The following is a 548,093-nucleotide window of genomic DNA, read 5'->3' on the forward strand; positions in this document are numbered from 1 at the left end:
GAGCACTGACTCTAGGGTGTGTGGGCTTCAGAAGTTGAGGCACGTGGGCTCAGCAGTTGCAGCTCCCAGGCTCTGGAGCACAGGTTCAGTAGTTGTGGCACACAGGTTTACTTGCTCCACGGCGTGTAGGATCTTCCCCGATCAGCAATTGAACCAGTGTCTCTTCTGCATTGACAGGTGGATTCTTTACCACTGAGCCACTGGGAAAGCCCTAAGTCAGTGTATAATCTTTAAATTCCCACCCCCCCTTTTTTTTCTTTTGGTATTTACTATTTTCCCCCCTGCTATGTTCCATGTACCCAATATTAAAAATGAATAAATTTGTATGCCTTTTCTCCTGTTAATCCACCTGTTATCAGTTTATTTCATAGACCCAGCTATGGAACCTGGGAGGTAGAGGGAGTCTTTTCCTCTCTACAGTGTGGATGGCTCAAACATTAACTGTCTATGTACCCCATTTGCTGCCAAACATATATCTCTGCATCCCAAACTGGGAACTTGCTCCCCAAGGAGTAGAAAGCGGTTGTTATTCCTGTAATTCAAAACACTCTTAACCCTCCAGGAAAGGCATCCCAATGCCTTGATGTCCCCCCTCTAGCTTTTTCTCAATCCCTTCTTGAAAATCTGTGATATATGACTGCATGGTGAAGGTAGTCTCAATATACAATCATAAAGAGACAGACGTGGGGAAAAGAGAGAAGCAAGAAGAAAATGTATGTAAAAATGTTAAATATGTACACTGAGGAAGGAAGATCAAGTAGAGGCTATAATCTTCACCTCCTCGATTAACTTATTAGTAGTATTATTTTTGGCTATGCTGTGCTGTACATGGAATCTTAGTTCTCCGGCCAGGAATGGAACATGCGCCCCTGCCTTGGAAGCGCAAAGTCTTAACCACTGGGCCACTGGGGAAGTCCCTCTTTGACTTATTCAAAAGTTGATCTTGTATTTATGATTTTCCTTCTTAACTGTTCCAGGTTCCTTCTGCCTTTGGTCAGCAATATAGTCAAGTTCTGTGCCCACAGACCAGACAGATTCTCTTGTGTAGAGCTGCAGCGGTCTTGCAGTAACTTCGATCACAGGCTTGTAGTAGGAATAGGATTCTCAGAGAGTACAGGTGTCTGTCCCTAAGCCTCTGGCCCTATTGTGTGGTAACAACTTATTTCCTCTTGATAGCCAGAGTTCTGAACCCTACAAAATACCTTGATTTCTTTTTCTGCTTGTCTGTTCAGCAGTATGAGGTACTCACAGTGGTTGAGTCAGGACTTCCCTGGTGGTCTAGTGGTTAAGAAACCCACCTTCCAATGCAGGAAGTGTGGGTTCGATCCCTGGTGGAGATCACGCCCCACATGGTGCAGGGCAATCAGCCCACAAGCCACAACGACTACCTCAACTAGAGAGAAGCCTCTGAGCACACCTGCCTCAACTAGAGAGAAGTCCACAAGCTGCAGCTAAGACCTGACACAGTCAATAATTAAATAAAAATAAATATTTAAAAAATTATTTTAAAATGGCTGAGTGGCAGTTTCAGCTTCCAGTTTGGGGGGAAAAATTGTGTCACTTGGTGGACGCATTCCCCTCCTTGGACTCTAGAAGCTTTTAACATACCTTGCTTCCCTGCAATCATGAGGTCAAGAAATAGATCATTTTTAAAATAATTTTATTTGTTTATTGCTGGCTGCGCTGGGTCTTCGTTGCTGCTCGGGCTTTTCTCTAGTTGTGGTGAGAGGGGGCTACTCGCTAGTTGCGGTGGGAAGACGTCTCACTACGGTGCCTTCTCTTGTGGCAGAACACAGGCTCTGGGTGGGTGTGGGCTCAGTAGTTGCAGCACGTGGGGTCAGTAGTTGCATCTCCCTGCCTCCAGAGCACAGGCTCAGTAGTTGTCGCACATAAGCTCAGTTGCTCCTCAGTGTATGGGATCTTCCTGGATCGGGTATTGAACTTGTGTCTCCTGCATTGGCAGGCAGATTCTTTACCACTGAGCCACCAGGGAAGCCCAAGAAACAGATAATTTTTGAGTGAGGAAAAGATTTCATTGTTCGAAGAAGCCACTCCTGCATCCAGCCCCTTGGTTCTCGGACTCTGTGGCTGGCTACAGGAGAGACAGTACCCTAGTTCAGAGGATTACTCTATCTTGCAGATGGTACTCTACCTCCCCAAATGTAGTCTAACAGTTGGTACTTTATCTGGGCCTTTAATAGGCCTTTCTACCATTCTAGGCTGGCTAATGAAGCACACAGCAAGGCCAGTGAATCCTGTCTCATTTCTTTTTTTGTGAAGTGAGTTCCATGGTCAGAAACAATACTCTATGGGATATCAAGACTGCATTTAGTCCACAGGTGGAGGTTCTGGCAGAGGCGTTTGAGGCAAGGAAAGCAGATCCATATCCAGAATCAGTGCTTCTTCTCGTGAGACAAATTCCTGCCTCCATCACGGAGTCCTCTGTAATCAATCTGCCCAAGTAGTTGGCTGCTCCCCTTAAGGTCTGATACTAGTTCAAGGGTCCAGGTGGTGCTAGAGGTAAAGAACCCGCCTGCCAGTGCTGGAGATATAAGAGATGCGGTTTTGATCCCTGGGCCGGGAAGATGCCCTGGAGAAGGAAATGGCAACCCACTCCAGTATTCTTTCCTGGAGAATCCCATGGACAGAGGCGCCTGGCAGGCTACAGTCCATGGGGTTGCAAAGAGTTGGACATGACTGAAGTGACTTACCATGCATGTATGCAAGGGTCCAGGGCTGTTAGCTGCTTTGTGCAAACTGGACATCAGTCCTGTTGGTTGCCTGACCACCCTTGGTGAGGGATATCCCTATCCTTGAGCCCATGGCTAATCTCCACCCCTGTCATCATGGTCCTTTGTGTGTGAACCCATTGAACAAGATCTGGACTGGCTGGGGGAAAAGGTCATCAGTTAACATCCAGTTAATACTCACAGAGCATCCTATTTTCTGGTTATTAAAAACTTCCCCCCACTGGGGGCCCATGGTGAGTATTCATATGGCATACTCCTGTATTATGATTTTGGATATTCGTAGAAATCTATCTTTTGCAAACTTCTTTCTCATGAACTTCTAATTTTTAAAACTTAGAGCTACTCACATCATTAGTCCATGACCTGGTATAGATCCTGAGCTCAGGTCTTCTCTCCCTCCAGGCAAAGGGGACAATGAGACATACTTCTTATAGTTCTACCTGGGGAGAGATTTTCTTCTCCACTAGACTTTGGGGCCACATAGCCATTTCTATAAAACCATTTCTTGCTCTTTCACAGTCTGCCATCTGAAAGCCAACCTCTAAGTTTTTCCTGTATAGGGAGCCTTGTTGCAATCACACCCACAACTGTGAACATATGGTCTGGGCCTATTTCAGCAGGTCTATCCTTATTCCTCTGTCCCCAGCTTTTGTTCCCAAGACTCTCATTTTGTTTTCTTCAGTAGCCATCACCTGGGATTCAGTGTCGATCCTGATTTCAGGCCATCTCTCCTTCGAGTTGTGGTTGTTGTTCAGTTGCTAAGTTGTGTCTGACTCTTTGAGACTCCATGGGCTGCAGCACGCCAGGCTTCCCTGTCCTTCACTATCTCCCAGAGTTTGCTCAAATTCATGTGCATTGTCAGTGATGCTGTCTGACCATCTCATTCTCTGCAGCCATCCTCTCCTTTTGCCTTCAATCCCTCCCAGCATCAGGGTCTTTTCCAATGAGTCAGCTCTTTGCATCAGGTGGCCAAAGTATTGGAGCTTCAGTTACAGCATCAGTCCTTCTAATGAATATCCAGAATTGATTTCCTTTAAGATTGATTGCTTCGATCGCCTTGCTGTCCAAGGGGCTTTCAAGGGTCTTGTCCTGCACCACAATTCAAAAGCATCAATTCTTTGGTGCTCAGCCTTCTTTATGGGCCAACTTTGTCTCACAAAGTAGAAACAACCACACGCTCTACTCCATGTTCTGCCACCAGGACAATTTCCTTCCTCTGCTCTCCTTCAGGGTCATCTTGAATGGGGTGCCCCAGCCACAGCAGTCTACATTTCTGGCTGATACCGGCACATTGTACACAGCCATGCATAAAGCAGTTCTACATTTTTCCTTCTCAATCTCCTGGGTTGAAGTTGTCATAACAATGTGGCTGGAATGGGTACACTGGGAGGGGGATGACCTACACATTGCCCCTTCAGGTCTGTTTGGGCCAGGTTTTACATGGACCATTTCCCCTGAAGCATTGCAGGCCTAAGAATTAATTAGAGAACATCCAGTTCACAATGGGCAGCTCAGGTCACAAGGTCATCTGGAGTCCTGTGGTCAGGGCTGTCTATCAGAGCCCATTAAAACTTTAGGAGCTAGCTCACAAGAGAGAAATACTCTCTGATGAATAAAGCATGTTGTTGTTTAGTCGCTTAGTCGATGGCAGTTTCCAGGCTAGAATACTAGAGTGGGTTGCCATTTCCTTCTCTAGGGGATCTTCCTGACCCAGGGATTGAACCCGCGTCTCCTGAATTGCAGGTGGGTTTTTCTTTATTTTACCACTGAACCACTAGGGTAGCCCGGAAGAAACATGGCTTTACCTCTAAACCCTAAGGATCTGGCTACACAGTTTCCTCTATCATTGTTTGCAATTAGAGCATCCTAATTTACCTGGTACTTTGAGCTGTTGATCTGTTTGGTCATCAGGATGAAAAGACTGAACTACTTACACTGCAGCCTGAATCAACTGGAGAGACCGCTCTTATTTTGCTTTCTCTGTGCCTTCCTCAAAGCTGGAAACTGGTAGACGGGTAGGAATAGTTTCCCAGTCATGCTGTATGTTGTTGTTGTTTAGTTGCACGGTCGTGTCTGACTCTTTGCTACCCCCATGGACTGCAGCACGCCAGGCTTTCCTGCCTCTCACCATCTCCCGGAGTTTGCCCAAGTTCATATCCATTGCATCGGTGATGCCACCCAGCCATCTCATCCTCTGATGCCCTCTTCTTCTTCTGCCTTCAATTTTTCCCAGCATCAGGGACTTTTCCAATGAGTCAGCTGTTTGCATCAGGTGATCAAAATACTGGAGCTTCAGTTTCAGCATCAGTCCTTCCAGTGAATATTCAGGGTTGATTTCCTTTAAGATTGACTGGTTTGATCTCGCTGTCCAAGGTACTCTTAAGAGTCTTCAACACCACAGTTCGAAGGCATCAATTCATTGGTGCTCTGTCTTCTTTATGGTCCAGCTCTCACAGCCATACGTGACCATTGGGAAGAACATAGCCCTGACTATTCGGACCTTCATCAGCATGAATCATGATGTATGTTTCCTCCCAAATCCAAAGAGACCCATCAAGTACTGGGCTCCTTCTATGAGGAAAGAAGTCTAAAGTGCAGCAACCTTGGCCTTTGCTTTGGAGTAAATGTCCTGATGTGTTCAGGCCATATACTCTAGGATTTTAATGTAGTGTCAGGCTATTACATTTTCACTGGATTCATCTCACACCCTTTGGCACCTGCTCTTTTCCATGTTTTGTGTTCTGTCCATATGGGGCCTCGAGCATGGCTGCCTGTGGGATGAAGTGACAGATACGTGGATTGACTCTTGATATCTATGCCATCATCTTTCTACCTGAGGAGCTGTAAAGCTAAAAAGGTTTCCCAGACTCCCTTGCAGCTAAGGTTCTAGATGAGATTTAGGAAAACAGAAGTGAGGCAGAAGGCATTTTTCTGCAGCAGTGGCTATGGGCAAGCAAGATCTGCTTGAAATACCTGGAGTGATTTCTGTTTCCTGCACTGGAGTGCATAATCCAGATGGTAACAGAGTAAAAATGTAAAAATTCCTGCAGACTACATTAGGGTATAGAGCAGAAGGGTTGGCTTTTCTTTGGGGCAAGATTATAAAGCTAACTGCTTCTTTTATTCTCTGCCACAATGGAAAAAAATACATGTTTTTTTCCGATGAAGTTTGGGGGGTTGTGCTGGTATACTTTCCCCCCCAAAACCACATCTGGAACAGCTTTTGCAATTGGAGTCACTATCTGATTAAGTTTAAGATATTTATTCCAATTACACAAATGAGGACAAAAACTAGCACGTGCCTAGATCGGTCCTTAAATGGACTTTGATCAAAACTCCATTTATGGCCTATTTTCCTATACTTCATATTATCTCTTAGTCTCTTAGTCTCTCATCTGTTCTTTTGTCATCTCCTTTGTACTCCCAGGGCTAGAGGCCTGCAAACTGTATTTCCCAGATTCCTTTGCTAGCTGGGTTCCCGTTAGTTTCTGCCAATGGGAGACAACTAGTTATGTTTTTTTGTTAATAGATATTTTCTAATCTCCACATGTATTGCAAACATCTTCTCCCATTCTATGTTTGCCTTTTTTCTTTCTTTCTTTTTTTTTAGATTGTACTCCATTTATTTTTTTTTTTTTTTAATTTTTTTTTTTATTAGTTGGAGGCTAATTACTTCACAACATTTAAGTGGGTTTTGTCATACATTGACATGAGTTTTTCTTTATTTATTTAAAATTTTTATTTATTTATTTTTGGTTGTACTGGGTCTTGCTGCTCGTGGGCTTTCTTTAGTTGCATTGCACAGGGGCTACTCTAGTTGTGGTTCTTGGGTTTCTTATTGTGTTGGCTTCTCATTGCAGAGCACGGACTCCAGGGCATGTTGGCTTCAGTCGTTGCAGCAGATGGGCTCAACAGTTGTGGCACTTGGGCTTAGTTGCCCCACAGTACATAGAATCTTCCTGGGCCAGGAATCAAACCCATGTCTCCTGCATTAGCAGGTGGATTCTTAACCACTGGACCACCAGGAAAGTCCACTTGGTTATATTTGAAGGTGGAAGGGAGAAAGTCTTCTGCTTCAGGAGGTGCCTTATCTTTGGCAGCAGCGGTACTCTGGCATCATCAGTAGTGAGTGTGGGGTTGGGCATCAGCCTAAGAGTGAAAGCAGCTTCCTGGGTTCCAGAGACTTCCGTCTTTCGCCACTAGCTTCCAGCATTTCCAATATCTTTGTCACCAATCCATGCATTAAATTCTCTGTGCTTGAAATATGTAGGGTGGTGTCTGTTTTCCAACTGGTACTGATTCACACATTTCCATAAACCCACACTCTTTTGCAGCACAGGGGAATTATAGGTGCCTAGAAAAAAGTGTGGCCAGTGTCTGAGCACAAGTTCTTTGGATCAGGCAGGAAAAAGACTCACCGTAAGATCTTATGGTATTTTTGTTGTATCTCTCCTTAAGGGCCCTTGATTTTCTTTTTCCTTAGTGGTCAGAGCATTTGTAAATTGATTTGGATATGGGGATTGGATGAAAGCTCAAATTTGTTTATTATGTCAGTAGAAGCCTTTGTTCACTGGACACAGAAGTGCTTTTTTTCTTGTTATTGTTATAAAAACTAAATGGGAGAAAAAATCTAAATGGGAACTGTTAATGATTACTCAGTTGCTTTCAAAGACTTCTGTGGATCAAACCACTGTGATTTCATGCCAACTCTGCTTCTTATTGATAACCCTTCCCATTTTATATTTGATGGGTAGTTGCTCCCACCTGACTCCACCACCCCAGAATCCTCCCATCCTCCCTGAGATGAGTCTATTTCAATTGTAGACCCGATTACCACCATTCCTGACTTACAGAGGATGGTCGGAAGAGTGCTTTTTAATGATTTTGGCACGTCCCTCATCAATTGTCCTTCAGCTTTGTTGCTGCTGCTGCTGCTGCTAAGTTGCTTCAGTCGTGTCCAACTCTGTGGGACCCCATAGACGGCAGCCCACCAGGCTCCCCCATCTCTGGGATTTTCCAGGCAAGAACACTGGAGTGGGTTGCCATTTCCTTCTCCAATGCATGAAAGTGAAAAGTGAAAGTGAAGTCGCTCAGTCGTGTCTGACTCTGTGAGACCGCATGGACCGCAGCCTACCAGGCTCCTTTGTCCATAGGATTTTCCAGGCGAGAGTACTGGAGTGGGATGCCTTTGCCTTCTCCTCAGCTTTGTCAAAGGAGGTAAATTTTGGATCTTTTCAAAGAATATAATAAACGCTTGGTCAGCAAGATGCATATATATAGATTTAATTAATCATCCTGCCTCTTGAAATCTTTCAATTTCTTCCTCTGGTTTATGCCAAGAGATTTTGACTGTCATACACATTAATGATGGGTCAGTATTGTATCCACATTTGCATAAACTAACACTTCAAATTGCTAGAATAACAGCTGCCAGCTGTCAGAGGGAGCATACTGAATGCAGAATCTCCAGTAAGCACACTCAGATCGATACATTCATTTTGATCTGAAATTACATTCAGGCTTTCCTTAAGTACCCTCCAAATCCCCCTCACAAATAGTCTCCTGCTTTTCCATTATATAAAATAGCAAATTGCTGCAATTTTTTTCTTTCAGCAGACCTCCTCTTGCCCCCCCCCCCTTTTTTTTTTGTCTGCATTTTATCCTGTAAGATATGCTAGGTTTGAACTCTGGTTCTGGCTTGGACTTGGTTCTGGGGGCAAGAAAGGACTTAAATTTTCTCCAGCAACGGGGGTTCAGCCTTACCGATTAAGAGGATCAAAATCTTCAGACAAGGGAGGAGAGAACACTTCCTTATGGCTTAGTAGACGACCTTCTACGCTCTTGCTAAGAAATTTAGTTCGGTCTTACTACGTGAGTTAAACATATTAGAAGAATCTCTCTTAATTGACATACACTTAACTGATTTGCTTGAGTAACTATACTGTCCATGATCACTTTTTTCCTCCACTCTTTTGTTATTGTTTATTTTACAAAGTTACTTTTAATACTTTGGGGTGAGCCTCGCAGGAATAAAAAGCACTGGTAACCCCCCGGAGTGGCCCAGGGGGAGAGAGGCTACCCGAGGGGTAGGAAGCACAGACGGGACCCGCCGCAGACTCGGGGCGAAGGGCGTGCTGTCGGCGCCGGACCCGTGAGCCCACAGGAGAAGCCGCGAGCGTGATGGGGCCGGCTCCAGGCACACGCGCGGAGGGCGAGAGGGTTGGACACGAAGCCACAAAGCTACCTGGGCCTCTCCTTCTCCTTTGCCTTTTTCTGCTTCTGCTGCATGATCTCCGAGTCCCTCTGCTTGCCGGCGGCAGCAGGACGCCCGTCATCTCGGCGATTTCCCTTAACCGAGTCGCTCTGCTTTTTCACATTTTTCTGGCGGGCGAGCTCGCGCTGGCTGTGGCAACGGCTCTGGCCTGCCTCCGTTGCGTCCCCTCGTTCAGTACCACGTTACAGGCCCCCCTCCACGCTTTTAAACAAAGTTGGGGTGCTCAACATTTGCTCATTCTTAGAGAAATGCAAATCAAAACCACAATGAGGTATCGTCTCACACCAGTCAGAATGTCCATAATCAAAAAGCCTACAAACAATAAATTCTGGAGAGGGTATGGAGAAAAGGGAGCCCTCTTACACTGTTGGTAGGAATGCAAACTGATCCAACCACTATGGTGAACAGTATGGAGATTCCTTAAAAATCTAGGAATAAAACTAGCATACGATCCAGTAATCTCACTACTGGGCATGTACCCTGAGGAACCAGAATTGAAAAAGACATGTATACTCCAACGTTCACTGCAGCACTATTTACAATAGCTGGGACATGGAAGTAACCTAGAAGTCCACCGGCAGATGAATGGATAAGGAAGCTGTGGTACATAAACACAATGGAATATTAGTCAGTTACAAAAAGGAATGCATTTGAGTCAGTTCTGATGAGGTGGATGAACCTAGAGCCTATTATATAGAGTGAAGTAAGTCAGAACGAGAAAGACAAATACCGTATATTAATGCATTTGTATGGAATCTAGAAAGATGGTATCGACGATCCTATGTGCATGGCAGCAAAGGAGACACAGACATAAAGAACAGATTTCTGGACTCACTGGGAGAAGGAAAGGGTGGGATGATTTGAGAGAATAGCATTGAAGCATATACATATGTAAAATATAACTATACATATGTAAAATAGATAACCCGTGTGAGTTTGATGTATGACACAGGGCACCCAAAACCGGTGGTCTATGACAACCTAGAGTGCTAGAGTGAGAAGGGAGGTGGGAGGGGGCTTCAGGATGGAGGGGACACATGTCTACCTATGGCTGATTCATATTGATGTGTGGCAAAAACAATCACAATATTGTAATTATCCTTCAATTAAAATAAATAAATAAATTTTAAAATTTGAGGTAAAATTCATCTAGCATACCATTCACCATTTAAAAGTATATAATTTAAGGACTTCCCTGGTATTCCGGTGGCTAAGAATCCTCCTTGCAGTGCAGGGGACACGAGTTCCATTTCTGCTCCGGGAACTAAGATCCCACATGCTGTGGAGCCACTAAGCCTGAGAGCCGTAACTACTGAGCCTGTACCACATTGAAAGGTCCCTCATGACATAACAACTAAGACCTGATGCAGTCCAAACAAATTTTTTAAAGTTTTTTTTTTTTAGTATATATTAGTGTCATTTAGTGTTTGCACAATATTGTACAACTACCATTTCTCTAGTTTTCTACTTTTTTTTTAATCACTCCAGAAAATTACCTCATATTCTTATTTTCCCCTCCCCCTTTCCCTGGTTACTACTAACCTACTTTCTGTATCTATTGGTTTGTCTATTCTGGGTATGTTATATAAAAGGAATAAACAAAATATGGCCTTTTGTGTCTAGCTTTTTCACTTGACATGTTTTTGAGATTCATGCAACTTGTAGCATATATCAATACTTTGATCTTTTTTATGCTTGAATAATATTCCATTGAGTGTTTATACCACATTTTGCTTATCCATGTATCTGTTGAGGGACTTCATGTTTTTTTCTAACTTTTGTCCATTATGAATAGGGCTGATAAATATATTTGTGGTTAAGTTTCTCTGTGAATATATGTTTTCATTTTCTTGGGTATATACCTGAGAGTAAATATATCACTATATTTCTAGGTCATATTGTAATCCTATCCAACTTTAAGGAACTTATCAAAACTTTCCATAGTAGATGTATCATTTTACCTTCTTGTCAGCAATGTACAAGAGTTTCTATCTCTCCATAGCCTTGTGATCTTTGTTATTATATTATCTTTTAGAATAAAGCCATATTAGTGGATGTAAAGTGGTATCTCATTGTAGTTTTGATTTGCATTTCCTTAATTACCAATGATGTTGAGCATCTTTCATGTATGTGAGAGAGTCATTTCCTAGGTAGGTTGATAAGAAGTCTAGGGGTCCCCAAGGAGAGAGGTCTGGAATAGTCAAGGAGGAAGAAAGGACAAACTTTTTACTTTTTTTCCTCTACATTCCTTAGGATTATATAATAATAATGTATCCTGCCTGAGGACAGTCTCTGGATTAAACCTTCTGGCTAATTCTGTTATCTTAAAACATAAATTATGGGAGTAGGTCTGGACTTCCCTGGTGGCTCAGACGGTAAAGCGTCTGTCTACAATGCGGGAGACCTGGGTTTGATCCCTGGGTTGGGAAGATTTCCTGGAGAAGGAAATGGCAACCCACTCCAGTACTCTTGCCTAAAAAATCCCATGGACCGAGGAGCTTGGTGCAGGCTACTGTCCATGGGGTCGCAAAGAGTCGGGCACGACTGAGCAACTTCACTTCACATCCTGCCTGAGGACAGTCTCTGGATTAAACCTTCTGGCTAATTCTGTTATCTTAAAATGTAAATTTATGGGAGTAGGTCTGGTGAGGTCTTTACAACCTTCAGACATTCTTTGGATTCATTGAAGAGTATATAACTCCATTGCTGACACTAGCAAGGGGGTATTCTTTCTACCCCCTTCTGATGTCTACGTCAGAAGCTTCCTCTATCTCCTTTATACTTTAATAAAACTTTATTACACAAAAGCTCTGAGCGATCCAGCCTCACCTCTGGCCCTGGATTGAATTCTTCTCCTCCGGAGGCCAAGAACCCCAGCGTCTTTGCGTGATTCAGCAACAACCTTTCATATGTACTGGACATGTGCATATCTTCTTTGAAGAAACATCTATTCAAGTCCTTTGCTCATTTTAAATTGGGTTGTTTGTCTATTGTTGAGTTGTAAGAGTTCTTTATATATTCTGAAACTTTATTAGATATACAATTTAGACATATTTTCTCTAATTCTGTAAACTGCTTTCACATCTTTGAGAAAACAAAATTTTTAATTTTTTGAAGTCCAAATTATCTATTTTCTCTTTTGTTTGGCCTTTTGTTGTGAAATCAAAGAATTCATTGCCAAATGTGAGGTTGTGAAGATTTACCTCTATGTTTTTTTTCTAAGGATTTTATAGTTTTAGATCTTATACTTAGGTCAATGATTCATTTTCATTAACTTCTGTATATGGGTTGAGGTAGGGATCCAACTTCCTTCTTCTGTACATGGTTATCCAGTTGTTCAAGTACCATTTATTGAAAAGACTATTCTTCCCTTATTGGTCTTGGCTTACTGAAAGTCAGTAGATGTTTGGGTTTATTTCTGGACTCTCAATTCTATTCCTTGGTCTATATATCTATTCTTATACCAGTACCACACTGTATTGATGATTGTAGCTTTGTAGTAAGTTTTGAAATCAGAAAGTCTGAGTTTTCTAGCTCTATTTTTCTTTTTCAATATTGCTTTGGCTATTCAGAGTCCCTTGCAGTTCCACATGAATTTGAGAATCAGTTTTTCTATTTCTGAAAGAAAAAAAAAGGGCCATTGGAGTTTTAGTAGGGATTGTGTTGAATCTGTAGATTGCTGAGGGAAGTATTGTTATCTTAATAATATTGTCTTCTAATCTGCAAACATGAAATGTCTTCCCATTTATTTAGATCTTTTTAAATTTCAGCAATGTTTTCTAGTTTTCAGTACACAAGTTTTTTACCTCCTTGATTACATTCCTAGGTATTTTATTCTCTTGCATTCTATTGTAAATGGAATTGTTTTCTTGGTTTCCTTTTCAGATTATTCATTGCTGAAATATAGAATCAAAACTGATTTTTGTGTGTTGTCCAGTCTCTCTTTAAATATACTGACTGATGTCCACAGCCTGTGGGATGCTCATGGCTAATTGGTTACACTCTAACCCATGCTGATCCAAACAGCTAAAATGTACTTACCAAGATTTATAACCCACTTTCTTATAAACATAATCCTGAGACAGCAATATTCCCAGCTAAGAAATTACATTCTCTTATAGGCAAGAGTGGTCATGTGACTACATTCTGGCTAACAAAATGTAAGTAGGAATTATTGGGTAGGGCTTCCAGGAAAGCTCTTTAAAAAGATGAGCTGATTCAGTTGGTATATATCTTTTGCCCTTTTATGTTCCCCTTCTTCCTTCCTGGAGCTTGACTTTAATGACTGGAGCTCCAGTAGTTATCCTATGACCCAGAAAGAATCTTAAATACGAAAGCTGTGTACTAGATGACAGACAGGATAACAAAAGGATAACGTAAGTCCCTGATGATTTTATGGAATGACACAGCCCTGGCTGCCTACCTCTGGACTTCTCATTTCATTAGAAAACTTAAATCCAGAATTTAAGTTGTAGGTTTTTCAGGTCTCTATCACTTAAAATTCCTACTTTAATCAGAATTTCTGTTTCTGCAGACAACAAAATCAACCTTAAAGAGGGTAGATTCATGGAGGAGGTAGGGTCTGGGGCAATGAAGAAGCAGATTTTTGCAGGCTGGAAAACAGGTGAGCCTTTTATTACAGAAGTGAAATACACACACACACACACACACACGCTGCTCAGTCACTTCAGTCATGTCTGACTCTGCGACTCCATGGACTGTAGTCCACCAGGATCCTCTGTCCATGGGATTTCTCAGGCTGTGGGTTGCCATGCCTTCCTCCAGGGCATCTTCCTTGACTCAGGGATTGAACTCACATTTCCTGTGTCTTCTGAACAGTGCAGGGCGATTCTTTACCACTGAGCCATGGGGGAAGTCCCATACGTACATATGACCAAATCATTTTGTTGTATAGAAGAAATTAATACAACATAACGTTGTAAATGAACTATACTTCAATAAAATAAAAAATAAAGTAACAAGTGAAATATTTATTCCCAATGTTGTCTGTCTTATCTTGGTAAAGCAGGTCACAGGGACTTCCCTGGTGGTCCAGTGGTTAAGAATTCATCTTGCATTGCAGGGGATGAGGGTTCAATCCCTGGTAGGGGAACTAAGATGCCACATGTCCCAGGGCAACTAGGCCCCTCCCTGAAACTATTGAGCTCATGTGCTGCAACTAGAGAGTCTATGCGCCACAAGGAAAGATCCCGCCTGACTTAATGAAAATCCCGCATGCTGCAACTAAGACCTAACACAGCCAAATAAACTATTTTTTTTAAAAGAAGAAAGCAGGTCATAAAACAACTGAGGCACTAGCTTTAGGGGCAGGGGTAGGAAAATTCGGATTGTTGGTTCATGCTGGCTCCTTCTTGCTACATTTAGTAAAGTCCTTTGATGGAAAGATGCCCTACTCACAGTAGGGCAAGCCAGATTGCAAGAAGAGATGATTGGAGCATAGCTTTACTAAGGAAGGAACTCTGCTTAAACCCTGAGATCTAAATTGACTAGAACCTCATAATTTGGTCTCTTGCACAACTGAAAAAGCCACCTGCTTCTGTTTCCCAAACTGGACAGGCCATTCCTGGTGCCAGCAAAGTGGCTGCCTTGAAAGAAGATAAGACTGTGGTTGTGGGACCTTTTAAAAATATCTTTCACCTGCCAGTGCTCGGGTGTAGGCTCAGTCCTTCAGTTGTGTCCAACTCTTTGCTACCCCATGGACTGTAGCCCGCCAGGCTTCTCTGTCCATGGGATTCTCCAGGCAAGAATACTGGAGTGGATTCCCATTCCCTTCTCCAGGGGATGTTCCTGACCCAGGGATCGAACCCGCCTTTTGCACCTCCTGCATTGCAGGAGGATTCTTTACCTTCTGAGCCACTGGGTAAGTTCTTGGGGGATTGTATTTGAGGCCATTTCTGGGCCCTGGAATCCATATCACCAAGAAATGGGCTGTGCTGCTCTATCAGTCAGGAGCCAATCAAGAAACAGAAAATGTATCAGTTGTTTTAAGAGAGAGCATTTAATACAAATAATTGGTAAGCAGATGTTGGAGAATGAAAAAGGCCAAGAGCGAAATGAAAGTGTCATAAAGAGAGTAACTGCAAGAAGCTGTTACCACCCCTATCTCTGGGGCATCATAGGGAAGACGGTGGAATCATTTCAATTTAGATATTTATTTCTTTGGCTGTGCCGGGTCTTAGTTGCAGCATGTGGTATCTTAGATCTTTATTGTGGCATGGGGACTCTTAGTTGTAGCATGTGGGATCTAGTTCCCTGACCAGAGATCAAACTCAGGCCCCCTGCATTGGGGGTGAGTAGTCTTAGCCATGGACCACCAGGGAAGTCCTGGAATCATTTCAGTTTAGAAGCTCAAACTAGATTTACAAAGAAAAAAATTGGACACCAGTTAAATCTGAATTTCAAATAAATGATGAGCTATTTTATACGTAAATAGGTCCAAATGTCACAGGGGACATACATATACTAAAAAAATTATTCATAGTTTATCTGAAATTCAAATTTAACTGGTGGTGTTGTTTTTCTTTGCGAAATTTAGCAAATGTAGCTGGAACCTAGACCTCTGAGAAGAGGAGGCAGCTTGCAATCCCTGGTATCTCTCAGGGGGACACAGTGAAATAGATTCTATGAATGTTAGAAAAGTACAAACCAAAATCAACCGTCGCTTCTGGAATAAACCGAAGTTACCAGAGTCAAAATCATTGCCAAAATGATGCTGAGGGAACGGGAGTAAACAGGAAGAAGGATACACTTTCACCCTCTTCCAGAAATGCAATCTCCCTCTGGGGTCCCCTCCTGGCAGCTGGCAAAAAAAGAACTGTGATTTCCCAGAGTCTCAGCTCTGGCATCACAAAGTGGAGCATTGAGGGTGGTTTTGAAGCTGAGAGACAATAATCAGAACAGTCCGGCAGCTGCCAAGAAGGACGTTTTCTCCAGTGCCACCTCGGATGTGGACACAGAAAACGATGGACTAAGAAGATCCTTCCAGAGAAGACATCCAGGGGCTGCCTGGCTCCCAAGAATTTACAATATTGACTGGGCAGGAAATCCTCACTATTCCTGCCCCAGAGGTTTTAATAATTGTGTTGCACAATTGCCATGACTTCTAGGGGTTCACACTCCCTACTGTAGCTTTTTTTTGAATTGCAGGTTTCTTTTTTCTTCTTTATCTTTGTATATTGGGAGTATTGAATGACAGGCAGGTAGTGTTTTCCACATTTGGACTTGATAGAGAAGACTGCACATCACAGACAGACTTTCAGTGAGATGTAGTAACTGGATGGGATTTTACATGGCCTGTCAGGGAGGAGATAAGCATGTTTGATGTTTAGGAAAAAATGCATGTGGATATGGGTGTCCAAAGAAGCAGACTGTGCAGAGAGGGAGTAAATACCATCCTACACAAGTTCTTCCAGGGAAGAGAAAAAGTGGGAACATTCTTCAAGGCATTTTATGAATTTGACACTACCATGAAACCAAACCTGAGGATAGGACAAGCATAAAAATTAAAGACCCATCCCAATCATAAATATGAATGCAAAAACCCTAAATAAGATAGTAGCAAGTCAAGTCCAGCAGTTTATGAAAAAGGTAAGAATTCTTGACCAAGTTAATTTTATCCTAGGAATGCAACATTCATTTGACAATTTAAAAAATCCATTAACTATGTTAATCCACTGTATTTGTAAATTAAACGAGAAAAATCATGCATTCACCTCAATAAAGGCAGAAAAAGTGCTTGTAAAATTCAACATCTATTCATGATTTAAAAAAAAACAAAAGGAACAGTAATAAGAGGAACTGAACTTTTGAATTAGACTCACGTAAGTCATAGCTCTTACCCTATACTAGACTAGTAAAGGAAAAAGGCAATCACAAAACACAGGTAAAGTATTTTTCCCTTGGAGAAGTCCAATACTGTCAGATGGAGCTCCCCATTTAGAGAGCGTGTCCTTGCATTCTAACAATAAGATGTGTTCTAGGGACCTCCCTGGTCACCCAGTGACTAAGACTCCGAGCTACCAATGCAGGGTGTGTGTGCTAAGTTGATTTAGTCGTGTTAGAGTCTTTGCAACCCCATGGACTGTAGCCCACCAGGCTCCTCTGTCCATGGGATTCTCCTGGCAAGAATACTGGAGTGGGTTGCCATGCCCTCCTCCAGGGATCTTCCTGACTCAGGGATTGAACCTGTGTCTGTTATACCTCCTGCGTTGGCAGGCAGGTTCTTTACCACTAGCGCCACCTGGGATGGATACCAATGCAGGATGCTTGGGTTCTATCCCTGGTCCAGAAACTAGGGTCCCACACGCCAAAGGCAACTAAGCCCCCACATGGCAATTAGATAAGCCTGCACACCACAGAGAGAAGCCACTGCACAGAGAAACTAGAGGAAGCCAGTGCGCCACAATGAAGACCAAGTGCAGCCAAAATAAAAATAGATAAATTGAATTAAATAAAAATAAAAGATCCAAAATGTCACAACTAAAGATCCAACATGCTGCAAAGAAGACGGAACATCCTGTATGCTGCAACTAAGACCCAGCACAGCTAAATAAATAAATACATATTACAAAAAAGAAAAGAAGGATGTGTCTTAGTTTCAGATTTAACAGGTGAGGTGTGTTTTGAGCAACATGTAGGAAGCCATTGCTTCCTTTTGGTTGTGAAACATCTCTATCTTTTATCTGACTAATTACACTGCTTATATTCCCCATTCTCTGCTTAGCCATGCTCTCCATAAATCCATAAAATTCAGGATTATTTACAGTAAGCAGTTTAAACAGGGCAGGTGTATCCTATTAAAAACATTTCATAGATAAGGATTTTCTGTTACTTTTCTGCTAGTAAGTATATAATCTTATTGTGTTTACCAAGAGCATGGCTTATTAGTGTGTATGTAAGATTTGACCAGGGATATTTTTTTCCCCTTTCATCTCAGGAGAAAGAGGGAGTGAGTTGCAAGCCTGCTATTAACTCTTTTCTTCCTATTAGGGAACTTCCTTAATCCCCTATGGCATATTTACAATAAATGTACTTTGTATATTAAAATTCTCCAGAGAATTCCCTGGAGGTTCAGTGGTTAGGACCCCACACGGTCACTGCCGAGGGCCCAGGTTCAATTCCTGATTGAGGAACTAAGATTCCACAAGTCTTGTGGTGTGGAAAACACATTCTCAAAAATAAAAAGTAAAATCAACAAGACTGAGCAACAATAAAAGCAACAAGATTGAGCTGCTCATAGCAGAGGATCATTCGTGTGCCTTCCAGGGTGCCAAAAAGTCCACCTAACCATTCTCGATGAGGTCAGGGTTTCAACTGGGAGTAAAATACGGACTGAGGTGCCATTTGGGATGTGACCCAGGAGTTAGCACTCAACCCTGGGAAAAATTCAGTGTCTCACCCAAGGGAAAATGTGTTCACTTAAGAATAAGGCTGGCTGCTCACATTGGCAGGTCAACCCAGAGTTGCTGTTGAGTTAAAATGACATGTATTAAAAAATATCCTGACTTCCACTGAGGATTAGCATATTTGGTGGTGACCACTTCCTGATTCCCCCGAGATGAAGAGAAATGACGATCCAGCACCTGGAGATGCAGAGCAGGTGGCATGCCAGGGGGTGACTTTGCCCTGGATATCAACTGTTGGGGAGAGGGCAGGTGGGACACGCATTAGTGCAGTGCACAATATTCACAGTCTGGTCTATTGTTCAGGACAAATCAGATGTCTCCTGACAGTGTGCGACTCTGTCCTTGCATACTGTTGGAAATTGTGCAGCTGCTCCTGACTCCACTGTTAAGTTACTTTACACAGGCACTCTCAGTGGGAACCTTGGGAAACCCTCAAGAAGAGATGAATTATCTGTTGTTCCTCAAGTGGTTCTCTTTGGAGAGAAACGATCTCATTGTTCCAGGTGCTCCTCACTAGAACAGATGCTGATTGGGGCCACAGTAAATGCAGAGGTTATACTGGAAAGAAGATGATTGTCAGTGTTTTTAGGTTCAGCACTGGAGCAGCTGCCATGACCTCTGTCTCATAAATGGCCCTGTCATAGGCCACATGGGACTTCCCAGGTGGGCTCAGCGGTCAAGAATCTGCCTGCTAATGCAGGAGACGCAGGAGATGCGGGTTTGGTCCCTGGGTCAGGAAGATCCCCTGGAGGAGGAAAATGACAGTCCGCTCCACTGTTCTTGCCTGGAGAATCCCATGGACAAAGGAGCCTGGCGGGCTACGGTCTATAGTGTCACAAAGAGTTGGACATGACTGAGGGACTGAGAATGCATGCCCCCAATAGGTCACATACATGTCAGATCCTGGGGCGCCAGTATTGTGGTTGCCCAACGAGTGACTGGGTATCATAAGTTCTTGCCCTTTGCCAAGGCTGCTAAATAATGACTTGCAGAGGCTTTAAAAAAATATTGATATCTGTTTATTTATTCGGTTGCACCAGGTTTTAGTTGCAGCATGCAGGATCTTTCATCTTCATTGTGACATGTGGGATCTTTTCATTCTGGGGTGAAAACTTTTGGTTGCAGCATGAATACAGTTCCATGTACCATACAGTGGGTCCTTGTTGTTTATCTGTTTTATACATACTACCATATATCTGGTTTTTCAAATTTATTTTATTGAAGTATAGTTGATTTTGCAATATTTTCATTTCAGCTGTACAGCAAAGTGATTCAGTTATACACAGATATACTTTCTTTTTCATATGCTTTTCCATTATGGTTTATCCCAGAATATTGAATATAGTTCCCTGTGCTATACAGGAGGAGCTTGTTGTTTATTCATTCTCTATATAAGTTTGTCTCTGCTAATCCCAAACTCCCAATCCATCCCTTCCCCACCCTCCACTCCCTTTGGCAACCACAAGTCTGTTCTCTATTATCTGTGAGTCTTTTTTTTTTTTTTTCTGTAGATAAATTCATTTGTGTCATATTTTAGATTCCACATACAAGTGATACCATATGGTATTTGTCTTTCTCTTCCTGACTTACGTCATTTAGTATGATAATCTCTAGGACTATCCATGTTATTGCAAATGGCATGATTGTGTTCTTTTTATATATGTACCACAACTTCTTTATCCATTCATCTGTCAGAGGACATTTCAGTTGTTCTAATGTCTTGGCTATTGTGAATAGTGCTACTATGAACATAGGGATGCATGCATCTTTTTGAATTATAGTTTTGTCTTAATGTATGCTCAGAAGTGGGGTTGCTAGATCAAATGGCAATTCTATTTTTAGTTTTTTGAGGAACCTCCAGACTGTTTTCCATAGTGGCTGCACCAATTTACAGTCCCACCAAGAACACAAGAAGGTTTCCTTTTCTCTACACCCTCTCTCCAGCATTTGTTATTTGTACATTTTTAAATGATGGCCATTCTGACCAGTGTGAGGTGTACCTCACTGTAGTTCTGGTTTGCATTTCTCTGATAATTAGCAATGCTGAGCATCTTTTCATGTGCCTGTTGGGCAGCTGAATGTCTTCTCTGGAGAAATGTCTATTTAGACCTTCTGCCCATTTTTTGATTGGGTTGGGTTTTTCAGTTGTTTTTGAGTTGTATGTGTTGTTTGCATATTTTGGATTAAGTCCTTGTCGGTCATATCATTTTCAAGTATTTTCTCCTAGTCTGTAGGTCATCTTTTCATTTTGTTTATGGTTTCCTTTGCTGTACAAATGCTTATAAGTTTGATTAGCCTCCTTTTGTTTATTTTTGCTTTTATTTCTATTAGTAGTATGTATCTGTTGATTCCAAATTCCTAATTTATCACTCCCTGCCTTTCCCCTTTGGTAACCATAAGTTTGTTTTCTATGTCTGTGAGTCTACTCCTGTTTTGTAAATAAGTTCATTTGTAGTGTATTTTTTAGATTACACATATAAGTGATGTCCTATGGTATTTGTCTTTGTCTGACTTACTTCACTTAGTATAATAATATCTAGGTCCATCCATGTTGCTGCAAATAGCATTATTTCATTTTTTTCTAGTGGCTGAGTAGAATTCTATTGTATATATGCCAAATCTTCTTTATCCATTCATATCTTGAGGGACATTTAGGTTGCTTCCATGTCTTAAAAGCCCCTCTGTTGTAGCAGCCTGGAATATTTCTATCATCTGGCACAGAGCATATAGATCACAGCAATAAAATTTGATACCTTAAATTCAGATCCTGGATCCAGGAGCTGCAGAATTAATAACACAGGGTGTTAATTAATGTTATTAATTACACATATGTACATATGTGTTAATTACATATATGGCTGTAATTAAGGTTAAGGCACCAATGACATGACTTCTCAGGTTAAACGATGTGAGAGGCTGAGCTTGGAGATGCCTCCCTTCCAATGACTCTTCCACTGCCATGGGATCAAATGTCCTTGGGTCCTGAGCTGGTCATTGGGAACTGTGTGGCAAGGAGAGCCACCAGAGAGTAAAGATATGCTGCTGTTCTTCTCTGGGCATCTAGCTTTGCAAGAGATAAACAAACTGCTTTTCTCTGATGAATTGTACAATGGTGCTTGACTGACATTTCATCTTTTAAATTATTTTTATTTAAATTGTCTAAGTTGTCTTTAGAGTGAGCTGAAGTTTAATTGTTGACAAGCTCTACAATATATTGTGAACCAGCCCTCTATCTCTTCCATCTACCCTAACCCCAGCTATCAGCATCTTTTACTGGGACCACTTATTATCAGATCATCTCTCTCCACTGCTTAAGATCCTTCAAAGGTATCTCACCCCATGTAAAACATACCACAAAAAATCCAGCCTACAATTCTCTACATGATCTGACTTCTGCTCCTTTATCCATTCACATTTCCTGTCACCTGGACTGGCTATATACTTTGTGGGACCCAGTAAAAAATGAAATTACAGGGCTCCTAGTTAAAAAATTATTAAGAATTGCAAGAGAGCAATTAGACCAACAGAGCCTTAAAGCAATTCTCATTCAGAGGTCATCCTCTTGTTTCTGTTTTAGAGCTTTTGTACTAACTCTTCCTTGGCATGGAATGCTCTTCTGTTTAACGTTAGCATGGTTCACTTCTCCTAGTTAGGGTCTCAGTTGCAACATCACCAGCTGAGAGAGGCCATCCAGGACCCTCAACTGAACCTAGCCACTGAGAACCTAGTTCCTTTTTAAAAGCCATCTATCTATTATTGGCCATCTCTCCCTGTTATGGGTTGAATTGTACCCCTCATCTCACCACTGCAATTCTTATATTGAAATCCTAACCCCCAGTATCTCATAATGTGATCTGATTTGGAAGTAGGGTTGTTGCAGATGCAAGTAGTTAAGATGAGTTTGTACTGGTGTAGAAGTGAAGTGAAGTCGCTCAGTTGTGTCCGACTCTTTGCGACCCCATGGACTGTAGCCCAACAGGCTCCTCAGTCCATGGAATTCTCCAGGCAAGAATACTGGAGTGGGTTGCCATTTCCTTCTCCAGGAGATCTTCCCGACCCAGGGATCGAACCCGGGTCTCCTGCATTGTAGGCAGACACTTTACCATCTGAGCTACCAGGGAAGCTGGTGTAGGGTGAACTCCTAATCTAATACAACGTGCATGCTTAGTCACTCAGCCATGTCCAACTCTTTGTGACCGTATGGACTGTAGTCTGCCAGGCTCCTCAGTCCATGGGACTCTCCAGGTAAGAATACTGGAGTGGGTTGCCATTTCCTCCTCCAGGGAGTCTTCCCAACCCAGGGAGTGAGCCCACATAGCCTCCTGCGTTGCAGGTGGATTCTTTACCCACACGGCCGTTGGGGAAGCCTAATTCAATACGGCTGTCTTATAAAAAGGGGGAATCTGAACACAGAAATGTATTTAGGGAGAGCACCATGGGAACATGAACATGAAGATGGCCAAGAAAAGAGCCCTGGACCAGATTTTTCCTTTACAAGGAACTAACCCTGCCTACACCTGGATTTTGGACTTCAATAGTCTCCAGATCTGTGAGACAATCAATTTCTGCTGTTTAAGCCAGTCTATAGTACTTTGTTACAGCAGCTCTCTGCGAATGAGTATACCCTCCGTTAGAACTAAGCTGAGAGCATTAACCTGGTTTGTCTATTTCACAGCCGTCTCAGAACGTGCCTGTACTGTTACTTAGAACACATCAGTACTGCTGTTTAACGATTTCACTTGAATATATAAACCTGAAAGCCTTTCAAGGGAAGAGAGTGTTGCAGGTGTTCATGAAAAACCTGTTGAGTAGACTAAATCATGTCACTCATTTCCAGATTTTTTGCGGAGAGCGCCGGCAGTTGTGTGCGGACTGACAGATCATAGCTCTTATTCCGTAGACTTTATTAACATGCACGACGTGCTTTTAGCTCTCCGGACAAAGAGACTGATACTTCGCAGGTCCGTTAAGTGGGACTCAGAAGACCGATCGGAGCTCTAGCCTTTTACAAGCGCTGGTCCTTGCTCCTTTTGGCATCTTGGTACTTGTAGTTTTGTTCTCTGTAGCTTTGCCCGAGAAATGAACTGTGAGACCACAACTCCCATCATTCCGCGAGCACTGGAGCCTTCAGAGCGCATCCTCTGCAGGGGGCGCCGAAGCCATTGAGCAACCTTCTGGTTCAAGGGCCCGCCTTCCTGAACCCAGAAGCACCCGTGATTGGTCGGCTGCCCCGCCTCTCAGCGGAGGGCGACAGGTGAATGAAAGGGGGGCGTGTCTGTGCGCGTAGCTCGGCGGCGGCGCGGCTGGAAGGAACTAGCTGGAAGGTGAGAGCAGAGAAGCGGGTTCACGCTGCCGCTTTCATTGGCTTGGGGAGGATTCGGGGCTCTGTGGGGGCGGGATGGGCCACGGACAGGGACGTTCCGCGTCGGTCGGCCTCTCTCGAACCGCCCGGCCCTGGCTGATCCCCGGACCCCAGCCGGGCGAAGCCGCACTCAGTGACGGACCCTCTCGCTCCCCTCCAGAGTGGGGAGGGCCGTGCGGCGGCCGTTTCCCCGCTCCTCCCAGACACTGGGTTGCCCCCTATGCCCGGAGTCGTCCCGCGGGTGGTATGGGCGCACGCTGATTCTGATGGTCCCAGGGCGCAAGTGTTCGGCCAGACTGGGTCAGTTGGCAGTGACGGTCACTTTGTTCGGGAGAGGCCATGGGAGGGGCAAGGCCTCGGTTCTCACCTTCTGGACCCAAAGACTGTATCCAGTAACGGATTCTGGTGACTTCTGCAGGGTTGTCTGCCTCCGGGCGGGGGAGGATCCCCTTGACTTGTGATCAATTTAGCAGTTGGATCAAAGATGCAGTTGACCCAGAAATACTTTCTGTGAAAGTGCAAACTCTTCTTCTGAGTCGTTTCCCTCCACTCCGTGCGTTTGGGAAAGGAATGAATGACTTCCCCAGCCTTTCTCACGGTTTCCTGGAGGGTTAGGGAAGTCAGGTTGGCATAAGTGGGTAAGGATGTCAGCTCTGGATTCGAACCAAGCTCGATGCCAGTCCTAGCCTGAGCGTGTTATATGTAAACTTGAACCTCAGTTTCCTCCTCTGAAAAAGAGGAAGTAATGATTTTATCTATTGTACTGGGTTCTTGGGAGGTTAACACTAGTTTATGCTTGTAAAATATTGATACTTTTTACAGTGCTTCATGAGAAGTAGTTCTCATTAAATGCTAACGATTGAGGAGCAGATTTTCATTATTCTCCGGTTGGTGAAACTGCAGGAGTGTTGTCAGAAAGAGTGGGTGGATTTCAAAGCTGCTTTTGACACTGGAATAAAGACATTCTCTCAGGGGAATGTGGGAGTTTGTTGCTGACATTAGTGTTGGCATCTGCCCTCTCCTGGAAGACATGAGATGTTCTGGGTTTACTTTTCTATTCTTGGCCTCTTCCTTGTGTCAGGCACTGCTTGTAGCCAGTAACTGTTGAATTGAATTGGAACCATGGGAAGGTTGGGAGGGTCCCTGCCGGAGTGTGGATAAATGTGCTTCTGGAAGCCGTGTACCCTACAAGCTCCTTTTCCAGGAGAAGTGGTGATCCTCGGTTTGTGCCAGGGATGCAGAGCACCGAAGGCAAGTGGAATTGATGTGAATAAACATTTCCACGTTGTATGCCAAATGCAGTTGGAGAATGGTTTGAAGAAAATATGTGGATAGATTTTTGCAAAGTCAAGGGAGTATTTCCATGATCTAGTAGAATCTAGAATATTTGCAGATAGAAAGCCAAAGGAAATAGGTTTTGAGTGTTATTGCTAGAAAGGCGCATCTTCTAGTGAAAAATACAAGTGCCTGGGAGAGGGGCTCTGTAGATAAGACCATTCTACATGTTAAGAAGTATTGGGCCTGGGACTTCCCTGGTGATCCAGGGGCTAAGACTCCATACTCCCAGTACAGGGGACTCGGGTTCTATCCCTAGTCAGGGAACTAGATCTCACATGCTGCAACGAACACCTGGCTCAGCCAGATAAATAAATGAATACTTCTTAAAAAAGAGTTGGGCCTATTTAATAATCTCCCTAATTTACCAATTCCTTATCCCTCTGTCCCTCCTCCTTTTTCTTCTTTGCTAAAAAGGAAAGAGGGGGAAAAAAAAAAAGCAATATATGCGCACAGTAAAAGATCCTAACAGTATGGAAAGCTTATAAATGAAAAATGAAAGTCGTTCCAAAAACAACCTACCTCTAGTCCCTCTTCTCAAGGTTTAGTTCAGTTCAGTTCAGTTGCTCAGTTGTGTCTGACTCTTTGTGACCCCACGGACTGCAGCACGCCAGGCCTCCCTGTCCATCACCAGCTTCCAGGGATTACTCAAACTCATGTCCATCAAGTCGGTGATGCCATCCAGCCATCTCATCTTCTGTCGTCCCCTTCTCCTCCCACCTTCAATCTTTCCCAGCATCAGGGTCTTTTCCAAGGAGTCAGTTCTTTGCATCAAGTGGCCAAAGTATTGGAGCTTCAGCTTCAGCATCAGTTTTTCCAATGAATATTCAGGACTGATTTCCTTTAGGATGGACTGGTTGAATCTGCTTGCAGTCCAAGGGATTCTCAAGAGTCTTCTCCAACACCACAGTTCAAAAGCATCAATTCTTTGGTGTTCAGCCTTCTTTATGGTCCAACTCTCACATCTATACATGACTACTGGAAAAACCATAGCTTTGACTATATATGAACATTTATTGGCAAAGTAATGTCTCTGCTTTTTTATATGCTGTCTAGGTTTGTCATAGTCTTTTAATTTCATGGCTGCAGTAAACATCTGCAATGATTTTGGAGCCCAAGAAAATAAAGTCTGTCACTGTTTCCATTGTTTCCCCATCTATTTGCCATGAAGTGATGGGACTGAATGCCATGATCTTTGTTTTTTGAATGTTGAGTTTTAAACCAGCTTTTTCACTCTCCTCTTTCACTTTCATCAAGAGGCTCTTTAGTTCCTTTTCTCTTTCTGCCATAAGGGTGGTATCTTCTGCATATCTAAGGTTTGATATTTCTTCTGGAAATCTTGATTCCAGCTTGGGCTTCATCCAGCCTGGCATTTCACATAATGTACTTTGCAAGTAAGTTAAATAAGCAAGGTGACAACATGCAGCCTTGACATACTCCTTTCCCGATTTGGAACCAGTCTGTTCCATGTCCAGTTCTAACTGTTGCTTCTTGACCTGCATACAGATTTCTCAGGAGGCAGGTAAGGTGGTCTGGTATTCCCATCTCTTTAAGAATTTTCCACAGTTTGTTATGATCCACACAGTCAAAGGCTTTGGCATGGTTAATGAAGCAGAAGTAGATGTTTTTCTGGAACTCTCTTGCTTTTTCTGTGATCCAACAGATGCTGGCAATTTGATCTCTGGTTCCTCTGCCTTTTCTAAATCCAGCTTGAACATCTGAAAGTTCTCAGTTCATGTACTGTTGAGGTTATCTGCTATTAACTCTTGGTTATCTGCTGTTAACTCTTGCTCATATAACCTTCCAGAAAAAAATTCTTACATATACTAACAAAAATATATACATAGATGGGATAATTCTGTACATTTTGTTTTGCATCTTATATTTTCCCTTAATCTATCTTGGTGAGTTTTTTATATGAGCATACAGAATTTGGGAGCAAAAGATGTGTAATTTTTATAGGGGGCACCACACCATACCTCATTCAGGGATCTTAGTTTCCTGACCAGGAATTGAACCTGCGCTCCCTGCAGTGGAAGTGCAGTCTTAACCCACTGAACCACCAGGAAAATCCCAAAAGATGTGTACATTTTAAATTTTGATGAATATTGGCAAATTCCCCTCTAAAATGGTGTTCCCAATGATATTTCTGTCAACAGTGGATATTATTCCTTTGAAAATTTTTTTACTAGTCTGATCGGTTTTCTTTCAGTTCTGAGGAAGAACAGAATTTGATATATAAATGTAGCATTCTCCTGTATCTTGTTTTCCCCTTAATATGATTGCCAAAAGGAGGAAGGTTTGGCTGGAAAATTTAGAAGAGGTAAGAATGACCAGGAACTCTTAATCCTGTGAAAACTTTCAGGGTTGATTTATTCAGAAGGAGATGAGTTTTTTGAATATCAGACAGTTCTCTTCCTTTCTGAATCAAAATGTTAATTTTAACTACTTTGGATGAAAAAACATTCCCCAAATTATAACCTCCTGGAGTTTAAGATGAATATAAAAAGAATCATCTTGATGACTTAGGCCCATCCATCATAGCCCTGGGGTATAATTTAGTGATGTCCTTAGGCCATTTTGAATATGTAGGAGCATTTAATACCCTTAGCTAAGTGGCCTCAGGCTGATATTTTGAAAAAATTCCTGAGTCTGTTTTTGATAACTTTTTTTACCTTTTCCTAGGTGTCAATTCTCACTTTTAAACTTGTCAGTTTACTTAGAGAGGCTCCTTTACTTCTTTTTAGTTTCTAAACTTAATGTGTCACTTATAAATGTGTAGAAAGTAGGTGTAAACTGCCATTTAATGAGGTTGTTGTTGGTCTTTTATGAGTACGGTCTGTTAGGCTAACACACAGGCCTTGAGGGATCTCTTGGCAGTGGAAAGACTATGTGAGTAGAGGTTCCTCATTTCTCTTGGGTGGGGTAAATGTTGTGTTCCACTTGTAGAAAAGAAGAGTGCTGAAGAGTTATTAGCTGTGGTTGGCAGCTTTCACTAGGCCTTTTGGGATTCCAATAGAAGAAGATATAGGAACTTCTCTGAGCTCAATGGGTCAGTAAATAAAAGGGGTAAGTTGATCGATGGCTCTGTGGTTTGTGTGATGGGAAAAGATAGAGAGGCGAGCTCAGGGGAGGTCAGCTTCTGTCTTCCTCACTTGCAGAAGGATTTTAAACTTGATTTATGCTTTATATTTGTCCTGGGGACTTCCCTGGTGGCTCAGATGGTAAAGAATCTGCCTGCAATGTAGGAGACCTGGGTTCAATCCCTGAGTCAGGAAGATCCCTGGAGAAGGGAATGGCTACCCACTCCAGTATTCTTGCTTGGCGGGCTCCTCTGTCCATGGGCTCGGAAGAGTCAGACACGAGTGAGCAATTAACTGTTGTATTTGTTACATACTTGTTCTACTTGGCAGGTAAGAGAGGAGTATTCTTTTGTATTCAGCTAACCTACTTTGTCCAAAGCACTGCCAAATGCTGTCAAAGTGTTAGTCTCTCTGTCGTGTCCGACTCTTTGTGATCCCATGGACTGTCGCCTGCCAGGCTCCTCTGTCCATGAAATCCTCCAAGAATACTGGCAAGAATACTAGAGTGGGTAGCCATTCCCTTCTCCAGGGGATCTTCCTGACCCAGAGATGGAACCTGGTTCTCCCGCATTATAGGCAGATTCTTTATCATCTGAGTCACCAGGGAAGCCCTGCCAGGTGCTTTATGGGAAATCAAATGAAATAAGACATGGCTCATGCCTTCTAAGGGCTTATAGTCCAGTGACAGAGAAGGACCGGGACATAAAAAATACAGAGGAGAGAATGAAGGGTTGTGGAGTCAATCAATTGGGAATATCTCAGTTGCACTGAGAAAATCCAACCAAAGCAAAAAGGGACTTAATGTTTTCTGGCACAGCATGAGCTGGGGCTCAGATGGTGTCCCTGGCCTCCATCTGTTGCTCCTGTTTGAACTGGGCTGTCATCTGTGTTAGGCTGGTTTCCCTTGTGGTGTGGCAGCAGCATCCCTCATATCCCACATGCCCACAGAGCAGAGAGCCATTCTTTTCTTGGATCCCACAGCAAATGTTTCCTTGCTTTTCATTGGCTCTGACCTAGTCACATGGCCATCTCTGAGCCAATCACTGTGGTCAGCGGTAAGTTGTGTTGATGGGTTTAGCCTATGTTACAGCTTACACATCTGGAGCTTGGGCATGGTGCTAGCTTTATGCAAAGCACTTTGGCTGTGGATGGGGCAAGGATGATTCCATCAAAGCCAAAAAGGACAGTAAAATCATAAGATTGGAGAATGCATTCTGGCTAGCCCACGCATCCACCAAGTGTTCCCACAAACATGGTAATGACTGTGAGCTGAGACTAGACATGCCAGTCCCTAAGTTCTGTTCTGGGACACTGGAGACTGAACTGGAGACTGCAATTCTTAGATTCAGGTATTATTTATATTTTGAGCCTTAAAGAAAGTCAAATGTTATTTATAAGAGCATGAACTCTGGAGGTTTTGAGTCCTGACTCTGTTGCAGCTGGATCATCTCCTATCCTATGAGCCTTAAAAGTACAATATTGTAAGTATAATATTAGTCCTTACTCATAGGGTTGTTATAAAAGCTCACAGAAAGAATCTATGTAAAATACTAAGTACTGCACCCACATACAGTTAGCTATAGTTACTTTTACTGTTTCTCATTAGTTAACCCAGTTAGACAATCTTTTATTTTTGTTAGCCCGTATTATAAAGATATTACTTAACTGGGTTTTGGGGAAGAATTTAAAAAAACAAACAAAAAAGAACATCTTATTTGTAAGGTTGACATTTGTGAACCGAAAACAACAACAACAACAAAATCTTGGCAGAGATCCAGGCTCCTCTTGAGCGGCAGCAGCTGGTGGAGAAATGGAGATGCAATCCTATTATGCCAAGCTCCTGGGGGAGCTGAATGAACAGCGGCAGAGGGACTTCTTCTGCGACTGCAGCATCATAGTGGAAGGGCGGATCTTCAAGGCCCACAGGAACATCTTGTTTGCCAACAGCGGCTACTTCCGTGCCCTGCTGGTTCACTACATCCAGGACAGCGGGCGGCACAGCACCGCCTCCCTGGACATCGTCACCTCCGATGCCTTCTCCACCATCTTAGACTTCCTCTATTCTGGGAAGTTGGATTTGTGTGGGGAGAACGTGATTGAAGTTATGTCGGCTGCCAGCTACCTGCAGATGAACGACGTGGTGAACTTCTGCAAGACATACATCAGATCCTCCCTTGACATCTGCAGAAAGATGGAGAAGGAGGCTGCGGTGGCGGCCGCAGTGGCCGCAGCAGCAGCAGCCGCGGCAGCAGCCGCAGCGGCCGCCGCAGCTCATCAGGTGGACAGTGGAAGCCCCAAGAAAGGGACCGCCGGTGAGACCAAGAGCTTGGTCTCTCCAGCCGAGGGGGAGGAGAGTGTGGACAGACAAAGAGAGCCCCCCAGTGGTGACTGCAGAGGCTGCTGCCCTCTGGAACTGGTGGGGAAAGGCAGCCAGGGCAGTGGCTGGGCCGACAGTGACCGCTCCACTCGGCCGGAACAGATGGAGCCCAAGGTGGAGTTGGGTGCTGCGGAGGTGGAGGTGGAGATGGATGGACAGCTGCAGCCTCCTGCCACCCCACTGAGCCTGGCCCACCGGGAGGAAGGTTTGCCCCGTGGCCAGGCTATCGACTTGGCTTACAGTAACTACCATGTTAAGCAGTTCCTGGAGGCACTCCTGCGCAACAGTGCCGTCCAGAGCAAAGAGGATGTGGACCATCACTTTTCTCGGAGTTTGGAGGGAAGACCAGATGGTGCAGGAGTAGCAGCCATGAGTTCCATGATGGATGTGCAGACTGACTGGTATGGAGAGGACTCAGGTGAGCTCCATGAGCCTCCATCATCTCTGCCACTCATTTCGCACACGCTTATGTGACTTCTGGTCTCCCACCACCGTCTGCTATCATTGTCATTGTCACTACCATCATCATTACCACCATCAGCGTCCCTGTCATCACCATCTCCACCGTTATCTCCACATTATCGCTGCCACCACCGCCAGTAGCATTAATTGAGCACCTGCTGTGTCCAGGGCATTGCCTCTTCATGTATTTATTTATTTTTTTTAACTTCTACAACTAGAGTATAAGTGTGTTGAATGCAGTTTGGAGACATGGAAAGAACCCACTCTCTTCTGCTAACCACAAGGGGGACTTAGGGTAAATTCATGAAATTTCTTTGAACCCTATTTTTTTTTTCAGGAGATAATCACTCCCACCTTGCCTTCTTACAGAGTTGAGGACCAAATGAAAAGGTTTTCAGAACTTTTTTTCTCACATATGAGAACATGTTCTGTACAGGTAGGAAATTTATCCTTCTTTGTGTCAACCATGGTGCCTGGCCGATGTATTCAGTTAACATGTCGTGGCTGATAGTGTGATGTCCTAGAGAATATTTGAGAGTTGAATTCGGCTTCATGTGGGTAAATTTCTTGTATCCTTTGGTAGGATTTTGTGTTTTAAGAGAACTTAGTTTTTTGCCGAAACAGTTCTGAGAGATGGGATAATATGGTTAACTCTTCTTACAGATGAGGTAATTGTGTTGTAAACTGTCTTGTTGGAGATAGAAATAGACATGGCTGTCTCCTTACTGATGAAAGTACCCTTGGCTTCTTTTCAAGCCAAGAAATTAATGAGTCACATTTCTAATTCACACTTCAGTACGGTGCAGTGAAAGTTGACTAAGTAAGGGGAGGTGATCTGCTCTTATTCATTACTAAATGACTATTTCGAGACTTTAAAAAAAAATAACACATACACGTGGGGTTGTGAAAGAGTTGAACATGACTTAGTGACTAAACAACACCACACAGGAGAAACCCAGGAAAACTGAGTCTGTCTGGAGACTTTTAAATTTCTTTTTTTTTTTATTTTAACATTTTTTAATGAAAAATTACTTCATCCCCGCATCAAAATTTCATTTTTTAAAAAAAAAATCAAGAATGCTCTGTATGTCTGACCTAATCTAGACTTGAAAAAATAGAAGATATGGTTTCTGGTCATCAGAGACACTGACTTAACTAGCATGTAAACGTTAGTGGTTGTTTTTAGTGATTACCCTATGGGAACTTGTTGAAATCTAATTTCTTTGTAAAAACTTAATTAATTTTTGGCTGCACTAGGTCTTCATTGCTGCACGTGGGGTTTCTCTAGGTGTGGGAGCAGGGGCTACTCTTCACTGTGGTGCACGGGCTCCTCATTGCGGTGGCTTCTCTTGTTGCGGAGCACAGGCTTCAGGTATGAAGACTTCAGTAGTTGCAGCATGCAGGCTCAGTAGTTTCAGCATGCGGTAGTTTAGTTGCCCTGCAGCATGTGGAATCTTCCCAGACCAGGGATGGACTGGGTGTCCCCTGCATTGGCAGGCAGATTCTTAACTATTGGAGCACCCGGGACTTCCAAAACCTAATTTCTGTGTAAGAGTAGCACTTCACAGTCTACGTTCCCCTTTTCCATCCATCAGCCCCTCGTAGTGCCATGTAAATTAGGTGGAGGAAGTATGGAGAAACTGAGACCCAGAGGGTTTGGTGAGTTCCTTAAGAATATAGAACTGGCACATGTCACCACTAATGCTATTTGATAGCAACCCAAACCCAGGCTGGCTTCATTTCACTCGTGAAACAAACTGTGAAGGCAGCACAGATGGTTAGAGGATTTCAGTGCACTGATTTCATCTCTCAACCCCTCTGCCTGTATCACAAGTATCAAGAAATAGAAATTCAGGTCTACGCCACCTTCATTCAAATCCATCTGTCCATCTATAACGTCAGCTTTCCAACTCATCCTGTGGCAAGAGAGTCTCCTGGCTTCTTGCCATGCCTGTTGTCTGCCAGGTTTTGATTCCGTTTGCATGGCTCCAGGGTACATTTACTCCAAGTGCCAAGGGACAGGGTAGGACTGATTTGTTTGTTTTTTCATATATTTGCTCAAATACTTGAGCACCTTCCTTGTGAAGACACAAAGATAAGTCAGATATGGCTCCAGCTCTCAAAAAATTGATGGCTTCTTATAGAAGCTAAGCTGTGTGAAAGTGGCACCATGTGGTACAAAGGTACTAGGGCTGGAAGACAGATGGAGGTGTGAATTTCACAGCGGTCCAGAAGCAGAACTGGCTTCCACCTGTTAGGTTAGAGAGGCATTATGAAAGTGGCATCTGAGTGCTCACTACTGTATATAAAATCGATAAGTAGTGACTTATTGTATAGCACAGGGAACTATATTCATTATCTTGCTGTAATATATTAATATAATGCAAAAGAATCTGGAAAATAATATGTATATGTGTAACAATCACCTTGCTATATACCTGAAACTAACACAATATGGCAAATCAACTATGTTTCCTTTTTTTTTTTTTAAGTGGCATTTGAGGGTAAGAAGAGAAAACATAGGGAGAAATTTTAGTCAATCATGGAAAGCCTTAAATGGTAAGAGGCAAGTTTCTATCTATAGGCAGGAGAATTTTTGGTAGTTTCTGAGCTTGGGAGTAGACAGGAAAGATTAATTTGGCCTCAGCATAAGGTAGTGAAGAAATGGGAGACCAGGGCAGGGAGATGGTGAGGAGGCAGTTATAGCACTTGTGTGTTCACTCATCTCTGACACTAGCAGACACTGTCAAAGCACATGGTCCTCCTATAATCTCTTCTCCCGTGGACCTCCCAGCGCCAGCCTCACTATCTCCTGTTGTTTCCTGAAAAGTCCATCTATATCGGCCACTTCTACTGTTTTACCTCCCATTCTTTTCTCAGCCCACTGTGAGTAAAGACCCCCACCCCACACCCCACCTGCTTCATGAGGTCAGCTGTACGTTTCCAGAGCTGATCCAGTGAGTAGTTTTCAGATGTTATCTTTCTGACCACTCTCAGTAGTTAACTCTGATCTTTCCTTCTTGAAATTCTTCCTCTGGCTTCTGACACCTTGAGTACCCATCGCTGTTACCTTTGTCCATTTTTTTGCAGCCTCATCATGGGATTGTTTAAAGTCAGTGTGTCCAGCATTCCATCATGGCCTTGCTTCTTTAACCTCTTATCATTCCTGTTCATTTATTCATTTAACAAATATTTATTGAGCACTTCCTGTATGCCAGGCACTGTTTATAACAGTGAACAAAAGACAGTCCTTGTCCTCATGGAGCTAACATTCTAGCATTGTGAGCCAGACAGTAAACACAGAAGTACCTGTATAATAGGAAGGAGAACTAAAGCAGGGACATAGTTGATTGAGAGTGAAGGGATGCTGTTTTATTTACTGTTGACCAGGACTTGCTAACAGGTTGCCTTTACGCAAAGACCTGAAGTGAGTAAGAGAGCAAACTGCAGAGATATCAGGGGGAACATTCCAGGCAGAGAGAAGAGCATGTGCAAAGGCCCAGGTGTAGGATCACATTTGGCAAGACAGAAGGAACAGCCAGGATGTTGGTGTGGCTGGAGTGGAGTGACCAAGGCAGAGAGTGTTGGGGGATAAGGTCAGAGAGGTTGAATAAGGGTGGACCAGGTAGGCCCTTGAAGGTGATGAGAAGGTCTTTGAGTATTGCTCAGCAGAGAGTGACTTGAGATGACATATATTAAAAGGATCCTTCTGAGTACTGTGGGCAGTTACCTTCTAAGTGGGCCTCTTGCTTCCACTCTTGCTTTCCTATGGGCTACAGGGGCGCATAGGCCACGGGGGAGCATAGACTATAAGGAAGGATGTGGGGGTAGGAGGACCACTTAGGAGGTGACTGCAATAACTCAGGTGAGGCGTGTATGCTTTCTTCTTTTTCTATTTTTTTTTAAACATTTTATTTATTTCGTCTTATTTATTTATTTATTTGGCTGCACCAAATGGCATGTAACTCTTAGTTACAGCACATAAGCTCTCAGTTATGGCATGCGGTTCTAGGTCCCTGACCAGGGATTGAACCTGGACCCCCTGCGTTGAGAGCACAGTGTTAATCTCTGGACTACCTGGGAAGTCCCCTTTTTCTATTTTTTAAAATTTTATTTTATTGCTGGGGTATAATTGCTTTACAAGGTTGTATTTCTGCTGCACAACAAAGTGAATCAGCTATTGGTGTATACATAGCCCCTCCCTCTTGCACCTCTCTCCACCCCACGCTCCTTGAATCGGTGTGGTAGCAGTAGACAGGTGAGAAGTGATTGGGTTAGGACTGTGCTGACTCTGAAAGATAGAGCTGACCAGTTTCTAATGGCTATATGAGTGTTATGAGAAAAAGAAGCATTAAAGATGGCCTTAATGTTTTTACCTTGAGCGATTGATTTAAATGTTATGTTTGTGGTGCCTGTTGCATATCCCAGTGAAGATGTGCAGTAAGCAATTACATCTATAAGTCAGAGCTGAGATATAAATCTAGGGGTCATTGTTGGGTCCGAGCAATTTAAATCCTGTATATTCCATAGATCTAGAAGGAGAAGATAAGAGAGCTAAGGACTGAACCCTGGGATGCTCCAACATTGAGAGGTCAGGAAAATAAGGGAGCCAGTGAAGGAAACTGAGAAGGGGCAGTCCGTGAGGTAGCAGAGAATCAAGAAAGAGTGTTGTTGTACTTCCCTGGTGGTCCAGTGGTTAAGACTCTGTGCTTCCAATGCGGAGGGTGCAGGTTTGATCCCTGGTGGGGAAAGTAAGATCCCACATGCTGCATGACACAACCAAGGAGGAAGGAAGAGAGAGTGGTGAATATCAAGAGAGAAACCCTTTCAAGATAAAGGAGAAATCAACAACGTCCAGTACTATGTGTAGGCAGATTGAGAACTGATCATTGGGTTTAATAATGGAGAGGTCGTGGGTGAGCAGTATGAATGAAGTGGTGGGCAGAAGACCAAATGGAGTAGGCTTAAATGAGGACACAGAGACTCCCCTGGCACTCCAGTGGTTAAGATTTCCCCTTCCAGTGCAAGGGGTGCAGATTTGACTCCTGATCAGGGAGCAAAGATTCCACTTGCCTTAGGACCAAAAAAAAATCAAAACATGAGACAGAAGCAATATTGTAACAAATTCAGTAAAGACTTAAAAAATGGGAGGGGCAACATCAAATAGGATGCCTAAAACTTAAAGAAAAATTAAAATAGATAAGCAACAAAGATATATTGTATAGCACAGTGAATTGTAATCATTTTCTTGTAAGGGAACATAAATTGTAAAAATACCGAATCACTATGCTATACACCTGAAACTTACATAATATTGTAAATAAACTATACTTCAATAAAAATAATCACATAAAATGGTGATTATGGTGATTATTGGAATATTAGAATAAAACACTAAGCCCAGAGACCCCAGAAATAAAACAACAAAAACTTCAAATGTAGATGTGAAGATGGTATAGTACTTCTTTTAAGAAATTTACTTTGAAGGGAACAAAGAAATGCTTCCATGGCTGGAAGGGGATGTGAGGTTAAGGTCTCCTGCATTGCAGGTGGATTCTTTACTCTCTGAGCCACCAGGGAAACCCAAGTTTCAGCTTAGGTAGGAGAAAAATTCGGGAGATGGATGATGGTGAGAGTTGCAGAACCATGTGAATGTACTTAGTGCTACTGAGCTTTACAGTTAAATATGGTTAAAATAGTCTGTTTTATATTATGTGACCTTCACCACATAAAAAAACATTTAAAAAATGTGATGCTTGGGTCCCACCCCGCCCATTAGCTTGGGATGGAGATTGGGCATTAGTATTGTTTTTCATTTTAAGCTGCATTTTAATATGCAGGCAAAGTTGAGAGCTCTTCGTCTAGGATTGGGTGGCTGAGGCGGATTGGAGGACAAGGTCTCTGGAAGAAAGGACATCCAGGAACAGAGAGGCCAGGGCATTGGAAGGATCATTTTTGGTATTCACACCAAGAATTTTTCCAGGAGTCGAGTCTGAAGGCAATGTGATCAAATCGCCAAGGAGTGAGATGAGCTGGGCTTCCTAGATGACTGTAACAAGGATGAGCATCGGTATCATCTGATGGGATGACCTTCAAAACATCTTAGGTTTTTGCTCTGGAGATGACAGTGAAGCCCAAGGAAGACCCACCCTCCCTTGATCCAGGGTGTCAAGGCCATGGGTTAACGGAATCAGGGTGCTTAGGGGAGAGCCAGGCCTCAGTTAAATCAACCCTTCAATCTACTGAGGACTCACAACTGTATTCTTCACTTCTTTCCCCAAGCTCCAGATTGATCTGTCTAACCCAAGTATTCCCTGATGGATGCACTGAGCCTGCCTCAAACCTGATAAAATCCCTACTGACCTCATTCATCCTGCACCTGCTTTTCCTCCTGTGTTCTCTGCCTTGGTTTATTCCACCATCACCTATTACATCAGCTAACCTAGAATCAGTGTCATTTAGAATCTTCTCTTTCCTCTGCTCTGTCCTCTCCACTGAGGTCATCATGTGCTGTAAATTTTATTTCTCTGTCCTCTCTCCTCCTCTCCACTTCCACAGTCTATAATTCTATGTCATCTCTCATCCCCTCCCACCTGGACTTCCTGCCTTTAATCTTGCCTCTCTTAAATCCTTCCCCTGTATTATCCCCAGGGGAATCCTTTAAAAGTCATATCACCTTGTACCTTCCTTGCTTAAAACCCTACCTGCTTAAAGGATAAAGTCTGAGTTCATTAACATGCTAGTGTCACAGAGGCAGGGATTTTTGTCTTTTCCGATCATACTGTATCCCCAGGGCCTAGAACATAGCCTGGCACATTGTAGGTGCTCAGGATAAATTTGCTGAGTGAATTCATAAATGTGACCTTGGACCTTCCCAAGAAGTTCTCGCCCCTTTCCTTGGCTTCATTCCTCATTCTTCTCCACCCTGCTTTGTATTCCCTATTCTCATTTACCTCTGTGCCTCAACTTGTGCTGTTTCCCTGCCTGAGATATCCTTTCTCTTTCTCGAACTCCCAGTGAACTCCTATTCATCCTTCAAAACCTTGCTCAAAGGTCACCTGTCCTGTGAGATCATCACTGAACTCCAGGAGAGAATTCATTACTTTTCACTATCTTTCTTTCTTCTTTTTAAAAATTTTTTATTAGAGTACAGTTGTTTTCCAATTTTGTGTTAGTTTCTGCTGTACAGAAAAATGAGTGAGTTACATGTGCTGTGCTGTATTTAGTTACTCAGTCGTGTCCGACTCTTTGCGACCCCTTTGGACTGCAGCCTGTCAGGCTCCTCTGTCCTTGGGGATTCTCCAGGCAAGAATACTGGGGTGGGTTGCCATGCCCTCCTCCAGGGGAATCTTCTCAACCCAGGGATCGAACCCAGGTCTCCCGCATTGCAGGCAGATTCTTTATCGACCAAGCCATCAGGGAAGCCCAGGTATACATATATCCCCTCTTTTTTAGATTTCCTTCCCATTTAGGTCACCATAGAACTACGCTGGTGGCTCAGATGGTAAAGAATCCCCCTGCAATGCAGGAGACCCAGGTTCGATCTCGCGGTTGGGAAGATCCCTTGGAAAAGGGAATGGCAACCCACTCCAGTATTCTTATCTGGAGAATCCCATGGACAGAGGAGACTGGAGGGCTATAATCCATTGAGTCACAAAGAGTCAGACATGACTGAGTGACTAAGCACAGTAGCACAGGGCGTTGAGTAGAATTCTCTGTTATACAATAGATTCTCATTAGTTATCTACTTTATACACACTAGTGTATATGTGTCAGTCCAAACTCCCAATTCATCCCACCGCCACCCTTGTCTACATTTCTTCATCACTTTGAACTTTGCATCTGTTGCATTATATTGTATGAATTTGTTTACCTGTCTTTCTCTCCTGCTAGACTTATCTTCTCGGGTGAAGAAACAAGTATCTTGATGAAAATGCATCTTGACACAGTGCCTCATGTGTAATAGGCATTCAAGTGAACTGTTCTTCTGGGGGAATCAGATCATGAGAGAGAAAGAAAATGTTGCAATAATTCATACTTTTCTGATGGAGATACAGTTAATGGTTTTTTCCCCCAAGGTCTAACAGTGGACCCATTTCACTTAATGTTTTTGTAGATAATCGGGAAGAAGATGATAGCACAATGCCAGGCTGATGGGGATAAATATTGGGAAGAGTCCACAGTGCCAGGGGAGTGAGCAGGAAACTGGTATCTCAGAACCAGTATAGGCAGTGAGAAGTAAATAATCCAACATGTATATGCAATGCTGAGCCATGAGCTGCTGCTTTTATTCTGGGAGACAGATTTTGGAGTCATTATTGTTCAGTTGCTCAGTCATGTCCAACTCTTTGCAACCCTATGGACTGCAGCACGCCTGGCTTCCCTGTCCTTCACCATCTCCCAGAGTTTGCTGAAACTCATGTCCATTGAGCTGATGATGCCATTCAACCATCTCATCCTCTGTTGCCCCTTTCTCTTCCTTCCCTCAATCTTTCCCAGCATCAGAGTCTTCTCCAATGAGTCGGCTCTTCACATCAGGTGGCCAAAGTATTGGAGCTTCAGCTTCAGCATCAGTCCTTCTGATAAATACTCAGGGTTGATTTCCTTTGGGATTGACTGGTTTGATCTCCTTCATTATAGATTATGCAAAATGTTAGACATTATCAACATGGGAACTAGAAGCTAAAGAGGATAATCTCCACCCTTACATAGAATGATGTTGGGTACTCATTTGACATTCAGCTTGCCATACTTTTGGAAGCACCTCAGGAAAGGTAAAGCCCAGGTAGGTGTCTTGAGAAGGTCTCAGAGAAAAGGAGTTACTCCTGTGATGAGAGAGACCACAGGAGCCTGGCCAGCTTCATCAGGAAAGAAACACTTAGATGATGACGATGTGAAAAAAATGGCTGACATTTATGAGAGCTTATTATGTGCCAGGTGTGCTGTGTTTTAGGTATTCCCTCACTTCATTCTTGCCACAATCCTGTGAGGTGGGAATTATTATCATCCCTATTTTACAGATGAGTAAAATGAAGCACAGAGAAGTCAAGTGAGATGTCCAAGGTCACACAGCTTGTAATGGTAGAGCCAGAACGTGACTCCTAATTTCTGTGCCTGGAAAACTTGAGTTATTGTGTTATTATAACTTGAGTTATTAGTGCCTCCACATATATGATGTGATAAAATTCTGTAAAATCGGGAATTCCCTGGTGGTCCAGTGGCTAAGACTCTGCGCTCCTGATACAGGGGGGCTGGGTTCGATCCCTGGTTAGGGAACTAGATCCCACATGCCACAGCTAAGACTCTATGCAGCCAAATAAATAAAAGTAAATGTTTAAAAAAAAAATTCTGTAAAATCCTGAAGGGCATGGATAGAGGAAATGAATCTCCTCTATCTGCCAATGAATACTGCCAATAGGGTAACTCAGGAAACTTGAAAGGGTAGGTCTCTGTACATGTGGGTGATAATCATGTCACCCTAACAGCTGCATGAACAGGTGGAAAAAAAAAGGGAAAAAAATTTAAATGAATTTTTAGATATTTGATGATCTCATATATACAGAGTTAATATAAATTCCAAACACTGTGGGGGCTGCTTTATAGCAAACCTCTTCTACACATGCCTGAAAGCTATTCCAGGAGCTGTTGTAAAGAAAGCATGAGTCCTGATCTAGAGGTCTGATCCATCATAATAGTTTCCCCCCCACACACAAACTTTTGAGGGTCATTATATCAGCTCAGGAGGTTTGCATTAGTCAACTCAGGCAGCCAAAACAGAGTATCACAGGCTGAGTAGTTTTATCAACAGAAATTTATTATCTCACAGTTTTGGAGGCTCAGAGTCCAAGATCGAGCTGCCAACACGGTTGGTTTCTGGTGAGAGCTCTCTTCCTGGCTTGCAGACAACTACCTTTTTGCTGGTCCTTGTCCTCTGTGCAAGAGTAGAGAGAGAAAGCCACCTCTGGCGTTGTTCCTCTTCTCATAAGGAGCCCAGTCCTTTCAGATAAGAGCGCTACCCTTACGACCTCATTTAACCTTAATTACCTCCTTAAAGGCCCTGTCTTCACATACAAGCGGCCCTGGAGGTTATGACTTTAAGATAGGAATTTGTGGGGAGGGATGCAATTCATTCTATAACAGGGTCTCGATCATTGTTTTCCTAAAATGAAATCAAGGGGAATAGACATTATGAGTGAGTATTATTTTGGGAAGCGTTTCAAGCTGTCCACATGAGGATACGTGTGTTCTCAGGCTGTAACATAAGCGCTGTTTCTAACTCGGAGCCACAGAGAAGTTTGAAAGCCGATGCCTCACAGCATTCCTTGCAGTTTTCTATCAGAGGCCCGTTTCCCTCTCTGGCTGACCCGAACAGAGTCGGGGTCTGCAGACCGCGTCTTGCTGTTGGCTGCTGGTGGAGTTGGGATTCTCCGTCTCGAACTGGGCTGGTGGAGTTCTGCCCTGATTCCATCCGTCGGAGGGCAGCCAGTCCCGCTGCTGCTCATGGTACCGTTTGCTCCCCAGGTGACGTGCTGGTGGTGCCCATCAAGCTGCACAAGTGTCCTTTCTGCCCCTACACCGCCAAACAGAAGGGCATCCTTAAGCGGCACATCCGCTCGCACACGGGGGAGCGGCCCTATCCTTGTGAGACCTGTGGCAAGAGGTTCACTCGACAGGAGCATCTGCGGAGTCACGCGCTCAGTGTAAGTGTCGCAGATGGCGGCTCCCTCAGGATGGGGAGAACGGCGGGGCGTGGAGGGTGGTTCGTGAAATGTGTTTAATGCAAAGGTGAAGCCCCTCTTTCACTTCTCTGTCCGCCGGGGTATTGTCAGAGAATTTTAAACATGTATTTCTGCTACTAAATTATAGCTGGGTTAGTGGCACTTAGAAAAAGTGAAAACTTATATGGTGACAGACTACTTTTCCTAGGAGGAAAGTTAAGAAATTTCAGATCCTAGTTTGAGGATGGTTGTCAGAAGGCAGAGAACACTGGAGCTTAGACAGGGGACTGGGGGTCTGTTCCCTTCAGGATGATGCCAAGGATAAGCTGCAGCAACGGTTTCCCACCCAACCTTAGCACCCCGGGGTGGGGAAGAGGTATAACACCATTTATAGGGCTTCTTGTGAGCAGCAAAGAGGATCCCCGCCCAAGTGGCCCTCCCCTTCCGCTGGCTGCTGCCTAGGATTCTGTCTTCCATGTAAGTGGATGAGTCCCAGCTGCTAAAAAGCAAACCATTTAGAAAGGCATTGCATTTAAGGTCATCTTTGAGCAAGGCAGCCACTGGGGGCTTCCCTGGTGGCTCAGATGGTAAAGAACCCACCTGCAATACAGGACACCTGGGTTTGATCCCTGGTTTGGGAAGATCCCCTGGAGAAGGGAATGGCTACCCCCTCCAGCATTCTTGCCTGGAGAATTGCATAGACAGAGGAGCCTGGCGGGCTACATTCCATGGGGTTGCAGAGTCAGACACAGCTGAGCCACTAACAGTTGAGCAAGGCCATCAGTCTTTGGAAACGCCAACATAAAAATGATTTGGATTTCAAAAGACACTCTCAAGAATGTGAAAAGACAACCCACAAAATGGGAGTGGTGCCACTTCACACAAACTGGGATTGCTATAATAAAAAATTTATAACAACACAGTGCTGGTGAGGATGTGGAGAAACTGGAATCCTCATATACTGCTAATGGGAACACAAAATGGCGCAGCCACTGTAGAAGACAGTTTAGTGTTTCCTCCAAAGGTTAGGCATAAAGTTACCACTGTGATTAGTCACTCAGTCGTGTCTGACTTCTCAGCGACTGCATGGACTGTGGCCCGCCAGGCTCTTCTGTCCTTGGGATTCTCCAGGCAAGAATACTGGAGTGAGTAGCCATTGCCTTCTCCAGGGGATCTTCCCAATCCAGGGATCGAACCTGGGTCTCCTGCATTGCAGGCAGAGCTTTACCATCTGAGCCACCTGGGAAGCCCAAAGTTACCATTAGGACCCAGCAATTCTATGTCTAGGTATATACCCAAGAGAATGGAAAACAGGCATTCACACAAAGACTTGCACACAGATGTTCATGCCAGCATTATTATTATTTATTATGAGTAACAGCCAAATTATTTATTATGAATAAGAATAATAATAGCCCCCAAAGTAGAAACAATCCAAATACTCATCAGCTGATGAATGAATAAACAGAATGTGGTGTATCCCTATAATGGACTATTGTTTAGCCATAAAATGAGATGAAGTCTTGATACACACTACAGCATGAAATAACCTTGAAAGCATTAGGCTCTGTGAAAGAAGCAAGTCACCAAAGGCCATCTATTATGTGATTCCATTTATATGAAATATACAGGAGAAGGAAATGGCAACCCACTCCAGTATTCTTGCCTGGAGAACTTCCATGGACAGAGGAGCCTGGCAGGCTATAGCAAAGAGTTGGACACAGTCGAGCAACTAAGAGCAGTATAGCTCATCCCAAATAAGCCCATTTTGCTGGAGAAATACCTGGCCGTCTATTTGCTTCAAATCAAAACAACTCTCTTTAGAGCCAATTAAAGAAGGAGACATTTAAGGGGAGGTGATGGTGACAAATGTTTCAGTTCTCTTTTACCCAAAAGATAAATTATCAGGAAAAATTCTGATTAGAAAATGACATTGTAAATATTCTATGACAGTCTTTTTCCAACTAGAATTTTCCTTGGTTATTTACTGTTTGAGTAAAAGGACTGAAACAACTTATTTTTGTCTTGTAAGTCTGGTCATCTAGGCATTACTGATCTGGGTTTAGTCTGGCTGATCACAGTCTGAGTCTCTCAGACATCTATCTCTAGTCAGTTCTGAGGAGCTCTGAGGGGCTGATTGGAGTAGGATGGTCTGCATAGGGAGCATAGTGATGACACAGCTCTCCTCCAGGTGTTCCTCACAATTTCCTGGCAAGCTCACCCAGGGATGTTCTCATGGTTCTGGAGAAGGAGCAAGGGCAGTAAGAGAGTGAGTCCCAATGCACAAGAATTTTTCTCACCTCTGACTGTGTCCTGGTTGATAACATTTCAGTGGCCAATCAAAGTATTGTATCTAGCTCAGAGTGAAAGAGTGGAGCAGAATGCCCTACCTTCAATAGGAAGAGTAAAGAATTGGGGCCATCAATGCAATCAGTCAAACACACATTCATACAGGTTTATACTACTCTTTGATAGCTCTCCTGAGTATTATGTACTATAATTTGCTTAATAATTTCTGTATTTATAGATGTTCAAATTAATCCATTTGAACATCCATAAGTAGAGAAATTATTTCTTTGCTATTACAGTCAGTGCTGCTGCAGTAATGGAAACAAAAACAAACAAACAAAAAAACTAAAAAAAAAAAAAAAGAAAGAAATATACAAAGTGGGCAGACCCATGGAGATAGACAGTAGATTAGTGGTTGAGGCCTGTGGGGATGGCAGAGACAAGGCCATTAATGGGCACAGGTTTTCTTTATGGAGTGATGAAAATGTCCTAAAATTAGATGGCGGTGATAGCTGTACACCCTTATGAGTGTACTGAAAACCACTGAATTGTACACTTTAAACAGGTGAACTTTATGATATGTGAATTACAGTTTTGATAGAATCTAGACTTAGATACATTCAAGGTGACTGACTGCCTTTCCTCAGAGTTGGACCCAGCACATTTGTCTGACAATGGCCTTATCCCAAGATGTTAAGTTTTTTTTTGGCCCTTTTTTTTTTTTCTTCAAGTTATATCTCCAATCCATCTTGGCAAAAATCAGTCCCTGGGTGCCTCTTAAGATGTTTCATTGGTTGGAATCCCCATTCCACTCTGTACTAGGTCCAGTCTACTATTCAAAGGCTCCATCAGGCTGCAGGGGTCACAAACACACTCAGGTTGACTCAGGAAACCTCATGGGAAGCCAGACATGTAAGGGCAGCTCCAGCAACCCAAGTATTGTTATTGGCCCTTCTCCTGCATCAGCCTCTCTGTCTGTCTCACCTCTTGTGTGTGTCCTTCATCCACAGCCCTCTGTAAGGGAGGCTGTCATTCGTTCACAGATCCCCAGTTGGCTGGAGTTCCTCAAGAGTGCACACTTTAGATAGCCCCTTATACAAAGAGGGCTGCTGCCTTCATGAGGAGTTGCATGGGGTAGGAGATCAAGTTCTCTTTTCTAGTATGCAAAGCTCTTTTTGTATGTAAGGAACACATTTATCAACAAAAAAGTCAAGGCTGAGGCATTCGCTGGCATGTTTGGGAAATAGGCTGTTTGGCAAATCTGCCTTCTTAATAACTAAACATTCCAAAGTACTTAAGAAGCCATGCCTAAAATCTGAATTGGTTCACTGATTGCCCTTCTATGCCAGGCACTAGGGGTACAGTAACAGCTGTGACCCAGAGGACAGAGAACATGGGTGAAGCTAGTCCATGACCTCGTGGAGCTTATAATCTATCAATTTCTATAGATCTATAATTTAGTAAATTATAAATCTATAACCTAGTAAATTTTACCAATGATTTGTTAGACGTGAAGGGAGAAGTACAGGTGAGACTGTATAGCTGGGAGATCTAGTCTGGCCTGGAGCATCAGAAAAGACTTCCTTGAAAGGCATTAGTGGGAATTCCTTGACAATCCAGGGGTGAGGACGCCATGCTTTCACTGCCAAGGTGCAGGTTTCATCACTGGTCAGGGATCTAAGATCCTATAAGCCTGTGGCACAGCCAAAAAAAAAACAAAAGGAGTTTAGTAAGAGGGGAGGGGGGCAATGGGGAGGAGGACTGGCTCCATGCACATCCAGTGGCCCTGGGCTGGAAAGGATCTTGGTGAGGCTGAGATGGTGTCAGAAAAAGCCAAGAGGAGAGTGGTGAGAAATGCAGCTGGAGAGTCACTCAGGGGCCATATCGCATGGGACCCCGAAGGCCATGGCTCGTTCTCTTTTCTCTGACATTCACTGTGCTGGTGATTTTAGGTTCATAGATCCAACCGTCCAATCATCTGCAAGGGCTGCAGAAGAACCTTCACGAGTCACCTGTCGCCGGGGCTGCGGCGCTTCGGGCTGTGTGACAGCTGCACCTGCGTTACAGACACGCAGGACGACGATGACGAATTGATGCCCATCAACCTCAGCCTGGTGGAGGCGTCGTTCGAGAGCCAGGAAAAGAGTGACACAGACAATGACTGGCCGATCTATGTGGAGTCTGGGGAGGAAAATGACCCCGCCGGAGAGGATTCTGATGACAGACCCCAAATTCAGCCCAACTTATCTGGTGGAGAGACACTTACGTAGCAGTAACTTGGTGGAGGAGAGGGTTTAGAATTTGTTCTTGCTGATTCTGTGAGTGAAAGCCACCCTTCATCTGATGTCGTGGAACCCTCAGAGGAACATTTTTTCACTGCCAATTATTTACATTTCTGTTAGGCTGCACAGTGGAGGTTGGATTCTGTGACTCAGAGGGCTAATGAATTTTTAGTGGTGCCCCTGGTTTCCAAAAGCTTTCTGAGTAAATCAAGGTTGGCCCTGAGGCTTGCTGGTTGTTTTTTTTTTTCCCCCCAGAGCTGTGCATCCAAACTCTGCTTTGGAGGAAGATAAGAAAACCTCTGTACTGGTTTTTGTAGTTTCTCAGTCTTCTGCATTCCTGTGTCGTCATCCTCTTTCTCTGAAAAGGTGGGCAAGGGTATACTAAATTTCGAGATCAGTCTTACCTCTGCCAAGCCTCTCCTGATCAATTCTGTACTTTAACTTTCTGGTGAAGTATTAAGGAGAAAGCTTACTTGATTTAAGGTAGGCAGGGCTGTCTGGCATTATGATTGTAAAAGGTACTTTCTAAATCTAAGATTGCAGTTTTAGAGGCTGAGGATATTTATGTGCAGACAAACATGGATATGAGCTGAAAGGCTCCTTATGGCGCTGTGACTTGCCCCATCGAATTACATTTTAAGCTAGCCCCAGGAAGAGAGCCTGAGAGCCCAGGTCTGGGTGGTTTCCCTGTCTGGCTTGGTGTTTGACGATTGTGTGCACACAAATAACCTGTTTTACCATCATAAAGCAAGTCATTTGGGCAAAACTCAAAATGCTCCTCTGCGTTTTCCAGCCGTTTCTGAGAGCCACCACTGTAACCTGGCAATGCAGCCTTCACTGACATTCTTTTACTTTATGAATAGAACTGTAATTGAAGGGAAAGGGTAAGCCTACATAAGCAAGTTGTATTTCCAAATTGTTTACCTTTAAAAGATCATCTGGAGGGAAAGGGAAGGTTAGTAGAAGAACAGGTTTTAAAACCAGTCTGTTCTTTATTCACTTTGCAGCCATACAATTATTCTAACAAAAGAATCTGTATTTCTTTAAAAGGCTAAAGAACAAGAAGTATTATGGATTAAAGATATTTCAGGCACTTCCATAATTTTGCCTTATGTTTAAGTATCCAAAATGGATTTTAAAAGAAATTCCTTTTCTTCCTTTAATTTTTTGGGACCCCATGGACTGTAACCCTCCAGGTTCCTCTGTCCATGGGATTCTCCAGACCAGAATATTGGAGTGGGTTGTCCTTTCCTTTTCCAGGGGATCTTCCCAACCCAGGGATTGAACCTGGTTCTCCCACATTATAGGCAGATTCTTTACCGTGCCACCAGGGAAGCCCTCCTTTAATTTTACTATAATTTCAAAAGGTAGTAAAAAATATCACTTTCTACCTCTGAACAAAAAGAGATAACCAAAAAAATATAAATTTGCTTGTAAATAAATGTTAGCATTGAAGGGTTCAGAAAGCGTTTAGACCATGCTTCTTAACAGAAGTTGGAACCCCAGGACAGTGCTGCTCAAACTGTGGCCTGAAACAGCTGCAGCTCCATGGATTCTTGGATCCCAGTCCACACAGTAGGGCCATACCTTGGTCTGCAGTTGATTGGAAATCTAAAAATGGGTCTTTTGGGAATTCCCTGAAGTCCGGCGGTTAGGACTCCATGCTTCTGCTGCAGGGGTCCTGGGTTCCATCCCTGGTCGGGGGACTGAGCTCCCTGGAAAACACACAGTGCCCAGCAAACAAAAAAACCCAACAGCAAAAAAAATGGTCTTTTATCATAGGTAGTTGGAAAATTATTGTTCCAGGTCAAGAGTTACACAGGGAAAATTATCAAGGATCAGAAATACTTTTCTTACCAGAAATGAGACTATTAGTGTTGTTTTAAAAGAGGGACCTTAGCAAGAGGGAAACCTAAATGGAGGTGTAAAAGATATACTTTGCAAGGAGTTTTGTTATCTTTTGCTTTCTCTGTCTAAAGTATTTCTTTTTTTTGTTTGTTTGTTTGAAGTATTTCTGATGTTTTAATTTGACTTTTCTATCTCTCAGTTCAGCTCTCACCTGCTTTCTCCAGTGAGCAGTGATCCTCTTTGGTGATCCCATGATCTATTCATATCCCTGGATGCAGGATAAAACATTTTGCATTAGAGATTTCACTCTAAGACAGTGATTTGCAACTGGGGGTGATTTTGTTCCCCAGAGGACCTGTATTCGGCAGTGTCTGGAGACCCTCTCGGGTGTCATAGCTCGGGGTGGGGTGATGCTGGCATCCAGTGGGTGGAGGCAGGGATGCTGTTAAATGCCCTACAAGGTATAGGACGGTCCCTACAGCAAAGATGAATGGAGTCCACAATGTCAGGAGTACCAAGGTTGAGAAACCAGCTGTAAGATAAAGCAGGCTTTTAAAAAATGATATCTTTAATGAACTTAATTTTGTTGTACATTTTAGGCTACTTTTACCTTCATAATATTTATTAGGTCCTTATGCTTCTCTGGTAGCTCAGATGGTAAAGAATCTGCCTGCAGTGCAGAAGACCTGGGTTCCGTTCCTAGATTGGGAAGATCCCCTGGAGAAGGGAATGGCAACCTACTCTAGTATTCTTGCCTGGAGAATCCCATGGACAGAGGAGCTTGGCAGTCTATAGTTCATGGGGTTGCAAAAAGTCGGACACAACTGAGCGACTTACACTTTGACTTACGCTCCCACAAGTTTTGGAAAATAGTGGATTCATAAAATGAAGGCACTGAGGCCAGATGATAGATGGTCCATGACTTGCCCGAGATCTGACTAGGTTTGTGATGTGTAAACTTGGAAATTCTGATCTGATTCGTACTGCTAGAACCATTACTGGGCCCTGACTTTAAAGTAGCAAAATCATTGAGAGGAAAATGGAATATGAAGCTTAGTATTTAAACAATTCTCTTTCTCCCTAATGTCTCAGATTGTTACATTCCTGGTTGGCTGTTTGGAGTTTGTGTGTTGGCATTGGTAGTAACTGGATTTGGTAGTTGAATTCTGTTACATTTAAGGGAGATAATTCCTCTGTGTGGACTATCAGATCATAAACTGCCCTCAGTTTTAAATTTATGTTCACATTTGGTGGTCAGTATTTTTAACATACACAGTGTTTCTGAGGTTTAATTTGTGGAGTTGGTGATATTTTCATAAGTAGATTCACAGTTGGTCCAATGCAGACCATTCATGATCTAGTTTATATTTGGCATCTTTCTGGCACATTCAATCCAGGTCTTTTTGTCTTCTGTTACATATATTGAATGGATGGGAACAAGATTCTTACTTGTAATGGAGTTTTAAAATGGCATCCTTGGAAAGTTGTTTCTCTTGGGAAAAGGGAACAGGCTTTCAAGGCAAGAGTTGGAAAGGAATGAAAATAAGGTGTGTTACCTGTAATACATTGAGAAATCATCATCATGGCTTCTTGTCATTTGGTGGAAAGATGCCATTCTGATGTAAATATTTTGGTGGTCACTAGACTTTGAATATTCTTTAAGAAAGCTATTGACTTAGTGGTCTGCAAAATATTGTGAAATTGAGTATTCTGGAGGATATATAGTTCAGAATACAACAAAGGGTTTTTTTTTTTTAATTTTGTTGTTGTTAATTGATGTTGTGATAAACCCCATGGAGAGAAAGCAACTGGTTGGACTACAAGTGCTGATTCTGAAGGCGGTGGGAAGACAGGAGTGGCCTTCGGTCACCTGAATTACTACTGTTTAATTTGGACTTCTAAGTTGTTCTTGTGTGTCCTTTGTGCATTGACAATATAATTATCTCTGTGAAGTCTAGTATAGTGGGGCAGGGAGGGGCAAGGGGTTGGGGTGGGTGAGAAGTTCCTTTCACACTGTTTTGAGCATCACCTCTGTATTTCCTGCTGTTTGTCCCTTGAAGCTGCTTTGTGCTTTCACATGGTCACACTATCTTCTAACTCAAAAATGAGGTGCTTTATTCAGTTGCTTATGATAGGCAGTGTTTTCATTGATTTTTATTCAATATTTCCACCAAATATTGCTGTGTTCCTCACACCTCTCATTAAAGCTCCGACAATTTGAATTCTTTTCTTCAAATAATGCTTCTGTAGAGATAAATGGAAAGTTGTTTGTTTGGCAGGGGTGGCTTGATTAGTTTCTAATATGTTCCTAGTTTTCAAAGGTGACACTAACTCACACCGTTGTGATCAGATGATATGGAGTCTTCATAACTTGAAGAGGACATTTAGCATCTGTTCTGACCCTCCAGATGGATAATTTTACTACTGTCAATTCTTCATGGGCAATTTTGGTTTGGGGAAGCAATTTGTGTATCCATCATTTGATTTTTTTTTTTTTTTTTGGTCCTCTCTCAGTAGCATCTTAAAAATCAGTGGGGGTTAGGATTGGGGTTATGTACTTAGATGAAGAAAGTTTAGCATAAACTAGCTTGGGGATTTTAAAGGTAGGTGTCAATATGAGATAAATGCCTGGATGACATGTAATAGATATGGGTTATATGTCATGCAGACTGTGAAGGGCATAATTAGGATTTTTTAAGAAGCAGAACATGCCAAACAGTTTCACATCTTTCTACTACCCATAGTCTCTGTGGAGCTTCTTCTGCCACCAGAAACAGCAAGCAAATAGTAATAAGGTGCCTTCCAGGAGGCTACTTGGGCTCAACTCGATGTTTAGAAACAGTCAAACTCATAAACCATCACATCAGATTCACTAAGAAGGAGATAGGATGGTGGACTTCCCCTGGTGGTCCAGTGGTTAAGGATCTGCCTTCTAATGCAGGAGATGCCGGTTTGATCCCTGGTTGGGGAACTAAGATCCCACATCCCGCAGAGTGCCTGAGTGCCACAACTGGAAAGTCCGTGTGCTATAAATAAGACCCGACAGCCAAATAAATAAATATTTTTTTAAGAAGGAAGGTTATAGGATGGGAAGCACGGCTCACCAACAGGGCAGAGCCAGATATTACTCTTCATCAGAGTCCCCTTATCTGTCTCTGTGACTCAGGTGCAAGGAGATAGACACACATCCCGCAGGTATGGAAGCTATTCTGGCTTAAAAGCTTCTTGTTCCGTGGTAGCAAGTATCTCTTTTAACAACTCCACTGAAATATCTTCCCCACAAGAGACATGTCTCTTCTAAGAGTCACTAGAGTTAGGGAAGCCTAGAGCTGTGGCTTCCTATCACGCATTTAATAGTTCTCCCAGTTTACAGTTTACCAACTTGGGGTCATTTCTACCATATGGGATGTTGCCTAGCAACGTGGTTGATATACTACTCTTCATTAGGTTGCCAGGGGAACAGAGCTGGAAAATTAACCCAAGGTTAAATTCTCACACAGAAGGGGAAAATGTTTTGTTAATCCTTTGCCAAATGGTATGCTGAGCAATTATACAACAGATACTGCACATATTTCCTATAAAATATAGCCAGAGAAATTTCCTATGAAGAGACGGCCTACACCAACTTATTTTTCCTTCCTTGAAGAGTGTTCATTCTTTGTACTTAGTTACTTGTGATTAATATACTCTGCGAATTTTGCTGAGGTGTGTTTAAGAGTTGGATAAATGGTCCCATCAAAATGTCTTGTATCCTTTTGTGCTACTCAGCATAGGTGGGTATAGTGTGACATCCTATAGGGACACCATTAAATGGAAATTTCTGGGGATTCCATCATTCACACTTTGATAGGAACCTGCATCCACCTGGCAACCACCAAACACCAGGGTTTTGATAATGGTGCCTCTTATCATTGGATCATGTGGTGCTACCCTTGCCTGCTTCTGTTGCTCCTGGCAGATCAATAAATGAGGACAGCTGGTTATTTATTCAGCAGGTATTCAGTAATTATATATGGAGTCCTTGTTGTTTGTCAGACACTAGGGGTACCTGTGGGATACATCAATGAACAAGCACAATCCCTGTCCTCAAGGAACTTGCAGTGTATAATCAGGGAGGCTAACTGTTAAACCATACAGTTTGGGGTGGATTAGAGGCAGGAACAGGGTGTTCTGAGAGTGCCTGGGCAGAATGTCCAGCCCAATCTTAGAGCCTTTGGGAAGGCTTTCTTGTCTCTTGTCCAATAAACTCCTACCTTTGGGATACAATTTATAAACAACTCAATTTCTGATATTTCTTACCATTTTCAAACATGGTAGCTTTGAACATTAACAGTATTTAAATTACATGTTTTATTCAATTATATAAAACTACTACAAACATTTCAGAACATCCTAGTCTTTGGCAAATATGCATCAGGTGCTATGATTTTCTTATTTAAGAAACAACAACGACAAAGAACTTCCCATCATCACCACCCCCTGTAATAAGTTAGAAGAAAGGTATTGTTACTGTGACAGATGGAGGAACCCCATTGTATATGGATTGAGTCTTTGTTGGCCATGTAAACTAGTTAACTCCCCAACCAAATAGATACAGAACAGAACCATTAAATCAAAGGACTGGAGATAGTCTCCTCCAAAGAGATTTTATGGAGAGTGGAAACGACTAGTATTTAGTTCCCACACAACTAGTTAGGATCAGAAGCCAGATCCTGCCAGGCCAATGCTGATAACAACAAACATGTCTGGGCAGGCAGCAAGGACCATCTGTAGACAGCATTTGTTTCCTTGGGTACCCATCAGACTAAAATTACAGCAGAGGAAAATACTGTTTTAGCCTCATGTGGCTTTGTGTGATCCTGGCCTGAATTCTTGTAATGCTTAGACAGGGAAGGGAAAGTCACATGTTGAACATTAGGGAGTTAATTTCTTTTCCTATAATACCCACACATATTTGAAACAACATATAAACTACCATCAACACACAGCAGATCAAAATTTTATTGTCCACTTATTTAATATGTATCAGGTATTTGATATTAATGTATTCACTTTGTAAAAACTTTGAAATTAAAAAAAATTATGAATTAAAAAATTTACAACATTATCTTGAAATTACTTTTGCCAACCTCTCTAGCTGATTTTTGAAATATAAATCGGGTATGATTCAGAGAAGGTGACAAGGATAATCATATTTGAAACAAAAACCCACGTATTTCAAAGACAGCAACCCATATAATATGATATTGAGTGAAAATGTATTTTAGGTATTTCTTGACTCAGTGGATTTTAATAAATCTATTATTAAGAGCTAATTTTATTTAAAGCTGTGTGATAATATATGAAAGTTCAAAGTAAAACAGATTAACCACTTGATGACCTGAAAATACCGTGAAGCAGTGATCCTGGTTGTTAATGAAATAACAAGTTTGGGATTAAAATGAATGCAAATCATCTTTAACTTGGTTACATCAACCTGGGGGTAAACAGGAAATAGTCTTAAACTAAATTTTTGTTTTGATTTCCAAAAAGTCATATTAAGACACCCTAATGACAAATTGGGAATAGAAACGGTATTATCCAAGTTCAAGGAAAAGTCTTTTGTTCCTTTATTGCTCATTTTGTCTTCAGAAACAAGTGTAATTCAACTGGCTTTTCAGGGCATTTATTTTACATGAAATTTTATGAATATAAGTTAAGAAAGAAAACTCACAAAATAAAGAAAACTATTAAATAGAGCTCTAAGCTCAAGAAGCTTCCATCAAAGTCTTTTCCCACCTCTCTGTCCGCTGATGTTAGGACCATTACTTCCTTATATTAGACAATTTCTGGACAGAGTATTCCAAGCCAGGACGTTTTAGATTCTGTGACAGAAGACTGACCACCCCTTGAAGAGTGGGTGATACGGGATGCAAAATAAACAAAAACTATGGCAGATAACACAAAACTCAAAAGAGGCACAGCCATTCTAAGTGCTTAGCTCTACAAGCATACACTTTTCAACAACTCTTAGAAATAAAAACAGAAACTGACTTTATTTTTAATCCACAAGTTTCTAAGTAGATTAATTCCTCTAACACAGGCACTTGTCAATACTGCTATCAAAAAAGAAAAAAAAGACAAAGTTGGAAATGATCCTGATCATTAAAACAATAGCAACTGACTTCTCTTTTTTAAGGAGTGGGAAACTTTCTGCTTTTTGGAATGGAATTGGTCTTTATGTTATAGTGGTTATGTATCAGATATGTTTATACGATTCAGTGTCGTCCACATTGTGTGTTGGTTTGCTATTTTTACTTTTTATTTATAAAGAACTAAAAATAAGACAGAATGAAGTAATAAATTGGTGGATATATAATCTATATAATCTAGATCTGACCTCATTTCTGTTGTTTTGGCATTCCATTTTTAAGATAAATCTTTAAGTCGTGTGCATATTTTTGTTTTAAAAATTATTTCTGCTTAAACAGTTTCAAATATTTATCTTCTAAAGACAGGAAGTTGATTCAGTGTTAGCAACGTATTGCTATAATTTTACATTTTAAAAAATGTTGAGGCAGGTTTATTTAAGATTGGCTGGGCTCACTGCCAGCTCTTGAGAAAAGCATTTATAGCTTATAGACTTTAAAAAAAGTTCTGCATAGTAATATAGAACTACTAACACTAAGTACACTTTACATCTGTTTGAAGACTCAATTTCATTTAGTAACAGGCAAAAAAAGTTACTGTCTAGAGCACAGGTTGGGTCAAAGCTGCTAGCTGCTTGGTTTTGGCAAATAAAGTTTTATTAAAACACAAGTTCACCCATTCTTTCCCATATTGTATATGCCAGCTTTTGCACTATGGTGGCAAAGTTGAGTGGTTGCAACAGACTTTTCATCCACAAAGCCCAAAATATTTGCTATCTGGCTCTAGATAGAGAGTTTGCCCACCTGTGATCTAGAATGTGGGACAGGATGTGAAATCTGTTATTCCTTATGTAGAAATGATGACGGCAAGGTAAGTTCTATCGATCTGGTGAGCATAACCAGAATTTAAACCAATGTGTGAACATCAGTAGGATCTAAACAAGCCTGGTATGTATGAGAAGCAGTGGAGGTTCACAGCTGATGTATATGAAGCGTTGGGGGGGGATGTCGCTGGAAGGATCTGACCAGGAGAAAACAAGTCATTTGTCTCAGCTCCAACGAAGTATGCCTGAGCCTTCAATGTGAGAGCTACAGGCAGAAACTAAATGAGCATGATGCAAGACCTTAGTGAGATGCTAGTTTAAACTTCACTGCTTTGAACATCTGATGCCCAAAGCTTGAGACCAAGTTGGAGGACAGGAACACTGACTGCTCTGCACTTCTGTAACTCTGCACTTCCTTGATGTATTCTCAGCGGGCTTCCCTCATAGCTCATTTGGTAAAGAATCCGCCTGCAATGCCGGAGACCCCAGTTCGATTCCTGGCTTGGGAAGATCCCATGGGGGAAGGGATAGGCTACCCACTCCAGTATTCTCAGCACAGCTGTGGCTCACAGGCAGTAGCAAGACAGGTTAAATCCAGCTGGTTAGGGAATTCCCTGGTGGTCTAGGGAACTGGTTAGGACTCTGTGCTTCCACTGCAGGGGGCATGGGTTCGATTCCTGGTTGGGGAACTAAGATCCTGCAAGCTGCGTGGTGCAGCCAAATCAATCATCCAGCTGGACAGCCTGTAATGGTGAGCACTGGAATCAGGTGGGATGTCAGCTTCCCCAGGCACGCATGAATTCAGCAGCAGCAGCTGCTCTTTCTGGTCAGGGCACTTTTGGTTTCAAGGAACAGGCACTCAAGCAAGCTTAAGACAATGGTTCTCAAAGTATGGTTCTAGTCCTAGCAACATCGGCAGCATTCCTAGAGGCATTTGGATGCAAACTAAAGCTTGAGAACAGTTTTTTTTTTTTTGAGAACAGTTTTAAGAGCATTTATTTCAAGAGAAAAATGAGTGACATTATGACTGTCCTAGGAGAGCAAGTCAGCAAATCATCCGAAATTCGAAAGTCAGGAGTGAGGCTGTTGTTCATGCTCTTTGTCTGCCTCGCTATGCCTGTGTGAGGCTCCCCAGCTGTTCTCACTTCCACAACCATTCATCAGTTCTAAATGACTGCTCCAGCGCCTACTTGTCCTTAAAATCCTCCAAAGGTGGGGCTTCCCTGGTGGCTCAGTGGTGAAGCATCTGCCTGCCAATGTAGGATGACACAGGTTCGATTCCCGATCTGGGCAGATCCTACATACCACAGAGCACCTAAGCCTGTGCCCCACAACTACTGAGCCTGTGCTCTAGAGCCTGGAAAACAACAACTATTGAACCCACCTGCCAGCAACTACCGAAGCCTGCATGCCCTAGAACCTGTACTCCACAACAAGAGAAACTACTGCAATGTGAAGCCTGCAGAGTGACCCAACCACAGAGTGGCCCCCGCTCTCTGCAACTAGTGAAAGCCTGAATGCAGCAGTGAAGACCCAGCACAGCCAAAAAGAAATAAAATTATTTTTAAAAAACTATTTTAAAAGTCCTCCAAAGGAAAACACCCCAGTTTCTGCCCAGCAAAGTATAGGTTCCCTCAGGTCAATCGTAATTCGGGCAGAAGAGGGCTCAAGCTGGAGATGAGGGGTGGAGGGGTGGAGGGGTTAGGGAATGTTACTTAGAAATTTAAGGTGGGCGATGAGAGGGGATGAGGCAAATCCCCTGAGAAGCAGCACTGGGGAGGGCAGGTGCATTGATATATATGTCTCCTATACCAAGAATATCAAAAGAAAGACAGGAAAATTTTGGGGAGCATGCCTTATACATGCTCCCCAAACTCTGAGAATCAATGGCAGAATTGTACATGGCTGTAGCGGTTTCCTTTAAAAGTGGAGCAAAATATTTAGTTATATACCGCAAAGAATTGAATTTGAAAACAGGTGTTCCAACAAAAACTCGTATGCAAACATTCTTAGCAGATCTATTCATAATAGCCAAAAGGTGGAAACACCCAAGTAACCATGACCAGATGAAAGGATAAACAAAATCTGGTGTATGCATACAACAGAATATTATTCATCCATTAAAAGGAATGAAGTTCTGATGCATGCTACAACTTGGATAAACCTTGAGAACATTAAGTTCAGCTAGAGAAGCAGGTCACAAAAGACACCGGTATAGAACAATTCCATTTATAGAAAATACTCAGAATAGGCAAATCCATAGACACAGAAAAGCAGAGTGGTGGTTGCTAGCAGCTGGGTGGGGAGGAGGGAATGGATGCTAATGCGTGGTTTCCTTTTGAGGTGATGAAAAAGTTCTGGCACTAAACAGCAGTGATGATTGTATAAACCCTGTAAATGTACTTGATGTACTTGATGTCACTGAATTGTACTTCAAAATAATAAATTTTATACTATATGCATTTTACAATTATATGTATATATACACAATACACGTACACACACACATATATATACACACACAATATACTCTCAGTTCAGTCGCTCAGTCGTGTCCGACTCTTTGCGACCCCGTGAATCGCAGCACGCCAGGCCTCCCTGTCCATCATATATACAATTATACATATATAGTCCCACTATATATATATACATGGGACTCCCCTAGGTATTCGCCGAAGGGCAGGCTGGCGTCGTGGCAGCTGAGGACCGGCCCGCGAGCCTCAGTGAGGGCGCAGGCGCCCCGGGCGGGGTGCCCCGAGGCGTCCCCGGACCGGGAGAGCGGCGGCGGGAGGCGCAGAGGCGAGCGGGCGCCATTTGCAGCCCCGGGCTCAGCGGCGGTGGCGCGCCGGCTCCGAGGCGCTGGAGACGGTCACAAAGGAGGCGCGGCCGGGCGGCCGGCGCCGAGGACCTGGCGTTGGGCGGCGGCTGGGCGCACCGGTTCCCGGACTGCGCGCCCGCCTCGCCTTGCTGACCGCGCCCGTCTGGCCGCAGGGCCAGGCCGCTCCGGCCGCGGCGCAGGAAAGGCGGGAAGGCGCGCGGAGCCTCCTGGCGGCGGCGGGAAGGCGGCGCGGCGCCGGTGCCCGGCGCGTCTGGAGTCGTCGGGCGCCGCGAACTCCCAGAGGGTCGGCGGCCGCCCGGGCTCCGGCTGCGCAGCGCGGATGGGGCGGCCTGGTGGGGGCAGCCAGCCAATTGGTAGACTCTCCATTTTTTTGTGTGCCTCATCTCACAGAGATTGTGTGTCTCCTCTCACTAGACTGAGGCTATGCGTTCCGGCAGGACTTACCGCAGAAGAGCTGCTGCGTTCTGCTCAAAGCATCACATCACTGGCCGCCTGTCAATCTGTCAGGTTGCCTCCTTACTGACGATGTGCATGTTGATCCTTGATTAAAATGACGCCTGACAAGCTTTTCCACTGTGAAGTTAGACTTTTATTACTTGTAAAGTATTACTTAGTGTTAGTCACTCAGTCCGACACTTTGTGACCCCATGAACTGTAGCCCACCAGGGTCCTCTGTCCACGGAATTTTCCAGGTAAGAATCCTGGAGTGGGTTGCCATTCCCTTTTCAGGGGATCTTCCCAACCCAGGGATCCAACCCAGGTCTCCTGCATTGCAGGCAGATTCTTTTACAGTCTGAGTCACCAGGGAAGCCAGGAGGTATTAAATACTTTGAAACTCCATAAATCGCTCATTTCTCATCAAAGTGCTAAAATTTTATTTATTATTTTATCCTCTAGTTGTATTCAGATATAATTGACATACAGCACTGTATATGTTTAAGGTGTATAGCATATTGCTTTGACTAATAGACATCATGAAATGGTTAGCACAGTAAGTTTAGTGAATATAGATCACCTCATATAGATATAAAATTAAAGAAATAGAAAAAATATTTTTCCTTGTGATGAGAACTCTTAGGATTTACTCTGAACAATTTACTCTCATATATAACATACAGAAGTATAAGTAATGTTTATCATGTTGTACATTACATCCCTAGTACCTATTTATCTTGTAAGCAGATGTTTGTCCATTTTGACTTTGTTGTTTAGTCACTCAGTCGTGTCTCTTTGTGACCCCATGGACTGCAGCACGCCAGGCTTCCCTGTCCTTCACCAACTCCTGGGGCTTGCCCAAACTTATGTCCATGGAATTGGTGATGCCGTCCAACCATCTCATCCTCTGTCGTCCCCTTTTCCTCCTACCTTCAATATTTCCCAGGATCAGGGTCTTTTCCAATGGGTTGGCTCTTTCCATCAGGTGACCAAAGTATTGACACTTCAGCTTCAGCATCAGTCCTTCCAGTGAATATTCAGGATTGCTTTCTTTGAGGATTGACTGGTTTAATTGCCTTGCAGTCCAAGGGACTCTCAAGAGTCTTTTCCAACACCACAGTTCAAAAGCATCCATTCTTCGGCATTCAGCCTTCTTTATGGTCCAACTCTTACCTCCATACACAGCTATTGGAAAAACCACAGCTTTGACTAGATGGATGTTTGTTGGCAAAATAATCTCTCTGATTTTAATACGCTGTCTAGGTTTGTCATAGCTTTTATTTACACAAATAGCTGATTAGATATTTATAAATGTTTTAGAATGAAAACCATGATAAGTCTGGTTATGATCGTCACCATACAAATACATTACATAATTATTGGCTATATCTCCCCACTCTGTGCCTTTCATACACAGGACTCATTTAGTTTTGCAACTGGAAGTTTGTACCTCTTAATCTCCCTCACCTATTTACTTATTAAGTTATATGGGATCATGGTTTTCTGTTTTATTTATTGAGCTGTAATCTACGGCTGTCATTTATTTTAATATTCAAACTGTCCCAGATTTGGCCAGTGAAAGCCCATTCAGGTCGACTTTTGTGTCCATTGGATTTCATATGGTTATTTGAGCACTTTATTCATTTCTTACACGAGATGTTCCAGGCTCTTTGTGGTCGTCTTTGTTGTTGTCCTCTTTTGGGACCCCATGGACACCAGGCTCCTCTGTCCATGGGATTTTCCAGGCAAGAATACTGGAGTAGGTTGCCATTTCCTTATCCAGGGGATCTTGACCACCCAGGGATCTAACTCTCATCTCTTACATTGGCATCCAAGTTCATTGTGTCTTTTTCCCCTGCCCCAGCCCCCAAATCACATACTTCTCTAAAAAGCTTTGGTTCGTTTTCGTGAAGAACCATTATTTAGAAATCAAGATCTGGGGACTTACCTGGTAGTCCAGTGGTTAAGAATCTGCCTTCCAGTGGATTTGAGTCAGTTCTAAGGAGGTGGATGAACCTAGAGCCTGTTATACAGAGTGAAGTAAGTCAGAAAGAGAAAGACAAATACTGTATATTAACCCATATGTATGAAATCTAGAAAAACGGTACTGATGATTCTATTTGCAGGACAGGAATAGAGACGCAGACGTAGAGAACAGACTTGTGGACACAGCAGGGGAAGGAGAGAGTGGGACATATTGACAGAGTAGCATTGAAACATACACATCACCATGTGTAAATAGATAGCCAGTGGGAATTTGCTGTGTAACACAGTCAGCCCAAACTGTTGCTCTGTGACAACCTAGAGGGATGCAATGGGGTTGGGAGTGGGACAAAGGTTCAAGAGGGAGGGGATATATGAATACTTATAGCTGAATCTCATTGTGGTCTGGCAGAAACCACACAATATTGTAAAGCACTTCTCCTCCAAAAAAAAAAAAAAAACTTCCTTCCAATGCAGGGGACTCGGGTTCAATCCCTGTTGTGGAGGAACTAAGATCGCACATGCTGTGGGGCAAGTAAGTCTGCGCTGAAACTATTGAGCCCTGCGCTACAGTGCAGTAAAATAAATAATTTTTTTTGTTTTAAAGAAACTAAGACCTGGATGCCAGGTGTGCTCATTGCTTATGAAGAGTTGTTTTCAGGACCTCTCAGTGGACATTTCCTTGGATATACTGATAAATAGATAGATTGACATAGATAGGTAACACGAATTCCAGTCCAGCACCACAGAATTCATTCAGATTTTCTCCTTGTTCTTGATTTTTGGTATATGTACTGTTAAGGGGAAATATGACTACATTTATTCTTTCAAAAACTTCTATTTCCATCCTTCAGGTAAAATATTCCAATCTATAAAATCTGAAACTACCAAAAACCACATGAGGAACATCAACCATAATCTCAGCATTAAAAACAAAAAACATGTTTTGTAAGTGTATTTTCAGCCTTTTCTTTATATGTAGGTCTCCTCCTTTAAGTAGGAAATCGTACCATGAGTATAATTCTGTACCCTCCTTTTTTCATTTAACTTTGCAGGAGTAGCCAAATTACAGCCCACAGGCCAAACCTGGCCCACTGCCTGTTCTTTTCCCATGAATTCAGATTGGTTTTTAAATTTGAAGTGATTGAAACAAAATCAAAAGAGGAATACTGTTCTGTGACATGTGAAAATTGGATAAAATTCAAATGTAAGTGTCCATAAGTTGTTTCATTGGAACACAGTCATCCATATCTATTTATAAATTGCCCATGGCTGCTTTTCCCTAGGACAGCAGAGTTGAACGATTGTCAAAGAGCTGTATCGCCCACAAAGTATAAATTAAAGTACTATTTGGCCCTTTACAGAAAAGTTTGCCAACCCCTGAAATATTATATATTAATCATGTTCTTAAATTATCTGCTAAATCTGTGTTTTGAAACATTATGGGAATGACAACAATAATACTTAGCACATTTTAGGTGCTTACTAAGGGAATTTCTTCCCAATAATTCAGGAAGATAAGGAAATAGGAGGAGGAAAAGGAAAAAGAATAATGGTTGTTAGATTTGTCTCTTTTCAGGTGTTTGCTAAACTTATTATTTCCAACTACTAGAAAAGATGTCTTTGCCCTAGTCATTAAACAAGATGTCTGTTATCAATCTTTCATGACTAAAATAATAAAGTCCTTTGAAAAAATTATTTGGGGCCCAAATAATCTTGTTGTTACCAAATTGGTAATATGTTTAATTTTAGCTAGATTTTCCCCTTTATGGGAGCTTAGGTGAATCATAAAAATTGCTCTATAAGACTCACAGATGTAGAGAACAAGCTAGTGGTTACCAGTGGGGAGAGGGAAGGGAAGAGGGGCAGCATGGGGGTAGGGGGAGAAGGGTTATTATGGGATTATATGAAATTATGTGTGTGAAGCTTTTGAAAATTGTAAAGCACTGTAGAAATGAATGTTTCATTCAATGAAAAAAATTCAAGGGAATTCCCTGGCAGTTCAGTGGTTAGGACTCTGTGCTTCTACTGCAGGGGGCACGGAGTTCCATCCCTGGCTGGAGAGCTGAGATCATACAAGTTGCTGGGCAGGTAGCCAGCAACAACAACTACAAATAACAATAGTAATAAAACCCTGGCTCTATAACAAATGTGGGACGATGGTGGGGCGCTGAAGAGGCCTCTCCTACCTTTCTTCCCCCACCTCTAGCCACATGGTCTGAGCAGGATAAATACTGAGAAACCTTCTGTTTAGATCTCTTTGACTGAAGAAGAGTCATGAGTTTATTATTTTTATTATTTATGTCTGTAGTTTTCAAAGTAGCAGTTAATTATTTCAATACTTATTGAGAGGTGAGGTTTTTATACTCTCCTCTCGAATCTAGGTGGGTTTGTGACTGCTCTACGATGTAGTATATGGCAGAAGTGATGTTTGGAGGCTAGGAAAGGCCTTATACTTTCCACCTAGCTTTCTTGGAATGCTGACTCTTGGGATACTCCCTCTGGGTTTGCTGCCCCAGAGAACCCAGACACCATGCAGTGAAAAGCCAAGCCATATGGAGAGGCCATGTGCTTAAGTGCTCTGCTTAATAGTTCCAGTGGAGCCCAGCCTTCAGCCTTTCCAGACCAGGCTCAGCCAAGTGAATGAAGAAGCCATTTGAACTCCTAGCTGTTAAGTCACCAGTTGAAGCCTGGAACAGCATGGAGCAGAGAAGAAGAGCCCCCACTGTGCCCTCTGAGAATTCATAACCCAACCCACAAAATCAATTGCCCAATAAAATGGTGGTTGCTTTATAGCACCAAGTTTGGGGTGGATGTTGTACAGCAAAAATAACTAAAACAACACTATCTCAATATGGACCTCACATTAAACTGTAAAATAAGTATAAGCAATGAAAAGTCATGGAGGGTGGAAGATAATTAAAGCTAAAGATTGTTAGTATAACTGAATATTAAATATAGTTCTGAGTTTTCTTGCAGGCAAAATTGTAAACAGAGAGATTGCTAAGTGTAATGGTTCTCATTGTATAATAATAGGAAAATAGCTATTTCTCAGGAGGAAAGTTTTTCTGGCACTAAAGTCTAAAAGGAATTTATTAAACGGTTTCCTCTAAAACGGATATTGAAAAAATATCATGGTCAAATTCTTTACTGAGGGTTTTTACAGAATTCACAAAGGCTGTTTCTAATATGGACCTTCAATAAGCCCCAAGTACACAACACTAAATCATAAACTTATACTGTCTAGCTTGATGTGGAGACTGAGCTCACAAAATCCAGAGGAACAAATAGTTAGCACATTCCTTTGACCCTCTGAGCAACCATACAAACCAGACTTTTGATAAGGGCTTGTCAGCAGCCAATCATTAAAAGATAACTTTTCTGGTCAATATCTCGGTTGCAGGAATTCTGTGATGTTGATTGATGATCCCTTATTCTCTTTAAAACATAAGAAGACAAAGTTGCAGTGCTCACAACTCATCATGAAGGCAGAGCTACAGAACAGAGATTGGGCTGAAGTTTTCCTTAAAAAATATTCTTGAGTGACTTCCCTGGCAATTCAGTGGTTAAGACCCCATCCTTCCACTGCAAGGGCATGGGTTCAATCCCTGATCAGGAGACTAGGATCACACATGCCTCCCAGTGTGGCCAATAATAATAATATTCATTTAATAATATTTTTTGTTTAACTTTATATATTCAAAATATTATAATTTCAATATGTAATCAATATAAGATATTATAAATGAGATACTTTGCCTTCTTCATACTAAGTCTCAGGAATTTGTAGCTTACACTTACTAGGAAATCTAATTCGGAGCAACCAAATTTCAAGTGCTCAATAGCCACTTGTGACTAGAGACTACCATATCAGACTGTACAGGTCTAGATCATGATCTGAAAAAAGGTAAAAGTGTTAAGTAAGTAGGATATTTTCACCAAGTAGAATATATTACTTAAAATGATCAGACTTAAAAAAAAATAAAAACAAACCGTGAAGAGTTATAAAAATATTAACTCAAAGGAGTCATAGTTTTGCTAATTCATCCAAACTGGCATCATTTTCAAAGGTGACCTCACGCTCCCCCTTGCATCATCTGCGGTACTCCCTGAAAACACCACTCCCTTTCATGTTGCTCTTGCTCTCATTTTCTTCTGCTCTCTTATCTCTTCCTCACTCCACACACCCTATACACTTCACTCTGGTGAAAATTTACTTCTCCTTTTAGACCAAGTCCTAGTGGACTTCCTTTTCTCCAAATTCCTGCTCCAGGAGGGCAAGAACCAAGCCTTGTTTGTTGCAATTTTGATACCAATTCACATGTATGGGGTTTCCAGCCCCACAAAGCAAATTCTCCACCACCAAATAGTTGGGTGTCCTACAATTCAACTCAGTTCTGACACTACCTGGAGACAACATCAGATCAGTCCTCCAAGATTGACCCCCACTCCTGCCCACTTAAAAGGCCAATCTCAAGTGTAGATTGTCACTTGTGCTTCTGACCTCCTGGCTATACACTGGAGGTTCCGATGACTTTCTCCTTCTCCCCTTACTCACTGGGGCTTCCCAGGTGGCACAGTGGTAAAGAATCCACCTGCCAGCGCAGGGGATGCAAGAGAAGTGGGTTCGATTCCTAGGTTGGAAATATCTCCTGGAGTACAAAATGGCAACCCACTCCAGTATTCTTGCCTGGAAAATTCCATGGACAGAGGAGCCTGGAGGGCTACAGTCCATGGGGTCACAAAGAGTCTGAGTGACTAAGCACACACACAAGCCTTACTCACTAAATTACAGGTTTATTATAAAAGAATGTGACTCAGAAACAGCCAGATGGAAGAGATGCATAGAGCTAGGTATGTGGAAAGGGGCGCGGAGCTTCCATGCTTTCTCTGAATGTGTCAGTACTTCCAGATCTCCAGGTGTCCACCAACCTGTGTCAATGAAAAATTAATCAGTCAATCTAAGAAAGAATTGGAAAATTTTATTCAAGCCAAATTTAAAGACTATAACCTGGGAAGAGTATCTCAGAAATCTCTGAGACCTGTTCCATCTGCTAGAAGTCATGACATAGTCTTTCTAAATTTTTTGAGACAGAGGGCTCATTAAATAGCATATTTTTTGACAGTTTACATAATCTAGATTTAAACACCATCACAGGGGAGATCATGTGACCTTTTACAAGACCAAGAAGGAATGTAGTCTTTTAAAGAGTTGTCTTGTTGATACTGGAAGAATGTTGCTATCTATGATTGAACAGGTGTTCCTGCTGATCGGAGAGGTTTGGTCAACGTAAAATGCAGGCATGCAAGGCACAGTGGGGAGAGAGGGGAGGCCAAAGGGAAAGGAAAAATTTTAAAAAAATTGTTTGTTTATTTTTGGCTGCCCTGGATCTTTGTTGCAGTTCAAGGGCTTTCTCTAGTTGTGTCGTGAGGGCTTCTCTTTGTGGTGGCTTCTCTTATTGCAGATGAGGAACGAGGGCTCTGGAGCTCACGGGCTGTAGTAGTTGCAGCTCCTGGGTTTAATTGCCTCTTGGCATATTGAATCTTCCTGCACCAGGGATCGAGCCCATTGTCTCCTGCATTGGCAGGCAGATTCTTAACCACTGGACCACCAGGGAAGTTTGGAGAGAAAATTTTTTATGTCTAAATTTTTCTTGTCTTGCCATAAACATGAATTTTATTTCACATACAGAAGGTCTCCAAACCCCATTCTTTGGGACTTTATGGAGGCTTCATTATATAAGGACAATTGATTAGATCATTGGCCTTTGTCAACTGAGTCCAACTCCAGCCTCTCTTCCTTCCTCTGAGGTCTGGGGGCTGGGACTAAAAGTTCCAAACGTCTAATCACACGGTTGCTTCCCCTGGTAACCAGTCCCCACCTAGTCACCTCATTAAGATAAACTCAGGGGAGTTTGTTATAAGTATCAAGACACCTCTTGAGCTCTCATCACTTAGGAAATTCCAAGAGTTTTAGGGGCTCTGTGCCAGGAACAATTACAAGATAGCACATACACTTTAATGACCCTCACCACTGTTCTTTCTTCTAATATTTGTTGAGTACCTCTAGGCGCTGGGGATACTGAAGCTGAGTCTGGCCTATTTATCCCAACACTGAATTAAATCTCAGAGACAGTGTTAGGTGAAATAGAAAAGTATAGCTTTATTCCTTTGCCAAGCAAAGGGGGCCACAGCTAATGCCCTCAAAACTGTGTATCCCAACGAGGAGGAGGGTGGTGGTGGGAGATTGTGAGGAGTTATATAGTCAAGGCGAAGGGTTGCTAATAAGGATCAAGGAGCATGCAGGGCCTACATTCCTTCAGTCTAGAGAACATCTGGTCACAAGTGATGATGGGTGAATTGTGACCTTCTCTGGAATGAAAATGCTTCACCAAGTAGTTAACCTCTTCCATTTGGTTAGGGTTTTAGTTCTGCAGAAGAGCTCAAAGATGTTGTTATGTGTATCCCTTGAGAGGGAGCCAGGAAGCTGCCCCCAAGGCTACACTTCTTTTTTCTTAAAAAAATTTTTTTAATATATTTATTAATTGAAAAAATATTGTGGCTGCCCCGGGTCTTCATTGCTGCATGTGGGCCCTCTCCAGCTGCGGAGTGCAGGGACCACTCTCCAACTGTGGTTCAAGGGCCTCTCACTGGGGTGGCTTCCCCTGTTGCAGGGCATTGGCTCTAGAGCATTTGAGCTTCAGAAGTAGGAGCACTCGGGCTTAGAAACTGCAGCTCTGGGGCTCTGGAGCGAGGGCTCAGTAGCACAAGTGGGCCTTGTGGTACATGGGCCCCGTTGCCCTTAGCCAGATGGAATCTTCACAAACCAGGGATCGAACCCATGTCCTCCACACCGGTAGGTAGATTCTCAGCCACTGGATAGCCAGGGAAGTCCTGCGTTATTGTTTCTTAACTGCTCCTTCCTTGTCCCTGCATCCCCTGCCTTCTTGATTAGCAGCTATTTGAAACTGCCGTTTGGTACTCAAGGAAGGGAACACAAATCCTTTTGTGCCTGGGAGCGCCACAGCGTTCTGCTCCGTCTCAATACCTGGGTGAATGAGACACAGCCTGCCTCCAAGTATCTTGTGGTCTTGGGGGGATGACCAACAAATTAATGAGGCACTTTAATGCAGTTAGATACGTGCCAAAGCACAGTGCTTGGGAGCACCTAGGAGGGGAACCAAGCCTGGTGCTCGGGCAGCCAGACTTTTCTGCCCAACTTCTCAGGTACTCCCTTCCGATTTTCCTTTAAGGGGTCACTGAAGGACTGCTTACCGAGTGTCTGTTGATTGACTAGGAGACCTCAGCACAGAGCTGAGAAGAGTGACGTGCAGACCTGGAGAGATGTGCCACTGAGATCTCCGTTTACGAAAGAACTTGCTGACAGCCTCCTGCGGTTAGTGCCTTCGAGTGCTTCAGCTTTCCAGAAGCCCAGCCAAAATCTGGGACTCCTCCGTCATGCAGTGTTTGCTCTAGAGATTCCCAATGGGCTGGCAGAAACGCTGTCACTAACTGATCTCTTTTCTCAAGCCTGCTTTTCTGCTCCTTTTCCTTCACAGATGTTTCTCCCTGTTAATCCTACATTCCCAACTCAAACTCAGCATCTACTTCCCAGAAAACCCAACCTGTGACTTTGGTCTTAAACCCATTCATTCTAGACTAGTATGAAAAGCCCACAAAATTGTGGCAATAAGCCAAAGTTGATTGACTGCATAGGAGGTAATAACAATAACAAATATTTTCTTAGTGCTTTTTTTGGCCATGCTGTGTAGCTTTTAGTTCCCCCAACTAGGGATTGAACCTGGACCCCTGAAGTCGAAACACAAAGTCTTAACTACTGGACTGCCAGGGACATCCTCTTGTACAAGGTTACTTGCTAAAATTATACATTAAATTTTTTAAATTTTATATCAGAGTATAGTTGACTTGGGCTTTTCAGGTGGTTCGGTGGTAAAGAATTGACCAACCAATGCAGGAGACAGGTTCAGTCCCTGGGTTGAGAAGATTCTCTTGGAGAAGGAAATGGCAACCCACTCCAGTATTCTTGCCTGGGAAATCCCATGAACAGAGGAGCCTGGTGGGCTAAGGTCTGTGAGGTCACAAAAGACTTGGACATGACTTAATGACTAAACAGCAATAACAATAATTGATTTATCATGTTGTATTAGTTTTCAATATACAGCAAAATGATTTAGTTATACATATACTAGGTTGGTGCAAACATAATTGCAGTTTTGGTCCGTGAATTTTAAATCATTATAGCTATTCTCAAGCTCATCTTTATTAGTCAAAATAGGAGCCATTACAGTCAATGCATTTTTGCCAGCAAGAAATAAATTTGTTTATTCCTGTAGTGTAAAAATCCATGCTTCAGGATTTGACAAACTCATTTTTTTCCTCCTGCTGGTTGTGGAAACACTTACCCTGCAAAAAGTCGTTTAGATGCTTAAAAATGTGGTAGTCAGTTGGTGAGAGGTCAGGTGAATATGGCAGATGGGACAAAACTTTATAGCCAAATTTGTTCAACTTTTGAAGCATTGGTTGTGTGATGTGTGGTCAAGTGTTGTGTGGAGAATTGGGCCCATTCTGTTGACCAATGCCAGCTGCAGGCATTGCAGTTTTCAATGCACCTCATCAATTTGCTGAGCATACTTCTCAGAGGTAGTGGTTTCACCAGAACTCAGAAAGCAGTAGTGGATCAGACCGGCAACAAACCACCAAACAGTGTCCGTGACCTTTTTGTAATGCAGGTTTGCCTTTGGGAAGTGCTTTAGAGATTCATTCTGGTCCAGCGACTGAGCTGGTCATCACTGTTTGTCGTATAAAATCCACTTTTGTTGCACATCATAATCTGATAGAGAAATGGTTCATTGTGTAAAATAAGAAGACGACACTTCAAAATTGATGATTTTTAAGATTTCTGGTCAGCTCATGAGCCACTCATTTATTGAGCTTTTTCACCTTTCCAATTTGTTTCAAATGCCGAATGAGAGGGGCTTCCCAGGTGGTGCTAGAGGTAAAGAACCCACCTGCCAATGCAGGAGAAGTAAGAGATGCGGGTTCGATCCCTGGGTTGGGGAGATCCTCTGGAGTAGGGCATGGCAACTGTCAACACGAATTGGCACTTACCAAGGGCATTGCCAACGACTGAACAACAAAGGCATTTGCCATCTGCCTCTACCGAGATCGAACCCCATGCTGCCATGGCTGTTGACCTTCACGAACCCCTGAGGGAGTTCAGGGTGGAGCAAGACACTCTGCTCCAGGGAATCTGGTGGGACAGGTCTTTAGATAGTTGGATGTTTTTAGGAACAGATTTTATTATCTCAATCCTTGCATCTCCTCATATCTAGAGAAGCTCTAAATTCCTTCATGGTGACATCAGAGCCTCATGACTAACAAAAAATCTTTTGTAAAATGAGTACTTCATGGTATTGAACTCCCCTTTCACCAAAACCTTATATACTGACTTTCCCCCCACTGCGGCTTTGGAACAGTCTCTCAGAGCTATCTGAGATGCTGCCTCCCGGGCTGCAGTCCTCATTTGCCCCAAATAAAACTTAACTTGCAACTATATTTATTTTTAGTTGACAGTTATGGCGACCACGAAGGGACCCAGAGTGGACTTCCTTCCTTTGGCTGGACTCCAAGAGGAACCAGAGCTTTGGTACCAGCAGTGGCCCCTTGCGCCCATTCGCCTCCTTGGGGAGTGCAGATGAATTTGGGTAAGTCTCTCCTGGTTCTCGAATTTGGGGCTTGGTTGAATGACACTGAAAAATACCCACCCAGTCAAAAGATAGTGGGTGGGGGGCTGGCTGAAAGATGCCAGGAGAATTGCCCACCTAGTGGAAAGATACTGGATAGGGGGCTCAACTGGGAAAAAATTGAGGAATACCCAGGGCTCAGCAGAAAGATGCCAGGGTTGCTCCGTTGTAGGGAACTGAATGGTCTTGGCTGAATGGTTAAGTAAGAGGCTGATCTGACACTTTCCCTCAATTTGACTGTCATTATAGAATTTGTCAGGATAAAAATGAGGAAAATACATGAGAGCTTTGCTCTGAAGAAAAGAGACAAGGCTCCTCCTGGCCGGTTTCAGTTTTCTCAGGTCACTGAGAAATTTATGGGAGTGGTGGAGGCCTAGTCCTCATACCTTACAGTGGTCCTATAGGGAAACCCACTCATTAATTAAAATACTTGTTCGTCCAGGAGTCGCACATAAGAACTGGCCGTTCAGCGACCTGAGTAGCCTCGGTGGTCTTAGATTGCAGCAGGCAGAATCTGAGACACATAAAATGAGCTGAAACGACTCTGGGGTGACTCCTGGAGGAGATAAGCTCTCAAATAGCACATGGGCCCACTACCCAAGTTCACTAGTGATTTTTATCACTGACAAATTCAGCTCAAGATGGGAAATGGAATCTCTCAAAAACAGAAACAAAGGGGTGTGAGAAACCCAGCCTCTGACCAACACTCCAGCGAGATTCATGTACAATATATATGGAGCACATACTTGCAAGTACCTAGTTAATTGGAGAAATTACACTAATAGAGATCTTAACCTAAAATGGCCAAATTGGGGTTCTTTTGATATTTCAAAATTGGTATTTTTGCACACACAGTTAGAAATGACTGGCCATGCTTTGACTGGTATCTAGAAGCTTCTAAAACAGGAAATGATAGAGTAACTTCTTCACAGGAAACCAACAAGAAATTGCTCGAAACTGTATCAGAACTAAAACAGGCTGCTAGCACTGACTTTGCCAGGTCACAGGTCTCGTGGAAGTGGGAAGTCACATTTGGCATTTATGCCGTTTGGCTTTTGATTTCTGGACATCTCTGCCTTTTGTTTCATTCGTAGTGTGATTTCTGGCTGGTGAAGTTCTGGTTTGGTTTGGTTTTGTTGCTTTGGTTTGAGTGCACAGACATCTGGTACAAACTGCTCGAGTTAATATGGGAATTGCTCACTCTAAGATTCCACACTCCACGTGGGAACCCCTTGGAGGAAAAAAAAAATGTTGTTGTTGTTGTTGTTGTTTTTTACTGGTCAATCTATAGCTGTGATCCAATGACAAGAAAAATGGCCTAAAAATACTAGATCTTTATTGACATAGGATTGGAAAATGGACTGAAGTTCCCTTATGTCCAGGACTTCCTCCTGTAATCAACAGCCTGGGGCTGATCGAACTAAGACCCCTACTTCCCCAGAGGGACAATCCCTGCTGGGACCAATCTGCCCTTGTTATCATGGGCCAAGTTGAGCACTACCTGGTCTAAATTTTGGCTATAAAACTATGGTCACAGAAAAATACAATTTTTGACAATGTGGTCACAATACTGTTTAGACTCCAGAGGAAGCTTGAAAAAAAATTCTCCAAGAATTCTTGCCCTGAGGAAATAACTCCTCCTATACCTTTAGACCAGAGCTCTCTGGATCACTTATCTAAACCATTTCTAACTCCTTAAACCAAAAGGAAAAAAAGAAAAAGAGGAACAAAACCTTTAAAAACCTTATTCCAACCATTTTTTTTCTTCATAACTAAGTTTGGAAAACAAAGCTATAGTATCTCTTGTGTTTATTTGGATATATGTATGTCTCAGTGTGTGTCTTTGTTTTTTTGGATAATATTGCTGATGCTAAGATCAGTTTGTAAATGAGCTCTAATCTAATTGGCCTTTAAAAAAAAAGTAAGTACTTACAAATCAAATAATTCTAAATACAAGAGAAATTAACCTAAATGAATTTCAGGTTCCTGTGAACTGGGAAATATTCAGTATTAAATACCTGATATCAGTGTTTGTTTGTTGATCTAACTAATGTAGACATGTCTAAGAGTAATTAACATTAAGCAGAATATTTTCATTGTACCTAGATTTAATATAAGTTAAATATTATTATATCTGTTGCAAGTTTGTCAGCAAGGAAATTACCTCAAGTGAAGAAACGTCTAAAAAATGTAAATGAGATATGAGCCTATAGATAGATTCTTTTAAAAATAATTATGCTTTTTAGGAATATGTGTCTAAAATAGTCTCTCCAGATTGGGATAACTTGAACTTCTAAGGGTTGTGCTAAACTAAGTATTGAATAGCTAAGTCATTTCCAAATAAAATAAGATCTTGAAACAGTTATTGCTACTAAACACTAATTTCCTCTTACAGAGAAACTAAAGAGATTTGGGATTAAAAATAAATGATGTTTGGTGCCATCCTAAAATGTTCTCTCTAAAAAAGCAAGACTCTTGAGAGTCCCTTGGACTGCAAGGAGATCCAACCAGTCCATCCTAAATTAGGAGATCAGTTCTGAGTGTTCATTGGAAGGACTGATGTTGAAGCTGAAACTCCAATACTTTGACCACCTGACGCGAAGAGTTGACTCATTTGGAAAGACCCTGATGATGGGAAAGATTGAAGGCGGGAGGAAAAGGGGATAACAGAGGATGAGATGGTTGGATGGCATCACCGACTCAATGGAGATGAGTTTTGAGTAAACTCCAGGAGTTGGTGATGGACAGGGAGGCCTGGCGTGCTGTGGTCCATGGGGTCATGAAGAGTCGGATATGACTGAGCAACTGAACTGAACTGAAGAAAACAAAGGTTTTAGAAATTATCACTGGTATTTATGCTCACCAATCTATAAAATTCTAATATAAAAGTCAGTTCTTGGTGGCTTAAGGGAAGTAGGAAGTGTGTTTTTGGTAAAGAAGTTATGAGGAATGAAATTGCATTTTGTGAAAGGAAAAGGAAGTAAGCCTGACTCACAGGTGGCTTTTTAGGATGGGTACAGAAAGTGAACCATTAGGAAAGAGTTTTGTACGTGGTTAGGGCTAAGTTTGGATTAGGACTAAGCAGATTAGTTGTGGCTCAGACGTAAAGCATCTGTCTACAATGCAGGAGACTTGGGTTCGATCCCTGGGTCAGGAAGATTCCCTGGAGAAGGAAATGGCAACCCACCCCAGCACTCTTGCCTAGAAAATTCCATGGATGGAGGAGCCTGGTGCAGGCTACTGTCCATGGGGTCACAAAGGGTCGGACATGACTGAGCGACTTCACTTCAGGACTAAGTTTAAAATAAAGTTAATTAAGTTTACCTTTTAAATAAAGTAAATTGGTGCAAAAACTTGAATTTACCTTTTCTCTCTGAGAGGACCTTTTTCTTCAGATATTGAACTGCCTTTGATAATAGATTTAAGTTTCTTTATCTCTTAAATGATCTGTTCTGACATCCCTTATTGTTACTTTGGCTAAGTGAATAGTTATTGTTTCACAATGACCCATAATCCTATCTGACTGAGTGTTCTAAACCTTTTTGATATTAGTTGACAAAACTTCCTAAATCATTCTAATGAAGAAGATTTCTAGGTAACTTTGGGATGCTTCAGTGGGCCCCTGAAACATCCAAAAGAGAGATATTACACTAATAAGGTTCATTCTGTATACAGAATTGATATATAGCTCAAATGGATTTCTATCACCTCAACTAGCTTTGTTCATAGTGATGCTTCCTAAGGCCCACTTGACTTCACATTCCAGGGTGTCTGGCTCTAGGTGACTAATCACATCACCGTGATTATCTGGGTCATGAAGATCTTTTTTGTATAGTTCTTCTGTGTATTCTTGCCACACTACAAAGCTAGTGGAGGTGATGGAATTCCAGTTGAGTTATCTCAAATCCTAAAAGATGATGCTGTGAAAGTGCTGCACTCAATATGCCAGCAAATTTGGAAAACTCAGCAGTGGCCACAGGACTAGAAAAGGTCAGTTTTCATTTCAATCGCAAAGAAAGGCAATGCCAAAGAATGCTCAAACTACCGCACAGTTGTACTCATCTCACATGCTAGCAAAGTAATGCTCAAAATTCTCCAAGCCAGGCTTCAACAATACATGAACCATAAAATTCCAGATGTTCAAGCTGGATTTAGAAATGGCAGATGAACCAGAGATCAAGTTGCCAAAATCCACTGGATAATAGAGAAAGCAAGAGAGTTCCAGAAAAACATCTACTTCTGCTTTATTGACTATCCCAAAGACTTTGACTATGTGGGTCACAATAAACTGTGGAAAATTCTGAAAGACCATCTTACCTGCCTCCTGAGAAATCTGTATGCAGGTCAAGAAGCAACAGTTAGAACCAGACATGGAACAACAGACTGGTTCCAAACTTGGGAAGGGGTACATCAAGACTGTGTATTGTCACCCCACTTATTTAACTTATATGGAGAGTACATCATGAGAAATGCTGGACTGGATGAATCACAAACTGAAATCAAGATTGCCGGGAAAAAGATCAATAACCTCAGATATGCAGATGACACTACCCTTATGGCAGAAAGTGAAGAAGAACTAAAGAGCCTCTTGATGAAAGTGAAAGAGGAGAGTGAAAAAGTTGGCTTAAAACTTAACATTCAGAAAACTAAGATCATGGCATCTGGTCCCATCACTTCATGGCAAATAGATGGGGAAACAATGGCAACTGACAGACTTTATTTTGGGGGGCTCCAAAATCACTGCAGATGGTGACTGCAGCCATAAAATTAAAAGACGCTTGCTCCTTGGAAGAAAAGTTATGATCAACCTAGACCGCATATTAAAAAGCAGAGACATTACTTTGCCAACAAAGATCCATCTAGTCAAAGCTTTTGTTTTTCTAGTAGTCATGTATGAATGTGAGAGTTGGACTATAAAGAAAGCTGAGTGCCGAAGAATTGATACTTTTGAACTGTGGTGCTGGTGAAGACTCTTGAGAGTCCCTTGGACCGCAAGGAGATCCAACCAGTTCATCCTAAAGGAAATTAGTCCTGAATATTCATTGGAAGGACTGATGCTGAAGCTGAAACTCCAATACTTTGGCCACCTGATGCAAAGAACTGACTCATTTGAAAGGACCCTGATGCTGGGAATGATTGAAGGAGGGAGGAGAAGGGGACGATAGAGGATGAGATGGTTGGATGGGACACTGATTCGATGGCCATGAGTTTGAGTAAGCTCTGGGAGTTGGTGATGGACAGGGAAGCCTGGTGTGCTGCAGAGCATGGGGTTGCAAAGAGATGGATACAACTGAGCAACTGAACTGAACTGAACTGAACTGTATACAGAATTACATGGGGAGTATTGTCAAGTGAGTAATAAGTGTCAGGTTATATTGTATGGTAAATTTTACTAATATAGATATCTTAGAAACTGTATGGAGTTCCTAAAATTCTGATACGTTTGGGTAAAATGTTATCAGACATAATTCTGTCTCAAAATATTATCATAGCACTAACCAAGTTTCGCAAAAATGCTTTCTCTTCAAGAAGATTTATAAAAAGGGACTTTTGGATAAATACCAGTTTCTGAACTGGGTAAGGATTCTAATGGAAAACTTGATGACTTCACAGAGATTAACAAAAGGACTAAATGAACTGGTGAATATGCTTATAACTTTTATGGTTTCTATCTGAAAAATTACTGATTTGAATATGTGTTTTCCAGGTGTAAGAAAAAAAAAAAACCTTCCCCTCAAACTAATTATGATAGTAATTTGGTAAAATTATATTCTATAAACAAATCGAAACATTTATCTTTTCTCTCTATCTGAACCCTCCAGAGATTGGAAGCTCTTAGTTTCTAGTAACTTTATCAGATAAGTTAGGAAGGTTATCTCGATAACAGGTACAGAAATCTCAAGGAATTTTGGAGAACATGAGAAGGGAGGAATTTACTGACATCTGTTAGGCAAAATATATGATACACCTTTGGCATGACTTTCCTAGCCCTGAAAGGTTTCATTTTAAAAGTTCAGTCTAATGGGGAATTCGTGTAACTCTATGGCTGATTCACATCAATGTATGACAAAACCCACTGAAAAATAAAAAAAATAAAAAATAAAAAAGTTCAGTCTATAAGACTCTATAAGAGTCTCAGCAAAGCAAAAAAGTCTATAATCAATTATGGTTATATAAATCATCAGGCCAAGTTTATTGAGACCAGACCTGTATTACAAACAAGTCTTAATTTGGTTATATTTGGTAAAAATTACAGTGATTTTAGGGAGAAAAAGATGTTTCAATGAATGTTAAATCCCAGGTTGTTAATGGAGGTCTGTATCTAGTAAGACTCATTTCCTGGATAGTTCTTTGATGTTAGGGTATATTAATGTAAAATTTAATTAAATTATTAAAGGACACTCTAAGATTGTTTCTGAAGCTTATCTCAGTAACCTGTCTTTGGATGAAGATCAGATGCCTCACATATGATCAGCAACCAAGACTGGAAGAAGACATAATTTAAGGAACTGTCTACAACCTGAATGGAAGGACCTTTCTATCAGGTACTCTTAACTAGCTCATGCCCAGTGAAATTGAAGGGAAATTGACTCTTGGGTTAACTCCCGCTTCCAAAGGCCCTAAACTGGGCTCCTCTATAGAGAGGCCTGCTGACCTCAAACTCACCTTAAAACAATGCTCAGAGGAAACTACACTATACTAGAACAAGAAGACGACGACATCAGAAGTAGACAGTTTGCCCAAGGTGCTGATCTGACTTGTATGATCATTTATGATGTTTTCTTGATTCCTTGGACCTATGCCTATCAATCAAATGTTTTCTATCATGGACATGATTCTATGATAGTTGAAAGCTCAATCCAATTGTTGGGTTGTGGCCAATTACCTGTGTCTAGTACTCCTGGGTTACCATGGTGGATTTCTGTTCTCTAGGGCTCTGATTGGATACCCGCTAGGAAATTTATTTTAGGCGAAGGTTCAGTCCTGTTCTATCTATTCATGATATTACCAGATGGGATCCTCTCACCTGGCCAATTAATAACACTTGCTCTGATGCAGGCCATAAATTTAAGTTTTCTCTTAGGGTCATTCAAACTCAGAGTGATGAGCTAAGTCTCAATGAAAAAATTAACCTCTCATTTATTAAATGGAAAACTCCCACAATTATGGCATGGATCTACATGGTTAACACCAGGCTATGGTCCTTTAGGGCTTCCCTGGTGGCTCAGAGGGTAAAGCGTCTGCCTGCAATGCTGGAGACCTGGGTTTGATCCCTGGGTGGGGAAGATCCCCTGCAGAAGGAAATAGCAACCCACTGCAGTATTCTTTTCCTGGAAAACCTCATGGATGGAGAAGCCTGGTAGGCTACAGTCCATGGGGTCACAAAGAGTTGGACACTACTGAGCGACTTCACTTTCACTTTGTGGTCCTTTAAGTTTAAAAGCTCCTCTATGTTGGGAAGGGTTAAATCAAGCTAAAAATGATCAACCTGGTAATTACAAGACAAGGCTGGGTGCTTTATGAATTATGTCAATTATTACCCTTAGAGAAAGTGATTGGTATGGAACTCAGTGGATTTGTGGCATTAGTTGATGGCCTTCATATCTACAGCAATGGATAGGAAGGTGTAGCCTGGGGTTCTCATGAATTTAAGGTCATACATGTTAACAAATTAGAGGTAACCCCAACCAGTCTACCACTGGTATGATCCCAGTGGGTCAAGGATCTGTATTCTACTGGTATGACCATTTAGCAGCTTTTTTGTGTGTGCCTTCAATGGGGTTAGAAGATGTAATTGGCCATATTGAAGCCTTAATAACTTTCATAAGCTTTAAATGATAGTAACCAGGCCATTAGCCTATTGAATTCTGAGATCTCTATGATGAGAAAGACAGTGCTACACAACTGCAAGGCCCTTGACACTTGACAGCATCTCAGGGAGATATCTGTGCTTTAATTCCAAGTGAATGCTATATTTTCGTACCTGATAAATCCTTTAATGTAACACATTTGATGAACCACATGGAAAATCAGATTTCTGCTTTAAGTGACCCATACCCTAGTCTTGATGATCTTTAAAAAAAAAAAAAAACTGGTTTGGTGTGGGAGGCTCATGGTTAAAATATTTGCTTTAGATTCCACTAATGTTATTAACTATACCATTTGTATTTTGCTTATTTCACAAGATTATTATTTCTTTTATTACCAACTGTATGACTGAGCCTCCAATGAAAATGATGACTAGACTTGAAGCAGTTGATCAAATGTATATATAGCTCGATATATGATCAATGATTATAACAGTGTAACTCTAGATATGGGAAGATACAACAAAAGGGAATACTTTCCTGGACCATAACTAGAAGACAGGTGTCCAGAAACCTTTGACTATTAAGACCTAGTCCAGAAATAGCACATTGAGTGGCCTATTAACAAAAACCTTCCTCAGAGCTGGGAACAAGGCTTCCCAGCAATGTGAGACAAAATGGTCATGAAATGCCCCCCAGAGCATGGTCAGATTTATAACCACATGGGGGCTGTGTCAGCTACAAACTGACACTTACCAAGAGCATGGCCAACAACTGAACAACAAAAGCATTCGCCACCTGCCTCTACCGAGATTGAACCCCATGCTGCTATAGCTGTTGACCTTCACCAACCCTTGAGGGAGTTCAGGGTGGAGTGAGACACTCTGTGCTAAATCCCTTCATGGTGACATCAGAGCCTCATGACCAACAAAAAACCCTTTGTAAAATGAGTGCTTCATGGTATTGAACTCCCCCTTCACCAAAACCTTATATATTGACTTTCCCCCACTGCGGCTTTGGAGCAGTCTCTCAGAGCTATCTGAGATGCTGCCTCCCGGGCTACAGTCCTCATTTTGCCCCAAATAAAACTTAACTCGCAACTACATCTTTTTTTAGCCTATATAACCCACTTCGGTATTCTTGCCTGGAGAATCCCCACGGACAGAGAAGCCTGGCAGGCTACAGTGAATAGGATCACAGAGTCGGACATGACTGAAGCGACTTAGCAGACACGCACACACGCCGAACGATAAAATGGCAACTTCTCACGTAGTTGTAAGAGGAACAGCTTCAATGATTCTCTCAAAGGGTCGTTGTCAACTTCCAATGGCCAGCTACTGCACTCCTCACCTTCAAGGCTCTCATCTACTTTGCAAAACTTCTTGAACCAACATTGCACTGTAAATCGTTAACAGTTCCTGGGCCAAATGCATTGTTGATGTTGCAAGTTGTTGCTGATACTTTATGAACCATTTTGATCTCGAATAAGAAAATTGCTTGAATTTGCTTTTAGTCTAACATCATTTCCATAGTCTAAAATAAATATAAAGTAAGTGGCAGGTAAGTCATGAGAAGAAACATAAAGTGAGAAATATGCATTTAAATGATGTATAACATATCCACATTTACTTAAGAATGAATTCCAATATCAAACAGCAAATTTCAACAGTGCAAAACTGCAATTACTTTTGCACCAACCTAATAGCTATTCTTTTTCAGATTCTTTTCCCATATAGCTTATTACAGAGTATTAAGTAGAGTTCCCTGTGCTATATAGCAGGTCTTTGTTGATTATTTATTTTATACATAAATATATATAGGTTAATGCTATTTTTAGTGTAAAAACGAGCATGAAAGTGGCCAGAAAAGGAAATGTACCATCAGTCAGTTCAGTCGCTCAGTTGTGTCTGACTCTTTGCGACCCCATGAATTGCAGCACGCCAGGCCTCCCTGTCCATCACCAACTCCCGGAGTCCACCCAAACCCATGTCCATTGAGTCGGTGATGCCATCCAGTCATCTCATCCTCTGTTGTCCCCTTCTCCTCCTGCCCCCAATCTTTCCCAGCATAAGGTCTTTTCCAATGAGTCAACTCTTCGCATGAGGTGGCCAAAGTACTGGAGTTTCAGCTTCAATATCAGTCCTTCCAATGAACACCCAGGACTGATTTCCTTTAGGATGGACTGATTGGATCTTCTTGCAGTCCAAGGGACTCTCAAGAGTCTTCTTCAATACCACAGTTCAAAAGCATCAATTTTTCAGCGCTCAGCTTTCTTCACAGTCCAACTCTCACATCCATACATGACTACTGGAAAAACCATAGCCTTGACTAGACAGACCTTTGTTGGCAAAGTAATGTCTCTGCTTTTAACTATACTATCCAGGTTGGTCATAACTTTCCTTCCAAGGAGTAAGTATCTTTTAATTTCATGGCTGCAGTCACCATCTGCAGTGATTTTGGAGCCGCAAAAAATAAAGTCTGACACTATTTCTCCATCGATTTCCCATGAAGTGATGGGACCAGATGCCATGATCTTAGTTTTCTGAATGTTGAGCTTTAAGCCAACTTTTTCTACTCTCCTCCTTCACTTTCATCAAGAGGCTTTTTAGTTCCTCTTCACTTTCTGCCATAAGGGTGGTGTCATCTGCATATCTGAGGTTACTGATATTTCTTCTGGCAATCTTAATTCCAGCTTGTGCTTCTTCCAGCCCAGTGTTTCTCATGATGTACTCTGCATATAAGTTAAATAAGCAGGGTGACAACATACAGCCTTGACTTACTCCTTTTCCTATTTGGAACCAGTCTGTTGTTCCATGTCCAGTTCTTTAAGCCTTAATAAAAAGGTCATTTCACTTAAAATTAATGTTGGAAAATTTAACACAAAGCTACAATAATCGAATCAGTATGATGGTGCATCAATGTATAATAGATGAATGGGACAGAGTATCACATCCAAAAAAAAGACTCTTGAATATATGTAAATTTAATATCTGATAAAAGCAACTTTTTAAAGCCATAAGGAAAGGACAACATTTATATAAATACCATTGGGACAACTGTATAGGTGTATTGGAAAAAAGAAGTAGATCCTATACATCAAAACAAAATTTAGATGGATTTCTAAACATAGAAAGACAAAGTTATAAGAGTATTAAGGGGCTTCCCAGGTTGCCTGCCTGCGAATGCAGAAGACATAAGAGACTTGGTCAGAGGGTAACAGGCAGGAAGGCTAGGGGTCCTCAAGCAGAGGAATCAAACTGTTAGGGGAAGCACACTGATTGAAACCGCCCACCCTGGCCAGGCACCATAGTATCCATTTGCATGAGTTGTTTTATGGCAGGAGATCCTGATAAGGAATACGGAACTAATAAGCCACCACCAGCCGGAAGAGTTCGGGAAAGATCGAAAGGAGACACTACCTGTCCGTCCACTTCCCAGAATCCTTCTTGCTAGCATCCACCTTGGCTGAGCGATGCGTGCGCCACCAGGAAAGACTCTGAATTAGAATGATGGGCCAAAGACTACCCGGAAATGAATCCCATCACCATAAAACCCAAGACTGCAAGCCACGCGGCAGAGCAGTTCTCCTGGGTTCCCTTACCCTCCAGCTCTCCACCCGGGTGCCCTTTCCCAATAAAATCTCTTGCTTTGTCAGCATGTGTCTCCTCGGACAATTCATTTCCGAGTGTTAGACAAGAGCCCAGTTTCGGGCCCTGGAAGGGGTCCCCCTTCCTGCAACAAAACCACAAGTGTCACACTGTTTTTCTCCCTTCTCTGTACACATTTATTTTTTTCCCCATTTATTTTTATTAGTTGGAGGCGAATTACTTTACCATATTGTAGTAGTTTTTGCCATACATTGACATGAATCAGTAATGGATTTACATGTGTTCCCCTTCCCGATCCCCCCTCCCTCTCTATACACATTTTAAAAGTTTCTTTTAAAACTCTCTGTTGCCATGACAACATCTGGTTCCACCTGAACTTAACTTTTCTCAAACCTTGAGCTAACCAATGCATTTTTCTTATGGAAATGTTTTTCTTAAACTATGTTAATGAACTATGTATTTACCTTAGAATCTGCCTTTCTTCAAGTTGGTTCTGCCCAAGACTCAGAACCGATAATGGCTCAACAAACCAGTATGTTTTACTCATGGAAATGTTCTCTTAATCTATGTTAATGAAACTATCTATTTACTTGGAAATCTGCCTTCCTTCAAGGTTCATGTCAATTGTTTTATAGCCCAGGATGACTCACCTTGCCCCAATGCTATCTCAAAATGCATGCTGTGGATAAGGGGCCTGATGCCATTCTGTGAGTTTTCAGACGTTTCCTTTCTCTAATTGCTGTAGCCACGCCTTCCGGGAAACAAACTCACTCAGGACAATGCAGAGAGTGGAGTGCAGTTTATTACACCGGCGGGCCCAAGGCAGAGTCTCCTCTTAGCCAAGGACCCCAACCAGCATTTGCGAAAATCTTTTATACCCCATGTGTACGTGTCCAAACCCACCACCCCAATTTCCGAGACTTATGTAAACAAAGGAAGGGTAAATACAATCCCAATAACCCCATCATTCATGTGCCTCGTGCTTAGACAGTTAAACAATTAGCCAATAATCAATAAGCCCGAGGTTACACTCCGATAGGTACAGAAAATTTATGGCCTCTCTGGAGGAAGGGGTGATTAGTGTATGTGTTCTGTTAGGCGAGGAGTAACCTGGATATGATCTTCAAGGTTCCCCTGTCTGGAGGGGGTCTTATCCTTCTGTTGTCATTTCCATATGCACTAAACACAGAATTCAGAGTCCACTGGAGAGGTGGCCGAGCGTGATCAGCATGAACAGGCCTAAGGTAGAGTCCAGGCCCTATGAATTCCTTCTTCATAATTAGCAGCGTATTAATAGGTATATTAACAACAACACAAGAGAAGACTCTACACATGGACATCACCAGATGGCCAACACTGAAATCAGATTGATTCTATTCTTTGCAGCCAAAGATGTAGAAGCTCTATACAGTCAGCAAAAACAAGGCTAGGAGCTGACTGTGGCTCAGATCATGAACTCCTTATTGCCAAATTCAGACTTACAGTGAAGAAAGTAGGGGAAACCACTAGGTCATTCAGGTATGACCTAAATCAAATCCCTTATGATTATACAGTGGAAGTAAAAAATAGATTTAAGGAACTAGATCTGATAGAGTGACTGATGAACTATGGACGGAGGTTCGTGACATTGTACAGGAGACAGGGATCAAGCCCAACCCCCAAAAAAGAAATGTAAAAAAGCAAAATGGCTATCTGAGGAGGCCTTACAAATAGCTGTGAAAAGAAGAAAAGCAAAAAGCAAAGGCGAAAAGGAAAGATATACCTATTTGAATGCAGAGTTCCAAAGAATAGCAAGGAGAGATAAGAAAGCCTTCTTCAGCATTCAGTGCAAAGAAATAGAGGAAAACAATAGACTGGGAAAGACTAGAGATCTCTTCAAGAAAATTAGAGATACCAAGGGAATATTTCTTGCAAAGATGAGCTCAATAAAGGACAGAAATGGTATGGACCTAACAGAAGCAGAAGATATTAAGAAGAGGTGGCAAGAATACATTGAAGATCTATACAAAAAAGATCTTCACAACCCAGATAATCACGATGGTGTGATCACTCACCTGAGCCAGACATCCTGGAATGTGAAGTCAAGTGGGCCTTAGGAAGCATCACTACGAACAAAGCTAGTGGAGGTGATGGAATTCCAGTTGAGCTATTTCAAATCCTAAAAGATGATGCTGTGAAAGTGCTGCACTCAAAATGCCAGCAAATTTGGAAAACTCAGGAGTAGCCACAGGACTGGAAAAGGTGAGTTTTCATTCCAATCTCTAAGAAAGGCAATGCCAAAGAATGCTCAAACTACCGCACAATTCTACTCATCTCACATGCTAGTAAAGTAATGCTCAAAATTCTCCAAGCCAGGCTTCAGCAATAAGTGAACTGTGAACTTCCAGATGTTCAAGCTGGCTTTAGAAAAGGTAGAGGAACCAGAGATCAAGTCGCCAACATCTGCCGGATCATTGAAAACGCAAGAAAGTTCCAGAAAAACATCTACTTCTGCTTTATTGACTATGCCAAAGCCTTTGACTATGTAGATCACAACAAACTGTGGAAAATTCTGAGAGAGATGGGAATACCAGACCACCTGACCTGACACCTGAGAAACCTAAAAGCAGGTCAGGAAGCAACAATTAGAACCAGACATGGAACAACAGATTGGTTCCAAACTGGGAAAGAAGTACGTCAAGGCTGTATATTGTCACCCTGCTTATTTAACTTACATGCAGAGTACATCATGAGAAATGCTGGACTGGATGAATCACAAACTGAAATCAAGATTGCCAGGAGAAAGATCAATAACCTCAGATATGCAGATGACACCACCCTTATGGCAGAAAGTGAAGAAGAACTAAAGAGCCTCTTGATAAAAGTGAAAGAGGAGAGCGAAAATATTGGCTTAAAGCTCAACATTCAGAAAACTAAGATCACGGCACCCGGTCCCGTCACTTCATGGCAAATAGATAGGGAAACAGTGGAAACAGTGACAGAATTTATTTTTTGCGGCTCCAAAATCACTGCAGATGGTGACTGCAGCCACGAAATTAAAAGACGCTTACTCCTTGGAAGGAAAGTTATGACCAACCTTCGAAGGAACCAACCAACTCCTTGGAAGGAAAGTTATGACAGCATATTAAAAAGCAGAGACATTACTTTGCCAACAAAGGTCCATCTAGTCAAGGCTTTGGTTTTTCCAGTAGTCATGTATGGATGTGAAAGTTGGACTATAAAGAAAGCTGAGTGCCGAAGAATTGATGCTTTTGAACTGTGGTGCTGGAGAAGACTCTTGAGGGTCCCTTGGACTGCAAAGAGATCCAACCAGTCCATCCTAAAGGAGATCAGTTCTGAGTGTTCATTGGAAGGACTGATGTTGAAGCTGAAACTCCAGTACTTTGGCCACCTGATGTGAAGAGCTGACTCATTTGAAAAGACCCTGATGCTGGGAAAGATTGAAGGCGGCAGGAGAAGGGGACGATAGAGAATGAGATGGTTGGATGGCATCACCGACTCAATGGACATGAGTTTGGCTAAACTCCAGGAGTTGGTGATGGACAGGGAGGCCTGGCATGCTGTGGTCCACGAGGTTACAAAGAATTGGACACGACTGAGCGATTGAACTGAACTGAACTGAATAGGTATATAACTTTTTGCCAAAAACTAGCAAGGGGGGCATTCTTTCTGTCCCCTTCTGATGTCTATGTCAGAAACTTTCTCTATTTCTTTTATACTTTAATAAAACTTTATTACAAAAAGCTCTGAGTGATCAAACCTCATCACTGGCCCAATTGAATTCCTCTCCTCCTAAGGCCAAAAATCCCTGTGTTGTTCATGGGTGGTAGCAACAGCTTTTCATCGGGTTCTATCCTTGGGTTGGGAAGGTCCTCTGGAGGAGGGCATGGTAACCCACTCCAATATTCTTGCCTGGAGAACCCCACGGACAGAGGAGCCTCGTGAGTTACACCCCATAGAGTCGCAAAGAGTAAGTCATGACTGAAGCAACTTAGCACACAGCATGCAAAGGATATTTATAATCTTTATGTGAGAAAATTTTATCTAAGGAAGAACAGAGAACTCAGAGATGATAAAAGTAAAAGATAGACAGTTTTTACTACATCAAAAATTTTTGTGAAGTGAAAGATATTACAAGCAAAGTTAAAAGGTAAGGAAGATTAGAATGATGTATTTGCCAAACATATAACAGAGAAAGAATTAATATCTATAATACATAAAGAACTCCATGAAAGAAAGCCCATATATCTCAACAGAAAAAAAGACAGGAATTTACAGAAGAAAGGTAATACCAATATCATATGAAAAGAAGTTCAGCCTCATTGATCAGCAGAACTGCAGCTTTAAACAATAGACAGTTATTTTTAATCAATCAAACTGACAATGATTAAAATGATTCATAATAATCCAGCTTGGTTTTCTGGAAAATGAGCACCCTGATACACCATTTGTAAGAATACAATTGGTAGAGTCTTTTGAAGGGCAGTTTGTCACTATGTCTAAACGTTAATAGGCTGAAGTTTGATTTAGCAATTCTAATTCTGGGGAATCTATTTTACAGAAATGCAGGCAGGCAGTGTGAAAGCGAATATGGAGGTAAGTTGAGATCAGGAGCAGACTCGGCCCGAAAGAAAGAGCTAGCATCCCACAAGGATGGAATGGAACCCATGTCAGTTTTCACTGCTTCCAGTCTTGCAGATGCAGGCATCCTGCCAGAGCCAGAGCCTTTGTCACAGAGCAAAATACGTGCAACTGGCCCAGGAGTTGGGAAAGTTGAAAGAGGATCCAGGTGAAGGTAGAGAAGTTGCAGTTTCAACTGCTACTTCACTTCCAAGGTGGTTAATTAGCAAATCACCAACAATGTTTATGAACTACAAAATGCCTGCTGCTTTCCTTCTGTCCCTCAAATCTCACTTGTGGTCCACTCTAAAGGAAGCATACAGGAAAAGAAATTCTGGGAAATGTAGTTTAGCCCAACCAAGAAAACAACTCTAATGTCTATTGGTAAGTAATAGTTAAGAAAGTTAAGGTATACCATGAAATACTATGCAGCCCTTAAAGAGAATATCACCACAATGCTATATCACTACACACCCACCAGAATGTCTAACATGAATAAGACTGACAACACCAAATTTTGGCATGGATGTGCAGTAACCAGTTCTTACATACTTTGTTTTTGTAAGCGTAAAGTGGTATAGCCACTTTGGAAAAAAAGTAGGGCAGGTTTTTTTTTTTTTTCCAATAAAACTTAACAAATTTCTATCCTATAAACCATCAGTCCCACTCCTTGATTCTTACTCAAGAGAAATAAAAATTTATGTGCATAAAAAGACTTCTATAGGAATGTGTATAGCAGCTCTATTCATCATGGCCCAAAACCTGGAAATAGACCAAGAGTCCAACAGGAGAACAGATACATAAATACATCTATTCATACAATGGAGTAGTACTCAGTAATTATGATAAATAAGGGTGAATCCCCAAATCATTACACCTAATGAAATAACTATTACACAAAAGAACACATATTTTATACTTCCATTTATATGAGAATCTAGAACAGGTAAGACTAAACTTTGATGTAATAAAATTAGAACAGTGGTTGCAATGTTAAGGGCAGAACTTGACCTGGAGAAAAACATGAGGGAATCTACTACAGTGATGATAATGTTTTATGTCTTCATATGGGTTTTGATTACACAAGTGTATGAATTTTTAAATATCAGCCAAAGCAGGCTTAAGGTTTGTGTATTCCATTGTATGTACATTTTACCTGGAACAAAAAATGAAGTATAAACACTACACTGTAATTAATGATATTTATACTGATTTTTTTAGGAGGAGGTATACTGATGTCTGAAATTTACTTAGGAATGCATCAAAAAGCAAAATGAATGGATGAATAGATGGTATGGATAGATACAAAATAAAGCAAATCTAGTAAAATATTAATGGAAGGGTCTATGTGGTGTGTATATGGGTATTCACTGTAAAATTCTTTCAACTTTGCTATATGATTGAAATTTTTCATAATAAAAGATTGGGGGAATAAAAGAATGAGATAAATTTTGTGTTTACAGACATGGTGAGATATCCAAACCACACTGTTACAAACAAGCCATGGGGGGACTTCCTGGTGGTTCAGTGGTTAAGACTCGCATTTCCAACACAGGGGATTTGGGTTTTATCATTAGTAGGGAGGGCTTCCCTTGTGGCTCAGCTGGTAAACAATTCTCCTGCAATCCGGGAGACCTGGGTTCAATCCCCGGGTTGGGAAGATCCCCTAGGGAAGGGAAAGGCTACCCACTCCAGTATTCTGGCCTGGAGAATTCCATGGACTGTATAGTCCATGGGGTCGCAAAGAGTCGGACACAACTGAATGACTTTCACTTCACTTCACTTCATTAGTTGGGAAGCTAAGATCCCATATACCTCTTGGCCAAAGAAAACAAAGTGTAAAACAGAAACAATATTGTAACAAATTTGATAAATATTTTTTAAATGGTCCACATAAAAAAGAAAAATCTTAAAAAAAATAACAATCTCAGGGGTAAAGTGTAGTAGGATATCATGGGCATAAAACAACTAAATAGGCCTTCCCTGATGGTTCAGTGGTTAAGAATCTGCCTGCCAATGCAGGGGAGCAGTTCGATCTCTGGTCCAGGAAGATTCCACATGCAGAAGGGCAAATAAGCCTGTGAGCCACAACTACTGAAGCTGGCTTGCCCCAGAGCCTGTGCTCCACAGCAAGAGAAGCCACCACGATGAGAAGCCCATGCACTGCCACTAGAGAGTAGCCCCCATGCAGCAACAAAGATCTGGCACAGCCAAAAGTAAATAAACAAGTAAAAATTAAAAAAAAATTTTAAACTAATGAGACTCAACTAAACAATACCAACCTCACTTATGTGAGTCAATTAATAGAGGATCTGTATTAAACTGTTAACAATAGTAACCTTTGGGGGTAGAAAGTAGAATGAGAGCTTTGGTGTTTTAGCCTAGTTTTCTAGAAAGCAGAGCCTGAGACAAAAGCTTATGGGTTAACTCTTTGGGGAAAGGTGCAGTCCCAGGGAAGCAGGAGTAAGGGAGAAAGGTGAGTAAAGCAGGGAAGGAATTCAGTAAAATAGGGGCTTCCCTCTTAGCTCAGTTGGTAAAGAATCCACCTGCAATTCAGGAGACACTGGTTCAATTCCTGGGTCGGGAAGATCCACTGGAGAAGGGATAGACTACCCATTCCAGTATTCTTGGGCTTCCTCTGTGTCTCAGATGGTAAAGAATCCATCTGCAATGTGGGAGACCTGGATTCGGTCCCTGGGTTGGAAAGATCCTCTGGAGAAGGGAAAGGCTACCCACTCCAGTATTCTAGCCTAGATAATTCCATGGACTATGGGCTATAGTCCATGGGGTCACAAAGAATCCGACACAACTGAGTGACCTTCACTTCACTTCACATACATGCATTACTATGCTGCCCACAGCTTCATACCAAGAACAGGTGATGGGTCTCTGAGGGTGTCATCAGGAAGGCTGTATGAAACTAGCACATCCCCTAACTCTCCATGGTGGGGAGGAAGGGAGAAGAATGTATCTGCTGCTTTCTGTATCTCACTAGACAAAGTGTACCCCCCAAAAGCATCAACTCCCTCAAATTTCTGGAACCAGCATGGGTGCTGAGTGGATCTTGCAGAACATTTTTGTCTCAGCACCACCCGATGAGCCCCAGGGCTAGTTCTCAGGCTTAAGAGTGGGTACTGTCTGTGAGCAACCTGGGAGGCCAAGATTAGTCCCCACAGTAGACCCTTCTGGACAGCTGGGGGAGTGCAAGACGATATCGCCTCTGCCTTCAGAGCTTGGCCAGCCCCCCTCCTGCATCCTAGAGGAATGTGCTTACTACCAAGCAATCCTTCTGGGGGAGTCTTTAACAGCACTGTGAGAAAAGTTCACTGAGCAAATCTGGGTCTAGCACTGATCTCGGTAAACCAGGACTTTTCCTCTGGGTAACATTTTGTAGCTAATAGTTTAGGGAGATAGAATAAATTATGGAAATGCTAGCTTAATATTACATTAACAAAAAATGTTGAGATACTATTTTGGATAAAGCAACACATTATTATTACTTTATTATTATTAATGGCTGCACTGTGTGGCTTGTGGGATCTTTGTTCCCTGACCAGGGATTAAACCCCAGGTCTTAGGCAATGAAAGTGTGGAGTCCTAACCACTGGGTGTAAAGCAATATGTTACATGAAACGAAGTGAGATTTAATTTTTATTCCCTTTGTTAATGGTTTCATGAAAATTAATTCAAAAATTGGAAAATAGTCTGTTGTGATAATGTGTTCTGGGCTGTGGCATGCGACTGAATTTATGGTGCCTGGAATAAGCATACAGAATTGCTGTTGTTGTTTAGTTGCTAAGTCGTGTCCAACTCTTTGCAATGATGTGGACTGTATGTAGCATTCCAGGCTTCTTCTGTCCATGGGATTTCTCAGGCAAGAATACTGGAGTGGGTTGCCATTTCCTTCTCCAGGGCATATTCCTGACCCAGGGATTGAACCTGTGTCTTCTGTTCTGGCAGGCAGATTCTTTACCACTGAGCCACCATGAAAGCTCCAAGCCCATAGAGTGAGGTTTCTCTATCCATGGGATTCTCCAGGCAAGAATACTGGAGTGAGTTGCCATTCCCTTCTCCAGGGGATCTTCCTGACCCAGGGAACAAACCCAGGTCTCCCTCATTGCAGGTGGATTCTTTACCATCTGAGTCATGAGGAAAGCCTTAATTCTGGAAAGAGGATAATTTTTTTAAAGAGCTGGTAACAAATTACTTTTGTTAAAGTTATGACCAACCTAGACAGCATATTATAAAGCAGAGATATTACTCTGCCAACAAAGGTCTGTCTAGTCAAAGCTATGGTTTTTCCAGTGGTCATGTATGGATGTGAGAGTTGGACTATAAAGAAAGCCGAGCACCAAAGAATTGATGTTTTTGGACTGTGGTGTTGGAGAAGACTCTTGAGAGTCCCTTGGACTACAAGGAGATCCAACCAGTCCATCCTAAAGGAGATCAGTCCTGAATATTCATTGGAGGGACTGATGCTGAGGCTGAAACTCCAATACTTTGGCCATTGGAAAAGACCCTGATGCTGGGGAAGATTGAGAGCAGGAGGAGAAGGGAACGATGGAGGATGAGATGGTTGGATGGCATCACCGACTTGATGGACATGAGTTTGAGTAGACTCCGGGAGTTGGTGATGGACAGGAAGGCCTGGCGTGCTGCAGTCCATGGGGTCTGCAAAGAGTCGGACCCCTTGAGTGACTGAAGTGAAAGAGCTGGTACACCTTCACAGGTATCTGACCCATCTGGGTGTCCTCTTAATATTTTGTCTCTTATCTCCTTGGTCATTATGATCCTGTCTTATAGCCTGTATCTCCCTTTTCTTCCATTGAAGAGCCCCACTCTCTTCATTAAATTTAAAAAATGTTCTTATTTGATTATCTCGGACTACATATGACCCTTCTAGTTAGTTACAGTTTTGGGTGATGAAGACATTTATTTATTCCTCAACTGTAGCAAGTTATCAATTTATTGTCACTTAGCTCCAAATCTACCCTTCTTTGCCCTGTTTTGTTAAATGAGTTGGACCCTATAGACAAATCTTTTTTGTCAGCTGGGGCAATGTGAAGCCTAGTTAATAGAGGACACTGGAGGGACACTACACAAACAGAGGCAGGGGCTTCTTGTTCTGGTCCCAGTGGACCTTTTTTCTTGGCCTTACATGACAGCTGCCAGGGTGGTAGTGTTCACATTCTGGTAACTTACTGGCATCCTCGTAACTGACCTCTGACCCTCCAGTCCAGGTTTGTGACACCTCAGTGAACTTCACCATCCAGTGGACTAAAGATACACAGTCATCGGAGTCTCAACCTTGTCACGGGATGAGGAAGAATGTGGAGCCTTGCAAATTTGTTCCTTTCTCAAGTACTCCCCTTCAAACCTAGAGATGTTAGCTTGTATTTGCCATTTGCGACACTTGCTACTCCTGTTTTCTTTGAAGTTTTCTTTTACTCTTTTAGTAGATGACCACCTGATGATCAATTTTATGTGTCAACTTAGAGGGTGTTTTTGAAAGAGATTAACATTTCAAAGATATGGTTTTTCCAGTAGTCAAGTATGGATGTGAGAGTTGGGTCATAAGAAGACTAAGTGCCAAAGAATTAAGGTTTTTGAATTGTGGTGCTGCAGAAGACTCTTGAGAGTCCCTTGGACTGCAAGGAGATCAAACCAGTCAATCCTAAAGGAAATCAACCCTGAATATTCACTGGAAGGACTGATGCTGAAGCTGAAGCTCCAATACTTTGGCTACCTGAGGCAAAGAGCCTACTCATTGGAAAAGACCCTGATACTGGGAAAGATTGAAGGCAGAAGGAGAAGGGGACAACAGAGAATGAGATGGTTGGATGGCATCACTGACTCAATGGACCTGAGTTTGAGCAAACTCTGGGAGATGGTGAAGGACAGGGAACCCTGGTGTGTGCTGTAGTCCATAGGGTTGCAAAGAATAGGACACGACTTAGTGACTAAACTGAACATTTAAATTGGTGAACCTTGGGTGAAACAGATTGCCCTCCATAATGTGGGTGGGCCTCAGCCAATCAGCTGAAGGCATGAATAGAACAAAAAGACTGGCTTCCATGAGTAACAGGGAACTCACCAACAGACTGCCTTTGGATTGGAACTGAAACACTGGCCCTCCTGGGTCTCAAGCCTTTTGGCCCATGTTGCAGATATGGACTTGCCTGCCTCCATAATCACATAATCCTTATAATATATCTATCTATTTATCTATTTATATTATCTATCTACCTACCTATCTGTATCATTTAGTAGTTAATAATTCTTATTTTTGGCCATAGGGCTTGCAGGATCTTAGTTCTCCAACCAGGGACTGAACTTGTGCCCCTGCAGTGGAAGCACTCAGTCCTAACCACTGGACCACCAGGGAATTCCCAGTTGACAATTCTTTATATTAAATTTGTGCTGTGTTTTTTGTCTCCTGAGCAGGCACTGATTGACATCAGCAGTGAATATGATACAGGGCACGTACATGGAGATTATGTAGTAAAATAAAATGAAATGCTTGCCCTCAGTAGTTGAAAGAAACAGATCAAGGAAAAGTCAGGAAAACTTTTAATAAGGATAGTAATGGAGGTGTTTGTCTAGAGCCACAGAGAAGCAGAGAAGAGGGACCACTTACCTCTAGAGGTATCAGAGAGCTGCACAGGACAGGTGATGTCTCAGCTGAGTCTTAAAGGAAAATAGGACTGTTCCAGGCAAATGGAGGTGGTGAGTAGTAAAATTCAGATGGAGGAAAGAAAGTATGTTCAGAGGAAGCACATTACGTTTGGGGGAGTGTAAGTGAGGTTGCTCCACAGGCTGGGGGAGAGGAGGCTGGAGGAGATGGTAAGGAATGTCAAAGGTCCTGCAACTCACTGTAAGGAGCTGGCTTTGGGGCTCTAGGACAGAGATTTTCAACTATTTTGCACCAAGACACACATAACAGCTGGTGTTCACATTCATGTTAGTTCCTTATCTAAGCCAGGTTTTTGCTGAAACAACCCTCCCTTAATTTGAGAGTGTAACAAAGCATATATAATTCAAAGCTGCTGTAACTATCAATGGAGCCTCAGTAATAGTTGCTCATTACCATCTATGGCATAGATAAAATAGGCTCTGCGTACTGCTGCCTCGAACTCATTCTCTTCCACTTAAGAAAACAAATCAGAATGCATACATTCTCCTCCACCTTCAACTCTCTGCTGGGACAGCTGAGCCTCTCAGTAACTGACCAACTGTTGGAGTCTGGAGGAGATCTCAGGTACTTCCAAGAGCCTGAGTTCCTGAGAAGAATTTGCAAAATGAAGCAGAGCTCAAGAGAGGTCAAAGGATGCAAGGTTAGAAGACAGAATTAGAAGACAGAATTTCCTCCCAGAAGGCAGCTGGGGCAATGATCCTGAGGTCTACTTGCTGCCTATTGTATTGCTCAGATGCAGGCAGCATCGGGGAAGCTGCCATGCTGGGCTCCAGCAAACAAATAGGACACGTCCACATAACTCAAGACAGAGATCCCAGCTCGCCAAATGTTTGCTCTAAGCCCACTGGAGAAAAACACACACTCTATTCCACTGTCACTCATTTTTTCAACAAACACTTCCTAAGACTTGTCCGATAGGCTAAGAATACAATAGTAATCAAGATACACAAGGCATGAACCATACATTTTAATTTGGGAAGACAGACAATAACAAAACACATGTAACATAATTTTCAGATGGTGATAAGGTTAGAGAACTAGGATAGAGACTTATTGGGTGGGGGAGTGCTGCTGAGGCAGGAATTGGCTTGTCAGACTGAGGTGGTTGAAGTTGAATGCTTGAGGGAGAGAGTAGAAAGAGGCAAATGAAAGAAGAGCCACATCTAGCCCAATCCTAGTGAAATTTTTGAACTCCAAGGATCAAAGAAAATTTTACAAGCTTCTAGATAGAAAGAATAGCTTTCTTATCAAGAAAAGGGAAATGATCTGGCATCAAACAACTCATTAGCAAAACTGGAATTAAGAAGACAATGTAACATTACAGGCCTTCGTAAGAGGAGTGATCTGAAAGTTCTACGTTCAACCAAGATACTATTCATATGTGAAGGCTCATGCCTTACCTTGCTCCTAGTCTGTTCCAAAACCCTTATTTATACCATTTCCACCATTTGAACTAGGTTCCCCTGGCTTAACCTTGGGTTGTCTCCAAGGATTTGGCTTGGAAATCAACTTTGACTCTCCGTAGCTCTCTTGGGTGGAACGACCTCTCATAACTCTGGATCCTGAAGCCCAACCACAGGCATCACCATTCCTGTTTGGAGGTCTGGCTAGCCCTCCACTGAGGTTTTCCTACAACTAGTTAGTTATACTGTGTAATGTAGTCACACGAGCTGTCTGCTACATCAGTGATGGCATTGAAGTAGGAGGACCTGGTGAAGAGAAAGAACAAGTATCCAGATACATTAGTCAAACATAGACAGGCAAGAGGATACAAGGTAAACTCCCATGATGACTCAGGGGCCTGCCATCTTGGGGAACTTTCTAGGTTCCAATGGCCTAAGGCAAGGAAGGATAGAGAGCTCCTTCAAGTAAAAGCAAGTTGCTGCACTTTCCAACTAACAATTATGAAGTACACTTGTAATATTGTATGCCAACTCTACTGCAATGAAGAAGTGAAAGGGAGGCTCAAGAGGGAGGGGATATATGCATACACACAACTGGTTCACACTGCTGTACAGCAGAAACAAACACAACACTAAAAAGCAATTATACTCCAATTAAAAAATAAATTAAAAAAACAGTAAATATGTTAACAAGTAACAAATGTAAGTTGTTTTCAGTTTCCTGCTGAACCTGAAATTCAGGTAATAGATGTGCTTTTAAATAGAAAAAAAAGGAGAATAAGAAAAAGGAAGGGGAGGAGGATAAGAGAGAGGATGGGGAGGGAAGGAAAAGGAGAAGAAGAAGGGGCTGAGGCTCACTTGTATGTATGAATTTTGGAGGCAACATGTAGCACATGTGGATGGATGTTGCTCTGATCCTTTTGCCAAGTAACGCAAAGGACCATAAACTTTGAGTTGGGCCCAGAAAAATAAAGGTATTTTTAACAAGAGCAGGCTGCAGTGCAAAGAGCAAGAATCCAGGCTATAGACAGACTAATATCAAGTGCCAAGGCAGTGCCACGTTCTGCTGGGAGATCAGAGATGGTAGCTCGGGCTGACTCCAGCAGGAGGGTATTCTCCCTGCTGGTCTGTATTCCAAATACCCAAGGCTAAGGAATTACAAGCTAAGAGACCACTTCATGCCAGTGCTGCTTCTCTGGAAGAGCGGCAAGGTAAAAGCTCAGAAGGGCTGCATGTCCACCGCGACAGCACATGGGAATGATCCAGAGTAGCTCAGTGGTGCCTGGCATTCCCTTCTCCAGAGCTACTCCCCTCTCTCCCCTGAAACTCTACTTGACTATATTAGTCATTTTTGCTGAGGTTACAACCAACTTCAATATCTCTGTAGCTTACAACAGAGGCTGGAAAACTTTCTGTGTGAAGGGCTGGACAGTCAATGTTTTGGACTTTGTGGGACATAGGGTCTCAGTTGCAGCTCCTCAGCTCTGCCCTTGTGGCATTTAAGCAGCCAGAGACATGTAGATGGATGTGTGACTGTGTTCTGACAATATTATACAAACACTAAAGTTTGAACTTCATATAGCTTTCACATGTCACAAAATATTTGTCTTCTTTTGATTACTTTTTTTTGAGATACAATTGACATATAATATAATGTTAGAGTATACAACATAATGATTTGATATTTGTATATACTGTGAAAGGATCATCCCAATAAGCCTAGTTAATATCCATCACCACGCATAGCTAGACAAATTTTTTCTCTTGTGGTGAGAATGTTTAAGATCTACTTTCTTAGCCACTTTCAAATGTACAACACAGTATTGTTAACTATAGTCACCATACTGTCATTACATCCTCGTGACTTATTTATTTTATAATTGGAAGCTTGGACCTCTGGGGTAGTGGTGGTTTAATCGATAAGTCGTGTCTGACTCTTGCGATCCTGTGGACTATAGCTTTCCAGGCTCCTCTTTCCGTGGGATTCTCCAGGCAAGAATACTGGAGTGGGTTGCCATTTCCTTCTCCAAGGGATCTTCCCAACCCAGGAATTGAACCTGGGTCTCCTGCATTGCAGGCAGATGATTTACCAACTGAGCTATGAGGAAAGCCCGGACCTCTGGCGGGGGGCGGGGGGGGTGTCACCTATTTTGCCCATTCCCCACCTCCCTGTCTGTGGAAACCACCAATCTGTTCTGTGTCTGTGAGTTCATTCGTTTTGTTTTGGTTTGCTTAGATTCCACATATAAGTGAGGTCATACGGTATTTACATATCCTCTGACTTATTTCACTTAGCATGATGATGCCCTCAGGGTCATCCATATTGTTGCAAATGGCAAAATTTTATTCTTTTTGTGACCAAATAATATTCCCTTGTATGTGTACACTATGTTTTCTTTTTTCTCTTTTTTTAAGTGAAATGTATGCGTAGTGTTCAACTCTTTGTGACCCCATGGACTGTAGCCTGCCAGGCTCCTCTCACCATGTTTTCCAGGCAAGAATACTGGAGCAGGTTGCCATTTCCTACTCCGGGGTCTCCCAACCCAGGGATCGAACCTATGTCTCCTGCATTGGCAGGCAGATTCTTCACCACTGTGCCACCTGGGGAATCCTTAAAGTTGAATACTTCTTTTTATTTTATTTATTTTGGCTTTCTCTAGTTGCAGAGAGTGGGGGCTACTCTGTTGTGGTTCGCAGGCTTCTCATTGCGGCAGTTTCTCTTGTGAGGAGCACTGGCTTCAGAACACGGGCTCAGTAGATGTGGTACATGGGCTTACTTGCCCTGTGGCATATGAATCTGCCCAGACCAGGGATTGAACACGTGTCACCTGCATTGCCAGGAAGACTCTTAACCACTGGGCCACCAGAGAAGTCCCTACATTTTCTTTTATTCATTCATCCATAGATAAACACTTAGTTTGCTTCCATGTCTTGACTATTGTAAATAATGCAGCAAATGAACATGAGGGTGCATGTGTCTTTTGTCTAGTGTTTCTGTTTCCTTCAGATACTGGATTATATGGTAGTACTATTTTTAATTTTTTGAGGAGCTGCCATATTGTTTTCCATAATGGGTAGACCAATTTACATTCCCACTAACAGCATATAATAGATCCCTTTTCTCTACATCCTCACCCAAACTCATCTCTTATCTTTTTGAGAGCAGCCATTCTAACAGATGTAAGTTTTGATTTGCATTTCCCCGATGATAGTGATGCTGAGCACCTTTTCATATACAGTTGACCATTTGTGTGTCTTCTTTTTAAAAATGTATATTCAGATCCTCTGCCCATTTTAAAATCAGATTGTTCATTTTTTTGCTATTCGGTTGTCGGACTTCTTTCTATATTTTGGATATTAACCTCTTATCAGATAAATGATATGCAAATATTTTCCCCCATTCAGTAGGTTGCCTTTTCATTTTGTTAATTGTTTCCTCTGCTATGCAGAAATTTTTAGTTTGATGTGGTCCCATTTGTTGAGTTTTGCTTTTGTTGCCTTTGCTTTTGGTGTCAAATCCAAAAAGTCATCACCAAGACCTATGTCAAGGAGCTTACTGCCCAAGAGTTTTCTTCTAGGAATTTTATGGTGTCAGTTCTTACATTCAAGTCTTTAATTCATTTTGAGCTGATTTTTGTGTATGGTATAAGATAGTGGTCTATTATCTTTTCTTTTCTTTTCTTTTCTTTTTTTTTTTGCATGTGGCTGTCCAGTTTTCCTAACACCATTTATTAAAGAGACAGTCCTTTCTCCAGTTTATATTCTTGACTCCTTTGTCATAAATTAATTGACCACATATACATGTTTTGACTACTTTTCAACCTTTCAAAAAATGAAGAAAAAATCTAAGCCTTACAAAGACAAGAGACTGGATTTGGCCCATGGATTGTAGTTTGCCAACACATGGTTTACAACAACCAACAAGTATTTTATTGCTTATTATATGTTGGTGATTGCAAGTCAGCTTCTGTGGGTCTATGTGTTTCATTCTAAGGCATAGGCTTGGCTGTAAGAATAGGCCCTATTTGGGTCACACTAGTCTTGCAGGCTTTTCATACTGTTCATGGGAATCTCAAGGCAAAAATGCTGAAGTTGTTTGCCATTCCCTTCTTCAGTGGACCACATTTTGTCAGAACTCACTACCATGACCTGTCCGTCTTGGGTGGCCCTACACAGTATGGCTCATAGTTTCATTGAGTTAGACAAGACTGTGATCCATGTGATCAATTTGGTTAGTTTTCTGTGATTGTGGTTTTCATTCTGTCTGCCCTCTGATGGATGAGGATAGAAGGCTTGTGGAAGCTTCCTGATGGGAGGGACTGGCTATGGGGAAAACTGGGTCTTGCTCTGGTGGGCAAGGCCATGCTCAGTAAATTTTTATCTAGTTTTCTGCTGATGGGTAGAGCTGTGCTCCCTCCTTGTAGTTGGGCCTATGGTCAAACTATGGTAGGAGTAATGGTGACCTCCTCCAAAAGGACTCATACCAGCTGCCTCGTCTCCCAGGACTGCAGTCAGTGTCCCTAACCCTGCGCAGGCCACTGTTGATCCACGCCTCCGCAGGAGACTCCTGAGCACTCACAGGCAAGTCTGTCTCAGTCTCTGGTGGGGTCACTGCTCCTTTCTCCTGGGTCCTAGTGCACATAAGGATTGTTTGTGCCTCCCCCCCCAAGGAGTCTCTGTTTCCCCAGTCCTGGGGGAGTTCTGTAGTCAAATCCCACTGGCCTTCAAAGTCAAATTCCCTGGGGTTTCTCAGTTGGATTCCCAGGTTAGGAAATCTGTTGTGGGCCCTATAACTTTTGCAACAGTGCAAGGACTTCTTTGGTATAATTGTTCTCTAGTTTGTGGGTCACCTGCTCGGTGGCTCTATGGGGGGCTAATGGTGACCTCCTCCAAGAGGACTTATGCCACACACTGCACCTCCCAGGACCGCTGCTGCCAGAGCCCCTGTCCCCAGGTCATTAGGTGTCCAATATGCTACTAGAGAAGAGCAGAGAAATAGCTCCAGAAGGAATGAAAAGGCTGAGCCAAAGCAGAAACAATGCTCAGTTGTGGATGCATCTGGTGGTGAAAGTAAAGTCCGATGCTGTGAAACAATATCACATAGAAACCTGGAATGTTAGGTCCATGAATCAAGGCAAATTGGAAGTGGTCAAACAGGAGATGGCAAGAGTGAATATCGACATTTTAGGGATCAGTGAACTACAATGGACGAAAATGGGAGAATTTAATTCAGATGACCATTATATCTACTACTCTGGGCAAGAATTCCTCAGAAGAAATAGAGTAGACCTCCTAGTCAACAAAAGAGTCCGAAATGCAGTATTTGGATGCAACCTCAAAGTCAACAGAATGATCTTGGTTCATCTCCAAGGCAAACCATTCAAGTAATCCAAGTCTATGCCTCAACCACTAATGTGGAAGAAGGTGAAGCTGGATGGTTCTATGAAAACCTACAAGACCTTATAGAACTAACACCAAAAAAAGATGTCCTTTTCATCACAGGGGACTGGAATGCAAAAGTAGGAAGTCAAGAGATACTTGGCATAACAGGCAAGTTTGGCCTTGGAGTACAAAATGAAACAAAGGCTAACAGAGTTTTGCCAAGAGAATGCACTGGTCATAGCAAACATCTTCTTCCAACAACACAAGAGACGATGACTGTACACACATGGACATCACCAATAGTCAGTACCAAAATCAGATTGATCATATTCTTTGCAGTCGAAGATGAAGAAGTTCTATACAGTCAGCAAAAACAAGACAGGAAGCTGATTGGGGCTCAGATCATGAACTCCTCATTGACAAATTCATATTTAAAAAGAAGAAAGTAGGGAAAACCACTAGGCCATTCAGGTATGACCTAAATCAAATCCCTTATGATTATATAGTGAAAGAGACAAATAGATTCAAGGGATTAGATCTGATAGACAGAGGGCCTGAAGAACTATGGACGGAAGTTGGTAACATTGTACAGGAGGCAGTGATCAAAACCATCCCCAAGAAAAAGAAATGCAAAAAGGCAAAATGGTCGTCTGAGGAGTTCTTACAAATAGCTAAGAAAAGAAGAGAAGCAAAAGGCAAAAGAGAAAAGGTAAGATGTGTCCATCTGAATCAGAGTTCCAAAGAATAGCAAGGAGAGATAAGAAAACCTTCCTAAGTGAACAATGCAAATAGAGGAAAACAATAGAATGGGAAAGACTAGAGTTCTCTTCAAGCAAATTAGAGATACTAAGGGAACATTTCATGCAAAGATGGGCACAATAAAGAAAAGAAATGGTATGCACCTAACAGAAGCAGAAGATAGTAAGAAGAGCTGGCAAGAATACACAGAAGAACTAAACAAAAGAGCTCTTAACAACCCGGATAACCACGATGGTGTGATCACTCACCTAGAGTCAGACATCCTGCAAGTGTGAAATCAAGTGGGCCTTAGGAAGCATCACTACAAAGATAGTGGAGGTGATGGAATTCCAGTTGAGCTATTTCAAATCCTAAAAGATGATGCTGTGAAAGTGCTGCACTCAATATGCCAGCAAATTTGGAAAACTCAGCAGTGATCACAGGACTAGAAAAGGTCAGTTTTCATTCCAATCCAAAAGAAGAGCAATGCCAAGAATGTTCAAACTACCACACAATTGCACTCATTTCACATGCTAGCAAGGTCATGCTCAAAATTCTCCAAGCTAGGCTTCAACGGTATGTGAACCAAGAATTTCCAGATATACAAGCTGGATTTAGTAAAGGCAGAGGAACCAGAGATCAAATTGCCAAAATCCACTGGATCATAGAATAAGCAAGGGAACTCCAGAAAAACATCTACTCCTGCTTCATTGACTATGCTAAAGTCTTTGACTGTGTGGATCACAACAAACTGTGGAAAACTCTGAAAGCGATGGGAATACCAAACCACCTTACCTGCCTTCTGAGAAACCTGTATGCAGCTCAAGAAGCAATAGTTAGAACCAGACATGGAACAATGGACTGATTCCAAATTGGGAAAGGAGTACATCAAGGCTGAATATTATCACTCTGCTTATTTAACTTTTATGCAGAGTACATCATGCAAAATGCCAGGCTGAATGAATCACAAGCTGGAATCAAGATCGCCAGGAAAAATATCAACAACCTCAGATATGCAGAGGACACCACCGTTATGGCAGAAAGTGAAGGGAAACTGAAGAGCCTCTTGATGAAGCTGAAAGAGGAGAGTGAAAAAGCTGGCTTAAAACTCAACATTCAAAAAACAAAGATTGTGGCATTCGGTCCCATACCTTCATGGCAAATACACGGGGAAACAATGGAAGCAGTGACAGACTTTATTTTCTTGGGTTCCAAAATCACTCCAGATGGTGACTTTAAAAGGTGAAATTAAAAGATGCTTGCTCCTTGAAAGAAAAGCTATGACGAACCCAGACAGTGTATTAAAACCCAAAGACATTACTTTAAACCAACAAACGTCTGTATAGTCAGAGCTATGGTTTTTCCAACAGTCATGTATGAATGTCAGAGATGGACCATAAGGAAAGCTGAGCACCAAAGAATTGATGCTTTTGAACTGTGATGTTGGAGAAGACTCTTGAGAAGCCCTTGGACAGCAAGGAGATCCAACCAGTCAATCCTAAAGGAAATCAGTCCTGAATATTTATTGGAAGGACTGATGCTGAAGCTGAACCTTCAACACTTTGGCCATCATTCAAACGCCAACTCATTGGAAAAGACACCGATGTTGGAAAAGTGTGAAGGAAGGAAGAAAAGGGGATGACAGAGGATGAGATGATTGGATGGCATCACTGACTCAATGGACATGAGTTTGAGCAAGCTCCCGGAGATGCTGAAGGACAGGGAAGCCTGGCGTGCTGCAGTCAAAGGGGTTGCAGAGTCGGACATGACTGAGTAACTGAACAACGAATCTTGCAGCAGAGTGGAAGAATAAGAAAGTTGGTGGAAACATAAGATGCCTCTTAAAGCTCCTACTCACAGCTATAAATAAATAAAACATAAAATAATATGACAGTAAACAGCAAAGTTGTATTGTATACCATAGGAAACCATATTCAATATCCTATAATAAACTATGATGGAAATGAATTTTTAAAATGACAGAAGCAAATCCTAATTTAAATGTAAATACAATAAATGCAATTGCATTAAATTCAAAAGTAAAAGGCCCAAACTCTCAGACCAGTTAAAAATCCAACAATATGATTTACCAAGGCATATTATTTTTTTTTTTAAGGAATGGTTTAAAATAAGATAGGAAAATCTATGACAGGTATTTTTGAACTAAAAGAATTCAGAAGATAGTAATCCCTAATATCCAATGTAATAGATTTAAGGAAAAAAAGATTGTAAGAGACAAAAGATATTATGACATATGAAACACAGAATAGAGAATAGATGAAAGAAATTATAAATGTTAACTACTGCCTCATGACAGTTTCAGAAATAAGGATTGTATTAACTATACCCATTTTCTTTCTTGATTACAGAAAATCGTATTATGACTGTGCAGATAAGATATGAACGTTTCCCAGGGACTGATGAAGTTCCTGATGAGACACTGGGTATTCCCCTTCACAGACAAGGTGAGAAATTTTTTTCCTATAATGACAAGTGAGTTATATTAAGTGAGAACATTTCATTGCTATTGGTGTTTTTTTAAGCATGGAAAGGTTGTATGAATAACTAGTATACAAAATGATGGAATGTGTATTGGTTCACTAATTTCCAATCCCCTTCTAGTGTGCCTTCTTATACTGCATAGGCTGGAATGCTAAAGACTACATTTCTCTGACTCCCCTGAAGCTATATAGTTCAAACAGATGCATCCACATGAGTCTGGAAAGGAGGAAATGAGAAATGTGAGGCAGAAGATATGCCCATGGGTAAATCAGCTCTTCTTGCAAGCAGTCTGAAGGCACTTGGTTCTTCTGGGGCAGCTCTGGTAGTGACTGTCATTTCTATTTCTAATGTCATAGTATCAGGAAGCGGCAGCACTGAGAATTCTACGACTATAGCCAGGTGATGTAGCTGGCAGTTTCCCCTGGTTACTAATGTACTAAACTTGCAGCAACTAAACATGATTCCCTGGACCACCTAGAGATTCATCAGTCATCTAATGTTGTCTAATAATGTCCCTTCTTTTTAAACTACTCAGAGTGGATTCTATTCTCTACAAGTAACAATATTGATTATAGAAGACTATTATCTGTCATTCACTACTTTTTCTCCCTTCCTTCTTTGGTAATAGAATGTGTAGCTATACACATGACTATCTTATTTAACGGGCTTCCCTGGTAGCTCAGCTGGTAAAGAATCTGCCTGCAATGCAGGAGACCCCAGTTTGATTCCTGGGTTGAGAAGATCCCCTGAAGAAGGGCTAGGATACCCACTCCAGTATTCTTGCCTGGAGAATTTCATAGATAGAGGAGTCTGGCGAGTTACAGTCCATGGGATCACAAAGAGTCGGATACAACAGAGTGACACACACACACACACACACACACACACACACACACACACACACACACACACACAGTAGCCAGCAGACTGCAGCCACTCCCTATGCTGAGCCCTGAGGAAACTCAGGGTGTGAAAATATAGGATGCTGACTCCAGATAGCTGTGGTGAATATCAAAGGAATAATTTCAGTTAGCCCAGACTCTTGCATCTTCCCATATATGGATAAGCACTAAATTCCTTAACTTGACAGATCTGGTTTCTTTAATTAACAGTAATCTTTGGATGTTTCTGACTACCTGCCCTTTTGTTAGAAAACTCCTATATATCCTAGCTCCTCCTCTTGTCTCCTCAACGCAGTTTCTCAGAGTTATCTGAAACGCTGTCTTCTGGGTTGCAGTCCTCATTTTCCCCCATGTGAAACTTGAGACTCTCATGGTGTGCATTTATTTTAAAGTCAGCATTAGCTCAGTAAGTAAAGAATCTGCCTGCAGTGCAGGAGACCCAGGTTCAATCCCTGGATTGGGAAGATCCCCTGCCTGGAGAAGGAATTGGCAAAGCCCTCCAGTATCCTTGCCTGGAAAATCCCATGGACAGAAAAGCCTGGTGGGCTGCAGTCCATGGGGTCACAAAGAGTTGGACATGACTGAGTGACTAACATACACTATAGAACTCCTCACTATCCCTTCCAGGTTCAGGACATACAGTTTTGAGGGCATTTTCCCTCTGTGGTCCCTTTTGCCTAGCAAAGCAATAAAGTCTGTTCTTTTATAACTTTACCCAACATTTTGTCTCTAAGATTCAACTCAGTATCAGGGTATAGAGGCCGAATTTTGGCTACACCAGCCTGGGTAGTAGATCTGTGAATGAAGAAACCTCCAGATGATTCCAGTTTCCAGCAGTTCAAATCACTCTCAGCCACAAGAGTCTTCCCAGTTAGACTCCAGACACTGTAGAACAGAAACAAGCCATCTCTGCGGTGACTAGTCAAATTCTTGACCCACGGAATCCACAAGCATAATCAAAGTCTTCTGATATATGCCTCAATGTTTGGGCTGGCATGTTACACAGCAATAGTAATTGGAATATTTTGTAACCAAATCTCTCAAGAGCTGTCTATTTTCACCATCTCAATTTCTCCATCCCCACATAGTCCAATCATCTGGAATTTGCTCCCTTAAATCAAGCTTAACAGTGTTCTCTGAAATCAATGATTTCCAAATTGTTAAGTCTAATAGAGACGTATTGAACACTAATGTTCAGTTCTTCCTTCTTGAATTACTCTTTTAGTTTTTACAATACCACACTATCCCACATCTCTTCCTTTCACTTTAGTTACTTCTTATAGACTCAATCACAGTTTCACCTTCCTCTAGTCAGCCACTAGATGATGAAGTTGGTGATGGCTTGGTTCTGAGTTTCTCCTCTCCTTATTTCATATTCTTTTTCTCCATCTATATCTATGGTTTTAATTCCCACCTATATAACAGGATGACATTTTAACCTCCAACAATTTCATCTATTGTAAAAAGCTATAGGGCTATATGTCCAAATGCCTTTTCATATTTTGTACAAGGTAGGGTTCTTAGTTGCACAAAGACTGGCCTTGGCTGATTTAAACAGAAGTGAGTTATTAAAAGTCCACAGATTCACAGGAAGAGCAAAGCGCCGGGGCTGGAGCCTATGCTAACCAGGCAGAAACAACAGCCAAGGCATAACTTAGAACTGGCCTGGTGAGGATACCAACATTTCTCCGTGGCGGCTGGCCCCACTGATAGCCCTGGCACTGGACCCCTTGGAGATCCTGTCTTGCTGCAACTGTCACCACGGCTAGAAAAGATTCTTTGAGTTTTCCTGCTTCTTACAGATCCCTCTTCAAAGTCCCTGGAGGGTGCATCTGACTATCAAAGTGTAGACCATGGCCATTGTCTTAACCACAAAGGATTCTGGGAAGGCAAACCTCTGGCATGTCCAGATTCTGTTGCAGATGGCCAAGTCTACCTCCCACCAGTTACTCATAATGAAAGGAATTCTCCAACTATATAAAAGAGTTTCAGAAGCTAGAGGGGGAAGTTGAGGGAAAAAACTATTATCTCTTCCTTGCAACAAAGAGTTTATCACTAATTTGATGTGCTCTGCTGAGGAAGAAGTTTGTAGAACTCTTTTGCTTGTTTCAATTAAAGCTAAAAACAAAAAACAAACCTTTTGCTATAACAATGTCCAGGTCTTTCTGGGAGAATTATCAATGCGGATGCTAGTAAAATAGTCTGAGTACATCCAACATTCCTGATACCGAATGGTTTTCAAACACATTTTTAATGATCTGTGCAGGATGATGTGAGGAAATGGAACTAAATAGCAAAATAACTGGAGAGTAATACAGAAGTGACACTAAGAGATAGTTGTCTTTTGTATCCTATGAACTGTAGCCCGACAGGCTGCCCTATCCATGGGATTGCCTAGGCAAGAATACCGGAGTGGGTTGTCATTTCCTTCTCTAGGCTATCTTCCCCACCCAGGGATCAAAACTGCATCCCCTGCATTGGTAGGCATATTCTTTACCACTGAGCCACTAGGGAAGCCCTTCTAGTAGAGAATATGGTCCTCAAAGCATCTAATTAATTATGATGAAACCAAAGTTACAAACTTTGTCCAGTATAACTGAATATGACATAAAAGAGAAGTCCATCAAAGACTAAATATTTTGAAATTCTGAGTCTTTTTTGTTTGTTTGTTTTACTATATCACAGAACTTTTCAGTACTTTACTCCAACATAAGGAACTAGAAAACTAATTTATAAAATTGTTTCTATAGTAACAATGAAAATTCAGTGATTATAAAGATTTTAGCAAATACATAATCTGACGTCTGAACTCTGAATATTAGGGACATAAATATGTCAGAAGAAAGACTTGATGTACAATGAATTTTTGTATTTGAAAACACAAAACCTGCTATTTTTACTAGTTTTTATTTTCTCTGAACTTAACCAAGAATTATTTTCTCTTATCTCAGCTTCTTGGATTAGCCTCTTCAAAGAAAACGCAATGCTTGTGACCTGTAGAGATTTAGAAAAGGTATCCCCGACTAAAACGAGTGCCTCAATAAAAGGAAAAATTCTGTACAGATCTCTTCCATTTGACGCTGCTAAACTTAAGTACAATAATGTCACATGTACTTATACAGTAATTGTGGGCACGCCTAAGTCCCTCCCTCTTTCCTAAACCAAATTCCCCAGATCCTAGAAATCCAGCCCTTCTGCCCTCCGGAGGCGCCTTTCTCAACGTAAAGTACAATTTAAAATTTAAACTCCTGACTAAATAATGATTCCGTAGTCAACTGCTCGGGGATCTGGGCACCCTAGTGCCTCTGGAGCGTGCAGCGGGGTGTAGGGAAGGGCAGGGGGAGTGGGCGAAGCTGCTGGTTGGTGCCTGAAATCTGTGCGTTGCCCCTTTAATTGTGTCCCCAGCCCTCGGGCGTTTCTGTCCAACGCCCACGTCAGCAAATACCTTTTGTTTCTCTCACGTTGGGGCTACTTGTTTTAGGGCGCAAAGGAACGGCTTCAAAAGGGGCAATTTCCCCCGCCGAGAACCGGGAATCTTCCCCCAGCCCGCGCGCGCGACCCGCCGTTGCGCCGCGGCCCGCGGTAAGTGGCAGCGCGCCGCGCGGGCGGAGGGCGGGCGGGGCGTCGGGGCAGCCTCGCATGGGCCCGCAAGCCTCGCTGCGGGCGGAGGCGCCGCGGGCTTTGCCCCCCGGGCGGCGGCGGCGGCGGGTTGTGGCCCGGGCGCTGCGCCCCCAGACGTCCCCGGGCTGGGAGAGCAGCGGGAGGCGCAGAGGCAAGCGGGCGCCATTTGCAGCCCCGGGCACAGCGGCGGTGGCGCGCCGGCTCTGAGGGGCTGGAGACGGTCACAAAGGAGGCGCGGCCGGGCGGCCGGCGCCGAGGACCTGGCCTCGCGGCGGTGGCCGGCGAGGAGAGGCGGGCGGCGGCGGCGGCGGCCGGGCGCACCGGTTCCCGGACTGCGCGGCCGCCGCGCCCGCCCTGCCGCCCGGCCCTGCCCGTCTGCACGCCCGGGAGGGGCTGCGGGACAATGGCCGCGCCGTCGCCGCCCGCGCCCGCCCGACCGCCCCCGCCGCGCGCCTCGCCCGCCTGGCCGCCCGGCCCGGCCCGGCAGTGGCGCGGGGAAAGGCGGGAAGGCGCGCGGAGCCTCCTGGCGGCGGTGGCGGGAAGGCGGCGCGGGGCCGGTGCCGGGCGTGTCTGGAGCCGTCGGGCGCCGCGGACTCCCGGAGGGTCGGCGGCCGGCGGGGCTCGGGCGGCGCGGCCAGTGATGGGTGGCCCGCCGGATGGGGCGGCCGAGGTCTGGGGCTTGTCACTTGCGGCCAGGAGTCCGAGTTTCTCTGTACATCTTCCATCCTTTGGTTTTATATCGTGACGCGACAGATCCAGGCTTAGAACCCAAGCAGACTTACTATACCTAACTAATATCGTTTTGTAATTACTGTTTTATGACGGACTCACACATACGCACCTTCTGCCTATGTAGACGGCATCTTTTGTAAGTTAATAGAGGTTTGGCACCTTCGCCTTCAAATGCGCTTATTTATTATTGATTGTGCCAGTGGCCAGATTCTGTATCTTTCAAAGGCGGTTCCCCCCCGCCGCCGCCCCCCCCCCCCGCTTTCGTTTTTCTTTTTAAATTGAAATATAGTAGACATATAACCTTATGTTGGCTTGGTCCAAAACGCGTTTGCAAGCGGTACAGTCTCACCTATTGGGCTTTTAAACGACACACATCAGTATTACTTCTGTTCTTAATAAACATTTATATTTGCAGAACTTTAGTAAATGGAGTGCTTTCGCCTATATGAATTATTTCAGTTATTTTCACATAAAACAACCATCCAGTCAGGCCGGTGGTTTTTCCACTTTATAGGTGAGGAATCATTAAGCATTTAAACGTTAAGCCAAGAGGTGAACAGTGGCAGGCTTCTAGCGCCCTTGCCTCCTGTTCTTGCTCTTCATTTCCTCCTAAAGTCACCTCCAGAGTCTTTAAGTAAGCAAGTCATATCGTTCCCATGCTCTAAAAACCTTAACCGATCTTATCAGAAACAAGTCTTAAAATCCTCAGCAGAATAAACCTCAGGCTCAAAACTCTAATCTTCCCTGAGCCTCAGATAAGGTTTGAGTTTGTGGGACCCCTGGAGCAAGAGTCCTTCCCTGAAGGGCTGTCAGGCAGACTATAACCAGGAATCAGATACCTTTATTCCCTGGAGTACCCCTCGCCACACAAATGGTAAATGGGAAATGAGAATCTAACCTGCCACCCTCGGCCAAATGGGCATGTCTGGGTTAGGCTGTGAAATATTAGACCGAGGTATCATGAGTACCTTGACTTCTTTCCAGTCATAAATTTCTGACCCCATGAAAGAGGGCACTCTGCCAGAACTTCTTTCGTAGCCTTGAAATCACCAGCTCTGCTGTTGATAATGATTTGAGCCCCCAAACTTTGTAAGATAGGGTAATACTTGATTCATCCTGTATCATTTAAATCTTATTTTCTAGATAAAATGGAGTTTATGTCTAATAGGCTCAACCTTTTCAGTGACCTAACTGTTTATAATAATTAAAGGATTTGATGCGAGTTTTTTGATCCCCTTGAGGAAAGTTCTTGTCACTTTTTTGCTTGGAATTGGTCAGTGGCTCCTCATCTTCAGTGGCTCCCCGTTTTACTCAGACCAAAAGCCCAAGCCCCTAAAGAGTCTACCAAGTCCTACAGGAACTGGTCCCATGATGTCCTGTGAAAGTTGCTCAGTCATGTCCAACTCGTTGCGACCCCGTGGACTCTACTGTCCTTGGAATTTTCCAGGCCAGCATACTGGAGTGGGTAGCCTTTCCCTTCTCCAGGGGATCTTCCCAACCCAGGGACTGAACCCGGGTCTCCCGCATTGCAGGGAGATTCTTTACCAGCTGAGCCACAAGGGAAGCCCCATGATGTCCTATTGCCCACAATCTATTGTTCCTTTCTGACTCCATCTTTCATTACTCTCCCCAGCCCTCCATTTTCTAAATTTCTTTTAGCTCCCCAACTCGGGATCCAACCCATACCCCCTACATTGGGAGCGCTGAGTCTTAACCATAGGACTGCCAGGGAAGTCCTCCCCAGCTCTTGATGTTTCTGCAGCCTCCCTGCCTGCTTCTCCTCAGAGCCTTTGCATTTGCTGTTCCATCTGCCTGGTACACCCTTCCTCCAGATACCTGAATAACTCTCTCACCATCTTTGGACTTTACTTTAAATGCCATCTTCTCATTGAGACTTTCCTCAAATATGATTTTTATTTTCATAACATTTTTATATTTAATTCTGACTCCAATTTCTTAATTCTAATTTACAGGGTTAAAAGATATGTATCCATACAATTACCACGCCAGTTTGCTGAAGTTTCTCATGGCCCAGGGATTTATCTCAAGGAGATTAAACTTTGTATTTGTGACATTTGTATTAGTGATACATTAAATTCTTAATTAATAGCTATGTACCTTTAAAAGGGGGCTTCCCTGGTGTTTCAGTAGTAAAGAACACACTTACCAATGCCCGGGACACATGAGATGCAGGTTCAATCCCTGGAGGAGGAAATGGCATCTCACTCCAATATTCTTACCAATGTTCCATGGACAGAGGAGCCTGGCAGCCATAGTCCGTGGGGTCACAAAGAGTCAGAAATAACTGAGCAGACATGCACCTTTAAAAAGGAGCCCACAACCCAGGTCTAGCCCACAACCGTAGTAAGAGTTATATCTGTTACCTAAATCTTTGCTTTACTTGTGGAAATGCTATGTCTTTTCCTTCTATTCCAAAGACTTTTTAACTTAATGATTCCTAAAATATGTATATTGTCTTTTTCATCCACCTTTAAAGATCATGAACTTGGTGGGAATCATTAATTCTTTAATATTCTTAGGACTATTATAGATTAAACTCTTACAGATATTTAAAATGTTTCTAATTTAACTTGTATGTATTTATTTTTGGCTGTGCTGGGTCTTTGTTGCTGTGTGCGAGTTTTCTGTAATTGTGGCAAGTGAGGGCTACTCTCTAGTTGTATGGGGAATCTCCCCTGGCCAGAGACTGAACCCACGTCCCCTGCGTTGGCAGGCAAATTCCCAACCACTGGACCACCATGGAAGTCCTCAATTGAATTTTGACTGTCTGTATGAACTAATATAACTAGCTGTTTCAACTTAAAAGGTCAATCTACTGAAAAGAAAATTTGAAACATATTACCCATTTCCATGACTTAATAACATACTTTGAGAATAACCTAAACCTTTCCTGATGACTCAAGAATACAATTATGGCTCTTTCCCTCTGAGAAGACATCAGAGGCAGACTATACCATGGCCAAGATAAAGGCTCAAGAACTTCGTGGCAAGAAAAATGAGGAGCTGCTGAAAAAGTTGGAAGACCTGAAGGTGGAGCTATCCCAGCTGTGGGTGGCTAAAGTGACAGGCGGTGGTGAGGCTTCCAAACTCTCCAAGATTCTCGTTTGCAAATCCATCGCCAGTGTACTCACCGTCATTAACCAGACTCAGAAGGAGAACCTCAGGAAATCTGTAAGGGCAAGAAGCCCCTGATGTGTGACCCGAGAAAACACGAGCCATGCACCAAGCTTGAACAGAACCTGAAGACCAAGAAGCAGCTGTCAAAGAGTGGCCGTTCCCACTCCGGGAATATGCGGTCAAGGCCTGAGCATCCAGGCATCAATAAAACAAGCAAACTGGCAAAAAAAAAAAAAAGTGCAATTATGAGTGCAAGTTACATTAATGCTTTGTAGGTGTAAATATTAGTATATCGAGTTGTAACTACCCCCATTTATAGGACAGTTCCTATTTTCTTGGAAAAATTCCTGTATATCACTTCTGTTTTTTGGTCTGTATGCCTTAATTTAGTTCCTCACCATTTCTTTCTTTGACAACTTCATTAAGCCTTTAAATTAATCTCCCTGGCCCTGCCTCTCCCACTATTTCTCCATGCTGTTTTGGGTTTTTTTTCAGGGTATACAAACTGGCTCATCGTAACAATAATACCTAATAATTATTGAGCCCTAACTGCATGCTGAGCCACTAGGATTTTAAAAAGCAAAGATATCACTTTGCTGACAAAGGTCCGTCTAGTCAAAGCTATGGTTCTTCCAGTAGTCATGTATGGATGCGAGAGCTGGACCGTAAAGAAAACAGAGCGCCAAAGAATTGATGCTTTCAAACTGTCATGCTGAAGAAGACTCTTGAGAGTCCCCTGGACAGCAAGGAGATCAAACTAGTCAATCTTAAAGGAAATCAACCCTGAATACAATATACATTGCAAGGACTGATGCTGAAGCTGAAGTTCCAATACTTTGACCACCTGATGTGAAAAGCCGACTCGTTGGAAAAGACCTTGATGCTGGGAAAGGTTGAAGGCAGAGGGAGAAGAGGGTGACAGAGGATGGGATGGTTGGATGGCATCATTGATTCAATTGTCATGAACTTGGGCAAACTCCGGGAGGTGGCGAGGGACAGGGAAACCTGGCGCCCTGCAGTCCATGGGGTCACGAAGAGTCAGACACGACTTGGCGACTAAACAACAAATGGCATGCTAGGCTTCCCAGGTGGTGCTAATGGTAAAGAAATAATGCCTCTCTTGCCAGTTCAGGAGAGACAAGAGACACTGGTTCCATCCCTGGGTTGGAAAGATCACCTGGAGAAGGAAATAGCAACCCACTCCAGTTTTCTTGCCTGGGAAATCCCATGGACAGAGTAACCTGATCTATGGCGTTTCAAAGAGTTGGACATAAATGAACACACACACGCCCACCTGCTTGCTAGGCATTTTGCGTACATTATGGTCAGAAAAAAAGTGCGGGACTTAAAAGAGTGCTGATTTGGGGTCAGTCAGCCTAAATTCCAATCTCTGTTCACTTGCTTCATGTGCAGTCTTGGAGATTTTCATTTTATTCCTCTGTGCCTCTGTTTCTTGATCTATATCATGTGAATCACAGTAGCACTTATTTCATGAGGCTGTTGTGAGGACTGAAATAAGATAATGGGGGTAAAATGCTTACTACTGTGCTTAGTAAACCTTCAAATATTAGCTCTTTACTTTTTTTAAGATATAACTCAGATACCATAAAATTCACCTTTAAAGTGTACAATTCAGTGTTTTTTAGTGTATTCACAAAGTTATGCACCCATCACTACCTTCTAATTATAGAACACTTTTACTACTACATAAAGAAACCCCACATCCATTAATAGCCCCTTACAACACTAACCTACTCTCTGTCTCTCACCTGCCCATGCTGGATATTTCATATAAATGAAATCATAAAATATATGGTGTTTTATGACTGGCTTCTTTCACTTAGCTTGAGGTTTTTAAGTTTCTTCCATGTGGTAGCAAATGGAAAATCAGTTTTTCATTCCTTTTTAATGGCTGAATAACTTTCCATTGTATGGATCTACCACATTTTGTTTGTCCATTTTCCCAAATGTTGATGGACATTTCACTGTTACAAATCATGCTGCTATAAACATTTGTATATGAATTTCTATGGGCATATTTAGTTTCATTTCTCTTAAACATAAACATAAACCTAGGAGTGGAATTGCAGAGTCTTGTGGTAACTCTATGTTTAATCATTTAGAAACTACAAGACTGTTTTCCAAAATGGTGTACCATTTTACATTCCAACCAGCGGTACGTGAAGGTTCTGATTTGTACGCATCCTGGCCAACACTTGTTATTTTCCTCTGTGTGTGTGTGTGTGTGTGTTTGTAGTAGTCAGCCTAATGGATGTGAAGTCATATCTCACTATGACTTTTACTTGCATTTCCTTAATGACTCCTGATGCTAAACATATCTTCATGTGCTCATTGTTGTTTGACTTTATTTCTTAATCCTGTTAATCTTATTTATCTTAGGTATTATCTTACTTAATCCTCTCAACAGACTTCCTTAGAGCCTCTTTAACAGTCAATATCTCCATTTTACAAAAAGGAAACTGGTGCTTAGGGTTAAGTAACTTGACTAAGTCACATAGCTAGTCATTGGTAGACCTATAACCATGTCAGTCTTCTTAAAATCCTTCAAAAGTGTCCAGACCTACAGCAGTGGAGGGGTTTCAGGGTCTGGCACCAACACACTGTTCTCTGTTGATCTTCCACTGTCCCTTCACGGACTCTGAGTCTGTAGCCATAGCAAACTTTTTCGAAGAGGTCATGCTTTTTAATACTTGCCTTTGCCCTTGGGGATTCTGTCTAGAATGCCCTTTGTCCTCTTCTCCATTATGAACTTTTATTCATCCTTCAAGACTCGACTGTTACTACCTTTTGGAAGCTTTTATGGACTTGCTTCTCAGGTGGCACTAGTAATAAAGAACCCTCCTGCCAATGCAGGAGACTTAAGAGACATGGGTTCAATCCCTGGGTCAGGAAGATCTCCTGGAGAAGGGCATCGCAACCCACTCCAGTATTCTTGCCTGGAGAATCCCGTGGACAGAGGAGCCTGACAGGCTACAGTCCATACGGTCGCAAAGAGTTGGACATGACTGAGGTGGCTTGGCACGCATGCATGTGGACACTGCTAGGCAAAGTCATTTGCTTCCCTGGTTTTATAGTTTCCTTCTCCTACGAGTACTTTCTTTCTCTTTCTTTCTCTCGCTCTCTGCTGATAGACATTGAGGTGTTCTAGAGCACTGATCTTTGATGTGGCATCAGGTTTGTATTCCCAGGGCCAGGGATCGCCTGGCATTGAGCAGGTGCTCAATAAATAGATATTGAGTGAATACATTTTACATTTCAGAATATCTGTTCTCATTAAAATAAAATAAAAGATTTTTTTCTTTTAAAAAAGGGAAAGAGAGACTTGCCTGGTGGTCCAGTGGCTAAGACTCTGCACACTCAATGCAGGGGACCCAAGTTCCATCCCTGCCCAGGGCACTAGATCCCACATGCCACAACTAAGAGTTTTCATGCCAAAACTAAAGATCCCAAGTGTTGCAGCTCAGACCTGACACAGCCAAAAAAATAATAATAGTTTTTTTAAAAAAAGAACAAAATATATATGACAGTGAAAGTTGCTCTGTCATGTCCAACTCTTTGTGGGCCCCATGGACTATACAGCCCATGGAATTCTCCAGAATACTGGAGTGGGTAGCCATTTCCTTCTCCAGGGGATCTTCCCAACCCAAAGATAGAACCGGGGTCTCCTGCATTGCAGGTGGATTCTTTACCAACCAAACTATCAGGGAAGCCCGAAAATATATATAGCTGTATGATTTTTAGATCAGCGTGTAAAAGTAGTTATTGAATCAAAGCATGAAGTTTCTTTCTTTCCATTGTTTTTCTAACTCTTCAGTAAATCTCCATTGCTCTGAGTCCTGGACTTTCTGCAGCATCTGAACTGTTGAGGGTACAGCAAACACCTTTGTATTGGCTTCAGAGCCCTCTGTCTCACTGGTGTTGTTGGATAAGGTGAAACACAAGGTTCTTATAATTTCAGCATATTGTGGGGGGAGCTTTATTCCAAAATCTACAATGTATTTTTTTTATCATCAGAATACACTTTTTTTTTTTTTACACAAAATACACTTTTGCACACCAAACCAGGACATAATTTTATCTAAGACCTTCTTAACAAGTACATTAGAATAGCATTCTGAGCCTAAACATTAAAAATTTAAACTTCCAATTTGCAAATCTTACAGAGTGCTGATCTCATTCTCATGAAGTCTCCTCTCTGATAATATTTTAAAAACAATGTAAGTTTAAATAAGTGTCTTAAGTGTCTGTTAATGGACTAATGGATAAATAAAATGTGGTTTATATATAATGGGATAATATTCAATCATGACAAAAAAGAAATCCTGTCATGTGTGACAACATGGATGGACCTAAAAGATAATATGCTAAGTGAATTAAGCCGGGTGGAGAAAGACAAATGCTGCCTGTTTTCACTTATATGTGAAATCTGAAAAAAAAAGTCCAACTCATAGAAATAGAGTAGAAAAGTAGTCATGGACTGGAGGGTGGGGAAAATAGGGTGAGGTTGCTAAAAAGGCACAAAATTTTCAGCTATAAGATGAATAAGTTCTGAGGATCTAATGTGTAACATAGAGACTATAGTTGATAACACTGTATTGTATAATTGAAATTTGCTAAGGGAACAGAACTTAAATGTTCTCACCAAAAAGAAAAAAAGGTAAAGGTGGCAGAGTGGTCAAGAATCTGCCTGTCAGCGCAGGAGATGCAAGACATACAGGTTCTATCCCTGGGTCGGGAAGATCCCCTGAAGAAGAAAATGGCAATCCACTCCAATATTCTTGCCTGGAAAATCCCATGAACAGAGGAGCCAGGTGGGCTGCAGTTCATGGGGTCACAAAGAGTCAGACACAACTCAGCAAATCAGCACGTATTAATTAACTAGGTAGGAGGAATCCTTTCACAGTGTATATGTATATCAGATACCATAATGTACACTTTAATATCTTACAGTTTTATTTGTCAGTTCTATCTTAATGAAACTGAAAAAAAAAATCTGAATAACACACACCCTGGTTTATCAGTTCAGTTCAGTAGCTCAGTTGTGTCTGACTCTTTGTGACCCCATGGACTGCAGCACGCCAGGCTTCCCTGTCCATCACCAACTCCTGGAGTTTACCCAAACTCATGTCCATTGAGTCGGTGATGCTATCCAACCATCTCATCCTCTGTCGTCCCCTTCTCTTCCCTCCTTCAATCTTTCCCAGCATCAGGGTCTTTTCAGATGAGTCAGCTCTTCGCATCAGGTGGCCAAAGTATTGGAGTTTCAGCTTCAACATCAGCCCTTCCAATGAATACTCAGGACTGATCTCCTAATTTAGGATGGACTGGTTGGATCTCCTTGCAGTCCAAGGGACTCTCAAGAATCTTCTCCAGCACCATAGTTCAAAAGCATCAATTCTTTGGCTTTCTTTACAGTCCAGCTCTCACATCCACACATGACTACTGGAAAAACCACAGCTTTGACTAAGTGGACCTTTGTTGGCAAAATAATGTCGGCTTTTTAATATGCTGTCTAGGTTGGTCATAACTTTCCTTCCAAGGAGTAAGCGTCTTAATTTCATGGCTGCAGTCACCATCTGCAGTGATTTTGGAGCCCCCCCCCAAAAAGTCAGAGCATAATTAATGAGGTAGTATTTGTAATGGGAAAATGGCAAAAATTGTTTCTAGAAAATAACTCTTCCTTAGGGTGAGACCCACAATAACTAGTTAGAGTAACTAATTAGTTGCCTAGTTTGCTATCCTCAGGTACACTGTGGTTCTGAAATGGTCACTCTCTCTGGGTATACATATATAATGAAACCAGTCAAATTTTTTTGTGACCATTTGTATGTAAGTTAAAATCCTTGAGGTCACAATAAAATGTGTGGTAACAAAATTCTAAAATGTTTACATTTTCTACTCAATTGAAGCAGTGTTTTGAAGTGGTCTGCATAACTAGTAATATTATTACTGTGGTAATATTTAACATCTCTCAGGGGCCTTTTCTAAGACAGTCACTGTTATAAGCACTTTCAGTTCAGTTCAGTTGCTCAGTCATGTCCGACTCTTTGCGACCCCATGGACTGCAGCATGCCAGGCTTCCCTGTCCATCACCAACTCCCAGAGCTTACTCAAACTCATGTCCATAGAGTTGGCAGTGCCATCCAACTATCTCATCCTCTGTCGTCCCCTTCTCCTGCCTTCAATCTCTCCCAGCATTAGGGTCTTTTCCAGTGAGTCAGTTCTTTGCATCAGGTGGTCAAAGTATTGGAGTTTCAGCTTCAGCATCAGTCCTTCCAATGAATATTCAGGACTGATTTCCTTTAGACTTGACTGTTTTGATCTCCTTGCAGTCCATGGGACTCTTCAAAAGCATCAATTTTTGGCACTCAGCTTTATAGTCCAACTCTCACATCCATACATGACTACTGGAAAAACCAGTACTTTACTTAGATTATCTTTTCTTTTACTGTGTCCCATAACTCTGGAAGATATTATTGCTAGTCCCATTTTACAGATGAAAAAACTAAGGTACAGGGACGTTAACGTCCCTGGAAGGTTGATGTATGGCAGAGCCAGAATTTGCACCGAGGCAGTCTGGTTCCAGAGCATGTGTCGCCAAGCACACTGCTCGGCACTGCAGCTCGCAGACAGACCAGTCACCCTTCTGCTTATATATTGAGGCAACTGATGTGCTAATATGTCACGTGGGCCCAGCTGCAGGAAAGAGAAACCACTCTAGCATTTTAGTCTGTTTGCAGAATCAGTGGAAGGGCTGGGAGGTGTGGGCCTTCAGAAATTATCCCCAGCCCCAGACTACTTATCAGGCCCTCCAGGGGAGGGCCACCACAGCCACATCTGAGTTCCAGATGACATTTCTCGCTGCAGTTCAAGGGTCAGGAAATTGCTATTCTGAAACTGCCCCTCAACACGCACCAAACTTGTCTCTTGACAGCTGTGAGGTTTGGGATGCTGGAACACTGCAGAAAAACCCAAATGTTTCCATAAATGTGCTTGCCAGCATTAACAGCCAGAAAGAGCAGAAAGATGGCTCCCGCCCCATTTCTGCCTTCCAAATCTCACGAAACAGCTGATGGATAGACCCCATTTCACATGGGGAAACATAACTGTAGAGGAGTCTGGGAAATGGACATTTTGATTTTCCACAAGGAAGTTAGAAAGGTTGCTGAGGGTTAATATGCAAATTTACTCAGATAATTTTCTGCTAGAGTAGAATTTGGTGGTTATCACTAAAGATGACATTTCATCAGTATATATAAACTTTCGGGTACAGACTATGTTCAAAAATCAGTTCTCTTTAAAAAAGTCCCAGAATTAACTTTACTTGCCTCTGTACAGACCCAGTATAGTGGACAGTGCTAGTTAGTTTTCTTAAATAACGTTGTTGAGATAGTTAAAGCTAAATAGTTATAGCTATTAAAGCTGTCAAAGTGAATACCCTTTACTGAGTGCTCTTCTCACTGGGGCTAGGAGTGGACGAGCTTTAAGGGTTGGGAGGAGTTGTCTTCAAAAGTTATTGGGCTTCCCTGGTGGCTCAGTGGTAAAGAATCCTCCTGCCAGTGCAGGAAGCAGAGGTTCGATCCCTGGTCCAGGAATATCCAACGTGCCACGAAGCAAGTAAGCTTATGCACCACAGCTGCTGAGCCTGTGCTCTAGAACCTGGAAGCCACAACTGCTGAAGCCTGCACCCTGGAGAGTTCATTCTGCAGGAGAAGCCACTGCAAGGAGAGTAGCCTCCGCTTGTTGCAACTAGAAAAAGGCCCATGCAGCAACAAGTACTCAGCACAGCCAAAAGAAAATTAAAAAGGTTATTTATTTTGTTCCCCCAACTACAGAGTCCTAGTTTACCTCTGAATTAGACCCTGCTGTTTTAATGATGGGTGTTTCTTAAAATCCTTTTCACAGCCAATTCTATTCTTTGCTGTTCTTCAAATGTAAACACATAAAAGGTGTTGATAATCCATCTCCACAGGTTTGCTGCTTCCTGGCTCCCTCACCTTTTGCTCTCAGTTTGTTTTTTGTCCCTTTATTTAAAAAATTTTTTAAAAAGTCTCCCATTCTTCCCAGCTGTAGAGACTGTGGGAATTTTTTTTTTTTTTATAAACTTTGCCAATCATAAGAGGAAATCACACTGCACTTTATGGAATACTCAGGTCATCTTGGCTCTTTTCTCTTTTGGTTGCTGCTCAAAATTTTTTTGTTGTTGTTAACTTCCAGGTCAGTGTTTTGAACAGCAGTGTTTTTTTTTGTTTTTTTTTTTTTTGAACAGCAGTGTTTTGAATGCTTTAATTTGCCAGAATTCAGACCTCCTCATGAGTGGGTAACTGATGTGTTAACTAAAGTGTATTTTGAGCAGTTATCTTTTGTCTGGCGGTGTTTTCAGGATGTTTATTTAGAGTTATTTCATCTCAAAAAAGAAAGTTATTTCATTTCATTTTCTTCTTTATAATTACTTATATTTTAAAATTTTTTCTAAAAGTATATAATGCTTTTATTTTCTTTTTAAATTTAATTTATTTATTTTTGACTGTGCTGGGTCTTCATTGCTGTGCGAAGGCTAGTCTCATTGCAGTGGCTTCTCTTGTTGCGGAGCACAGGTTGTAGGGAGCGTGGGCTTCAGTAGTTGCAGCACTCAGGCTCCGTAGTGGTGGCATACGGACTTAGTTGCTTTGTGGCACGTGGGATCTTCCCGGATCAGGGATTAAACGTGTGTCCCCTGCATTGACAGATGAATTCTTTACCCCTGAGTCACCAAGGAAGCCCTATAATACCTTTTTAAAATCAGAAATAACCTGTATTATTTTTAAAATTATTTCATTAATTTAGTCATGATTATTTTGATGGGAATTCTTAGCTTAATTGATTGATTTAAAAAGCATTTAATTCATTTTTCCACTGCCTATGAACATAAAGCCTTAACAGTCTCTACATTAACAAAACTTCATCAATGAGCAAAATAGTTGGACAGATTTTTTTTTTGGTAATGAGAAAGGTTTGGATTAGAGTAGGAATGCACGGGCTCCGTTATTTTATGGCATGTACCGTACCAGGGATTGAACAGGTGTCCCATGCATTGCAAGTGGACCATCAGGGAAGCCCAAAACTGAAACATTTTTAATACAAGAATTCTTACAGCTGCTCCTGCAAATTGAGATACACTGGTTCAATCTGGCAAACAAATGAAAGATCTGGGTGACTGTAATGGGACTTTGTGAACATATGTAGTAGGACTTTTTCTTCCACTTTCCTCTTAACCATAGAGTTTTAAAGAAATGTTTAACTTTGTAAGTTGAATCTTTAAAGCTATTCTGTTTGGTTTTCTTGCAAATCATATTGATGTCATTTGTAGGAAAAGGGTAATAGAACATATGTTGCTGTCTTGGTATTTCATCTGTTGGCCTGCCTTTGAACAGCTGTTGTCTTAAAAAGTTTATTTTATTCTTAAAGTTGAAAAGTATGTTTGCTTTCAGTCTGCCATAATATATTTTAATTTTGGAAATCTTTATTACAGACTTTAATATTAAGAGGTTCAGGATTCCCATTAACTAATATTCTGTGCTAGATGATCTGTTTTTACATTCTAAAGAAATGATACTTGATAAATGCTCCTATATAATTTATTTCCATAAATATTTATGTACCTTAGCAGTCATTTCTGTCTCTTATTACAAATGTTTATTATAAATAGCTCTTTTCTCTCTCTACAGGACAATCCTTCATATACAGACTGCGTCACTTGGACTCTTCCATTTTTATTCTATTCAACCAGCTTAGCAGGGTTTCAAGAACAGTATTTATAAATTTCCAGGTATGAAAAATTTTAATTGTTGATATTATACCTAACTGAAATATATAGATAAAAAGAGTTTTTCAATTATAGATTTTATATATCAGACTATGGGTTTATTGCTTGAAAATTCACTATGTAAAACATTCAGCATTCTGATCTTGGCCAGGTCTCCCTGCTCACTTATGACTAAATTTTCAGTTCATTGCCCATCTTATGTGTATATATCTCTACCATGCTGCCTTTTTTAAAAAAATTATTTATTTATTTGTCTGTGTTGAGTCTTAGTTGTGGCACATTGATTCTCTAGTTGTGGCCCATGCACTCCAGAGTTCACGGGCTCAGTAGTTGCAGTTCATGTGGGATCTTAGTTCCCCAGTCAGGGATCAAATCCAAGTCCCCTGCATTGTAAGGTGGATTCTCAACTGCTGGACTGCCAGGGAAGTCCCTCTTCCACTCGGCTTTAATCAAAACCTCATTACATAAGAGCTAAGATTATCTAGACCAATCCCCTCAATTTGCAGAGAAGGAAATGAAACCTAGAAAGGTGAAGTTGCTTGTCCCTGCACATATAGCTAATTTAGTGGCAGAACTCTGATCTCCCAGCTCTCCCAAGACCACCATGAAGGACTATAGCTTACCAGTTACATCCTGCAGCTTTGAAGTCACTTTCTGAATTAATATCGCCCCCACTTTTTTTTTCTCTAGGCTTCACTGCAGCTTAGGGGATTTTAGTTCCTTGACCAGGGATTGAACCCCCAGCCCTCAGCAGTGAAAGCTTAGAGTCCTAACCACTGGACCACCAGGGAATTCCCTGGGTTAATATTCTTTTCTGTAAAATGGAGCTAACAATACTGTCTACCTTCTAGGTTGTTGTGTGTCAGGATTCATTGCTATTATTATTGCCGTGGCTCTTTCATTTCTCAATGTGTAGACCCCTTCACTGCTTCCTAAAGCTCCTCACCCTCGGTGTACATGTCACATGCTCTCCTGATTCTTCTTGTATTTCTCTGTCTGTATCTCTGCCTTCTCTTCCCCATTCTGCTCCACAGTCAGGGCAGTACTCCAGCTTCTCCTCTCTGCCCGTATTTCCTCTGAGCCTCTTCTTCTCTATTTGCAGATCTCTCCCACATCACCACCTTCAAGTCTGACGCCCCCTCTGAACTTCATACTAGGATTTCCAGTAGCCCTCTGGCCACGGCTACCTGATTTCCCACTTGTATCAGACACCATGTACTTAAAACCTAATTCATTGCTTTTTCCCTAACTTGGCTTTTTTCCTTCTGGCTTTCTAAGTTCTGTTAGTGATAACTGCTAAGCACAAAATCACTGGATTCTCTTTCTTTCTTTCTAGCCTTCCACAGCCAATTACAAATCATGGTACACTTTGGTACAATTAGGCAAGTCGAATAAGAGTTAGAAAAGCTCTGGAGACTGCAGTGGGGCTCTCTGAACATACACAGTAGAATTTTTCAATCAGCCATCAAGACCCGTGGATTTATTTCCCATTCAGTTCATTTGTATCTTTTCCTTCCTTCCCATTCCTGCCATCATCACTGTGTTCAGACCAGTAAGCAGATTGACAATTGCAATAGTATAGCTGTTTGTTCACCTGACACTCACTTGGTTTGTTCTTTCTCCCAAGAAATATAACCTCTTGATATTTCATAATGGAATGTGATCTTGTCACTTGTTCATGTGGCACATAAATCTTGACATAAGTAGACACAAAATATCATTACTCTGTGAGCTCCCAAGATATCTTAATCATGAATTACAACCTAGATCTGAATACATGTGAGACTGATAGTTAATATTTCACCCACTTGACACACTTAAAAAAATTTTAATATATATTCATATGATTCCAAACTCAGAATATTAAAAAAGTATACCATATAACGTCTCCTCTCCATCTTTGCTTCTGTCTCCCAGATCCCACCTTGCCTCCAGTTAGCAACCACCATCCTGGTTTTCCAGAGTTTCCACTTTTTTCCCTTATATTTTGTGTGTGTGTGTGTTCCTTGCTTTTTAAAAAGACTTAACTGTGTGTATCATGTGTCATGTTTGTATCTTAGCCATCTTCTGTATGACTTTCCTCCCCTACCGATGGACGTTTTTCTGGTCTTTAGCTATTCTAGACGGCGCTGCAGTGAGTAACTATGCGCATGTGTCACTTTGATCGTGTACCAGTATGCTAGAGCTGGTGCTTCGTTGCTGAGTCGTGTCCGACTCTTTGCGACCCCATGGACTATATAGCCCGCCAGGCTCCTCTGTCAATGGAATTTCCCAAGCAAGAATACTGGCCTGGGTTGCCATTTCTTCCTCCAGCGAATCTTCCTGACCCAGGGATTAAACCCATATCTCTTGCGTCTCCTGCATTGGCAGGCGAATTCTTTACTCCTTTGCCACCTGGGAAGCCCCATGTACTAGTATACCTGTAGGATAAATTCCCAGGAGTGAAGTTGCTTGGTCAGAGAATATATGCATTCATAATTTTGAAAACTGTTGCCAAATTGCCCTCCATGGAGTGACACCAATTTATATTCCTACCAGTCAAGATTAAAAGTGCTTACTTTCCCACAGTCTTATCAATATTATCAAATGTTTGGATTTTGTTGCTCATTTGAGAGAGGAAAAATGAAACATCAATATAGTTTTGATTTGCATTTATATTTTTATGACTGAGGTTGAACATCCCTTCATCTGATATTTGTATTTCTTTTTCTGTGAACTGTCCTTTGCCTTATTTTTTCTTAGGTTCATTCTTTTCTAGTCAATTTCTTAGAAGCTTAGTGTATATTATGGAGATTGCCATTTCTCTAATAGATGTTTTTGCCGTGTTGTCATTTGTCTTTCGCCTTTTTGTAGTATATTTTGTCATACAGAATTTTGTTTTATCTTTATGTCGTCACACGTATCAGTCATTTATGGCTTTTGTATTTTGAGTCATGGTTATAAAGGCCTTTCCCAGTTTGAGTTTATAAACCTTCTATATATTTTCTTAGCACTTTTATGGACTTATTTTCACACCTAAGTCTTTGATCCATATGGCATTCATCCTGGTATGAGATGGAGGTGTAAATCCAGCTTATTTTTTTTTTCCAGAAGGCTAAAAGTTGTCCCAATGTCACTTAGTAAATTGCTCATCTTTTTACCACAGGTTCATCATATGTTAAATTCCTGCAGATAATGGGGTACTTTTCTGGATTTCCTAGTATACTCCACTGGTCTGTCTTTGTCTTTATCATCAGCATCACAGTTTTATTTATTGATGAAGTATATAATATAACTGAATGTCTGTTGGTGCTAATTCTTTCTCTTCATTCTTTTTCAAAATTTAACTGGCTGTTGTATATTTATTTTTCCATAAAACTTTAGCATCAACTTGTATTGATCTTAAAATGACCTACTGGTATTTTTATTATGATCATGTTATATTATAAAATGACTTAGGAAGAATTGGCATCGTAATATGTTGAGCGTTCTTATTCAAAGAGTTTGATTTTCTGTAGTCTTCTCTTATGTCCTTAGTTTTTTTCATGAGTCTTATGCATTTCTTGTTAAATTTATTCCTCCGTATTTTGTATTTTTAATGTTGTTGAAAACCGGAGTCCTTTATTTCATTATATTTCTTACCTGGTATGGTTTTTTTTGCACATATATACATATATATATAAGTTAATGATAATGATTTCTAATATGAATTTCATAATCTCCTACTCCCTGTTAATACTCTTATTGTTTGTGGTAATTTTACAGTTGATTCTCTATCATTTTCCAAGTATACAGGCATATCCATAAACAGTGATAATTTCACCTCGTACTTTCTAGTTCTCCTTTCTCTAGTTTCTTTCTCAAGTCTTATTGCATTGGCTAATGTCTCCAGAATGATGTTAAATAATATGTAGTGGGAATAGATGGCATCCTTGTTCTGTTGCTGACTTTACTGGGTAACTTCTATTAAATGCTAGGTTTGGGGCTATAATAGATATATTTTTATCAGGAACAAACTTTTAATAGATTATAGACCAGACTCTGTGCCATAAAATGGAGATTAAAAAAATAAAATGAATATGACTATACCTGCCTTCAAAGAGTTTATAGGAAAAGATAGGTACAAAAATTAGTGTGAAAGGTGTCACAGTAAAGTTATGTGTAGTTCACAATGGGGACACACAAAAAAGGTGATAACTAATCAGCTTGAACCCCATGTCAAGAGAAAATTCTAAAGAACAGCGTACTCAAAACGTATTGGCTTAGTTTGCCTTTGAAATGTTTTCATTGAAGTAATTATAGAATGTCCTTGACTTTAAAGTCAGGATATAGGGAAAGTCATGTAAATAACCTTTGTTATTCCTGCCCTGCAAGTAGGTTCATTATTACCATTTTTCTAGATTCTATATATATGCATTAATATACATATTTGTTTTTTTCTTTTTGACTTCACTCAGTGTAACAGGCTCTAGTATAACATCCACCTCACTAGAACCGGCTCAAATTTGTTCCTTTGTATGGCTGAGTAATATTCCATTGTATGTGTGCGGGGCAGTAATAGAGACGTATAGATATGGCAGGGGGTGGCAAAGGGTGGGACAAATTGAGAGAGTAACATTGAAACATATACATTACCGTATGTAAAATAGCAGGAGGTTGCTATATAACACAGGGAGCTCATGACAACCTAGAAGGGTGGAATGAGATGCGGGGTGGAAGGGAGGTTTGAGAGGGAGGGGATATATGTCTACTTATAGCTGGTTCGCACTGTTGTACAGCAGAAACCAGCTCAACATTGTAAAGCAATTATCTTCCACTTAAAAGTAAATTAAAAAAAAAGAACCTTGTTAGTTCAGTAAAGACATTAGTGAAGATATTTATTGAATGTCTCAAACATTAAATCAAGGCTGGGCTTCCCTGGTGGCTCAGTTGGTAAAGAATCCATCTGCAATGCAGGAGACCCAGATTCAGTCCTTGGGTGGGGAAGATCCCCTGGAGAAGGAAATGGCTACCCACTCCAGTATTCTTGCCTGGAAAATCCCATGGACGGAGGAGCCTGGCTGGCTACAGTCCATGGGTCGCAAAGAGTCGGGCACAACTGAGCGACTAAATCACCACCACCATACACATAGACGTGGTCTCTCCTCGTATGATTATTACAGTGTAGAAGGGAAACACATATCCAGGCAGGCAAATAAAATGCATCCCAGCAATTGCCATGGCGTACATGTACACAGTGCAGTGGGTCCTGGAAGAAATAGCAATTAGCATGAACCCAGGAAAGTCAAGGAAAGCTTCCCAAACGATGCTGTGTTTGAGCTGACTCTGAAGGAAGAGTAAGAGCTTCTCAGACTGAGAAGGGTGGTTTTATTGTAGCATAGGAACAATATATAAAAAGCTTGGCAGCGTGAAGGGTATAATGTGCCTGGGAATGGCATAGATCTTCAGAGTGGGAGGTAGGTAGCTGGAAGATGAGCATACAGAGATTGGCAGAAGTTGGGTCCCAAGGGGTATTAAATCCATTTGTAGAAATATGGACTCTATCAAGGAGGCAGGAAGGAGCACTAAAGAATTTTAAACAGGAGAATCTGGAAAGATCACATACTTCAGGATGGATTGAAGGGTAAAAGATAAAAGGCAAGGAGACCAGTTAGGAAGTTTATTGTATTGGTCCAAATATTCTGTATAATGACATTTAATGCCCTCAGAAGAATTCACATACAGATTCCTCCTAGAAGTTAGCGCCAGAAAAATGCTCATTTCATAGTGGGCAAATGTTGCAAGTATTATATAAATTGTTTGTACTTTTCCGTTTTGTTTTGTTTTTTGCCTTGGATTACAGTACAAATGGTGTTCAGTGTTAACCTACAGAAACCATCTCATCTCCATTTTAAATTTCTATTGTAAAGTATGTTTCATATATATATATATATAAAACTACTTTTAAAAGGATGTACGATGATTTTGGAAAATATACACAAATGTAATAAAAAAATATAAATTCCTAACATCATCTAGTGCCACCGCTCCCCAAGTGTTTCCATCCTAAATCAATGACATTCTACCTCCATCTCAACTGCAAATAGAACTCGTTACTTTGCAAGGGGGCAAATTCTGTGTTGAGCAGCGTAACCTGGTATTACTCAAAACAGTTTTTTTTTTTCTTTTTTTACCAAAACAGTAAGAAATACTACATTTTACATCTTGACCAGGACTTACCTGGTAAAGAATCTGCCTACAATGCAGGAGACCCTGGTTCAATTCTTGGGTCAGGAAGATCCCCTGGAGAAGGGATAGGCTACACACTCCAGTATTCTTGGGCTTCCCTGGTGGCTCAGCTGGTAAAGAATTGGCCTGGACACCTGGGTTTGATCCCTGGGTTGGGAAGACCCCCTGGAGGAGGGCATGACAACTCACTCCAGTGTTTTTGCCTGGAGAATTCCCATGGACTGAGGAGACCGGCAGGCTACAGTCCATGGGATCCCAAAGAGTTGGACACGACTGAGCGACTAAACACAGCACATGTTGACCTAATACACACCTGGGATTCTGTATATTAATCTATCTCTCTATCTGAAACAGAAAATTCATGTAAAAATTCATGTAGTAGTAGTAAATTCATGTAAAAAAATTCATGTAAATTCTTATTACTTGCAATAAGCTCTAATATTTTAAATTCTATTTTGTGTTCTTTAAAATCCTACTTGTACACAATAAATTGATTTCACAGCCCACTAGTGGACTGAGATAAGCAGTAAAATAACCACCGACTTAAGACTTTCCAAACCTTAGTTTCAGTTCAGTTCAGTTCAGTTCAGTTGCTCAGTCATGTCCAGTTCTTTGCGACCCCATGGACTGCAGCACGCCAGGCCTCCCTGTCCATCACCAACTCCCGGAGTCCACCCAAACCCATGTCCATTGAGTTGGTGATGCCATCCAACCATCTCATCCTCTGTCGTCCCCTTCTCCTCCTGCCCTTAATCTTTCCCAGCATCAGGGTCTTTTCCAATGAGTCAGCTCTTCGCATCAGGTGGCCAAAGTATTGGAGTTTCAGCTTCAAAATCAGTCCTGCCAATGAACACCCAGGACTGATCTCCTTTAGGATGGACTGGTTGCATCTCCTTGCAGTCCAAGGGACTCTCAAGAGTCTTCTCCAACACCACAGTTCAAAAGCATCAATTCTTCAGTGCTCAGCTTTCTTTATGGTCCAACTCTCACATCCATACATCACCACTGGAAAAACTGGACCTTTGTTGACAAAGTAATGTCTCTGCTTTTTATTATGCTGTGTAGGTTGGTCATAACTTTCCTTCCAACGAGTCAGCGTCTTTTAATTTCATGGCTGCAATCACCATCTGCAGTGATTTTGGAGCCCAGAAAAATAAAGTCAGCCACTGTTTCCACTGTTTCCCCATCTATTTGCCATGAAGTGATGGGACCATGTTGCCATGATCTTAGTTTTCTGAATGTTGAGCTTTAAGCCAACTTTTTCACTCTCCTCTTTCACTTTCATCAAGAGGTTCTTTAGTTCTTCTTCACTTTCTGCCATAAGGTTGGAGTCATCTGCATATCTGAGGTTATTGATACTTCTCCCAGAAATCTTGATTCCAGCTTGTGCTTCCTCCAGCCCAGCGTTTCTCATGATGTACTCTGCATATAAGTTAGATAAGCAGGGTGACAATATACAGCCTTGACGTACTCCTTTTCCTATTTGGAACCAGTCTGTTGTTCCATGTCCAGTTCTAACTGTTGCTTCCTGACCTGCATACAGGTTTCTCAACAGGCAGGTCAGGTGGTCTGGTATTCCCATCTCTTTCAGAATTTTCCACAGTTTATTGTGATCCACACAGTCAAAGGCTTTGGCATAGTTAATAAAGCAGAAATAGATGTTTTTCTGGAACTCTTTTGTTTGCTTGCATATAAATATGAAGGCACTAGATCAAGACACCTGAGTTCAAAAAATCCCATCAAGTTCTCATTTTTAAGAAACTGTTCTTCATCTTGAGTTAACATCTGCCTCCTTTTAGTCCTATCCATTGGTCCATTTTTGCTTTTCAGAACCACATGAAAACATTTATTCGACAAATATGACTGAGCACCAGTGTGCCAGACATGCTCTGTGTTAAGGATGCTAAACAGTCAGGCCTTGTGGAACTTAATGTTCTAGTGATCAGGCCAGAGGACTCGCCTACCGGAGCTTCTAGAAGAATAATTCCTCTTCTAGAGGAAGAGCTTCCTCTTCCACGTAGTTCTTCTTCAATATCAGAAGACAACTATCATTTTTCACTTTTATCTTTTCTCCTGGTTTCTAAACTATGACATAGTTTCTATGACAACAGCTGTTGAGTCATAGTGATCAACTGAAACTTCCCATACTAAAGATGAACTTGCCAAGGTAACCTCTAATAGTGATTTTGAAGCAAAGATTTGTTTAAAGTTGGGGAACAAGTTATGTGAAGATCTGGGTGAGGAAGGTTCCTGACACAAGGACTATCAGGAGTGCATTGGCACATTGGGAAACATCAAAACCATTGAGGCTAGAGCTAGGGGCAGGTAGAGGATGGGAGGAAGGATCTTGCAGTCCTTTTAGATGAGGGTCATGATTTTGGAATTCTTTCTGAAAAGAAAACTTCTGGAAGTGTTGAGAAGAGGAATGATACAACATGACTTATATTTTAGCAGATCCCTCTGGTAAAAGCAGAGCCAGAAAGTTAAGGCATTAGTCTGTTATTCAAGTGTTCTTTTATGACCCTCCTTATAGAGTTTTATCATATGCTTCTTAAACTTCCTGCATATTTCTTAAGATATTTAATTTAAACAATTTTGCAAGAACCTTCCATTGCATTGGATAGCTAGCTACTCATTTTTGTGTGTTCACTTTGTGTGTTTTATACTGGATATCTTCACATATTCTCTTGTTCCTAGGAGTTGTTTTTTTTTTTTAACTTTATTAAAGTATAGTTTACATACAATAAGCGGTACTGTGTTTAAGTGTACAAGTTCAATGGGTTTTGATATGTATTCATGTGTAACAGTCACCATAAAGAAGATAGAACATGTCTATCACCCAGAACTTCCCTCTTATCTTCTCCACCCCACCACCCAATGCCTTTTATCAGTCTCCTTTCTGTCACTCTACATTAGTCTTGCCTGTTTCTAGAATTTTATGTGACTGGAATCACACACTATTGACTCTTTTGTATCTAGCTTTTTTTGTTGAGGCTAATGCTTTTGAGATTCATTCATGTCATTTTGTATATCAGAGGTTTGTTCTTTTCTGTTGCTCACTGCTATTCTTTGGTATGGATGTACCACCATTTATCTATTCACCAGTTGATGGACATTTCTTTCTAAATGAGGACGAATGTGAGTGAAGCTGCTCTAAATTCTTATACTAACTTCTTTGTGGACATATATTTTCATTTCTCTAGGATAAATACTTAGGAATGGAATTCTTGGGTCCTGGAGTAGGTTTAACTTTACTGGAACTGCTAAACAGTTTTCCAAAGTAATTGTACCATTTTATATTCCCACCAGCAGTGTATGTGGTCCAGTTTCCCCACATCCTTGTCAACAGTTGGTACTGTCAATCTTTTTAGTTTTAGCCATTACAGTGGGTGTATAATGACATTTCATTGTTCATTGTGTGTTTCCCTAGTGGTTAATGATATTGAACATTTTTTCATATGCTAATTTGTGTATCTTTTAGTGAAATATCAGTTCAACTCATTTGCCAATGAGTTGTTTGTCCTATTATTGAGTTTTTTGAAGTCTTTATATATTCTAGATACAAGTCTTTTAAAAAATATTTATTTATTTATGGCTGTGCTGAGTCTTCATTGCTGTGTGAGGACTTTCTCTAGTGCAGAGAGTAGGGGCTACTCTCTAGTTGCAGTGCATGGGCTTCTCATTCTGGTGGTTTCTCCTGTTGTGGAGCATGAGCTTTAGGGTGCATGGGCTTCAGTAGCTGCTGCATATGAGCTCAGTAGTTGCGGTTTGCAGGCTCCAGAGCACAGGCTCAGTAGTTGTGGCTCATGGGCTTAGTTGCCCTGAGGCATCTGGGATCTTTCTGGGCCAGAGATCAAACCCACATCCCATGCATTGACAGGCAGATTCTTAACCACTGGACCCCCAGGGAAGTCCTATCTTTCACTTTAGATTGGACTGATCCCAACATGTCCCAGATTATTTGACCACTGAAAATGTCGATGAGGAGGCAAAACTCTGTCTTCATGGTGTTTGTCTCCTACCTTCTAGCACACATTTTTCTTACTAAAGTATCCAAGATACTTGCTGCTTTCTTCTCATTATGTCCAATCAGCATTATAATATCAATGTAGTGAACTGTTGCCCCTGACAGGTGAAAACAAACTGCTACTTGTGTTTCTTGCTGATCCATGTAGAGACGAAACATCTCTTAAGTCAATGACTATATTCCAAGGGCCTGGTACCATGTTGATTTGCTTCAATAGAAAGATCACATCTGGAACAACAGCTACAATCAGAATTACCCAGTGACTAAGCATACTAATGGAGAAGGAAATGGCAACCCACTCTAGTATTCTTGCCTGGAAAATTCCATGGACAGAGGAGCCTGGTGGGCTACAGTTCATGCAGTCACAAAAAGATGAACACGACTGAAGGACGAACAAGCATACTAAAATCTACAGTCAGTACCCAAGACCTGTCCACCTTCTGCAGAGGCCGGAGAGGCAGATTAAATGCCAAAGTGATAGGAATCACTATCCTAATATCTTTGAAGCCTTTGATGGTGGCAGTAATCTCTGTATATTTCCAAGGGATTTAGTGTTGGTTTTGGTTTATGCTGGTAGGAAAGGAAAGTTAAGAATTTTTGTTTGTTCCAAAGTCTCTGAGTTGTGTCTGACTGTTTGCAACCCCAGGGACTGTAGCCCCCCAGGCTTCTCTGTCCATGGAATTCTCCAGGCAAAAATACTGGAGTGGGTAGCCATTCCCTTCTCCAGGGGATCTTCCCAACCTAGGGATTGAACCCTGGTCTCCCACATTGCAAGTGGATTCTTTACCTCTGAGCCACCAGGGAAGCCCAAGAATACTGGAATGGATAGGCTATTCCTTCTCCAGTGGATCTTCCCAACCCAGGAGTCAAACTGGGATCTCCTACACTGCAGGTGGATTCTTTACCAGCTGAGTTACCAGGGAAGCCCCTTATCATAGTAACCCCTATACCATGATCAGGGAGCTACAGTGGGGCTTTTGCCAGTTGCTAATTAGGGCTTTTGGAAATGTACTTCAAAAATAGGAAAAATAACCATAGGGTGAGATAGACACAGGCCAGAACTCCATTAACACTGCCTCAATAAATGCCTACTTTGATTGGTGGATCACAATGGCGTTTTGGATACCCGGGGATTAATGCCCATTCAGAACCAGTATCTCGCAGTCCCTGAAAGATCTAGATAGTTCCTTTCTCCTAGTGTTCAGTCATCCTCATAAATGGCTTCACTTGCATTCATTTAGCAATGCCCTACTAGGACATTATTTCAGGTCCCTTGAGGAAGACTTGGAGGAGATTTTTAATATGTACTTGTGGGAATATAGTGTCCTTCTTTAATCAAATGTTCTATAAATCCAGTTCTCTAAAGCAGCTTAGGTCTGAGGTATGGATGGCAGGCTATCATACTCCAATATGGCAAACCAAGTCAGAGTCCTGCTCAGTAGACCTAGAGTTTCTGTTTGGTGGTTGGTTGGTTTTTTGTTATATAGACCAAGTTAATACTTTAGTAAGCTGTTTGTTTAGACAGTTCCCAGAGATGACAAGATCAGTTAGCCATCACTAAAGATCCATCCCTGCTGTTGTTTAGTCACTAAGTCATGTCCGACTCTTTGTGACCCCATGGACTGCAGCATGCGAGGCTTCTCTGTCCTCCACTATCTCTCAGAGTTTGCTCAGATTTATATCCATTGAGTCAGTGATACTATCTAACCATCTCGTCCTCTGCCAGTTCCTTCTTCTTTTACCTTCAGTCTTTCCCAGCATGAAGGTCTTTTCCAGTGAGTCAGCTCTTTGCTTCAGGTGGCCAAAGTACTGGAGCTTCAGCTTCAGCATCAGTCCTTCCAATGAATATTCAGTGTTGATTTTCTTTAGGATTGACTGGTTTGATCTCCTTGCTGTCCAAGGAACTCTCAAGAGTCTTCTCCAGTACCACAGTTGGAAAGCATCAGTTCTTCAGTGCTCAGCTTTTTTTATGGTCCAACTCTCACATCCATACATGACTACTGGAAATAGCATGGCTTTGCTTATATGGATCTTTATCAGCAAAGTGATGTCTCTGCTTTTCAGTACGCTGTTCTAACTTTTCTTGTCACAGCTTTCCTTCCAAGGAGCAAGCATCTTTTAATTTCATGGCTGCAGTCACCATCCACAGTGGTTTTGGAGCCCAGGAAAATAAAATCTGCTACTATTTCCACTTTTTCCCTTTCTATTTGCCATGAAGTGATGGGACTGGATGCCATGATCTTAGTTTTTTTAATCTTGAGTTTCAAGCCACCTTTTTTACTCTCGTCTTTCACCCCCATCAAGAGTCTCTTTAGTTTCTCCTCACTTTCTGCCTAGTATTCTTGCCAGAATTCCTTGGACAGAAGAGGCTGGTGGGCCACAGTCCATGGGGTTGCAAAGAGTTGGACACGACTGAGCGACTACACTTTCACTTTTTCACTTCCTGCCATTAGAGTGATATCATCTGCATGTCTGAGGTTATTGATATTTCTCCTGGTGATCTTGACTCCAGCTTGTGATTCATCCAGCCTGGCATTTCACATGATGTACTCTGTATATAAGTTAAATAAGCCAGGGTGACAGTATATAGCCTTGATGTACTCTTTTCACACACAAAGACTTTAGTGTAATAGTGAAGCAAAAGTAGGTGTTTTTCTGGAACTCTTTTGCTTTCTCCATGATCCAGTGAATGTTGGCAATTTGATCCCTGCTGTATATTATGGTAATCATATGCACGTCGTTGCCAGCATTTAACCACTGTCACTTGACCTTTACCACTCTGTGATCTTATCATCCCATTTCAGTGAGGACTTTTTCTCCTGTCATCCTCATCCTACAGATGATAACGTCTATATCTAAGTGAAGGAAGTGTCCTCTGGACATTTGGGTTTCTTCCTCTACATTCCAGAATTTTTGGCGTCTCAACTTCATTGAATATAGTTCACTCTTGAGTTCAAGTTGTGGTCAGCCAGTGAAACATTTTCAGAGACTTTCCTAAGTGCTTTAACTCACTAACAACTCTTCCTGCATGATAATTTTACATTATCCTCCCTGGGAAATACTGGGATCTGACTCTGGCCATGGTCTGGTGGTAGTGAGAAGTGGGGAGGTGTGTCTGGAGGAAAATTGGTATCTCCTTGCAAGGTAGTTGTCTCAGGTGAGTTTCTGTCTTCAAGAAAAGGAAGGCTGGTCTCTTCAGGCTAGGAGGGACAGGCAGCTTCCTTGGTGAGGGAGGCTCTTGGGAATTTAGAGGTTCAAGGTTCTCAGATTGCCTGAATCTATTCAGATGTTCCCATTCCAAGCCTTAGGGTCTCTCTCACCATCAGTGCCTGTCACATCAGAGACTTGGTCAGGATGTTAAAACAACCTGTGTTGTTATTTTGCAACCCACACATTTGGGGTCTAATATTTAGCTATATGCACCATGTGACTTCACAGAGAGCTTCGTTTAGGGTCATCGTCAAAGTTCTTTGATTCTCTGATGGTGAATTGAGTTTAAAGACTGGAACTTATTGTTTCCTCTCTGTGAGTGCTTCAATACAGTCAGAAGCAGATGGCCTCCCAAGTCCTTGTGGTCATCATTACTATCATGATGGTCAAATGCAGCAGCCACTTGGTCTCCCAAAGCATTGCCTTTGATAGGACTTTGTCCTAAGCAAACATGAGTGATGAGGTAGGTAATCATAATGCCACTACATTTCCATTTTCCATCAACAGTAAGCCCATCACTCTGTTCAAGCTCAAATAATCAGCAAACCAATCCTCAAATCCTATTTCGGAGGGCCTATTTCCTGGGACCTTTTCTGTTGTTAAGATTGTATAGTAAGAGTCTTATCCAGAAAATGGAAGTTATTCCAGATATTCCAAACAGAGATAATATGCTACAGGAAATTGCAAGGGTGTGGGAAGGCCTGGAAGAGCATAAATGAGGATGGAGGCTGGAGGAACAAAAAAGAAGAAGGAAATGATACTCAGAGATCACAAGGGCTTAAGAGTTCACAAGCCCTTAAAGCTGAACCCACAAGCGTGTGCTGCCCTTCTGAAGACACAGTCAGTCTTGGATCTGCTGAAGAATTGCCACCTCAATCAGAACTTGAATCACCAAAAAGATTCTGTATCTGCCTCAGCTGCTGTCCAGAATCATCCCATCCTGCTACTATTATAGCAACTGTGAGAGCTAGAAGCTGGAAATTTCTCTCTTTCTCTGGTCTTCTGTTTCCATCATGACCCATTTAGCATATCTTACAGGAAATTAGCTGATGAAAGATCCTGGGTCATGAGATTTCAGACTCTCAGCCCCAGACTCTACTTATCAGAACATAGCGGAGTACAAAAGGGCAGTTGTTTGGCTTAAATAGGTATGCAATAGGTAAAAATGGTCAGTACAGAAACCAAAATCTGTTGCCTTAGTTACGAAAACCTGGCAAGAGCAAAGAACAAACTTACTCAACCCTAGATGGGTAGGTTAGGAAAAACAGCACTTTCTCCTGCCTGTCAGTTGCTATAGTCTAGCAATGCAACAGTTTCACCAATACAAATCCACTGAATATTTATTATTTACTATGGGTTAAGCTCAGGTTATGTTGTGATACTTTAATCTTGTGATTTGAGTGAAAAGTATAAATCAGAGTAGATTAAAAATCAGATAAACATTTTTATATTTAATGACTGTAATTCTACTGTATTACCCCATCCTCATCATTTTCACAAATAGTGATATTTACTTAGAGACCAAAGGCATTGGTAATGAGCTCCATGCTACTCCCTTCTCAGGTATCTGTACACTTTGTCGCTTTCTCTTCCTATTGCAAAGAGGGCATCTACTCCCATCCCTCACTGATCCTTTCTAATAGTAACCATTTTAATGTGTTCTCAATCTCTTCCTGCTTCATCTGGAAGTTTATTTCTTCAGTTATCTTTTTTTTTCTTTCCAAAATATTCAAATTCTTCTTCAACCTTGACCCCACTTGCCCTTACTATCACTTCCTCCCTGATTCTCTTTCCCTTTACAGCAAAACTCGTTGAAAAGAGTTGTGTGTGCTGGTTTCTCTCATCCCATTCTCCCTTAAACCCACCCTAACACACATATATACACACACTCATCGCTGATAAATCCAGTGGTCAACCCTTAGTCCTCATCTTACCAAAACTAACACAGTTGATCTACCTTTTCTTCCTTGAAACACTTTCTTCCCCTCCAGGGTATTTCTTTCTATCTTTCTGGCTTTCCTCTCAGGTATCTTTGCTCGGTCCTCTTCATCTCTGTATTCTCTAAATGTTAAGAGTGCCAAGGACTTGTATCTGTTCTATGTAGTCTCCTCCTTTGTAATCACATTTAATTTCATGACTAAATGGTTGAGTAAATACCATCTATATGCTGATGGTTCCCAATCTTATATCCCCAGCCTGGACCTAAATTCTTAACTCTATTTATGTGCACAGCTGCCCACTCTTCATCTCTTATTAGATGAATAACGGGACACGTTAAACTTAACATGTCCAAAATTGAGCTCCAGGTACCAGCCCCTACCACCTGTTTCTCACCTAGTCTTTCCCATTTCAACAAATGGCAAGTCCCTTTTGCCAGTACTCAGGCCATAAAACTTGGACTCATCCATGATGGTTCTCTTTCTCTTTCCTGCGGTATGTTTGTTACCTAGTTGTGTGTGTGTGTGAATTACCTCCTTCCTTTTATCTATTGGATTCTTTTCATTAAGCCCCTGGAACTCAGTCTCCATCCTGTCTTGAAAGTATAATTTTCTTTTCAGGACTGGAGTACATAGCTCTAGGAGTTCGTCTGCCAACTTGAGGTGTTTCACTTTAGGGAAGAGTCACGTGACTGCCCTTTGACACAGTCTGTTGCTAAAATCATTCCTGCAGCTCTCAGCCTTTTCAGAGGTCCTCTGTTCTTTCTTCTGCTTTTCAAAACAGTGTTCAAGTCTCTGTAGTCAGGAGAAGATAATTTTCCACTTTACTTTCACTGTTAACATCCTCCCACTCCCCATCAACTCTCAGTGAGGAGCCTGTTTAAATTTGTACACAGTGACTACTGTTTGCAACTCTTAACAATACTGATGCTCACTTTGAATGTCTACAAATTGCCTGCATAGCAAATTCTTGTTGAAACTTAGACTGAAAAAGAAAATCTGTTTCTCCCCCAAGGAATTAACTTTTATTAAATCTTTTAAGAATAGAATTAGTGTTTATATAAGACATGTCTGAAAAAGAACTGGCAATGACTTGGTCATCAATTTATCTTTCCTCTGTGAAACCAACTTTGATTCCTTTCAGGGTTAAGAATGGATTTTAAAGAATAGTTACACTAATAGTTAGATGAAAGTTAACGAAGAATTCAGAATCTTCAGATATAACATAAGTTGAGATTATTTGGTTACAAGTTAAAAGGAAAACCACCTCTAATTAACTTAAGGAAAAGGACATTTATTGGCTCAAGTAACTTAAAAGTTCAAGGATCCATATAGCTTACTGTATGACTAGGGCTGGGGTCAACGAAAGGAGCCTGTGTCTGATTTTGTTTGGTTTTTGGCCACATTGCACAGCATGTTGGATCTTAGTTCCGGACCAGAGGTTGAACCCGAGCCCCCTGTGTTGTAAGTGTGGAGTCTTAACCACTGGACTGCAAAGGAAGTCCCCTGTCTGTGTCTGTTTTTGTAAATAAAGCTTTATTGGAACACAACCATGCCCATTCCTTCTCATATTGTCTAGATGTTTTTATGCTCTGAATTGAACAACATAGTGGTGAAGCTGAATAGTTGTAAAAGAGATCTATGAACCACTATGATTTGTGGGGGTTTCCCCCAAACCAAGCAATTTTCCCAACACTAACTCAACTCAATTCTGGCACTGTCTACCTGTGGATAGCATCAAATTCCACAGGTTAAGAGCTCAGTCCCACAAGAGTGCCCCTATTTCAGATGCTAATCACAAATCAGATTGTTCCCTATGCTTCTGACCAACTGGCTATAAATCAGAGGTTCCCAGTACCCCCTCCTTGATTAACCTGCAAGAGTGGATCACAGAATTCAGAAAACTAGTTAACTTACTGGTTCATTACAAAGGGTCATGAAGCAACAACTGGGTGAAGAGAGACAATAGGACAAGATGCTGAAACCAGGAGCTTCTGTCCTGTGGAGTTTGGAGCTGGCAAGTGGGTGAGTTCTGGCTCACCAGCCTGCAAGTTCAGAACCCTATCCTTGGTTTTCTTGGAGGCTTCATCACCTAGGCGTGATTGATTAAATCATTGGCCATTGGTGATTGATTCAACCTCCAGTCCCTCTCTCCTCTTCAGAGGTCATGAAGTGGGACTGTTAATCCACTAATTGTTCTCCCTGGCAATCCCCCATTCTTTAGGGGACTTCCAAAAGTCACCTTATTGGGACTTCCCTGGTGGTCCAGTGGTTAAGACCCGGCACTCCCAATACAGGGGGCCTAAGTTTGATCTCTGGTCAGTGAACTTGATCCCGAATGCTACATCTAAGATTCAGTGCAGCCAAATAAATAGTCAAAAAAATGTCACCTTATTAACATAAACCCAGTTATGGTTGAAAGGGACTTGTTATAAGTAACAAGATACCCATTTCGCCTTCATGGCTCTGATATAATTTCAGATATTATAACGCCAGATGCTCCCATTGCTCTCACCGCTTAGAAAATTCCAGGGGTTTGGAAAACTCTGAGCCAGGAACCATGGACAAAGTCCAAAATACATATTTTTTTTCCAAGATACATATTTATTATAAATCACATTTTCACACCCACAAACCCTGAAATATTTCCCATCTGGCCCTTTACAGAAATGAATGACCAGCCTCTGGTCTAGAGAAAAATGATGTCGATTGGATCTGGTCTTTCTATTTCTCTACTCTGCTTTCCCCAGTGTTGATCCCGTCTCATGTAGGTTCCCTTATGGTGGCAGAAAATCTGCATAGCTCCAGGCTCACATCCTTATATCTAGATTGGTCTTCTTTCCTAGTTGCTCCAATAAAAAATGCTAAGACTTGCTTTGATTTAACCTCCTTTTGTGGCCTTGTTTGATATGTCCATCCCCAAACCAATAACTGACCATGGGAATGCAGTACTCTGATTTGCCAGGTCAAGGTCACAAGTTGCCCTCTAGAGTGATGAGTCGAGTGAGTATCTTCCAGACCCATAAGAACTGAAGAAGTGAAAGGTTGATCCTCTGAAGAAAAGTTGAGGAGCTGTTTCCACAAAAAGGTATTAAATGAGTAGGTGGAGCAGTAGGAATAGAATAATGAGTAAACAGAAGGGAAATGATATAACAGACTGGTAACCAAAAGTGCCGTTTGAAACAGAATAGCAACTTTTAAATAGCTACAGCTTCTTATGTTAATATGGAAACAAATACTTTCCCTTTTCACCAATTCATTTACTTTTTTAAAAGATATTTATTTATTTATTTGGCTGTGCTGGGTCTTAGCTGTGGCACATGAGATCTTCAATCTCGGTTGCCACATGCAGGATCTTTAGTTGCAGCATGCAAACTCTTAGTTGCAACATGTGAGATCTAGTTCCCTGACCAAGGATCAAACTTGGGACCCCTGCACTGGCAACATAGAGTCAACTACTGGACCACTAGGGAAGTCCCTCACCAATTCATTTTAAATCAAGATTTAGGTCAACTAAGTGAAATTACTGTTTTTATTTATTACAGTTTGATATTGGCAATTTCGTGCAGTTTGTATTAGCTTCCTAGGGTGGGCTACAACAAAGCACCACAAAGTGGGTGGCTTAAAACAACTGAAATTTATTCTCTCAGTCTGGAGATTGGAAGTCAGAAACCAAAGTGTCAGCAGGGCCACACTCCCTCCAAAGGCTCCAGGGAAAATCCTTCCAGCTTCTGGTGGTTGCAGGTATTCCTTGACTTGTAGTTGTGTAACTCCAATCTCTACCTCTTCATGTGGCTTTCTTTCTTGTGTGTATTTATGCATCCTCTCTTCTTGGTGTAAGGACACCAGTCATTGAACTTAGGGCCCACCCTAATCCAGTATGGGCTTCCCAGGTGGTGCTAGTGGTAAAGAACACGCCTGCCAGTGCAGGAGACATAAAAGATATGGGTTTGATCCCTGGGTCAGGAAGATCCTCTGGAGGAGGGCATGGCACCCACTCCATTATTCTTGCCTGGAGAATCCCGTGGACAGAGGAGCCTGGAGAGCTACAGTCCGTGGGGTCACAAAGAGTCGGACATGACTGAAGTGACTTAGAACACACACTGTAATCCAGTATGAGTTCATCCTAATTATATCTGCAGAGACATTCTTTCCAACAAGGTTACATTCTGAGGTTCCAGGTAGACATGAATTTTGAGGGACAGTATTCAACCCACTACTCAGTTTAGCCATATACTATTGGAGAATTGAAAAAGCAGAAGATTTATCTTTTCAGCTTCTAAATAAGTATAAAAATAAAGATTGGGTTAGTGTGTATTCCGGGAATGCAAAGATGATTCAATATCCAAAAAATCCATTAGTGTAATGTATCATTTTAATAGATTGCTATGGGTTGAATTGTGTTCCCCCTAAAAAGATATATTGAAGTCCAAACCTACAGTACCTTTTTTGAAAACAGGGTTGTTACAGGTGTAATTAATTCAGATGAGGTCATACTCGAGTATGGCTCTTTCATTCAAAATGACTAGGGTCCCTATAAGAAGACATTGTGACGATACAGGAGAGATCTTCCTGCGGAGACACAGAGACACACAGGGAGAAGAAAGCCCTGTGAGGATGGAGCAAAGATTGAGGTTCTGCAGCCACAACCTGAGGAGCACTTGAGGCCATCAGAAGACAGAGAAAAGCAAAGGATTCCTCTCTTAAAGGTTTCAGAGGGAGCCTGGCCCTGCCGGCTTTGATTTCAGATCTCTAGACTGCAGACCGTGAGACAGTTTGTTTCTGTTGTTTTAAGTCACCCAGTTGATGGTATTTTGTTGCAGCAGCCCTAGGAATGGCCATGCCCTCCTCCATTGAACTTCCCTGGCGGCTCAAATGGTAAAGCGTCTGCCTACAGTGCAGGAGACCTGGGTTCAATCCCTGGGTTGGGAGGATCTTCTGGAGAAGGAAATGGCAACCCACTCCAGTACTCTTGCCTGGAAAACCCCATGGACGGAGGAGCCTGGTAGGCTACAGTCCTTGGGGTCGCAAAGAGTCGGTCACGACTGAACAACTTCACACTCAGCCCTAGGAAACCAATAGCCAGATTAAGAGGAAAAAAGCATATAAATACAGACTACGCATTTAATACAAGTTAGCACTCATTTATGACCCCAGTTTTTAATTAATTCATTTGTTTCTTTATTTTTGGCTGTGCTGGGTCTTTGTTGCTGCTTGGGCTTTTCTCTAGTTGTGATGAGCAGGGGCTTCTCTCTACTTGCGGTGCACGGGCTTCTCACTGTGGTGGCTTCCCTTGTTGTGGAACACGGGCCCTAGGACTGATGGGCTTCAGTAGTTGCTGCCCGTGGGCTCAGTAGTTGCAATTCCGTGGCTGTCGAACACAGGCTTAATAGTTGTGCACAGGCTTAGCTGCTCTATGGCACGTGGGATCCCCCTGGACCAAGGATCAAACCCGTCTTCTATATTGGCAGGTGGATTTTTTTACCACTGAACCACCAGAGAAGCCCCTAAACATCATTCTTAATGGCAAGATTTTAGCAACATGTCCACTCAGCCCATGAAGCCTACTAGCCCATTCACTATAGCAAGAAAACCTATAAGCAACAGAAATAAATCTTAACAAAAAACATTCAAGGTCATAAAGAAAATAAGGAAACATTACTGAAGAATGTGAGAGAAGACCTAAATGAGTGGTGAATTATACCATATTCATGGATAATAAAACAGTATTAGAGGTATTTCCCTGGTGGTCCAGTGATTGACTCCATGTTTCCACTGCAGGGGGCACAGGTTCAATCTCTAGTTGGGGAAGTTCCACATGCTATGAAGTGTGGCCAAGAAAAAAAAAGAATATTTTCTTAAGAAAAAGACTCAGTATTATAAAGATGTATGGTCTCACATAAATTAATCTCTAAATTCAATTCCAGAAATAATCCCTATAGGATATTTTTAAAGTAAAATATGATACGCTTATCATAATTTTTATATAGAAGAACAAGAGGCAATCATATTTTTTAATGTTATTTGAAGGAGCCTTATGAGGGAGAGTTTTAGTTTTAGTTTTCTCAATTGAGTTTAAATTTAGAGTTTAAATTTAAACTCAATTTAGAGTTTTAGTAATTAAAGCTGTGCAGTATTGGGGGAGAGAAATAGATGAATTGAACCAAAAAGGGAGCTTAGAAATAGACCCATGAATTTATGGAAACTAGATGTATAACAGAAGTAGCATTACAAATTAGCAGGGAAAGGATTTTCTGTTCAATAAATAGTGCCAGAAAGATTGGTATCTTTATGAAAAATATTAGAATACCATATGCAAAATCAACAGTAGGTTAAAACCCTAAAAGTGAGAAACAGAACTTTATTAATTAAAAAACCTCAATGTCCTTGAGATAGGGATTTCTTAAACAAGATAGAGAAAGCACATTAACAGACTGATACATTTGACCATATTAACACTAAAAGCTGCTGTTTAATAAAAACTCTACCTTTAAGGAGTTAAAAAGACAGACCACAGATGGGAGAAGATATCTGCAAGACTTATAACTGATAAAGGATTAGTTTGTTGGATATATAAAGGATACCTATAAATCAATAAGAAAAAGATAACCCAGTTTAAAAAATAAGAAAGGATATTGTGTAGACAGCATATATAAAGGATACCTATAAATCAATAAGAAAAAGATAACCCAGTTTAAAAAATAAGAAAGGATATTGTGTAGACCCCTACCAACATTCATACCCTTTGCTGTATGACTTTGCAGTTCTTCCCACTAACAGACCAGAAGATATTTCTTCTCCTCTGTACTTTTGATTTGGCCATGTGATTTGCTTTAGTCTGTTAGGATGTGGTACATATGACACTGTGGCAGCTAACAAGCCTTAGTCTTAAGAGACCTCATGTAGTTCCACTTGGGTTTATCTCCTTTAGCCATTGTCGTGAGAAGAAATTGTCCAGGCTGGCCTGCTAGTCCCAGGAGGAAGATGTAAGACCATGTACTAACACAGCCACTTCAGACAAGCTGCCCCGTCTAACCCACAAGCACTTGAGCTATATAAATACTTAATTATTGTATAACACTGTTTTGGTGGTTAGTTGTTATGCAGAGGTACTTAGCAACATTGTAATGAGCAAGGAAATTCAGTTAATCATGGTCAACAGACATTAAAAGTTGTTCAGTCCATTCAAATAAAAGCAATAGCATACCATTGTATGCCCATAAGATTGGCAGAATTTTAAAAGTCTGATGACATTAAGTGTTGGCAAAAATTGAGAAGTAGAAATTGATATATACCATTAGTGAAAGTGCACACCTAAAGACTAGGTGACATGATTCAAGCCATTGAGTTGCAAGTTCCCTGAATGTGGCATCTGGAAAAACCTTTTTTTTTCCCCAATAAAAAAAAAAAAAGATAAAAATTGCCTGGTAATCGCCTTTTGTCTTTTCATCTTCTTTCTGCCAGGAATATGAATGTGAAGTTGCAAATGGGGCACTCATCTTGCAGTATGAGGTGTTTTAATTTCATTACTTATATTTTTCATATGTTGATTTGATTCCTCTTCAAACCTACCTCTTCTTTTTTTCCCCATTCTTGTGGATAATAATGATAAAGTAAAAGGAGAATAGCTAAAGTAGTACTTCACAAATAACTGCATTTGTGAAGTACTTACTACATACCAAGCACTGTTTCAAGTGCTGTAGATATTGGGTTGGCCAAAAAGTTCGTTTGGATTTTTCCAGCCGATGTTACAGAAAAACCTGAAAGAATTTTTGGCCAACCCAGTCCATCAACTCATTCAATCCTTACAGTAATCCTATGAAATAAATGCTATTTCTGCTTCTGTTTTACAGATAGAGAAACAGCGTTACAAAGGTTAAATATTAATACATTGCTCAGGTTCACATAGCTAAAACATAGCTAGAATGAAAGCGCTAGAATTTCAGTCAAGCTACCTGGTTCTAGAGTCTGTGCTCATAACTATATGCTAGTGTACATCACCTTTTATCTTTGATCATTTTAAACACACTTATTTGATAGCCTATTAGATTTTTATTCTGTTTTACTCAAATTTGGGGGTTCTAATTCCCTGCTTGTCATGCCTGCTAGTTCTTTATAACGAACAATTTCCTTATATCTTTTAATATTTTTGACTCTTTCATTCAACAGCATTGATTAAGCATCTGTTGTGCGCTCAAGTGCTGTTCAGGGACCTGGGAATATAAGTAAACAAAACAGGTAAACTCTCTGCTCTCGAGGACCTTAAGTTCTAGGAGGAGGAAACAGAGAGTAATCAAATAATAAGAGGATAAAGAGTAGGGGAGGTGCATAGAATGATAAAGGAAAGCGTCTCTGATAAGGTGACATTTGAGCAGAGATCAGAAAATGTGAGAATGGGAGCTATGTGTATATATGGGGGAAGAATTTCCAAGCAGAGGGAATAGTACCACAAGGCTTCATGGCAGGAACTTGCCTTAAATGTTTGGGAATGAGCATTGGAGCTGGAATGCTGTGTGTGAGGACTAGAGCAAAGGATATGCGGGCAGAGGGGTACTCCGAGGGAACAGGACGCGGATGGTGTAGGGCCTTGCAGGTCCGGAGAGGCACTTGGGATTGAATGGGGAACTTTGGAGGATTTCGTGCAGAGGAGTGACTTGATTTCACTTACGTTGTGGAAAGGTCGCTCTGACTGCTGTACTCAGATTAGACACTCCACACATTCATTCCGGGAGAGAAAAGTGTTGTGTAAGACATGAAGTGCTATTTAAAAAATTGCATCTTAAATATAATGGTTATTTTGGTTTGTTTGTTTGTTTGTTTTGAACTTTTTCTTTTGTATCGGGGTATAGCGGATTAACAGCGTCGTGATAGTTTTAGGTGAACAGTGAAGGGACTCAGCCATACCTGTATCTGTGCTCGTGTGCAGACTCAGTCACTCAGCCGCGTCCAACTCTTTTTGACCTGATGGACTGTAGCCCGCCAGGCTACATAGAATTTTCCAGGCAAGAGTACTGGAGTGGGTTGCTATTTCCTACTCCAGGGGATCTTCCCAACCCAGGGATCGAACCTGCGTCTCTTGTGTCTCCTGCATTGGCAGGCAGATTCTTTGCCACGTCACAACCTGGGAACCCTCCATGCTGTGCCATGCTAAGTCGCTTCAGACTCTGTGACCCTATGGACTGTAACCTGCCAGGCTCCTCTGTCCATGGGATTTGGGATTCTCCAGGCAAGAATACCGGAGCGGTTTTCATGTCCTCTTCCATGGGATCTTCCCAGCCCAGGGATTGAACCTGCATCTCCTAAGTCTCCTGCATTGGCAGGCGGGTTCTTTACCTCCACGTGTATCCATTCTTCCCAAACCCCCTCCCATCCAGGATGTCACATAACATTGAGTAGAGTTCTATGGGCTATATACATTATTAGATCCTGTTGGTTATCCATTTTAAATATAGCAGTGTGTACATGACCTTTCCAAACTCCCTAACTATCCCTTCCCCCATGCTACTGCTAAGTCACTTCAGTTGTGTCCGACTCTATGTGATCCCATAGATGGCAGCCCACCAGGCTCCCCCGTCCCTGGGATTCTCCAGGCAAGAACACTGGAGTGGGTTGCCATTTCCGTCTCCAATGCATGAAAGCGAAGAGTGAAAGTGAAGTTGCTCAGTCATGTTCGACTCTTAGCGACCCCATGGACTGCAGCCCACCAGGCTCCTCCATCCATGGGATTTTCCAGGCAAGAGTACTGGAGTGGGGTGCCATTGCCTTCTCCAAATAGCCCGGTTACTATCATTTAAAGCTTACGAAAGTTGTCAAGGCTTAGATATGGTCAATTACATCCTCCAACCCCATTGAAGGCACACACACACAAGCTGCTAAATGGTCATACCAGTAGAATACAGATCTGTGACCCACTGGGATCATACCAATGGTAGATTGGTTGGGGTTACCTGTAATTTGTTAACATGTATGACCTTAAATTCATGGGAATCCCAGACTGCACCTTCGTATCATTCCTGTAGATGTCAAGGCCATAAATTAGTGCCACAAATCCACTGAGTCCCATACCAATCACTCTCTCTAAGGGTAATAAGAGGCATAGTTCATAAAGCACCCAGCCTTGTCTCATAATTACCAGGTTGATAATTTTTAGCATGATTTAACCATTCCCAACATAGAGGAGCCTTTAAACTTAAATGACCATAGCCTGGTGTTAACCATGTAGATCCTCCCCATAATTGTAGGAGTTTTCCTTTTAATAGATGAGAAGTTAATTTTTTATTGAGACTTAGCTCATCACTCCGATTGAGTTTAAATGACCCTAAGAGAAAACTTAAATCTATGGCCAGTCTCAGAGCAGGTATTTTTAATTGGCCAGGTGAGAGGATCCCATCTAGAATTATTATGAATAGATAGAACAGGATAGAACACTCATCTAAAACAAATTTCCTAGGGGGTATCCAATCAGAGCCCTAAAGAACAGAAATCCACCAAGGTAACCCAGAAGTAATAGGCACAGGCAGTTGGCCACAACCCAACAATTGGATTGAGTTTTAAACTAGCATAGAATCATGTCCATGATAGAAAACATGTGATTGATAGGCATAGGTCCAAGGAATCAAGAATACATAAATGATCATAAAAGTCAGATTGGCATCTTGGGCTAACTGTCTACTTCTGATGTCATCTTCTTCTCATCCTAGAGTAGTGTAGTTTCCTCTGTTTGCGCATTGTTTTAAGGTGAGTTTGAGGTCAGCAGGCCTCTCTATGGACCAGTCCAGCGTAGGGGCCTTTGGAAGTGGGATTTAACTGAAGAGTCAATTTCCCTTCAATTTCACTGGGCATGAGCTAGTTAAGAGTACCTGATAGAAAGGTCCTTCCATCCAGGTCGGAGACAGTTCCTTAAATTATGTCTTCTTCCAGTCTTGACTGAAGGTCATGTGTAAGGCATCTGATCTTCATCCAAAGAAAGATTACTGCGATAAGCTTCAGAAACAACCCCGGAGTGTCCCAAATTTGTCTGTACTCCCCAAGGAAGCGAATGGGTACACGGGGCCGCTGCTGGTTCCAAAGCTCTGGTTCCTCGTGGAGTCCAGTTGAAGGAAGGAAGTCCACTCTGAGTCCCTTCATGGTTGCCATAAGTGTCAACTAAAAAGATGTACAACTTGAGAGTTGTGAGTTAAGTTTTAATATGGGGCAAAATGAGGACTGCAGCCCAGGAGGCAGTATCTCAGATGGCTCTAGCAACCATAAATTCGTTCTATAAGTCTGTGCGTCTCTTTCTGTTTTGTAAGTAAATTCATTTGTATCATTTCTTTCTAGATTCCACATATAAGGGATATCATACGATATTTCTCTTTGTCTGACTGACTTCACTCAGTATGACACTCACTAGGTCCATCCGTGTCACTGCAAATGGCATTATTTCTTTGTTTTTAATGAAAAGAAGACTGAGTAATATTCCATTGTATATTTGTACCATATCTTCTTTATCCATTCCTCTGTCCATGGACATTTAGGTTGCTTCTATGTCTTGGCTATTATAAACAGTGCTGCAATGAACATAGATGTATGTGTATCTTTTGGATCATGTTTATCTGCAGATATATGCCCAGGAGTTGGATTGCAGGGTCATTTGGTAGCTCTATTTTTAGTGTTTTTAGGAACCTTCATACTGTTCTCCATAGTGACTGTACCAATTTACATTCCCACCAACAGTGTAGGAGGGTTCCCTTCTCTCCACAACCTCTCCAGCACTTACTGTTTGTGAATTTTTTGATGATAGCCATTCTGAGTGGCTTAAAGAGATGTCTTGTAGTTTTGATTTCTATTTCTTTAGTAATTAGTGATGTTGAATATCTTTTCATGTGCCTGTTGGCCATCTGTTTGTCTTCTTTAGCTCAGCTAGTAAAGAATTTGCCTTCAATGCAGAAAGTCCAGTTCAATTCCTGGGTTGGGAAGATCTGCTGGAGAAGGGATAGGCTACCCACTCCAGTATTCTTGGGCTTCCCTTGTGCTCAGCTGGTAAAGAATCCTCCTGCAATGCGGGAGACCTGGGTTCAGTCCCTGGGTTGGGAAGATTCTCTGGAGAAGGGAACAGCTACCCACTCCATTATTCTGGCCTGGAGAATTTCATGGACTGGATGTATAGTCCATGGCATCGGAAAGAGTCGGACACTGAGTGACTTTCACTTTCATGTCTTCTTTGGAGAAGAGATGTATACCGGTCTTTTACCCATTTTTTATAGGGCTGTTTGTTTTGATGCTGTTAAGTGTCATAAACTGTAAATTTTGGAGACTAATCCCGTATCAGTCACATCATTTGCAAATATTAATATTTCCTCCCAATTTGTGTGTTGTCTTTTCATTTTGTTCATTGTTTCCTTTGCTGTGCAATAGGTTTTGAGTTTAAGTGGGTCCCACTTGTTTATTTTTGTTTTTATTTCCATTATTCTGGAAGATAGATCAAAAAAGATATTGCCGTGATTTATGTCAGAGAGTGTTCTGCCTATGTTTTCCTCTAGAAGTTTTATATTAAAAGTGTCCAGTCTCACATTTAGGTCTTTAATCCATGGCTATTTTTTAACATGATAACTATGGCATAAGCATAATTTGAGTATTATGCAGCCTGGAGAAAATCTGCACTTTATGAAGGATGATTCCGTGACATCAAGGTTAACTCTAAGGAGGACAAGAAGAAAGCAACTTCTTGAAGACAACACTCAACAAGAAAACCTTGAAGATGCTGACACCCCAGGTCTTTCCAGTGCCCAAATGAAGCTGCATGGTCAACAAATGCCTAAATTGGTATTTATGGCACCAGAATTTATATCAGGTTTTCTTTACCTAGCTTAGGGAAACTTCTTATGCAAAGATGTCCCATTGTTTTTTAAGGATATCCTCATTTTTAAGATTTGGGGATTCTGATTCTTCAAGTGGTTCCTCTTACTAACAAATGACCAATATTTGTTAAATGTTTATTTGTATGTACCAAAAAGTATTTAAAATTCTGCCAATTTCACTTCATATCAGTTACTTCTACCTATTACTCAGTCCTAACTTGACTACTTATTTATTCATTATTTCAACCAACACATCTTGACCACCTACCATATGCAGTTTGGAGGCTATTGATTATAGGTGACAGACTGAAGCGGTATCTGCAGTAGTGGACAGAAGTGGTAGGATTTTGGATTTATTTTGAAGGTAAAGCTGACAACACAGAATCAAAGATGACTCTTAATGCTTTGGGTCTAAATAAGTGGGATGAAGTTACCATTTTCTGGGATGGATAAGACCGTAGAAAAGGCAGGTTTAAGATGAGGATGAATGAAGAGTATGGTTTTGGATATGTTGAGCTCAGGATGCCTATTAAATATCTAAGTGGTGATGCACATAAATATATAAGTCTGGGGCTCAGGGAAGAGGTTGGGGCTAGATGTATAAATTTGTGAGTTGTAAGCTCAAAGATGGTATTTAAAACTATGAGCCTGGATGAGATCACGTAGGGAATGATATAAGTAGAGGAAAGGTCTGAGCCTGAGGCCAAGGACATTCCAGCTATAGAGGAGAAAAAATTTTCCTTGACCTTCTTCCTCGCCTCTATCTGAAAATTAAAGTGACAGATTAGCAGGAGAAATGTATACGAATTTACTCAAAGTAAGTTTTACATGACACAGGAGGCTTCATAAGGAAATGAAGACCCAAAGAGACAGATCTGTGTGTTTTTTGCTAGGCTTGATGAAGCGTGGACAGTCATGGGAAAGAATGTGGTAGATAAGGAGTAAGAGGTAAACTCAGTGAACTGGGACACTCAGTATAGCCTGTTTGTTCAGATTCTTCTCAGCATCCCTTCATTTCCTGAGATAAAGAGGCTCCTTTCCTCTGAGTCTAGGGAGGACACCTCTCACCTGGGATTTGTGATCTGATGCAGCAGAGAAGGGAGGGGATGTCAGAGTGACCTTCCTGCTTCTGCGTATTTACTCAGACTCCTTCAGTTCATAATGTTCACTGCCAAGGTGCCATATTTGGGGGTAGCATGTCCTGAATCGCATAGCACTTAGAGATTAGACAAGGAAGAACCAGGAGAGGAGACTGAGAAGTGGGCAATAGGAGAAGAACCATGAAGGAGTGGTATCCTGGCAGCCAAGTAAGTGAAACAAGGGTTTCAGGTTGAAAAGAATGACCCACTGTTGTCAGTGAAACGAGGACAAAGAAGTGACCGTTGGATCTGACAACATGCAAGTTACTAATAATGATCTTTCCAAATGGGTCTTGATGGATGGGCATGAAAACCTGATGAGAATAGAAGTGAAGCTAGCAAATGAAAAAAAACCTAGACAAAAACTCTTTCTATGCATTTTGTGTAAGGCAAGCAGAGAAATGGAGTAGCAACCAGAAATAGATGTGAAGTCAGTGAGAGTTTTATTATGTTTTTGTAGTTTTTTATTTGGCTGTACTGGATCTTCACTGCTTTATGTGAACTTTCTGTAGCAGCGACTAGTGGAGTCTACTCTTGGCCGCGCACGGCTTCTTGTTGTGGCGGCTTCTCTTGTTGCGGAGCCCTAGAGCACGGTGGCTCAGTAGTGATGCACGGGTACAGTTGCTCCAAAGCATGTGAAATCTTCCTGGTCCTGGAATCAAACTTGCATTGGCAGGCGGATTCTTAACCACTGGACCATCAAGGAAGTCCCATCAAGGGAAGTTTTTATGGTAGGAGATATTAGACATCATGGTGGTACAACATTGGAAATGAGCCAGCCACACTATATAGAGAATGACTTTGAGTTCAGTTTAAGCAGAGCTTATTTTCCACCTGGTTCAGTATCCTTGCCTGGAGAACTCTGTGGACAGAGGAACCTGGCGGGCTACAGTCCATGGGGTCCCAAAGAGTCAGACATGACTGAGTGACTAACACTTTTACTTTTTTCGGGTTCTGAGAGCTTCCCTCCTAAATAGTTTGGTATTTGCTTCTGCAAGGTGTCCCCACGGACACACCAGCCCGAGACTCATTCTCATGTTAATTTTTCAGCTTGAGGTTTTCCACACCAAGCAAGCAAAATAAATTTGGACTCCAAAACTTCACAAAGCACAACCTTGGGTTTGATATCTCACCTAGGGACTTTTTTTCCCTCAGCCAAGGCCCTACAAAGACAAACTTTCTTTGCCTTTTCTCTGGACTTAGGGGCAAAGTTTACTATTCCATTTTCAATAACCCTTAGAGGGTTCCAATTTCTGTTACTGATAAAAACCAGAGCCCATGTTGCTGCCCCAGCAACTCAGCCATACCTTTAAAGTTTTGACTGAATTTTAGCCAGCATCTCTAGAGATTTGTGACCAGAAGTTTCAGTACTTTCTAGACCACCATTTTGCTGTAATCAGAAATCATCTCCCTTCATTCTTCACCTGGCTAATTCCTAATTGCCTTTGAGGTCTCAACTTAAATGTGACTTCTCGGAGAGGTATTCCCTAACACACTCCATCCCAATCTAAACTAGTTTATACTTTTATACCAAGAGCACCCTCCTTCTGTCTTAGCACTTGTCATTTATAACTCCACATGAATATTTGTTTAATGCTGATACTCCCTTTAGGTTAAAAACTACATAGAGGCAAGAAAGAAGCCTATTAGTTTACCATATAGCAGAAGGTCTGATTTATAGAAGATGCTCAATCCAGGTTCTGTGACTGAACAAACGATTGTCTAAAAATCAAACAACTAAGAGTAGAATTAACTACCCTTCCCTGGTGGCTCAGCTGGTAAAGAATCTGCCTGCAATGAGGGAGACCTGGGTTCGATCCCTGGATTGGGAACATTCCCCTGGAGAAGAGAACGGCTATCTACTCCAGTATTCTGGCCTGAAGAATTCCATGGACTGTATAGTCCATGGGATCGCAAAGAGTCAGAGGACTTCCCAGGTGGCTCAGTGGTAAAGAATCTGCCTGTTAATGCAAGAGACGCAGGAGATGCCAGTTCCATCCCTGGGTCAGGAAGATCCCCTGGAGAAGGAAATGGCAACCCACTCCAGTATTCTTGCCTGGAAAATCCCATGGACACAGGAACCTGGCGGGCTTCAGTCCATGGAGTCTCAAAGAGTCAGACACAATTGAGCCCTTACGCACAAGAGTAGAGTAGGGACTTCGCTGCCTGTCCATTGGTTAAGACTCTACATTTCCACTGCCAGGGGCACGGGTTCGATCCCTGGTCAGGGAACTAAGTTTCCACATAAAAAGAGTATTACATGGTATCCTGAAACCTATTATCTTCTGTGTCTTGGAGATGATATTCTCTAAGGAGAAAGTATTTTTAATGGAAAAAGGACAGCCGTTTCTGTCATTTCACTTGGCTCGTCTTAGAGAAGCCGTGTTACTCCAGTATTGGTAACCACTGTGTCTTTTCCTCTCTAGAATGGAGATCTCCTCTCATCAGTCTCACCTCCTGCAACAACTGAATGAGCAGCGCAGGCAGGATGTATTTTGTGACTGCAGTATCCTGGTTGAAGGGAAGGTCTTCAAAGCCCATCGAAATGTCTTATTTGCTAGTAGCGGCTACTTTAAAATGCTTCTTTCTCAGAACTCCAAGGAGACAAGTCAGCCAACCACAGCGACATTTCAGGCCTTCTCCCCTGACACTTTTACAGTTATCCTGGACTTTGTCTATTCCGGCAAGCTCTCTCTCACGGGTCAGAATGTCATAGAAGTGATGTCGGCTGCTAGCTTCCTTCAGATGACTGATGTCATCAGTGTATGTAAGACCTTTATTAAATCTTCGTTAGACATTAGTGAGAAAGAAAAGGATCGCTATTTCAGCCTCTCTGATAAAGATGCCAATTCTAATGGTATAGAACGCTCCTCTTTTTATAGCAGTGGCTGGCAAGATGAAAGCAGTTCCCCTCGTTCTCACCTAAGCCCAGATCAAGGAACAGGTATAATAAGCGGGAAATCTTGGAGTAAGTATAATTACCATCCAGCCTCCCAAAGGAATACTCAACAGCCTCTGGCCAAGCATGAACAAAGGAAAGATTCCATTAAAAAGTCCAAACATTTGAGGTTGTCACAGCCTTCTGAAATGGCTCATTATAAGTCAAGCAAACGAGAAGCACGGACATCTGATTCTTCCAGCCACGTTTCCCAGTCTGAAGAACAGGCACAGATGAATGTGGAAATGGACTCTACTCCTGTTAGCTATCAGTATGGTCAAGGATCTGATGTCACGTCAAGAAGTTTTCCAGGTACCCAAAAAGAGAATCAGTCCTCAGTCAGGTTCCAGGACTCCAGTGTAAATCAATCCTATCTCAACATGCCCTTGCTTTTAAGGCAGTTGAACCAAGTGTGTTTTTTTCCCCCTTTTTAAAAGGTCATACTTCTCTAATGAAATCTATACATAAAAGGTAAATTTTTAAAATTAAAATATTGGATAAATCTGGTAAGTCAAAACAATAGAGTTCTGAGGGTCAGAAACCCATGATTTTCCAGACCTGCTTTTCTGTAGATGATTAGATTACTGTTAGATGTTTAAAGCTCTTTTGCAAATGGCTCAGTCCTAACATATATTCGGTTTCTTTTTAAAAGTTTTATATTGTAGTACAGCTGATTAACAATGTTGTGTTAGTCTCAGATGTACAGCAAAGTGATTCAGTTATACACCACACTTTAAATAGTTTATTTTTTTTTTCTGAGTATTCACTCAGGAGGAGTATTTTTATATGGAAAAATTAAATAGAGCAATCATGCATATTGGCAAAGGTTCACAGCCCTAATACCTAAAATAAATTAAATCTGATTTTATTAAGATATAAATGCATAATTTTTAAAAACATAACATTGATACTGTAACTCTGTGTGAAACACCATGAGATATCTCATTTCTATGATAGTAAAATGCAGAGAAATTATGTAGGCTGATAGTTTCAAAGTAGAGAACAAGGATTAGAAATGCATATCATCTAGTCCTCCCAATTAATCAGTTAGCAGATTTGCTTAGTAGTTTGAAAAGTGAAAGTGAAAGTTGCTCAGTTGTGTCCAAGTCTTTGGGATCCCATAGACTATACAGTCCATGGAATTCTCCAGGCCAGAATACTGGAGTGAGTAGCCTTTCCCTTCTCCAAGGGATCTTCCCAACCCAGGGATCCAACCCAGGTCTCCTGCATTGCAGGCAGATTCTTTACCAGCTGAGCTATAAGGAAAGCCCAAGCATACTGGAGTGGGTAGCCTACCCCTTCTCCAGCCGATCATCCCAACCCAGGAATTGAACTGGGGTCTCCTGCATTGCAGGCGGATTCTTTACTAACTGAGCTATCAGAGAAGCCACGCTTAATAGTTTACATGTGAATTTAAAGGAAAATTGTGATAAAATTAAACTGCAGAGCATAATATTTAGAAAAAATTCCAAATATATATATATAGAAGTACAGAGAATAGTATAATTAACCCCTTGCACCTATTATTACCCAGTCCCACTCATGACCAGTCTTGTACCTCTGCCCTTGACTCTTTCCCCTTGTTAATAATTTTTATTGTACATAGGATATTCAGAATACAAACAATTTTTATGTACATTATTTGAAAACAGCATCCACTGTATCTCTGCTCTGCTCTGTTCAGTCATGTCCAACTCTTTGTGACCCTTTGGTTCCACCAGGCTCCTCTGTCCATGGGATTTTTCAGGTAAGAATACTGGAGTGGCTTACCATTTCCTCCTCCAAATCTTCCCCCTTTTAAGTAAATCTCAGACATCATATGCCTTCATCTGTAAATATTTCAGAATGTGTCCCTAAAATATAAACTTAAAAAAACTATAATACCATTATTATCATATGTAAATAAAATTGACAAGTCCTTAATATCACTAAAAGCCAGTCAATATTCACATTTCCCTGGTTGTGATATAAATTTTAGAAAATAATCTTGTTGCAGATAGCATATTTAAAAACAATAGCCACCCCAACTGACTTTTACTAATCACATTTTCCTGTAGGATACTCACATGAAAATACTTAAGATTGTATGATATTGCAAAGCTTATTGAAAATCCGGAGGAGCTCTACCACTGACCAAGGCAAACAGAAATAACAGAGTAAACATGGGAAATCTTCGTCTCATTTTATTTTATTTTTATAATTTTATTTATTTATGATTTGGCTGCACTGGGTCTTAGTTGTGCCTCATAGGATCTAGTTCCTTGACCAGGGACTGAACCCTGGCCCGCTTCATTGGGAGCTTGGAGTCTTAGCCGCTGGACCACCAGGGAAGTCCCCTTTGTCGCATTTTAAAACAGCAAAAAAGTTATCCTTTCTTGGGCTTTGCACTTTTATAATTCTAAGTTATTGAAATCTAACTTCAATAATGAACAGTTGAGGGACTCCCTTGGTGGTTCAGTTGCTCAGACTCTGCACTTCCAGTGCAAGGAGCATGAGTTCAATCCCTAGTGGTGGAACTAAGATCCCACATGTCATACAGCACAGCCAAAAAATAAAAACAAATAACAGTAAGAATAATAAATTTAATAATAATAAATTAAAAAAAATAAATGACAGCTGAATTTAACTATTAAATTGGTGATGTTTGCCTCCAACTATAAGTGACATTTTGAATCCATATGAGTTTTAAAACTAAAGGTTAAAATATCCTTGAAACTTTTTCACCTTTGAAAGAAAAGCAGTACAACTGTATGACAAGTAAGAGCAGGGGGGATAAATATGTATAAATAAAATAAGTTACTTAAAAACATAAACAGTGAACACTTTAACTTTTGGAGTGTGTCTACAGTTTTAAAATTGTAAAGAATCCACCTGCTGATGCAGGAGACACAGGCTCGACTGCTGGGGAGGGAAAAATCCCCTGTGCCGGGCCAGCCGGCTAATGAACAGGTCGAGGACACAATCACCAGAGCACTTGAGAAATGAAAGACTAGGAAAGATGGGGTTGAGAGGGACGGAGTCAGCTCGTGACTGATTCCGACAACTTTATTGAGGGGTAACATACATATATATGCTCACAGGACTCACCAAATTTTAGATCAAAGACATGCATACGTGCAGAACTGCAGACACTAGTTTTAGCTCATGAATTTTATCTCAACTCTTTGAGACTAGCAGAGAATGGCACTGGTGTCTTACAATCAGTTAAAGATTCACAGGAGCTTGATAATCTTGTCAGAGTCAGGAGAATGGGCAAATGGTGGCTGCAGCAATTTCCTTGAGGGAGGTGAGAAAGGCCAATTTGCACTTTAATAAATCAGGGGTGGTGGGACAGAGAGAGACCCTTTTGATCTCTCTCAGGGCCGAGAAGGGGCCTGAGCAGTCAGGCCGGCTCCCCGCACCCCTGGAGAAGGAAATGGCAACGCCAACTCCAGTATTCTTGCCTGGAAAATCTTACGGACAGAGAAGCCTGGTGGGCTACAGTCCATGGGGTCGTAAAGAGTCGGACACAATTGAACGATTAAACAAACAACTACCACTTTACTTTTCAAATCTAGTGACTCTAAGACATTAAATAAAAAGATAAATGGGACTGTGTAAATTACCCAGACTTTGTAAATAAATCAGATCCTGAAGTTATAGTTCTGTACTTAGGATAACATCAACAATCTAATCTTTGTAAAATGTCTTCCTTCTCCTTTTTACCAACCTCTGTGAGACTGGACTCGCCAGCCCCTTTTGGATTCTTGACGTTATTAGAATTGTGGTGACGAACTTTCCGGTAATTTGATCAAACTGTCTCTGACAGATGACCTGCCCAGGATGAGGTTCAAGTGTCCATACTGCACACACGTGGTGAAGCGGAAGGCAGACCTCAAGCGCCATCTTCGTTGTCACACTGGAGAAAGACCCTACCCCTGTCAAGCTTGTGGGAAAAGATTTAGCCGGCTCGACCATCTAAGTAGCCATTTTCGAACAGTATGTATAGGTTTTTCATTGTTTCACTTTTAGGAAATAGATGCATTTATCTGCCTTAGGATAATGGAGTTTGCTAGGAAAATCTTTTCATATAACTCTACAATATTTTTTTAAATTTCCAATTTAATGTTTTTACTTTGCACGTAATGCATTATCTTATTTGTTGATTTTATTTCTTGGCTGCTCAGGATCTTTGTTGCTGCATGAAGGCTTTCGCTAGTTGGGGCAATCAGGGGCTCCTCTCTAGTTGTGGTGTGCTGGCTTCTTATTGTGGTGGCTTCTCTTGTGGAACACGGGCTCTAGAGGACAGGCTTCAGTAGTTGTGGCGCACAGGCTTAGTTGACCCCCAATATGTGGGATCTTCTTGGACCAGGGATTGAACCCCTGTCCCCTTCATTGGCAGGGGTATCCTTAACCACTGGACCACCAGGGAAGTCCCTATATATTTTTAAAAACAGATTTTTTTAGTCTCCTTTGAAACCTTGAAGTAAGGAATGTTCTTTTTTTTTAAAGCTCTTATTTATTTTTGGCTGCGCTGAATCTTCGTTGCTGCGAGCAGACTTTGTCTAGTTGTGAGAGGGGGCTACGTTTGTTACGGTGTGTGGGGCTCTACTTGCGGTGGCTTCTCTTGTTGTGGAGCAGGGGCTCTAGAGCACAGATTCAGTAGTTGTGCACAGGCCTAGTCACCCCCTGGCATGTGGAATCTTCCTGGACTAGGAACTGAACCTGTGTCCCCTGCATTGGTAGGCAGACTCTGGACATTGGACCACCAGGAAAGTCCAAGCGACATTCTTTTGAATATCCATCTCAATTCACTTAAAATCTAACGTGTTTTTATATGCCAGTCATTTCAGTGCCGAAGATAATGTAAATTATAAAAATGTGTAGGTCAGAATCACTGCTGCAGATACTCAGTGTCCACTAGTGATTCATGAATCCTTGTCTGGTAGGCTGTCAGTCTGGTTTCTGCTGACTGACGTCCACACTACACCCTCTTCGTCATGCCTCTCCAGTTTCTCTAGTCTCCTCAAGGAAGGGAATAAGAAGGATTAGAGAGCGACTCTCAATCAGGGAGTGGGCTGTCAACAATCAGAAAGATCTCAGGGAATTTTCTGTTCAGTGCTTTGGTGGTTTAATAAGGTAGTGACATAGGATTTATTCTGCTGTTCATCTTGCAGCAAGAATTTTTTACAAAATCTGTGAAGTATTACTCATACTTTTATTCCACTTATACAAACTCCTTTTAATTTTGAAGGGCATTGGATCACTTGGTGCATTACTTTATAGTTATTTATTCAACAAATATATATTGAGCATACTGTGGGCCAGACCCTTTTCTACATGCTAGGTATACGGCAGTGAGCAAAACAAACTCTGCCTTCCTTAATTTCTGAAGCTAAATTTTTTAAAATTAAAATAACCTTTTATTATTCCAAAAGCAATAAATATGCATTATAAAAAGCAAGAAAATAAATAGAAGTAAGAATAAGAAAATAAAAATATCATATTTACCACCTAGATAGTACCATTCTTAACACTTTATCATGAGGCTTCCCTGGTGGTTCAGTGGTAAAGAATGTGCCTGAGACACGGGTTTGATCCCTGGTCTGGGAATGTTACTGAGCCAGTTGTTTTACAAAACATCCTACATCTGGGTTTCTCTGCTTGCTTCTACATGGTGTCATTTAGCTTGTCCTTCTATCCCCTCTGCATTTTCCAAAAACTAGACATTTAGTCTAAAGGCTTAATGAATTCAAGTAAAATACTTTCATCAAGGAAGAAATTGTGTATTTCTTGTTGTATCACCTTAGGAGGGGCTTCCCTGGTAGCTGAGCTGGTAAAGAATCCACCTGCAATGCAGGAGACTCTGTTTTTGATCCCTGGGTTGGGAAGATCCCCTGGAGGAAGGCATTGCAACCCACTCCAGTATTCTTGCCTGGAGAAGCCCCATGGACAAGAGAAGCCTGGTGGGCTCCAGTCCGTGGGGTCGCTGTGAGTCAGAAATGACTGAGCAGCTAAGCACAGCACATCAGGAGACACAGAATATCTGGTGGGCCCATCATTCGTGTTACGATTGATCTCTGGATTAGGGTGATGATACCATTGCATTATAATTAGAAAAAGAATCTCTGTGGAACTATTTTGGTATTATATGACTATTTCCCCATCAATATTAATTTAATAATATTAATACCAATTGGTAATCTCTGTCCAAATTATTAATTTTACTTGGAGTTGTGAAATGATTTACTGATTTTATCCTTCCTTCTGTATTACTAGCTGGAATTCTATAAAGTAAAGCTTTCCTTCATCACCTGGGGCTATTTGGTTACTTTGAAATAGGGTTCCTACGGGAAAAGCAATATAAATGTTTATTTCCCTTTAATTAGCAATTTTCAGAGTAAGGAGTTGATTTAATAGTAGGCTCAAATGATATATGAGTTTCTTCTGGCTTTATTTTTTTTTTAATAACATACGGTCTCATGAATTTTCATTGATTTATTGTGTTTGGATCCATAACAGTTATTCTTTTTGATACTCAGATTTTCAAATATGTGCAGTGGGGACCCTTGCAGCTGGCTTACAACCCATTAAATTTTCAAAGTGTCTTCGTTTTCTGGCTTTAAAAGAGCCCTAGGCCCGTCTTGTACTTCCCCAGACACAAAACTGGAATCAGCCTTTTCTCAAAGGAGCTGTGGTACATTTCAGTGGGGGATGAAATTAGAAACCAACATTTGAACACCCGGGGCACTCACTGTTATTAGGGCATTCTTTTTATATTCTTTCTGAGCTGATGGTGGTTTAGTCGCTAAGTCATGTCCGACTCTTACAACTCCATGAACTGTAGCCCACCAGGCTCCTCTATCTGTGGGATTCTCTAGGCGAGAATACTAGAGTGGATTGCCATTTCCTTCTCCAGGGGATCTTCCAGACCCAGGAATCGAACCCAGGTCTTCTGCATGGCAGGCAGATTCTTTACCGACTGAGCTATGAGGGAAGCCCCTTTCTGAGCTAGAAGATGCATAATTTTAAAGTAATGGGTTCATGATAATATTTTCAATTTTAACATTCCAGTGTCTCACTTAATTTCTTTGTCTTCTTAATTGTGTTGGATTTGAAGGGGGATGAACATGAATCTGTGTCAGAACTTTGTAACAAGAACAATGCCTCATATGATAACCATAATACTGCTACTGTCTCAGGAGAAATAAAGATACACTTAAAATTACATACTTTCATGGGGAGGGAGGTGGGAGGGGGCTTCAGGATGGGGAACACATGTAAATCCATGGCTGATTCATGTCTATGTATGGCAAAAACCACTATAATATTGTAAAGTAATTAGCCTCCAACTAATAAAACTAATTGGGGGAAAAAAATTTACATACTTTCAGCATTTACTGAGTAATATGTCAATGGTTAAGCAGAAGATAGTAAGTGTATTGAGTGTTAGTCCCATACATATTCTTAGCTATGTTACCAGACTGCATTAGTTTTCTTGGGTTTTTTGATTACTTTGTATTTGGTGGCCTACTTCATAGCATTCCAACTTTTTCTGAAGGAAGATGCCATAGACATTAATATAGCTTTATATATGTAATATATATATGTAATAACTTTTAGGTTAAAATCTATAATCTACTGCTCTGATAGCTATGGAACAAAGTTAGTTATTACTAACTATAATATATAATTATTCATCAATTATAACCTCTTCCCAGAGCATTTCACACATATTAACTCATTTGGTCCACACAACCTGAAGTGTATCCCTATTGGTAATAAGGGAGCAATTAGGAATGATAATAGACCAATATGTAGCAGAACCACCATCTTGGTTGTTTGTAACTAGTATCCATTCTGGTCATCAGGCTTCTATTCTGTTTGCGTGGTACCCATACCAGAGAAGGCAATGGCACCCCACTCCAGTACTCTTGCCTGGAAAATCCCATGGACGGAGGAGCCTGGTAGGCTGCAGTCCATGGGGTCGCTATGAATCAGACACGACCGAGCGACTTCACTTTCACTTTCACACATTGGAGAAGGAAATGGCAACCCACTCCAGTGTTCTTGCCTGGAGAATCCCAGGGACGGGGGAGCCTGGTGGGCGGCCGTCTATGGGGTCGCACAGAGTCGGACACGACTGAAGTGACTTAGCAGCAGCAGCAGCTTACCTTACCAGTTGTTAAATACTTTGACAGTCACCCTGGAGGCAGGTTTCTGTTTTAACTGACTTGCTTCACTATACATGGTTAGTAAATGACAAGATTAGAAAATGACAGAAGCAGAACTAGTACCTAAGCCTTCCAGTTCCTTGACTAGTCTTCTTTCTACTACCTCTTTCATTAATAAAAGTGGCAATAATCCTTACATCAAAAAATATTCTTTTATAAATTTACATTTGGGACATTATTTTTTCTTCCTCAAGCAAAATAACAAAATAGTTTTTTCTCCTGAATTAAGACTTTTAAAGTCCTTAGAATAGTATATGACAGATATTAAGTGTTTGCAATTATTATTATTCTGGGAATATGTCCCATGTTACCTCAGATATAAAAATACTATTGGATTAAGGGATATGTGAAATTATTAAGTATGTAATATTAACCTGAAAACATAATAAACATTATTTAGAGAAAGCTAGTGTTTGATATTTCTGTGACATTACTTTATTACCAAAACCTGTGACCTTTTTCTAATAAACTAGATGTTAATTTAATATCATTGCTTGACTTTGACATGTTAAATTTATGAACTGGTACTTAGAATATCAAACTATTCTGCTTTTGAAAAATCTTTTTTTTAATCACTATTTAATTCTCTATACAGATTCACCAGGCATGCAAACTTATCTGCAGAAAATGCAAGCGCCATGTGACTGATCTAACAGGCCAAGTGGTACAGGAAGGAACCAGGCGCTATAGACTCTGCAATGAGTGCCTTGCTGAAGTTGGCATAGACAGCCTCCCCATTGATCTGGAAGCTGAACAGCACCTTATGTCCCCATCAGATGGAGATAAGGATTCCAGATGGCACATGGGTGAAGATGAGAACAGATCCTACGTGGAGATAGTCGAGGATGGGTCTGCCGATCTGGTCATACAACAGGTGGATGATAGTGAAGAAGAAGAAGAAAAGGAAATAAAGCCCAACATCAGATAGGTGGAATGTGAACCAACAGAGCCTACAGCTTACACTGACGTTCTTGTGTCACTCTTTCCACAGTCAGAGTCTAATCAACAAGTTATCAGATCAACTTAAAAGTAATGACCCGACACCACTTGCATGCTTTCTGAACAGGCCATTGTATCCATTCTGAACTTTACCGCCCTAAAATCTGTTGCTGCACTAGAAAGAAAGACCTAGCTTGAGGTGACACGCTGGATGAACAATTAATCGTCTTACTTTTATTGTGTTACAGAAATACCTTTTTTTAAAAAATATTGAAAAATCTACTTAGGGAACTTTTTTCAAAGAAAATATTTTCAATAAATTCACCACAACCAAACTTTATATAAAATAATTTCAAAGTGTTTCAAAAATATGTAAACTACCACTATTGAATTTTCACAGGGAACTAGGTCAGAGCACATTTAAGGGTCTGGAAACCTACCTGACTTAACTAATTAGACTTTCTGTTAACTTCGGATCTAAAACGACCTATCATTATTCCATTATCCTAAGTGTTTTAGAATTATGGCAGAAGGCAAGTCTAAAATGTTTGAAGTCGTTCATATTTGAAATTTTTGTCATTAAATTAGAAGTTACTCTTATGTAGTCAGTATTTAAAAAAAAAAAAATGGAAGCTGACCAGAGCTTATATATAGTCATCATTTTTTTAAAGCAGGAACCTAATATTGTCAACGTAGTTTTTGAAGACTGGTCAATATAGCTATCTTCCTCTCTAAAGAAAAAAAGGAAAATGAAAACTGGAGGTTCTTACCAGTTCTTAAGAGTAATTTCCTACATTTATATACTGCTCTATTATTTATAAAGTGCTCTTTCTTGCATTTCCCCACCTATCAGCAAGGTAGATAGCACTGTCTCTGATGTACAAATAAGGAAATTAAGGTCAGAAAGTGTAAGTGGTGGGACCAGAGATTGGACAGGTTTTGATTTTAAATAGTCCTCTTTGAACTGTCTCTCCTTGAATTGTCAAACCTCACCAATCTGCAATAATTATAAAAGAAGCCTATGAGAATGAGAACGTATGAAAGAAGAGGAATTTAATCATCTTCGACAACATATAATACCTTGCACTAGAGCTATTCCAGAAGTGTCGAGCAATGTCCCTACAGTATCTATTGACATGTTTTTATGTTATTTATATGTAAAATTTATATATAAAACTATTTGAACAAGTTATTCTCCTAAGTTCTTTAAGATCTTTGCTTGTTTATGTAATTTTTCAAGACAAACTTTCTACTAGGATACAAAATGAAGTTTTAACTCCTCCCCTATATGAATTATAAAACATTCCAAAATTACAGTCAAAGTGAAGAAGCATTATTTTAGTTGTAAAGATTAAATACTAGAAGTAAAGAACTATCCTTCATAAAAGTCTTGGCAAGTTATCCCAATTAAGCTTGTTTTAATTTAATTTTGATAGAGGCTCCATGTATTACTCTGTATTTTTAACTGCCATGACATACCTCAAGATAGTTTTTATGTTATTATTTTCTCTTATTCTTTAATTAACGATTGTCCTTAATACCAATTTGCGGGCTAAAGTGGTTAATTTCTTTCATTTTTTTTATTAATAGGTGATAACCACTTTGTTTTATGGTACTTAATTCTGATTTTTTTCAAGATTCTCCTGATGGTAAATTTCCAGTTGCTTCAAGACTGGATAGTGTGCATTGCATTTTTTATCTCCCAATATGACCATTCCTGAATCAGGAGTCTTAACAATTAAACTGTTATAAATGAGAGAGGGAACATAAGTATAATATGATTCTGAACCATTGGAGCCAATAAGAAAAATGACAGATTTGAGCTTTATTTATAGAAATGAAGTCATGCTTGCATGTGTATACTTTAACGCACTTTAGTCTATGACCTAAATGTTCTTTAATGCTACTATCTTCTGCATGCAAACATCAGCATGAATGTCAGCAAAGTCCACTGAACAAAGTGCCACCAGCACTTGTAGAGCCTTATCAGAGATATGCTTTCTCATAATTGTTTATAACAAGCATCGAGCAACCCCACAAAACAGCTATCAGATTCACCAGACTAGCACATCTGTTCTGTTATTTTAGTATATGAAAGAACATTTGTGACATGTTTGTAAGTTGTAAATAATAGCTACAGTATCACATCATATTTATCTAAGACTTTAGAGACCAATTCTTTTCTAGAGTGAAACTGTCGATTAATGGTTTCTAAGAAAACTGAATTCTTTGGCTCTTAAATGTGGGAAAATGTTACATAGGGGTATAATCTGTTAATATAAACTTTATTTATGCCAAGATTTTTTTTAACATTAGGAAAATAATGGAAGTTGGTTAGACCAAAGTTTGCTGTTATAAGAATGCTGTTTGTCAGCTTCTGAATACCCTTGTAAGTCTGTCTATGGTCCTCAAGAGTATCTGATTGATGGGATGAAGTTTTGCAAAAATGAAGCAGCACTGCAGTCATGCCTAGTGTCTGGACAAAGCAAAATATACTAGGTCGGTGGTTTAAAAGGGTTTTTTTTTAACTCAAGAAACCCTTTTTTCAAGTAAATTTTTTCATAGAGAAGTTCAGCATTTAAAGGAAACTAATAACAAAGCTGCTCTGGTTAAAGCTCCTTGCAAGCCTTTCCCCACACACTTGTGCAGAGCTCAGGAGTCCAACACTGAAAACCTTGGACTGGATCACTTTTTAAATTCCCTTTGGCATTACAGTCTCACTTTATTATTCCTGCTACTCCCGGCAGTTATAAGCTGGTAACCATAGAATCTCTTAGAGCAGCAAATCACATCTTTACAAGGTTTCTTCTATAGTTATCACATCTTAAGACCTTTTTCAGAACAAATTTTTCAATATTGTATGTTTGAGTGATGAAATCAGACATGGTTACTGCTTTTATGTGGCCAAGTTACCACTTAATGGATAAAAAGTTTAGTGTTTCAGTTACTTATGAGCTCAGAACTCAACTCATTAAAGTTATTTTGCCAAGTCTTGCTAAGATGTATTGAAATTTCCATGCGTACTAGTTATATGTATTTGGAGTCCTAAACTTGATACTATGGGAAAAAATCACTAAAAAAAATATAGCATAAGATGTCTTTAACTGGGAAGCTTGATATTAGTAGGTACTGGAGGACCAAACTTTATAAATGGAAAGTTGTATGTTATTTTATATTAGAGTGGATCAGTATTACTATTTATCATTTATATAGCATTTTATATTTGCAAAGTATTTAATAATTTTTATGTTATTCTTTAAGTATCTATGAAATAGGATGTTTATCACATGAAAGGTAAAGAAATTAAGGCACAGAACAATAAAGCAACCTACCTAAGACAACCCAGTGAAACAATGCAGAAATTGGAATTAGAATGATCAGATTTTCTGAACATCCTAGAATAACTTAAATCAACTTAAATCACTGAGGTGTGTTGTGTATTACTCTGTTTTATAAGATGAGTTTATACAAATAACAATTGTTTTAAAGCTGACGTCATTGTATGTGGATAATAAATCCTATACAGAATAAATATCATGTAAAGGATGTGACTTTGGTTACAAGAGTTTCAAAGATAAAAGATTCAGATTGTTACACCAGTGGCATTATTTAGCCAGCTGCTTTATATATTGTAAAGTATAATTAATATTTTATTTTGATACAGGAGTTTCTTAACTATTGACGCTAATTGTGCCATGAAGAGACCAGAAAAATGAAATCCACAGAGAATCTCAAAACTTCATTTTCTAACTTGTCAGCCTTCTCCATAAAATATTAGTGCCAACAAAAAGTGAAATATATTAATAAGACAGACAGGAGAAGCCAAAGGACTAACTTTTAAAGGCAAATTTTTAAATTATTTTTGCAGTGGAAAATTTATTTTAGTATATTTTACTTTATTTTGGCCATACTGACCAGCAGCAGAATCTAAACTCCCCAACCAGGGACTGAAACCCGTGCCCCCTGCAGTGGAAGCACTGAGTCCTAACCACTGGACTGCCAAAGTGAAAGGTGAAAGTCATTCAGTTGTCTCCAACTCTTTGGGACCCCATGGACATAGTCTATAGAATTCTCCAGGCCAGAATACTGGAGTGGGTAGCCTTTCCTTTCTCCAAGGAATCTTCCCAACCCAGAGATTGAACCCAGGTCTCCTGCATTGTGGGCAGATTCTTTATCAGCTGAGCCACAAGGGAAGCCCAAGAAAACTGGAGTGGGTAGCCTATCCCTTCTCCAGCGGATCTTCCTGACCCAGGAATCGAACTGAGGTCTCCTGCATTGCAGGTGGTCTCTTAACCAACTGTGTTATCAGGGAAACCCTGGACTGTCAAGGAATTCCCCAAAGGCAAAACATTTTGAAATGTACTTACTTAAAAGCATGATAAACACTTTTCCTCATCTCTTTTTGTTTTCTTCACACCAGCAAAAACCATTGCATATTTCATCACTTTTAGATAGGAAGCCAGTAACCAGGGTAATGCCCCTCATGTCTTTACCTTTGAGTTTGATTTGATTATTTGCAAACATTACATTAAAAACAGCTTGTCAAGTATGTCTAAGAGCTGATTATACTTTATTTCACTCTTTCAGATTTCTAAATGCACAGATCCATTATACAGTTTCTTGATTTGCTCATTGGGAAAATCTTTTTAATTCCTTATTGATATTATTAACAACTGTTTAATTCTTTTATTAACTTATTCAGCCCATAAGGGAAAAAATTTTTACCTAGATCAGTAGTTCTCAATCTTGACTGCACTTTAGAATCACTTGTGGAGCTTTTAAAAACACAGATGCCCAATTAAAGCAGAATCTCTGGCAGATAGGGCCTGCGTATAAATTTTTTTTTTAATATTCCTAGTGGTTCTTTATGTGCCAAATAGGTTCCCTAGTCAAAGTTTCCCTTTGTCCCCCCCACCGATAGATGCTAAGGATGGGCAGTAGAACCATTTCACCGTCCAGTCCACTGGTTTTGAACCCTATAATTAATGGGGGAGAATTTAAATATGGATGCTGAGTTCAAGAAAACATTTTTTGTGAAGTTTCAAGATACTGTGCATGTTCCCTTATCTAAAGTTTTTATTAGGATCAAATAATATGCACACTAAATTAGTGGGTAATCTTAAAATAACCCATTTTTACTTTGGGATATATTTGCATTCTTATTTTATTTTCAGTACCTATTGCAGCCTGAGAATTCACACAGTACTTCAGAGTAATAAAAGAACTATATTAGGATTATGTGACTGAAATACTATGTCCTGGAATTTTGCAAGCTTTAATGTTTCTTCACTTTTTATAAAGAAACCAGAATACTCTCCAAGTACTGTGAAACTTAATTGTTACACATTAATATTCCATCAATGAACTGAATTGATCCATTTTTATTCAAGTTAAATGTCATACCAGAGAAATAGACTTGAAAGCAAGATGTCTTATTTAAAGAAGGCTTCAGATTAATTTGGAAACAAAAATAAATGTCTTTGCTTTATTTACTTCAAGTATTGCCATTAAACTTTTTTTTTTAATAACTTGGAATGATTTTTTACTTAGAGCATCATCGTCATTCTCACTGTTGAGGTTATGTTTGCAATTCAAACGAGACGAGTGTATCTGTTAAGTAGTAGTGTGTATTGCAGACGCCACTGCTTAATCCTTTACCAAAAGAAAAAGTTAATCCAATAACGAAGTGGCACTTCCTTGCAGAATTCAAAAAGGTTAAATGCTGAAATAAAAGAGATAGTGTGCCTTTTTTTGCATATTTGAATTGATTTAAAGCTTTTTTTTCCCCTGGGGGGAAAAATTCGCAAGGAATACAGCATTGGAAAACGGAGCCTATAAGCATTGGTAACAGATACTCCAGTATTTGGGGGCCGTGTTAAAAAAAATGAAAGCCCCATGTTTCTCCCTGACCACCAGCAATACTTATTCACGCTCAGACGGATGGCCAGGTGGCTTCATATTCTTATTTTCGGGGAAGACTACACCAGTGAGGGACTGAAGAGTAAGAACCTTTCTTTTCCTTTTCAGTCCTATTTCCCCTACTGGAAAGCTATCAGAGAGTCTGACAGTGAGACTCCCAAAGAGGGCCCCAACCTACTAGACACACCTAGAGCTAGATTCTGGGATAGTGAATAGCAGGATAGTGAATAGAAAATGCTGTATTGTGCGTAGTGGGCACCTGATAAAGAGTCTCAGTTAGCCAGGTCTTTACTAGATCGAATGCCTCTGAGCTAGGCACTTACTGCTCCCAATTTAAAAACAGGAGTAAACTGAAGCTTAAGAACTGACCACAAAGTCATCACAAGTCTAGCCCGCACAGTGGGTTGCCTCAGTTAAGATCAGTTCAGTCATTCAGTCATGTCCGACTCTTTGCGACCCCATGGGCTGCAGCACGCCAGGCCTCCCTGTCCATCACCAGCTCCTGGAGTTTACTCGAACTCATGTCCATAGAGTCAGTGATGCCATTCAACCATCTCATCCTCCGTTGTCCCCTTCTCCTGCCTTCAATCTTTCCCAGCATCAGAGTCTCTTCTAGTGAATCAGTTCTTCACATCAGGTGACCAAAGTATTGGAGTTTCAGCTTCAGCATCAGCCCTTCCAATGAATAGTCAGGACTGATTTCATTTAGGATAGACTGCTTGGGTCTCCTTACAGTCTAAGGGACTCTCAAGAGTCTTCTCCAGCACCACAGTTCAAAAGCATCAATTCCTTGGCGCTCAGCTTTCTTTGTAGTCCAACTCACATCCATACATGACTACTGGAAAAACCATAGCTTTGACAAGACAGACGTTTGTTGGCAAAGTAATGTCTCTGCTTTTTAGTTGTGTCTGACCCTTTGAGACCCCATGGACTGTAGCCTACCAGGCTCTTCAATCCATGGAATTTTCCAGGCAAGAGTACTGGAGTGGACTGCCATTCCCTTCTCCAATGTCTCTGCTTTTTAATATGCTGTCTAGGTTGATCATAGCTTTTCTTCCAAGGAGCAAGTGTCTTTAAATTTCATGGTTGCAGTCTCCATCTGCAGTGATATTGGAGTCCCAAAAATAAAGTCTGTCACTGTTTCCATTGTTTCCCCGTCTATTTGCCATTAAGTGATGGGACCGGATGCCATGATCTTAGTTTTCTGAATGCTGAGTTTTAAGCCAACTTTTTCACTCTCCTCTTTCACTTTCACCAAGAGGCTCTTTAGCTCTTCTTTTTTTTTTTTTTTTTTTTTCCTTTAGCTCTTCTTTGCTTTCTGCCATAAGGATGGTGTCATCTGCATATCTGAGGTCATCGATATTTCTCCTGGCAATCTTGATTCCAGCTTATGCTTCACCCAGTCCAGCATTTCTCATGATGTACTCTGCATTTAAGTTAAATAAGCAGGGTGACAACATGCAGCCTTGACGTACTGCTTTCCCGATTTGGAACCAGTTTGTTGTTCCATGTGCGGTTCTAATTGTTGCTTCTTGACCTGCATAAAGATTTCTCAGGAGGCAGGTCAGGTGGTCTGGTATTCCCATCTCTTGAAGAATTTTCCACAGTTTGTTGTGACCCACCCAGTCAAAGGCTTTAGTAGTCAATGAAGCACAAGTAGATGTATTTCTGGAATATTCTTGCTTTTTCAATAATCCAATGGATGTTGGCAATTTGATCTCTGGTTCCTCTGCCTTTTCTAAGTCCAGCTTGAACATCTGGAAGTTCATGGTTCACATACTGTTGAAGCCTGGCTTGGAGAATTTTGAGCATTACTTTGCTAGCATGTGAGATGAGTGCAGTTGTGCGGTAGTTTGAGCATTCTTTGGCATTGCCTTTCTTTGGGATAGGAATGAAAACTGACCTTTTCCAGTCCTGTGGCCACTGCTGAGTTTTCCAAACTTGCTGACATACTGAGTGCAGCACTTTCACAGCATCATCTTTTAGGATTTGAAATAGCTCAACTGGAATTCCATCACCTCCATTAGCTTTGCTTGTAGTGATGCTTCTTATGGCCCATTTGACTTCGCATTCCAGGATGTCTGGCTCTCAGTGAGTGATCACACCATCATGGTTATCTGGGTCATGAAGATCTTTTTTGTACAGTTCTATGTATTCTTGCCACCTGTTAATATATTCTGCTTCTGTTAGATCCGTACCATTTTTTTCCTTTATTGTGCCCGTCTTTGCACAGGCTTTAACATCTACTTGTGCTCATTGACTACACCAAAGCCTTTGACTGGGTGGGTCACAACAAACTGTGGAAAATTCTTCAAGAGATGGGAATACCAGACCACCTGACCTGCCTCCTGAGAAATCTTTATGCAGGTCAAGAAGCAACAATTAGAACCGCACATGGAACAACAAACTGGTTCCAAATCGGGAAAGCAGTACGTCAAGGCTGCATGTTGTCACCCTGCTTATTTAACTTAAATGCAGAGTACATCATGAGAAATGCTGGACTGGGTGAAGCATAAGCTGGAATCAAGATTGCCAGGAGAAATATCGATGACCTCAGATATGCAGATGACACCATCCTTATGGCAGAAAGCAAAGAAGAGCTAAAGAGCCTCTTGGTGAAAGTGAAAGAGGAGAGTGAAAAAGTTGGCTTAAAACTCAGCATTCAGAAAACTAAGATCATGGCATCCGGTTCCATCACTTAATGGCAAATAGATGGGAAAACAATGGAAACAGTGACAGACTTTATTTTGGGGGGCTCCAATATCACTGCAGATGGAGACTGCAGCCATGAAATTTAAAGACACTTGCTCCTTGGAAGAAAAGCTATGATAGGAAGAAAACCTAGACAGCATATTAAAAAGCAGAGACATTACTTTGCTGACAAAGGTCCATCTAGTCAAAGCTATGGTTTCTCCAGTAGTCATGTATGGATGTGAGAGTTGGACTATACAGAAAGCTGAGCGCCAAGGAATTGATGCTTTTGAACTGTGGTGCTGGAGAAGACTCTTGAGAGTCCCTTAGACTACAAGGAGACCCAAAGCAGTCTATTCTAAATGAAATCAGTCCTGAATATTCATTGGAAGGACTGATGCTGAAGCTGAAACTCCAATACTTTGGTCACCTGATGTGAAGAACTGACTCACCAGAAGAGTCTCTGATGTTGGGAAAGATTGAAGGCAGGAGGAGAAGGGAACGACAGAGAATGAGATGTTGGATGGCATCACTGACTTTATGGACATGAGTTCGAGCAAACTCCAGGAGTTGGTGATGGACAGCGAGGCCTGGCGTGCTGCAGTCCATGGGGTCCCAAAGAATCGGACACTACTGAGCAACCGAACTGAACTGAACTTGCATGAAATGTTTTCTTGGTATCTCTAGTTTTCTGGAAGAGATCTCTAGTCTTTCCCATTCTATTGTTTTCCTTTATTTCTTTGCACTGATCACTGAGGAAGGCTTTCTTATCTCTCCTTCCTATTCTTTGGAACTCTGCAGTCAAATGGGTATATCTTTCCTTTTCTCTTTTGCCTTTTGCTCTCTTCTTTTCTCAGCTATTTGTAAGGCCTCTTCAGACAACCATTTTGCCTTGTTGTATTTCTTTTTCTTGGGGATGGTCTTGATCACTGCTTCCTGTACAATGTCATGAACGTCTGCCCATAGTTCTTCAGGCACTCTGTCTATCAGATCTAATCCCTTGAATCTATTTGTCATTTCTACTGTATATTCATAATTGATTTTATTTAGTATTTGATTTAGGTCATACCTGAATGGTCTGGTGGTTTTCCCTACTTTCTTCAATTTTAGCCTGAATTTGGCAATAAGGAGTTCATGATCTGAGCCACATTCAGCTCCCAGTCTTGTTTTTGCTGATTGTATAGAGCCTCTCCATCTTTGGCTGCAAAGAATATAATCAATCTGATTTTGATATTGACCATCTGGGGATGTCCATGTGTAGAGTGATCTCTTGTGTTGTTGAAAGAGGGTGTTTGCTATGACCAGTGCATTCTCTTGGCAAAACTCTGTTAGTCTTTGCCCTGCTTCATTTTGTATTCCAAGGCCACATTTGCCTGTTGAACTTTCTGTTCAAATCTTAACTTTCTACTTTTACATTCCAGTCCCCTATAATGAAAAAGACATCTTTTTGGGGTGTTAGTTCTAGAAGGTCTTGCAGGTGTTTCTAGAACCGTCCAACTTCAGTTTCTTCAGCATTACTGACTGGGGCATAGACTTGGATTACTGTGATATTGAATGGTTTGCCTTGGAAATCAAAAGAGATCATTCCGTCGTGTTTGAGTTTAACAAAACGTCGTTTCTGCCGTTTTGGCCCAATACCGCCAGGGGGAGCTGGTGTGCTTTACCCTGACTTTCCGTTCCCTTATTGCGGTCTGTGGATCACAGCGCATCAGTGCCTTGGGCGCCCCTGCCCCTTGCGCGCCCGACCCCGCGCCGGTAGCGGACTGAGCGCTTGGCCTCGTCGCTCGCTGGGAGAGGTTGGGGTCATAACTCTTTAAGAGAAACTTTGAACAACAAATGTTTTAGCCTGACGGCCAGGTGAGGTAGGTTAATATGGCAGATGAAGAAACTGAGGCCTAGAATGCTGAAAAGTCTCGGCCAACTTAAAAAAGTTAGGATGTTTCAAGAAGGAAACTGGAAGCAGAGGCCTTGAGTCCTACCTCAGTTGTGTTGGACCCTTTGCCACCACATGGACTTAGCCCACCAGGCTCCTCTGTCCATGGAATTTTCCAGGCAAGAATACTGGAGTGTGTTGCCATTTCTTTCTCCAGGAGATCTTCCTGACCCAGGGAACAAACTCGCTTCTCCTGCATTGGCAGGTGGATTCTTTACCACTGAGCCACCTGGGAAGCCATAGATATAAATATCCACATATTGGAAGATGAGGCAATCACCAAGTAATCTACTTTCTGTTCTGCAAATCACATGCAAGTGCATGTCCTGGAAGAACTTTACATTCCAGAGAGACATATATATATATGGTCAATGATGGTGTGTGATAGAAAGTACCAAGTGCCTGAGGTACATCCATTTATTCAACCACTGTCTCAGTATCTACCATCTGCTGTTTCTTCCAAGCTCTCAGATTCCTAGGTGGAATTCAGACAAAGAATTTAGGTGGGGAGAGTATCACATTTATTAATTTTGTTTTTACTCAAAAACAAACATAGATAACAAAAATGGTATTTAACGCCAATATGAAAAATAACACTGCTATATTTGAAAGAAAAAAAAAGATGACTTTGAAACTACACTTTAAATAATGGAAAGAACATCCAATTAGGAAATACAAGGGAAGGACAAGAGAAATGACCTATAACTAAGGAAAACTAGCAAATAGCTGAGCACAGGGGATGGAAATGTAAGAGGAGTTCAAGAAAATGCCAATGTGAGCTGTGGGGGGATAAGGGCACTGCTGATAAAAGAAGAACGAATTTGGGTATGAAAACACACTAAAGATCTCTCCCTAAGAAGCATATCACCAACGGCTTTGGAATCAGGAAGAACTGGAAGCATCACTGAAACAGACCATTAAAAGACGGAAGGTACAAAAAACAATCAGAAGCCAGTTCTCTTGCCCCTTAAGGTGCTTGCAACATAGAAAGGGAGTTGACTACTACATATATTAACTGACTTAAGGAACTTTATGAAGTTTGTATTCATAGTTTAAAATGTCTGAGGATTTCACTGGGCTTCCCTGATAGCTCAGTTGGTGAAGAATCCACCTGCAATGCAGGAGACCCCGGTTCGATTCCTGGCTTGGGAAGATCTATTAGAGAAGGGATAGACCACCCGCTCCAGTATTCCTGGACTTCCCTTGTGGATCAGTTTGTAAAGAATCTCCCACCAGTGTGGGAGACCTGGGTTGGGAAGATCTCCTGGAGAAAAGAAAGGCTGCCCACTCCAGGATTCTGGCCTGGAAAATTCCATGGACTGATAGTCCATGGGGTCGCAAAGAGTTGGACACGACTGAGCCACTTTCACTTTCAAGTATTTCACTGGAAATAAGAGGACTCAGAGAGTGGTGAAAGTGTTATAAAAACAAAAAGAATCTGGACAAGAATTCAAAGGTAGGAACTGATGAGTTGTGTGGTATGAACTTTGGTTGGATGGGCTGCACTGGTACTGAGAGAAGGCTGAGTGAGCCCTTGGGAACATCCATAAAAAAGAAAAGATACCCTGTAATCCATTCATCTTTCTTCTCACTGTGACACAGCCCTTGAGTGGTTAAATCTGCAAACTGCAAGGAAATCCGGAAGGGACAATCAGTGGAAGGGAGTCCTGTAGAAGGCACCTAGCTTGGCTTAAAGGGACAGGCAGAGCTTTTGAAAACAGCTCAACTCAGATATGGAAGAAAGAAAACTAAAAAAGTGGAAGAGAGAAGGCAGGAGGAAAGACAGAAGGGAGTAGTTTTGTTTTCCCTTCTTAATTAACAGACTCTGGAATGGTACTGGCTGACCAGACTTAGCCTGGTCACACCCCCTAACCAAGCACTGTTTTTTTTTTTTTTTTTTTTCTCTTTTTTTCTGTTCTGGACTTCCAAAAAAATTAAGGTGAAAAAGAAAGGGGGCTGTTAGCATTTAGGCTTGTCCCAGTAATAGTACTAGCCCTCACTTAGCGTTACTATGTGTCAGGCACTGTCTTGAGCTTTATGTGTATCAGTTTAGCTCAGTTCAGTCGCTCAGTCGTGTTCGACTCTTTGTGACCCCATGGACTGCAGCACACCAGGCTTCCCTGTCCATCACCAACTCCTGGAGTTTACTCAAACTCATGCCCATTGAGCCAGTGATGCTATCCAGCCATCTCATCCTCTGTCGTCCCCTTCTCCTCCTGCCCTAAACCTTTCCCAGCATCAGGGTCTTTTCAAAAGGGTCCATTCTTCTTTATGTGTGTACATTCATTTAATTCTCTCAACAACCCTTCACCAGTTACAGTTTGGAAAGTAAAGCAGACAGAGGTTCACCAGCATGCGCCAAGTCAGACAGTGAGTGGAGGAACCAGCACTTGCACCCCTGTGATTTGGCCCATTTGTGCTGTTAACCACTGCACTCCCAAAATCCTCAAAATAAAAATGTTACCACAGCAGTGTTTAAATTCCAGAGCTCCAAGTATAACTCCAAAATGACTCCCCTTCTCTTCTTTTACAAAATAAGGTTCTTTTTAAAAAATATTTATTTTTGGCCGTGCTGGGTCTTCTTTGCTGAGCAGAATTTTCTCTAGTGGTGAGGGGGGCTACTCTCTAGTTGCAGTTCATGGGCTTCTCATTGCGGCGGCTTCTCCTGTTGTGGAGCACAGGCTCTAGAGCGCTCAGGCTTTAGTAGTTGTGGCTCGTGGGAGTAGTTGGCCCACAGCATGTGAAATCTTCCCAGACCAGAGATTGAACCTGTGTCCCCTTCACTAGTAAGTGGCTTAACCACTGGACTACCAGGGAAGTCCACAAAATAGGATTCTTCACTATGGTAGCAAAGCTGGGGGTACCTGATCCATGAGTGGTCACTATCTCCACTTCAGAGTTAAACTGAGCCTTGGAGAGGTTCAAGACATTTCCCAAAGTCATACAGCTAGCAAGTGACAGGGTTAGGATGTGAATTCATGACTCTAATGTTCAAGCTTATATTTGGAGGTAGTTTAAAAAACACACGTGTGCTAAGTCACTTCAGTTGTGTCCAACTCTGCAACCCCGTGGACTGTAACCCCACCAGGCTCATCTGTCCATGGGATTCTCCAGGCAAGGATGCTGGAGTGGGTTGCCATGCCCTTCTCCAGGGGATCTTCCCGAGCCAGAGATAGAACACACAGTGGTGTATTTATTTGGCGGTGGGAAAAAATATATATATATAAACCCACTATTTTCTACTGTCTTATTCTGATATTAGATTTGTCAAAATATTATTACTAAATAACATTTAGTTTTGGAACTTTTAGAGTACGTGTCAAAGAAAATGAGACAGCCGTTGTCTATCATCTATTTTTGAGTTCCTCCTTACAAACACTGCCCAAGTGTGAAGTGGTTCCTTATATGGAAAAAGTGAGAAATAGTTATTGTACTAACCTCACAGGGCTACCACCTGGATCATAAGCATAGAACATATGACCTGTTATATATTAAAAGATATTGTATAATGACAATGAATAGTTTCTGAAGTCCCCAGTCTGCCTCTACTAGCTAGGGGGTTTTAGGTGTCATTAATCTCTTTATTTGTAAAGTGTAGGGCAATTGTACTACGCATAGAATTGGTAACAAATGGTAACATACTAAAAGCATCTGGAAAAATGTTTTGTACAGAGAAGACCTAAATATGTGTTTATGACAAAATAAATATGTTGGCCCTAAGAGGACTTTCTTGCATGTCCAGAATTCAACATTAAGTACTTGTTCATTTCACAGGTAACAAAACAAAATACAGAGGGTGTTATATGGGAAATATTATAACTGATCAATTACTACAGTCACTAAATTCTGAATAAGTTTATTCTGTAAGCTTTCAGAGAGTATCTTTTTCAGTTTCCTGGTTTTTTAGATGAAGAAACTCAATTCTCAGTCTCAATCTGGAATTTCCCAAACCTTTTTAAGCTCAGACTTCAGAAATGGGCAGAATTCTAGTCTACATGGGGCACTTCCCCAACTTCCAGGAGGGTATAAACTATTTTCCCACCCTTTCTTCTTGAACATTCTTTGTCAGAGCCCACATGGTAATAGCAAGGTGGAAAGAGAACTGACAAGAGTGGCTGTAGGGACATGTAACCACTTAGCCAAAGCATCAGTGAGAAAAAGTCATCACATCACTACTGTCACTTTCCTGAAGTCGCTGCCGTCATGTTACACACCACTGTACCCATGACAGTGCCTGTCTGACTAGTAGCAGACCCAGATGGTGTGATTTGGACCTTTTAGGCTAAACGACTCTTCCAATAACAGGTATCTTCTCTTCCTCAGCTCAGTTGTTTAAAATATATTACTAGATCACAGACATTTAAAATTGGAAAGAAACTGAGGAATCACTAAAGCACACCTTTCACACACAGATGAGGAAATAGGCTCACGGTCAAGCAGAACAAAGGCTAGGAACTGAAGCTCGTGACCGGCAGCTCCAGTGTTCTTATAGATGTGCTCAAGCAGCCGATGTGCAGTCTCTGCTCAAGTGATAGCGCTCTAAGAGACTTAGGCCACTGACCACCGAATAGTAACATGTATTATGTGTTATCTGACTAGTGAACATTAAACAAGTAAAACTGAATAAGCCTGCAAATCTTTGTTGCTGTTGTTTAGTCACTAAGCTGTGTCTGACTCTTTTGTGACCTCATGGACTGTAGCCCGTCAGACTCCTCTGGGATTTCCCAGGCAAGAATATTGGAGTGGGTTGCCATTTCCTTCTCCAGGGGATCTTCCCGACCCAGGGATCAAACCCAAATTTCCTGCTTCACCTGCACTGACAGGCGACTTTTTTTTTAACCACTGAGCCAACTGGGAAGCCCAAACCTTTAAAGCTAAGTAGAGAAGCTTAAGTTCAGAGACCCCTGAACCCTGAGTAGTTAGGGAGGCAGCGTGGAAGTGACTTGAGCTAGAATGAACTAAGATCCCGAAAGCCGCTTGGGGAGGTCAATCAATCAATAAACATACAAAATGTGCCTGAGACTAAGAAAGGTGAAGGAGTGCTACCCTGGTGATCCTTGAAGAGCTAACTATCCAAACCATAGGCTCTTGCCCTTGTCTTTGTGCTAAATCCCTGGGGAAAAATAAGGTGGTGCTCAGACAGAACACTTAGAAAGCTTACAGACAAGCTTTTTAGATCAAGTTCAGCACATTGTAATATTTGTCACCACCCAGTGGTAATCTTTTCTCACTAACATGTGAATAAATAGCAACTTTGCAAGGAAGAATACCTCAATCCATGAACAGAGAATGGAATAATGTTGCAAGTCAAATGAAAGCAGTTTGATTTTTTTCAAAGTTATCTACTTCGAAAAGTTCAGATCATTTTAAAGTTGTTTTCCTGGCCTCTTGCCGTCTTAGAAATGAAGAGCTTAGGTAATTTTTAAAAACCAAAGAAACTTTAAAAAATTCTCCTTTTCTCTAATGGTATAAATATATTGGCTTTAATATAAAATTGTATGTTAGAAAGAAGGGCCCATTTGTATATGCATCATGTTTTATCTTATGGGAAAAAGTGTCAATATATCAGTGCTAAAAAAAAAAAGTGAAAGTAAATCAGGACTGTTTCTAGAAAAGCCTTCCAATTGTTCAAATATAATTATTTCATCTAAGAAAACCAACTAGAGTACAGGATTGGGCTCTGTCCCACAGCAATCCAAAACACAACCTCTTTTAATGTACATATAGAAAATATATGTGTTAACCACATTGGAAGAAAAGCAAAATATTGGCTCTAGGATTTCTCAAATTACATTTTTTCCAAGGTGCATTCAGTAAGAGTACTGGGGCTTCAGTGTTTCTCGGGCTGCTCTCACATCAGTGATCGCTCTTGGGACCAGGCGGGAGGATTTGCATTCCGCTGGAAAGGTGTAAGGCACCTGCTGCTACAAAGGGGAATTAATGAAGGAGGAGCCATACTTGCCACTTAAAGAATTATTTAAAGTTTGATTATTTGGGTAACAAAGACCAAGGCTATACCTTGATTTTTCATTTCTGAAAGTCACACTTTAAGTCAAAAAAATTTTTGTTCTGCAAAACTCCATATGTAAATTCTCCATGCAGAGTTTATATCATGGTATCTTGCTAAAAGGAAGAGAAAAAAACAGTTCTTCATAGGAATCTCTCTCTCTCTTTTTTTTTTTTTTGTATCTTAAATGTCAATGATCACAAAAACTTCTGGCTTCTCTTCATTATAGACCTGCATTGCTGAGTACGTTATTGCTTTGACTTCAGTTCCCTAAAGTTGGGGTTAAAGAAAAAAAAAAAAACATTGAAATTAGAACCATTAACTCTAGTAATAATTGGCAGAAAGGCAAACTTTTAATGTTATTCTGAAAAACTCATATGAAACAATCATTTATCAAATGAGTATAGTATTATCCACTGAACCAGTAAAAATGAGACACAAATGTGCACAGAAGAAAAAGCACTTACCCAGACTTAGGAGATGGAGCATACGATAGTCCTGGCTTGTTTGCACCTTGACTAGAAGCTGTCTGACCCCTGGGCATCAGCCTTTACATTTACCAAACGGGCTGAATCCAAGAACACAAAGCTTTTCTATTGTTTGGGTCAGGGCTCCTTCTTAAAGCTTCCTCTTCTGTACTGTCTAGCCTGGGCCCTGGGAACTCAGCCTATTCCCTTCTCTGAATGGCAGCCATCCTACAGACAAATGCCTACTGTTATCCAATATCTCCATGTAGATATCTAATAGGCATCTCAAACATAATATATTCAAAAGAAAATGCTGCTGTAATTTATATTATAAAAATAACTTGTTTTCAATCTACATGCTCCACCTCTACTGGTTTCTATTCTTCTTAAGCTTCTCTGCCCCAAGGCTCCTTCACAAAGCTTCATTACTACAGCTACTGGAAGCTACTACATGATTTCTCAGTCAACTCCAATGATTTAAGACTCCTTGACCTAAACACAGGGGTCAGCAAACTACAAATTAAATTCAAATTGGCCTACCGCCTATTTTTGTACAGCCCCACAAACTAAGAATGACTTTTACATTTCTAAATAGTGGCCAGAAAATAAATAATTAAATAGTAGTCGGGGGAGGGGAGTGAACAAAAACACTTTACTGGAACACATTCACATTCATTCATTTAGGTGTTGTCATGGCTGTTTCGCACTACAAATGAGTAGAATAGTTGCTCTTCTCTTGTTATCAGTCCACAAAGCACAAAACATTAGGAAAAATACTGCCTACCCCTGTTCAAACAGATTGAACGAGTACACAGTGAAGCCAAATACATTGGCAAATACTGAATCTGGAGAAGCACAAAAGAGAACACCTTTCTCTTAGGCTTTCTAGTATCCAAAACATTGGATGTTTAGAGAACATCCAATCCAACACCTTCATTACTGGGAAAGATATGAAAGCTTGAAAAGGGAAAGGGACTCTTAGGCCCCAAAATACTCTGCAATAAACCTGATCCTACAGCCCAAGGCAGACTCCTAATCTTCCAAATCAGAAATTGCAGGGTTTTAACATAACATGTCCAGACAGGTCATATTAGTCTGGGAAAAATTTAGGAGTTTATACCAACTTATGAGAACTAGTAAGTTACCTGTAACGTATACTGATTTTTTTATGGTAAGGTCAAATAAAATATTTTTAATGGCTGGATTTAAAAACATACCTGAGGGTGCTTGGACAATGAGAATTCTTCTCCCCACCTTAAGAAAAAGTAAAGCATGATTAAGATTTCCAGGATTTAACATTTATTCTCTCTTTCTACATTTTAAGATAAGCCTTATAAATGTGGTTAAGATATGGGCTTCCCAGGTGGCTCAGTGTTAAAGAAACCACCTGCCAATGCAGGTGATGCAGGAGATGTGGGTTTGATCCCTGGGTCAGGAAGATCCCCGGAGGACAAAATGGCAACCCATCCCAGTAATTTTACACGGAAAATTCCATGGACAAAGGAGCCTGGCAGGCTTCATACCATCAGATCACAAAGAATTGGACACAACTGAGCACGCACACATAAGATACTAGAAAGCCTAAAGGAATGAAGGGAGAAAGGAGCTATAAATTTCAGTTTGATGGTCGGCAGATATAGCTACTGAACTTGTACAATATCCTTTTCAACAAGGTTGATAATGTCATAGTACAGTATACACAGGTAGATTCTCAATAACATTGTTTAATGAATACTGGCTTCTAATAGAGGAGCAAGTTCAAAATTTTCACTGTACTCAGGGCTATAGAACTAATTAAATAATATCTTCATTGGAGAAAGCAGGTCTGAGCACCATAAAGGCAAAATACAAGATTCCGTAATATGATCTGAACTTAATTGTATTTTATGACTTTTCAAAAAATGGCCATGGTGTGTACCTGGAAAGCCCTAGAAGGGTACTCTCCTAGAACTTGAGATGAGTATCCTCTCTCCCTTCAACACTAAAGTGGCTGAAGATCACAGTAGTAAAAGCAGTAGCAGTACCAGAAAGAGCAAAGTTTTAAAACTCTGTTCAACTATTTATTAGCTAATTACCCTTGGACAACTCTGTTTTCTTATTCATTAAAAAAAAGGGAGGTGGAGATAATAAAAGATCTCACTTTACAAAACAAATGTAAAAAGTTCAACATAAAATGGAAAAGATAAGTTTTATGTAAAAGTAACCTAAAAGATATCACTAGATGACTGAAGAAACTTGGAAAACACCAAATCCAATCAAAGTGCCCTAATCAAGCGTTTGCAAATTCGGGAAGGAAAAGTGTAACTTGTTAATAAAAGGAAATGGTTTGAATGGAGTCTAGGTGTGAGGATCTATAACAAAGGCTACATCAGCATTTCTCATCACCAAGCTAGATTGTACACAAATATCTGCGCCATCCATCAATGATAGATTTTTTGTGTGTTAAAAATCAACAAATTGGGAATTCTGTTTACCAATCCAAATCACCTGTGTTCTGACAAGTTTCTGGTCCTCCAAAGCTGAGGTGAAAAAAAAAAAAAAGAAAAAACAAAGCTGAGGTGAACCCTTGCTCCTAGGTGGTTCACCAAGCTTAACCTGCAAAGCCCTACTGGGATGCAACTGGTCTCCTGATTTAATGTTTCTATTTGTCTTCCTGCTCTCTGAGTACACTGAAGACTGTAACTTAACATTTTACATGACCTGTATCTTAAAAGGTTTTCAAAACTTACCCAATTGACCGTATTTTGAAATTTCTTTGGTCGATATTAAGTACTTTGACTTCCTAAAGAAGAAAACAGTTTTCTTTTAATTTTAATAGAAGTTCATAACAGACCATCTACTAAAACATATCAAGGTTATCACTTTTCCAAGATAACAGCATACAACTTCTCTGAAGCAAAGAAAATTAAAATGTTAACAACAAGCTATGTATTTCAAGAAAATATGGTTTTTTCTTACCTATTCAAGGGAGGTATTCTTGAAAATGTACAATTTAAAGTATAAGTCACAAGAATTTTTCTGTAAGATACATAGTGGAGGATGACCTAGGATTTCAATCACTCTGGGGGTTTTTCAGCTTTATATATTTAGAGGTGATATTATAGGCTCTTGAACTCTGTAGGACAAACGACCCAGTTAGAAGAATATATGTAGTGGAGCTGGTAAGGGAGTGAATGGAGGAATTATGGAGCAAAGACGGCCAGGTGTGTTAGAAACAATGAGGTTGGAGAGGTGTTCCCTTCTGGAGGTTGATGGCAAAAAGCAACCTCCATTTAGCTTTTCCTTTTTCACATTAAGGAAACCAAAAGCACCATTTTACTTTTTTTCTGGCTGTACTGCACAGCTTGCAGAATCTCAGTTCCCCAGCTAGGGGGCCATCAGCAGTGAAAGTACAGAGTCCTAACCAGTGGACCACCAGGGAAGTCCCTAAAAGTGCCAATGGCTCAGGGGTAAAGAATAGCCTACATTGCAAGAGACACAAGTTTGATCCCTGGGTCAGGAAGATCCCCTGGAAAAGGAAATGGCAACCCACTCCAGTATTCTTGCCTGGGAAATCCCACGGACAGAAGAGCATGGTGGGCTACTTTTTTGAGAGAAAAGTCAGACACCACTGAATGACTAAATAATAACAACATAGTAGACCTGCTAAATATCAAATGGGATAAAAGGAACTTATGGACGAACATTTAAAAAGTTCAAACTTGAGAGACATAAAACATGCTGACAGAGAAGAGAGTATGTGCATTCTTCTGACTCAAGATACAGTGAGTGACAAGTGTATGAGATCTAAATACAAGATGCACATACATAGGCAAACTCAGGTTAACCAAGAAGAGCCTATGGTCACCATAATTTCTGCACGTCATCATCTTACATATCTGAATGGTTTCATTTTCCATCATATATTCTATTTTAAATAGAATGTTCTGTTTTAAATCACTAGTTTTATTCTAAAATATGAACTCAAAATGCATTTTCTTAGTAAAAAAGAAAAACTTGCTTACCCGGGGTATGAAGAATTCATCAGCACTGAATTTATAAAGCCACTCATCCAAAAAGTGAAACAGAAGAGACTGTAAGTCATCGCCTACACAGGGTCAGAAAGAAGCATAAAGAACGGTGTTTAATAATTCTCATCTCTCAAAACTTGTTTGAATTTTACAGTGCAATAAATTTCTTCGGCTCGTTGAAAGAACAAGCTCATAATCAACTTTGTTGTACCTCCTGTAAGTGTATACTGAAATTATATAGCATCTGAATACCTGTATAACAATTTCTTCCTTGTGAACAAACTGATTACCTTGGGTTTCTACTTCTATTGTTTGCAGGGGCTCCACAGTCCCAGTATCTGTCATGTAACCAAACATGGCCATTGCACATTGTTCAAAAGCTTCCTCCAGAGTGTCTCCCCAAGCATGTAACCTAAAGAAATGCATTCGTGCCTTGTGTAATAGGATTCACTGCAAGACAGAAAACTCGACAGCAAAGTCAAAGTAAAATCAACACTGTAAATGCAAAAGCAAAGGTCTCAATCAATTTAATGACACTGAAACCAGGTGCTTTCGAACCATCATTTTCATGTTCTAAAGAAACCAAAACAGAGGGGAAAAATTAAAACTAGGGACTGCAAGATTAAAAGATCAGTCTTCCTGTGTTAAGCACATGATTTCAAAGGCATAAACTCCAGCTCTACTCACTGGACATCAGCTGTATGATCCAAATCTGAGGGAGAGAGGAAAAAACACTAATAAGTAACTAGACTTGACTTGCAAATCACAAGAAAATGACTCTAGATTATTATTAAGAACATCATTCTTGAAGAACAAGAAAATGCGGGTTGACCATCCACCTTTTACTAACCATTTACACAAAAGTTGTCATTGTTATGGGTTACTTTTTAAAATTTCTAAGCATTTACAGCTATATTCTATTAATATTAAATAAATGAACTAATATTAAGTAACAGAATAGTTATATAACAGCATATTTATGATAAAGGGTTATTTCTTTTAAAATCAAGATTTATATTTAAATGAATGATGAGAATTCCCTGGCAGTCCAGTAGTTATTTGGCCTCCACACATAGGTTCAATCTCTGGTTGAGGAACTAAGATCCCACATGACCTGCAGCAAGGCCAAAAAAACTAAAAAATAAATAAATAACGGAATGATAGTTTTTGGAAGGTAGCAAGGCCATGGTCTTCGAGGTGATCCAAAAAGTGTCTACTACAGCATGTGTATATGCTTGTGCCCAGTCATGTTCGACTCTTTGCAATCCCATGGACTGTAGCCCACCAGGCTCCTCTGTCCATGGAATTTTCCAGGCAAGAATACTGGAGTGGGTTGCCATTTCCTACTCCACTAATACATCATAGGTTTTCAGTAAACAAATGCCATTTCCTGCTGTTAGTTACATTCCCCAACAAAACAAATCAATATCTTTCCTAATATCTACTTGTGTGTGTCAGTGCTCAGTCATGTCTGACTCTTTGCAACCCCATAAACTGTAGCCTGCCAGGCTCCTCTGTTCATGAATGACCAAAATTCTAGAAACTAAGTCATTAAAGATATAAAATTCCAGATTTCCCAGTCTCACCTTTTCGTGAACAGCTAGCCAAACCCCAGATAAAAAACTCTTGTTATTTTTAACAAGAGTCAAGTTTTATATTTGTTAATTTCTTGCATTTGAAGGAATCCTCATGATAGCCTTGGTCAATAAAAGTTTTGAAAAGTAAACTCCACAATATGTATTACAAGCTTTTTCCTGATAGTCCCACAGCAACACCAGGAAGTAACAACTGTGACTGTAGTAAGTTACCATTGGATCTGTTATTTTAATATTTCAGAGTCTATTCTTCACTCTTAACCCTGACTTCCATCAATTCTTCCTACTTAGGATCACAGAATATTCAAGCTAGAATGAGAGATCATGTAACAGAAATCCTTCAAGTACAAGAAGAAACTTGAAATCCTGAGAGATTGTATAACTTGTTTAGGACTACACTGCTGATTAGAGTTGGGACTAGAACTGAGATTTTCTGACTCCCAGTTTAGTGCCCTTTACATCATAACACATCTTCTTCTGGTGACACTCAGGGTTTAAGCTCACCTCTGATTTACTCAAAATATTACTGAGGCCTCAGTACATTTTAGACACTAATGGGCTCAATGACCAGCAGAGATGACAGACAAGTTAAAGGAAAGCATGTGGCCACAAAAGGCCATAGCAGAATGTTCACAGCAATTTTACTCCCCCAAATTAAAAACCCAATGTTTGTGAAGAGAATGTGTTGTGAGGAATACTATGCCACACTGCTCAGCAATAAAGAAGCATGAACTAGTGATATGTGCACTAACAATAGTCTCAAAAACATCAAGTGAAAACTGCAGAAGTCTCACACACATATCTCCATCCAAACCCCCTGCACTGAGACACATGACCAACTTTATCGTGGCTTCTAGCAGCTTAAGCCTGTGCACCCGGGATCATCATGGCCCCACTGTTACAATGCCTGCCTGAGAAAGCTCTACACTGTAGGAGAATTTATTGCTTGTTCCCAGACAACCCCTGACAATAGGTCCTTGACCTCCCTTTCTCAGAGCATTCACTAAAAAGGGCTTACGACTGTGAATATTTATCTCTTGCAACTCAGAAGTATCTTTCCCATTCCTCTGAAATGTAATCATCAGGAAGAACTCCCAGGCTCTGTGGGAGAGAATTCTAACTTGATAACTGCCAGCTAGCAAACACTGCTGCTCCAACGACATTTACACTGACCACGTTTTTGTAATTTTTCATTTCTAGTCTCTGCCGAACCCCTGCTCTCCCCATCTCTCCTTCTTCTTTTAAAAAGTCCAATCTCCTCTGCACAAACCCAAGGAGATCTCAGTCCTTTCCCCTGCTGTCCATAATTACTGAATAAAGTCCACTCACCACTTTAATGTCTAACATTTATCAGTGATACTCAGTGAAGACGCCATCGATATAAAAGAATGTGTACTGTGTGATTCCACTTATACAAAACTCTAAAACAAACAAAAGTAAACTATGGTGAATGAAATCACAGGGTGTGACGACAGAGGCACACATACAATGCTAGTGAGTATAAATTGGGGAAACTTCAACGACAGAGAGTTCGCAATAATTACTGAAGTTTAAAATGCAGCTACAGAAAGAATGTATATATATGTATAACCAAATCATTTGACTGTACAGCAGAAATGAACCAACACTGTAAATACCTAGGGGCTTTTCACATGGCACACTGGTAAAGAATCCATCTGCCAGTGCAGGAGACCCAAGAGATTCGGGTTTAATCCCTGGGTCGGGAAGGTCCCCTGGAGGAGGAAATGGTAATCCACTCCAGGATTCTTGCCTGGAGAATCCCATGAACAGAGGAGCCTAGAGGGTTACATTCCATGGTGTTGCAGAGGTGGACATGATTCAGCAACTGAGCAAAGCACACACAGTACATCAACTATACTCCAATTTTTTAAAATACTGAAAAAAATGCAGATATCCTTTACCAAAGTAATGTAACTTCTGGAAATTTATTCTACAGATACACTTGCACATGTGCCAAACAATGGATGTACGGGTGTATTCACTGCTGCATTATTTCTAATAGCAAACAAGTACAAATATAAATGTCCACCAACTAGAAACTGAATAAATTAAAGTACATCTTTGCATGTACACATATGAAAATGTTATGACTGGCTGATCTAGAAAGCAAGACTAAGGGGTCTGGAATCAGAGCTGACTTTTCACTGCATACCTGTCATACTTTTTGAATTTTGAATCATAGGTAATTTTTTAAAAACTAAGAGAAAAATGAAGGGAATACCAGACCACCTTACCTGCCTCCTGAGAAATCTGTATGCAGGTCAAGAAGCAATGGTTAGAACCGGACATGGAACAATGGACTGGTTCAAAACTGGGAGAGGAGTACTTCAAGGCTATATACTGTCACCCTGCTTATTTAACTTATATGCAGAGTACATCATGTGAAATGCTAGGCTGGATGAAGCACAAGGTGGACTCAAGATTGCCGGGAGAAATATCAATAACCTCAGACACCAGTGAAGCCTGGTGGAACTGACTGAGTGATTGAATTGATTGAAGAGAAAAATGAGCTAGGGAGACATGCAGGGTCTAGAAAGTACAGAGCCTAGTATGCTATGATAAATAGTTGTACTCTATACAGAGGACCTTCCCAGGTGGCTCAGTGATAAAAGAATCTGCCTGCCAAGCAGGAGACATGGGTTTGATACCCGGGCTGGGAAGATCCCCCGGAGAAGGAAATGTCAACCCACTCCAGTATTTTTCCTTGGGAAACCCATGGACAGAGGAGCCTGGTGGGCTGTAGTCCATGGGGTCACAAAGAGTTGGAGACAACTTAGCAACTAAACAGCAGCATACAGAGAACAATGTGAAATAAATGAAAGAACATTAGGGGGGAAATAAGAGCCAGATTTGTGCTCCCCAAACCACAACCACCTTTAGGGCTAACAATTTAACATTTATATAGACTAACTAGAGTCTGCACTATATTTTCACATTTATTATTATCTCATTTAGCCCTCACAGGAAGGAACAGAATGCAAAAAGAGGTTATGTGATTTGCCTAAAGTCACTAAGCTACAAATGACAAAACCAGGCCCTTTTACTAACACACGATACAAGTAAGACATCAAGTTAGTAATCCTCTACTTATAACTTCCTGAGTCCTCCACCCTAGCCACATTCTAACTACAGGACTGTTGGAGATAGGTGGGGATGGGGGTGGTTACATGAAACACTTGAAAACACAGCTATCTTCACAATGAATACACCAGTAAAACTCCCTCAAAGGTCTGTGTAGACAAAGCTACAGTTTTTCCAGCAGTCTTGTACGGATGTGGGGCTTTCCTGGTGGCTCAGATAATAAAGAACCCGCCTGCAATGTGGCAGACCTGGGTTCAATCTGGGTTGGGAAGATCCCCTGGAAGAGGGCATGGCAACCCACTCCAGAATTCTTGCCTGGAGAATCCCCATGGACAGAGGAGCATGATGGGCTACAGTCCATGGGGTTGCAAAGAGTCGACACGACTGAGCGACTATGCACACACAGGGACGGATGTGAACGCTGGACCATAAAGGCTGAGCGCGGGTGAATTGATGCTTTTGAATTGTGGTGCCAGAGAAGGTCTTGGGAGTCCCTTGGCCTGCAAGGAGATCAAACCAGTCAATTCTAAACGACATTAACTCTGAATATCCACTGGAAGGGCTATAGTTGAAGCTGAAGCTCCAATACTTTGGCCACTTGATGCAAACAGCCAACTCACTGGAAAAAACCCTGATGCTTCCTGCTGGCTCAGCTGGTAAAGAATCCGCCTGCATTGAGGGAGACCTGGGGTCCATCCCTGGGTTCGGAAGATTTCCTGGAGAAGTGAAAGGCTACCCACTCCAGTATCCTGGCCAGGAGAACTTCATGGACTGTATAATCCATGGGGTCATAATCAGTCCGACACGACTGAGCGACTTTCACTGATGATGGGAAAATTGAAGGCAAAAGGAAATCGGGGGCGGCAAAGGATAAGATTGTTCCATAGCATCGCCGACTGAATGGACATAAATTTGAACAAATTCCAGGAGATGGGGGGAAAGGGGGCTGGCGAGCAGCAGTCCCTGAGGTAGCAGAATTTGACAGGACTTAGCGACTAAACAACAAAAATTTCCATAAGATAAATGTGATTAGGCATATACAAGAAGAGTTCAAGATACTGTATATGTGGGAGCCCAGGTTTCCTGATTCTCAGACCAGGTGTCTTTATTCTTCAGCATTTCAGCTTTCCCGGGATTAGTTCAGAAGAGCATTCACACAGGGCGAAATGGGAATGCCTGAGCCACCCTATGAGGCAAAGTGGAAGAGGAAGCCAGAGCCCTCCCGCAAGGAGAGAAGTGAGCCACCTACTCACACTCGTACTTCCGACTGACTGGAGGATACTTGGCCTTGATCGCCTTCTGCTCCTCAGTCAAATTGTAATCTCTTACATCTTCCCCTTCCTGCGCCATGATTGCGGGTTTGGACCCAAACTCAACTTCCGCCCTTCATCAGCCAGACTTCAGCCCGGACCTCCAACATCCGCCCAAGACTCCGCCCCTAGACAGACACCCTTAAAGGGCTAGGACGCCATCCTCGAGGACTTAATCCCCTAAACCTTAATCTCTGGAGACTTCCGTTCTAGGTCTCACCGCTTGGAGTTCTTTAAAAGTCCAAGGACCCATTTTCTGGACGTGCTTCATCAATAGTCCTGAGAAGTAAAGGAACAAATATATTGGAGGACCTAGGAATAGGACAACACTTGAATTAGATATCTCGAGGTATAATAAAGGCCTTTCTTTCCAGTTTATCTCTAGAGTGGACAACTAGACCCGAAAACATCCTAGATTTCTCTTTCAAAGCCCTACTTTGAAGGGCTAGCTGAACACTTCAAGAAAATGGCTGCCCCCCAGGAGCTTGCGGCCTAAACCTCTCACGTGACCTCGGGCGGCTCACTCTCACCAACCCGCGCGCGCGCAAGCGAAGGAAGTCGGCTCGGGGCCGTGTGGGGGCAGGGGCGGAGCGCGCGCCTCGGCCCCGCGGCTAGAGACTCTACGCGTCTGGATAGGTTGCGAACGCTACTTCCCCGCCCACCTTGCCGCTCGGCGCACTCCGATTGGCCGGTGTTGGCGCGAAGGTGCGCGAGTCATCCCTCACGCAGGGGCAGCAGGAAACAATAGAGGCCGCGCGCGCAGAGCGAGCGCCCGCAGGCTCCCCGCCCCTCCCGCAACGTTCAACCCCGGGATCCCCGCCGGCTTGCCTACCCGCCATGGCCGACAAGGAAGGTGAGGGTTCCGGGGCGGCCCCAGGAGAGTGGGGGATGCCGGGTTGCGTAGCGGCCTCGAAACGGCCTAACAGTGAGGACAGGCCAGACTCAACTGAGTGCCGTCCCCGCCATCGCAGGCGTGAGGAGAATCGCCCCGCGGGGCGGGTTAACGGCGCACCAGCTCCTCCGGAGCAGAGGCCCGGCGCAGCGGCTTGAAGCAGACATTTGGGTCCCCGGCTGGTGTTTGGTCCTTCTCCGCACGCCTTGTCGGTCTGCTCGCCTCTCTCCGGGTCCTCCCTTCAGTGCTTGCTATCCGCAAGGGCTGGTGCTCCGGCCTCCCCGCCGGTTCTGTGCTCCTCCCGACGCCGTCGCCCGAGCGGCTAACGGCATTTGGCAGCGATGAGCCCAGCAGTTAAAGCCCCGTCAGGCTGGAGAGCGGCGTTGGTGGCTGTGCCTCGGGGAGATTTAGATAGATCTCCATTTCAGAATCGGGATTTAAGAGTGCCGGTGGCTTTGGAAGTGTTTACTCGGTTTCCATCTGTGGTCACTAACTTAATTTGTTTTTTATTTTTTAGCAGCCTTTGATGACGCAGTAGAAGAACGTGTGATCAACGAAGAATACAAAATATGGAAAAAGAACACCCCTTTTCTTTACGATTTGGTGATGACCCATGCTCTGGAGTGGCCTAGCCTAACTGCACAGTGGCTTCCAGATGTAACCAGGTGATAAGAATCCGTTGAATGTTATTTTGTTGTGTTCTCAGTGTAGATTTCTCACATTGATTATCCCTGTTTTCCTTTCTCCAGTCACCCGAAGCGGACACGTGATCAGAACCTATTGGGGACATTTTTTTTCTAGGCCAAAAAAGACAAAATGTGAAACTACTTTGCAGTTTACCTGATAAGGGAAAACATGTTGATGTCTTCTTTTTCTGATAACTGAATTGAATAGGCGTATTATAACTGTAGTTGATCAAACAGTAGTGTAAAATTTGTCAGCTTTCAAAAAGTGATTATGATGAATGCAGTTCTTTAAACAAAAAAAATTTTGAATCTCACAGTCATTTGTACTATCTGGTTAATGCAAAAATGAATGTGACATGATAACCTGCCACTCAGAACAACCTTTAAAAATTACATGTGTACTGAGTAAGTACATTTCTTCAAAATTCAGGACTTTAGAAGTCAAGATATTTGTGAATTGTGGTTATTTGACTATGTTTCTGCTCAAAAAATAATTGACAATTTATGCAAATATTATTAATAGCAATATGAGCCTGCTACTCTCCCATTGGCACTTAAAAGGGGGGGGGGGGGAATCTGTCCTAAGTATTTTTTTTAATTAATTTCTTTTTAGTTGGATGATAATTGCTTCACAGTATTATATTAGTTTTGCTGTACATCAGATGAAGTAGCAATAAGTATACTTACGTCCCCTCCCTTTTGAACCTCCCTCCTTGTCCTAAGTATGTGAATTAGAAGTTCCCACATTCAGTTGATTATCAGAATTACTTGAGTTCAGGGTAAGAGGAGTGGTTTGTGTTAGGAGTTGTCAGTAGTTCAGACCACTTAGGAACTTGTGACAGGATACTTAAAAGTAGTTTAAGTAGTAATTCTAGATTTACTATAGTCAGGTGCTAAATTATATTGGACCAAAAGATCCCAAATATTGGCCACCCCGTCCTTACTAAATCATTCTGGAAAAGCTTTCCATGTAGTGTGATTAGCTAGGTTTGGAAAACAGTAAGACTGAATAACCCAAGGCTGAAATCTGTGCTTTCCTCTTAGTAGCTTTCTGCTTCACAGATGTAGATGAATAAGCCTTTGTGCAGGAGTAGAAGTTGGTCCAAATACCCTTCCTTTATTTTGATATTGTACTTGTATAACAGTGTTATTTTCTTAGGATGGGATTACTTACAACAACTCTCCCTAATGTCTGTTTAATGTGTTTGTGTGTTTATTTATATTCTGTTTCTTAGAAAGAAAGAATGAGAATAGTTGTAGTTTTGTAATCTTCTTCACTCCCGCACTTCCTTTAGTTGTTTAACTTTGTAAATACAAGTATCCCCAGCTTTATGTTGGCAGCCGTCTTATATTTCCTTCTCTTTTTCCACATAGGGTATCTGAAACTGCAGAGGAATTTCTGTTGGTTATCTCTAAACCCAGCTTCTGAGCTCTACCTGAATTTCCAACTGCCTGTTATTATTCGTGTCTTTTCTGGAGTATCTTATTAGCTTCCCCAACATGATGTATTCCAAACTAAGTGTATTTTTTCTATGGAGATATCAATCTGGCTTTCTGCTGTTGTTCCTATTTCTCCTTTTCACAGTTGACTTTGGTTTGACATTTCTTAGGTCTCTCCCCTCCCCTTAGCCCTTTCTTGACTTGACAATCTGTTTATAAGCCCTGATGAATTCTTGTGTAGCATCTTTCCCATTTAGACTGGGGTTCTCAAACTTATAACAGGCATCATAATCAGCTGAAGGAATTGGAAAACTTTTTTTTTTTTAACACTGGCCATGCCATGAAGCTTGCAGAATCTTAGTTCACCAACCAGAAATTGAGGAAGCATTGAGTCCTAACCACTGGACTGCCAGGAAATTACCTGTAGAACAGATTGTTAAGCACCACAAATCATCCCCCCTGAATTTCTCATTGAATATGTCTATAATGGATTTGAGAATTTGCATGTGGGAGTTCCCAGATAATGTTGATGCTTTTGTTCCCCATACCACACTTGAAGAACCTCTGCTTTATGCTTTACATTGAATTAATCCTTCTGACAGAACTCAAATTATGGTACATCCCTTATAAATTTTCCATAGTTCTTTGTTCCTTTCAGTAGAGAGTTCAGAATACCTTAAGCAAACATTCAGTACCCTAGAGTCTGATTTCAATCTGCTTTTTGACCTTCTCTCCCACTGTTTTCCCACATTCAAAGTCAGATTTAGACTTCAGTCCTAGTTCTGTTACATAGTTGGTTAATCTTAGGCCACCCCATGGGCTGTGGCCTGCCAGACTCCTCTGTCCATGGAATTCTCCAGGCAAGAATACTGGACTGGGTAGCCGTTCCCTTCTCCAGTTGATCTTCCTGATTCAGTGATTGAACCCAGGTCTCCTGCATTGCAAGCGGATCCTTAACTGTCTGAGCCACCAAGAAAGTCAATTTTCCAAAACCATCTTTAAATTAGAATATTACTTCATAGTGTTGTAACCTGCGTCTTTGCTTACCTCTCTTGGAATACTGTCTTTCAAAGCTCTTGTCCCCCTCTTCTGGGTTTTATCTCATTTTGAGACATTAGCTTACTTGATGTCAGTTCCTTTCCATTTTAATGAAGTTAACCTAATGAAGTAACCGGAAGTGTTCATATGCCCAACAATTGGTTTTTTTTCTCTCCATCTCCTTGTAAAGAATGAATAATTAATTTTTATTTTATTCCGTCAGACTCTTTCCTCAAAGGTAATTGTAAATATTTGGCCAAGTTAAGAAATAATTAACGAAATTAAGTGGTATGTGGTACCTGCCCTCAGCTCTATGGAAGATATGTTAAAAGTAAGGAAATATAGCTCTTAATGACTTCTTTCTCTCAAATCCTGTTTGTAATAGTGCCTTGTGTATACATGTATGTCACTGACTTTGTGGTCTCTCTTAGTTTACTAAATTGAATATTGACCATATGTCACTATTACAGACCAGAAGGGAAAGATTTCAGTATTCATCGACTTGTCCTGGGGACACACACGTCAGATGAACAAAACCACCTTGTGATAGCCAGCGTGCAGCTCCCTAATGATGATGCTCAGTTTGATGCTTCACACTACGACAGTGAAAAAGGAGGTAGGAGTCTTAATTAAAGGTGAAGGAAGGAATGATACTTATTTTGGTTGTATTTTCATATCTCTGAATTATCATTAAAAAGTGTGTACAGTTTGATAACGTAGTCTCTCAAGTTAGGAACAAGATATTAAGCTTTGTAAAGCCTGATTTTTGGTGTAGTTATTAGATGTCAAAGACATGTAACATGTACTTGGTTCTGTACTTTTTCTATAAACTTTCTTCAACTAAATTTGGTGGTAGGGGAATTTCAAGAAGCTAAAATCCACCATATATTATTGCCGTGTGTGCTTGCATTCGCATCATAGAAGATACTGCCCCTGGGGAACTGAAAATTAATTCTCAGAGCGGGGTAAGTGTGAAAACAGTCTTATTCTTTGAGCTGTTTCAAGCACAGATATACATAGCATGCATAAACAAATACACAGGTTATCTGTGGTGTTAGAATTTCATCGAGGTGTCAAAATATCTTATAGGGCAATAATGGGGGGGATGATTGAAAAGCACTGGTTAAATTACCCTTTCCAGGTTTAACTGGTAGAAAAGACTTAACTATGGCATTTGCTGTATAGTATATAAAAATTAACTAAGTGTTTAATTATATCCTATTTTTAGGTGATAACCTTAGGGCTTAACTATTCATGAATTATTTTTTTCCCTTTCAGAAGAGATAGAAATGAGTGGGTTGCCTTTATTGTTGTCCTTGAACTCAAAATTATTACCAAAGGTAGAAGATAGACTTTCAGTATTGAGATTTGTGGCCCCCCAAAATGAATGTGTAATGTTTTCTTATTTTAGATTTCTCCTGGTTGATTGAATCCATTGCTTTAAGTTATTTTGAGTTCCAGTTATTTGCCAAGATTGTAATGTGCAGTTATTCTTTTGATCATTCCATATTTAGCTTAGCAGAATGCAAAATAAGTTCTTAGGATAAGGGCCAGCAAACGTGATTTTGCATCACTAACCTGTGTGTGTGAACAATAGGATATGGTAACTGCAGAGATAGTCTCTGGGTAGGCGTTAGTAGTGATGGAGGGGTCTACACTTAAACTGCAAGGGGCATAGGTTCAATCCCTGGTTGGGGAACTAAGATTCCACATGCTGCACAGCCGAAAATAGCGATTTTTTGTTGTTGTTGGAAATAAAAGAATCAGAAAACTAGGGCTTGGGACCCTGTTGTGCTGCTCACTAGCTGTGTAGTTTAAGAATAAATCATTTAGCCTCCCTGAGCTTGTTTTCTTTTTATTAAGCCAAACTATCTTTAAATAGGATTTTTAGTTACTTAGACATAAAGCAAATATTCTGATTGGTAATTCAATAAATCATCTTTAAAAATTGAAGCAGGGCTTTCCCTAGTGGTCCAGTGGTTTGGACTCCATGCTTTCACTGTGGAGTTGGGGAGGGGGCTTGTTCGATTCCAGGTCTGGGAAATAAGATCTCACAAGCCCACGTAGTGCAGACCAAAAAAAAAAAAAATCAACTATAATGTGAACCTCTCACCACATAAATCTGTCCTTTATGGATCACTGTTAAATTGATAGTTTTCTGAATGATTTATCCCAATTGGAACACTCACTCAACAAATATGTTAAGTACTTCAGTTAGGCAGTTTTTCTTTGTACTGGGAAAATAGCATAAAATATACTTCCTGGCCTCATGTATCCCAGCCATCTTTTCTGTTAGCATATGGGAATGTACCTCCTTTTGATGGCTGCATAGTATGCTGTAGTTAACCATCCCTCAATTAACATTTAAGTGGTTTCCAATCTTTTGGCTTCAAAAATAGTTCTTGTGCAGATGTCTTGCATAGTTTTGCTGTAGAACAATTATCTAAATGGAATGTTGATCAGTTGGCAAGAACATTTTCAAGTATATTGGTATTGCTAAGTTGCCCTCCAAAAAAGATTCTCAATTTCACCAGTAGCAAATGTGTTGATGTCTGTTTCTGCATGCCTTTACCAACACTGAATGCTACGCTCTCATTTTACTTTGTTGTTGGAGGGGTGTTGTTTTTTCTTTCTTGGTTTTGGTTTTTATTGTGATTTGGTTTTTTAATGGCTGCTCCACAGGGCTTTCAGAATCTTAGTTCCCCCACCAGGAATCACACCAACACCTTTGACAGTGAAAGTACAGAGTCCTTACCACTAGACCCCCAGGAATTTCCTACCTTGCTTTTTAAGTTATCTGTGATGTTGGACTTATTTTAAAATATTTATCTTTTATCTGTCTCTTAAGCTGCCTATTTATGTGTGTTCCTCATTTTTTTTCTTTTGAGTTAACTGTATATGTAATGTTAGTTATCCCTAACTAACAGGTTATAGAGATTTTTTTCCCTCTTTATTTTGTAATCTTGAATCCTATTTATTTAAATTTATTTATGACTGTGCTGGATCCTTGCTGCTGGGCAGGTTTTTCTCTGGTTATGGCAAGGAAGGCTTCCTTGTGGTGCACTGGCTTCTCTAATCGCAGTGGGTTCTCTTGTTGCAGAGCACAGGCTCTGGGGTGTATGGGCTTCAGTGGCTGTGGCTCCTGGGCTCTAGAGCACAGGCTCAATAGTTCTGGCACATGGGCCTAGTTGCTTTGCAGCATGTGGGATCTTCTCAGATCAAGGCTGGAACCCTGTCTCCTGCATTGGCAGGTGGATTCTTGACCACTGAACCACAGCTATTTAGTTGTGTTCTTTACCACTGAGTCTCCTGTTTACTTTAGAAGCTGTGAATTTTTAATTATCCAACTTTCCTCTGGGGTCCTTCAGATTTTGTCATTCTTTGAAAGGCCTTTATCACTTCAAAGTTTTAAACTAGTTATCTGTTTTCTGGTACTTCTCTGTCTTGACCATTAAAATTAAAAATAGTTGATTTACAATGTTATTTCAGATGTTCAACATAATGATTCATTGGGTGTTTTGTTTTACCCATATTTCATTAAGGCTACCACAACATTGGGTATAATTCCTTATGTTGTTTAATCGATAAGTCTGTCCTATTCTTTGCATGCCCATGGACTGCAGTACACCAGGCTTCCCTGTCCTTCACTATCTCCCAGAGTTTGCTCAAACTCATGTCCATTGAGTCAGTGATGCTCTCTAACCATCTCATCCTTTGCAGCCCCCTTCTCCATTTGCCTTCAGTCTTTCCCAGCATCTTCATATCTGAAGTTGTTGATATTTCTCCCTCAATCTTGATTCCAGCTTGTGATTCATCTAGCCAGGCATTTCACATGATGAACTCTACATATAAGTTAAATAAGAAGGGTGACCATATACAGCCTTGATGTACGTACTTCTTCCCCAATTTGGAATCAGTCTGTTGTTCCATGTCTGGTTCTAACTGTTGGCTTCTTGACCTGCATACAGGTTTCTCAGACAGGGAAGGTAGTCTGGTATTCCCATCTCTTTAAGAATTTTCCACAGTTTGTTGTGCCACACAGTCAGAGGCTTTAGTGTAGTCAGTGAAGCAGAGAATTAGATGTTTTTCTGAAATTCTCTTGCTTTATCTCTGGTTCCTCTGCCTTTTCTAAACCTAGCTTGTACATCTGGAAGTTCTAAATTCTTGTTGATTATCTATTTTGTTTTTTGAGTGGCATCAAACCAATTTGCTTTTCTGATGATACCTTTATCCCCCAAATACTTAACTCTAGAGAAACTATAAAATAAAAGAATATACATGATATATTTGTATGACTGTATAGATCCCCCTATTTTAATCTTCACAAGAAAACCAGGTAACTTCCCCTAAGGTTACATAGCATATTGGCTCCCATTCCTTCCTTTTCTCTTCCTTTTCCCTCTCCTTCTTCCTTCAAATCACTCAGGTGGCTGGACACGCTTGGTGCTTAAAGGGGAGCACGTGCCCTCTCCATATGGTCTCAACAATGGTGGAAGTAGATACATACTAATGTCTCTTAAAGCTTAAGTGGTTGTTACATAGATCGATTCCTAGTCCTTCCTTGCTCTCAGATGAAGTGTCCTGGACTCTGAGATCGAACTATTAAAATTGATTACCATCTGCTTAACCCCATTTGATTTGAGGTAGTTGGTGACAGATAGCTTCAAAAGATCATTGAACTTTCAACATGAAAGAACATAAAATTGGCTTAGGCTTGTTTTGACTTAAAAAAGAATTTGTGTATTTGTATTACATTCAGCCCAGCTATGGTCACATTTGAAGCCCTGGGAATAGATTAGGTTTGAAATTTTACTTCAGACTCTGTTACCAAGATCTTTAAATATCAATGAGTTTATTTTTAGCAACTTATTGGGGAATTGGTTTTGGGGGGGGGTGTTTGTTTTTAAATTACCTTTAGTCTTCTACTTCAGTTATATGTAATAAACTAGTATTAAGTCATGATGAAATAATTGGAATATTTGACTCAAGATGTTGCAACTTATTCTTAGTTTCAAAATGTTTACGGACTACAAAAAATGGCGAAGTGGTAGAAATTAGAGTGCTGGTTATCTAGTTTGTCCAGCAGTATTAGTTGGGAGGGATACAGAAGTGCCTTGTGGGAGGATGAGAGGGCTAGAGATGTCCCATGTTTTTATCTGGGTGGTAACTCCCCTGGTGTATGCATATGTAAAAATTCATCAGGCTACACACTTTAAGCATATTGTTATATCTCAGTCTTTTTAAATAGTATTTTCCAAACAAAATAGGAATGTAATTAGACCTTGGTAATCATTCATTTTATTGTACATTGATATCTCAGTCTTTCTTCCCTACATCAGATTTGGTGTTTTTGCTCTCACCTTGAATTTGGGCAGTCCCTGATTGTTTGTTAAATAGATGAATCCTCATCTTCATAAATCTCAGTTGTGAATCCTCTAAGCTGGTTTTTTTTTAAACATGTGCACACTGATATAGTTACTCATTTATTTATCTATTTTTGACTGCACTGGTTCTTTATTGCTGCGTGCGGGCTTTGTCACTTGGAGAGAATGGAGGCTGCTTTCTCGTTTCAGAGCACAGGCTCTAGGCGCATGGGCTTCAGTGGTTGCGCCACAGGGGCTCATTAGTTGTAGCTTGCAGGCCCTAGAGCATGCAGACTTCAGTAGTTGTGGCATACAGGCTTAGTTGCTCTGTGGCATGTGGAATCTTCCTGGACCAGGGACTGAATCCAAGTTCCCTGCATTGGCAGGCGGATTCTTATCCACTGTGCCACCAAGAAAAGTCCTAAGCTGAGTTCTTACTATTGTACTTTAACTGCAGGTAGCAGGGGAAAGGGTGCCTCTGATTAGTAATATGTTGTTGTTGTTTAGCTGTTAAGTCTTATCTTGACTCTTTTGCAAGCCCATGGACTATAGCCCACCAGTATCCTCCATCTATGGGATTTCCCTGGCAAGAAATACTGGAGTGGATTGCCATTTTCTTCTTAGGGGGATCTTCCCTACCCAGGGATCAAACCTATGTCTCCTGCATTGGCAGGCAGATTCTTTACCACTGAGGCACCAGGAAAGCCCTAGTAGTATATAGCTGATAAACTGTGTGCTTACCTCCTTGTCTTTGGACTGAAAGTTCTTTGAGATCACATATCCTAATCATGCCTTCTTTTTGCAATGTGGGTATTTGTGGTTTAGAGTTCCGGAGAGATTTTTGTTTAATGTTTTTCTTTCCCCCCTCTTTAAGAATCTGTTTTGAACTGTTTTTGGCTTTTAGCTTGTTTGAACCACTGCTTTTCAATGTATAAAGTTATTTTGAGGTTGAATGTTATCTGCTAATCATATTACCCAACTTACCAAACCTGTGTCTCCTGCATTGGCAGGTAGATTCTTTATACCATTGAGCCACCAAGGAAACCCTTGCCAAGGTTTATATAATGACAAATTATATTCTTAAACATTTTATAATGGTACTTGGGAAAACTCTGTAAGTGCATACAGTAGTCAAATGTGAATAAAATATGTTTTTGTCTAGTCCTTGCCTACCTGGTTTATTTCAGCCAAGGACTCTGGTTGGCAAGTGTAAGTGGGGGGTCAGGAAAATTGAACCAGCTGTTGTGGCTCTGTTTTTCCTCACTGATATGAGGAAAGATGTCAGTATTTCAAAAAGGTTACCCCAAACTGGAGATTCAAATAGTCAAGAGGAGAGACTCTTTAGTACCTAGCACACTATGTATGTACTTGATATTCATTAAAATAGTAACTTAAGATTTTATTTATTTTTTAAAAAAAAAGATTTTATTTATTTAGCATAGTTTGTTTTTTTCTTTTTGATTAAGTGAGGCTTGAAAGCCACTTAGTGAGAATCTTTGAAGTGGAGTCAGTAGTGTTTCTTACTTTTAGATAGTGATATACTTATTAGGTATATAATTACCAAAATCATTTTAGGCATAGCTGAAAGAGTATCATAGCCGAAATGGATCAGAAAAAGGGGGATTCGTTTTAGGTTCTGCTGTAGTCACGTCACCATGAGCAAATTAATGTAGATCCTCTTTTTCCCATGTGAAATATTTGGAGATAATTCTTCCCTACTCTGTAGAGTTATGGTAAGAAATCAATGAAATAAGGAGTGTGCTCTTATATTGCTAATAAATATTGATACTGCTTCTAGTATTATACCAGTTCATTTATTAAAAGCCTTGCCTCTGTGAAACTTTGAGTGACATAGAGAACTTCTTGCTTTGTCCTCATTTGCAATTAACATCTTATTTACAGAATTTGGAGGTTTTGGCTCGGTTAGTGGAAAAATTGAAATAGAAATCAAGATCAACCATGAAGGAGAGGTAAACAGGGCACGCTATATGCCCCAGAATCCTTGCATCATTGCAACAAAGACTCCATCCAGTGATGTTCTTGTTTTTGACTATACAAAACATCCTTCTAAACCAGGTATCTTCTCTCTTCTATTCAAATACAAATGATATATCACTACAGGAATACATTGCTTCTCTCAGTTTTAATTGCTAACTTATTCTTTGTGTATCTTAACATCCTGTGAATTATGTTGGTATGTGTGGGTACTACCTCTTCATCCTTCTTCCCTACATCTGGAAAAAGAAATTGTTTTTTTATATAGAACAGAATGTACCGCTTTTAAATATTATCTGTTTGGTCATAGTCTGTATTTCTTATAAAAAATAAGAGCTTTAGACCTCTTGATAAAAATTTCATTATGCTAAGTAGGTCCAGTGAGGCAGTGGACTGGATAGTCTTGATGTGTCTGTCACTTTGTAGACCCTTCTGGAGAGTGCAACCCAGACTTGCGTCTCCGTGGACATCAGAAGGAAGGCTACGGGCTTTCTTGGAACCCAAATCTCAGTGGGCACTTACTGAGTGCTTCAGATGACCACGTGCGTATCCTTGCCAGTGTGAAGCACATCTGGGCTAGTTGTATCAGTGTTTTTCCTCTGGGGTATATGAGGAAGTGAGACTCTTTCTTTTATATAATAGTTCATTTTTCTCATTTAAGACCATCTGCCTGTGGGACATAAGTGCTGTTCCAAAGGAAGGGAAGGTTGTGGATGCGAAGACCATCTTCACAGGGCACACGGCGGTAGTAGAGGATGTCTCCTGGCATCTGCTCCATGAGTCCCTCTTTGGGTCGGTTGCTGATGATCAGAAACTCATGATGTGAGTTGAATCCATCTTTTTCTCAATATATTATCTAAGTTATATAATATTTGACTATCCATTTCAAGCTTTTTTTTCCCCCTGTTTTTTTTTTCTTTCACTGAAGCTGGGATACTCGTTCAAACAATACTTCCAAACCAAGCCACTCAGTTGATGCTCACACTGCTGAAGTGAACTGCCTTTCTTTCAATCCTTATAGTGAGTTCATTCTTGCCACAGGATCAGCTGACAAGGTTAGTGTGATTTACTTTTACAAAAAGACATAGGGTGGATTTCTCTGGCTTCTTTTGAATGCACAAAGATCTTTTAGTTGTGGATTTTCTTTTTCTCATTAAAAAAAATTTTTATTGATTACTCTTGCTTTCCTTTTTTGTACATAAGACTGTTGCCCTGTGGGATCTGAGAAATCTGAAACTTAAGTTGCATTCCTTTGAATCACATAAGGATGAAATATTCCAGGTAAGAGAAACTAATGCTCCTAGTGTTTTTAATCAACCTTATGCCTGACGTGTGTCTCTTCCCTTATTTCCATTCGTTTGTAACTTGCCATATCTATTATAGTTTCACAGTTCAGTCCTAAAGTACCGACTCCCAAGTTTTCTGCCTAATCAGTTTAATTAAGCTCCTTTCTTAATATGCAGAGCCCTCTGACTCAGTTCAAGAAATATTTGTTACATTATGTTCAAAACTGAATGCACAGGCACTGCCTGTAATACTGAAAGTACTTGGGTAAATTGTGTGGGTGAGCTGTACTTTAGTTCTTAGGTCAGTGTTGGATAACGTTTGGCATTTATTTGTTTGTTTTGGCTGCGTCAGCTTGCCATTGCAGGCTTCTTCTGTTGCATTGCACAGGCTTCTCTAATTGTGGCTTGTGGGTTTTTGTTGCCCTGTGGTATGTAGGATCTTAGTCCTTGATCAGGGATCAAACATTTGTCCCCTACATTGTAGGGGGGGCGGTTTAACCAATGGACCACCAGGGAACTCCCCTCTCCTTAGTTTTCTAATTGATAGATTTTTTTTCTTAACCTATAGGTTCAGTGGTCACCTCACAATGAGACCATTTTGGCTTCCAGTGGTACTGATCGTAGACTGAATGTCTGGGATTTAAGGTATGTCTTGTTAAATTACTCTTTGTGAAGTTCTTTTTTTATACTTTCCAGAATTACTCAAGGTAAATTTAACTTAAAAAAAAAAACTTTTTTGTGCTAGTAAAATTGGAGAGGAACAATCCCCAGAAGATGCAGAAGATGGGCCACCAGAGTTGTTGGTATGTTACAGATATTGAGCACAACTGAAATAGTTCATGATTTATTGTCCTCTTATCTGCTTTTCATCTCTGTTTTCCTCCCTCTTTAAGTTTATTCATGGTGGTCACACTGCCAAGATATCTGATTTCTCCTGGAATCCCAACGAACCTTGGGTGATTTGTTCTGTATCAGAAGACAATATCATGCAAGTGTGGCAAATGGTAAGTGTTTAGATAAATGAAACCTAGTATTATTGTGTTTATATATACGTCAGTACAATTGGCAGCTCTGTTCAGTTTACTCCCACCATGTGACTTCACCTGTACATGATTAAGTGGCTACTCTTATCTGGTTGTCCCAGTGTCAACATCAAAGAGAACCATTTCTCCATGAAGCTTGCCTAGATTACAAAAACATTCCCTGCCATTTTATGCCCCAGTTGAAGGTGATCACCCTGCTTTGAATTTTCAGGGCACTTGGGATTTAATAAAAATAATTGTAATGTCTGATAATGTTGCAATCCAAGAAATGATTACCTTCTGGACATGAATGGTGGTGATATTTGCATACACAATGTGAATGGACTTAATGCCACTGAACTATACAGTTAAAAATGGTTACGATGATAAACTATGTTATATGTCTTTTACTACAGTTTAAAAAACAATAGCATGACTTTTAAATGACAGTGGCTGAATAAATGAAAATTATTCTAAAGAAATATTTAAATTGTCTCAGAGTAGATCTAGAACCAGGAAGAAGCAAGTGCCAGAGGTGAGATTTTCGCTCAGCATGAGGAAAAGCATTCTGATATTCAGAGCTTTCCTATTAACGCTATTAATCAAAAATAAGTAAGATGGGAGTATTTGTGTCCTATGAGATTAACACATGTTCTGCATCCATACTTTGGAATATTATGTATCAAAAAGAAGTGTACTAGTTTTGTACACTATTCATGATACACTGATAAGCTGGAAAAAAGCAGATTGTAGAACAGCATGATAGAATTTCCTCATTAAAATTTGGGTTTCTAGTCTTATGTTTAATTATATGTAACTATTTGATAGAAGGCTATTTACCAAAATGTGGTTGGTATGTTTAGGGAATGCTTGTACTCTTGAGATTTCCTGAGTAGCAGAAGTCTCTATTGCTATTTATAAGTAGCCCCTTGTGCCCAAACTGGGGCAGAGGGGGGCGGCAAGGTTGTGAGAAAATTTACAGCCAAGTGGGACAAAGTGCTTGGGTAGCCTGAGCTATCAGAGCTTGACACTGGCCTCTGAAGTCTTGTGGGCGTGAGCCCTTGGTCACAGATCTGCCTCCGGGTGGTCAACATCAGGATTGAACTGTTCGACACCCCATTGGTGTCAGGGGAAAAGATACCACACAACTGTTGTCAGACTGCTCACACAATTGTATACATTCTTTGTCCCTGTAGTCTAGTTATAAGCTACGACTATCCCATCCTCTGCAGCATCTGTCCTAGTGGTTTGTGCATAGTAGATACTAAGAACAGCCAAGTAGTACATGTAGAGTTTACTTTATGCAAGAACAGTTTCTCTTTTAAAAATATTTATAAATTGAGATTTGATTTTGAAACATGGTTTTTTTGCGGCCTGGGGATTCTTTTCTTCCCCCATGTACAATTCAGCGAATTTTAGTGTAGTCACAGCATTGTGCAACCATCACTACAGTTAGTTACCCCAGAAACCACCCCCATACCCAGTAGTCATCCCTCCTGTTTGCCTCTAGTCCACCCAGTACTAGGCAGCCATCACCCTACTTTTATTTATCCATTCATCAGTTGATGGACATTTATGTTTTTACTTATTATTATGATTAATGTCTGATTAAAAGATTCAAGGTTAAAAAAAAAGATTCAAGGTTGATTATCAAGACAAACAGTAACCATACTTCAGTTTGGGGGGAATATCTTAATGGGGAGGTGGTTGGCGTATGGCCAACTGCCTGTTTTTATTAGCCCACAACTATACTCATCCATTTGCAGGTGTCTATGTCTGCTTTTAGCAAACCACTGCAGAGTTGAATAGTTAAAACAGACTATATACCCCACAGACTGTCTTCCTGGCCTCATCTATTTTCAGCCTTAACTTCAAGAAGTAGCCTTCATGTTTCCTCAGTACCCTTTTCTCTTTGTTTTTGGCAGGCAGAGAACATTTATAATGATGAAGACCCTGAAGGAAGTGTGGATCCGGAAGGACAAGGATCTTAGATCATGTCTGCACTTGTGATTTTTAGACTCCCCTTTTCTTCCTCTCAACTCTGAGATTGATTTAACACTGGTTTTGAGACACAGACTTTGTTTGGTTATCCCTCTATAATAAGTTCTGTCAACAATGTTATTAGTCCAAACAGAAGGTGTTTTCTAAATATTAACTGGGGGCTTCTTGATTCAGCAAAGCCACAGACTTATATTTAAATTTTCTTTAGAAATTTTCTAGTAACAGAGGTCTAAAAGTAGCCACAAAAGGGGGAATATTGTGTGTGGTTATTTTTCTTTTTATGCTATATCCCCAAGTTTTTCAGACTCATTTAAGTAAAGGCTAGAGTGAGTAAGAAATAGAGCCAAGTGAGGTAGGTGTCTGAGCCATGAAGTATAAATACTACAAGATGTTGTTTTTATTCAGGAAATAGGGGAGATTCAAGTCATACAAATTCCTACACGCCGAACTTTCCAGGATGCACATTTCCTTACATAGACCAGTCTCCTCTCAGTTTATTCAGTTAAGTCAAAACAATGTGTTCCCTCTTCCCCATATATTTTTGCTTGTTAGTGTATTTCTTGAGCTGTTTTCATATTATTTCTTTCCTTTCTGTGAAATGGTTTTTAAAAAAACTTGGGACCACCAAGTTGTAAAGCTGTACGTTTTACCCGGCAGTTACCCCGCAGGCAGGCTGTCCAGCTAAGACGAGAAGAGTGAATCAATAGCTTGTATTTGTTTTTAAAATTAAATTAATCCTGGATAAGAGTTGCTTTTTTTTTTTTTTAAGGAGTTAGTCCTTGACCACTAGTTTGATACCATCTCTATTTTGGGTGACCTGTTTCACCAGCAGGCCTGTTACTCTCCTTGACTAACTGTGTAAGTGCTTATAATGGAATAAATTGCTTTTCTACATAACCCCATGCTGATGGGTTTTATTTAGTGTACAACATTCATCAAACACCAGTCTCTGGCTTCGAGAAGAGTTGTTCAAATGACAGTTATTTTCTGTGGTCTTTGACTACCAAGAGCAGAATTAAATATAGTAGACCCAGAGGTATAGAAAAGAGCTTTACTCCTTCCCCAGGGAAGCGAAAGACTAAAACCCTGCATCAGGTGTACAGATGAGGCTTTGGTAAAATAACATCCTTTTGAAATCTTATCTCTAGAGAACCACATGAACTTTCAAGAATGTTAGAGGCAGTGTGGCAGAGAGAATTTAAGGCAGAATTTAAATTTTGAAAAGGTGTTTGACCTTTTCTCATAGAGGTTGAATCTCCTCAGTGTATTTCACTGGGGCCTGTACTTAGAGGTTAAAAAAGTAGGCTCTTGAAAGCCAAGTACCATAACCAGATAAAATGCTTGGTTCTTTGCCAAATACCCAGTCTAACTGAATAGATCACTCTCACCCAAAATCATTTTCATAAGGTAAGATATTTTAGGAAAGCTGGATTGGTTCTTTTTTGTTTTTTTTTTTTAAGTGAGTAGTTCTTCTAGAGTGTAGTGAAAATACCTTGACACAAGAGTAAACCTACATGAATCAGCATAGATTTAAAAACTTTGTAAAGGAATTCAGTTAAAGTATAACACGGCACAAAAGGATCCAGATTGTAAACCATATACGGTTTACCCTTGAACAACGTGGGTTTGAAGTGCACAGGTCCACTTAACACAGATATTCTTCAATAGTAAATAACAATCCACAGAGGTGAAGGAATCTTTGATACAGAGGGCCAACTAAGTTATGTGCAGATTAAGCCCCACATTGTTCAAGAGTCAACTGTAATGAAAATGAGGGTGCCTTTTTTACTTCACCTGTGTTCCTGAAAAACTTTCTGGTTTGGGTCAACACAAGGCAAGGTACATTTTTCACAATACTAGAGTGTGTCCATACATTCATCCTTTACTCCGTGTGCCTGTGGAAGGTTGCTGATGGCTGACAGGAGACTCATTTTTCCGTTCCTTAGTGCACTGACATCAGTATCAGTAACATGAAATAGAATACAGCTGAGTGGACTGACAGTATTCTGCTTCCAGCCAGCCCTAGAATCTTTTTAAACAGGTCAGCCAGTATTTGTAACTTTCCCAGAGAGAACTGCTTGCCAAATCCATGACACTCCCTTCTCTGTTTAGAAAAAAGTATGTCCAGAGGGTACTTAGTGATCCTTTGCTAAGAAGTTTTTTTTGTTTCTTGGTTACAGATTCGGCAGTATGTTTCTAAACAGCCCCTGTAAGGTTGAGAGAAAAAAGGATAAGTTTAAACTTTGCAACTTAAAATAATACAGTATATAATAAAGTTTTTGTGGATTTTTTTTTTTGGCTGCGCTGTGTGGCTTGCAGGATCTCAGTTCCCTGACCAAGGATTGACCAGGCCCGGGAGCATTGAGTCCTAACCACTGAACCACCATGGGAATTCCCAGTATAAAGTTTTTAACAATAAATTTCTGAAGTTTAGTGCAGATATGTTAGGGAGAGCTTACTAGAGTGATTTGCATCTAATCAGGGATGACTTTGGTAGGGGCTTGCTAAAAATTTCATCTGCCCACATTAACTTTACCACAGGTATTACAAGATCAGAAATTCTGTAGTTTTGATTCTTTGGATTAATCATTGCCTTCTCCCAGTTGTACTCTTCATCTGATCCACACAAAGGTGTTTAACAGCTTGTTTTCTTCACTTACAGGGTTCTAGTAATCTCAAACAATAAGCATGGTCTGTTACACCTGGATAAAACACGGTAGAAGAAAATTCTAGTATGGGAGTTCCCTGGTGGTCTAGTTGTTAAGATTCGGTGCTTTCACTGCCGTGACTGGGGTTCAGTCCTTAGTCAGGAACTCTTGCAAACTGCAGAGGAGCAAAAAAAAAACCCTAGTAATTTAGGAAAAGCATCAGTTACAATAGTTAATTTGTATCCAAGATGTAGGATTAACTAGGAAACTAGTAAAAACTTACGGACTTAATCTAGTACCCAGTTTCATCTTTTTTAATCTTTAGTGTCTTGATCTAAGAGAAACTAGGACTTTATAAAGAATATGAGGACATATTGGAATGTAAAGAATCACTGGATAGGTATGTTGCTTGTTTCACAGACTAAGCAATATCATGTCCTTTGGTCTATAAACAACACCCTCTTCAGCTTTTTCAATGACTTGTTAACATGTTACTTTAGCCTTCTTGGCCTTCTTAGTCATAGTCTGAATTAGATGTCCTAACTGCCCTCTCTGCTAAAAACTTTATAAATAGCAGATGGGGTCAGGTAGGGTGAGGAAAGTAAGAATGCATAGAGCCTAGATGTTTTCTCCGGTTCCGGATTTCCTGGTGACGATCGGCATGTTTTAAGTCCTACTAGAAATTGAAACATTGCAAAGGAAGCCTGAATACTTAAACCAGGCAATTTGGAGGTATGTGTCCTCCTGTTATTCCTAAATGATGTAATTTGTTATTAGACACAATTCTTTTTTGAAGCATTAGTCTTGTTAGGAAAGCGACAGCAAGGCAGACTTGTAACCGCAAGTATCACCTTGAGACTGTGTCTCAATTCCACCTGTCTCAGAAGTGGGAGCATTAGCCTGTTCCAGGCTCTTAGGTAGCATAGCCCTTCAAAAAAAAAAAAAAAAAAAACAAAACCATTTTCCTTCTGTTCATGGATGAGCACAATTTGACAGTTTCCCCCAATTTTTTTTTTCTTCTTTTCACTGTCAAGAGAAATTTCTCATGAGCAGCATCTGCCCTCCCCACCATTCCCTCAACCAGTGTTGGTTGAGATTTGGGGAGCAGCAAAAACTGACTTGTAAGTTGCGAGCTCTTCAGCAAGGCTGACTCTTAGCTGCTCCATCTCTTTGTTCTTCTGTTGCTGGAGTTGCACCCCGCTTCTTAGCTGCCTCTGTCTTTCTTCCATTTCTTCCAGCTGTTCCTGCATGAGGGTCAAGCACATCTCTAATGAGCCAAACAATAAAAACCTGATGTCCATTATTATAAAGCATTTCTTTACACACTATTTAATTTCCATAGCAGTGTTGAGATTGAGAAAATGAGATTCAGAGAACGTGTTTTGATGTTTTTGAAAATGGTGACCCAAAAGCAGTCTTGCCTGAAGTACTGGGGAGGATTTTGACCACCTAATTGGTGAACTAAGAATTTTTATAGACCCTTAATGTGAAGTTTGTTTCCATTAAGATAATCAGTTTTTATAGTACCCTACAACTGTAAGCAGGTATCTTTGAATAACTGTATTTGAAGCTCCTTGAAGTCAGACATAGCTTTACTTAGTACTTAACCACAACATGACATGCAGGTAGATGCTATATTAATGAGGGTATCATAGTTGTTAATTTCCTGTATCCTTTGCTTCTTATATCAGGGCAATTTGTTCTAAAGTGCTAATTTGGAAAATGAAGGTGCTATGCCCTGGAGGCCCTTGAGTCTCAGATAACTTTCCCGTTATGGCAAAACCAGGCGGGATCATTCTACAAATTTTCTCTGCAGATTAATGTCTGCAGAATGACATTAAGGAAGATGTCAGCAAGTCAGTCTGTGGCTTGGCTGCTAGCTGGCGTGGATCCTCAGAAAGCATGGGGGAGTTGGGAAGGAAAGGGAGTGCTGAAATTGGAAGGCATATTTTTAAGGGGCAGTAACTTCATTTCAGATTTTGAAGAATAGTAAACTTGGAATCCAGTTCAGGCGCATACTCTTGATGGTGGTTGCTCAGTTGTGTCCAACTCTTTGCAACCCCATGGACTCTGTAGCGCACCAGGCTGCTCTGTCCATGGGACTTTCCAGGCAAGAATACTGGAGTGGGTTGCCACTTCCTTCTCCAAGGGATCTTCCCCACCCAGGGATTGAACCTGCGTCTCCTGCATTGCAGGGGGTTTCTTTACCAACTGAGCCAACAGGGAAGCATGTTCTAAATAGAATGATCTAAATAATTTGTTCTCTGAGTCATCCTTGGTATACCTCAGGCATGTCAGTCTGCAGTGTTTGATACTGTAGCTGAATCTCCGCTTTCATCATACATTGTTCAAAGGTCTTTTTTTAGGGCCTAGTCAGGTGGCACAGTAGTAAAGAATCCACCTGCCTCTGCAGAAGACTCAGAAACTCGGGTTTGATCCCTGGGTTGGGAAGATCTGGAGTAGGAAATAGCAACTCACTCCAGTATTCTTGCTTGGGAAATCCCATGGACAGAGGAGCTTGGCAGACTATAGTCCATGGGGTCACTAGAGTCAAATATGACTGAGCTCCATCCAACACATAACCATACTTTGGCACCAGGCAGAGATGGGGCCTTACCATCTAAGCATATTATCTAAAAGCATTTGCATACCTCTGTGCCCCAGTTTCCCAAGCCTTGCTATCTAGTAAACCTGTCATTTGCTGGATGTACAAAAGAACATGCTTGTAAAGACAATCTGTACTGTCACTGATAAGCTCTTGACAGGGAGACGCTGTCACAGAATGAAGTATTACTACAGTGACAGAAATGAAGGACAGTCTCCATTCTTAATCCTATGTAGCATCATTGGGTTAGTTTTAAAAACTGCTTTATCAGGACTTCCCTGGTGGTCTAGTGGTTAAGACTGCTTCTACTGCAGAGGGGCACGAGTTTAATCTCTGGTCAGGAAACTAAGGTCCCACATGGCCAAAAAAAATACCACCCCACATTTTATCATTCAGTCTTTCATAGGCTTTCTTTAGTCTGTCATTCAGACTCCTCCTAGTTTGACCCTTACTTCTAACTAGGACCTCCATTACTCCTCTAGTCTACACTGTCCAGTATGGAAGTCACTGGCTACACGTGGCTTTTGTTTTGTTCTTATGGCCACGCTGCCTGGCATGTGGGATCTTTAACTCCCAATCAGACTGTAGGTTCTTAGATCTTAGTATGTCTGGCACCCTCCATATAATGCTTATTGATGTGAAGCATGCAGATAGTAAGCATATTCCATCTTTTGGCGCTAGAAGTCTTCCAACTTCAAGGTAAAAACTTGATCACTCTCAGGAAACTTACCCCACCCCCTGCAACCAGTCACCAAATTCTGCCCATTTTACCTCACATCTCTCTCCTCTCCCACTAAGTGGTCTTTCCAGGCTCTTTCAATCTGCCCTCCACACTGCCACTTAGAGTGCACCATTAGAAGTGGTTTACAGATACTATGAACAAGCTCATTCATTGCAGTAGACCCATTAATCCCATTTCACATGTGAAGGAGCTGAACCACAGGTTAGTAATTTGTCCAAGGTTTCCCAGTTAGTGGTAGAGCCAGGATTTGCCATTAACTTAGAGCTTATACTCTAACAGTTGCCTTATTGCCTTCACATAAATAGATAAAAAAGCAGAGATAATATAGATGCATGGGTGCTAAGTTGCTTCAGTAGCGTGCGACCCTATGGATTGTAGCCTGCCAGGTTCCTCTGTCCATGGGATTCTCCAGGCAAGAATACTGGAGTGGGTTGCCATGCCCTCCTCCAGGGGATTTTCCTGACCCAGGGATTGAATCCACGTCTTTTAACATCTACATTGCTAGGCGAATTCTTTACTACTAACTCCACCTGGGAAGTCCAGATACATAGATAGGCGGACTCTTAAATGGTCTTCAAACTTTTCCATGAAACCCCAGGAGGAGGCTGGAGTGTACATGTCACTCTTTAGTTAGTAGCTCTACTTTTACCTGTTTTTTTTTTTTATGTTTACATGTTGCCATTCCATATAACATTGTTTTGGGGAGTCTGTGGCTTTGAAGAAAACCTTTTTAGGAAAACCACTGACCTAAAGAATACATAAAGCCCTTTACAATCTGGTCCCATGCTACTTCTCCAGCCTCATCCACTTCTCAGATTTGTTATGGTCCAGCCACACTTCCCATAACATGTCTGTTTTCATGCTTTATTAGCTGTTCCCTTGGCCTAGAATGGTCTTTGTCCCTTGTTGACACAGTGAATTCATTCTTTAAGACTCAGCTCAAACACCTTGTAGTGTGAACTTGAATTGTATTCCCCAGGGTTACATCCCACCTCCATCCCTTCCTAGCTGTGTAACCCTGGACAAATGACTTCTCTGACTCACCTGTTTACTTGTTTCTCAAATGGTGACAATAGTTATACCTATCTCAGAGATAAGAATTAAATGAATTATTACATGTAAAGAACTTCAGTTATACACTAGCTATTTTTAATCCTCGTATGAAATTTCCCCCTTATTTCCCTAAGGGTAATTATACCTGCTTCATCAGTACAATGTTTTGTTCCTACAACTATTACATTGTCTATCACATTGAAGCATGTTAATTATTTCATTGATTTTAAAACTCACTTTACATACTTAGATCAGAGGTCTTAGATTTTAGGAAGTTTTATCTCATATCCTTCCTGTACTATAAACTTTTTTATCATTAATTTTTTCTTTTTGGTTCTTTTTCTGTTTTTTTTTTTTTAATTTCTTTTTGTTTATTTATTATTATTTTTTAATTGAACTATAAACTTTTTGAGGACCATGACTGTCTGCCACCCCTACCCCTTACCACTAGTTTGCATCTCTTGCCAGCACATAGCTCATTGCCTGGCACAAAAAAAAAAATTGGCTAAATATTTGTTGAATGAATGGGTGATAGTGATGAAAGCAAATTTAAAGTCACCAGTGTGAGGTGTACCCTTGAAAAGTAATCAGAAGCCATACATGGCCTTTGGCAAACAGCTTAGGAAGAAGTCATTTCGGAAAGAAGAATTATCTCTTTCAGACCTTTTTTCCTACTTTAATTGTGGTATAGAAATAGACTTTCATCAGGGTTGTTTCTCATAGAGTGATCTTTGGAAAGCTGCACAGATAATCAAATCTGAAACAAATCCAGTATAGTGATGCAAATCACTGGGGAAACAGTTCTAGAATTCTAACACTATATAAGGAAATTCTGATCCCAAGGATTCTCTACTTAGTGCATCACCATGTGAGTTAGCCTTGTCTGAAATCTAAGCATCCTCTGATTTCTCACCTCTCTGCCCCGCTCGTTCTGTAGTCAAAACTATTCTATGTTCATTCTCGCTTCCCTTCCTTTTATTTTGCTACCATTGTTTCCTCTTACCTGTAGTAGTTCCTAATCAGTCTCCCTTGCCTCTCATCTCTAACCCATTTTACACACTGCCACCAATAATGTTTCTAAAAGGAGAGCGAGGGGGACTTCCTGGTGGTCAAGTAGTTAAGATTTTGCCTACCCTGGTCCAGGAAGATTCCACATGCTCGGAGCAACTGTCCCCATGGCCATAACTCCTGAGCCCTGCTCTAGAGCCCAAGAGCCGTAACTACTGAAGCCCTTGGGCCTAGAGCCTGCGCTCCCAAACGAGAAGCCACGACAAGGATCTCGTGCACCACAATTTAGAGTCGCCCCTGCTCACTACAACTAGAGAAAGCCTACACGCAGCACCGAACACCCAGTGTAGCCAAAAGTAAATACATTTTTTAACTAAAAAAATAAAAGAGCGAGGATCATGTTAATCCCTTGATTAAATATCTTTAAGGAGCCAACTGACCACTGAATAAAGTCCAAACTCCCTAGGCTGGATTTTAAAGTCTAATAGGATCTGCCCTGACCTACCTTCACAGTTCAACTCACTCTCAGTTTTTCACCTTTCGCCTGCAGCCAAGTTACTAATTATATTTTTATATCTATTGGATTAAATAATATGTTAGGGACTTCCCTGGTGGTCCAGTGGTTAAGACTCTGAGCTCCCAATGCATGTGGCCTGGGTTCAACCCCTGGTCAGGGAACTAGATCCCACATGCCACAGCTAAAGAACCTGCATGCTTCAGTGAAGACAGAAATCACACATGCTGCAACTAAGACCTGGCAAAACAAATAAATAAATTAATTTAAAATAAATAAATAATATGTTAAAATTACCTTCACCTATTTCTCTTTTATGTGGCTATTAGAAAATTTAAAATGATATTTGAGGCTTGCATTATATTTATGTTGGACAGCACTAGTCTAGATCTTGCCTATACTTCAGTACTTAAATAACACTGTCTTCTGTTACAGGTTCTCTGATTTAATCCATGGCTAAAAATAATCTCATCCCATAGCACTCTTATCTGTACCTCTCTTAAATCACATGGGTGATTTAATCTACCCTGGGTTACAGTTATTAAAGTAACATCTGATTGAGTATCAGCTGTTAAGAATAGTATTTGTTTATGCAAAAATAATTAGCACCCTTTCACTAGATTATGACCCCGAAACAGTGCAGTGGAGGTGGGGGTCAGTGTTGGGTGAGTAAATATGTATAGTTTGAAGGCATTCAATACTATGACCCCAAAACTCTATTGTTTTCATAATATAAGCTATAGAAAGCTTGACAAAATCTTCAGTGAAGTGAATGCAGCCATTTTCAACAGAGGACATCTTCCTTATGGATAAGTCAAAATCTCTGGGATTTTTAAGTTCATCCAAAAAAATGTGTGTTTCAAAAGACAAAAATACTGCTGTGAAAAGCACCACAGTGTGGTCTTATGGCGCCCAGCAGCAAGGAAGTCAGCACTTAACTGATGCATACTCTTGAGCCTGGTGGCAGAAATAAGTAAAACATACTCCCTACCTTCTGAAAGCTCGGTCTGTGGGGGAGAGAACTGTTTATGCACTTAGTGTTTAGATCCCATTTTGTTCTAAAAGGGATTAGGACTGGCTCACAATCAGAAATAGCTTGAATACGATTGAAATGGTGACAAATGCACAAAAAAGGAAAAGGAGGGATAGAGGTTTATAGATTTCATCCCAGCTTTTTAAGACTGGAAAACTTCAAAACAGAGATCAGATAGGTGGGACTTGAGAGTGAATACCGGGGAGGGGAGAGAATGAATTCTATCTGGCCTCATTCCCTTCTGCTCTATCTAAACCCAAGGGCGATTCACTCAGAATCGGAAAATGGTGCTGTGGAAAGAGCACTTAAATATTTGGGGTTGGTCAGACTAGAGTTCAAATTACTCCGACTCACTGGGCCTCAGTTTCCTCATCTAGGAAAAATGATAATAGTTGACATGGAGGATTAAAGAAGATCATTGGTGTAAAAGTGTCATGGAAACTAAGAGTGCAGGTAACTGTCAGCCCTAGCAGGCCTGAATGAATGAAATGGAAAATGGCTTAAAGAAGCGAGTGACTGGCCCATGGAACAAATTGCTCTTCTCACATATGCTAGCCTGGTGACTCAGATGGTAAAGCGTCTGCCTGCAATGCCGGAGACCCGGGCTCGATCCCTGGGTCGGGAACATCCCCTGGAGAAGGAAATGGTACTCCAGTACTCTTGCCTGGAAAATTCCATGGACAGAGGAACCTTGTAGGCTACAGTCCATGGGGTCGCGAAGAGTTGGACACGACTAAGCGACTTCACTTCACATATGCTAGCATCCTTCAGCCCACAGACATTTGGCCCGGTCCCCTTTTCCTCCCTAAACTAAAAGACTGGCCTTCCTCCCATGCCCAGTGGGCCTACCCGGTACTGCTGCACCTCCTCGTCCCGTTTTTGCCTCACAAGGGTGATCTGGTCCTCCAGGTTCCTGTTTTGCAGGTGGAGTTGCTGGGCTTGTGTCTGCAGTGGTCTCAGGGCCTCCTTCATCTCCTGGATCTCGGCCTGGGTTTTCTGCAGAGCTTTGGCCGCGGCTTCTTTCCTCTCTAGGAGCCGCAGCAGCTGAGGCTCGTACTCCTCTTCCAGGCCCTGGCGGCTCTCTGCCATGAGGCTCTCGAACCGGGCAGAGAGCCGCCGGCTCTCCTGGAGAAAGTGCCCATCCCTCTGACTCGGAGGTGCTTCGAGCTGTTGCCGTAACTGCTGCTCCTGCTTCTGATAGGCCTCCCGGAGCTGGATTAGCTCCTCTGAGAGCTGGGCCGCCCGGGTGGTCAGCGCTTCCCGGAAATCGGCAAACTGGGCCACGTCCTGCCGGCGGCACTCCAGCTGGTACTGGTAGGCCACGCACTCCTTGGTCACCTTGAACAACTTCTGCTTGACCAGTCGGATCTCCTCCCTCAGCCCATCCCTCTCGAGCTCTGCCTGGGCATGCAGTTTGTAGGCGGCCAGGATATCCCGGTGGACCTGCTGCACCTCCTGCAGGGCGGGCTCCCGGAGCAACACAAGCTCATGGATGAGTTGATCCCTTTCCTCTTCCAGCTGGGCCACGGCTTCAATGCACTGCTGGAAACGCCCCTCCAGCAATTCCAGGTCCTCTATGCTCAGGCTCCCCTCTGTGCTGGGACTCGGCCCGGCTCGGAGGCTCTCCTTGGGGTTAGACTTCTCCTCGCTCAGGACCGTGTCTCCCCCATAAACTATCTGCTCTGGGCTTGCTGTCTTCACAGGCTCTTCCACATTTAACACCCCCTCCGGCTTCACCGGCTCTTCCACATATAAAGCCTCCTCCGGCCTCACTGGCTCCTCCAGGTACAGGGCCTCATCCGGCGTCCTGGTTTCCTCAATGTGCAGCGTCTCCTCCTGCGGTTCAGTTTCTTCCACGTACAGAGCCTCATCAAGGTCACCTGTGTCCCCCAGGTAGAGAATGTCCTCTAAGTTCAAGGTCCCCTCCAAAGACAGAGTAACTTCTGGGTTCCAGGTCCCCAGCTCATACAGGGATGGAGAGTTCTCCTCTTGAAGAGGAGACATGACCTCTGGTCTTGTTTCCCTGCAAGAGAAACGACAAGGTGAGAGGGCAGTCACAGTCCTGGGAGGGTTTGTGACAAGCCGCCAGGACACACAAGCCTAGCTTGTAGCAAATTCTCACATCTCGGAGGGCAGCTGTCTGCCCCCTCCCTCCATCAGTCCACCACAACACAGCCCATTGCTTAGATCTGACACCATCCCCACGAGGTGAGTGTTGAGTCTCTGCTTACAAATCATCAAAGGACAGGAAACCACACCTGAGCCACTCTGGGTTCCATTACCAGAAGAAAATTCTAGTGTTGAGGTAAAATCTTCCCCATGGTTTTCACCTGGACTTGATTCTTCTTTCTAGGATCAGACACTAATTTCTTTTCCATGTCAGTTCTTTGAACACTTAGAGATAATTTAGTCCTACTGTATAGCATAAGGAACTATATTCAATATCTTGTGATAAACTATAATGGAAAAGAATATGAAAAAGTATATATATATGTGTGTGTGTGTATATATATATGTATATATATATATATATATATATATATACATATAAAACTGAATCACTTGGCTGTGCAGTAGAAATTAACACAACAATGCAAATCAACTACTCTTCAATAAAATAAATACTTAAAAAATAAAGAGGGGCTACAACTACTGGTGGTCCAGTGGTTAAGAATCCATCTGCCAATGCAGGGGATGCGGGTTCAATCCCTGGTCCACATGCCACGCCACAACTACTGAAACCTGCTGCAATGAGAAACCCACACACCTCAACTAGAGAGTAGCCCCCGCTTGCCACAACTAGAGAAAGTCTACACACAGCGACAAACACCCAGCACATCCACAAACGAATAAAATAAAGAGAACTGATTCATCCTTAAGTAGTCCATGCATGCCAAGGTTTCCAGTACCCTCCTCATTTGGGTTACTTCTTACGGTTCCAAGGTAACAGATTCATTATCCCTTGGGGATGGGTATAGGAAGCAGAGTCCAGATGTACTCTGAGCAGTGACTCTCTGGACCCTATACTCCTACTGACATAGTCAAGATGCCCTTAACATATAGGGCAGCTCTATCATATTCTTGTTTTGACCACACCATGCAGCATGTGGCATCTTAGTTCCCTGACCAGGGATCAAACCTGTGCCTCCTGCATTGGAAGTGTGGAATCTTAACCAATGGTCACCAGGGAAGTCCCTCATATTCCTCATAAATGCTGAGTTTGAGTAAAATTCTTAAGACTTTTTCACAGCAAATGCTTTAAAACCATATCTCTTGTTCCTATAAAGCCTCATCTTAGAACTGGCCCATCCTTCCAGCCTGTCAGATGCTTTTGAATTCAGACTCTGTGCTTCTAACACATGAGCCCCTTAGCCCAGCTCTAGCTGCCTGCTAGCTTTCTCGGTTCCTGTTGAGGGATGCTCTCCTGCTGCTTTGGCCCTCAAGTGGCTTTAGTCTTTTTGTTTCAAATGCATCTTACTTACCTTGGATCTCTGAGCAGTTCTTTGAAAATATAAAATACTCTGGAAATAATAATAATAAATTACACCTTTAAAGGTCCTGTTATATGTGCCAGGCCCTGTTCTAAATGCTTTACATATATCGATTCATTTAATCCTCATAACAATTCTATGAGGTGGTTACATTTATTATTCACATTTTACAGATCAGGAAATGGAGGTTAAAGAGATTAAGTAATTTGTTCAAGGAAACTCAGATACTCAGAGAGTGCCAGTTATAGAACAGACTAAATTTGAATAAAAAAATTTTTTGGATAGAAAGTGTAAATGAAAAGCCTCACATATCAAACAAAGAATTTGATTTGTGTTGGAAAGGTTTACTTGTGTCCAGGTTTTAAGCTCTATTTCTTAGCTTCAGGTTCCCAATAAAGACTATTTTTATTCTAAACATTGTGTTCTCAGTCCTCCTCTCTACACCCCAGGAATCCCTGGCTTCCCTTTTGTAACCCCCTGACGGCGCTCGGGAAACCACGAAAGTGTGGCTTCACCAGGCCCCAGACATCACTGGCCTCATTCAACCCCAGCACCTCCAGCAAAACCTAAAGCTTGAAGACAACTCAACGATCACCTAGTTCATTCACTTCCCATTACCAGACATGGAGTGTTTTTTTTTTCCAGGTATCTTCACCTAACGTGCCAAGCATCAGGTGCCAAGTAACACCTGAAGTTACTTGGCACCTCAGACTCAACTGCCAACAAATTATCCTTCTCTCTGACTTGTTTCTCTCTTGTATCCTTCTTGTTTCTTCTCTGACTGTATTCTCCAGCTCAGAGAAATATATCACTGTATATCAGGCTGTATATCAGTGTTGTATTTTTTTTATTTTTTTATTGGATATAGTCGATTTACAGTGTTGTGTTACTTTCTGCTGTACTGCACAATGAATCAGTTACACATCTATTTACATATATACATACATACATATATATATATATAGACCCACGTTATTAAGATTCTTTTCTCATATAGGCCATTACAGAGTATGAGAAGAGTTCCCTGTGCTATACAGTAGGTCCTTCTTAGTTATCTATTTTATATATAGTAGTATGTATTCATCCATCTCAATCTTTAATTTATCCCTCCTCCTGCTTCCCCCTCCTGGTGACCATATGTTCGTTTCTTACATCTGCAATTCTATTTCTCTTTTGTAAATAAGTTCATTTGTACCATTATTTTAAGATCCATGTGTGAGAGATATCATATGATATTTGTCTTTCTCTGACTTATTTCACTCAGTATGACAGCCTCCAGGTCCATCCATGTTGCTGCAAATAGCATTGTTTCATTCTTTTTTTAAGGCTGAGTAATATTCCATTGTATATATGTTCCACATCTTCTTTATCCATGCTTCTGTCGATAGACAAGTGGTCTTTTTTTATTTTTTAGACAAGTGGTCTTTTAACAGCCTACTCACTAAAAACTGATATTTCTATCTCAGAAAGTCTCCAGCCTCCATCCTCCTCTTCAGCCCACTGCCAGGACCCTCATCCACGTCATCACCCCTCACCTGCACTCTTGTACCAGCCTTCCCATAAGCCTTCTTTCCTATCCCAGTCTAGTTTTGACAATGCTGCAACTTGCTCTAATATAAAGCAAACCATCTCGATCCACTTCACCCATAGAGAGTGAACTGCTTCACACAGATTCCAGGCCCTTCAAGATGTGGCCCCAATATAACTTTTCAGCCTCATCTTGAATTACTCCCTATGGCCCACCCAATGCTTGACTGGAACATGCATTAACTTTGTTTATATTTATTTTTATTTATTTGACTATGCTGGGTCTTAGTTGTATACACAGGACCTTTCAGTTGTGGCATGTGAACTCTTAGTTGCTGTATGTGGGATTTAGTTTCCCGACCAGGGATTGAACCCCGGCCCCCTGCATTGAGAGTCTTAGCCACTGAACCACCAGGGAAGTCCCTCAGAACATGTGTTAACTTTTATACCTCCCACTCCTACCCCACAATGTCTAAAGGGTCCAGCTGGGAGCATATAGTTCATTGTATACTGCCTGTCTAGAGGTGAGTCCTACACTGCCTGGAAAAGTGGAGCTCCTCGAACCAAGAAGGATGCACCTGCTCAGCCAGCCAGACCTACCCAGATCCTCAACAGAGTCCCTGCTTTGCCAGCAGACTGCCCTCACATCATGTTCCAGCTGAGTCCTCCACCCTAGAATGACGTAACTGCATTCAAGGCAGTATTCTAAGCATTCTCCATAAATACTCATTTATACAATACTCACGTGTGTGTTAGTCACTTAGTCATGTCCGACTCTTTGTGACCCCATGGACTGTAGCCTGCCAGGCTCCTCTATCCTTGGAATTCACCAGGCAAGAATACTGGAGTGGATTCCCATTTCCTTCTCCAGGGGATCTTCCTGACCTAGGGATCGAACCCCTGGTCTCCTGCATAGCAGGTAGATTCTTTACCATCTGACCTATAGGGTTTATCCCAATTTATAGATAAGGAAACCAAAAAGCACCAAATAAAGAACTCACTCAGAGTTCTACAACTTATACGTGGTAGAACCTGTTGAAGGCCGGCAGTCTGGCTCTAGAGCCAGGGCTCCTTTTTACCACTCTCGTCTTAGATAGAATAGGCGTTAGGTCTAACAGATACAGCAGGTATAACAGAGCTCGGCCCTAGCATTCAAAATATATTTTTATCTATTTACTTAATAAATTTCTACTCATCTTTCAAACCCTGCTGGAACCCCACCTCCTCTGTGAAGCCTCTCCCAGCTGACTCCCATTCTTGTGTTCTCAAGGCACTTTATATGCAGCTCATCTTTGCACTAAGTGCTCTGCGTTCCAGAAGTGCATCTGTCGGTCTCCCCTGATAGTCCGTTTCCTAACGACAAGCACAGTTATTCTCTGTATCCCAGGGCGGGGCTCTGTGGATGTAGGCAGCGGCAACTGACTGAGCTCCAAGGAGGAAACTTGCCCAAGGTCAAGTGGCAGGACTGGATGCAGAGTCCAGGTCTCCTGACTTGCAGGCAACGCTGTTCCCACACACCGTGTTGCCTCAGTCGCCTCCCCCGAAGTGCTAGGCCTCGGCTAGGTGCTGCCTTCACTCAGCTGCCTCTCTCTAAAGAGCCGGGAAAAAGTAGGTTATGGGGGCACCTGCCTGGTGGTCCGGTGGTTAAGAATTTGCCTTGCAATGCAGGGGACGAGGGTTCGATCCCTGGTTGGGGAACTTTGTTGTTGTTTAGTAGCTAAGCTGCGTCCAACCCTTTTGAGATCCCATTGACTGTAGCCCACCCAGCTCTCCGGCCCTTGGGATTTCCCAGGCAAGAATACTGAAGTGGATTGCCATTTCCTTCTCCAGAGGATCTTCCTGACCCATGGATTGAGCCCATATCTCCTACTTTGTCACCACCAGGAAGCCCTGGCTGGGGACTACAGTTCCCCTAAGGAAACATGCCATGGAGCACGAAGCCTGCATGCCGCAACTAGAGAGCTCCATAACTACTGAGCCCACAAGACACAGTGAAGATCCCACATGCTGCAACTAAGACCCAAGGCAGCCCAACATATAAATGATTTTTTAAAGCAGACTACAGGAGGTCTAGGGGCAAGGCAGCCAGCTCGGCTGGGGCCCCTGACCTCCGGCCTCCTTGGGCTCAAGCAGCCTGCCTCCGCCACTCTGTCCGTGCCCCTTGTAGGATCCCAGCGGCTCCCAACCCCCGCCATCAGGGCTGCGCTTGGCCGTGTTTGTGACACCACGCAGGCCTGGGTTGGTGTGTGACTGGCTGTGTGTGTACAACACTCCAGGTGAGTGCACGTGTGAAACTCGGCTCAGCTTCGTGCGGTGGTGACAGGGAAGGGGTGACAGGTGTGTGTGACTGCACGTACACCTCTTGGTACAAGAGGAAGTCCAGAGCTACAGGCTGACCTGGGGCAGAAACGCTCCCTACTCGCCCCAAATCCTTCAGCCACAGGTCCCTTCCCCCTCACCAGGGGCAAGCTGATAGTGCGGATGATGGAGGGGGCTTCCCCTCCAGGTCCCCTGGCCAGCCAAGGCCCTCCTGCTGGTCTGCGATTGGGGACCCTCCCCGACGCCCTCCCAGGCCCCAGACCGGAGAGAATGAGCTGCCTGAACAGACTCTCAACTCCAAGCTGGCAGCCGCCCAACCTTGCACCAAGCCTCTTCCACACGGCCAATTCAGCGACTTGGAGGGCTCCATGTCCAGCTGCATTTGGGGTGAGGAAGGAAAGTAAAGGGGGAGAGTCTTTGGCCACTATGGGCCATCCGGCATCTGATGGTTGATGCCGGCTAGTGTGAAGGGGTTAATCCTCACATCGCCCTAGGGAGGGGGAGGGGGAGTTATGAAAAGCCCCCAGACCAGCGGAGGTGTCGGAACCCCGGCCCCCGCCTCGCCCCGGGTCAGACTCCTCTATCACCCTCGGCGGGTGGCTCCGCCCTGTGCCCCACCCCCGCCTGGACCACCGCCCCAGTCTGCCGAAAGGCGCTCTTGGGGAGAAGGGATCCGCCCAGCACCCCCTCCCCAGGAGGGGGTGGTGACCCGGGCCTGAGAAGGTCCTTTCCTACCTCGCGGCCTGGGCGGAGCCGTCCCCGCCGCGCCGGGGCTCCGGGCTGGCCATGGCTGCGCTACCCGGCCTGGGCGGCCGCGGTATTAATAGTCGGCCCCACGGGCCGCCCGCGCCCGCCAGCCGCACTGCCAGCTGCAGCCGACACCGGATCCGCCGGCCCGGGCCGGGCGCGCCCACTTGGCCCGGGCTCCGGCCGCGGGAGGAGGGAGCGGGCCTCGCGGCCCGGGGGCGGGGAGAGGCCGCCCCTCCCGGGACCAGCGCGGGGTGGGGGGGAAGGTGTGGGAGGGGAGGTCGGCGTCTCTAAAACGAGTCTTCTTTCTCCCCATCCTTCCCGTCCGAGTGTCCATAGTTGCAGGGGCCCGGGGAGGAAGGTGGCTTGCAGCCTTAGGAGGGAGCTCTTCCGGCCGGGCCGGCCCAGGAGGGGGACAGGGTGTGGGGTTGAGGACCTCGGGGGAGCCGGCACCCTGAGCTCCGCCCGCAAGGAGGTCGGGGGTGTCCGCCGCCGCCTGGCGCCCTGCGGTAACCCCCTCGCCTGAGCGCTGTGCCCCCGCAGCTGTCGCCCAGGGCTGGAGGTGCGGGGGGACAACACCACACCCCCTGCGTTTGGGGAGAGTCGGGAGCCTGGGGCAGGGCGGTGGGAGGACCACGTGGGAAGGTTGAGTCCATATGTAACCCCGCTTTCTGTTCCCCCCGCTCACGCCGCGAGGGTTAGGGGATCTCTCCGCTCGTTCCACCTGTCATCGCCCCCCCTGCACCCCGCTTCTGTCCACTCCTAGGCGTGACCCCTCCCCCAGGTCCTTAGCCCCCCAAAGGTCAGGATCAAACTCCACACTGAAGGCTGTCTGGGTCCCTGAGCCGGAAGCGGCAAGGCCCCTTCCCAGACCTGGGCCTCTGGCATGCTCCCTCCCGATGCCTTTTTTTTCCACTTAGCCCCTCTGTCTGGGGAGGTCTTTGACTCAATCGCAGAAGAATGCCAGGCACTATAACAAGCCGAGGGGCTGGATGTGTTTAATCAGAGGGGCCTTGAGTAAGGGGTGGGGGTGGGGCGGCCGTGTGGAACCACTTGCGGGCCAGGGTGTTGTGATCTGTAGGCCTGCTGGCTGTGTGCATGCCACATGGTTGTGTGTGTACTGTGTGGGGAGGGAGACTGTGGAACTGTTGTGTCCACATGTGACTCTGATGACTGGGGTACACGACTGTGAGGCTGTATATGGGTAGGTGACTGTGTGATCACAGGGGAGTGATTATGTGAGTGGTGATGGTGCTGGTTGTGGACTGTCTGCGAGGCTGGCTGTTGTGGCTGTGTTGTGGGGCATCTATATAGTTGTGTGTGTGATTGTGTGCCCGCGAGAGAGTGGGGACTGAAGTGTGTGGGTGTGGCAGAGTGTGCTTACAGCAGCTGTATGGTGTGTCTTCTGAGTGTGACTAGGGCCCCCAACTATATGGTCATTAATCCATGTTTCTGAGTGTGCTGCCTGGGGTGGTATATTTATATCTCTCTGTCTAGTGCAAGGGGGTGGGGGATTAACACCCAGGGCAGCCAAATATACCCTTGTAAGGTATGCACGAGAAAAAGTCAGGTTTTGGAGGCTGCTGGTCATTTTCTGACTTACCTCAAAAATATTCCAGGGGAGGAGGTTGGCAAGGCCTCCGGGGCTGGTCATTTGACAGCCGCTGCCAGTCCGAGGGGAGCTGAGGGAGCTCGGGGAAGGTCTGCCAGCAGTACTGTTTAGTGTGGTGCTAGGCAACAGGCAGAAAGGGTGGCGGTGAGAAGGGCTGTCCCTTCCCCTCCAACCCCCAGCCCAGGACCTGGCCCCAGGCAGCCCCCCAGGACTGATTCCTTAACCTCTCTCAGCCTCCTCCTACGCCCTTCTTCAGGCTGAAACACTGAATCCCCTGGGGTCCCAGAAACACCTCTAGCTCTTTGTTTTTGCTGTTCCCTCTGCCCAGAATACATTTCCAGCTCTTTACATTCACTCATCTTCAGTCATCACCTCAGAAAGGCCTTCCCTGATGTGCCTATCCCCCACATAAATGTCCATCCATTTACTGTGTGTCCTGTCACCCTGTTTATTTTCTAAACACGTACTGCAGTCTTTAATAGTATTGTTCATTTTCCATTCCTTTCTTTTCCGCTTCCCCCACTAGAATGGAAGCCAGAAAGAACACTTCTGTGTCCCCAAGGCCAAACACAGGGCCTGGTATGTGGTAAAATCTCAAAAACTTCTTGAATGAATGAAAGAAAGAAGGATAATCCTCCCTAGGCCAGTTCAGGCAACATCTGATGCCTGTTGTGTGCCAGGTCTGGGCCATTCGCCACCAAAGAACTCAAGGAAACATATACCCATGTGCCCAGGCTGTGTACATCAAGGCAGAGGGAGGTGGGTGAGGCCACAGGACTCCATTCACTCAGCTAACATGGACCCTTATCCTCTGCTGGACCCTATGTCAGAGCAAATGGCCTTCTTTGGCCCAGGGCCCTGCCTGCAAAGAGCTCACAGTGAAGAGGATGCTGGAACTGTCCCCTGGGGAGACAAACCCCTACGGAGAATAATGCCAAATCACTGAGCTGAGTGATGGGCTAGGCACTGAGAACTGAGGAAGCCAGGGATGGGAGAGATTAACTCCAGGCCTGGGAACAGCCTCCTGATCGAAGTAACTTGGGCCTGGAAGAGGAGAAGGGGTGTTACAGTGTCAGGCCGCTTAGAGAGACAAACAAGCCCTCTGCCTCTCAGCCCCTCCACAAAGCCGAGTTCACTAAGAGAGAACCCCCCTGGCTTCCTACTCTTTGCCTACCCTGAATTCTCTGTGCTTCTCTGCCCTGTCCTGTGTCCAGGGGCTGACTCTCGCTGACCTTGGCCTCCTTGCCGTATGGTTTCAGGTGAAGTTTGGCCAGGAGGAGACACTGCAGGGGATCAGAGGGAAGGAGGAGAGTGAGACCGGGATATTTATGATACTGTGATTTTTTGTTGTTGTTCAATCGCTAAGTTGTGTCCAACACATTGTGACCTCGTGGATTGCAGCAGGCCAGGTTTCCCTGTTCTTTACAGTCTCCCAGAGTTTGCTCATGTTCATTGAGTCAGTGATGCTATGATTTTGGCAGGTACTATGTGGCAACCCACTCCAGTACTCTTGCTTGGAAAATACCATGGGCAGAGGGGCCTGGTAGGCTACAGTCCATGGGGTTTCGAAGAGTCTGACTCGACTAAGTGACTTCACTTTCACTTTTCACTTTCATGCATTGGAGAAGGAAATGGCAACCCACTCCAGTGTTCTTGCCTGGAGACTCCCAGGGACAGAGGAGCCTGGTGGGCTGCTGTCTATGCGGTCGCACAGAGTCGGACACAACTGAAGCGACTTAGCATGTTCCTCCAGTAAAAGTCACAGCTCCTCTTGAGTGGCCTGCGACCATGGATACAAGTCTGGCCAGGTTTATTAACAAGGCTCCTTCCCTTACCTCTTCAGGCTCTGAGACTAGTGACTCTCTTCCACTGTTGTGAGCCCCAGGGTGCTTCACTATTTGTGCCCACACCTCTGTAAATAGTTCCTTCATTAAACCTTTTTCTAAACAACAAAATTCTGTAAAGCAATTATCCTTCAAAAAAAATAATAAATTAAAAAAAACAACCTTCTTCTGGCAAATACTTTGGTGGTCCTCTGCTTCCTACTGAGACCACTAAGGTAAGAACTAAACCTAGGGAAGATGAATCCTTGGCAGAGAATTTGGGGAGACCTTCTTTCTTTCTTTTTTTAAATTTCCTTGGCTGCACAATATGGCATTGTGGGATGGAATCATAGTTCCCTGATCAGTGACCAAACCCAAGCCAGGGAAGTCCTGAGGAAACTCTCTTTCTAATCACAACTCAAAACCAGAATCAGAAGATGTTGTGAACTGTTACAAAGCCACAGTAACCAAAACAGCATGATACTGGCATAAAAACAGAGACACAGGCTAATAGAACAGAATAGAGAGCCTAGAAATATATCTACACATTTATGGTCAATTGATCGCAGCCATGAAATTAAAAGACGCTTACTCCTTGGAAGGAAGGTTATGACCAACCTAGAAACCATATTAAAAAGCACAGATATTTCTTTGTCAACAAAGGTCTGTCTAGTCAAGGCTATGGTTTTTCCAGTAGTCATGTATGGATGTGAGAGTTGGACTATAAAGAAAACTGAGCGCCAAAGAATTGATGCTTTTGAACTGTGGTGCTGGAGAAGACTCTTGAGAGTCCCTTGGACTGCAAGGAGACCCAAGCAGTCTATCCTAAATAAAATCAGTCCTGAATATTCATTGGAAGGGCTGATGCTGAAGCTGAAACTCCAATACTTTGGTCACCTGATGAGAAGAACTGACTCACTAGAAGAGTTTCTGATGCTGGGAAAGATTGAAGGCAGGAGGAGAAGGGAACGACAGAGGATGAGATGGTTGGATGGCATCACCAACTCAATGAACATGGGTTTGGGTGGACTCCGGGAGTTGGTGATGGACAGGGAGGCCTGGCGTACTGTGGTTTATGCGGTTGCAAAGAGTCGGACACTACTGAGCAACTGAACTGAACTGAACTGAATGTATAACAAAGGAGGCAATGGTATACAATGGAGAAAAGAAAATCTCTTCAGTAAATAGTGCTGGAAAAACTGAACAGTTACATGTTAAAGATTAAATTAAAATATTTTCTCACATCATATGCAAAAATTAACTCAAAATGGATTAAAAACCTAAATGTAAGACTGGACGTCATAAAACTCCTCAAAGAAGACATAGGCAGAACACTTTTTGACCTAAATCATGGCAATATTATCTTCAATCTGTTTCCTAAAGCAAAGGAAATAAAAGCAGAAATAAACAAATGGAACCCAGTTAGACATAAAAGCTTTTGCACAGCAAAGCAAACTATCAGCAAAACAAAAAAGCAACCAGCTGAATCAGAGAAAATATTTGCTAATGATATTATCAACAAGGAGTTAATATTCAAAATATATAAATTGCTCATACAACTCAACATAAAAAAATTAAAAATGGGCAGAAGACCTAAATAGACATTTTTTCAGGGAAGACCTACAGATGGCCAACGGGCATGTGAAAAAGATGCTAAACATCATTAATAATTGGAGAAATGCAAATTAAAACCACAATGAAATATCACTTCACACCTGTCAGAATGACTACCATCAAAAAGACCACAAGTAGCTCTTTCCCATCTTGAAAGATGGCAGGTGAAAAAGCTGAGAAGCCAGATACAAAGGAGGAAAAACCTGAAGCCAAGAAGGCTGATTCTGTTGGCAGAGTTAAAAAGGTTAAGAAGGGCAACCCTAGGGCTGCTGAAATCCTGTCCTGGTCAGAGGAATTGGCAGATACTCCCAATCAGCTATGTATTCCAGAAAAGCCTTGTACAAGAGGAAGTATTCAGTAGCTAAATCCAAGCTGCAAAGAAAAAGCTGACAGTCTTGCTATTGCCACAAAACTAGTTGGTGGTGACAAGAATGTGTGCACATGCTAAGTTGCTTCAGGTCTTTCTGACTCTTTGCAACCCTATGGACTGGGGCCCACCAGGCTCCTCTGTCCATGGGATTCTCCAGGCAAGAATACTGGAGTGGGTTGCCATCCCCTTCTCTAGGGGATCTTCCTGCCCTAGGGATTGAACCTGGGTCTCATGCATTGCAGGCAGATTCTTTACCACCTGAGCCACAAGGGAAGTCCAAGAATGGTGTTTCTCAAGTGATTAAACTTTGCAAAATTCCTAGGTATAATTATTCTACTGAAGATGGGCCTCGAAAGCTGTTGAGTCTCGGCAAAAACCCTTCAGTAACATGTGAGAAAACTGCATGCTATCATCACTCCTGGGCCCAATCTGAGCATCCTCACTGAGCACCACAAAGCCGAGAGTGTTGGTTCCCTGAAACAGGTGAGCAGTGGCTTGTTACTTGTGATTGGGTCCCCTCAATCGAGTTCCTGGGTATAGAACAAAATTTGTCATTGTCACCTCCACCAAAATGGATACTAGTGGTGTGAAGGCCCCAGAACATCTCACTGATGCTTACTTCAAGAAGAAGGGGACTTCCCTGGCTATCCGGTGGTTAGGACTTCATATGTCCACTGCAGGGGGTACTGGTTTGATCCCTGGTCGAGAAAGTAGGATTCTGCAAGCCCAGCGGTGTGGCAAAAAAAAAAAATCTACGTAAGCCAGGCACCAGGAAGGTGAGATCTTCAACAGGGAGAGAGAGAGAAATACAAAATTACAGAGCAGTGCCAGGGTGATCAGAAAGCTGTGTACTCACAGATTCTGCAGAATCAAAGCTGTTCCTCAGCTCCAGGGATAATTCCACTCTGTGTTTGCTCTCACAAATAGAATTCATCCTTGCAAAATAGTGTTCTAAACTTCTTAAGAAAAACCTAATTAAATAACTGGTCCATTAAAAAAAAAAAAGACTATAAGTAACAAATGTTGGTGAGGATGTAGAAAGAAGGGAACCCTCAGGGAATTCCCTTGGCGGTCCAGTGGTTAGGACTCCATGCTCTCACTGCCAAGAGCCCAGTTTTTATCCCTGATCAGGGAACTAGGATCCCACAAGCCACACAGTGTGGCAAAAAAATAAATAAATAAAAGAAAATAAAAAAGAAGAGAATCCTCATACACTGTGAGTGGAAATGTAAATTGGTGCTGCCACTGAGGAAAATGGTGTGGAGGTGTCTCAAAAATCTAAAAACAAAACAAAACAAAAAAATCTAAAAACAGAACTGCCATCAGTTCAGTTCAGTCTCTCAGTCGTGTCCAATTCTTTGCAACCCCATGGACTGCAGCACGCCAGGCTTTCCTGTCCATCATCAACTCCCAGAGCTTACTCAAACTCATATCCATTGAGTCGGTGATGCCATCCAACTATCTCATCCCCTTCTCCCACTTTCAGTCTTTCCCAGCATCAGGGTCTTTTCCATTGAGTCAGTTCTTCACATCAGGTGGCCAAAGTATTGGAATTTCAGCTTTCAGCATCAGTCCTTCCAATGAATATTCAGAACTGATTTCCTTTAGGATGGACTGGTTGGATCTCCCTGCTGTCCAAGGAACTCTCAAGAGTTTTCTCCAACACCACAGTTCAGAAGCATCAATTCTTTGGTGCTCTTTATAGCACCGAAGCTTTATAGCACTTTATAGCTCTTCTTTATAGTCCAACTCTCACATCCATACATGACCATTGGAAAAGCCGAAGCTTTCACTAGGTGGACATTTGTTGGCAAAATAATGTCTCTGCTTTTTAATATGCTGTCTAGGTTAGTCATAACTTTTCTCCCAAGGAGCAACCGTCTTTTAATTTCATGGCTGCAGTCACCATCTGCAATGATTTTGGAGCCCAAAAAAATAAAGTCTCTCACTGTTTCCATTTTTCCCCCCATCTATTTGCCATGAAGTGATGGGGCCAGATGCCATGATCTTAGCAGTCTGAATGCTGAGTTTTAAGTCAACTTTTTCACTCTCCTCTTTCACTTTCATTAAGAGACTCTTTAGTTCTTCTTTACTTTCTGCCATAAGGGTAGTATCATCTGCATATCTGAGGTTATTGATATTTCTCCCGGCAATCTTAATTCCAGCTTGTGCTTAATTCAGTCCAGTGTTTCTCATGATGTACTCTGCATATAAGTTAAATAAGCAGGGTGACAATATATAGCCTTGACATACTCCTTTCCTGATTTGGAACCAATCTGTTTTTCCATGTCCAGTTCTAACTGTTGCTTCTTGACCTGCATACAGATTTCTCAGGAGGCAGGTCAGGTGGTCTGGTATTCCCATCTCTTTCAGAATTTTTCACAGTTTGTTGTGATCCACACAGTCAAAGGCTTTGGTGTATTCAATAAAGCAGAAGTAGATGTTTTTCTGGAACTCTCACTTTTTCGATGATCCAACGGATGTTAGCAATTTGATCTCTGGTTCCTCTGCCTTTTCTAAATCCAGCTTGAACATCTGGAAGTTCATGGTTCACGTGCTGTTGAAGCCTGGCTTGGAGAATTTTGAGCATACTTTGCTAGCATGTGAGATGAGTGCAGTTGTGCGGTAGTTTGAGCATTTTTTGACATTGCGCGGCAGCTGTGCAGCAATGGAGCAACTTTGAGGAGATACCCCACATCCAAGGGCAAAGGAGAAGCCCCAGCAAGACAGCAGGAGGGGCAAAATCACATTTAGAATCAAACCCCATACCCGCCAGAGACACTCAGAGGGCTCAAACAAACCTTGTGTGCACCAGGACCCACAGACCCCACAGAGACTGAGCCAGAACTGCGTTTGAGTGTCTCCTGTGGAGGTGCGGGTCCGCAGTGTACTGCAGGGGCGGGGGCTCTGGGTGCAGCAGACCTGGGTGTGGCATAAGCCCTCTTGGAGGAGGTTGCCATTAACCCCACCATAGAGCTGCCAGAACTTACACAGGCCTGGGAAACAGACTCTTGGAGGGCACAAACAAAACCTTGTGTGCACCAGGACCCAGGAGAAAGGAGCAGGGACCCCACAAGAGACTGACCCAGACTTGCCCGTGAGTGTCCAGGAGTCTCCTGCGGAGGCGTGGGTAGGCAGTGGCCTGCTGAAAGGTTGGGGGCACTCTGTGCAACAGTGTGTGCATGGGACCTTTTGAAGGAGGTCGCCAGTGTCTTCATCACCTCCACCATAGTTTGGCCTCAGATCAAACAACAGTGTGGGGAACACAGCCCCGCCCATCAACAGAAAATTGGATTAAAGATTTACTGACAGCATCGAAACATGTATATTATCTAGGGTGAAACAGATCACCAGCCCAGGTAGGATGCATGAGACAAGTGCTCGGGCCTGGTGCACTGGGAAGACCCAGAGGGATCAGGTAGAGAGGGAGGTGGGAAGGGGGATCGAGATGGGGAATACATGTAAATCTATGGCTAATTCATGTCAATGTATGACAAAAACCACTACAATATTGTAAAGTAATTAGCCTCCAACTAATAAAAATAAATGAAAAAAAAAAAAAGATTTACTGAGCATAGCCCTGCCCATCAGAACAAGACCCAGTTTCCCCCTCAGTCAGTCTCTCCCATCAAGAAGCTTCCATAAACCTCTTATCCTTCTCCTTCAGAGGGCAGACAGAATGAAAACCACGATCACAATCACAGAAAACTAACCAATCTGATCACATGGAACGCTGCCTTGTCTAACTCAATGAAACTATGAGCCATGCCGTGTAGAGCCACCCAAGATGGACGGGTCATGGTGGAGAGTTCTGACAAAACGTGGTGCACTGGAGAAGGGAATGGCAAACCACTTCAATATTCTTGCCTTGAGAACCCCATGAACGGTATGAAAAGGCAAAAAGATAGGACACTGAAAGATGAACTACCCAGGTCAGTAGGTGCCCCATAAGCTACTGGAGGAGAGTGGAGAAATAACCTCAGAAAGAGTGAAGAGACAGAGCCAAAGCAAAAACAACACCCAGTTGTAGGTGTGACTGGTGATGGAAGTAACATTCGATGCTGTAAAGAGCAATATTGCATAGGAACCTGGAATATTAGGTCCGTGAATCAAGGTAAATTGAAAGTGGTCAAAAAGAAGATTGCAAAAAAAAAAAAAAAAAAAAGAGGAGATTGCAAGAGTGGGCATTGACATTTAGAAATCAGCGAACTAAAATGGACTGGAATAGGTGAATTTAACTCAGATGACAATTATATCTACTACTGTGGGCAAGAATCCCTTAGAAGAAATGGAGTAGCCATCATACTCAACAAAAGAGTCTGAAATGCAGTTCTTGAGTGCAATCTCAAAAACGACAGAATGATCTCTGTTTGTTTCCAAGGCAAATCATTCAATATCACAGAAATCCCAGTCTATGCCCCAACCAGTAATGCTGAAGAAGCTGAAGTTGAGTGGTTCTATGAAGACCTACAAGACCTTCTAGAACTAACACCCCCAAAAGTTGTCCTTTTCATTATAGGGGGCTGAAATGCAAAAATAGAAAGTCAAGAGATACCTGCAGTAACAGGGAAATTTGGCCTCGGAGTAAAAAATGAAGCAAGGCAAAGGCTAACAGAGTTTTGTCAAGAGAACGCACTGGTCATAGCAAACACCCTCTTCCAACAACACAAGGGAAGACTCTACACATGGACATCACCAGATGGTCAATACCAAAATCAGACTGAGTATATCCTCTGCAGCCAAAGATGGAGAAGCTCCATACAGTGAGCAAAAACAAGAGTGGGAGCTGACTGTGGCTCAGATCATGAACTCCTCATTGACAAATTCAGACTTAAATTGAAGAAAGTAGGGAAAACCACTAGGCCATTCAGATATGACCTAAATCAAATCCCTTAAGATTATACAGTGGAAGTGACAAATGGATTCAAGGGATTAGATCTGATAGACAGAGTGCCTGAAGAACTATGGGCGGAAGCTCACGACATTGTACAGGAGGCAGTGATCAAGATCATCCCCAAGAAAAAGAAATGCAAAAAAGCAAAATGGTTGTCTGAGGAGGTTACAAATAGCTGTGAAGAGAAGTGAAAGGCAAAGGAGAAAAGGAAAGATATGTCTATCTGAATGCAGAATAGCAAGGAGAGATAAGAAAGCCTTCCTCAGTGATCAGTGCAAAGAAATAGAGGAAAACAATAGAATGGGAAAGACTAGAGATCTCTTCAAGGAAATTAGAGATACCAAGGACAGAAATGGTATGGGACTAACAGAAGCAGAAGATATTAAGAAGAGGTGGCAAGAATACACAGAAGAACTGTGCAAAAAAGATCTTCATAACCCAGATAATCACGATGGTGTGATCACTCACCTAGAGCCAGACATCCTGGAATGTGAAGTCAAGTGGGTCTTAGGAAGCATCACTACAAACAAAGCTAGTGGAGGTGATGGAATTCCAGTTGAGCTATTTTAAATCCTAAAAGATGATGCTATGAAAGTGCTGCACTCAATATGCCAGCAAATTTGGAAAACTCAGCAATGGTCACAGGACTGGAAAAGGTCAGTTTTCATTCAAATCCCAAAGAACTACCATATGATGCAACAATTCCACTCCTGGTTATATATCCAAAACACACACACCCACCCACATACACACACACACACACAAAACTGAAAACACTAATTCAGAAAGATACATGCACCCCTATGTTCATAGCAGCATCATTTATGATTGCCAAGATATGGAAGTAATCTAAGTGTTTATCACCAGGTGAACAGATGAAGATGTGGTCTATATATACAATGGAGCTTCCCTGCTGACTCAGATGATAAAGAACCTGCCTGCAATGTGGGAGACCCGGGTGTGACCCCTGGGTTGGAAAGATACCCTGGAGAAGGGCATGGCTACCCACTCCAGTATTCTTGCCTGGAGAATTCCATGGACAAAGGAGCTTGGTTGGCTACAGTCCAAGGGACTGCAAAGAGTCAGACATGACTGAGTGACTAACACACACATGCACACACACACCCACATACACACACACACACACATACAATGGGATACTACTTGTCCATAAAAAAGAACTAAATTCTGTCATTTGCAACAATATGGATGGACTTGGAGGGTATTATGCTAAGTGAAATAATTAAATAGATAGACATATGGTGGTGGTGGTGATTTAATCATTGAGTCGTGTCCGACTCTTGCAAACACATGGACTGTAGCCCACGCTTCTCTGGACATGGGATTTCCCAGACAAGAACACTGCAGTCGGTTGCCATTTCCTTCTCCAGGGGATCTTCCCCACTCAGGAATCGAGTTCACTTTTTGTTCCCTGCATTGCAGGTGGATTTTTCACCGCTGAGCTACCAGGGAAGCCCAAAGACATATGATCTATATGATATTATGTGTGGAATCTAAAAATTAAAACAGACTAGTGACTACAACCTGGAGGAGGGCATGGCAACCTCCTCCAGTATTCTTACCTGGAGAATCCCCATGGACAGAGGAGCCTGGTGGGCTACAGCTCATGGGGTTGCAAACAGTGGGCCACGACTGAGCAATTAAGCATGGCACATAGAACAATGACTATAACAAAATGGAGACAGACTCACAGATGTAGAGAACAGAATAATACCAGTGGGAAGAAGGAATGGGGGCAAGGCAAGAGACGGGCAGGGGGTTCAGAGATACAAACTGCTATGAATGAAATAAATGCGCTACAAGAATATATTGTACCACACAGGGAATATAGCCAATATATTAGAATAACTTTAAAAGAAGTATAAGCTTTAAAACTGTGAATCGATAGGTTGTACACTAGTAACTTACATGATATACATCACGTATATCTGTATATACATGTATATATATGTGTATACATGTATATCATGTATATACATCAACTATATCTCAATTCTAAAAAGATTTATAAAAAGAACAAACCATTTTCTACTCCAACAAAAAAGCTGTGAACTGATTAGAATCCCATCCTAGGTGAACAGTGACCTCCTGGCCACCACTCTGAGCAAAGTCCCAACCATAAAGGTCCATCTTAACTCACCTGACTGGGCTTAGGAGAATGGATCAGGGAAGGACCAAGAGTTGTGGGGGGGATGACTGGCAGAGGGATGAGATGGGAAGAGAGGCTCCGGGGGGAAGAAGCAGGGAGGGGAGTGTTGGCATGGCAGCAGCCTCCACCCCCAGAAGGCAAGCCTGACCCTCAATTCCCGGTCAGTGAAACATGCCACTGATACCCTCTTCACAGGACTGTGAAAAGTAATTAAACATGAGGCTCGGCACAAGGGTGATTGGAAGTGAACTCGCTTCTTGGAAGCTCAGAGTAGTACATTTCCCATTATTACTGGTGCTGAGTTTTCGATGTGCCAAGAGCTCCAGCAAGCCAACTAGACCTGGGAGGAGGATGGTTAGAGATGCCCTAGTAGGGCCCTCCAGCCCACTGTTTCAAGGGAGCCAGGTACAAATCCAAGCTTCGTAGGCAGCAGACCTGAGTCTAAAATCTGTTGTTGCTGTTCAGTCACTCAGTTGTGTCCAACTCTTGGCGACCCCATGGACTGCAGCATGCCAGGCTTCCCTGTGCATCACCAACTTCTGGAGCTTGCAAACTCATGTCCATTGAATTGGTGATGCCATTCAACTGTCTCATCCTCTGTCGTCCCCTTCTTCTCCTGCCTTCAATCTTGCCCAGCATCAGGGTCTTTGCAACTGAGTCAGCTCTTCACTTCAGGTGGCCAAAGTATTGGAGCTTCAGTTTCAGCATCTGTCTTTCCAATGAATATTCAGGGTTGATTTCCTTTAGGACTGACTGGTTTGATCTCCTTGCTGCCCAAGGGAATCTCAAGAGACTTCTCCTAATGACTGAATTATTTTTTTCATTGTCATTGTTATCATTATACCTGACATCCTGGAATGTGAAGTCAAGTGGGCCTTAGGAAGCATCACTACAAACAAAGCTAGTGGAGGTGATGGAATTCCAGTTGAGCTATTTTAAATCCTAAAAGATGATGCTATGAAAGTGCTGCACTCAATATGCCAGCAAATTTGGAAAACTCAGCAATGGTCACAGGACTGGAAAAGGTCAGTTTTCATTCAAATCCCAAAGAACTACCATATGATGCAACAATTCCACTCCTGGTTATATATCCAAAACACACACACCCACCCACATACACACACACACACACAAAACTGAAAACACTAATTCAGAAAGATACATGCACCCCTATGTTCATAGCAGCATCATTTATGATTGCCAAGATATGGAAGTAATCTAAGTGTTTATCACCAGGTGAACAGATGAAGATGTGGTCTATATATACAATGGAGCTTCCCTGCTGACTCAGATGATAAAGAACCTGCCTGCAATGTGGGAGACCCGGGTGTGACCCCTGGGTTGGAAAGATACCCTGGAGAAGGGCATGGCTACCCACTCCAGTATTCTTGCCTGGAGAATTCCATGGACAAAGGAGCTTGGTTGGCTACAGTCCAAGGGACTGCAAAGAGTCAGACATGACTGAGTGACTAACACACACATGCACACACACACCCACATACACACACACACACACATACAATGGGATACTACTTGTCCATAAAAAAGAACTAAATTCTGTCATTTGCAACAATATGGATGGACTTGGAGGGTATTATGCTAAGTGAAATAATTAAATAGATAGACATATGGTGGTGGTGGTGATTTAATCATTGAGTCGTGTCCGACTCTTGCAAACACATGGACTGTAGCCCACGCTTCTCTGGACATGGGATTTCCCAGACAAGAACACTGCAGTCGGTTGCCATTTCCTTCTCCAGGGGATCTTCCCCACTCAGGAATCGAGTTCACTTTTTGTTCCCTGCATTGCAGGTGGATTTTTCACCGCTGAGCTACCAGGGAAGCCCAAAGACATATGATCTATATGATATTATGTGTGGAATCTAAAAATTAAAACAGACTAGTGACTACAACCTGGAGGAGGGCATGGCAACCTCCTCCAGTATTCTTACCTGGAGAATCCCCATGGACAGAGGAGCCTGGTGGGCTACAGCTCATGGGGTTGCAAACAGTGGGCCACGACTGAGCAATTAAGCATGGCACATAGAACAATGACTATAACAAAATGGAGACAGACTCACAGATGTAGAGAACAGAATAATACCAGTGGGAAGAAGGAATGGGGGCAAGGCAAGAGACGGGCAGGGGGTTCAGAGATACAAACTGCTATGAATGAAATAAATGCGCTACAAGAATATATTGTACCACACAGGGAATATAGCCAATATATTAGAATAACTTTAAAAGAAGTATAAGCTTTAAAACTGTGAATCGATAGGTTGTACACTAGTAACTTACATGATATACATCACGTATATCTGTATATACATGTATATATATGTGTATACATGTATATCATGTATATACATCAACTATATCTCAATTCTAAAAAGATTTATAAAAAGAACAAACCATTTTCTACTCCAACAAAAAAGCTGTGAACTGATTAGAATCCCATCCTAGGTGAACAGTGACCTCCTGGCCACCACTCTGAGCAAAGTCCCAACCATAAAGGTCCATCTTAACTCACCTGACTGGGCTTAGGAGAATGGATCAGGGAAGGACCAAGAGTTGTGGGGGGGATGACTGGCAGAGGGATGAGATGGGAAGAGAGGCTCCGGGGGGAAGAAGCAGGGAGGGGAGTGTTGGCATGGCAGCAGCCTCCACCCCCAGAAGGCAAGCCTGACCCTCAATTCCCGGTCAGTGAAACATGCCACTGATACCCTCTTCACAGGACTGTGAAAAGTAATTAAACATGAGGCTCGGCACAAGGGTGATTGGAAGTGAACTCGCTTCTTGGAAGCTCAGAGTAGTACATTTCCCATTATTACTGGTGCTGAGTTTTCGATGTGCCAAGAGCTCCAGCAAGCCAACTAGACCTGGGAGGAGGATGGTTAGAGATGCCCTAGTAGGGCCCTCCAGCCCACTGTTTCAAGGGAGCCAGGTACAAATCCAAGCTTCGTAGGCAGCAGACCTGAGTCTAAAATCTGTTGTTGCTGTTCAGTCACTCAGTTGTGTCCAACTCTTGGCGACCCCATGGACTGCAGCATGCCAGGCTTCCCTGTGCATCACCAACTTCTGGAGCTTGCAAACTCATGTCCATTGAATTGGTGATGCCATTCAACTGTCTCATCCTCTGTCGTCCCCTTCTTCTCCTGCCTTCAATCTTGCCCAGCATCAGGGTCTTTGCAACTGAGTCAGCTCTTCACTTCAGGTGGCCAAAGTATTGGAGCTTCAGTTTCAGCATCTGTCTTTCCAATGAATATTCAGGGTTGATTTCCTTTAGGACTGACTGGTTTGATCTCCTTGCTGCCCAAGGGAATCTCAAGAGACTTCTCCTAATGACTGAATTATTTTTTTCATTGTCATTGTTATCATTATACCTGACATCCTGGAATGTGAAGTCAAGTGGGCCTTAGGAAGCATCACTACAAACAAAGCTAGTGGAGGTGATGGAATTCCAGTTGAGCTATTTCAAATCCTAAAAGATGATGCTGTGAAAGTGCTGCACTCAATATGCCAGCAAATTTGGAAAACTCAGCAGTAGCCACAGGAGTGGAAAAGGTCAGTTTTCATTCCAATCACAAAGAAAGACAATGCCAAAGAATGCTCAAACTACTGCACAACTGCACTCATCTCACACCTTAGAAAATTAATGCTCAAAATTCTCCAAGCCAGGCTTCAACAGTATGTGAACCGAGAACTTCCAGATGTACAAGCTGGATTTAGAAAAGGCAGAGGAACCAGAGATCAAATTGCCAACATCTGTTGGATCATCGATAAAGCAAGAGAGTTCCAGAAAAACATCTACTTCTGCTTTATTGAATACACCAAAGCCTTTGACTGTGTGGATCACAACAAACTGTGAAAAATTCTGAAAGAGATGGGAATACCAGACCACCTGACCTGCCTCTTGAGAAACCTGTATGCAGGTCAGGAAGCAACAGTTAGAACTGGACATGGAACAACAGATTGGTTCCAAATCGGGAAAGGAGTACGTCAAGACTGTATATTGTCACTCTGCTTATTTAACTTATATGCAGAGTACATCATGAGAAATGCTGGACTGGATGAAGCTGGAATCAAGATTGCCGGGAGAAATATCAATAACCTCAGATATGCAAATGACACTACCCTTATGGGAGAAAGCAAAGAAGAACTGAAGAGCCTCTTGATTAAAGTGAAAGAGAAGAGTGAAAAAGTTGACTTAGAACTCAACATTCAGAAAACTAAGATCATGGCATATGGCCCCATCACTTCATGGCAAATAGATGAGGAAACAGTGACAGATTTTATTTTTGGGGCCTCCAAAATCACTGCAGATGGTGACTGCAGCCATGAAATTAAAAGACGCTTACTCCTTGGAAGAAAAGTTATGACCAACCTAGGCAGCATATTAAAAAGCAGAGACATTACTTTGCCAGCAAAGGTCCATCTAATCAAAGCTATGGTTTTTCCAGTAGTCATGTATGGATGTGAGAGTTGGACTATAAAGAAAGCTGAGCGCCAAAGAATTGATGCTTTTGAACTGTGGTGTTGGAGAAGACTCTTGAGAGTCCCTTGGACTCGAGGAGATCCAACCAGTCCATCCTAAAGGAAATCAGTTCTGAATATTCATTGGAAGGACTGATGCTGAAGCTGAAATTCCAATACTTTGGCCACCTGATGTGAAGAACTGACTTACTGGAAAAGATCCTGATGCTGGGAAAGACTGAAGGCAGGAGGAGAAAGGGCCGAGGACCACATGGTTGGATGGCATCACCAACTCAATGGACATGTGTTGAGTAAATTCCGGGAGTTGGTGATAGACAGGGAGGCCTGGCATGCTGCAGTCCATGGGGTCTCAAAGAGTTGGGCACAAGTGAGCGACTGAACTAACTGAGTGGTTAGATGAGAAAACGCCCAACACCTTCCCCAGTGTACCAGAGTCATTTAATAAGTGCTATTCCCTTTCTTTCCTCCTTCCTCCTAGTCCTCCGGGACCACTATCTGGGTCTGCACACTACGAAGGGTGCAGAAGACTCCGCACTCTTCCGTCGGACTCTGGCGCGATACCGAACACTGCCTCCAGGGGGTGCCATCACACCGACACCCCCTCCAGGGCCCCTCGCCCCAGGGGTTGTTGTTCCTATCGTGGCCGCGCGGGGTCGCCTGGGCCTGGAGTTTTCAGGGACCGAGGGCGCGCGGGCGGCCGGGAGGTTGCAGCCCGCGATGATGAATCAAGGAGGTTCTTCGGATATCATAGTGATAATAATAAACCATAATAATAGTAACAGCACCGGATCCAGCAGTAACCAGCTGTTAACGATTTAAAAGGCGCATTCGCGTGCTGAGAGGCGGTGGGACTCAAGGGAAGGAGCCAGGCTGAGTCTAATCCGGACCGCTCACTCGCGCGTTCCGGTACTCTGTAGTCTTGAGCCTCTCTGAGCCTGCTTCATCAGCATTAAAATGGGAACTAAATAATACAGTTCTTGAGAGGAATAAATGCGCTCCTTAGAGCTCAGCGGAGAGCGACTTGGGTAAGTGCATTTACTGTATTGATAGTTCTCCCCTCTGCCCTGTGAGGGAGATATTATTCACTTCCCTTTACTGCTAAGGATACTTAGGAGGCCTTCCCCAGGCTCCCTGGGCTGGGTCTCTCTCCTAGGAGCGCCCAGAGGCTGGTCGAGGAGCTCACCTCCTAAACCCACCGCTCAGCAGCTGTCTCCTCTCTCTCTCTGGAGGCGTGCGTTCCCCTTCAGACCCTCCGGTTCCTCTGGATTCTGCCTTTCCATCCCTAGGTACAGTATGGGCTTCCCTGATACCTCAGGGGGTAAAGAATCCACCTGCAATGCAAGAGACACGGTTCGATCCCTGGGTCATGAAGATCAGATCCCCTGGAGGAGGGCATGGCAACCCACTCCAGTATCCTTACCTGAAAAAGCCCCATGGACAGAGTGGCCTGGTGGGCTACAATCCAAAGGGTTACAGAAAGTCTGGAGCAACTGACAGGCTCAGGCCAACTGACTTCCTCTGGCTAGTCTATACCACATCCCACACCCCCTAAACCGAAGCTATGCCTTCTGCTTGCCTACCTACTTCCAAAATCTCACCCAGTCACTTCCTCCAGAAAAACCTTTTCTGGGCTCTCTTCCCAGATCCACACGGCCTTTGCACATGCTGTTTCCTCTAGTTAGTTGGTTTTTGTTTTTTTTTTTTTTTTTTTTTTTTGGTGGGTTTTTGTTGTTGTTGTTGTCAGTACCACAGGGCATGTGAGATCTTAGTTTCCAGATCAGGGGTTGAACCCATGCCCCCTGCAGTGGTAGCACAGATTCTTAACCACTGGACTGCCAGGGAAGTCCTGTTCCCTCTAATTAGAACAGCTTTTCCCTCAGTTGTAAAACCCTGTTAGGGCACAGCTTAAATATCACCTCTTCCAGGAAGTCCACCTTCCCTATGTGCCCACAGCCCTCTGTGCTTCTAAACAGGTGGCAGCACAGGGGATTGCTTTTTCAGTGCTTCATCCACCACTTTTACGTAGTGATGTCTCTGAAAGCAGAAACCGCACCTCTTGAAGGCTGCATAGCATCCCTGGGTGGGGCCCAGCAACTGGGACAAAGTGAACGTTCCGTGAACGCAAGGCCCTTGAATGAGTGATCAGACACAACTGGGTCCACTCACTGAGTGGAAGCACAGCCTCAACAGCCTTTGTCAGCAGCCTCAACTCAGAGGCACATGCCTAATCTCAGAATCAGAGGCAACAGTCACATACGGAGTCACACGCGTGCACAGAGTCACAGTCATATGCAAGAGGCACGTGCACAAAGCCACATTCATCTGTGCTCATTTCTGCTTCTCAGCGTCTGGGGTACCTCTGTATCCTAGGCATGCATGCTCTCTCTTCTATTGTGACTTCGGGTCCTTGAGAACCACAGTTGTGTCTCCTTTCCCAGTCTGGGAACCCCTAGAGAGGGTAAATTGTCCCCATCAGGCTGGGACACCCAGGGGAAGTGTATGTCTCCCCAAGTAGTTTGGGGGGCTGGGCCAGGGAGTGTCTTCCCTAGCCACTGGAGTGCTCTTGGCTGAAGCTGTTTCCCACATCAGACTTGGAACCCTTGGGGCAGGGCTGTATCTCCCCCACTAGCTAGCCTAGGCCTCAGGATAGACTGGGTCTGATTAAACAGGAGCAGAGCTGAGCTGGATCTTCGCCCTCAGACTGGTGGCTCCCATGAGCATGGCTGTGTTCCCTTGACCCCTCTCCAGCCCTGTCACCTGCCCACCAGCTGGGTCCTCCTCTCATCATGGTAGGGACTTTGGAAGTAGTAGCAAAACTAACAGCAAACCTGGGAGTAGCTGGTCCTGTAGGATCCTCCAAGAGGTGACGGATCAGAGAGGCTTCAGCAGGGGGAGACATGGTCCAGCTCTGTGTATTTGGCAAATGCTTCATGTGTCTTCCCTTCACAAGAAGGGAAGCCTGTCCTGAGTCCCTGGGTGTGGCCCTGAAGCCTCCACCTCTATTGTTTAATTCGCTCACCAATCCCATCCTGGGAGGTAGGTGTGACCACCGCCCCATTTCTAGACGGGGAAACTGAGGCTCAGAGGAGAGCAGTGGCCTGCCTCAAGTCACAGAGCTGGGAAGGAGCAGAGCGGGGCTTCGCATGGCACAGGCTGTCTCCTTCCAGCCCAGGTTTGAGGCACGCTGGGAAGGTCGGGTCAACAGGGTGCAGTGACTGTTTGTGTGTTTCTGGCTCGGGCCTGTGCAGCTGGCTAGGAGACAGGACTTCCAGGGGATGGGAGTGCCTGGTAGGGAGATGGGGAACAGTGAGAAGAAGCAGGTTCCGCAGGCAGCCGGCCAGGACAGGCGGAGGTGGGCTGGGCCTGGAACCCAGTCTTCCTGTTCCCAGCACCAGCGTCCCCTCCCCAGCCGGCTCCTGGCCCTGGAGTCCTGGTTGCAGGTCCCATTCATCGTCTGACCCCTCGCTAGGCCTCGCTTTTTGCATCAGAGAAACAAGGGCAGAGACCTGGGGCCGGGGCAGGGGGTAAGGGGGGGTTCAGCGCCGGGGGATCCCTGCTCCTTTAAGCCTTTCTCCACGGAGAGGGTGCGGCCGGCCGCAGGTGAGCGGAGTTGCCACCTCAGCAGGCTGAACCCCGCCCCGTCCCCTCCCCCAGCTCCGGAGGGAGGCCCCTGAGGCCCCAGAGGATGGTGGGAAGTGGGTGGAGAGAGAGTTTACCCGGTTGGCTGGAGGGGGTGGTGGTGGCTGCACCGGTGGGTGGGGGAGACTGTGTGAGTGTACCTGACCGAACATCTGCGAATGATCCAGAGTCCTACAGGAGTGTGTATACAAGTGTGTGGCTTTGGCGGTGAGAATGACTCAAGTGTGCAAGCTGGTGTGCAAGAATGTGTGTTACTGAGGGTGTCTTGGAGTGCCCTTGTCCACGGATACCTCTGAGTGTGCCAGAGTATCCTTGGGTCTGAGTGCGTTCCTTTTGGTGTCCTGTGAATGCACTTGAGTGTACAAGCGTGTGCCTTTGTGTTTGCCTTTGTCTGTGCAGATGATGTCGACAGGAGCGTGTATGAAGGTGTGGATATACTTGAAGGTAAAAACACGCATGGATGAGTTTGTGAATGTCTCTGAGTGTGTCCTTGTGTCTGGGAGTGACTCCATGAATGTCCTGAGTGTTAGGGAGTGTGTGAATGTGCGTGTGTGTTTCCAGCATGTGTTGGTGTGACCACGTGGACAAGGGCGTGTGTAACTGTGTTGCTAACAGAGTCTTCTCAGATCAGGTCTGAACCTTTGTGAGTCCACATCGAACCACCTCTACCCACTGACCCCTGACCCTTCAAGAAGCCCAGCCTCCGTGTCCCCCTCCCTTCCTGGTGACTCACCTCCCTGCCATCCCTGCCCCTCCCCCATCAGCCTCCTTGAAGGGTGGTCCCCTCTGTTCAGCTTGCCTTCTTCCCACCCAAAGGGAGCCTCTGTCACTTCCTCCAGGTAGCCTTCTGTGATCAGAGAAGGAGCCCTAACATTAGCTCAGCAGTTGTACCTCCACTTGACAAATGAGAACATGGGCTCAAAGTACCGCAGTGACCAGAGCAGGTCCCATGGTAGGCACGTGCATTTGATCCCATGACTTCTACAGCTCAGAGTAAGACCCCTGGCCTCTTCCAGCCCCATCATGGGGTCCCAGTCCAGAGCTCAGGGAAGGGGTCCCAGTCTCAGGGCTTGGCTGTTCCTGTGTTGTCATTTCATTCGCTCCAGTCTTGCTCAGAGGTGAAACAGCTTGCCCAAGGTCACAGTGGGGAGTAGCTGAGTCAGGATTTGAACCCAGGTCTCTTGAGCGCCGGAGCTCATGCTTTTAGGGGCTGGGTTGCGGGGTGGGGGGTCAGATTGGGCTGAATGGTCACTGATCCCAGAGAGAAAGGCATAAAGGTGATGAGACATGAGTAGAAATGAAGAATGGTGGCTCAAGACAGTTCCCATGGGGTACCATACCCAGAACGGAGGTGATACAGACTCACATGTGCCCCAAGGCCTGGCAGGACTTGCTGTTCTAACTGAAGTCCAGCTTCCTTTCTTGGGGCCCCCTCCCCTGGACTGAGGCACTGGATTGAGGGAAAATGTTACTAAGGAGGCCACATGGAGCAACCTCTGTGCTGGCTGGTCACAAGTTTTTTGTTTGTTTTAATTTTTATTCTCTCTCTATATTTTTTAATTTATTTATTTTTATTGAAGGATAATTGCTTTACATATTCTATATTAAAGTATTGTTGATTAACAGTTTTGTGTTAGTTTCAGGGGTACAGAAAAATGATTCAGTTATACATGTACATGTATCTATTTTTTTTTCAAATTCTTTTCCCTTTTAGGTTATTACAGAATATCGAGCAGAGTTCCCTGTGCTATGTGGTCACAAGTTTTGAAATTCCACCATTCATCTGACCTATATCCCCTGGAGGCCTCCTTTTTTAGATCAGAACCCTGGACCCTGGGGGAAGTGTCTAGAGCCGCCTTCCAGCCTAAGGGAGTCTGATTGGAGTGAAGGTCTCATCTGATGGGAGTCCTGAATGTCCTCCTGGTACAGGGATGGGAAAAATGAAACAGGACCAGGGGCCATAAGGAGCATGGATGGTGGACCCTCAGGGAGAGGCTGGAACAAGCTCTTCACTGCAATCTCATTTTACTCTCCCAACAGCGCCCAGGGCAGGCCTTACTCCCCATATTTCTAAGGAGAATACTGAGATGCTGAGAGCCAGATACCTGGCAAATCTCAAACCTCATCGTGGACTTCAGGTCCAGGACTCTTGCTACCCTTTGTGGCCCCCTCTGGATGGGCTGGGAGGAGCCAGAGAGGCAGGAGCGAAGAAGCTCCTCTAGATGAGGACCACGGAAACACTCACCCTGGGCTTCAGGTGCTGTGCTCAATCACTCAGTCATGTCTAACTCTTTGCAACCCCATGGACTGTAACCTGCCAGGCTCCTCTGTCCATGGGGATTCTCCAGGCAAGAACACTGGAGTGGGTTGCCACTCCAGGAAGATTCCAGGGGAGTCTTCCCAATCCAAGGATCAAACCCAGGTCTCCCACATTGCAGGCGGATTCTTTACTGTCTGATCCACCAGGAAAGTCCCTGGGCTTCAGGAGATGGGGCTTAAGGAAGACAGGGAGGTGGTCCTCACCTCCAGGCCTCACAGGTCACCAGAAGGGTTCAGGAAGCAGTTTCCCTGACCTGGAGTCTCATGGTGACCACAGCTGCAGGCTCCCAAGTCTGACCTTTAGTGTCACAGAGGCTCGGTCATTCTGGGCCTTCTGTCCTTCCTGCACATCCTGCATGCCTAGACTCCTTGCTCGACTTGGAACCTGTGACCTCATGACCCTGTCCATGCTTCTTTCTGGGTTGCTCCCTCATTCTCCAAGAGATGATCTGCTTTGATCAGTAAATCTGACTCCTGGAGAGCAATTTATGACCAGCTGAGTGAGATCCAGGCTCGCCTTTGGTCCAGTTAGTGGCAGGGCAATTGGGCAACTCAGTTCAGATTATGTTGTTGTTGTTTTTCAGTCACCAAGTTGTGTCTGGCTCTTTATGACCCCATGAACTGCAGAATGCCAGGCTCCCCTTCCTTCACTACCTCCTGGAGTTTGCTCCAAGTCATGTTCATTGACTCAGTGATTCCATCCAACCATCTCATCCTCTGTTGCCCCCTTCTCCTCCTGCTCTCAATCTTTCCCAGCATCAGGGTCTTTTCCAGTGAGTTGGCTCTTCACATCAGGTGGCCAAAGTATTAGAGCTTCAGCTTCAGCATCAATCCTTCCAATAAATATTCAGGGTTGATTTCCTTTAGGATTGACTGGTTGGATCTCCTTGCAGTCCAAGGGACTCTCAAGAGTCTTCTCTGGCACCACAGTTCAAAAGCATCATTCTTTGGTGCTCAACCTTCTTTATGGCCCAGCTCTCACATTTATATGACTACTGGAAAAACCACAGCTTTGACTATACAGACATTTGTTGGCAAACTGATGTCTCTGCCTTTTAATATGCTGTCTAGGTTTGTCATACCTTTTCTTCCAAGAAGCCAGCGTCTTTTAATTTCATGGCTGTGGTCACTGTCCATGTGATTTTTGCAGCCCAAGAAAAATATCTGTCACTGTTTCCATTTTTCCCCCATCTATTTGCCATGAAGTGATGGGACCAGAGGCCATTTTTTGAATATTGGGTCTTACGCCAGCTTTTTCACTCTCCTCTTTCACCTTCATCAAGAGGCTCTTTACTTCCCCTTGGCTTTCTGCCATAAGAGTGGTATCATCTACATATCTGAGGTTGTTATTTCTCCTGGCACTTTTGATTCCAGCTTGTGATTCATCCAACCTGGCATTTCTCATGATATACTCTGCATAGAAGTTAAATAAGCAGGGTGACAATATACAGAGTGACAATGATGTACTCCTTTTCCAGTTTGGAACCAGTCCATTGTTCAATGTCTGCTTCTAACTGTGCTTCTTGGCCTGCATACAGGTTTCTCAGGAGATGGGTAAGGTGGTCTGGCATTCTCATTGCTTTAAGAATTGTCCACAGTTTTTTGTGATCTACACAAAGGCTTTAGCCTAGTCAATGGAAAAAAAACAAAACAAACTAGTCAATGAAGCATAAGTTTTTTTTTTTTTTTTTTTTAATTTTCTTGCTTTTTCTATGATCCAACGGATGTTGGCAATTTGATCTCTGGTTCCTCTGCCTTTTCTAAACCCAGCTTGTACTGGAAGTTTTCCGTTCATGTACTGCTGAAGCCTAGCTTGAAAGATTTTGAGCAGTATGTTCCTAGGATGTGAAATGAGTGCAGTTGTGTGGTAGTTTGAGCATTCTTTGGCATTGCCTTTCTTTGGGATTGGAATGAAAACTGACCTTTTCCAGTCCTGTGACCACTGCTGAGTTTTCCAAATTTGTTGACATATTGAGTGTACCGCTTTCACAGCATCATCTTTTAAGATTTGAAATAGCTCAGCTGGAATTCCATCACCTCCACTAGCTTTCTTCATAGTAATGCTTCCTAAGGCCCAGGACTGTGGGTGAGCCAGGCATCTAGAGCATATACAACTCCCTTGAATCCAGACCCTGATTTCAGCTGCTTCAGTGAAGTTGGGAACAGTGCCCCACACAGGGCTGGCAGGGCTGAGCTGTGGTGGCTGTTCTGAGGCTGAAGTAAGTGAAGTCAGCCACGGAGCCTTGGGGCTCTGTCCAAAGGTGTGGCTGTGCTGTGGGGCTTGTGACCCCTGTGCCCCTGTTTCCAGGGTCTCTAAGGATTACTATCAACTCCCACCTCCCTGAACTTGGGTCTCCCTCCTGTGGGTCTGCTTCTCTGTGTCCTGGAGATGCCCGGAACACCCCGTGGCCACCCCACCACTCCAGGCTTGGGAGTGTGAGCCACAGCCTCTCTGCCTGAAGGTCTGACTCTGTGTCCCTGACCCTGCAGCTCGCAGCCTTTCTCCCTTGCTCCCTTGCTGCCTGGGTGTCCTGTTTCTGGCCTTCATGTGTGGCCCTGACCAACCCTGGCCTGGCCTGAGGGGAGGGGTGGAGGGGATGGGAAGGATGTGCACAGTGCAGCGCTTGTTCAGGGGATCGGGGTGGGACTGATGCCTGCTCTTGTGTTCCGGCCCCTGGCTTGAATCTTGGCAAGCTGGGGGTGGGGCGGGGTGGGGGCTGCCTCTCTGCCTGCAGCGTCATCTCAGCATCCGTCCCACTGGCAGAGCGGGCCCAGAGCCATCATGGAACCTGACCAAGAAGGCCCTTAGCTGGGCTCTCCTTCCAGGCTATTATTGATCCCTTTGCCTCTGGCTCCTCTGTCTCATGGCCTGTGCTCTGGGCCATGACAAAGACAAGGACATGCTGAAATGGGTGTACCAGACTGGGCATGCAACACTGGTCTCAGGGTGGAAGGTTCCATTAGAGAGAAACAGAGTCAGTGATGGGATGGGCTCAGTGAAGGGGATGGGGGCTCAGTGAGGAGGGCAGGGCTCAGTAAGGGGGGGTGGGGCTCGGGGGTGGGGGTGGGGGCTCAGGCAGACAACACCAGACCTCAGCAGCAAACTGAGGTCTTAGGGGCTCAGGAGTCAGGGCTGAGAGCAAGGCCCTGGAAGCCAGTGAGAGGGTTGTCTGGCCTGGGGTCACTGAGGACTTGAGAGTCTCTCTAGGTTTCCTTAGTTCCTGGGAGCTTCCTCCCAACTCTGGGGTCCAGAAAGGCAATCTGGAACCCTGGGATGGCCCTAGCCAGGGATCTCACTTACCCCTCAGGTTATAGCCCTTGGCAGGCCTCCAGGACTGGGAGAAGAAGGGATGGGCAGTGGGACTATGCCTCAGATTCTTGAGATTTATTCCCCCCTCCCCAGCAACCCCCTCACCACTGAGTTCTTCTTTTACAGAGGGCCTCCCCCTTGATTGAGGGCACCCCGTCCCTTGAGAGTCCCCAACTCTCTTTGAGTCTCTGTCTGCTTACTGAGCTCAGATCCCCCTCACAGAGCCCTCATGCCAGAACAGAAGCTGCTAAATCTTTCAGTGGAGTCCTTTAGGCCCTGTCCTTTCTCACCTGCAGGGAGGGCTATCTGGACCCTAGACCCATCCACTCAGGTTGGACCGAAAGCCCTATTGCCCAAAGAATTGCAGCAGCAAGGAGAGGAGAGGTGCTCATTTGTATTCATTAGCATGGAGTTATTTAATATTCAAATGTCCGAACTTGGGCTGGTGAGGAATGGCTGCTACCAGACATGCTGTTTGCGTGTTTCCTTTTTAGTGAGGGCAAACACCCCAATTCTCCTCCCTCTCCAGCTCCCCCATTTGGAGCCTGACTTGGCAGGAGCCTTAAGTTGGCCTCTGCAGAGAAGGTACAACTTGGAGAATGTTAAGTAGGAGCTATTTTGGGTACTAGACCCCAGAAGCTTGCTGAAGACAGGTGTGAAGTGGGAGAAGAAGCAAGGATTCCCTCCCCATTTCCCAGAGGAAGCCAGGATTTAAAACTGGGAGTTTTAATAGAATGAAAAGGGGGAAAGGTTTTTAGAGTATTAAAAACTGAAGGGGTTCTTAGGGATTTCTTAGACTCTTCACAGTGGCTACACGGGGTACATATATACACCACTGCTCCGTTCTGCAGCCACTGCATTCATGGCAGACAGGATTAATTGATCACGGCACTCTGAACCCAGAGCCATTTGAGGCAGCAGTTTGTATAGGAAATTAAATCTATTTATCTTCCCTGATTACTTCAACCCTTTCCAGACAGGAAAGCTGAGATCCAGAGAGGATGCAGAAAATGCAGACCATATCCACCCCCAACACAACCTGCCCAGCCTGGACGCACAGGGGTCATTCTCTTGGAGGGTGAGGGAAGGCAACTCCACTCTGGGTAAGAAAATCATCACAAGAAGGTACGTCTGGGTGGAATTACAGGTGAGTTTGATTTACAACATAGGGCTTTTCTGCATTTCTCAGATTCTCTTTGAGCCTGAATTCAATCTGTAATCAGACATCCCCCAATAATACTAAGTGTATTTTTTTGTTCCCTTTTAAAAACTATGTGGTACCTGCTTTAGGCATTATCTAAATCAACTCTGACAACCACTCTGGTAGGGAGTTGTTACCATTGCTGTTCCTGTTTTAAAGAGGAAGAAAGAGAAGTCTAGACATTTGCCAAGGTCATACAGCAAGTGGTACAGCTGTGACTCTAACCACATTAGATGCAGTTGAATCAATCAAAAGTTAATATCAGGGATGGTCCGGGTCTATGGGAGAATGCTGATTTGCTTGCTCCTCTGTGACTTGCCCAGTGGCACTCTGGATGTTGTGTGGACAAACAGCCTGGGCCCCAGAGAAAGCTGCTGAGCAGCCCGTGGAGACAGGAGAGGCCTGGCATGAGCCCCCACCCCTTGCCAGGACCGGGACACCTCTCACTGCCCAAGACAATGGGAACACTGTGCCCTGACCGAGTGCAGGATGGGCTGCCAAGGCCCCTGCTATTCCTCTCAGCATGGCAAAGTGCAGAGAGGAGGGGAGATGCTGAGGAATGAGGTAGGGGTGGCTCAGAGCTCAGCCAACAACAGCAAGGGTGGAGCAAGGAGTGGAGGAAGGAGGGTCTGCCCTCCACTGGGACTTGGGGAAGAGACCTTTTGGCAGGAGCATGAGCCCAGTGCCTCCCTCCACCCAGCTTCTGCAGGCATCACCCACTGGTATGTCTGAGCCCTTCATAGCTTGGTCCACTGTCTCCAAACACCACCCCATCCTGTGTTCCCCAGAATACCGAATGAGGACGCCAGTGGGCCAGCCTTCCAATCTGTGTGACCTTGCCCAAGCCCCTGTGTCTCTCTGAATTTCCTTACTGGTGATATGAAGGTGACAGGCCCTACTTTGCAGGCCAGACCCTACTTTTTCAAGGCAAGCAGAGCAGCAAAGGACCCCAGCCGGAGGGGGTGAAGCAGCCCAGCCCATGGTGGTTGTTAACGTGACAAGGGGGCTCCTCTCCCAGCCTGGCAGAGTGAGGACGGGCCAGGAGTCCTCGTGGGGTGGGGGGGGCGGAGCCCTCTTCCTTCCTGCCCCTTTCATCTGGGTATGGAGATGAGATCTGAGACCAGATGTGTGGCTGAGTGACTCAGCTCTTTCCTGCCTGGACACCCCTCCCCGCCTGCCTCACCAGGCTGGGCCAGGCAGTGAGACAGCAGACTGGACGTGGGGGTGGCTGGTCCTGAACAACCTCAGGGGAGCGCCGGGGGAGGGAGAGGGGAGGATGAATGAGGCTCATGGAGCCTGGCCTGCGAGATGGGGGTGGGTTGAAGGAGGAGGGGCTGTCAAGGAAGAGAGTGAGGGTGTCCTTGAGTCCAGTCACTGCCTCTGACTCCACCTAAAATGCTCAAAGGCTCACCCGCCTCCTCCTCCCACCAGCCTAGCATCCCTTCCCCAATATTTCTGGACCAGCCCAAACCTGTTGGCCCCGCCCTCCTAGGCCCACATACCCGCAGGGTGCTCTCTTCCTTCCCTGTTCTCTCCTTCTCTTTCTAGCCAACCGCCTCCACTTTCTCACCTCCCACTCAGCAGGTCCTATTACGGACTCCCCGAAGCAGCACGTGGAAGCAGCTCTCTGGAAGGTTGCCTTAACTTAGTTGCTAAATCCCTCACCCCACCCTGATCTCTCAGGAACGGTAAGCACTGTGGACCTGGCCCTTCCTGGGGCTCTTTTCTTGGCCTCAGATACCACCCTGCTGGTTTTCCTTCTATCTCTTGAATGGTTCCCTCTCTGATCTCAACTTCCGACTGTTCCCCTTAAAGGTATGTGTTCTATAAACTTCCATAGTCTAACCATTTGGAGGAGTGATTAAGTGTTTGGACTTTGGCATCCAATGAACCTGGTTTCAAATCCTGCCTCTGCCTTTTACTAGCTAACTTTGGATAAATTACTTCTCTGAGCCTCAGCTTCCTCCTCCATCAAATGGGTTGATATTACCTATCTCCTGGGGATCAAATGGGATAGTAGTAGTAGTGTTAGTTGTGTTAGTTGCTCAATCGTGTGACTCTTTGCAACCCCTTGGACTGTAGCCCACCAGGCTCCTCTGTCCATGGGATTCTCCAGGAAAGAATACTGGAGTGGATTGCCATTCTCTTCTCCAGAGGATCTTCCCGACCCAGGGATTGAACCTCGGTCTCTTGCATTGCGGGCGGATTCTTTATCACCTGAGCTATATGGGATGATATACATAAAGCATGGGATAATGCATGTAAAGCCTTCAGCACTGGGTCTGACATATAGTCAGTAGTCAGTTCCTGGCAGTTGCTGTTAGTATCTTTTCTTCCTGGTAAGCTTTCCTCCTCACCCCACTCCCAACTCCTACCTGCTTGGCACATACCACTGGGTGTCCTAGTGACACTTCAGACTCAAAATGTCCAAAAGAAAAGTCCCAGCCCTTCTCCCCACCCCAAATACTAGCTTCTCTTCTTGACATCCCTATATCTTGAATTTTTTTTTTTTTATGCTTTGGTTTTTTTGGCCCCATGTGAGATCTTAGCTCCCTGACCAGGAATTGAACCCACACCATCTGCATTGGAAGGCGAAGTCCTAACCACTGGACCACCAGGGAAGTTCCCCCTACACCTCCACCCCCGTGCCTTTTCTTTTAAGGCCTCATCATCTTCCACTGGGCCCAACCTTCAGAATGTCATCCATTAATTCAACAAGTTCTTACTGAGAATGCAAAGCTATGTGCGGGGAAGACAGACTTGAAAAATCATTATCTTTGCCCTTAAGGAGCTCAGAGTCTGAGGATGGAGACAAGCAATTTAATATAATAAGATAATTGTTCTCTTAGAGGTTTGTATGGAGAAAGCCAGTCTAGGAAATCTTTCGAGAGAAGGAGCATTTGAGTTGGCGCTTGTAGGCTGAGTAGGAGCTTGAAAGGTGAATGAATCGGGGAGAGCTGAGGCACCAGCCGCAGGCAAAGGCGCGGCCATGTGAGGTATGAGAGAGCAGAGACTGGCCGGGCTCTTAGAGGTGGAGGCTCGTGGTTGGGTTTATTTATTTACCTTACAATTTAAATTGCATTAATTAATTAATTAATTTTACTTCTGGTTGCGTCAGGCGGCTTGTGGGATCTTAGATTCCTGACCAGGGTTTGAACCCAGGTGCTCAGCAGTGAGAGAGCAGAGTCCTAAGCACTAGAAGGCCAGGGAATTCGCCATGGTTGGGTTTAGAGAGCTCTCTTGGGGCAGCATGGAGGACTGCTGGGAGGAGGCAGAAGTGAAGGCAGCAGGGAAATGCAGAAGGTTAGGGTCTGAGAGTTTACTCCTGATTTGCCCTGCAGTCACTGCACAACCTTGGGGAAGTCACTTGACCTCATGGAGCCTCCATCCCTCATCTGTCAAATGGAGATACTAATAGGTACCCGAGGGGATGTTGGGGAGGGCTGGATGAGCTAATGGAAGGGAAAGTGCTGGACAAATGCAAGCTGTTGTTGTCAAATATCCGCCAGGGCAGGCTGTATTCCAGCCACAGCCCCACCTCAAAAATGGCCTCCTTGAGTCTCCTCTGAGTCAGCCCACATCCTCCCTGGCCCTGGGGTGGGCGGTAAGATGCAGGGGACTGGAGGAGCACACACCTGACTCTGGACCTTGGCTCACTGGCTGGGTGACTTGGAACACTTTCCTCCCCTCTCTGAGCCTCATTTCCCTGGCTGCAAAAACAGGGCTGAGGCTCCAACTGCAGGGCTGTTGGGAGGATTCCATGGCACGTCGTAGGTGGTCATTAACTGCATTTGTCCCTGTCTCCTGCTCTCTGGTCCCCTCCTCCAGCGCCTGGCACCAAGCCGAGCAGAGTGGGAAACAGTAAATATTTAATAACAGATAGGCTGAGAGCTTCCTGATGGGAGGGACATGTGGAGGAGCCAGAGGACACCTACTCCCCCAGCAGGGTCTACACAGATATCCCCAGGCTCTAGGGGCACCCACATCCTGATCCGAGGGAACTCTTGCTGTCAGTGACTTGCTGGGGAATCCATCCAGCAGGGACACTCCCAGGGTACCCGAGTCCCGCAAATGTCTCCTCTCCTCTCCTCTCTTATTCTGTCACTCAGGGGGATGGATGGGGCTCTCATTCAACAACCATTCACTGAGCCCCTTGCCTCTGTCCAATGCCGGCACCAGAGATTCAGACATGAAGGAGCCAAGTCCTTGTTCTTCAGGGCTTCTAGTCTAGCTGGGAGGGCAAGGGAAACACGTTTGCAATAACATGGTGGTATGTGATATGCCCAGGGACTGACTTTTGAGAAAATCAGACCTTAAAGAAGGGACTTAAAATTCTTTGTGTCTCCATTTAATAATCTGCAAAATGGAGACAAGACTTTTTATCTCTTTAGGGCTGTTGTGAAGATTAAGGGAGGCAATTATATAATTGGGGCTTCCCTGGTGGCTCAGCGGTAAAGAATCCACTTGCAATGCAGGAGACATGGGTTCAATCCCTGGGTCGGGAAGATCCTCTGGAGAAGGAAAGGTAACCAACTCTGGTATTCTTGCCTAGAGAATCCCATGGACAGAGAAGCCTGGCGGGCTACAGTCCACGGGGTTGCAAAAGAATTGGACATGACTTAGCGACTAAACAACAACAACAATTATATAATACACATAGGGCAGGTCCTGGAAGCTGGTCAGTCCATCAGGGGAGACGCCTTGATGGTGATGATTGTAAGTCATGGTGGGTGTCTGTGAGCACACTCTGGGGCAGGGTGGGGGGTGAAACAGAGGGCATTCTGCACAGAAGAGTCAGGGAAGGCTCAACAAAAGGAGCATTTGAGCTGTTCCTGAAGGACAAGTGCTTTATCAAAAGGAAAAATGGGGAGAGGCAGGTTGAGGCCAGAGATCGAAGGACTCTATGTGTCCAAGAGGCTGGGATTTATACTGGAGTCAACAGGAAGGGATTTAAGCGGCGAGAGGGACAAGGTCCAGATTTAGCCTTAGAAAAGGTCCCTTTGGGGCATGTGGAGAAGAGATTGAGAGGTTAGGAGACGGGGAAGCTAGAGTTGGAGCCGTGCCTGCATCATTTAGTCACCTGCCTGACTCTCACCTGGGGTCAATGATTCAAAGGTTCCCGTCCCAGGAATATATCTGCCCCTTAACAGGAATTTACAGGGACAACGCCTTTAGCCAGAGGAGCCACCCAAGGGACCCAGAGCAATCCGACAGAAAGCCTGTTGGGCCAGCCCCGAGGTGCCACCCCTCCCCCTGCCCTGGGCCTCCCCTTTGTGAATCTGTGTCTCTGTGGTTGTCTGTGGGCTGAGGCAGCAGAAACAGTATTTTGGAGTGAGCCAGAGCTAAATCCAAACCCTGATTCTGCTAACTGGCTCTATGACCTTGGTCACATTTCTTAACCACTCTGAGTTGGTTTCCTGGAAAACGTTCAAACTTGTATTTTGATTATTTTTTAGACTTTCCAGTTTATGATCTCTCTCTCTCTCTCTTTTTTGACCACAAGGCAGGTGGGATCCTAGTTCCCCAACCAGTGAGTGAACCCACACCCCCTGCATTAGAAGCACAGTCTTCACCACTAGACCCCCTGGGAAGCCCCCTAAACTTGTAGTATTTTTAAATGCTTGAATGTAAATGCATAGAAAAATATATGCATACTGCCCACTAACATGAACAGTGGTGTGGAGTGGGTGGGGAATATATGTGAAGAGGCATTTTCACATTTTACCCTATTTATTTCTGCATTGTTTGGGCCTTTTATAAGCACATATATCCTACATTTCGCATCTGTAAAAAGCGGGGATAACACTGCCAACTTCACAGATTGTCGGAAGGATTTTAAAAAGATCCTACAGATATAACTCCTTTCATGCTGCCTGTGCAGAATGGACCCCCACCAAGTATTAGCTCCTTTCTCTTCCTCTTGCCTGAATCTGTGTTGGGTTTTGTGTATTGATGTTTCTCCTTGTAACTGTTTGTTTATATTTATGTAATAAGGCCTTCTGTATACCTCTCTGATTTATGGGCCAGTGGGTATCTGTGTGTGTGGTTTTTGTACAGTGGCTATCTGTATGAGTGTGCATCTGGGAGTGTGAGCATTTGTGTATCTGTGTGTGTCTGTGTGTCAGCATGTCTGTGTAATTTGGTACATTTCTGCGTCTGTGTGTGTTTACATGTGTTTAGACATCAGGCTATCTTAGTGTACCTGGGTGTTTATGGGTACCCAGAACTGTCAGTGTGTATCTGGGTTTGTGTTTTGGTGTGTCCCTGTATTTGGGTATGCCAGCGTGAACTGGTGTGCATGTAGGTCTGTCAGCCTATCTTTGTGTCTTGGTGTGTTTGTGCAGGCCCCTGTGTGGATGCTGGGCTTCCCTGGTGGCTCAGATGGTAAAGACCCTGCCTGCAGTGCGGGAGACCCAGGTTCGATCCCTGGGTCAGGAAGATCCCGTGAAAAAGGAGATGGCAACTCACTCCAGTACTCTTGCCTGGAAAATCCCATGGATGGAGGAGTCTGGTAGGCTACAGTCCATGGGTCGCAAAGAGTCGGACATGACTGAGCGACTTCACTTTCTTTCCGTGTGGATGCTGGGGGGTGGAGGGTGTTGCTGAGAATCCACACCCAGATGTTTCCTTCTGATCATGGGCAGGGAGCTCTGCCCACACATCTTGACCCCTCCCCCAGCTTCCAGAAGGCCCTGAACGTGGGCACTTCCCTCCTAGCCCTGCCCTTGGGCACAGGGCCAGCCTCCCTGCCTGGGACTGGTGGAGTGGGTGTCTGCAAACACCTGAAGGCCCCACCCAGCAGCTCCCTACAGGAAGCCTTATCAGCTGGCAGGCCAGGCTGGTCATGCCCCTGATTTGAGGGTGAGAATTGAGAACTGCCGGCTCTCCTTGGAGAGCAGTGAGCCCTGTGGATCTTGGGGTCAGGAAATCCTGGTTCTCTCCGCCTAGGTCAGTGTCCATCTGGCTGGCTTTCTGCTTGTCAGATGCAGTCAGACAGTTAGGAAACAAAGCATGTCTCCATGGCAACTTGCCTCTGCCTTTGAACTTGGGCAGTTCAGTGGTTTTGTGGCCCCTTCTTTAGGCTCAGCACTGGATGGGCATGGGTGGTGAGGATGAGTAATGAAGCTTCCGTATATGCTCCATGCATCACCCCACATGCCCCAACCCACTCCAGTACCTCTCCACACACTCCTTTTCTAGGTGAAATCAGATGTTCCGATGGGGAAGCTGGCACCCAGAGAGGGCAAGTGTCTTATCCAAAGACATCCAGCAAGTTAGTGGCAGGACTGAGATGAGCAACAGGTAAGTTAGTGGCAGGATAGAGATGAGAAACAGACTAGGCTAACTTTTCCTTTTTAAAAACTTTTTGCCCATACCGTGTGGCATGTGGGATTTTAGTTCCTGGACCTGGGATTGAATTCATGCCCCTGCAGTGGAAGCACAGAGTCTTAACCAGTGGACTGCCAGGGAAGTTCCTAACTTTATTTTTTTAAAGTGACATGTTAAAAACAACAACAACAACAACAAAAATAATGTTACTTTTAATGTTTTTGTTGTTCACTCAGTCATGTCCAACCCTTTGCGACCCCATGGACTGTAGCATGCCAGGCTTCCCTGTCCTTCACCATCTCCTGGAGCTTGCTCAAACTCATGTCCATTGAGTTGGTGATGCCATCCAACCATCTTGTCCTCTGTCGTTCTCTTCTCCTCCTGCCTTCAATCTTTATTTTTGGCTGTGCTGGGTCTTCATTGCTGCTTGGGTTTTTTCTCTAGTTGTGGCGAGTGGGGGCTACTCTCTAGTCGCAATGCATGAGCTTCTCATTGCCATGACTTCTATTGTACAGCACAGGCTTTGGGGCACGTGGGCTTCAGTAGTTGTGGCTCTTGAGCTCTAGACAACAGGCTCAGTAGTTGTGGCTCACGGGCCTGGTTGCTTCGCAGCATGTGGGAATCTTCCCAGATCAGGGATTGAACCAATGTCTCCTGCACTGGCAAGCAGATTCCTTATCACTGAGCTGTCAGGGAAGCCTAGGAAGTCCCTAACTTTTAACAGGCCATTGTAGCAATAATAAAATCACCATAGGCAGTAAACCAAAGCAAACAAACCAAAAAGAAGCCATTAGGCTGGACTGGTTGGATAACCTTTTTTTTTCTTTTTGGCCGCAGCATGCATAACTTTTTTTTCCTTCACATCATGCACAACTTTTTTCTTTTTCTTTTTCTCCGCAGCATGCAGAACTTACCCAACCAGGGATCGAACCTATGCCATCTGCAGTGGAAGCATGGAATCTTAACCACTGGATTTCCAGGGAAGTCCTGCATAACTTATTTCTGTGCAGACCTCAGAATAAAGCTTCTTCTGACACTTCTACCAAGATGTTAAAGATCTTACCATTTGCCTCTGCACGTCTGTGAAGTGCAGTATTTTCTAATTACTGACTAAAAGAAACTGCCGCAGAAATAAATTGAATGCTGGCTCTCAGCTAAAACCATAACCATCACCTGTAATTCAGCGTTTCAAATTTTTAGTCTATAAAAATGTCGGCATTGTTCCCGCTGATTTATTTTGTGGTAAGTAAAGGTTATACATTTTGATTGACAAAAATAAATTCATATGTAAAAGCACTGAATTTTATTTGTCAGGTAAAATTCTGGGGGCTTTTGTTTGAGAGGAAAAATAAAAACTGCTAAAAGAAAAAGATTGAAACCCACTCCTCTATACTGTGGACAGTTCAGAGTGACGATCTGATCATAGAATAGTAATAACAGGTCAATCTGGAGGCCTGGAGCCCAGAGCCGGTACTCAGGAGATAGTGGCTGAAAGAATGTGAGGAATCAGAGTTCATTCCAGTGGAAACAACAGTGGCTACAGCGACCTCTTCTTTCTCTCAGTCTCCCCCTCCTCTCTCTCTTCCCTCCCCTTCCTTAACCTCCCAGGAGCTGGCAGCAACTTGGAGCTGGGAGGGAGCCCACAAGACTCCATTTCCTTTCCACACACACCACTAACACCTTGGACCTCTCAACCCAGCAGGGAAAATGGGTGGAATTAGGCTTTGGGCCTGATTCTAAGAGATGCTGGGAGGATCAAAGAAGAACTCAGCAGGGAGGTTGTTGGAAACGCTGCCACAGATGCCAGGAGCCACAGGGTAGGGGCACAGGAGTGCCTACGATGGGGGTGAGACCTGCAGGGTCCCCCAACTCCTAGGTTAGGCAGGGAAGAGGTGGAGGGCATCAGACACAAGGAGCCTCTATCTTCTCCCACTGAAAAGGATCAAAGGCTAGACATAGACAGTTTGCTAAAGCCGTGGACCCTTTCCCCAGAAAAGATGCATACAGGTGCATCTGAAGTTAAGCAGAACATTTCTGGAAGTTCCTAGAGGCCCAGCTGTGGCCCCAGAATAAATACTTTCCTTTCCCAACCTTTGAAAGCAGCAGGGGTGAGGCAGGAGCACAAAGCTAGTGATCAATTAGAAAACACACACACACACCCAGCAACACAAAGCAGTTTTAAATTTCACCTCTGCCCAGAGGGAGCTATGTCTTTTGGCAAGTCACTCCACCTCTCTTTAGGCTTTCTTATCCTTGGAATAGGACTGTTAATCTCTCAAAATCATCAATTTTACGGAACTGCTCCACCCTCCAATTGGTCTAAGAATGAAGGGAAGCCATAGGTGCTCCCAGCTGTGGCTACTTGATTTACAGACCCTTCCCGGTGTTCCCTGTAAAATGAGGGCGGCTCAGCCACACCTTGGCCTGGCTGCTCAGTCTGAATAAAGTCCATGGGCCAGACCTAGCAGAGGACAAAGCTGGATCCTATGAAAGGCAGGTCTCCCAAGGGTTGGAGGATCAGGGAATGTTGGATTGGTGTGAGGGCCACCTGGGGTGGTCTTGAGTTTTCCAAAAACAGAGGGAACAGAGAATTCCCTGTCAGTAGTGATTAGGACTCTGAACTTTTGTTGTTGAGGGTCTGGATTTGATCCCTGGTTGGGGAGCTGAGATCCTGGAAGCCATGGGGCACAGTCAGAGAAAAATAACAATAACAATAACAAAAAATAACAGAGGGAGAAAAGCTGGATGACCTCAAGGGCTACAGCCCTAAGCTTGGTTATGGCTCATTCCTCCCTGGGGACAGGCTGGCAGCTTCCTTCCTGGTCAGGTGACAGCCTGGCTCCAGGATGGACTTTGGGCCCTGCCGACAGGGGCTGCTGGGAAGTCAGTTTCCTTAGCTGCCCAGAGGGACAGCAAAGAAATGTAGCTGAGCTGAGCAATCGTGAATCCAGAGAGCAGTGTTGCAGGCTAGCCTGTTCCAGCTAGCCCTGAGAGGCTCAGAATCAGGCCTGTCTATCAGGCCAGGGGACAAACAGGAAAGCTGGGCTGCCGGTTTGGTTTGCGGGTGGCTGGAGATGGGCGGTGAGAGCGTCTGGGTGTTGGAGTTAGAAGCAGTGAGGGGAATACAGCCCTGACCTCCCCCTACGCCCTTTTCTCTCCCCACCTCCAAGTCAGGGGGCCTAATCTGAGAGTTGACTCCTGGGGATTGTGGCTCGAGGGGAAGGCTTCCTGAGGAATTATATGAGCCACTGGCAGGATCAACTTCATGGGCATAGTCCACTTGGCCCTGCTCTCTGAAAGGCCCCATGCTTGATCATGCTCTGCTATTACTTTCTCGAAATTTGTAATAAATGTTGAACAGAGGCCCTGCATTTTCATTTTGCACTGGGCTCTGAAACTGTGTAATCAGTCTGGCCACCAGGAAAAAAGGAGGTGCTGAAAGGGTGGGTGGGGGGCAAGGCTGCCCAACTATTCCTCTCCTGATCACCCCTTCCAAAAGCCAGAGTATGTTTGCCGTCTCTCTCCTCCCTACCAGCCCATCCACAATATCCAACAGGCTGAGGCTCTGTGCATTGCTCCTAAAGTATCAGCCCCTCCAGTATCACTTTTCCTCTGATACTCACCTAGTGCTGAACAGGGCAGAGAGCACCATGAAGACAAGCCCAGTGTGATCCCTCTGCATGGCCCAGTGATGCAGATTGATCCAGAATGGGTGCTCAGGGATTGTGGGCTGGAACCAAATGAGTGATGACGGTTAGATGGGAAACTGGGGCCCAGTAAGTACAATGATCTACCCCAGGCCCACCACGTGTGTGTGGGGGTGGTGTCAGCGATGGCCCAGGTTTGCCACAGCTGAGCCCCTGGGGGCACCCAGGGAGCTAAGGCAAGTTCAAAAGGTCACACTGCTCACTCTAATCCCTCTACAATATCATAGTGAGTGTTGTTGATGCTACACCAGGGCTGACTAGGCTGAGTAAAGACAAGGAGAAGGCTGTTTACCAAGGTCTGGTTGGATGATAAAGACAAATTCTAACCGGTGGGGTGATCATGATGCCCTTCTGAGTCAAAAGGGAGTCCAAGATCTCACAGCTGGTCCCTAGGGCAATTTCTAGCTCCTGGGGACCAGGCAGAGACAAGACTTACATTGTCAGTCTTACAATGGTCCTCTGATGATGACCCCCTCCATGCTCCTGAGCAATCCCTGTCTTCTTCAGGCCTCAGTTTCTCTTCTGTACTATGGGAGTATCACTCCCTGGCCTGCCTCCCTCAGAGCCTCTTGTAGGATCAGATCATAGGAAAGGGCTCCCTCAGCTACAATAAAGAGCCAGAGGCCTGGAGGAAACAAAGTATAGTATTTTTGTGATTCTTAAAGGCTTCCTTTCTCTACCAGCTTCCTCAGTCACACCTGTCACCTGCGGAGGATCTCAAAGCACCTTATAAAGCTGTGAGTTCAAGTCCAAGATCAGTTCTGATCAGTGCTGAGCATCTCAGTGGAAAATCCAGACCCAGACAGGAATGCTCTGGGGACTCACAGCCTGGCCCAAGGGTAAACTGAGGCATGGCTCTCCTCATTCCATTACCCGACACCCAAGGGTGAAGCAGGAACCCAGGAAGCATGGGTCCCAGCTCCACACTGAGGATTGATGGGTGCTGGGGGAAGGTGTGGTGAGGAGGGGAAAGGAGGGAAGGAAGACACTGGGTTGCCAGACAAGAGAAGAAAGCTCCAGGTCTCAGGTGGGTCTGAAGTCTGTCTCTAGAGCAAAACCTCCAATACTACCCAGATTCTGGAAAGCATTCTCAGAACCCCCTTACTCCAGAAAGAGGATTCCAGAATCCCCCATCTCTTTCTGTACCGAACTCAGGACACCAAGTTCTCTTGGGATCCAACCCCAACATTTCTCTCCCCGCTTTCCCTGGGTACCCCCACCCCAGCGCCCGTACTTCTCCGTCCGAATCTTGCTCTCCTCAGCGGCCCCGCCGGGATGGAACTTCGGTACCGCCCCCTCCCACGCCCACCCCGCGACCCCGCCCTCTCGGCCCGAGCCCGCCGCCGCGGCTCGGGGGCGCTGGGGGCGCTGGGGGCCACCCTCCCTCGGGACCGGACCTCGCCCTCCGCGAGCCCCTGAGCTCCGGGACCCCGGCCGGCGGGCCGGAGAAGGCGGGAGGGGCCGCAGGCAGCGCCTCCCCCACCCCGTGGCCGCTCCCTCCCGGCCCCGTCCCTCCCGGCCGGCCTCCGCGCCCCGCCCGCCGCCCCGCGGCCCCTCCCGCGCCGCTCCCGCCGCCCGGCCGCTCCTCGCCCGCTCTGCCTCCGCCGCCCAAACTTTTCTCCGGGCGCGTCTCGGCGCGGCGACCGCCTGGCCGCCCGCCCGCCCGCGGCCCATGGGCGCCCCGCCTTAGGGGGCCTGACCCCCGCCGCCAGGTCCGCCTGCCGCGCCATGGCGGCCCGCGCGCCCCCCGCCGCACCTGCGGCCGACGAGCCGGGGGGCCCCGGCGGGCCCCCGCGCAGGAAGAAGTCTCGCTCCGGCGCGTCCGGCCTCCGCCGCGCCTTCAGCTGGCTGCGGGGCAAGCGGCGCAAGAAGAAGGCGGCGGGGGCCGAGGGCGCCGAGCCGGCCGCCCCCCGGGCCAAGAAGGCGGACGACAAGGCCAGGAAGGCCAAGGGTAAGGGCCGAGGTAAGGCGGCCGGGCACCTGGGGAGGCGCGGGGCGGCGCCCGGGGTGCGGCTCGGGTGGCTCCGCTGGGGGTCCGCGGCGTGTCGGGAGGGTGCTGACTTCCTAGGCGTTGGTGCTGGGGGAGCGAAGAGCCCGGGGCTCGGTGCGAGCACCCCGACTTTTCGCTACCCCGCTCCCAGATGTCCCAGACTCAGCCCAGCCCCGCTCTAGGGGCGGGGGGACCCCCGACTGGGGCAGGGATCCCCCGGCTTAGACAGGAAGTGCTGGCCGCCCGGCTCTTGGGACGGTGAGGCAGTCCCCCCCTCCCCCAGGCTCACCCAGGTTCTGCCCTCTGCTGCTGAGTCAGGGGGTCAGAGACTTGACTCTGGCCTGGAGCCAATGGGAGAGGCAAGTGGCCTTGCATGTCTGGTGGGGGTTCCTCTGGGTCTGAAAAGTCAACTGCACTTAAAAGGTGTGTTAGCTGTGGAGGTGGATCTGGCTTACCAGCCCCACACAGGACCCAGCCCGGAACAGTGACATGCTTTACGTTATTAGCAATGTTAGCTTTTCCTACCTGGCCCCCCTTACCACTCACCTGGGCCAAACCGCAAACATCCACCTCCTGGGGTGGTAAGCTCGGGATTTGTGCCAACAGCCCCTCCCACCACTCCTTCCCCCAGCCCGGTGTTGTTCCTGTGTTGGAAGTGTGCTTGCAGAGGGGGGAACTGAGGCCCAAGTTAATGGAGAGGCTGTACCTGGGACAACGGTGGGTACCTGAAATACTACAGCTAATTCTCTTCCTGTAGGCTCCCTCTGGCCTGGTGGTTGGGCAGCCTGAGGGTAGGAGTGGCTGACCCAGCCCATGCCTACTGGTTCACTTTTCTTTTGGCCACTTGCTTGGTTCTCCCCTCATCTTACACTCTGTTTGTGTCTCCTGATTGAGGGGGAGGGCATGAGTCTCTGCCAGAAGGTGGGGCTCCCTTGGGGCTGCAATCCTAGGAAGTCTACCTTTCCTGCTGGCAGTGCTAGTGCCAGAGGTGAGGAAATGGTGGTGTGTGCAGGCCCATCCCATTCCACCGTGTTTACCCTCCCAGTGTCCTTTAACCACCTCCTCTGGAGGAGAATGAGAAGGAACACTTCCTGGGGTCAGGAAGAGGGTGAAAAGCCTCTTGTGTGATTGCATCCGGCCTGATCTTCCTTTTGGAAATGGGCCCTGCATCCCTGCAACCCAGCCACAAATGGAGGTTGGGTGTTGGGGCTGAGGTCACTGGGCCAAGCCCTGAGAGAAGGTTTGCAAGGGGGATGTTTCCAAGGGCAGCTCCCACGATACATGAAACCTGTTCCAGGGCTGTTCCACCAGGATTCAGCCTGAAGTCATCTCATTCACAGAGTCCTGGGGCAGAACTGGACAAGATGGGTTGTGGTCCCACTGTCAGGGTTAGAGAATGAAGGCTAATGGTGTAGCCCAGGCCAGTGGACCATTCTCTCCTGGGACACCAGCCTGGGGCGGGGTGGGGTGGTGGTGGTGAAGGGGGAGACAGGAAAACTGACTCTGTAGGTCCCTGCTCTTACAGCCTGGTTAGAGGTCACTGGGTCAGTGGTAGACCTCCCCCGGCCTTGTGTTTGGTGTTGGGTAGCACTGGGCTCTCTGGGCAGCAGGTCGGCCTGATTTGGGCCCACGTGCGTGGGCCAAACCTCCCTGCCCCTGGCTGTTGTTTCCTCAGGTCTGGGGGTGGCCCCAGGTATGTCTGGAGGGAGTCCTGTTCCCTTTTGCTCCAACCTCCTATTATTCCAATTGTTTCTTTGTCACATACCCGGCCAAACTTCTTTTCTGTTTATTAAGAGAAATAAATCCGATCTCTCTAATCTCCACTGGCACCGCTGGTCATGAAGGGGAAGCCCAGAGAAGGCTTAACTCTTTCTGGGGAAAATGTTTAGAATGAAGATTTGGGGGGAGAGGGAGGAGGCACACACACAAAGTTCCTAGGAGGTCAGGGGCCTTTGCTATGGAGATCATTATTTCCCCCCTCCCAGGTGCTGAACCAAAGACCCATAGATGCAGGTCTTGGCTTCCCTAATCTGAGTCCCCTACTATAAATGGGAAAACTGAGCTTGGTATAGATTCTGTATCTTTCCTGCTCCCTTCACTGCCCTGCCACATACTTAAAAAGGGAAGAGAGGAAGTCTGACATTTATTTATTATTCTGAATGTGCCAGAAGCCCCGTATCCATGCTCTCATTTATACCCATTTGCAGATGAAAAAAACTGAGTCTCAGGAACAGTGAGTGATTGATTTACCCACCTGGGATTTTAACTCAAGTCATCTGACTGCAGAACTGGTCCTACTTTCTTAATTTACCCAAAGACACAGACCAGGGGGTAAGGCTTAAAGATCTCCTTGTCCAACCCATTCTACAGATAGGAAGAGGCCCAGAGAAAAGTGAGGGAACTTGGTAGAGTAGGAAGAGTATCAGAGGCAGGCAAATTGATGAGAGTTCACATTCCTGGCCCAGCGGTTAGCAAGCTTGGTGACACCAGGCAGGCAACTTCTCTGTGGTCTCATCGTTTCCATTACTCTCTTTGGAATAGAGGGGACCCTTTCACTGGGGTATCCGTCCAGGTAGACCCATATCCTTGATGGGTCTGTGAGCTTTCTCTCCAAGATTCTCACAAAAGAGGATGTGAAAATTACATGAAAGTGAAGTCACCATAGAAATGTAAGGGGTCGCTGTTATTGTGTTTGTGAGTTTATTTTATTTTATTTTTTTGTTTGTGAGTTTACTCACCTGAGTTGTAAGGACCCAGTCTGAAAGGAATGGACTCTGAGGTTGATAGGACAACTCTGGCCTGGGCCGTGGCCTGCTGCTTTCTTGGGCCATGTAATACCAGCAGGTTAGTAACCCCTCCAAGCCTCAGTTTCCTCATCTGTAAAATAGAGATGATAAATCCTGGCTTTACAGGGGTGTTTCAAAGATCAAATCAGATAACAGACATGCAAGTGCCTTGTGAACTGTGGAGCGTGGTGAGGATGGCAGGAAGTTGTTGCTGTTGTGATGCTGAGGACTTGAGTATTAGCTGAGTTTATTCTTATTTGTGTCTGGAAAACAATTCATTGCTTACACAGAAGGTGGAGTCTTACCTTTGTTCAATGGAGGACGCAGGCACAGAAAACATAAAAAAACAAAACAAAACACTCCCCAAAACAAGCAGGAATCCATATTTTTCAGAAATATCACCTGGACTCTAGACAAATATGTGGGGAGGAAGTGCTTCTGGGACAGAGGCCAGGACTGGAGCCCGGGAGATAATCGGGGGAGGCTTCCTGGAGGAGGTAAGCAGGGTGTGGAAGGAAGGCAGGGTGTTGGCTAATTTGAAGGGGAACATGAAGGCTGCTACATGCCAGACCCTGGCCAAGCATTTTCATGAATGTTTTCCCTTGTCCTCAACAACCTGGGAAGAAGTTTATAGGTGAGAAAATAGGCTCAGAGGGTAAAAGTAAGTTGGTCAAGGTCATTCAGCTTCATTCATTTGAAAAAGACATGTATGTGCTCAGTCATGTCCAGCTCTTTGCACAACCCTATGGACTGTAGCCTGCTTGCCTTTCTGTCTATGGGATTCTCCAGGCAAGAATACTGGAATGGGTTACCATTTCCTCCTCCAGGGTGAAAGAGACATATTCCTTACCATATAGTGTCAGGCACTGGTCAGGGTAAGGCAAATACTTGGGACAAGACAGGCATGGTTGTCACTTGCATGGAAGTGATGAACACAGCATGGTAGTGACAGAGCCACTCAGTTGGCCTCCCGAGGCCTCACTCCCCACACGAGATAATATGAGGTTGGAAGTGTTTCTGACTCTGGTGGGGAGTAACTGTAGAGCTTGGGACCACCTTTGGGGAAAGACATATGCCAGCCCTCCTGAAGGTTTCTCTCAGGCAGGGGCAGTGGCTAGGGGCGGGGGTACTGATAGTGAGAATTCAGGAGGTACCCTGCCAGGTTCAGCCGATTTGACCCCATGAACTTTGGCCCTCATTCATGGTAAACCGTCCTTGGCATGGGGTTACAGAGAGACTCCTGAGTGTGAGTTCTGCTTTGCCAAGTCCTGCCCCACTCTTGGCAAAGACACTCTCTTAATAAAGATGGGGTTTAATGGCCTCCACTGTTAGTGGCCCTTTCTCATTCTAGAATTCTGTGGGTTTGAAAATGGGCTGGAGGAGCAAGCCGGAAGGGAGGCTGGGGGTGGGAGCTGTGTTAAGGGAAGGAGAGCCTGCCTCTGGTCAGTTGGGTGGACATGACATCAGGACCCAGTGGCCTGGATGTCATAGGAAGGTGGGTGAGGAGAATGCAGGAGAATGAGGTGAATGGTGCCAAGTCTTCCTGCTGAGGAAGGGGCCTGTGTAGCTCTAAAGCAAACTGAGGACTCACAAGCACTTTGGTTAGTGGTCACTTTGCCTGAGTTCTGCGTGGTATCTCTTTGCCTGTCGATAAACACATTTCATGCAGTTCCACATTCAGTGCCATTGCATGCACTGATCCTCACCGAGGATGTGTTCCCTCTCCTTTTCCATCCAGAACTCCTATTCATCCTCAAGACTTGGTCCAGTGTCATCTTCTCTGTGATACTCCTGGGGAAATCACTGCCCTGGACTCTAGGGCAGGGTGCTCAAGCGATTTGGAGTTGGACAGGATGTGCTTTTCTGGCACCTTCTTCATGGGGAGGGGCATCTCAGCGTCCTTAGCCTGGGGCCTGGACTAATGTCATATGGGCTGGGATGCGTCCATGGGGGAGTGGCTTCCCCAGAGGAGTCTGGGTCTGCCTCCTCCAGACCCCTCTGAAGGAATGAGCATTATCTGCCCTGGGTTCAGATGGGAGATGGTGTCTCACTAATTTATTTCACAAATATTTCTTAAGTTTTTAATACTAGGTACTAAGTACCTACTACGGACCTGACTCTGTCCTGGGGATGAAAGAAAGACAAGATCCCAATCCTCATTAACTTCTCGATTTGAGGGGGTTGGTAGACACTGAGCAAGTAATTAAGGGTCAAGAAGTGTAACTAAGGAGGGAACAGAGAGATCCCAGGGGGGAGTCAAAGACAGCTTCCCCAGGTGACATGAGCTATAATAGAAGGATGAGGGGAAGCTGGGGTTGAGGCATTTGCAGAGCTGGAATCAGGCAAGGCTCCTGCAAGGGGTTGGGATCAGCTGGCTGTCCGGTTCCACGAGCACAGGCATCACCAGACATCACTATTCTGAACACCCTGAGGGCAGGATCTGGGCTGACTTGTCCTTTCCCTCTGCCCTGCCCAGCACAGGGCCTGGCCCTAAAAAGTGGCTTCGGGTGATAGGTGGGTGGTATGATATGGGTGCCCAGAGCATGGGCATCTCCAGATCCTAGGTGCTCAGAGCTGATGGCCTGAGATGTCATGGGGAGCCCTTATGGCACATACAGATGGGCATCTGAGGCCCAGAGGAGAAAGTGGCTTGCTGAAGGTCATACCGCCAGTCAGTGTTGGAGGCAGAACAGGAGCCCACACCTGCCAGGCTGACCTCAGCTTCCCCACTCCTTTGTCTTGACTTCAGATGGAAAATCCCGTTGCAGAGAGGGGCCTCTACGGGGGTGGGATAAGAAGAGCAGGAAGCAAGGCCAAGAAGGCCTCATTCATCCCCTCCCTTAGCTCTGACACCTTCAGGGGCCGTTTCAACTGCCTCTCCCTCCTCACGGAGGCCCCAAATCTGTACCCCCCCTCCCCTGCCCACCCCTGTGGCACAGGGCCCAGGTTCTCCTGGAAATCCCCCTCAGGCTGGGAGGGGGGGACCCCCCCCCCACCACCACTTTCTGCTCCTGAAGCAGGGCTGCCAGCGAGATCTGCTGCTCTGGGGCGGCTACACCCTGTGGCCAGAAAAATCTCTTAATCTGTTGTCTGCAGAGGGCAGAGGGGGAGCCTCCCTCCACCCACCTGCCCCTTGGAAATTCCCCTCTCCTCAAACCCTCAAAGCTGTCTCAGCTGCTCCTGGCCTGTCACATGCTGAAGAAAACTAATAAGAGGAGGCATTGTATATTGTTGAGGCTGCAGTGAATGTGCTGGGGTGGGGAGAGCAGGTACACCCCTCTGCCCCCATCTGAAGACCCCACCTCCAGCCCTGTGGCTGACATGGGGAAGGAGGTTGGTGGAACCAGCTTCCTTGTCCACCTCCCCACATTACTACACTCCCCAGGACTCTGGGCTCCATCCACTGTCCTGGGGGCCATCAATCAAGCAGGGCCACTCAGCAGGGTGCTCTGTGTTGGCATGGAGGGGTCAGACAGAGACAGCTCAGCCTGCCAAGGGCTCAGACCCTGAATCTTCCGTCAAAGTGCATGCTTCCCAGGAGGCTGCTGGTGGGGCCTCTTCTAAGTCGGATCTCCTGCCTGGTTACAGACACCCTCTCCTCCAAGTCCCTAGCCAGGTGAGGGTCAAGAGATACTCAAGCCTTGTCTTGTGGTTCCAGGAGTTCTGGTTCATTCGTCTTCCATATCACCTACTTCTTTCCACCAGTCATACCCCAGGATCTCCTGGGCACTTGGCTCATTGGTAGTACTCGTTCCCCCCCAGGCCCAGGAGCAAAGCACAGCCTTTCCAGTGGAAGGCTATAAGACTGGGGGAGTGCCTTAGCCTTTTCCAGCTGTGCCTTTTCACCTCCACCAGCACTTATGGTACCATCACCACCACCTCCGCCAGTTTCTGTAAAACATGTGGGACACATGTGTGCCAGACGCGATCTGTGCCTGGGGCTACTAAGAGGAGTGACAGGATCACTGTTCTTGAGAAACTTGTTTTCTGGTTGGACAGGGCGATGCCAAGTGCTGGTATGGGTGTGATCAGTACTGTATCAGCAGAGGGGAGCCCTGAGAACTGGGCTGCAAGGAAGACATGGAGAAGGACACTGACTAGCAGGGCCCTGGGGACAGGCAGAGGTGGAAGAGGAAGGAGCATGTGTGAGGCCTGGAGGTGTGTAGTGGGAAGCCACAAGCAGTTCTGTGTCCTGGGGCCCTGAGAATGAGAAGGGTGTGGTCAGAGATGAGGCTGAACTGGTGGGCAGGACTAGCTCCTGCAGGGTCTCCTGTGAAGGCCATGGCACCTTCTAAGCTCTCTGCATGCATGTCCTCACTCCATTCATGCCAAGGGGTTTGTATTTTACTCTTGTGTTTTCTGTCTGCTCTCCCATACCACCTTTCCCCTTCATGGGCTTCAGGTTCCCCACCTGTAAATTAAGGGAAATGGGCCAGCAGATCTCTGATGTCTCATCTAGCTCTGACACTGGGACCCTCTTCTCTGTGCAAATCAGGGAGTCTGGTGCACATGGCGTGGTATACAGTGTGTGCTCAGTAAATATCTTCTGGGTGGATGAATAAAATACCAGCCCCCAGGGGCTGCACTGTTGTCAACCCCAGTCTTTCAGCAAGAGAGGGAACTCAGGGAGAGTGTGGATCAGCTTTAATTCTCCCATCTTGCAGGGCAGGAACAGGGTGTCTTAGAGCCACTGGGCATAAGAGGCAGTGTGGTGTGGTGGAGGGACTTGCCCAGGTGGCAGAAAGATGAGCCATAAGGGGATTAGAACTGAGGACTGTGGACTCTCAGCCCAGTGGAGCTCTCTCTATACCAGGCTGCCCCTCGTTGGAGAGATTGTAGAGTGATCATAAAGGAGAGTCACTGCTCAGTAAGCAGGGCCCTGGGTAGGGCCCTGGACACAGGGGACTTGTGAGAACATGAGAAGTGGATGCCTTAGGCAACCTGGAAGGCTTTCAGAAGAGGTAAAGCTTGGCCTGGGCTTTGAGAAACAAAGACTTGTATAAGGGGAGATGAGAGAGGGGAACAGGTGCATAGACATGTATTGTTTCATGTATGTTTACCCATGTGCTCCATTACTTACACATACACCCCCCCACCCAATGTAGATATGGGTACATGTGTGCATGCTAAGTCGCTTCAGTTGTGTCCACCTCTTTGTAACCCTATGGACTGTACACCAGGCTCCTCTGTCCATGGGATTCTCCAGGCAAGAATACTGCAGTGGATTGCCATGCCCTTCTCCAGGGGATCTTCCTCAGCCAGGGGTCAAACCTGCATCTCTTATGTCTCTTGAATTGGCAAGAGGGTTCTTTACCACTAGCACCATCTGGGAAGCCCAGATATGGGTGTATCAAATAGACAGTTGCACAGTCATACTGATCCACAAAAGCACATGCAAATTACACAGTCTTAGAGACAAACCTTTTCACTTACATGCACAGAAGCAGACTGTTACACACTCAAATACACAAAAATCAGTGCTATTCCACCAGCTTGAGAGTCAAAATTACACAGGCAAATATGCAAAAACACAAATTGAAACCAATGTAAACAGACTCAATTATATGTATACAGGCATGCGGTCTCACTCAGATGACTACACAGAGAGGAACCTACATGTCCAGGGTTACAGATAACACAACTACACAGCCACATTCAAGCACACAAATACAAATGTCCAAGTATATGTCCTTCAAGGTCATGGAGAGGCACAGATAAAGTGGAGGGGTAGGTAGCTTGAACCAGTGGGTATTGGTCTCAGTCTGGGTTTGAGTACTGGCTCTGTAGCTTAATGCTGTTTGACTCTGGGCTCATCAGTTAACTTCATGGAACCTCAGTTTTCCCGTCTGTAAAATGGAGATGACAAAAAGTATACCTACCTTAATAGAGTTGTTTTGTGGATGAAATGAAGTAATGCATGAAAGCAGTTATCACAGTGCCTGGCACATACTATGTGCTATATAAAAGTGTTCTGTTATTATTTTGAACACGGTTACTACAGAAATATAGTCAGATAGATATATTTGTACAAACAAGCAGAGACGAGATACGCAGACACGTGACACTCACGGGGTAGTGGTTGGTTGTCCCTAGCAGCAGCAAGGTTTCAGACCCCGCCTCTCTGGAGCCCGGGCCCCTAGTTCTCTTGGTTCCACTGCAATCCTCAGAGGCAGGCAGTCCCTGGCTTGGGAGGGCGAGCGACTCGCGGGCCCCACCTGGACAGGCCCGGCCGTTCCCAGAGCAACTGGGCGGGGCGGCTCAGCAGGTCTCCCAGGTCCTTGGAGAGGTGGGGCCTGACGGAGCTGCGCCAGGCCCCGCCCCTTAACCGGCCACTCCCCTCCCCGGCCATTGGCCGCAGAGCCCGGGGGCGTGGCCGAGCCGGGGCTGGGGGCGCCTGCGGTGGCCGCCCGCGCTTCTCTTTGCCTCCCTCCTGTGGCTGCGGGCCCGGCGGCCGGGCTGGTAGGGCTGCGCTAGGGTTCCCGCGCCGGCTCCCGCGCCCACCATGGGCAACTCACACCACAAGAGGAAGGCCCCCAGCGGCCCCCGGGCCCGCAGCTTCTGGCGGTTCGGGCGGTCGGCGAAGCGGCCGGCAGGTAGGGGCTGGGGGTGGGGGCGGGGCAGGCGGGGAGGAGGGTCTGCCTGCCGCAGCCGCCGCCGCCGCTGCTGCCCCCTCCCGGGGCTTGTCGGGTGTGAGTTTGGGGGGGCCGGGAATCCCCCGCACAGACCCCACCCCTCACATGCAGACAGACACATGTACGCACGAATACCCGCGGGCGGGCACACGTACATGTTCACAATCTACACGGTCACATACACAACACCCACTGAGACGTATGGACATGCAGACAAAATCACATACACGTTCACACCCACACCATCGTGGGACCCACAGATCCTGAGACTCAGGTACACTTACCTATGTATACAGCTTATACAGCCACACAAACACCACCACACGCACAGGTTCAGGCACAATCATTCATGTAGGTAGAGTTGCCCAACGTCTTAGGCACACATATGTATACACAGGCTCAAAACTGCACAACCATCCACACCCTAAAGCACTTATACACACACAGACACACTCACGCACGCACATTTGGTCCCCAGGCTTTAGCCCCCACAGGCTGAAAGTTTGCAGGAGGGAGGGGAGACAAAGGTGAAGGGGAGAAGCAGGAAACTAGGGGCTGGAGACTCGGGCCGCCTCCATCTGGCGTGATCGGGAGTCGAACTGGTTCTCTGGGTTCCCTCCCCACCCCCATCCGCACCGCCGCTGCCTCTATCTGTCCCCCTTCCCCCCAACCCGCGGTCCCCGTGGTCGCTGCCGCATCTCCCCTTTTCAGTGCAGCCACCGAGCTGGAACGCAGTCCTTCCCGGCGTGCTGCGGGATCCCTCCGCGTGTCACATTCCATCCTCTAAGTCGGGGGGAGGGGGCCGAATTGGGAAGGCCTCCAGCTCCAGGGCTGGGAGCCGGAATTCCTGGTTTCCTCCAGCGGGTGTGGCGGTTCAGGGTATCCCCGCGTCCCAAGGGGTGTTATGGAGGAGGGGCTGTCGAGAGTGCCTAGTTCCCTCACCTGGTGAATCCAGACATGGGGTAGGGGCAGGACAGTGAGCCACCCACTACCCCACAAGGTAAGGGGTCTCCAACAGAGTCTGGTGTCTGCTGGTCTTTGAGAATGAGAGACTCCCAGAGAAGATGGCTTAGGAGGGCCTCCCTGTTGTGGTGGGGAATACACTCATGTATTCCCAGGTTCCACATTCCTAGAGGTTCTGAATTGAGCCTGATGATCTCATCCCTCCAGGCAGGGGGTGACAGAAAGGACCACGCCTGGGAATTAGGGGGTCTGTGTTTTCCAAGTGTCTCTGGTATGGGCTCAATGACCTTGAGCAAATTGCTTTCACTTTTCTGGACCTCCCTGGCTCCTAGAGGAGGCCTGTCTGTCAAATTAGGGCGGCGTAGCTTAGGTGACTTCTTGGGATCCTTGCAGTTTCTGGCTGGTTATTTCGTGGTGAAAGATACTGAAGTCTAGAGAAGGTGGGCTTATCCAAGGTCACTGCCTGCAGCGGTCTGAAGAATAATCATGGTTATTAGGAAGAAGGTTAGTTAAATTCTGGTAGGCTTCCTCAGATGCTGGGTTGATGAGAGACTCCTGAGCCTTCCAGTCTCCCTTCCCAGTAATCCTGAAATCTGGCCCGTGCCCACCTGTCTCTCTGCAGTGAGTGGGTGGGGCTGGGGCTGGGGCTCTCCATCTGCCCTCAGATGGCCACTCTAATCTGATGGTTTCCTGAGAACCAGCTGTGGGTCCAGACTTGTGACCATTTGTGGTAGGGGAGAGAGAGAGTAGGAGGGCTGTGTTTACAGTCGCCTGCCCTCCACCCCTTAAGGAAGAGGCCTGGGGCTTCTAGCAGCCCTTGTGTTCTTCCAGTTCCTGCTACAACTCAAGGGTCAACCAGGCTTTGAAGGTGTTCCTAAAAACCCAGAAAGCAATGTCAAGGCAACACAGAAATAAGTGTGGGGGCTAGGGAATATTCTAGGCTATATATTAAAAGGCTTTTGGGTTGTGGGGAGCTGGTATTAAAGAAGTTAACTGTTGGGACTTCTCTGGCAGCCCAGTGGTTAAGACTCTGCGATTCCACTGCAGGGGCCTAGGTTCAACTCCTGGTCAGGGAACTAAGATCCCACATGCCCATGTGGAATGGCAAAAAAGGGAAAAAGAAAAAAAGTTAACTGTATTGTTAACTGAACTTTGATTAGATAAGAGAACCTGGCCAAGGATGCACTTCAGCTGTGGGTATGGTCACGAACAAAGGCTTTGACATTGAGTATGGAGGTTGGAAAGAAACATAGTTGAGGCTTCTTCCTTTTGCCTGGGAGGAGAAAAAGTGAATGTAAGCTTCAGTCTTTTATTTTTACTTCTGCTGAGGATTCTGAGGCTTCCCTGGTCTCGGCCTCTGCTGACACAGGCCTAGGTATGGGACTGAGGCTTGAGTACTTACTTACTCATTGGATTGGTCTGTGAAAGGAATGGTCTGTGAAAGGCAAACAGAGAGGGCTGCACTCTACAGACCACAGGGAGCCAGTGAAGGTGTCTGAGCAAGGGAGGAGCCTATGAAAGCGGTGTGTTAGGAGGATGGCAGGTGCAGGCAGGACAGGTTGGGAGGGGGTGGTGTGGTGAGAGTAGACTCATAGAACAGTCTGGAGGCTGTTGCAGTAATCCAGGGGAGAGGTGGTGAAGTGAATGCTGGGGCCGGGGTGAGGGCTGTGGGAGTGGAAGAGGAGTGGCAGCTCAGAGACACTGGGAGGAGACGGCAGAAGTGATCAGACCCGGGATTAATCAGATGTTGAGCTCTGTGGGCCAGAGAGGGCTGTGAAGGCTCTGTGCCTGAGGCTGCTCGACTGGGGGATGGTAGCAGAGATAATGCAGAGATAGAAAAGAAAGTGAAGGTGCTTAGTCATGTCCAGCTCTTTGGACCCCATGGACTGTAGTCTACCAGGTTCTTCCATCCATGGGATTTTCCAGGTAAGAATACTGGAGTGGGTTGCCACTTCCTTCTCCAGGAGATCTTCCCGACCAAGGGATCAAACCCGGGCCTCCCGCATTGTAGGCAGACGCTCTACCATCTGAGCCACCAGGGAAGTTCTATGCAGAGATAAACCTTATGCTCAACCCTTTACATCAATTAATTCACATGTCCTCCAGCTGTTTTACAAGCCAGAAGCTATTCTCCCCATTTTACAGATGAGAAAGCTGGAGCTCAGAGAAGTTAAGTCACTTGTCCAAGGCTACTCAGCAAGGAGGTTGCTGAATGGGGATTCATACCCAAGCCTGTCAGATTTCCAAAGATTGCACTCTTAATTATTTTAGGTATAGATGGATTTGCTCCTATGATGGAGGGGCCTGCAGGTCCTCTGATGAAGAAAGCCTGAGGCCCTGGGAGACTGGGACCCTGTGGGGAGCAAAGGTGGAGGAAACACTGTGGAGGAAGGGCAGGGGTTGAGGACTAAGCATTGAACCCTCCAAGGGCTCAGCGAGGGAGCTGGTGGGCAGTGAGATGGGAAACTGAGTTTTAAGGAAGGGTTGGCCCTGTGTTGCAAATGTCCTTGAACCATAGAGAAGGGTGAGGATGGATGGGGAGAGGCCTCCTCAGTGCTGGAAAGAAATTGGAACCCGCTAGGATTGTTTGACCTTGGTTCTTAGGAATCCAACTCAATTCTCCCAGCCACAGGCCAGCTGGGCAGTTAGTCCTGGGAAGTTTGGGGGACTGGTGGAGGATGTGAACTGGGAGCTCAAGGAGTACCCTCAGCACCCTGCCCACCTCCTGTTCCCATATGCATTATGCTGTCAGGTTTACACACACGGCCCTCTTCCTGGTAGGGTTTATTTTTCCCACTTTGCAGGTGAAGAAACTGAGGGACAGGACCAAGTCATTGGTGGAGTCAGACTCCCCCTGCCTCTGGACCTGGAGCCCCAGGGCCACAGCTGGGAGGAGTGCTCCTGTTACCTCCCCTGTCCCCTTCCTTCTACATCTCTTTCATTTGACTAGGGTGGGACGACTTGTGATCAACTGTAAGTCTAGACTTGCTTGTTGGAGCCCTGGGCTTCCAGATAAAGGGCTGGGCCAGCCCTCTCTGGTCTGAGGGATCTGAGATAAGCTGAACCCCCTCGCTGCCCCAGGCCTTGACCCAAAGTGAGGGACCACTCCCCTCTTTCTCGGGGCAGAGTCATACATGCCAAGGACTCTTTAGAACTTGTCTCCCCAGCCCTCTCACCTCATAGAGACTGAGGCCCGAAGAAGGCAGTGCCTGGTTCAGGATTGGACTGCAGTGGAGGGGCAGTGAGAGCTCAGGCCTAGGACCTCTGACTCCCAGGACAGTGGGATATCCGGTGTGGGATCCGAACTCCCTTTCCTCCCAAACAGGGGGGTTAGAGCTACCAGATGGGGCTAAGTCACTGAGGAGCTGATAGGAAGCTGATGTTAAGTGTCCTTTATCAGACTTTATCTTAAAAATGGTTCTTAACGCCACTTGAGATTTGAAGAGCGCTCTGCAAGTGGATGGGAGAGGAGGCCTCTGGTGGCATGGGAAGAGCAGCGGCCAGTCTGAGCTGGCCTCACATCCTGACTCTGTCGTTATTAGCTGTGTGACCTTGGACAGGTCACTAACCCTAGGGGGGTGCCTTTGTATGACGAGGGGCATTTAGTGAGACCATGTGTGTCTCAGTCAGCACTCAGTCAGTGCTAGCTTATTTATTGTTGTAAGTAAAAAGGCCCCACGGGGCTTCTTGGGTGGCTCAGTAGGTAAAGAATCCACCTGCAGTGCAGGAGAGACAGGAGACATGGGTTCGATCCTTGGGTCAGGAAGATCCCCTGGAGAAGGGCATGGCTATCCACTCCAGTATTCTTGCTTGGAGAATTCCATGGACAGAGGAGCCTGGCAGGCTGCAGTCTTTGGGGTTGCAAAGAGTCGGACATGACTGAGTGACTGCGCGCGCGCACACACACAGACACACACACAGACACACAGACACTCACACACAGACACACACACAGACACACACAGACACACACACACACACACACACACACACACACCTGGAGAGGCAGAGCCTCCCTCTATGATAACACTTTGCCTTTACACTTGGTTGCGTGGCTTTAACTTTCCCAGGCACTCTATGAGTGGGGATTAGTCCCACCTTGCAGATACCCTGAGAGGCTGATTCGTTTGTTCAAGGCCTGGAATCCAGACCTGACTCCCAGCCTTTTTCTCTCCTGGCTTCATGGTGACTGCCTCTCTGGCATCTATAAAATGAGGATAATCATGCCTTGAAGGAACAAAGGAAAGGGTTTGGGAAAGTCAGAATCGCACCCTGGCCGAAAGAGATTATTATGTCATTGTCAGCAACAGATACTGACCCGGAAACTCATTATGACATTTACTAATATTATGGTAGCTAATTCCTCCCTGTGTTACTGTCTGTTCCCCCAGGCGCCTGTGGGTTGGGATCCTCCCCTCCCTGTCCCTGGCACTCCCTGCCCCCAATATTTACCTTAGAACCGGCCTGTCAGCTCTGCCCAGGCTGGGGCGGAGCTTTGCACTGAGAAAAGGAAGAGGGATTCCCATTGTGCAGAAGTGGGGTGCAGAGTTCCCCCACTTTGGGCCATGACTGAGGCTACTCCCCCCTTCCCCCTCTCCAACCCTTTAACTTCCCAAGATTTAGGGACACTAAAGCATTTGGAGTGAGACCTGGGTTCTGGGCTCAGCCACTTCCTGGTTGGGTGACCTTGAGCAAGTCACTTTCCCGCAAGTCACTTTCCCACAGGCCTCCTTGCACTCATTCGTAAGAGGGGAGCTCACATCTTCCTTTCAGGTTTCTTGTTCTTCGAGTTCTTTGAGACAGTAGAAGGGAAAGTGTGTCGAGAACTGTAAAGCGTCTCCACCTGAGAGTTAGCATTCACTTCCCTTTGTCTTGCCTCTAAGAATAAAATCTACCCGTGCTTTGGATGCTGCTCCTATAGGAAAGGAAGGCCCTGGTCCCCTCTGGGCCGTGGGTGGCCCACCAGTACAGTTGCGGAGAGGTTGAGACACAGGGGCCTCCAAACACCCTGGATCATGGATCCTGGCTCCAGAGCAAGGCCACCTGGGCAGCTGTGCCCTCCCCCTTCATTCCTCTCCCCTGAGTCAGGCCTGCCTGGCTGTGGGCGCGCCGCAGCCCCCGCCCCTTGCTTTGGAATGGGACAGGTTGAGGCCTCACCCCATGGAGGATGTTGCCAAGACAGGGTGTACGCATGCGCACAGGTGCATGTGGCCTTGGAGGGGCGGGGGCTCCCTGCCCGATTCCTGACTTCCCAGGGCGGGAGGGCCGCAGAGCCACGGATATGTGCACTTGCCTTCGTGTACAGGCAGCCACCTGGCAGGGCCCTGCGTGAATCTGTGCAGTGGTGCTCACGTGGCTTCAGGAGGCGTGGGTGTACTCTGTGGATGTGTTCGTGAGGGGCCCGCCTCTGGGGGTGGCCCCAGTGTGACATTTTGAAGGTGCGAGCTGCACACCTCTGCTGGTGGACGGCATCTGCAGGTGTGCTTCCTGGTGTGCCCTGTGTCTCGGGAGGCGTGCCCGGGATCAAGGTGTCTTCTCAGAGCCGGGAAGCCTCCTCCGCCGGGCAGGTAGGCGGAGGAGGCAGCGCGGTGAGCCTCAGCCCGGCTGCACCTCTGGACTCAGCCGGGGCCGAAGGTCCTGGAATACGGACTCCCAAGTTTGGCCTTTGCCAAGGTCCTTCCATCCTCTGGGCCTCAGTTTCTTGGCGAGGTCCGGTGCTCTCCACCCAAGACTCGGCTTGCTGAGCCTCTCCCCAGACGAGCTACAGGTGTGTCGACCTGTGGCTGAAGTGGCTCAGAGTGGCTTTGACTTGGCCAAGCTGCAGTTGGTTGGGGGCTGGGTGTTGCTGGGGGAACCAGATGTTATCAAGTGTAAGAGCCTTGGATCAGACCAGGGAATTTGCAGCTGTGGCCCTGACTGAAGGCTGCAGGCCTGGGACCTTGATGCTCCCCCCGCCCCTGACTTAGAAGAGCTCAGCCCTTAGTTTCCCTGGTTGGGGAAACTGAGCATGACTTGGTCCTGCAGGGTTGAAGACTCCAGTTTGGGGGCCAGCCGGAGCTTGGGTAGTCTCCAGGCTCTCTGAGCCTCACAGGTCAGTTACCAGGAGAGTACCTTTGAGCACCTACCTCAAAGGACTGTTGTCAGATCTGAGAGGGCAGAGACTGCCTTCCACCAGCATCTGGCATGGTGCCTGGCATGAATTAATCACCCTACAAGTGTCAGTCTACTGCTCTTTTCTGTTTGAGTGGGACTCACAAGAGGGGTGGATGGATCTGGCCTAAGAGGGAGGGAAGAGTCGACAATGTGGCCAAGAAACCTTCCATCTGTGGGGGTGATCTCCGCTTCTTCAGAGGGGAGATCAGGTTTGTAGCTGGCACAGTGGGCAGAACATGGCTTTTGGATTCAAGTGGTCTTGAGTGCCAATGCTGCCCCATCATTTACCAGCTTTATTATAATGCTTCCCCTCTCTGGTGTCCATTATTCTCATCTGTAAAATGGAGATAAAAGTGCCTGCTTCTTGGGAATTCCCTGGTGGTCCAGTGGTTAGGATTCTGGGTTTTCACTGCTGGGGCCTGGAGTTCAACTCCTGTTCAGGGAATGAAGATCCTGCAAGCTATGCAGTGCAGCCAAAGGGGAAAAAAGCCTATTTCTTTTTTTTTTTTTTTTTAAGCCTATTTCTTAAAAGTGTTGTTTAGATTTCAGTGATCTGTGGATATATACTATGTAGCCCCACAGAATTTTGTTCTCTGGAGAGTGAAGCCTCAGCTGTCTGCATGAAATGGACCGTAAGAAGTGGCACAGCAAGTGGAGAAGGACCAGCAGAAGGATCTTACGGCATGGGAGCCACTGTGAATTCTTAGATATCTAGGGACTCAGAGAGAGAGAGGTGTTGTGAGACAGGGATGTCCTTAGGTGAGTTTTGGGGGCTGCACTTTATGGTTCACAGACCTTCTCTTCCACAGTCTCAGCTACTCTTTTTTTTTCTGGCTGAACCGCCTGGCATGGCATACAAGATCTTAGTTTCCTAAGCAGGAAATGAACTTGTGCCCCTTGCAGTGGAAGCAGAGTCTTAACCACTGGACTTCCAGGGAAGTCCCTCAGCTAGCTACTCTTTCTGGAGTTGGCAGGGGCAATCTTTTTTAACGCCGTCAATACTCAGCTTAACCTTTAGTACTGACCTCTTGGGGTTTTTTGAATAAAATCCAGACTCTGGCAGCATCAACGGGGCCCTCCATGAACTGGCTCCTGCCTCTTCTCACCTGCTTTCTCTCCCTTGCTCACTGTATTCCAGCCACACTGGCCTCCTCTCTGTTCTGGGAAACCCACCCCACCACTCCTGCCTCAAGTCTTTAGGCCTGCTGTTGCCTCTTTCTAGATTCTGTGCCCAGCACTTGGCCTGGCTGGTTCCTTCTCATTCTTTAGGTCTTGCTTCCAATGACTTTCCTTTGATGCCCCCTCAAGTTACGCACTTCCTGTCATAGCTCCTCAGTCTTCACTATCTGAAATTATTCTGCTAGTTCATCTCATTCATGTATTCATCAAATATTTATTGAACTCATTGTATGTGCCAGACACTAGGGATATACTGGTGAACAAGGTAAAAATTCTCCATTAGCTATAACCCCTAGTACTAGTTTAATAAATATTTGCTGTTTAAATAAATGTCTTACAAAGAGTAGTTATTGGCCTTGTTTCCATAAGGGGTCGTTAACTTGTATGTGATGGAGCTGGATTTGAACCTGGATCTGAGTTCTCTGCAAGTGCCTTCCTGCCCCCACTCTCACTGCCCTCATCTATGAGCTGTTTCTTGGCTAATTCTGTTCTCCTTGCCTAGTGATCCAGCAGAGTCACTGAGTCACAGAGTGAGGCCATTGGGAAGGATCCTGGGCAGGAGGAGCAAGAAGTCTGTGTGGAAGGCCTGCCTCTGTTGGGTGGCCTTGCAGAGTTCACAGTGCTTCCTTCTGGGGTTGCTGATGTCACGTCACCCCAGTGGGAAGACAGTCCTTTGGAAAATCTGGGGCCGGACACACACACACGAGGGGCTGTTAGCACCTGCTACCGTGATGGGTGTCTCCCTGGCTTCCCAGCATGTGTCCTGGGCTGGCTCCCACTCCTCCAGAACCTCTGCCAGTGGCTTTGCCATCCCCACAGGCAGTCCTGAGCCTCTGCCTGGCCGCTGCCTGCTCTGAGATCCTTCCCCAGGGAAGCACCCTCACCAGCCAGGAGGACTTGGGGCTGGGCATCATGCCAAGTCTAGTCCAGTGGCTCCTCCACCTCCCATCTGGCATCTGGGACCCTTGCCTTAGCTCTGGCTCCTGACTATTTAGAAAAAGACTTGGGAACGTGACGGGGGTGGGGGGCAGTCAGCAAGCGGCCCCTGGAGTTAACTATCTTTGACCCTCCTAGTCATCCCCTCTACAAGAGCGGGGTATTCAGAGCCTCTGGGCCTCAGTTTCCCTGTCGGAGCCTGGGAGGGTTCCTGTCCCAGCCCCGCACTCGGGGGCGGTGTCGGCGGTGGGCGGGATCAGTGGCGAAGGTGGGAGGAGGACCTGGGAGCAGCCCCTCCCCCTCCTCTGGCTGGAGCCGGCGCTCTGCAGCTGGGCTCTGGCAGAGTCCCCTCAGCGCTGGGTTCTGGCGAAGGAGGCGTCGCCGGGTGTTCTGGAGAGGTCAGCGTAGGGGGCGACCCCAGTGGTGCCTGCGGTCATGGTGGTGTTCCTGGGCCGCCACCTCCCGGCGCTCCTCGGGCTCTTTAAGAAGAAGGGTGAGTGGGTGTGGCAGGGGGACTTAGATGAGGGATCCCCGACACCCCCATTTGCCAGGCCCTTCTGTAGGATGGGGGGTCGAGGCCGGGGAAGGTCGTGGGATGCGGGCTGGGGGCTGGAAATGAGGCCAGGCTGCCCTGTCGGCTGCGACGCCTTTGTCCGGTGCTCTTCCACTGCCTTTGTCTGCTCTCTGCTCGTTCGGAGGGCGGCTCTAGGTGTCTCTGACCTTGAAGCCTGCAGCCCTGGGGCAGGATTGCCTTCCTCCAGGGGTGCTCATACTTTGCTGGGTACATCCCAGTACTTCAGTTCCAAGAGGTAGGGCACCCCCTCCCAGGTGGGCTTGGGTGTGTGGGAGGATGGCCAGTGGGGAGCAGAATGAGGAGGAAAGTGGTGACCCTGGAAGTTGGGGAGCAGGTCAGGGAAATCCTGTTTGAAGGCCTGGGGGTTAGTTTTGAGGGGAGGGGGCCTCTCCCCACTTTCTTCTAGGATATGGGCTTTCAGGCCTGGATTAAGATGTAGGGGCCAGAGCTTATTAGACTTTTTGGGGGTGCCAAAGGGCCCCCAAGTGAGGGTATGATTCAGGAGGCCCCTCTGAGAACCTGTCTTGGCTCTGACTGCAGTTTGCTGGGTGACCTTAGGCACGACCTTTCCTCTTGGGGCATGTTTATGGACTTGTAAACTCTGGAGATTAGGGAGAGGGTCGCTGAGAGATGCACCCACCTCTGACCTTGTGGGTTTCCTGAGGATTCCCTGGGCAGGAGCTCAGCTGTTGAGGATGGGCTGAGGAAGGAGGAAGGGACGGGTCAGGTATCTGAGCTGAGACCCTGATCTTGGGGCGTGACCCTTTAAAGGGCTTGTTTTGTTCCTGTTGCTCCACAAGGTGCTGCCAAGGTCACGTGACCCCACGGAGCTTTTGCTTATGTTGTGGGTTCCATTTAAAGGGGAGCTGAGGCTGCACAGTGCTGACACAGACCCCTATTCCCAGGATTAGATGACCAGCTCCCCCACGGGCGGGGCCTGTAACAGGATCCTTTGTAATGGATCCCTGGCTCCTTGGCATCAGGGCCTGGGCCTTGAAGAGGGGGGGATACCTGGGACTGGTCCCCAAGAGAGGCTGGCTCTTCTGGGAGTGGAGGGGCCGGGGTCCGTCTTCTCCCCTCCCCTGCCTATCCTTCCATTAAGGGACAGCTGCATGGGTGAGGGGGGGATCCAGGAGGCCATATCCTTGGTTTACCCACACCCCAGGGCTTCTGGGAATCCAGTTAATGCCCGCCCCTTCCTAGTGTCCCCGGTGTCTTTTTCATGGACCTGGGCCAAGGGGGTGTACAGAAAGGTGGTTTGTCTTTCTGTAAAGTGGAGCTCAGAATCTGAAGACAAGAGAAATGTATTTGCTCTGGCCTGTGTGTACACTGGAGTGTCTTACACGGGCCTCTGAGTGACAGTTGTGTGTATATATGGGTACTGTTTGCATAGATACTGAATGGGGACTGTGGGAGTCATGTGTATACCTGGGGGCTGGGTGTGCTGTGGTGTGGGCACGCAGATGTGGTTATACTTGGATGCTATTTGTTTGTATACACACTGAACGAAGCCTGTGGGTGTTGTGTGCATCTATAATGGGCGTATGTGCCCCTATATGGGGCCCTTTGTGTCGTGTGGGTACTCAGATACATGTACACCCGGATACAGCTTGAGTATGTATCGCGTTGGCCAAAAAGTTCATTTGGGGGTTTTTCCATAAGATGCTATGGAAAACAAACTTTTCAGCCAACACAATTCTTGGGGGCTGTGTGTATGGAGTATATACCCAGGGACTGTGGGTTGTGAGTACAGACTAGGAGAAGTCTGTACCGGGCAGGTGCCCCGTGCACTGTGGGGACTGTGGGTGCCCTTGCTCCAGTGCATTCGCAGGACCCAGATGCCTTTGGGCCTTACTTTCCTTCCTCCTCCATCCCACCAGGCTCTGCCAAGGCCGAGAGCGACAAACGACTGAGTGTAGGGCCCGGCCAGGGTCCAGGGTCTGTAGTGGATGACCACCAGGACAATGTCTTCTTCCCCAGTGGGCGACCGCCTCACCTAGAAGAGTTACACACACAGGCCCAGGAGGGGCTCCGTTCCCTCCAGCACCAAGGTAACTGCCTCCCTCCCCGTCCAGCGATGCTTTCAGCTCGCAAAGTCAGGGGCCTGGCTCAGCATACCTGTCTGATGTCTTTCAGAAAAACAGAAACTGAACAAGGGTGCCTGGGACCATGGAGACACCCAGAGCTTACAGGTGTGCCCCGCCCCCAGCTCAGTCCTGACTGTATTCCTCCCTCCCTGCTTGACTTGACCTCTGCCAAGTATGTCTTTGAACCTTTCTGGATCTGTTTCCTTTCTGTATCATGAAAGGCTGGACTAGTTGCCCACTGAGGGCTGGTCCAGGGTAGCTCTGGTTGATGCCTGCTCAGTGCTAGGTGACACTGGGGCAGGTTAGGAGGGGTGAGTCAGAAGTTCAAAAGGGGGAGCCTGCGGAGGCAAGGGTCAGCCCCATTCACACCTCTGGGTTGATCCTTCTTCTCCTAACAGTCTTCCCGCACTGGGCCAGATGATGATAGCATCTCCTTCTGCAGCCAGACCACGTCCTACACGGCTGAGAGCTCCACGGCAGAGGACGCGCTCTCCATCCGCTCTGAGATGATCCAGCGCAAAGGTGTCTGCTCACCCGCTGGGGATTCTTGGGCAAAGGAGGGGGAAGCGGCGGGCAACCAGCACGTGCAGCTTTCCCTTTTCCCCCTAATCCAGTGTTTCCCAAGACTCTGTGACTCAGTGAATTCAGGAAACATAGTACCCTATGTCCTCTTGGAGATTCGTGATGAACATTAACTGAAAAGCAGGATAGTTCAGAGTTGAAACCTGGGTTTGAGCCTCGTGTTGATACAGCTGTGTGATCTTGGGCCAACCCTTTACCTCTCCGTTTCTGTTTGATGTTCTATAAAAAGGAGGAGAGGAATACTTACCTTATGGGAACAAATGCCAAGTGTTTAGAACACATAATAAGTGTTCACTAAGTGGAAATTATCCTTGTTGACCTAGTAGAACCTTGCGGAAGAGCATTTAGCTTTAACCCAGTTAAAGCCCATGCCTACTTGACAGTGGAAAATCTTTTTTCACAGAGCTCTTATTAATATTCTGTAAAAGTCGTGCTTGGCGGAATGTGCTCCAAGACCTGCTCTAACAGTTTCTCTCCCCTGGACTGGCCCCCAGGCTCCACCTTCCGGCCCCACGACTCGTTTCCCAAACCATCTGGAAAGTCGGGGAGGCGGCGTCGCGAGCGGCGGAGCACCGTGCTGGGACTGCCGCAGCACGTGCAGAAGGAACTCGGTGAGCACCCCTATGAGGAGGCTGCGGGTTGGGAGCCCTGGCCCACGCCTCCGCTGACTCCTACCCACATCTCCGCTGACTCCCACGTCCTCCTTGGTCCGTTCCAGGCCTGCGGAATGAGCGTGAGGCACCAGGTACGCCTCGGCCTCTAGGTCCACGGGATGCTGTGCGCATTCCCACAGTGGATGGTCGTCCGGCAGGCCCGGCCGCGGGGCCGGGGGCCAGGGTGTCCCTGCAGGCGCTGGAGGCAGAGGCCGAAGCCGGGGCCGAGGCCCTGCTGCAGCGCCACATCGACCGCATCTACCGCGATGACACGCTCGTCGGCCGGTCCATGGGGGCCCGGCCCCCGCCGCTCACCCGGCCCATGTCCCTCGCAGTGCCTGGACTGACGGGAGGGGCCGGGCCTCCAGAACCCCTGAGCCCGGCCATGTCCATCTCGCCCCAAGCCACCTACTTGTCGAAGCTGATCCCACACGCCGTGCTGCCGCCCACCGTGGACGTGGTGGCCCTGGGCCGCTGCAGCCTGCGCACCCTGAGCCGCTGCAGCCTGCTCTCAGCCAGCCCGGCCTCCGTCCGCTCTCTGGGCCGCTTCTCCTCGGTCTCCAGCCCGCGACCCCGTAGCCGCCACCCTTCCTCCTCCAGCGACACCTGGAGCCACTCTCAGTCCTCCGAGACCATCGTGTCTGACGGCTCCACCCTCTCCTCTAAGGGTGGCTCTGAGGGCCGGCCAGAGAGCTCCGTGGCCAACAGTAGCGTGGCGCCCCCTCCCCCGGGGGGCAGCGGGCGGGGCTCTCCCAGCGGGGGCAGCACCGCGGAAGCCTCGGACACTGTCAGCATTCGGAGCGGGGGCCAGCTGTCTGGCCGGAGCGTGTCCCTACGTAAGCTGAAGCGGCCCCCGCCGCCTCCCCGCCGGACCCACTCGCTACATCAGCGCAGCTCAGCGGTCCCTGATGGGCCCTTGGGGCTGCCTCCCAAGCCCGAACGGAAGCAGCAGCTGCAGCCGCCCCGGCCGCCCACCACTGGAGGGTCGGCAGGCATGGCGGCCCCACCCTGTCCACCCAGCTCGGCAGGTGGCTGGGTGTCTGGCTTGTCTCCGAGTGGCTCCCGGCGCCCCCCACGCTCCCCGGAACGGACACTCTCACCCTCCAGTGGATACTCGAGCCAAAGTGGTACCCCTACCCTCCCTCCCAAGGGTCTAGCAGGGGCCCCTGCTTCCCCAGGCAAGGCCCACCCCCCCAAACCAGAACGTGTCACTTCCCTTCGATCTCCCGAGGCCTCCGTCTCCTCTTCCCTCACGTCTCTGTGTTCCTCTTCCTCTGATCCAGCACCCTCAGACCGCTCTGGTCCTCACATGTCCACCGCCCTGGGTGACAGGTTTTTCATACCTCCTCACCCTAAGGTGGCCGCCCCCTTCTCCCCGCCTCCCTCTAAGCCCAAGAGTCCGAACCAAGCTGCCCCTGCTCCTGCTATAGTCCCTGGACCCGTCTCTACCACCGCTGCCAGTCCTGAGTCCCCACCCACTCCGCAGACATCCCTGACCCCACCTCAGGCATCTCCTGCTGCCTCCAAAGACCAGTCACCCCCTCCGTCCCCACCCCCATCTTATCACCCACCCCCACCCCCCACTAAGAAGCCAGAGGTGGCTGAGGGGGCCCTGTCTGCCCCGGAGACTGCCGAGGAGCCCCTCCAAGATCCCAACTGGCCCCCTCCCCCGCCTCCTACCCCAGAGGAGCAGGACCTGTCTATGGCCGACTTCCCACCACCCGAGGAAGCCTTTTTCTCAGTGGCTAGCCCCGAGCCCACAGGCTCTTCACCCCTCCCGGAGGCCTCCTTACCTGCTGTTTCCTGTCAGAGCCAGCCCTCTGGTACCCCAGACCCTCCTCCAGCCCCGCCAGCCCCACCTGCTGCTGGCTCTGTCGCCGGGCTTCTGGCTAAGGCCCCTCGGAAGGAGCCGGTGGGCTGCAGCAAGGGCGGGGGCCTTCCCCGGGAGGATGCCGGCGCGCCCCTGGTCACACCCTCACTCCTGCAGACGGTTCGGCTGCGCTCTGTGGGCGCTCCCACGGTGGCTCCAAATCCAGCATCGGGGCCATCGCCCCCCCAGAAGCCACTCCGAAGGGCCCTGTCTGGGCGGGCCAGCCCTGCGTCTGCCGCCTCCTCGGGGCTCCACGCGGCTGTTCGGCTCAAGGCCTCTAACCTGGCTGTCAGTGCGGGCCCTGTGGGTGCCCAGCCCAATGGACCACCTGAGGCAGAGCCACGGTCCCCTGCCTCTACGGCCAGCTTCATCTTCTCCAAGGGCACTAAGAAGCTGCAGCTGGAGCGGCCCGTGTCCCCGGAGACCCAGGCTGACCTCCAACGGAACCTGGTGGCTGAACTAAGGAGCATCTCAGAGCAACGGCCACCCCAGGCCCCGAAGAAGCCACCTAAGGCCCCCCCGCCCGTGGCTCGCAAGCCTTCTGGGGGCGTCCCTCTTCCCACCTCCCCCAGCTTTCCTCGGGCTGAGCCCCTTACTGCGCCTCCCACCAACGGGCTCCCCCATGCCGAGGACAGGACTAAGGAGGAGCTGGCAGAGAATGGAGGTGTCCTGCAGCTGGTGGGCCCAGAGGAGCAAAAACTGGGCCCGCCCAGTACAGGTACAGTGGGCTGGGAGGGGTAGGATGTGGATTCCAGCACTGATCATGGGACACAGGTATCGGAAATCCTGCCCTTAGGCACTTGCTCTTGGATCTTGAAGGTTTTTCTGGTCTCAGGGTGTCTAGGAATGGTGACCTGTCACCTTCAATGAGCTCCATTGGAGTTTGGTATGAGGGTCTCTGGAGTCAGACCTACTGAGTTTGAATTCCAGCTCTACCATTTTACCCACCCATCCTGGCCTTGAGTTCCTCACTGTGAAGTGTGAGGAGTGATACTTTATAGAGGCAGAGGGAGCATTTGTAAAATGTCAAGTCCCGTGCTGTTGGCGTGGTCAGTAAAGCGAGGGGGTGAGGATGTGCCCTGGGATCTTAGTGGCCAGAACCAAACTCGGGGGCCCTTGGCTGAGTGTCCCTTCTTTCCCTCTGCAGACCCACAGAAAGAGCTGGCCTGACCACCAGACTCCTCGCTGGCACTGCTGACCCATCCCAGGAATACATTCTCAGGGACCTGAGCGGCTCCGAGGATGAGAGGATATGGCAGACACAACCTAATGGGGGGACGCCTGCAGCCTTAACCTCCATGGCCTTCGGTATTTATGCAAGCCTGTGTGGACCCTGTCCTCCAAGTCACCCAGCTCTCATGCCTTTTCCTGAATGGACTCACCTCTGGCAGCTGCCGCTTCAGTCTTGGCCTTAGCCTCATCTTGGAGGAGGTAGCTGGTGGGAGTGGATGTCTGCGCTCCCTGCTGGCTTCAAGGCCACAGAGATGGGGGACCAGAGCACCTCACTTTTTTTTTCATATCCAAATCATGCACATGCTGTAGTCCAGAATCAAAGCACTTTTGAAAAGTGGCTGCATGTCCATCCCCCTGGGCCCGTGAAGCCACATTCCAAGGGCCTGTTTACACGGCAGCAGCATCAGTCCCCAGCAGCCAGCCCATGGCTGGGACTAACCTGTCCCCCCCTCTCCTCCGATCGTTTGCTCCTTTTTCTTAGTTCTTGGAGATAGGCAAGTCGTATTCCCACAGGCTTCTCCAGGCTGGAGGCAGGAGTGGGGCTGTGGCATTCCAAAGCACAAAAGGTGCAGCGGGGATTAGCCCCTCTGTGCCTCAACTTACCACCAACCAGCTTCCTGCCTTCTAGTTCTGCCAGGTGCTTCATGCAGAGGACAGGAAGTGGGAGCCTGTCAAGGTCCAAATGGGTGGTGGAGAACACCAGAGGGGAGGTTCACAGGCTCACTCAGCCCTCTGAGAACAGAACAGGGAGTCATTTCATGGGTCACTTGGCCCCATTTCACTTGATCAGGTTGGGGTGGGCGAGCACGACTCTTTAGAGGCAGGAGCCCATGGGCAGTGGCAGAGCAGGGTCCCTTTCAGCTTGGCAGGAAGTGCTGAGGACGTGGATTAAAGGGTGGGGCTGGGGCCGGCAGGGAAGAGCTGCTTTGGGCAGTGGGCTGGCCCTGGCCCTGTGGATTTCATCCGGACCTTCCTTCGCTCTGCTCTGTGCATGTCCTTTCTGCAGCTGCCTGTAGGTGCAGGTGGTTCCACTGGGGGGGTGCTGACGCTGAGTGACAGGATGGGAAGCCAAGGGTGCATTCTATTCCAGACTTTTCCCTAGTCAAAGCAGGGGCACTTGATGCTCCTACGGGCGGGCCGGGTGGTTCTCCCCTGTAGATGTCGGTCTCTGCTACTGATCTTTCCTCCAGGAATCTTACCGATCTTTCCATTTTCAACCTGTGCCACCTATGTTGGTAAGCTAGTTTCCTTCAAGGTTCTACGGGGGTGACCCTAGTGCTTCCTCCCGCTGCAGTGTGGCTGTCACCAGGGTCGCCCCTTCTGTATTACCTTTTTAGCTGCTTCTCCTCCACCCAGGAGACAGGTTGACCTTCTCCCAGAACAAGAGCTAGGAACACAGGGGATGTAGTTGGAGAGCCCAGGTTCCTCTGGCCCTCTCTGCTATCTTCTCTGTAGCTATAAACCAGTGTTCTTCCCTGCCCGCTGGGTATGTCTTGTGCCTGCCCAGTAGGATGGGGAAGACAGTTGGTAAACCAGCTCTGCTCAGAGCTCCTGATCAGCCTCCTGGGAATGAGGGACTAGGACCAGGCCAAAGCTTCCATGTCATCAGGCCTAGGCAGCAGCCAGAGCTGCTGGAGGTGGGAGGGAGCCCACCTTCTGTCTCTTTCCCTCCCCCTGTTACTCCTTATCTTCAGTGAGTCCTCTGGGCTTGTTTCCCCACTGGGTGGGACAGAGTTGAAAGCAGAAGGGAGGATCTCCCAAGAGGCAATCCTTTGTCCTCTGGGGTAAATGAACTTGACCTAGTGCACATGGAGACCAAAAGCCTCTGGTTTTTAATTTCCATAAAAATGTTAGAGAGAGAAGTATATAGATAGATATATATATATATTTCTTTAAATTTTTGAGTCTTTGATATGTCTATACAATCTGTTCCTTCTGCCCTGAAGCCGGAGTGAGACACATGGAAAAACTCTGTGTGGGTTTCATTCGAAGGTGTTAATTAAATGATTAAAACTTGGCTGTGGCTGCCGCTGCTTAATGGGGAGGGTCAGGGTGGTGGTCTGCACCCACATTTAGGAAGGAAAATGTTCTGGACCCCAAAGTGAGCCTCTGCTGCTCAACACAGCTGAAGGGAAAGTCAAGGTATCTGCTGTCCAGCCCAGTCCACCCATGCCCCCATTACAGGTTCAAAAGTCCAAGATACATACAGCCCTAGGCAGAGTGAGGAGCCCAGAAGCTGCTATACTGTATTCTCTCCAGAGTTGGTCCAGCTCACAGACAAGTCCCATCCAGGCACCCTTGTTCAGGTATTTTATTTCAATTTATGACAGTGACATTTAGTGGTTCTGAGATGGCTTATGGAGAAGTACCCCACACTCCCTGAAGAAAAAACCAGTCTGTGCCATCCAACAACACACAGCTGGTTCAGGGAGTGTCCCCACCTAGCCTGATCAAAGGACATTCCAGGAGCCCTGGGGCAGGCCCTGTCCCCCAGCGCCAAGCCTCAGAGTTGGCATGCTTGGGGAAAGCTGCCAGCCACTTGGTAGACCACTAGGTTCTCTGTTTTCCCTTCCCTCCCCTTTTCAAATCCCACAGTTTCCTGTTGGGGAGAGGCTGTAATTAGCCCAGTTCAGGCACCAGATCCCAGCCAGAGACAAGGCTGCCATGATAACTCTAGGAAAACTGGAAACCAATATTTTTCCAATTAGAAGGATTATGGCATAACCTTTTTCTGAGTTACATTATATTGAAACCAGATTTGTCAGATCAGCTGCCAAGGGAAGAAGGTAGGGCTGGACTCCCCGTGCTGCCCTGCCCCCATCACTCCCCAGGTCAGCCTCTCCCTGCAGCCAGACAGGATGCTCCTGGATCCTAGGGAGGCTGAGCTGCCCCTCACCAAGTCTTGTGCCTAAAAGAGTCCTGAACATCCTGCCTCAGTGTCCTGGGAGATGGATAAGCAGGTGATGGACGGAGCAAATTAAGGAGACAGCAGATGACTAAGGATGATGAGAGAAGGGAGGAAGGCGCCAGGTTGGCTAGCTGATGTTCCCCCCTTTCAGCGATTTACAGGAGACGGACCCCAGCTTGGTCATGAAGTTGGTTTGCTTCCACTGTGCAATGCACTCGTCAGAAATTTTAAAGTCAGCCTAGGCAAGAAAAATAACACAAAAAAAGTGATTATAGTGATGGTGGCAGGACTTCAATGCATCTACTGTAGCATTCTAAGTGAGAACAACCTCAATGTCCAAATAAGGTTTTGGATAAAATGATCATTATGATACTATACATATATATGTGATTCTCACTCCTCAGTATTTAAGATGGGTAAAATTTTGAAGCATAAAGTTAAAAAAAAAAAAGAATAAACATATAGTACGACTCAAACTACCAATATAAACACATTATCACTATACATAAAAGTCCAGAAGGAAACCAATCACTAATGACATTTTTCAGAACCAGTAGGTAGCAGAATTATAGATGTTATTTTTGTTCCTCCTACGTTTTAGACATTTCTACAATGAAATTTTAGTTTATAGCCTAGAAAAAAATAAGTTGATTCAAAAAACGAGCCTGGGAAACTAGGAAAGGAGGGAATGGACAAAGCCAGTTGTCACTTGCAGGAGTACGGAGAGGCAGAAACCACTCTAAAAGCCCTCCAGAAACACTTGTCTGTTGAGGAAACCAAGTATTAACTAGATAAAGCCACACGTGCAGTGACTTAGCTGCACAAAGAGAGTGAATCTCTGCTGCTTTATGCAGTGATGTAGCCCCAGCACCTAGAACAGTACCAGACATACATGTTAGGGACTCAACAGGTGCTGAATGAATGAATGAATGAATTCTGGACAGGTGATGCGAGTCAGTGCTCTTGAGAATCAGTGCTCTCACAACAGGTTGGGCAGGAAGGACTCCAGAAGGGCTCTGATCCTGGCTCTATCACTTCCAGTGACTCTGTGTGGCCGTGCTGGGGATCATCTCCCTTCATAGACTGAAGATCTAATGAGGAAACATCTCCAGTCCCTCACACGATGCCTCTAACAGTCTGTCAGTGCTCAGGACCTGTGAGGGCCCATGGGCTCCTCGGGCACCTCATTTGAGAGGGTGGAATGAAGGAAGAGAGGGGCTTAGATGCAGGAAGGCCAGCTGGGAAATGGGCAGGTGGGGAATCAGTAACAGCAATCTGCAGACAGTCCAGGCAGCCCCGGAAAGAGGGAAAAAGTGCAGCTTGTTACCTGCAATTTCTCAAAGACTTTCTTCTTGGGCTTCAGCTCTTCATCTGGTTGGCCCTTCTCATAGCCCTTCACAAACACTCGCTCACCAGGAGCAGAGCCTGCAGGAGGGTCTAGAGGCTCAACCATGCGGTTTACCCCTTCTCTGGAAGGACACACAGGACAATGAGACAGTGAGGCCATGGATGGCCTCCAGCCGCCGTGGAGGCCAAAGCATTGGGGCCTTTACCTCATGGGCTCTAATAGGATTTAGGGTACCCTCAATGCCAGAGCCCCAGGAGCTCCTCACTGCTGTACCACATCTCTGGACATTACCAGCACTGGGTCAACCAGGGCTTAACTGAAATCCTATGTCAGGAGAGATTCCAAAACTTGGGCTTTTAAGGGATATGACGTAATAGCCAATGAACTGGGTTTGAATCCTGGCTTCACTCATTACTAGTAGAGCGACTGGAGCATGCACATAGCTCTGAATCTTCAATTTCTATTTTAATACAGTTAACTTAAGGTAAAGTGCTTCATCCACAGTTCCTGTACAATAAGTAATTCTTCCATGCATCATCTTTTGGGGAGTGTTCTCAGGGCCTCCACCTGGTGTGTGGAAGGGCAGCATGTGGGCCACCCCCCCTCTTCCTGGCCTCCCAAGGCCCTCTAACCCCCCACTGCTCACTCACATAGAAGCACACAGGAGCATGCCTTGGGACTCGACTCCTCTCATCTTCTGGGGTTTCAGATTGCACAGCACCACCACCAGCCTGTCCTGTAGTTCCTCCTTGGGCACAAACTGCACCAGGCCGCTCACCACAGTCCGTGGCTCAGCTTCCCCCACATCAATCTTCTCCACATACAGGCTGTCTGCATCTGGGTGCTGCAACAAGAGATGTCAAGTCTTGGAGAGTATCACAGTGGAACAGATCATGGGGCCTGGTGAGTCCTCTGGCTACAGAAAGGGGCATCCACTCTCTACAGGGGCCCCAGAGGAACCCTCTAGAGTCAACTCTCCAGGTCTCAGATAGCAGACATGAGAAGGGGCTCTGAAGAGGCAGATTTGAGTAACATGAGGCTAATTACATGCATTAGAGGTGAAAGGAGTCTCTAACAGAGATTAAAATGGCCTGGAGTGCCTGGGTGGCCATCCTTATGGCTAAATGTGCGCTGGATCAACCCCAATCCTGGGGGCACTGGAAGATGGGGTACGGCTACCGGCTTCACCATCTCAAAGCATCAGCAGCTCTTTCAAGGTGGTTTTGGTGGTTGGTCTGTATGGTGAAAAGCAAATATATACTGGGAGAAAAAAATATCCAGACCACTGGTCCTAGGCCACTGGCTACAAAGCTTTCTGCGCCTCTGGGAAAGAGGAAGTCCTTCTTTCTTCCTTCACCATTTTCTGGGGTGGGGACAGGGAAGGACAAAGTGGCTGATCGACGATAAGGTCTGCAACTAGTCCAGACAAGCTGGGAGATACCAGGTGAGTCCATCAGACTGGATGTGATAAACAAGTTCCTTCTGACTAACATCCACTCTGTACTCTTGAGTTCCTGGCTGTGTTTGGTTGCATAAGGTCCAGAGATAGCCAGGGGAAAAGCCTGATGCCTCGAACTAGATGCTTAGGTGCTGACTTGCAGTATGACCTAAGGGCTGTTGCTTTCCATCCCAGGCCAGGTTTCCTCCAGATGGAAGCAGACAAACCTGACCCCTGTCTGCCTCTCCAGGACGTGGTGGAAAATTAGTACCTTGTCCACACTAATGACTTTCCCAACACGGATATCCAGCCGGGATGGGATGACCTCCTCTGGTTCTGAATTCTTGGCAGGGCCTTTGACAGCTGGCTCTGGGGATGAGAAGAACCCAAGGCTCAGAGCTCTCCTTCCCACGACAGATCAGCTGCTGATGCCCTCAAATAAGGACATGAGCAGGACTTAGTGCAGAATCCCCAGAATCCACCCACTGAATTAAAACAGAGGTGACTGCTGTTGAGAAGAGACGTGCCAGATTTCACTTCTCTCCCCCTCAGGTATTGGGCTGGAGGGGAGAGGAGGGGTTGGTGTAGCTTTGCCGCCATTCACACACTCCATATATAAGTACTGAGTCTTTTCTGGGAGGTCCCCACAAAGACTATCAGTGTTAACATCTCAGCTTCATGGCTACATGGCTGGTCAACTAAGAGCCAGTCACGAAAATGCAGAAGGGAACTTGGCGAATCTAGAGATCAGCTTCCCTAAGGAGCTGTGCAGGCCCTGCGTGAGCAGCTACGCCAGCCTCAGGGTCTGATGCAACCTCTCTCCTTAACTGAACATGGGTTTCACGAAAGGACCAATGCATGTGTCTCACACCAGCACTGACAGCACTGTTGGTACAGCAGGGTATAACTGCTTCAGGTGGCTCAGCGATGAAGAACCCACCTGCCGATGCAGGCGACGCGGGTTTAAACCCTGAGTCGGGAAGGTTCCCTGGAGAAGGAAGTGGCAGCCCCCTCCAGGATTCTTGCCTGGGAAATCCCATGGACAGAGGAGTCTGGTGGGGCTACGGTCCATGGTGTCGCAAAAGAGTCAGTCATGACTTAGCGACTAAAACAACAGCAAAATTGCTTCATGATACTGACCAAACCAAATTCAAGATGATGAGTTTTCCATTCCAGCAGTCAATGGGGCATGACATTCCTGCATTTCAGACCCTCCTGGCTTCTTGGGCCTGAACTGAAGACAAACCCTTTTCTGAAGCACTGACAGGCTCTCTACATGTCTCTCATGCTCTCTCATGCTAGCACCCCCCCACACCCCCGTTCCCGGGCCCCTCCCCAGCTGGCCTTACTCTGCTTTGAGGGATCTGGGTAGGCAGCGCTGGACAGTTTCTTCAAAGCAGGGGTATTGAACTTCTCCCGGATGGGATCCAGCAACTTGTTCAGGGCAACTTCAACAGAATTCTTTAGGTCTCCAGGGTGTACAACCTGCAAGTGTACAAGGCCAGGTGAGAAGGGGCACTGAACAGGTAAATGGGGTGCAGGACACCTGGATCTACTAAGGAAAATGTGCAGATAGAACGCAGTGTTTTCCCAGCAGTCTTATTTGAACCTTAGAACAACCTTGTGAAGCTGGCAGAGTACAGAAGGGGACACAGGTTCAAAAGGTTATCTAGTTTGTCAGAGACCTAGGTCTTCTGACACTGAACTCCATACTAATTTGAGAGTTTTTAGAGGCTAAATATTTCTAATTAGTCAAATTTCTCGGTACGTGCAAAACTGCTCAGTCATGTCCGACTCTATGCGACCCCATGGACTGTAGCCTGCCAGGCTCCTCTGTCCCTGGGATTCTTCAGGTAAGAACATTGCAGTGGGCTGCTGTGCCCTTCTCCAGGGGATCTTCCCGATCCAGGGATTGAACTAAAGTCTCTTGAGTCTCCTGCATTGGCAGGTGGGTTCTTTACCACTAGCGCCACCTGGGATGACTCGAACTCTTCCATTTACGCTCTGAGTAGTGGCATAAAGCAGGTATTATTTATATACAGGGAAACATTCACACAGGGAACCCAGGGGCTACAGACAGTCTGAGGGGGAGATGAGTGAGCAAGAAGGAAGAACAAAGGCTCTGAAGTTAGATCACCTGGGGTGCGAGTCCCAGCTAGCTGGGTGACCTCAAACCAGGCAGGCACTTAACCTCTCTGAGTTTTGGATTCTTCACTTAAAAATAAATGAAAATAACAATACTTGTATCTTCCAGCGTCAGAATAAGGATTAAATCACTTAACATGGGTGAAAATGATGCGTAGTGCTAGTACATGGTAGGAGCTCAGTAATTCCATTTTTTCTTCTCGTGTCCCACGACTAGAACCTTTACATGCTAAATCTGGCCCGAAAGGATCTTCTAAGGTATTCTGACAGATGTCCCTTAGGTATGAATACATGTAATAAAACAAATCCTATGTTTTTGTTTCTGATGCTACTCCTTCATTTTCTCGGGAATGGTGTTTTTATTGTTGTTGGCCACACCGTGTAGCATGTGGGATCTAGTTCCCTGACGAGGGGTTGAACCTGGTTCTAGGAGAGATAGAACCAAGTCCTAACCACTGGGCCACCAGGGAAGTTCTTCCTTTTTAACAAAAGAAAAGCTTTAGACCTGCCCTGTCCAATATGGATGGTCACAAGCCACATATGGATATTTAAATGTAAGTTAGAATTCAGTTCCTCTGTTGTACTGGTCACATGTGGCCAGTGGCAACTGTGTCAGTGCAGATAAGAACATGTTTACCATCACAGAAAGTGCTGCTAGTTATGTTGTCTTTCTTTAGAAACATTTCTTCTATTCCTTCTCAGTGAGAGAAAGTGAAAGTGTTAGTCACTCAGTCCTGTCTGACTCTGCGACCCCATGGACTGCAGTCCGTCAGGCTCCTCTGTCCATGGGGCTCTCCAGGCAAGAATACTGGAATGTGTAACCATTCCCTTCTCCAGGGGATCTTCCCGTCCCAGGGCTTGAACCCGGGTCTCCTGCTTTGTAGACAGATTCTTTACCATCTGAGACACCAGGGAAGCCTTTTTATCACTTCCACAAAAGACTGCTCATGAGGTTGAAGAGTTGAGTGTGGGTTCCATGGCCTGCCTCAGGCTGCAGACAGACAATTTCAGAGCAACAGCTGCCAAATATCCAAAAAATGGGCCTGAAGGAACCTCAGAACTCAGAGGTCACTAAGTCTTTTCTTCCATTGGACGCTCAAACCCTCATATGACATTGCCTCTGGCCTCTGCCTGAACACTTACCTCAGTGATGGGGAATGCAAGGGCAGGCAAGGCAGCCCTGCCCATCACCACATAACTGAGGTCTTTAAGCTTAAACAAGCCTCCCTGCAGTCTGCATCTGCAGTCCTGGTTCAGCCCTCTGCTGCCACAAGAAACCTCACCCCTAACTCAGGAGAGTCCTTCTTGGGTTTGAGGATGGGTGAACACATACTTGCATTCCAGTTCAACATGCCCGTTCTTTCAACTTGTGCTTTATGACCTGGTTTGCAACTGGTTCCCTATCACGGCATCCTTCCTCTCCCCATCAATACACTCCAGATTGTCATATAAACATTACAAAATTTATTTTTGTGAGGCTTATTTGACAAAAAACCTCACAAAAAATCCAACACAACCAAAATGGCCAGTGGCAACTGTGTGAGTGCAGATAAGAACAGGTATCTTACCAAAGGTACTCAGAACATTGGAGAACTGAATGATCAACTCCCTGGTCTGGACTCTACATTTCTGACGATGAGGCCAAGACTTCGTGAACATTTCTGACAGCCCTGTCATACTGCCAATTCAGCCCGTGTTCAGAGCCAGTCAAGACCGCCACTTCATCCACTATATACAGTCATTACTCGTTTCCTTTATCATCTGGCCCTGTCTTCCTCTACCACAGCGGCCCCCTCACCTTGCAGACTCCAGTCAGACTCTAAACCACTTGTCGGTCCCTAGATACCACACTGCTTCCTCTTACCCTGCCTCACACAAAGAATTCCCTCACAGGTTTCCTGAAGAACCCCTAATGAGTGAGACAGTGTGTGAACGTCATCCCCACCACAAAACTTTCCGAGCCAGCCAGTTAGTCACTTCCTCCTGTTCTATTTCTGGACCATGTATATATGGTACAGTAACCAGTAAATGACATTTATTTACATGTCATCCTCTCCTATGGACTATGAGCTTCATGAAGACTTAATCCTCTTTGTAATGTCAGCCCCCTAGCATGATGCCAAACACATGGGCACCTAGTAGGTCTTTTGTTAAATTGTGGAAATAGTATTCTCTCTTCTGTTCTTTTATAGCTGTGTCTCTTTTCTGAACCTTGATTTGGTACCTGAAATGCTTCATCTTGTTGGGTTTGGTCCTTCATTCCAGGTTAAGTCCTTTGGAGAGTGATTAAGACACCAACATACTAGCTTTCTGCCATTTGCTAATCTACTCCACGAACCATCTGAATCCTCATCTGAGCCATTAACAAAATATACAGCCTCGAGATCATCATGACAGAGCCCTTTGGCAGAAAGAAACTTGGTGAGGCCACATGGAGAGGTTTGTCAGAATAAGTTCAGTGGGGATAAGACTCCTCTGGTATTACCTCATCAGCAAAGTCCTTTTCCAGGTCCAAGTAAGCTGTGTAGGTTTTGTTTCCACCCCATTTTTCATCTCGAAGGATCACAAACTCTGTAAGAAAAAGGATTCATGCCAACAAACTCACAGATGATGGCGAGTCAGCATCCCTGGCCCAAATGTGTATTTGTAGTTTCTGCAATGTATTTTAAACTTAATCGTACAGTATTTTATTGTTATTTAAATTGGATCAGTGACAGTATTGTATACCCAGCTAGCATCCAAGCTCAGGGGAAACAATTGTGTCTTACATCTCTTTTGTATTACTCTACTCCACATGCCTGCCCTTCATTCAGAGTGGGTATGAGTGGTAGGAATGAAGGGGGCAAACACACAGACATCTCAATGATATCCCCACTTCAATCACACATTAACATATGAGAAATCAGAGCAGAGAATCAGAGAAGCCAGTCTCTGGAGGAAGACCGTGACAAGCCACAGGTATGACCCAGTACTGGTTTTGCTATTTTAGCCTAAACGCTGAGAAGAAAACAGGGAGTATCTTACCAGACTTGAGGGGAAAGAGAACATGTCTGATGAAGGCCAGAACGCCGTTGTTCTCCACATTCCCTGGCTCACAGAAGGCCTTCTTCAGTTTTTTCTTTACATCCTCTTTCCGATCAAGCAGATCAATCTTGGACTCCTAGAAGCCAGGGAGGAGAGGAGGACCTCTTGTGGTTGAAAATGAGAATATGCTCAACTCATCTGTATTTTAATTTTTTGGACAAAGATGTAAACATTAAATGACTTTAATAAGAGCAGAATTAATTGGAGTCAAGGACCACTCACAATACTACATAAAAATATTTTAATTTTTCTCTGTTCTTCCCAGGCCTTGTTTGTAGCATACAGAATCATGGCAAATTTTTACCTGGAGAATAAATGTCCTTGGGACTATATCATAAGTACCTGCGAGTGGCTACCTAGTCTTCACTTGTAGATTTTATGTTGTATTATATTCCTAATTTTTAGTGACAATGTAATTTATTTAGCAGTTTCTAAACTGTCAGATTTGCTCTCATCTTTACAAACTATATACAATGCTACAATGAACCTCTTTGCAGAGGTCCTCTTGCCTTCTCTAGGATTACTTCCTTAAGCGACCAAACACTGCTGGGCCCCGAACTGTTTTCCGACAGGCACACAGCTAGTGACACTGCCAACCGCCATGTGTGAGGAGATGTTTCCCGGCGATCGCCAACACCAGGCATTATTTAGCGCCTTTGTCCTTCACAGGGCAATGGGCTTTGTTTCTTATTTTGGAGTGACTGAGCTCATGCTCATTTGTGTCCAGTGGTTACCAAGCTCAGTCAACATGCGACTGGATGAGAATCACCTGGGGTGCTTAAAATAACGTAAGCTACTGGGCTTCACCCAAAGCTACTAAATCAAAATTCTGGGGGGTTGACCCAGGCATTTGCATTTTTAAAAGCTCTCCGTGTGGCTCTGATGCAGTCACGTTTTGGAACTGATGCTGGTGCTATTTCTAGGATGAAGACATGGCAAACGTGACCAAATAGGATAATCTAGAAATCAGACTTAAAGAACTAGTTGAATGTCCAAAATGACTTCAATTTGAGTCAACTAGTAGGCTGTGAAAGAAAACAAGATTCCTGAGTTGTTCCCCAGAACCACTTTATCAATGCCCCCCCAACGCAGGGTGGGGCTGGATTCAATCCCTGGTCAAGGAACTAGATCCCACATGCTGCAACTGAGAGTTCGCAAGCTGTAACAAAGATCAAAGATCCCGTGTGCTGCAACTAAGACTTGGCACTGCCAAATGAATAAATAAATATTAAAAAAAAAAAAAAAAAGAGAGTCTCTGAGGACAGGGCCTTACTCTACACACTCTCTCCCCTTTATAAAAATTCCCCAGGTGATCCTAAAGATCAGCCATGTTTGTGAACCCAGAACCCAGACTTCCACATCTTTGGGTTCTACCAATTCTTGTATTCTGTGCCCTTAATGATCAGAAGAAAAGTGTACCTTCCCTAAGCAGGACTTTAAATGTTAAGACATCATATTTATCAAAATCATCATATTAAATACCACCATAAGAATCAAAGTGCTAACTGGTGTCAACAAGGACCTACTGCATAGCACAGGCAACTCTTCCCAATATTCTGTAATAACTTATGTGGGAAAAAAATCTGAAAAAGAATGGATATATATATATATATATATAACTAAATCACTTTGCTATATACCTGAAACACAACATTGTGAATCAATTATACTCTAAAATAAATTAAAAGCTAAATAAAAAATATGTTACTTGGTGAAATGCAACTGCAGCCTTCTCATTAATAAGGCTGAACTTTGTCATAGTTGTATGGCTGAAGAAACTACTTTTGCCTGTACTTCTTATTAGTAGCAGTAAAACTTAAAATTATAATTGGATCCCATCAGAACTGCTTCAGTACTCAAGAACCACTGGAATTAACTGGATAACTTAAGATTCCTTATAGCTGGAATATTTGTACATCTTAGTTAGCCAGGTTACTTTTCTTTCTAGTCCTCAATTTCTTCATCTTTTGCTAAAGATTTCTCAACTCAAGTCAGAGCTCGTAACCTACCTCTTCTGAAGAGCTCATTTTGCTGCCAGTTAAACCTGGAACCATAGGATTCATCAGATGGACTCGTTTTGAGTAACCAAGTGCAGGGAGGTACTAGGAGTTAGAAAGAAACACACAAAAGCAGATGTTAGTATAAATTCCCCAATCTCATCTAACCTGGACTGTCACTTAACAGTCTGATATATGCCTTCCAATCTTTTTTCTACTGAATTTATAACTTTTCAATGGTGATCATAATATAAACAAAGCTTTTTGTCCCACTGTCTATTAGTATTAAATCATGAACCTATTGGACTTACTCTACCCACCATAAACAACTCTATTAGATTAGCAACCAGTGTAGGGCTACAAATCTGGAGAGTAGGGAAGCTAGGTGACCCCATACCTATCCTGGCTTTCTCCTTGAGGGCATTTTTGTTTTCAAACTGAGTGCTGAGAAAAAGAGACCAAGCAGAGAGCAGCAGTCTTAACTAAGCAGAGGAGACAGAGGATGTAAGGAGACTAAGGATTTGGAAAGGGTTCCGGACTGAAGAGGCCCTCCAAAAATCCCAAACTGCTCCTATGCTTTCCTTTATTAAAAGTTGTATTTATTTATTTTTGACTCTAGTGGGTCTTTGCTGCTGCATGCAGGCTTTCTCTAGGTGCAACAAGTGGTGGCTACTTTTTGTTGCGACACAAGGGGTTCTCATTGTGTTGGTTTCTCTTGTTGTGTAGCACAAGCTCTAGGTACATGGCCTTCAGTAGTTGCAGTGCATGGGCTCAGGGGTTGTGGCACTCAGACTTAGTTGCTCCATGGCATGTGGAACCTTCCTGGACCAGGGATCAAACCAGTGTCCCTTGCGTTGCAAGACAGATTCTTAACCACTGGACCACCAGGGAAGCCCCTCCACTGCTTTCTTAATTGAATCACAACTGTGCCAGAATTTGGAGAGACATAGGGAAGCACAGCAGAGAACAAGCTCTGATAGGTTGGAGACTTGAGCAAATTTTAGGGGCTGCACAGTGCTGGGGAGGCAGAAGTTGAAGTTCAGGTTCAATCAAAGCACAGAGGGCTTTGTGAATACCCTGAGATTTCATTTTAGTTTGAGACTCCAGAAAGGCCACATCCTAAGATAAGGTTTACCTCATAGGAGTAAGAGCAAACTGAAGTAGACCTATTCTACAAAGCCTAAAATCCACCCTTGACATGATCAAGGTGATGAGTCAGTAATTTAATAGCCTACAGAAAACACAGCACTCTGTATACATAATCCAGAGCAACCACAGCATATTTATGGTGTCCCTGATACAATAAAAAGGTACAAGAAATGGGAAGCAGAAAAAAAGGGACTGACAGACAAGAGGAAACAGTCAATAAAAGCAGACACAGAAACAATCCAGATACTAGAATAAGCAGATCAGGATGTCAGAATAACTATAACTGGTGTGTTAAAAGAAATAAAGGAAAAGATGAATGAAATGGGTAAAAGATGGAGAAATATAAAAGAGAACTGGCGTCTATTAAAAAAAAAAAAAAATGGAAGTTCTAAAATGGCACAGTATAATACTGGATGGATTTAACCAAAGACAGGATTAATGAACATGGAAGAAAAGTCAACAGATAATATCCAACTAAAACACAGAGGAACAAAGAAGGGGATACAAGTTCGAGTTCGATCTCTAGACGGAAAACCAAGGTCCCGCATGCCCCGGGGCATGACTACTGAGCCAGTCTGCCACAACAAAGATCCACATGTTTAAACAAAGACCCTATGTGCGTGTGCGTGTGCGCGTGCTCAGTCACTTCAGTCATGTTCAACTCTTTGCAATCCTATGGACTGTAACCTGCCAAGCTCCTCCCTTAGTCCATGGGATTCTCCAGGCAAGAATACTCAAGTGGGCTGCCATGCCCTCCTCCAGGGAAACTTCCTGACCCAGGGATCGAACCTGCGTCTTCTGTATTACAGGCAGATTCTTTATTGCTGAGCCACCAAGGAAGCCCATAAGACCCAATACAGCCAAGTAAATTAATATTCTTGAAAAAAACCTACCAAACAAACAAACAAAAAAACAGTTAAAAAAAAAAAGATGTTCTCAGATAAAAAGAAAGCTGTAAGAACTCCTTACTGAGAGACCTGCATTGCAGACACAAAACACAAAGGAGTCTTCAGGCCGAAGGAAACTGATCTCGGATGGAAGCACAAAACCGAAAGAAGGAATCAACAGTATCAGAAAGGGTGGTGGTGGTTGTTCAGTTGCTAATTCATATCTGACTTTCGAGACCCCAAGGATTGTAGCCCATCATGCTCCCCTGTTCATGGGACTTCCCAGGCAAGAATACTGAAGAAGGTTGCCATTTCCTTCTCCAGGGGATTTTCCTGACCCAGGGATCAAACCCGTGTCTCCTGCATTGGCAGGTGGGTTCTTTACCTGGCTAAGCCACCAGGGAAGCCCATCAGGAAGGGTAAGTGGTGGTAAATATACATGAAAATTGACTGTTTAGAAAACCATTATAAGTAGGTCTTTGGGATTTAAAATATATGTAAAACTAAAATATATGACAATAGCACAAGGGGCAGGAGGGTGTTAAATAAGGTAAAACTGTTGTAGGTTCTTGCATTGTTGGGAAGTGGTAAATACATCTAACTATAATGAATTACAAGGACACGTAATCTCTAGGACAGGGCTGGGCAAAACTTTTCTGTAAAAGGTCAGATAGTAAATATTTTAGGCTTGCTGGGTGATATATAGTCTCTGTTGCATATCTTTTTTCATTTTTTTTTACAACCCTTAAAAAAAATACAAAAACCATTCTTAGAGTTTCTAAGTCATACAAAAACAGGCCATCAGCTCTCTGTTAGAATAATAAAAGGTTTGATTAAAAAGTAAGCCACCTATACTTCATAAAAAAAAAAATATATATATATATATATAAAGAAAGAAAATAAAGTCAAGGAGAAAAAAATATTCTATATATTTGAATACATATATATATAGAGACACACACATATATCTATAGACACACACATATATATCTATTTTTTACATGGCTGACTTCTAACAACATGCTAATTTATTTTGTGTGTGTGTGTATATATATGCACGCTATGCTGTGCTAAGTCACTTCAGTTGTGTCCGACTCTTTGTGACTCCATGGCCTGTAGCCTGCCAGGCTCATCTGTCCACGGGATTCTCTAGGCAAGAGTACTGGAGTGGGCTGCCATGCCCTCCTCCAGGGGACCTTCTATATATATATATATATATAGATATGTATGTATATATAATTTCTTTACATGGATAAGACTTCTTGCTGTTTCTATGCTAAGTGTCTTGCATACTTACATGTACTAATTGCTATAACATTGCCTTGTTTTGTATTTTGTTACAATTAAAACCCTTTTTTCTTCTTTAAAACAAAATTTAAGAGATAAAATGGAATAGAAAATACCTCAATAACAGTAAAAACCTTACATTGTCAACATTTCCCCATTTACTAAATATATCCAAAAACCATTAAAAAATATCATATAGGGACTTCCTTGGTGGTCCAGCGGCTGAGACAGTACACTCCCAATTCCGGAGACCCAGGTTCAATCCCTAGTCAGGGAACTAGACCCCACATGCTGCAGCTAAGACCCAGTGCAGTCGAATAAATAAATAAATAAAATATTTTTTAAAATGTTATATTATATCCCACTGGAGGATTTATCTTAATGTATTCAACTAATCCCTTGCCACTGAATACTGATTTATTTCCAAGTTGTGCTCTAAATTGTGGTGTGTGTGCTCAGTTGTGTCCGATTCTTTCCAACCTCATGGACTGTAGCCCACCAAGCTCCTCTGTCCATGGAATTGTCCAGGCAAGAATACTGGAGTGGGCTTTAAAAAGATAACATGATAAATACTTCCATACAGAACTCAAGTTGCACTTTTATTTTTTTTAATTAAAAACATTTTAGAATCTGGCCACTCAGCATGGCTTGCAGGATCTCAGTTCCCCAACCAGGGATTAAACCTGGGCCCCAGCAGTGGAAGTGCCAAATCCTAACCACCAGGGAACTCCCAAGCTACACATTCCCCCCTCTCCCCACTCCAACTAAGCTGCACTTTAAAAATTATTTCCTGAGGACCCATTTGTGTAATTATTATTAGGACAAAGTGTAGAAACATTTTAGAGGCATCAAATCACCCATCAGGAATTTACATTTTCACTGGCAGTATTTTCTCTACTCCCTTGCCAACATGAGGTTTTGAGAAGCTTTCAAAAATACCAACCACTTCTTAAAAGCCCTTTTCAACTTATTCAAGTTGTTTCCCAGAAAAGAACTATTAGGGGTTTGTGCTGATTTCCTCTTCTAAACCCTGTTAACCTCATTTCAGAGAGGAGTGGTTTATGTAAGATCCAGAGAAATATGGACCAAATGCTCTGGGAAAGAACAGAAGTTCTATCTGGTGGTGCCTTTCCCTGGAAACTGAGCTATTAGGCAAGAAGCAAAAAAAAAGAAAAAAAGGGGGGGGTGTTGGGAATAAAAGAAGAAGAAGAAAATCCACCAGGTCTGAGGGCAGCTTCTTCGTGGCAGCAAGAGTATAGGCTTTTTAGTCAGACCTGAATGCTCATTCCTGCTCAGTCACTGACTGTGTGATACTGGACAGCTTTTTTATTCTCTACGCTCAGTTTTCTTATCTGCAAAACAAGGAGAATAATATCTACCGTACCATATAACTGCTGGGACTGGCACATTCAAGAAACTCTAATGCGGACTTCTCTGGTGTTCCAGTGGTTAAGCGGCAGGTGTGGGTTTGATCCCTGATTGGGGAACCAAGATCCCACAGGCTGCAGGGCAAATAAGCCTGTGAAATGCAACCACTGAGCCCACATGCCGTAACTAGAGAGCCCACATGCTCTGGAGCCTGCACACCGCAACGAAGATCCCACAAGCTACAACTAAGACCCGACCCAGATAAAAACATAAAACAAAATAAAGAGAAACAAAGAAAGAAACTCCAATGTATACCTCTGCGATGCAAAAGAAAAAAGAAAGAGGACACTAACCTTCTCCGCAAAGGTGAAAATCTTTCTCTGATCAACACCTCCAAACTGGGCATCCACTTTCAAATACTCTTCATCCAAGGCCTGTAGGAAGAAACACACGAGCATGAACTTCTACTGTATTTCTTCCAAATAGGTATAAGAATTCAGAAACTTTTGAAAACCATTAGAATTTTCAAAAAGTAAACCAGGAAGCAAATAAGCAGCATTCAGTCTTCCTGTTGGTTTCAAGAGCTGGACACACATTTGCTGAGTGCCTTCTGCAAACTCCACTCCATGTGGATATTATAGGATAAAAAAATTAGAAGAGTCTCTGCTCTCAGGAAGTTCACGATCCAGTAGGGAAGGGAAGGAAAAAGACAAATTATACTCACATCAAAGGTACCCAATTAATGAGGTAACCTGCAACAAGTGTCAAATAACTGGCAGTAAGAAGCAAGTGCTGTGAGAGCTCAGAAAAAAGGGGCAAGACTAAAAATTAGCAAACAAACAGTTACTACCACTTGTTACATGCCAGGCCTAGTGCCAACCCTGTGGATGTGAATCACACCCAGACCAGGATTCTGCCTTCATGAAGTCAATTAACTAGCTGAGAAGAAAGACACATAAACAGGTCATTTCAATACAGCATGCCAAGGGCTAACTTACACGTTCATTTAAGGAACATGCTAACACGAAGAAAGAAATGATTTTCTCTATCTGCTCAGCCTGGTGGCGGTGAAGGCTTCCTAGAACCAGACTGTGGGCTGAGATGGGTTCTGAAGAACATATAGATGTTTTTCACCATGGAGAGGAAACAGATTGTGAGAAGGCTCAGACGTGTGAGATGTTTAGGGAAACTATGACTGAGTCAGTCTGCAAACTCCAAGGGGTGTGAGAAGTGGTGAGTGATGACGTTAGACAAGTTGGTCAGGACGCTGAGTGTATGTGAGGGTACCTAGTGTCATCCTGGCCACTGAATGATTTTAAGGAGGGAAGAACCACAATTCACGTAACTGTAGAAAACCACACCACTGAGACAGCAGAGTGCAGAGCTGTGGCCTGAGGGCTGGAGACAAAGACAACAGCGAGAAAGCTGCTGTGAGAGTCCAGGTAAGAAACAACAATGAATGAAGTTGGTGGGGGGGCTTCCCTTGGGGCTCAGCTGGTAAAGAATCCACCTGCAGTGCGGGAGACCCGGGTTCGATCCCTGGGCTGGGAAGATCCCCTGCAGAAGGGAAAGGCTATCCACTCCAGTATTCTGATCTGGAGAATTCCATGGACTGTATAGTCCATGGAGTTGCAAAGAGTCAGACACGACTGAGTGACTTTTACTTTCACTTTGAAGTTGGTGGGGATGTAGAAGAAGAGTGAATTTAAGAGATTTTTAAGTAGGATTAATAAAATTTAGTATCTGATTGGACATGGGGGAAAAAGAAAGGAGAGGAAGAGAAAGGTAAGCAAGCAGTTAGGCGCAGAACAGCACTAACAGAAGTTTCGGTGAGGGTGAGTATGTTCCACACCTGTGCTGTTCAACGCGTTAGCCTCCAGCCACATGTGGTTTGTGAGCAACCTGAAATATAGTCAGTAGGACTGGAAAACTAAAATTTTAATTACTTCGGTAGCCACATATGACTATGACAAGAGTCTGCCATAATGGACTGAATTATTTAGATCTAGAGTTCTAGAGTTCAGATCTAGAGTTCCTGACCAAGAGAAGACTTGATTTTCTTTTCTTTCAAGTTAAAAAAAAAACATTATTTATTTTTAAAATTTTAATGTATTTCATTGAAGTTTAGTTGATTTCCAATGTATATTAGTTTCTGCTGTATAGCAAAGTGATTCAGTTTTACATAAATATATACATATATTCTTTCTCAGATTCTTTTCCATTATAGTTTATTATAAGATGTTGAATATATGGGCTATGGAGTAGGACCTTGTTTATTTTATATACAGTAGTGTGTAAGACTTTATCAAACATTAGAGAAATATACAAGGGAAAAGAAAAGTCTATCAACATTTTCATCCCATCTTCCCGAGCTAATAACCAGTATCAATAGCTTGGTTTGAATTTTTCCATGCTTTCTCCATGCTCATACAAAAATGCACACACATGAAATATGATGTGTTTGTTTTGCTTAATGGGAAACAGGATCATGCCTAAAATTTATTTTCACTCATCACTCTAAAGACAGGCAGGGTGGCTCAGATGGTAAAGCGTCTGCCTGCAATGTGGGAGACCCGGGTTTGATCCCTGGGTCGGGAAGATCCCCTGGAGAAGGAAATGGCAACACACTCCAGTACTCTTGCCTGGAAAATTCCATGGACTGAGGAGCCTGGTAGGCTACAGTCTCTGGTGTCGCAAAGAGTTGGACATGACTGAGGGACTTCACTCACTCACTCACTCACTCACAACACTCTGAAATTAATGTTCTTCAATTAAGGGATCATGATTACTATAAAGAAGCTATGTGAGATGAGCAGCATTTTAAAGGACAGAGAGGGAGGCGAAGAAGTCAAAGAGTGGTCCAGAAGTCTGGAGGAGGGGCTGTAAGGGGAAGGAAGGCCTCCCGCAAGGTGAAGGAACAGCCAGGACACTGGTCTAACGGGCTGAGAGGCAGGTTTGTGACCAGTAGTCAGAATCAGAGCAGAGATGGTCACAGGTGACTCCATCCCTCCCACATACCTGCAGCCCCGGGTACAGCAGGCCGCTCAGCAGAGGGTGCTCCACCTGCTTTACCACCTCAGCTCCAGCTTTTTTGGCATCGTGCTGTGTGACCACAGAAGAAAGGCGGTAGACATCCAGCGTGTACTCTCTGGGAGGAAACAAGAGGAGACAGCTCTAAGACGGGGCCCAGGTCTCAATGCAACCCTAAAAGCGTGTTGTTAATTCACTCTCCTGATCTTAAGACATTCAGAAAGAATCAGTTCAGTTCAGTCGCTCAGTTGTGTCCAACTCTTTGCAACCCCATGGACTGCAGCCAGGCTTCCCTGTCCTTCAACAACTCCTGGAGCTTGCTCAAACTCAAGTCCATTGAGTCGGTGATGCCATCCAACCAACTCTGCCTGCTAGTTTCTAAATGTAAGCAGTCCATCCACTCCTGAAAATACTACTTAATTTTTATATTTTTCCTTTTTAAAGATGGATTTAAATTAATCTTTAATCTTTCTCTTTGCTTAACTCCTAAAATAGGTCTTCTCCGCCATTCCCGTCTACTCTCTTCTTCTGGATGCCTATTAAATAAACGCCAGAATTTCTCAGTCTGTCGTCATGTCTTTATTTTAACTTAAATACATGTAAGGAACAATGAACAATATTATGACTAAATTATCCATCACTCAGTTTAAGAAAAGGGACCTAGGGAATTCCTTGGTGGTCCAGTGGTTAAGAGTCCACACTTCCCCTGCAGAGGGTTTGGGTTTGATCCCTGGTTGGGGAACTTAGATCCCGCATGTATAGCAAAAAAAAAAAAAAAAAAAAAAAAAAGACTTAATTACTTCTAAGGCTCCTGTGCACTTCTCCACAATCCTACTTCTTCCTTCTTCAGAGTAACCATTAGCTTGAATTTTTGTATTTCTGTCCTGTTTTATAGTCCATTTGTATGTCTAAACAATGTGCTATAAATATTCTTATGTATGTATCCTGGTACGTATGTGCAAGTTCCTTTATATATGCTTAGGAGTAGAGTTTCTGTAAGACAAGGGATTTGCATCTTGAACTTCAGTTCAAGATAATGTCAAACTATTTTCCAAAGAGGCTTTTCATCAATTTTATTACTTAATATTCTCATTACTTAAAGTTTTGCCATTAAAAAATTACTTATTTCTGGTTGCACTGGGTCTTCGTTGCTGCTTGTGGGCTTTCTCTAGTGGAGCACAGGCTGCTCACTGCAGTGGTTTTTCTTGTTGCGGCTTGAGGGCTCTAAGGTGCTTGGGTTTCAGTACTCTGGGCTCGAGGGCCCTAGAGTGTGCAAGCTCAGTAGTTACGGTACATAGGCTTAGATGCCCTGAGGCATGTGGAATCTTCCAGGACCAGGGATCAAGCTCATGTCCCTTGCATTGGCAGCTGGACACTGAACCACTGGAGTACCAGGGAAGCCCAATTTTTGACAACTGGTTTTGCAGTTTTTGACATATAATACTCCTTTGCCACTTATATATGTTATAAATATCTTCTCCTAGTGGGTGGCTTGTCTTTTTATCTTACTTTTGATGTAGTGAAGGTTTCGATTGTAGTAAAGGTGAATCCATCAATCTTTTCCTGTGATTTGTTTTTGGTATGTCTTGTTTAATTTTCCCTGACCCACAATCAGAGGACAGTCGTCTTATACGTTGTCTTTTAAATGTTTATAGTTTGGCCTTAACAGTTAAATCTTTAACCCACTTGGAATGAAGGGATCATTTTTTTCCTGATATGGATAACCAAAAATCTTTGCATCACCTTTTTCTTAAAAAGTTTATTCTTGTTCTGCTGACCTATACTGCCAGCTCTGTCATATATATCAACTTAACATATTTGTGAGGATCTATTTCTGAACCGTTTCAGTTGTTTGCTTGTTCTATTCCAGTTGTTTATCCTATCTACATGCTATATAAATGACAAAGGACTTGGCATCTAGAAAACACAAGGAACTTTATTAAAAAAAGTGAAAAAAATGGGCCAAGACACTTGCATAGACACTTGACTGACAGAAAAGGAAATACAAATGGCCAACAAAAACTTGAAAATAATTTTTTTCAATAAATATTTTCAGATATTTTGCCCTTACACTTGAATGGTACTTGAATGGTTTGTGTAGGTACAGATTTTTCGGTTGCAAATTCCTTTCCTTCAGAATTTTAAAGGCTCTGCTTCATCCCCTTTTAGTTTTCATTGTTCCTTTGGAGAAATGCAGAACTATTATGATTGCTGTTATTTTGTATGTGACTTTTGTCCCTTTGGAAATTTGCATATACTTTTTTGTTCCCAGTGCTTTAAAATTTCAAAATAATGCACTTCAGCGTAGGTTTACTTTCATTCATTATGTTAGGCACTCAGTCTGGAAACTCATGTCCTTTAATTGTCCTTACATTATTTCATCGTCAACTTCCTTCCCTCTGGCTCTTTTTATTGCTTTTCTGGAACACTTACTACTCAAATATTGTGCCTCTTGGCCTAGTACTCTAGTTCTACCTTTCCCTTTTTTCCCACTGCAGTCTGTGAGGCAACAAAAACTACAATTCAAGTGCATACAATTCAAGGAGTTTCCTCAAGGTACATGTAGTCTTCAGTAAAAGTCTTCTTTTACTGAAAAGATGATTTTATCACCTTTTACAGATTTTAAGACATATTTACTTAAACATTTAGCATCTTTGAAACCTAGATGACTATTAAAAATTAAGGCATGTTATAGATTAATTAGCAGTATTTAAAAAACATCTTAGATTAAGTGAAATACAAATCTCTTTGTACTCCCATGTTCACTTGGTTTCCGATAACTGAGTATTCTCAACTAATTTGTCAACTGATTTATTTGAAAGCTTGTGTTCGTTGCTCAGCTGTATCTGACTCTTTGTGACCCCAGTGGTAAAGGACCTGCCCGCTAAAGCAGGAGACATAAGAGACTTGCGTTCAATCCCTGGGTTGGGAAGATCCCCTGGAGAAGGAAATAGCAACCTGATTCTGTGTTCTTGCCTGGAGAATCCCATGGATGGAGGAGCCTGGCAGGCTACAGTCCATGGGGTCGCAAACAGTCGAACACGACTGAAGTGACTTTACACACACACATGCATGCATGCCTACTGTTAGCAGATTAAATTGTGATTAAAAAAAAAAGAAACTGGTGCGGGTAGCCATTCTCTTCTCCAGGGGAGCTTCCCAGGGATTGAACCCGGGTCTCCTGCCTTGCAGGCAGATTTTTTACTGTCTGAGTCACTAGGGAAGCCCATATCTGAACATTGGAAGGCTTAAAAATAGCATTTAAAAAAATCACTTTTCAGCAGGAAGGCTGATCAGAGTACCTAGTCTGCCAGATTGCTGGAAACAAAAGTTCTTATCCACAACTTAATCATGCTTAAAGCTTTTCTGTCCATCTCTGAGCTGCATTCTAGGTGAATTTCCTGGTACAGGCAGACCTCATTTTACTGCACTTCACTTTATTGTGCCTCACAGATTCTGTGTTTGTTAAAAATTGAAGGGTTTCTTCTGTGGAAACTTTTCTGCGCAAGTCTATCAGTGCCATTTTTCCAACAGTGTTTGTTCATGTCATGTCTGTGTTGCATTTTGGTTAACTCTTGCAATATTTCAAACTTCTTCTGTATTGTCATACATGATCTTTCACGTTATAGGCATACCTTGGGGATACCGTAGGTTCAGTTCCAGATGACCACAAGGAAATAAATATTGCAATAAAGTAAGTCACATAAAGTTTTGGTTCCCTAGTGCATATTCAAGTTACATTTATACTATGTTGCATTCTATTAAGTGTGCAATAGCATTATGCCTAAAGACTGTACATACCTGAAAAATAAAACGTACATGCCTTAGTAAATATATGCTAAAAAATGCTAACCATCATCTGAGCCTTCATCAAACTATCATTTTTTTGCAATAGTAACATCAATAGGGATTTTGCTAACTTCAGACTTCATGAGGTTTAAGAGAAAAGAAGCCATAACATTAAAGTGAAAGGTGAAGAAGCAGGTGCTGATACAGAAGCTGCAGCAAGTCATCCAGAAGATCTAGATAATATAATTAATGAAGGTGGCTCCATCAAACAACAGGTTTTCAGTGTAGAAGAAACACCTTATACTGGAAGAAGCCATCTAGGACTTTCAGAGCTAGAGAAAAGTCAGTGCCAAATTGCAAAGCTTCAAGGACAAGCTGACTGTCTTGTTAGGGGGAATACAGCTAGCAACTTTACACTGAAGCTAATGCTCATTCATCATTTCAAAAATCCAAGGCTCTTTAAGAATTATGTTAAATCTATTCTTCCTGTGTTCTATAAATGGAACAACAAAACCTGGATGAAAGCACATCTGTTTACAACATGGTTTACTGAATATTTTAAGCCCACACCATCCTTATAGCAGAAAGCAAAGAGGAACTAAAGAGTTTATTGATGAAGGTGAAAGAGAGTGAAAAAGCTGGCTTAAAACTCAACATTCAAAAAACCAAGATCATGGCATCTGGTCCCACCATTTCATGGCAAATGGGAAAACAATGACAAACTTTATTTTCCTGGGCTCCAAAATCACTGCAGATGGTGATTGCAGTCATGAAATTAAAAGACGCTTGCTCCTTGCAAGGAAAGCTATGGCAAATCTAGACAGCATATTAAAAAGCACAGACATTAGTTTGTAGACAAAGGTCTGTATGGTCAAAGCTATGGTTTTTCCAATAGTCATGTATGGATATGAGAGCTGGACCATAAAGAAGGCTGAGTCCTGAAGAATTGAGGCTTTTGAACTGTAGTGTTGGAGAACACTCTTGAGAGTCCCTTGGACTGTAAGGAGATCAAACCAGTCAAGCCTAGAGGAAATCAGTCCTGAATACTCACTGGAAGGACTGATGCTGAAGCTGAAGCTCCATTCTTTGGCCACCTGATGTGAAGAACTGACTCACTGGAAAAGACCCTGACACTGGGAGAGACTGAGGCAAGAGGAGAAGGGGATGACAGAGGATGAGATGGTTGGATGGTAGGATGGTATCACTGACTCAATGAACATGAGTTTGAACAAGCTCTGGGAGATAGTGAAGGCCAGGGAAGCCTGGCATGCTGCAGTCCGTGGGGTCACAAAGAGTGGGACACAACTGAGCAACTGAACAACAACTCAGAAAAAGATTCTTCTCAAAACATTACTGCTCACTGACAATTCATCTGGTTACCCAAGAGCTCTGACGGAGGTGTACAATGAGATTGACGTTATTTTCACGCCTGCTAACACAATATCCATTCTGCAGCCTGTGGCTCAAACAGTAATTTCAACATTAAAGTCTCATAATTTTAGAAATACAACAAAATTTGTCATTCATGGGAAGTAGGCAAAATATCAACATTACAAGAATTTGGAAGAAATTGCTTTCAATTTGCACAGGTGGAAGTGAAGAGTTCAAAACTTTAGTGAAGGAAGTAACTGCAGACATAATGGAAAGAGCAAGAGAACTAGAATTAGAAGTGGAGCCCAAATTGCTGCAATCTCAAGATAAAACTTAAATGGATGAGGAGTTGCTTCTTAGGGATGACTAGAGAAAGTGGATTCTTGAGATTGAAACTACTCCTGGTGGAGATGCAATGGAGACTGTTGAAAAGACAACCAAAGATTTAGAATATTATATCAACTTAGTTGATAAAGCAGTGGCAGGGTTCGAGAGGACTAACCCCAATTTTGAAAGAAGTTCTACTGTGGGTAAAATGCTATCAAAAAGCATCACAAATTATACAGAAATTGTTTGTGAAAGATTAATTGATGTGACAAACTCCGTTGTTGTCTTAAGAAACTGCCATAGTCACCCCAACCCTTAGCAACCACCACCCTGATTGGTTGCCAGCCATCAACAATGAGGAGAGACCCTCCACCAGCAAAAAGATTATGACTCACCAAGGGCTCAGATGATGGTTAGCATTTTTTAACAACACGGTATTTTTAAATTAAGGCACACACACTGCTGTTTTAGACATAATGCTATGGTACACTTAACAGACTATAGTACTGCATAAACATAACTTTTATTTATTTATTATTTTTGTTCACACTTAGTTGCAGCATGCAGAACTTCCCTGACCAGGGATTGAACCCATGCCCCCTGTAGTGGAAGCAGGGAGTTTTAACCACTGGACCACTAGGGAAGTCCAACACATATTTTCACATATTTTTATATGCACTAGGAAATCAAAATATTCATGCAACTCACTTCATTGTGACATTCCCTTTATTGAGGTGGTCTAGAACCAAACCTGCAATATCTTTGAGGTATGTGCTTTATTTAAAACTCTAAATGTCCAACAATGGGGAATACAAAGAAAATTATGTTAGATGAAATAAAAATCAACTTGTAAGCAAGAGATATGAGTTCACATCATGGCCCTTACACTTACTAGCTGCATGAACTTGGGAAAGTTAAATCTGAATTCATTTCCTTATCTGTGAAATAGGATAGAACAATGCTTACCTTTTAAAAAGTTAGTCTAATGGTTTAACTGTAGAAGTGACCATTACAGAGATACATGGCTTATATATAAATAACGTGGAGACTATGAGGCAGTGGGCAGCAAGGATTCCTTAGGAAACCGGGGCTAAAATTGGGCACAGGGACTTTCCTGGTGGCCCAGTGGCTGAGACTCTGTGATCCCAATGGAGGGGCCTGGGTTCAATCCCTGATCGGGGGACTAAATTCGGTATACCACAACTAAAGATCCTGCATGCTGCAACTAAGAGCTGGCAGAGCCTAATAAACAAATAATTTCTAAAAAATTAGAGCAAAAAATTACATGAATGCTGATGTTACAAGTATGATTTTTTTTTCTCCACATTTCTTTTATTACTATTTGCTGAGTCTGGAAGGAGAACGGGAGGCTGCCACTTTCCCATATGCTGTGAGGTCTACAAAGCCAAGGACTTTGTTGTGGTGACTTTTATATTCCCAGCAAATAGTATGGTACCTAGGCACTTACTAGTCAGTAGATATTTGATAGATGAATTAAAAGGACAAAGTGTATACAATTTTTAATGGTTCTTAACAAGTAGAGCCCAACACCTTTGAATCCAAATTTAGAGTGCCTTGATTCCCCAGGCCTGGGGAATCACTAGCTAGAAGCACCAGACCCGCGAGGAGGGTGGAGCACTTACTTGCTGAGCTGGTAATCAGTGCCTTTGATGAACTTGAGCTTCTCCAAGGGCACCCCAATGCTCTCCAGCATTGCCTTGATCACATTCTCATAATAGCTGGTTCGAAGTTCTAGAAGTTCCCACGGAGCCTTCATGTTATCCAGGTACGCGTGCAGGTCTGCAAACAGAATTGTTACCTGGACAGAAAAGATGAGGGGTCACTAAATGTGAATTTGTTCAAGTACCTCCAAACAAGCGAGTAAGTCTCTCTTTTGGCCGCTGCTCAAGGGCAACTGCGCGGTTTATAATATTAGTTCTTACCTCACATCCTGCTTTCAGGAAGTCTGCGATCTTAGACATAGGCACAAAGTAAGCCACATGGGGCTTGCCTGTAGTGGCTGTCCCCCAGTAAACTTTAAGCTCCCGCTCCTTCAGTATCTCCTTCAGCTTCTCTTCCCCGAGAACCTCCTGCAGTGGAAGCAAAAGAGCTGCTTTACTGGCAGTGTCCCACCTCACTCAACCAATAACCTCAGATATGCAGATTACACAACCCTAACGGCAGAAGGCAAAGAGGAACTAAAGAATCTCTTGATGAAGGTGAAAGAGAGTGAAAAAGCTTGGCTTAAAACTCAGCATTCAAAAAACAGAGATCATGGCATCCGGTCCCACTACTTCATGGCAAATAGATGGGGGAAAAAAATGCAAACAGTGACAGACTTTGTTTCCTTGGGCTCCAAAATCACTGCAGTGACTGAAGCCATGAAATTAAAAGATGCTCCGTGGAAGAAAAGCTACGACAAACCTAGACAGCATATTAAAAATCAGAGACATCACTTTGCTGACATAGTCAAAGCTATGGTTTTTCCAGCAGTCATATACAAACATAAGAGTCAGACCATAAAGAAGGTTGAGCGTCAAAGAATTGAGGCTTTCAAACTGTGGTGCTGGAGAAGACTCTTCAGAGTCCCTGGTACAGCAACGAGATCCAGTCAATCCTAAAGGAAATCAATCCTGAGTATTCACTGGAAGAACTGATACTGAAACTCCAATCCTTTGCCACCTGATTCAAAGAACGAATTCCTCGGCAAAGACCCTGATGCTGGAAAAGACAGAGGGCAGGAGGAGAAGAGGGCGACAGAGGAGGAGATAGTTGAATGGCATCAGTGACTCAAAGGACATGACTTGGAGCAAACTCTGGGAGACGGTGAAGACACGGAAACCTGGAAGCATGCTGCAGTCTTATGGGGTCCCAAAGAGTCAGACATAACAGAGTAACTGAACACCACCACCTGCTCATCATTTACCCCGTGACAAGGAAAACAAAGGTACGTTTCACTGAGAGTCCAGACTCAGAGCCAGCAGGGAGGTCTAGCCAGGCTCTCAGTGCTGAGTGAGAACCAAAGGAAGCTGGTGCTGTTGCTAGTACCACTCCGGTGTAATGTCAGTGACTTTAGGGAAACAGAGACTGTCCCTACCCGCGTCTTCCCCTCCAACTGCCTTCAGCTCATGCTCCTTCCCTTCACAGCCAGTTTCTTGAAAGGTGTCTCTTCTGCTCTCCATTCTTTATCTCCCATCCCAGTCTGAATTCCACACAGCATCAAACAACTGAGAATGCTCTTGCTAAGATCTCAGATGACCTCCAAATTGCTAAATTGAATGAATACTTTTTAGTCCTCACTTCATGGAAATCTCTTTCACTTTCCTCTATTTTATTCTTAGTTTTCCTCCTACTTCTCTGGCTTCTGTCTTTCAGATTTCTTTGCAGATATTTGTCTTCCTAATTATTTAAATGTTAGCAATCCTTGGGGCCCTCTCTCTTTTTCACTCTACATTCTCTATAACTGATCCTCTTCAGTTGCTTGAATTACTACTTATGAGCTGTGCTGTGTGCTGTGCTTAGCTGCTTAGTCGTGTCCTACTCTTTGCGACCCCATGGACTGTAGCCCGTCAAGCTCCTCTGTCCATGGGGATTCTCCAGGCAAGAATACTGGAATGGGTTGCCCTGCCCTCCTCCAGGGGGAATCTTCCCAACCCAGGTCTGCCTAGTAACTACCAAATCTCCTGCTCACACCCATATAGAACATGTACTTGTTATCAACCCAGTTAATTCAATCACATGTTCAAAATTAAACTCATGCTTTCACCTTTCTCCTTCACTCCCCAGGCATCTTTTTCACTTACAGTTTCACCCCTAGTGCAGTAAATGGTACTGAGTTTCAAAAGCTACTCTGAAACAGCTCTTAAGTCCTCCTACTTCTTTCCACCTTTACACAACCAACATAGCCTTAGCCATCATTAGATCATACCAAGACAACTGTAATAGCTTCTTAACAGGTCTCCCAAATCTACTCTTGTTCTCTTCAATCCACATCGCAAAAGGAAGCCAGACAGGTCTTGAGAACAAAATTTGATTAACTCATTTGCCTATTTAAATACTTCATTTAATAATTTCCTTTGCTCTAAGACAATATTAAAAAAATTCTAATAGGCTAGTGAAAGTGAAAGTTGCTCAGTCATGTCTGACTCTTTGCAACCCCAATGGGATTCTCCAGGCCAGAACACTGGACTGGGAAGCCTTTTCCTTCTCCAGGGGATCTTCCCAACCCAGGGATCAAACCCAGGTCACCTGCATTGCAGGCGGATTCTTTACCAGCTGAGCCACAAGGGAAGCCCAATAGGCTAGTATGCTGTGACAAAGGAGATTTTAGTGTTTCTTCAGGTGACGGTTGGGGAAACTATTGAAAGCCGTGAAAAAGAGATTTTAGTGTTTCTTCAGGTGATGGTTTGAGGAAACTATTGGAAGCCATGAAAGACAAAAATCGTTTTGCTGGTTTGAATATCTGTTGGCAGGATTATTAAAATCATGTGTTCCAAGCCAGGTGGAGGCTGATCCTGCATCCTTCAAACCCCTGACTATGGGACATTTAGAGTTTTTACTACTCAAGGAAAGGTCATATCACTTAACCTTTAAAACCCGAGTAAATCAATGCTACTAGCTTTGTGTGTTATTTCTCCCCAACCTCTCCTTATGGAGAGAGACTAGGAAACAAAGAATCTGGCTAAGGCGAAGCATGCAAGAATCTCTGGTTAAGATGAAGTTATGAGAATGGGACTTCTCTGGTTCAGTGGTTGATAGTCTGTGCTTCCACTGCAAGGGACGCGGGTTCAATATCTGGTTGGAAAAGATCCCACATGCTGCGTGGTGTGGACAAAAAAAAGATCAAGTTATGAGTGAAAATAACTCAAAGGTCCATCAACTGACAAACAGAGAAATAAAATGCAGTATATTCATATAAAAGTAGTATTGGTTACTCAATCGTGTCCAACTCTTTGTGACTCCATGTACTGTAGCTTGCCAGGCAACTCTGTCCATGGAATTCTCCAGGCAAGAATACTGGAGTGGGTTGCCATTCCCTTCTCCAGGGGATCTTTCTGATTCAGGAATCCAACATATAATGGGATATTATTCAGCTGTAATAAGGAACAGAGTTCCGATAAGTGTAACAACATGGATGAAACATGAAAACATTAAGCTTAGTGAAAGAAGATAGACATAAAAGGCCACATATTGTGATTCCATTTACATGAAATGTCTAGAATAGGCAAATTAGAGACAGAAAACAGATTACTGGTTCCCTAGGGCTGGGGAGAGGGGAAGAATAAACAGTGATTAGTAATGAATACAGGTTATTTTTGATGATGAAAATGCTCTGGAATTAAATAATGATGGTAATTGAACAACCATGTGACTACTAGAAAACCCACTGACCCACACACTTTAAAGGGGTGGATTTTATGGTATGTGAATTGTATCTTATAAAAACAGAAAAGCAAGCTACTGCCTTCAGAATAAACCCCACTGTCAAACATTTCCTACAATACCTTCATGACCTGGTCCTTTCCTGCTCCTCCTAAACAAACTAGTAAAATGTACCGTATGTTAGATGGTGATCAGTTCTATGGAGAAATAAAAAAAGGTAGAGTAAGGGATGAGGCAGTTTTTCTGGTAGGGGTTTGTTATTTAAATAAAGGCCACAGATGATATGACAACAGAGGCCTGAGAGAGTCAGGAGAATGAGCAATGTAAATATTTTCTAAGTGCTTGATCTGTACTTTGCTTCCTTTCCTCCAGCCAAGCTAGCCTTCTCTCAGAACCAATGGGTTCTTTCTCCCCTCTGGCTCTTGACCTGGGTTCCCTCTACCTGACACGTTTTTAACACCCATTATTCTGGTTAACTTCTACTCCTGCAGTTTCTGGAACCAGCAGAACATAGGTGAAGTGATGAGGTGATCCGAATCCCTCAGGGCAGTTTAGAGTTCCTCAGCTTTCCCTGAACACTCTCCGCAGCCTTCCTCCTAACTTCCTTTCAATAAAGATCTCCGCGTAAATCACCTTTCAGTACTAGTTTCGACTTAATTAGATGTCTGGATCCTGGGTCCTTGCAAACGTCTGATTTCCTCCAGACATGCTCTGGGAGGGTAGGGTCCAGACGTACCCCCCAGCGCCTTAGCACCGCGCCCGGAACACAATAGGGTGGGTGGGGTGGATTCAAAGCCTGGCTCAACACAAGTAATGGCACACAGGTGAGACCACTGTGATTTCTGTAGTAACGGACTGACTGACCGACCGGCAGCAAGGACTGCAATCTCTCTCAGAGCTGCCTCGGCGCGAAATCCCGGGTACCATACATTTATGACTCCGTCGAGGTGCTCAGGATCACTTGGACCTCCGGCCCGTAGTCCCCAACCGCGCACTTTCAACCCCGAGGCCTCACCTGCAGGTTCCGGGTGATAAGGTTTAGCTTCTCTTCAGGGCTCAGAGAGTCCCCCATGGCTCTGTCGCTGCCGTCTCCAGCAGTTAGCCCGGCACCCGGGCCCCTTTCTCGGTCGCAGCCGCCGCCGCCGCGTGCCGGAAACTGTCACGCGAGTCCAGGTTAGGTTGCATCAGCTGAACTCGTCCCTCGGCTTGACAGGCCTGCACCCTTCTCCTCCTACCAGCAGCCAGGAACAGCCAAGTGTCGAGCGGGTCGATGAGAAGAAAAGGGGTGGAGCCCGTAGGTGGGGGGAGGCGGTGTGGAGGGCGGGGTTTCAGCGCCTGCGCCAGGCGCAACCCTCTGAAAGGCGGGGCGGTTTCCTGCCGATCATTGCCTGTTTGCCCTCCCCTTGGCGCTGGCCCGGCAGCCTCGGGGTGGGGGAGGTCGGGGAGGGGGCGATAAGATGGCGCAGGGGGCGGAGTGAGACGCAGTCGTTCGCCTAGGCTGTGGCCCGGCTTCCGGAGGTGAACAGCTGAGGGAGGAGCGGGGGTCGGCGACCCTCGGCTGGGAGAGGGAAGGGGGCGCCTGTTGCTTCTCCAGAGGGCCGCGCATGCCGTTCGCCCCGTTGAGGGGTTGAGGCCCTCACCCTGCTGGGAGAAGGGCTCGTTTTCGTTTCTGAGGTGATGGCGGCGGGAGGGGGGAGTGTCTGTGCCGCCCGCCAATTCACGTCGGCCGACGATAGATGCCCCTCACCCTGCCCAGGCAAAGGGTGCCGTCTGGTTACCCGAGAGGGGCGAACGACGTCTGTTTTCTGTGCCCGGTGCGGGTGGGGACTGGAGGTGGTGGTGGGGGTTGCCTCTCCCCCTGCCCCAAGGCTGGGAGGGTGTTGCTAGGCAAAAAATCGCGGTCTTTCCGGCCGCGCCTCGCCGGCGGGTAGGCAGCGGAGAGAGGCTGGCCCGCCCCAGGGGAGAGCGGAGGTGTGGGACGGGCAGCCACCCGCAGGGTGAGGGTGTACCGCGCCGCTCTGCTGAGGGGCTGTTTGGCTCCTGCTGGGGGAGGAATGGGGAGCAAGCCCCGAGCTGCTCCCGCCTTCCGCGGAGAGGCGGGAATTCTTGGTCTTTGGGGAGGAGGGAAGTGTGAAGGCCCTGCCCGCAGGGCAGTGCGGTACGGCGGCTATGGAGCTTCTAAGGGAGAGCTGGGGGCGGTCAAGCCTTATCCTACGTTGAGCGAACTGCGATCAAGCACTCGAGGATCGGACGTGCCACCAGTTCCTTCCAGGGCATGAGAGCGGGCACTTGGCACGCCGGGAGGGCCCGGGAGAGGAAATGATTGAATTGCCCATCTGCTGCCCCTACGTGATTCCAGTTTGATGGATTTGTTAGAGGCTTCAAGCTTTAGCAATCCTGTCTAAATCATTTAAAAAACATTTTCTTTTTAAAAAGAAACCTGTTGCCTCAGCTGAGTAGTATTTGGTTTCTGTGGGAGGAAAGTCCTGGCACCCTTATCTAAGTGAGCCGTTACCTAAAGCAGAGATTTGCGGTCCGAGTTGTTTTTCTTTCCTGCAGTATCTACAGTTACCTCCAAGGGAGTTGCAGAATTCTTACAGATAATTGCAGTTCAGTTTAATTTGGCTTAAACTTTTATGTCCGTTTCATGGAGTGATAAAGGCCACCGAGTGTCTTTAATGCTATACGTCTCACACGTATTGCACATAGGAAAGGTTGGAAATCAAAGCTCAAAGATCAGTGGGTCTTTGGGAAATAATTCTTGCCCTTGGCCAAACCTGTCAGATCCAGCTTGGTAATGGTCTTGGTTTGTAGAGCCTTGAAAGAGGGGTATGAGGTTGTGTTTGGTGTTGCAGTTTTAGTGGCCTGAATAATGTAAGGCTTGTGTTTTAAGGCAGTAGGTTTTCTTAGGTACGGTAAAAATAGAAAGGGAGCTGGTTTCTGAGGTTGCAACCAGGTTAGAGAACAGAGCGAGGGGGTGGTAAACTGAAGTGTGAAGGAGGGGGTGGACAGATGAGAGAGACATGGAAGGACAGAATAGGGTCACAGAGAATTAAGAGAGAAACGGGAGATGGGAATTATATTTTTCCTTTAAAAATAAGATTTTCATATTTAATTTTAATTTTTTTTTTTTTTGGTGGTGTCATGTGGGATCTTAGTTTCCTAACCAGAGTTTGAACCCTGAGCCCACTGCTTTGGGAGCATGGAGTCTTAACCACTGGATTGCTAAGGAAGTCCCAGAATCTTCATATTTGAGACTACTACAAAGCAGGAAAGGCAGATGATGGTAGAATGGCAGACAGGCACTTACTAAGGCCGTCTTTGTGGAACTTCACTTTATCTTTTACATTGTGCCTGTAGTATGCTAAGTGCTTTTGTATTCATAATCTCATTTTTAATTCTTAGAAGGACCTTATGAGGTAGGTACTAGGATGGTCCCTATTTTACTTGAGAGGACATTTGAAACTTCAAAATGTAATCATTGTTTCCCCACTGGCTTCTTAATTTTAAAATGGTTTTATTATTAAATATTTCAAGCATATAAAAGTTACAGTTATACCATATAACATAATAATGAATACTATTAACCCCCCACTCAGCTTAATTGTTTTAGGTCTTTTCCTGTTAGTGATTTTTAAAGAAATAAAACATTACAAAAAGAATTGAAGCTACTCATGCCCCCTTACCATTCCTTTTCCCTCCTCACCACCAGAGGTAATCCCTATCTTGAAATGGCATGTTTTTATAATTTTATAATACATCCATGTTTGTATCCATACGCAGTTTACGTTATTGTTTCTTTAGCAAATTGCAAGAAAAAAAGAGATGGGAATCTGTAGATTAAAATACAAGATTTATCAGCCAACTTTAATGTATGGACCTTACTTGGATACTGTTGTGTGTTCTTTTTAATGTGACATTTTAAAAATAGCTGAAAATATGAACTGGATATTTTATGATAAAGAATTCTTGTTATTTACAGATGAAATGATGTGATGCCTGGGATTTGCTTCAGAATAATCTGGTAAAGGGGGTAGTGGATGGGGCAAGATTAGCAATGGGTTGATAGTTGTTGGGGCTGGGTGATGGGTATGTGGGTATTCATTATTACATTGTTTTTGCATATGTTTTCAATTATAATAAAAATTTTTAATGAGGTAATTGTGAAGAGAATGATTTGTGCAAGTTAAATAGATGTTTGTGGTATTGTTTTGCATGCTAAGAGCATTCAAATTTAGAGCAAAGTTAGACCTATTGGAGCATTCTATGAGGAAAGCTCAGAAGCGCTGGCTCTGTGCCTCTGGATGTCATGTGGCGTAGGAATTGATGCTTTCAGTGGCTATGGAGACTATTGATCCTGTGTGTGCACAGTAAAGTTAGCAAGTAATGATTTTTTTTTTCCCATTGAGGTTTGACCACTTTCACAGATCATTTCTACATTCTTCCGTTCCACTTGGGAAATTAAGTGGAGCCTGTGCATAATACAGTGGCTTAAATTATTTTTGCCAAGGGACCAAAAACCCTCTTTAATGTCTGCATCCTTCATAGTGTGTTAGAGAGTGTACTGAATGTAGAAGATTTCCATTTGCTCACTGACTCTGGGCAAGTCTATCACAAGGATGATAGAAAAAGCAAGAAAAAACATTGTCTCTGAAATTAAACTTGGGTTTGGATCCTTGTTCTAGCATATTAGCTCTGTATACTTAGTACATTAAATGCCTCTGAACTTTAGTTTCTCAAGAGTGAAAATGTATTGAATTCTTCATTTGGTTAAGCAAGTGCTTGGACTAGACCCTTTGTTTTTTGGGGTTTTTTTGGCTGTATCGCACAATATGTAGGATCCCATGCTCCCTGCAGTGGAAGCGCAGAATCCTTACCTAACTGGACTGCCTGGGAACTCCCAGGACTAGACTTTTGGAAGGAGTAGGAGAGTGGCGATAGTGACTCAGAGCTTCTCAGAAAGTGGCTACTTAACCCCAGTGTATGTCATACTTGTGCTTGACAAGCACAAACTTTATTAAGTAAAGGAAATATTTTTCAAAAGTAAACCTTTTTTCTACTGCTGCCTAAAGAAATAACTTTACTCTATAACCCAGTCACTGGGGAGAGAAATTACTTTTTTCTTCATAGAGACACCTGCTTCAGTGCCTACCTAAAGTGTGTTCAGTTGCTCAGTTGTGTCCAACTGTTTGTGGCCCCATGGCCTGTAGCCCACCAGGCTCCTCTGTTCATGAGATTTCCCAGTCAAGAATACTGGAGTGGGTTGCCATTTCCTACTACAGGGGATTTTCCTGACTCAAGGATCCAATCAGCATCTCTCTCTTGCATCTCCTGCATAGACAGGCAGATTTCTTTACCCCTAGCACCACCTGGGAAGCCTGGTGCCTAGAACTCTTCCACGATTGCTGAAAAATTGGTAAAATAAGATAAAAAGTCATAGCAATTCTTAAGTTTAACTATAACAGTTTAGTTTCTTTGATAAGACCTGTGTTAAAGAGTTACATGAGTTAGAGTTGTAAAATGTGTCTCACAGTGCGTAGTTTATAGTATAGGTGCTTAATAGTTTTCCCCTTTTTGTCCCATTTGTCTCATTTCTAAGATGAGCAAGGCTTTTTTTTTTTTTAATTTTCCCTGTTTTATTGAGATGTAATTCCCATATAACACTGTATTCGTTTGGGGCTTCCCTGGTGGATCAGTCAGTAAAGAATCTGCCTGTAATGCAGGAGACCCTGGTTCAATCCCTGGGTTGGGAAGATCCCCTGGAGAAGGAAATGGCAACCTACTCCAGTATTCTTGCCTGGAGAATTACATGGACAGAGGAGTCTGGTGGGCTCCAATCCATGGGTTGCAAAGAGTCAGACACAACTGAGTCACTAACGCTATATTAGCTTAAGGTATACAACATGACTTGACATATGCATATAATGCAAGATGATTGCAATAATGAGTTAACATACATTACTTCACGTAGTTCTCTAGTGCTTTATTGCCCATACCATTTTGTATTTTCTTATATTGGTGCGTAAGTTGAGTGTTGTCTTTATTGGAAGATTATACATTCCTTGAGGGTAGAATCCATATCTTTATTTCTTAGAAATCATATAGAGACATACTATCTAGCTCAGTCATGTGTGTTGATGATAGCTTAGAAAATGTTTTCTGAAAGAATGCATGAACCAAAACTAAAATTTAGAGAGGAAAGTGGGGTGGGGAAGAATTTACAGTTAAAAGGCTATAAGAATTTTCCAAATTTTCTATCACTTTTGCCATCTAGAAAATAATGAGAGATCAGGTCCATCATTAGCTACTTAAGACCTAATTTTTAATTATAAAAGTATATATAAATATCAAGTAAAGTAGTGAAGTCTCCCCTTGTCCCTCTCTCGATGCCCCTGCAGGTTATTATAACCATCAATTTTGTGTTGCGTTTTTCTAGACCTGTTCTTTGTGTTTATGTATGTATTGAAAATGAGGTTTTTGTATGTATGGTCATAGCTACAACTTTTGGATCTTGGTGGAATCTTCAGTTCAGTTCAGTCTCTCTTAGACATCATCTAATCCCAGTTCTCTATCCCTTCCATATTTTTTAAATGAGGAAACAAGTCCCTGGTTAAATGGCTTGCCCAAATTATCACAACTAGTTAGTGACAGAACCAGGACCGTAGCCCAGGTCTTTAGACTCTCTCAAGACCATGTTCATCCTACTAGAGCAAATGATATTCTTAAGAAAGTATAAATTGTTGGGAGGAAGAAAACTAGTTCCTTAAGTTGCATAATTTTTCCTCTAAAGATGTTCTTGACTCAAAATCCAACTTGGTGGTATTTTAAAAAATATCAAGATCAAAATTAATAGATGGAGCACCTTAAAGAATAATGCAGTTGACTTTGTAATTAGCAGAGTTGAAAGTGATGAGAAGATCCTCTAATTTTCTTTGTGCCTGCAGGAAGGTGGGAGTCAATCATTTTGACAAGTCTCCCGAAAGGAACAGCTAGCAGGAGCTGAACCCTTTTTCCATTTGGTCTCGTGGCAAAGGCAGAGATCACACCAGCAGCTCCATACAGTATGAAAGACAGTTTTTTTCTTCTTGTATGCATAAAATTGTTTCTTTTTAAATTTCAAAAGTAATATGTATGTTTTCTAAAAAATATACACTGAAAATCCAAACATTTTATATATATGTATTTGTTTTGTTGTATGTTATAGATATTATTCCAGTGATACTACATACAGATCCACTTCATTGTTTTTAAATAATTGTAAAGTGTTCCATAAGATGAATGTACCATGATTTTAGTGAACAGATCTGGTGATGGACATCTAGGTTGTATCCAATATTTGGATATTCTGAATAATACTGCTTTGAACACCTTTTAACTGTATCTGTGTGCCTTTGTACAGGTATTTCTGCAAAGCAAATTTCTAGAAGTGAAATTGCTGAGTCAGATGCTATGGCCAAATTACTCTCCACAAAATATTGTACTGATTTATACTCTAACTGATAGTATGTGAGAATCCTTGTTTCTCACATTCTCACCAAAATAGGTTATCGTGTCATTTTACTGTTTGCCACTTTGATAGGGAAAAAAAATCTCATTGTTATGATAGCTATTCCCCTGATTCTGGTAAAGTTAAATATCTTAGAACTTTCTCGTGTTACAAGTCATAGTGCAAAGAATTTGAAATACTAAGACACTATCACTCTCTAAAGCAGATTGGAGTTGTTAAAAGGGTATTTCCTGTTCTCAGTGAAACTGCCTCTTATTTCTCCAGATATGATGTGCTCACTAGTGCCCTCTGAACAGTCTTCTGGTACCTCTCTCTTGCCTAAAGACAATGCTCCTTTTTCTTGGAGTTCCTTGGATGAGGATGAATTGGATGACTCCTTGCTGGAGCTATCTGATGGAGAAGATGATGGCCATTTCAGTTTCACAGAGGAACAGATTCAGGAACTCTTGAAGGATGATGACCTATCAAATGAGCACTTTCCTTGGGGAGGAGGGTTGCCTAATGATGACAGCAGGAATGTTGAGAAGGGAGAGAAGGGGAGTCAAATTCCACTTGACACTCCCCAAGAGAAAGATTCACCATACAACATGGGACCAGAAGCTGAGACCCCTGACACATTCAAACTACCTCAACTAACTACATCAGTTGGTCATGGACCAACTCCTACTAAACCATTGAACAGACGCTTTGCACTAGAAAAGAATCTTATAAAAGTTACAGTTGCACCATTTGATCCAACAGTTTGTGATGTACTTGATAAGGACAAGACTTATGTGTCCAAAGTTACATCCAGAGTTACTGAAAAACCCTCCTCCCTTGGGGAAGAGATGAGAGAAGATGATCTTAGCCCAAATGAGAGCACACTTTGCACAGAATCTGAAGGGATCAGTCCCAATAACTCTGCCTATGATGGGCCCCCACTCCCTTCTTCAAACAATAATTTTCAACATACTGTCTCTGATAAAAATATATCCAACAGTAAGAAACCTACGCCTGTATTCTCTCAGATCTTGGACCATTCAGAGACTTCTAATACAGGGTCATCCTGGAGAAATGGATCATATAAATCAAGTTTTGAAATGAAGTTACCAGTTTCCAGTTCATCAAGCAAAGTAAGTATGTTTTTCAAGGTGAAGAGAGGAATGAAACTATGTAACAGAGCTTTGTATTCAAATAAATTGGAGTTTGAAGCCTAACTAGCACTGTGTCCTTGGGCAAATTATTTAGCTTCTCTGTTTCCTCACATTTCTTATCTATAAACTGGAGTGAGTAGTACTTTACAGTATATGGAAAATTAATTAAATAATATATTCATAGTAACTGGTATCTAAAATTAACCATTTACTGAATAAGATGATGATTTTACTATTCTACTTTTTTTCCTTGAGATTACTATCATCTCATTTAAAGCACCTCTGTTAGTACCTGGTACAGTAAAGTTCACAAGTATGCTTATGTAACCTTTAGTTCAAGAATATTTCCATAAGTCATATTTTTAGTTATTTTCTTATAACTAAGGCCATCTTTCCTTCTTCATTCCTTCTGCTCTGAAAAAAGCAGGATGTTCTTGACAAGGATTCTGGGAAGCTAAAGGTCCATGAAAAAAGACTAGGCAAAGTCATTCCTGTTCTGCAAGCCAAAACAAGGTAAGAATATAGTCAAATATTCTGGTTTCTGTTGGTTCTGTTCAATTGCTTTCTTACTCTCCTGAGTTTCTCCTTAGTGTGGGAAAAAAGCCCTGCGCCAGAAGTAAGCATACTTGAAGTTCTGGGACTACCAATAACTGTGTGACCTTGGACAGTCAAATACTCTCTGACCTCAGTTTCTTTGTCAATAAAATAAGGCTAATGATGCCTTCTCTGCTGCCTCATAGGGTTATTTTTAAGAAGAAAAAAAGACTTTAGTGAAAGCACTGTATAAATGTAAGATTTCTTTTCCTGTGTGTGGGGAAGCCTCTTCACAGGCATAGGAAGTTAGAATAACTTTAACAAAAATGTTAAGATATATCTATGTAGAAAATCATTTAAACATTTCTCCCAACTTGCATATATCTGTCCTTGGTGAAAAAATTTTATAGAGGTTGCAGATTTGGGTCACCTTTTCAGTCTATTTTCTTGTTGCCAGGAGATGGCAGTATCTCTACACGGGCTTTTTCAATTAGCAAAGCTACTTTTTTAGGTTGTGTCTTATGTGCTTCCTTACAGTGAGATTCTTTTTAAAAATTTGATTACAGATATTAAATTTCTTCAGTAGTACAGATAAGGCTAAAGTCCTTTGACTATAACCCCCTAGTCCCAGTTTTCTGGTTTTTTTCTCTTTGTTTTGTTTGGGTTACTTCAAGGAGCTTTGTGAGTTGCATACAATGAAAATTATACCAAGGTACACACAAGTCAGGCTACTTGGAGCAGTAATAAATTCACGATCTCATCCACAGACACTCAGTACAATATAATCAGCATGAGCAAAGGCCAGACGTTGTTTGTGCCAAGGTCACCAATGTTTTAATTGCCAGATCTAGCTGATTCTTTTTGGTCTTTATCTTACTCAATTTTTGTGTGGCTCTATGAAGTTAGTTGTTTCCTTACTAACCTTGAATTGCTCAAAATGCTTTCTCTCTCGGTGGAGTAGATAGTCTTCATTTTGCTATGCCTTGTTAACAGGAGGTTGTATCTTTTTTCTTCAGCTCTATACTTGATTGTAGCTTTGGATTACGTGACTAACACTGTCTTTTGTCATTGCATCTTAGTGTTTTGAGAGTTCATTGTTCTAATCCATCGCTTCCTTGGTGGCTCAGATGGTAAAGAATCCACCTGCAGTGCGGAGGTCTGGGTTTGATCCCTAGTTTGGGAAGATCCCCTGGAGGAGGGCATGGCAACCCACTCCAATATTCTTGCCTCAAGAATCCCCATGGACAAAGGAGCCTGGTGGGCTACAGTCCATGGGGTTGCAAAGAGTCGGACACAGCTGAGCAACTAAGCACACACAACCCATGAACAGTATGTGATTCTCTACAACGCACTGTCCTCATGCTTCTAACCGATTGTTTTTCCTCCTGTTTTGCTTTGATAAAGGACTAATGTTCCGACGTTTTCACCGTCAGACCTGGAAAAGCAGAAGCAAAGTTATCTCAGGAATGTCATTGCTCATATAGAAGACCCAGTGGATTCAAACCAAGGTAACATGGTAACCAAAGAATGGCCTATAAAAACTATGGTGAGACTTTTTTATTCCAGTGTGATATAGCTTAAACTGGGAGATCGTCTTGAATTTTTACAAATTGGTGAGAAAGATAATTTTCTTATCCAAAGGTTTTCACTTTAAGGTAGATTGCCTAACCAGATAATCCTCAACCTTGTTTGGCTAACTAGTTTTAGAGAGGCATCCAAGGAGACTCATACCAGTACATGAAAAGAGTCTCCCCCATGGTTGAGGTCTATAACCAGACATTTTTTGCCTGGGATTTTTTTGCTTCGGATTTTTTTGGTCTGAAAAATAGTAGAAATGACAATCAGGCACTGCTTAGTAATCATTGGATTTTTTTTTTTTTTAAATTTTTATCCCTGTTGCCTTCAACATTTAAAAGTAAAAAGCAGGTATTTTGGATACCATCTTGCATGTTGGCATCTGAATAAAAGCTCTTGGAACGGTTGACTACTGTTCAGATACTTCAGTCTGTGAGTTTTTCCTTGTCAATCAAAAGCTGTTGCAAACCAAAATGGCTAGATTCTTTCTCCAGGTCTCAAGAGACTATAGTTCATGTTTTTGTTCATCTTGAACTATTAGCTGATGGGAAGACTCCTAAAGGGAAGCTTGTAAATTACACTGAAGGTGTGGAGGTTAGAAAATACTGGTGAAAGAATTGCTTCAGTTCATATTCTGTCATCTTAGCTCCTTTCTCTATTCATTCAGCACAGTTTTCTCAGGTACTTTCAGTAGTGCTCAGTTTGAAGATAAGGGATTGAAAATGTAAAGAGTTAATGCAATATTGGTTAGTGTTCTAATAGAACTATGAATAAAGTGCAGTAGGAACAGGTTTGTGTTTGGGAAAGAAGAATGTCCTAAGCAGCCTCTACACAGAAGATAATTTAGTTCAGTTACTCTAAGATCTATTGTAAATCAGTAGGGAGGATTTTAGAAGGATTTCTGGCCAAAGATCCAAGGAGAACTCTCCTTTCTTTGACAAATCTTGAATTACTTGGTAGTTTTTTCTTTTTTGTTTTATAAGGCTATGAGCTAAAGGTTGAGAACTCTGAGATATCAGCCAGAAGAATTTTTACTCCAGGTTCTTTTATGTTTTTCCTCAGATTTCATTAAGCAGTCAGATGCACTTGTACTGATTGCTTGGCCCTCTCCTTGTGAGATCGCTTTGCTTGAACTAAAAGGATGTGTGAAACTAGAGACATCCCCACCCCCACCCCTGCTGTCATTGAAGGGGCAGATTAAAGGTAGTTCATCTATATTCAACCTCTGTGGAAGAGACTTGATCATTGCTCCCCTCTCTAAGGTGACTTACTTTCTCTTATATCTTAGGTAGTTGACAATGATGATATCCAGTCACATTTTCCTTTCTCATTTGGGGCATTTAAAAAGAAAATTTCATGGGAAGAGCAGTGAGTAGCTGCTCATATTACTGTATCTTTTCCAATCTCTTCCTCATTGACCAATCCCTCTTTCATTTTATCACAACAATCTATATCCCATAAGGGACAGCTAGAATAACTAAGAGAAAAGTCAGTTGCTTTAGTGGTTGGGAGAACAAAGTCTGGTCTAGAATTAACACCTGGGTTCATATCCTAGCACCACTGCTTACTGACTTTGTGACCTCGAGCCAGTAAAAACTCAGTTTTCTCATTTATAAGATGAAGATAACAGTGAAGCTTAATTGACATGAAAATTATATGTGTAAGTAGTAGTAGTATACATAGAACAGTACCTTACCGTAGGAAGTTTATTGAATATTTAGTATTATTAGCAAGAAATTGTGTCTTCTCATACTGAAGTTTTTATAGGTAAAATAATGTGATGTCAGGTATTTGTTTTTAAATCTAAAAACAAAGCAATATAAAAAACTCAATCTGAAAAATTAGAGAAAACAGCTTTACAAAAATGTTGATAAATGAAGCTCAGTGACTGTGACTGAGGGTGAGGGTGCTTATTATATGCTATTCTCTACTTTTGTGTATATTTGAAATTTTCCATAATAAAAGGGTGGTGTTTTTTTTTGTTTTTGTTTTTTTTACATGCACCTTTTAGGGAATTTCTTTTTTGACATCTTAAGAATTTTTGACATTACCAGCTACTCTAAAACCTTCATAGGCCTCCAGTGTTTTCTTCTGCCTTTCAGAAACCCAGTGTGATACTAATTTCTGTGTTACTTTCCACGCCTCAAAAATTTAAAGATTTTATATATCATATTGCAGGGGAGATATGGGCATATTCTTTCTCCTTTCTTTATATATGAATTACTGGGCAGCCGGAAGCAAAGAGAAGGAGCAGAGTACCTCCTGTCCTTTTTGAGATGTTTAGTGCTGTCTACCTTGGAAGGGTTTAACTCTTCAGGCCCCTTATTAGACACAGAGAAATAATAGGGGACAGATTCAAAATTAGTTCCTATCAATTCAATTTGATCCCTCTGCATTAGGTTAAATCATCTTTTTCAGTTTATCAGTAATTTGTATATTATTGATACAGAATATAATAATTAAATCATCCTTCAACTCCATTATTATAATATAGGTATAATCTCTTTGTAGTTTAGTGCCACGTGGGTCATTAATAGCATTTACAAAGAAATACATACCACTTCCTTTTTGTCATCCCCGCTAACAGATAATTTTATATTGGATAATAAATTCTTAGAGTTGGAAAGTACCGTTAAGATCTTCTCCTTAATCTCCTACCATGTAAATCTATGCCATATAGCTTTGCTAAAAGATTATTAAGCCTCTGCTTAGCATCTAATAGTGCAGAACTCGTTACCTCATGAAGCAGGCCATTTGTTGCTTGGAAAATTCTTTTTTATTTAATTGTAGTATAGTTGATATACAATGTTGTGTTAGTTTCAGGTGTACAGCAAAGGGATTTAGTTATACATATGCATATATTCATTCTTTTTCAGATTCTTTTCAGAAAATTCTAATTGTTAGAAAGTTAGTCCTTACATTGTGCTTCCTTATAATTTCCAGTGGTAGTTCCTAGTTCTGTCCTCTAGGATCACAAAAAATAACTACTCTCTTCCATTTACTTAATGTATTTAAGGACCTGTCCATATTAAATATCTCAAATTAAAGGGTTTTTAATGATTAAAAGAATCATATAATTTATTATTCCATCTTGATAAATTAGGTTATATCCATTTTCTTTTTTTCTTTTTTTTTTTTTGGTTATGTCCATTTTCATTAGTAATGCTGCAGTGAACATTCTGGTTCATAAATGTTTATGTACAACTCTTATTTCTATAGGATGAATGCCTAGAAGTGGAATTGCTGGGTAAAGTATATAAACATTTTTAAAACTTGTGTTAAATGTTACCAGATTGTCCTGCCCCAAAAACTAGTATTAATTTTTGTCACCAATTTGATAGGTAAATTTTAACATTTTGTTTTAATAATTAGGTTAAATATTTTTCACATGTTTTTTGGTAATTTATATTTAATCATAATTCCTTTAAATTATCTGATATCTAGTCTATTCCAGTTTTCTGAAAAATATCTTCTTATAAAGTGTTCAAGCAGGATCTAATGAAGGATCATGTGTTTGGTTATCGTCTCCTTAGTCTCTCTTAATCTGGGTCACTTGTTTTGTAGATTGTCCCTCCTTCTGAATTGTGTCTGATTGTTTCTTTGTGGTGTTGTTTAACTTGTTCCTCCATCCACTGTATTTCTTGTAAACTGGAAATTGGGCCTAGAGGAGGGATTAGATTCAGATTAAGCATTTAACATAAGCTGGAATAATTCATAGGTACCATTGTATATACATCCTGTATCAAGTAAGGAGGCACCATCTAATGACAGATTGGTCCACTGATAGAGATGCTAAGTTTGATCACTTTGTTAAATGTTCACTGCTACATCTTTCCATTTGAAGGTACATTTTCCCCTTTGTAATTAGTAAATTATCTGGGGGGTGATGCTTTGGCACCATTTGAAAATCCTTGCACAACTGTTGTTCATCTAATGGTTTGAACATTCATTGGTGATCTCTGTCTGAATTAGCTACTACACAGAGAGTTGCACAGGAAATGTTTGTTTTCTAAATATATCATTTCTTCTAGAATTACTAGTTGTTAATTCTTGTATGAAGAATTTAATGTTTTTTTAGTATCACTATTATGGTTTTTTTTTTAAAAAATCAGTATCTTCTAATCAGTTATAGTCATTACCCATTTTGTTGCTTAATTTGTTCCGATTTTGACCAATGAGAAATCCTTTAAGTGGGCTCCTATGTCTTCTGACATGACCCCATTAGTGTTTTTTTTATTGTGATTTTTAAAAAGTAACATAAGAGTAGGACATGACCTATTGACTAAACAACATCAACAAAATGTGAAATTTATCATCTTTAGCCGTTTTTAAGTGTATAGTTCCGTAGTGTTGTTTATTCAAGTTGCTCTGAAACAAATCTCTAAAACATTTGTCTTGCAAATCTCAAACTCTGTACCCATTAAAAAATAACTAACTTCTCCCAACATTCCCCCAAAGCCCCTAGTAACCATCATTCTACATTTTGTTTCTATGAATTTTAATACTTTATAGAATCATACCATACTGGACTTTTTGTGACTGGTTTATTTGACTTATTATAATGTCCTCAAGGTTCTTCATCTGTGGTATAGCATGTGCCAGAATTTCCTCCCTTATGGATGAATAATATTCCATTGTGTTTATAATATATACCACATTTTGTTTATCCATTCCCCCGTTTGCAGACATTTGGATTGCTTCCACGTCTTGGCTACTGTGAATAGTGCTGCTTATGGACATTGGTGTGCATACCTCTTGGAGACCCTGCTTTCAGTTCTTTTGGATATGTCCCCAGAAGTGGGATTGCTGGGTCATATGGTAGTTCTGTTTCTAATTTTTTACTTCCATAGTGTTTAACACAGTGACTGTACGATAGTATTTCTTATTAGTATTCCCCCTTCTTCCCCTTAGAGAAGGAAATGGCAATCCATTCCAGTACTCTTGTCTGGAGAATTCCTTTGACAGAGGAGCTTGGCGGACTACAGTGCATGGGGTCGCAAAGAGTCAGACACGACTGAGTGACTATCACTCACACTTACTCACTTCTTCCCCTGCAAATGCTCAGATATACCCAATAATTATCGATTCCTTTTAAATTATTTTCTGGAGACTTTCTTCCTTGAGCCTTCTGTTCTTCTGCTCTAATCTGTACTGCTTGTTCTCTAGGCCTGCTGCAGAGCTATCATCTTAGTATTTTCCTTTACTGCCCTTTTGGGTTAAATCCTGTTTCCTAAATTCCATTTCTTCTTCTTTCTTGATTTTTGTCTTAGTGAAGCACATCTTCTGAGAATTTCTTTTTACTTTTTTGAGAATTTCTAAGTAAGGGCATATGGGAAATAAATATGTGGGGCTCCTCCATATCTGAAAATGTCTTTGTCCTCATATTTGATTGATGGTTTGATAGAGAATTCTAAATTGAAAAGTAATTTTTGCTTAGAAATTTGAAGGCATACATCCAGTGTTGCTGTTAAGAAATCTGGTTTCAGTTTAATTTTTTAAAAATATTCATTTATTTGTTTTTGGCTACATTGGGTCTTAGTTGTAGCTTGTGCAATCTTTCATTGTGGGCATGGGCGTCTCTCTAGTTGTGACCTGCAGGCTCCAGAGCTTGGGGACTCAGTAACCCTGGGCTTGTGGGATCTTAGTTCCTGAGCCAGGGCTCAAATGTGGGATTCTTTAGTTGGGGCATGGGAATTCTTAGTTGTAGCATATGGGATCTGGTTTCCTGACTGGGATCGAACCCCAGACCTCCTGAATTGGGAGCATGGCGTCTTAGCCCACTGGACCACCAGGGAAGTCCCTGTAGCTATTTTTCTTCTTTCTTCCATTCTTTGTATTTTATAGACACTCTGTGGGCCTTTTTAATTTGGATATGTATTTCTCAATTTTGAGAAGTTCTTATATTTCTTTGATAATTGTTTCTTCTCTGTATAATCTGTTCTCTAAGAATTCCTAATAGTTAGATATTAAACTTCCAGGAACTGATCTTCTATGTCTCTTATCTTTTCTTTCCTACTTGTCTCTTTTTCTGTTAATATTTTCTGGGATATTTTCTATTATATTGACCTCTTTATTTTTACATTCACATTTATGATTTCCAAGAATTCTTTCCTCTTTGAGCCTTTTTCTTATCATATTCTTATTTTATGAATTAATTTCTTGTTTCTCTCCAGATATTTTTTCTTTTTTGAGTTATAATTGATGAAATACAATAAACTGTACAAATTTAAATACAATTTGTTAAATTTTGACATATGTAAACACCCTGAAACTAACTGCAACCAAAATAAAACTACTGTAACAGCCCAAAATTTCTTTGTGCCCCTTTGTAATTCTTCCCTTTCTGTCTTTTCTTGCTCCCTCCACTCCCCAGACCATCACTGGTTTGCTGTCATTTTATACACTTCTTTGAGCATGGCTTCTTTCTTAAAACATAATTATTTTGAAATTCATCATATTCTTGGTAGTTTACTCCTTTTTATTGCTGAGTAGTATTCCCTAAATAGCTATACCACAGTTTGTGTATCCATTCATCTGTTGATGGGCATTTGAATTGTTTCCAGTTTTTGACTATTTAATAAAGCTGTTATAAACTTTCATGTACAAATCTTTGTATAGATATGCTGTCAATGACAGGGTCATATGGTAGATATGTTTAACTTGTTGAGAACCTACCAAACTATTTTCCAGAGCAGTTGTGCCACTTTGTATACCCAGTGTATGAATTCCAGTTGCTACCATCTTTACCAAGATTTATTCATTGCTAGTATATGGAAATTCAGTTGATTTTTGTACATTGATCTTATCTTCTATAACCTTGCTAATTTCATTTATTAGTTTTAGTACCTATTTTGTAGATTCCATCAGCTTCTACATATACAATCATGTCATTAGCAAATAAATACATTTTTACTTATTCATTTCCAATTTGGATGCCATTTTATTTATTTTTTTTGGACTTATTGTGCTGGCTAGAACCTCCAGTACAGTGTTGAATACAGGTAATACAAGTAATTTGTTGCTGCTCTTAAGAGGAAAACATTTAGTATTTCACCATTAACTATTATGTTAGCTTTATGTTTCTTTTTGAATACCCTTTATCAACTTGAGAATGTTCCCTCATATTTAAGATCTGTTGAGAGGTCTTATTAGAAATGGGCATTGGGTTTTATTAAATACTCTATGTGCATCTGTTGAGATAATCATACAATGTTAGAGAATTACATTCTTTGATTTTCCATTGTTAAACCAATCATGAATTCCTGGTCTTATGCATTCTGCACTTGGTCTTAAAGTATAATCTTTGTAATAATAGCATTGGGTTGATTTGCTAAAATTTCGTCATGAATTTTGTCATGAGTCTATCTTCATAAGGGATGTGGTCTGCACTTTCCTTGTAATCTCTTTGTGTGGTCTTGGTAGCAGAGTAATGTTGGCCTAACAGAATGAATTGAGAATTTCCTGGAAGAATTTGTATAGAAAAACTGGTATCTCTTTTGGGGTGAACTTGGGTAATCTTTCAAGGAATTTATTGCATTTAAGTTGTTAAAATCATTGGCTCACAGTTAATAATATTCCCTTATAAAGCTTTTATATAGTATATAGTGATAGCTTTCTCATTTTTAATATTGATCATTTGTGTTTTCTGTCTTCTAATCAGTCTGGTTTATAACTTTACAAACAGTATTATTCTCTTTTTTTTTTTCTTTTTTCAAAACAGCCTTTTCATTGATTTTTTTTTTCTATTTTTTTGTTTTACTAATTTCTATTCTGATAGATATTTATTGCTTCCTTTTTTCTGATTACTTTGAGTTTCATTTGCTTTTCTTTTTCTAGTTTTCTTTAGCTGCTTGCTAAGATCATTGATTTCAGACCTTTCATTTCTAATTTAGTGAAGGATGTTAGGGGCAAGAGGAGATAAACTCATGCAATCGACCTGGTATGTTTATCTGGAAATAAGCCTTAACTTTTTCTTTTTTTAAATCAACTTTATTGTAGTATGTTTTAATGCAATAAAATGCACCCGTTTTAAGTGTACACTTTGGTGACTTTTGACAGTTTTATATACTTGTGAGATCATCATAGCAATCACAATCAATAAAACATTCCTGTCACCCTAAAATTTTCTCTTGTGCTCCATCCCAGTCAGTCTGTCCCTGCCCTAACTCCAGCTTTGGGAAAGCACTGATTTGTTTTTGGTCACTGTATATTAGATTTGTCTTTTCTAGGATTTCATATAAATGGAATCATGCAATATGTGCTCTTGTGTTTGGCTTTTTACTTGGAATAGTTTTTTTTAAAACAACAACAAATGACTTCATATTGTTGTCTATATCAATAGTTTTATACTTTTTCACTGCTGAATTTTTCCTTGTATAAATATACCACAGTTTAGTTATTTGTTGATAGACATTTCTGTTTCTAGTTTTTTGTTATTATGAATAAAGCATCTATGAACATACATATATGGGCTTTTTGTGTTAACATGTGTTCATTTCTCTAAGGTTAAATAATTAGGAGTGGAATTACTGAGTCGTTTAATATGTGTCTTTCTTATCTCTGTAAGAAACTTCCAAACTGTTTTCCAAAGTGATTATACTATTTTATGGCTTTTGTAAGGCAAAGTCTTAGGCCTTTTGTTGTGATTGTTTTGTTTTTAAATATAAATATCTAGTTCTGACATTAAAAAGATTATATTTTCCATGGGTTTAGTTTATTTCTGAATTGTCTGTTCTGTTCCATTGGTGCATGAGTCTTTTCTTATGTCAATATTACTGTAACTTTATAGTAAGTCTTAAAATTGTTTGGTCCTTTGGATTTCCGTAATTTAAAAAAATTTTTAATTTTAAAAAATTGACAAGTTTCAGCTTGTCAATTTGTTAAAAAAAAAAAAAAACCTGTTGGGTATTTCATTGGGATCATGTTGCATCTGTAGAGCAGTTTGAGGAAAGTTGATATTATAATGATTTTGAGGCTTCCAATATGATGAGGATCATGAATGAAGATATATCTCCATTTATTTCTGTGTTTAATTTTTTAGCAGTTTTTTGTGCAGGTCTTATACATACTTTGTTAAATTAATTTATAAGCATTTATGCTTTTTATGGTATTGTAAGTGATAAAATTTCTATTTCTAGCTGGTCTTTGCTACCATATACATACAGTTTTGTTTTGTTTTTTTTTTTAGTATTTATTTACTTTATTTGGCTTTGCTAAGAAGAGGATGACAGAGGATGAGATGGTTGTGTTGGTTTTTTTTACAATTGGTTTTTTATGTTGAACTTAACATCCTACAACCATGCTAAATTTTTCTGGTAACTTCTGGTAACTTTTTAATAGACTCCTTAGACTATGTTAACATGACCTTATCTGCAAATAAGGACAGTTTACTTCTTCCTTTCCAATCTGTAAGCTTTTTATTTCTTGCCTTATAGCACCTCTAGTACATTATTAGGACCTTTAGGACCTCTAGTACATTAAGAATGATACATTAGATACAGCTTTATCATAGATACTCTTTATCAGGTAAGGAAGTTCCCTTTTTATTAGTAGTTTGGTGGGAGTTTTTATCATGAATAAGTGAACTTTGTCAAATGAATTTTATTTGAGCCATGTGCTGTTTCTCTTTTTTTCCTGTAATATGGTGTATTACATTTATTGACCTTTTTTTGTCTGTTAGACCAACCCGCATTCCTGGGATAAACTCAGTAGGTCTTGATGAATTATCTCTAGTCAATATGCTAGTCTTTTTAGGTTTCTTTTTTTGTCTTGTTCATGAGGAATATTGGTCTTTAATTTTTCTTGTATGTGTTGTCCTCTTCTGGTTCAAGTATCATGGTGATGCTGGCTTCATAAAATTAGTTGGGAATTGTTTTCTCCTCAGTTTCTGTTTGTTGCAGGATTGGTATTGTTTCTTCCTTTATATGTTTGGTAGAATTTACTCATAAAGCCTGGAGTTTTCTTTTTGGCAGGGTTTCTAACTATAGATGTATTAATAGTAGATATAGGGCTTTTCAGAATTTCTTTATCGTCTTGAGTCCATTTTAATAATTTGTCTCTTACAAGAGATTTGTCCTTTTTATCTAAGTTGATTAATTTATTGGCATAAAATTATTCTGAATATTTCCTTATTATTTCTTTAATTACTGTAGGATCTGTAGTGATGTTCACTGTTTCATTTCTAATATCGGTAGTTTGTCATTTTTTTTCTTAAATCTAGTTAAAGCTTTATCAATTTTATTTTTCCCCAAAAGTAAGTCTTTAGTTTCATATTTCTATATTATTTTTGGCTGTTTTCTTTTCTTCACTTTATTATTTCTTTTCCATTAACTTTGAGTTTAATTTGCTCTTGTTCTCTAGCTTTTATTGTGGAAACTTAGATCACTGATTTGAGATCTTTCTAACTCCTGTAAGCATTTAAATTCTCAGATTTCCTTCTAAGTGCTGCTGCTAAGTCACTTCAGTCATGGGCCATCTTAAGTGCTACTTAGGTGCATCTCACAAATTTGGTGTGTGTTCATTTTCATTTCGTTCAAAGCAATTTCTAATTTCCCTTGTGATTTCTTGAAGTGTGTTGCTTTATTTCCAAATATTTAGGAATTTTCAGCTATCTTCCTATTATTAATTTTCTAGTTTAATTCTCTTATAGTTAGAGAATATACTTGGTGTGATTTCAGTCCTTTTAAATAAACTGGCTTACTTTATAGGCAAGCATATGGTCTATCTTGGTGAATGTTCCATGTGTACTTGAAAATGTGTATTCTGATTTTGGTAAAGTGTTCTATAAATTTCAATGAGGTTTTGTTGGTTGATAGTGGTGTTCAGTTCTATATCCTTACAGATTTTTTTATTAAAAAAGAAGTATTCATATCTCTAACCCTAGTTGAAGATGTTTTTATTCCTCTTTTCATTTCTGTCATTTTTACCTCATGTATTTTGAAACTCTGCAGTTTGATGCATAATACATTTAGGAATAGTATGTCCTTGTGATAAATTGACTCCTTTATCATTATGAACTCTCTATACTCTTTGTAATATTTCTTGTTTTGGAGTCTTATTTGCCTAATATTAATATTGCCATTTGAGCTTTCTTTTGACTAGTGTTTGCATGGTATTTTTTTTCATTTTTTCACTTTTAACCCAGCTATATCTTTGTGTTTAAAATGGATGTCTTATAGACAGCATATAGTTAGGTCTTGCTTTTTTCCCCTAGTCTTACAATCTGTCTTTTAATTCAAGTGTTATTTCAGTTATATTTAATATAATTATCGTATGGTTGGATTTAAATCTAACATTTATCACTTGTTTTCTGTTTGTCTACCAGTTCTTTCTTAAGTCTTTTCCTGCTTTTTTTGAGTATTTTTAAGTATTCTCTTTTATCTCCATGCTTGACTTACTACCTATACCTTTTGTTTTATTTTCAGTGGTTGTTCTAGGATAGTAGTTTTCAAAGTTTTTGGTCTCAGGACTCATTTGCAGTTTTACAGATTATTCATGCTCTTAAAAATTGAGGACCCTGAAGTGTTTCTGTTTGTGTGCATTATATCTATCTTTATGCAACCATATTAAAAGTTAGAACTGGTAAATTATTAAAATATTTATTCATATATTTTAAGGTAACAAATTCATTGCATGTTAACATAGTGTTTTTATTAGAAATGACTGTAATTTTCAAAACAAAGCCAAAATTTTGGGACTTTACTGGACTTAGTCACTGGTCCAGTGACTAAGATGACTCCATGCTCCCAATGCAGGAGGCCTGGGTTCAGTCCCTGGTCAGGGAACTAAGATCCCATATGCCACAACTAAGACCTGGTACAGCCAAATAAATTCATTAAATAAATAAAAAGAATTTTTAAAAAATTTTAGGGAGAAGAATGCAATGATTACATTGACTATCTGACTTAATAGGATACTACCAGATTCTCATATGTGGTTCTAGGTTCCATTTCACGTCATGTAGCCTCTTGAAAACTCCCCAGTACACTGGCAAGTACCAAGTAATAAAAGCAAATAGCATCTTAGTGTTGTTATGAAAATAGTTTTGATCTTGTGAAGGCTTTGAAGAGTACTGAGAACTCTGGGGACCATAGGACATATATTGAGAACTGTTGCTCTATAGATTACAGTACAGATCTTTAATCACTCTACCTTAAAATAGTTTACCACTTATACTATTAAGCTTCCCTAGTGGCTCAGATGGTAAAGAATCTGCCTGCCATGCGGGAGACCTGAGTTCCATCCCTGGGTCGGGAAGATCCCCTGGAAAAGGGAATGGCAACTTACTCCAGTATTCTTGCCTGGAGAATTCCATGAACAGAAGAGCCTGACAGCCTACAGTCCAGGGGTCTCAAAGAGCTGGACAGGACTGAATGACTAACACTTTAACATATACTGTAAGGCCCTAACAATAGTACCCTTCCAAATCTCCATTTTTTTGCTATTGATTTCATATATATATATATTATAAGTGCTTCAATATATAATTGCTTTTACTGTAAGTAGTTATCTTTTTTAAAAAATTTCTTGGCCATGCTGCATGACATGCAGAATCTTTGTTCCCTAACCAGGGATCAAACCCACACCTTCTGCATGGGAAGCACGAAGTCTCAACTATTGGACCTTCAGGAAAGTCCCAAGACAGTTATCTTTTAAAAATATTTTTTAAATGAGAAAAGGATTTTTATATTTACTCACATATTTCCATTTCCAGTGCTCTTGATTTGTTTCCATCTCACATTTTCTTTTTTCCTGGTGAACTCCTTTTAGTTTCTCATAGTGCAGATCTGCTGGTGATGAAGTCTCTTTGCTTTTGTTTATTTAATGTTTGTTGGGTCTTCATTTAAAAAACAGTATTTTAATTTTGAAAAATTATAAGCTTCTAGACTCATAGAAAATTTCAAGGCTCATCTCAGTTGTTTCCCTTCCTTTCAGTTCAGCTCAGTCACTCAGTTGTGTCCAACTCTTTGCGACCCCATGGACCAAAGCACTCCAGACTTCCCAGTCCATCACCAACTCCCGGAGCTTGCTCAAACTCATGTCCATCGAGTTGGTTATGCCATCCTACCATCTCATCCTCTGTCGTCCTCGTGTCCTCCTGCCTTCAATCTTTCCCAGCGTCAGGGTCTTTTCCAGTGAGTCAGTTCTTTCCATCAGGTGGCCAAAGTATTGGAGCTTCAGCATCAGTCCTTCCAATGAATATTCAGGACTGATTTCCTTTAAGACTAAAGGAATCTGTGATCTTCCCTTACAGATCACAATTCTGAGCAGTCTGAAAACAGTTGTTTCATACATTTTGCCTAGTCTCTAGTTGCTTGCAGTAGAGATATGCCCATTTGTTATAATTAGAAGTCTCTGCTTTGATTTTTCTGTTGAAGCTCATAAGCAGCAGTGGTTATGGAAATTCTGTTTCTGTATTTGCCAATACTGTTAAGGACATTCATACATCATTCAGTATCCTCTATATAATACAATACTGCAGAAGTGAGTTATATAAATCCTGTTTCTTTCGCTTTTTGCCTTGTGTGCATGGAAAATCAGAAAATCAGTCAATCAGTAAATCATCACAGGGTTTTTGTTTGTTTGTTTGTTATTTGGCCATACTTTGCGGCATGTGGGATCTTAGTTCTGAGAGCAGGGACTGAACCCGTGTCTCCTGCATTGGGAGCATGGAGTCTTAACCACTGCACTGCAAGCGAAATTCCTTATTATAGTTTTGTTGACCTGGAGATGCCATGTTTGCATTCTTGCTTTCTGGTTAATCTTTTTTTCCTTTTTTCTGTTTTGATTGTACCACATGACTTGTGGGATGTGGGATCTTAATTCCCCTACCAGGGATAGAACCCAGGGCCCTCAGCAGTGAAAGCTCAGAGTCCTAACCATTGGACTGCCAGGGAATTCCCTACTCCTATTTAATTAATCTCTTTGTAAAAGAGTACCTTGGACAGCAAGAAGATCAAACCAGTCAATCCTAAAGGAAATCAGTCCTGAATATTCATTAGAAGGACTGATGCTGAAGCTGAAGCTCCAATACTTTGGCTACCTGATGCGAAGAACTGACTCATTGGAAAAGATCCTGATGCTGGGAAAGACTGAGGGCGGGAGGAGAAGGGGATGACAGAGGTTGAGATGGTTGGATGGCATCACCGACTCAATGGACATGAGTTTGAGCAAGCTCCAGGAATTGGTGACAGACAGGGAAGCCTGGCGTATTGCAGGCCGTGGGGTCACAAAGAGTCAGACAGACACGACTGAGTGAATGAACTGAAAAGCAGTAGCCTATAACCCTGTAGCACAGTTTTTTTTTCCCTTCCTTTTTCATTCCCTCCCCTGTACTAGGTATTTTTTTATTACATTAAATAGACATTGTGATTGCCTTTAAGTAACTCAATTTAAGGATTTATAGGAAAAGATGAAGATTAGAGGCTGAACAATGTAGCTCTGTCACATACTGAAAAAGAATCAGCCATAGAGCCAGCCCCTTCAGAAACAGGTGCCTTTTGTTTCCTATATAATAGGTTTTCCCTCCTGAGTTAGTGATTCTGATCCTTCTAATCTGTCTCCATAACTAGTGCTTCTGCTGTTCTTTACTCGCTGTCTGAAGTGTCCATCCCGTCCTAGAGCCCTGCCTGTGTGTGCTGTTCTCTCTCTCTTCTTATTTAAGCTCTTGTTCACATTCCAAGGGAGAGTATCTGATTGATTCTCTTAATGATCTGCTGGTGCCAGACCAGCTCTTAGATCATTAGCCAGCAGAGAGAGTCTTTGTTCTTGGTCACAGAGTACAGAGTATGGTGATGTGTAAGACCTGTCAGAAGACCCATTGGCATAGCAAGCATTTAACATTATCATTCCTCCTCTTTTATAACAATTGATTTACTTTTAACCTATTAAGGATAGTTACTATACTGGATTTTCCCCCAAATCAGTCAGCTGCATATTTATTGATTAAGGTTTCAGTGAAGTGCTGATCCCTTGTTTGAAATGTTGAGGTTTTTTCCTCCTAATTTCATTCTTAGATGAATTTCATTCTTAGCCACAAAACAAAGAACAGTCTTCACCACCTTTTAGCCACAACTTAAAATAAAACCGTGGTCCTGATTGTTGGTCCAAGAAAGCCCATCTGTTAAAAACTATGAACAGAAGAGAAAAGTAAAGTGTTTCCATTCTTGTTAGCATCTCTAAATTTGTAGGAAGAAGAGATTGAAGCTATGAGCTGAAATAAGGTTTTTGGATTAATAGCTCCATACGGGTTTGAATCCTGGCTTTCTCATTTACTCGATGATAGTTGAGTATCAGGCTTCCCCAGTGGCTCAGCAGGAGAGAATCCACCTGCAACACAGGAGCTGGAGGAGATGTAGGTTCAATCCCTGGGTTGGGAAGATCTGGAGTAAGAAATGGCAACACACTCCAGTATTCTTACCTGGAGAATCCCATGGACAGAGAAGCTTGACAGGCTACAGTCTATAGGGTTGCAAAGAGTCAGACACAAATGAAGCAACTTAGCATGCATGCACAGATGACTATCTTTTCTAAGTTTCAGTTTATTCATGAATAAAATGGAGATTATGGTATTTGCCTCATGTAGGTGTTGGGATTAAGTGATAGGATATATGCAAAGCCATGAAATTAAAAGATGATTGCTTCTTGGAAGAAAAGCTATGACAAACTTAGACAACATATTAAAAAGCATAGGCATTACTTTGCCAACGGAGGTCTGTATAATCAAAGCTATGATTTTCCCACGTATGGATGTGAGAGATGCACCATAAAGAAGGCTGATTGCCGAAGAATTGATGCTTTTGAACCATGGTGTTGGAGAAGACTCTTGAGAGTCCTTTGAATTGCAAGGAGATGAAAGCAGTCAATCCTAAAGGAAATCAGTCCTGAATATTCATTGGAAGGACTGATGCCAAAGCTGAAGCTCCAATATTTTGGCCACCTGATTTGAAGAACTGACTCATTAGGAAAGACCCTGATGCTGGGAAAGATTGAAGGCAGGAGAAGGTGATGACAGAGGATGAGATGGTTAGATGGTATCACCGACTTGATGGACATGAATTGAGCAAGCTCCGGTAGATGATGAAGGACAGGGAATCTTGGCATGCTGTAGTCCATGGGGTTGTGAAGAGTCAAACACGTCTGAGTGAACAACAACAACAACAATGCAAAGCAGTTAGCCACGTGCTTGGCACATAATAAATACGTGAAAAATATTGGTTCCCATTATCTCTAGATCATTGTCTTACTAATAATAAAGTCTTACTAATAATATTGGTACATCAATAAGTTCATAGTGCTAATGAAAATTAACATTTCTTGATGCATAAGCTGAGACCTAATTATTGGGCCTTTGTTTATTCAGTGCTGTGTTAGGTACCAACTGGATATACAAGACATTTTGCAATATATAATTCTTGTAATCCCCACAGTGAAATGTCAATCCTAGACAATGTTTAAGGAAACTTAGTCATGTGATGGTATTATTTTGTTGGAATTTGGACTCTAACTAGCTGTGTGAATTACCTCTCTGTGCCTCAGTTTCTTCATCTGTAAATTGGAGGAAATACCTTATAGGATTGTTGTAAGGAATAAATGAGCTAATATATGTAAAGCAAATAGAATACTGCCTGAAACGTGGTAAGTGCTAGCAGTTGAATACTTGGGCCTGATCAATCAGCCATTTTCTTCTCTTAAAGTGAATGAGTTTCTTTGTTGGAGGTTTATAGTGTATCTTTAGTCTCCATCATCAGGACAGTTGAGTCTAGGTGGAAGAGTTGAGTGAGCTGAAAGACATGGTTTGAAGATTATCTTGTTCCATTTTGAGATTGGACACTAGACTTTTCATATCTTGCCAGCCCTCCTTTGGTGATACTTTGTCAGAAAAAAAATGTATCTTGAAATTCTTAGAAACCTGATTTCTTCACCAAAGAACATTGAAATGTTCTTTTTGTGGGGGGTAGAAGAAGGGGGCTGCTGATGATGTGAAAGTATGATAAAGGAAAGGCAATTTGAATAGAGATACTTTGATTTTAGCGTAACAAATCAAATTGGCCAAGGATTTTCTAATCAAAAGCTACCTCTCAAGGGGAAAACTCATTTCTGATTTGTATTTCCTTCTCAAGAAGTGAGATTAATATGTTTTATTTCCATATTAATGAGATTGAACATCTTTTTGTTACGTTTATTGATTGAAAAAGACCCTGATGTTGGGAGAGACTGAGGGCATGAGAAAAAGGAGATTGTTGGATGGCATCATCTACTCATGGATGAGTTTGAGCAAACTCTGGGATAGTGAAGGACAGGGAGCCCTGGTGTGCTGCAGTTCATGGGGTCACAAAGCATTGGACATGATTTAGCAACTGAACAACAACCTTGATTACTATATTACATTTGTGAATTACCTACTCATGTTCTTGATCTCTTTTGTTTGTTTCATGAGGAGACTGATCTTTATAGAATAAGGACAGTAAACCCTTACAAATACATTTCAGGTATACTTTTCATCTTGTCAGTTATCTTCTTTTTCCCTTGGTTATGCTTTTTAACTGCATAGAAATTTTTAATGTAATGAATCTTAAAATTTTCCTGAAAAGTATCATCTCATTATGGTTAGAGAATTTCTGCTGAGTGTTATAAAACATGTCATAGTTTATATGTAGACTGATGAATATAATAGCCATTTTTACTTATAAATTGGTGATTGACTGTCATAGGAAGAGTCTTTGCAAACTAACAGTCCTGAGGCTGTAACGCAATAATAATAGCTACCACTTACCGCACACTGCCTGTGTGCCAGGAAATATGCTAGGTCTTTTATGTACTATATCCCTAATATTCAACTTCAAGCAAAATATTACTACTGTCCACATTTCATAGGTAAGTGAAATGATTTGCCCAGGGTCACCGAGCTAGTTAGTGGCTGGATTGGAATTTTAACTCAAGTCTGCGTAACTGCAAAGTATATACTTTTTCTGCAGAGTTGGACTTTTTGAGGCTTCAAATAAATTAAATTGGTCATAAAAGTTGAGTAAATATCTTTCACCAGAACTTGAAAAGATGATCTGCAGTCTAGTTGGACAGCTCTTGGTTTCTGAGAGCAGAGTAGGAAAGGTAATGAGAAATAGGTAAACCAGCTGGAAGAAAGGTCTCCACTGTCTAGGACAGTGGTTCTCAAAGTGTGATTTCCAGACCAGCAGCAGCACATCACTTGGGCCTTTGTTAGAAAAGCAAATTCTCCTGTCACACTCCAAACCTGCAGAATCAAAAGCTAGGGGTGGGGCCCAGCAACCTGCTTTATATTTGCAGCTGATTTTGATACGTGTTAAAATTTGAGAGCCACTGGTCTAGGGGAATTATTTTATTCTCTCTAACCATAAATTTTGCTTTTGTAAGCTTCAGCCTAAGTCTAAGCCCTTAAGTGCAAAATAAGTATTATCAAAGTGACAAAAGCATAGAACCTAACAGGAGCCAATTTTGAGTCCAGTTTAATAATCATTTAAGGCAGGTTCACCTCCCTGAGTCACAGTTTCCCATCTCTAAAATGATGTTAATAAAATCTTATCTCCATTCAAGGTATTTTTTCAGAATTAGTAAGATAATATATAAAGTGCCTAGGATCTTGCCAGGATCCTAGCTGTTTGAGAAATTGCCTCCCGTGATTTTTCTTATTAAGGAGAAAGCCCCCACCCACCTTCTGTTCTCAACTTCTCTTGTTTCTTGAATGTGTTTCACTGTCTTGTGTCTCTCGGCCTTTATATTAGCTATTTCTATTGGCCACTCCTACCTCCCACCCTTTACCTCATTAACTTCTATATATCCTTTAGATACTTCCCCTGGACGGGACTTTTTCAAACCCCCATTCTTCAGTCTTTGTGCTCACATAGCATCACATATTCCTCTTGACACTACACTTAATACAGCTTTGGAATTGCCTGTCTCCTGTATAAACATCATTGGACAGGTTCAGTGTCTCGTCTGTACCATATTCTAGGGCACAGTAAAGATTCTCACACATTATAGGAGCTAATAAATGTTGAATGAATGAATGGTGGCTGTCATTATTGCTGCTTCATCATCTTCATATCATCCAAGAGCAAAGTTTCCTCTCTGGCTTGCGGTTTTTGTGCTTGTGATAATCATAAATAGTTTTAGAACCAGTGCCTATTTTCTCTTTTCCTGAAAGCACATATTTTGACCTAGTCTGACATGGTAGTTCACTGAGCTGCTTCCTAACCACTGATCTCTCTGTGTCACAGGTACCTTGGGGGAGCTGTGTGCCTTGATGGATCAAGTTCATCACATGCACAACCAGAAATGGCAGCATCCTTCAGACCTCACTAGGCGGTGAGTGGGTATTTAGAAGAAGCGAGAAAAGGGTAGAATTTCGCTGCAGGAGAAATGTGGTAGGGCTTTGGGGCTGTAGTTGTTGTTTAACTACAGAGGTAGAAAAGAAGTGATATAGTATAATGGAATAAGAATTAGACTACAATTCAGGAAACTTGGATTTTGATACTAGCTTTGCACTTTTTAACTATCTACATGATTGTGGTCAAATTATTTCATTTCTCTGGTCCTTTGAACAGTAAAATGAGATATTGGACTAATTGAGCTCAAAGGGCCTTTCTAGTCTTAAAATCCTCTGGCTTCTTGATGCATTGTTGTTTTACAGTTCTATTCAGTTACTTTATCCAATTACTCAGAAACCTTGGAGTCACCTGTAAGTCCTTACTCCATAGTCAGTGCATCAGCAGATCCTATAAGCTCTTATGTATAATATTATCCAGAACTTGACCATTTCTCAATCATTTTCACTTGGATTGTTGCAAGTCTCGTAAATGGTCTTCCTACTTCTGCCCTTGCCTGTGTAGTGTTCTTAACTTGAGTACTCAAAGAGATTGTCAGCCATAAACATAAGTCAGAATCTCTTTGCTCAGAATTTTCCAGTGGCTTCCCATCTCCATGATCCCCTGCAAGTGCCTATATGCATGGTCTAACCTGGCTTGGTTAGCTCATCAACATCCTGTCCTCTGCTGTTCACCTTGCTCAACTCTGCTCTGGTCACACTGGCTTCCCTGCTATTTTTCAAGTATATCAGATGTGCTCCCACATCAGGGCCTTTACACTCAGCATTTCCTCTATAGTAACCAAAATGACAGCAGTGCTCAGAACAGCAGTGTCGTGTAATAGTTATTAAATTCTGCAGTCAGATGTGAATTCAAATCTAGGCTCTTCTACTTACTCTACTATATGACCTTGGGGAAGTTATTTTATCTGAGGCTCAGTTTCCTAAACCTGTACAAGGAGTTTAAATTAGAGTAACTTTGCTGGTAAGATTGTCATTAGGATTAAATGAGGTGACATGTTTAAAGAATTCAGCAAGTATTTGCATATGCTGCTGCTGCTGCTGCTGCTAAATCGTTTCAGTCGTGTCCGATTCTGTGTAACCCCATAGACAGCTGCCCACCAGGCTCCCCCATCCCTTGGATTCTCCAGGCAAGAGTACTGGAGTGGGGTGCCATTGCCTTCTCTGGTATTTGCATATAGGACTAGATAAATGCCAAGTGCTACTAAAATTACTTTCAACTTTGGCTCTTCCACATAATTATCTATGGAAATACCTAAAAATACAGATGTCCAGGGCTTGACTCAAGGGACTCTTAAGTTATTAAGTCTAAAGGTGGAGAGAGGGGCCAAGAATCTGTATCTTGAAAAAAAAAAAAAAAAACTTCCCAGGTGTTTGTTAGGAACAGCCGAGTTGAGAAGGCGATGAAAATAACTCAGAGGGTCCTGCTCCAAGCCCCAGCCCAGTACACGACTAAAGAAGGCTCTCAGTCTTTTGAGTCTGTTTAGCCTCTTAACTTGCAGTGTGATACTCACGTGATACCTTACCTTCTCTGGGAATTTTATTCTAATTTTAACTGCTGTGTCCTGAGCAACCTTGAGCTGTGTCAGACAGTGAGGTCCTGTTGGAGGTACGGATCTGATGCAAGCAATGAAATATAAATCCTGTCTTGAATGTTTCCAGAGGAAGAAAATGGTTTTTTCCCACTTAAACATTACTATACGCTACACACTGGTTTTTCTTAGAGCATTCATGTATTTGGACCATATTACCATAATACTTACATGGGAATTAGGTGGCTTTGGAAATTGGAGGGAAATAGCACTTACAGAATGACTTTCATATCAGGAAAATAATACAAAATTTCTAAAATTGTGAGAATCAAGATATAAAATGAGTATCCAATTTTGTAAAATAACAATATTCTTTAAATAGTTGTCTTGACCTTTTTTTGTGTATAAATAGCCATTCTGGCCAAAACCCTCATCTGTTCTCTTTTTATTTTCCCCCTCTCCTGATAGAAACTATGCCCGGTTCCGACAGAGAAATCTGCAAAGATACAGTCTGACCCAGTGGGTTGACCAGAATAAGCGAAGCCACCATCGGTTCCAGCGTCTACCAGATTTCCCATACGGTCCACTTGTCTCCTCCCATCAGCAGTGAAGGGCCCTATCCAGGGTCCTGTCCAGAGTAGCATCTCATCTTCTGCTGTTCCATGCATTGTAGATTTCGAATTTTATTTTTCACAATATTTTTATTTAAAGAACTTGTCACCTTTTGGAAATGCATATTGCTGACTTGAAATTTTTTGTATAGGGTCCTTCGTTTCTGTGTGTGTGTATGCATTTAAGCAGTGTTGAGTTGACATAGTTTTAATTTTTTAATTTAAATTAAAGGTGGCTGCCTCCTGAAAGCCAGCATTAAATCAGAACATCCCGGCTCAAGCAAAGAGCCACCTCTCTGCAGAGGTGAAGTCTACTTCTGGTGCCCAAAAGAAATCATTCTTTAATCTCTTGAAGGAAGAGATTCTTTATCAGGCTGCAAACCAGTTTTAATTATTGCTGATGACTTATAAATGGATACAAGTCACTTTTAACAACCCTTCTTACTTTTTTTATGTGACTCTCCGAATACCCGTCAGTATTTTAAAGTTAGTAATTCAGGACATCTGAAGTAGTTGAAAGGACAAATTAAAAAGTGTAAATCTTCTCTTCTTTTTGTACCTACTAGCTGCCTTTATTTTTTTGGCTTTTTTTCCCCCCATTCTTCATTAAATTTATTTTGCACAGTAGTGTTTACAAGTCTTACATATCTTAACTCTTAACAGAAGACTGGTGACTAACAACCTCTGTTGATTTGTGGTCTTGTGACTGATTGCCTTCTCTGTCTTTCTTCAAGGATTTTCCTTCCTTCCTTGTTTCCCCAGTGATCTTAGGGCTCTACTGGCATATTCCTGTATCCTTTTGGACATAGAGATGCCTCTTAAGAACAGCCTCATTGCACTCTTTACTGAAGAGCTGCCCACCGAGAGTCTTGACTCTAGGACAGGCCAGAAGGCAGTGCTATTAAGAGGTGTGAGTTGGTCTTCAGTCTCATCTGCTGAACCCAGCTTTGAGTATGAGTTGGCGAGTGAGTTAGTGAGCCTCCATCCTATAGAAGAGACTTTTGAGAAGCTGTCCTTTGTCTCCATTATTAGTTAATAAGAGGTGCCTTTTGATCCAGATGTTACCACCTCCTCACTTGGTCAGAGGATGTACAGTTTTACAAAACTACTAAAGTGGATTTAAAATAGTTTTGATGAAGCCTGTGCACAAAGCATTACCTGATCTTAAGGATTAGTACTCTTAAGCCAAGTTGATGAGCTTTGTGCAACTACCTTAATGGATGTCTTTGGAGTTTGTTATTCTCTTTACAGACGGCTCTAGACATCTCTTGGGAGATTTCACAGTCTGGCATTTGTGCTCTTGTTCACTCTCAGTGAAGGTTGTACCTAGTTGCTGTAGCACAGCCTGTGATACTGGGCTCACTGCCTGTCAGATTTTGTTGTTCCATCAGCCCCATCTTTGTCTGCAAGTAACCTAACATAAACATCCTACTCTGCTTTTGAAACTGACTTGGGAGAAACTTGGTCATTGTTACCAGTAAATTTAGATGGATGTCCCTAAGTGTTTACCATTTCTGTCCAGTCAAGGTGTCTCTTTTACTTGGAAATTTGGTTGAGAGTCTGGGGCCAAAATGCAAAGGAGAAGCTCTGTTCAAAGGCAGGAGTCAAAATCTGTTATTTCAGTTGGCATTTACAACGTCAGTCACTTCTCCAAGTTTGCGTAAATCAGCTTGATGGAGTGGGACAGACAAACATCCAACTTTGAAACTATAGCACAGTTAGAACTAAGTATTGCTGGAATATCTAGCATTGTAGTTGTCTTGTTCCCCACAGATCACCAAGGGGTAAAGGGATGGCCGTTTGCTTGGGCAGAAGTCTTAAGTCTCATGCGCTTACCTCCTTGGTGCAGGAAGGTTTAAGACTGACGTGTCACGGGAGCATCGCCTTTGCCAAATCTAATGAGTGACGGGTTATCTTGAAAATGTGACAATCACATTTCCTCTTTGCTCAAATAATTCTGTTTTTCCAAAGCTTTAGCAGCTTAATTAAATCTGTTGGACTGGGGGAGGAGAGAACTGTTCCCTAGCGGTTAACATGGTATTCTTTAAGGAGAAAAACAAAGCCAAAGAAAACTCATTATCAGGCATGTTCGCCTTAAAGATGGTAGTGGGTAGAATCTGGAGTTTGAATTTGTTTTTAAAAGCGCTTACATATCTCATATTTGGTGTTGGCCTCTTAAGTCTAATTTTCATGTAGAATTCTTGCCGTATTGTTTTATTTGAGTAAGGGCTCTGTGCATTGAACTGCCTACCGAGCTTTCTTTATCTGTGATGACATTCTTACCACAGGGGTCTTAACACTGCAGAGTAGACTTGTGCTGTTTACATCGTTTACTTGTAACTAAAAGAACCTGAAATAACCTATAGTTTTCCATCTAATTTGACCCCAATTTACTTTGGTTGTTGTCAGGATCAATTATGAAACTGAAGTTTGGTGCCTCCTGTGTATCATGTTTTTCCCCTTGTAGCAGTTGTGTTTAATGTCATTAAAAATAAATAAAATAAAAGTTCTTGTCAGTGGCTTATGTACTATGGCCTTCCGTTGCGGCCTCTGGAGGAGGGTTCCTTCCTTCTCTACATAGGTAGCTTGGTAGGGTGTGGGAGGGGGTGGCAGTTAGTAGAACGTGGCATTGGGGAGGCGAGGGTGTGTGCTCCCAGTTCTTCTGAGGGTAAATTACAGTGTTGAGAAAGGCGTTCCAACAGTTAAGAAATGTTGAGATTGATTGGGATCTGCAGCTACATATAGTGCACGTCAGGAGCCTGACACAGAGAGAGCCCAAAATATCCCCGTGCTCCGGTTTTCGCAGAGGTGGGGAGGGCTCAGCCCCGGCACACAGGCCTGCGGCGAGTTCCTTCCTGTGGCTGGACAGCTGCCCCCGTGGCTCTGTGCCCCCAGCGCCAGCACTGACTGAGGAAGAAGCCGAGCTGCCCGGGGCATTCTTCCTTTGAAAGGGATGTGAGAAACCAGAACTGATGGTTGTTCTTAACCCAGCCTCTCCAGACATTGCTCCTAGAACCTGGGGCGAAGGTCAGATAAGTGTGGGTAGGTGCGGGAGAGACAGCGTTTCTTGCTTAGATCCCTTTTGTGAACCTAAGCTTCTTAGACTCGCCTCAGAAGCAAGGGTGAAAGGGAAGGCAGTGAGAGCTTGTCACCTGCATCTGCCAGTGCTTTCACCGTCTCAGCGTGTGCTGAGGAAATACGGAGCAACATGTTTGGACAGGGTCTCTGTCCTGCTGTGCTGTAGTTTTGTCTAATATGTATTCTGTAGTGCAGGCCAAAGGCTCAACATTAATTTGCTAGATACTCAGCTATTTGATAGTCTTGTCTGAACCCAAGGGTCTCTTGACTTGCGTATATACACATACCCATTTTGTCCTTGCAGGCGTAGGTGTTCCTTTGTCCAGTAACTGCTTATTTCCTTTTAAACGGTGTGTTACTGTCGGCATCAAAGGTTTCAGAGACCAGGCGGGGTTCTCCGAGCTGGTGATGCCTCTTACCCTCAGTTTGTTTTATGTTGTGGAGAAGTGAGGAGGAGGAGAAGTGGACCTGCTCTAAAAGCTCATTTTCTAACCAGCCTCTTGTGAGCTTGTACAGAAAGAAAAAATCCCAACCATCTAAAACTAGAAAGCAGAGCTCCCTGCTTTTCTTAGTGCTGTCCCGCTTTTCTAAGAGAAGGCAATTATTCCTAAGCTGATTCTAGGGTATGCCTGCTTTATAGGCCAGAGCACCTGTCAGGAAAAAAATGTCCACTTGTCACAGGAAGTATCAGCTGGCTAACAGTGGAATTCCTTAACTAAAAGCTCCCGCCTTGTCAATCTTACCCCCCCCCCCCCCCCCGCCCACCATCCTCACCCTGTGACAACTGGAACATGCCACAGACAGAAAATCTGACCCTCCAAGCACCTGTTGGGAAGCAGTGGAATGTCATCTTTTGGAAAATCTAATCCTGAAATGCTGAATCATTAAGGAATTATTTGTATACAAAGATCTTCAAATAACGAGGGTTTGGGCAAATTGTACCCATGGAGCTTGGGGACGAGGGTTGTCCTGTTTACAGAAGCATTTTGTTCTTGGAGGCCACTTTTTAAAAGCAAAATCCAAAATCTGTCAAATAGGTTTAAAGAGGATGAGAAACTAGAGGTCTGAAACATCACATGACTAGAAGGGTGAGATACTACCTATTTCTATAAAGGCCTGAACTAGATATCTTTAAAGTGGATTTGAGAGGAGCTGTTGTTCAGTGGCTAAGTCATGTCTGACTCTTTGCAACCCCACGGACTGCAACACGCCAGGTTCCTCTGTCCTCTGGGAGATGGTGGCATCTCCCAGAGTTAGGTCAAATTCATGTCCTTTGAGTTGGTGATGCTATCCAACCATCTAATCCTCTGCGGCCCCCTTTTCCTTTTGCCTCAAATCTTTCCCAGCATCAGGGTCTTTGCCAGAGAAGGCCCGCACTGGGGTTGAGGGGACTGGACTGGAGAGAGGAAAGACTCCTGCCCCATGGAAATTCACCAGTCCTCCTTCCTCTCCTCAGACCCTGGGGTTTCCGTGCTGTTCTCAGAGGGAAGCCCTTCGGCTCCTACTCTGGCGAGGGTGGGATCTGGGAATCCTCTGTCCTTACCCTTTTGACAGAGGAGACCAGGGGCCCCTCAGAGAAGTAACTGGCCTGAAGGTCTCCTGCCTCAGTCCAGGGATCCTCCCACAGGCCTGTTGTGGTCTTCCAGGCGGGGGTCTCAGTCTCAGGCAACTTGCCTGGGCCCTTCCCAAGCTATGGGGGATTTGTAGATCCAAGTGAGGGCTGAAAAAAGGAAACAGCCCAAGTCACAGTTGTCGGGTTCCACTGTGCAACTCCAGTTAATTGGAGACGAGCTCAATTGTTGGGGAAGTTGGGAGGTTAGGGAGATGATTACAGGGAATGGAGTTTAGTTAGGAGTGTAGTTCGCTCCACTCCCCTCAAACCAAAAGATAATGTGCTTCAGGCACTGACAAGGTGAAGACCGCAAGTGGCGCTCCCAGGACCCCGTGGACAGTTGTCTATACCAGATGCCAACCTGGAGTTTCTCCATCCTCTGGCACTGGACGGGCACAGAGGGGCTGGGAAGTACCTCTGAGATCTGGCTTGGAGTTCTGTGTGCTAATCAATTGCCCACTTTCTTACCCAGACTCCAAGACCTGCTTCCTTCTGCTCTCAAAACCTTCTAGAATAGCCTGCTCTAAGCCCCACTCAGCTATGTTTTCTAAGCTCCTCCCCACTCTGGACAGAAATGTTCAAGGTGCCCCATTTACTGGTCTGCTCATTGGCTAATGGCCTCATTACTCTACCTTCCAGCCTGCTGCAGGATCAGAATGATGTTCCTTTAACAGCCTGAACAGCATGCTGTGAATTCTGAGCGGCAGCAGCCAGCAGCTCCTGCAGTTCTTCCTGACTTCCCCCTCACGCTGGGAGAACCAGGGCTGTGTGCATTCCTTCGGCCAGGGAAAGCACCAACCCCATCCAGAGGGGAAAACCCTTTGTTTTAAAAACTGAGCTCCAGCCTGCATACCTATGTGATGAGGCAGCCCAACCTCGGTTTGGGGTTGGGGGGAGGAGGGGCTCAGTCATAGGATAGAGCAGCTATTTTCTCCTCCTACACGTGCACCCCCATCTGTTCCGAGATTTCCCTTCCAACTCCAGCTTGGCTGGCAGGCTTGTCCCTAAAGAAGCTGCAGGCCAAAACGGAGAGAGAACTGCCTCCCTCCTCCACACATCCTGACTTGCTGCCAACTGCCAGAAAAAGAGGGCAACATTTGGGCATTTACCAGAAGACGAGGATGTGCCTTTTCATTTGTCTTTTTATTTTACATTTAAAAAGTGGTTATTGCTCTAACTGGATCAGAGGTAAGGACCTCTGCCCTAAGGAGCCTTGGCCTTGCAGCCCCATTCAGCAGGGATGGAAGTCACAAGACAATGAGTGGAGCCTCATGCCCTCCCATGAGGAAGCCCTTAGTGTTGCCGACATCTGCGTTTTACCCTGTGTCTCCTCCCTCCGTGCTCCACACTTGGGCAAAGCAGAGTGGCGGCTGCCCCAGCCACGAGAGCTCTTGTAGACCGGAAGGAAGGGGCGGTCACTGGGTAATGGCTTTCAGCTCTCTGGCTTGGGGGCCATTGCTCTTATCGTTCAGTTCAACAGGTATGCACTGGGCGCCCATGGAGTGCCAGGCTTGTGCCAGGCGTGGTCTCCTACGCGCTCATCCTCAGTCACCGCCGGAAGACGCAGAGGTCCGTCTCTTCCCACGCAGACACTCTGCAGCCGAAACTTGTCAGTCCCAGGGAAGGCTCTGCCCTCCCTTAGCAAGCACCATTTGTGTTTTAAACCAGAAAGAGGCAGTGGAGGGAGGGACCCATCACCTCACACCACTCAGGCTCTAGGGAAGGACATGAGGACCCTGGGGAGCTTTCGCAGAACCCTGGATGAGATGGCAAGATATGGAGACCCCAGAGGCCGGGACTGCTGACTGTCCATGGTGAATGGCTTGGGCCTGCCTTCCAGCAGAGTCCAACCCAGAGGGGGTGATGAGCAGCCCCCAGGGTATCCCATGTGGACGTATCTTTTCACTTGTGCAAGCCAGCACTGTTGCAACTCTAAGAGATTTTTTTTTTTCTAAAGAAATGGAGCCCATACCTTCAAAGGTCTCTTTCCCATTCTGTCTTCTTCAGACCCCACACTGATGACCTTACAGTCAAAAACAAGGGTCAAAGAAGGTACAGGATCCAGGCCACCAGTCAGGGAATCCCTCTGCCCTCTGGAGTGAAGCCCTTCGATTGTGTTTTCCAAAAGAGACAGAACAGAAAACATCTTACACACTCGCAAAGTTGTGCATCGCACCACAAACAAGTCGTTGATGGCTGGATCCAGCGAAGGCTTGATGGCAGCCAGGACTCTGCCCAGCAGGCAGCCCCACAGCTTCCCTGAAAGACACAGCTTCTGTCAGTCCAGGTGCGTGTCAGCTCCCAGGAGCTTTGTGCATTTTCTCAGAGAGGAGGCCAGTCCAGGAGAGGCGAGGAGGCAGAAAGAAGGCTGTGTCTCATGCAGCTTTGCCTTTTCCAGAATGGGGCCAGGCCTTTTAGTTTGGTGGCTTGTTTTATTTTTTGCAGAATTGGGGTTTGTAGTTTAGCCTTCGTCACCAGACCAGGATGGGAATGCAGAGGGAGACTGTGCAGCTAGCGGGGCCTCCCCCTCTCCGACCTCGGCAGTCCCCTCTCTCCCTGAGCCCATGGACCCGGGAACCGGCAGAGAAGAAAAATAAAATCCCTCTCCCTGCAGACAGGCAGTCACACTTCGATGATGTTCACCGAGGGCTTGTTTGGAAACTGGGAGGGAAAAAATGAGAGAAGCGGCCAGGGCTGAATTGAACAGAGTTCTTGCAAGGTTTGGAAAAAGGGAGAAGACACCAGGAGGAAGGGAGCAGCAGGGCTGCAGCCTAAAAGCCAGGCTCTCGTCTCAGGTGGAAGGCAAGCAGGAACCCCGCCTGGATGCCTGGTCTCTCTGCCTTCTCACGCCCAGCCTCTGGCCTCGCTCAGCTGAATGGCCAGGACAGGGTCCTGGGCCCCAGCAGAGCCGCCCCGCCGGCCGGTCCTCTCACCTCCTGCAGATCTGCCTCTTGAGCACAGCCTCAGCCACTGACATTGCTGAGGTGCTTCTGGAGATGGGGGTTAATAAGAGGCTTCAGGAAAGCGCCAGATAGAAGCCGAGAGAGAGGACAGGAAGCCAGAGGGTGTAAGGAGACGGAGAGGGGAAGAAATGTGGAGAGGGCCAGATGTTTGTTGGACAACCATCGTCAGAACCATGAGATTCTCTCCCATTCTCTACGTCTTCCTTCTGAGCTGCCCAGAGCAAGCACTGACAGGGTTTTCATATCTGTTTCACAGGAGAGGAAACGAAGGTACAAAGAGGTGAAGCACCTGCCCAAGGTCACAGAGCAGAGCAGGAGCAGAATGAGCCCAGAACCCCAACTCTCGTCATCCCGCATCAACCAGGAACTCTGCCCCCGCATTTGCTGCCCTCTGGTTAAACCCCTCCTGGCCCCTGGCACCCTGCAAAAGGAGAGGATCCAAAATCAATTTGCAGCGTGCCCGGTGTCACACGGACAGCAGCCAAGCTTGGCTCTGTCCCGCGGCAGCCACGCCAGGCCCCAAGCTGACTCCTCGGTATCCCAGGGACTACGAGGGAGCCAGCCCCGGGGCTCAGATCTCACCCTCACCTTGCTACGGAGAAGCCCCCCGCCTTGGTGCTCTGGTGTGCTGGTTTCTGACGCACTCTTGGTTTTTTCCTTGTTGTTGTTAGGTTCGTTGTCCTTGATGATGTCATACTGGCGGCAGAAGAGGGCGATGACGCCTGCAGGGGACAAGGGGGAGGAGTCAGAGGCCAGAGCCCCAGTCCCCGTCCCTCCGCTTCATTCCCGTTAGACCTGGCTGAGCTCCTGCGGGTCTAGGTTCCAGGTGGCCTGTCACCTGCTCCGATGCAGGAGGCTGCCTCTGGTTCCCATGTCCACCTGTCCCTAGCCCTGAAACCCCTGCACCTCACCGGCCTTCCCACAACACCCTTCTGACCCTGTCTCCTCCTCCCCCTTTTCTAAACCTCAGAGGGCTCCCCTATCCTTTAGAGCAAAGAGCAATGAGAGCATCCATCAAGCACGTGCCAGGGCCTGACAGTCCACCTCGCTGAGCTCTCACAGCTCTCGGGGGGCACCAGTTATTACCTTCCCCAGGTTACCAAGGAGGACCTGAGGCAGAGCTCAGACAACTCACTCACCATCACAGGGTGCAGCTGGGGTGTGCACTCCAGGGCCTGCACTCTCCTCAATGTTTAATGCTGCTAAACTAATATTTTTTGATTTTTTTGAAAGGCCATTAAGTGTAATATTAATGCAACCACCTCCAACTCTCATAGGGGCCTTCCCCATTTTCACCTCTATACTTGATTTACAGTGCTTTTTCTTTTTCTCTTGTGGCCACACTGCATGGCTTGCGGGATCTTAGTTCCCTGACCAGGGACTGAACCCAGGTCACAGCAGTGAAAGCCCAGAATCCTAACCACTAGGCCACCAGGGAACGCCTAGAGTACTACTTCTTGATCTGTTTTAGAGGTTATCTGTCCCCTCCATGGGAGACAGAGCCCAACAACCCCCTCTACTTCCTTCCCCATCATTCTAGTAGAATTACACCACAATTTGGGGTTAATTCGCTATTTTATATTGTTACGATTATATGAATACTATCTGTGCCAAGTCTAATAGCACGCCACATAAGCAAACCTAACCTTTTGTACAGTCCTGTGTTTTTCCTTTCTCTTTCAAGTGTCTGCTTTTCTTTGCATCTATACAGCATATTTTCTCATATGCCTCAACAACCACGGATGCCCTCTCAACCACGGATGTTAATATAACTTTGACATGGTGTTTAATTCCTTCAAAAGGACTTCAGTCCACTTGACAGCCTCACCATCCTCCCCTCCTCACTCTCTACCTTCTCTCTAGGGTCACAGCTGCACCGAGCCAGGCTGAGCTTAATTCGCTTCTCGCACACACCATGCCCAGAATACCTTTCCTTATTTGGCTGCTTGGTGAACTCCTACTCATCCTTCAAAACACAATCCCCATCTACCTCCTCTCTGGGTTTTTCTTGATTTCTACTCCGAGCCCCAGAATGAAGTCCCTGTCCTCTGCTCCCATGCACGGTGCTCTAACAGCACTCATCACGTCGAATTATAGTTAAATACGGGCCCGGCGTCTCCCAGGCTGAGATCCTTACAAGCACCGGGCTCTTCGTAGTCCCAACTGTGGCACTTCTCTCTGGAATGGAGTGGCTGTTCAGTAAATTCTGGTTGGGTTGCGTGCAGAGACCGTGGTCTCTATCCTCAGGGAGCTCACAGACAAGTGGGAAAAGAGAGAGAGAGGAGCCCAACTAACTTAGCTAGGAAGAGCTACATTCAGAGAGGAGCACAGTGCGGCATGGGAGCACGGAGGCAGGAGAAATAGTCTAATGCACGGATGGGAGGCTTCATTCAGGCGGTCTCGGAGCCGCGTCTAGAATGATGAGTGGGATAAGAGGGTGGCCCAAGCCTGAGCTGCTCGGACCTGAAGCTGCTCAGACCGAGAGGCACAGCCACCCAGAAGAGGACAGAGAGGCTGCTGCAACCGTGGCTGCTCGTGACGGTGGGGGAGGGCAAGCACTCATAGAATCCTACTGGGTTGGTCAAAAGGTTCATCTGGGTTTCCGTATGACGTCATGGAAAAAACCCAAATGAACCTTTTGGCCAACCCCACCCAGGCAGCGACTGAATTGCTATTTTTTTGGGGTGAGGGGTAAGTTAGAGAAGGGGTCAGATCTGGCCCTCCAGAGCAGAACTTGGGTTCTTAAATCCTCCTCTCTCACTGTCTCCAAGCCCCTCGCCCTTCATTTCCGTGAGAACAGGGTCTGGTCAGGGTCCCCCATTTCCGCACCCCCGCCCCCAACCCAGGTGAAGTGAAGGGGAGCTCGGGGCCGGACTCACCAGCCCACATGAACAGGACCACAACGATGATCAGCACCTCGCCCGTCCGCAGCTGTTGGTTCCTCCCCATCTCCTTCATGGTCACCTCATCTGTGCAGAGAGAGACGCTAAGGTCTGGAGCTCCCTGCCCCTCCAATAGCCACCCGTCTAGGGCCAAGCCCCAATATTAAATGCTTATTTCTCAGCTCAGTCGTGTCCGACTCTCTGCGACCCCATGAACCGCAGCACGCCAGGCCTCCCCGTCCATCACCAACTCCCGGAGTCCACCCAAACCCATGTCCATTGAGGCAGTGATGCCATCCAACCATCTCATCTTCTGTCATCCCCTTCTCTTCCTGCCCTCAATCTTTCCCAGCATCAGGGCTTATTTCTACCTGTGCTCAAAAAGAGATTCGAGAACATACTGATGGCTACTTAGGTGGCAGTAACTGGACTTAAAGCTGTGAGTTTGAGTCCCTTTGTTTGGGGGACCAGAGTGGACCTCCCTAGCTCAGGGGCTGCCTGACTAGGTGGCAGGGCCCCTGGCGGGGGGGGGCAGGTTTTGTGCTTTCTGTCAGTCATGCACCGCTCCAGCCCAGACCACCGGTCCCCACACCCCATCCCGTGCTGAAGGTGGCCCGGGCCTGCCTTTGTTCTTCGAGGTCATCTTCTCAGCCTCGCGTGGCGTCTTGAACAGCACGGGCTCGCTGGCCGGACTCTGACCCTGGATGGATATGGCCTGCACGTGCACAATGTACTCCGTGTCCTCCTCCAGGTCCCAGAGCGCGCACGAGCGGGTGGTGGTGTTCACCTCCTGGATGAAGCGCAGCATCCGCACGTCCTTCTTCTACCAAGAGCAAAGCCAGGCCCCGGGTTTCAGTGCCAGGGCCCCCACGCCACATCTCCCCACCTCTCCAGCAGTGATGAGGCCTCACCCTAGCTACCGTGCTAAACCCCCCACAGCCACAATCTGACTCAAGCATCCCATCACCTCTGCAGGCAGGTATCCACCTCTCCATTTTGCAGGCCAGGAGATAGGTTCAGAGAGGTTTCAGAAGCTGTCCAAGGACATACATCTTGAGAGAACTGGTGGTGGTGGTTGTTTTGTTTAATCACTAAACCATGTCTGACTCTTTGCGACCCCATGGACTGTGGCCCACCAGGCTCCTCCGTTCATGGGATTTCCCAGACAAGAATAGTGGAGTGGGTTGCCATTTCCTTCTCCAGGGGTTCTTCCCAACCCAGGGGTCGAACCCGGGTCTCCTGCACTGGCAGGCGGATTCTTTACCACTTAGCCACGAGGGAAACCCAAGAGAACTGGTGTGTTAGTTGCTCAGTCATGTCTGACTCTTTGTGACCCCATGAACTGGAGCCAGGTCCTAAACTGGCTTATGATCAAAATCCTGCCCTTAATTCCCAGGTTCCAACCATAGGTTTCCCTCCTGGGGCTTTGTTTCCCAGCCGCCTGTGCAGCTTTCTGTCCATCTCTCTTACTCCTTGTTCCTCTTTCTGCTTCCCTCCCCTCCCACCCATCACTTGTATCTGGATGTGTTCTTCCCTCCCAGGGACCCTTGAGCGTTACCTGCTGAGAGATGGCAAATCCGATGACAACCTCGTCCTCCAAGACATCCCAGCTTACCACCGCAGAGTTGGCCTTGAGGTGCCTGACAGTGACGTTCACTGGGGCCGAGGGGCTGTCTGGGGGTGGGGAGGCACCTGAGTCTGAGCACCCCCGCTGTGAGGCGCAGATCCACCGTCTCGTAAGTAAGAAAGGGGAACCTGAGGTGGCTATGCGGTGACGAGGAAGAAATCCAGGCCTCCGGTGGGACTGGCCCCCGGGGGTGGTCTCAGTTTCTTAGGGGTTGAAGAGCCAGGCCTGGGGAGCCCCAGGCTCCTTGGATCCAGGGCAGGGGCCCATGCTGACCACAACTGGCCCCACTAGAGTCCAGCTGAAATTGATGAGCCTGGGCCAGGGCCAGGGCTCATGGAGGGGCAGCGGGAGGTGGGGGGGTGGGGGTAGGGGACAGGCATGGAGGAGACAGGTGGCCGGGGTTGTAGGAGCTGAAGGTGAGTCTGGTGAAAGCGGTCAGAAGGCCTCCCAGTCCAGGGCTCTTGCTACAAAATGGAACTGTCAAGCGAGTGACCTTGAGGGAAGGAGAAAGACCCAGAGGTCGAGAAGAGTCTAGCTTGGCGAGCCCTGGGATGGGACTGAGGCTCCAGAGAGGAAGCCCCAGGATTGTGGAGGGCCAGGCAGGAGAATCCCTGGGAAGGGCCTTCTCCAGACCCTGCCAACCCCAGGAGGCAGGTGGGGAGGCAGCAGAGGAAGACGGGGTCACTGAGAGCAGGGCCCCTCCAGCAGAGTCAAAGGAACAGGGGAGGGCCTTCTGGAAGCTGGGACAGAACAAAGGGGACCAGAGGAAACCAGAGTGGGGGGAGGGTAGGGGTCAAGGAAGCAAGAACCTTCCAAGAGAGGGGTGCCAGAGTCACTGAAGCTTCTGTATCCCCCAGGGGCAGGCGCTGAAAGGGGAAGAAGATTAAGCCTGAGCTGTCCCCCTTGCCCCATGGGCCTGGGGCCTGGGGACACAAAGCCAGACGTGGAGTCCAAGAGAGACAGAGGGACACAGACAGGGGCAGCAGACAGTGCACCGGAGAAGAGACGAGGGGGGACGGGAGACAGACACAGGACGGAAGCAGGGAGCCGGCACTGGGCCAGGGCGGGGGGCAGGAAGGGAGACTAGCAAGGAGGCAGCAGCCAGACGGGACTTGCCCAGGGCATCTGGAGAGGCAGGGTGCCCAGGAGGCCAGGCCCCAGGGGGCAGTCGCCTCAGGGCTCGGGGTCCACCCCCCCCCTCCCAGTGCCCTCGGGTGCCAATCCTCTCCCCCTCTCCCCCGCAGGACCCAGGCCGCTCAGACCTGCAGAGTTAGCCTGCAAGGCTCTGGGGACAGGGAGAGAGGCCTTAGGTTCGGGGACCGTGTCCTCAGCTGCTCCCTGGGCCAGAGAAAGGAGCCGGGGCTCCTGAAGGAAAGGCCTGGGGTCAGGGCAACGGAGGAGGGGGCTGGGGATCCCAAGACCCTAGATCCCAGGGCCAGGGGTGGCGGGAAGTGGTTTGAGAGCTGGAGGTCGGGTGGGGGGGGGGGGGGTCAAGTAGGCAGGAAAGGGGCTGGAGGTGGGGCGAAGGGGGAGCAGTGAGCGGGCCAAAGACGGGGTCCCCAGGGAGCAGGGAAGGGACCGGAGGACGCCCACCCGCGCCCCCGCCCGGGGCCCCCTTACCCGCCTGCACCAGCGCGAGGCAGACGCAGCCCAGCCACAGGCGGAGCGCGGCGCGGTGCATGGCGGCGGCTCCGGCCGGCCGGCCCGGGGCGGCGCAGGGGGACGCGGCTCCGGCGCCCGGCGGCCGCCCGCGCTGGCGCTCCGGCCCGCGGCCCGCCCGGCCCGGCCGCCCCGCGCCGCCCCGCGCCGCCTGCATGTCGGCTCCGCGGACAGCGACTCCCGCACGGCGGCGGCTGCGACCGCGTCCACGTCGGGCGCCCGGGGGGGCGGGGCGCCCCCGCTGCGGGGAGAGGCGCGGGGGCGGGGTGAGGGCCGGAGGGCACCCCCCAGCCGCCCCCACCCCGAGGGCCCGCGACCCGGCCCTCGGGGCTGCGCCCGCTGGCGCTCCCACCCTCTCGCCTGTGCCCGAGTCCGAGCCGGGCTCTCGGCGCCCCGCCGTGCTGAGTGAGCCCCGGCCTCGCGGCGCCTGTGCACGCCGCGCCACTGCCCTGACCTGGCCGCCACCGCTGCCCTTTCTCGGGGAGACAGGGAGGGCGAGTGCCACGGAGACTCTCCTCTGTGCCCCCTCGCCTGGGGGTCCCCACCCTCACCCCGCCCCTGCCCCAGGCCCAAGGCTTTGCAGACTGGGGCAGGAGGGAGCCGCGGGGAGCAGTCCCAGGAGGGATGGGGGTGACTCTATAGAGTGCTCAGTAGGTGCTAGGGTGCTCGGTGTTTACCCTGGGGCCGAGGAGGGAGAGGGTGAGGGCCTGGCCCTGAGACCGCAGGCCAGTCCCTCCCCTTCCTGGACCTCCGTTTTTCTCTCCACAGAGAGCATCTCCGAGGTGCCAGATGCACGCGGGGGCCTTTATTCGCTTCACGTCACTGCTACCCTGTCAGGGCCCGCTCTGCTGTCCGCATTTTGCACTGGAGGAGCCGGCAGCTTGGACTCGCCCAAGGACCCACAGCAGAGCCAGGATGGGAACACAGGCCCATCTGACTCCCCATCCCGTGCCTGACTGGGCTGTCTCCCCGCTTGGGATCCCTGAGAGCCTAGAGCCAGCTTCTCCCCAGCAAGAGAACAATCTGGAACAATCTCTTCTCAAGAGCAGGCATGAGGGAGTTGTTTCAGCGATCCCCCTACCCCCGCCCTTCAGGCTGAATGCAGTGAATGAGCTAATGACTCTATAAAGTGCAGCCACAGTTCAGAAAGGGCTTGAGAGCCTCTCCGTCATCACCCTGGGGACATCCATATGCCTACCACTGTCCCTGCTTCGGCCCACACATCCTTCAGTCTCATCCACTCTTCTGATCTTGGAGTGGCAGAGACACACCCTCACGCTGCACCCACCACCCTCTCCCTAATGATGAGAGCATCTCTGGAGCACCAAACTCCTGGGGAAGCCCCCCACCCCCCACCCTCTGTCTCTCTTCACCCTGAGTCCCAGTCAGAGAAGGAAGGTTGAGGAGCCAAGAACAGACCAGGGCCTTAGGGCCCGGGACAGGGAGGGACCCCCCTTCTCTCTCAGTGAGCCTCCTCCCCCATTGTTTGAAATCCCACCATGAGGGGGCATCCCGTTGGGTCTTAAAAACCTTCTGGTCTTCAGAAGCCCCTGGAAGACCTAATTCTTTTTAAAAAGGGGACACCTTGCAAAGTTATCCCACAACACATTCAAGATGCCCCCTGCCTCTGTCTCCATTTTAGATTAAAAACCTGAGGTTCAGAGCTTGGCGCAGATTCACAGAGCAAGTCCAGAGCGTCAGTGGAGCCCTCATCTCCCAATGCCCACCCCACAACTACCTGTACTGCCCCCAAGTCTGTCTGGTCACCTTGTAAGGGGTGAGATGGGAGGGGGCTCGGGGGTTCTGGCTGAGCACTAGCCCCTCAGTACCCCCGCCCCTCTGTTTCCTCAGCCACATACCTTATCCTGGGGTGAGCCTCAGCTGGGACCTCCACCTGTTTGGGATAGGAGCCAGGGAGCCAGAGCGCCTCGCCCTTCCAGTCCTTTCCCTCTTCGCTCTCTTTTTTCCTCTCCTTCCTTCCTTCTCTTTCTCTCTCCCCGGCAGCTGCCTTCAGCCCAACCCCGCCCAGCCCCGCCCCACCAGCTGCAGCTTGGCCCCTTAGGGACCCTCCTCACCCACCAGGCAGGAAAACACAACCCGGAGCCCGCAGGAGCAACTGGAGTCTCCTCAGGCCTCATCGCAGGAGCCAGCAGGAAGGAGAGGGGTCAGTTAGAGGTCACCGAGTCCACGCCTGTCCCTGCTGGGGACAAGAGGAGGGAGGGGCGGGGTCCCGGTGGGGTCTGGAGTCCGGTCCAGCGAAGGGGAAAGGGGAGTCTCGGCGCCACCTGCTGGCCGCGTCGGGTATAACCCCAGGTAGATGTAGGGCATTGGGAGGCGGGGAGGTGGCTGTGTTTGAGGGTTTGAGACGATGGGCAAGCGTGGCTGGAGGATGGACCGGGCATGAAAGACAGGACTTGAAGAATTGTGGCTGTGGGCGTGCTGCCTTCCGGGGTTCCATGATGCGTGGGGTGCTTGGGCATTACTTCAGTTCTGGGGAAAGTCCTGATGCCTGGAGCGTGGCAACCAGTGGAAGCTGGGTCTGGGGTGGGAAAAGCTGGGAGGATTTAGAGATCCCCTGCGGGATCTCGGGAGAGAGCTGTCAGGACCAGTTCCTTTATGTGCACCATCCAGTACACTATCTCTTAGCACAGGGCTAAGAGCAGTAGGCAATCAATAAGGGTGTGTTGCATGTAAAAACTTGTTCTTCTAACATTTATTTATTGAGATTTATGTCCCAGGCTCTGTGCAACATTCTGGAAATACAGCAGTGGAAGAATGAATGAATGCATGAATGGGGATGTGGATGGGAGGGGGAGAGGGGTGTACCTCTGTCCCCCCAAACTGCACAGATCTCCATTGGGAGGACTCCACAGACACCTCCTGGGGAGCTGACTGGTCACTTACACATTGGCACACCTGGTGAGGTCACAAGCACTTGGGGATCTTCCTGAGTGTCCAGAGTTCTTCAGCGTCCCAGGGCCTAACCCAGGTTGCAGGTAAGCATTTAGGATGGGAAGTCTCTTCTTTGCCACCTAGAATGGTCGTGGCCCTCTCTAGGGTGCCTTATGGATACACACACTCCAAATCACAGGAAGAATTAGGAGAAGGACAGGAGATTGCTTTGAGGGTAATCAAGCACCTACCCAGAACTTGGCTTTTTGTCCGTATTCTTTATTTATTTTGGTTCCAAAGTTTTATTCAAAAACCCATACAAAATATTCCAGATAACTGAGTTTGGAGATAGATACAATTAAAATTGAATCTATTAAAAAAATTGTATCTATTTGTTTATGGCTGTGCTGAGTCTTTGTTGCTGCACAAGCTTTTCTCTAGTTGTGGCGAGGGAATTACTCTCTAGTTGCTGCATGGACTTCTCATTGAGGTGCCTTCTTTTGCTGTATGGGCTGCTTTTGGAGCATGGGCTCTAGGTGCGTGGGCTTCAATAGTTGCTCCGAGGCATGTGAGACCTTCTGGGACCAGGGGTTGAACTCATATCCCCTGCATTGGAAGGCGCATTTTTTTTTTTTTTTTTTTTACCACTGAGCCACCAAGAAAGCCCCTCCTCCCAAGATAACTGAGTTTTCACCCTCCTCTTCTTCATCTTGATTAATCTGGAAGTAGTGCAATTTGTAACTTTCTTTGCTGTTAGCAACTCCACGCAACATAGATTATTCTTCTTCAAATATTTTTTGGTGAGATATTTCAAATACCTTTTGGAAAAAGGCACCACAGAGGTTGCAGTAATCTTGCTTTTGCTTCTTTCGATTGTCACAGCCCCTCCCCCAAGACTCCCAGCTTGTCCATTCACTTTGTCTCTTGAAGAAACTGCTCAAAACTGGCAGCATCCGTGAGTCCATCTTCTCAAGATGGGTACAGTCAAGAGGAAACTTCAGGACCTGCTTCTTTCTTTTTTGCCCACCTTCACCACAAGCTTTTTCACAGGCACCATGGTGGCCGCAGAGGCAGAAAGGCTGTCAGTGTTATTTTGAGTCTTAGACTGATAAGTGTTATTAGCTGCTGTTCCAGATCAGGAAACTGAGGCTCAGAGAGGTGTGAGGACTCATTCTGGGTTGCACAGCTAGTGAATTATGGAGCCATGGCTCAAATTCAGTGAAGCGGCTTCCAGTTCAGGACTTGATCTGGTCTGCCTATATCCTTCCTTCAGCTCTGGGGGCTCCTCAGGGGTCCTGGGCCCAGGTCCCACCAGCGAATATACATTTTCATTCCCTAGAGGGCTTGAGGCTGGTTGCTCACAGAGGCAGTTGCTAAGCCCAGGCCCAAGACCATACCAGGAAAGGGGCCCACCATTGATCCAACAGTTTCCATGTGCCAGCACATTACATACACTCTAGAAGCTTCTCCTGAGTCCTCACCACCCTGAGACGTTGGGAATGTTATACTCGTTTACGGGTGTAGAAACTGAGTCTTAAAGAGAGGAGGTAGCTTGCCATGGGTCATACAGCTGGGAGACAATGGTCTGGCCCGTCTAATCACCCGAAGTCCCCATCGCAGCAACGATGAGGCCAACCCAGCTTAATATTTCTTGAATGTCTGCACCAGGCCAGCCTGGGGCTGGGTGCCAAAGACATCATGATGAACCAGATTGGTCCAAGTTCTTGAGGAACTCCTTAAAGAGAGAGACACTCTTAAAAGACAAAGAGAGGACCGCCTTCTGGACCAAGAGGGACCGTAAATCTATAGGAGCCAGGAGAGAGTATTAACTTAAAAGGATGGGATTCCCTGGTGGTCCAGTGGTTAGGATTCAGTGCTTCCATTACAGGAGGTACGGGTTCGATCCTCGGTTGGGAAACTAAGATCCCACAAGCCTCACAGCACAGCCAAAAGCAAACAAAACTTAAAAGGAAAGCATGGAAAAAAAAAAAAAAGGAAAGCATGGAGGGCGTCTTAATTAGTGCTGACAGTCAGGTGGGAATTAGTCAAATGAGGGGAAAGAGGCAGAGGGGAAAAAGGAAACATTGGCCCTGAAGCCTGGGAGACATAGAGTCTATGTTGAGGGGAAACAGGGGAGGCAGAGTAGGGTGGCAGGGAGGGGTTGCTATCAGCTCTGGGCTGTGACAGTGGGAGCAGGAGAAATAGGATTGGTGTGAAAGACTGCTCTGAGCTTGCAAGAGAAGTCAGGGCTGGGGATGGCTTTCTGCATTCAACAAACATATATTGTGCACCTCTTAAGTGCCAGGTCCCATGCTAGGTCCCGAGGACACAGCTGTGAAGGGGATGACAACATCCCTGACCTCATGAATCTCATGTTCCAGTGGGAAAGATAGGCAATAAACAAGCGAGCTAATGACTTGAGAGTCCCTTAGACTCTCAGCAAGGAGATCAAACCAGTCAATCCTTAAGAAAATCAACCCTTAATATTCATTGGAAGGACTGATACTGAAGCTGAAGCTCCAATCCTTTGACCACCTGATGTAAAGAACTGACTCAATGGAAAAGACCCTGATGCTGGGAAAGATTGAAGGCAGGAGGAGAAGCAGATGACAGAGGATGAGATGGTTGGATGGCATCACCGACTTGATGGACATGAGTTTGAGCAAGCTCCAGGAGTTGATCATGGACAGGGAAGCCTGGCGTGCTGCAGTCCATGGGATTGCAAAGAGTCGGACGCAACTTGGCAAGTGAACAATACCAGTGACTAAGTAAAATACCTTCAGAGACACACAGCTGTAGCAAAAATGGTGGAACATGATTTAGAATGGGAAAAAGGGGTGGGGAAATGTTACAAAGTGGTCTGAGGCTGTGACATCTGAACTAAGAAGGAAAAAGGAGGCAGATACAACAGAAGTTACAGGTTTGGCACCATCAGGAAACTTACAGAAGCCAGTGAGACTGGGTCTTCATGAGGAAGGAAGAATGAAGGTGGCTAGAATCAATAGCACAGGGACCAGGTGTATGGAATAGAGCTTAGATTTATTCTGACTGCAGTGGAAAGCATCTAAAAGAAATGTGATGTGATCTGATTGACATTTTAAAAGTGTTACTTTTTCATGTGACAGACGGGTCCTCACCCTGCTGAACATTCAGGTCTCTGCCTGACAGACGGTGTGAGCACCAAATCACTGTGGGACGGTGATTTTTAAATCTGCTAGTGCTTCCCCTTAGATTTGGGTGAGGCCAGATCTAAGTAGTGGTTGGACTTCCCCGATGGCTCAGCGGGTAAAGAATCCCCCTGCAATATTGGAGACACAGGAGACGTGAGTTTAATCCCTGAGTCAGGAAGATCCCCTGGAGGAGGGCATGGCAACCCACTCCAGCATGATTGCCTGGGAAATCCCATGGACAGAGGAGCCTGGCAGACAACAGTCCAAAAGGTCGTGAAGAGTCAGATGGAACTGTGACTAAGCGCGCGCACGCGCGCGCACACACACACACACACACACACACACACACACACACACGTGCAGTAGTGGATACGGCAGCAAGCTTTGATGTTGGAGCTCTGAGTCTACATCCTGGCTGGGCCCCTGGCTGACACTGTAGTTTTGAGGGGGTATTTAACCTGAGTCTGTCCTTTAAGATGGGAGAGTGGTGCTTCCCTCGGGGTCCCTGCACGAGGAAGGCATGAGGCATGTCTACAGCAGGCATAGCAGGGCCTGTCTCCGGTTGGGTTGTAAATCCTAGAAGGCAGGAGAAGACTGTTCCTCACAGTCACACCGGGATGGAGCAGAAGTTCAACGTTCGAGTCTGAACCCATCTTCCTCGGTAGCTCCAGGGAGTTTCACCTTAATTACCATTGTTCTTCCAGCTGCAGGTCCCTCTCATGGCTCCGGAGAGGTAGGTCCCGGGGCTTCCACCAATCACGCACTCCTGGGGGTTTTTCATAACCCCCACTTACTGCTTTTAAAATTCTGTGACCAGCTCACCCACGTAGGAAATGATCCTGAAGTCCACCACCATACAGTCACTGACCTGTGAGGAAGCAAGGAAGCTGCTGCAGTTGCCAAGCCATCATGATGGGTCTCGGATGGGCAAGGGACAAGGAGAGAAGCTGATGGAGGATTTGGGGACACTCCTCATAGGAGAAGCTGATGGATGAGATCTGATGAGTGAGGAGAGAGGAGATGGAGAGGGAATGGGGCAGGGGGCAACTTGTCAAAGTCTGGATTCTAAGTCAAAACATCTGGCTGGGTGTTGCTGGGCCAGTTACTCTGCCTCTCCGAGCCTCAACTCCCTCCTCTTGTTTGAAAGGTAATATCCACACTGCAGAATGGTGGAAGAGATAGTAGGGGGCAGGGAGAAGAGGAGAAAGAGATAAAGAAGAGGGAAGATGGGGGAGGAGGCAGGACAAGGGGGAAAAGGGAGGAGATAGAGGAGAAGTCTGAGTGAAGGCCTTCAAATTGGGTAAAAGAGACCTTCTCTTTTAAAGAGATTTCTTCAGTTCCTCAGAGTCCACAAAGGAACTGACTCCCATCTGACAGGGCTCAGAGAGGTTGAGAATCTTGCCCAGCATAACACGGATAGTCAGCATCTTCATGCCCCAAATTACCTCAACTCCTGGATCCCAGATTTGCCTTTGGAGACAGATTCTCAGCTTACAAGCCACAGTCACTGAGGTCCCCGAGGACCAGTGGAGCTGGAGGCTCTGTTTTAGGGGTTCCAGATGTGGCAGGGGGTGGGAAGCAAAGGCTACAGGAGTAAAACCCCTTCCCCAGCAGGGAGGGGTGGAAGGGGGAGGGCCTGAGAATAAGACAGCTCTGAGGCTCGAACCTTAGCTCAGCCCCCCGACTGACTGGGTGACCTCAGGTATCACCATCTAAAGTGAGGGTCTTGGCTCAAGAGCCCACTCACCTCCCACATCTCAGGGTCTCCCTCAGCCTGAAAAAAAAAAAAAAAAAAAGCGACTCTGCAGAAGCAGGGCATGGCCAGCAGAGGGTGCCAGCCGGGGCCGCACTGAAGCCAGTCTTGGCCCAGAACAGGAACGGCTCTGGGGACCCAGAGCCCCAGCTGGGAAGGCCACCCGGCCTCCTGCTTTGCTCCTCTGCCCGGGTGCCAAAAGGCCAGCTCTCAGACTCCAGCCAAGCAGAACCTGAATCTTTTTGTCATACCTCTCTGAGAAACCTCAGTTTCCTCCTCTGTAAATGGGCCTAATAATAGTGCCTGCCTCACAGGATTCGGTGATGATCAACCACATAAGGGCTGAATACACAGGAGCTGCTATTTTTATTAACAGTGGTGGCAGTTGTATTGTATCTTAAAGTGACTGACACAAAGGGCATCCAGTCATTGGTGCTATGACGACAGTGACGATGAGAATGATGCCGTCCCTGTTTATCTTGAATTTCCTAACCAGGGAGTGTCCGGTGCCTATCAACCTGGGATGCCTCCGGTGACAGGGAGCTCACTCCCTCCCCAGCAGCCTGATCTCACAGTCACATCATCGTTTTGCTGAAAGCTGCCTCCTGGAAGACAGCCCACCTCCCAGCTCCCTATCAGGTTGACCCAGCTGGCTTAGCCTCTGACCACAGGCTCCCTTGTTTCCCCAAATTCTGCCTGAGAGGCTCAAGAGGTTGGGGAACCAGGACATTGGCAGCTGGATTCTTGCCTCCTCAGGAAGGGCAGGGAGCTGACAGGTGAACCCAGCTGGCTTTGCCAGCAGGAGATTCCCGGTGGGTCTTGTTCTGGCTGTTCAATATTCCTTTTCTACTGACTGGGAGAAATCAGTAGAAGGCAAGTCTTTGTGGTCCTTTGGGCCTCCCTCTCTCCTCAGTCTCAAGGATGGCTGGAGGCTGGCATGGGAATCCAGAGCTGTAAGTTCAGGAAGCCTGACATCCTAGATGGGAGGCCTCAGCTCCAGCCCCACCTGCTGCCCGGCGCCCCCACCTGTGTTTGTGGGTCCCAGTGTGAGTGCTCTGGGGTCTGGCACAAGCGATCTGTTAGCGAGAGCAGGAGCCAAATAGTCCTGGGCTAAATCTCGGCTACTGTGTGACCTCAGGTAAATCATTCTACCGCTCTGAACCTGTTTCCTCACCAGGGACCTCTCTGAAAGTGGCGTTGTGGGGAGTATAGGAGATGTTACATGTGAAAAGGAAAATGCAGTACTGGGCGCATAGTAAATAGTGTGTGAGTGAAAGTTGCTCAGTCATGCCTGACTCTTTGGACTGTAGCCTGCGAGGCTCCTCTGTCCACGGAATTCTCCAGGCAAGATTACTGGAGTGGGTTGCCATTTCCTGATCCAAGGGATCTTCTCGAAATATCATTACAAAGTGGAAATCTTTCATTTCTCCAAGTCCCTCCCTGAGCCTGAGTGGGTCAGGGTGGCCGTGAGAGCAGATCATATCTGGCAGGGTGGTGTCCTGACCCATTTCTCGGCTAGCGGGCACATTGTACGTGTAACTTCATGTGCAGTGAGTGTGGGTATGCACACACATGCACTGGGCATGCATGCGTATGCAAGGATGTGCACGGGTATGCGTGCATGTACATCAGGCTCTCTGTCCCAGGGATTCCCAGGGCACATGCGTACCTGCGGGTACCCGTGCAGTACCCCTGCACTGATTCAGGAGGCCCCTCTGTTAGCTGTTTCCATGGAAACAAAGAGGCAATCCCCAGCCACGGGAAGAGCCTAAGATACCAGAAATGAGAGTTGACCCTCTCTTCCCAGAAAGACAGAGCCAGAGCATGATGCTCTTGGGATTTGGCAGCCTCAGCCTCCTGGGTTTGGTTGGTTTCGGGACTCTGCATTCTATTGAACCCTCTAGAAGCTCTCACTTCTTCACAGCATCCAGCCTTCTGCAAAGAACTCAAGAAACAGAGCTGAGTCCCATCTTGGGTATGGCTCTACCCCTGTGCCCAGGTTCAGGCAGGGAACGTGGTCTCTTTGTTTCCTCATCCATAAAATAGGGATAATCACACACGCCAGCAGAAGCCTTGAGCTGGGATGTTACCTTCCCTCTTGCTGCTGGGGGCCCTGGCCTTCAAAGCTGCATGAGTGTACACCGAAGGGCCCCGGATGCCACAGCGCAGCCTCCTTCATGTACACGACCCTCCCAGGGTCTCGTGGGCTCCTCCCAGCAACTCTGGGAGGGAGGCTGTTCCTAGAAGTGGAACTGGGGCTCCAGGAAGACACTGCTGGCCAGGGGTGGGGTCAGGTCTGCTGTCCCCATGTCCCCCAGAAGGAGGGTCACCCTGGCCATGAGTACTGGGTGCAGCTTTCTGTCCCGCTGGGGCAGAGCTGGGCTGCCAGAAGGCTTCTGGAAGGCAGGTCCCAGTGGAAGAACCATCTTTTAAAAATCTTGACTCTAGATTTTGACTCAAGTCTCAAGTGTCCTACATGCAGGTTTTAATACATCCAGGCAGAATTGCTTCTGAAGTCACAAGTGGACACTCAGCCACCTGCCCTTCATTCCACCTTCAAGAGTGACCATTCCATTTGCTGTGAACCCAGGAACAATTTTCAGATAGTCAGAGATGGACCGGGAGGAGCAAACCTGCCAGCATGAGAAAGATCTGAATGCTTATGTGTCAGGAAAGCTGTCACAGAAGGGGTCACTTATGACTTGGGGAGGGGACAAAAGGGTGGGCCTGGTGAGGTGACCTTGGATAAGTCACCGTCCCTCCTTGGCAGAGTCGGAAGCCCTTCCAGCTAAGAGGTGCTTACACCAGCAGAGGGATTATTTGCAGGCAAGGGAAGGTCATTGCTTCACTTCACCCCACCTCTAACTAGGTTAAAACTCACATGCGGGTTATGGGGGTCAGGGAGCCCCTTTTCCCCTACCTTGGCTCTAGATCCCTTCTCTAGGTGTTAGGGAGATCCTGACCGTCTGGTAGAAGAGGTGCTGGCTGGTAGGGAGCTGCTGAAGGAAGGCGGAGAAGAGCCAAGACATGAGAGGGGTCTGTCATGGAGAGCCCGAAATGTCCACTTACTCTGGTAGGTGGTAGGAAGCCATGGAAGGTTATTAAACAGAGAGGAAGGGGATTAGATTTAGAGAAACCAAAGGCAGGAACTGTAAGAGGGCCAGAGCCAGCATACAGGGACAATCTGATGAGGGTGTGAGGCAGAGGAGGTGGCAAGGAGACAGGAGGGCAAGCCTGAGAGGCATCCCTAGTAGACAGGCTGACTTGGGAAGGGCGCAGGTGTGGGAGTTAAGAGCAGGGAGGGGTCCTGGTGTGGTGATGGAGGGGGACTCAGGCACAGGGCAGGCTGGTCTGGGAGGTGACGAACTGGATACTGGCTGGTTTGAGCCTGAGGTTTGTCTATGGGTTTCTGGGAGCAAGTCCAGAAAGCAGCTGCAAATGCAGATTTTACAAAAAAGGAGCCAGAGGATCAGAGGAGTTTGTTTTTGCTCAACTTCTCAAGGCTGGGAAGGGGCCACTTCGAGATATGAGCCTGGGTCTATTGCCCTCCTTCATAGTTAGGGTATGTCCTTTCATAGTGAGGGTGCAGAAGAGACGCAGCCCCTTCCCTCTCCCTGGGGGTCCTAGATTCTGGGCTTGGTAGCCAGATCAGCTTTTATCTATGAGGAGCCTCTGCTTCAGAGGCCGGCAGCCTCAGGGGCTCTGCCTGCTGCTCTGGGGAGGGACTGTCTACAACCAGTCCCAGCCTTCTGGATCCTCCTTCAGCAGGGAGGCCCTATCAGCAGCCTGGAGGCTGCCTGGGTGCAGGCTCAGTGCCCTGAACTTTACAGACTCCGTCTCATTCAATCCTCATAGGCCCCTTCCAGGGAAGGGCTAATATCATTGTTTCCATCTTACAGATGAAGAAACCCATCAGACCCATGGCGGATTCATGTGATGCACGGCAAAACCCACAATATTGTAAAGTAATTATCCTCCAATTAAAATAAATTAATTAATTTAAAAAATCTGCCAGAGGTGAAGGGCCTTGCCCCCCTCCACCGTGAGGGTGAGTGGTGGGACAAGGTTTGGCCCTGCTCCATGGGAACTGAGCCCCACCTGTAAAGTGAGGCTTGCTTGAGGGCCTCGTGCCCCGCCACAATCCCCTACGCCCACCGCTGACTTCAGGTCTGCTTTGCAGGACTTCCCCATCACCCCCACCCTCCCTGCTTTCTGTTCCTCTCAGCCCAGCTTGCCCAGCTCCCTGGGAACAGCCAGGCCCGCCCCCTCCCCCTCCCGGGCTGTGCTCCTGGCAGCTCTGCCACCCTGGGCTCTGGTCCGGGGGTGGTCCCCGGCAGTGAGGCGGGCAGGCAGAAGCTGGGATCAGATGGGCTGAGATGCAAGGTATCTGGAGACCACCCGCCCCCCCAGGCTCCCACCTTGAGGTCCACCGTGCTCCAGACCGGGTTGGGCAGGGCCCTTTGGAAAGGGGTGGCTTGAGGTTTTAATCACTTGATCAATGTTTGTTTGTGTAATTCAGCCCTTGAGATGCTTTTCCCTCCATCTGTCCCCACCATCTGCTCCCATCAGGATTTTCCAAACCATTTGGGACCCAAGAGGAGAGGGTGGGGGCTGTGCCTCTGAGGGGGGCTAGGGAGGGGTCCCTCCACCTGCCTCACTGAGAGGTTCCAGAGAGGGACCTGGGCCCCCGAATCATGTGGCACTGGGTTCAAACTCTGGCTTTGTCTCTTTCTTGATCTTTTACCTCAGGCGGGTGACTTCACTTGTCCTAGCCTCAGTCTTCACATCTGTAAAATGGCAGTCACATTACTGACTCCTCAGCATTAATCTGGATCAATGTTAGCCACTTAGTCATGTCCAACTTTCTGTGATCCCATGGACTGTTAGCCCACCAGGCTCTTCCGTCCATGGAATTCTCCAGACAAGGATACTGAAGTGGGTAGCCATTCCCTTCTCCAGGGGATCCTCCTGATCCAGGGACTGAATCCCTGTCTCCTGCATTGCAGGCATTCTTTACCATCTGAGCCACGAGGGAAACCCATTTGGATCAAAGGAGGTGACATGTGCAAAGCACTCTGCATACAGTAGGTGCTCAAGAGATATGGGGTCACCTTTTCACTCATCCCTCACTTAATTCTCTCAATAACTCCCTCCTGCACTGTCCGCTCTCCTGGATGCCTCAGTCTGGGATGGAAGGGGGCTGAGTATCATCAGCAAGGACACCCCTCACCTCCACCCCTGCCACAGGCCTTTGTAGAACCCTTCCAATCCCCAAGGTTCCAGGGGCGCTGGAGCCTCATCTGTGTTAAGCTCATGTCCAGAATCACCCACTCCCCCACCCCCAGGGGCCAGTGAGGCAATAAGTGAAGCCGGTCTTGTTTTTACTCTGGTTAGGGATTTTGATGGGAGATGTCAACACACTCCGGTCATCTCACCTTTCTGCTCACAAAGGGGAAGAGACTTGCTCCAGGGCATCCTAAGTGAGGGACCCAGGCCTTCTGACAGCTGCCCCTCTGTCCCCCTTTTCCGGACTATATCATGGGGCACTAGGTCCTGGGCCAGTGGCCTTGATGGACAGTGTGGGGAACCCCATGTCTTCCCTTTGGCTCAGGGGGCTCCCAGTACTTCTTAGGACTCCAGGAGGGGAGAGGTGGCTAATGGGAAGCAATCAGCAGAGCCTACTAGAGCCCAAACTCTGCCCTTTCCCCCTACCATCCACCCTACTCATTTGAGGTACTGGAAAATCAGAGGGATGTGGGGTACCCGAGGTGAGGACAAGACATAGCCTTGTCTTCAGAAGTCCCATCTATTGAGAAGTCAGGCTGCAGACTGGAGGTCCCCAGGGCAAGCAGTCAGAGTCACCTGCACAGATAAGAAAAACAGTGGGTGGGGGAAGTAGGCTCCCAAGAGGCTGAACCAAAAAGTCAGCCCACAGGAGGTGAAGCTGGGGTGGGGAAGTGGGAGGAAGCAGAGTGCCAGGGCAGCCACTGGCGAGGGAAAACTGAGACCCCACTGGAGAGGAGGATCCAGACCTGGCTGGGAAGATTCTCAGGGTTCAGGCAGGGGAGAGGGGAAGAGGAGGAAAGAGAGGAGGAGCCAAGGGCAGGTTCCTCTCCCCGCCCAAAGCAGAGCCAGGATTCCAGATCGGGTGGGGAGAGGGGTGGGATCTCTCCCTGAGTGATCTCAGGATCACTCAAGGATCTTAAGTGGCAAGCCTCTCCCCACCCCCAGGTCCTCACGCAGGAGGCATCTGGGAACCACTCACGCATGTCTGGCACCTCCACAGGGGTCCCAACACCAGAGCCAAGGTGCACAGAGGAGCTGATGTTCTGAAGGGCCCAGGTGCCCCAAACCCCCACAGCTTGGCTCCCCAGCTCCTCCAGTTGAGAGGTTGAGACTCTGTTCATTCATCCTCAAGCAGGAGAGACCAAGGTTAGACTTGGATGACCCGAGAGGCTTGGTCTGAGCCCTGGGGAGCCAGAAAGATCCCAGCTGCTGCCACAGAGGAGGCCAGATGACAAATGACATCAACTAACCTTCAAAGTAGGTCCAGAAAGCAGACCCATCTCTGCCACCCTGGTCATCTTTCACCCTGCGAGGGCCTGCTTATCCCACCCTGGCCTCCACTCCTTAAAGTCAGTTGAGGACAGAATGCCTGAGTAAGCTCAGACCCTCCCAATCTGCTCAAAACCCCAAGTTTCCCATCTCACCTAAAGTCCTTGCACAGCCACTATCCCAACCTCCACACACTGATCTCAACTTTCCCCAAAACATTTATCTAATACACTATAGAACTGACTTGTATATTATATCCATGCCTTACCGTCCACTCCTGTGACCCCACTGCCTAGAACAGTGCTGGACATAGAACTAATGCTTGATAAATATTGGTGCAATGAATGGATGAGGGCACATGGATTCAAGTCCAAGCCAACTCATTTGCTGTCAGACACTGGAAAAAAAATCATTTAACCTCTGTGAACCTCAGTTTTCTCATCTGTGAAGTGGGACAATAAGGATCACCACCCCTTCCCCCAAAATACTGAAAAAGCAAAATTTGAGGCCAAGATGTTGGACTGTTGCCTGGGCTGGAGGAAGGAGGATGCAGCCACCATTTTGGCAGGAAAAGCTTTGATAGGGGTCAGCGACTCTGGAAAGGGGCCGTACAGTCTACAGGCAGGGGGCCTACACACCTCAGAATTCCCCAGGCTGGAGATGCTCCCTAGCCTTCGCTTATTGTAATCCAGTGCAGGCACTGGCTGGAGAGGGAGGGAGAGGGTTTCTTGATTGGAGTCGGGTGGGGGGGATGGGGGGGCAATTTAGATCACTGTTAGGAGGTGGGATTCATTCTGAATGGGGTCCTGGGCAGGAGATCAGGTGTGGCGGGCAGGAAATGGGGGCGGGGCTCTCAAAGACAGAGGTGAGGTTGGGGGCGTGTCTGCTCCCCTTTCCCCACTCCACCCCACCCCCCGGCCCAGACCTCAAAGACTGGAGGAGTGGGCGCTGCCCCTTCTCTGAAGAGCTCTGTTAGTTTTGGAGTTGAGGATTAGGGGCAGGGAGAGTGTCTAACGAAACGCCCAGGATCCAAATTCCGCCCTCGGAGCGACGCCCAGGTAGGTACAGGGGAGGCAAGGGGGCGGAGCTGTCGCGGCTTGTTCTCGGCTTAAGAAAGAGGTCTCTGGGCACTGACCGCCCGCCACCACCCCCCCGCCACCCCCCTCAATCCCCACCCTATTCAGCCTACCTGAGTCCAGATGCTGAGATGGAGACCTCTTGTCTTCGTTCCCCGGCCGGGTGCTTCCTCGAGAGGGCGCCCCCTTCCCTCTCCCCCGCAGGGCGGAGGCGGAGCACCAATGCTGCCCGCGCTCTCAGGGCTGGAGGGAAAGGGGAGGAACGGGGACCCCCCCAGGGGAGGGGCCCGGGGCGAACGCGGCGGGGCGTCTCCCTCGCAGGCCCGCCCCCCGCCCCCCGCCCGCCCCTCCGGCCGCCTCTGCCGCCGCGCGCCGCAGCAGCGCCGCCTTCCCTGCGCAGTCGGTGTCTCCGCGTCGCTGGGTGAGTGGGGGCCGCTGGGCCGGGGCTAGGGGGTGCGAAGAGGGAGCATCCCGGAGGCGGGGGGCCACGTCCTGGACTCCCCAACCCTGCCGCTCCCGGGCCGCCCAGGAATTTTCCCTCGGGGGACCCAGGGAGTGGGGCTGCCCCCGGGAAACGCGCGGCGCTCTCCAGGGTCCTGACCGCCGAGTGGCCAGCCTGGAGCGGCGTTTCGGCCGCCTCGGGACGCCCCCTCTAGGAGGGGCCACGCGCCCGGCGCTCTCCCAGAGCTGAAAGGATTGAGGCGAGGGCCAGGGCGAGAACTGGGGAGAGGTTTGGAGAGGGTCTCCGAGGCGGATTTCTTAGACTCAGCTTAGGTCCTTCCCATTGGGGGGACTGGGGGTCTTCGCGGAGACCGCAGAACCTTCTGCCACCCTCGTTTCCAAGTCTTCCAACTGGGAGGGGGGCAACTCTGAGGGTGGCAGGGAGGAGGGGGCACTGGAAGATCTTTCCTGCCCAGCGCATCTCTCTGCCCCCGCTCAGATGACCCAGTTCCTTGGACCTTGAGGAGGGGACTGAGGGACACACTCGGCCGCCCTGGCCCCAGGCATTTCCTCCGTGCCCTCCCACACACTTGTTCAGTGGGTTCACAGCCTGGGGCAGAAAAGGCTGATTTAGAAAAGAGGGCCATCAACTTACAGAAACATGCGTGTGACACACTGCTGAGGACACACATAGGTCCTCCAAATGGCCACACAGGCACATCCTCCTCACACTGTGATGGGTGCACACCTAGTCACACGCTCACATATGCACATGCACAGATATGAACTGAAACATGCAGGGAGACAAATGCAATGCAGAAGCCAGGAACAGACATGCATGCATGAGCACACGCACTCACACATGCTCATACATAAGTGCACATGCACACACAAGGAGTCCCCCTCCCCTTTGCTCCATCTCACAGCCCCAAGCTGAGGGGGGGGCGAGATTCACCCGCATACACCCCTACATCCCTGCCCAGAACTGCCTGGCTGCCTCCTCTCCAGTACCTTCCCCTTAGCCCTCTACAGTCTAACCTCTTGCACTGGGGGAACCTTTCTGAACTAGATGAAAGGTAAGTGTTGGGGGATAGTTGACTGGCTAGGGATCTCCCTGGAAGAGGGGACCTTCATAGGTCTGAGAAGGGTTGCCGCTCCCTCTCCTGGCACCTGGCAGCACCCCTGGGTAAAGAAAGAAAGATGGCAAGGATGTCTGAGGGTCCCACGTGCAGCTGGCCATGTGAGAGGTGTCGGCATGGGAGCTGGCTTATGATGCATTCCTGAGACATGTGGGGTCGTGGGCTGGTGTGTCTTGATGCACAGGGTATGGGAGTTGTGTGTGTGTGGTGCTGTGTCAGTACGTGTGAGCTGCGGAGCAGAGGGAATGTTGCTGTGGTGGAGGCATGGTGACCCTGGGTGGGTGTGTGCTGGGTGCTGGCATGTGAGTGGCAGGGGATTTGTGTGTGGATTTGGTGAGCTGTTTAGCATAATAGACATCAGTATGTATTCATTTGTTTACTGTTGGCATCTGGATACCTGTAAATCTCTTTTATTTATTTAACACTTAGGTAGCACTTATATGTGCAGGCATCTAAGTTCTTCATATGTATTAACTAATTTAACCCTCACAACAATAATGAGGTAGGTACTATTACCCCCACGTCACAGACAAGGCAGAGTTTAAGGAACTCGCTCAAGGTCACATAGGTGGTAAGAAGCAGAGCTGGAATTCAAACCCACATGGTCCGGCTCTGGAGCTCAGGCTAACCTGTCTTGTTCTGCTTCTTGTCAAGTACACATGTGTGGGAGGGAGAACAGGTCAGTGTTTGGGTTGCAGGTGTATTTTACGTGAGCTGGTGTATGTGACGCAGTAGGGGGATAGTGGGCAGGAGGGAGGAAGACCAGAGGGCCATTTTGCACCTGGCTGGCAACTCTGGGAGTCAGCACTGTGTCTCCATGGCTATGTGACCTGAACCAGGTCACCTCACTTCCTTGAGCCTACCTTTTCATCTGTAAAATGGGCTAATCGCTAGGCTTCACTTTGTGAGGGCGAAGTGGTGTGCTCCTGGGAAGGCTCGGTAGCTGGCACTGAGAAGGGCTTCAGTAAAGGTGAGCCCTTTCTCTTCCTCTGACTCCGGGTCTGTTCCCTGCGGAAGTAGAAGGTCTGGGGAAATGGTGCGGGGCTGACGGAGTGGCAGGGTGCTTGGCAGGCTGTGGGATCTTGGGCCAACTCCCCTGTCTCTGTCCGGGTCAAAGGAGAGCCTGGGGTGGCGGGGGGCTTTCTTGGAGTGCTGTCAAAGGGCCAGGAGGGCCTGACTGCTCCTTTGTCCTTTGACCCCGCTGGGGACCCAGGTGGGACTTGGCTCGGTGGCCATGGGCAAGCAAAACAGCAAGCTGCGGCCGGAGATGCTGCAGGACCTGCGGGAGAACACGGAGTTCTCCGAGCTGGAGCTGCAGGAGTGGTACAAGGGCTTCCTCAAGGACTGCCCCACGGGCATCCTCAACGTGGACGAGTTCAAGAAGATCTATGCCAACTTCTTCCCCTACGGTGACGCCTCCAAGTTCGCCGAACATGTCTTCCGCACCTTCGACACCAACAGTGACGGCACCATCGACTTCCGGGAGTTCATCATCGCGCTGAGCGTGACCTCGCGGGGCCGCCTGGAGCAGAAGCTCATGTGGGCCTTCAGCATGTACGACTTGGATGGCAACGGCTACATCAGCCGCGAGGAGATGCTGGAGATCGTGCAGGTGGGCCCCTTGACCCCTCAGAATGCCAGGCACAGGCCCCAGCATCTTGCACCCGCCAGCCCTCTTTACCCTCCCGACAGTCCTTGTGGGTAGGCGAGTGGCAGGTGCTATTCTTATAGCCTATTTTAAAAAGTCTTTAATAGGAAGTAATTTCCGATTTAAAGAAAAGTTGAGAAAACTTCCGTGTACCCTTAACCCAACTTCACCAATGAACACTTTATCACATTTGCTTTATCATTATGTGTGTGTGTGTATATGTGTGAGATGTTCTGTTGTTCTGAACATGACCCTCCACCCCTGAATATATCAGGATAGATTTCCTAAGAACAAGGACGTTCTCTTACATAATCCATAATATGATTATCAAAGTCAGGATGTTTAACATAGAAACAATGTTAGTATCTAACTTACAGACACATTGAATTCTGCCAGCTATCTCAATAATGTTCTTCATAGCATTTTTCCCTCTGCCCCAAGATCACACATTGCATTTAGTCATCCTGTCTCTTTAGGCCACTTCAATCTGTAATAGTTCCTCAGCCCTCCATTGTCTTTCAAGACTTGACATTTCTGCAGAGTACAGGCCAGTTGTGTTTCATTGATCCCAACTTACTCAGGAGGAAACGGATGCTCAGAGAGGTAAAGACATTTGCTTGAGATCACACAGACTGTGAATGGGCCACCTGGCTCTGTCGCCCACATTCCATCTGGATACCCAGCCATCTTCCAACTAATTGATTGAGCGCCCACTAAGAGCCTAGTACTGAGTGAAATCCTTATACCCATAAGCTCAGTGCATCCTTACAACAACCCCATGAGGCTCAGAGAGGTGAAGTGGCTTGCTTAACGTCACACAGCATGTAAGTGGAGTCAGGTTCAAGTTGGCCAACACTCAGAGCTGCCTCTTTAAAGGAGTCAGACTTCCCATTCTGGAGTTGGCTTCAGCTCTTACATAGCTCATCTGTAAAATGGGGATAGTGAGGCATATCTCACAGGGTGACTTAAGGACCTGTTAGGAATGTCCTTTCTTAGTCCAGATTTAAGTATAGCATGTTAGCTTTATGTCAAAAATCTTCTAGAGTGCTCATTCCCTCAGCAACATTGAGGTCCATCAGAGATCTGGTTCTATTTTACCTAGTCAATTCCTTGTTCACTTTTCTCCTGAGCCTCTGTTTCTTCACCTGGAAAGTGAGGGTGTTAACCCCTACTCCCAAGGCTATTGTGGGTATAAAGCAAGATGGGAACGCTAGTAGAGGGCCTGGCATATTCTGGCTCTCAGTAAACGTTAGTACTTGTCAATTGTTGTTTTCTCTTCTGCACATTCTCCACTCCAGCTGGAGTGGCCTTTCCAGCATCCTCAGAATGTGCTACTTTGTACAGGCTCTTGTTCCTTTTCCTTCTGTCTCTCTGAATCCCTTCCCTTCTGGCCCCTCAGTGCAGCTGACTGCCCCCCTCCCAACTCATCCAGCCTCTACTGGATTCTTGACTTTGGCTTCTGGGTCTGCTCTCTCCAGCTAGAATAGGATGGGCTGCCTTTGGATGTGGTGTCTTTCCTATGTCTATTACTAGGGGAAAGCCTTAATGATTGTCAGTAACTCCCCTGGGCCAGGCAATAACTCTCTAGTTGATGGATAGTGGGGAGTTCTCGGGGTCCTGATGGAAGGGTTGGGGTAGCCAGGGTGGTAGATCTCTCAGGGATTGGGCAGCAGCTCGATACCAACCAAGCCACGTGAATGTTCATGTTTTGCCACATAGTGTGGTTGCACTGGTGTACACTGGTAAATCTCAGCCTTGCTGGAAGCTCCATACCCAGGGCATTGGTCAAGCCAGCACCATTCTCTGGACATCCTCAGGACCCCTTCCAGATTGGCCTCTGCTATTTAGACAGACACTGGTTTCTTTTACAGCAGGCCAGGGGCCCCAGACAGCTAGTGCAGACAGAACTCTGCAAGCCTTAGTGACTGATTAATTACAAGTTGACTCCAGTGAAACAACAAGTGAGCAGTAATTCCAGACAATTAATTAGGAAGCCCGAGAGAAGGCCAGTCACAGGGGAGCAGTCACTCTCTAAGTCACTCACTCAGTCCTTCTCAGGACCCAGCCCTGAGCCAGGTGGTAGGCATATTAGAAGGGAAGAGATCCTGCCTCAGCCTCTGGAGCTCCCACTCTGCTGGGAGAGCAACTGTGCAGGGCACACAGACCAGCTCAGTGGCGGGGTACAAAGGTGACATTTGAGAGTCCAGGGGACTGAAGGGCAGGGAAGACCTGAGGATGTGGTGGATGAGTAATGATTATGGTATAAGCTGCTGTTTTTTTTGTTTTTTTTTTAAGCCGCTGTTTACTGACCACTTACTCTAGCCAACTATATACATTATCTCATTTAATACTCTGGACAGTACAAATGAGGGAGATATGATTACTCCCTGTTTTACAGATGAGGAAACTGAGGTTAGGTACTTGTCCAAGGCTACAGAGCAAGTGATTAGTGGAACCAAGATGCTATTCCTGGTCAACCTTACTTCAAATACCCTGTTTTGAGGGGTCGTTAGCACTCCAAAATCACCTATCCAATGACTAAGAGGGAGAGGGTTCTAATCTGGTCTCTGCCATCAGTTTCCTTTCTGAGCCTCAATTTCTTGTCTGGAAAATGGGGATCTCAGTACCTGCTTTTCAGGGCTATTGCAAGGGTGAGAATAATGTATGTAAAAGTACCTTGATATAGTGGGTGTCTGTAAATAGTAGCTAGTATTATTGTTCCAGGCAGAGGCTGTAAAACCTGAAAGGTGGAGGGGTATTTGGATATGGCAAAATCATCTACTAGGGGAAGCCTGATGGTGGAGAGCAGGGACCAGAGTGTGAAGTGCCTTGAATGCCAAGGGACAAATGTTTGGACTTGGTAACAGGGCAGTAGGAGGTGCCAGCGGCTTTTAAACAGGGGAGTCCCTGCCAGATGCCAGGCACCCTGCTAAATTCTACAGGTTTGGGTACTTTGTTCTTACCTGTATGCTGCAGGCAAGGAGCAAAGGCATAAAATTATTTCTGGAGAGGGGTCCCCAATGGAGGCGCTAGGGCAGCATATGGGCCCTGACGCAGCCTGCATCAGAGAAGGCCTCCCTAAGAAAGCACCTTATAAGCTGAGCCCCAAGGAGGAGTGGGAGGCAGCAGAAGGAGCGTGGGGCAGCATCCAGAAGGAGCTGGGTGCATGGCAGGCCTGGAGGGAGGCCTGTGTATCACGGAAACAAGGGGACGGCCCTGGTCTGGGGACCTGGCAGTGGAGATCTCTGTTTGGAAAGAGCGTTCAGAGGTGGCCCTGGGAACAGATCCGAGAGAGGCCGGAAGAGACCACTGCGGAGGCCAAAGCTGGATCTGAAGCTAGGGAAGTTTACGGTCTGGGAGAAGAAGGAAGGCTTCTCGGAGGAGGTGTCAGTAGCAAAAGGCTGGCAGACTGAGGCGACCAATCTGGGTCCCTGAGCTCCGGGACTGCGGGACCCAGCCCACAGGCCAAGTCCTACGTGCTCTGTGTACATTTAGCGCAAACCCCCTCCTTAGAGTTGCCTCCGTAGCTCCTGTACCTGGCGGCTGCGGTCCTCCGCCCAGCCAGCCACAGCCCAGGCTGTCCCCGCCCCCGACTGATGGTCCTGTGCGTTTATTTGCATAATATGCCCCGCCCCCTGTGGACCTAGCAGCCTCCCGCCCTCCAGCCCTTAGGGCGGCCCTGCGCCCCCTGCCGGCCACAGTGGCATCGCAATCCAGTGCCACCCGCTCCGGTCCAGCGCTCCCTGTCAACCCTCGAGGGCGGGCCACCCGGAGCCCCGAAGTTTCTGAGAAGCGGCTTCTCTAACCTGGTGCTTAACTGGGAACCTTCGGCGTCGTCACAAACTCCTTAGCTGGGCGTCCCGGACCCTTCGCCATGTGGGCCCCGATGTCCTCCAACATCTCTCCTGACCCCCTGCATTCAGCCAGCCCCAGATTTTCGGTGCCCACTCAGAGCTGCTCTCTGCGAGGCCTTTGTGCAAGAAAATTCCTCTGCCAGCAATTCGTTTCCCATCGAACGCTCCAGAGGAATTTGGTCAGGGACCGCTGCAATAGCCCCCTCTTCCGGGAAGCCTTCCCGGTTACTCCTTTCAGAACTTCCCAGCTCCCCACGCCTCCGCCGGCCCCACTCCGCCTCACCTCGGTGGGAGTGGTGATCGTCAGCGCACCTGCGGGCGTTTTTTGGACAAAGTTGGGGGTGGAGGGCTCCGACAGGCTCCCCTCACGCTCTGCCTTCCCCACCCGCCCCCTCCCCCCCCCCCCCAGGCCATTTACAAGATGGTTTCGTCCGTGATGAAGATGCCGGAGGACGAGTCGACCCCGGAAAAGAGGACCGAGAAAATCTTCCGCCAAATGGACACAAACAACGACGGTGAGGAGGCAGGGGCGGGCGCGGCGGGCACCACTCCCCCTTCCTGTGCTGCAGCTCTGCTCGGCCACCCCTAGCTGCTGTTGCCTTCTCCCGCCAACACTGCCCCCCTCGCCCCGCAGGCAAGCTGTCCCTGGAGGAGTTCATCCGCGGGGCCAAAAGCGACCCGTCCATCGTGCGTCTGCTGCAGTGCGACCCCAGCAGCGCCTCCCAGTTCTGAGCAAGAGGAACCAGGTTTCCCCTCCCTGCCTTCACTGACCCTCTCCCAGCTGTCAGCTTCCTCGCCCTTGTGTCCATCCAGGCTGGGGGGCAGATGGCCACCCCCAGGGTCTGCACTCTTGGTGGGGGCTCTGGAGAATGGAACCCTGCCTTCCCCCCAAGATCCAAGCCAGCAAGTGGTTAGCACCCTCGCCCCCCGCTCCCCGCCACCCCCCCATCCATCCAGGAGGCAATATCTTCCTTCGGCAGTGATAGAGACAAGGGCTCTGGCCTGGTCTGCCCCTCAGAGTCAGCCCTCCCTTACCTAGATATCAGGACTTAAGCCCCTTTCACCTCCCCTGTATCCCCCAGCCCCCAGCCAGGAGGCCAGACTTCCCTCCCCCAACCATGGAGCAAGCTCCCCCACCTCCACCCCCACCCTTGTAGATCTCAGCCTTGGTGGAGCTGGGAATCACAGCCAGGTAAGGAGCTTGTCTTTTTATTTGGAGGGGAGAGAAGGATTCCAGAGGCCTAGGGGCTTGAGGAGAAACCATCCTTGAGCCATCCTTCCTGGCAGGAGGGCCTCAACCCCGCCTGCTCCTTTCCTTGCTGGCCTGGAGGCCCTGATGCAAGAGGGAAACCTCCTGTTTCCGGCCCCCCAGCTGTGAGGCCCAGGAACCTACGCTTGCGTTTTGGCATTCTGACGAACACAGACCCCTCTGTGTTATCTCTCAGATACACACACAGACCCACAGACAGACGGGCAGACACTCCTGGAGCCCCTCCCCCCCCACCCAAAAGCGTCCTGTATGGAAAAGAACAGACCCCCCCTGGCCACAGCCCTCCCCCGCTGCATGCGCCCACGTGGAGCATCTCTGTTGTTTTTAATGACTTCAGAATAAAGTCTCCTTTCAGTGCAGCGGGCTGGGTGGCCGGAGGAGAGGGGTGAAAACCTCACCCGGGTCCTGGAGTGGCCATTGAGCCCTCTTGGCTGGCTCCAGGAATACTGGCCTGATTGCAGTGCGGACTTGGTTGCAGGGCCCCAGTGGCTACGCGGCCTGGATGAGACATCAGCTGTCAGAGGGTCATGGGCCCCGAGCTAGCATAGGTTGGCAGGTCGGGGTCCTCCACGGGCTCTGGACTCTCCTGCATCTGTGGAGACACCAGAGGCTGCCAGGCCCGCTGGGGCTGGGTTTGGATGTCAGGACATCCAGGAAGTGGGAGGAGGGGAGGAATGGGGGGATCTTTCGGGTGAAGGGACACCATTACTCTCTACTATGCAAGAGGGAGGCCATACGCCTGCAGTGCCCCCAGTTCCAGTCCAGATCCCTCTCCTCCTGCTCAAGACTCATCCTGGGGCTCAGGAGAGCCAAGTGTCAGCTGTGTGACTTCGCTGGGAAAGCTGAGTTCTCCGAGCCTCTGTGTTCTCCCTTTTGTCCTGGGGGAGAAGACTGTTGCCCCAGTTTTCAAGGTGGGGGCTCTTTACAGAGGGGTGGGGGCAGATCAGTCTGAGCCCCCCAGCAGGGGCTCCCAGGGGGTATGGGGGAGTTTTCAGGGCTTGGGGGGGGTGCTGGGTAGCATGCCTTACCATGCGATGGCTGCTTTTCCCCAACCAGGGCCTCAGTTCCAGCAGCTGGTGGGCGAGCTGGGCGGTGCGGACAGCAAACACACTCTCTGCCACACAGAACAGTAACGAGATGCCCCAGAGACACAGGCTGGAGCTCTGCGGGGGACAAGGGGCAGAGATGGCCACCTGGGGTTGGGGAGTGGAGGGTGGGACTCCAAGAGCCCTACCCACCTCTGATGAGCCCCTGGTTGCCCCCCTCCCTCCCCCCGGCCCAGGCCTAAGCACTTACGTAAATGCGTGTAGGGTCGAAGGGACAGTCAGGTGCCAGCGCCAGGCGTTCGGGGCCCCCAAAAGTGCAGGCGGCCAGCAGTGCCCGGCCTTGGGTGGCAAAGGTCATGGCGATCGAAGCCAAGAGGCCGAGAGCACAGGTCAGAGAGAGAAGGGAGCAGGCCACACTCAAGCTAAACACTGTCCAGCGCTAGATAGAGAAGACCACTGGTCAGTGGACATCAGGCCCAGTCCCCTGGACAGCTCTAGCCCCTGTGGGGTCAGTCTTATGCCCTCTAAGCAGGCCAGATCTTTGGAGGTAGCTGCTGCCCTGACCCCCATAGCCCCATCCCAGGAGGTACCACATACCAGGGGGATGCTGGGGAGGTAGCGCGACAACACGATGACTGCAATGCCTGAGGTGATGACCTGCGGGGGAGACTCAGGTCAGCTCTGCCCCCCTCCCCTCGTTGGGGGAGAATGGGCAGGGGGTCCGGCCACTCTCCAATGAAGAGTCCATCATCTCCAACTCTAGCCCTCCAAACCGCCACCCCCTGCTTAGCTTTGGTCTCACCTCCTCCATCTGTTCAGGGGCGCTGTCTCTTCATGGTCCAGCCCCGAAGTGACGCTTCTAAAACACGGTCACTCGCTGCCGACAACCTTCCCTGACTCCCCACTGCCTACAGCTATGTTTCTCAGACCTCTATATCCCAAGGGTCATAGATGTATATCCCAAGGATATACATGACATGTCCCCCTGGAGTGGAAAAGGTTTTGAAAGAAACAAAGTAACTCAACCGGCAAGGAACGAAAAAAACAGCATTGTTATTTTAACATAGACCAGGACACTTTATGGAGTAGAATTCCAAATCGCTAGGAGTATGTTAAACTCTCCCAGGCTTTCAGTGACCTGGCCCCGTCCCATCAGTTTCTCAATTCCACTCTGGGCCAGGCTCTTCCCTCATCACCCTGGATGTGGACACCCACGCAGGGCCTGACCTTGATGCCACCTACACAATGCCTTCTCAGGAACGCCCTTCCGGCTTCTCTTTACCTGCTTGGGTCTCCCTCCTGCAGGCCTCCCTAAACATCCCTGGTCCCAATAGGCGGGGCAGCTCCACTAGTAAGCCCACCAGCTGCCTTCTGGATCTTTTGGGTTCCACTCAGCCAGACTCCCTCCTTCAGTCCCCTCACTTTATCAGGCCTGGGCTGGACCCACAGAAGGCAGCTTAGACTCTGGAGGGCCCAGTAATGCCTATAATTTGCTCTGCAGCCACAAGTAAGTGCCTCAGACTCTCTGGGCTAAGCCTGCTCAGCAGAATGAGCCCCATGGAAAGGACACTGACTTTGGTGTCGGTCATAGATTGCTTCACATCTAGGGTGGCTTCTTTGTATCAGCAGGAGGTTGAGTGAATCCCTGAGTCTCAGTTTCCCCATCTGTAAAGTAGGGATAAGAGTGGCCCTTGCAGGGAGCTGTGGGGATTACTTGAGGAAATGAGAGCACAGCTGAAGTAGTCCACCCCAGAGTTCATCTCTGGTGAACCTTCAACCCTGAGCTCACTGCCTTCCCTGCCTTCCTCACAAAGCTGGTCAGAGGAACAAAGAATAATAACAAGACGTAGCACATATCTGCAGAACCTAGCTCTATTCCACTGACAGAGGCTCCTCTACTTGCTGGGGCCTCTGTTCCTTGCTTATCCAAGGCTTGGGGCCAGCGAGGTGTCTGAGCTTCATTTTGCAGGGAGGGAGCAGGCTTAGAAGGAGAAAGAAGTCCCTCAGCCAGGTGGTGGCAGGGATGGAACTCAGACACTGATGTGACAATGTTCCCCAAAGGCTGCTGACAGCTGGGAAAAGGTTTTGTGAACTTGAGAATACCAGACCCCTTCATTCTTGTATTCATCAGCCAGGTACTGACATCCGGTCATAACCATGACTTCTATTTATTGAGCCCATATCATAGTCCAGGGCTTCCCTGATGGCTATGCCTGCAGAATCTGTCTGCAGTTCCGGAGACCTGGGTTCAACCTCTGGGTGGGGAAGATCCCCTGGAGAAGGGAATGGCAACCCACTCCAGTATGTTTGTTTGTAGAATCTCATGGACAGAGGACCTGGCAGGCTACAGTCCGTAGGGTCACAAAGAGTCGGGCACGACTGAGCAACTAACAGTTTCATTTTCACTTCATGATGAAGGAGTGGGTAGCTATTCTCTTCTTTCAGGGTATTTTCCCAACCCAGGAATCGAATTCAGGTCTCTTGCATTGCAGGCAGATTCTTTACTGTCTGAGCCCCCAGGGAAGCCCGCTTCATGGCAGTCCAGGCCTAATGCTAAAGCTCCTGCTGAGCTGGCTTTTTCAGTGTCTCCAGAGGAGACCATATCTATTCTCACCTCCACACCTTTGCATCTGCCACCCTCTGTACTTGAAATTCCATCCCAGTTTCCTTCCCTACCTGCTGCCCCGGCAGGCTTCCTACCCGGGTTATGGTAACTGTAGCATATCATCTTTGAACTCCTGTTCATCCATCAATACCCACCTCAGGGGCCTCCACCTCTGTGAACACTCCCAAGCTGAGCTGATGCTCCTTCCTTCTTCTGTCCAACGGTGCCTTGACTATTCCCCTGTTGCTATAATAACCCTTGCTTGCAGTAGTGAGGGCTAACTATGTACCAGGCGCTGTGTTGAGGACTTTATGTGGATGATCACATTCAGTACTCATCAGGACCCTCTCAGATGGACAGTGTTACCATCCCCATTTTATAGACGAGGAAGCTGAGGCAAAGAGAGCTTGGGTGACTGGTTGGTAGTGGTGGAACAGGGGTGAGCGCTCAAGGCTCTCTGCCTGCCCACCCCAGGCTGTGGGTGGGGACTCATCAAAGACCCTGCCAGCCCCTGCCAGCCCCCTCCTGCCAGTCATCCTCCCAGCCTGGCCATACCACGATGGCAGAAGTGACAGAGAGGATGTCGACCACGCAGTACTGCAGAGCCACAGCGTCATTGGGGGCAGCCACGTAACGTAGCACGGTGCCGTGGAGGAGAGCGGCTGCGATGAAGCTCACGTGGCCCAGCACGACCAGCACCAGCCCCGTCTTCATCAGTACCTTCCGGAAGTCACCCACGCTCAGGCCACCTGGGAGGGACAGCCACATCAGGGCCATGAGTGGGACTCATTCCGCTGGCAGAGGAGGAAACTGAGGCTCCAGCAGGAGTGATGGACATTAGGTTCTAAATCTATTTCTGGATGATTCAGGGCCAGTAATTTGTCTTCTCTGAGTCTCAGTTTCCTTATCAGGAAAAGGGGTTCACGTTACTTTCATGGGAGTCCTTGGATCACTACGGTTGGAAAAGCATACAGGTGGTACTTAATAATAAGGGGTAATAGTCTTTGTTACAGTGTTCAGGGTCATGAGTGGCACAGTCAGGATTTGAACCCAGGTGTCTAGCTCTAGACCCATAATCCTCTAAGCTCTGCATCCCCTGATTTTTTTCATCCATACATTTGTTACATCAGTGTTCAGTGAGTGCCTGTTCCATGCCAGGTCCTGAGGCACCATAGAGAGCTTGACGGTCCCTGGTCTAGACACCAGGGAGCCCCCAGTTCACTGGGCAGGGATCAGGTACTATGCAGGACTCAGTCTGGTGGCTAGGACCTGGCACACAGTAGGGACTCAGCTCACAATTGCTGAACAGACTCAGGGCAAGAAACTCAAGCTTCTGAGTCTCCCATTTCCCCATGTGCAAAACGGGAAGAATAACAATTGTTTCCCAGTGGGGAAAGAGGGTCTCCATGAGAAGACAGATGGGAAAGGAGGGCATACCCTGGGTGCAAGGACACTGGGCAGGGACACAGCATGGCAGGGAGGCTGGGGCCAAAAGGACATCATATGCAAATCCGATCTGAGTGTCCACCAGTGGCTGCTCAGCTCCTATCTGCACACCCCCAGGACCAGGGAGCCCTCCTCCTGGCTGTTCCAGATAGCTGGTGCCTGGCTCTGCATATGATGGTCCCTGGACCCACCAGCCCATTCACTCTAGCCAGCTCTGTGAGACTGAAAGACTGGCCTGGCCCCTAGAACAAGCCCCGCTTCTTCCTTTAGCTGCTCCTTGTGGAGCCTCTGAGTCCCTTCCCAGACCTCCATGTCCCCATCCGTGGCAGAAAGGAGGATTGGGTCATGTTTCATATATGGGGGGTTTGCAGCAAGAAAGAAAAAAAGGAAAGGCAGGAGGGTAGGAAGGGAGGAATCCCTAGATTGGGTGTTCTTGGGGGCCCTGTGCCAAGAGGAGGCCCCCAGGGAGCAGGGAGGGCTGGAGCTATTCAGTCACAGCCCCTCTTCATGACCCCCCACCAGCCTCTCTCCTTTCTGGGCCCCAGTTTCTTTCCCCCAGAGGTAGAGTGGGAAGGGGTTGGCCTAACCGGCTTCTGAGACCCCTGTAGCCTGCAGGACACTCTGGAGCTGTACCAGATCTAGGAGAAGCAGAGGGCAGATAACAGGCGGGACAGCCACCGTCAGACTGGATGGCGTCATGAAGATTAAGTGCTGGTCAAACAGGAAGGGGCATGGCAGCCTCGTCCCAGGAGCCTGACCCACTTCACCTGGTCCACCCACCTCCCTGGCCACCCAGACACACCAAGTGGGCTCATGAGCAACAGCATCCCAGGACCAAGACTTGGTCAAATCGGAGGTACAGTGCCAGCATGGGACTGTACTTGGATCACTGGACAGAGTCTCGGGGCAGTCCTTCTGAAGGTTCTAGGAGGGGGTGCTACCCTCACCACTTTACAGGGGAGGAAACCGAGGCTCGAAAGTTCTCTCCGTTAGAGAGTAGGGATTCACCAGACCTGTCCTATGCCCGCGACCAGCATCACTGAGTCCAGGGAGTGAGGGGAGGGGACCCGTCTGTCTCACTCCTCTGTCTGGATCTGGAGAGCAGAGGGCAGGGAAGCCGGAGCCCTTTGTGAGGCTAAGGGAGCCAAGGGCAGGCAGCCTCGGGTTCAGAACTCCCTGGGCTCTGGATACCCTCCCTCCACTCTGGCTTCTGGGGAGCAGGCGCCGCTTTCCTCCCATGGGGGTGCGGGGGGTGGGGGGGTCCCTCCTCCGCAAGAAAGGAAAGTGCAAGCCGGCAGGGTGCGACTCCACCTCGGGAAGATACCAGCAGCCCGCCTCTCGCCAGCTCAGTGCGGGGAAACTGAGGCCCAGAGCAGAAAGTGACTCGCAGAGAAGGTGGCCCGGACCGCGGGGGTTCCGGGCGCCCACTACAGTGCTCCGCCCCTGCGGGAGGATTTGGGGCGAGGTTGGGCCTCCCCGGCGGTCCCCCGATCCCCTACCCCCACCCCCGGCGCTCACCCAGGCGCAGACACATCTCGGCTCCGACGCCGCGTCTCCGCGGCGGCTTCAGCGGGGCTCCATCCCGGGCCGCAGCCGCCGCGCGCCCTGCAGAGCCCGCGCCGCACCCACTTCCCGCCGGGAGCCCCGAGCTCCCGGCGCCCGGCCGGCCTCCCTTCCCGTCACCCCCCGGGCGGCCCGGCCCCGGGAGAGCCCCGGCGGCTCATTTACATCCTGGGCCGGTCCGACCGGCTGGACAGCCCTTCCAAGGTCCGCCCGGCTGATTCACAGCGCTGGCCCCACCCACCTGCGCCGGCCTCGGATGCCGGCCAGCGCCGGCCACCGACTCCTCTAGCCCACCCCACTCCAGGGATGCCCATTTTACAGATGGAATCTGAGGCCTAGAGGAACTGCGATCGTCCAGGCTAGGGTGTGAGATGGGGGCCTGATGCGTGGTTGTCCTGACGGGTGGTCACATGGATCGGAAAGGCCCTGGGTGACGGCTGGGAATTCACTTCTTTCTATAGGGTGGGAAAACGGTGAGTGATGAAAGAGAACTGCCTAGAGAATCGGGGAGTGACCTCGACCTGCTGCGAGACCGCAGGTAAATCACATTTCCTGCTGCCTCGGCCTGGGATCCTTCTGTGCCCCACACTGAACAAGGCACTTGACTTGTGGGGTGTGGTTGTTGGGGTGTCTCTGTTCTCTTCTCAGAAAATCCGGGATAATAATTCTTGTCCCCTAAAGTCGTGAAAGTGAAGTGAAAGTCGCTCAGTCGTATTCGACTCTTTGGGTCCTGATGGAATGCAGCCTGCCAGGCTCCTCTGTCCATGGAATTTTCCAGGCTAGAGTCCTGGAGTGGGTAGCCATTCCTTTCTCCAGAGGATCTTCCCTACCTAGGGATCAAACTTGGGTCTCCTGCACTGCAGGCAGATTCTTTACAATGAAGCCACAAGGGGAGCCCTGAGTTGTGAAGTACAAAAAAGGGGTGAGAAAGCGCTTTGAAAACCCTCCAGAGTATGTTTACAGACAAAGTGCAGAGCTAGTAGGAGCACGTAATAGGAGTTGTACTATTCCTGACTGCTGGTTACTGTACCTCTTCAATGTACCAGGATGACCTGAGTCCTCCTTTCCTTCATCCTCAACATGTAGAAATGGACTCAAGCAAGAGCGTCCAGGGGAAGTGGGGAAGGAGAGGTTCTCTGTGCTCATATTCTCAAATGTGGTGGGGCTGTGGCTGCCTGCCTGTGCTCTCAGCTCTCAGGCAGGCCTCTGGGAGGCACTTTTATGGTCTCCAGGCAGCATCAGTTCACAGTCTGCACCCTGCACCCCTCTGGTCAGTGGCCTTGAGAGCAGGAGCTGGCTTGATGCATCTAACACCAGCTATCCGCTGATGCCGGTGCCTTGTGTGCGGGGCACACAGTTTACAGATGACCAAGTCCATCTCCCAGGGGCTGCCCTGGAGAGTGCGTGTGAGCACTGCAAAGCCAATGTCAGATCTCACTCGTGTGCATGTGTGTGGTTCCCTATCCGTATCAGGCAGTTCCCTTGCCACTGAGCCCATTTGGGGCGGTCTGGAATGAGGCTGGGGACCCAGACGTTGTAAATGTCATTGCTTACAAATGAATAAAAGAGAATTCTCTCTTTCTAACCTTAGAGCAAAACTGAGAGTTAAATATTATTACTCCATTTTACAGATGAGAAAATTGAGCCGCAGAAAGGTAAAGTGGCTTTTCCAATAGCACACATCTATCAATGGTAGAACTGAGACTTGAATCCAGATCTATGTAACTCTGAAGGCTGCTTCTGAGTGAAGTGGGGGATGAGAGGGCATAGTCTCCAGGGAGTGGGCCTGCTCTCTGGGACCTCTGAGGAGGGAACCACCCACCTTTTGCTCCTCTGACCCAGTTTCTTGGCCATGGCCCAGCCTTAGCCGCCTGAAGTTATCACCACTTCTCTTCCTTATTGCCAAGCGGCCAAAGTTCATTCATCTGAGTTGCCCAGTGTCCCTTGCCTGTGCCCCACCCTTCTGCACACTGGCCTAGGTTTCTGGGGTTCTGGGAAGAAGCCTAGACTAGAGCGCTAGCCCCCTATGCTCCACCAACTCACTATGACACTCTGGGAGCTCACTATCCTTCTCCAAGCCTCAGTTTCCCCATCTGTCAAATGGAGATAGTGATAGCCTTCTCAGATTTCTGAGAGGTAAAATGACTTGAGAGATATGAGAGTGGGTTGAAACCTAACCAGAGAAATATAAACAGAAATTCTCTTTCTTCCTAGAACATTTAACAACCAGGTGTGGCCCAGTACACTCAAATTGAACTCTGGGTCCTTCCCATAGGGCTGCTCAGCTGGGAAGGGGTTCAGGCTTCCAGTCCCTGAGTGAGTCCTCTTCATCTTAGCAAGGCTTTTCCCTCCCTGATTATTAGAACAGTTCCTGCCTGTAAGTAGAACGATCACACACACACCCTACCATATTCAGTTTTGTGTGTGTATATAAACACACACACATAAAACAAAAAGCCAAGTGATCAAGCTTGTCTGAGAGAAGGAGGTGGTTGAAGGGGACTTAGGCATGTTTACAATGACCAAGTCTACATGGTGTGAATGAGGGATTTGTTATTCTGTGTAGTTTTTCTAGCTTTTACCTTTCTGTTTATCTTGTTTATATATTCATTTATGTTTAGACCATCCCGAGTTCACGTGTGATCTTAATTCCCCAATCAGGGATCAAACATCACCCCCTGCCCCCGCCCTCCCTGCACTGAACGCGTGGAATCCTAACCACTGGAGATTTTTTTAAAAACTTATTTGTAGAAAACTTAGAGGAAAAATGGGAAAATATAAAGAAAAAATTGGAGCTACTCATAACCCTCTCTGCCCCCACAGATAACCATGGCTTACATTTTGGAGGGTTTTCTCCTGAGCACCTATGTAATTTTCTCCTTCTCTGTGACTTCTGCCACTTGGCTTTACTCTGCCTCCCCTTCTCATCACCTTGGTCTGTTGCCCTCCATGTCACCCGCTTCTATCTGTCAAGGACTTGGGTTTCCAGATCTAAGTCTGGCAATCATTCCTCATGTCCTGCTCATCCATGTGAAGGACCCTCTAATACCCTCCCTTGACCTTCATCATGACCCCAGTTATTCTCTCCGGGTTCAGGTTTTGAATGGTCCCTTTTGAAATCCCAGCCTCGAGCATCCCACAAAAGCCTGCCTTGCATTTTACATCTTTTGACTCCCATGGCCTCGTACTCTGACCTCCCAGAGGCCACTGGCCCATTCTGTTCTCTTCTGTTCAGTTAACCACCTCCTGACCTCTTGGCACCAAATTTACATCACAAGGTTAGCATCTAAAGGCCAGCTCAGCTGTCCAGGTGAGAAATGAGATGTATAGGAGACTTGGACTTGGACCAGGATGGTGGCTGTGAAGATGGAGAGAAGAGGGAAGAATTAAGATTTATGATTCGGATGCATGTTAAAATTTGAAAAGCACTGTTCTGAATCCACTCGCCTTATTCCTTCTCTCAGTCACTCCTCCAGCTCCACATGGACCACACTTCATCTCTCATCCTCTTCATTTCTGCCAAGTCTTTCCCATCAGCCAATAAACATACCCAAGTCTCTTCTATCCTAAAAAAACACACGTTCCTTTGGCTCCCTTTACATTTCTAGTTACTGCTTTTTAACTTTCTCTCCCTTCCTCTCCAAACTTCTGGAATGAATTATCTTTACACGCTGTTTCCATCTTCTCAACTCCCATCTCCTCCTCAATCCACAGCAGTTCGATTCAGCCCTCCACTGGAAGAGACCTCATTCTAGGTCACCAGTGACTGCCGACCACACTGAATCCAGTGAAACCATTCAGTCCCTAACTTACTGTTATCAGTCACTCTCTCCATACTCTTGTTACGCACCTCCTCCCTGGATTTCTTCCTACCTCTGGTATTCCTTCTCAGTCTCCATTTTGGACTTTTTGTTATCAGCTCAACTCTTAAATATTGGTATTCTTTTGTATCCTTTCTGCCTCCTTTATGGGTCCCATTGGTTATTTCATGTAGTCTCATGGCTCCCCTTTTATTTGATGATTCTCCCAGACTAGAGAGCTTCCTTGAGGATCAGACTTAAATATCCAGTGATTTTACCTCTCCACCTGGGTATCCAGTCACCTCATGCTGAACATGTACCAGCTTTCCCCCCAAACTGCTTCTTGTGTTTTCCATTTCAGTAGGTGGCATCACAATGGACGCAAGCCAAAAACCCGGGAGTCTTTCTCTATGCTTTCCTCTTTCTATGTAAGTCAATTGTCAAGTCCCGCCGATTTACATCACAGATATTTCTGTAACTAGTGTTTTCTCCTTGTCTCTGCTACTACTGTCCTTGTTCAAGCAGCATTTCTTACTCCCAGCTGGTTTTTCATACTACTGAGTAATCTTCCTAAAGTATAAATCAGATCACATCACTCTTCTTCTTCTTCTTTTTTAGGATTTGGAAAGATCCAGTCTGTTCTTTTTTCTCTTGGCAGGTTTTACTTATTTATTTTATTTTTGGCTGTGCTGGGTCTTTGTTGCTGTTTGGGCTTTTTTTCAATAATTGTGGCAAGCGAGGGGCTACTCTCCAGTTGTGGTGTGCGGGTTTCTCATTGCAGTGGCTTCTCTTGTTTGGAAGCACGGGCTCTAGCTTGCACGGGCTTCAGCAGTTGCAGCACGTGGGTTCAGTGGTTGCAGCCCCCAGGCTCTAGAGCATGGGCTCGGTAGTGGTGGCACATGGGTTTAGTTGCTGCTCCGCATGTGGGATCTCCCTGACCAGGGATCGAACCCGTGTCTCCTGCATTGGCAGGCAGATTCTTTACCACTGAGCTACCAGGGAAGCCTGATCATGTCACTCTTCTGCTTAAAATCAGTAACATAAAAGAAATTAATTAAGACAAATAAATGGAAAGACTTCCGTGTTCATGGATTGTAAGCCTTATTATTAGGATAGCAATTCTCTCCAAACTGATCTACAGATTCATTGCAATCTCTCTCAAAATCAAAGTTGCCGCTTTTTTTTTTTTTTTGCAGAAATTGACAAGCTGATCTTAAAATTCATATGGAAATGCAGAAGTCTAGAATAAGCCAAAATATCTTGAAAAAGAAACAAATTGGAGGAATCACATATTTCAATTTCAAATTTTACTATTATATAAAACTAGAGTAATCAACACAATGTAGTGCTGGCATAAGACCTAATAATTCAACGAAGTAGAATTGAGAGACCAAAAATAAAGACGCTAAAAATAAAACAGAAATAAAAATACACATGGTTGGCTAATTTTTGACAAGGGTACCAAGATGATTCAAGGTAGGCAAAAATGTGTTTTCAACAAATAAAGCTGGGACAACTGTGTATCCACGTACAAATGAACTCGTACCTTGTACCACATGCAAAAGTTAACTCAAAATGAATCAAAGATCTAAAGGTCAGTGCTAAAACAACAAAACTCTTAGTTAGAAGAAAACATAGGCATAAGTCTTTGTGACCTTGGATTAAGAATGGTTTCTTAGATATGACACCAAAAGCACAAAGAAAAGATAAGTTTGACTTCATCAAAATTTAAAACCTCTGTACTTCAAAGGACTTTATCAAAAAAGTGGAAAGCCAACCCACTGACTGATAGGAATTGTTTGCAAAGCATTTAACTGATAAGGGTCTAGCATCCAGCATACAAAAAAGAATTATTACAACTCAACAGTATAAATTGGCAACTGAAAAGTAGGCAAGGAATTCAAAGAGACATTTCTCCAAAGAAGGTTTGCATGTGTGTGTACTTATTCGTGTCTGACTCTTTGCGACCCCATGGACTATAGCCCGCCAGGCTCCTCTGTCCATCGGATTCTCCAGGCAAGAATATAGGAGTGGGTTGCCATTTCCTCCTCCAGGGAATCTTCCTGACCCAGAGATTGAACCTGTGTATCCTGCATTTGCAGGCAGATTCCTTACCACTGAGCCACCTGAGAAGCCCAAATAGAAGGTATACAGATGGCCAATAAGTACATGAAGATACTCATCATCATTGGTCAGTAGGAGAATTCAGATAATATCTCTATAATAAGATAATTGAGGGCGTGGAGACAGTGGAAGCTTCAGGTACTGCTCGTGGATGTGTAACATGGTCCAGGTATTTTGAAAAACATACGTATGTACTCAAGAGACATAAAGACATATATTCACACACGAAAAATTGTACTTGAATGTTCAGAGCAGCTTTTCTCATAATTATAGCACTACATCCAGAATAGGAACCCACACTCTCTGCCTTCTTCCCCATTATCATAAATGAAGTCTTCTTGCTCCTTTATTTTTAAAAAAATATTTTATTTATTTATTTTATTTTTGGATGAGCTGAGTCTTTGTTGCTACACTTGAGCTTTCTCTAGTTGCAGAGAGCTGGGGCTACTCTCTAGTTGTAGAGGCCTTGCATGGGCCCCTCACTGCGGTGGCCTCTCTTGCTGTGGAGCGCAGGCTCTAGGGCGGGTGGGATTCAGTAGCTGGGACTCATGCGCTTAGTTGCCCCGTGGCATGTGGAATCTTCCCAGACCAGGGATTGAACCCAGGTCCTCTGCTTTGGCAGGTGGGCTCTTCACTGCTGGACCATTAGGGAAAACCACTTTTGCTCCTTTCCAAGACTGAACTCTCTCCTTATCAATGGATCACTCCAATCAATGCCCAAACTGCTGTGTATCTCCCACTTAAAACAATACAAAGCAAAACCTTCCTGAACTCTATCTGCCCTCCAGTTACCACTCATTTTTTCCACTCCCTTCCTATGTTTTCAAATCTCATCACTTTCCAACCCATTCACTCTCTGTGGGCTTCTAACCTCACCACTCTACTGAAGCTGCTCCTGCCACGGACATGCATGTTTTCCATGTTGCCAAATCCAGCAGTCACTTTTCTGTTCTTATCTTAGATGTCTCAGTAATGGTCAACCAAGGTCATTTTTGCATCTTGCTTAAAACATGCTTCCCTTGGTTCTGTGATTCTGCACCCTTCAGATTTTCCTCCTACTGCTGTAGCTGTTTATTCTTTGTCTCTTTCATTTATGTATGGTTTTGTTTATTTATTTGTGGCTTCGCTGGTGGCTCAGAGGGTAAAGGGTCTGCCTGCAATGCGGGAGACCTGGGTTCAATCCCTGGGTTGGGAAGATCCCCTGCAGAAGGAAATGGCAACCCACTCCAGTATTCTTGCCTGGAAAAATCCCATGGACAGAGAAGCCTGGTACAGTCCATAGGTCGCAGAGTCAGACATGACTAAGTGACTTCACTTCACTTTCACTTTGTTTGTTTATTAATTTTTGGCTGTGCTGGGATTTCACTGTTGCAAGGACGTTTCTCTAGTTATAGTGGGTGGAAGCAGTGCACCGGCTTCTTATCATGGTGGCTTTTCTTGTTTCGGAGTTTGGGCTCTAGGGGGTGCTGGCTTCAGTAATTGTGGCTCACTGGCTCTGGGGCACAGGCTTGACAGTTTTTGCGCAGGGGCTCAGTTGCCCCATGGCATGATCCTCCCTAACCAAGGATCAAACCCGTGTCTCCTGAATTGGCAGGCAGATTCTTTACCACTGAGCCACCAGGGAAGCCCTGGTTGTTTAGTTGATTTCCCTCTCCTGGATTCGGACCTCTAAGTCTAGTTTTCAATTCCCCATTCTAAGGTCAAACCCTTGATCTCGTCATTTTCAATGACCATATTAACTCTAAGACCTTATGTTTCAGCACTCTGACACCCTTCTCCTATCTTTCCGGCTTTGTTGTTGTTGTTGTTCAGTTGCTAAGTCATGTCTGACTCTTTGTGACCCCATGGACTGCAGTATGCCAAATTCCTCTGACCTCTATTATCTTCCAGAGTTTGTTCAAATTCACATCCATTGAGTTGGTGATGCTATCTATCCATCTCATTCTATGCCCCCTTCTTTCACCTTTAATCTTTTCCAGCATTAGGATCTTTTCCTGTGAGTTGGCTCTTCACATCAGGTGGTCAGAGTATTGGAGCTTCAGCTTCAGCATCAGTCTTTCCAGGGAATATTCAGAGTTGATTTCCTTTAGGATTAACTGGTTTGATGTCCTTGGAGTCCAAGGGACTCTCAAGAGTCTTCTCCAGCACCACAGGTTGAAAACATCAATTCTTTGGCACTCAGCCTTCTTTGTGGTCCAACCCTCACATCCTTACATGACTATTGGAAAAACCATAGCATTGACTATACGGACCTTTGCTGGCCAAGTGATTTCTCTGCTTTTTAATATGCTATCTAGGTTTGTATAGCTGTCTTTCCAAGGAGCAAGCATCTTTTAATTTCATGGCTGCAGTCACTGTCTGAAGTCACGTGGCTACACCCTGTGGCACATGGATCTTAGTTCCCCAACTAGGGATCAAACCTCTGCACCTTGCATTGGAATCACCAAGTCTTAACCACTGGACTGCCAGAGAAGTCCCTCTCTTTTTTTCTTTCAAGGTGCCAAAGTAGATTGTCTCAGGATCTTTGCTGTTACTCTGTCCTCAAATCTTCAGGGAGGTTTTCTCTGTCTCACTGTCTAAATCAGTGCTATCTAGTAGAACCTTTTGCCATCATGGAAAGGCTCCATATCTGTACTGTCCAATATGGTGGCCACTGCGTTTCCCTGCTGGTTCAGCAGTAAAGAATCCCTGGGTCAGAAAGATTCCCTGGAAGAGAAAATGGCAATCCACTCCACTGTGGTGGCCACTAACCACACATGGTTATCAAACACTTAAAATGTGGCTATTGTGACTAAGAAATTGAATTATTTAATTTGCTTAATTAAAAATTTAAATTTAAACAAGGAAGGGGATTTGTGGATATCATATTTTAACCATGAAGGTAAATTACCCCCAAGACTCTTTCTGTTAAACTATCCAGGTTTCTTTTCTTTTTTCCTTTAATTTTAATGGAAAATAATTGATATATATCACTATATAAAGCTTAAGGACTACAGAGTTTTACTTTCTCCAAGGTACTTTTCTCTAGGTGAAATAACCTTATTCATTTATTGATTTATTCTACTCTTTCTATGAGAATGTGGCCATATGAGAGCAGAAGCCTTGAGTATCTCATGTAAAACTCACCACCCAAAATTCAGGGCCTGGGGACTTCACTGGTGGTACAGTGGATAAGAATCCTTCTGTACACAGTGGGGGAAGGAGAGAGTGGGGCGAATGGAGAAAGTAGCATTGGCATAAATACACTACCATGTGTAAAATAGATAGCCGGTGACAAGTTGCTGCATTACACAGGGAGCCCAGCCTGGTGTTCTGTGATTACCTAGAGGGGTGGGAGGCTCAAGGGGCAGGTGATAAATATATAATTATGGCGAATTTGCATTGGTGTATGGCAGAAACCAACACAACATTGTAAGGCAATTTCCTCTCAATTTAAAATAAATTTTAAAAAAGAAAGGAATCCTCCTTTCCAATGCAGGGAACACTGGTTCAATCCCTAGTCCAGGAAGATCCCATGCACTGTGGCACAACTAAGCCAGAATGCCCAACTACTCAGGTCCGTCCGCCCTGGAGCCTGTGCTCCTCAACAAAAGAAAGAAACCTCTGCAATGAGAGGCCCACACACGGCAATGGAGAGTGGTCCCATTTGCTGCAACTAGAGAAAGGCTGTGCTTAACAACAAAGACCCAGCATAGCCAATAATCAAAACAAGTAAACAAACAACAACAAAGAACTCAAGACCTGGATTGGTGTCAAGGAAATGTAGGTGCCTGATTTGTTGTTTTTCAGTCCTCAGTCATGTCTGACTCTTTGCAACCCCGTGGACTGCAGCACACCAGGCTTTCCCATCCTTCAGTATCTCCCTGAGTTTGCTCAAACTCATTTCCATTGAGTCAGTGATGCCATCCAATCGTCTCATCCTCTGTCACCCTCTTTTCTTCCTGCCCTCAATCTTTCCCAGCATCAGGGTCTTTTCCAATGAATGGGCTCTTCACATCATGTGGCCAGCATATTGGAGCTTCAGCATCAGCATCAGCATCAGTACTTCCGATGAGTATTCAGGGTTGATTTCCTTTAGGATTGACTGGTTGGATCTCCATGCAGTCCAAGGGACTCTCAAGAGTCTTCTTCAGCACCATAGTCCGTACATGACTACTGGAAAAACTATAGCTTTGACTAGATGGACCTTTGTTGGCAAAGTGATGTCTCTGTTTTTTAATATGCTGTCATGATACATATTTGTTAACTGATGAATAAAGCATTAAGATTGTGGTTCTCTAAGCATGGCCTACAAACCTCTGAGGATCCTCAGGATCTTATTATGGGGTCTGTGAAGTCAAAACTATTTTCATAATAATTCTAAGATGTTGTTTTGTGGTTTTGATGGTGGAAAACCAATGGCAGGTCAAAAATAACTGGCCCCTTAGCACTAAACAAGGCAGGACTTAAGGCCACCCTTGTAGTCATTGTATCCCGAACTGGCATGCACGCACAGCAACAGAAGTAAATATACCAGATTCACTTAAGAATGACTTGATGAAGCAGTAAAAATTATTAACTTTATTAACTCTCCACCCTTGAGTATATTTCTTTTAAATATTTTGACAGAATGGGAAGAATTCTGCTGTCTGCCTAAGTACCATGGTTGTCTCCAGGAAAAGCACTTGTGCAATTGTTTGAGTTGCAAGCTGAACTAGCTGCTTTTTTTTCATGAGCACCATTTCTACTTGAGAGAAGGATTGAAAGACATACTATGGTTATGCAAATGTAGTTTTTTGCAGACATTTTCTCTAAAATGAAGGAAGAGAGCTGTCAATTCAAGGGGAAAAAATTGACAATATTTGCTGTCAAAGAAGAAATTTGAGCTTTTGAGTGGAAATTAGATTTTTGGAAAATTTGTATCCACTGCTGTGAGCTTAGCAGCTTCCCAATACTTAAAGACTTTCAGTGGTGACACTAATGTATATGATATTTTATGTTGTTAAACAAAATGTGTCAACATTTGGAAGATCTGTGTAACTTAGTGAACCAATACTTTGCAAGTGACTAACATGTGATGGTACAAAATCATACACAAGTAAAGGATGAATTCAAAGTGCAAGATAGACCAATGTGGTTTTTTTTGCCCATTTTCAAATTTATTTAAAATTTTTTGACTGTGCTGGGTCTTCTTTGTGGAGGGTGGGATTTCTCTAGTTGTGAGCTGGGGGGCTACTGCTCTTTGGGTGTGGTGCATGGACTTCTTGTTGCTGTGACATCTCAAGTTGTGGAACACGGGCCCTAGAGTGCCCAAACTTCAGTAGTTGTGGTGCATGGGCTTAGTTGTTCCCTGGCGTTAGGGATCTTCGCAGACCAGGGATTGAAACTGCATTGGCTGGAGAATTCTTAACCACCAGGCCACTAGGGAAGTCCCAGACCAATGTACTTCAATGTAATGAAAAGTTGACCAATAATGGTTTCAGATTCCACATGGAAACTAAATTTTACAAAACTGTCATTTGTTGAGTTTAGGTATAGAATCAAGGAAGAATATCCACAATTATCTGAATATCCTTTTAATATACTCCTCCTTTTTCCAGTTATATACCTGTGTGAGGCTGAATTTTATTTCATGTTTTAATGTTCACAGCAGCTTTATTTGTAAAACCCCAAACTGAAAACCCAAATGTGCTCAGTCGCTCGGTTGTGTCCAACTCTTTGCAGTCCCACCAGGCTCCTCTGTCCATGGAATTTTCCAGGCAAGAATACTGGAGTGGGTTGCCATTTTTTTACTCAAGGGAATCTTCCTGACCCAGGAGTTGAACCCACATCTCCTGCATCTCCTGCATTGGCAGGCATATTCTTTACCACTGAGCCACCTGGGAAGCTCAAATAGCCTCCAACAAACGAACAGACAAGCAGACGAGGCTGAATATTTTTTATATACTTCAACCAAAACAACACAGCTCAATATATTGAATAAAGAAGCAGATATGGGAATTCTGACTGCCTTTTATTAAGTCAGACATTAAAGAGATTTGCAAAAATGTCAAACAATGTCATTCATTTCACTCATCTTTTTGATTTGCAAAATGTAATTACTTTTCATAGAAAAGGGTATTATTTATTTAACATTGAGGGGTTTGTTATTTTCAGGTAAATAATTTTACTACTTTCAGATAAATAATTTTTAAAAATTCTTAATTTCTAACATCACAAATATCAATAATGTAACCCACATCAACAAAACTCTCTTTCAGGTCTTCAATTTTTCAGAGTGTATAGGGATCCTGAGACCAAAAAGTTGTGAAACACTGCTATAGATAAGCAATAAATCTGATCAGTCTCTAACACCTTGGTACACTGATGAAGGGGACACGAAGTCGTTATAAATAAGCAACCTCATTTTGAACGGGAGGAGGGGCAACGACACCTACTGGTCTTTGGTGTGTATTGGGTGTGGCAACCTGCAGATTAAGAGCAGCCAGAATCCCCTGCCTTGGTAGAATGAGGCAGTCTGGATGCTCTGCCATACTGAGAGATCTCTCTAGCTAACATAACTGCAGATACATCTCACGAGGATTTTGAGGATTTCTGGTATTGTTTGGAGCCAAGACACTGCTTCAGGGATTGATCAATTACAGGATTCCACTGACAATGAAATGTAGCCGGACACTATGTTCCTTTCCCCCACATCCTCCATCTGCCTTTTGTCTGCAGAAAATCTTCGGCCCAAGAATGAGTTTAATATAACTACAGAAAAATTAATAAGCATAATCAAATAAAACCAATGAATTAAAATAAGTAAGTACAAATTGGGCTTCCCTGGTGGCTAAGTCGGGAAAGAATCCGCCTGCAATGCGGGAGACCTGGGTTGGATCCCTGGGTTGGGAAGATCCCCTGGAAGAGGGCATGGCAACCCACTCCAGTATTCTTGCCTGGAGAATCCCCATGGATGGAGGAGCCTGGCAGGCCACAGTCCATGGGGTCGCAAAGAGTCGGACACAAAAATAAAACTATATATGATCTAAAATTTTTAGAAAAGGAGTAAGTTTAATCAGAGAAGTGAGAAAATGAAACAAAGGAAAAGCATCAAAGGAGACCAGATAGTAACAGTTTAGTCATTAAGCAAAGTCAAGGACCTTTATTCCTTCTCCAGCACTGTAGATAAAATTCTGAGCCATATCCTGTGAACTGAGTGTAGCTACTGAGACTCCCACAGGTGGAAGAAGTTAACTACATGATGCCCGGACTGCAGCCATCACATAAAGCTGCCACCACACCGAAACTCGGCGTTAAGAAAATGGAAACAAAAGACAGCCTGGAACTGAAGATTAGCTGTACTTAAAACAATCAAAATGACGCTGGTCAGACTATCACGTGACCAATTTCAAGAGGACTGTCAGAGCGACTGTACTGTTTCTACATGTAGCCCCTGCCTCCATCTATAAAGCTTTTGCCCACTGATTGTCAGTGGGGTGGATTTTGCCTTTGAACTGGCGTCTGCCCTCCCCCTCCCTCCATTGTGGGCATCTGAAATAAAGTAAACTTTCCTTTCCACCAGCCTTACCTCTTTATTGGCTTCTGAGCAGTGAGCAATTAAACCCCACTTTCAGTTATACCAAGACTGGGTTTCTCTCACAGAACCACTCCTTTAAAAGATGTGTAAGTTTTCTGGCTATTCATATTTGGATAATTCCATGGGTTAATAACCAAGTCAGAAGAATGATGAGGGACTTTCCTTGTGGTCCAGTGGCTAACACAATGCCTTCCCAATGCAGGGGGCTGGGGTTCGATCCCTGGTCAGGCAACTAGATCCCACATGCCATAACTAAGAGTTTGCATGCCACAACTAAGATTCTGCATGGCACTAAGACCCAGCAAACAGCCAAATAAATAATTTTTTAAAAAGAATGATAAATTATGGTCCCTGAATCTAGACTTTGATCTTGGTATACAGGCTCTTAGCAATAGGACCTCCCAGTCCTCAGCTCAGAGACTTCAGCTTCACCTCTGCCTTGGAGCCATTGTGAACACCCGGCGTGGGGGCTCGGCACAGCTGGTTTCCCTGACCCCTAGGCTGCATCCCAATGGAAGGCTCTTTACAAAGGGTGACTGTCTTTTTAGTAGGCAGGTAGGAAGGGCTTGGGAGGAGTTGTATTTCCTGCCTCCCTGTCTTTATTCCCACTCACTTTAGCTTTGACATGAATAGATGAGCTTTTTCAGTCTTGCAAAGCATGTGATCATCAGACTCTGCATCAGCTTGGATTGCTGGCTACAGGCTGTCTTTCTCAGCAAAGCTGTAGGCACTTAAGCTCAGAGGTCAGGCTGCCTGGATTCAAGGCAGAGCTCTAGCCCTGTCTAGCTTTATGATCTTGGGCAAATTCTTTTGCACCTCGGTTCCTCAATTGTAAAATGGGAAATAACAATGGTACCCATTTCTTTGTGTTCTTATGAAGATTAAGTGAGTTAATGTGTGTGAAGCACTTAGAGACTGGCACATGATGAATGCTTCAGAAATGTTAGCTTTTATTCTTGATTATTCTTTCTGCAGAATTTATCTCTTTGGCTCTGAACTCAAGGCTTGGGAAAATAGCCAACACACACAACCTCCTGACATCTCTTTACCAAGTCCCCAGGACTCCCGCCTATGTTAAACACATGGTCTGAGATTCAGGAGCCCCTGGCCTTGCAGCTGAATTACAGGGAATGCTTACATCCTAGCCTCCTGGGAATGGAAAATCCCAGGTTATTCCCAACAGTTGGAAAATCCCATCTGTACCCCACCTCAGCTCGGTCAATTCTGCGTGTCAGGGACATCACTAGCAACACTCCACTTCTTATAATAGTCAGAACTTCACTTGCAGGTGACAGAATCTTGACAGAAACAGGCTTTGGGTAGGAGGAAGGAATTTGTTGGATTACAGGAGGCCTTAAGCACGGTTAGATCCTGGCATTAAAACGATGTCATTTAGGGAGTTCTCTGCTGGTCTAGTGGTTAGGATTTAGTTTTCACTACTACAGCCTAGGTTCAATCCCTGTTTGGGGAACTGAAATCTTGCAAGCTGCACAGCACAGTCAAACAACAACAAAAACCTCAGTGTCATCTGGTATGTTCAAAGGTGCCTCTGTCTCTTGTCCTCACTCCATTTCTCAGCTCTGTCTTCCTCTGTGCTGGTGGCAAAGATCAGGCAGTCCCTGTCCGTGTAGTGGAAGATCTATGCTTACAATTTCCCAGCTTTGGAACCCCAGCAGCAAGCACCCTCTATTCCCCTGGAATTCCAGAAAAGCTTGGTATTGATTGCCTTTAACTTCTCCAGATGGAGCTGTGTTCCTTAGCTTTAGTAACATCCCAGAGTGACATCACATGTGGCCTCAGAGGACTGAAACTGCAAAGCCAGGGAAAGGAGGAAAAGCTTGATATTTATCAGCCATCTATTCGGTGGTGGGCATCTCCTATCTTCTCATGGTAAAGATGATCCCTTTGGGGGAAGGTAACTAAATCCCATGGTGGTCTCCACTTTCCTCCAAGCTGAGAGCAGAGGGGCTCCTTCTCTTGTCCACGGCCAGCCCCTCTGCCTGTGGCCCTGGTCCCATTCTTCTACCTTCCTAAAGACAGAGCATCACCACATAGCTTCCTCTCTCTTTTCATGTATTTGTTTTATGGCTGTGCTGGGTCTTCGTTGCTGCGAGGGCTTTCTCTAGTTGTGGTGAGCAGGGGCTACTCTTCATTGCAGTGTGGGGGCTTTTCTTGTTGCAGAGAACAGACTCTAGGCATCTGGGCTTCAGTAGTTGCGGTGTGTGGACCCACTAGTTGGGGCTCCCAGGTTCTAGAGCACATGGACTCAGTAGTTGTGGCGCATGGGTTTAGTCCCCTGCAGCATGTGGCATCTTCCTGGATCAGGGATCAAACCCACGTCCCCTGCCCTGGCAGGTGGATTCTAACCACTGGGCAACCGGGGAAGTCTTCTCTCTGATATTGTCACTGTCTCCATTTCTCCCCTATTAATCTACTTAAAAAAGAAAATTCTCCCTTTCTTAGGAAATAATTGTTTACCATCTCCACACCCCCTTTCACTCACAGTGCAACTAAATGCAATCAGTTTTCTCTTGCTGCCATCTTCTGAAGTTTCTCTTTCCAAAGTTACCAATTACTTCCCCCATGACAAATCCAGTCCTCAGCCAGCCTGACGTGTCTCCCAAACAGCCCTGCTCTCCTTCCTGAAATCCTCATCCCACGTGGTTTTCATCATTTTCTTCACTCCTGGTTCTCCTCCTCTCTTTCCTGGTTGTTCCTTTCCTGCACTCACTGGTTAGGTTTTATGAGAAGAGGAGGCCAGTTGCCCTTTCATTCCCGGCTATAGTTTCAAGGGCTGGTTTTTTTCATAGTGATTTCCCATCTCCAGGGCCAGGATGTCTCCGGATGTCAAATTCTGTGCCTTGACACAGAGCCTGTGTCATAGAGTGAATTTCCTCAAAGGCCGGTGCCTAAGGAAGGGCAAGGCAGTACCCAGAGCTGGAGCTCTGTCCCAAGCCACTCACAAAGGCAGATATTCAAAAGTAAGAGGAGGAGAAATTCCCTGGTAGTCCAGTGGTTAGGACTCTGAATTTCCAATCCTGGGTGCCCAGGTTCATTCTCTGGTCGGGGAACTATGATCCCACAAAATGTGTAACACAGCCCCCCAAAAAAAGTAAGAGGAGGGGTGGTTATCCCACCCTTGCTGTATCCTTCTGATGACAGTTCAGCCACAGAGCACCCATAGTCTTCTCTCCTTGTCACACTCCACTCATGAAGCCCTGTTCCTCATGTCTGCGTGTGGGACAGCCACGTCGGAGTGGGAAGAGCATGCTATCTGAAATTCCAGATTTGTGTTTGTGGCTTACTTCTTTTTCTCTTTTTTGATCAGGCTTCAGTCTCCAGAAAATCATCGGCTGTGGTTGGGTACTGAGCTTCTTCCTGAGCTTCTTCAGGTGCTCAGATGACTTTCAGGAATGGGACCCATGGTGCAGATTCAAATGAAGTGGGGTGTTAGGGGAAGTCACCTCAGGGGCCCCAAAACAGGTCCCTGGAGAACAGGAATAATGACACACTGGGTGTGCTCCTAGCACTGAAGTCTCTTACAGCAGACGGTCTTTCACGGGTGCATGGCCACCATCACATCCAAGCGGTTCACAGCAGCATCTGGCTTGGGCCCAGATCCCGTGTCCAATCAGCTGCAATAAGGTTGGCAGGCCTAGCCTCACTGGATTTACGTGACCCACATCCCACTGATTTCATGAAGCAAGATTAGCTGAGGTCTGCTAGCCCTGGGAGATGGCAGATGGAGGTGCAGGCCCTCAGTGTCAAGGTTTTTGTGTCTTCCTCATTGTGTCTCCATTTCCTTCCACCGTTTGACAAACGAAGGGTTTGGTCCAGTCGATCTTCAAAGGTGTTTCCAACTTTGACTTTCCAGGAGTGTATTATTATTATAGTTTGGCTGCACATCAGCTCTTACAAAATGACATGTCACATTTCTGCTCGAAGGTTTCAAGTTGTGTGATTTATTAACCAGAGAGCAGCTGCAGGAAACAGAAACCTATTTTAAGCAGAAAAGGCTTTGATACAGAGAATCAGATGTTTAAAAAAAATAGTTGGGAGGGCTGGAGGAGTGGGCTCCAGGAATGAATCCCAGAAAAAGACCCCAGAAGAGCTGCCTATTGGCGCAATCATGAAGTTGGTGAGACAGGAGGCCACTTCTAGAATTCTTGTGTTAAAGAACACACCAAGTAGAAAGACAACCCACAGAATGAAAGTATTTGCAAAGCATATATCTATCAAGGTACTCATAACCAGAATATATAAAGAAGTCTTTATAAATAAAAAAAAAAAAATCCAAATTAACAATAAGCAAAGGATTTGAGTAGATATTTCTTTAAAAAAACTTTTTATTTACCCATGTTTATCTTTGGCTGTGCTGGGTCTTCACTGCTTTGTGCAGGCTTTCTCTAGTTGCGGTGTGCAGGCTTCTCCTTTCAGTGGCTTCTCCTGTTGCAGAGCACAGGCTCTGGGTGCACGGGCTTCAGTAGGTGCAGCACACAGGCTCAGTAGTTGTAGCAAGCAGGGTTAGTTGCTCTGAGGCACGTGGAATCTTTCTGGTTCAGGGATTGAACCGGTGTCCACTGCACTGGCAGGCGGAATCTTATCCACTGCATCACCAGGGAAGTCCTAAATAGATATTTCTTCAAGAAAAGATATATAAATAGCCAAGGAGTACATGAAAAGATGTCAACATTATTAGTCATTAGGAAAATGCAAATCAAAATCACAGTGAGGTACCGCTTCATGCCCAGTAGGATGGTTATTATGAAAAAGACAATAACAAGTGTTGACAAGGGTGTGGAGAAATTGCTGTATTGCTGGCGGGTAAAATGGTATAGCCTCTAGGGGAACAGGATGGTGGTTCCTCAAAAAATTAAACATAGAATTTCCATGTGATCCAGCAACTCCATTTCTGGGGTACATACCTAAAAGAACTGAAAGCAGGGTTGAACAGATGTCTGTGTACCAATATTCATAGCAGTATTATGCACAATAGCCAAGAAGTGGAAACAAACTAAATCTCCATCAACTGATGAATGGATAAACAAAATGTAGTGTATCCATACATTACCTTTACGATACCCAATGGAGTATTACTGAGCCAAAAAACAAATGAAGTACTGATCGGTGCTACAGCATGGATGAATCTTGAAAACCTGTGCCAAGTGAAAGAAGTCACACACAGAAAGCTACCTAATGTAATTATATGAAACGTCCAGGACAGGCAAATTCATGGAGAGGGTAGACTAGCTGTTGCTAGGCCTGGAAAGAGGTGGGAAATGGGACTAACTAATAGCAAGTTTCTTTGGGGGGTGATGGCAATGATCGGGAATTAGCAGTGATAGTTGTACAACTTTCTGAATACATTTAAAATCTAAGTTGCACACTTTAAAATGGTGAATTTCAGACCTTCCTTGTCAGTCCAGTTAAGCCTCTGTGCTTATACTGCAGGGGCCTTGGGTCCCATCCCTGGTCAGGGAACTAAGATCCCACATGCTGTGCAAAAAAAAGTAAAGTGGTGAATTTCATGTTAGGTGAGTAATATCTCCATTGAGAAATAGGATGGTTAATAAACACACACGGCACTGTGGCTGCAACCTGAGGACCAGGGGTCAGAAAGCTACCTCTGCTGCTGCCACCGCTGCTTCCCAACCTCATGAAGCTAGTGCTTGGACATTAGGATGCTGCTGTAGTTACTCAAGGTTGTCACAAACACAAAGCAACAACCACACAGCTGGGAGATGGCCTTCGCCTTACTTTCTCCTCCCAGCTCTTATATAAGTGGATGCAATTTATAGACCCTAATTTGCATGTAAAATGTTAACTGCAAGGGATTCTGGGAAGTGCAGCATTTAACTCTGTGGTTTTGGCAGTATGAGAAAAAGATTGGAATGCATGCTGACAACCAGCTTACCACATCTACACAAATTCACACTTTGACCATTTAGGAGTCTAAACACCCTTCCTATAAGGAGAGATCCAAAATTCCATTAGTCCTGTATCCAGCTCTGGGTGATAGTCATTCTGGCTTAGTTACAATCCTGCCTTGTCAATCTGTAACCTAGGGCTTTCCTGGTGGCCCAGTGGTTAAGAGTTTGCCTTGTAATGCAGGGGAAGGAGGTTAGATCCCTGGTCTGAGAAGACCCCACATGCTTCAGGGCAATGAAGCCCATGTGCCACAACTACTCACCCCATGCTCTAGAGCCCATGCTTTGCAACGAGAAGCCTCTGCAATGAGAAGATCCCGCACCACAGTGAAGTGTAACCCCTGCTCACTGCAACTAGAGAAAGCCTGTGTGTAACAACAAAGAGCCAGCACAGCCAGAAATTGACTTAAAGAGAAAAAAGCTGTAACCTAAAGACTAACTGATCAAGTTACCAACACACTTTATGATACTAGGCAAAATGTGGTGGGAGTTAGAGGGAGAGAAATGGGTAGATATCTATAAATAAATAAATAAATATATATATATATGCCAGAGAAAGGTAAAAATGTGAAATGCTAATATAGTCCTCACTTCTCTACCTTTCATGGATTCTTTATATTCATAAATATCTTTCTCTACTACTTATGAAGTTCCTTTTCCCACAGTCAGTACCTCAGCTGGATGAGGCTCTTTATCTGGTGTGGTGACCCAAGTCTTCATTTCAAAGGGGCTTAAGCCCTCACTGGCATAGCCTTTTAAACTTGACTCCTGAATACAGCAGTACTAGAAGTAGCCCTAGTGGCTCAGTTGGTAAAGAATCTGCCTGTAGTGGAGACCGCTTGCAATGCAGGAGATCAGGGTTCGATCTCTGGGTCGGGAAGATCCCCTGGAGAAGGAAATGACAACCCACTCTGCTATTCTTGCCTAGGAAATCCCATGGACAGAAGAGCCTGGCAGGCCCCAGTCCGTGGGGTAACAAGAGTTGAACACAACTTAGCAACTAAACCACCAGAAGTAGCCCAGAAGGTCCTTTAAATTCTAGACATAATCCTTCCTGCCCTCACTGAGCAACAGCAAACCTCTCTCTCTTGTTAATGAGGATCAATGACTCCATCTAACACAATTGTCCTTTTTCAGGCTATTAGTTCAGAGGATGAGGAGCCCAGATTTGCCAAAAAACTTACAGTTCAGTGGACTCATTATTCTTAGCCCTGGTGGAAGTATTTCTCCTCTGGGTATTAAGACATCTAAACTAACAAAGACCAAAGTCACAGGGACAAGAAGCAACTTTCGGGAAGGGATTATATGTAGATCACTGTTTCAGAACACATACCCCACTCTATAGGACAGAACTTCCTTCACAAGATCTTGTCTTTCAATAGTGCCATAAATGCGCCTTTAGTAAACCATTCAACTGTTGTGTGAGGCCAGCTGCATTGGGATGATCCCAAGAGTCTTAGCCCATTGCCTCACTTGATGAGAGGTGGTGCTATGTGGAATACACGATGAATAGACATTCAGTAAGGTCATGGATAGTAATAATGATGATGATGATAAGCATGGTAATAATAAGTGAAAAGAATGATACTAGCTAACATATAGCTCTTGCTACAGGCTGTGCATGCTGGTGCTAAGTTGCTTCAGTCATGTCCTACTCTTTACGACCCTGTGGACTGTAGCGCGGTAGTTGGCTCCTCTGTCCGTGGGGATTCTCCAGGCAAGAATATTGGAGTGGGTTGCCATGCCCTCCTCCAGAAGATCTTCCCAACCCAGGGAAGATCTTTTTCTGTCTTCTGCATTGGTAGGCGGGTTCTTGACCATTAGCGCCACCTGGGAAGCCTACAGGCAGGCATTGCTATTTGCATTCATTTAATCCTCATAGTCCCAAATGAAGAAATGGCGATAGAAAGAGTTAACAATATGCCCAAGGTCTTAAGCTAATGGAAATGGTAACCCACTCTGATATTCTTATCTGGAAAATCCTATGGACAGAGGAACCTGATGGGCTGTAGTCCATGGGGCTACAGAGAGTTGGACACAACTGAGTGATTGAACATGCATGAGCATAAGCTATTTAAGTAAATGGTGGAGTTAGAATTCCTACCCAGGCATTCTGGCTCTTGCATCTATCCTCTTAACCACTATACTTGTCAAAGTTAACAAATAATCAAATTTAGAATAATTGGGGTAGGAGGTCTTTGGTTTGATAATAATTGGTATTTTTCTCATTTAGGATTTTTTCTTTATATTTGAGGCTTGGCATACATGGAAACAATTCATATCTTGAGTGTCTTTTCCAGTGAGGACAAATCCCTGACTACTCTGTGATGGGGAAGGGAGCTGATCTGATATTAAGTGCCCAGCTGGTCCCTCCAGAGCTTGGAGCAGGGCTCAGTTGTGAGCCAACATCAGCTTCTCAAAAGGAGAACTGCCAAAAAATAGCCTGGCTTGACTCCAGAATCTGAAAGCCCTGCGCTGTTTTTCTCTTATGAATGTTTGCCACAGTGTGTATAAAGTAGCCTCATTTGCCAAGGGATGTGCACACTACTGGATCTGCTAGATTATAAAATTCAAACTGCTTACACAGCACCCTATACCAACTGGCGACCATTCTCTTTTTCTGGGCCCATTGAAGTTAGTAGCACTCATGGGTTACTTGGAAATTGATCCAGTGTAGCATAATCAAATGTGGTATGCTACCTCCAAAATCCAGAAATACACCAAATGCTTGGGATTTTTCTTAGTGGAAGGTGATGTACAATGCAACAGCTTATCTTTCACTTTAGATAAATTGTGATCACCTAGGACTTCCTTGGTGGTCCGGTGGCTAAGAATCTGCCTTCTAGTGTGGGGGATGTGGGTTTGATCTGATCCCTGGTCTTGGGGGAACTAATTCCCAGCATGTTGGTGGGCAATTAAGCCCATTCACTGCAACTAGAGATGGCAAGGAAGACCCAGTGCAGCGAAAATAAAAAACAACAGACCTAAAAAACCAACAAATAAAAATGGCCATCCTCCAGATTCTTGTTCTGGATTCCTAAAAATTTCATGGAGGTAGAAGTGCCCTTAAATGTCTTGTATCCTCCAGAACACATGTGTTTTTCCATTGCATTTAGATATCTGCCACTTCTTGCTTATTAGGTCCAAAAACACATCATCACATAACAGAGTGATGTTCTAGGAAATGTGAAATGATTAAAATGCCTGCACATTAGATTTCAGCAGAGCTGGAAAGAAAGTTATGATCAACCTAGACAACATATTAAAAAGCAGAGATATTACTTTGCCAACAAAGGTCCATCTAGTCAAGGCTATGGTTTTTCTAGTAGTCATGAATGGATGTGAGAGTTGGACTATAAAGAAAGCTGAGTGCCAAAGAATTGATGCTTTTGAACTGTGGTGTTGGAGAAGACTCTTGAGAGTCCCTTGGACTGCAAGGAGATCCAACCAGTCCACCCTAAAGGAAATCTCCTGAATATTCATTGGAAGGATTGACATTGAAGCTGAAACTCCAATACTTTGGCTACCTGATGCGAAGAGCTGACTCATTTGAAAAGACCCTGATGCTGGGAAAGATTGAAGGTGGGAGGCGAAGGGGACGACAGAGAATGAGAGGTTGGATAGCATCACTGACTCAATGGACATGAGTTTGGGTCAACTCCAGGAGTTGGTGATGGACAGGGAAGCCTGGCGTGCTGCAGTCCATGGGGTTGCAAAGAGTTGGACACCACTGAGCGACTGAACTGAACTGGAGAGGTGCTACTACCCAGATGTATGACAGTAAGCAGTACTGTTGACTTTGACAGGTAAAAGTAATCTGCTTTTCATGATTTCTGTTCTTTGGGTGAGAGAAAAACATCACATTCCATGGTCAATAGCTGTATGGCTGCAGGTGCTGGGGCAGGTGTTGATTTGCTTCAAAGTGATCATATCTGAAATAACAGCTACAAGTCAAGTCTGGCAAATAACTTAAATGTAGATAAGATAGGGATTACCATTGGAATTTCTCAAGTCTTTGATGGTGGTGGTAGTATTTATCATGCCCTCAGGGATACACTATTGCTTTTGGCTCACGGTTCTGGTGGAGGAGAGTTCCAGGGGCTTTCCTTTGCTTTTCTTCCCACAATAACTTGCACTCTACAGATCAGTGTGAAGATTCGCCCCGGTGCCAAATACACCCACTACAACTGTGCTTATAGGAACTGGGAAATAACCAGGGTGGATATGTGAGATAGATCCAGACTGAGATTCCTTATAAATTACACGATCCCTGTGTATTACTTTGCTAGGTATGCAACAAAGGACTACAAATTGACTGACTTAAGCAATACGAATTTATTGTCTCACAGATCTGGAGACTAGAAGTCCAAGATCAAGCTATCGACAGGGTTGCTTCCTGCCAAGGGCTGTTAGGAGGAATCTGTTCCATGTCTCTCCCCTAGCTTCTGGTGGTTTGCTGGCAATCTTTGGCATTCGCTGGCTGGTTCGACCACATCATCCAGATCTCTGCCTTCATCTTCACATGGCATTCTCCTGGTATGAGTGACTCTTTGTCTAAAGTTCTCCTTTGGCCCAATCATATTGGATTAGGGTCCCACTCTACTCCAGTATAATCTCATCTTAATTATACCTACAACAACCCAACTTTCAAATAGGGTAACATTCTGAGGTATTGGAGATTAAGACTCCTACATATGACTTTTCAACCCATAACACCTCATAAGGAGATATATATATATATATATATATTTTTTTTTGGTTGTAGCACACAACTTGTGGGATCTTAGTTACCAGACCAGGGATTAAACCCGTGCCCCTGCAGTTGGCTTCCCTCATAGCTCAGTTGGTAAAGAATCTGCCTGCAATGCAGGAGACCCTGGTTCTATTCCCAGGTCAGGAAGATCCTCTGGAGAAGGGATAGGCTACCAGCTCCAGTATTCTTGGGCCTCCCTTATGGCTTAGCTGGTGAAGAATCTGTCTGCAATGCAGGAGACCTGGGTTCAATCCCTGGGTTGGGAAGATCCCCTGGAGAAGGGAAAGGCTACCCACTCCAGTATTCTGGCCTGAAGAATTCCATGGACTATACAGTCCATGGGGTCACAGAGTTGGACATGACTGAGCAACTTTCACTTCACCTGCAGTGGAAACTTAAAGATCTTAACCACTGGAACACCATAAAGTCCCAAGCCTCTATTTTTAACTAGTGGTCCATAAAGACTTTTTAGTTTCCTTGAGATTAGTACTGGTTTAGGGTTTATAGTTTCAAAGTATTTCCTAAAGGCTTGGGTATTTCCATTTCCCTAAGCACAGGACATAGTTAATTGACTTAAGATTCCTTTGGGGAAGACTAGATTAACTGTTTAGTTATGGTAATAGTGCTGGGTGCTTCCCTCAGAGCTTTGGTCTGAGAATTTAGTGAGTGTCCATGACCCTCCATTTTGGTGACTTAAAACAGGCCTCCCTGGAGAAGGCAATGGCACCCCACTCCAGTACTCTTGCCTGGAAAATCCCATAAACAGAGGAGCCTGGTAGGCTGCAGTCCACGGAGTCTCTAAGAGTCGGACACGACTGAGCGACTTCACTTACTTACTCAACCCTATCCTCTCCTTTAAAAACAAACAAACAAACAAAAAAAAAACAGGCCTCCCTTTGCCAGAATTTTGCTTTGTGTTAAGCAAACCAAGCAGGACCTTAGTAGGTTATATTTCATCACTCCTGCTCTGCTGCCTTTGTACTGCTTCTTGGCCCCTGCCGCTCTAGGATCCTGTCATATCAAGGATTCCATTTCAATGGCAACATCTCTAAGCTTCATCCCCAGCCTATAGGGGATATACACTATAGCATTTTCAAGGTGAGGTGTCCCCTTATCTATGTACTTTCCTTTTTTGTGTGTGAAAGAAATGTCCTCTGAGCAATTCTGGAGGCAGAATTAGGAGATGAGTACATACACATATGATAAATCTACACCAACTCTACTATCTCTATGTTTTTGCATTCATCTTCTAATACTATAGTAAGAAATTTTTAGCAAGTGTTCAGTTCAGTTCAGTCACTCAGTCATGTCCGACTCTTTGTGACCCCATGAACCGCAGCACGCCAGACCTGTCTATCATCAACTCCTGGAGTCTACCCAAACCCATGACCATTGAGTCAGTGATGCCATCCAACCATCTCACCCTCCGTCGTCCCCTTTTCCTGCCCTCAATCTTTCCCAGCATCAGGGTCCTTTCAAATGAGTCGGCTCTTAGCAAGTGTAGACCCCTCTTAAGTCCAGGTTTCATCCAACCAACCAGCTAAGAGCTATTCTTAGCTGCTAACGCCAATATACTGATTCCAGAATCTCTAGAATGCCCATATTAATAAACTCAACCAAATGAAAATAAAATTATGTTCGTTTCTTCCTGGTCTAACACCTTTAGAATCCAGTCCACACACGTTCATTCCCCAGGTTTCTACTGATTCAAATGAGCAAAATCCTATAATTCTGTAACCTTCCCTTCTCTAAGGTCAGATTTTGTGGTTACCCACTCCAGAATTCTGGCCTGGAGAATTCCATGGACTGTATAGTCCATGGGGTCGCAAAGAATCGGACAAGACTGAGTGACTTTCACTTCAATATGCTTCTGAAGCATATTGGGATCTGACTCTAGCCACAGATCTGATAGTAATAAGGGGCAGCAATAAGCATTTCCTTTCAACGCAACTACCCAAGGTCTCCAAGTAAGACAGCACCAGCTCTATCAACAGGGGGAAGAAGGGCTGCTTCTGCTGGTAAGAGAAGCAAAGTGTACGTCTGATCTCGGAAGCTAAGCAGGGTCAGGCCTGGTTAGTACTTGGATGGGAGAAGCAAAGTGTAGAGTTTGTGGGTTCAGAACACTAGGATTTATCCAAATCTACTCAAATGTCCCCATTTTTCACTTTACTCTTTCCCAAACAGCATCCTAATTTTCACCTAAGTAAGCTAAATTTCACTGGTAAGCTAAGAATTTAACTTATGTTGTAACTCAATAACCCAGAATCTCTCCTTGATTTTTCATGTACATCAGCCTTGTGGCTACAAAAGACAGCCCTGAGTTGAAAATTTAAAAGCACTTGAGACTTTCACTTTCTTTTTTTAACCTCTCTAGCAAAAGCACCACCATTTATGTCTTCATTTCTTACACAGTGGTCCGTTGTGGCGGCCACTTGGTCTATCAAAGTCTTTTATCCAAAAGACAGTTCATTTAACATGACCACAAGTGTAAATAATCTTTGCTTACCAGCTTACCATTTTCCAATGACAACTAGATTCTTCCTTCAAATCCAACTTAGTCATAACTAAGCAAGAATCCCATTTTTTAGGGTCTGTTATATATAACCAGTTTTGGAATCAAATACTGTTATCAGTTAGGGTTCTGAAGCTTCAGGAAACAAAACTGTTCCACCTATTTTAAGTAGAAGAGAATTCGATACAGGTAAATTAGGTGCTTACAAAAGCACTGGAAAGTTGGGCAAGTGGGCTCTAGGCTGGTGTCCAGGAGACTCCCAGATTGGTCCACCATGAGAAGTGCTACCTCTGCCACCATCAGGAAGAGGAGGAACCAGGAGACCAGCACTGGCTGACTCTGAGACCATACATCACGAACAGTTATTTATGCATCAGGAAGCCCTTTGACATCCACACAAATACTGATGGATACTGGTATACCGCTGGAGGGAAACCTAAGTGCTCTGTATCTTTGCAGGAGCAATAAGGTGGCTAAAGATGACCCTTGAATCACTTCCTCCCTCAACATCCTTGTTTGTGCATCTAACTGGCAAAGCAGATTACATTCAGAATCTTGGTTTCAAGAAGTAGAAGACATACAGTTTTAACTTCTCAGTCTCTAGAGTACAAGTACATTAGAAAGAGGTCAGAGTGAATAAGTACTCATTTATCATTTCCACAAATATCTTTCCTTTGGCCCATCCAAGTAGGGTTGGTGACCAGACATGCCCTCCCCCAGTTTTAGCCTTTTAAAGTTGACCACAAGCACCCCATCTGTCTGGCTTTGAAGATGACTACTCCTCCTGGCCTCAGAGGAACCTAAAATGTCCTTGTCTACACAATCTTGTCCTCAGCCACCTTTTCAACCTTTTACTACCCTCCTCCTTGGTTCACTCTGTTCCAGCCATTTAGGCCTCTATGCTGTATGTGTGTGTATGTGTTTAAACAGACTAAGGATGTTCCATCAAAAGGTGTTTGTACTTTATTCTTCACGTCCGGTATATTCTTGCCTAGATACATGGTTCTTTCTCATTCAAGACTCTAACAAAATGTACCTTTATCAAAGAGGTCCACAGCACCTACCTAAAGCAGCACCATCTACTACTCTTTGCTTTCCCTGCTTTCTTTTCTTCACTGCATTTATCCTCATCCAGACTATTTATCTTGATTGCTTTTTCCCACTACAGCATGAGTTTCACAAGGTCAGGCATTTCTGTGTTTTCTGCATCCTGTATTGCTGCATCCTGTACCTGAAACAGTAGGTATTTCAGAATGAGTGAACACTGCTGTACAAAGAAAGTCAGCTTTCCCCATTTTCTAAGCTGAGAATCAACTTTTCCCACGCATTACTCCTGTTCTCCTCCAGGTGGTGCTGACTGGTCTTTTGGCTGCTAATGTCTAGGAGATACAACAGTGTTGCAAAGGAATAGAGTAAGCTTGCTTTTTCATGCCCTCTGGTCTAGAGTTGTGAGCTTTTTTTAGATGGCACCCATAATCTCCCTTAATTTTCTTCTTATTCCTATGGGAGAAAAAAAATATATGGGCCTTTAACAAAAGCATTTTTGGTACGCCATCTAACAATCTTTACAACTCCATGATTAGGACCACAATCCCCACTTTGGCTAAGTGAAAACACATACAACTCTCACAGCAGTTAAGAACTGGAGTCTAGATAGTAATACAGCTGTGGCTGCAAACTCCTGACCCTTCAGAAGACTTCCTTGATTTTATCCTGTTAATTGCTCCCTTGATGAGGCTTCAAAAGAAAAACAAGTCTTTGAGTTGACAATTTGCATTTCAGAGATTCCCATGCAGTCTGCCCCTTTCCCCAACAAGTTCCCTTTTTCACACACAGACACCCTCTCCGGCATTCTTCCAGAGATCCAAAGTCCACTAACAGCACTTCCCGTCCCAGGTACAGGGCAATGTGCTGAGTCTGCATGCAGTGCCCAGGAGATAAGAATCTTCCAAGTTGGCTGTTGTCCAGACTCCTCATCCTCATCGTAGTAAAGCACAGGCCAGGAAGACAAAGAGCAGGTGCATCTGTGAAAGGAAACAGAAAGCCATCTGGTCTTCAGGGAAAGGATGTTTTCAATTCTTACTCTGAAAAAAAAAAAAAAAAAAAAAAAAAAAAAAAAAAAAATTCTTACTCTGGGCCCAGGGTTAAAGTGACAGAGAAGTTTGGCACTTGGAAGCTCCTTACTTACTGTCTTGAGAGTTAGTAAATCAGGGGCATGAGAGAGTAACTGATTCAAACAGTCACAAAGTAAATTATTGCCAGATTTGGAAACTCACATCAGGTCTCATGAATCTTTTAATTTTTCTGCTATACTATGTATGAACATTCATTTCTAAGACCATTATTCTAGACAGAGCCAAGACCAAGGAGTAGCTCAATTCTGACAAATTTATAAGATCAGATAAAATTAAATATGCTGTGATTTTGATGGCATGTCTCCTCTCTCATTACAAATTCTAGTCAGATTCCTTTGTCCCTCTTAAATAAAACTAGATTGGCAAAACTAGAAAGTTGTTTTTTGCAACAGGGAATGTGTACCGGAAAGCATAACAAAACACCTAGGTATTGCTTGGTGATTAAGCAGAATAGGTACATTTCTTCATCCAGGAAAAATCCTCTGTTCCCCAACTTACAACCATGCAACATTTACTGGGATTTCTGAGGAGCCGGTGGAAGTGACACCCCTTTCCTCCTTGGAAGCACATTTCTAATAGTAAGTATGATGCAGAAAGGGGTAAATAAAGCTTTAACAGGACAACTGCACAGCTGCCTGTAGAGGGCATCTGAGTGACTCCAGCTAATTCTTCAGTCTGACTACACAGTCCAAAACAATCTTGGCTTTGCTTTCTGTCAAGCCAGGACTCGTAGGTTTATAGATGAATGGCAACCCACTCCAGTACTCTTGCCTGGAAAATCCCATGGATGGGAGCCTGGGAGGCTGCAGTCCGTGAGGTCGCAAAGAGTCGGACATGACTGAGCGACTTCACTTCCTTCCACTGCAGTCTGGTTAGAATACCATCTTTCTTCCCTGGGATTAGGAGAGTTCAGATTTATAGACTTGTTAAAGATGTAGTGGTCTGTTTCAATCAAACTCTTGGCTCTGGAGGACTATCCAAGCCAAGGAAAATGAGAGAAGCTGAATTACGACAGAAAATTTTATTTATTAAAATGTGTCCTTCAGTAATATGTTAGCATACATACAATATACACACATACATCTGTACACTCTTTGACACACCTCACGGATTGCCACCATAAGTTTAACCAATAAATTAAAACTAAAAAAGGGGGGGGGGGGCAACGGAGATGTGGGGATGCATGGAACTAAGGGCAAAATTTCCATGTTTCATCTGGTAAGAAACTGCAAATTTCTCAGAATTTCCCTGGGGAAAACCTGTGACCAGAGAATCTCTGAAGTAAAAGTACAGAAATCCCTGCCCCCCAAAAAGATTCCAAAAGATGCAGTTACAAGTGTGCTTCTCAGAACAGGAGCATTCATTCCACTTCATACTCTGGCTTCTGCATCTTCTGGCCTCAGGATAGTCTTGCCCTCAGCTGGGGCAGAGAGGTTCATATGGGCACTTGGGCTTGGTGCACCTGGGGCTCTGGGTGTTGAGGGGCAGGCTGCGGCTTGGGAGCGAGGGGAGCCACACTCATCTGAGGTGATGTCTGGCACGTCATCTGACTGTGTATCAGAGCTCTCAAGGTCACTGCGGATGCTCTCGGGCTGGGCCAGGCTGATGTCCCAAGGTTTGCTGGCCAGGCAGTCTTTCTGTTCACAGCTTTGGTGTTTGCAGGGGGGGTCCTCTTCACCGTTGCCACTGCTGCTGGCACCACTACCACCACCACCATCTTCTTCTTCATTCTCCGCCATCTGTGCATGAACATGGAGTGAGTCCTCTGTGCTGCTTCCACTCACTAGCTGATAGTGACTTGGTTTGGCTTCAATGTCCACTTGGATTTCCATATTGTTGCATTCTCTGTGGAGACAAAATCCACTTTGCTGAATCATGCATGGGTCATGCTACACCTGTTGGTAAAAGCAGTTCGTGGGTTCAGGATTAGAAAGTCCCAAAATATAGGTAAACAGTAGACTAGAGCTCACTTCTAGAGAAAATAAAATTTAATCTAGTACTCAAATAAGATGGAGAAGAACAATTAGATCTCTTTGATGATTTAAAATATGCACACAAACATCTCTGACAATTTATTTCTTTTTAAATTTTTATTGGAGTATAGCTGATTTACAATGTTGCATTAGTTTCTGCTGTACTGCAAAGTGAATCAGTTATACCTATACACAGTCACTTTTTTTTTTGTATCCACTCTTTTCAAAGATTCTTTCCCCACATAGGTCATTACAGAATATTGAGAAGAGTTTCCTGTGCTATATATCCTTATCAGTTATTCTGCCAATTTCTTTAAACAACTAAAAATGAGCTTCCAAAATTCAACTAAGGATCAGAACCTCATACTATCTTCCTCAAAATATGAGAGTGAAAAAGTCACAGCTTTCTATTTCTCTGCTACAATGAGAAGAAACCAGAATCTCTCCAGTAGGGAGTGCTGTAATCACACCATACCAGATACACTAGCTCCTCAAAAATAAATAGGCTACAGGAGCCACATCAAGCAAGAATCAACGTAAGAGCAGAAACCATAGAGCCATAGACATCAGTGAATATCCATCTAGCTTGTTAAGTTCCAAGTGAATAATGACACTGTTGCAACAGCCAAAAAAAAGAAAAGAAAAAGAAAAAGGAAGAGAAAACTTCTAAAAATCAAGTGCTAACAAGAAGAATCAATCAAGAGATGCCAAACACTCCCATACCAAGAATGTGCTCAATGAATCCACAGGGTATACACACTATGTATCCCACAATATGGTACATAGAGCCCTAACATGAAGCATTGAGCTTCTAAGGCCAAAACTCAACCAAAAAATGCAACTTCTCCTAGGCATCTGACTGTTCACATACCTGTCCTGTGGGTTGTAGGAACTGATTATGGAACCGGCCATAGCACGAGTGCTTGCGTTGTCACTAATTGCACCAAGACTGGCTGTGTCTTTGGGGAAAATTTCCTTTTGGACATCGGCTTGGACTTCTAACCTGTGTAAAGAGGGGACGTTTAAGTTAATATGAGACCTGGGTATTCCAAGACAGTCTGCTTCCTGGCACATACCTCTTACATTATTCTCTTGCAAATTGAGTTGATCTGATCTTCTCTAAGAGCCAAATAGCTCAAACATATGCCCACACATTTTCTCGCTTAAAGTTATCTGTTGAAATCGTCCCCTCCTTTCCATCCCCACTGCCACTGCTTGACTTCAGGCTCTCAACAGCTCCCGCATGGGTAACTGCAATTGTGCTCTCTCCAGTAGCCGTAAGTCCAAGTCAAACAACTTTCAGATCAGTGCCAAAGTGGACAATAACCTGATCACTCTACCAGCCCCTTTCTTGGCTCCCTCTTGCCATCAGGCATTTAAGGTCTACACGATCTGCCTCCAAGCTCTGTCTCCAGTTCCACCTCTTACCATAGGTCCTAAATCCTAATCACATTGGATTTTTTCCCCTTACACACCTATACACATTTTATACCTCTCTGATTTTGCATATGCTAGTCCCTCTCTTTGGAAGTTTCCTTTCTCTGTGTGACAAACTCATACTCAGTTCTTAACAACAAAGGAAGCATTATCTCCCTTCATTCTTCCGTCAAACCAGTCACTTTCTGAGAGAAGTGCTCCGCAGCAACTACCTATTTATTAAATCAGTTTACACATCTCTTTCCCACTCAGTTGTGAGTTCCAAAAGAGGACAGGCCACATCTCATTCACACTTTACCCTCCATGTCTTGCACGTACTAGGAACTTAAACATTCAGCAATCAAATCACCCCCAGGCTATGAGCTTAAAGGACACATAAGAGTCAACCTCCAACAAGGGCAGCAAACTTTCCTAATGGTGTCTCAGAGGACCCATAGCTTTTCCTATCTTGGCTCTAATATCATTTGGTTGCACATTTAAGTATTTCCTCATAATGGGTTTCACAGTCAAACCCATCTGACTCATTCACTTCCTATAAAAGGCTTTCACAGAACTGGAACAGCTGGCCTGGTTAAGCTGCAGTTTCAGCAAGTCAGTCCCCAATTATGTCTGCTTATTTACAGGGGTGTTGGTTTTAAGAAAGCACAGCAGTGAATTCTCCAGCATGTGGAGGCGGGATCCCCTAACAAGAGAGAACCAGAGTCAGGAGATACCAACAGGTCAGCAGCAGCCTACAGCTGCACATTCAGTCAACCTCTATCCTGCTGTCTGAGTCTCTGCTCTGCTCCTCCAGCCTTAGATGCCCTTTAGGAATGTGCCATAGTCCAGGAAAATGAGGTAGTGCAATGGAAAGTGCATTGAGTCAGAAACCTGGGTCCTAGTTTCAGTTCTACCATAGATCACTCTCAGAACTGGAAGAGGCCTTTCATAAAGGCCATCTCCTTGGGTGGTTCCTAGAAGATGGTCTGTGCAATGGCTATGCTAGAATCAGCTGGGGAGAATTTTCAAAACAGAGATTCCTAGGTCCCACTCTGGGAGAGTCTAATTTATTAATTCTGGGATAAGGTACTGCAATCTATTTTTAAACGGCTCCCAAGTGAGTGACACGCACTCAGGTGTGGGATCCAGCCCATCTGCCAACTGCTGCTTGACCTCCTAATAGCCAACTGGCCCTCTGGTCTCACTTCAAATACTTCTAGAGGTATAGAGCTCAATATCTACTGATATAATCCATTTCTTCTTTGGACTTTATACAGATTTTTCCTACAGTCTCTATAATGAAACAAAATTCATTTCCCTCTAGCCTCTGCCGAATCATCTTAATTTATTCTCTTGGCATGAGGCAGAAGTCTTAATCCTTTTTTCCACTTCAAGGCCCTTCAGATAACTGAAGGCAAGCATCTCCTCTACCTCTGTACCTTGTTTTGTATCACCTTTACCCCTCCTCAGGCCTCTCTTCTCCAGTGCATTCAAATAACTGCTTCTCACGTAACATCTGCTATGCTCCTCTGAATATGTTCTGTTTTATCTACCTGGTGAAACAACCAACCAAGTCACAACCATTTTAGTCATAAAGACTTACATATTATGAACACAAGCTTATAGAATTGATTTTTCTTATCAAATGGGAATCAGAACAGGAAGGTTATAAGGATCACAGTTATCAATAAGCCAACAAGACACAGCATAAATGCTGTTCAACTAAAAGCCAGTGACAAGCCTAATGGAGGACATAGTCTTGGGAATTCTACAAAAATGCATGCTTTCCCTTCCTAAAAGAGGAGGCCTAACACAGTAGAGGGAGGATCTGAAGTCAAGATTATTCTTTATATGGAGTCACTATGGTACAGTGGGAAGAAACACAGAACTTTTATGTTGTGTCACTCAACCTTTTTAGCCTGTTTTCTGATGGTAAAAGTTAAAAGAAAAACAAAAAAACCCCACCATTGATGATTAAATCAAAATGAGATGCTATATGAGACATGCCTGACACAGAGAAATGGTTCAACATGATATGTCACTTCTCATAATTCTAACTAGTTCTGTCAGAAACTGCTTACCTGCTGTATTTTCCCTTGCCACTGGAAAGAATGCCACCACTCAGTGTGCCCCCTGAGAGGGCTGCAAAGCTGGCTGTTTCGCTGTATGGACCTTGCATAACACTAAGTCCATCTGTAGGGCTTCCACTGGTGCTCAATACGCTAGTGAGACCTTCAATGCTACTTTCCCCAATGCTGGGATTCTTGAGGGCTCGCCAGGCATCTGCCACTGGGGATGGAACCAAACATCACAACAGAAGACAGCACAACATCAAAACAGGGTCTGGCATCTTCTTGCAATGAATCTTCAGAGTAGAGAATAGTCATGTAGAAAATACTCATTTATTCACTTAATGAATAGCATCTACGTGCAGCCACCACGTATCAGGTATTTTAACATATGCTCACATTTAATTTTCCCAAGAAATAGGGACTAATAACCCCAATTTTAAATGAGGAAATGAAAGCTTTGAACTAAATGCCTTGTCTATGGTCAGTCACACAATACTACCATGTGATTCTGAGTCCATTATTCTTTCCATTATACTACAGATGCCACCGAATCAAACATAAATATTTCCAAATACATTTAGGTCATGTGCTGATTTTAGTAGGAAGTTTGAAAAATCTCTGGGGATCTGTGTCTCTCAGGTTAGTTAATATGGTAAAGTGGAAACAACATCAAAGAGTAAGTCAGAAGACCTGCTATAGTTCCAGCTCTTCAGAAGTTCTTAAACCCATTTAACAGATGTTGAGACAAAGGCTTAAAGAAGTTCCCATTAATTGGGGATAATAACAGTCCCGGTCCTCTCTTCAGAGGTGTTGTAAAAACCAAGTGAAATAATAACTGTGTAAAGTCTTCTGAAAATTATAAAGTATTGTGCGGATATAGGACTTTATTATAATTATATAATTTACTATTACCAGCATACTTAAGAATTACTTGGAGTCCTACTAGTTTGTACCTGCCACACAGAGGCAAGTACCAGAGGAATTAACCTAGTAACTCTGGAACAAAGAAATGAAAAGCTAAAAATACTCTACCTCCTATAAAGCTCATTATCCAAAGTAATCCAATGTCAATCTCTCTGTAAAATGTGCTGAATTTTACTGACTTTTATCTTGTGTTCCATAAATTCAAAGGGAAATGAAAATTCTTTTACCTGTGATTGGACCATCATCTTCATCAAACTCAATTTTCACTCCCTTTCCATTGGCTGTACTAACTCCACAGCCACCTCCTCGACAGAGAGAAATAGGCACAACCCCATAGACATAAGCCAGCATAATAGGGACACCAATACCTAGGGAAGAGAAGGAAACATGTCAGGAGGCCATTGGGTTGCAGCTGTCCTGAATTCTCCTTCCCATAGCTGAAGACAAACCACTTTATAAAGGGTCGAAGAAAGACAGAATATGACTATGCTAAAGAAGCAGCCTGGTCTAACAGAATGATGACTGGACTTGGAATCAGAAAGGCCTGGGTTAGCATCCTGGCTTCAATTTACCAGCCATTACAACCTTGGACATGTCTTCCTTGGGTTGCCAACAATCAATGCATGCATAGGGCCTAGCACAGCACATGTATGTTGCTTTCATTTCCCCACTTCCATTCATTGCTGAGATGCTAATCCCAGAACGAATTAATAATCAAACACGAAACAAGTGACTCTGAGGGTTCAGGATCCCCACCCCACCCCTGAGTGTTAATTCTAAAATTTTACTACTGTGGAAGGCAGAGGGGCTTAGTTGTTAAGAGCCCAGACTCTGAAGTCAGACTGCCCTGATTCACGTCCCAGCTAATGGGACAACTTATTGCAGCTCTGTCACAACTATGCTGTTGTGAGGATTAAATGAATACATACAGGCAAAACCCTCAGACCTGCTCCTGGCAAATGGAGTTATGTTATTGTTATTCTAAAACAAACCCTCATGCCTCCCAAAATACTGTGAGGCATTAAGTAAATCAAAATTTTGTTTTGTGGGTTTTATGGCAAGTGGAGAGGGAAGAGGAAAGGTAAAAAACTAGGCCTTAAAGTAATATCCTTTAATTCAACCTTTTAGTATGTGTCAGATGGAGTTCTAGGTACTAACTTAAGAATAAAAGATCCCAAACTCTGATACTTTAGCGTGGCTGATAATAATAATGAAAGTGAAGTGTTATTTGCTCAGTTGTGTCCAACTCTTTGAGACCCCTTGGACAGTAGCCTTCTAGGCCCCTCTGTCCATGGAATTCTCTAGGCAAACATACTGGAGTGGGTTGCCATTCTTTTCTCCAGGAGATCTTCCCAACGTGAGGATCAAACCCAGGTCTCCCGCACTGTGGGCAGGTTCTGTACCATCTGAGCCACAAGGGAAGTTTGATAATAATAACAATAACAGTCCCTACAAGAGTTAACTCCCAAGGTGGGTCTGACACAAAAATGTAGGAGCCTCCAGAGGTGAAACATCTGGCCAGCTGGCTAAACTGTGAGGCCAGAAAGCTGATGGGAGTAGGTGGGGTGGGGTGAGGTCAGGTGGGGGAGGGAGTCGTAGTCTTGGCTAGCTTCTTACCAACGCTAACCGCAGCAATGACAGGGGATGCGATGACTGACAAAGTCACTCCTCCTGTGATCGCCAAATTCCTCTTATGTTTGGAGGTTTTCCTTCCCTCATACCTGCTATGAATCTAAGAAGAAAGAAAATCCAGGTCAGCGGGTTAGGACATCAATCTTTTTGCTGGGGAGAAAAAGGATAAGTAAATATTCCCTTATAAGTTATCTATATTAAAACATAGTCCCTCATCTCAAAGAGACATCTTTCTCACATTTTAATCTAACTCAGACCAGGAAGGTATAAACTAATATGAAAAAGTTAATACAAGAAGAGACAACACAGGCGAGTGAAGTAAGCATTTCACCTTTAAGTCACTGAGACAAACCAGGCCCAGGATGTTAATAAGAACTTTTAGATCTCTTGTGGGGTTTATGAAAATCCATTTAAGAAATTAATGTCATTATTATTCAAGAACCAGTTGGCTTTCAGGCAGCTCTGAAATATAAGTTCCTCCCCATTTCCTTCAAAACTCTACCAATAAACCCGAAGTTGGAACAGGGACAGAATTCAACATCTTACCTTCCTACCAACATAAACAGGAATGCCGATGACCATGGCAGGAATGGCAATGCCAGCAATGAGGGAAATCCCCACTGGGGCACCAATCAATGTGCCCAGCTGCCAAAGAATTTTCTTCTTACGGCTCCATGGCTTCTTGCCCCAGAATGTACAGCCAGAGGGGCTGCAGAGGAAATATGCCAAAGTTAATGTCACTATTACAAATGCAGCTGTTGTTACCAGAGAGTTTGATAAGAGCAAGAGCCTTCTTTTCCATAAGAGTGATTAATAGTTACAGGAGGTTATAAGAAATGAATAAAAAAAAAAAAAAAGAAATGAATATATTGCATAAGGGGAAGCAAAGCCCAAGGTGAGACTATTAAGAGTTCTGGCTCTCTAATTTTTTTGTAAAGGCAGGTCCCTAAACTTGAAACCTCTTTTTCATTCTTTTCTGCTGAACTCTATCCTCTCTAACCCACCAAAATGAACCTACTTCTTTGTGTGATACTACACAGGAACCTATATAGTCTATGCACTTGACATCTCATCCAAACATTTTGTATCCTGCAGTGAAGGAACTCTCTTTGATTTGCATAGTTTTCTTGGCATATATAGACACTGCAAATCATGTTCCTGGGATAAGATATAAAAATATTTCATCACACCCTTTACAACAGTTTCATACTCTGAGTTTGGCTACTTTTACACTTAGTTGTTCTGAGTCCAACCATTATTGTTAACTCCCTTTGTGCCGTCTTTTCTACTAGATACGGTAAGCAATTTTGAAAGTTAGGGGTCATGTCTTATGTACTCCTGTGTCTGTAATAAACTGGTATACTGTAATGTTTGCTAAGTTGGAAATGAAAGTGTTTCATCCACACAATGAATGTTAAATTTGCAAATATTACCTCCTCCAGGACAATATTTGAATGACTACTACATCCAAGGAACTGTAAAAAGGTTAACACTTAACCTTAAGTGTTCATAATACAGTTTAACAAAATTAGACATGTAAACGAAGTAAAAGTCATAATGATGTTTATAAAGGAACATGTAAAGAATGTCAGTAAAGAAGAATGAGGCAGAAAAGGCTGGGGGAAGGCATCACAGATGGAATGGCATTTAAAGTGGCTCTTGAAGACTGGATAAGAAATGAACAGGTGGAGATAAAACGGGGTTGCTGGGAGGTGAGGTGATTAGAAAGCATTCCAGGCAAAGGAAAGAACATGAACGGTCAGGGAGCTAAGAGCACAGAAGAGACACAGATACTCTGGGATGCGGTATTTATGGAAAAAGGTAGAAAGTACATTGGGGCTAGACTGTAAAAAAAAAAACCCTTCAAAGTCATCCTAAGGAAGTTGAACTCTATCTGGAAGGTTAGGGAAAATAGTCACTGGAAGTTGCTGAGCTGGAGAAAAACATGATTGGAAGGGTGTTTCAGAGGAAGTTTTTACAGCTTCCTTATGCTGTAATGAGAGGACAGATGATGTCTCTTTGACATCCTTTTCCCTCAATCAGTAAGGGATGAAAACTATAAATAAAAACAATGGACCTACTGTTTTTACTGATTTAGGTAAAAATCCTGTTCTCTTACTGATTTAGGTAAAAGGATGTCAGAGGGAAGGGTGAGACGAATTGGGAGAGTAGGATTGACATATATACACTACTGTGTGTAAAACAGACAGCTAGTGAGAAACAGCAGTATAGTACAGGGAGCTCAGCTTGGTGCTCTAGAGGGGTGGGATGGTGGAGGTAGAAGGGAGGTTCAAGAGGGAGGGGATATAAGTATACATTTTAGCTGATTTATTTACTTCATTGTACAGCAGAAACTAACACAACATTGTAATGCAATTATACTCCAAAAAAAAAAAAAGGACACTTTCTCATCTCACCTGAGGTAATGCAAGTCTGAGATCTCTTTCATACAAAGCCAACAGAACTCACAGCCACACACTGCACAGGTCATATGATTACAGCTTCCATCATTCATCTTGATAATGTAAGCACTGCATCGTGGGCATGGCTTGATGTCATCTGCTGAGGGGAGGGAGGAAGAATGGGTAGAAAAATACCCCTACTTAAACCTAGTTTGGTTTTATTACTCCCAGGAGTATGCACAAGAAATGAGGCAGTCAAGAATTTCTGATTGAGGATTCCAGATTGTGCAACACACTTCGCTGGAAGGCTGGCTACGTCTAGACCTCAGGAAATTTCATAAAACGGATCCTGTCTCATATTGAGCTGCCTATCCCCCAAACTGGCATCTTCCACAGCACGTGAGCCACACTCTGAGCAAAGAGACTTCCCTAGAGAGAGAGATGGTTCCAAGAAAAATGGAATTTCAGCAGTCAATAGGCTGGTAGAATTAAAAGCACAGTTCTACAGGAAGAACAGTCTGTAGCCTGCATTTGGCTTTAAGTCTTGAAAAATCTTAGTTCAGGAAACTCCTTTCACAGGTTCAACAAGTATCACTGCGGTTTGTTGTTAATACAATACATAGCCTCTTGCCATGATACTTTAAAATTCAAAACCTAAAAACAACTGTGTGTGCTACGTAGCATACACCTAGTAACTTTCACAGCAAGCTAGGAACTAACCTATTAAAAACAAAAAGTTAGGAGATTAGGTTGTGCCAGGAAAAAGTGAATGGTAAATCTTTCCTACTAGCTTCTCCCAAATGACATCAGTGAAATAAAGCACATTTATAAAAGGTAATAAGCCCAATGACATTTTAAAATAGGTTTCCTTTGACATGTCAAGGTTGAAACTCAATGTGTGATACTCCTTCTTTTAAGGTTAATCATTAATCCATACTAACATCACTTGCTTTCCTCAAATCTGTACCCTACTTCCAAAAACTGTGATGTACTTAAAGCTAGTAGGAAAACAGTATAGGTTTAATACCAAATGTCTTTCTGCTCATGATGAAAGGACTGAAAAAGCCCCTAGCAAAAGTACCTAACTGCTCTCCAATCTGAGACATATTACTAAGAAGGCAGAAACTACAGAATTCAGTTTTGCTTTATTCCAAATCACCTGGGTTGGACAGTCTATAAATGGCCAGAGAGAGAAGCTACATATTAAATATAGTATTGAGAGTATTATCAAATAGTTTCTGCTTTCTAATCCTTGAGTCATACATTAAGGTAATCTCTCCCAACTTTGGGCTCACATCATGAAACATCAAATAAAGAGACAAATGATACTACACCAACTTATACCTGGTCCAGATTCTTGTCCATAACTGAGCCCTGAAGTGTGCTTGGTGCGGACTCGCAACGTCTGTGCCCTCTGCTGACGGGCCATATCGCACGTCTGATTTGGATGCCATATTTGTTTGCAGTGGTAACAGAACTCAGTCTGGCAGCCTTCCCTCTCACAGGTCAGCTTTGGGCAGCTGGCACAGCCATAGGCAATAACTGCATACCTGCGTAAGGAAATAGGATGAGATATAAGCTAAGACATTATGCATTGGTTCCAGCGGGGTAACACTGTTTGGTGTCCCCCACCACTTCATTCGGTAGAGAGGAAAGAACACACATATGTGTAACACGCATGCATATTCTATGTGAGAAAGTCAATTTCTTCTAAAAATTCTAAAAATTCTAAAAATACAAATTACTTCCTGAAAAAATAGGAAAACATCATATTTAGCCAGATTTTTTTTTTTGCCATGTTGAGTGGCATATGGGATTTTAGTTCCAACCAGAGTTTGAACCCATATCCCCTGCAGTGGAAGCACAGTCTTAACCATTGGACTTTCAGCCTGAATTCCCAGCATGTATTCAGTCATAGCTTAAGCTGCTTTGGGAATAGTTTGTCATAGCAAGTTTCATAAATAAGGGTACAAAACTATTTCCTTTTGATGGTTTGCTATATTTAGAGAAATCAGAATTTGTTTAAAGGACAGAATATTTGTATAATAAAGAACAATAGAAAAAAACTAAAGCAAGTATACTTTTAAAAAAAACTGTGGTATAGTTCATGTACAATATTATGTTTCAGGTGTACAACAATGATTCACAATTTTTAAGCTATATTTCATTTATAGTTATAAAATTTTGGCTATATTCCCTGTGTTGTACTATGTATCTTTGTAACATTTTTATACATAGTAGTTTGTATCTCATAATCCCCTACCCCTATCCTGTCTATCCCATATTCCTTCCCTCTCCCCCACTAGTTTGTTCTCTATGTGTGTGTGTCTGTTTTTTTTTTTAATATTCACTAGTTTGTTTTATTTTTTAGATTGCACATATAAGTAATATCATTTATATTTTTCTTTCTATGGCTTATTTCACTGAGCATAATATCTTCTGGGTCCATCCATGTTGTTGAAAATGGCAAAATTTCATTTTTTATGGCTGAGTAGCATTCTATTGCATATGTATACCATATTTTTAAAATCCATTCATCTGCTGATGGACACTTACTTGTTTTCATATCTTAAAAGTGAAAGTGAAAGTCGCTCATTTGTGTCCGACTCTTAGTGACCCCATGGACTATATATATAGTCCACAGAATTCTCCAGGCCAGAATACCGGAGTGGGTAGCCTTTCCATTCTCCAGGGATATTCCTAACCCAAGGGTCAAATCCAGGTCTCCTGCATTACAGGCAAATTCTTTACCAGCTGAGCCCACAAGGGAAAACCAAGAATTCTGGAGTGGGTAGCCTATCCCTTCTCCAGCGGATCCTTCCAACCCAGGAATTGAACCAGGGTCTCCTGCATTACAGGCAGATTCTTTACCAACTGGGCTATCAGGGAAGTCTTATATCTTGCCAATTGCATATCTTGGTAACTTTCATATTTTGGCAACAGCAAATAATGCTGTTGTAAATGCTGCTATTAAGGTGCATGTATCTTTTTCAATTAGTGTTGGGTTTTTTTTTTTTTTTTCCCCAGATGAACACCCAGGAATAGAATTGCTGGGTTCCAGAGGTTTTGCAGGTGGCACCAGTGGTAAAGAACCTGCCTGCCAATGCAGGAAACATAAGAAACACAGGTTCCATCCCTGGATTGGGAAGATCCCCTGGAGGAGGACATGACAACCCACTCCAGTATTCTTGCCTGGAGAATCCCATAGACAGAGGAGCCTGGCAGGCTACAGTACACAGGGTCGCACAGAGTTGGACATGACTGAAGTGATTTAGCACACACGCACACATGGTAATTCTATTTTTAATTTTTGGAGAAATCTCCATACTGTTTTTCATAATGGCGAAACCAATTTACATTGCCACCAAAGGTGTATGACGGTTCCCTTTTCTCTGCGTCCTTGCCAGCATTTGTTATTTGTGGCCGTGTTGATGACAGCCATTCTGATAGGTGTGAGATAACATCTCACCGATTTTAATTTGCATTTCTTTGATGATTAATGAATGATGCTGAACATCTCTTCATGTGACTGTTGGTCATTTGTATGTCTTCTTTGGAAAAATGTCTATTCAAGTCTGCCCATTTTTCAACTGGACTGTTTTTGGTTTTTTGATGTTGATTTGTATGAGCTGCTTATATATTTTGGATATTAACTCCTTATCACTCATATCATTAGAAAATATTTTCTCTCATTCAGTAGGTTGTCTTTTTGTTTTGTCAATGGTTTCCTTTGTGATACAGAAGCTTTTAAGTTTAATTAGGTCTCATTTATTTATTTTTTTTTAAGAAATACTTTTTCCAAAATTTACTTATTTTTTCTGGTTGTGCTGAGTCTTTGTTGCTGTGCACAAGCGTTCTCTAGTTGTGGTGAGTGGAGGCTCCTCTTCACTGTGGTTTAGGGGCTTCTCACTGTGGTGGCTTCTTTTATCACAGAGTACACTCTCCAGGGCATGGGCTTCAGGAGTTGGTATGCTGGCTCAATAGTTGCAGCTCATGGGCTCAAGAGCTTGGACTCGGTAGTTGTAGCAAGTGGGCTTACTTGCTCCGGGGCATGTGGAATTTTCCCGAACCAGGGATCGAACCCATGCCCCCTGCATTGGCAGCTAGATTCTTATCCACTGCACCAGCAGGGAAGTCCAGGGATCATTAATTTTTGCTATATCCTCTGCTTTAGGAGACAGATCAAAAAAATATATATATATTGCTACAATTTATGTCAAATAGTGTTCTGCCTATATTTTCTTCTAGGAGTTTTATGATTTCAATCCTTTTTCATTTTTAGGTTTCACAGTGAAGCTGACCTGATGACAGACTGAGAGGCAACTGAAAGCTCACTTTATCTTTCCATTATTTCTTCCAACATGAATGTACACCTTGAAATATCTTCTTTCTTGACAGGTTTCAGAATCCAAGAATACCACTCATCAGTCTTGTTAATCAACATGGAATATGGCCATTATTTCCTCCTAATCTCTTCTGATACATATTCTTAGTTATGAAACACAATTCAGGATCTATCAACACCAACCAGCATTAACTAAGTTTCTTACAATTTATGTTTATTTACCAAGAATTATTTTCCTACAAACAATCCAACGTATTTACAACTATTAGCCTTTCTAACTCTAAAAATCTCAACTAAATGCACAGGCTACCCTAGTAAGTGGACGCATTTAAAATAAGAATTTTTTAAAAAAAGTAATTTAAACAAACAAAGAAGGGAAGACAGCAGTAGTGAAAAGTTCAAACAATTTTTAAACACGTCAATGACTGCAGGCTTGGTGTTGTCATCCCCTATGCCATGCTCTCTTCCAATAGCCAAAGACCTCAAACAAACAAAAGAATAATAGCATTTTCTTAGATCTATTTTATAGTTTGCTTATTTGATTGTACATTAGATATTTATGACAGCAACTTAAGTTCCAGGCTTATCATAGATTCTGCAAGTTGATTTGAGAATGACACTGAAAATATCAATGACAAGGTTTCATCTATGTTACATAATACAGGCTGTATTAAAACCCTTTTCATAAAGAGCAAAGTGAGTTCAATGTATAAATGCAAATGATTCATATCCTGTAGGAGTTCTGAGCAAATTTATCCCACCTAGTTGCAAAATAACTACTAAAGATAAACAATATTTTTCCTGAAGAAAGTGATTTGCTTGCTACTTTGTGTTAAATAAGAAAGGTACTAGGTGATCTCAGAAAAAAGTATTAAGTCAACTTCAGACAAGACAATACAAATTAGACTGCCAGTCAGGAAGCCTTTGAACATTTCATAATATATGTCTACCTCACATAGTGGGAGTAATATTTATTAACAGATTTGTTTTCTCTCTTTTTTTAAAGAACATTTGATAGGACTGACAATATCAATTTTGGGTGTGGAATTTTGAAGGAAGTAAAATAACCTCAAATACTCATGAACCTACAGCAACCTATTATTGTGACACAGAATTACTCAGGGCACGAGACTTGGCATTCCAGTTTTTGGGTGCCTAGTCTAGGCTCTTTGCCCCTGACTCATACTGCATGACACTGAGCTAATTAAAATCTCCAAACTTTAGATTCCATCCCTAAAATGGAAGTATAGGTGCTTGCTGCTTTCCAGTGTAACTAAACATGTTTTAAAACTGCACTTGAGACCTTGCCCTGAAAGTCATGGTATAAATACACGACACATACTGTCCCACTTCCTGGCCTCTGCACACCCTGTTACTCTCTGCCTTGAAACGCCCTTTCCTTACTTCTTGCCCTGGCAAACACTAATCCGTTTAAGAACCAGCTCAAATGTCATCCTTTCTATAAAATCCACTTAACCTCTCCAGGCAGTTGGTTGCCCACTTCCTGTCTGTGCATAATTATTTCACAATACTTAACACATTATACTGTAAATATGTTTATATGTACGCTTCCCCCAACCAGACTAGAAAAATACCAACCATTTTTTAGTCTCCAGGGTCTAGCACCCTGATTCATGCTTAAAACACCTGTTTTGAAGGAATGATATAGAGACCTTCTCCTCTTCGGGTTTTTTATTTTATATGGGGCCATTACATTTCCCTAAAGCAATCTTTTAAACTTATCTATGTATCTATTGGTTTTCTGTATGCTAATTACTATAACTTAATCCTAAAATTCTGTATAAGCCCTTTTGAGGAGTAAATTCCTAAATTCTGAATAGGGCAATCTCCTACCCTAGGTAGTCAAAAAAAGAGAAAAAAAAAACTATTTTGTTCTTTCTCTTCTCTGGCCTACATTGGAATCTCTCTTGTACTCTGCTTTCTTAGCTCAACAGAGCATTCAGTATGGTAAAAACCACTACAATATTGTAAAGTAATTAGCCTCCAACTAATAAAAATGAATGGAAAAAAAAAAAACAACAAACCTATGTCCTAGAAAAATAAATAATAAAAGTAAGGTCTAGGAAATTACACGATGCTAAGAAAATAGAAGCATCCTTTCTCCCTCTTAAGTTCATACAACTTTTATTAATTTTGTCAATTTGCTATCTTCAGAAACATTATAACGTGACAGGCTAGACCACAACATTACCTTACTCTGGCCTGGGGGGTGGAAATCCCATTAGTATGAATTTGATTATGCGCCAACAAATCCTGGTAGTTAAAGAAATGTGTTCCTATATTATGTCTATACTTCACCATTCCAGGCCATGTAACTTCATTAACAAACAGACTCTGAACATATATAAGGGTGGATGACACAGGCCAAGTCATCACAATGAGCCATACTGTCACTATCTTCCTTTTTACTGTCCTAGTTCAAACCCATATCATCTCTTGAACAGACAACAAGACTATCTGATCTGCTTATTCCCTACTCCAATCCAAACTCCAATGCGAAAAGTTTATCTATCATGATGTTACTCTTTCACTTAAAATCCTTCAAAAAAAAAAAAAAAGAAAAAAGTTCTTCAAATCTATACTTCTTTGCATGGCATAGACAGACCTACCAATTTGAATCCAGTCTACCTTTTCAGATCAATCTCAAGTTACTTCCCAGATAATGCTCCCCATATAGCACACCCAGAGGCTAACCAAACTAGCCTGCAGACTTAGTCCTGAATTTACATACCTCCATGCATTTGCTCATAACATTCTGGTTTAAGATGCCTAATTTTCTCTACCCTCATCTTTGTTTGCCTGGTATAAATTTCTACTCATATTCTTCAAGCCCTGATTAGGTATCGCCTCCTCCATGAAGTCTTTAGTGACACAATCATGCAAAATCCCTTTCATCCATCTTCTAAGAACACTTGTATTTTCTTCAGTATCTATTACACTGCATTTATAACTATCTATCTGTCTCCTCCACCAGGCCAAACACCCTGTCAAGAGGACCATGTCTAAGTACTTTTTGCTATACTCAGAACTCATATGATTCAACACCATATGATTCTGAAAAGGACTGCTGATTACCTGTCTGTCCTCTTCTTGTCCACCCTCCTCTTATCTGTTTCTCCTCTCAAAACTGTGGTGTTTGTATTCTTTACCTTCCTTATCAAAAACTACTTCCTTATCAAAAACTACTCATCCCATTCTTCTGGGACCTAATTGAAAGACTTTGTTCAGAGTTGTAGAAAAAGTTAGAAATATAGATATCTTAGTCTAGAGGAGCTCTCAATTCACTCAGAGCACAGGATTTAGTGTTAAATAAGGACACTAACAGAAGACAAGCCAGAAAAACTGTTAAAGGAGCTTAGAAAACTACAAACAACGAAAGTTTCAGGTATGCTTTAAAGATGTCATCAAAAAAACAAAAATGAACATGTTTCCTGGTGATCTAAGTTTAGGGAAATTATATTAGATTGAAGATTTACCCTGCATATTAGCATTAACAAGATTTACAGTGTATATTAGAATTGTTTAAAGGGTCTAAGGAGCTCAGAAATAAGAGTTGCTTTATTTTGTTCAATCCAACATTTTCCAAGCTTATTCAATTCCAACACATTTTTCTTTTCAATAATGCCTAGACCTTGAGAAATACTGATATAGGTGAAAAATAGAAAACAAGATCAAAAGATGGTTGAAACCATAAAGGCTCTCAAATCATAAGGATAGATCAAATAAATAATATGTTCTTAAAGACATAAGTCATCATCTTATAGGTCAGGTGTGAGCAGTTTTAAGCAGGGGAATGATATAAAATGCTCTATTTTAGAATAAATACTTTGGCTAATATGAGAAAGATACACTGGGCTGGAAGATGATGTAATAGTGGAGGGTGGGGTTGTAGGGGGATACAGAGGTGCGAAAATGAAGCAACAGAGTTAAATTAAGAGAAAAGATTCAGGAAAGCTTCACAAAGGAAAAATCCTTCCTCACTGACTAAGAAATCTGTCTTGCTCATGAATGTATTAGGGACAAACAGAAGCTTCCTGTTTTTAGGATAATCCAGTCCAGTTGTCTACGAAGGCCAATAGACAATACTACCTTCTGGGAACAGGTATGCAGGGGGACTCTACAGGAGACAAAGGCAGCAATGAGAGGCTGAAGTGGTGAACTGCACAAAGAATTTAGGTCAAGACAGTCTTACCTCCTATTCTGTACAGACGATCTGCCCCCTGTATGCCAAGAAATAGTCTGTTGTCTCCTTTGCCAAACCCTCAAGTCTTCTAGGACAAACCTAGACAGCGTATAGTCGAAAAAGGTCCATATAGTCAAAGCTGTGGTTTTTCTAATAGTCATGTATGGATGTGAGAGTTGGACCATAAAGAAACCCGAGCCCCCAAGATTTGATGCTTTTGAACTGTGGTGCTGGAGAAGACTCTTGAGAGTCCCTCGGTCAGCAAGGAGATCAAACCAATCAATCTTGAAGGAAATCAACCCTGAATATTCATCGGAAGGACTGGTGCTGAAGCTGAATCTCCAATATTTTGGCCATCTGATGCAAAAAGTTGATTCAGTGGAAAACACCCTAATGCTGGGAAAGACTGAGGGCAAGAGGAAAAGGGGGGTGACAGAGGATGAGAAGGTTGGATAGCATCACTGACTCAATGGACAGTCTGAGCAAACTGAGGGAGATAGTGAAGTACAAGGAAGCCTGGAGTGCTGCAGTTCATGGAGTTGCAAAGAGTTGGACATGACTTAGTGACTGAATAACAACAACAATCTTCTAGAGATTCTGAAAGGGTTTAAAGACAGGGCACTTGAGAGGAAAACATTACATGTTTACATGATTTGGAGGTTTCTGAAAAGACTGCTTAAGTAGAGACTCTAAAGGGTAGCAGATCAATTGTACTATTTATCAACTGTGAGATACTGGGTCCCACACTTAAACTTCTCTGAAGGAGAATGGCCTTCTCCTTTATCAAATGAGTTTACCACCATCTACCTGCATGAAACTAAAGTGAAATTATTTGAGTGAAGTTACAGTCTGAAGATTATAAAGGGCTATAAAAATGTCAGTTATCTGTATTCTGAGTAAATTTTATCTCATTTGAAAGCATGTTTTAAAGGTTATACTTGGTGGGAATTGCCTGGTGGTCCAGTGATGAAGACTCAGCAGCTTTCACTGCCATGGCCTGGGGTTTGATCCCTGGTTTGGGAACTAAGACATGGGAACTGTGCATGCACAGCAAAAAAAGAAAAGAAAGACTACATTCAATAATACTGTACTTAATAATATTAATGTGAAAGTTTTCCCACAGAAATTGGTTCCCTTATTTATGAATATAATAAAATTGTATTCAAGTATAGGAAAAGAAAAATTCAAGACTCTTTTCTATGTCCCCAAAATATTCATAAACAAATAATCTTTTAATATATAGTGCTTTTATCATAAGTAATCACAGTGAAACTAGCAATCAGAACTCTGTAACATCACGCATATGCTTCCCTCACCCCACCAAATAGACACACACACACACACACACACACAGAGTAAAGAACTTGATAAATTTGGCTGACAGGAACTTTATCTGTGGTAAGATGATCAGGTATGAGAAGAAATTATTGGGGTCTTAGGCTTCTCTTCTAGTTCTCATCCATGACTTTTACCTGACTCAGAAGAACAACAGTTTGATTAAAACAAAACAACTATTTTTCTCATGACATTAGAAAGAGATGGCAAAACCACTGGCCACATCCCCACCTATTTGAGAAGTGATAGAAATACAAAGTTACTCCCTGTTTATCTAATTACTTCATCTGAATTTTCAAAACACTGAAAATATCAATCAGGATTCTCAAGTAAGGAAAAGATTAGGCTTATTTCAGACAAGAAAAATAAAAGTAGGTAAGAGGCAGTTAACAAGAAGAATCAGAAAAGAAACCAGATTCTAGCCTCTTTGGCTCTCTCAATGTTGTAGGCCATACTTGATGAAATGACCCAAACAGTAGCATCCCCAAAAATGCTGATAAGCTTGTGCTCTATAAAGCTCTGAGAGAAAAGAATACTTACTGGCTTTGGTTGGAATTAACACCAGTGTTCCAAATCTGGTTCCACCACCCACTAATTGTATGACCCTAAATAAGTCACTCAATTCATTTAAACTTCAGTTTCCTTATCTGTAAAACTAGATCAAATATATCTTACAATGTTGCAAGGATCAAATTAAATTATGTATGCATGACACACGGATCCACAGATCAGTCCTGGGTGTTCATTGGAAGGACTGAAGCTGAAGCTGAAACTCCAATACTTTGGCCACCTCATGCGAAGAGTTGACTCATTGGAAAAGACCCTGATGCTGGGAGGGATTGGGGGCAGGAGGAGAAGTGGACGACAAAGGATGAAATGGTTGGATGGCATCACCGACTCAATGGATAAGGGTTTGGGTGGGCTCCGGGAGTTGGTGATGGACAGGGAGGCCTGGCGTGCTGCGATTCATCGGGTCACAGAGTCAGACACGACTGAGTGACTGAACTGAACTGACACATGGGTAGTCAGATTCTAGTCTGCTTGCTTTCCTTACACTTCACCTTCTTTAAAGCCACAGATTTAAAAGTTATATTAAAATTGTTATAATTTTTTAATTAATTAAAAAAACCTCTGGATAATAATATGATAGTAATTCAATACTTGACTAATATAAAAATGGCCTAATTCTTTAATAACTTCCAAGTCAGGAATGGTGTAGAGTTATCATCAAGATTTTAAGTTAATTCCTGTCTATTTTATTTTTTTAAAAATTCCTGTCTATTTTAATTGATGTGAGCAAAGACAGCGATTGACTCAGAGAAATAAACAAAAAGAGAACTTTCCCAGAAATAAAATGTCAGTGATGCCACATTTCTCAGTTAAAATTCAAGGAAATTCACATCTCAAAAAGGAGATAATATACTATTCCAAAATGAACCAAATAGTGTTCTCTTAAGTAAATATTCCTTTAGTTCAGAAAATAGATCAATACTGTCTGTAAAACTTCAATATCACATAAATTAACTTTTTAAGACTAGGAAGACTACCAGATCGCCAGATAAAAGCAAACTTTTCCAAGGGCCTACAAGGTTTTTTTCTGATACTTAATAACTGAAAGTGAAAGTGACCTACCATAGACAAACACCTCAACCTTTGACCACAACACTTCAAAGTAATTTAGAAACCTCATCTCAGTGAGCTTAAATAAGACATACATTCTAAATAAGCTTGGCAGAATAGAAAAATAAATTAACTCATCTTACTCCCCTAAGACACTCTATGACAGCTTCTTTTGAAGGAGACAAATAGCAGCATCATGGAAATCATAAAACAGCCTTGATATATAGGCTATGATTAAAAGCCCTCAGTTCTTTTGAAAGAAAAGAACACACAGCTTTTTACTAGGAGTCCCTAGCCTCTTTTTGTCCTCAAAACATGACAACCAAGAATAAAATGATCTGGCCAAGGTCACAGAGCAGGTAATGGCACAGTCTGATGTCCCTCTTTCCTGCACGCAACCATCTGTGGGATGTACTGACAGTAACACACAATCAGATTTTAAAAAGTAAAGGTGGGGGGGGGGGTGGGAGGCACCGGGGGTGGAGTGGGAATTCAATTTCCACTGAATTCTCTAGATGGCAAAATCTAGTGGTGTTAAGAGTTTGCATCTACTGCCTATTTTCTCACTGACCTTAAAAAGTCAGCACACACACTGCAATATCAAGAACTCAAGATCGGAGGAGCTGGGAACCACATTTTCTCTTAAACATCCTTCTCAGTGCCCCCCATTGTCTCTCTGGACAGAGAAAGGGTCTGTCCACTCCACACCCTGCCCAAGGCAGCAGTGTGGCCACAGGGGTGGCCACACAATAGCCAGGCACAGAAGACACACCACAATGTCCAAGTTGCCCCCAGAGCGCTGCCAGTGAGTTGTCCTTTCCCGCTAGAGCCATTTCAGTCACCTGCATCCCAACTTTCAGCAGTGGTGGTCTCAGGAAGAGCACACCTTCTCCTGCAACGCTGCAAAGTTTGCCCCTAGTCAAATGGACACACCCCTCCAAAGCACTGCCCCTTCAGAATGATGTTCTTATTCCGTCCTTTGCCAGATATCCCCTCCCTATCCTCATTCAGAGATACCCCCTTCCTCTGGAGAGGGGCGTTCGCTGGACCAAAAACAGCCTCTGCCTCCTGACTTGATGGACAGCTCCCTTCTAACCCACAGCTCGGCCCCCACCTCAAGTCCTCAGGCAGGGGTTGGGTACTGGGTGCGTTCACCTCACGCGTCGGCTTGCTGATGGTTACCGGTTACCAGCCCGCCGTAACTGCCGCCTGGCGTCCCTCCCTCTGGTCATCCCTCACCTCTCTCTCCACGCTGGGACACGGACACACACACACACACACACACACACCCGGTGCGTGGAAGACCGCCCCTCGCGGCGGGCCACACGCAGGGTCTAGCCTTCGGCCCCAGGTCCCCTCCGCCGCGGCCACCGCCCCAGGGCCACGCCCCCGCGCTCACCCGCAGTCCGGGGCTGGGCACCAGCGGCAGTCGGGGTCCGAGGCCAGGTAGCGGCGCAGCATGAACTCCTCGTACTTGTGCATGAGCGGCGGGTCGGCGAGCAGCAGGCGGATGTCGTGCGGGTTGAGTCGCTCGCTGCACTCGGGGCAGCTGATGGGGACCCGGCTCTCGCTGATCTCCAGGCGCAGGTAGTGGCGGAGGCAGTCCCGGCACGAGCGGTGCGGACAGCTGAGGAGGCGCGGGGCCCGCTCCGGCGGCAGCCGCACCAGGCACAACGGGCACTCCACCTCCTCCGGGCCCGAGCCACCGCCCTCCGCCGCCTCCTCATCGTCTAACCCGGGCCCCACTGTCGCCGCGGCCTCCGCCTCGGCCTCGGCGGCCGGCTCAGCGGGCAGCGCCTCGGGCGGCGAGGCTTGGGCCGGGGCGGGCGGCGGCGGCGCGGCCGGGGGCGGCGGCTCGGCCTGCGGCTTGGCTCGGACGCGGCGGCCGCGGGCCGAGGAGGAGAAGACGCTGTGGAAGGTGAGGCGCCGGCGCCGGCCGCCGCTGCGGCACTTGGGGTCGGGCGCAGCCGCGTGTAGGGATGTAGAGCGCGGCGACTCGGAGTCTTTCTCAGAGCCCATGGTCCCCAGAGGCCGAGGGGCGAGGGGCGCCCAGCGCCACCACAGCTCCCGCCTCAGCGCCCCCTCAGCCGGCGCCCCGGCCGCCGCCGCCTCAGCCGCCCTCCCAGAGATAGAAACCGAGCAGTAACGACGAAGTGGTTATAAAGCCTCCGCCCCGCGCGCCGATGCCCACTGCGCAGGCGCTTCGCGGAGATACCTCACAACCCGCGCCGCCCATGCCGGAGGGGGGGCGCTGGGCGGGGCCGAGCGGGGTGGGGCGGAGCTCCGCCTCCTCGGAGGGCAGGTGATTCCAGGGCCGCCATCTTGAGAAGACGGTAACTCAACTAGTTTACTTGGCCTCTTCCGTCAATATCATCGCCCCTAGCCGCATCGAAACTGTGGCGGAGTTTTCGGTTTGCCTTTCCTCGAGGTTGGGCCGATTGCTGTTTCCAACAAATTGGTATTTAAGTTTACTCCATCTGTAAAAAGCAGATGAGGGTAAATCAGGTAGTGATTCCCAACTGGTCTACCTGCCAACACATCTTTTGTTGTTTTTTATTAAGCAGTAATTAATAAAGAATATATTCATTGAGCTTCTATTAAATGGAGGCATTACTAGGTGAAACAGACAGGGTCTCCCTATCTGCAAGAGATTTACAAAATAAAATCCAAATCCCTCAATCTAGCATTCAATACTTTCTGTGAGCTACTAAACTGTTCCTAGGTCCACCGCCCATTCTAACCTTCTGGTAGTTTGGTTACTTACAAATTGTGGACGGATGCCCAGCATTTTGGGGGGGGGGGGGAAATCTGGAAGTGCCTTTCTTCTGCTGATCCCCCACTGCACTGACTGGGGGAAGATACGGAGTCAGCCTTACAAATGGGAGACTAGCAAGCCGCTTTAACAGCAATGGGAATATATCAGGTAGGATTAGACTCAGTTGCAAATAACAAAAGAAAAAAAAAAAAGACATGATAGAAGTTTATTTCTCTCTTCATGAGAAATAATTCATAAAAGTTCAAGCCTGCTCTGCCATTCTCAGTAACTTGGTTTCTAATCTTAAGGTCAACTCATTATGGTCCACATTCCAGACAGTGTGGAGGGAAAAGAGCAGAAAGGTACACTCTTTTCCTTTTAAGAAGACTGCCTTGAAAGCCCGGCACATTTCTGCTTACATCGCATTAGCCAAAGCATAGTCACATGGCCATACTGGGATATGTAGCTTTTTAACTGGGCACAATGTGTCCCTAAAAATAGGTGCTCTGTTGTTAATAAAGATTGGTATAAATTGTACTAAAAGATAACCAGCTGTCTTTCATGGGTGGTATTTAAAACCGTGAGAAAGGTCCCTAGGAATTAACCCTGGGAAACTTCAAACTTTTGAGGTAAATAGTGGAAGAAGAGCCAGCGACAGAAACTGAGCAGCAGGGACTGTGGCACAGGAGAAAACTCAAGCTGGCATGTCACAGACACCTAGAGTGGTGTCTGTGGTCAATTATGACAAATCCCACTGAGAAATCAAAGCCGATAAGAACAGAGAAGTGATCACTGGATTTAGCAATACCAAAGAGGTCCATAAGGAGGAGAAATGTTCCTTCTCAAGGAGGAAGATTTGATGCTAGATGGCTAAAACAACAATTGATTTCTGTATACTGGTCAAAGTATGCTGGGCTCTGCTGTGGTAACAACCCGAATATCTCAATGCTTTTAACACATTGGTATATTTCTCCCTCTCTTACAAAGCCTGCCTATGGGGCAAGGCACTCTCCCGGTCACTCAGAGAGGTTCATGGCACTTTCTTTCTGGGCTCTACCACCTCAACCCAAGGTCTTAAGGGTGGCCTCAGTAGGGGAAAGAGAGCTGGAGGGTGTGTGTGTGTCTATGTGTGTGTACATGCGTGTTCAGTCATGTCCAAAACTTTGCAACCCCATGGACTGTAGCCTACCTGGCTCCTCAGTCCATGAGCTTTTCTAGGCAAGGATACTGGAGTGGGTTGCCATTTCCTTCTCCAGGGGATCTTCCCAACCCAGGGATCGAACCTGCATCTCTTGTGTCTCCTGCATTGGCAGGCGGATTCTTTACCACTGCGCCACCTGGGAAGCAGAAGGGTTGTGCACCAGCAATTAAATACTTCAGCCTGGAAATGACATATGTTATTTCCACTCATAGACTATTAGACAGAACTTGTGACACAGGCTCAATTTAATTGCAAAGGAGGCTGAGAAATGTAGGGGGGAGGCATGGACTATTTATAATAGTAAGTGACATTATCTCAGCCACAGTTCCCTATAATCATCATAGACTCTGTTCTTGGTGACCAATGTCCTGAGCAGCTGCTTGGAGGAGATGTGTGCCTGTTGTAGGGATGAAAGATGGGGGAGAAGGCTGCTTTGTTCCTTGGGTTAGAGTGTGCTGAAGGACCTGGGGACCTCTGATTCCAGACAGACCCAGCTGGCTTTGAGATGCTTCCTCCTGTGTAGCTGACAGAAACAACTGTCAGAATTGTTGAATAGCTTGCTGAAAAGCTCAACACACCAAATACTTGCTTGTCTTGGCTCTGGTTCTCAAACAAACCCTGCTTCAGTTCAAAGCTGCCACCACCGGTGCTTTGGCAGAAAAGTGACCTCTCATAAATATCACTGGACTTTGCTATGAGCCCATTTCTTCTGGGTTTTGTCTCCTGAATCCATCACCCTTAAAGCAAGGGATTAAAGCAATTTCTGTCACTTTTTCCTTTGTGTCTCCATTTGATACAAGCAGAGCAGTGACTCAGGGAGATGACAGGAAAGAGAAGGACTCTCATCTGTTCACTCATTCAGTAAACATTGATTATACTTACTTTGTGCAAGGCTGTTTGCCAAGCACTAAGGTCATGGAGATGAACAGTCTAATGGAGTTGTGGACAAGAAAGCTTGTCAACCCTTCCTCAAAACTTTCTACAGTTCCCACAACCAGCTGCATCTCCTTCCATGCATCTTGCTTCTTTGCAAATGCTAATCCCTCTGCTTGTAATCCCATGCAAGCTTTCAGGGTCATTTTCATGGTCATCACCCCCCTTTCTACTTTCAGACTCACCTCCTCTCATGTCCTCAGGGCATGATGTAGATAATTCCAGTGTCAATCAAACCTCTTACTAGGATGACCACGTGATTTACTGTCCAAACCCTGGACACTTCTGAGAATGAAAAGTGAAAAATGAAAGTGAAAGTGACTCAGTCATGTTCAACTCTTTGTGACCCCGTGGACTATGATCCATGGAATTCTCCAGGCTAGAATACTGGAGTGGGTAGCCTTTCCCTTCTCTAGGGGATCTTGGATCTTCCCAACATAGGGATCGAACCCAGGTCTCTCACATTGCAGGTGGATTCTTTACCAGCTGAGCTATGAGGGACAAAGCCACATTTGAGAATGAAAGGGAATGCTATTATCAATTGCTTCAGCTCAACAAGTGTCAATCAATCTGTTCCAGGCAAACTAAAAATTATGGTCACCCACCTACACCCAACATTGTCATGAAACCTGACACTTGATGCTTTCATGTCTCTCAGCCCTTTGAGATGATATTGTTATCCATATGTTTTAAAAGTTTCTTTTTTTCATGTGGACCATTTTTAAGGTCTTTATCAAATTTGTTACAGTATTGCTTCTCTTTTATGTTTTGATTTTTGGCTGTGAGATATGTGGGATCTTAGCTCCTGAGACCCTGGGTTGAACCCACACCCCCTGCATTGGATGATGAAGTCTTACCCACTGGACTGACAGGGATGTCCCATTGTTATCCCCATTTTTAAGATGAGGAGATAGAGCCTCAGAGAGAGAAGAGACTTGTGGTTTCACACCCAGAAGGCAGCAAAACTGGCCTGGGAAGTTAGAACATCAGATTTCAAATCCTGGGCTCTTCTGACTCTAGAGATTGGTAAGTACCACCACACCTGACTCCCTAGTACCACAGAGTCTTAATGTCTAAGTTAGTCATGTGTGGTTCTCCCCTAGACCCAAGATGTAGGGGGAAGGTAGAAATGCAGTCTTACTTAACTTGTGCACCAGTTCCCCCCAGCCCTTGGTGTAGAAAAGGTCTTAGGGCATGTTTGTTGGATAGATGACTTCTTGAGGTTAGAGCTTTATGTTTCATCTTTTAAACAATATTTATTTGTTTGACTGTGCTGGGTTTTAGTTGCAGCATGTGGGATCTTCCTTGTGGCACGCAGATCTTGAGTTGCAGCATGTGGGATCTAGTTCCCTGGCTAGGGATCAAACCCGGGCCCTCTGCATTGGGAGCTCGGATTCTTAGCCACTGGATCACCAGGGAACTCTCTATGTGTTTCATCTTAAAATCTGAGGCCCTTTTTCAAACCTAGTACCTAGCACAGTGCTTGCTATGCATCTGTTCATTCCATTAACACTTATTAATCACCTACCACGTGCCTGATACTGTGCTGGTGATGCAACAATGAACAAAATAGACAAGGTCCCGGTTCTCATGGAGCTTACACATTCCAGTGGGGGAAAACGTACAAAGACAATCACAAATAAACACAGTTACAAATCAAGATAAATGCTAAGGAAAAATACTAGATACTGAATTTTAAGAGCTATTTTGGAGGTACATTTAGTAGGTTTTTATCATAGATTGGATGGTTGAAACAGATGAACACAAAAAGAAGGCGCAGTTTGGAAAGAGAAAAATGTCGGTTTGGATGTGTGGGGCTGGACGTGTCTGTGGGGTATCTGTTTTAATCTTCTCACGTTTAGCCAGGTTAACTGATTTGCTCCAAACTGAAAAATTGTGGCAAGGGAAAGAAACCCGCCTCAGCCAGCCCAAAGAGAGCTGACCTCCAGCTAGCATGGTGGTTCTAAGAGGGGCAGAAGGCATAAGATAAGCAGAGAAAGGATGTGCTCAAGGAAACAATAATCAGACCTCCCAAGCTGCAGTGAAGACCGCGGCAAGCAGCCAAGGAGCAGGCTGCGTTACATCCAACGGAGAGTGCAGGATCGCCGCCACCCTCCTCCGCTAGAGGCCAGCGCACTCCCAGGCGCTCTAACGAGGGGAGGGGGCTGCTCCGTGCCTGGAAACCCGAGGCGCGCGGCTGGCTCCGCGGCAGGACCCGCCAATCGGGCCGTGCCTGGTGGCGGTACCACGTGACTCGCCTCCCCATCTCCTCCCCTCCTCGGCTTCCAGGGAAGACGGGCATCCCCGCCATGGTGCCACCCCGGCCATCCCGCCCCCACCCCTTGCGTGCCGCAGCCGCGCGGGCGTGAGCTCCTGCTAGCCGCCGGGATTCCTCCGCAGTCCGCTGCGGCGCGGGGGAGGGGAGAGGAGGGGAGCAAGCTGCGGCCGCAGGGCACGCAATTTTTTTTCGTCAAGGTCAAGTGTGTACCCACTCCCCCGCAAGGCTGCCTCGGGAATCCCTCGCAGCCATCACCGCCACCGCAGCCACGCAGGCTGGCCGCAGCATCCCTGGCCCATCTGGACCACTGCCCCAGGCTCTCGCTGGGCTTCCTGCAGGAACAGCGGGGAACAGGAGGGTCTCAATCTACCCTGGCCCACTAACTTCCCAGTCACACACTTCATGTTGTGTCCCCCAGCTTTTAAACCCTACACTGGCTCCCAATAACCCTATAGGGGAGCATTAAGGCCCCTCATAGCCAAGCCCAGGTTAACCCTTTCCAGTCCCACGGCCCCCTTGCATTAGAGACCCAGTCCCTCTGGATATCCTGCCCTTTCAGATATAGCCATCACTTACATACTCAAGTGACTACTCTTGCTGGTACTTTGCGCCTAGGGTGCCCTTTGCAAACATAGCACATTGACAAGACCCAACTTTACTATGTTGGAGAAGACGCTTGAGAGGCCCTTGGACTGCAAGGAGATCCAACCTGTCCATCCTAAAGGAAATCAACCCTGAATATTCATTGGAAGGACTGATGCTGAAGCTGAAACTCCCAATACTTTGACCACCTGATGCGAAGAACTGACTCATTAGAAAAGAGCTGGGAAAGATTGAAGGCAGGAGGAGAAAGGGACCACAGAGGATGAGATGGTTGGATGGCATCACTGACGTAAAGGGACATGAGTTTGAGTAGGCTCGAGTTGGTATGCTGCAGTCCATGGGGTCGCAAAGAGTCGGACACAACTGAGCGACTGAACTGAACTGAACTTAATTATAATTCAGTAGAGGGTGGGAACTGGTGCTGAAATGTCTCAACAAAGATCACAAAGTTGAAAGACTATAGAGTTAAGCAGGAGAAATAAACAGGGCCAGTGGGCAGAGGTGTAAGAAAATCTTATGCCTAGAGGGTAGGGACCCAGCTCTCCACTGAGGCCAACACGTTCCTTGAGGGGACTGTGGATCCTGTGATGCCAGATATCATGAGTTTGCAGGAAAAACCACAAACCCGGATTTTTATGTGTAATTGCTTTAATATTTTTTAAACATCTTGTGGACCAGATGCAGCTCATAGACCTCAGTGTGTGACCTCTTCTCTTTAGGAAAGAAGATGCCTTTCGCTGGGAAAATACTTTGAAAAACTCTTTAAGAAGGTGTTATCTTGAAGCTCTCAGAGGCAGCTGTTGTGGAGGCAATGTAGAAGAGGACTTGGATTTGAATTTGTTCCTAAAATGATTCTAGATGTTTTAAGCTAAAGAATTTTAACTCAGAGAATCTGAGTTAACTCAGAATCTGTTTTAACTCAGAAAATCTACCAGAAACTGGAGGACTGAGTTTGGGAAATGGGCAGGAACCAAGAGTAGGGGTAAAGATTGTGGGAGGTAGAAGTGAGACAGCAGGAAGCCAGCCTGGGGCACCCACCCACCAGCATCAACCGCTGTGAATGATAGCAAACATTTCCTCCCATCCTCATGGGGGCCGCATGAGGGCCAGGGAGGGGCCCTGCTGGGGGGGGGGGGTGCTTGGACTTGCAAAGGGTGGGGTGAGGGGGTGACCTGAAGACAGGAGGGGAAGCCAACTCCCCAACTCCTAAGGCTTCACACAGTCGGGTAATGCCTGGAAGGGAAATTGGAGCTTTCTTCGGAGCTCCATACGGCAGATACCCATGACCAGAAGATAGGGAGTTGGCCACAGCTGAGGAGTAGTGTGGAGGGAAGCAGAAGAACTGTTGAGACTGTCTGGGGAACCAGTATATTACTAGTTCACCCCAAGATCTTTTTTTTTTAATCATTTCTTAAAAACCATTTGTTTGGGCACTAGTGATGGACTAGGCCTGGCGTGCTGTGATTTGTGGGGTTGCAAAGAGCCAGACACAACTGAGTGACTGAATTGAACTGAACTGAACTGATGGTCCAGTGATTAAGAACCCACCTTGCAATGCAAGGGACACTGGCTCAATCCCTGGTCTGAGAAGATCCCACAAGCCATGGAGCAACTAAGACTATGTGCCACAGTTACTGAGCCTGTGTTCTAGAGCCTGTGAGTTGCAACTACTGAGCCCCCATGCTGCAACAACTGGAGCCTGTGCACCTAGAACCTGTGCTCTGCAACAGGAGAAGCCACTGCTATGAGAAGCCAACACGCTGCAATGAAGAGTAGCCTCTCTTACTGCAACTAGAGAAAGCCCACGTGATGGAATGAGGACCCACCACAGCCTTGGCTGTGCTGGGTCTTAGTTTCAGCATGGAGGATTTAGTTTCCTGACCAAGGATGGAATCCAGGCCCCCTGGATTGTGATTGTGGAGTCTTAGCTACTGGACCACCAGGGAAGTCCACCCTGAGCTCTTTTGTTGATATAACTATGATGTGGTCTCTTCCTCTGTCTCCCATTCCTGGAGATCTTAAAAAAAAATCTGGTACTCACTGAGGCTGCCTCAACTGGAGTGTTTGTGAAAATGGCTGAAGGGGCCAAGTTTTCCATCTGTTTTGGTATAGTGCTGACCAAAGACAGTACAGGCTGAATCAGTAGCTGGACCATGAGATATAAAGCCTCCCAGGAATTTGCAGTAATCTTGGAGAGGGTTTTGGAATAGGTACTTGGATTCATCCCATGATCTCAAGGGGTCAGGAGATCACTGGCTGACATCTAGGTTACAGTAATAAAGAACCAGCTATAATTTACTAAGTGGTTACTTGCACCAGACATTGTGCACGTACATAATCTTTACAATCCTCACAGTGACTGTATGAGATATTATCATAATCTTCATTTTACTGATGAAGAAATTAAAGCCCAGAGAGGTGAAGTGAGTTGCCCAAAGTCACAGAGATAGGAAATAGTGGACCGGACCTGCTCTCCTGCCAATTGCCCTCGGCAGAAGAAATAATCATCTTCTTTGGGGTTTTTCTGGACAGCCCTTACTATGCAGAGCTACAATTATTGTTTTAATTTGTGTGTCTGTCCTTCTCATTCATCAAAAGGGGACAGGAGCCAAGTCACTAATTTCAAGTGCCTGACACACAGAGGGGTTGTTGAGTACACGTTAAATCAATTAGTTTAAGGAAGGCCAAAAGCAGTACCCATGAGTCTAAGGTGTTCGCTCTTAAGGAAGTGATTTGCCCTCTGTAGGCCTCAGTTTTCTTGTCTGTGGAATGGGAATTATAGATCTCACAGGTTTATTGTGAGATTTAAATGAGACCAGGTCATGCAATTTCCATAAAACTAGCAGCTGATGATAATGATAACATGATGATGATGATGGAGAAAGGAGCAGGGAAAGAAGCTATCCAGAAATAGTTTTGATAGATAAACTATTCAGGAAAAAAAAAATCCAGAAATTCCAGAACTGTATCGGTTCAAAGAGGAATTCTTAGGAGGCCCAGCCACTGTGCAGTTTCTAAGACTACAGTGTCTTCATTCATTCATTCATTGCTGGAACACCCACTATGTGCCACTGCTTGATTTCATTTCATTCGAAACTCTGCAGAACAGATACTCAAATTATTCTCATTTTAAAAGTGAAAAAAAATGAGGTAAGAGATATGATGTGACTTCCCCAAAGAGAACACAGCTATGGAGTGGCAGAGGCAGGATTTGAACTTAGATCTGTGTGGGTCTAAAATCCTTGCTCTTTCTGCTTTCGATGCCACAGCTTCTTCAGGCTTCTCCTGATTCACCAGCACATTTATCAAACATCAACTTAGTGCTAGGGGATACAAGGTCTAGACTATCTGAAAGTCTTTTCCAGGACAAGCTGGAAGGCAGACAACCCAGTGGATATTTAAAAGTTCAGCCTGATAAGTTCTGTGTTGGGTGAAGTGTGAGTGATAGCGTTGCAAGGGGGACCCCTTCCAGGGTCCAAAAGTGGGCTGTCCGAAAGTGGGCTCTTGTCTGATACTCATAAATGAATTGTCCAAGGAGACACATGTGCTGACAATGCAAGAGAATTTATTGGAAAGGGGTGCCCAGGTGGAGAGCAGTAGGGCAAGGGAACCTAGGAGGACTACTCTGCCACATGGCTTGAAGTCTCGGGTTTCATGGTAATTAGGCTAGTGCCTGGGTTGTCTCTGGCCAATCCCTCTGATTCGGGGGCCTTCCTGGTGGCATATGGATCACTCAGCCAAGATGGATCCCAGTGAGAAGGGTTCTGGGAAGTTGGTAGGCAATATGAACTGGAGTCTTTTCTCCTTTTGACCTTTCCTGAATTCTTCCGGTTGGTGGTAGCTTGTTAGTTCCACATTTCTTACCAGGACCTCCTATTTAAGATTGCTCATGCAAGCGGTTACTCTGGTGTCTGGCCAGGGTGGGCAGTTTCAGTCAGTAGTTCCTCTAACAATAGAAGAGAGTGCCATAGCTTTATACTTGCCATTCTCTTCGATTTGCGGACCCCAGGTACATCTCAAACTCACTAGGTTGTTCCCTTCAAGTCTACCACCTCTCTTGGGTGGAGGGGGTTTTGCAGTGGGGACCAAAGAGTAACCAACAATCCTTTCCAAAAGAAATCCCTCCTAACCAGCCTCTCCTCTCCCTTCATCTCTGTGTCTCTGTTTCTCTCTCTCACAGACACACAACGTCTCATGAGGAGGGTGATGGGGTACTGCTGGTAGAACCGGTTTCTCCATCCTTCAGCCATGCCCTGCCTGGGTGGTCCATGGTTCGTGGCATTTGTTACCTCTGCCAAAATGACAGGGAACTTGCATTTAACATCCTGTTACACATTCATTAAAAAGAAATCAGGAAGGAAAGTCACCCAATCAATAGTGATTATCTCTCGGTGGTGAAGTTATGTGTAATCTCTATTTTCTTCTTCTTACTTATTTGCTTAAAGTTTTTTTCTAGCGTGGATTTACTACTTTTGTAATCAGTAAAACTATTTTCACAATTATCTGTGGCCTCACAGGTGTGGGGTAAGGTCTGTGAGAAGCAGTCTCAGAAGGGGATTTGTCCTGAGTACAGCAGAGACTGGACAAGGTAACACATGGGAGAGGTGAGGAAGTGAGAGGTCATCGAGGAGTAAAAACAAGGTCCATCATTCCTGAGGACTTGCTGTGTGCCCAGGTCTTTCCTAGCCTTGACGTGCAATTCTCAGTTAACCCTCAAAACCAATTTAGGAGATAAGCTATTATTTCACAGCTGAGGAAACCAAAAGCCGATTTCGTAGAAAAAGAAACCAATGCTCAGAGAGGTTCCATTACTTGTCCAGGAACACACAACTAGAAAGTGATGGAGGCAGGATTTGAATCCAGATCAGGGTGTTTTTAACTTCTGGACTCGGGGGCCATTCCAAGACCTTCCAGTTGCACAATATTTACATATTCCCCGCTCTTCACACACACTAACTGATGATACTAGTACAATGCAGAGGGGTGGGTGAGATAAAGATCACTGTCCTGTTTTCCAAATGAGAAAAGGCCAGAGAGGAGACTTGCTCAGCTTAGAGTCACAAAGTGGTGGCACTCCTAGAATCCTCCTTTCTCTCTTTGGGTAGCCTTCCTCCTTCTGCTACCTCTGCCAACTGCAGAAGGCTTCCTTCTTGAAACAAGTGACTCAAGGTAAATTGCTGGACTTCCCCTTTCTCAAAACACAGGAAGTCTGTGTTGTTTGCAGCAGTGAGAGAACAATTTCAGGTCAGTTACAATATAGGCGGGGCCACATAGAGGATTGGGTCTTGGCGGGGTGGGGGAGTGGGGGTTGGGAGAGTGGGGGTCTGAAGGGGGAGGCAGGGCTTCCTGCCACCAGGGCTGTTGAGAGGCGCCTGTATTTTCCCTTCCTGAGGGTCATGTCAGTGTGTCTCCCCAGGCTTGGAGTCACACCCCAGATAGCTGGATGAACTATTATGGAGTTTAGAAAAATGAGCCTATGAGGAAAGAAGAGGGGGCCCCCTCAATAATAATGGTGGTAATGATGATGATGATGATGATGGTGATGATAATGATGGCCCATGTTTATGGTACAAAAACCTTGATATCAGGCACTAAAGTGGCTAACACAGGTGAAACTCATTTGAGTCTCATAACAGCCCTAGGAAGAAGATTCTATAGCTTTGGGGTCAAATAGAATCGGATTCTAACCACAGTCATGCTGCTCCCCAGCTGTGTGACCTCAGGGATTTTACTGACATTCATTCAGCAAACATTTTTGAACACCTACTATGTGCCATACTTTGTTCAGTGAACAAAACAAAGATCCATGCTCTCACGGTGCTTAGGAGGGAAAGCAGACAACTTGTAACCATAGTCAGTAAATTATGTCAGAAAGTGATAAGGGCTAAGCAGGGTGAAAGAGGGTGGGGAGTGCTGAGGAGGAAGGAGGGTGCAGTGTTAAACAGGGGTGTCAGGGAAGTGAGCCTGAAAAGCATCCCCCCCAGTGCACGCTGTGCACCCAGCACCATGTGCTTGCAGTCTGGGGGTGTTGCTTCTTAGCCATGTGGCCTCTCAGCCTGATTCTTTGGTCCTTTTCTGCTAGATGACCTAGAGCAGACTTGTTTACAATTAATAAAACCAACTGATCCAGGTATCATACTGAGTACTAACTTCCAGGCCTAGTACTTTACATTCATTATTTCATTTGCTCCTTATCCAGATGTGGGAGAAAGATATGACGAACCTCATTTTACAGATGAAGGAACCAATCAGAGAGGTGGAGTGACCTGACTAGGGTCACTTAGCCAATGAGGCACTCTCCTAAGGTGCCTCCCAGTGGTGATGAAAAGGCCCCGGCGGGCTTTTCCTCTCCAGCACTTGCTGCTGTGTGTGCTGACAGCCCACAGCTCAGCTCTGCCTAGAGGGAAGGCATCGTGGGAGTCTGTTTCCAGTCCTAAGCTGGAAAGCCAGACAAGTATGCGATGCCTGGGAGGACCACTAGGATCCGGAAGGGAACTGACTGTGCTTGCCCTGGTCAGTGCTTCAGAAAGAGAAACCTTCTTCCCTACTGCCCCATAAGCCAGAGACTTCTCTCTGAGGTCTGAGCCCAGTCACTGGGTGGCCTGATTCCCATGGAAGTGTGGAGATAGAAAACATGTGGGACTGCTGCAGTTGCCAGGCAACCACCAGCTACACACTCACTTGACCGAGTCAAGAAGGCTGCCTGATGCAGTCAGAGATTCTTGGATCTGAAACTGAGAGATGATGAAAAAACAAAACAAAACAAAACTGAGAGATGTCAATTCTAGTTCTGATTTGCTGTGTGATCTTGGGCAAGTCCCTGTCCTTTTCGGGGACTCAGTTTCCTATCCCTTCTATCAAGCACAGTCAGACTGTCTAAGCTGCAATATGAATAGACACCAGATGGTCAGAATCAAAGTGGGGTGGGACCAGAGGCTCAGAAGCTAGTCATTGGTGAGTGAAGACTCAGTCCTCCTCCTGCCCATTCTGTCCCGGCTGTCCTGACCCTGGTTACCAGCTGAGGGTAAGAGACATTTCCTTTCCCACCCTGAGCTATTTCAGGCCACCCAGACTCCAGCCCAGGCCCACTCCTACAGCTCCGTCTGGGAATCATCTTTGTATTCACAAGTTAGTGCAGCCACCACCCACCCATCATAACTTTCCCCATGGGGAGTTTCCTCTGTTCCTGCCAAATGCAGCTACCCAGTTCTGGGTGTTTCCCTGAATACCCATTAGAGGATCTTCTGACGCTGTTTGCCGAGATTGCACTGTTGGTAAACCCTGAGGGTGGTGCATTCTGCAGAAATCAGCAGAGTTAACTCATTCCATTTCACAACCATAACAAAAAATGACTGCAGCTGCAAGGGCAACAAATGCTTTATGTCCCTGATCTCACTTAATCCTCGTACAATCCAGAGGGATGGGAACAAAGGCCCTTGTTTTACAGATGAGGAAATGGAGCCTCAGAGAGGTAAAATGACTTGCCCCAGGTCCCAGTAAATAGTGGAGTCAGGACTCCCATTCAGAGCTAGTGACACAGCCTGGGGTTTCAAACCACTGTAGGGTGCTGTTTCTCCACAGTCCCAGAGGAGTGCTCAACCCGCTTTACAGATGACAAATCAGGGTCCAGAGAGAAGTGACTGACCCAAGATCACTCGGCAAGTTAATGTCAGGACAGATTCTAGGACTACTCCCTGCAGAGCCTCACCACACGGTTCCCGAAAACAAACAGTGCCCCATGAGCACATTTCTTGCATGAGCAAGAAATCCCTAGTCATAAGAAGTCCCCAGCAGTTCCTACGAAGTGGAACATTGCCTAGGGTTCACAGACAAAGATCCTTAAAAGTCTCAGTGTTAGGACAGTGAGTCCCAGAGTTTCTTTGGGCAGCAAAAGACTGTGGGTGTCACTGCCTTGGGTCTACAGAGGAGGTCTCAACTCTAGCCACATCTGAGGTACTTTGGTGTGTCTGGAATATTCTCCCGGTTAGTGGTATTGCCTGGTTAATGTTCACCTGTCCACCTGACCTGTAGATATCAGTTCAATATCAATTCCTCTGGGAAGACCTCTGTGGGACCCCATGCTTCCCCAACCATAGATTCTCATGGGTTCAGCTCTTTTCCATAATAATGCTGACCACAGTTTGCCCTGTAGATTCATATCCAAAGCACATTTAAAACATCAACTTACCCTCCCTCCATCAGGCTTCCCTGGTGGCTCAGATGATAAAGAATCTGCCTGCCGTGCGGAAGACCAGGGTTTGATCCCTGGGTCAGAAAGATCCCCTGGAGAAGGGAATGGCAACCCACTCCAGTATTCTTGCCTGGAGGATCTCATATACAGAGGAGCCTGGTGGGCTACAGTCCATGGGGTTGCAAAGAGTTGGACACGACTGAGCAACTAACACTTTCACTTCATTTTCATCCTCCAACTGATCTCCAAAGATGCAACTCCAGAATTTGTGTTATCCTCATAAAAAGAAACTAATCTTTGAACTTCACTAAGATGATAGATGCTTAATATAAAGACAGATTGGAATCACCCTGCAGCTATCAGGGGCACTCCCAAATTCTCTGTCCAATATCAATTCACCCCTAGAGATAGGGTCTTTTTCTTAAAGGGAGAGTGGCTTCAATGTGCAGATATCTTAAGACAGCCTTTCCTTTAGTCACTCCGTTTGGCTGAGTTCTCAGATCTAAGCATACAAAAGAATTATTGTGGGGAGTTCTTTGGTGGCCTAATGGTTAGTTTGTGGCGCTTTCATGGTGGAGGTCTGAGTGAGATTCCTAGCCAGGGAACCATCCTGGATGCCACATGGCACGGTCAAAAATAAATAAGTGAATAAAGCTGCCATTCCTGGGGGAAAAAAGAACAATCAGGCAATCAGCTTCATCAGTTTTAAAAAAAGTATTGTGCATTATAGGTAATTTAAGGGTTTTCAAATGTTAATTGTGAATGATATATGCTTTCCACCTGGGTGCTGACTTTTGAATTGAACCTCCGTCTGAGACACCCACAGTATAATTACGAATGTGAAAGAGTATTGCATTTCTGTGCCCCACCCCTGGACCGGAAGCCCACGAGGATTTGATTGCCTCATCTCTCATACCCATATCCAGCATGAAACCGGGCACAGAGCAGGTACTCAGTAAATGTTTATTGAGGGAATGAATCACCTTTGCTTTCTTACTTACTGGAAGAAAGACCAGAAGTGGTCTGTGTGGGTCCAGATGGCTATGGGTACTCTCACTCTTTGAGGCCAGAAGCCATTGAGGCACCTGTCTGCACTGCTCCTCTACATGCACAAGGCAGAAGCCATATGAGTGTGAGTTTGGATGTGTGCATGTTTATTGGCTCACACATTTCTGTGACAACCAGAGGCAGTTTTCTATTTGGAGCACTTAATTTCATAACAGTTTCCTGTAGATTCTGTAACACATTACCATAAATTTAGAGGTTTAAGACAATATTTTTATCTTATAGTTGGAGGTCAGAAGTCCACAAAGGGTCTCCAGGGGCTAAAATCAAGGTATTAATAGGTCTTGCATTTCTTCTGGAGGCTTTGGTGAAGAATCTGTTTCCTAAATCAAGCTTCTAGAGCTGCATTCCTTGGCTTGTGGCCTTTCTTCCATCTTCAAAACTAGCAGCATCACATCTTCCAGTCTCTTTCTCTGTTCTTGCCTTCTCTTCTGTGAGGATCCTTGCGACTGTATAGGCCCACTGTGATAACCCAGGATGATCTCTCCCCCTTTTAATTTTCTTTTATAAGAATTTGTTTTTAATTTGAGGATAAATGCTTTACAATGTTGTGTTGGTTTCTGCCGTACAATAACTTGAATTAGACATCAGTATGCATATGTCCCTTCCCTCCTGAACCTCCCTCCCACCTCCCAGGCCTCTAAGTTGTCATAGAGCACGGGGCTGAGCTCTGTGTTACATAGCAGCTTCCTATTGGCTGTCTGTTTTTACACATGGTAATGCATATATTTCAATGCTGCTCTCTCAATTCATCCCGCCCTCTCCTTCTCCCGCTGTGTCCACAAGTCTGTTCTCTACGTCTGTGTCTCTGTTCCTGCCCTGCAAATAGGTTCACGGGTACCATCTTCCTAGATTCCATACGTATGTGTTAATACACGATATTTGTTTTTTTCTTTCTGATTTGCCTCACTCTGTATATAACAGGCTCTAGGTTCATCCACCTCACTACTCATCCACTGACTCAGATTCATTCATTTTTTAGGGCAGATTAATATGCTGTTGTATCTGTGTACCACAGCTTCTTTACCCATTCATCTCTCGATGGACAGCTGGGTTGTTTCCATGTTCTGACTGTGGTAAATGGTGTGGCAATGAACACTGGGGTGCAAGTGTCTTTTTTAAAAAAATTAATTTATTTATTTTGATTGGAGGCTAATTACTTTACAATACTGTGGTGGTTTTTGTCATCCATTGACATGAATCAGCTACGGGTAGACATGTGTCCCCCATCCCGAACCCTGCTCCCACCTCCCTCCCCCCCATCCCTCTGGGTTGTCCCGGTGCACTGGCTTTGACTGAGTGCCCTGTTTCATGCATCGAACTTGGACTGGTCATCTATTTCACATATGGTAATACACATGTTTCCATGCTATTCTCTCAAATCATCCCACAAAGTCCAAAAGTCTGTTCTTTATATCTGTCTCTTTTGCTGTCTCCTGTATAGGGTTTTCGTTACCATCTTTCTAAATTCCATACATATGCATTAATATACTGTATTGGTGTTTTTCTTTCTGACTTACTTCACTCTGTGTAATAGGTTCCAGTTTCATTCACCTCATTAGAACTGATTCAAATGCATTCTTTTTAATAGCTGAGTAATATTCCATTGTGTATAGGTACCACAACTTTCTTAGCTATTTGTCTGCCGATGGACATCTAGGTTGCTTCCATGTTCTAGCTATTGTAAACAGTGCTGCAATGAACATTGGGGTACATGTGTCTCTTTCAATCCTGGTTTCCTTGGTGTGTATGCCCAGCAGTGGGATTGCTGGGTCATATGGGAGTTCTATTTCCAGTTTTTTAAGGAATCTCCACACTGTTCTTCATAGTGGCTGTATACTGTACCACCAACAGTGTAAGAGGGTTCCCTTTTCTCCACACCTTCTCCAGCATTTATTGTTTGTAGACTTTTTGATAGCAGCCATTCTGACCGGTGTGAGATGGTACCTCATTGTGGTTTTGATTTGCATTTCTCTGATAATGAGTGATGTTGAGCCTCTTTTCATGTGTTTGTTAGCCATCTATATGTTTTCTTTGGAGAAATGTCTGTTTAGTTCTTTGGCCCATTTTTGATTCGGTCATTTATTTTTCTGGTATTGATCTGCATGAGCTGCTTGTATATTTCTGAGATTAATTCTTTGTCAGTTGCTTCATTTGCTCTTACTTTCTCCCATTCCAAAGGCTGTTTTTTCACCTTGCTTATAGTTTCCTTTGTTGTGCAAAAGCTTTTAAGTTTAATTAGGTCCCATTTGTTTATTTTGCTTTTATTTCCATTACTCTGGGAGGTGGGTCATAGAGGATCTTGCTGTATTTTATGTCAGAGAGTGTTTTGCCTATGTTTTCCACTAGGAGTTTTATAGTTTCTGGTCTTACATTTAGATCTCTAATCCATAATGAGTTTATTTTTGTGTGTGGTGTTAGACAGTGTTCTAGTTTTATTCTTTTACAGGTGGTTGACCAGTTTTCCCAGCACCACTTGTTAAAGAGATTTGTCTTTTCTCCATTGTATATTTTTGCCTCCTTTGTCAAAGATAAGTTGTTCATGGGTGAGTGGATTTATCTCTGGGCTTTCTACTTGTTCCATTGATCTATATTTCTGTCTTTGTTCCAGTATCATACTGTCTTGATGACTGTAGCTTTATAGTATATTCTGAAGTCAGGCAGGTTGATTCCTCCAGTTCCATTCTTCTTTCTCAAGATTGCTTTGGCTATTTGAGGTTTTTTATATTTCCATACAAATTGTGAAATTATTTGTTCCAGTTCTGTGAAAAATACCATTGGTAACTTGATAAGGATTGCATTGAATCTGTAGATTGCTTTGGGTAACATACCCATTTTCACTGTATTGATTCTTCCAATCCATGAACACAGTATACTTCTCCATCTATTTGCGTCATCTTTGATTTCTTTCATCAGTGCTTTATAGTTTTCTATATATAGGTCTTTTGTTTCTTTAGGTAGGTTTATTCTTAAGTATTAAATGTGTCTTTTTGAATTATGATTTTCTCAGGTTATATGCCCAGTAGTGAGATAGCTGAATCATATGGTAGTTTTATTCCTAGTTTTTTAAAGAATCACCATATTGTTCTCCATAGTGGCTGTATCAGTTTACATTCCCACCAACAGGGCAAGAGGGTTCCCTTTTCCCCCCATCCTCTCCAGTATTTATTATTTGTAGTTTTTTTTTTTTTTTTTTTTTGGATGATGGCCATTCTGAAGAGTGTGAGGTGATACCTCATTGTGGTTTTGACTTGCATTTCTCTAATAATGAGTGATGTTGAACGTTTTTTCATGTGTTTATTCGCCATCTGTATGTCTTCTTTGGAGAAATGTCTGTTTAGGTCTAAGATTCTTGATATAAACACATCTGTAAAATTCCTTTTGCCATATAAGGTAACATTCATAGCTTCTGGGGATTAGGACCTGATATAATTGGTGGCCAACATTCAGCCTACCCTGCTCTATTGAACAAGGTGGTCAATTCACATTTGGTATATTGCCTCCTGAGAAAAGGAAGAACAACTGCTGTAGCAGAGAGCCCACAGCACAAGATCCTGAAGCTGTAAGAACTTAGAAAACTTGGACAAGATATATCCAAAATCCCTCTTCCTCCCTCAAGGCATTGTTCTTTCTGCACTTCTGAAACACTGATAACTCCTGTCTGGCTTCTTCTGAGGATCAAAATTTTTACTGTTTTTGATAACTCCAAGGAACAATTTACAAGTTTGTTACCAAACCAAGGAATCTTTTTAAAAATTTTATTGAGGTATAGTTGATTTACAATGTTGTATTTATTTCAAACAATGCAATCTTGATTTCTACTTATCAATTAATTGGGGGAAAAAAAGAACTGATTGTTTTTGTTAAGCATGAACTTTGGAGTCAGAAAAACCTAGATTCAAATCTAGGTTCCACCACTTACTAGCTGTAAACAGTAATTTTGCCTCTGGGAGGAACCTCAGATGGTGTGTTTTGTTTTGTTTGTTTTTTGATCTGTAAAATGGGGATAATAACAGAATCTCTACTGCAAGGTGGTTGTGACAAATAAGATAAAGTATATTGTGGTTCTCAAAGTGTGGTTTCCAGACCAGCCACATTTAATCACCTGTGAATTAGCCCCAGTCTTGACATACTGAATCTGAGACTCTTGGAGTGGGACCCAGCAGTCTGTGTTGGAAGAGGCCTTCCGGAGGAGTCTAATATAGATCGAATGTGAAAGTCACTGGTATATATACCAACCAGGCTCTTTATGCCTAACTATATAAATACAAACACACACACACACACACACACACACACACACGTGCATATGTGCTAAGTTGCTTCAGTTGTGTCTGACTCTGTGCGACCCTCTGGACTGTAGCCTGCCAGACTCCTCTGTTCATGGGATTTCCCAGGCAAGAATACTGGAGTGGATTGCCATTTCCTTCTCCAGGGGATCTTTCCCACCCAGAGATCAAACCCTCATCTCCTGTATTGCAGGAGGATTCTTTCACTGCTGAGCCACCTGGGAAGTTCCAATTATATAACACACCATGTATTACATATAATAATCAACATAATTAATATTATATATTGTATATAATGAGCTTCCCTGGTGGCTCAGATGGTAAAGCATCTGACTGCAATGTGGGAGACCTGGGTTCGATCCCTGGGTTGGGAAGATCTCCTGGAGAAGGAAATAGCAACCCACTCCAGTATTCTTGCCTGGAGAATCCCACGGATGGAGGAGTCTGGTAGGCCACAGTCCATGGGGTTGCAAAGAGTTGGACACGACTGAGCGACTTCACTTTCACTTTACTTTCACTCTCATTGTATATAATTACATATATTACAATATATTATATATAATGTGCTAGGCATAAAGAGGCTGGCACACAACAATTCTCATTATTGTTATCATTATTGGTTACTATTAATAGTTTCAGCACATTCCCTCTGAGATAATGAGTTGGGGTGTATCTCTTCCTACTCCTACAAACATTGTACACATCCTACTCCTATTCTACAAACACTAGGGAGGTCTCCTAATGTGATCGATTAGTGCGATGGGCTTCCAGCCTCTCCCTGCTCACTATTTCTCCAGACAAGTTAAGCCCCCTTGGTCACGCTGCCCATACCTGCTTGCCAACTGTATGTGTACTGTGAAGACCTCTCCCCGGATGCCTCTTTTCCAAGGTCCTTCACCTGCACTCAGGTTCTCCTCAGCTGCAGGGCAGCTCTCCAGCCCACATAAAGTCTGACAGCCCTGAGGAGCAAGAGAGGTTTCCTTCTTCAGTCTGGGACCTGCGTTTCTACTCGTCTGCCCAGTGTTTGGCAGCTACTTCACTGGGATGACTCACTCTGGTCTGAGGTCAACCAAAACCCCCAAGCCTTTTTCTCAGGAACTGTCTGAGCTCTAGTTGTTCAGATCACTCAGTCCTCGATGTGTGCAATTCATTTCTTAAAAATAGCATTTGCTTTCGAATCACAAAGGTAATATATGCTTGATGCAGTAAGTTAGGAAAATACAGAGGGAAAATAATCACTGGAAATGATTGTTTTTAAATGGACTGATTTTTAAAAATGACCCTATGTTTTTGTAATCAAGAGAAAAACACCACTGTCAAGCAATTTCCATTTTGAGAAAAGAACAAAGAATTGGAGAAAGCAAAACTAATCTACCATAGGGAAATTGTGAATTCTAACATATATAGATATCTCATCTCACACATAATTCAAATGTATAATAATATAAACTCATCTCCCAGAGACTACCATTGCTAATATTTTTGATATAGCCTCCAGGCCTTTATGTTTAACATTCTGTATTTTTAAACTTAAATCTAGGTCAAAACTTGGAAATGAACCTGACTCAGATTCTGGGGTTTGTATTTATTGGTTGTATCACTTTTGACAATTGAGTTAAATTCTTGAAGCCTCAATTTTCTCATCTGTAAAATGAAGGTGATAATCTCTACTTTCCAGGATTGTGATATAGATGAAAATTAATGGAAATAAAGCACATAGTTGTTGTTTTAGTCTCTAAGTTGTGTCCCACTCTTTTGCGACCCCACGGACTGCATCCCGCCAGGCTCCTCTGTCTATTGGATCTCCCCGAAAAAAATACTAGAGTGGGTGGCCATTTCCTTCTTCAGGGGATCTTCCCCATCCGGGGATCAAACTCACGTCTTCTGCATTGGCAGGCGGATTCTTTACTGCTGAGCCACCAGGGAAGCCAAAGTACACAGTAAGAGACTGCAAAGAGCTTATATTTGGGTTGTTACTATTGCTAACTCCACCTGGCCAGTTGTTGCTCCCTTCCTGATCCAGGTGGGACACCACTCCTCTCTGTAGCCTTGCCTGGATGCTCTTACACATGACGCCTCTTCCCTGTTTCCTTGCTGCCTTGCGCCCATCCTTTACAGCACCAGACACATGCTGCTGTGCCCCTTGCACTCCTAAACTCCTCCAGGTCAGAGATTGTGTCCACCTTGTGCATTTCTGTGTCCCCAGGGTCCAGAAAAAGGCGTGACCCAGTTTGGCTGTCCGGAAGAGTCTAGTGAGAGAATTAGAAGGTTCTGGGGTTAAGAATTTGCCGAGGGAGTGCATGAATAAGCATCAGGGAGGTTGAATGCATGAATGGATGAGTGTATGAGTCAGTAGCTGCTGGCGTCACCTACCAGCCGGACCTTCTTGCTTCTAGCGGGAGCGAACCTTTCGTCTCCCAAGGTGGGCCTCCGCAGGTAAAGGGGCAGAGCTTCGGCCTGGCCCCGCCCCTTAGACCTGCCGCACCGCTGGGGGCGGAGCCTTTCAAGTCTCAGGTACTTGGCGCATAGAGGGCGGGGCTGGAAGGGTCAGGGAGGCCAGCGGGGGCTGGAGGAGCTGCTGGCGCCCAAAGCGGGTAGGGTCGGAAACTTTCCACCCACAGAGATCGACGCGTTTCAGCACACCCGGCTCCCACAGTCTGCGGCCCCACCGGAGGCGTGAGCTCTGGAAGGGCTGAGAAGCTGAGGCCTTAGGGACGCGAGGCGGCAGGCGGCAGCCCGGGTGTCAGGGTACAAGCCTGGCAGGTGCTTCCCGCCGCCAAGACTGACCCCAGCCAGTTAGTTCACTTGCCGTGTGTGACCTTCGCTAAGTCAAGTCTCCTTTCCTGCTCCGGTTTCCCCAACCCTGGGGGCTTCCGCTTTGGAAACGACGGGTGAGGCTTGACTCTTTCCCAGGCAACCTCCAAAAAGTCTGCGAAAGCTAAACAAAACTCAGAACCTGATACTCTACTGATACACTACTGAACAGACCTTTAGGAGGAACAAATTGCTCAGTCTGACGGAAAAGTCGTTATTTCTCGGAGCTCCTTCCTGCTTTTACTTTCCTTACCTGGAAAAGGGCCATTGATAGTAACTGTAACGCCGCCGCGGGTTGGCTGTGAGGATTAAGTGAGCTCTTGTGTGTGTGAGGGCTTTGCAACGGTGCGAGTGTGTGACTCTTCCTCTCAGAGAGGGGCTAGCTTCAGGCCCGGCCCAGCCTGGGGCCAACCCGGCACACACCCTCTGCTGTGACCGTGGCAGAGGCAAGAAGGCCTTCTGGGACATTCCTGAGTCCGGCGTGGCTTCAGCCCGAGAAGCTAGTCCCTCTGTGTTGAGAGAGCCTGGCTGGCCTCAGGGCCTGTGGGGAAGGGAGTTTTTAGAGAAGGAAATGGTTGTGGTGAGACAGGATGATGGAGCAACTTCTCTCGGGGATCTGAGTGGAAAGCCCCTCGCTCCCGGTGCGCTCTCATGGTGGGATGTGGGGCAGGCACGGGGGCCCGGCCCATCCTCCTTACTGCCAGAAAGTACCTGGTGTTCGCCAAGTGCAGAGGTAGAGCAACAGCAGGTCTTAGCTGACGGAGGGCCAGCCCCTTGCCGTCTCTGGGCCTCAGAATCTTTGTTTCCCCAGAGACGTTTCCCACGGTCACCCAGAGGCTGCTCCCACCACCCCTCGAGCCTCTCTCCTGCCACTCAATGGGACAGCCCAGGGAAATAGCCGTCGACCTTAGACCCTGATTTTCTGGGTGATGTGGGAGGTTGTTTCCCCTCCCTGGATCTCAGTACGGCAGAGTCAAGTTGCGTCTGATTCCACAGTGGCATCGTCTTGAACCAAGGATATAGTGGCCAAGACAAGTATTTTGGAAACTCTGGGCTTGAGGACCATAGAAAGGTCCAGTTCTGTGGAGAGATGAAAAAACACTCGGGATGTTTGGAGGGCTTGATCACTATTTACTGAATAGCTTGGAAAAGACCCAACCTTCTGTGTTTCTACTTCCTCATGGGCAAAATGGGGACCTTCCCCTCTGGGCCTCTTTTTCTTTCTCTGTAAGGTAGGAGGGGGATGGGCTCCAAGTGATTCTCTTCCCAGCTGTGGCCCTGGGCACACACTTCACCTCCCTGTGTCTTAGTTTCTTCATCTGCCCAATGGGCATTTACCCCTCCCCTCAGAGTGGGGAGGGGTAAATATGGTGAACAGGGAAGAAAGTGGACACTGATGTGGGCACAGCCTGGCTTCATCTCCCCTACTCCCTGAGGAATTGGTGGTACTGTTTCCATGGTGCTTGCTGGGAGTGACCTTTTTTTTTTTTTTAAGAATTAAAAAAGTTATATATTTGGCTGTACCGGTTCTTAGTTGCAGCACGCATAATCTTTTATCTTTGTTGTGGCAGTGCTTTCTTAGTTGCAGCATGTGGGATCTAGTTTCCTGACCAGGGATTGAACCCAAGCGCCCTGCATTGGGAGCTTGGAGTCTTAGCCACTGGACCACCAGGGAAGGCCCTGGAAGTGACTTCTGGAATCATCTCTCTGAGGATCTGTTACAGACCTACAGTGGCTCTCCACTGCCAGAAAGGAATCAAGGACCAATCTCAGCCTCCACTCCAAACCTCCTACCACTCATACCTAATTCTTCCTGCTCTCCAAGATATACCAACAGCCTTCCCCAAACAAACCTTTTACTTTTCCTTCTCCACACCTTTACTCATAATTTCAGGGTCCCTGCTGTGCTTGTCATCCTCCGTTTAGATTTGCACTTCTTCCAGCTGTCCTTCAAACTAGGGAAGGATACCCCCATGTACCCGGGAGCTGAAGCCTGGAACTTGTCATGTTTTATCCTCAATTTCCTTTTTCTCACCACCCACGTTTATACTAGCCCCAACCCATGAAGATTCCATTCTCTGTGTCTCTTATAGGTACCCCAGGACCTTGTGGAACATCTGGGGACATTACTGAATAGCCGGCACACACACCTTCTCTATGCTAGGCCCTGTGCTCACTTTGGAGGCACAGAGATGGGTCCATCTTTATTCCTTAGGGGTTCCAGGCTGGTGGGGAGAGAGTCACATAACCACTCTCTTGGACTTGCCTCTTCTATTCCTTTACCATCTGAGCCCCTACACGGTAGAACACAGTGAGACCTATAAACATGGGTTGACAAGAACTGAATTGGCTCAGTGGGGAAGCCCGTTGGATCTCTGTTTTGCCATCTGCATAATGTGTGGAACTGATTTGAAGAAGGGAAGATTGGGGGCTTTTCCAGTTCCAACAATCTTGAAAGCAATGACTCTCCAGGTCAGGGAGCAGGGGGTGGGAAGGGAGACAGAGGCACCACTGTTTAGACATCTAATGAGAGGAGGGGAGGTCCTGCTCCTGCTGGCCGGTTCCTCTGGAGCCCCAACCCCCTTGCCCTCACCTGTTCACCCAAGAGGGCGTAGGACCCTTTGTAAAGCCTTGTCTAAAACAGAGAAGCTGTTGTTCAGTCCTTCCCCAAGCCCCGCTTGGTTATCTCTGGCTGGCCCATGGCCTGATCTGGCTGGTAATTGGCTGCTTCTTTCCAGCTGGCATGAGGCTGGAGATCAGGCTGGGAAAGGAGAGCCCTGGATCTGCCCAGAGGCTGCTGTGGCAATGTGTTCTCAAGTGAGATAGTCCTGGGATTGAACCCGAGCCCTACCACTAGTTAGCTGTGAGGCTGTGATAATTTTATGTGCCAATTTGACTGGATCACAGGGTGTCCAGATAGCTCCAGACTTGGACTGGAACTAAACCATCAGCTCTCCTGGGCCTCCAGTTTGCTGATTCACCCTGCAGATCCTGGGACTCGCTGGCCTCCCTAACTGCATAAGCCAATTCTTTATTAAAAAAAAAAAATCTCCTATATATATGTGTGTGTGCGCTAAGTCACTTCAGTAGTGTCTGATTCTCTGCGACCCCATGGACTGTAGCCCACCAGGCTCCTCTGTCCATGAGATTCTCCAGGCAAGAATTCTGGAGTGGGTTGCCATGCCCTCCTCCAGGGGATCTTCCCGACCCAGGGATTGAACCTGTGTCTCTTTATATCTCCTGCATTGGCAGGTGGGTTCTTTACCACTAGCACCACCTGGGAAGCCCCATATATATATGTGTGTGTGTATATATATATATATATATATATATATATATATACACATATATACTTATAATAAATCTTTTATAGATATAAGTATAAATATTTGCATATAAAAATATAAGTCTGGCAATACATATCTCCAATTAGTTCTGTTTCCCTAATACTGAGGCTTTGAGCAATTTGCTTCCTCACTCTAAGTCTCTATTTTGAAACTTGTGAAGAATCGAAAAAATCATTTCTTGCTTAAGTACCACTTCCCTGCTTTAGAAGTTCTGTTATTTACTGAAAAGAACTCCAAATCTTCTTGGTAAGCCTTTCAGCGCTCTTTGCCCTGCCCTGACTGCCTTGCCAAGACTCATTTGCCCATCCCTGACTGGACTCTCTGGCTCTAGCTGGATGCCATTCCCTCTCCAGGCCCCCTGCCTTTACGCCAGCTGTTTCTGCCTTTGAAATGCACGTCTTCTCTTTTGTCTACTTGGTAAACTCTCACACCTCCCTCAGGGCCCATCTCCAGGGTGTCCTCCTCTCAAGACCTCTTTCTCCCTCAGGAGTTGTCTGTACCCTCACAGCGCCTGGCACACCCTGGTGGCTGTCACACTAATCATGCCATGTTGGTCTGTGTGTCTGTCTATCCAGACTGTGAGCCCCTCAGAGGCATGATGTTAAACCACTCATCTCTGTACAAAACAAGAGTGGTATTTTCCCCTTGTCTGTGTCAGTTCAACGTTTTTCAGTTTACCAAGTATTTTCAGATCCATGATTTTACTTATTTATTTATTTGGCTATGTTGGGTCTTCGTTGCAGCATATAGGATCTTTAGTTGCAGCCTGTGGGATCTAGTTCCCTGACCAGGGACTGAACCCAGGCCCCCGGCATCGGGAGTGCAGTGTCTTAGCCACTGGACCACCAGGGAGGTCCCAGACCCACGATTTCACTTAAATTCCTATCAAAGCACGGAAGGAGGCAGAGTCAGGATGAAAGTCTCCAGTTCGTCCCACCTCCCCAGACAAGGCTTTTTCAGAAAGGAGTAGAGGCTGGTTATTTGGCTTCTAAGGCCTGCTGCTCAGCAGGAGCTGGAAAGGCAGGGCCAGCTGGTGCGAGGGGTGGGCAGGTGGGGAGGGTGCAAGGGCAGATGGAGGCCCCAGGACAGGGTCAGTTCTGATTCCAGATGTGTCCTTCTCTGTGGGGATTTGGATTTAATTTCTCCATCTTCAGTCTCTTTAGCTCCATAAGATGAAGCTCTGAGGGCCAGTGTGGAGCATAAGATCATCAGGGAGTGCGTGCTCTGGGGATGAAAAGAACTGAAGAGACTCCATAGATACACAACAAATACATGCAAACACTTCAACTGTTACCATGATTCTGACAAGTGATCTGTTATTGTTTGAACCCCGTCACTGGGGTCCACAGTATTCAAAGACTCCTCATTAAAACCCCCAAAAGATCCATCTGTAATGGTCTAGAGGTCCTCCCACTGGGACCCAGAGGCCCCTGAATGGGGATGAGATTCCCTTGGGATCCAAAGATACTCATCCCTCTTCAGGGCTTGAGGGCCCTGTGCTCCAGGGCTTAGAGCTTCCTACTATTTACAGGTCTTTCTAAGGGTGGTGCCTGTGTCCCCTAGAGGCCTGTCCAGTCCTTGCTTACACTCCATTTCATTCAGCAGCAGTTCTGTTTGAAACATCAAGGGCAGAAAGAATCATGGTCCAAGTGTTTACTCTGAGCTCTGGGCTACCAGTAAGGGGGTTCCTGGGCACATTAAGCCCAGGAACATGGGCTTAGCGTGGGGCTGCCCCGGAGCTGAAAATATTTCTTAGCAGCTCTTATCTCAAGGAAGTTGTTTTCCAGGAAAGCCCCTTGGGTGTCTGTCATTCCAGGGATGGTCTGGTCCAAGGCAAAGCTGGGAAAGACAGTGTCGCATTTCCTCCATGATCTCACTGGGTAGCTCAGAGCCCAGACATGTGGGCTCTTGCCCTAGATCTGACTCTCTCTGTGGACTTGGGTGAGTCACTTGGACTTCCTAGGTTTCAGCTTGCCTCTAAATGGGCAGGTGGGCCCTACCTCAGGGAGGATCCAGCAAGATCAAAGATATGGAAATTCTTTACTGGTGACATCTGAATAATTTGAGAAAAATCCTGATGGGAGGAGGACTGTGAGGCAGTGAACCTGGAGTCAGATCCCCTTTGTGAACAGAGGACCTGGGACAAGTCATCTGGGACTTGGTAACATTCTCCCATCTCGGGCTTCAATGAGTAAGCCAGCAACTCTGCATCCTTAGGCTCAGACTGCAACATTACCTCATCAGGAATGCCTTCTCTGTCTGCCCAGAGAGGTCAGCTCCTTCTTATAAAGTTCTCCAGCTACATGTATTTTTCTTTTATTATTTTTAAAATTTTGAATTAATTTTATTATTTTTTATTGCAAAAGTTTTTTCACTGTTTTTTAATTGGAGGATAATTGCTTTATAGTGTTGGGTTGATTTCTGCCATGCAACAACTTGAATCAGTCATAATTATATATATCCCCTTCCTCTTGAGCCTCTCTCCCCCTTCCCATCCCATCCTTGAAATAATTTTTAAGATTGGAGTATGGTTGCTTTACAATATCATGTTAGTTTCTCCTGTATAGCAAAATGAGTCAGTTATACATACAGGTATATCCACTTGTTTTTAAAGTTCTGTTCCCATATAGGTCACTACAGAATATTGAATAGAATTCCCTGTGCTATTCAGTAGGTTTTTATTAGTTATCTATTCTATATATAGTAGTGTGTGTATGTCAGTACCGATGTCCCAATTTATCCCTCCCTTCATTCCCCCTCTGGTAACCACTGATTTGTTTTCTACATCTGTGACTCAACTTCTGTTTTGTAAATAGTTCATTTGCATCATTTTTAAAGATTCTATGTATAAGTGGATATTATATGATAGTTGTCTTTCTCTGACTTCACTTAGTACGGCAATTTCTAGGTCCATCCATGTTGTTACAAATGGCATTATTTTCATTCTTTTTTTATGGCTGATGTGTTTTTCTAAACAACCAAAACAACAGTAAATAATTAATTATCAGCATGCTCCCCTGTTTAGCATTTGTCCTCTCAGCCAGACTGTGAGCTCCTTGCAGGCATCCTGTCTGGCCCCCTTCTCCAGAGATTAACATGGGAACTGACCCACAGGTGCTCAAAACTGTTTCCGCATCACCTGGCAGCTTTGAGCCTCAGCTGCCTCACTGGACTGCCAAGGAAACCTAGAAGATAGAGGATGAAGCTCCCAAGGATAAGGTGCTTGAGATAACTGGGCTGCTCTGTGAAGGACTTTGTCTGAGACTGGAGGGGATGGAGTGCCCTGACCAGGAGGGCAGGATGACTTTTGGCCTTGGAAGGGAGGAGGAACCGGCCACCTGGGGCTCCAGAGGCTCCCTCCCAGCTGCCCACGAGGCCTGTGTGTGGGCTCTGCTCCTTCTGGCCGAGGAGCCTTCAGCTGCGCCTTAGCGGCTTGGGACTCAGGGCGGCCCCGTGCTGCCTCCCACCTGCCCCTTCACCCCCATTTCCTTGAACACATACACACTCCCCTCCCCACCACTTGCCACATGATGCTCAGCTTTTCCTCAACAGACCAGTCTTTTCTGCCTTTGCACAGGTTGTTGCCTCAATAGGAACACACCCCACCCTCTTCTCGACCTGGAAGATGCAAGACACAGTGCAGTTCCCTGTTCTTCCTATTTGGAGGCCCTCCAGGTCACTGCAGGCAGAGTCAGCTGCTCCCTCCTTGGAGCCCCACAGACCCCCTTGGGTATCCTCTCTGTGCAATAGAGTATCAACCACACTGGGCTGTGATTGGTTTTACCGTCTGTTCCCCAGTTCCACAGCTAACTGGGAACTGCTTGGAGGCAGGAGTCAGCTCAGCCCTGCTCTGTGGCCTCAATAGAGAGCACAGGGCCTGGCACTAAGGAGAGACCCTAAGTAACGTGAGGGCCAGCTTTCCTGGCAGGAGAGATGACACTGTGTGCCCTAGTGCCCTGCCCATCACAGGCCACGTAAGGAAGGAAGGACAAGGATGGGGCAAGTTTTACTCATTCACCTTCCAGAAACTGAGGCCCATGGAGGGGTAGGGATTTGCCCAAGATTCCATAGCACATCAGTGACCAAGCTGGGGCTCCTAATGCTGGGTCCCAACCTATGGGCTCTAGCAGCCTTGCACAGTGTCCTGGCTTTAAGCCAGGGTGTCTGGAGGCCCCTGGGGCCCAGGCCCTGCAGCTGCCCAGGCCATACTGGCTCAGCCGTTCTGGCTGGGCTGTCGGCCAACTGCAGCACGAGGCTCTGTATGCCTCTGCCAAAGGTCACTGTCAGCAGTTTGGGGAGGTGGCCAGGTCACTTCTCTCTGAGTGGCGCGGATACAGCAAGGCCTGGAGCAGTGTCTCCACTGGACTCTGGGCTCTGGGGATGGCCTTCCAGCTGGACAGTATCCTTGCCGACCTGATTAGATCTTGATTAAACCTGAGGTAACAGTCCAAATATGCGCTCGGCAAACCTCATTAGCATAGCATTATTATTATTGCTGTGATGCTAGTGAGAACCCACATAGCACAGAAACTGAAAGCACCGGCCCTGAAGTGTGCCACCAGGGTGCAAACCCAGGCTTCCCCACTTACCAAGCAAAGCAAGGTGCTTGACTTCTTTACACCTCAGTGTTTCAATCTTTAAAAGAGGGTCCTGGGAGAATGGGATTTGTATAAGGTGATTAGAATGGAGCCAAACAGACTGATGACTGAGTGTTAACAGTATTTAGTGGCCCAAACCCCTGGACTAATAGAGCAACTTCCTCCCGGGCTTCTATATCCCCTCTTCGCTCTACATTAAAACGCAAACTGGGACTTCCCTGGCTGGGGCCCAGTGGTTAAGACTCCATGCTCTCAGTGCAGGGGGCCCAGGTTTGATCCCTAGTCAGGGAACTAAGATCTCGAATGCCTCACTGTGGGGCCTAAAATACAGAATCCCTCAAACTGACCATGTCACTCTGTTCCTGTTTGAAGATCTTGAATAACTGGCCCTGGGATGTGTATGTGTCTAAACTCCTTGACATGAGGGTGAGGTCCGCTGCTCCTTGGCCCCTGCCTGCCTCCCTAGCCTCATCTCCCATATTCACCGCTCCCACCCCAGCCCTTGCCTCTGGCCATTCCTCTTAGGCTCCAGCCTTAAGGAATACTTTACTGTCCCTGGAGCATGCTGGGCTTTTTCATGCCTCTGTGCCTTATGTAAGTTTTTCCTTCTCTCACCACCCAGCAAACTCCTGCTTTGCTTTCAAGGCTCAGCTCCATGTTGGCTACTGCAAGTCTTCTCCAATGTACCCAAAGTTACAGGTATCCCCCACTTTTCAAAAGTTTGCTTTCACCACTTTGTGTTTATAGAAGACCCACCTCAGTACCTGTTTTTGCTAACCAAGGGGAATCCGAAGGGGATTTTCACTTTTACAAAACAAGGCAAAAAGCAAAAACAGCATTCAGAGTCTGTTCTGCAGCCAGCTGTAGAGGCAGCGTGCACCCAGAGTAGAACAGTGAGAGTGGCATGGCCAAGCTCCTTCCCTGGGAATTCCACTCAGCATCTCAGCATCAAGCCCCCATAGCTTTCAACTATGTCTGTGAGCATCTGGGCTCTATTTTGTGCATCCTTGTGTCCTTAGGAAATTGCTTCTTTGCCTTACGCCATTTTGGCTTATGAAAGGTTGCAGTGGAATGCCCCGATTTCAGTTATCAGGGGAAACCTATAATTGCTCTCACTTGTTTTCCCACCATATCACCCAACACTACAATTACCTGTTAATGTGTGTTTCTCCCTGGACGGTACCCTGTGCTTCTTGCATCCGCTATGCCTTGCTCAGCGCCAGCCGGCCAGAGGCAGGAGCCCAGTGTTGGCTGAAGAATTGGACTTTGAACCATCCACCCAGAAATGCAGCCCTGGGTCAATCCTATGCTGGACACTTGGGTAGACCTACTTTTTGTCTTTGAAGGATCCTTAGTCATTTGCGGAGGTAGGTTGAGTCCATGTATTTATAAATAAAAAGGTGTCCAGGTGGCTTGTGGGCCCAATTATGTTTCCAGGAGATGAACTGGAGGTTGCCAGGCGGGTGTGGAGAGGGAGGGGACTCAGGGAGGAGAGACAGGTTGACGTTGATCTCAGGGACCTTTAAGAGGTTCTGTTGTAGTGTGGAGATTCTTAAAAAAACTGGAAATAGAACTCCCATACAACCCAGCAGTCCTACTGCAGGGCATACACACCAAGGAAACCAGAATTGAAAGAAACACAGATACCCCAATGTTCATCGCAGCACTGTTTACAATAGCTAGGACATGGAAGCGACCAAGATGTCCATTGGCAGATGAATGGATAAGAAAACTGTGGTACTTATACACAATGGAATATTACTCAACTATTAAAAAGAATGCATTTGAATCAGTTCTAATGAGATGGATGAAAGTGGAGCCTATTACACAAAGTGAAATCAGTCAGAAAGAAAAATACCAATACAGTATACTAACATATATATATGGAATTTAGAAATATAGATGACCCTATATGTGAGACAGCAAAAGAGACACAGATAAAAAGAACAGACTTTTGGACTCTGTGGGAGATGGTAAGGGTGGGATGATTTGAGAGAATAGCAATGAAGCATGTATATTATCATATGTGAAACAGATCGCCAGTCCAGGTTCAATGCATGAGACAAGTGCTCAGGGCTGGTGCACTGGGATGACCCTGAGGGATGGGATGGGGAGGGAGGTGCGAGATGGGGTTCTGGATGGGGAACACATGTACACCCATGGCTGATTCATGTCAATGTATGGCAAAAACCACTACAATATTGTAACGTAATTAGCCTCCAATTTAAATAAATAAATAAATTTATAAAAAAAGAGGTTCTGTTGTGCCAGAGTGTAATATACAAGGGGAAGATGAAGGTGGATGGGCCTCTGTGTGGCAGGCTGGTGAGTCTAGATTTTGCCTTGCAGGTGGCTATGCCTCCCTAACCCCTTGTTCTAGGAACTCTTGGCCTGGAGATGAGTTTCTAGCACATTTCTTTGTTTCCTCTGTGAGCAAGGTGGGCTGGGGTAGGAGCTAGCAGGGCCAGGCAGCCCAATTAATAAAACACATTCGACACAAAATCTGTCCCCCACGGCTGCCTGGCAAATTTCCACTCATCTTTCAAGGTGTGGCTCAGATGTGCCTTCCTCTGAGGTCTTCTCAGATCCACCAGGGCTAAGCTGGTCACCCCCTGATGTGCTCTTACTGCTCCCTCCACATGTCTGATTTTACGTCTGTCTCCTCTGCTAGACCGGGAGGTCCTTGAAGGCAAGCAATCTCATGTGTTTCTTGGTGCCCAGAGCCCAGTACAGAGAGTGAATATATTGAATCAATAAATGTGTTTATTTTGCAGATGAGGAAACTGAGGCTCATAGAATGTGAATGATACACATTAATAAAAGCTGCCTAGTAAGGGGCAGAACCAGGACCAAGCCCAGGTGTTGGGAGTCCATCCGGTGGGAACAGAAGGCGTGATTTCAGACAGCTGTGGGTCAGAGCTTGGCGAACTTTCAAAGGCATTATGCCTCGGTTCTGATCCCTGCTGCCTGGACAATGGCACAGCTGAGCAAGGAGGGGAGAAACATATAGTGAGCACCTGCTGTGTGAAGACCTAGCATGGGACACTCTCACATATAGGATTCTGTTTAATTCTGAAGAAGGTGTCACTGTCCCCATAGTACAGAGGAGGAAGCTGAAGTGCACTAAAGTGACTTGCCCACCATCCCCCAGCCAGGGAGATGCAGAAGGTGGGGAGTCAGGGGCTCATATGAGAAGGAGCAGGGGCTGGGTGGCGACTCTCAAAAGGGGATGACCTAGTATATCTTTTGAATGGGGGGGCCCAGTCATGTGATTGTGCCATCCAGCCCGGGGAGCACCTCCACCCGAGAGACAAAGGACCTTGTATTCTGGGGGTCTGCCCAGGGCTATCTGTTATTCCTGCTGTTCTCTTGGTCTGGCACAGAGCATGTGAGGGACCACACTGCAGCTCCACACCTGTGCCAGCCTGAGGCAGAAGCAGGGAGTCTCAGAGCCCGGCCTTGGCGGCCTCAGGCCAGCGGGGCAGCAAGGGGTGGGGGAGGGCTCTGGCCTACAAGGGAGTCATATTAGCCCAAGCCAGTATCTCACAGGAGGGGACTCTTGCCCACCCCCACCCCAAAGTCATCACAGCAACTTCCTTTTGGTTTCTCAGTTGTTCTGAAGGGAAGATGTGTGGACTGGGATGTGGAAGAGGACAGGAGGATTCCGAAGGCCCTGCTGGGCAGGGCTGGTGTCACCGTGTCTCACAGACCATAACTTGGATAACGAAAGCCTCCATTTCCTGCAGAATCATCATGTGCCAGGTTCTGTGCTGGAAATTCAAAAGAACTATTTCTCACAACAGCCCTGGGAGGAGGCGCCATTATAACCCCACTATACAGCTGAGGGAAATGAAGCTCAGGGAGGCTAAGTGACTTGCCCAGGTCACAAAGCCCGGCACAGAGAAGTTGGGGTCTGAGTTCAATCTGGCTCCAGAGCTAATAATGCTCTTCAAGCCATATCATTTTGGAATCCCAGGCTCCAGGGTTTCAGACTCAACTGGTTCCTTGGGAAAGTCCCAACCTCTCTGGCCTATTTCTTTTCCTATAAAGCAAGAGGATTAGATAAGGTAAAGCTGAGGGCTCTAACAATCTGTGTTTTTGATATCCCTCCAGTCCTCAGAAGAGGAGGTCACCATGGCAACCATAAAGGGCAGTTCACTGTGTCAAGCCCCCCAAATACAAAGGTGAAGTGCAGTTTTTGTGAGCTCACATAAGTCTAGTGAGAACACAGTCTCATGCAGTTCACGTGGGCTAGGTGTTACAATGTATTATGGGGCTCAGGCTGTGAAGAGGCAGGGTTTAGAGAGGGATGTGGAGAAGGAATTCCAGGTAGAAGAGACAGCATGAACACAGGCTGGGAGATGAAATTCCGGAGCCTCACTTCACAGTCTTAACTACCTCTGTGATGATCTTTGAGGTCAGGCCACTCCACTAGTGCACACACTTCTCAGGTGATCTTGGCCCTCTTCACTCACTAGCATCATGGCTCCAGAGCCAGACAGGCTGGGTCCAAGGCCCAACTTCAACAATTACTGTGTGTCCTCTGGGTTTCAGATTCCCACCTGTAAAATGGAGACAATGAAGATACTAAACTTGCAGGTCGTTGTGGTGATTAACTGAGATAATGCCTAAAGAGGGGTTAGCATGCAGTCTGGCACATGGAAATGCTTGTGATATCTTCACAAGGGTCCTTCCTTCCTCTTCACTGCCCCCAGCCCACTACTCCCCATTGCCTAAATCGTTCATCTCAGGTTTTAGTTTAGTCTCTTCTCCATGAAGCTTCCCTTCTCCTCCGGCTGCTGCAACCCTCACTCATTGCCTTCTCTTAACTCTTGCAGCCTATGTCTATGCCACACAACTCAACAACTGAGTCAGATGCCTGTTTGTTACCTCTCCAGGAACTAGATTGCTTTTGTCTTCTCAAAAATCTCAGTTTTCATTGGGGTTCCTCATGGTTTCAGGGAAGCTGATTCTACCCCCTCCTGCACTTGTTCTAATGGTAGGGCACATGATCTAAGCTAAGCCAATAAATAACCCCTCCCACTAATGGCCAGTTCACAAGTGATCAGATGATCTTTGTGAAGAAGCTAATCAAACACGAAGAGCTGACTCATTGGAAAAGACCCTGATGTTGGCAAAGATTAAAGGCAAAAGGAGGAGAGGGTGGCAGAGGAAAAGATGGTTAAGATAGCATCACTGACTCAATGGACATGAATTTGAGAAAACTCCAGGAGACAGTGAAGGACAGGGAAGCCTGGTGTGCTGCAGTCCATGGCGTCACAGAGTCGGACATGACTTAGCAACTGAACAACAGATGATCTTAGTCCACAGAAAATCCTGCTGGGAATTCTTGGATACAGATTCTCTCTCTGGCTCCAGATGGTATAGAGTGTAGATGTGAGGTCTGGAACTGCTGCAGTCATTTTGCTGGCATGAGAGTAGCCAACCTGAGGATGATCCTGAGAGTACAGAGCTAGGGGACCAACAGAGAAATAGATCAAATCATCAAATCTATCAGGCTCCACTAGACTTCTCAGCTGCATGAGCCAACAAATTTCCTTTTCAAAGCCAGTTTGCTGTTATTTGCAACTAAAATCATTCTGATTCAAATACTATCTATTAATAAACTACTTTTACAAAGAGATGTATTTTCTTTACTACATATTGATTAAGCCCCTGCTACATATCAAGTGCTATGCTAGGTGTTAGGGATTTAACAATAAACAGTATTGATGTGGACCTATCCTCCTCAAGTTTATAGTTTAGTGGAAAGAATCAGGGATTTAAGCAACTGCTTTGGGACCTGACTCTGATGTTGTATTTAACCTGCTTAAATTAACATCCAACCCCACTCCCTTGGACAATAGAACTCTGTCTTTTCTTTGGACACCATATAAATGCCTGGTCAACTGACCTAGGTCTGGCTATTTGGCATAGTCCATGACTCTGCCCACAGTGACTCAATCAGTAACGGGCATTAGGGTCAACTCTGGGGCTGCAGACTTTAAAAACAGTTCCAATACTTCTGCAGGGGTCATCCAACTGGAGAAACATAAGCCTGGGGTTTCCTTGAGTTGAGAGAATGCTAAGACTAGTTGTAAGAGTTGGTAGCAATAAAATTCTTTGATTTTACTCATTCATTCAATCAGAATTCAGTGCCCCCACCCAAGCTGCAAGACTGGGGAAAAGGAGATGAAGAAGACACGGCCCCTCCTTTTGAGGTCAGTCTAAAGAGGACAAATGAATAAATAATCACAACACAGCGTAGCCATACTAGGAGTAACCAGAGAGACACCAGCTCAGCCTGAAGGCATTAGTTTTCTAAGTATACGATACACAGAAAAATTAGAAGACCCAAGAAAGTTTTTTAAAAACTCCATAGTTCCAACACTCAGCTATGATCACAGTTAAAATACTTTCATCTGTAACCTCCCATGCTTTTTCTGTGTGTATAAACTAAAAAAAAAAAAAAAAAAAACCAACCCTAAATGCAATGTAATATATTGAGTTGGATCCTGGAACAGAAAGAAAGGACATTAGTGGAAAAACTGGTGAAAACCAAATAAAGTCAGAGTCTAATAATGTACCCACGTTAATCTCTTAGTTTTGACAAATGTACCATGGTTATGTAAGATGTTAACATTTGGAGAAGCTAGGTGAAGTGCATGCAGAAACTCTGTACTATCTTTGGAATCTTTCTGTAAACTTAAAATGATTACAAATAAAATGTTTACTTTAAAAAATGGACCCATTCTCTATTGTTTAATAGCCTTTGTTTATTCACTCAATAGTTTATCATGAAATTTTTCTGTCTTGGAATGATCTCATGATAGCATTCTATTTCATTCCTTGAATGAATCATAGCCTATCTCCCCTATTGTTGGAAATTTAGGTTGTTTCCAATTCTTACCCTGTCATACAAATGCTGTGAATACTTAGTCATTTCCTTAGGATACTTAACAAAGTGGAATTGCTGAGGCGGAGCTGCCAGCTAGGGAACACATACGGAGCACCACAGGCCGTCACTGGTCTAGTGTCTGATATACATGAACTTGGTTGCGCCAACCACAAGGGGGAGCTACCGCTCTCATTCCTTTAGGGCAATTTTCAAAGGTTTTCAAAGGATGAGCCAACAAATTCTCAGCACTCTCTTTCAGCCCAGTCCAGCACCTCCCTGGTACCCCTGCCGTGGACGCACACAGACTTCTCTTGCTCTTTTGCACACCTCATTTTGGCTCATTTTGGCTTCCAGGAGGGCAGTTCCTGCAGGCAGTCAACAGGTGGTCTGTGGAATAAGGGCAGGTACCAGAGGAGGTTTCGGCAAACACTCCAGGGTCAAGCAGTCTTTCCTGGTTTGGTGTGGTAGCCATGTGGGGGGGTGGTGGGGGTTGAGGTGGCACTGGGGAGTAGGAAAGGGTTAAGACAGACATTCTGAAATATACCTGGTAGCTATGGTAAGGTCCTTTTATCCTCAGCAAGTGGCCATGGGAAAGGAGAAAAAAAGGGTCATTTATTGGGCAGTTGCTACATTTCATATTGACTCTGCCCACCTATAGACAAGTGCTATGATTCTCATTTTACAGTAAGTCTGTTGAGGCTTCACAGCAAAGTGTCACCGAAGGCACACAAGGGAGCTACAGTCAGTGCCAAGATCTAACGACAGGTCATCTTCGCCACCCCCAACCCAGGCCCACAACCACTAGGCACATGACTGAACGCTGAGCTACAGTAAAACAGGGCTTCTCCCTCTTCTGAGGGACTGCTGGGTCCCACAGCAAAGGATCACCCAATTCACGGTCAAAGCACCCATGCGGAGAGTTTGGGGGAAGCAGTAAGAAGGGTGGCCTGTGGTTGACCTTCAGTGGTCCCTCAAGCCTACATGTACATGCCCCTGTGCTCTTCTGTGTTCTTGACATTACTTTTACAAAAAACAATATTTATTATTTACTTGGCTGTGCCGGGTCTTAGTTGCAGCATGCAGAATCTTTAATATTCTTCTTGGCACGTGGGATCTTTAGCTGTGGCATACAAACTCTTAGCTGCGGCACGTGGAATCTAGTTCCCTGACCAGGGATCGAACCTGGGTCCCCTGCACTGGGACTGCAATGTCTTAGCCACTGGACCACCAGGGAAATCCCTCGACATTACTCTTGAGCTGAAAACCTTCTCTTCCCTATGCTTGGTTTCAAGCATATTTCTAACCAGTTGCAGATTTCCAAAGGATTCTAGAGGCTCACTAGGTAAAAGCTGCCAGTAAGTGCCAGTGGCCTCCATACCTCCCCTTGAGCCACGACCCTTGCCTGGAATGCCCATCCTCCCTCCATGGACCCACCCTGACCCACCTCCTCCATGAAGCTACCCATTTCTCTGCAGTCTGACTTCCTGCACCACATAATTAGCACTTTTTCCACATCCCATTTCTTTTCCAAAACAGACTCAAGGCAGTTTACAACACACATTGGGGCACAGAACACTAAAATTATAAAAGCAGAGTTTGGGTGAGGTGGGGTAAGGATCTCATTAAGAAACCATGGCAGAGGAAAGCATAGCAAGTGAACATTAGGGGAGCTTTCTTACAGCAGGCAAAAAGGAAACAGTAGAAAATAAAGCATTCCTTATCTAATTGAAGAGTGCAGACCAGCTAAATAGGAAGCAAAAGGATCTCCTAGCTCCAGGCTCAGAGAGGTTTGTCCCCAAAGTCTTTATCTAAGGGACCCCGTACAGAGTAATCATTTGCTATGCAGCAATGTTACCCTCAAAGTGCAGATCTATTTAGCCTGAGTTACCAGCATAGCGTGGGGGGCCTAAGTCTTGTCTTGCCCTTGCTGACACCTCTCTTTCCCCTCCTCTCTGCTCTCTGCTTGGGGGCACCTCATTCAAACTGGGTACCTGGAAGGGGCCTTCTGTGAGGGCAGCTCACCATCGCAGTGCCCTGGATGACTCCAAACACACAGCCTCCACATTCCCAAAACATCAGCAGGGCAATGCTCCCTCTGGGGTGTGGGAGCCATGAGACGTGTGAAGCTGCAGCCTGAGAGGAAAGACTGCGAGGCAGAGCCTCCTGTTGCCACCCTTCCCAGAAGCAGGGGTTATTCCAAGAGCTTTGCAAATCCAACACATTGGTGCCTTCATGCCCATAACAAGGAAGCAAGAAAGAAAAACAACACAGAAAACTACTTTACCCTGAGGTGGCACTCCTGACCCAGGCCCTTCACTGGGACAGAGCAAACCTACTCAGGATTCTTCTCTGTTCATCCAGGCTTCTCTGTATCACAGGTGCCTTCAGAATCCGTCTTCCAGAAATATGTCAAAGCAATTGACACAATGGTGTGCATGGAGTCACAGACCAGGCTTAGCCATTCATAGGTATATGAGCCTCAAAATGCATACACATAAGATGAGATAATGATAGTACTTACTTCCACATGGTTATTGAGAAGACTGAGATAATATATGGAGAACCTACCAAACAGTAAGCATGAAATATATTAATCTATTATTAACTATGAATATACAAAAATATAGAATTCTACATACAATTTCAGGCATCCATAGACTTCTAGATCTTCAGGTTAAGAATTCTTACAAATTAAATGTCCATCAACAGATGACTAGATAAAGAGGATGTGGTACACATACATAATGGAATACAACTCAGAGATAAAAAGAATGAAATAACACCATTTGCAGCAACATGGATGCAACCACAGATCATCATACTAAGTAAAGCAGCAAAGAGAAAGACAAATACCTTATGATATCATTTATGTGTGGAATCTAAAACATGACACAAATGAAGCTATCTAACAAAACAGAAACAGACACACAGACATAGAGATCAGACTTGTGGTTGCCAAGAAGGGGAGAGGGTGGGGGATGGAAGGATTGGGAGTTTTGGATTAGCAGATGTAAACTATTATATATAGGATGGATGAACAACAAGGTGTTACTCAATAGTACAGAGAATTATCCAATCTCCTGGGATAAACCGTAACAGAAAAGAATATTAAAAAGAGAATGTACATGTATATATAAACTGAGCCATTTTGTTGTATAACAGAGATTGGCACAACATTGTAAATCAACTACACTTTAATTTAAAAAAAGAAAAAAACAAAAGAATCTTTAGCCTAGCCTGGTTCCTGACTCAGGGAGAAGACAGCTCTTGCCCACACCATTTTCACTCTGAGCTCCGTCAGCACACACCGAGCACCTGCTGCATGCCCACGCAAATGTCTTGGTCACCAGTGTCGTCAGCACATCTGAGGGGTGGGGATCATTCCTATTCAACGGATAAGGTGCAATGATTTGCTGGAAGGCTGGTAGTGGAGGAGCTGCTGCTGAAACCTGTCATCTCTGACTCATGTAGCTTCTTCCTGAGAAAAGGCTGGTTAGGCTTCTGGAGGACTGAGCCTGCTCTTCACCCCACTCCATCCTGTCTGCGACATTTCGTGCACATGAGATCCTAAGCACATACTTTGGGTCCTCAGACTGTCAACGATATCCCCCAAACTGGCTCTGGCGGTGTGGGGCATCCACAAGAAAGAACCCATCTGGACGGGCCCTTTCTGCTGCAGTGGCAGCAAGTCACTGGATTCGTTCAGCAGCAAGGTGTCAGAGACTGTGTGAGTCCCGCCTGCTTCTTACGGCGCCCTCCGGAGTGTGACCACTGCTGAGGCCTGGTCTCCTCCCCGGTGACAGAAGACAGCGCCAACCAGCTAGGGTGTTTTGCGGGGGCTGGGGAGAGGTCAAGCAAGGTCGTGGGTGTGGGGCTGCTGCACAGCACCTGACATGTCAGCCTTCCAGAAGCGGTGGGGACTCTTCATCCAATCTCGGTTTCCAGAGAGGAGGCCAAGCCCAAAGGCGTGAGCGAGCAAGAGCTCACCTGGTCTTCTTCCAGTTTATCCTTTCCACCCATACCACGTATCCTCCCAGGCTGCTCTGACAAAGATTTCCCCCAGTTTGTTGCATGATGATCAAGGGAACGGAAGAAAATTTTCATGGGACATTTAAATACTCTGGGAGTGAAAAGATCAGGGCAAATAAATCACCTGAGAATGACCCTGCAGAGGCGGGGGACGTGGTAGAGCAGAAGAAGGAGCAGGAGTTCGGACACCATAAACAGTCCTGCCTCTCTTCAGAGCAAGAATGCCTGCCTGGAGGATGATGCTTCCAGGTCAGCTCCAGCTGCTTTCAGGAACAGAAGTCGCTTCTCGGAAACCCTAGTGCAAAGACAGGCCTTTCAAAAAGCACAAGAGCTTCAGTTTGGACAAATGATTTAAGCTCCTTTTTGCAGGGGAAGAAATGGATTTACGAAGAAGCAACCAAGGGTATTAAAGAGGCAGCTGAAAAGGCAGCCAAAAATCTGGCTTAGGGATTAGAAGCACTGGCTTTCTAGGCTTCGGACAACTGTTTGCTTAACGATCATCCACCCTGGCAGGAAGCAGGTTATTTTTCTATGTATCCTTGGATTCTGCTAGCATTTATCCAGCGTCTGTTCCATGCAAGGTACCAAGTAGAAACCTTCTTTTTATAAACTTCATTTACTAGCAAATGAGTCTGAGAAGGTAGCATCACTAGCCTCTTATTAAAAAATGTTTATCAACTTTTGGCTGTGCTGGGTCTTTGTTGCTGCCCGTAGGCTTTCTTCAGTTGCGGAGAGCACGGGTTACTCTCTGGTTATGATGCGCTGGCTTCTCACTGCGGTGGCTTCTCTTGTCGTGGAGCACAGGCTCAGAAGCTGTGGTACATGGGTCTAGGTGGCCTGCGGCATGTGGGATCTTCCCAGACCCGGGAACGAACCAGTGTCCCCTGCATTGGCAGGTAGTCTTAACCACTGGACCCTTTGATGTACATTCCTGAACCCCAAGCACAGCACTGTCTCCTCTGGCCCCAGCGGCCTTGTCCTTGGGCTCAAGAAAACCCTGCAGATGAGCTGAAGGCCAAGAGGGAGCAACTCTTCTTATGAACACACACTTGGACCTTCCTGCCTTCTCACGACTTGTAGTGACCCAAAGAAAGGGATTCCAAGTCAGATCCAGAATTTAGCGTCACTTTACTAGCCCACATCTCCTTAAAAAATGCCACAACAGGGGATACAAACTTTTAACACACTTTATTTAGGGGCCAAACAAGGCAGCATTTGGACAGTTAAGAAAGGCACCTCATTGAAAATAATACATCACAGTGTTGTAGAGTGATCCCGGTCATAGGATTTGAGGATGGAAAGGGCAGTCTTTGGATAATGTTGCTTAGGACACTTGCTCATTCATTAAAAAGAGTCCTTTCACATAATGTGAATGGAGGAAGGCAAGAGTGCCGGACTGTGGCGTATGCTGGGTGGCTGCCGAGGGCTCACCCATGAGGGCAGGTGGGCTGGTAAATCAGCAGTGAGTATGGAAGGGAGGGACACCAGGCTGCCCCATGACTCCAGTAAGCCGGATTTGTTGAGATGCTGCCCCCAGGAACACACTCCATGTCTCTTTCATGTGTGGAGATGACGTTCTGATCTCATGGTATGGGTAACCAGGATTAGTAATCAACTCCTGCCCTGTTCCAAGCTATGGGGCAGACAGGACAATAGTGTGATTTCCTGCATTCCTGGGCTGGCATGAGGTTCTGATAAAAGCTGAGGTCTCTGGGCACTGAGACCTGTCCAGTTGTCACCAGTCCAAAGTAAATGAAAACATGATTCCTTAGAAATAATACTGCATCTCCTTGTTTCTATTTATACCCTCCAATCAAGTGTTTTAAAAAATTAATTTTTCCCTTTGCTTATACTTTTAAGAGTCCTACTCCATGTAAAAGAAATTGCTTCACGGCAGCACAGCTCCTCTCCCCGTCTTGGGCCCTCGCCGCTCCTCCCGCCCCATCCTTACCCTGACCGCCCCTCCCTCTGCCCAGCACCTAGGAGCAGAGATCATGCCGTGGGGTGATGAGTACTGGTGCAGTCTCGCCTGGCCTTCTGTTACTAGGCTGAAATAAAGAGGAGACAAGAGAAAACAAAATGGGTGTTTAAAAACCAAGCAAACATCAGAGAAGGTTGGCATGCACACCCCAGCAACCAAATGCATTAAACACTGGACATTTCTCTGCCAGGTGAAAGCTCTCATGCCTGCTGAGGTTAAGTCTCTGGAATTAAGCGAAGCAAAAATTGAATTCTACCCACCCCCAAAAGGACAGATGCACCCCCGACGACCTTCCTTTTCCCACTGGCAGCCCAAATAACACAAGTATGTGTGTGCACGTGTGAATGCACATGGACGGATGACAAATATTTGAGCAAGGATCATGCACACTCTATCAGCAATCATTCAAGGACCTCAACTTTGAGGCCAAGTGCCTGCCACTGTCCCCAGTCGAAGGGGAGTCAACTCTAAGATTCATGAGGTCACCTCACCCAGAGAAGCAGCCCAGATCCCGGCAGACACAGCAGACAGTTTTGATTTCACTCCCCTTCCTAGTCCATTCTCAGAAGTCATGTGCTTCCCAGAAACATCCCATGCCAGACTGGGTTTCCGTTAAGCATGGGTGGAGTTAGCTTCCAGCCAGGGAAACCAGGCAGAGCAGAGCCAGCAGACACAGAGGGACACAGATGGCCACGTACCGCAGCCAGTTTCCAGGCGGACAGAGGACAGGCCCTCTGGTGGTCCCACAGACAGCAGGAGAGCTCAGGTCAGGTGGGGGCTGGGCACTTCTGAGGCCACTGCACTGAGGCAGCAGAGTACCCTGGGCAGGTGGCATTCTTTACTGGACCTGTCACTGACTTTTTAATGGTTTTTCCAGAGCCTGCTGTTTTTGTGGTCCCTCATAGCAGTCTATTAATTCCTCTGTTTGCCACAGATCAAACCAGAGACCAAAAGGCACAGCGTGGACCTCAGGAAATGCCTAAGAGCCGGGAGCTGAGGTTAGGAAGAAAAGTTGGTTACTGCCGTACGTGATCTTATTTTGGGGGTGGTCCTTTCTTGGGGAGACTGTGGCCACCACCGTCATGACATAAGGGGTGAAGGACTGGATATGGAAGGGAGAGGGTTGAGTTCAAAAGAGATATATCTGATTTCATATCCTGTAGAGACTGGGCTTGAATAAATTCTAATCAACATGATCCCCAAATGATCCTCAAATCACCATTTTGTTCACACTTGGAAACAGAGTAAACATTAAAAATAAAGACAAATCTATCCTGCTGTTTTTGGGGAAGTGGACTGGCTGCTCTCAGATGCCCAGCTTGGATGCTCAGAAGATAGTCTGAATTCAAGAGGACCTTTCACCTGGTTTAATTCTTTGGCATCAATTTAGTATTCAACCCAGCAACCAAATGATTCCTACTTTACAGAACCATGGTGCAGATCACAAAAATAATTCAACTTGGCCAGGCTCTTTCTATGATGATACCCTCTCCCAGTAATTTCTGGAATCTATAAAGTAAGTGCCTTTTCATTCCTGTTTAGGGGGAAAAAATTAATGATCCCTTTCCACACACTGACCCGCTGACTTTTCATTATGGGTGAGAAAACAAGTGGAATTTCTGGCCAACAGCCTGCCATCAGGAACTGTAGCCCTGCCTGACCGCACGTGACCTAGGACTTCTAATTAGCTGCTGGAGATGGAAAAATACCCGGTAACTTGTCTGGCTGGTTAGTTTATTTTGGTTGAAAATAAAGAGTACGGCTAAAGAAGTAAACAGTCTCTCCTATAACTTAGGAAGTGTGAGAGTGTACACATACTGACACACGTATGCACGCACACACACACACATACACAGATGAGATGAGACTTGCACACACGCCAAAGGTACATGAAGCAAGTGCTTTTTTAATCAATACATCAAATGATATTCTTGCTGGCCTGAGGAAGCTTCTCTCTGCCTACTCTGCCATTCCCACCCACTCGTTCAACAAGGAAAGTAAGAAGAAAGAAATTCCTTTTTGGACCCGACATTAAATAAACATAACCAAGTCTTTACATGTGGCTTTGGAGAAGGCTGCTAGGATGCTTGCAAACACGACGTCAGGGGTCTGCGAGGCATCGATGGCAGAGTGGATCCCTCGTTTACTGTAGTACTCCACCAGCGGGGTGGTTTGAGTGTGGTAGGCCTCTAGACGGATTTTCAAGGCCTTCTCATTATCGTCTGATCGGCGGATCAAGGGTTCCCCAGTGATCTGAGAACAAGAAGAGGGCAATGAAAGGCTGGGACTCGGCAACGTCTCCTAATCTAAGGCCAGATGCAGATCTGAGATGCTGTCTGATCCCAAAGTCCATCACAGGGAAAGACAGACAATCTAGACCTCCTTCAATAGAGAACTATGAAGACCTTCACTATTCCCAGCGAGCTGGTCCCAGGAGCAGACCACCTGGTCCAGAGAAATTGGGGAGCCTGAAACAGCAACTGTGAGAACAGGGCTGAGGGAGGCGATGGGCAATGTCTTTCTCTCATAGCTGGTGCTCAGGCTGTTCAGCTTCCAGGACAAACATTTCGAGGATCAGAAACAAGAAAGACAGAGGCCCCTGAGATCAGGAGCATACATCAAAATCAGAGCTGCAGTAGCAATTATGATCTTAACTGCCTCAGTTTTTTTTACCAGGCCATCAACATTCTAAAAGTGGCAAGTGAGGGAGGGGATGCTGAGTGATAACACTGCAACTCTGAAATATGACAAAGCTGACAGATGGCTTTGAAACTTGTATGACCTGATGAACTTGTCTCATTTGACAAAGGTTAAGTCCAGGAAATTCATTCTGTTGTGGCCTGCATGTTCTAAAACAGATGAAATGAATTATTTATGGCAAATATTATAGCGACTATGTATGAGACTCTCCTTTTTACATCTGCAAACAATTGAAGACTGTCACAGGAACTTGGCAGTGTTAACCTGGCCAAGTTCTTCTGGAATCTGGAGAGCACAGTAGAGTCATTAGGGAGAGAGAATATTCTTCTGAAGCGGGGCTGGTCAACAAACCTCTCTTCAGTCCTGTCCTCCCAACCCTGGCTTTAATTCGGGCTTCCAAGCAGCCTTCTCCTGATTAGTTCACCATTGAGGTTCCCATGATGCCAGGAAGGGGCTGCTCTGGACAAAACAGGTACAAACTGGGCACCATCAAGTAGCTGGCACTGGTGGCTACCTCAAGGTCAAGCAATAAATCACCTGGAGGTACCTCTAAAGATGAGCCACAGTCCATGTGATTTACGTGACAGTGATAGTTCTCATAGTTTAGTGATGCTGGCAGGAATAGAGGGAAGATGGGAAGAACAAAAGGAAGAAAAAAACAAGAAAAAATGAAGTAAGAAAGAAGGAAAGAAAAGGACATTTTCCATCCTGAATTTACATACATCATCTTTCATTGGTTCCTTTGGGGGGTTGAACTCCTCGTGGTACGAGCGGCCACTCTGGGGGTGAATCAGTCTGCAAGACAGCAAACGAACATCAATCAGGCTGCTGGAACTCCAGGGGTCTCCAAGACCACAGGCACAGACAGAGAAGCTGGATGCAACGCCTTTAATCCAGCAGAGAAACCAGTTACAGGCATCCCTTGCTTAGGAAAATAACTGGGCTTATACCAGAGTGAGTATCTTTTCTCTTCTGACCCAACATTAAAATAAGTGTCTGGCTGGCTGGCGGCTGGCATGACAGCCTGTAGGCTGTGTGTCCCATGGGTCTCACACAGCCACCCATGTATTCACCTGTTCATTCAACAAGTGCTGACTAACTGCCTAGTCCAGTTCAGATCTTGAGCTGTATCCAGGGGCTACAGAGAAGTGAGTCAAGATCCCTGGTCACAAACAGCGCTTAATGTAGAGAGGGAGACAAACGTGGAAATAAGTAACTACAATAGATGTGGTAATCCTTTAACAGAGAGTTGGATAACCTGCCATGGTGGACAGAGGACAGAGAGACTACCCTTATTTTCTAACCTACTTTGGGTAAAAAACATGAAAGGTGAAAAAAAAAAAAGAAAAAAAAAAACAAGAAAGGCGCTATAGGAAAAGCATGTGCTATGGACGCAGATGCCACCAGACAATACCGCACACCTCTGTGACCACAGAGAGCCCAGCCATTAGAGGGCAATACTCAAGGTGTCAAGAAAACTGACACATTAAGTCACAGAACAAAGAGCTCAAGAAGCAGCTTTTATCTGGCACAGGATATGAAGGTAGCAGCTGCCTCTCTGCCTTGTCCCCTTAAGCAAAAAGCCCATGCTCATGGCTGGCAGTGGCCACACCACAGGAGCCCCGAAATCTAAGAAGGGAAGGAGGCAGGCCAAATGCTGCTCTGCAGCTGGGGCCCTCTCGAGTTCCCGTGGTCTCCCAATTCTATGCCAACCAAGATCTGCCTGTTTAACTTATGGTGGCTCTCCTCATGAAGTCTGTTAGACCAGAGCTTCCCAAAATTTTCTACCTCTTGGCAGGCACAGAAAGTACTCAGCGTGCTTGCTCTGGTGGAAGAGAGGGTCAGTATTTCAGCACATCAGTTGGGAAAGTTTGGGTCAGACTTCTGAAGCCACACAAATTTGCAAAATGCAGCACTGTGCTTTCGTAACTGCATACTTTTGGGGGCCAAGGGCTCCATTTATAGAATAAGGTGGTTGGGGACAAGTGATTGTAATCACACAGCCCAAGGCTGAGCCTTTCTTTACTTGAGTTGCTGGAGGGGTTCCTCTGGTGCATTCACTGGAAATGACGCCCACTGGCAGACCCAGAGAGAGGAAGAGCAGGAGCTGGGGCTCGGCTACAGCTTTCTCTTTGGGAAGGGCTGGGGGCATGAGATGGAGACCATGTTTCTTTTTTTCTAGCGAACCTAGCAGCATGTGGGATCTTAATTCTTCAACCAGGATCTGAACCCATGGCCCCCAAGCATGAAGTCTTAACCACTGGAACAGCAGGGAAGTCCCTGGACCATGATTCGTCACCTTCTGCATAGCACAGGGCATATAGCAGCCAGACTGCAACAAACACAACTCTCTCCTCTCCATGTCACTACATCAGCTCTTGCTCACTCTCAGATTCCCTCAGCCTTCCAGTTATGTATAAACACACTGCTCCTCCTCCACCCCCAAATATCATTTTAAGAAGAATGCAAGACTCATTCCCTAGGAGAGAAAAGAAACCAATTTCCAAGTTCTTAAAATGGGACTGGTCTCAAGGACCAACCAAAACCGCTCTTAGAGCCACTGAGCCTGGCCTGGAGGTGAAGATGTGGGGGGCCAAGCTGGGATGCTACAGCCTTGGCTGTGATACTTCAGACACCTGTGTTCTCATCCAGAGAATGGCAATGGCATAAGACATAAGAAACCAAAGAAACCAGAGAGCCAACACCGAACAGGTTAAAACAAAACCCACCAGTCATACTTATGGCAAGGAATAAAATAATCGTCCATAAAATTATTAGAAGTGAGGCCTGAGTCAATTCAGAAGACATTTACAGTGGGGTCCTTATTGTGTCAGATAAGATCCATATTAAACTGGTTAGTTCCTGACTCCTTTTCTGGTAACCATCAGCACAGTGGACGATGAGGCAGAAAGCAGGCTTTTGGTGCTAGTTCTGCCACTGACATACATACAAATGGACTTGGGAAAGCACTTTCACACAGTCTGACCTGTTCTGTTTCCTCCTCTGTGAGGAAAGCACTCACTTCCAAACCAGGAGACTGAGCCTTCCCGCTTTCGCCCTCTACAATTCTGTAGTTTGTTCTCCGAATCTCTTAGTTCCCCACCAGCCAACTTCAGCCTCGTCACTCCACAGCTGGATCACACGAGGCTCCTTGGTGGGGTCCTTGTCTGTTTCTTCTTTCCCTCAATGGAGCCTGTATACCAGGACCAAGCCAATATTCTTACAATGCTGTACTCGCTGCAGCACCTAGTGGCTTAAGAACATCTCATGACTCCTGACTCAGGCAGGTCTACCCTCTCTGCTCCTTGGCAGGCCTTGCACCTTCCCAACCTCACTCATTCTACCACCCAGGCTGCCAGGCCATTTCTCCAGCTCTGGACATTCTTGCCTCTACTTCCTTCTGGGAAAGCCTCAAGAAAATCCTCTCTATCCAAGAAGGTCAAGTCTCACTTTATGTCTCTCTTGTAGCCAACCTTCCCTCTCTGCCCGCAGGCTCTCTTACTGGACCTACTGCACTAAACAGCCCAGGTTTCCTGTAGGGTTTGTGGACACTCTGAGGTCAGAGATGGGCACTGGTATATCCTCTCTTGGTCCCTTGCTCCCAGAGCTGTGCTGTGAACAAAGCAGGCACTTAGGAAGCTGGGCCAATCAGATCAAAGGTCCCTTGTGTCAGCTAGTTCTGTTAACATTTACTTTGCAATGTCTGGGACCCCAGCCCTGGTGATGTCCCTTCCTATCAACCCTACTGCTTCTTGGACTGTATCAACTTTGCCTATTCCGTGCCAGTGCAAAGAAACAAAAAATCTGCACTGAAGGAGCCTATGTGATAGCTGGAAATATGAAATCTGGACATTTGAAAAGGAAATTAATACAAGGTGCATTCCCCTGTATCTAACACCGCCTTCCAGAACACCTCTAACACTTATTCTGCTGCCTCTCTCCTTAAAGACACCAACTGCAGACACATGGGGGAAATGCTCAACTTTCATAAATGTATAGAAGTATACGTTTATACTTTATAAATGTATAAAAGTAGTACATTTATAATGAAAAAGTACCCCTAATTACACAACTTACATGTACTACAATGGTCAGGGCATCAGTGTGACAGTAGACAACGAGAAGAAACACAAATACACAACAACTAGGGAATAATGAAGTAAATGATGGTTCATCTACTGTGAAATAACATGCAGCAATGAAAAATAATGGCCACAGGAGTCTGGTTCAAGATGGAAAGCTGACCACCTTCCTGAGATTCCATTAAAATGACTAAAGCGGGACTTCCCCTGGCGGTCCAGTGGTTAAGACTTTGCCTTCCAATGCAAGGGGCATGGTTTCTACCCCTGGCGGGGGAGCTAAGATTCCACATGCTTTGTGGCCAAAATCATAAAACAGAAACAATATTGTAACAAATTCAATAAAAGACTTTAAAAATGGTCCACATACACATAAAAAAAACCTTTAGAAATAAAGTGTACTATTGGTACAGTAATAGACAAATAGATGAATTTTCTAAAAAGTAAATAAAATGACTAAGGGATAAAAATTAGCTATGGTCTATAATCAAGACAAGAACAGGAGGGTCTATTAGTAGTTGGAAGCTTCCCAGGTATCTCTGGAAGGCAGCACAAGGCAGATGTAGAGTGATGGTGCAAGGGTTAAGAGCCACTTGTCAGAAGCAGAAGCGTTTGTGTTCAATGTTAACTCCCATAGAGAAGTCAGCACTTTAAAACAAAACACAGAAATAAATTAGTGTTTGTTGCTAAGCTGGCTGTACCATGAACAAAATTTTCTTCAATTTTTTAAACTCTGTGAAGATGGTCCTACTATTTTTATAACAGATAAAAAGCCTACAGCAAGGTGTGGTAACTCCAACTGAAATCAAACTTAAAAAGCACTAAAATGCAGATACACATGTAAGGAATTTAGTATTTCTTAAGCACCCACGTGAGCAAGGTTCTGAACTATGCACAACATGCTATCTACCATGCACAATGGTTCCTTGAAGCAGGTACTATTAACCCCATGCAACATAAGGATACAGCCTTAGAGAGGTTAAGAAACTTGCCTAGGGTCAGAGTTAAAAGGTGACAGGACTGAGCTGCTGCTGGACTTCGGATCCCTTGCTCTTCTTTCCACATCCCCATCCCATGTCACCAAACAAGATCAATCCACGTGGAAATGGCACTAAGCTTCGTGGCTGGGATTAGGCCAGAGCAGTTCCCGTGGTCTGCCAAAGCTCTGAGGAAGCATGAAAAGAAGGGACATTCAGGGGACAAATACCTTCCTGTGATTCTCCGGATGAGCAGAGAGTCTGGGATGCTGAACTCAATCACAGAATCAAGCTTCTCTTTCCTCTTCTCCATGAGGTCATCAAGCTGTAAAAAGAGCATGTGGCCCACCTAAGCTACCAGAGCTTGATAAGACCCATTTCCCTCAAACGAATAAAGAGATAAAAGGGCCAGGATTTGCTTTCCTGCCTTGGTGATAAAAAACAAAGTCACTCACCATTTCTGCCTGCCTCACGGTCCGAGGGAAACCATCTAGAAGAAAACCATTTTTGCATGGAGGGGTCTCCAAATTCTTTTCAATGAGCTCCACGACCATTTCATCGCTCACCTGGAAGTTAAGAACAAAACAGTTGTTGGGGTTATTATATCCATTAACTAGGTGGCATTAGCCCAACTCCAGGGTTACAAGTCTGTGTCTGTATAGCCTGATTACTAAACAGGTTCTTGATCTCAAAGAAGCAAAAATCAGAGCACCTATGGAGTGGCTCCCTTTGGAAGATTCAGTTTCATGATTATTTCTGTAGTTGCCACACATGCATTCTCTTCCCTTGAGACTCTCCTGTGTCCCAGTAATCTGGGAGAGGAAAGAGGATTCCAGGGCCTGTCACCCCACCCAGAGACCTTCAAGTCTTAGGTCCCAAAGGCCTCTCTGGCTATTCGTCAGAGTCCTAACCATCAGATAACAGCTTCTCAGCAAATAGCTATCCTCTAGACACAAGATAGTGAGGGTATACGGCTGAGAGACCACCTGAGGAAGGCTCCAGGAGAGAATGAGGGTTCACCAAAATGTCAAAAGGCACCAACTTAACCTGTTTCACAATTTTGATTAGGCTAACAGTAAAGTGACCCAGGCCACCTTGGACATGAAGCAACAGAGTTTACTGACCTGATAAGACTGGGTCAGAACCAAGGAGCCAGCCCAACACCCTCTGAGCCTCTCTGAAAACCCTAGTAAAGATCCTCTCTGGCTTTCAAAAACTGGTTTTCCTCCTGGGTTAGCACTGGAAGAAAAGGTCCCTGCCAGTGCTAAAGTGAAGGCTGCCCATTTTGGCAGCTAATGCTCTTATCTTCTGGGACCAGCTGTGAACTTGGGGACAAAGTATAAGCTCTGCGACTAAGTGAAGGCTAGAGATAAGTAATCTCATTGCCACATCCCATTTTTTTCTCAGTACAGGATCTTCTATCAAGGTCCAAAGTCCAAAATACTGAGCTCTCAGCAGTGACTGACAGCCTCACTCACATGAAGGGAAAGCTAGAAATAAAGGGGCAGTAGGCGCATCGGTAGAGCTACCCTAGCTCCAAAATCTCACAGCCTGGCAGGAAGTAACTCAGCCCAGCATGTGCCCTAACCAACATACTAAGATATGTAAAGACCAGAGGCAAATGATTCTTCCCAAGACCAAGTCCCAGAAAAACTCAGTTACGATTAAGCTCTGGCACCCGGATGGTGCTAGTGGTAAAGAATCCGCCTGCCAATGTAGGAGACATAAGAGACGGGGGTTCGATCCTGGGATTGGAAAGATTCCCTGGAGGAGGGGATGGCAATGCAGTATTCTTGCCTGGAGAACTCCATGGACAGAGGAGTCTGGCAGGCTACAGTCCATATGGTCGCACAGAGTCAGATACTACTGAAGCAACTTAGCACACACACTAACCAAAAACGATATAGTGGATAACAAATTGTACTTCTCCTATCAGATCAACTGGACTAAAAACAAGAGAAAATGCTATTATAGTCTCCAAATAAGAAGGATACTTTTGTTAACTGCCAAGCAACCCCTCTGTTAAGAGACACAAAAGACAGTCACAAAAGTAAGTAAAAGCACTCTGTGCCTTTTTGAGTCCTCTCTTGAAGGACCCTTGAGTTCTGGTCCAGGGATGTCAGTTTTGTTTCTGGCCCTAAAAACTAGGCGTATATTGCAAAATACACCAGCACAAAGGAACTTCAAGAATACTGTGAATAAAATCAGTGCCATAAATTCAGAATGAACCAAGTAGACTTGCTAACATAAAAGTTCATATAATGTTCCAGTTTGTTAAAACACCCCACAGCACTGGGCTGTCTGACAGAACTTTCTACAATGATTAAAATGTTCTATCCCAGGGCTTCCCTGGTGGCTCAGTGATCTGCCTGACAATGTAGAAGACAGGTTCGATCCCTGATCCGGGAGGATCCCACATGCCGTGGGGCAACTAAGCCCATGTGCCCCAACTACTGAGCCTGTGCTCTAGAGCCTGGGAGCCACAGCTACTGAGCCCACAGTGCCACAACTACTTGGAGCTCATGCTCCACAAGAGAAACCACCGCAATGAGAAGCCTGCACACTGCAACTGGAGAGCCGCTCCCACTTGCCACAACTAGAGAAGAGCCTGTGCAGCAATGATGATGCAACATACCCGAAAATAAATAAATAAAATTATAAATATTAAAAAGTTCTATATCTGTGCTGGATAGCAAAAACCTGAAATGTGGCAAGTGAAACTGAGAAAGTTAACTTTAAACTAAAATGAATTTCAGTAGCTACATGCGGCTGGTGGTCACCCTGGCAGGGCAGACCGGGGCTGAGAAGATCAACATTCATTGGTCCCACTGAACCTACCAGCTTCCCGGCATCCATAGTTGCTTTCAGCTTCTTTCCCAGCTCTGAGCCAGAAGCCACCATGGCCCTCAGCATGTCTCCAGTAGCCAAATGGCAGACACAGAAGTTTTCAGCCAATCTGGGTGCCTGTGGAGGGGAAGACAAAACACAGGATACGGTTAACAGCGTAGGCCTTGGAGTTTGACTGCCTGGGTATGAATCTGACCCTGCCACTTATTGGCTGTGTGCACAAATGCCAATTTCCTTACCTGTAACAGGGATAAAACTACCTTACATTATATTCTAACCTATGATTATAGGGTTGCAGTAAGAATTACATGAGATAATATATGGAAGGCACTTGCAACAGTGCACCTAGCACAGAAAATCGTCATAAATATCAGCTATTATCACTGCTTTCACTAGACACACTAGTGACACATAAGCCTCAGCTTCCCCATTATGAAGGGACTAGAAACAGCAATATCAACACTTCATACAGTTGCCCTAAAGTTTAAATGAGTTCACATATATAAAGCACTTGGCACAATGCCTGGCATGTAATATGCTGAATGAGTGTTTGCCAAAGGAATGGATGTGTGGATGTCAAGTACTGTGGTCACTAGTATGGGAGGCAGTTGGAGCCAGATGCAGAAGTTTCCCCCTGGCAGACGCGATCTTACCCTTCCCTGTCATTAGGTAGTTGCATTACCTGGGCCAAATCACTTAACCTCTCGAGACGCAGAGTTTTCTAATCTGTTTAAAATGAAAGCACAAAGGCTCTATCTCAAAAGGTAGCAGTGAGCATCAGATGAGCTATATATGAAGACCACCTGACAAGCAGCGGGGCTTCCCAAGCAGGTAAAGGGCCCACCTGCTAATGCAGGAGACATAAGAGATGTGAGTTTGATCCCTGGGTCAGGAAGATCCCCAGAAGAGGAAACGGCAACCCACTCCAGCATTTTTGCCTGGAGAATCCCACGGGCAGAGGACCCTGGCAGACTACATTCCATAGGATCATGGAATCAGACATGACTGAAGTGACTTAGAACAGCACAGCACCTGGCGAAGTAAGCTCTTAGTAGGTTTAGTAGGCTAGCCTTTTGGTTAAAAGCATGGGCTGGAGAGTCAGACTGCCTGGGTTTCATACACCAGGTCCACCAAGATTGGATATGTGACTTGAGAAAAACTCTATCACTTTTGTAAATTTTAAATTTCCTCTAGGTAAAATGGAGATGGTACTATCATCTCCTGTATCACTGGATTGATGAGATTATGAAGAATCACTGTAAGTGCTCAGGAAGCATCAACTGTTACTGTGACCCCTGCCTTAATTCCATGTTCATTCATATGCCTCTTCTAAGAACCTTGCTGGGAGCCAGTGAAACAGATGAATAGGAGACACAGACTCTGTCCCCTACGAGAGTTCACAGTTCAGTAGACTACACAACTGAGTGAATACCAGAAGAGGAAGAGACCCCGGACAGTTCCACGCTGGTTTTGCAGAGGCAAAAAAGAACGTAGAATTCAAAAGGAATAGAATCAGTTCAAAAGCCTAACACTTACCTTTCTGGTTCAACTGTCTTAGAAAATAAGTAGGGTGGGGACCTTGTTCAAACCAGTTTGTTAGGAGTTTTCTTAGGTGCACATGATAAAAGCTAAATAGACAGGGTTCAGTGCAACAAGTGCTGGTTTGTGAGTCACGGACTGATTCAGCTCAAGCAAAGAACTTCCGAGCAAAACAGAATCCAGGTGAGGTGTTAAAAACAGCACTTTAGAAAAGCAATGAAGGTCAGGCCCCTCTGGCAATGGAAAGTCTCTGGTCCTTTGGGATGGCATAGCGACCACAAATCAGAAGGCTGTGCTTTTCTGGCGATCTTTCTTCTTGGTTGTTGAAATTAACTTGGGTGGAAAATTTGGAGGTCACGCCTTTTCCAAGGGAGAGACCAACCAAAACACCAGTGAAGCGCTGTCAGCACAGAACCTTACCATCGTATTTTTATCACCCCAAATCACAGGACACTTTTGTTCTGTTCCAGGTGACTGGCCTCTGCAACTCTGTGGAACAACACTCCCAGAGGGAAAGGGTGGCATGGAGCAAGACTAACGCCTTCATTTTTTGCTGGATGCACAGGAATCATTGTGGTGGGCTGCAAAGAGCATGAACTGAGGAGTCAGACAGATCTGCACATGAATCTGGCAGCCCCCAAAAGCTGTATGACCTTTGGCTAGTTACTTAACCAGAATCTGTTTCCTCACCAGTTAAACGGGGGACAATGTCTACTTCACAGGGCTGTTGTGAGGATAAAATGAAATAAAGTACAACAAAAATCAGACACACTGTGCGTGTGTGCTCACTCAGTTGTGTCTGACTCTATGTGACCCCCCAGGCAGATTCTTAACCACTGCGCCACCTGGGAAGCCCCAGACACTGTAAACATTTAGTAATTAGAAGACCTCCTTCATGGTCTTTATTTTTTACACTATTCTTTAATTGCAAACTATAGAAGCAGCCTGATGAAATGGCTGTATTATATTCCCCTGACTTCACAATATACTTTAAAGCAATGCTTTCTACTCCAAACCACCTAAGGATGCTGCTGAAATAAAGATTCTAGTTCAGTAGGGTGGGGCCTGAGCATCTGATTTTAAACGTGCCTCAGTATTGGCTATGCTGCTGACCCTTGGGCCATACTCTGCTGCGGCTGAGGCCCTGAGCCACAGGTCTCACTAGCCACGGGCCGCTGTCGAGCCCAAGGAACAGGCACCTCACCTGTGTGAGAAACCTGTGGTTCGGGAAAATGTGGGTCAGAAAGGCTCCAACTGTTAGCACGGGAGGCAGCATGGTGGGGCTAGCACTCTCCAACTGCAGTGTGTTATCACAATCATCTAGGGCATGTGCTAAAAATACAAAGCCAGGCCCATCTTTAAAGTGTATGATTGAGCGGCTTTCAGACCTGTTACGGGGACTTGGTAAGATTATATATACACAAAAGAATTCAGCACAGTGCCCGGCATTTAGGGAAATAAAGGGAAACTGATAGTCAAGATTTGATTTAATCATGATCACTTGTCTTCTCGGAGGCTTCCCAGGTGGCTCAGTGGTAAAGAATCCACCCGCTAATGCAGGAGAGGTAAGAAACACGGGTTTGATTCCTGGGTTGAGAAGATCCCATGGAGGAAATGGCAACCCCTCCAGTATTCTTGCCTGGAAAATTCCATGGACAGAGGAGTCTGGTGAGCTACAGTCCATGGGGTCGCAAAGAGTCGGACTGAGTGACTGAGCACACACACTTCTTTTCTCACCTCAACATCGTCTGTGCAGTCTTTCCCACTTTCACCTCCAGTGCTTCTGCACATGAAGCTGCAATCATCTAAAATACTGCTGGACACGCCACCCACCCCCCAAAACACACACACATTCAGAAGCCTCAACGTTCCCCCAGGACGAGGGAGAAGTTCTAATAGCTCAGTAACATGCTCCATGTCCTCCCCAACCAATTTCCTTTATCTCCCAAGCTACTCAAATTTGCCTCCACAAGCCCCCTACCCGGATGCCCTGCACCACTGCTAACGGCTGCTCTGTGTTTGGTTTCCAAACACATAAGCATCTCCACGGACCTCGGCTCAAGCTCCTCTCTATGCAGGAATACCCTCTCCCTTCCCCTTACTGGTCCAAGTCCTACCCTCCCCCTTCTAGAGTCAACTTCTGAGCATCTCTCCCTCACCAAAAACCTCCCCAACTATCCTTTCTTCCTCTGAGAAGGAATCATCAACTTGGGTGTTTGCAAGATGCCAAGCAATTTTTCCAGGCATTGTTTTACAATATGTATAATACATAACTGGAGAAGGAAATGGCAACCGACTCCAGTATTCTTGCCTGGGAAATCCTATGGACAGAGGAGCCTGGTGGGCTACTGTCCATGGGGGTGCAAAGAGTCAGACATGACTTAGCAACTAAACCACATAATACATAACAAATACAGGAGGTAGTTAACTATTTTTATCTGCATTTTACAAATGAAATTCAGAGGCTAAGCTGCTCCAAATCACAAAGTTAGTAACAGCAGACCTGGTAACTGGTCTCAAGGCTGTCAAGCCCTAGCTCTTATCCATGACACTAAATAGCCTTCTTTACCCTGCAGCTCTAGCAAGGAACTTACCTAACAAAACATGCCACCACCACCCCCAAAGCCTTAGTGCTGTCCTTGGGAAAGGTATGTATGTGTGTGTGTGTGTGTGTAAGAGAGTACAAGGAGGCCTTCTTGATATGGGTACAAGCTACACAAGTATGTTCACATGTGAAAATTCATCAAGCTGCCCTCTTAAGATGTCTGCACCTTTCTCTGTGTGTATTATACTTCAATTAAAGTCTTTTAAAAGCACAAAAACCTGTGTTTGAATTTCAGCTCTGCCTTTCAACTGACCAAGTAACCTCAGGCTAGTGATTCTTTGAGACTATTTCCTCATCTATAAATTGGTGTATCAGTGGGTAGGTAGGAGAAAGAATGGAACATTCTTCACTGGAAGGGTAGGAGGAAGAACAGAAGATTCTCAACAAATCACAAGTGAAAGTGGCTCGGTCGTGTCCAACTCTTTGCGACCCCATGGACTATACAGTCCATGGAATTCTCCAGGCCGGAATACTGGAGTGGGTAGCCTATCCCTTCTCCAGTAGATCTTTCTGACCCAGGAATCGAACTGGGGTCTCCTGCACTGCAGGCGGATTCTTTACCAACTGAGCTATCAGGGAAGCCCTCAACAAATCACAGTCCTTGTTCCAACCCTGAACTATCCGAGCAGTTGTCAGTCCCTCATCAGTACTTCCCCTGTGGCACTCTGCAGTAGTAAGCACTGCTTGCGTCTATGCTCGTTTCTGCTCCCATACCTAGACCGAGAGCAACAAGAGGATGTTAATGCTGTTCAAGGAACCAGTCACAAGTTCAAATCCTATCTTCACTACTTTACCTATGTCCTAGGGCAAGATACAGACTGGGCCTCAGTTTATTAGTAAAAAGGCAAAGATAACAACAGGACTGTCCTCCAAGGGCTGAAAGATTAAATCAGATGACATTAAATCTGGATTAAAAGGATTAAATCTCTGGCTGGGGAGGTGTGGGGGAGATGGGGGGGGATATGGGGGGGGTGTCTGTCACAGAACCCAGGAAAGGGTGACTATTTTGCAATATTACACCCTCTTGAAGGCTATCCTGCAGCTCTAGCAAGGAACATGCCTAAGAAAACATGCACAGGATAGGAGACAAATCTAACCCAGGGCAGCAGAAAGAGCAGGAGCTCCAGAGTCATTTCAGAAGCAAGAGCAGCCAATTACTTGCCCTGTAACCCAGAGAACAAGCTCTTTGGGCTTTAGTTTCTCTAGTTGTAAAAGGGGGAATAAGAACATGGGTCTCACTGAGTTTGCTTCTGCACTGTGTTAGCACACAGACATAACTGACCAATCCTGATCTGCAAGATGGCAGCTGACAGCCCACACGTGCTGACCGTGAAGAACTGGTGTCAGCTGGACACATGGAAGAAACTATGAGAGGGGTTGGCAGAGGAAAACAGGAAACACGTCTGTGCTTTTGGTCACACCCTAGGAACATCCAACTCCAAAAGGGAGACAGGGAAATAAGGTTATTTAAACAAAATAACAAACCCATATGGTCCAGATATTTTAGACATCATTATGCTGATGCAAAAGCAGGCAGTTTAAAAATGTTTAACTATTTTAGTTAAAACTAAGTTTTAAAAGGAAACAATTATTTCAGTCATGCCAACATTAAATACCTAAGACACTGAGTTTATAGAGGTGTAAAAGGAAGCACCAGTGGGAAGAAAAAAACTACTGAGTAGGTACTAGGTACTAATTCAAGGTACAGGACAACCTGTAAACTGAAAGAGACTTGAGGGTCTTCCCTGGTGGTCCAGCAGCTAAGACTCCAAGCTCCCTATGCAAGGGGCCAGGGTTCGACCCTCAGTCAGGGAACAAGATCCCACATGGCACAACTAAAGACTGAAGATGCTGGGTGTGGCCACTAAGACCCAGTGCAGTCAAATAAATACATAAACACTTAAAATACTCATAAAATAGACTTGAAATGCAAATGAATAGAAACATAAACATTTACTCCTACTATTTATTTTTTATGGGACATTATGTTTTTCCACACACAAAAAAAGAATGTCTTTTAGAGATACACACTGAAATATTTACAAATGAAATGTTACAATATCTGGGAGCTTCTTTAAAATCATTTGTGAAGGGAGACTGGATGGGGAAGGAATGGCCACCAGCTGATGGTAGCTGGGCCTGGATAATATGTACCTGGGAGCTCATTATACCATCCTGTCGTCTTTTGTGTATTCAAACTCTTTATAATTAAAAGCTGGGGTGTGTCTGCAGGCTATAAGCTGCTGCAGGCTGCCACTCTGCAACCTCTGATTTATGAAGTTTTAACTCCTTAAAACTACAACTGCCAGTATCCCTATAGTTCCGAATACTTTAAGAAAGGTGTACAGAGGTTAAGCAACTTGTGTAAATTTTACCCTTTCAAGTCCCAGCTAAAATCACATCTCCCTGACTTCCATAAGGCATTCTCTGACCAACTCTCATCATATATACACCCTTATAAGTCAGCTCATAGGTAGAATTTCCCCCAAAACTTCCTGAGTACATCACCCTTTACATTGAGATACAACTGAGCTGGGGGTTGAGGGAATGTATTATCACTTAAGATGAAAGAGTCGACAACTAGTGAACACCTACTGTGCGCCAGGTAGTCATCTAGGTGTGCTTTACAGACATATAATTTTCCAGTACCCCTGTCAACTTTTGGTCTAGAGGGACAAGGACCTTCTCTGTCTTGTTTACTGTTCTACCTCCAATATCTGGTGCTCAAGAAATGCTGAATGCGTAAGTACTATCTCCATTTTTCAGCTGGCAGCAGGGAGGCCTAAGTTACAAGTTTGTTAAACTGTCAAGCCCTTGCCTCAGCACTGAGATGGGCTGTCCATTTCATAACCACTGAAATTATTAACTTCAATATGAACTATGAAAAAAAATCAATGCATTTGAGTTACCTTGTTTATTTTGGTCACTCACAGCAAAAGTCCATAGAGTTTGGGATTAAACATACCTAACTGGAGGTTACCTAATAACTGAGGGTGGCAGCAACAGGAAAGAGGAACCTTCGGTGTGAAAGGACAAGGGGATTAGGTAACAGTCAGCCTCAAAGGGCAAATTGGCTCTGGCTAGAGAGAGAAAAGGGAAAGTGGTCTTTCTTGACTGAGTGCATGCATGCTCAGTTATGTTCAACTCTTTGCAATCCTATGGACTGCAGCCCACCAGGTCCTCTGTCCATGGGGCTTTTCAGGCAAGAATACTGGAGTGGGTTGCCATCTCCTTCTCCACAGGATCATCCCCATCCAGGGATCAAACCCAAATCTCCTGCACTGGCAGGCAGATTCTCTACCATTGAGCTATTTCGGAAGCCCTTCTTGACCTAGTAGCCAGAGCTGAAAAGCAAAGTCACAGGAATGAACTGAATCCTCCCAGACTCCCCTTCTCTGCATCATCCATATCTAGTAACCTCATCAAGTGCCAAGAAATGTGCTGGGTATTGCAAGAGTTCCAAGAAAGAGTAAGACAAATTGTTTGTCCAGACTTTGCAATCTCTGCAAGGACTAGGAATAGAGGAGGGGGCAGAGAGCAGCATCCAGAACCCCATTTCCTTAGGAGCTCAGATTTTCTGGAATTCTCTGTTTAGACCCTAATAACCAGCACAATCCTGAGGTCTGGGAGGGGTGGAGGCAATTCCAGGAGGATAATAATCCAATCTATGGGCTTCCAAATCCTGAGATCATAAATCTCATTCCTGACCTATGGGCCCATTATGTCCCAGGTGCCAAGAGAGGCCTCACAGTCAGTAGAAAGTGACCTCACTCCAATCACGCAGAGCCTTGAGGTTCCAGGCTCCTTGAGGTCAATTTTACTAACTTGGGAAAGTCATCTGACCTCTCCAAGCCTGTTTTCTTACCTGTACATTGAGGTACCCTCTCTCATCCATCTAACTTGGCTCAAACAGGTCATACCTCACTTCTCTGAGTAGTTCTCCTTATCAGCACAGGACAGCTCGCGCTTTCCCCCCAGTCCGGGAGATGCTCCTTCGCCTTCAGGTATTAGTCAATGCCAGAAACGTACCCCTACCGGGTGCGTAACCCTGGAAGGTAATCCACTGTCAAATCGCACTGAGTCTAGAGTCCCTGTCTCCAACTCGGGTTCCGATCTACATGCCTCAGCCCAGGGCTCACCCTTACCCTTCAAATCTTCTCAGCTTCTAAACCCTAAAGGAAACTACTCAGTCCTTAGATCCCCTAACACAGCACCTCAGGCCTGGGGCACTCAAGAACTCTAACTCAGACTCCCTCGACCTCCAACTTGGACCCTCCCCAAAACACCTGCCAGAACTCCAGACGCCAGCCAGGGAACCCCCAGTCCAGGCCTCAGCCCGCGCGGCCTGAGTCTGGGGCGAACCGGACCTTCGGCCGCCCTGACCTTGGAGTTGCACGGGCTCCACCGACAAGCCCGGCTCAGCAGCTCACCTGGGTACCCTTGCCGGCTCCGGGCGGCCCTAAGAGCACGGCTCGGATGCCTTTAGGAGACTCTGGGACCGGTTCGGCCGCGGGCACGTTGGGAGCCATGGCCGCCAAAAGCTCTCACTGCTCAACTCGCCCGCACACCTCTCAGGTCCAGAGCTTCCAGGCCAGCGCGCCACGCACGCCACGCACGCCTCGCTCGCCGCTCACACTGGTCCGTCGCCACGTCCATCAGTCTGCTCCGCCCGCCCCTGAGCGCGACGGAAACTTCAGCTTACCAACCACGCAGCCAGACTGGGGAAAGCTGCTTTTGATTGGGCAGAATCGGTGAGGGAGTAGGAAAGGGCGGGCCACCATGAACGAAGGGACGGGGCTCGCGGCGGGTGTGCGGAGTGGGCGGGAAAACGTGAAGCAAGCCTACAGGCCGGCCTCGGGGTTCTAGGTAGGCTTTTGACAGTTAATGGCACGGGCAACCCGAGTGAAGTCCTATAAAATTGCCCGTGGGAGAACAAATGAGTGAAATCAGTTTTAGGAGACAAATTGGCTAATATGTATCAAATACTCTTTGGTCTAGCAGTTCTACTTCCAGGAAATCCAAGGACATAATCTAGGATATACGTAAAGACTTGTTTAACAAAGATATTAATTATAGCACTTACAACAGTCCCCAAACCTGAAACACATAAAAACAACAACAAAGGCAATATCCTAAATGTTCAACAATAAGCTTAGTTAAATAAATAGCAAGAGGTTTGTATACTGAAACCCCCTCACCCTGTTCTATATTTAATCAGTGGGGAAATGGATACAAAATTGCAGTTACAACAAAATCACAGTTTTGTTTGATAGTTACAAGCGATGATCTTTGTACAGAGTGTGATTAACGGAGCAGTCTTCCCTTTTCTGTGCATTTTTATATTTTCAAAAAGGTCTGTAATGAATTCTGTAATAAGCAGGAAAAGGGAGTTTTTCTCAAAAGACGTGTCCTTCTCTTGGACAGCTTTATGGTGTGTGAAATTTTCATCCACACCCTCCAGGAAGCAACCCCTGAGGTCCTGGCAAGATCAACCTCAAGGGCTCCTTTGGACCTTTAGTCCAGAGTGTGATTATGAAGCAATTTTGTTTCTCCACAGACTTATGGTAACTCATTTCCTTTTTTCCCCCCTTTTTCTGTTTTTCCCCCTAGCCTCACCAAGTGGCATGCAGGATCTCAGTTCCTCAACCTGGAATTGAACCCGTGGCCCCTGCAGTGAAAGGGCAGAGTTTTAACCACTGGACTGCTAAGAAAGTCTCACAAGTCATTTTCTACATCCTGGAAATGAATTTCCTATCTCTTCAGCTTGGTTTCTTCTATTTTACCTCACAAAAGAAGTTGACATTCATTCCTCATGCCTACACTTGTCTTCTGAGGTTCCTGACCTTAGAGAATGCAGTGATGATTATGCCATTTAAAAACCAAACATTTAATTGGCTGCACAGGTATTAGTTGAGGCGTTTCGGCATGTGGGATCTTTTGTTGCAGCATGCAAACTCTTAGTTGCAGCATGTGGGATCTAGTTTCTTGACCAGGGATTGAACCTGGGCCCCCTGCTTTGGGAACGCAGTGTTTTAGCCACTGGACCACCAAGAAAGTCCCATTATGCCCATTTTTCAGGAAGATATGCAGTGACCAGCCCAAAGCCATACAGTAGTGGAGTCATAATTGACCCTGAGAATCGCAAGCTGATGCCCCAGGGAGCACAAGCTTCATGAAGGTGAGAGTGAAAACCTCTAGTTGCCTCAAAGTCATTTCAAGAAGATCAGAGTTTATAGAGGTCTGATGCACTCAGGGCACTAGAACAAGAAGGAATAAGAGCAGCCTTTCCCTTCTACCATCAATCCCTACAATGATTCTAGCCAGGGATGGAGCCCCCAGAAAGGAAAACAGCTAAGATTACACAGAAACACACAAAATGTCAGGGTTATTCATTCAGGTTTTTAAAATGTCCTAGTCTTTGGGCATACTAAGGATCATAAAGGGAATATTGACAGCTCAGGGGAAGGAGAGAGTACCTCATTCTTCTTTCACTCAACTATTAAATTTTAGTAATAGCTGCTATCATCTACGTATTATTGAGTACTGTGTGCCAAATTGCATGCCAGCACTGTGCTCAAAACTTTATATCCATTGTCTCATTTAATTCTCACAACAGACTATACATGTGGTCACTGCTTTATTATGTGCAGTTTTTAAAATAGAGGAAACAAAGGCACAGAGAGGTTAGATCTTCTGACTGGCCGGTACCCAGCCCTGCCAGGTGATAAGACAGTCTCTGGAGATGTGAGACGCACAGCGCAGCTGGGTTCCAGCCAGAGGAATCATGGAGGTTTCTGCAAGAGGGATCTTGAAGATTACTGAGGACTTGGCTTTGGGGTGGGGTACCTTTCAGGCTGAAAGAACATTTGGAGCAAACCACCAGAAGTGAAAGACAGTCAGGGGTGCTGTGGGGTTTATTCAGTGGGTTTTTGGGAATCAGGAATTTTCTTAGGTCATGATCAGATTCACATTTTATAAAGATCACTTGCAGGAAGACTGGAAATGAAAGAGATGAATGCAAGACAGGCTAAGAAATCTTTCTGTTAGTGTTCTGTGGTAGACAAAATAATACCCCCAAAAATATCCAGGCCCTAATCCCGGGAATTTGTGATCATGTTACCATACTTGGCAAAGCAGACTTTGTAGATGTGATTAAGTTAAGGATTTTGAGATGGAAAGATTATCCTGGATTATCTGGATGGGCCCAATATAATCACAAAGGTCCTTCTAAGGGTAAAAGGGAGGAAGAGAGCCAGAGAAGATGTGGTGACATGAGCAGAGGTCAGAGTAGTGTGATTGTTGGCTGCAGACCACAAGTCAGGGAATGATGGCAGCTTCTTAGGCTGGAAAGGCAGGGAGACAGGCTCCCCTAGAGCCTCCAAAAGGAACACAGTTTCTTTTCTTTTCTTTTTTTTTTTTACCAATTGTTTTTATTAGTTGGAGGTTAATTACTTTACAATATTGTAGTGGTTTTTGCCATACATTGACATGAATCAGTCATTGATTTACATGTGTTCCCCATCCCGATCCCCCCTCCCACCTCCCTCCCCATCCCATCCCTCTGGGTCATCTCAGTGCACCAGTCCCGAGCACTTGTCTCATGCATCCAACCCTGGACTGGCGATCTGTTTCACACTTGATAATATACATGTTTCGATGCTGTTCTCTCAGATCATCCCGCCCTCGCCTTCTCCCATAGAGTCCAAAAGTCTGTTCTATACATCTGTGTCTCTTTTTCTGTCTTGCATATAGGGTTATCATTACCATCTTTCTAAATTCCATATATATGCGTTAGTATACTGTATTGATGTTTATCTTTCTGGTTTACTTCACTCTGTATAATGGACTCCAGTTTTATCCATCTCATTAGGAGCACAGTTTCTGACCATACCTTGATGTTAGCCGCAGAAGACCAATTTCAGACTTCTGACCTCCAGTATCAGAAGGCTATTGTGCTCTTCTAAGCCACCAAATTTGTTAACAGCAGCAATAGGAAACTAAGACATGTTCTTTTGGTGCAAGCAACAGAAACAGACTTTGACTATACTAAGCAAAAAAAGAAAGGAATTAATTCAGAGGATACAGTTGTACAACTTCGAGCCTTGGGGATGAGAGGAGCCAGAGGTGCCTAGGGTAATCTACATATCAGGAACAAGAGGACAATGCAGAGGGGAATGTTTATTTCCTCCTCCAGTTTTTTCCGTGTGGAGAGACCTCTTTCAGATAACACTCTTGCCTATTGCCTCCCTCCTTCACCCATCTATCTTCCCCAGAGGGGGAGGAGGAGGAGTGAATTATCTGATGTGAGTTTAGGGAGAATGAATGGAGCTCAACTCAGCTTTTCCTCCTTCTTTCAGATCTACCTGCCCACAAGAACCTTGGTTTTTTTGTGCCCTTCCTCAAAGTTTTAAATTTCTCAGGGTCTGACCCTCATAGAAAGGACTATGATATTCCAGTACTGCCTGAGACTGGGTAGAGTAGATTATTTTGGGAGTTCACTATTAGTAAACTCACATGTCAATCAGACCTAAAGGTAGGTTCCCAGCAACTTTGTCAGTAGCAAAGCTGATATTCTGATCTCCCTCTGCCCTACTTCTGTAACTTTCTTTTGGTTCTAAACTTGGATGAGAACCAAGTTCTACCTGCCAAGTACTACCCCCAAACTCAACAAAGAGTTTCTCACGGATGCTATGATTGGAATGACTCAGTCCAACTGTCTTCTATACCTGTGTCCTTTCACTTGGTATTTACAGTCCTGGCTTGGTTTGGATCTCATGTTCACCCCTTGCCAAAGGTGGAGAGTACCTTGACTGACAGTTCCCTCAAGACTGCAAGAAGGGAGAAGTAGTTCTTCAAAAACAAATGAGGACAGTTTCCAAAATAAGAGGGAAGAGCTGTTGGGCATGCAGAAGTGACAGATGTCAAGTCAGAAGTAGCTATGGTAAAAGTCCAGGAGAGAGATAATATGGGACTGGAGTATGCAGGTAGAATTAATGGGACTTGACACCAGACCAGATGGGGATGACAGTGTCCCAGGTGATTAGGGGGATGGTGGTGCCACTAATTCATCTCATTCATTCCTTAATTGACTCATTCAATATACATTTGTTGGGCATATGTTATGTGCCCAATATTGTGCTGGGTGCTAGGGATCCAGTGGTGGGATGAAGAGAGCAGTCATAAAACTTGCAGTCTAGTGGGGAAAAAAGACAAGATGGTGATTTCAGCACGATGATGGAGACTGTGCTGGGGAAAGTACAGTCTGCAGCAGAAACACAATGGGGTGAGAGAACCTAGCCTAGATTTGAAGGGAAGTGACATCTAAGACATGAAATCTCAAGAATGTGGAGGAGGACTTTCCTGGTGGTCCAGTGGCTAAGACTTTATGCTCCCAATGCAGGGGGCCTAGGTTCGATCCCTGGTCATGGAACTAGATCCCACACGCTGCAACTAAGAGTTTGCATGCCGCAACGAAAGATCCTGTGTGACACAACTAATATCTGGTGAAGCCCAAAAAAGAAAAGAATGAAGAGTATTTGCCTGGAGAAGAGGGAGGGGAAAAGGGGGAGAATGTATGTAAAGCCCTGGAGGCAAGAGAGACTATGAAAAGTTGAGGGGAACCTTGGTACTCTGCAGAAGAACGTCTCTTTAATGCTGTGGAAATTCTGTCCTGCAAAGGGCTTGGGGAAGAAGGAGCCTCTCACCTACAGAGCTGAAAGGGTAGAATCTTGCTTGCCTTCCTGGCAACTGGGAAATGAGCACATGACCAGGCGTGACTAGTGGGATGTTTCTGCCCAGGACTTCGACCTTTGAGAGAGAGAGAAGTACAGTGGCAGGGCCTGTTCTTGGAGGGGAGGGGAGAGTCCCACAGCATTGTGTAGCCAGTGGCCAGTAGTGGCTGTCCAACCAGGCTTTTCCTGTGTCACATCTTTGCCTGTGTTCTTAGCCTAACTGCTTTTGGTTCCTGTCTACATTTGGAATTTGTAAACCCCCCACATTATTCAATAAACTCCTTCACTGTTTAGGTTAGGCACCAAAACCCTGATCCTACTGACCTGAGAGAGGGTCAGTCTGGCTGCAGCTACCACAGACGGTAAGAGAAAAAAAGAAGAGGGTGAAGAGGCAGGGACTCAGAATTTGCTGGGAGCTTCTATGGAAGGCTTTCTTCTACAGTAGAAAGGAAGATGTCCAGGAGGAAAATGTCCCTTCCTGCTTGCCTTTGTATATTAGGGAAGCATGCAATACCTAGCTTAATAGCCATCATGGGACCATTTGGTAGGAACCAAGGCTCTCAGAGAAGCTGACCCAGAGTCAGACATCACTGAGCTAGCTGCTCAGTTAAACAACCTGATACCTACCAGCATCTTCTTCTAGGTCCCTTGTGATGAGAGATAAACTCCTCATGTTCAAGCCACATTTATTTGGGTGCTCTGATGTCTGCTGCTAAAGGCACCTTATGAAACTTGGGCAAGATACCTAACCTCTCTGGGCCTCAGTTTCTCTTTGCAGAGTGAGGATGATCATACCTGCCTCACAGGAGCATAGTAAACACTGAACTAGATAATTTGTTGCTGTTGTTCAGTCAATAAGTCCACACTTTGCAACCCCATGGACTGCAGCATGCCAGGCTCATCTATCCTCCACTCTCTCTCGGAGTTTGCTTAAACTCATGTCCATTGCGTCGATGATGCTATCATCCTCTGATGTCCCCTTCCCCTTTTGCCTGCAGTCTTTCCTAGCATCAGGGTTTTTTCCAATGAGTCAGTTCTTCACATCAAGTGGGCAAAGTATTGGAGCTTCAGCTTCAGAAGCAATCCTTCTGATGAATATTCAGGGTTTACTTCCTTTAGGATTAACTGATTTGATCTCCTTGTAGCCGAAAGGACTTTCAAGAGTCTTCTGCAGCACCACAATTTGAAACCATCAATTCTCCAGTGCTCAGCCTTCTTTATGGTCCAACTCTCACACCCATACATGACTACTGGAAAAATCATAGCTCTGACTATACAGACCTTTGTTGGCAAAGTGATGTCTTTGCTTTTTAACATGCTGTCTAGGTTTGTCATGGCTTTCCCTCCAAGGAGCAAGCATATTTTAGTTTCACGGCAGCAGTCACCGTCTGCAGTGATTTTGGAGCCCAAGAAAAGAAAACCTGTCACTGCTTCCACTATTCCCCTTCTATTTCCCATGAAATGATGGGATTGGTCTTCCCAGGTGGCTCAGTGGTAAAGAATCCACCTGCCATTGCAGGAGACACTACCAGAGACACAGGTTTGATCCCTGGTTCAGGAAGATCCCCTGGAGGAGAAAATGGCAATCCACTCCAGTATTCTTGTGTGGAAAATTCCATGAACAGAGGAACCTGATTTGCTACAGTCCATGGGGTCTCAAAGCACACAGCATGCCCACACAATGGGACTGGAGTCATGATCTTAGTTTTTTTACTGTTAAGTTTCAAAACAGCTTTTCCCCTCTACTCTTTCACTTTCATCAAAAGCCTTCTTAGTTCCTCTTCATTTTCTATGAGTAGAGTGGTACCATCTACATATCTGAGGTTGCTGATATTTCTCCTAGCAATCTTGATTCCAGCTTGTGAGTCATCCAGCCCAGCATTTTGCATGATGTACTCTGCAGAGATCAAATTGCCAACATCCCATCCGCTGGATCATCAAAAAAGCAAGAGAATTCCAGAGAAACATCTCTTTCTGCTTTTTTGCCTATGCCAAAGCCTTTGACTGTGTGGATCACAATGAACTGTGGAAAATTCTGAAATTGATGGGAACACCAGACCACCTGACCTGCCTCTTGAGAAATATGTATGAAGGTCAGGAAACAACAGTTAGAACTGGACATGGAACAACAGACTGGTTCCAAATAGGAAAAGGAGTTCCTCAAGGCTGTATGTCATCACCCTGCTTATTTAACTTATATGCAGAGTACATTATTAGAAATGCTGGGCTGGATGAAGCACAAGCTGAAATCAAGATTGCCAGGAGAAGTATCAATAACCTCAGATATGCAGATGACACCACCCTTATGGCAGAAAGTGAAGAAGAACTAAAGAGCTTCTTGATGAAAGTGAAAGAGGAGAGTGAAAAAGTTGACTTAAAGCTCAACATTCAGAAAACTAAGATCATGGCATCCAGTCCCATCACTTCATGGCAAATAGATGGGGAAACAGTGGCAGACTTTATTTTCTTGGGCTCCAAAATCACTGCAGATGGTGACTGCAGCCATGAAATTAAAAGATGCTTACTCCTTGGAAGAAAAGTTATGACCAACCTAGACAGTGTATTAAAAAGCAGAGACATTACTTTGCCAACAAAGGTTCGTCTAGTCAAGGCTATGGTTTTTCCAGTAGTCATGTATGGATGTGAGAGTTGGACTATAAAGAAAGCTGAGCACCGAAGAATTGATGCTTTTGAACTGTAGTGTGGAGAAGACTGTTGAGAGTCCTTTGGACTGCTAGGAGATCCAACCAGTCCATTCTAAAGGAAATAAGTCCTGAATATTCATTGGAAGGACAGATGTTGAAGCTGAAACTCCAATACTTTGGCCACCTAATGTGAAGAACTGACTCATTTGAAAAGCCCCTGATGCTGGGAAAGATTGAAGGCAGGAGGATAAGGGGATGACAGAGGATGAGATGGTTGTATAGCATCACTGACTGAATGGACATGAGTTTAAGTAAGCTCTGGGAGTTGGTGATGGACAGGGGAGCCTGGTGTGCTGCAGTCCATGGGGTCTCAAAGACTCGGACACAACTGAGCAATTGAACTGAACTGAAGCACAGCACTAAAAAAGGACAATGATGTTGGGTCTTAAAGCTTCTGCCCAGAAATGGCACAGGCTGTGGAATTACCACAAGTCATATGCACTCACATTTTATTTGAGAAAGCAATTCTCCCGGCCATATAGCAACCAAGGAGACTGGGATATAATTCTCTCACTGGGAGGGCCCCAGTAGGAGGAGCAGTGAACATTCATGAACAATAATATAATCTGCTTCCTGAAGGAATCAAAATGAAGACTGAGAAAAGCTCCTTGGAAATGGCCTCAAGGAGTTTGTCCATTTGGAGAAAGCAACGGCAACCCACTCCAGTGTTCTTGCCTGGAGAATCCCAGGGAGAGAGGAGCCTGGTGGGCTGCTGTCTATGGGGTCGCACAGAGTCGGACACGACTGAAGAGACTTAGCAGCAGCAGCAGCAGCAGTTTGTCTATTATCTTTAACAAGGGAGTAGTTTCAGCAGGAGGTTGGGGTGGAGAGTGGATTGAGATGGGGGAGGTGTGAGTCAAGATCCCTCATTCTTGAGGCTGGGCCAGGAAAGGAGGGAGACAGTGAGCTGGTAACCTGAGGAGTGGCCAAGTGGAAGGGAAGGTGTCTTCTAGAAAGAGGTAACCTGTTTATTAGCCTGAGTGTCATTTTTAGTATAACCAATCTCTTTCTGCCACTGTAGTTTTTCTACCTGCATGCTAGGGATGACAGTAAGGAAGACAAAAAACAAAAGAGAACGAGTCTCATTTGAGGATGCTAAATGTTGAGGTCCTGCCTAAGGGAAAAGAAAAATAGAAGAAGCAAAGTTAGCTCCCCACTGCCAGAACAAAGCAAACATAAATCTGGGGAAACTTGGGGGTCAGTGGCATGAGGAGTGTCAATGATAGGAGGTGTGGGAAATCCTAGAGCAGATGAAGATCTATCATTTTTCTGGGGACTGGAGTGTGGGGTGGGATGAGGGGCAAAGAAAGCATAGGATCTCAGAGCCCTACCCCCACCCATGATTCAGAGCAAGGCCAGAGACCCAAGACACCCTATGGCCCCGCTCCTGACCCAGTGTACAGAAGGGGCATTAGAATGCATAGCTGCCCATTGGGGGTTGGTGGGCAGTGGACACTGGTGGCCAGTGGATTAGAAGAGCCCTTGAGAGAGTTACAAGGAGCTCACAGGAGAGACCTCTGTGGACTGATGACCAGAAAGCAAATGGGGACAAGGACAGCCCTGCAGGCCCTCTCAGGAGGAGCCTAGTGTGGTGGTCAGCTGCCGCCGCTGCTATTTTTATAAGCCCACAGTCCCTTATCTAGGACCAAATGTGACTCAGAATTTGGAGTTCTTTTGGACTTTAAACAAAAGTGACACGGGGTGGAGCAGTGCGTTATGTAACGCCATGAGTGTGGTCGGGGGCAGCCCCATGTAATGAAATACATGAATATTTCTGCAGTAAAATGTATGAGATGCCTAAAGATTATAGAGACTCATATCCTTCAAGTTGGAATGTCTTTCAGGTCAGATTTTGCTGCCAAGGAACTTCTGGTGCCAAATTTAAAAAATCTTTCCTAAGGCAGTCCTGGGAGTCAACCTGCCTGATTCCCATCCCTCCCTCCCCTCCCCAGATCTAAGTGGTCAGCAAGTTGTATCTGCCCTGTCTCCTTAACACCTCTCATGGCTGTGTCCTTTCTTCCTTCCCTCTGGCTCCATCCTGGCTCAGTCCACCTTCCCCTCTCACCAGGATTATCTCAACTGCCCTCTGGCTGACCTCCTATAGCCTCCAGTTTCTCCCCAGTATTGCTCTCAGAGGAGCTGCTGTAGAATGCAAACGTTTGGCCTGGCTGGGATGTTCCATCAGGAGACCGAAATGATTAATGAAAAACACCAGCAGAACTGAAGAATGCCAACTTTTCTTTAAGGGCCCAGTGTATGGAAACCTGGGCTTTCCAGGTGGCCAATGCACCTACCTGCCAATGCAGGAGATTTAAGAGACGTGGGTTCAATCGCTGCGTCGGGAAGATTCCCTGGAGGAGGGCATGGCAACCCATTCCAGTATTCTTGCCTGGAGAATCCCCCTGGACAGAGAAGCCTGGCAGCCTACAGTCCATAGGGTCACAAAGAGTCAATCATGCCCGAAGAGACTTAGCACCCATGGAAATCTATCTATTGGGAGTCCACTAAGCAGGAGAATTGTGCATGTTCCCAGATAGAGGTACAGGGAGCTGAGGCCTCCCAAATCCACACTGAGATGCAAGCTGCTGCTCCCCCACAGAAAGAGGGTTCTGCTAGGTGTGAGAAGCATCCATCTCCTCCTGGCTCCTGGCTGACTGCTTAGGCAGGAGCTGATTATGTGCCTGCCTGGTGCAGGTAACTAGAACAAAATGTCTATCTCAGAGTTTATTTCTCAGGCCTAGGAGGACCAGGCTTCAATCAGCCTGAAAGCTCTCCTTGCAACTCCCAAATCCAGTGCTGACCTCCAGAGGGCCTGGCTGGCTGCCCACAATCACAGTTCTGTTTCACAGGTCACATTTGCCCAGCAGGCAAGAACCAAAGCAGGCCAAGAGGTCAGCTATGCCTGCTTGGGCCCATAAAGGTCAAAGGCCTTCTCAAGGCAGAACAGCAGCCTTTGATCCCGCTGCTGTGTGTATGAAAAAAAAGAGAGGAGAGAAATGCAGCTCAGGGTCCTTACTGTTCTAGCTTCAGTGATCCTGCATGATCACAGGGCTTCCATTTCACTCTTGCTTTTTGGCCATCATGGTTCTCCATAATTTAATTTTGAAATCATTTTTTGTTTATTTTTTGGCCTCAAAGCTTGCAGCTTAATTCCCTAACACAGGGATTGAATTCAGGCCCATGGCAATGAGAGCATGGAGTCCTAACCACTGGGGCACCAGGGAATTCCCTGAAGAATCATTTATTGAGCAAGTATTTATCCCAGGTCCTGTGTTCAACTTTCTGCATATAATTTTACTGAGTCATCACATCCCTAGGGCTGTGTCAGAACTATCACAATCCTGTTTTCTGTTTGGGAAAATCAAGTCTCAGCCTGGTTGATTGCTTGCTTGAAATCCTGCAGTTAGTGAAAGCTCCCACCACATGGCATTTTCTTTGGTGGTAGATCACTGTCATTTGCAGATATTTTCTGCCTTTCCCTGTTACATATCCCTGCTTTATGAAACTTCAGCAAGAAGTGGGCAAAAGTGACATACATGGAACTTCAGGGCAGAGCTTTTGAGAGCCAGTGCAGGATTTTTATGTTCTCTTTGCCTTGCCTCTGCAGACACAGAAACCTGTGTTAAGATGGATCCTCTCTTGAATTAGGTCTCTGAGAACCTGCCTGGAGGTAAAACCCCTTTTTGATTCATATGAGTGTAGAATATGAGCAAGAGATTTATTTTGTGGACTTTCCCTGGTGGTATAGTGGATAGGAGTCCACCTGCCAATGCTGGGGACTCAGGTTTGATCCCTGGTCTAGGAAGATTCCACATGCTGCAGAACAACTAAGCCTTTGTGCCATAACTACTGAGCCCACACTCTAGAGCCTGTGAGTTGCAGCTACTGAGCCCATTGCTGCAATTCCTGAAGCCCAGGCACCTAGAACCTACAGCCTGTGCTTTGCAACAAGAGAAGCCACTGCAATGAGAAGCCCGAATACTGCAAGGAAGAGTAGCCCCTGCTTGCTGCAAACAGAGGAAGCCTGTGCACAGCGACGGAGATTCAGCACAACCAAAAATAAATAAATAAAGTGATTTATATAAAAAAGAAATTTATTTTGTTGTTTCAGGCTACTGAGGTTGCCCCTGTTGTTTCTTACTATAGCAAAACCAAGTCCATCCAAACTGATCTATCCCTCACTGGGGTTAAAACAAAGTGGCTGGACAAGAGGCTCTTGCCAAGTGAACTGAGACCTACTTACCATGGACTTTGAGTTTCAATTACCCACCCCCCATCTACCAGAGCGTACCCACCCTACTTCTGTGACTTCCTGGGGCTCCACAACCTCCCCTGACCTGGTACTTACTTCCCAGTCTCTGTAACTTGCTTCGTGTCCCTTTGCCATCCAAACCACAATGCTGAGATGCAGTTTTCTAAAGAACTGGCTAAGCCCAAGCCACTTCAACAAGCAAAGCCTTTCAGCTCACAGCGTTTTGAGGTCACTGTGGCCAAATGTTAATTTCCATAAATGCTGCCAGCCTACCGAGAAAAGGCTTATGCTGTTCACAGCAACCAGTACACGCTTTGGGGGGAAGGCTGCACACACTGCCTGTGAGAAACGAGCCAGAAATTCTGTTGGAAAATGATGCTGCAGAACAGAGGGCAGTGGGTTGGAATTGCTGCTAGAACAACATTTACTGAGCACCTACTATGTCGTGGTGGTCAGAACTCTGTGGTCCCTGGGTCAGGGATCTCAGATGACAGTGGACACAGACAAGAGAATGAGCAGAGGATGGTAGTACAGTGTGATAAATGAGGTGAGCTGGTTAATTTAGTCATTCATTCATCTGATGCATATTTATTGGGCTCTTCTGATATGCTCAGGACTGGACATCTAGTGCACACCAGACGGGGGCTCTCACTGCCCTGCTGATTTTTTTTTATGCTTAAATTTCTTTTTTTTTTTTTTACTTTTGGCGGCACTGGGTCTTTGTTGTGGTACACGGGCTCTTCATTGCTTTGTGCACAGGCTTTCTCTAGTTGTGGCGAGTGGGGGCTACTTTCTAGTTGTGGTGTGCAGGCTTCTCATTGCAGTGGCTTCTCTTGTTGCAGAGCACAGGCTCTAGGCCATGCAGCCTCAGTAGCTGTGGTGCATGGGCTCAGTTGTCCCGAGGTGTGTGGAATCTTCCAAGACCAGGGATAGGACTGCTTCCCCTCCACTGGCAGGTGGATTCTTAACCACTGGACCACCAAGGAAGTCCCTGCCCTGCTGAAGTTTCTAGTCTACCAGACACCAGAGAGACAGACACAATGTACTAAGGAAGCATTTAGTAGAGGTGGATAATCTGGGATTGGGGTGGGTGTTCTGGGATAACTTTACAAAGGACATGACTCCAGAACTGAGTCCTGAAGGGTGAGCTGGAAGGAGGCAGCAAAGAAGAAGCAGGAAGGGCATTCCAGGAAGAGGAAACTGTTTAAGCAAAGGCCTCGAAGCATGAATCAGCTTAGTGGACTTAGTAAGTGCAATTAGTTTGGTTTCAGTGAAACATAGAGTTTATAGGAAAGAGGAGGAAGAGATAAGGTGAGAAGCTAGTCTGACAGACACTTTTTATCTCAAAGAGTCCTAAGTTCCAGGTTCACTTGCTTGGACTTAACCTGAAAACAGTAGGAGCCATAGGAAGAGTTTGAGTTGGAGTATTTATTAGTTAGAAACAGGCTCAACTACTAAAATGCAAATCAAAACCACAATGAGGTACCACTACACGCCAGTCAGAATGGCTGCTACCCAAAAGTCTACAAGCAATAAATGCTGGAGAGGGTGTGGAGAAAAGGGAACCCTCTTACACTGTTGGTGGGAATGCAAACTAGTACAGCCACTATGGAGAACAGTGTGGAGATTCCTTAAAAAACTGGAAATAGAAGTGCCATATGACCCAGCAATACCACTTCTGGGCATACACACTGAGGAATCCAGATCTGAAAGAGACACGTGTACCCCAATGTTCATTGCAGCACTGTTTATAATAGCCAGGACATGGAAGCAACCTAGATGCCCATCAGCAGATGAATGGATAAGGAAGCTGTGGTACATATACACCATGGACTATTACTCAGCCGTTAAAAAGAATACATTTGAATCAGTTCTAATGAGATGGATGAAAGTGGAGCCCATTATACAAAGTGAAATAAGCCAGAAAGATAAACACCAATACAGTATACTAACACATATATATGGAATTTAAAAAGATGGTAATGATAACCCTATATGCAAGACAGAAAAAGAGACACAGATGTATAGAACAGACTTTTGGACTCTGTGGGAGAAGGGGAGGGTGGGATGATCTGAGAATAGCATTGAAACATGTATATTATCAAGCGTGAAACAGATCGCCAGCCCAGGTTGGATATATTAGACAAGTGCTCAGGACTGATGCACTGGGAAGAATCAGAGGGATGGGATGGGGAGGGAGGTGGGAGCAGGGATCAGGATGGGGAACACATGTAAATCCTTGGCTGACTCATGTCAATGTATGGCAAAAACCACTACAATATTGTAAAGCAATTAGCCTCCAACTAATAAAAATAAATGAAAAAAAAAAAGAAAGAAACAGGCTCAACTACTATAATAAAGACTCCAAAATAACTATGGGTTAAACAAGATAGAGGTTTACTTGTCGCTTATGTAAAAACCCGAGTAGGTAAGCCAGAGTGGGCATGGTGGTTCCACAATCCTCAGGATCCTGCCTGGCACCTTCCCTCCTGTTGCCCAGACATCCTTAATATACTGCTTCCTTCTAGTGGTCCAAGAGGGCGGCTTCAACTCTGATCATCACTTCTGCATTTCAGCCAGCAGGGAGGAATGAAGGGGCTGTGGAAGACACACCCCTTTCCTTGAAAGGCATAACCTCCAATTTGCACACATCACTGTCTTTCATTGCTCCATCCAGAATGTAGTCTCATCACCACCCTTGGCAGCCAGAGTGCCAGGAAACACAGCTTTTATTCTGGACAGACATGTGCTCATCTAAAATATAGAGGCTCTTACTAAAGGAACGATGGGCGTTGGGGGACAATGAGCTGTCTTCATCAGGGAGTGATAATCCTATTTGTCTTTTGGAAAGGTCTCTCTTGGGAAGGGTGGAGAATAAACTGGATGGTAAGAGGTCAGACCCAAAAGTATAATCCAAAGGGAGCTACTGAGGCTTGAGCCAAGGCAGAGACATCTAGGGTCGGAGAAGTGGACAAAAAAGGCTTAGGAGATATTTGAAAGTTGAATGGACAGGACCTGGTGGTCAATTGACTCTACTTCTAATTCACTGTACTTATCATAATACTGTGCCTAGCACAGTGGCTGGCAAACAACACATGCTTATGAGTGAATGAATATATGAGGTGAAAGGGGAATGAATAAGTGAGTGAATGAATGAGGTGAAACAGGAGGAGTCAAGAACAACAATAACAACAACAATAATAATGGCTTCAGGAACTAGTTTGAAGAATATCAACACTTAAAGGTAAATATCAAACAGTTAAAAAACACCAGCTCTAATCTGTCACTCCCCCTTTCCTGATGGGCTCTTGCCTTCCCCCACCTCCTATGAAGTTGCCTGCTGGTTCCAAAATGTTCAGTCATTTTTGGTTTTTACTGTGGCCTCTCTCTCTCCTGTTTTCCTATTTTTTTGGCTGCCCCAAGGGCATACCAGCTCCCAGTTCCCCAACCAGGGATGGAACTCCTGCCCCCTGCAGTGGAGGTACAGCATCTTAACCACTGAACTGCCGGGGAATTCCCTAGTTTTCGGTGCAGTCTTTAGTTTGAGGCATTACCTCGGTTTTTCCTTTTTTAAAGAGCAATCTCTATTGGGTTCAAAGTTGCAGCAGGCAGGACCTGTGGCAGGAGAGGAGACTGGTGTGCTCTGATCTGTCTCTTCCCTGCCCTCTGGTGGACGAACGAGAAGGAGAAAAAAAAGGACTTGTTTCCTTAGGTGTCTCTTGCTGACCCTTGGCTGACCCCTCGGTGACTGCTTATAGCGTGGCTGTGCTCCTGTCATCACAGTTGCTCAACTCATTCATTATCTACAGACATGGTGCGTGGAGGTGCTCCCCCCGGCAAGGCCATGCTGTTCAAGGACTCTGTGACAGATAACTTCCTCTGCTGGCAGCCTCGAACTCCCTGACAAGGCTTGCTCTTAGCCCCCACTGGCCTGCTGCCCCCGAGCTTCTGCTTTCTGCAGCCCCAATCCCAGGGCCCATGGACATGGGCAGAATTAGTCTTTCTTTCTTTCTTTTTTTTTTTATTTTTCAGTGGGTTTTGTCATACATTGATATGAATCAGCCATAGCAGAATTAGTCTTTCTTTGTCTTCTTGCCCATCTGCCACCTGGTCACCTCCCTGGACTTTTCTCTCCAGTGCCCTTGATTTTGGCAAATGTCAGAGACTCAGTTGACACCCACGGGGAATGAGCAGTCAGACGCCCTCTAGTGGCACCTGGAACTAGATGAATAATTCTCCTGGCTCTGTTCACACAATCTTGTTGTTTAGTTGCTAAGATGCATCCCACTCTTTGCGACCCCATGGACCCCTCCAGGCTCCTCCATTCATGGAATTTTCCAGGCAGAAATACTGGAGTGGATTGCCATTTCCTTCTCCAGGGAATCTTCCCGACCCAGGAAGACTGAACCTGCATCTGCTGTGTTGCAGGCAGATTCTTATTGCTGAGCCACTGGGGAAGCCTACGATTGTGTAATAGAGCTCCCTGAACTTCATGGGAGCAAGCAATCAGCATTTGATCACGCTCAAGGATTCTGTGGGTCAAGAATGTGACAGGGAACAGGGGAGATGCCCTGGCTCTGCTTGCCTTAGGGAGCCTCCAAGATGGCTCCCAATAACCCCTACCTCTCTCTGGGTTTTTACATCGTTGTGTAGTCCCCTCCCACTTTCCACCAGATTGATTTGAGTAACCAACAGTATATGGCAGTCTAGGTTATAAAAGATACTGTGGTTTTTGCCTCTCTCCCTCTTTTTGATTGACCTTTCCCAGATTTAATATTCTCAAGTCAAAAGCCTGCTATTTCTCCCAATATAATATAATATAGAGAAATATATATTATTTCTCTATAAATGTAATATTTATATTATGTATAAAAAATATAATACAGAGAATTTCACACATCCCAATAAAGCTAATAGAAATGACTTCGAATTTGGCAAACTTTCTTCCCTTGAGGAAACCTGGCAATTGTGTTGAACACACTCAGAGGCTGCGCCTCTCTTTTCCAGCAAGAAGCCAGATGCCATGTTGTGACGACACTCATATATGGAGAGACCCATCTAGGGAAGAATTGAGGCCTCCTGCCGACCCCAGAGAGAAATGACTGCAGCCCGAGGCTGAGAGCTTGACTACAACTTCACAAGAGACCCTGAGTCAGAACCATCTAGAGGTGCTCCTCTCGGATTCCTAACTGTCAGAAGCTGTGAGATCACAAATGCTTGTTGTTTTGAGCTGTAGCATTTGGGGGGTATTTTGTTATGCAGCGATAGATAGCTAATACATTGCTCCATGATGTCTGGGCCCTTTGCTGGGAAGATTCAAATGGGTAGGGCTAGAATCACCTGGAGGCTACTGCATTCATGGGGCTGGCACCTGAACTGGGATGGCTTGAGGGCTCAGCGGGCCCTGTCACCTTGAGGTAGGAGATAGATGGGCTCCAGTTTGGACATTTACAATCAGCCACCCTTCTGTTTGTATTTCCTGGGATAAGAGATAGGTGGGCTCCAGTTGAGGAATTTATAACCAGCCTCCTGTTTGCTCTCGGAAATGGAAGTAACAATGGAAACATGTAAATGGTCAGTCTTTACCTCTTGTAAACACCTCAAGGGAATAATCATGGCAAGGACAGTTCAGTTCAGTTCAGTCATTCAGTCATGTCTGACTCTTTGTGACCCCATGCACTGCAGCACGCCAGGCCTCCCTGTCCATCACCAACTCCCGGAGCCCACCCAAACTCATGTCCATTGAGTCGGTGATGCCATCCAACCATCTCATCCTGTCGTCTCCTTCTCCTCCTGCCTTCAATCTTTCCCAGCATCAAGGTCTTTTCAGATGAGTCAGTTCTTTGCATCAGGTGGCCAAAGTATTGGGAGTTTCAGCTTCAACATCTGTCCTTCCAATGAATATTTTAGGACTGATTTCTTTTAGGATGGACTGGTTGGATCTCCTAGCACTCCAAAGGACTCTCAACAGTCTTCAACACCACAGTTCAAAAGCATCAATTCTTCGGTATGCTCACATCCATACATGACTACTGGAAAGACCTTGACTAGACAGACCTTTGTTGGCAAAGTAATGTCTCTGCTTTTTGATATGCTGTCTAGGTTGGTCATAGCTTTTCTTCCAAGGAGCATGTGTCTTTTAATTTCATGGCTGCAGTCATCATCTGCAGTGATTTTGGAACCCCAAAAAATAAAGTCTGTCACTATTTCCACTGTTTCCCCATCTATTTGCCATGAAGTGATGGGACCAGATGCCATGATCTTAGTTTTCTGAATGTTGAGCTTTAAGCCAACTTTTTTACTCTTCTCTTTCAATCTCATCAAGAGGCTCTTTAGTTCTTCACTTTCTGCCATAAGGGTGATGTCATCTGCATATCTGAGGTTATTGATATTTCTCCCGGCAATCTTGATTCCAGCTTGTGTTTCATCCAGACAAGCATTTCTCATGACGTACTCTGCATGTAAGTTAAATAAGCAGGGTGACAATATACAGCCTTGAGGTACTCCTTTCCCTGTTTGGAACCAGTCTGTCATTCCATGTCCAGTTCTAACTGTTGCTTCCTGACCCAGATATCTCAAGAGGCAGGTCAGGTGGTCTGGTATTCCCATCTCTTTAAGAATTTCCCACAGTTTGTGGAAAGGACAAAGAGAGACAAAATCCCTGTCTGAGTAAAGGATCAGGAAGACATTACACAGGTGCAGAAAGGCTCCTTGGAGTCAAAAATCAGGGGATAATTCCGGACCATAATGAGTCTTGCTCCTTCCAGAAGCCTTCACTTTGAGATCCATCTTGGCTAAAGTGTGCGGGTGCGCCCCAGGGGAGGGTCCCAAGACAAATTAACTGGGGGTGAGTGGGGACACAGCAAGGTGATTGACCTGAGGAAGGACAAAGACCTGCAATACTGCCTCTGTATAAAGGAGTTAAACTTTCCAAAGGCCGAGTCTCTGTGAACTCGCCCATGTGCCTTTCTACATATACTTTTCTTTTCAATAAACTTTTTACTTTACCTTCTGCCTCCTCACCTGAATTTGTTCTTGACTAGGCAGGCAAGACTAGGGACCTTAGCCCTAACTGCTGGCTCCTATGGTCCAGTGGTTAGGACCCCTGGCTTGGGTGAGACCCTGCTTCCAGTTACCGCTCGCCGCTGCTTGCTGTAAGCTCTGTTTACTTCTGTATGTGTCCGAACTTAACCTGGAGGGACAAAACATGGCCGGGTCACGTGGCCTGGCTTCTCCCAGCAAAGTAGCTGGGTTCTTGGAGAGGGACTGTCTCAAGAGGGACTGTCTACAGAGTGAGCTTTCCAAGAGACTAAGGAAGAAGTTGCAAGGTTCCTTTTGGCCTTGTCTCAAAAGTCACCTGGGACACCTGTTGTATTCTGTCTCCATGGTCAGCCCAGATTCAAGGGGAGGGGATGTGACTTGTCCTCTTGATGCAGGAGTGATCAGGTCACATTGCAGAAGACCCAGTGAGATGAGACATACTATGGGGGGCATAGTTGGACATAGCTGCCCAGACACGGGGAGCAGAACCAACCCATTGCTCCCTGCTCTGCCCAGGGAGAGAGGACACACCTCTACCCTGTGAATAGCACCCTGGATCTATTTAAAAGGTGTCTCCTGCCAGGCCCTGTGGGGAGCCAGCAGTCCTTCAAGCTTGGAAGGTGGAATACTTTTTGCCTTTTGGTCTCAATTCTTTCTTCTGGTGTTAATCCTACCTTTTTGGATAAACAGAGAAGGTCCTGCCTGGTATCTTTTCCCACCAAATCGCATTACCCTTTCTCTGCCAGCTACTGCACTTAGCAGTTTATCTTAATTGATCCTACACTCACCCTACTAGCTATCACCCATTTTACTGACAAGGGAGTCTTCTAGCCAAAGTCACATAGCTGGAAGGTGGTAGAGGAGGGACTCAGCACCCTGACCCCCAAGTCCATGCTCCAGGGGCCCTGAGATTCCAAAAAGCCTACTGGATGTTGGAAACTTAGCTCTGGTCTTCCTCAAGGCTCTGCCGAGGGTGAGGCCAGTGTGCAGTGTGAGAGCGAGGGGCTGAACGGAGGTCCTCAGAGAGGCCTGGCTTCCAACCTTTGCCTGAGTGTTGGGGCTAGTTGGCAGGTGCACTGTTTGGGTGAAAAGGGAGGAAACAAGAGAAGAATCGGGATTGACCATCTTATTGAGTCTGTCCTCCACCAGCGAGATTTTCAGTGACCCGAGGGGACAGCCCTGGACTCGGGCCCTCTGCGTTTGTTGGCCTGGAAGCCCCCTCTCTGTCCTAGAACCTCTGGGTGGAGATCTCTTTGAGCTCCCGAGGCCTGGGGATTCTGAGTCTTGGAGTGATTTCTGGCACCCGTGGACAGGTCTCCCACCAGTGTCCAGCCTGTCTGCCCCACCGCTTGGTTCCCTGTTGACCCCTACATCCCATCACACCCCACTTCCAAGTTCCCAGCACTTACTGCCTGGTCAGGCACTGAGCTCACATTGTGTGCTGTGCTAAGTCATCTCATTCGTGTCCGACTCTATGTGACCCTGTGGACTGTAGCTGGCCAGGTCCTCTGTCCATGGGGATTCTCCAGGCAAGAATACTGGAGTGGGCTGCCATGCCCTCCTCCACGGGATCTTCCCGACTCAGGGACTGACCACACATCTCCTGTGGCTCCTGCCTAGGTGGCAGATTCTTTGCCACGGAGCCACCAGAGAAGCCCTGAGCTCATAGTGGGGACCGTTAAATAAATGAGATACAGGGACTTCCCTGGTGGTCCAGTGGTTAAGATTCTGCTTCCACTGCAAGGGGTGAGGGTTCAGTCCCTGGTCAGAGAACTGAGATCTTGTATGCCACATGGTGCTGCTAAAAAAAGAGAGAGAAAGAGAGAGATAGCCTCTGTCCTCAAGCAGGTCACAGTTCAATAGGAGGAGAACCATGCAGAATTAACTGCCAGTTGTCAGGTGTCAACTGAAAAAAGCACAACCTAAATGTTGAGAATTATGATTTATTCAGTGGACATCCTGAGGACTAAGGACTAAGGATGTCCTCTCAGATAGCTCTGAGGGACTGTTCTAAAAAGCTAAGGGAGGAGACAGGATATATTGGGTTGCAAAAAAAAATTCCCCAGGTAGTCAGAATATAAAATGATTAATGTTAATTAAAGAAAAAGCTAATAAATTTAGCACTTTCTTGTGCATGGGAAGATGCAAGAGTCTGGGCTCCTTGAAATCATTCTTTTGATATGCATCTTAAATAACTAGGGCCAGGATCCTGTTTATCTCCATCCTGAATGCCCTCAGGATACACAGTTGGGGCGGCTGCAGTGGCCGATGGCACGATGGCCTCAGCATCCTTTGTTTACTGAAATGGCAGGTGACATTCTTTGTCCTCACACTTCACAGGGCACGCTGAAGAAGGGTGAGACTCACACTGAGGTGAGAGTGCCTCACTCAGCAGTAAAAAGAAACGAACCACTGATACACACAACTATGGGGATGGACCTCACAATCATTCAGAATGCAAGAAGCCAGACACAAAGGAGTACAGGCGTCCAAACCCACGGTTATGACGTTCTAGATCAGGCACAACTGTGGATCAGGTATAGATAAAAAAAAGATCAGCAGTTGCTTGGGGGAGGGAGGATCGACCCTGACGAGGCGTGAGGTGATGGCTGTTCTGAGGAACATTCTTAGGATGTGGGGCATTGTGAGGGGATGGACACATTCTAAACCTTGACAGGAGTGTGAGCTTCAGGAGAACATTTGATTGCTAAAACTCATCAAACGGGGCTTGGGCTTCCTTGGTGGTCCAGTGGTTAAGAATCTCCCTGCCAATACAGGGGACACGGGTTTGATCCCTGGTCCAGGAAGATCACACATGCTGCGGGGCAACTAAGCCCATTCACCACAGCTCCTGGGCCTGAGCTCTAGAGCTTCAAGAGAAGCCCACACACCACAATAAAGAGTAGCTCCCCTTCCCTGCAACAAGAGTAAGCCCAGTGAAGGCCCAGCACAGCCAAAAATAAATCAATAAATCACATCGAGGGTAAAATATGTATTAAAAATCTGATCAAACTGTATAGCTAAGATCTATGAATTTCATTATATGGAAATTATACCTGTGATGGGCAGCTTTCAAAATAGCCCCCAGGGAGCCCTGCCCCCTCATGTAATCCCTGCCTGCACATTGTATCAGGTTAGTCTGTGTGGTGACCTAGAATATGGCAGAAATGATGGCATGTCACTTTTGAGATTAGGTTATAAAAGATGCTAAGATTCTGTCCTGTACTTTCTCTCTTTTATTTTGCTTATTCTGCTCAGTGTTAGGCATCCCTAGGGAGAAATGCACAAGGTGAAGAACCCAAGCTTCCTGGCTGTGTGACTGAGCTTCCAGTAAGAGGATCCTTCCGCCTTGGTTAAAGCTCTCATTTGTCTGCAGCCTTGGCTGACCGCAAACTCATGAAAGACCCTGAGCCAGGCCACCCAGCTAAGCTGCCTCCTGATTGCTGAACCTCAGAAACGGTGTGAAAGCATATATGTTTGCTGTTTGAAGCCATTATGTTTTAAGTGTTATTTTGTTTTGCAGATGTAAATGACAAATACAATAGTTCAACAAACTAAACATGTGGGGAAAACATCTTCTAAGGGCTCCTGGCCCAGAGAGCTTTTCCAGGGACCTTCAGTTGTTTTCTGTGGCTCAGACTTCTGGACTCCATCTCCACGGTGGGGAAATGAGGGGCCTGAGCTCAGTCTAGACATCAGGAACTGGTGTCTCCAGAATAGCCACAGCCTCCACCCATGTCTACCACAGGAGCCGACTGCACACAGCACCCAGGCCCACACCTGCAGAGCAGAGAGGACTCCAGAAATGCGCCCCACCCAACCTCACCCATGTGCACCTGCAGGGATCCACTTGGGGCTCAGAAGCTAACAGCAGCTACTATTTTTAGAACACTTTTTATGTGTCAGGTGATGTGCAGAGCTGTGTGCATCTTTTAATTTACTCTTCTCAACAACCTTCTGCAGGAGATATTACTAAACCTGTTTCACAGTAGAGAGAATTGAGGTTCAGAACACTCAAGCAAATTGCCGGGGTCAGAGAGCTACTTCGGTGTGGCAGCTTTAGATTTAAATTCTGCCATGTTTAGGTCCCAAACTGGGAGACTAGAAAACAGACGTTCCTGACCTGAAAATACTTTTATCATCCATTCCCTGTAAGAAGAAGAGACACAGGCTTCCATCAGAGAAAAGGGCACCATCTCAACCTAGATTTCCCAGGGCAGTGATGTAAAGAGATTGCAGAGGATATCTAAGTCACCAAGAGACTCATAGACAGAGTCACGAAGGAGGGAATGTGGACCCAGAGAGGAAAGTGACTTTTCCAAGGGCTCCTGCCTGGTGCTCTTTGCACAGAACTGCCCTGTCCCGGACACACAAGAGGGGAATGGTTGCCATGTGGGGGAATAATACTGGGATACAGGGTAGCTTTGGGGTGGATGAAAGAGAGAAAAAGGGGAGCCGAGGTAATAGCAAAATGGAGATCTCAGTTTTGTCTTGGGTCATCCTCACCTTGGCTAGGGGATACATAAATCAGCATCACAGTTTGTCCCATGGAGAGCTTGGGGACCTCAGAGGACATCACAGAAAAGCTCTAAGAACAGAGCCAGCCCCGTGGCGCCACCTGATGAAAAGCACTGTGCCATCATTGCTGTGACTCCGAGCTGCCTCGTTCATTCATCCGATAAATATTTATTGACTATCTGCTTTGTGCTAAGTACTGTTTTAGGAGCTTAGGATATTTCAGTGAACACAAGAGACTTGCCTTTATGAAGCTTAAAGCACATAGACTTAATATATAAATTATAAGATTCTGGAAAGTGAAAGGTGCCATAAAAGAGGAAGAAGTATGAAGGGGGAAGAGGACCAAGAATGACAACAGTGTGTGTAGAGGGTGGGTTGAAATCTTTAAAAGGGTCGTTGCGGAGTCTCCCTTAAAAAGGTTTCATTTGAACTTTCAAAGACTTAAAGGAGGTGAGGGTATGTTACATCCGGAGTGAGACATTTGTGTATCTCGAGGGAACACTCTCCAGGTGAAATACAACCTGATGTATTTGGGGTGAAGGGGAATTATGTCTACAACTTACTCTCAGACAATTTAGAGAAAATAAGTTATATGGACATACAATAGAAATACACATACAATACATATGTGTGTATTCACATAGATAAATATATTTGTATAGAGAGAAAAAGAATGACAAAACTGTTAAAATGTTAATATTTGGGGAATCTGGATGAAGGGGGGCATCCAATTTTTAGGAATTTTCTGTAAGAAATTCCAAAGTAAATATTTTTTAATAGATTTATATTATTAAAAGAAAAGCATTCCAGGCAGAGGGAGCAGCTTGTGTAAAGACCCTAAGATGAGAGCATGCCTGGACTTGTGAAGGAGACACTCAGGGTGCCAGCAAAGAAAAAATAGATGGTCTCTCACTTATGATGGTTCAACTTACAATGTTTCAGCTTCACAATGGCGTGAAAGCGATACACATTCAGTAGAAACCATACTTGGAATTTTGAATTTTGATCTTTCCCCAGGCTGGTGATATGCAGTGTAATACTGTTTTGTGATGCTGGGCAGTGGCAACCACAGCTCCGGGTCAGCCATGTGGTCACAGGGGTAAATCACACGTACACTTACAACCATTCTGCACCCACACAACCATTCTGATTTTCACTTTCAGTGCAGTACTCAATAAATTACGTGATGTATTAAGCACTTGATTATAAAATAGGCTTTGCATTAGATGATTTTGCCCAACTGCAGGCTAATGTCAGTGCTCTGAGCACGTTTTAAGTTAGGCTGGGCTGAGTCACGATGCTCGGTAGGTTGGATGTATTAAATGCATTTTCAGCTCATGATATATTCAACTTACAATGAGTTTATTGGAATGTAATCCCATCCTAAGTTGAGGATGATATGTAAAGGGAATTCATCAGTGTTTATTAACTGCCTAGCATGCATCCCCCTTCTTCAGGTAACAACACTCCTTTGGGGAGCTACCCCTGCCCCACTTTCCTTCCATATTCATCCCATCTCCCAGCTTGGGGGAGGGAGGTGGCTGGAAATGAAGGTCCAACCAATTAGATGCATGCATCTAAAGCAGCAGGCCCTAGGAGACACGGTCCTGGGGTCCAGGGCTGGCAGATGGGGTAATAGCCTGCCCAAGGAGAAAGCCAGCCTCACCAAAGGCCCAGCTGAGACTTCAAGCAAAGTTTGGGTCTCAACTTTTATTCCTTGGTGGCTTAGATACAGGAGGCAACAAATTCTCTTTTTGCTTGGGCCACTTTGAGTCGGAATTTTTCTTACAGAAAAATGTGTTGAGTGCTCCAAAGTGTTAGTGTCAGCCTCTCTTAGGAAGAGGCACAGAGGCAGAGACCTGAAGGATGAGCAGCAGGTGGATGGATGAAGAGTCAGGGAAACTGGTCCAGGAAGAGGGAGTGGCGAATATGAAGGCCTCAGGAAAGGGAAGGGCGGAGCAGGAGATGTAGGAAGGCCTGGATGGTGGTGGCAGGGAGAGCGAGGAACCTGGAACTGGGTCCCTGATGCAGGACTTCACAGGCTTTGTTGAGGATCTGGGACTTTCTCCCAAGAGCCATGGGAAGTCACTGCAGGGTTTAAAATGGGGGTTGACAATTTACATTTGATGTTGTTTGTATTTTGATAAGAACACTCAAGTGGCAGGGTGAGACTAGATTGGCAGAGGTAAGAGTACGCAGGGGAATCTCTTAGAAAATTACTGCGGACCTGCAGGCTAGATATGATGATAGCTTAGAGGAAGATTGTGGCTATATAGGGGCTTCCCAAGTGGTGCAAGTGGTAAAGAACCCACTTGCCAATGCAGGAGACCCGGGTTCGACCCCTGTGTTGGGAATATCCCCTGGAGAAGGGCATGGCAGCCCATTTCAGTATTCTTGCCTGGAGAATCCTATGGACAGAGGAGCCTGGTGGGCTATAGTTCATGGGGTTGCAAAGAGTCGGACATGACTGGAGTGACTTAGCACACACACATGCAGGTGGCTATATAGAGATCGGATGAATTTTGTACCGCTAGTCCTCAAAGATGGTCCCCATGAACCATACCTCCCAATAGTCATGTTTTGTGTAGTCTCATCCCACGTTGATTCCGGGACAGCTCTGTGGCCCACTTTAACTAATAAATGCAGAGGAAGTGATGCCATGCCTCTCAAAGGCGGGAGGTCTAGTGTCAATGCTATGGAGGACTTGACCACAAGGCATGTGTGAAGGGGTTTACCCAAAGGACGCAGGCCCTCTCACAGATGTCAGGCAGGGCTGGAAGCCTCAGTGGTGGTTTAGACACTAAGTCGTGTCCAACTCTTGCGGCCCCATGGACAGAGGAGCCTTGCAGGCTACAGTCCATGGGATTCCATGGGATTCTCCAGGCAAGAATACTGGAGTGGGTTGCCGTTTCCTTCTCCAGGGGATCTTCCCAACCCAGGAATCGAACCTGGGTCTCCTAAATTATAGGTGAATTCTTTACCAACTGAGCTACAAGGGAAGCCTCAGAGACAGAGGCAAATCCTTACTCTCTGGCTCCCTCTGGAGAGGATTTCACTGACCCTGGCTTTGACTTATTACTTAACCACAGTCTCTGTGTCTCTGATTGGTCAGTTAACTGGAGGTATATGGATGCTCTGTGATTTTATTGGCCGTGGGACAGGGGAGTAGGAACCCTGAGGTACAGACTTGGCTACCTGTCTATTCTGGGGGTGAGGGAGCAGTTTTCAAGGGGAGACCATGACACTACAGCAATTTAGGAAGAGGCCCAACTTGGGTCAGGCTTCCATGACTCAGTACTCAGCACATCGGCGCTGCCCCTGTGCAATCCCATCACCCATCCACCCACCCCCTCACACTGCGCTGACTCTCTTCCTGAACCTCTGACCCCTGCTGGGTGTTCCTTGGTTCAGGTCCCAAAAGTTCCTGTGGAGCTGCTTCTCCCACCCCGTCCCAGCAGTGTTGCTCTGATACAGTTCTAGCTTTTCTCCTCTAGTCCCCTGGACAGCCCCCCAGGTCAGGGTAATAATACTGACAGCTACTACTTACAATGCATATACTAACGTACATGCCAGACACTAGGTGAGAGCTTTATTACAAATAATTTTATTTATTTAGGTTGCACTGGGTCTTCATTGCTACAAGAGAACTTTCTTGAGTTTTGGTGAGCAGGGGTCACTCTTGTTTGTGGTGTGCAGGATTCTCGTTGCAGTGGCTTCTCTTGTCATGGAGCACAGGCCCTAGGCTCACAGGCTTCAGTAGTCGCAGCACTTGGGCTCAGTAGTTGCAATTCACGGACTTAGTTGCTCCTTGGCATGTGGAAACTTCCCAGACTAGGGATTGAACCTGTGTACCTGCATTGGTAGGCAGATTCTCATCCATTGTGCCACCAGGGAAGCCCTAGGCAAGAGTTTTTTGTAAGTTCATGAATTTCTGACATGAAATCTAGGAAGTAGTTACTCTTATGCCCATTTTACAGATGGATAAATTAGGCTGGGGCAAAAACCTACCTGGTCTAGCTGAACGGCTAGACAGTTTCTAAGTAACAAGAGAACAAAATTCGTGGGTATATAAGTTTTGCTCCATTTCCTGGGTGTACACTCACTGGCTGTGTGACCTCGGCTGGTGGCTCAGATGGTAAAGAATCTGCCTGCAATGCAGGAGACCTGGGTTCAATCTCAGGAAGATCCCCTGGAGAAGGGAATGGCAATCCACTCCAGTATTCTTGCCTGGAGAATTTCATGGACAGAGGATCCTGGCAGGCTACAGAGTTGTACATGACTGAGCGACTAACACTTTAACTTTCAAAGTGAGGCTCACACACAATAAATAACTTTGCCAAGGTCACACAGCCAGTGAGTGTGGCCCCAGGAAACAGAGCGAAGCTTATATACACATGAAGTTTACTCTCTTGTTACTTAGAAACTGTACAGCTGTTTGACTAGCCCATGGGGTTTTTGGCCCACTCTACTTCCCTACCAGAGAAGGGATAGAGGTAAGAGCCTGATGAGATTTTTCGAGGGTACATAGTTTTGACCCCTCTGCCTGCTGTATTTCAAGTTCATTTAGGGCAGGGGTTCTCAAAGTCTGGTTCTTGGGTTGGGAGCATCTGCATCACCTGGGAAATTATCAGAATGCATATTCTCAGGCCCACATCAGGCTAACTGAATCAGAAACTCTAGGGTGGGCCCCAGAAATCTGTCATTTAGCAAGACTTCCAGGTGCTTCTGATACACACTCATTTGCAAACAGTTGAAGAATGCAGAAGAATCAACATCCTTTCCATTCTTCTCCCAGGGGGCTCTGGCGACAGCAGCTGGCCAAAGCGAAAATTTTCATCTGAGTATTTTTTATTTTTAATTCGGTTGTTGTTGTTGCTTTCTCATCACATTTGTTAGAAATGACTCAGGGCTGGCTTGAGAGATAGTGTGTGAATTCCTTAATTATTGCACACTATTATTATTATTATTCACATTTGTGTTCAGCCTAAAAGAGAGGGAAAATAAATGTAAAGAAATCCAAAGGACCAAATTCAGCATCTTAGCATCCTGTCTGTGTAGGGAAGGGCTGTGACTATAATCCCACGTTGAGTCCACACACTCAAGCTTTGCCTCCTTGGTGCCCAGTCCCAGACTGGGCTCTGAGACACACACTGGGTCTCTGTCCTGCCTGACTCTGTGTCAGGGGCACAGACAACTCACTAACTAGAATTTGGGGCTTCCAAGACGGGGTTCAGAGCCTGCTCCAACACAACTCTGGGCTGCACCATTTCAAGTTCCTTACCAGCACATAGCCCTGAGTTTGGGTCAGGTTCTGCCACTTAACCAATTGTGTGATCTTTGGCAAATCACCTGGCCTCTCTGGGCTTCAGGTTCCTCCACTGAGAAATGAGAGTAGTAATTTCCACCTTGCTGGCTTGTCGTGAGGATGGAGGAAATGTATGCAACATAGTAGGGCCATTCATGAGCTGTGTGGCCAGGAGCAGGTTTGTTAGTCTCTCAAGCTTGTTTTCTGCCCTGCTATACCACGAATTTACAGCAAAACTGCAGGATAGTCATTACCAGAAGTAAATTGTTAGTAGAAAGTTAACTCAGTTCAGTTCAGTCACTCAGTCATGTCCGACTCTTTGCGACCCCATGGACTGCAGCACACCAGGCCTCCCTGGCCATCACCAACTCCCGGAGCCTACTCAAACTCATGTCCATTGCATCGGTGATGCCATCCAACCATCTCATCCTCTGTCATCCCCTTCTCCTCTCACCTTCAATCTTTCCCAGCATCAGGGTCTTATCCAATGAGTTGGTACTTTGCATCAGGTAGCCAAAGTATTGGAGTTTCAGCTTCAGCATCAGTCCTTTCAAAGAATATTCAGCACTGATTTCCTCTAGGATTGACCAGTTGGATCTCCTTGTTGTCCAAGTGACTCTCAAGAGTCTTCTCCAACACCACAGTTCAAAAGCATCAATTATTCGGCACTTAGCTTTCTTTATAGTTCAACTCTCTTATATACATATATGACTACTGGAAAAACCATAGCCTTGACTAGACGGACCTTTGATGGCAAAATAATGTCTCTGTTTTTAATATGCTATCTAGGTTGATCATAGCTTTTCTTCCAAGGAGCAAGTGTCTTTTAATTTCATGACTGCAGTCATCATCTGCAGTGATTTTGGAGCCCCCAAAATTAAAGTCTCTCTGTTTCCATTGTTTCCGCATCTATTTGCCATGAAGTGATGGAACTAGATGCCATGATCTTTGTTTTCTGAATGTTGAGCTTTAAGCCAACTTTTTCACTCTCCTCTTTCACTTTCATCAAGAGGCTCTTTAGTTCTTCTTCACTTTCTGCCATAATTTTGGTGTCACCTGCATATCTGAGGTTATTGATACTTCTCCCAGCAATCTTGATTCCAGCTTGTGCTTCATCCAGCCTGGCATTTCGCATGATGTACTCTGCATTTAAGTTAAATAAGCATGGTGACAATATACAGCCTTGACATATTCCTTTCCTGATTTGGAACCAGTCTGTTGTTCCATGTCCAGTTTTAACTGTTGCTTCTTGACCTGCATACAGATTTCTCAAGAGGCAGGTCAAGTGGACTGGTATTCCCATCTCTTGAAGAATTTTCCACAGTTTGTTGTGATCCACACAGTCAAAGGCGTTGGCATAGTCAATAAAGCAGAAGTAGATGTTTTTCTGGAACTCTTTTGCTTTTCTGATGATCCAACGGATGTTGGCAATTTGATCTCTGGTTCCTCTGCCTTTTCTAACTACAGCTTGAACATCTGAAGTTCACAGTTCATGTACTGTTGAAGCCTGGGTTGGAGAATTTTGAACATTACTTTGCTAGTGTATGAGATGAGTGCAATTGGGCAGTAGTTTGAGCATTCTTTGGCATTGCCTTTCTTTGGGATTGGAATGAAAACTGACCTTTTCCAGTCCTGTGGCCACTGCTGAGTTTTCCAAATTTGCTGGCACATTGGGTGCAGCACATTCACAGCATCATCTTTTAGGATTTGAAATAGCTCAACCAGAATTCCATCACCTCCACTAGCTTTGTTCGTAGTGATGCTTCCTAAGTCCCACTTGACTTCTCATTCCAGGATGTCTGGCTCTAGGTGAGTGATCACACCATCGTAGTTATCTGGGTCATGAAGATCTTTTTTGTATAGTTCTTCTGTGTATTCTTGCCACCTCTTCTTAATATCTTCTGTTTCTGTTAGGTCCACACCATTTTTGTCCTTTATTGTGCCCATCTTTGCATGAAATATTCCCTTGGTATCTCTAATTTTCTTGAAGAGATCTCTAGTCTTTCCCATTCTGTTGTTTTCCTCTATTTCTTTGCATTGATCCCTGAGGAAGGCTTTCTTATCTCTCCTTGCTATTCTTGGGAACTCTGCATCCAAATGGGTATATCTTTCCTTTTCTCCTTTGCCTTTTGCTTCTCTTCTTTTCTCAGCTATTTGTAAGGCCTTGTCAGACAACCATTTTGCCTTTTTGCATTTCTTTTTCTTGGGGATGGTCTTGATCAGAGCCTTCTGTACAGTGTCATGAACCTCCGTCCATAGTTCTTCAGGCACTCTGTCTATCAGATCTAATCCCTTGAATCTATTTGTCACTTCCACGGTATAATCGTAAGGGATTCGATTTAGGTCATATCTGAATGATTTAGTGATTTTCCCTACTTTCTTCAATTTAAGTCTGAATTAGGCAATAATGAGTTCATGATCTGAGCCACAGTCAACCCCTGGTCTTGTTTTTGCTGATGGTATAGAGCTTCTCCAACTCTGCAAAGAATATAATCAATCTGATTTTGCTGTTGGCCATCTGGTGATGTCCATGTGTAGAGTCTTATCTTGTGTTGTTGGAAGAGGGTGTTTGCTATGACCAGTGCATTCTCTTGGCAAAACTCTGTTAGCCTTTGACCTGCTTTGTTTTGTACCCCAAGGCCAAATTTGCTTGTTATTCCAGGTATCTCTTGACTTCCTACTTTTGCATTCCAGTTCCCTATAATGGAGCTACTATTGTTATTATTGGAGCACAGTAGATGGTCAATAAATGGTGGTTACTGTTAGTTTCTGTCTTTTTAAAATAGTGTTTTCTTTATTTATTTACTTGGCAGTGTCAGGTCTTAGCTGTAGTGCAAGGGCTTAGTTGCCTCATGGGCTTTAGGGTCTTAGTTCCTCAAACCTATATCCTCTACATTTGGAAGGTGGATTCTTAACTACTGGACCACCAGGGAAGTTCTGTTACTTTCCTTCTTAATGTGAAGACATCTTTGACCTAACAATGCCTATGGCTGCTTTCAGCTTTTGACTTCTGGTTACTTAAGGGTCTCCATCTCACTAATGCCTTTGGGGAGTTTGCAGTGCTAACCTGGGGTTGGTGCCTTTTCTGCCAATTCATCTTGTGTCTGATTCTGAGTTCCAGCCTCTCTGAGGTCTCCTGTTGTTTGCCCTTGGCTTGGTCTCAGAATATTTTGTTTTCAGCATTCATGCTCCATCTCACAGACATCATGTCAGTCAGGCCAGAATAAAGTCTCAGCTCTGTACTCAACAGACAACAGGTTTAATCACAATTTTCTTATCTGTAATATGGGACTAATAAAGCCTATCTTTCAGGGTTGTCTAAAGATTAAATGTGACCATGTATTCAGCAGGGTGTCTGTCATACAATTGGTGCTCAATATATGTTTATTTACTTCCCTGTTAGTTTTCCCTGTAAATCCCATAGTTATTCTGAGCTGGTGTATCTGTAAAAGGAGGAAATAACCTTTCCTACTTGTGGCAGAGATTGCCAGTCTCCACCCAATATCCAGTCTCCCTTTCTTCTTTACCATCTTGCCTTTAATGGGGGTGGGAGGAAGCAACAATGTACCCAACTAAAAACTATACCTTCCTGCCTCCTTTGCAGCTAGGTGGCACCTTGTATCTACATTTTGCCAACAATATTAAAAGAATATTGGAGTGCTGGTATGGTTTGAATTGTGTCCCCCCAAAAGATAAGTTAAAGTTCTAATCCTCAGGATCACAGAATGTGACTCTATTTTGAAATAAGGTCTTTACACAGGTAATCTAGTTTTAATGATGTCATTTGTGCGGGCCCTAATCTAATAAGACTGGAGTCTTTATTAAAAGGGGTAATTCAGTCACAGAGACTGACAGGTACACAGGGAAGATGATATGAAGACACAGGGAGAAGAAGATAGCCATGTGACCTGAGCAATGCATCTACAAGCCAAGAAACACTAACGATTGATAGTGGACACCAGAAGCTATTAATAGAAGGGGCAAGGAAGGATTCTTCCTTAGAATTAGCAGAGAGAACACAGTGCTGCCAACAGTTTGATTTTGGAATTCTAGCCTCCAGAACTGTGAGACAATAAATATCTATTGTTTTAAGCCACCCAGAGTTTGGTATTTTGTCATGGCAACCCTTGGAAAATTCGCATATGTAGAATTTGGGGATGGCTGCTTCCTCCTGCCTGGAATGTGCAGGGTTGGTGTTTAAAATATTTAACAATCAATATACAGATGGGCACTGATCAACCAGAAAGGACACTGGCCATGAACAATTTGGTGACACTCATGTGTACTGGTTAAATAGGAGTCCTACAAATGTGGCTGGAGCTCTTGCAGCCATTTTGAACCATGAGGTTAGAAGCCGGGCAGAACTGAAGGAAAGGAGGCACTTTCATTCCTGATGACCTTGTGGAGCTTCCATACCAGATTTGGCCTGCCTACCTCTAGTATTATATTACACGCATAGTAGAGTGAACTTGTTTGTTTATGGTTCTACTGCATTTGACATTTCTGTTTTCCTCAGCCAAACCTAAATTTATCTGATATCAAATCCCATAAAGTACTGGGAAGCCAAAATAAAGTGATGGACAGTAAAGTATTTTACAAACTCTTCAGTTCTATGCACACATAAGGCATTTTTATTATTGAATGTTTGTGAATATAATAATGATTGATTTAAGAACAGGTTGAAATTGACTTATACAATGATCAAGGTCTCTTTGTCCTGCTTCAGCAATATGTTTTTGAGGGCTCTGCATAGTGTGCATTGATAACAGTGGCACAGGAGACTAGTGGGAGAAGAACCACTAGATTTAAGCCTGGATGCCAGCAGGATGACAGGCTGACATTTTTTGAGCTGGGACCCGAATGTCCAGCCACTGGTTGGCAGTTAAGCATGAGGGTTAAGGGTCAGGTCAGATGGGTTTAAGCCTAGGCTCCACCCTGACTTGCTGTGTGGCCCCAAGTAAGTTACTGACTTCTCTGAATCTCAGATTCTTTATCTGTAAAATGGGGACAATTACAGCCTTATAACATAGGGTTGTCATGGGGATTCAGTGACATCATATACCCAGTAAGGTAAAAGATAAAGTCCCAGTTTATTTGTATCCAGTTCAGGAGACGGTTTTTCTGCTCTGACTACCAACCCTTAACAGATTTCAAATGGACAGATTGGATTATGGTTTGTTTCTTTTTATCTTTATTGGTTCATTCAATTAGCACATTGAATGTGTCTATTATGTGCCTACTGTATACCAGGTGATGAAAAGAGCTAGTGAGACAAACTTAGACCATGGCATCATAAAGCCAGCTCAACAATGATTTTTTAAAAAGTAGAGTCTGTTCGTTTGGGTGCCCCTCCCTCCTCTTACTGTGATCTTTTCTTGTGGGCTCCTTTTGAGGTTTCTGCCATGGCCATCCTGGTCTATTCCTTCCGAGTCAGTAGATGCTTATTCTTAGGAGGACTTCAGTCACTAATTCATACTACAGTGCAAGTGGCTACAGATCTCTCAAAGAATGGGTCTACCAAATGACCCCTCTGGTAAAAGTGACTGCTTTCTGAAAGGCTGTTCCTAGTATAGAAAGCATGAGTGTTCCAGGCAGAAAGACCCACAGAAATTGTTCAGTTTGAACGCTCTTCAGTTCACAGGGGGAAATCAAACCAGGCAGATATGACCATGGTCTCAGTAGGATGGTCCAACAAAGGACATCCATCAGTTAAGCAGCCAGGCTAGGTGGGGAGCAGAAAATGGTTCTCCCAGACTTCAAGGTTCTATACCATCTGTGTGCTAAGGATGCTTTGATTAGGCTGTGCAGGGTGCCCTAGGGAGATACTGATGCAGAAAAAGAAGTGCCTCTGGATTTCAGACATGCAAGCAACCTAAAAATCCACTGATGGAGGAATAGATAAAGAAGATATATACAATAGAGTATTACTCAACCATTAAAAAGAATGAAATAATACCATTTGCAGCAACATGTATGGACTGAGAGATTGTTATACTGAGTGAAGTAAATCAGAGAAGGAGAAATGTCAAATGACATCCCTTATATGTGGAATCTAAAAAGAAATGATATGTGAACTTAGTTATAAAACAGAAAGAGACTCACAGACTTTAAGTATGAACTTATGGTTGCCAGGGTAAAAAAAACGGGGAAGGGGTAGTTAGAGAGTTTGGGACAGACATGTACAAACTGCTATATTTAAAATGCATAACCATCAAGCACCTACTGTGTAGCACATGGAACCCTTGCTCAATGCTATGTGGCAGCCTGGATGGGAAGGGAGTTTGGGGGAGAATGGATACATTTATAGGTAAGGCTGAGCCCCTGTACAGTTCACCTGAAATTATCACAACATTGTTTGTTAATTAAATATATCCCAATACAAAAAAAAGTTCATGTATATAAAAAAGGAAGTGCCTCTGACTTTCAAGAAGCCTATAGTCTAAAAACGGGATGTGAGCACATATGTTAGGCCAAAAGCCCTTTGGCCACACTGATCTGACATGCTGCCTTCACTGTGTACCAAATTCTCCAACATGCACAAGACTATTCTAAACTCTATTCTGTTCCATCACTGCCTTTTCCTGCACCAGCACCATGCTGTTTTAAAGACCATAGCTTTATAAAATGTTTTGCTATCTTGTAGAAGACATTCTCTTCTTTTTTCAAGAATGTCTTGGCTGTTCTAGTACAATTACAGCTTCAGATGAATGTTTCGGTTTGATTTTGAGCAGCACAGATATTGAATCTTCCTCAGCACTCTTGTTTATATGCCAGGTGCTGGGCACGCTAAGGAGGCAGGCACTCAGTTCCTGCCCTTGGGAGCTCTCAAACCAACCGGGAAGTGTAACCAAATGAGCAGTGTAAAGCAACAACA

At 44.6% G+C, this 548,093-nt stretch overlaps 13 protein-coding genes, 2 long non-coding RNA genes and 3 pseudogenes across 37 annotated transcripts; 9 read left to right on the plus strand and 9 right to left on the minus strand.

Moving 5' to 3' along the window:
- Positions 1-30,039: 30,039 nt before the first annotated feature.
- On the plus strand, positions 30,040-46,572 carry ZBTB8B (zinc finger and BTB domain containing 8B). Its single transcript, XM_065927589.1, has 3 exons — positions 30,040-31,024; positions 41,590-41,768; positions 46,028-46,572. The coding sequence occupies exons 1-3, from the start codon at positions 30,040-30,042 to the stop codon at positions 46,343-46,345; spliced, it is 1,482 nt and encodes a 493-aa protein (XP_065783661.1). The 3' UTR covers positions 46,346-46,572.
- Positions 46,573-107,280: 60,708 nt separating this feature from the next.
- On the plus strand, positions 107,281-168,102 carry ZBTB8A (zinc finger and BTB domain containing 8A). Of its 3 annotated transcripts, XM_065930307.1 has the most exons (5): positions 107,281-107,417; positions 121,055-121,155; positions 152,938-153,761; positions 157,258-157,427; positions 162,258-168,102. In XM_065930307.1, exons 3-5 carry the CDS (start codon positions 152,939-152,941, stop codon positions 162,588-162,590), a joined length of 1,326 nt encoding a protein of 441 aa, XP_065786379.1. In that variant the 5' UTR covers positions 107,281-107,417; positions 121,055-121,155; position 152,938; the 3' UTR covers positions 162,591-168,102. The 3 variants fall into 3 exon arrangements, with proteins under 3 accessions (XP_065786379.1, XP_065786380.1, XP_065786381.1); XM_065930308.1 differs by lacking the exons at positions 107,281-107,417; positions 121,055-121,155 and adding an exon at positions 144,704-144,771; XM_065930309.1 differs by lacking the exons at positions 107,281-107,417; positions 121,055-121,155 and adding an exon at positions 149,620-149,736.
- On the plus strand, positions 111,165-111,516 carry LOC136163150 (large ribosomal subunit protein uL29 pseudogene; annotated as a pseudogene).
- Positions 168,103-176,908: 8,806 nt separating the features above from the next.
- Positions 176,909-190,117, minus strand: ZBTB8OS (zinc finger and BTB domain containing 8 opposite strand). 4 transcript variants are annotated; one of them, XM_065930312.1, is made up of 8 exons: positions 189,579-189,708; positions 184,316-184,340; positions 183,919-184,040; positions 183,623-183,705; positions 182,348-182,400; positions 182,093-182,137; positions 180,836-180,872; positions 176,934-179,421 (listed from the first exon to the last, which is right to left on the minus strand). In XM_065930312.1, exons 1-8 carry the CDS (start codon positions 189,673-189,675, stop codon positions 179,335-179,337), a joined length of 549 nt encoding a protein of 182 aa, XP_065786384.1. In that variant the 5' UTR covers positions 189,676-189,708; the 3' UTR covers positions 176,934-179,334. The 4 variants fall into 4 exon arrangements, with proteins under 4 accessions (XP_065786382.1, XP_065786385.1, XP_065786384.1 ...); XM_065930310.1 differs by lacking the exon at positions 184,316-184,340 and having other exon boundaries at positions 176,909-179,421; positions 189,575-190,117; XM_065930311.1 differs by lacking the exon at positions 182,093-182,137 and having other exon boundaries at positions 176,938-179,421; positions 189,579-190,100.
- Positions 190,118-190,339: 222 nt separating this feature from the next.
- RBBP4 (RB binding protein 4, chromatin remodeling factor) lies at positions 190,340-206,255 on the plus strand. 2 transcript variants are annotated; one of them, XM_065930320.1, is made up of 12 exons: positions 190,340-190,488; positions 191,045-191,192; positions 194,162-194,307; positions 200,957-201,130; positions 201,476-201,591; positions 201,711-201,871; positions 201,978-202,104; positions 202,253-202,330; positions 202,904-202,980; positions 203,081-203,138; positions 203,229-203,339; positions 205,283-206,255. In XM_065930320.1, the coding sequence occupies exons 1-12, from the start codon at positions 190,473-190,475 to the stop codon at positions 205,346-205,348; spliced, it is 1,278 nt and encodes a 425-aa protein (XP_065786392.1). In that variant the 5' UTR covers positions 190,340-190,472; the 3' UTR covers positions 205,349-206,255. The 2 variants fall into 2 exon arrangements, with proteins under 2 accessions (XP_065786392.1, XP_065786393.1); XM_065930321.1 differs by having other exon boundaries at positions 190,372-190,488; positions 191,048-191,192.
- SYNC (syncoilin, intermediate filament protein) lies at positions 205,732-223,211 on the minus strand. The gene is made up of 5 exons (XM_065930319.1): positions 223,034-223,211; positions 215,811-216,984; positions 209,126-209,250; positions 208,858-208,934; positions 205,732-207,565 (listed from the first exon to the last, which is right to left on the minus strand). Exons 1-5 carry the CDS (start codon positions 223,084-223,086, stop codon positions 207,555-207,557), a joined length of 1,440 nt encoding a protein of 479 aa, XP_065786391.1. The 5' UTR covers positions 223,087-223,211; the 3' UTR covers positions 205,732-207,554.
- Positions 223,212-228,251: 5,040 nt separating this feature from the next.
- LOC136163151 (large ribosomal subunit protein eL6-like) lies at positions 228,252-229,419 on the plus strand (annotated as a pseudogene).
- Positions 229,420-240,668: 11,249 nt separating this feature from the next.
- LOC136164823 (uncharacterized) lies at positions 240,669-259,468 on the plus strand. Its single transcript, XR_010662414.1, has 5 exons — positions 240,669-241,047; positions 250,267-250,437; positions 251,398-251,518; positions 252,076-252,179; positions 258,721-259,468. It is a non-coding gene; the product is annotated as an uncharacterized lncRNA (long non-coding RNA).
- LOC136164824 (uncharacterized) lies at positions 257,904-263,441 on the minus strand. Of its 2 annotated transcripts, none has more exons than XR_010662415.1 (3): positions 263,284-263,441; positions 261,444-261,550; positions 257,904-258,474 (listed from the first exon to the last, which is right to left on the minus strand). It is a non-coding gene; the product is annotated as an uncharacterized lncRNA (long non-coding RNA). The 2 variants fall into 2 exon arrangements; XR_010662416.1 differs by having other exon boundaries at positions 257,904-258,479.
- Positions 263,180-291,182, plus strand: NHSL3 (NHS like 3). 4 transcript variants are annotated; one of them, XM_065930315.1, is made up of 7 exons: positions 263,180-263,478; positions 284,621-284,791; positions 284,877-284,932; positions 285,226-285,349; positions 285,904-286,020; positions 286,128-288,650; positions 289,080-291,182. In XM_065930315.1, exons 1-7 carry the CDS (start codon positions 263,256-263,258, stop codon positions 289,100-289,102), a joined length of 3,237 nt encoding a protein of 1,078 aa, XP_065786387.1. In that variant the 5' UTR covers positions 263,180-263,255; the 3' UTR covers positions 289,103-291,182. The 4 variants fall into 4 exon arrangements, with proteins under 4 accessions (XP_065786387.1, XP_065786386.1, XP_065786388.1 ...); XM_065930314.1 differs by having other exon boundaries at positions 263,181-263,490; XM_065930316.1 differs by lacking the exon at positions 263,180-263,478 and adding an exon at positions 272,768-272,896.
- Positions 291,183-291,321: 139 nt separating this feature from the next.
- On the minus strand, positions 291,322-321,887 carry YARS1 (tyrosyl-tRNA synthetase 1). The gene is made up of 13 exons (XM_065930318.1): positions 321,691-321,887; positions 317,237-317,383; positions 316,937-317,112; positions 309,795-309,924; positions 307,130-307,210; positions 302,098-302,190; positions 300,029-300,164; positions 299,490-299,575; positions 296,209-296,344; positions 295,131-295,228; positions 294,072-294,265; positions 293,401-293,542; positions 291,322-292,311 (listed from the first exon to the last, which is right to left on the minus strand). Exons 1-13 carry the CDS (start codon positions 321,745-321,747, stop codon positions 292,201-292,203), a joined length of 1,587 nt encoding a protein of 528 aa, XP_065786390.1. The 5' UTR covers positions 321,748-321,887; the 3' UTR covers positions 291,322-292,200.
- A 210-nt stretch (positions 321,888-322,097) lies between these two features.
- On the plus strand, positions 322,098-355,446 carry S100PBP (S100P binding protein). 6 transcript variants are annotated; one of them, XM_065930325.1, is made up of 8 exons: positions 322,100-322,193; positions 324,658-324,699; positions 327,620-327,762; positions 328,447-329,294; positions 329,740-329,828; positions 331,254-331,357; positions 350,678-350,765; positions 352,785-355,446. In XM_065930325.1, the coding sequence occupies exons 4-8, from the start codon at positions 328,449-328,451 to the stop codon at positions 352,924-352,926; spliced, it is 1,269 nt and encodes a 422-aa protein (XP_065786397.1). In that variant the 5' UTR covers positions 322,100-322,193; positions 324,658-324,699; positions 327,620-327,762; positions 328,447-328,448; the 3' UTR covers positions 352,927-355,446. The 6 variants fall into 6 exon arrangements, with proteins under 6 accessions (XP_065786396.1, XP_065786397.1, XP_065786394.1 ...); XM_065930322.1 differs by having other exon boundaries at positions 327,620-327,736; XM_065930327.1 differs by having other exon boundaries at positions 327,620-327,736; positions 329,743-329,828.
- Positions 355,447-358,741: 3,295 nt separating this feature from the next.
- FNDC5 (fibronectin type III domain containing 5) lies at positions 358,742-368,886 on the minus strand. Of its 3 annotated transcripts, none has more exons than XM_065930328.1 (7): positions 368,828-368,869; positions 366,710-366,989; positions 365,021-365,136; positions 364,087-364,285; positions 363,460-363,549; positions 361,169-361,302; positions 358,742-359,876 (listed from the first exon to the last, which is right to left on the minus strand). In XM_065930328.1, the coding sequence occupies exons 2-7, from the start codon at positions 366,903-366,905 to the stop codon at positions 359,691-359,693; spliced, it is 921 nt and encodes a 306-aa protein (XP_065786400.1). In that variant the 5' UTR covers positions 366,906-366,989; positions 368,828-368,869; the 3' UTR covers positions 358,742-359,690. The 3 variants fall into 3 exon arrangements, with proteins under 3 accessions (XP_065786400.1, XP_065786401.1, XP_065786403.1); XM_065930329.1 differs by having other exon boundaries at positions 359,743-360,278; positions 368,828-368,886; XM_065930331.1 differs by lacking the exon at positions 358,742-359,876 and adding an exon at positions 360,305-360,825 and having other exon boundaries at positions 368,828-368,886.
- A 1,395-nt stretch (positions 368,887-370,281) lies between these two features.
- LOC136164093 (large ribosomal subunit protein eL22 pseudogene) lies at positions 370,282-370,697 on the minus strand (annotated as a pseudogene).
- Positions 370,698-385,008: 14,311 nt separating this feature from the next.
- HPCA (hippocalcin) lies at positions 385,009-390,008 on the plus strand. Its single transcript, XM_065927591.1, has 3 exons — positions 385,009-385,386; positions 389,686-389,791; positions 389,911-390,008. The coding sequence occupies exons 1-3, from the start codon at positions 385,009-385,011 to the stop codon at positions 390,006-390,008; spliced, it is 582 nt and encodes a 193-aa protein (XP_065783663.1).
- Positions 390,009-390,802: 794 nt separating this feature from the next.
- On the minus strand, positions 390,803-397,316 carry TMEM54 (transmembrane protein 54). The gene is made up of 6 exons (XM_065927590.1): positions 397,162-397,316; positions 394,753-394,946; positions 392,190-392,249; positions 391,843-392,031; positions 391,575-391,709; positions 390,803-391,138 (listed from the first exon to the last, which is right to left on the minus strand). Exons 1-6 carry the CDS (start codon positions 397,175-397,177, stop codon positions 391,064-391,066), a joined length of 669 nt encoding a protein of 222 aa, XP_065783662.1. The 5' UTR covers positions 397,178-397,316; the 3' UTR covers positions 390,803-391,063.
- Positions 397,317-423,276: 25,960 nt separating this feature from the next.
- On the minus strand, positions 423,277-450,099 carry RNF19B (ring finger protein 19B). 4 transcript variants are annotated; one of them, XM_065930333.1, is made up of 10 exons: positions 449,338-450,095; positions 437,779-437,984; positions 436,450-436,594; positions 434,579-434,741; positions 434,018-434,132; positions 432,628-432,768; positions 431,486-431,693; positions 428,860-428,991; positions 427,350-427,860; positions 423,277-425,904 (listed from the first exon to the last, which is right to left on the minus strand). In XM_065930333.1, the coding sequence occupies exons 1-9, from the start codon at positions 449,955-449,957 to the stop codon at positions 427,386-427,388; spliced, it is 2,205 nt and encodes a 734-aa protein (XP_065786405.1). In that variant the 5' UTR covers positions 449,958-450,095; the 3' UTR covers positions 423,277-425,904; positions 427,350-427,385. The 4 variants fall into 4 exon arrangements, with proteins under 4 accessions (XP_065786405.1, XP_065786406.1, XP_065786404.1 ...); XM_065930334.1 differs by lacking the exon at positions 423,277-425,904 and having other exon boundaries at positions 427,022-427,860; positions 436,450-436,591; positions 449,338-450,094; XM_065930332.1 differs by lacking the exon at positions 423,277-425,904 and having other exon boundaries at positions 427,022-427,860; positions 449,338-450,094.
- Positions 450,100-492,108: 42,009 nt separating this feature from the next.
- On the minus strand, positions 492,109-512,277 carry AK2 (adenylate kinase 2). 3 transcript variants are annotated; one of them, XM_065930337.1, is made up of 7 exons: positions 512,098-512,272; positions 503,515-503,640; positions 501,132-501,242; positions 500,907-501,001; positions 496,343-496,415; positions 494,978-495,173; positions 492,109-492,987 (listed from the first exon to the last, which is right to left on the minus strand). In XM_065930337.1, the coding sequence occupies exons 1-7, from the start codon at positions 512,194-512,196 to the stop codon at positions 492,983-492,985; spliced, it is 705 nt and encodes a 234-aa protein (XP_065786409.1). In that variant the 5' UTR covers positions 512,197-512,272; the 3' UTR covers positions 492,109-492,982. The 3 variants fall into 3 exon arrangements, with proteins under 3 accessions (XP_065786409.1, XP_065786408.1, XP_065786410.1); XM_065930336.1 differs by lacking the exon at positions 492,109-492,987 and having other exon boundaries at positions 494,807-495,173; positions 512,098-512,273; XM_065930338.1 differs by lacking the exons at positions 492,109-492,987; positions 494,978-495,173; positions 500,907-501,001 and having other exon boundaries at positions 496,344-496,415; positions 512,098-512,277.
- Between the last annotated feature and the right edge of the window lie 35,816 nt (positions 512,278-548,093).

Source organism: Muntiacus reevesi, chromosome 3, assembly GCF_963930625.1.
Source record: "Muntiacus reevesi chromosome 3, mMunRee1.1, whole genome shotgun sequence".
Taxonomy (NCBI): Eukaryota; Metazoa; Chordata; class Mammalia; order Artiodactyla; family Cervidae; genus Muntiacus; species Muntiacus reevesi.

Bases quoted from the DNA above. Each gene is read 5' to 3' on its own strand.
- ZBTB8B (XM_065927589.1), top strand. From the start codon at position 30,040: ATGGAGATGCAATCCTATTATGCCAAGCTCCTGGGGGAGCTGAATGAA. The intron at 31,025-41,589 runs GTGAGCTCCATG...TTTGCTCCCCAG, and splicing joins CTGGTATGGAGAGGACTCAG to GTGACGTGCTGGTGGTGCCC. The intron at 41,769-46,027 runs GTAAGTGTCGCA...TGGTGATTTTAG, and splicing joins TGCGGAGTCACGCGCTCAGT to GTTCATAGATCCAACCGTCC.
- ZBTB8A (XM_065930307.1), top strand. From the start codon at position 152,939: ATGGAGATCTCCTCTCATCAGTCTCACCTCCTGCAACAACTGAATGAG. The intron at 153,762-157,257 runs GTACCCAAAAAG...TGTCTCTGACAG, and splicing joins CACGTCAAGAAGTTTTCCAG to ATGACCTGCCCAGGATGAGG. The intron at 157,428-162,257 runs GTATGTATAGGT...TTCTCTATACAG, and splicing joins TAAGTAGCCATTTTCGAACA to ATTCACCAGGCATGCAAACT.
- ZBTB8OS (XM_065930312.1), bottom strand. From the start codon at position 189,675: ATGGCGCAGGAAGGGGAAGATGTAAGAGATTACAATTTGACTGAGGAG. The intron at 184,341-189,578 runs GTGAGTAGGTGG...TCTCTCCCTCAG, and splicing joins AGTCAGTCGGAAGTACGAGT to ATTTGGATCATACAGCTGAT. The intron at 179,422-180,835 runs GTATGTTTTTAA...CCCCAACTTTAG, and splicing joins CATTGTCCAAGCACCCTCAG to GGAACTGAAGTCAAAGCAAT.
- RBBP4 (XM_065930320.1), top strand. The intron at 201,872-201,977 runs GTGAGTTGAATC...CTTTCACTGAAG, and splicing joins GATGATCAGAAACTCATGAT to CTGGGATACTCGTTCAAACA. The intron at 202,105-202,252 runs GTTAGTGTGATT...TTTGTACATAAG, and splicing joins CCACAGGATCAGCTGACAAG to ACTGTTGCCCTGTGGGATCT.
- SYNC (XM_065930319.1), bottom strand. From the start codon at position 223,086: ATGGCCAGCCCGGAGCCCCGGCGCGGCGGGGACGGCTCCGCCCAGGCC. The intron at 216,985-223,033 runs GTAGGAAAGGAC...TTTCTCTTGCAG, and splicing joins GGCTCCGCCCAGGCCGCGAG to GGAAACAAGACCAGAGGTCA. The intron at 208,935-209,125 runs GTCAGTTTTTGC...TTTTTTTTGAAG, and splicing joins GAAGAGCTCGCAACTTACAA to GGCTATGCTACCTAAGAGCC.
- NHSL3 (XM_065930314.1), top strand. From the start codon at position 263,256: ATGGCGGCCCGCGCGCCCCCCGCCGCACCTGCGGCCGACGAGCCGGGG. The intron at 263,491-284,620 runs GTAAGGCGGCCG...CCATCCCACCAG, and splicing joins GGCCAAGGGTAAGGGCCGAG to GCTCTGCCAAGGCCGAGAGC. The intron at 284,792-284,876 runs GTAACTGCCTCC...GATGTCTTTCAG, and splicing joins CCGTTCCCTCCAGCACCAAG to AAAAACAGAAACTGAACAAG.
- YARS1 (XM_065930318.1), bottom strand. From the start codon at position 321,747: ATGGGGGACTCTCTGAGCCCTGAAGAGAAGCTAAACCTTATCACCCGG. The intron at 294,266-295,130 runs GTACTAATTTTC...CTCTTGTTGCAG, and splicing joins AAGTCATTAGTGTGGACAAG to CACCCAGATGCAGACAGCCT. The intron at 293,543-294,071 runs GTGAGTGAGCAG...GTGTCCTTCCAG, and splicing joins ATGCTCCTGTGTGCTTCTAT to AGAAGGGGTAAACCGCATGG.
- S100PBP (XM_065930324.1), top strand. From the start codon at position 328,449: ATGATGTGCTCACTAGTGCCCTCTGAACAGTCTTCTGGTACCTCTCTC. The intron at 329,295-329,739 runs GTAAGTATGTTT...CTCTGAAAAAAG, and splicing joins TTTCCAGTTCATCAAGCAAA to CAGGATGTTCTTGACAAGGA. The intron at 350,766-352,784 runs GTGAGTGGGTAT...CTCTCCTGATAG, and splicing joins CCTTCAGACCTCACTAGGCG to AAACTATGCCCGGTTCCGAC.
- FNDC5 (XM_065930328.1), bottom strand. From the start codon at position 366,905: ATGCAGGCGGCGCGGGGCGGCGCGGGGCGGCCGGGCCGGGCGGGCCGC. The intron at 365,137-366,709 runs GTAAGGGGGCCC...CCCCACCCCCAG, and splicing joins CCTCGCGCTGGTGCAGGCGG to ACAGCCCCTCGGCCCCAGTG. The intron at 359,877-361,168 runs GTGAGGGTGAGA...TGTGTCTTTCAG, and splicing joins GGGGGCTTCTCCGTAGCAAG to GGAAGCTGTGGGGCTGCCTG.
- HPCA (XM_065927591.1), top strand. From the start codon at position 385,009: ATGGGCAAGCAAAACAGCAAGCTGCGGCCGGAGATGCTGCAGGACCTG. The intron at 385,387-389,685 runs GTGGGCCCCTTG...CCCCCCCCCCAG, and splicing joins AGATGCTGGAGATCGTGCAG to GCCATTTACAAGATGGTTTC. The intron at 389,792-389,910 runs GTGAGGAGGCAG...CTCGCCCCGCAG, and splicing joins AATGGACACAAACAACGACG to GCAAGCTGTCCCTGGAGGAG.
- TMEM54 (XM_065927590.1), bottom strand. The intron at 392,032-392,189 runs GTATGTGGTACC...TTCTCTATCTAG, and splicing joins ACCTCCCCAGCATCCCCCTG to CGCTGGACAGTGTTTAGCTT. The intron at 391,710-391,842 runs GTAAGTGCTTAG...TGTCCCCCGCAG, and splicing joins TCGACCCTACACGCATTTAC to AGCTCCAGCCTGTGTCTCTG.
- RNF19B (XM_065930333.1), bottom strand. From the start codon at position 449,957: ATGGGCTCTGAGAAAGACTCCGAGTCGCCGCGCTCTACATCCCTACAC. The intron at 437,985-449,337 runs GTGAGCGCGGGG...TTCCTTACGCAG, and splicing joins TGCCCAGCCCCGGACTGCGG to GTATGCAGTTATTGCCTATG. The intron at 434,742-436,449 runs GTGAGATGAGAA...TTTCCTCTGCAG, and splicing joins TCAGACTTGCATTACCTCAG to CCCCTCTGGCTGTACATTCT.
- AK2 (XM_065930336.1), bottom strand. From the start codon at position 512,196: ATGGCTCCCAACGTGCCCGCGGCCGAACCGGTCCCAGAGTCTCCTAAA. The intron at 501,243-503,514 runs GTAGGTTCAGTG...CTTAACTTCCAG, and splicing joins CTATGGATGCCGGGAAGCTG to GTGAGCGATGAAATGGTCGT. The intron at 495,174-496,342 runs GTATGTAAATTC...TCTTGTTCTCAG, and splicing joins AGGAACCAATGAAAGATGAT to ATCACTGGGGAACCCTTGAT.